Source organism: Bufo bufo, chromosome 4 (genome assembly GCF_905171765.1).
Source record: "Bufo bufo chromosome 4, aBufBuf1.1, whole genome shotgun sequence".
Taxonomy (NCBI): domain Eukaryota; kingdom Metazoa; phylum Chordata; class Amphibia; order Anura; family Bufonidae; genus Bufo; species Bufo bufo.
The window spans coordinates 285,067,280-285,617,669 of record NC_053392.1 but is presented as its reverse complement, the minus strand read 5'-3'; the positions used below and the strand labels follow the sequence as shown (position 1 = coordinate 285,617,669).

General features: G+C 42.6%; 3 protein-coding genes across 3 annotated transcripts; 1 reads left to right on the top strand and 2 right to left on the bottom strand.

Moving 5' to 3' along the window:
• Positions 1-169,380: 169,380 nt before the first annotated feature.
• CD109 (CD109 molecule) lies at positions 169,381-454,370 on the bottom strand. The gene is made up of 34 exons (XM_040430041.1): positions 454,258-454,370; positions 453,889-454,053; positions 409,056-409,216; positions 398,594-398,622; positions 395,992-396,222; positions 393,616-393,741; positions 345,194-345,233; positions 344,999-345,083; positions 342,013-342,109; positions 341,421-341,556; positions 335,301-335,410; positions 328,649-328,882; positions 324,005-324,106; positions 323,651-323,713; positions 319,586-319,762; positions 318,514-318,666; positions 318,143-318,214; positions 292,713-292,773; positions 291,711-291,828; positions 291,504-291,621; positions 275,927-276,040; positions 270,238-270,450; positions 269,469-269,613; positions 251,911-252,084; positions 248,615-248,696; positions 244,140-244,368; positions 226,334-226,561; positions 219,924-220,076; positions 216,695-216,762; positions 215,609-215,622; positions 210,848-210,992; positions 202,868-203,024; positions 202,647-202,749; positions 169,381-170,475 (listed from the first exon to the last, which is right to left on the bottom strand). The coding sequence occupies exons 2-34, from the start codon at positions 453,954-453,956 to the stop codon at positions 170,306-170,308; spliced, it is 4,176 nt and encodes a 1,391-aa protein (XP_040285975.1). The 5' UTR covers positions 453,957-454,053; positions 454,258-454,370; the 3' UTR covers positions 169,381-170,305.
• LOC120998125 lies at positions 261,494-264,996 on the top strand. Its single transcript, XM_040428653.1, has 2 exons — positions 261,494-262,440; positions 264,796-264,996. Coding segments are annotated over exons 1-2 (837 nt in total). The 5' UTR covers positions 261,494-261,604; the 3' UTR covers positions 264,797-264,996.
• A 21,453-nt stretch (positions 454,371-475,823) lies between the features above and the next one.
• On the bottom strand, positions 475,824-531,816 carry LOC120999165 (CD109 antigen-like). The gene is made up of 33 exons (XM_040430040.1): positions 531,755-531,816; positions 530,354-530,514; positions 530,214-530,242; positions 526,008-526,238; positions 524,687-524,812; positions 521,449-521,488; positions 520,822-520,909; positions 520,645-520,741; positions 519,442-519,544; positions 517,524-517,633; positions 514,873-515,064; positions 514,673-514,768; positions 513,588-513,650; positions 511,667-511,849; positions 510,622-510,774; positions 507,560-507,589; positions 501,443-501,488; positions 500,208-500,304; positions 498,857-498,974; positions 498,603-498,716; positions 497,718-497,939; positions 496,710-496,860; positions 495,755-495,931; positions 495,424-495,505; positions 494,415-494,646; positions 480,796-480,967; positions 480,320-480,501; positions 479,409-479,564; positions 479,125-479,190; positions 478,378-478,511; positions 478,107-478,257; positions 477,291-477,393; positions 475,824-476,078 (listed from the first exon to the last, which is right to left on the bottom strand). Exons 1-33 carry the CDS (start codon positions 531,814-531,816, stop codon positions 475,876-475,878), a joined length of 4,170 nt encoding a protein of 1,389 aa, XP_040285974.1. The 3' UTR covers positions 475,824-475,875.
• Between the last annotated feature and the right edge of the window lie 18,574 nt (positions 531,817-550,390).

The window sequence follows — 550,390 nt, the reverse complement described above, 5'->3', positions numbered from 1 at the left end:
GAATGTTTACATGGTGTGTTCAATAAAAACATGGTAACACTTAATTATTTGTGTGCTATTAGTTTAAGCAGACTGTTATTGTCTATTGTTGTGACTTAGATGAAGATCAGATCACATTTTATGACCAATTTGTGCAGAAATACATATCATTCCAAAGGGTTTACATACTTTTTCTTGCAACTGTAGTTATCTACAAAGAAGTGGTAGCCCTTATCCAGCAGTGGGTGCAGTAAGTCCAACATGATTTTCCCACTAACTTCTAGGATGGGGGGTATTCTGAGGGTTCTATCCGGGAATCTTGCCCTTTGTATATGGGGAACTTGTGGGTCTACCCAGAGCTACTCTCACAAAGTTTGTATATCTTCATGCCATACCTTGCCTGTTTGTTAGGCAGGTACCTGCGGAATCTAATCCTCCCTTTGAAAAGTAATAAGGACTCATCTACACAGACATTTTTATCTGGGTTGTACACCTCAGCAAACTTGGTGTTAAAGTGGTCAATGACAGGCCTAACCTTGAACAGACAGTCAAATGTTGGGTCTTTTTATGGTGGGCACTGCGCATTGTCGTTGTAGTGTAGGAATTTCCTAATTGACTCTGGGTCATGGTCTTACTGTAAATTGGAGTCTGGTAGAAAATGTCCGAACTCCAATATTGTCTAATGTTTGGCTTCTCTACAACGCCCATATGCAGCACGAGTCCCCAAAACTTCATAATCTCTGTTGCACTTACTAGGGGCCAACCTAGAAATCTAGTGTATGCCGATGTAGCGTTCTGATAAATGAATTGTTGGGCGTATAAATTAGTTTGGCCCACCATAAAATCTACAAAATCTTCAGAGAAGAAGATTTTGAAAAAATGTAGTTCAATGAAGCCCGCACAGTTTATCTGTATTCGAGTTGCCCTCAAAATCAATTTGGGGCTGATCATCGTTAGGGGGTGGGGTCCATATGGGCTCACTCTAGGGGGCTGCCTCAGCTGTTGTTCTGGGGCGCCTTCTAGAGAGTCCCTCATCAGCGGATGATGATGATGAGGGGGTAGAGAAGTAGAGGAATGTGGCATCCTCTTCTCCCTCACTGGCAGACTCAGTATTGGAGGCAAGCATAGCGTACCGCTCTTCAGCTGAGTATACTGTTGGGATGGACGGGCTATTTTTTTTTAATTGTGGTGTGACGTGTGAAATGTTTAAACCTTTAAATAGTGTGAGGGGTGTGTATGTTGTGTTTTCACACGTGAAGGGGCTTGTAATAAATTTGAAATATAGAGAAAAGGAGCACAGAAAGTTTTAAAAATATAATAAAAATATATTGATAAAACTACCCAAAAAAAAAAATATAATCTGCACAGTAAACCTAGCAGACCGAAACTGAGCAGAAAAATTGATGTTTCTAATCAGTACTCAGGAGGTGCAGGACTTATGCACGTACATTACACTCACACTATTCTAAAATTGATTTCCATTTAACACTAAACTATTTTTTACACCCAAAAAAAAGAGGGTGGTTTAGGGATCTGGAACAGCTGCAAATGAAAAAAAAAATAGTGCAGCAATTCCAGATATTCTTCTTATTTTCTTCTTTCTTCTTTCAGTAGGAAAAGCTTAAATCGCAGTGGTGGTGCACCACAAGTCACAGCAAGCCAACAAGCAGCACACAGAAGCGCAGACCCTCTCTGCATGCAGTCAACAGCTAGAATGGCTGCCGGCAGAGAGGTACAGCCCTCTCCTGAAACGTTGTTCCAGCCAATAGCAGCACTGGCAGGGGATGCCAAACACTGGAGTCCTCTGCCTGACCTAGGAGGAAACCGCTGCTGACTAGTTCAGCACCGGTCACCTCCCCATGACTTCCCCCGCACCCCACAGCTTCCTTCTGCTTACGGCGTTGTGATGTGCCGGTCTTCATTGACCGGCTAATAGCAGCACTTGGAGCTGCAAGGGGGTGGAAAGACACAATGCTGCCCTTACCCGACATGAATGCCTGCCAGTAAGAGCAGCTATGGTGTCCCGATTCCCCCGCGATCCTGCCCCAGCACCTGGCGGACCTTGAGCCATACAAGGTCCTTAAGTCATATCTAGCTGCGCCGTACATATACAGCGTGGGTCCTTAAGGGGTTAAAGTATAATTTACCTTTATGAGTTTATCATTTATTCATACCAAGTAGAACATCACAAATTCAAAATTAATTTCTCAGTAAGAACAGTCTTTAACTACAGTCCCAGAAGACATAAAAAGAGTGTATGTGTTCTATGGGTCTGAGAACGAGCCCTACATTAAGATCTAAGGTTTGGATTGAGTTCCTTCATTGTGAAAGGCTTTCCTGATCTCACAGGAGGGGATCCAATCTCATACTTGGTTCTAAATATATCACAAATGAATGGAGTTATAATACAGCAGTGTGCACGAGCCAATAATAAGATACACATATTCCACATTTTAGGAGTTTATCAAACTACAGTAAACACCTTTTTCTCTAGATGAAGAAGACTAGGAACAATGGCCTCTCTTTCCTCAGCTAAAGTGTTATTGACTCCCCAATCAGAAAAGGACACGGGAAAATGGGATGCAGGAGAATTACCAGGCAAAAAATACATTAATAGCACCAACAATTCTGCTCTGTAACGTTCATATGTCCATATGCTGAAGCTGAGCTGTAACTGGATTACCTAACAAAATGATATTCTGAACCTCAAATTCTACATGTTACTAACCCAAAATGTCAAACGGGCTGACCTCTTTCTTGTTACAGCTGACTAATGTGTTTGTAAGAGGATTATTTGGCATGAACTGTACTAATATAGCCTTTGTTGAAATATGCACCAATTTCTATTAATAACAGCTCATAACTTATTCCCCCTTGTTTGCCAAGTCTTTTGTGGTGTCAACAGAGGTATTTTCCATAAAATGGCTGTTGATGGAGGGTCAAGGCAAATCACTTCCATGTGATTTCTCCCCTGTTTGAATATACCGCACCTGCTATCTGCACTGGAAGTTGTCAGTTTAGCTGGGAGTTTGTTGGGAGTTTAGTGCAGGGGCAGTGTGTAAATGCAGGAAACAGCATGGAGCTGATTTGCCTGGCCATCTTATGGACAGGACATATGTGTGGACAGTAAAAAAAATCTTATATACACATTGGTCAACAGTAGCCAGAAAATGGCCAACCCCTTTAACTTAAAGTTATTCTTGGAAACCAATAGCAAACGTTCATACATGTGGCTCACTATTACCATGCCACAAAAACCACTGCAGTAGTTGATCAGCTGACTGATGGGATGGGGATGGGATGGGGTGGAAGATCGTGTGGAGTTACAATAAACCCTTAACCCCTTCCCAACTGTAGCCGTACTTGTACGGTGAAAGTTGTGACTTTAAAGATGGCGCCCACTAATGGACAGAGTGGGCACCATAACCATTAGATTTTTGCTGTGTCACACAGTAGACACCTGGGGCTAATGTCTGTAATTGGTGATAACACTGATCACAGACATTTTACCCCCTAGATGCCATGGTCAGTTGCTACCACGGTATCTGAGGCAGATTTTCCTGGGAACGCTGCCCCATCGCACGACAATAGTGCCTTGTGGTAGCCTCGTTCCTCTGCAGGATCCAAGGCTACCACAGCAATAGTTTCTATGGAGCCCGGCCAGATAGGAATGTACTGAATGTCCGATAGGCTGCAGTGGTAAAACTGCAGTCTATGGGACAAGAGATTTGATGGTGGCGTGTTTAATCCCCTAAGAGGACTTAATATACTTAATATAAGTGGGAAAAAGTTTTTTAAAAATATAAAAAATATAAAAATTCAAACCCCCCTCCTTTTCCCCAAATTAAAAATAAAAACAAATTAACAGTAAAAAAAATAATGATCATAGGCATTGCCATTTCCCCAGATGCCTATACTATTAAAATCTAAATGTAGTTATCCAGAATGGTGAACGATGTAACAGAAAAAAAAATCTAAATAGCCAATTTGCAGTTTTTTAATTGCTTCACCTCCTCACTAAAATCAAATAAGAAGTGATCAAAAAGTCATACACACTCCAAAATGATATCAATAAAGACTACAGATCACCCCATAACAAAAATGAGCCCTCACACAGTTCCGTTGATGTTACTATAAAAACGTTATGGAGGTCAGAATATAGCGATGCAAAGAAAAAAAATTATTTTTTTTTGTTCCAAAGTTTTTATTTTTTTCAGTATTAAAACACAAGAAAACAATTTAAATATGGTTTCATAATGATCATGAGAATAAAAGGAACAGGTCAGTTTTAAACATAAAAAACCCCCCATAAAACTGTGGTGCGTTTACGTTTTTTGTCTTTATAAACGGCACCATTTACTATTTCTTGCAACGTAGTGGTAGGCTGGAAAAAAAAATCAGCCACAGTTGCTGTATGCAGCAAAACTGACCTGTTAATATCATTCTTTGGGTCATTATGTTTACAACAATACCACATTTATATAGTTTTTCTTGCGTTTAATACTGAAAAAAATAAAAACTTGCATTGCCATATTAAGACCCCTATAGTTTTTTTATTTTTATGTGTATGGGGCTGTGTGAGCACTTATTTTTTACGGGATGATCTTTAGTTTTTATCGCGAGTGGGGGTCATATTTAAATATGTGACTTCCTCCATAAATTTACAGTGACCTGAAGATCTGTTTCTAGTTTAGTAAGCAGTGTGAGGAGAAACTGTCTTAATAGACACATATTTGACCTTTAGATGGCAGCTAGCAGAAAAAGAACGTGCAAAATTCTTAAACTGAAATCCGATACAAGAATTTTAGTGCATTCTACTTACTGAATCAAGGAAGGGATTAACATCAGAGAAGGCTTGAATTCCTGTACCATATTGATGAAAAGCAACCAATGGATAAGATATTCACCTGCTGTAAGTATAAACAGCAAAAGATCATTGGACTGAGGAATCAATTCTATTGGCTGCAAAGCATGGCTTTAGGCCCAGGATACAAAATAAAGAAGCTACAGACTACAGTACATAATATTGCAAATCAGATGGTATTTCAATCTGGATATTTGATTGCCTTGTTTTTAACAAATCTTTTTGTTCATGTGGGAATCATATATTTAATGCCTAGATGAAACTTGGATCCCGTCTCAATAAAACAGGGAAATTGTTCCCACACATTTTTTTTTTCTCTTCTGTAGAGATAAGCAAAGTTCTCGCAATTTCTTTCCATTCAGATTATAACAAATAAATTGGACCCAAATGAAAAGCGTTCCAATTGGCCTGAAAATTTGTGTATGACACTCTTAAGGTCTCATATGACACATATTTTTTTCTTTTGTGTCTTTCTCTATTTTTTATTTACATTTTTTAGAGATTTCTCTCTGCCCCTCTCACTCCCTCTCTCTCATTTCCCTTCCAAGCCCTTTAAAATAAAGACAGCATTAGTAATGGATAAAAGCATGGTTGACAGCGTTAACAAACAGCCAGTTTAATAACCCTGCACAGTACTGTCGAATTTGTTATGCTTTTTTAAATTGAAAAATGTTCCAAAAACTTTTTGGGGGGATGTTTATACACACATGATAGTATTGTAAAAAGCAGTGGTTTGTTCTGAACAACTGACAAAGGGGTCCAAAAATTATGCCTTAATGAGGCAGATGCCTCCCAATGTATATACACACATGGTTATAACAAGCTGTCCAATAATTCTACCTTTTTTGGGAGCATCGCACTACAGTATGAAACTTGACAAGGCAGAAGATATGCAGCTGTGTAGGTGTGGTAGTAGCGGCAGTAGTAGCAGAAGACAAGAGATGTCAGGCTGTGTAGGGGTACTAGTAGGAGCAGCAGCTGGTGGCAAAATATACGCTGCTGGCGATGCTGGAAAATACGCTTCTTGTACAATTATTAATTGTAGAAGCTTTGCAACAGGGTTTTTAGGAAAAAAGCATGAGTGCACAGCCAGTACAGTAGATTCAGGTTTTTTTTAATACTAATTGGGCTGCTAGCTGGTTCTTGCACATACAAACTGAGCGCAATAGAGTCTGTACATTTATGTGAACATCAATTTGGCTGAACATGCATGTCTATTCTGTGGAGAGAGTGGAGATAACTGGTGTCAGACACTTCTGGTGGCGGCTTATCCCCTGGGAGAACAAATGGATGGGGATAAAATATTCACTTTGCCCAATGCATCTCTTCCCCTGATTTGTTGGGGAAGAGTCGGGAACTCCCCACACACATTAAACTTGTAGCCGACAATTCACTAATATGTATGGCTGCCTTCAAACTGTCCCTGTAAGATCCTAAACTGGTTGTCTTATGTGTCTAATTGCTGTGACAGACACATCCTATCACATCACTGGCTTAGTTCAGAAGGGTATCTCTGCTTAGCATCTAAACTAGTGCCTAATAAACAAGTCAATATCGTCAATCCTGATTGTGATCTTCCATCTTCATCTTCCCTGCACTGTTTCCCTTGACTAGTGTACTGAGTTAGACATGTAAAATGGTTGATGCTGTCTGCATCGAATCGCCAAAACATTTGATTCATTTGGAAGTAGAATATTTGGGAAATTTGTAACAAATTTGAATCAATTTGCTCACCTCTACTCTTTTGCTAACCCCTTTTTGGAAAATAGGAAAACAAGTAGTCATATTACAGTTGTGATTTCTAACTCATTCTTGATATAAAATCTATAACCCCCATACCAATCAGTATTACAGCCATCAAAGTGAGAAGAAACTGCAGATAAAAAACTGTAGAATGTATTTGGTAAAAGTGAAGATTGCAAGTGCTTAAGAAAGGTAAGTGTAAGAAGCAGGGTTTTCAGTGACATAAGTAATAACTTATGAGATTTAGATTTTTGTATTAAAAACATACTACTTATAAGGTATTCCAGTTGCTAAAAGGCATCCTCTTTCTACTGGATAGGACAGAATAGGGGATGGCCAATGGATTCGTGGGAGTAGGATCACTGTAACCCGCACTGATCCAGAGAATGGGGGTCCTGTACAACTTCTCTGATGGACGGCAGGTCTAGTATGTGCTCTGTAGCTCCATTCATTTCTTACAGAACTGCTGTAGATAGTACAACTTGCTCTTCCATCTGGACAGGGGTATGGGACCCAGTTCTCTGGATTGGTAGGAATCCCAGAAGTCAGAGCCCTGCCAATCAGTTTTTTGTCCCCTAACCAGTGAATAGGGATAACTTTAAGTGATCTGAATACCCTTTGAACCACTTCTAAAAGGTAGGTCTCTGCATCATTAGGCTAGAATCATACATACAGTGATTGATGCATTTTTATTTAGGCGAACACAGGATTAGACAAAAGATGTACCGTTCCTTCATTTTGGATCTATAAAAATTGGCATGTGGTATTCTAACCTTTGTCTGTTATTGTAGGCTCCTGCATTGATGGATATGTGAAGTTTTGTAAATTCCAAAGGTAAGCAGGAATGTAGTATGAAGCCAGACAATTTTCCAGTTGTCAGTTAAAGGAGTTTTCCTACCCAGTAAGAAATTGCATATCGCTAAGCTATTTCATTCTTTACAACTTAACCACCAATGATTCTCAGATTGAAGGAGCAATAGCAATGGTTACAGTAAGTGCTCCGGCACATACACAGATTTTCCCTGCACAGAAAATTGCCTTACTTTTCACTGTACAAAGGGTGATTGGACATCACTGTGCATGGTGGAAGTCAGAGGGATTTCCATGGTCATGACTGGTTGGGGTTCCAAAGGTTGGACCCCCACTGGTTATAATGTGATGGTATATCCTGAAGGTATGGTATAACTTCATGAATTGTACAATAAAATATTTGTTTCGAAACATAAATTAAACAAGGAATTATGTAAAGAAGTTTTCCTACGTCTAGGAGAAATTTCTCCAGTGGTGGCACCTTCCCAATAAAATGTTCATTATTTTATCTAATCTCTATCATTATTCTTCATCATTATTTTTTCTAGCATGCTCTACTAAATATAAAAAGTTACTTCGGCTTTATGCACCTTGTAAAAAGGTTCTTGTAATAGCTGGTGGTGGATCCGTCAAAGTTATGAAGAGGCATCGGCATCTCCATAACTTCAGCGTGTCAAGCACTAGTTCTAAATGTAAGACAGGTTCCTGAGTTGTCTCAAATTTAGACCATTTTCTACGCCTGAAACAGGCCTAGAAAATGATGAATGAGATGGGTTTTTCAGCCCGTCGCCTTCCCCGCACACGCCATGCCCACAATTTTAGACCTGGTGTGAGCGGGGTGAAGTCACAGATAGCGAAGCAACTAACCGCCTAATATAGGTATATTTCAGCATGATAAGTTACCCCCAATGGATTTATTGCAGAAATTTCATCTAAATACAGAAGGCAGAAATTCCTGCCCTTTCTGCCAAAACAACCCCATTCAGATGAATGGAACTGAGTTTTAGTAGTCTGCCACATGTGAAAATGCCCTAATGTGTGTAGAGAGATCATAAATGACATGATATACAGTATAAAGCAACACCTTTTGCCTGTTATAGCAATCCACACAAGCAATAACTGCAAAAACATAACCTGCTGAAAACCATACAATGCCAAGGATTTGCTTTAACAAATAAATGTATAATTAGTATGCAATCAGTAGCAAGTTATAACGATAATCATCATAATATTTTTTTTTTCTGCTGAAATATTTCAAAACTTTGGCTCTGATTGAGGAAGCATTTGCCCAAATGAGAAGTTCTATTCAAACTGTATCTAGAAGTTACATGCTCAGTCCAGGCCAAACCTTGGAAAAGTTCTGACCTTCAGTAGCTGTTAGAATGTGTAAAAGACATGATTCCTATTAAAAAAAAGTACTAACCATTTTATTTCCTTTTTAGGACAAAAAAGCTTTGCAGACCACAAATATAACTCATGTTTGAACAAAATGTTTAACGTACTAGGAAAAATGTATTTTGATACAGACACTGTGCTGTTCGTAGGAATAAAATTAAAGGACTCATTTTTTCCAAATTTCTCCATAGCACATTTTCCAGCAGGGTTTTCCAAAATGATCATATCCATGTTAAACGTTTCATGAAATAAAAAATGTCAATGTGATGCATGGAGGTTCTTCTGAGAGAAGAAAAGCTCAGGATTGTCTTTTTCTCAACCAAGCCCATTTATCAAGCAAGTGGGATCGCATAAAAATTGTTTATGAAATGAATTTATTGTTCCTTGCACAATTGTGAAATGTACAATTATTCACAAACTGAGATGAACAAAAAATTTCATAAAGTTTCTAAGGGTAAGATCAAATTTTGCAGATGTTCTGTAGAAATGCAGGTGGAAAATCTGCAGCAAATTACAGTACCATCAAAGTGAATGAGATTACAAAAAATCGCATCCACATGCTGTGGAAAAATATCTGCAGTGGAAAATGACCTAAAGTGTGGATTTTAAATCCACAGCATGACAGTAAATGCCTCCCGCCACAATTTTCACCTTTTGCAATGAAATGCATCAAATCATAAAATCTGCATGTAACACTTTCAAAAAATCCACCCCCTATTGCTAAGTTAGCCACATAGATGTCACCTTGTCCAGCATTACAGGGGCTGTCCCATCTAGCCATTTCCACGGTGAAATGGGACTAAGTGCCAGCTCCAGGTGGCTTAAGGAAACAGTCAAGTGGGCCAGCACTCTGATGTTTCCGTAGCGCCCATTGTAATGAATAGGAGCTACGTAAACAGCGTAACAGAACAAGCTAAGCTGCCTCCATAAATCTGGCATAGAAAAACTGTGTAAAAAAAAAAAAGGTAACAAAAAAGGTTGTGTGTCCTGCATTTCATATTTCCCAGATATTTGGAGCTGGTGTTTTTGCTTCAACTAGAGATGAGCTAATCTGTTCGCAGATTAGTTTCGAATCTCCGCAATATTTTAGGCACCAAGTCAAACCCGAATCTTTTCTAGTTCGATTTGTAAAATCTTTTTTCTTGTAAAACGGCACCCAGCGCATAAGTAATCAATAGAGTTCTGTCACCACCAGGCAAGAGGAAATTGCAGTCGTTAGTGGCCAAGCTACACCTGACGCTGTATCAGACCGAGGGGACAGTCGTGGAAAAATGAAAAAAATTATGAAACATTAACTAAACGAGATGCAAGCTTTTCATTTTAAAAATGTGTGTTTTAGAGGACTAGAAGGAGTTATTTACCAACTGGACCAACTTTGGTTCGGAACAAATAGATTCGGACCTGAGCAAAACATTTTGAAAAATTTGTTGAAAACACCTCAAACATGCCAAAACACTATGGGCCAGATTTATCATTCCTCTGACAGCTCACTCCACTTTCACATATGGCTAAAGTCAGATTTATGATCGGCCCTTTAAGACTGTAATAAATATGGTTTAACGGTAGCAGTTTATCCGTCAGTGAGCAGCTTTACAAAAGTCGCACGTCTTTACGAAAAGTCGCATGTTCTTGTAAAAAGTCGCATAAGATAAGCATGGTCCGCACTGGAGTGATTTTGCACATTTTTTTTTGCGACTTTTTAAATGGTCGCAATAGTAAATCTGTCTAGAGATTCATTTACATAAGAAAACACGCCCACTTTCAGAAAACTGGTGAACATAGTGCAGAGCCAATAAAAGTCGCAAATTTTTGCGCAGTTTAAGCAATTGCGCAAAAATTTGCGACTTTTTCTCCCCATTATTCTGACTTGAGCTAATGATAAATCTGGCCCTATGTGTAAAATCTCCTAAATCTAGGACTTCTGAAATAAATAACAACTCAGTGAATCTCATGCACCATGCCATGGTAACATTTTTATACTTGGTAATACATTGGCCAAACCTGGAAAGTCAACTATACAGAAAGGTAATATAAGTAAACTGTTATGCCTCATTAACACATCAGTGTTTTCCATCAGTGATTTTCAGCCAAAACAAGGTGCGGCTCTAAACAGAACTGGTGCAGATATTTCACTTATACTTTGGAGGCTCCAATTCTGGTTTTAGCTCACAATCACTGATGGAAATCACTGACCAAAACACTGACGTGTGAATGAGGCTTTAATCAGGAGGACAAAAGCTGGCTCTCTAGTGCCACCTACTGGATGGCTGCTCTATGTTGGATCATTTAAATAGGCCTTGGAACAATGACTTGGCTGTCACGGATGTTCCCACGACAGGTGGCAGGAGATCGTTGAGACTGGCAACACGTGGCTTGATCTGACATGTTTTCTGTTTGGATCAAGTGACATCTGTGTTGTTTATGGTGCTTGCTACACCTTCTTTCCCCAGGTGTGGCTATTATGGTCATTTAACCTTCTCTATTTAGTGTTGTTTCTCCCACTATGCTATGCAGTTTATAGCTTCTGTTGGAGTTGTGGATTGCTGGTGTGTGGATATCGGCTGAGTTCCTGGTGCTACCATAGCCACTTGAAGTTAAGTGTTTTGTTTCCCTTTTGTATTCTGTTTGGGTTATTTTGTGTGTTGCATTTCCCTGTCATTTGTATTAAGGCCTGAGGGAGACTCCTGGTCATCCTTCCTTTTGGAGGAACAGGTTGTCTCAGTACTGACATTAGTACCAGGGTCCTAAAGGGTCAGTTAGGACACTAGTTATTCCGGTGTATAAACTCCCCTACCTATGGGTCTGTTCATACTGGTAGTCTTTGATTAGGGTTTTACTAGGAGATGTCCATCTCCTTTCCCTAGTTTCCAGGCCTTATTCCCTTACTCCTTTCCCTCCTATGTTTGGCATGCTGTAAGAAAAAAAACAATCTGTTCTGACAAGGGCAACAAAATAAAAACAGCTATCTGTGTATGGATGTCTTTTTAGAAAAGTTCCTTTTTTGACTTACAGTACAGACCAAAAGTTTGGACACACCTTCTCATTCAAAGAGTTTTCTTTATTTTCATGACTATGAAAATTGTAGATTCACACTGAAGGCATCAAAACTATGAATTAACACATGTGGAATTATATACATAACAAACAAGTGTGAAACAACTGAAAATATGTCATATTCTAGGTTCTTCAAAGTAGCCACCTTTTGCTTTGATTACTGCTTTGCACACTCTTGGCATTCTCTTGATGAGCTTCAAGAGGTAATCCCCTGAAATGGTTTTCACTTCACAGGGGTGCCCTGTCAGGTTTAATAAGAGGGATTTCTTGCCTTATAAATGGGGTTGGGACCATCAGTGGCGTTGAGGAGAAGTCAGGTGGATACACAGCTGATAGTCCTACTGAATAGACTGTTAGAATTTGTATTATGGCAAGAAAAAAGCAGCTAAGTAAAGAAAAACGAGTGGTCATCATTACTTTAAGAAATGAAGGCCTCCACAGTCACCGGACCTGAACCCAATCGAGATTGTCTGGGGTGAGCTGGACCGCAGAGTGAAGGCAAAAGGGCCAACAAGTGCTAAGCATCTCTGGGAACTCCTTCAAGACTGTTGGAAGACCATTTCAGGGGACTACCTCTTGAAGCTCATCAAGAGAATGCCAAGAGTGTGCAAAGCAGTATTTAAAGCAAAAGGTGGCTACTTTGAAGAACTTAGAATATGACATATTTTCAGTTGTTTCACACTTGTTTGTTATGTATATAATTCCACATGTATTAATTCATAGTTTTGATGCCTTCATAGTCATGAAAATAAACAAAACTCTTTGAATAAGAAGGTGTGTCCAAACTTTTGGTCTGTACTGTATATCTTAAGTCAGAAATCAGAAAAGCCTTATAGCAAAAAGCCACCATATTGTTATTCCCCACAGAGAGGTACAATGTTCTTCCACCTGATTGGGCCCCTCCAACTATCTGGGCCCCATAGCAAGTGGTATGGCTGCTATGGCTATAGTTGGACTCATGAGCTCCCACACAATACACAAATAATACAGCCATATATTTCTCATACATTGCTTGCATACAGTAAAACACGAGGGCATGATCTAAGTAGTAATACTTGTCAATGTCTTCTATTGGAGATCAATGTAAACCTATGGTGTCTTGGTACAGTATACACTCACCTAAAGAATTATTAGGAACACCTGTTCTATTTCTCATTAATGCAATTATCTAGTCAACCAATCACATGGCAGTTGCTTCAATGCATTTAGGGGTGTGGTCCTGGTCAAGACAATCTCCTGAACTCCAAACTGAATGTCAGAATGGGAAAGAAAGGCGATTTAAGCAATTTTGAGCGTGGCATTGTTGTTGGTGCCAGACGGGCCGGTCTGAGTATTTCACAATCTGCTCAGTTACTGGGATTTTCACCCACAACCATTTCTAGGGTTTACAAAGAATGGTGTGAAAAGGGAAAAACATCCAGTATGCGGCAGTCCTGTGGGCAAAAATGCCTTGTGGATGCTAGAGGTCAGAGGAGAATGGGCCGACTGATTCAAGCTCATAGAAGAGCAACGTTGACTGAAATAACCACTCGTTACAACTGAGGTATGCAGCAAAGCATTTGTGAAGCCACAACACGCACAACCTTGAGGCGGATGGGTTACAACAGCAGAAGACCCCACCGGGTACCACTCATCTCCACTACAAATAGGAAAAAGAGGCTACAATTTGCACCAGGTCAACAAAATTGGACTGTTGAAGACTGGAAAAATGTTGCCTGGTCTGATGAGTCTCGATTTCTGTTGAGACATTCAAATGGTAAAGTCCGAATTTGGCGTAAACAGAATGAGAACATGTATCCATCATGCCTTGTTACCACTGTGCAGGCTGGTGGTGGTGGTGTAATGGTGTGGGGGATGTTTTCTGGGCACACTTTAGGCCCCTTAGTGCCAATTGGGCATCGTTTAAATGCCACGGGCTACCTGACCATTGTTTCTGACCATGTCCATCCCTTCATGACCACCATGTACCCATCCTCTGATGGCTACTTCCAGCAGAATAATGCACCATGTCACAAAGCTCGAATCATTTCAAATTGGTTTCTTGAACATGACAATGAGTTCACTGTACTAAAATGGCCCCCACAGTCACCAGATCTCAACCCAATAGAGCATCTTTGGGATGTGGTGGAACGGGAGCTTCGTGCCCTGGATGTGCATCCCTCAAATCTCCATCAACTGCAAGATGCTATCCTATCAATACGGGCCAACATTTCTAAAGAATGCTATCAGCACCTTGTTGAATCAATGCCACGTAGAATTAAGGCAGTTCTGAAGGCAAATGGGGGTCCAACACCGTATTAGTATGGTGTTCCTAATAATTCTTTAGGTGAGTGTATATCAATACTGGACTTATGCTATTGTATATTTTTCCCCTCTGAACTATTGTTTTTAATTCTTCATGTACTCCATATAGCCTTGTATTAGTCACATTAGGTAATCGAATGTAGATTAGGTCATAGCTGTTCTTAGTAACCTCAGTGGATTTGACATAGTACAAAGAAAATGTTCCGAATCAGTCATTCCATTAATGGGATCCATCTTCATCATGCATTTTCACAAACAAGCCAATTAATTAATGAATTCTGTAATACTGAGACATTCTTTTAACAAGTGAGGAATGCCTTGCTGGATTTCACACAATGTCAGTGAGCGAGTTTACATATTGTCTGTGTTAATTTAAATGTCAAATGAAGCGCAAAGACAGATGGACAAAACATTTTCTGACGTCTCATCTGGATTGTGTCTGGTTTGGCAGCATGACTCATAACCTAGCAGAAAGAAGTGAAGAACCAAATGTATCCTCATATTTGTATCATTAAACTGTAGAACCTAAAAACTACAAAAAAATGCATAGTACAATAACTATAATAAAAACTCTTTAAAAAAAAGTGCTTGAAATTCACAAAAAGAGTGTAAAGGAGTTTACTCTATGGGGCTCAAACACTTCTTAAAATGTCCTGAATGCATTTCAAGCATTTTCCAGCCGGTATTTGTCAGCTTTTTTGGATTTTTTTTCTTTTGCAACATTTTGAACATCAGTTTTTGGTGTTTTTGAAGTCCTAAAGAGGAAAATACAGGAAAAATGCTGCATCTAGAATATGCTAAATTTTTTGAAAAATACCACCGCCCTCAAAAATGCCACAAAATACTACAACATGCTGGAATGTTGTGCTTTCTATTTTTAAATATAGACTTTAAAGTGTAGCAGTACTTTTAGAAACTTTAAATATGTCACAGTAACATACCAAAGGTTTTGATTAGTGGGGGTCAGAGTGCTGAGACTCCCACCGATCGATAAACACACAGGGGAAAATTTATTAAAATTGGTGCAAAGGAAAACTGGTTTAGTTACCCATAGCAACCAATCAGATTCCACCTCTCATTGTTCAGAGCTCCTATACTAGGAAATGAAAGTTGCAATCTGATTGGTTGCTATGGGCAACTAAGCCAGTTTGAATGTAGTTTGAGCTATTACACTTGCTATTGGCCCCTTTCAGACGAGCGAGTATGCAGCAGCTCCCCTCATGACCTCCCAGTGCTGATGGGGTCGCATAGCATTATATTGATTTAGGATGCTATGTAACCCTTAGAGTTCTGGAATTCTAGACTTCTAAGGGCTCATGCACACAAATGTATTTTCTTTCCGTATCAGTTCCGGGTTTTTTTGCGGACCGTATGTGGAACCATTAATTTCAATGGGTCCGCAAAAGAAAACGGAAGTTACTCCATGTACATTCCGTTTCCGTATGTCCGTATTTCCATTCCGCAAAAAAAATAGAGCCTATCCTATTATTGTCTGCATTACGGACAATGATAGTACTGTTCTATTAGAGGCCAGCTTTTCCGTTCAGCGAAATACTGAATGCATACAGACTTCATCCGTATTTTTTGCGAATCCGTTTTTTTTCTGACCGCAAAATACATACGGTCATTAGAGATGTCGCAAACATAAAATTTTCCGTTCGCGAACGGTGAACGCGAATTTCCGCAAATGTTTGACTTACATAGACTTCAATAGGCAGGCGAATTTTAAAACCCACAGGGACTCTTTCTGGCCACAATAGTGATGGAAAAGTTGTTTCAAGGGGACTAACACCTGGACTGTGGCATGCCGGAGGGGGATCCAAAACTCCCATGGAAAATTATGTAGTTGACGCAGACGGATTTTAATCCATAAAGGGCATAAATCACCTAACATTTCTTAAATTGTTTGGAATAACGTGCTTTAAAACATCCAGTGTGTGTATACGATCAGGTATGATGTTGTATCAATCAGGTAGTGTAAGGGTTACGCTCGCTTCACAGTGACAGACCAAACTCTGAGAGACCAAACTCCCCATTTAACGCACCGCATACAACCGCAAACAGTCCATTTGCACAACTGCAAACTCCCCATTTGCACAAGGTTGGATACCAAGCTAGCCATGTCCCGTGCCTTGTCCTCACTGACATCATTGAAGGTCTCTTCCTCCACCCAGCCACGTACAACACCAAGGATCTTTGAAAGGTGACAACAAGCCCCCTGGGACACCTGCTGTGGTTGATCTTCCACCTCCTCAAAGCCACCTTCCTCCTCTGACTCCTCTTCTTCAGACTCCTCTCTCTGCATTGCCGCAGGTCCAGCAATCGACAACGACAAGGCTGCTTCTGGTGGTGATGGTGACCACAACTCTTCCTCTTCATGCTCATCTACGGCACGCTCCACAAAAAACGCATATGGGATGAGGTCGATGATGTTGCCTTGGGTTTGACTGACCAGGAATGTCACCTCCGCAAAAGGACGCATGAGCCTACAGCCATTGTGCATGTGCGTTCAGTAACGCGCCCAAAAAATACCCAGCTCCGCAGAGGCTGTCCTCTTTTTTTTAAATTAAAAAAATCTGTTCTTACCAGTTTAATCTCTGTTTTGTCCCCTATCAGGGGCCGGTGTCTGGAATAGATTTTAGGAACCGGGAGATGGAAAAAGATGGTTGGTCGGTCCTCTTACTTCCAATTTGGGGCACTGCGCGTGCGCCGTGCAATGTACTGTGCCACCCTAAATGAGTGGTGTGTTAAGTAGTACTATTCCTATCAGTTTAATCCCTGTTACGTCCCCTATCAGGGGCCGGTGTATGGAATATATTTTAGGAACCGGGAGATGGAAAAAGATGGTTGGTCAGTCCTCTTACTTCCAATTTGGGGCACTGCGCGTGCGCCGTGCAATGTACTGTGCCGCCCGATATAAGTGGTGGGCAGTGGGAACAGTACAGTCTGTGGGCCTGACACTCACTGGCAGGCAACTGCAATTATATTACAGAGAAAAAATTAAATGACTTTTTTATCTGCAAGGTATTGTGCCACCCGATATGAGTGGTGGGCAGTGGGCCCAGTACAGTCTGTGGGCCTGTGGCCTCTCACACACGGGCAGGCAACTGCAATATATATATATATATATATATATATATATTAAAAAAAGCAGATTGATGTACCAGCCCTAAAAAGGGCTTTTTGGGGTGCTGTCAGGACGCTGTCCTTACAGCAGATGAGTCTTTGAGGACTGGAGTGGACACAGAACACTGGCCTAGCTAACGATTTCCCTATTAAATCAGCAGCAGCAGCAGCACTCTCCCTGCCCTCACTAACACTGCAGCTTCAGAATGAATCTAAGATGGATGCTTTTTGATAGGAGGTGGGAGGGTCTGGGAGGGAGGGTATGCTGATTGGCTGGAATGTGTCTGATGACTGTGAGGTACAGGGTCAAAGTTTGCTCAATGATGACGTATAGGGGGCGGATCGAACATCGCATATGTTCGCCCGCCGCGGCAAACGCGAACAAGCGATGTTCGCCGGGAACTGTTCGCCGGCGAATAGTTCGGGATATCTCTAATGGTCATGAATTGTTGACTTGCATAAAGCTGGAAAGGGTTATAAAAGTATCTCCAAAAGCCTTGCTGTTCATCAGTCCACTGTAAGACAAATTATCTATAAATGATCAGATCACATTTTATGACCAATTTGTGCAGAAATCCATATAATTCCAAAGGGTTCACATGCTTTTTCTTGCAACTGTAGTAACATTGGGCACTGCATTTTTCTTTTTACCTAGGAAAATGTTTAAAAAAGTCACAAAAAATGCAGCAAAACACTATTTTTGAATCAAACCTAAATTCTATGAAGAAGTAAAAATAAGCTTAGGTACAACAATAATGATATACAGTAAGTGTGCAACCAATTACATGCTTAAACAATAACACATGCATGGCTTGGAAGGCTCATCCCACATGAAGTGAAAAATGTGCGATCCCACAGTCATGTCTACTTCCCACCACCATGATAAAAATGAAAAACATTCTATTATTAAACAAAATGTTATTAATTATCGATGCAACATCAAAAACCCTGCAGAGGTATTTCATACTGTCAAATAAATATTTCACAATTCCTAGGAAATCTAAGCAATCATGTAAATATGAGAAACAACTGACAAACTAATATGAACAATTCAGTATTTGTTTGTGAAAGCAGCTAATAAATATAATGTGTGGCATAAATTAGAATTAACATTCTTTTAAAATTATATTCTATAAAAAACATATGAATGAAAACTCAGTGGGGCAGATTTACTAATATAGATGGCATGAACTTAGACAGGCTTTCTAGACCTGCACCAAAATTATTACAGTGGTTCAGAATGGATGATAATTCTGGCGCAAGGATAATTTGTCTAACTTCGTACCACCTATTGGTTGGCTTAGTTTGAGACAGAATTTTACGCTAGAATTGTGGACCAATGAAGGTGCTAAATGTTGCACATAAAGTCTTGCCCCTTCCTTGTGAAACTACACCCTTTGTTGCAAAGCCATGTTCCTTAGGGTTCATGCACACAAACTTATTTTTTTTCAATGTCCATTACTTTTTTTTTTTTGCAGCCTGTATGTGGAACCATTTGCTTCTATTGGGCCACAAGAAAACGGAAATGGTTCAGTATGTATTCCATTTCCGTATGTCCGTTCCGTAAAAGAATAGAAAATGTCCTATTATTGTCCACATTATGGACAAGGATAGGACTGTTCTATTAGGGGCCAGTTGTTCCGTTCCACAAAATATGGAATGCACATGACTAGAATCCATGTTTTGTGGATCCGCATTTTACAGACTGCAAAACATACAATGGCCGTGTGCACGAGCCCTTAGTAGCAAACTTAGGAACAGATCTTTTTTCTAAACCTAAATGTGCCAAATAGCGCCAAATTTTGTAAAAATTTACCCCAGAATTAGTAAATGTGTATCAGTGGTTATTTAGGGTAGATTCACATGTACCATAATTTTATGCCACGGACATGTTTTACTTGTAGATTTTGATGTGGTTCTGAGTTTGGATTTACTGCAGAATTGCTGCGGATTTCTCACTTTGCAAAGCAGAATATCCAAGGCAAATCTGCATTCAAATCAGTATGAAATTTCCGTATGTAAGACATGTCAATCCACCTTTTGGCCATGTTCACACAGTGGATTTTCTACGTGGCATTTTGGCACATTTGTTACACCAGAATTACATGTTATCTATTTTCCTGCCACCTCCCATTGATTTCAATGGGACATATGTACTGTAGCTCATACTGAGTGTTTTATTTCTGCAGATTCTGTCTTGGTGTGGATTCTGTGTGTAAATTCCCATTTAAATGAAGGAGAAGACTAAAAAAACACATCAAATTCTGCACAAAAACACTTCAAATGGAAAACTGCATTAAAAACCATGGAAAACGCATGGACTTTTGATGAATTTCGATGTATACGGTATTTTTCGTCCCATAAGATGCACTTTTTCCCCCATAAAGTGCATCTTATGGGGTGAAAGAAATATAAAATGTGTGGCACATTGATTATGCTCAGTACATCGCAGGCTGCGCTGCATAGGAACAGCAGCCCTTGATGTACCAGACATACCTGAAGAGGGAGAGCCTGGCGGCCGCAGCTTGCTGATGAGGACCGGCCACGGCGTGCGCTGGGTGGTAGGGCTAGCTCTGCTGTAGCTGGTGTGGTGTGATAGATACTGGCCGGCCCTGTCTGGTGCTGGTTGATAGGGAGGTCTGATCTGAGGTCTGAATGGGGGTCTCATTTATACAGTATTAGGGCTCTTATCTGAGGTCTGATTGGGGGTCATTCACTTTGGGGGTCTGATCTGAGGTCTTATTGAGGTCTTATTAAAATTGGGGTGTGTGATTGGGGCTGTCAGCTGAGGTCTGTTTAATATTGTGGGTCTGATTGCTGGTCTGACCTTAGGTCTAATGAAAAATATTTTTTTCTTATTGTCCTACTCTAAAACTTAGGTGCGTCTTATAAAGGTGAAAAATACAGTATTCTGCACCTAAATTTGCCGTTATATTCTGCACCTAATACAACCGTTATACCATCACAGTTTGTAATGATGGAAATGACAAAAGAAAGAAGGAGAGAGAGAGAAAAGGAGAAAGGAAGGAAGCAGGCATGAGCGAACGTGATCTGTAAACTTTTTCACTGAAGTCCAGGTTCGGGTTCGATGTTCAGGTGTTGTTATTATTTTCCGTTATATTGGAAAATAATAGCCTTCTTAAGACAGAATCCAAAAGAATATGGCCATTTAGGCGTTCAAAAAATAAAACTCACCTCATCCATTTGATCGCGCTACAGCAGTCTCTTGCAAAAGGACCTGCGATGTGCGTGATGACGTCACCGCGCTCACCACGCACTTATCACTAGTTATAGGACAAATGGTAATGAAGCGATAGCTGCAGTGAACAACAATATGTAATGCTGAATAAAAGATGTCACCGATCACCAAACAAATGAGCATTTTTTCAATTGTTAGCTTTAGGTCTCATGCAAACAAACATATTTTTGGTCTGTGTCCGATCCACATTTTTGCGAATCGCACACGGCCCTATTAATTTCTATGGGTCTGGGGGAAAAAATGGACAGCCCACAGATATCATCCGTGTGCTGTCTGCATCCATGCAACAGGGCAGTAAATTAGAGAACCTGTCCTATTCTTTTCGGAAAGGAACACTACGGAAGCACTATGGAGTGCTTTCTGGGGTTCCGTTCCGTGCATCCGCACCGCAAAAAGATAGAACTTTCTCTATCTTTTTGCGGAACGGATGGATCGTGGACCCATTCAAGTGAATGGGTCTGCGATCTCCATGGGGCTGCCCCACGGACAGGGCCCATGCATTGCGGACCGCAATTTGCGGTCCACAGCACGGGCATGGCTTCACACGGTCGTGTGAACAAGCCCTAAGGCACATGCCTTGTCATAAATTAGGCACATCCTTCAGCAGTTCATGCACTTAAAATATACTCTCCTAAAATTGTCATTTAGGCTAGGTCTACACTGCAACATGTGTCACGCGACATTAATGTCGTGCGACAATTTTTATAATGGTAGTCTATGGTGTCGCACTGCGACATGCGACATGCATGTTGAATGTTTTTTTGTGACTGTCGTATGTCGCAGAGCGACACCATAGACTATCATTATAAATATTGTCACGTGACATCAATGTCACGCGACACATATTACAGTGTAGTTGGGCCCTATGTGTGACAATAAGTCGTGCGACAAATGTCGTCGTGTAGACCTAGCCTTAGGCTACTCAGCCCCTACCATAACCCCTTTTTGGAATGTGGTGAGGGTGGTGTAAAAACATCAATTGCATCTAGATTTAGGTGAAATAATGTATACAAAATAGCAAACCTGGGGTTTGCAACCTTTTTTATGTCCAAAAACTGGTGTAAGGAATATTGTATATTCTCCCCATAGATTTTGGGGAGTTTTGCATGTTTTGTGGTGGAATTTTAGCTGCATGTGTTCAGATATTGCCTTAGACTCTACAGTGTATTAGGAAACTTGTATGTGGCATTTTTAAGGAGTTTTTTTTGCATCGTGTTTAAGCATGTTTAGTGTTTGTTTTAGCATCATGCTCTAGGAATGGCATTTTTCTTTTTTTCTATAGGCTTCTCTATTGGACTGGAAAAGTTCCAGAAAAAAAGACATATTTACAGGATTAGAAGAAAAAAAACACCACAAAAATCAAGAATGGTAAAAAAAGAAAAAAAAACATATGCCATGTTTTAGAAGCTTAAAAAAGCCCCCAAAACATTTTAAGTGAAGGAAACCTAAAGGTATGAAAGCTGTCTAGGTGATAAAGATACCATTTTGCCTATATATTTCAGCTTTCTTTTTCTAAATTGCCCTTAAAAAATTAAATGTGGACTGTGATCAATTTCTCTGGGCAACTAATCCCCTTTTGCCTTATAGGGCATCTGTCAAAAGATCTCCTATGAAACTAGCTGATCTGTTGCATGTGCGCTTCGCAGCTGAAGGAATCTGTATTGGTCCTATGTCCGTATGCAGGGCCGGCGCCACCAGTAAGGCGACTTAGGCAGTCGCCTAGGGCGCCATGCTTATATAAGTTTGGGCTACCGGCGGCGCCGCTCATGCGGCGCCGCCTGAGCGACTGAGGCTGAGCGCTTGCCGCTCTAAAGAATCCTGCCTGCGCCTGCTCTGTGCTGTTGTTAATGTAGCGTGGCCGAACTCTGTTCGATCCGCGGTACAGGAGCTTTTGTTTCCTGTACCCGGCCGGACTGACAGGAAGTGCACACTTAGTGTGCACAGAGCTCGGCCACGCTACATTAGAGGTGGGGCGTGGGGGTAGAATGAGAGTGACAAGGGGGGAGGGGGGGTGGAAATAATGAGTGACAAGGGGGGAGAGGGGGTGGTGGAAATAATGAGTGACAAGGGGGGTGGAAATAAGGAGTGACAAGGGGGGAGGGGGGTGGAAATAAGGAGTGACAAAGGGGGAGGGGGGGTGGAAATAATGAGTGACAAGGGGGGAGGGGGGGTGGAAATAATGAGTGACAAGGGGGGAGGGGTGGAAATAATGAGTGACAAGGGGGGGTGGAAATAATGAGTGACAAGGGGGGAGGGGTGGAAATAATGAGTGACAAGGGGGGGTGGAAATAATGAGTGACAAGGGGGGAGGGGGGGTGGAAATAATGAGTGACAAGGGAGAGGGGGGTGGAAATAATGAGAGTGACAAGGGAGGGGGGTGGAAATAATGAGAGTGACAAGGGAGGGGGGGGAGAGAGTGACAAAGGAGGGGGGGGGGGAATAATGAGAGTGACAAAGGAGGGAGGGGGGGGAGAGAGTGATAAGGGAGTCCCGAGAGCCAGACCAAGAGCCAGGGACCAGATCCTCTTATTGTCCTGGTGGTAAGTAGACAATGCAATATGTTTATTATGTAATTGTTTAGTTATTAATACTACATTGGAGACTAATTTACATCACATTTAGGCCTCTTTCACACTACCGTTTTTTTTTTCCGTTTTGCGGTCCGTTTTTTGCGGTCCGTATACGGTCCGTATACGGAACCATTCATTTCAATGGGTCCGCAAAAAAACGGAATGTGTTCCGTATGCATTCCGTTTCCGTATTTCCGTTTTTCCGTGCCGTGAAAAGATAGAACATGTCCTATGTTTGTCCGCAAATCACGGTCCGTGGCTCAATGCAAGTCAATGGGTCCGCAAAAAAAACTGAACACATACAGAAATGCATCCGTATGTCTTCCGTTTCCGTTCCGTTTTTTGCTGAACCATCTATTGAAAATGTTATGCCCCGCCCAATTTTCTCTATGTAATTACTGTATACTGTATATGGCATACGGAAAAACGGAACGGAAAAACGGAACAGAAACGGAGACACAACGGAACCCAAAAACGGGACAACGGATCCGTGAAAAACGGAACGCAAAACACTGAAATGGACATACTGTAGTGTGAAAGAGGCCTTAGGGTCCATTCACACATCCGTGTGTGTTTTGCGGATCCACAAAACACAGACAGCGGCAATGTGCGTTCCGCACTTTGCGGATCGCACATTGCCGGCACTATTGCGGACAAGAATAGGACATGTTCTATTTTTTTCAGGATCGGAATTGCGGATCCGGGTCCGCAGTTCCGGATCGGGGCCGCACGTTGTGCGGCCCCATAGAAATGTATGGGTCCGCAATTCCGTTCCGCAAAAAGAGACGGCTACAAGAAGCTGGATTAACCCTAAGGGAAACATAGCAGTTCTTTTAATTTAAAAGCTGAGAAAGGGGTGGAACATGATATGGGCAGATCATCTGATAAGGGGGGGGGGCGTCAATTTTTATCTTGCTTAGGGCGGCAAAAATCCCTTGCACCGGCCCTGTCCGTATGTGCCTGCACTGCTGAGAAAAATCATGTTTAGGCCTCTTTCACACTACAGTATGTCCATTTCAGTGTTTTGCGTTCCGTTTTTCACGGATCCGTTGTCCCGTTTTTGGGTTCCGTTGTGTCTCCGTTTCTGTTCCGTTTTTCCGTTCCGTTTTTCCGTATGCCATATACAGTATACAGTAATTACATAGAGAAAATTGGGCGGGGCATAACATTTTCAATAGATGGTTCAGCAAAAAACGGAACGGAAACGGAAGACATACGGATGCATTTCTGTATGTGTTCAGTTTTTTTTGCGGACCCATTGACTTGCATTGAGCCACGGACCGTGATTTGCGGACAAACATAGGACATGTTCTATCTTTTCACGGCACGGAAAAACGGAAATACGGAAACGGAATGCATACGGAACACATTCCGTTTTTTTGCGGACCCATTGAAATGAATGGTTCCGTATACGGACCGTATACGGACCGCAAAAAACGGACCGCAAAACGGAAAAAAAAAAACGGTAGTGTGAAAGAGGCCTTAAATATAGGGGCAGCTCTTCAACTTTCAGAAGAGAAACAATGGATCTTGATTCCTACCTTCATCACTATCTATAGCCTGTAATGTAGCATAAATGAAAATTCTTAGGTATAATTTCAGTGTTGCTTTCTTCTACATTATCAGTAGAGACGAGCAAATGGAAGCTGAAAATTTTGATTTGCACCGAATGCGAATTTCCTCACACTTCGTAGTAACGAATCACATTTTTCCTAAAAATGACGGCGGCACGTGTGACATGGAGAAAGGAAGTCTGGGAAGGAGGGATCACCCATACTGACATCCATGCAGCCAATCAGCAGCCAGCCAGCCCTGTGATGTCACAGCCCTATAAATACGGCAGCCATCTTAGATTCTGCCATTCACCAGCGTACTTGGTGCAGGGAGAGACGTGTCTGCAGGCGCTAGGGACAGTGATAGAAAAATCGTCATTGTGCTAAAAAAAAGATTTACAAGTGCAGGGAAAGATTATTCAAGGTGTAGGGAAAGGATAGGGAGGAATCATTCCACTGCATTTCTGGTGAACAGGGTTTAGTCGGGAGGGTGACAGCCTGGGTAATAGGAACAATCAGATTACACTTTGCTGCACTGACTGGCGATAAAAATTGCCATTATACAGCTCTGTAATTCCAGCAAACCGTTCTTATTAGGGTGCAAGTGCTGTTTGATACAGGCATTAACAGGGTTCATTACAAAGAAAAAATGTCTATGTTTTATTTGCCCTAGTATGGTGTAGTTATATGTTCTAAAGCATTTTTTGGCTTTTATTAGTGGGAAAAAAGAGCTTATTAGCCATTGTGTGGTGAAGTGTGGAAATTACAGCCCTTTTTATCGTGTATTAGTGGCAAAAGTAAAATATATTTGCCGCTCAGAGGTGCACTTATCTGTTTTAAAGCCCTTTTTTGCATGTATTAGTGGAAAAAGGGAAAATATTTTTGCCGCCTAGCAGTGCAGTTATCTGTTTTAAAGCCCTTTTATTGCGTGTATTAGTGAAAAAAGGAAAAATATATTTTCCGTTCAGCGGTGCAGTGAGATATTTTACAGCCCACTTTGCCGTGTATTAGTGGCGAAATACAAATATATTTGCCATTCATAGTTGTACTTATCTGTTGAAAAGCCTTTTGTGTAAAAATAGAAAAAAATTAGGGCCTAATTACCGTTCAGTGGTTGAGTGAGACATTTTACAGCCCAGTTTGCCGTGTATTAGTGGCGAAATACAAATATATTTGCCGTTCATAGTCTTAGTTATCTGTTGAAAAGCCTTTTGTGTAAAAAAAAACAAAAAACGTGGGCCTAATTGACGTTCAGCGGTGCAGTGAGATATTTTACAGCCCACTTTGCCATGTATTAGTGGCAAAATACAAATATATTCGCCTTTCATTGTTGCACTTATCTGTAGAAAAGCCTTTTGTGTAAAAATAGAAAAAAAATTGGGTCTAATTGCCGTTCAGCGGTGCAGTGAGATATTTTGCAGCCCAGTTTGCTGTAAATTACTGGCAAAATACAAATATATTCGACTTTCATTGTTGCACTTATCTGTTGAAAAGCCTCTTGTGTATAAATAGAAAAAAAATTTGGTCTAATTGCCGTTCAGCGGTGCAGTGAGATATTTTACAGCCTAGTTTGCCGTGTATTACAGGCGAAATACAAATATATACGCCTTTCATTGTTGCACTTATTTGCTGAAAAGCCTTTTGTGTAAAAATAGAAAAAAATTAGGGCCTATTTGCTGTTTAGCGGTGCAGTAATATATTCTAAAGCCCTGTTTGTTGTGTATTAGTGGCGAAATAAAAAATATTTGATCTAACATTTGGTTAGTTGATCTAACAGTATGTCAGACAGAGAAGTGCCATACCCTGCACAGGTGAGTGGCAGAGGCCTAAATGTTTCTGGTGCAGGCAGAGGTCGCAGCAGAGTAAGGGGCTGTGGCAGCAGGGGTCACTTCGAGAGGCCTGAGCTCCCAGTGTCAGCTAGCGGTTGTGTCGTCACCAGCAACACAGCGGTTCTTGAATGGTTGACTCGATTTTCGACTTTGCCACAACTTACATCAGACACCCCCAGCCAGTGGTCAGTGGGTTCGTCAGACACAACCCTTAGTTGGCATGGCCCGGGAGCAGGACCTGTGCTCTTACCTGTCCTCAACATGCCTCTGTCCTTTCATCCACTAGGCAGGCATGTAGTGATGAGGAGACTGGCGTGGGAGCTGGTGTTGCAAGCGGTCAGGCTCCTGACCCTTCGACGGTTGAGGAGGACATCACTGACATGCAGACAGTAGTGATGTCCCGAACTATTCGCCGGCGAACAGTTCACGGCGAACATGGCTTGTTCGCGTTCGCCGCGGCGGGCGAACATATGCGATGTACGGTCCGCCCCCTATACATCATCATTGAGCAAACTTTGACCCTGTACCTCACAGTCAGCAGACACATTCCAGCCAATCAGCAGCAGACCCACCCTCCCAGACCCTCCCACCTCCTGGACAGCATCCATTTTAGATTCATTCGGAAGCTGCATTCTTAGTGAGAGGAGGGACAGTGCTGCTGCTGATTTAATAGGGAAAGCGTTAGCTAGGGCTGGTACATCAGTCTGCTTTTTTTTTATTTTTTATATATATATATATATATATATTGCAGTTGCCTGCCCGTGTGTGAGAGGCTGCAGGCTCACAGACTGTACTGTGTGCACACCATTCATACAGGGTGTCACAATACCTTGCAGATAAAACTAAAGTCAATTTATTTTTTCTCTGTAATAAATATAATCGCAGTTGCAAGCCAGTGAGTGTCTGGCCCACAGACTGTACTGTGGCCACTGGCCAGGCCACCACTCATACCGTTACAGGGTGTCACAATACCTTGCAGATAAAACTAAAGTCAATTTATTATCTCTCTGTAATAAATATAATCGCAGCTGCAAGCCAGTGAGTGTCTGGCCCACACAGACTGTACTGTGGCCACTGGCCAGGCCACCACTCATACCGTTACAGGGTGTCACAATACCTTGCAGATAAAACTAAAGTCCATTTTTTTTTTCTCTGTAATAAATATAATCGCAGTTGCAAGCCAGTTAATTGAATGGAAAATCCCAGCAGACGTGACTTGAATACTCATAGAATTTTATTGTCATATAGCAATATGTCCCATATTTTAGAACGCGTTTCGGCTAGACTGCCTTTTTCAACAAGTAGATGTACATTGTGGGTAACAGATTTATATACACACATCAATGATTGAGGATAGGAAACCTCCCAGTGACGTCGACACCCAAAAGAGGCGGTACATTCATGGTAACATAGTAACATAGACAATCCAGAATCAATCAATCAAGAAGACGGCACAGGTATCAGAACACATATTAATAGTTATTAAATGTTATTAAATACCAGCACAGCAGAGAAAATCCTTCATTAGGTGGTCGATGTCTAAAAAATAATGATACATAAACTAATATTTGGTGGTAAACAGAAAATGCACAGGTAAACAGAACCATACCTCGGATATGCATAATTTCATAATCTCTGTTGAGACCCCTTGGATGTAGGGTATCTAGGGTATGGATCCAGTAGGCCTCCCGACGCAGTAATAGTTTTTTAATGTCACCTCCCCGCCTGGGTCTGGTGACCCGCTCTATGACCTGAAACTTCAATTGAGCAATTGTATGGTTATATTTCTCAAAATGGGAGGGGATTGGTAAAAGTAAATTCTTGGTCCTGATAGTGGACTTATGCTTTCCAATGCGATCTCTAATGCTCTGCATTGTTTCCCCAATATATAGCAACCCACATGGACATTTTATCAAATATATAACATTGGCTGATTCACACATGAAGAAGCCATCCACTGGGTATGTGCGTCCAGTGTGTGGGTGATAGATATTAGGCCCTTTGATTATGTTAGAGCACTGGAAGCAATGCAGACACGGAAAAGTGCCCTTCCGCTGTGTAGCCAGTACACTCTGTTTGAGGGTACCACGAGTACTCCCAATATCCGCACGTACTAGCTTGTCCCTGTAACTTTGTTTTTTTTAATTACAAATAAGGTGCGGATTTTTGAATTCATCAATCTGGGGGTATGCTTTTTCTAACAAATGCCAGTGTTTCCTTACAATATTATCCAATTTTTGGTTGAAAGGATGGTATTTGTGGATCAATGCCACTCTTGGGGTTTTATCTTGTTCTTTTTCAGAACTACAAGGGGTTTTTAATTCACTTAGGGTCTTTGTTAGAATTGATAGCAGGTATCCTCTTTCTTCATACCTCGTGGTCATTTCTTCAATTCTGAGTTCCTGTATTGAGGGATTAGAGACGATCCGTCTAACCCTCTGATACTGGGACTTCGGAATTGCTCTTTTCAAAGAAGGTGGGTGGGCACTGGTGAAGCGGAGGATACTATTCCTGTCTGTCTCTTTTCGGAATAAATCAATGGAAAGGTTACCATTTGAATCCTTAATTACCCTTGTATCCAGGAAACTAACCGTATCATTATCACACGTGACTGTGAACTGTAAACCAGTGCGCGCATGGTTCAGATGTAGGATGAAAGACGCGAGGGTCTCATGTGGCCCCGCCCATATGCAGAAAATGTCATCGATGAATCTTTTCCACAATAAAATGTGGTTATGGTACCATTCAGTGTTGTATACAAACAAACTCCTCGAATTTCGACATATACACATTTGCATAGGGCGGGGCCACATTTGACCCCATCGCGGTCCCCCTTTTCTGCAGATAATAAGAATCTTCAAACATGAAATAGTTTTCATATAAGACAAGGTGAAGAAGCTGTATTAAAAATTTTACGTTCAATAATGGAATAATTACTTCTTTCCAAAAATGACTTAACAGCCTGTATACCTCCACTATGTTCAATAGAGGTATACAGGCTGACCACATCAATCGCCACCAACAAACTGTCTGACGGAACCGGACCTAATTGGTTAATAGTGCTGAGAAAATGTTGTGTATCTGCCAGGAAGGATGGGATATCCCTTATCAGGGGTGTAAGTATCTTCTCCAGCACTATTGCCAATGGGGATAAGATGGATCCCACTGAGGCCACTATCGGGCGACCTGGGGGGTCAATTAAGGTTTTATGGACCTTGGGGAGCACATGAAAAACGGTTGTTATCGGTGTTTGATTGATCAAAAAGGTGTTCATATTATTATCAAAAACGCCTAATGTAGCAAAGTGATCCACAATCTTCAGTATTTTTTCTTTAATACGAAAAACCGGATCTGCGGTCAAGAGTTCATATGTGTTATGATCTGAAAGTTGTCAATTCACCTCTACTACATATTTTATCCTGTCCATAAGGACAATGGCGCCCCCTTTGTCTGCTGGCTTTAAAACAACACTTTTATCATCCATTAATGATTTAATTGCAGTCCTTTCTTGTGGTGTCACATTGTGTGTAAACCGCAGTTAACCCTTCTTGATCTCATCTATATGCTTCTTCCCTGTAGACCAGTTCTATATAAGTTTCAACCGGGTGATAGAATTTAGGGGGCATAAATTTACTGGGGTTCTTCAGACCTAAATCTCTCAAGCATAAGCTGCTAGGTCTCTCTCCATCATCCGGATCAGCAGTTCTGTTACCATGATCCGAAAAGTGAGCTTTTAATCACAATTTGCGAAAAAAATTGTTTAACTCAATGTCATATTGAAAAGTGTCAAAATGAGTAGAAGGACTGAATGAAAGTCCCTTCTGGAAGGCCGACATTTGTATGGGACTCAGGATCTGTGAGGAGAGGTTAATCAGGAGTGACTTGTTCTTACCTGCGAGTGGGTTTGAATGGCTTGACTCGGTCCCGGCATTGCTGCGGTAGCTGTGATGCTTGCGCCCCGCGTGCCTCCTCCTCCTCGTGGACGCTGGCTGCCTCTCCGAAAAAAAAAAGAAGAAGAACGGGTATCTTGTGGTCCCATGGACTCGCTTCCGGAGCTGGAGGTAAAGGATCCGGGTCTTGCGGGCCTCTACCCGTAACGCGTATGGTGAAACAAGTGATGTACCTGCATTACAGTCACATATATTGTGGTAGATATGATCGATACTATATTCGGTAAAAATATATTCGATAGAAATATTCGATAAATTGAATGGTAGAAAATTCAATGTTAAAATATTCGATAGAATATTCGATACCACTCAATAGTGTCGATAAATTCAATAATATATATCACACTAAAAAACTTCAAGTATATGCTGTTATTTGGGAAAGAGGGGGTATTATCTTCTAGCGCTCTATCCCAATTTGGGAAACTGAATGTCACTGAAAATGTTGTAGGTGTATTCACTGGGAGCGCAATATGTTCATAAAGTGTCCACAGGAATCCTGATAATGTGAAAAGTCTCTTATAGCATATCCTTTTAAGGTCGATATGAGCTTTGAATCGAAGAAAACTTTAAATTGATATTTGGCTTACCGTCTAGCGTCTGTTGTCTCCCTATTGCTTCAATGGAGCTTTAAATATTTGCCGGCTTATTCAGTCGCTCCATACAGCAAGCTGGTTTAAATTTTGCGGGAGTTCCAAAGATTGCGGGAGTTGCCACTCTGTTCCGCAATTTCCTTTGGTGCAGCTTTCGACGATAAGAATAGTTAATCCTTTACTGTAGAAATTTTCTTCTGTATGGCCATACAGTATTATCGGAGGCTTTTCAATGCAGGTACATCACTTGTTTCACCATACGCGTTACGGGTAGATTCACTCTCCCTTCCTCAGTGGTCAAGTGTCTGCCTGCTCTGCCTCCATTGGACCACTGGAGGCAGAGCAGGCAGACACTTGACCACTGAGGAAGGGAGAGTGAATCTACCTGTAACGCGTATGGTGAAACAAGTGATGTACCTGCATTGAAAAGCCTCCGATAATACTGTATGGCCATACAGAAGAAAATTTCTAAAGTAAAGGACTAACTATTCTTATCGTCGAAAGCTGCACCAAAGGAAATTGCTGAACAGAGTGGCAACTCCCGCAATCTTTGGAACTCCCGCAAAATTTAAACCAGCTTGCTGTATGGAGCGACTGAATAAGCCGGCAAATATTTAAAGCTCCATTGAAGCAATAGGGAGACAACAAACGCTAGACTTACCGTCTAGCGTCTGTTGTCTCCCTATTGCTTCAATGGAGCTTTAAATATTTGATTTAAAGTTTTCTTCGATTCAAAGCTCATATCGACCTTAACCACTTCAGCCCCCCTAGCTTAAACACCCTTATGACCAGGCCACTTTTTACACTTCTGCACTACACTACTTTCACCGTTTATTGCTCGGTCATGCAACTTACCACCCAAATGAATTTTACCTCCTTTTCTTCTCACTAATAGAGCTTTCATTTGGTGGTATTTCATTGCTGCTGCCATTTTTACTTTTTTTGTTATTAATCGAAATTTAACGATTTTTTTGCAAAAAAATGTCATTTTTCACTTTCAGTTGTAAAATTTTGCAAAAAAAACGACATCCATATATACATTTTTCTCTAAATTTATTGTTCTACATGTCTTTGATAAAAAAAAAATGTTTGGGTAAAAAAAAAAAATGGTTTGGGTAAAAGTTATACCGTTTACAAACTATGGTACAAAAATGTGAATTTCCGCTTTTTGAAGCAGCTCTGACTTTCTGAGCACCTGTCATGTTTCCTGAGGTTCTACAATGGCCAGACAGTACAAACACCCCACAAATGACCCCATTTCGGCAAGTAGACACCCTAAGGTATTCGCTGATGGGCATAGTGAGTTCATAGAACTTTTTATTTTTTGTCACAAGTTAGCGGAAAATTATGTTTTTTTTTCTTTTTTTTTTTTTTCTTACAAAGTCTCATATTCCACTAACTTGTGACAAAAAATAAAAACTTCCATGAACTCACTATGCCCATCACAAAATACCTTGGGGTGTCTTCTTTCCAAAATGGGGTCACTTGTGGTGTAGTTATACTGCCCTGGCATTTTAGGGGCCCAAATGCGTGCGAAGTAGTTTGAAATCAAAATCTGTAAAATATGGCCGGTGAAATCCGAAAGGTGCTCTTTGGAATGTGGGCCCCTTTGCCCACCTAAGCTGCAAAAAAGTGTCACACATGTGGTATTGCCATACTCAGGAGAAGTTGGGCAATGTTTTTTGGGTGTCATTTTACATATACCCATGCTGGGTGAGAGGAATATCTTGGCAAAAGACAACTTTTCCCATTTTTTTTATACAAAATTGGCATTTGACCAAGATATTTATCTCACCCAGCATGGGTATATGTAAAATGACACCACAAAATACATTGCCCAACTTCTCCTGAGTACAGCGATACCAGATGTGTGACACTTTTTTGCAGCCTAGGTGGGCAAAGGGGCCCACATTCAAAAGAGCACCTTTAGGATTTCACAGGGCATTTTTTACACATTTTGATTTCAAACTACTTACCACACATTAGGGCCCCTAAATTGCCAGGGCAGTATAACTACCCCACAAGTGACCCCATTTTGGAAATAAGACACCCCAAGGTATTCCGTGAGGGGCATGGCGAGTTCCTCGAATTTTTTATTTTTTGTCACAAGTTAGCGGAAAATGATGATTTTTTCTTTTTTTCTTACAAAGTCTCATATTCCACTAACTTGTGACAAAAAATAAAAACTTCCATGAACTCACGAAATACCTGGGGGTGTCTTCTTTCTAAAATGGGGTCACTTGTGGGGTAGTTATACTGCCCTGGCATTTTAGGGGCCGGAATGCGTGAGAAGTAGTTTGAAATCAAAATCTGTAAAAAATGGCCGGTGAAATCCGAAAGGTGCTCTTTGGAATGTGGGCCCCTTTGCCCACCTAGGCTGCAAAAAAGTGTCAGACATCTGGTATTGCCATACTCAGGAGAAGTTATGCATATCTGAGGTCTGGTTCTGTTTACCTGTGCATTTTCTGTTTACCACCAAATATTAATTTATGTATCATTATTTTTTAGACATCGACCACCTAATGAAGAATTTTCTCTGCTGTGCTGGTATTTCATAACATTTAATAACTATTAATATGTGTTCTGATACCTGTGCCGTCTTCTTGATTGATTGATTGATTCTGGATTGTCTATGTTACTATGTTACCATGAATGTACCGCCTCTTTTCGGCGTCGACGTCACTGGGAGGTTTCCTATCCTCAATCATTGATGTGTGTATATATATCTGTTACCCACAATGTACATCTACTTGTTGAAAAAGGCAGTCTAGCCGAAACGCGTCCTAAAATATGGGACATATTGCTATATGACAATAAAATTCTATGAGCATTCAAGTCACGTCTGCTGGGATTTTCCATTCAGCTACACGTGGAACCGGTCCTATCCCGCGCGGCATGCAATTCAGCGAGTGCTGGCCGACTCATCTTTACGCAAGCCAGTGAGTGTCTGGCCCACAGACTGTACTGTGGCCACTGGCCAGGCCACCACTCATACCGTTACAGGGTGTCACAATACCTTGCAGATAAAACTAAAGTCAATTTATTTTTTTCTCTGTAATAAATATAATCGCAGTTGCAAGCCAGTGAGTGTCTGGCCCACAGACTGTACTGTGGCCACTGGCCAGGCCACCACTCATACCATTACAGGGTGTCACAATACCTTGCAGATAAAGCTAAAGTCAATTTATTTTTTCTCTGTGATATAATCGCAGTTGCAAGCCAGTGTGTGTCAGGCCCACACAGACTGTACTGTGCCCACTGCCCACCACTTATATAGGGTGGCACAGTACCTTGCACGCATAGTACCACTTATCTAAAAAAAAAATGACAGGCAGAGGCAGGCCACCCCGCAGGGGCCGTCGTGGTCGTGGTGCTGTGATTTCCACTGGCCCTGGAATAATGCCCAGTGTTCAGAGGCCACGTACCCTGAACCCGAAAAATTCTGAGGAGATAGTTGACTGGCTTATACAGGACACCCAATCTTCAACAGCTTCCGCTAAGAACCTTGACGGACCATCCTCCTCCAGCTCAGCTTCGGTCACCTGCTCTTAAGTTACCACTCTCCCGCCCACCGCCACCACCACCACTACCACCACAGCCACCACAGCCGTTTCACTTGATCCCTCAGAGGAGTTATTTACACATCAGTTGGATGAAATTAGTGATGCGCAACCATTATTGCCAGAGGATGTAGATAACAGGGATATGTCTCAGTCAGGCAGGATTACACACATGGACGTACAGTGTGATGATGATGATGATGTTGTACCCGCTGCTGCTTCCTTTGCTGAGGTGTCAGATACAAGGGAAGTGGTTGATGATGACGATGTGTCTGTGGATGCCACGTGGGTACCTGCTCGAAGAGAAGAAGAAGAGGGGGAAAGTTCAGAAGGGGAGACAGAGAGAAGGAGGAGACGAGTTGGAAGTAGGGGGAGGTCGTCGCAAGGAGCTAGTGGCACAGTCAGACAGCATGTATCAGCACCCGGGGTCAGCCACACAGCACGCCAATCAACGCATGCTGTTGCCACCACCAGAATGCCGTCATTGCAAAGCTCAGCAGTGTGGCATTTTTTTTGTGTGTCTGCCTCTGATAACAGCAATGCCATTTGCAACCTGTGCCAAAAGAAACTGAGTCGTGGGAAGTCCAACACCCACCTCGGTACAACTGCTTTGCGAAGGCACATGATCTCACATCACAAATGCCAATGGGATCAACACATGAGTACAAGCAGCACACAAACTCAAAGCCACCATCCTCCTCCTGGTCCTGCATCTTCAGCCACGTCAACCACTGCTGTCCTCCTTGCCCCCTCTCAACAACCCGCCACTCCGCCTCTCACCTTCAGCAGTTCCATCTCATCTACCCACAGTCAGGTGTCTGTCAAGGAAATGTTTGAGCTTAAGAAGCCAATGTAACAAGGTCACCCCCTTGCCCGGCGTCTGACAGCTGGCTTGACGGAACTCTTAGCCCGCCAGCTTTTACCATACCAGCTGGTGGAGTCTGAGGCCTTCAAAAAATTTGTCGCTATTGGGACTCCACAGTGGAAGGTTCCCGGACAATTTTTTTTTTCAAAAAAGCCAATCCCAAACCTCTACTCTGTTATTGAAAAGGAAGTCATGGCATCTCTGGCATACAGTGTTGGGGCAAGGGTCCATCTGACCACTGATACCTGGTCTGCAAAGCACGGTCAGGGCAGGTATATCACGTACACTGCGCATTGGGTCAACCTGCTGACGGCTGACAAGCATGGAATGCGTGGCTCTGCAGCAGAGTTGGTGACACCGCCACGACTTGCAAGCAGGCCTACTGCCACCTCCTCTACTCCTCCTACTCCATCCTCTTCGATAACCTCCTTGGCTGAGTCCTCTTCTGCTGCGGCGTCTGGCTGCACATCAACTGAATCCCCGCAGCTCCCCAGGGGCTATTCCACATCCCGGATACGACAGTGTCACACTGTCTTGGGGTTGACTTGCCTGAAAGCAGAGAGCCACACCGGACTAGCACTCCTGTCCGCCCTGAACGCACAGGTGGATCAGTGGCTGACCCCGCACCAACTGGAGATCGGCAAAGTGGTGTGTGACAATGGAAGCAATTTGTTGGCGGCATTGAATTTGGGCAAGTTGTCACATGTGCCGTGCATGGCACATGTGTTGAATCTCATCGTACAACGCTTTGTGTCTAAGTACCCAGGCTTACAGGACGTCCTCAAGCAGGCCTGGAAGGTGTGTGGCCATTTCAGGCGTTCCTACACGGCCATGGCGCACTTTTCCGATATTCTGCGGCGAAACAACATGCCAGTGAGGCGCTTGATTTGCGACAGCCCGACACGTTGGAATTCAACACTCCTAATGTTCGACCCCCTGCTCCAACAAGAAAAAGCCGTCAACGAGTATTTGTATGACCGGGGTGCTAGGACAGCCTCTGCGGAGCTGGGAATTTTTTTGCCACGTTACTGGATGCTCATGCGCAATGCCTGTAGGCTCATGCGTCCTTTTGAGGAGGTGACAAACCTAGTCAGTCGCACCAAAGGCACCATCAGCGACCTCATCCCATTTGTTTTCTTCCTGGAGCGTACCCTGCGAAGAGTGCTGGATCAGGCTGTAGATGAGCGTGAAGAGGAAGAGGAAGAGTTGTGGTCACCATCACCACCAGAAACAGCCTTGTCACCATCGCTTGCCGGACCTGCGGCAATGCTGCAAGAGGAGTATGAGGAAGAGGAGTCAGAGGAGGAATGTGGCTTTGAGGAAGACCAACCACAGCAGGCATCCTAGGGTGCTCGTTGTTGTCACCTATCTGGGACCCATGGTGTTGTACGTGGCTGGGGGGAAGAACAGACCGTCAATGACATCAGTGAGGACGAGGAACGGGAAATGAGTAGCTCGGCATCCAACCTTGTGCAAATGGGGTCTTTCATGCTGTCATGTCTGTTGAGGGACCCTCGTATAAAAAGGATGAAGGAGAACGACCTGTACTGGGTGGCCACGATACTAGACCCCCGGTATAAGCAGAAAGTGGCGGAAATGTTACCAAATTACCGCAAGTCGGAAAGGATGCAGCAGTTCCAACATAAATTAAAAAGTATGCTTTACACAGTGTATAAGGGTGATGTCACAGCACAACGGGAAACTAACAGGGGAAGAGGTGAAAGTAATTCTCCTCCTACCACGACCACGCCGGCAAGGACAGGACGCTTTACAGATGTGTTGTTGATGGAGGACATGCAGAGCTTTTTCAGTCCTACACATCGCCACAGCTTTTCAGGATCCAGCCTTAGAGAACGACTCGACCGACAGGTAGCAGACTACCTCGCCTTAACTGCAGATATCGACACTCGGAGGAGCGATGAACCCCTTGACTACTGGGTGTGCAGGCTTGACCTGTAGCCTGAGCTATCCCAGTTTGTGATAGAACTTCTGGCCTGCCCCGCTTCAAGTGTCCTGTCAGAAAGGACCTTCAGTGCAGCAGGAGGCATTGTCACTGACAAGAGAAGTCGCCTCGGTCAAAAAAGTGTTGATCAGCATGGATCCCGAAGGGACTGAAAGTGGGGGATACGTTTGACTAACAAAAGGCCTGATGACATGCCTTGGCCTCAAAATAGTCCCCACGCTGCTGTATTTAATGTCTGCATACCGGATGACTTTCGTGAATTCTCCGCCACCAACTAGGGTTCAAGCCGCAATGTTTTAGTCACCTTTCTGCCTGGAAAACATCAATTTTTCCAGCCGCTGCTACAACAGCGGCTGCAACAATACCATTATTTTTCAGGCATGTGTACATGCCTAATTTTTCTGGCCTCTGGTGCTGCACTGTGGCTGCAAAAAAAAAAAGGCACGTACAAGTGTCAATTCCCTTTCGTGATCGTTACCTTGTCGTGGTGAAGGGGCTTGCGTATCACAATGAAGTGATCATCACCTCTATGAGTGTGTTGGCAATGTTGCCACACCCCATGATAAGGCCGTTGCTTCATTATGGTCAGACCAAAGGCGATCGGCTGGATCATTTTTCATAGAAAAAACATTCATTTTCTTTTTTTTTCTTTTTTTTTTAAAGTTGTATGGGTTTTTAATACATAAAATAAAAAAAATCATAATAAAGTCTCTTAATAGTTTATTAGAAATAATGCAGACAATTTAAAAAATCCCCATCAATTCCAATACAAAGCAAGTATAGAGCTCAGAACTAAATTATTTCAGGATGTCGTAATGGTTTATTAATTCGACAATGGTTAATCAATTCGACACACGTCCCTGGATAGGGGACGAAACAGGGATTAAACTGATCGGAATAGTAATTAAGACACCACTCATATAGGGCCGTGGAGGATTGTTAGCCGGGCCGCGGTTATCAGGGCAGTCTTTAACTCTGTACTAATGAAGCGCTTCCATTATGTCAGCGCTTCATTAGTACAGAAGGACCAGGGAGCGGTGAAGGATCTGTACTCACCGCTTCCTGGTCCTCGGCTCGGCTATCGGCTGTGCAGGGCTGCGCACAGCGCGAGGTCTCTCTGTGACCTCACGCTGTGCGCCGCTATACACAGCCAGCCGACAGAATGAAGAGGATCGCGATGGTGACCAGGAGCAGGAGAGGTAAGTGTTTTTTTATTTTATTTTATTTGCACTGATGGCTGACCTGGGGGACATGGGGCTGACATGGGGGGCTTATGGGCTGGCTGACATGGGGGGCTTATGGGCTGGCTGACATGGGGGCTTATGGGCTGGCTGACATGGGGGGGCTTATGGGCTGGCTGAAATGGGGGGCTTATGGGCTGGCTGACATGGGGGGCTTATGGGCTGGTTGACATGGGGGGCTTATGGGCTGGCTGACATGGGGGGCGTATGAGCTGGCTGACATGGGGGGGATTATGGGCTGGCTGACATGGGGGGCTTATGGGCTGGCTGACATGGGGGGCTTATGGGCTGGCTGACATGGGGGGCTTATGGGCTGGCTGACATGGGGGGCTTATGGGCTGGCTGACATGGGGGGCTTATGGGCTGGCTGACATGGGGGGCTTATGGGCTGGCTGACATGGGGGGCTTATGAGCTGGCTGACATGGGGGGCTTATGGGCTGGCTGACATGGGGGGCTTATGGGCTGGCTGACATGAGGAGCTAATGGGGGGGGCTTATGGCTGACATGTGGGGCTAATGGGGGGCTTATGGCTGACATGAAGGGCTAATGGGGGCTTATGGCTGACATGGGGGGCTAATGGGGGCTTATGGCTGACATGAGGGGCTAATGGGGGCTTATGGCTGACATGAAGGGCTAATGGGGGCTTATGGCTGACAAGAGGGGCTAATGGGGGGCTTATGGCTGACATGAAGGGCTAATGGGGGGGCTTATGGCTGACAAGAGGGGCTAATGGGGGGCTTATGGCTGACATGAGGGGCTAATGGGGGCTTATGGCTGACAAGAGGGACTAATGGGGGGCTTATGGCTGACATGAGGGGCTTATGGGCTGGCTGACATGGGGGGCTTATGGGCTGGCTGACATGGGGGGCTTATGGGCTGGCTGACATGGGGGGCTTATGGGCTGGCTGACATGGGGGGCTTATGGGCTGGCTGACATGGGGGGCTTATGGGCTGGCTGACATGGGGGGCTTATGGGCTGGCTGACATGGGGGGCTTATGAGCTGGCTGACATGGGGGGCTTATGGGCTGGCTGACATGGGGGGCTTATGGGCTGGCTGACATGAGGAGCTAATGGGGGGGGCTTATGGCTGACATGTGGGGCTAATGGGGGGCTTATGGCTGACATGAAGGGCTAATGGGGGCTTATGGCTGACATGGGGGGCTAATGGGGGCTTATGGCTGACATGAGGGGCTAATGGGGGCTTATGGCTGACATGAAGGGCTAATGGGGGCTTATGGCTGACAAGAGGGGCTAATGGGGGGCTTATGGCTGACATGAAGGGCTAATGGGGGGGCTTATGGCTGACAAGAGGGGCTAATGGGGGGCTTATGGCTGACATGAGGGGCTAATGGGGGCTTATGGCTGACAAGAGGGACTAATGGGGGGCTTATGGCTGACATGAGGGGCTAATGGGGGGCTTATGGCTGACATGAAGGGCTAATGGGGGCTTATGGCTGACATGAGGGGCTAATGGGGGCTTATGGCTGACATGAAGGGCTAATGGGGGCTTATGGCTGACATGAAGGGCTAATGGGGGCTTATGGCTGACATGAGGGGCTAATGGGGGGCTTATGGCTGACATGGGGGGCTTATGGCTGACATGGGGGGCTAATGGGGGGCTTGTGGCTGACATGAGGGGCTAATGGGGGGCTTATGGCTGACATTGGGGGGGGTTATGGCTGACATTGGGGGGGTATATGGCTGACATTGGGGGCTGATAGATGGCTAAAGGTTTGGTGGTTGATCTGAGCCATTGGGGGTCTAATCTGAGGTCTGATTAACATTGGGGGTCTGATTGCTGGTCTGACCTGAGGTGTAATGAAAAATATTTTTTTCTTATTGTTCTCCTCTAAAACCTAGGTGCATCTTATAGGGCGAAAAATACGGTACAGTGCAGCAGAGACCAGTGCAGCAGAGACCAGTGCAGCAGAGACCAGTGCAGCAGAGACCAGTGCAGCAGAGACCATAGTCAGTTTATATAGTCATTATATAGTGTTATATATTTTAATATGCACCTTTGTGTTTTGTTATGCGCGTGAATCAGTCGGTCCCGCCCACCCCCTAAGCCCCGCCCCAGAACTCCGCCCCCTCCCCCCCCCCCAACCGGTCCCTGGGAAAATTGTCTTGCATGAAACCGGTCCTTGGTGCAAAAAAGGTTGGGGACCACTGATATAGGGTGTCACAGCACATTGCTCCGTGCACGCGCAGTGCCCCAACTTGGGAGTAAGAGGACCGACCAAGCTGCTTTTTCCATCTCCCGGTTCCTAAAATCAATTCAGTTTGGTGTATCAGAGTTTGGTCTGTCACTGTGAAGGCAGTCGAAGGTACCCGGCCTAAATTTTTTTTCACAAAAGGCAATCCCTGAAATGGGACGTAACAGGGATTAAACTGATAGGAATAGTACTAGTTAAGACACCACTCATATAGGGTGTCACAGCTCATTGCTCTGTGCACGCGCAGTGCCCCAACTTGGGAGTAAGAGGACCGACCAAGCTGCTTTTTCCATCTCCCGGCCTCTTCATGCTGCTGACACCTCCACAATGTCTCGTCGTCGTGCTACTCTGGCCTCCTCATGCTGCTGACACCTCCACACTTTGTCATCATTCCACTCTGTGGCCTCGTCATGCTGCTGACACCTCCACAATCTCTCATCGTCTTGCTACTCTGGCCTCCTCATGCTGCTGACTCCTCCACAATCTCTCATCGTTGTGCTACCCTGGCCTCCTCATGCTGCTGACACCTCCACACTTTGTTGTTGTGCCACTCTGTGGCCTCCTCATGCTGCTGACACCTCCACAATCTCTCGTCGTTGTGCCACTCTGTGGCATCCTCATGCTGCTGCCACCTCCACACTCTGTCATTGTGCCACTCTGTGACCTCCTGATGCTGCCGCTACCTCCACACTCTGTCATTGGGCCACTCTGTGGTCTTCTCATGCTACTTCCACCTCACTACTAGAGATGTCCCAAACTATTCGCCGGCGAATAGTTCCCAGCGAACATCGCTTGTTCGCTTTCGCCGCGGCGGGCGAACATATGCGATGTTCGGTCCGCCCCCTATTCGTCATCATTGTGTAAACTTTGACCCTGTACCTCACAGTCAGCAGACACATTCCAGCCAATCAGCATCATACCCTCCCTCCCAGACCCTCCCACCTCCTGGACAGCATCCATTTTAGATTCATTCGGAAGCTGCAGTGTCACAAATTTGACTAAGTTGTAATCGCAATGCGATTAATACAGGTTATATTAATTGCATTGCGAATTCAACTTAGGGTTCCTAATGGTTGGCATTGCTATGGCTGGTGTCACCCGGTGCGGTAGAAAATGGTGTCACCCCTGCCCCCCCCAAGCCATAATAAAGAGATAAAGAGAAAAAAAAAAGAAGTCACTAAGTCAGCTCCAATCAGATATCTGCATAGACCCAGAGTCTTGGTCTATGTGCAGATATCTGATTGGAGCTGACTTCTTATTTTCTCTTTTGCACATAAACGTTTAAACTATATTCCTTAGTAAAAATGACCAGTCCACACCATGTGGGTCTATATTTATGAGGGCCCCCCTGAGCAAAGATTAGTAAATGTGGCCGGGTGGCCCCAGCCCACAGTTCAACCCAACCCCTTATGTCTCCTGGCCTGGGGCCGTCTCTATAATAATCCACCAGTAATTTATGAATGGGGTTAGGTTTTAACTTATTATTATTGGGGTATTATTAAAATAATTTGGTCTATAAAGTCAGAGCCGCTCTACCTGCCTCCTCCTCCCAACACCAGAGACTCCTGCAGGGCAGCTGCCGCGGCGCCCCACCACTCACCAGGCTTGCTTGCTTGCAAAGTTTAGAAGTGGTGTCACCCGGTGCGGCCCGTACCCACCGCACCCCCCTCGCAACGCCACTGGATCTAAGTTGTAATCGCAATGCGATTAATACAGGTTATATTAATGGCATTGCGATTACAACTTAGATCTGAGTTCCTAATGGTTGTATTGCTAGAATATAACGAAGATTGAGAATATAGTGCTATATTTGTCAATTCTAGCAATACAACCATTAGGAACTCAGATCTAAGTTGTAATCGCAATGCGATTAATACAGGTTGTATTAATCGCATTGCGATTACAACTTAGATCTGAGTTCCTAATGGTTGCATTACTAGAATTGACGAATATAGCACTATATTCTCAATCTTCGTTATATTCTAGCAAAACAACCATTAGGAACTCAGATCTAAGTTGTAATCGCAATGCCATTAATACAGGTTATATTAATCGCATTGCGAATTTAACTTACCACACTCTGCGTCAACTACGTAATTTTCCATGGGAGTTTTGCCACTTCGGCATGCCACAGTCCAGGTGTTAATCCCCTTGAAACAACTTTTTCATCACTATTGTGGCCAGAAAGAGTCCCTGTGGGTTTTAAAATTCGCCTGTCTATTGAAGTCTATGGCGGTTCGCCCGGTTCGCCCGTTCGCGAACATTTGCGGAAATTCGCGTTCGCCGTTTGCAAACTGAAAATTTTATGTTCGCGACATCTCTACTCACTACTATGTCATAGGTCCACTCTGTGGGCTTCTCATGCTGTTCCCACCCTCCCCCCTTCATGACTGGGCCACTATTTTGCCTTTTTGGCTTGGCTGACATCATGATTTATTTGACCCTTCTTCTGATCTGTCAGAAGAAGGTAAAATGAGACGCACAACGGATCCTCCCTGTGTAGCAGCTGTAAGGCCTGTATGGTCCCATTAGAATTGGCTTATGATTTGGTAGCCAAAAGCAGGACTGGGTACAAAACACAGAAGACTTGCAAATATTCCGTTCATGTGTCATCCCTGTTTTGGATCCACTACAGTTTTTTTTGGGCATTAGCAATTCTGAAGGATTACTGACCGAGTGAAGGCGGATGCTCCACAGACAGGATTGTTTTTTTGGGGGTTATTGTTCTGACGTATCAGAGGAAGGGCAAAATTATCAGTGACGTCAACAGAAACTTACTGCTGGCACCCTCGCCATTCATTCGGGGGGCTCTACTTGTTTAAGCGTTTAATAGAACAGGTTCTGTAGACATCTATTACGGAATCAGCTGACAACGGTGTAAAAGGAGTGCACTCTTTCAAGCTATAGTAGGATCTTGGGCCTCTGCACGGTTATGCCTGGTGCTAACATCGACCTGTAAGGATGAATTCATACTTGAGTTATTTGGTCAGTTTTGGCCCCGTGACTGCCCTAATAAGTGAAGTGTGCAGTGATTCTAAGAGTGACGCCTGTCATCTGCATGCCATACGGACTCACAGTATTATTTCACTACCAAAGCAGACTCCCTATGCGTGTTACTGCAAGGCACAGTGTTCTACACCACTATAAAGGCTCTCCCAAGCCAGGAAATAGACTTTTTTTAAAAGCGATTCGCCGCAAATTAATTCGGATTGAACCGAATTTTTACCCAAAATTTTTTCGAAACAGCGATACGAATTTTTGAAAAATTCACTCATCTCTAATTATCAGTTTTTTCTTTCAGAAACTATTGATTAGTGTTGAGTGCGGAATTCATTCTGAATTTAAGAAAACTTTGATTTGCAACTATTCAGAATTTTCTCGCGCTTCATGGTAACTAATCAGTTTTTCCTAAAATGGAGGCTGCATGTGTTACGAAGTGAAAGTAAGAAGCCCAGGAATACGAGATCACCCATAATGCTGCGCAGCCAGACAATCCCTGTGATGTCACAGCCCTATAAAACCCTCATCCCGCGCGGTCTCCGCCATTGTCCTGTGAGCTGAGCATAGGGAGAGACGTGGTAAGTGTTCATGCGCTATGGACAATGTTGCTGAAAATGATTAATAGAAGAATATTGGAGAGTGATAGTGCAGGGAGAGTACAGAGATACTTATTCTGCGTCAGTTTTATTTATTTATTCTTACATTTACTTATTCCTACATTTGCCGTAAACTAAAATATGTAATTAATTACCAATAAAATGGAAGCCTTTATTATTCCACTGCCAGCGTTCCAACCAATGCCATCCAGTCTGCACACCTCAGGGGGGCCAGGGCTTAATGATGACAATCCTCATCTTTTCCTGGCTTTACTTATTCCAAATCATCCTTTAAAGTCTCCATGTCCTAGAAAAGTCAGCAAGATGCAGAGAGGGGAGGAGCTGGATGTTCCTGATGACATATTCTCATCGATATTATATGATGTGGAAGAGGAGGAAAAGCAGATGGCAGAAGAAGGGCTCCCAACTGTAGGGCAGGAGAGCGCTGGGGTTGGAGAATTCAGTGTTTACAGTCAAATAACCTGCAGGAGATTGCAGGCAAGAACAGCAATAATAAGCATGTTGTGCCCCCACCTAACCAGCCAAACCCCATACCAGCAACAGCCCCTGTTTAAAGGTGCCGCAATGAAGAAGGACTATACAGTGCGGTCTTCATGATTAACTGAAAGGCAGCTGCAGGCTAATTGGCCACGCAGTTATTCACCGCAGCATTCGACGAGGTTGCCAAATCAAATTATTCAAAACTTTGCTCATCTCTGCTTTTGATACATGAAGCCTACAGTATGTACAGTATTATGTGTGTGGATACATTTTGTAATAACTTCAGCTGAAAGTATGCAAATTGGACATGCTTTGACATATATTTGGGCATATTACTGCACATGTCAAGAGATTTACTTGGAGTATATGCCAAACAAGCATCTCAAATGTGGCGTGAATAAAGCATTGGACTACTTCAGACATGGCAGATTTGTTTGAAAAAAAAACTGCAATGAATTGCAGTACTAAACATTTAAAGAAAATTTAGCATGTAGTGGAAAAAATCCACATAGACTTTAGGGCTTGCCATGGATTTTAATGCTTATTATCTCATAGATTTTCTGCCATTCATGCTGTAATATTGCTACTATAGAGGTGAAAGAAGTCACTTCTGTATCTCCATATTTCACCGCAAGATGCAAATTTTTAATCTGATGCTGTACAAATTTAAAAAAACTGAGCCTATGTGGCTATGCACAGTGTAGTGCTCCGTACTAAAGAAGCCATGGCATATATTCTACTTCCTGTCCTGAGTCTTTAACTTCATTTTTTTGACCTTTAGCATAGCAAACAGCCTTACTTGACATTCTCAGTCAGACTATTCACTCTGACCAGAGGGATGACTCACAGCATCACACATTACAATGATAAGTGCAGTGCAACTCAGTAGGCTTCTTTATCTAGGCCTATCAAGAGAACAACAATGCATTAATACTGTCATCCCAATTGTACTAATCTACTATACTAACAGATAACCTTCCATGGCAGCAGCAGGACACAGAGAATGGATTACTTATCTATATAGGAGTTTTATCTCTCTGTTCTGACTTTTACAGAAAGACAATACCTTGTATTTCATTTTCAATGTCGAAATGAAAAAGAAAATAATCTAAAAACAACTATTTTCTTTGGATATTGAGTTAAAAAAAGACTCCTTTCTCACTGAAGTGTCCCTTTAAATGCCAGCTAGTCTGATGAGAGATTTAATGAGCCTATAATCCTTGTATGATAATCAGCAGGCAGAATGAATTGATTATATGATGTCACCCTGTTTAATTATTGCTGGATTGTAATACACCTAAGAGACTGGCCTTGTATACGCATATGAAAGGCCAGTAAATGAAAGACAAATGTGTCTGGAATGAGTGTTCCCCATTTCCAGCACATGTACAGATGGTGACATCTGGAATCAGAAGTAGTCATTTTCTCTCTTTGCTTTCACACTGCTCAGTGGAAATGTTCATATACAGCTTTTGGAATACTTTGGCAAAAGTGAATAAATTGCACAGTGGAGCCTGATATTTAATAGTCTGCGGAATTTTTGTCTGATTTATTAATGCTGCTGTTCTTCCTGTCCCAAATTCTAGAAAAGAACGTCAGGAAAATGGAAACATAGTGCTAGATATGCATGTGCTGCTTCCAAACTGACTTTTCTTATCGCTTCTACTTGTGATCGTGTTGGTGACTACATTTGCTGCATTCTAATGATAATCTCATCTAGTGTGCGCAATTTTTGATACCCCATTTTTTATTTGGAACTGTCTGTTTTTTGAGAATGTCAGTATACTTTATACAGCTGCCCAGTAGCTGAATTGTGCCCTGGTGTTGCATAGTCACATTAATCATATTAGGGTTAATGCACACAGCTGGATATCAGCTCAGTTTTGTATGGAACTGACTACCTTAGAGGTTCTGAGTTCTCTATTGTGGTTTCATATACATTTTGTTTTATCTAGAGACTAGTGTTGAGCAAATCGAAGCATTCAAAGTGGAATTTGATCCTAAGTTTAGGAAAAATTTGATTCACCACAAATCAGAATTCCCTTGTGCTTTGTGGTAACGAATACATTTTTCCTAAAATGGTTGCTGAAAATCAAAAAATTATACTCACCTCATTTACTTGATTGCGAAGAGACCGCCCGCTCCTGTCTTGATTGAAGAAAACCCACTGAAGGATCTGCATGAGCGTGAAGATGCCACCACATGATCACGCGGGCCGCACGTGCACTGCTGACGTCACGACGTCACCACATGATCATGCTGGCTGCAAGCGCACGGCCAGCAGCATGATCACATGGCGACGTCTTAATGCTAAATGATGGGGAGCAGCACAATCGACTTTCCTTTTCATTGCGCCTGCTCCATACAATGAAAAGAGATTTGTGACAAAGTAACTCGTAAGGATTCAAATTTATTGATGAAGTTCGGCGAAGCTGCCAAATTTAATTTTTCAAAAACTTTGCTCATCTCTAGTAGAGACATATAGAGATTTTGTCTGTCGGATTTCAAATTAATCTGACAAACAAATCTTGGTTTGCTCCAAAGGACTCCTAAGATACTGATGCATTCTCCCACAGAAGCAGCATGTCTAGGCTCAGTGCTGTACCAGATACAGACCATTACTGTTAGACCCTTTAACCAATATAGTTCCATAATGTATCATAAGTTGGAGTTGAATCATCTCAAAGATCTCAATGGTTTGTATTCTCTGAAAAATCTTTTTCTTTATTGTTCATAATCTGAGACATTTCTGAAGTTTATTGATGTACATTTTAAGGAGTTGACCACTTTCTGACTACTGTTAACCAATGGATATGCACAATGATTATAGTTAATTACTAACATAGTCTTTTTCGCTTTATTGACTTTTAATAGGCCATCTGTATAATATATAACCTCAATGATGTGCAGCATTCTATAAGGATGTAGGTGAAAATTTCAAATCTAAATCTTGACAGAATCTACAACGTGTGAATGACTTAACAGTGAGTGGATGATAAATACATCTGGAAAAATTTAGAACATTTAGAAGGCTTCGTTCAGACTCTGAGAAATAGCAAATGTGGTAAATGTGTAAGGACTGCTATACTTCAGCCACAAACAATAATCCTGCCAAAATTAAGAGCGTCTAAGAAGTCCCTTGTAATTTTTTTTTAAGGATTTCTTTGTGTCTAGGATTTTCCAATGTAAAATAGGTTTCTCCCTGGAAATAAAGATTACATATACAACCACTGTATCAGTAGTTAAGAAAAGATCCTTAAAGAGATTGTTCAGATGGTAAGTTTGTTTCTTTTTAAAGCATCAAATCCCTAAAAAAATCAAAAGACATCATGTTTTATTCACCGGCCCCCCACCACTCCTGTTTCAAAGCTTCCAGGGTCTTCCACTGGTCATAGAGAGATTCTGACCACTTTGCTAACCCTTGGCCGTAATAATGATTCGGCCAGATCAGGAGTGTTAGAGAATTGGTGACATGAGTATGAGTTCTGTTATTTTTAAGCTATGTTGGCCTTTTTAAAAAAAAAAAAAAATCTTTGCACAACTATTTTTAGAGGTTAGTGTACATAAAATCCTACTATCTGGTGATATATACAAGTAGGTTCAGTGAATACGCATAAGATGTTCGTCCATGGTTGTTTCATTACTGCTTGTGTGTGTTTTTAGTAGAAATAAAAGGGAGCACTGAAAGTTATTGTTTATTTAACAACGCCTGGACAGCTGATCGGCAGGGGATGCCGAGAGTTGGACCTCCAATTATCTGATATTGATGTACTATCCTAAAGAAGGATCTTCAGTATTGTGATCTTAAAAAAACTTTTAAATGTCTATTCATATTTAAAGGAGTAAATCTTGTGTTGTACTGTTGTAAACTGAGCCTGTAGTCTGATGCCTGCAAGCACAGTTTTCACCTGTTTGGGAATTGCTGGAAAGTCCCTAAAGATTCTCTAAAGGTAAAACTGTGCTATAAAGCATAGCTACTGTTATAAAACCAAAAATAAAGCGTATCTTACTGGTCATTGACCTGTCTTACTGGTTTCTAATATAGTTTACCGGTCCCTGTCCTCTCTATTTTACTGGACACTGTACACCATATCTTACTGGTCACTGTCCCTTTTTACTGGTTGCTGCCATATTTTGCTGGTCTCTGTCTGCCCTATCTTACTAGTCACTATCCATCCTATTTTACTGATCAGTGTCCACCTTATTTTACTGGGTACTGTCCTATTTTACTGGTCACTGCCTTATGATATTGGTCACTGTCCCCCATATCTTACTGGGAAGGCAGTGAAAAAAATTTGGCTGTCCACAATTTTTTCATTAGTTGTCCTGAAATAATTGATGGCAAGATTGAGAATCCTGATGATAGAGTACATGATAAGTGTGTAATTAGACATTTCCATATATCAAACGTGATTTTTCCATATACAGTAGAATAAAAAAAATATATAACACATCATTTAAGATATAGATTACTTGTTCCAATCCAATTATGGCCTATATGAAAAAGATTTGCATGATATCAAATAAAATTCTTCATTTTTTTTTTAAAGAGGTTACTCTAAGGTTAAATATGGTAGTGGAAAAATCAGTGTGTTGCAATAGCTGTAGACTTGGAAAGTTGAGGGAGAGGAATTTGACAAAAAGTAAGGAGTTTGTTGGCAGTGTTAGTGACTGAAGACAGCTCACAGGAAATATCCTTTTCTTGAAAGTAGCAGTAGGCTCTCCTGCTATGGTTGCATACTGACATCTACTGGACGAATGCTTAGCTGGTGTAAGAAAAAAGTTACATAAAAGCTCTAATTCTATTGTACCAAAGAGTCATATATTGTAATTCTATTGCGCCAAAGAGTCAAAAATAGAATAAATAATGAAATAGACCGACAAATGAAGGTTTGTTACAGATCAGAAGTAACTGAGCAGAATGATATACAGATTTGTGTGAAACGATTCGGTAAAACTCCTAATTCATTCCTTTAATCCTATGCTGTTTCAGTTTGGGTTGGGTGGTCCTACTCAGCGATTGACAGCTACCTATGTATACACTTTTATACAGTGAAGTCTGTTAGTCACTGATAAGACAACCCACATGGCTACTGAGCTCGGAAACAGCAGTGATTCAAAAGAACAAATTTAAATTTGTACTGAACTATTTCCCATAAAACTACACTGTATATCAATCTGCTCAGCTCCTCCTGCTCTATAACATGGTGCTTTCAGATTGCACGGCAGCTTCATGGAGATAGGTTACTGTTAAAGGGAATATTAATTATTGATATTTATGCAAATCTCAATAATTAATATTCATAAATAGGCGTGAGTCGTCTAGTGATACCCCCGCCTATTTATACCAATTAAACAAACACTACTGATTACCTTACTCTACACTGAAATACCTGCGGCTATTGCTGCGGCGCCTACTACAACAAAAGACTACACACCATGCTGAAATAAAAGGTATTTATTAACACACTACACGTTACAGTCTAATATTTGCTTATAATTATATATATCTATATCAATGGAATAGATATATATATTTATAGCAGCACACAGCAATATTATATGTAAACACACTATAACACAGCAATATGGTACTAACTATACTAGACACAATCCCACTTCTAATATTCAACCCCAAATTCTAACTACTCATAGTACTCATATACACATTAGCAGCCCACCCAACCTGGCTCTAAGCTATCCCTAAGGGAGTAACGAGGGGTTAACACACACTCAGCTGCTGCTGGGGTAGGCAGGGCAGCAGTGAAGGGGTATCAAGGGGTACCAGGGGATCAGGGGTAGACGATGGGGTGATATAGCAGGGGATACCAGGGGAGGTATTACAGGGGTTAAATAATCCAGAGGAGCAGGGGTTAACTGTGCAGGGGGTACCAGGGGGATGCAGGGGTGATATTGGCAATGCAGGGGGAATGCAAGGGAATTAGGGTCAATACAGGGGCGTTGGTGGTATAGGGAATAATGCAGGGGAATAATAAGGGCTAATGCAGGGAAATTGTTGGTGGTATAGGGAATAATGCAGAGGAATAAATAAGGGTTAATGCAGGGGCATAAGGGTTAATGCAGGGGAATAATTGTCGGTGGTATAGGGAATCGTTGGTGGTATAGGGAAGGGTTAATGATACTCAGCTCGTTGTCCAGGGGGTGCTCGTTCCTCCAGGGGATGATCCTCTCCGGCTGCTTGGCAAAATCTGCACTTGGGCCGGTTCGGTGATATGACGTCACCGCGCCGGCCCATGCATCACGGAGCGTGCTTCCAGGCGGGGGGATCCTTTGATCCTCCGCCTGTAGCGCATCTGCATACCCTGCGGCGCGATAATTATCACGCCAGAGAAATGCAGATAACAGAGGGAGGGACGTTTGTTTCCCCCGCGATCCCCCGCCCGCCTCCACTTGAATAATCGTTGGCTTCTAGTGGGTATACCAAAGTGCCAGCACATTGCTGACACCCTGGTATAAACGGCTGACATCGGTGATGCGATGTCAGCCGTTTAACCCTTTCCATACAGCGGTCCGTACGGACCGCTGTATGGAAAAGGTTAACAGCTCAGGGAGCTCCCTCTCCCATCGGGGGGCTGCTGTGCCTTTGCAGCCCTCCAATGGGAGAGGGAGAGAGCCCCCAGAGAGCCCCCCGACAGCCCCGTCCTTACCCTTCCCCGTCTGCGAAGTTCTGACAACTACTGAGCAGACGGGGAAGGTTCCCATGGCAACAGAATGCCGTCTCAGGCATCCTGCTGTCCATGGTGCTGAACAGATCTGTGCTAAAGGCAGAGATCTGTTCAGACAAAGTGTAAGTAAAATACAGTACAGTACAATATATTTTGTACTGTACTGTATTATACAGACATCAGACCCATTGGATCTTCAAGAACCAAGTGGGTCTGGGTCAAAAAAATGTAAAAAAAAAAGTGAAAAAAGTTAAGATTAAAAAAAACACATTTATCACTGAATAATTTTTTTTTTAAAAGAATACACTACACATATTAGGTATCGCCGCGTCCGTAACGACCTGATCTATAAAATGCTCATGTTACTTTCCCCGTACGGTGAACGCCATAAAAATAAAAACTATGAGAAAATTGAAATTTTGCCCACCTTACTTCCCAAAAAAGGTAATAAAAGTGATCAAAAAAGTCGCATGTACGCCAAAATAGTACCAATCAAACCGTCATCTCCTCCTGCAAAAATCATACCCTACCCAAGATAATCGCCCAAAAACTTAAAAAACTATGGCTCTTAGACTATGGAGACACTAAAACATTTTTTTTGTTTTAAAAATGAAATCATTGTGTAAAACTTACATAAATAAAAAAAATTGTATACCTATTAGGTATCGCCATGTCCGTAACAACCTGCTCTATAAAATTACCACATGATCTAACCTGTCAGATGAATGTTGTAAATAACAAAAAAAAAACGTGCTAAAAAATCTATTTCTTGTTACCTTGCCGCACAAAAAAGTGTAATATAGAGCAACCAAAAATCACATGTACCCTAAACTAGTACCAACAAAACTGCCACCCTATCCCGTAGTTTCCAAAATGGGGTCACTTTTTTGGAGTTTCTACTCTAGGGGTGCATCAGGGGGGCTTCAAATGGGACATGGTGTCAAAAAACCGGTCCAGCAAAATCTGCCTTCCAAAAACCGTATGGCATTCCTTTCCTTCTGCGCCCTGCCGTGTGCCCGTACAGCGGTTTATGACCACATATGGGGTGTTTCTGTAAACTACAGAATCAGGGCCATAAATAATGAGTTTTGTTTGGCAGTTAACCCTTGCTTTGTAACTGGAAAAAAAATATTAAAATGGAAAATCTGCCAAAAAAGTGAAATTTTGAAATTGTATCTCTATTTTCCATTAAATCTTGTGCAACACCTAAAGGGTTAACAAAGTTTGTAAAATCAGTTTTGAATACCTTGAGGGGTGTAGTTTCTTAGATGGGGTCACTTTTATGGAGTTTCTACTCTAGGGGTGCATCAGGTGGGCTTCAAATGGGACATGGTGTCAAAAAACCAGTCCAGCAAAATCTGGCTTCCAAAAACCATACGGCGCACCTTTCCCTCTACGCCCTACTGTGTGCCCGTACAGTAGTTTACGGCCACATATGGGGTGTTTCTGTAAACGGCAGAGTCAGGGCAATAAAGATACAGTCTTGTTTGGCTGTTAACCCTTGCTTTGTTAGTGGAAAAAATGGGTTAAAATGGAAATATAGGCAAAAAAATGAAATTCTCAAATTTCATCCCCATTTGCTAATAACTCTTGTGTAACACCTAAAGGGTAACAAAGTTTGTAAAATCAGTTTTGAATACCTTGAGGGGTGTAGTTTATAGAATGGGGTCATTTTTGGGCGGTTTCTATTATGTAAGCCTTGCAAAGTGACTTCAGACCTGTAGTGGTCCCTAAAAATTGGGTTTTTGTAAATTTCTGAAAAATTTCAAGATTTGCTTCTAAACTTCTAAGCCTTGTAACATCCGCAAAAAATAAAATATCATTCCCAAAATGATACAAACATGAAGTAGACATATGGGGAATGTAAAGTCATCACAATTTTTGGGGGTATTACTATGTATTACAGAAGTAGAGAAACTGAAACTTCGAAATTTACAAATTTTTAAAATTTTTTGGTAAATATGGTATTTTTTTTATGCAAAAAAATTAACTTTTTTTACCCAATTTTAGCAGTGCCATGAAGTACAATATGTGACGAAAAAACAATCTCAGAACGGCCTGGATAAGTCAAAGCGTTTTCAAGTTATCAGCGCTTAAAGTGACACTGGTCAGATTTGCAAAAAATGGCCAAGTCCTTAAGGTGAAATAGGGCTGAGTCCTTAAGGGGTTAAAAAGTGGGTTTTGAAAATTTTCTTAAAAATTTTAAGAATTGCTTCGAAACTTCTAAGCCTTCTAACGTCCTAAAAAAATGTAATGACATTAAAAAAATTATGCCAACATAAATTAGACATATGGGGAATGTTAAGTAATAAATATTTAATGAGGTATCACTTTCTGTTTTAAAAGCAGAGAAATTGAAATTTTGAAAATTGCTAATTTTTCAAAATGTTTGGTAAATTTGGAATTTTTCTATAAATAAAGGTGAAATATATTGACTCAAATTTATGACTATTATGAAGTACAATGTGTCACGAGAAAACAATCTAAGAATGGCTTGGATAAATAAAAGTGTCCCAAAGCTATTACCACATAAAGTGACACATGTCAGATTTGCAAAAAATGGCATGGGCAGAAGGGCGAAAACTGGCGCGGGGTAGAAGGGGTTAACAGATCACAGATTGCAAACTACCATGTCCAAAGAAGAACTTAAAAAACACTATACTGCAGAGTAGCATACATATAAGCAATACCTCTGAAATAAATACATACATGCATTTTCCTTATATATTTATTCAAAAAACATATTTAAAAAGTTATGCATGAACACCTACATGTGTACAAAGAAGGTATAACCCACCAGGCAGTAAGCCAATAGACAGCCTCAATGTTATGGTGGTAAAAGCACAATTAAAGAAGACACAATTATCAATTCAAATAGAAACCCATCAATATATAGTAATTAGAGTTGAACGGACACCAGGATGTTCGGATTCGAAGCAATCGGCTGAAATTAAAAAAAAAGTTAGAGTTCGGGACCCGAACTTGACCTCGATCCCGAAGCTCATTGAAGTCAATGGGGACCCGAACTTTTGATAACTAAAATGGCTCTAAAAATGTCATGGAGAGGGCTAGAGGGCTGCAAATGCCAGCAAAATGTGGTTCAGAGCATAGCAAGTGCTCTGCAAACAAATGTGGACAGGGAAATGACTTCAAATAACATAAAATCCGTAAAAATAAAAAATAATAATCTTGATCTAGGAGGACGAGGTCCATATGGAGTAGGAGGTTGAGGAGCCAGTGGATGTGGCGGTGTAGGTGGAAGTGGTGGAGGAGGAGGAGGTAGCCTACACTGGTTTTTGGTTTTAAATTTAATTTTTAATTTTTTAAATTAGGGTACACCCCAAAACATTGGGAAATATAACCTGTGATAACCCCCTCCAGCCGTGCTAAACAAACATTCAGACAATACACTAGCTGCAGGGCAGGCCAGCACATTCAAGGCGTAAAGGGCAAGCTCAGGCCATGTACCCAATTTGGAGACCCAGAAGTTGCAGGGGGCAGACCCATCAGTCAGTTCGTGTAGGCGTGTGCACACATACTGCACCACTATGTCGCACGTCACCGTGATGTTCATGATCCAATTTGATATCTGCTCTATCAACTTTTGATGTTCTTTTCTGCGCCTACCATGTTGATCACGGTTATCGGCAAATCAGGGTTCCACGCCGGAGAGGGAGTGTGAGAAAGGGATAGCACATCCAAGGGAGATCAATGGATGAAATTTAATTGTGATCGAGGGGAAATGTGGGACAAAGTATTGAAGCAGAAGCTTCCAAGTTAAGGAGGGGGCGCGGCAATTACCCACTCCCGACTTGGGGAGGTAGTGACGATAAATAACAATACAGGACTCTTAAAATGCCCTGTTAGTGGAATGATTAATAAAAAATTATAGGGAATGTCACTGGGGTATTTAGGATTTGGAAACATTAGCTGCCGCTTTGTTGACTCTAGATAACTTCTGCCAAATCGCACATCACCGTGACGTTCATGATCCATTTGGATATCTTCTCTATCAACTTTCGATGTTTTTTTCTGAGCCTACCATGTTGATCACGGTTATCGGCGAGTCAGGGTTCCACGCCGGGGAGGGAGAGGGAGAAAGAGAGGCATCATCCAAGGGAGGTAAATTTTTTTAAATTAAATATGATCGAGCAGAAAAGTGGGACAAATTATTAAAGGACAAATGTGGGACAAGTTAAAGTTTAAGCATTGAATGAAAGCAGAGGGCGCGCATCAATTAAAAAAGAATTTTTGAAATTTAATTCCCTGTCACCTATGCAGAGTAGGGGTTTGTATACAGCAAAATTGGTAAATGTCAGCGGACAATGTAACAGACTATTTTTTGAAATTTATGTCCCCATCATCTATGCAGAGCAGGGGTTTAAAGGGAGTCTGTCACCTACATAACATGTTTTAAACTGATGATATAGCTCTGTGGGAGGGAGATCCATAACACTGATGGTACCCATGTTTAGTTTTTCAGAGCCTCCAAAGTACCTAAAAGAAAGTTTTAAAAATATGCAAATTACCTATCGCAAGTGCCCAGGGGTGGAGAGTGTGCTGCAAGTGCCCAGTGCTCCCCGCCTTACTTGCTCCTGACTCCTCCCCTCTGTATCGTCTGGCCAGCCCTGTATCCTTGCTGAGTCATTTTCGTCTCCATTCATAATCCAGAGCCTGTGCTCTTTACCGCCGGTGTACGTAACTGGCGCATGCGCACGGCATATCAGTATGCCTCTGCCCACAGTGGGCAATGTACTGCGCATCCCCGGACCCCGGCGGTGAAGCGAACAGGCACTAGATTATGAATGGAGATGAGAATGACGCCGCAAGGATACAGGTCTGGCCGGACGATACAGAGGGGAGGAGTCAAGAGCAAGTAAGACGGGGAGCACTGGGCACTTGCAGCACACTCTCTGCGCCTGGTCACTTGCGATAGGTAATTTGCATATTTTTAAAACTTCATTTTAGGTACTTTGGAGGCTCTGAAAAACTAAACATGGGTACCATCAGTGTTATGGATCTCCCTCCCACAGAGCTATATCATCAGTTTAAAACATGTTATGTAGGTGACAGACTCCCTTTAATCACGGCAAAATGGTCAAATGTCACCCAAGAATGTAAAAGACAAATTAGTGAAATTTGTTTACCTGTCTACTAGGTACAGCAGGGGTATATCACACCCAAATATTGGTGAATTTTACCCGAATATGTAACAGACAAATTAATGATTTTTTTTTTTACCTGTCTACTAGGTATAGCAGTGGTATATCACACCCAAAAATTGGTGAATTTCACCCAAAAATGTAACAGACAAATTAGTGAAATGTTTTTACCTGTCTACTAGGTACAGCCAGGGTATATCACACCCAAAAATTGGTGAATTTCACCCGAATATGTAACAGACAAATTAGAGAAATGTTTTTACCTGTTTGGAGGGAATACGGTGGCTCTCCTGTGTGGGCAATATGCAAGGTGCACGTGTCTAAGCTGACTCACCAAGTCAGAAAAGGCAGGCGTTTAGGAACATAGGAAGACAGGCACGCTATATGAGGTCACCAGCAGATATCAACAAAGGACAAGGGATGGTGTGTATATGATAAAAACTATATTTATTTGGGTAGTAATAGAAACGTTATCAATAAAGGTTACTCGCAATGTACAGTGAGAGGAGTGGGTGGTGTAAATTAGAAAAGTGGATAAATGAATAAAGAAAAATAATGTGAAAAAGTGATGATAAAACACCCTGTATTGGGCTATATCACACCAGGGTATATCACACCCAAAAATTGGTGAATTCACCCGAAAATATAACAGACAAATTAGTGAAATGTTACCTGTTTACTAGGTAGAGCAGGGGTATATCACACCCAAAAATTTGTGAATTTCACCTGAAAAAGTAACAGACAAATTAGTGAAATGACATAAAATAAGTACAAATTAAAAAAAAATTAACTTGATTTATGAGGTGGAGGTCCATATGAAGTAGGAGTTTGAGGAGGTGGTGGACGTAGCGGTGTAGGTGGAAGCAGCATTGGAGGAGGACGAGGTAGCCAACACTGCTTTTTGGTTTTAATTATTATTTTTTTTTTAAATTAGGGTACACTCCAAAAGAGTGTGAAATATCCAAAAAACATCAATGAGCAATTGCGCTGTAGTATAACAATGGCTGGTTAGTGCCGGTATACATGTCTATTCTGCACAAGGTACAGACAAGTCCTGTGGGATCCATGCCTGGTTCATTTTATCGAACGTGAGCTTGTCCACATTGGCTGTGGACAGGCGGCTACGCTTGTTTGTGATAATGCCCCCTGCTGTGCTAAACACACGTTCAGACAATACACTGGCCAGCACCTCCAAGGCATAAATGGCAAGCTCAGGCCATGTGCCCAATATGGAGACCCAGAAGTTGAAGGGGGCAGACCCGTCATTTAGTACGTGTAGGCGTGTGCACACATACTGCTCCACCATGTTGGTGAAATGCTGCCTCCTGATAAGATGTTCCACATCAGCTGGTGGTGCTGGTTGTTGTGGCGTGCTGACAAAGCTTTTCTACATTTCGGCCATGCTAACCATGCCTTCTGAGGTGCTGGCGGTGCCCCAGCTGCGTTGGCGACCTCTTCCTCTGCCTTTGCCTTGTGCTTCCTCTGTGCCCCCGCTGTCAGGTGGGAATGCCACCAGCAGCGCATCTACCAGCGTGCGCTTGAACTCGCGCATCTAACGATCATGCTCCAGTGACGGAATTAAGGATGGTACTTTGTCCTTGTAACGGGGATCCAGCAGCGTGGCCACCCAATAATCAGCACAAGTTAGAATGTGGGCAACTCGGCGGTCGTTGCGGAGACATTGCAGCATGTAATAACTCGTGTGCCAGGCTGTCCAGGGGCAACGAAAAGCTGTCCTCTGTGGGAGGTGTATCGTCTGTGTCCTCTGTATTCCCCCAGCCACGCACCAGTGATGGCCATAAGCTGGTTTGGGTGCCACTCAGCTGTGAACACGGTTCCTCCTCCTCCATCTCCTCATCCTCCACCGTTTGTGGGTGTAGGAACCCACCCTCGGAGCCACTTGTGAATGACTAGCCGGAAACCCTATGAAATTATCCCTCCTCCTCCTCCTCCTGTGCCACATCCTCTTCCATCATCGCCAGCAGCGTTTTTTCAAGGAGGCATATAAGTGGGATAGTAACGCTGAGAACGCCGTTATCGGCACTGGCCATGTTGGTGGATTACTCGAAACAGTGCAACAAGGAACAAAGGTCTCGCATGGAGCCCAGTCATTGGTGGTGAAGTGGTGCTGTTCCGCAGAGCGACTCACCCGTGCGTGCTGCAGCTGAAACTACACTATCGCATGCTGCTGCTCACACAGTCTGGCCAGCTTGTGCAAGGTGGAGTTCCACCTTGTGGGCACAACGCATATGAGGCGGTGAGCGAGATGGCTGAAGTTACGCTGCAGCACTGACAGGCGAGCAGCAGCAGGGTGAGAACGCCGAAAGCGCGCTTAGACGCCTGCACTTTATGCAGCAGCTCTGACATATCAGGCAAATTTTTAAGGAACCACCAATTTCCGCACATGTGCCAGGCAAGGGATGTGCGTCAAACCGGCTAGTCCCAGAGCTGCTACGAGATTTCTCCCATTATCGCACACCACCAGGCCGAGCTTGAGGCTCACTGGCACCAACCACTCATTGGTCTGTTGTTCAAGGCCCGTCCACAGCTCCTGCTCGGTGTGGGGTTTGTCCCGCCAGGGAACTCCTTGGAGCTGGCTTTGGTGTGCTTGGTCCCTTGCTGCGGTGGGCAGTAGCAGGCGTACTGTCTAGGGGACGACCGCTCCGCTTTTGCACCCTGCTCCCTCTTCTGCTGTGCTGGTGGCTCTGTGCGACCACCAGCTCTTCCTACGAACTACACAGGTCACTCGCATGACCTCGATTCCATGTTGGGTCGAGGACCTCATCGTCCTCCACATCATCTTCCACCCAGTCTTCACCCCTGCCCTCCTTGTCGGTCTGAAGACTTCCGAAAGCCACAGCATTTGGCACCTGTGTTTCGTCATCATCCAAGACGTGCTGCCGTGGTCCTCCCATGTACTCATTTTGAAACATAAGTGGTTGGGCATTGGTGCACTCAATCTCTTCCACTTATGGGGCAGGGATAGGTGGATGGCCCTGGGAAACCCTGCTAGCAGAGTCATCAAAAAGTAGAAGAGACTGCTGCACGACTTGGGGCTCAGACTGCTTGGCTGATTTGCAGGGGGGTGAGGTGAAATACTGGTGGACATGGGCTGCAGGTGCCAACTCTGATCTTTCAGCAGGAGACTGGGTGGGAGACAATGTGAAGGAACTGGAGGCACTGTCAGCAACCCAATCTACTATCGCCTTTACTTTTTCTGGTCTCACCATTCGTAGAGCCGCATTAGGCCCAACCAAATACCGCTGAAGGTTCTGTCGCCTACTCGCACCTGATGAAGGGGTTTCACTTGTGCGTGTAGCTGGCACAGATCGACCACGTCCTCTCCCTGCAACAGGAGCTCCACCAGCAGCACCACGACCAGGGCCACGTCCATTGTTTGACGCTCTCCTCATATTTCTCAAATTTAGGATCTTGCCCAAAATGGGTGTTTATTTAATAACAGTATAGAACAACAGTATCTAAAGGGTGTATCTCACAATGACAGATGCAGCAAAGGCTGCAAAATTACGTTTTTTGCCCAAAATAGGTGTTTTTTTTATAGCAGAATAGAACAACAGTATCTAAAGGATGTATCTCACACTGACAGATGCAGACAAGGCGGCAAATTTACTTTTTGGCCTAAAATGGGTGTTTTTTTAATAACAGAATAGAACAGCAGTATCTAAAGCGTGTTTCTCACAATGACAGATGCTGCAATTTTTTTAATAACAGAATATGACAGCAGTATATGATGCTTGAATTTCACACTGACAGATGCAGACAAGGCCGCAAATTAAGTATTTTGCCCAAAAAGGGTGTTTTTTTTAATAACAGAATATGACAGCAGTATATGATGCTTGAATTTCACACTGACAGATGCAGACAAGGCCGCAAATTAAGTTTTTTGCCCAAAATAGGTGTTTTTTTTATAGCAGAATATAACAACAGTATCTAAAGGATGTATCTCACACTGACAGATGCAGACAAGGCGGCAAATTTAGTTTTTGGCCCAAAATGGGTGTTTTTTTAATAACAGAATAGATCAGCAGTATCTAAAGCGTGTTTCTCACAATGACAGATGCTGCAATTTTTTTAATAACAGAATATGACATCAGTATATGATGCTTGAATTTCACACTGACAGATGCAGACAAGGCCGCAAATTAAGTATTTTGCCCAAAATGTGTGTTTTTTTAATACTAAAATAGCACAGCAGTATCTAAAGCGTGTATCTCACACTGACAGATGCAAACAAGGCCGCAAATTAAGTATTTTGCCCAAAATGGGTGTTTTTTTAATACCAGAATAGCAATAGGTCGATCTGTGCCAGCTACACGCACAAGTGAAACCCCTTCATCAGGTGCGAGTAGGCGACAGAACCTTCAGCCGTATTTGGTTGGGCCTAATGCGGCTCTACGAATGGTGAGGCCAGAAAAAGTAAAGGCGATAGTAGATTGGGTTGCTGACAGTGCCTCCAGTTCCTTCACATTGTCTCCCACCCAGTCTCCTGCTGAAAGATCAGAGTTGGCACCTGCAGCCCATGTCCACCAGTATTTCACCTCACCCCCTTGCAAATCAGCCAAGCAGTCTGAGCCCCAAGTCGTGCAGCAGTCTCTTCTACTTTTATCTCACACTGACAGATGCAACAAGGGCTGTAAAATTGAGTATTTTACCCAAAAAGGGTGTTTTATAAAACCCAGAAAATTATAGCTGTATTTCTAGCTTAAATTGCACACTGACTAATGCGACAGAGGCCCCAGATGGAGGGTATTGCCAAAAATGGGTGTTTTTTAAAACCAAGAAAATTATTGAAGTATTTCAAGCTTGTTTTTAACAATCACAGATGCAGCAAAGGCTGCAATATTAAGTATTTTGCCCAAAATGGGTGTTTTTTTAATAACAGAATATGACAGCAGTATATGATGCTTGAATTTCACACTGACAGATGCAGACAAGGCCACAAATTAAGTATTTTGCCCAAAAAGGGTGTTTTTTTTAATAACAGAATATGACAGCAGTATATGATGCTTGAATTTCACACTGACAGATGCAGACAAGGCTGCAAATTAAGTATTTTGCACAAAATGTGTGTTTTTTTTAATACTAAAATAGCACAGCAGTATCTAAAGCGTGTATCTCACACTGACAGATGCAAACAAGGCCGCAAATTAAGTATTTTGCCCAAAATGGGTGTTTTTTTAATACCAGAATAGCACAGCAGTATCTAAAGCGTGTATCTCACACTGACAGATGCAGACAAGGCCGCAAATTAAGTATTTTGACCAAAATTGGCGTTTTTTTAATAACAGAAAAGCACAGCAGTATCTAAAGCATGTATCTCACAATGACAGAAGCTGCAAGGGCTGTAAAATGTATTATTTTGCCCAAAAAGGGAGTTTTTTTATAACAGAATATGACAGCAGTATATAACGCTTGAATTTCACACTGACAGTTGCAACAAGGGTTGTAAAATTTAGTATTTTGCACAAAAAGGGTGTTTTTTAAAACCCAGAAAATTATAGCCGTATTTCTAGCTTAAATTGCACACTGACCCAGCAGCAGAGGCCCCAGATGGAAGGTGATGCCAAAAATGGGTGTTTTTTAAAACCAAGAAAATTATTGAAGTATTTCAAGCTTGTTTTTAACAATTACAGATGCAGCAAAGGCTGCAATATTAAGTACTTTGCCCAAGAAAATTATTGAAGTATTTCAAGCTTGTTTTTAATAATTACAGATGCAGCAAAGGCTGCAATATTAAGTACTTTGCCCAAGAAAATTATTGAAGTATTTCAAGCTTGTTTTTAACAATTACAGATGCAGCAAAGGCTGCAATATTAAGTACTTTGCCCAAAATGGGTGTTTTTTTTAATAACAGAATATGACAGCAGTATATAACGCTTGAATTTCACACTGACAGATGCAGACAAGGCCGCATATTAAGTATTTTGCCTAAAATGGGTGTTTTTTTAATACCAGAATAGCATAGCAGTATCTAAAGCGTGTATATCACACTGACAGATGCAGACAATGCCGCAAATTAAGTATTTTGCCCAAAATGGGTGTTTTTTTTGTAACACAATAGCACAGCAGTATCTAAAGCGTGTATCTCACAATGAAAGATGCTGCAAGGGCTGTAAAATTTATAATTTTGCCCAAAAAGGGTGTTTTTTTAATAACAGAATATGACAGCAGTATATAACGCTTGAATTTCACACTGACAGATGCAACAAGGGCTCTAAAATTTAGTATTTTGACCAAAATGGGTGTTTTTTAAAACGCAGAAAATTATTGCTGTATTTCTAGCTTAAATTGCACACTGACTAATGCGGCAGAGGCCCCAGATGGAGGGTATTGCAATAAATGGGTGTTTTTTAAAACCCACAAAATGTTTGAAGTATTTCAAGCTTGGTTTTAACAATCGCAGATGCAGCAAAGGCTGCAATATTAAGTACTTTGCCCCGAAATGGGTGTTTTTTTACTTACACAATATGACAGCAGTATATAACGTTTGAATTTCACACTGACAGATGCAGCAAGGGCTGTAAAATTTAGTATTTTGCCCAAAAAGGGTGTTTTTTAAACCCAGAAAATTATTGCTGTATTTCTAGCTTAAATTGTACACTGACTAATGCTGCAAAGGCCACAGATGTAGGGTTTTGCACAAAATGGGTGATTTTTTTAAACCCAGAATATAATTGCAGTAGTTCAGGATTCTATTTGACTGTCACAAATGCACATATGCTGTGCTGTTGCACAGAACTTGCATAAAATGGCCGCCCACCTAACTAACAGACGGATAAAAGTTATTTTTCTGGGTCACTGGGCTCAGGGCAGGGTAAAAAGATGGTGCACTGCACCCACAAAACTAAATCTAGGTAGATCGCTGAGTTAACAAGCACTTCTGATTAAAGATTCTGTCCTATTCTCTCCCTCACAGCAGCAGCATCCTCTCCCTACACTAATCAGAGCAGAGTGACGTGCAGCGCTACGTGACTCCAACTTATATAGAGGCTGGGTCACATGATGCACTGGCCAATCACAGTCATGCCATTAGTAGGCATGGTTGTGATGGATTCTAAGGGCACAGAGTTAAACGCTTGTTGATTGGCTGCTCTGCAGCCTTTCAAAAAGCGCCATTAACTTGCCGAACACCGAACCCGAACTTTTACTGAAATATTCGGGTTCGGGTCCGGGGTCCAAAAATCCTAAAGTTCAGTACGAACCCAAACTTTACAGTTCGGGTTCGCTCAACCCTAATAGTAATAAATGGTGCCAAAAAAATAGTGTGAAAAGCAAATGACAGTCAATATATGTGATGGTGTGGAATAAGACACATATGACGCAACTATTTTTGGAATTCCCATAGTGGTGGAGGGTGGCCACACATCTGCCGTCACTCTCTCTTCACTTTGGAGGCCTTGTTCTAGACATTAGGTCCCAGAGGTGGGACTTGCACTTATCTGACATTCTAGCAAAATGCCTTAAAGAGGACCTTTCATCAGTTTTGACATAGGCTAATTATGGTATTACCTTGTAGGGCAGCCCCCACTGATGCCATGGGTGGGTTTATTTTCAACCGCGGACCGCTCACAGCCAGGGAGAAGGAATCTCTCTCCTTCTCCCTGGCTGTGAGCAATCCACTTTGATTGGATCGCGCTCACAGCCAGGGAGGAGACGCCCACAGCAGAAGACTGTGTCTCCGCCCCGTTGCGAAGTTACAGCTCATTACAAGACAGCACGCCAAAATATCGGGGGACCACAGCGGACGAATGGTGGGGGGGAAGTTGAAAATAAACCCACCCATGGCATCAGTGGGGGCTGCCCTACAAGGTAATACCATAATTAGCCTATGTCAAAACTGATGAAAGGTCCTCTTTAAGGCATTTTTCTAGAACAGCAGTTCTCAACCTAGGGGTCGCGACCCCTTTGGGGGTCGATCGGCCCTTTCCGAGGGGTCGCCTGAGGCTTCCTATTGTGGGTCGCCCGCACAACGACAGCGGCCCCTTATCCTCGCGCACAGGAAGTGATGTCCTATCACTGCCTGTGCTTGAAGGAGCCTGACGTCTGGACGGGTAAGTCGGGACGCCTGTCTGCTGAGGTCCGAGTTTTTTCGTTAATGACACCGCCGCTGAGCACCACTGCCACCAATGATTTAATTGAGCCTGGCTGAGCCTGGCTAATTTTATTTTAATTATTTGGCTGAACAAGGCTTAATTTATTTGGGGGGACATGAAGCACCGATGATTTATTTATTTGGGGGACCCTGAGCCCTTCTGATTTATTTATTTGGGGGACCCTGAGCACCATTGATTTATTTATTTGGGGGGGGGGGGACCTGAAGCACCGCTGATTTATTTATTTGGGGGACCCTGAGCACTTCTGATTTATTTATTTGGGGGACCCTGAGCACCATTGATTTATTTATTTGGGGGAAACCTGATGCACCACTGATTTATTTATTTGGGGGAGACCTGAAGCCCTGCTGATTTATTTATTTGGGGGACCCTGAGCACTTCTGATTTATTTATTTGGGGGACCCTGAGCACCATTGATTTATTTATTTGGGGGAAACCTGATGCACCACTGATTTATTTATTTGGGGGAGACCTGAAGCCCCGCTGATTTATTTATTTGGGGGACCCTGAGCACTTCTGATTTATTTATTTGGGGGACCCTGAGCACCATTGATTTATTTATTTGGGGGGGACCTGAAGCACCGCTGATTTATTTATTTGGGGGACCCTGAGCCCTTCTGATTTATTTATTTGGGGGACCCTGAGCACCATTGATTTATTTATTTGCGGGGGGGGGGGGGACCTGAAGCACCGCTGATTTATTTATTTGGGGGACCCTGAGCACTTCTGATTTATTTATTTGGGGGACCCTGAGCACCATTGATTTATTTATTTGGGGGAAACCTGATGCACCACTGATTTATTTATTTGGGGGTACCCTGAGCACCGCTGATTTATTTATTTGGGGGAGACCTGAAGCCCTGCTGATTTATTTATTTGGGGGACCCTGAGCACTTCTGATTTATTTATTTGGGGGACCCTGAGCACCATTGATTTATTTATTTGGGGGAAACCTGATGCACCACTGATTTATTTATTTGGGGGACCCTGAGCACTTCTGATTTATTTATTTGGGGGGGACTTGAAGCACCACTGATTTATTTATTTGAGGGGTACCCTGAGCACCACTGATTTATTTTTTTTATTTTTTTGTGGGGGGGGGTACTGTGAGCACCACTGAGTTATTTATTTGAGGGGTACTGTGCGCACCACTGATTTATTTTTTAGGGGGTATTTGTTGTTTATTATTTATTTTAAAGTTATTTATTTGGTTTACAAATATTTTGTATTTATGCTAAAGTTCTGTGGTTATGAATGAATACTTGTGTATTTGAATTAACATTTGGTGTATTGGTGTCTGTGCGTGTTTTTGGTGGGTCATCATAACAGTAGCAAAATTAGTTATGACGTAGCAAGGAAAAAAATGTAATGGTTGGGGGTCACCACAACATGAGGAACTGTATTAAGGGGTCACGGCTTTAGGCTCCATTCACACGTCCGCAATGTGTTTTGCGGATACACGGAGTCACGGATCCGCAAAACACGGAAAGCGGCAATGTGCATTCCGCATTTTGCGGACCGCACATTGCCGACATAATAGAATATGCCTGTTCTTGTCCGCAATTGCGGACAAGAATAGGACATGTTCTATTTTTTTGCGGAAACGGAAGCACGGATGCGGAAGTGCGGATCCGCAAATGTGGATGCGGACAGCACATTCCGTCCCCATAGAGAATGAATGGGTCCGCACCCTTTCCGCAAAATTGCGGAAAGGATGCGGATAGGGATGAGCGAACCCGAACTGTATAGTTCGGGTTCGTACCGAATTTTGGGGTGTCCAAGACACGGACCCGAACCCGAACATTAGTCCGGGTTCGGGTTCGGTGTTCGGCGCTTTCTTGGCGCTTTTTGAAAGGCTGCAAAGCAGCCAATCAACAAGCGTCATACTACTTGGCCCAAGAGGCCATCACAGCCATGACTACTATTGGCATGGCTGTGATTGGCCAGTGCACCATGTGTCCCAGCCTCTATTTAAGCTGGAGTCACGTAGCGCCGCACGTCACTCTGCTATGATCAGTATAGGGAGAGGTTGCAGCTGCGACGTTAGGGCGAGATTAGGCAGATTAACTCCTCCAAAAGACTTCATTCTGTGATCGATCTGCAGCTGTGGATCATTGAAGTGCTATTATTGACTTGCTCACTTTTTTGAGGCTGCCCAGAGCGTTTTTAGATCACTTTTTTTCTGGGGTGATCGGCGGCCATTTTGTGACTTGTGGTGCGCCAGCACGAGCTATCACCAAGTGTATTTAACCATCGATAGTGTGGTTATTTTGTGCTATATCCTACATCAGCTGCAGGCTGAGCCTGTGTCACCGAAGTGCATTTAACCATCAACAGTCTGGTTATTTTTTGGCCATATACTACATCAGCTGCAGGCTGAGCCTGTGTCACCCAAGTGCATTTAACCATCAACAGTCTGATTATTTTTTGGCCATATACTACATCAGCTGCAGGCTGAGCCTGTGTCACCCAAGTGTATTTAACCATCGATAGTGTGGTTATTTTGTGCTATATCCTACATCAGCTGCAGGCTGAGCCTGTGTCACCCAAGTGCATTTAACCATCAACAGTCTGATTATTTTTTGGCCATATACTACATCTGGTGCAGGCTGAGCCTGTGTCACCCAAGTGCATTTAACCATCAACAGTCTGATTATTTTTTGGCCATATACTACATCTGGTGAAGGCTGAGCCTGTGTCACCCAAGTGCATTTAACCATCAACAGTGTGGTTATTTTTTGGCCATATATTACATCAGGGGCAAGTTGAGCCTGTCACCCAGCGCCTAAAAAATAGACCTGACATTTCTATTCAACCAAATCTGTACTGTTTTAGCTGGTCAAGTTATTTGTATTGACCGTAAAAGCACACTTTTTTTTCTGGGTTGAAAAAGCATTCCCAAATTTGCCATTCTCAAAATAACTAGTTTCTGGTATTTGAGGCCTACTTGAAATCTATCCCAAAAAGAAAATCTTACATTGAAGGTATTGATAGTGTCATTCAGAAAAACCTAAGACACACGCTAGCGTGCTGATAGAAGTGTGATTCTGTGATTAAACCTATACCTGTCACACAGCGCAAAAAAAAACAGGTCTCACATCTCTATTCAACCAAATCTGCACTGTTTTAGCTGGTCAAATTATTTGTAGTGACCGTAAAAGCACACTTTTTGTTCTGGGTTGAAAAAGCATTCCCAAATTTGCCATTCTCAAAATAACTAGTTTCTGGTATTTGAGGCCTACTTGAAATCTATCCCAAAAAGAAAATCTTACATTGAAGGTATTGATAGTGTCATTCAGAAAAACCTAAGACACACACTAGCGTGCTGATAGAAGTGTGATTCTGTGATTAAACCTATACCTGTCACACAGCGCAAAAAAAAACAGGTCTCACATCTCTATTCAACCAAATCTGCACTGTTTTAGCTGGTCAAGTTATTTGTAGTGACCGTAAAAGCAGACTTTTTGTTCTGGGTTGAAAAAGCATTCCCAAATTTGCCATTCTCAAAATAACTAGTTTCTGGTATTTGAGGCCTACTTGAAATCTATCCCAAAAAGAAAATCTTACATTGAAGGTATTGATAGTGTCATTCAGAAAAACCTAAGACACACGCTAGCGTGCTGATAGAAGTGTGATTCTGTGATTAAACCTATACCTGTCACACAGCGCAAAAAAAACAGGTCTCACATCTCTATTCAACCAAATCTGCACTGTTTTAGCTGGTCAAGTTATTTGTAGTGACCGTAAAAGCACACTTTTTTTTTCTGGGTTGAAAAAGCATTCCCAAATTTGCCATTCTCAAAATTGTGGTGAACGGGAACAATGAGGAAAACATCTAATAAGGGACGCGGACGTGGACATGGTCGTGGTGGTGTTAGTGGACCCTCTGGTGCTGGGAGAGGACGTGGCCGTTCTGCCACAGCCACACGTCCTAGTGAACTACCTCAGGTCCCAGTAGCCAGCAGAATTTACAGCGATATTTGGTGGGGCCCAATGCCGTTCTAAGGATGGTAAGGCCTGAGCAGGTACAGGCATTAGTCAATTGGGTGGCCGACAGTGGATCCAGCACGTTCACATTATCTCCCACCCAGTCTTCTGCAGAAAGCGCACAGATGGCGCATGAAAACCAAGCCCATCGGTCTGTCACATCACCCCCATGCATATCAGGGAAACTGTCTGAGCCTCAAGTTATGCAGCAGTCTCTTATGCTGTTTGAAGACTCTGCTGCCAGGGTTTCCCAAGGGCATCCACCTAGCCCTTCCCCAGGGGTGGAAGAGATAGAATGCACTAACGCACAACCACTTATTTTTCCTGATGATGAGGACATGGGAATACCACCTCAGCACGTCTCTGATGATGACGAAACACAGGTGCCAACTGCTGCGTCTTTCTGCAGTGTGCAGACTGAACAGGAGGTCAGGGATCAAGACTGGGTGGAAGACGATGCAGGGGACGATGAGATCCTAGACCCCACATGGAATTAAGGTCGTGCCACTGACTTTCACAGTTCGGAGGAAGAGGCAGTGGTGAGACCGAGCCAACAGCGTAGCAAAAGAGGGAGCAGTGGGAAAAATCAGAACACCCGCCGCCAAGAGACTCCGCCTGCTACTGACCGCTGTCATCTGGGACCGAGCACCCCAAAGGCAGCTTCAAGGAGTTCCCTGGCATGGCACTTCTTCAAACAATGTGCTGACGACAAGACCCGAGTGGTTTGCACGCTGTGCCATCAGAGCCTGAAGCGAGGCATTAACGTTCTGAACCTTAGCACAATCTGCATGACCAGGCACCTGCATGCAAAGCATGAACTGCAGTGGAGTAAACACCTTAAAAACAAGGAAGTCATTCAGGCTCCCCCTGCTACCTCTTCTGCTGCTGCCGCCTCGGCCTCTTCTGCTGCTGCCGCCGCCTCGGCCTCTTCTGCTGCTGCTGCCGCTGCCTCGTCCTCTTCCTCCGCCTCTGGAGGAACGTTGGCACCTGCCGCCCGGCAAACATGGGATGTACCACCAACACCACCACCTGCGTCACCAAGCATCTCAACCATGTCACACGGCAGCGTTCAGCTCTCCATCTCACAAACATTTGAGAGAAAGCGTAAATTCCCACCTAGCCACCCTCGATCCCTGGCCCTGAATGCCAGCATTTCTAAACTACTGGCCTATGAAATGCTGTCATTTAGGCTGGTGGACACACACAGCTTCAAACAGCTCATGTCACTTGCTGTCCCACAGTATGTTGTTCCCAGCCGCCACTACTTCTCCAAGAGAGCCGTGCCTTCCCTGCACAAACAAGTGTCCGATAAAATCAAGTGTGCACTGCGCAACGCCATCTGTGGCAAGGTCCACCTAACCACAGATACGTGGACCAGTAAGCACGGCCAGGGACGCTATATCTCCCTGACTGCACACTGGGTAAATGTAGTGGCGGCTGGGCCCCAGGCGGAGAGCTGTTTGGCGCACGTCCTTCCGCCGCCAAGGATCGCAGGGCAACATTCTTTGCCTCCTGTCTCCTCCTCCTCCTACTCAGCTTCCTCCTCCTCTTCTTCCACCTGCTCATCCAGTCAGCCACACACCTTCACCACCAACTTCAGCACAGCACGGGGTAAACGTCAGCAGGCCATTCTGAAACTCATATGTTTGGGGGACAGGCCCCACACCGCACAGGAGTTGTGGCGGGGTATAGAACAACAGACCGACGAGTGGTTGCTGCCGGTGAGCCTCAAGCCCGGCCTGGTGGTGTGCGATAATGGGCGAAATCTCGTTGCAGCTCTGGGACTAGCCGGTTTGACGCACATCCCTTGCCTGGAGCATGTGCTGAATTTGGTGGTGCAGAAGTTCATTCGCAACTACCCCGACATGTCAGAGCTGCTGCATAAAGTGCGGGCCGTCTGTTCGCGCTTCCGGCGTTCACACCCTGCCGCTGCTCGCCTGTCTGCGCTACAGCGTAACTTCGGCCTTCCCGCTCACCGCCTCATATGCGACGTGCTTACCAGGTGGAACTCCACCTTGCATATGCTGGACAGACTGTGCGAGCAGCAGCAGGCCATAGTGGAGTTTCAGCTGCAGCACGCACGGGTCAGTCGCACTGTGGATCAGACCCACTTCACCACCAATGACTGGGCCTCCATGCGAGACCTGTGTGCCCTGTTGCGCTGTTTCGAGTACTCCACCAACATGGCCAGTGGCGATGACGCCATTATCAGCGTTACAATACCACTTCTATGTCTCCTTGAGAAAACACTTAGAGCGATGATGGAAGAGGAGGTGGCCCAGGAGGAAGAGGAGGAAGAGGGGTCATTTTTAGCACTTTCAGGCCAGTCTCTTCGAAGTGACTCAGAGGGAGGTTTTTTGCAACACCAGAGGCCAGGTACAAATGTGGCCTGACAGGGCCCACTACTGGTGGACGAGGAGGACGAGGAGGACGAGAATGAGGAGGAGGTGGAGGAGGATGAGGATGAAGCATGTTCACAGCGGGGTGGCACCCAAAGCAGCTCGGGCCCATCACTGGTGCGTGGCTGGGGGGAAACACAGGACGATGACGATACGCCTCCCACAGAGGACAGCAGAGGACAGCTTGTCCTTACCTCTGGGCAGCCTGGCACACATGAGCGACTACATGCTGCAGTGCCTGCGCAACGACAGCAGAGTTGCCCACATTTTAACGTGTGCGGACTACTGGGTTGCCACCCTGCTGGATCCCCGGTACAAAGACAATGTGCCCACCTTAGGGCTCTTTCACACCTGCGTTATTGTCTTCCGGCATAGAGTTCCGTCGTCGGGGCTCTATGCCGGAAGAATCCTGATCAGGATTATCCTAATGCATTCTGAATGGAGAGTAATCCGTTCAGGATGCATCAGGATGTCTTCAGTTCCGGTACGGAACGTTTGTTGGCCGGAGAAAATACCGCAGCATGCTGCGCTTTTTGCTCCGGCCAAAAATCCGGAACACTTGCCGCAAGGCCGGATCCGGAATTAATGCCCATTGGAAGGCATTGATCCGGATCCGGCCTTAAGCTAAACGTCGTTTCGGCGCATTGCCGGAGCCGACATTTAGCTTTTTCAGAGTGGTTACCATGGCTGCCGGGACGCTAAAGTCCTGACAGCCATGGTAAGTGTAGCGGGGAGCGGGGGAGCAGTGTACTTACCGTCCGTGCGGCTCCCCGGGCGCTCCAGAGTGACGTCAGGGCGCCCCAAGCGCATGGATCACGTGATCGCATGGATCACGTCATCCATGCGCATGGGGCGCTCTGACGTCATTCTGGAGCGCCCCGGGAGCCGCACGGACTGTAAGTATACCGCTCCCCCGCTCCCCGCTCCTACTATGGCAACCAGGACTTTAATAGCGTCCTGGGTGCCATAGTAACACTGAAAGCATTTGGAAGACGGTTCCGTCTTCAAATGCTTTCAGTACACTTGCGTTTTTCCGGATCCGGAGTGTAATTCCGGCAAGTGGAGTACACGCCGGATCCGGACAACGCAAGTGTGAAAGAGGCCTTACTTCCTACACTGGAGCGTGATAGGAAGATGCGCGAGTACAAGCGCACGTTGGTAGACGCGCTACTGAGAGCATTCCCAAATGTCACAGGGGAACCAGTGGAAGCCCAAGGCGAAGGCAGAGGAGGAGCAAGAGGTCGCCAACGCAGCTGTGTCACGCCCAGCTCCTCTGAGGGCAGGGTTAGCATGGCAGAGATGTGGAAAAGTTTTGTCAACACGCCACAGCTAAGTGCACCACCACCTGATACGGAACGTGTTAGCAGGAGGCAACATTTCACTAACATGGTGGAACAGTACCTGTGCACACCCCTCCACGTACTGACTGATGGTTCGGCCCCATTCAACTTCTGGGTCTCCAAATTGTCCACGTGGCCAGAGCTAGCCTTTTATGCCTTGGAGGTGCTGGCCTGCCCGGCGGCCAGCGTTTTGTCTGAACGTGTATTCAGCACGGCAGGGGGCGTCATTACAGACAAACGCAGCCGCCTGTCTACAGCCAATGTGGACAAGCTGACGTTCATAAAAATGAACCAGGCATGGATCCCACAGGACCTGTCCATCCCTTGTGCAGATTAGATATTAACTACCTCCCCTTAACAATATATTATTCTACTCCAGGGCACTTCCTCATTCAATACTATTTTTAATTTCATTTTACCATTATATTGCGGGGCAACCCAAAGTTGAATGAACCTCTCCTCTGTCTGGGTGCCGGGGCCTAAATGTGTGACAGTGGCCTGTTCCAGTGGTGGGTGACGTGAAGCCTGATTCTCTGCTATGACATGAATACAGATTCTGCGCTGACATAAGGCCAGATTCTCTGTTACGGGACCGCTCTCCTCTGTCTGGGTGCCGGGGCCTAAATGTGTGACAGTGGCCTGTTCCAGTGGTGGGTGACGTGAAGACTGATTCTCTGCTATGACATGAATACAGATTCTGCGCTGACATAAGGCCAGATTCTCTGTTACGGGACCTCTCTCCTCTGCCTGGGTGCCTGGGCCTAAATGTGTGACAGTGGCCTGTTCCAGTGGTGGGTGACGTGAAGCCTGATTCTCTGCTATGACATGAAGACAGATTCTGCGCTGACATAAGGCCAGATTCTCTGTTACGGGACCGCTCTCCTCTGTCTGGGTGCCGGGGCCTAAATGTGTGACAGTGGCCTGTTCCAGTGGTGGGTGACGTGAAGCCTGATTCTCTGCTATGACATGAATACAGATTCTGCGCTGACATAAGGCCAGATTCTCTGTTACGGGACCTCTCTCCTCTGCCTGGGTGCCTGGGCCTAAATGTGTGACAGTGGCCTGTTCCAGTGGTGGGTGACGTGAAGCCTGATTCTCTGCTATGACATGAAGACAGATTCTGCGCTGACATAAGGCCAGATTCTCTGTTACGGGACCGCTCTCCTCTGTCTGGGTGCCGGGGCCTAAATGTGTGACAGTGGCCTGTTCCAGTGGTGGGTGACGTGAAGCCTGATTCTCTGCTATGACATGAATACAGATTCTGCGCTGACATAAGGCCAGATTCTCTGTTACGGGACCTCTCTCCTCTGCCTGGGTGCCTGGGCCTAAATGTGTGACAGTGGCCTGTTCCAGTGGTGGGTGACGTGAAGCCTGATTCTCTGCTATGACATGAAGACAGATTCTGCGCTGACATAAGGCCAGATTCTCTGTTACGGGACCTCTCTCCTCTGTCTGGGTGCCGGGGCCTAAATGTGTGACAGTGGCCTGTTCCAGTGGTGGGTGACGTGAAGCCTGATTCTCTGCTATGACATGAATACAGATTCTGCGCTGACATAAGGCCAGATTCTTTGCTACGGGACCTCTCTCCTCTGCCTGGGTGCCTGGGCCTAAATGTGTGACAGTGGCCTGTTCCAGTGGTGGGTGACGTGAAGCCTGATTCTCTGCTATGACATGAAGACAGATTCTGCGCTGACATAAGGCCAGATTCTCTGTTACGGGACCTCTCCTCTGCCTGGGTGCCTGGGCCTAAATGTGTGACAGTGGCCTGTTCCAGTGGTGGGTGACGTGAAGCCTGATTCTCTGCTATGACATGAAGACTGATTTTGCGCTGACATGAAGCCAGATTCTCTGCTATGGCATGAAGAGACTGATTCTCTGCTGACATGAAGCCAGATTCTTTGCTATGGCATGAAGAGACTGATTCTCTGCTGACGTGAAGCCAGATTCTCTGCTATGGGACCTCTGTCCAATTGATATTGGTTCATTTTTATTTTTTTAATTTTAATTCATTTCCCTATCCACATTTGTTTGCAGGGGATTTACCTACATGTTGCTGCCTTTTGCAGCCCTCTAGCTCTTTCCTGGGCTGTTTTACAGCCTTTTTAGTGCCCAAAAGTTCGGGTCCCCATTGACTTCAATGGGGTTCGGGACGAAGTTCGGATCGGGTTCGGATCCCGAACCCGAACATTTCCGGAAGGTTTGGCCGAACTTCTCGAACCCGAACATCCAGGTGTTCGCTCAACTCTAGATGCGGACACATTTTGCGGACGTGTGAATGGAGCCTTAGAAAGGTTGAGAACCACTGTTCTAGAATATCAGATAAGTGCAAGTCCCACCTCTGGGACCTAGTGTCTAGAACAAGGCCTCCAACGTAAAGAAAGAATGACGGCGGATGTGTGGCCACCCTCCACCACTATGGGAATTCCAAAAATAGCTGACCGCCATCATTTCTGGCAGTCGCATAGCTGTGAGTGACTTGAGTGTGCTCACTTAGCTATTTTCGGAAGTCTCATTGCAGAGAATGGAGAGGACACTGTGCAGTGGGCTCTCCTTCACTTCAGGGGCCCTGTTCTGGAGAAAGTTGCCCCTGTGCACAAAGTGAGGTTTATAAAGACATGGTTTGACATACTTGATATGGAGGATCTCAAGTCAGCGTTAAAGGGGTTGTCCCGCTGTTAATATTGATGACCTATTATCAGGATATCATCAGATATCTTACTCTAACAGACAGACTTCTACTAGAGAAGTGCACTGTGAGAAAGGAGGAATACTATTTTAAAGAGACACTTTTGCCTATCAACTACCTGTGCAGAATTGAAACCTCTAACATCTGTGGAAAGTGCATTTTGTATACCAACTGAACTGCCAGCCCATTGCATGATAACAACTGTACTGATGTGTTTGTATTTGCATTCTTCAGTAAAGAACTGAATTCTTCAGGACCCTGGCTTGGACCTCGAAACCTTCAACATCAAGGACGCCTCAACCATCCTGTTGACCTGTGCCAGTTTACAACAGAAATACTGCCACCATGTGGTCGGGTGACCACATGACACATTAAGGCCTTTAACTCCCCTGATCCGGCAGAGCACTCATATAGCACTCTGCTTGATCAATAAGAGAGGTGTTCCTCTGCACTCTTTTCTCTCTCCCTGCCTGACACCGGTAAAGAGAGAGGGATGTATATGTACCAGTGCTGTGCTTGTTAGGGGTGTATAGCAGTGCTGTATGTATATATATATATATATATATATATATATATATAGATATATACACTGCGTGCAGAATTATTAGGCAAATGAGTATTTTGACCACATCATCCTCTTTATGCATGTTGTCTTACTCCAAGCTGTATAGGCTCGAAAGCCTACTACCAATTAAGCATATTAGGTGATGTGCATCTCTGTAATGATGTAATGAGAAGGGGTGTGGTCTAATGACATCAACACCCTATATTAGGTGTGCATAATTATTAGGCAACTTCCTTTCCTTTGGCAAAATGGGTCAAAAGAAGGACTTGACAGGCTCAGAAAAGTCAAAAATAGTGAGATATCTTGCAGAGGGATGCAGCACTCTTAAAATTGCAAAGCTTCTGAAGCGTGATCATCGAACAATCAAGCGTTTCATTCAAAATAGTCAACAGGGTCGCAAGAAGCGTGTGGAAAAACCAAGGCGCAAAATAACTGCCCAAGAACTGAGAAAAGTCAAGCGTGCAGCTGCCAAGGTGCCACTTGCCACCAGTTTGGCCATATTTCAGAGCTGCAACATCACTGGAGTGCCCAAAAGCACAAGGTGTGCAATACTCAGAGACATGGCCAAGGTAAGAAAGGCTGAAAGACGACCACCACTGAACAAGACACACAAGCTGAAACGTCAAGACTGGGCCAAGAAATATCTCAAGACTGATTTTTCTAAGGTTTTATGGACTGATGAAATGAGAGTGAGTCTTGATGGGCCAGATAGATGGGCCCATGGCTGGATTGGTAAAGGGCAGAGAGCTCCAGTCCGACTCAGACGCCAGCAAGGTGGAGGTGGAGTACTGGTTTGGGCTGGTATCATCAAAGATGAGCTTGTGGGGCCTTTTCGGGTTGAGGATGGAGTCAAGCTCAACTCCCAGTCCTACTGCCAGTTTCTGGAAGACACCTTCTTCAAGCAGTGGTACAGGAAGAAGTCTGTATCCTTCAAGAAAAACATGATTTTCATGCAGGACAATGCTCCATCACACGCGTCCAAGTACTCCACAGCGTGGCTGGCAAGAAAGGGTATAAAAGAAGAAAATCTAATGACATGGCCTCCTTGTTCACCTGATCTGAACCCCATTGAGAACCTGTGGTCCATCATCAAATGTGAGATTTACAAGGAGGGAAAACAGTACACCTCTCTGAACAGTGTCTGGGAGGCTGTGGTTGCTGCTGCACGCAATGTTGATGGTGAACAGATCAAAACACTGACAGAATCCATGGATGGCAGGCTTTTGAGTGTCCTTGCAAAGAAAGGTGGCTATATTGGTCACTGATTTGTTTTTGTTTTGTTTTTGAATGTCAGAAATGTATATTTGTGAATGTTGAGATGTTATATTGGTTTCACTGGTAAAAATAAATAATTGAAATGGGTATATATTTGTTTTTTGTTAAGTTGCCTAATAATTATGCACAGTAATAGTCACCTGCACACACAGATATCCCCCTAAAATAGCTAAAACTAAAAACAAACTAAAAACTACTTCCAAAAATATTCAGCTTTGATATTAATGAGTTTTTTGGGTTCATTGAGAACATGGTTGTTGTTCAATAATAAAATTAATCCTCAAAAATACAACTTGCCTAATAATTCTGCACTCCCTGTATATATATATATATATATTGTAAGGGGTTACACTCTCAGGTAGGGCGGCAATGACAGATTCTCTTGCAGACCACAGGGTTAAAGTCCAATTGTTGCTTTATTTATCACACTCCGGCAATACAGGCAACCCCAGTTATAATTCACTGGGGAAGGTGAAGGTCCAACATAAACAAAAATAAACCCCTGCCCGTCTGTGCTTTGGCTAATACAGTGAAGTTCCTAACTCACCTATTGAACACCGTTCACACAGAGAACTCGGCTTCTCTAGCCAGCAGGGCAGCCAGCTTCCCAGACTTTCTCCAGGCATCACTCCCCCAGACTGACAGCCTGGACTGTGCTTTATTTCCCCTTGACGATCCCAGCTAGCCTCAGCTGGGGATCCCTCAGGCTAGGGGAAAACCTGTCCAGGAATGGGGTGGACTGGGGAGGTCCCTCTACAAATCCTACCTTCTCCCAGTCCAATAAAATCCAGCCCATAAACTTAACAAAACTGTTTCAGCAACCTACACATTGCTGAGACCATTTTAACCTTCTGGATTTTATTTACCTCATCCAGTTGAGGAAGCTGGGTGGGATATACACCCCTTCCAGGACTTTACCATACACTTTTCTGTTCACCTTACCACATATCCCCCCCCTTTTCTCCAGACCAGAGGTCTGGATATTTTTAGCCAACAAGCAGTGTATCCTGGACAAAGCATCTGCGTTCCCCTGTAATTTCCCTGCCCTATGTTCAACCTTGAAATTTAAATTTTGCAGGGAGAGAAACCACCTGGTCTTTCTTGCGTTTTTCTTCCTGTTTTGTTTCATCCAAGTTAAAGGAGCGTGATCTGTTACCAACAGAAATTTCTTACCCAGCAGGTAATATTTAAGTGACTCCAGAGCCCATTTAATGGCTAGACACTCTCGTTCCACTATGGCATAATTTTTCTCTGCCGGGGTCAACTTCCTTCTTAGGTACATCACTGGGTGCTCCTCCCCATTTATCATCCTGTGACAGGACCGCTCCAAAGCCTGTCTCAGACGCATCAGTCTGGACCAGAAACTCTTTTCTGAAATCCGGAGAAATGAGCACTGGCTGTTGACAGAGAGCGGACTTTAGGCTTTGAAAGGCCTTTTCTGCATTACTGCATTACTGACTTAGGGCCTTTCGTTAAGTCAGTCAATGGTGCTGCCATCGAAGCAAAATTCGGTACGAACCGGCGGTAGTACCCTGTCATGCCAAGGAAGGCCCTGACTTGTTTCTTTGTTAAGGGCCTAGATCAGTCTTGTATCGCCTCTACTTTATTGATCTGGGGTTTAACCAGCCATTTACCAATAATGTAGCCCAGATATTTTGCTTCCTCTAAACCCACTGCACACTTTTCAGGGTTTATGGTTAGGCCAGCATCACTAATGGAGTCTATAACGGCCTGTACTTTCCAGAGGTGACTTCTCCAATCAGATGAAAAAATTACCACATCATCAAGGATGATCAGGTCCATCAACCTCTGAAATGTAGCAGGGGCTCCATGTAACCCGAACGGCATCACTGTGTACTGGAAAAGCCCCTCTGGAGTGGAGAATGCCGTCTTTTCTTTTGCATCATCTGATAATGGTATCTGCCAATACCCTTTTGTAAGGTCCAGGGTCGTGATGTACCTTGCTTTCCCAAGCCTCTCAAGTAGTTCATCTACTCTGGGCATGGGGTACGCATCGAATTTTGACACCTCATTTAGCTTCCGGAAATCATTACAAAATTTCCAAGTCCCATTAGGCTTCGGGATTAAGACAATAGGGCTTGACCACTCACTGGTAGATTCCTCAATGACCCCTAACTCAAGCATGCGCCTGACCTCAGAGGATACCACTTTTCTGCGTGCTTCTGGTATCCTGTATGGCTTTAGATTCACCTTACTGTGGGGCTCAGTTCTCACTGAATGTTTTATCAGGTGGGTACGGCCTGGTAGGTCAGAAAACCTTCCTCTATTTTTCTGTAGAAACTCCTTTACTTCTTGTTTCTGGGGTACTGACAATGCCTCACTAATTTTTACCGGAGGAATTGGTGGTGACACTTCCTTAATCATAGTCTGTGTGGCCACCAATGACTCCCGATCTTTCCATGGCTTGACCAGATTTACGTGGTAAATCTGGTAGGGTCTTCTCCTTCCTGGTTGGTGCACCTTATAGTTCACCTCGCCCACTTTTTCCACAACCTCGTACGGACCCTGCCACTTTGCCAGAAACTTTTATATTTAAATTTCTTTATTATTTTCTCAGAGGGAAGACAATGACATTCAAATATAAAAGAAAAAGGAAACACAAAATGTACATATTACATCTACGAAATGTTACCATCACGACACCATACATAATGCTGAAACATTAAAATATCACTTAGCCTGATAGGCCAGTAAGAATGTGAAAAACTAGAATAAATACTAGTCTCCCTCCTTACATCTTGAGAACCCCTCCCTAACCCCCCGGCCCCCCCTGGCCCCGCCGCGGTTGACGCAAAGGGCGGTGGGCGACTCCCACCGTCATTCTGAGTTATTTCATCCTTTCATATGCAAACCTACGATTCATACCTTTTCCACCATATGTACGTGGGTAATTCCGCCCGGGCCTCCCTTATCAGCTCCACTCCAGCCAAGTTCCTTCCTATAGTGTCCGATGTTTTTCCCCTTTACATTTAATGCACTCAAATTCCTTTACTCTATGCATGTATCTTTCCCACTCTACCAGGGTTGGGGCCTTATCCATCACCTAATTCCTAAGAATTAATACCTTAGCCAATAAAAGCCCCTTCAGCCAGCGAAGCCTTTTGATAGTTTGTATTTACTCTCCGGGGAAAAAATACCAAGTATGGCAAATTCCATCGTGGGGGCAGGTCTATTATTAGTTCTTGACCCTATACCCTGAAATATACTTTGCTAGAAATTATTAATAACCGGACAACTCCATAACATATGAACATATCCGGCCTCCGGGCAAAGGCATTTCAGACAACAAAGTTCTTTTTCTTTATTCTTGTACATTTTAGAGAGGAGTCCCGGAGTTTAATATAACCGATGTACGATTTTGAACTGTATCAACCGATGTTGACTAGAGAGGGAGGCCTTTTAATGTTTTGATATACTTCACGCCACTGAAGTGTATTACATAACCCTAAATCCGCTTCCCATTTTCCAACACTTTTAAATTTAATTACCGTGCCTAAATCCTTTTGTAATCTAGCATAGATTTGTGAAACCTTAATTTTTTTCCCATATAACGTATAACAGGAAACTAAAAGTGACTGCGTGATGGGTATTTGAAGAATTTTATTCAGCGTATGTGCGAGTGCATGCTTAAGTTGTGCATATCTATAATAATTTAGAACCGTAATTGGTGTCTCGTGAAATATTTCCGCTATGGGTTTTAATTTACCAGCGGTGCAAATATGTGACAGCGTCGTGATCCCTCTCCGACTCCAATGATTATTGTCATTTAGGGCCAGAAATTCTTTAAAAAAAATATTGGCCCAAAGCGGGGTAAACTCTAGGGCATACGTAACCTTCAAGATGGATTTTATCTTGTTCCATACTTTCTGCAGCATTGTACTTATGGGGCAGGTATTTTCCCTGCGACCTAAACATCCGGCCTCCACTGTGCTGAATATGTTCTGTATTGGACACTTCTGTTGTTTAATAAGGTATGATAACAATGAACTATCCCCGGCATTAATGCACCATTGCAATTGAGAGCACAAATAGAATCCCTGAAAATATGGAAGGCCAAGGCCACCATTGATTTCAGCTAGCCACAGATATCGCAACTTGATACGAACCCTTTTCCTGCCCCATATCAGATCGTTGATCAATCTATCCATCCAATTGAAGAAATGATCCTTAATCCAGATGGGGCAGGGGCCAATCACGTACAGTATCAATGGCAGTAAAATAATTTTAATCAGTGCAATTCTATTAATCTGCGAAAGGGGAAGTTTCTGCCAAAACCTGACCTTCTCCTTTACTTTGTTTATCATGGGAATGGTGTTTAGTCTGTTGTAATCCCTTAGCGACCCGCCAATCTTTATCCCCGAATACTCCAAATGGTCCGATGGTGATATCACTTTTACTTTGACATCAGTTTGTAGGGGGGCTCGATTCAGAGGGAATAGGACAGATTTAGACCAATTTATCTCATAGCCGGCAACCCGACCAAACTCATCAATTGTCTGCATAACACGAGGGACATTTCTCCATTCGTCATGTAAATACAGCAATATATCGTCCGCATATAGACTGATTTTATCCCCTACCCCCTTTCCCCCAAATCCCACAATTTCATCATCGGCTCTAATCCTACAAGCGAGGGGCTCCATAAAAATTGCAAAAAGTAATGGAGAAAGCGGGCAGCCCTGTCGAGTACCACGCTGCAGGCAGATGGCAGGGGAGATTACCCCATTGATGTTAACTCTAGCCATTGGACCATTGTATAACATTCTGACCCAGTCAATGAAATTTTTCCCCAGATTCATCTTGTACATGGTCTGCCATAAAAAGGACCACTCCACCCTGTCAAAGGCCTTAGCGGCATCCAAGGACAGGATGGAGCGGTCCTCCCCCCCTCCCATCTGTATATTCAGGAAAGTCCTGCGTATGTTCATCTGAATCTGTCACCCAGGGATAAACCCCGTCTGATCTACGTGTACTAGCCCCTTTATTACTTTTTTAAATCTATTTGCGAGGACTTTGGCAACTATCTTGTAGTCTGAGTTAAATAATGATATGGGTCGGTATGTTTCCACTTTATTTCCATCTTTCCCTTTCTTCAAGATCAATGTAATGATTGCCTCCATTAATGATGGGGGCAATTTCCCTTCAATACAGGATTCATTTAATACCTGCAATAGCCCTGGCAGGAGGACCTCCCCATGGCACTTGTATATGCCAAACAGGAGGCCATCCGACCCAGGAACTGGAGACCCCTGAATTCCAGATACAATCTCCTGCAACTCACAATTGAGGAATTCAGGAGTGCCGAGTCCTGTTCTGCAAGTGCAGGGATCCTAATTTGCTGCAAGCAGTCCTCTATAAGTGCCTCTTTATTATTTATCTCAGAGCGGTATAGGTTATTAAAGTATTTTAAGAATTCCCCCTCAATTTCCTCTGCTTTATCCAAAATGCGGCCGTCACTTGTTTGAATTTGCCTGATTTTATTGCCGCCACTTTGGTTAGATATTATGGAGACTAAAAGTTTACCTGGCTTTCCCGCCTCGCAAAAGTGATCAATAGCCTTGAAAGAACAGTTTATTCTGTGCCTTCTTCGTCAGGTAATTTGTATACTTATCTTTACCTATTTTAAGCTTAACCCGCGTATTCTCATCATTGTTTGTTCTAAGCATCCCTTCCAAATATTTTACATTATCTTCCAAGCATTTTTCCTCTTTAAAGAACTCTGCTCTTTTTACTTTGATTATACTATACAGTAGTATAGACCACGGAGATATGCCTTCATCGCATCCCACACAAAATTAATGTGTGTTGATCCTATATTTTGTCTCCAAAAGTGGGCTAGTTCCTTATTTATCCTATCATGATCCTGTACAATAGATAACCAGTGTGCGTTCAATCTGAAGGGTCTGGCACTAGTGTGTTGGCCCCTGTCTTAATGGCTATCTTAAATTGATCTGAAATTCCATGGATCTCGTATTTCATTTTCAAAATTAAGGTGGTCATCTCACTGTTTGCCAGGGCAATATCAATTCTGGACATGGCATTGTATGTCTTACTAAAGCATGAAAAATCCTGTCTATTACCATACAACGCCCGCCAGATATCTATTAGCCCTATTTCTTGTCAGAACCCTCGAAGTAATGAGTGTTTTCCCTGATTATATTTTGCAACATTGGATATTCTGTGCAATTCGGGATCTAAAACGCAGTTAAAATCCCCAGATACTAATACCAGACACCGCTCTCTGCTATATACGAACATGGCAAGTTGCTTAAGGACAGTCATGGCAAATGGATATACAAAAAAGCCAGAATACAATTCCGACCATTCCATCGGCCATAAAGGAAGACGAATCTCCCGTCCTTATCAATCCGATGTTCCAGGGGTACATAATCAACATTTTATGCACATATACACTGATCCCACGGGAATATGACGAAAAGCTGGAGTGGAACTGACACTTCGCCCATTTCTTCAATAGATATTCGGGGATCTCTGGTGACGCGTGGGTTTCCATCAATGCTACTATTGCGGGAAGATGTCGAGAGATCAAATCAAACACAATGGTCCGCTTTGTTCTATCCCCAACTCCTCGTACATTCCATGTTAAAACTTTATCATTCATTGCATTTTAAAGTTATAAGGGGGTCGTCCACTGCCCCATGGTGACAACCGCAGCCGCGCTCGAGCCCCAAACTGGTTCACTGGTGAGAATCACCCTGTCATCCTTGCAGCTTTAGCGAAAAACAAAACAGTATCCCTATAGACAACTCTTAGCTTAGCAGGGTACATCATAGAATTTTTAATATTTGCCACCCGCAGTCTTTTCTTTATCTCATAGTACTCCCTACGCTTATTTTGCGTATCTTTAGAGAAGTCGGGGTATATCTGTATTGTGTTACCATTATATTCAATCTCCTGCAATTCCGTCTTACGCCTAAGCACCCAATCTCTATCGCTTGAGCATAGTATTTTGATCAGGAGAGGACGAGGAGGTCCACCAGCTGGAGGCTTTTTAAAGGGGATTCTGTGAGCTCGCTCCACGCAAAACACAGTTGAGTCCAGACCGGATCCCAATGCCTGTGTGAGCCATTTTTGTACAAATCCAGCGGGGTTGTCTTCTTCCACTCCTTCAGGAAAACCCACTATTCTCAAATTATTCCTGCGCGCTCTGTCCTCCAGATCTATCAGCTTCATATTGACCCGCTTGTATTCCCTATCTAGGTCATCCTAATCCAGTTTCAACGTGTTTGATATTTGCCCTGATTTTGTTCATGTCATCTCTAATTAGGGTAATATCAGTCTGTACTGCATTCACGGTGGTGGCAATATCTGTCACTGATTGATTAGTGGTCTGTACTACCCCCAATATATCCAACAGCTTCCTATCTATGATATCTAAACGATCTACGGTACAGACCAAAAGTTTGGACACACCTTCTCATTCAAAGAGTTTTCTTTATTTTCATGACTATGAAGGCATCAAAACTATGAATTAACACATGTGGAATTATATACATAACAAGCAAGTGTGAAACAACTGAAAATATGTCATATTCTAGGTTCTTCAAAGTAGCCGCCTTTTGCTTTGATTACTGCTTTGCACAGTCTTGGCATTCTCTTGATGAGCTTCAAGAGGTAGTCCCCTGAAATGGTCTTCCAACAGTCTTGAAGGAGTTCCCAGAGATGCTTAGCACTTGTTGGCCCTTTTGCCTTCACTCTGCGGTCCAGCTCACCCCAAACCATCTCGATTGGGTTCAGGTCCGGTGACTGTGGAGGCCAGGTCATCTGGCACAGCACCCCATCACTCTCCTTCATGGTCAAATAGCCCTTACTTTCAAAGTTTTCCCAATTTTTCGGCTGACTGACTGACCTTCATTTCTTAAAGTAATGATGGCCACTCATTTTTCTTTACTTAGCTGCTTTTTTCTTGCCATAATACAAATTCTAACAGTCTATTCAGTAGGACTATCAGCTGTGTATCCACCTGACTTCTCCTCAACGCCACTGATGGTCCCAACCCCATTTATAAGGCAAGAAATCCCACTTATTAAACCTGACAGGGCACACCTGTGAAGTGAAAACCATTTCAGGGGACTACCTCTTGAAGCTCATCAAGAGAATGCCAAGACTGTGCAAAGCAGTAAACAAAGCAAAAGGTGGCTACTTTGAAGAACCTAGAATATGACATATTTTCAGTTGTTTCACACTTGTTTGCTATGTATATAATTCCACATGTGTTAATTTATAGTTTTGATGCCTTCAGTGTGAATCTACAATTTTCATAGTCATGAAAATAAAGAAAACTATTTAAATGAGAAGGTGTGTCCAAACTTTTGGTCTGTACTGTATATGGAGTTCCCCCAACTTGGGAGTTAGCTGCTCCACCCGCCGCGGTGGATCCACTACGCCCTCCGCTAACTCTAAGGTTTTTTCCCCCCCTCTGGACTTTGATGTTGGCGATTTCAAATATTTTTCCATTCTGGCTTGTGGGCTGCTTCCGGCCCCAGCTTTGGGTGATACTGTACCCACAGACTTCCTGCTATATTTCGGCGACATGTTCTTGCCTACTCCCTTATCCTAAAATCTGACGATATCTCAAAGTCCCAGAGTTGGTGGGGGCTACGAGATATCCCAGTGATGCGCGGACTCTCAATTGGTGATTCTGTTTAGCACTGCCAGGCGTTCCCAGAAAGAAGACAGAATCTACATATATGATTATCAGTGAATTACTATGGACGTCTAACAGTGCACATTAACGTATAAACGTACAACATGATTTTCCCAGGTATCTCCTCCCCCCTAATTAACCGTCGCACTGTACTCCAAATTTTGAAGTAAACAGAGGAGAAGCAATATAAAACCGCAATTGTGCAAGCACATAGAACCCAAGAACCACCGTCCCACCACCCCCACTCATGCACACCGTCCTGCGAATCAATGTGTTAGAGATGCATTTTTGAAAATATATGGGGGTAACCACAGAGACCCCCACGGTGATAACCCTTAACCGCAGATGTTTGTGCATCCAACACGGTCAGTCCGTGCAACTGGGATGTTGTGACAGTTCTATTATATCACCAATACCTAGCAAAGTTCAGCAATGCAGGGGAAGAGGCCAGTAATATATATTCCAGCAAGTTCCAGCAAGTTAGTGTGTTAATTGATTATATATGTCCCCTGAAGGGCCGTGCGGTCCCCCGCTAGTACCCACTTCTACACACATTCTGAATATATATTGATGTAATGGTAGGTTAGTTTCTACGCACAATCCAGGAGGCCGGTATATATAAAAGGGGCAGGGGAAGTATATAGGGGTGGCCACAGCGACTCCCGCAATATTAGTCCTCGGCCCCAAATGTTAATACTTCAGCAAGTTGTGAATCCATTAATACTGCAGGTAGTATTATATCGCCATATCTGACGGGTGCACCGGTATTTCCAGGCCAGTTAGTGTGTTATCTGTGTCCCAAAAGGGGACCATGCAATCTACTGCTGTACGCTAACCCACACACAGTATAGTTGTGTAGTTATGAGTTAGTAAGTGATGCGTATTAATGACACACGTAGGCGGACACAATCACACGAATCTTCAGCCTGCCGGCCAAAAACAGACTACATCCATCTGCAAACAATGCAGCCCCCACGTGTCCACGTTCGTCGTGGGGCGGCTTCACCAAGTGCAGCATTGCAGGGACTCCACCGGCATCCACCAGAAAGGTCGGGGGTAGGCGACTGCAAAATCCTATATGACCCCAATATCACAGCGCTGATCTGACATGAGGCCCGTGCGGTTCATCTTTTAACACCGTACACTTAGTCCTGCTGCTGCAGCCGCTTCACCAGGTCTCCTCGCGGCACGCTCCTAGGGACCCCCGCCAATAGCAGTGCAAACACCGGTCCTGCGGCGTATCATGTTTAGCACGGGGTACAAGGCCGGCCAGATGCCGAGGGTGAGGGGTGAGGCAGACGAGTAAGGGGAGGCGCCTAAGCGGACGCGCGGCACGCCCACGTAGCTACGTCACTACATCATGCCGCTACACTTTGCCAAAACCTTACTTTCTACAGTGGGGACTAGAATCAGGACCCTGTCCCCGGGATTAAAGTCCCTTACCTTGGCAGACCTGTTATAAATTCTGCTTTGAGCCTCCTGAGCTCTTTGCAGGTGTTCTTTAACAATGGGCATCACTGTCGCTATCCTGTCTTGCATGTCAGCCACATGTTCAATGACGCGTTTATAGGGAGTAGCCTCAGTCTCCCAGGTTTCTTTAGCTACATCGAGTAAACCCCTCGGGTGACGGCCATGTAGTAACTCAAATAGTGAGAATCCTGTAGAAGTCTGAGGCACCTCCCTAACAGAGAACATAAGGTATGGTAGGAGGCAGTCCCAGTCCCGACCATCCTTTTCTACCACTTTCTTTAACATCTGTTTCAGCATCTTGTTAAACCTCTCGACCAACCCATCTGTCTGTGGGTGGTACACCGAGGTACGTATCTGGGTGATTTTGAACAACTTGCACAACTCTTTCATGACCTTCGACATAAAGGGGGTACCTTGGTCCGTGAGAATTTCTTTAGGGATCCCCGTGCGGGAGAACATAAAAAATAATTCCCGGGCAATATTTTTGGACGCCATGTTTCGCAAGGGTACCGCTTCCAGGTATCGTGGGGCATAGTCCAACAAAACCAAGATATACTGGTGCCCCCTAGCTGACTTAACAATGGGACCCACCAAGTTCATGGCAATTCTTTCAAAAGGTACCTCAATGATGGGAAGAGGCACCAAGGGACTCCGGAAATGTGAGTTCGGGGCACTTATCTGGCAGGTTGGGCAGGACTCGCAGTATCTTTCCACTTCCTTGTATACTCCAGGCCAGAAAAATCTTTGTAGTACCCTCTCCTGTGTTTTGATAACACCCAAATGACCCCTAAGTACGTGGTTATGTGCGAGATCTAGTACCATACGTCTATAGGGTTTGGGCACCAGAAGCTGCTCCACAATTTCATTGTTGCATTTATTAACTCAATGCAGCAGGTTTCCATCCATGGCAAAATGCGGAAATTTTTGGTCAGCTTCTGGTACCTGTGGTGCACCATCTATCACAGTAACATTTCCGTGAGCACTCATGAGAGTGGGGTCTCTCAAATGCTCTGTACTAAAGTTACCCCGAGACACCCCAACACATTTTCCCCAGTTGGGGAAGCTTCATCTTCACGAGCTAACACCTGCAATGGAAAAGTGTCATTATCAGGTACATCACATAACCCCACATTTTCATCAGACATTTCAGTTAACATGACATCTTCATTTTGCACCTTATTGGGACCATTGTTTTGAATGGTCTCTTCCTTTAAACCATTGGATTCAATGGGCCTCTCATAGCAATGAATATGCAGTATAAAGGAGAAGGCACAGATTCTGCAGGAATGTTTCTCTTCTCCCACAACTTCCAAAACAATGGGAAGTCCCGGCCCAATATCATATCATGCATAAGTCTTTTTACGACCCCGACTTCATAGGATACAGTCCCAGCCGTAGTCTCCAGCTTAACGCAAGCCACCGGGTGTGATTTTGCATCCCCATGGATCCACAGCACATTTACTCTTTTTTCCGGCACATAAATCCCAGCCACAAAGCTGGCATGCACTAAGGTGACCAGACTACTGGAGTCCAACAGAGCCCTGACAGAGCAGTCATTTATCACCAGGGAACACATCTGCGGCTCAGTCTCTAGTCCTGGTGAGGCCGCACACACTGGCACCGCATACAGCGACTGTCTCCGGGTATCTGCACACTCCATGGGCTCTGAGGTCAGAGGGCAATAGGCAGCAATGTGTCCCCACTCACGGCACCTCCAGCACTGGGGCGCCCCGGGTCTCCTAGGTGAGAAGACCTCTCCGGGTCCGGACTGCCCGAGAGACTCAGCCTTAGGCCCACGCCCAACCTCTAGAGGCTTACTCCCTCTTTCACCCTTCCACACACCCCTAACAGCCGGAACTCTCTTACCCACAGATGACACGGGTCGGGTACTCCGGGAAGGTGTTGGTGCGGTAGGGATATCACAGAGGAAGTCCTCAGTCGCCAGGAACCGTTCTACCAGGTTTAGGAGCTGATCCGCAGTTTTAGGGTCTCCATGTCCGACCCACTGTTGCAGCTCCACTGGGAGGGCTCTGAAGTAGTGATCCACCAGTACTTTCTCCACGATCTGGTCCGGTGTAGAAGACTCAGGTTCCAGCCGCTTCCGTACAAGATGGAGGAGGTCAAACATCTGAGATCGGGCCAGCTTGTCCATGGTGTAGCTCCACGTGTGGACCCTCCGGGCACAAACCGCCAGTGTAACACCAAAACGAGCCAGGATCTCCATTTTTTATTTGACATAGTCCCGGACATCCTGCTCCCTGAGGTCATAGTAGTCCTTTTGTGGTTCGCCGGACAAAAAGGGCGCAAGGACCTCGGCCCACTCTGCTATTGGCAGCCTCTCTCTTTCTGCCACCCTCTCAAATACGGTCAGGTAGGCCTCGGTATCATCATCAAGTGTCAGTTTTTGCAAGGCCCGCTGCACAGCCCTCCTCACATTCAAAGTCTCTGGGGGGCTTACCCCCACTTGTGGGGCTGGAGTTACAGCAGTCTCTCTTATTGCAGCAATATGCTCCATCAACAAACGATTAGTTTCCTGCTGCTGTGCCATGGCCTGTTGTTGCTGCGCATTAGCCTGTTTTTGCTGCGCATTAGCCTGTTGTTGGACACGTAAGGCTTCTTCGTGTCTCTTTTTATCCTCTGCATGCAACCTTTGCTGTTGCTCCATGGCCTGTTGTTGCCTTAGGTTAGCCTGAACCAGCTGCTTCATCATTTCCTCCATGGTACTTGATGCACTTTGCATTGTAGTTGCAGCTTTTACCCAGGACATTAAATCATCAACTGTCACGCCGTTGCCCTTAGCAACCTGATATTGCCTTTTTCAGCAGGGACGCTTGCCCGCATCCGACACCAATTGTAAGGGGATACACTCTCAGGTAGGGCAGCGATGACAGATTCTCTTGCAGACCACAGGGTTAAAGTCCAAATGCTGCTTTATTTATCACACTCCGGCAATACAGGCAACCCCAGTTATAATTCACTGGGGAAGGTGAAGGTCCAACATAAACAAAAATAAACCCCTGCCTGTCTGGGCTCTGGCTAATACAGTGAAGTTCCTAACTCACCTATTGAACACCGTTCACACAGAGAACTCGGCTTCTCTAGCCAGCACGGCAGCCAGCTTCCCAGACTTTCTCCAGGCATCACTCCCCCAGACTGACAGCCTGGACTGTGCTTTATTTCTCCTTGACGATCCCAGCTGGCCTTAGCTGGGGATCCCTCAGGCTAGGGGAAAACCTGTCCCTTAATGGGGTTGACTGGGGAGGTCTCTCTACAAATCCTACCTTCTCCCAGTCCAATAAAATACCGCCCATAAACTTAACAAAACTGTTTCAGCAACCTACACATTGCTGAGACCATTTTAACCTTCTGGGTTTTATTTACCTCACCCAGTTGAGGAAGCTGGGTGGGATATACACCCCTTCCAGGACTTTACCATACACTTTTCTGTTCACCTTACCACAATACCATATATATATATATATAAAAGCAATGTAGCAATGTTGTGTTTGTCATGGGGTATTTGCAGCAGTGCTTGTGTGTAAGTTACTGACCTTGACCCTCTCCACTTCATTAAACCACAATGGAAGGTTTAATTAGGCGAAAATTTTTCTAATTTTCTGTTGCCTAAACCTGGGGTACATCTTATGGTGCCTACATTGCAGATTACGGTGCAAAAAAAACACAGAATAATACAGTACCAGCAAAGTGTGTAAGATAACACAGATCTCATGTACAATTTGCCATGTGGATTTCCAAACTTGTAGAATGTCAATTTATGTTTGCAGGTTTAGCTCCAGTGTAGAGAGTGAATCCTCTCGTCGGGCATGTGAGAGGACGCAGCAAAGATATGTTATCTTTGGTGTTGGATGCTGCCTACCTGCCGAGGAGTCTATCTGACCATTCCCCTATACTTGTGGTGCTCCAGTTGGGTGTAAAGAGACCTTTCGGTGTTGGTACATGGAGGCTCAACCCTTTTTGGCTGAAGCTGGTGGACGGGGGGTGGGGTTATTAATAATACTGGGTCGGCACCTGTGGCAGTGATGTGGGATACCTGGTGATGTGGGATACCTGTAAGGCATTTAGCCGTGGATTATATATCCAGCGGATTAGTCTCCATAAAACAAAGACCAGAGACACTTTAAAACAGCTCCAAGACCTAGTGATGGAAACGGAAAAGAGATTTATTGTCCACCCCTCAAGTGAGCATGAGAAGTCGTTGGTAATGGCGCTGATAATAGATGCTTTTTTCTTAAGCAAAATTACTTTGAGGCTGGGCAGAGTTCTGTCAGACTGTTGGCTAGGATTGTTCAGGCACAATATGGTCCATCAAAAATTCTGTCCATCCAAGGACCTGATGGATCTTTGGTCATGGCAGATTCAGATATTCTGGCGGTATTTCACACGTACTATAAAACTTTATATCAATCTAAGTCAGCAATAGACCCTCAGGGTATTGTAGACTACCTTGCTTGCATCATTACCCCTCGGCTTTCGGTGGAGCATGCGGTCTACTTAGATCAGCCGCTGTCATTAAAGGAACTAGAGGTGCCGCTTAGTTCATTCCCAAATGAAAAAGCTCCCAGGATGGATGGTTTACCGGTGGAGTTTTAAAAAAAAATATAGCACTCTATTACTACCACAGTTGCCATCTGTGTTTAATGACTCCCTTCAGAGAGGAGATTTATCCGCCTCTATGAAGGAGGCTATAATAGTTGTATTGCCAAAGCCCAGGAAGGACCCGACTCTCCCTGATATGTATAGGCCGATCTTTTTATTAACATCAGATTGTCACGGCTGAGGATGGGGAAAACCCTTAGCCGTGCGATGCTCAGAAATGTCCGGTCGCTACTTGGCCAGGGCAACAACATTAGAGAGCAGGTCACCTCCTATTGCGTCCCTAGCACTGACCCTGTCTCCTGTCCGCATGAGCCGACCCTGATGGTGGGAGGACTCATACACTGGAACCTAATAGTCCCTGGAAGCCCTCAGGGCGGCCCTGAACTAGGAGGAGGGTAAGACTACCTATTCCTCCTAGGCACGGAGGAACAGGGGTCTCACTGGCCAAGCAGCAGGGAGAAGGGGAACAAGAACAGCCTATGAATATGACAGGTGAACCTAACTGTTCCACACTAACCTGCCACAGCCTTGCTGACTGGAACCTGTGCTCAGGAACGCTGTCCACACAAACATAGACAAACAGCACACACATAAGAACACAAAGGAACCAGGACATTCATAGCTGCAATAACAACCAAAAGCATAGGACATAAACTAAACATCAGGGATAAGGATTTTATGACCGGAAGGGTGGCCCTTACTGGAATGATGGTAACCAGCAGGAGGATGTCTCCAGCAGCATGGCTGAAGCACCCTCTGACTACTGCCTTCCACTGAGGCTTTATAGGGCCAAGTAGCCACACCCACAGTCAGACACACCCAGTGCACACACACACTAGGAAGGAGGTTAACCCTTCCAACACCAGGGAAGGGAAAACACCACTTAAAGGGGACGTGCACACAATAACATAAAACCAAGTGCACACATACACACATCACACGAAACCGCATGCACAACATAGCAAGCTGCCAAGACACAGCTCAGACTGCTATGCTGCCACATACATACTGTTGCCAGCGGCAACCACAGGTGAAGCAAATACCAGAGCCCTCACCTGTGATTGACAACCAAACTAAACCGCTGACAACCGCATGCGGTTCAGGAGTCACGGTCATAGCCATGGCCGTGACACAGATGTTAAGATACTGGCGAAGGCACTGGTGAACAGGCTACAAGCAGTTATTTTGACCATTATACATAGTGATCAAATGGGTTTTATGCATGATAAATCTACATCGATTAACCTTAGACAATCGCAGTCGGAAGGACGACGAGCCATACTATCCCTTGATGCTGCCAAAGTCTTCCATAGTGTTGAATGGCAATATCTATGGGAAGTATTAAGAGTCATGGGATTTGGGAACACCTTTATCTCCTGGGTTCAACTATTATATTGTGACTCCAAATCTAGGATTAGAGCAAATGGCGGTACATTGGAAGTCTTTGAGTTGGGAAGGGGTACGCGTCAGGGATGCCCATTGTCCCCCCTTCTTTTCGCCATAGCAATTGAGCCACTTGCATGCCTGCTTCGATCTTCAAATAGAATTGTGGTGTTCCCACATGCTCATATACGTGGGAGACATGGAAGGATCCTTGGGCCCCATAATGTCTCTTATACAGGACTTTGGTGAAAGGTCTGGTCTTCATATAAATTGGGATAAGTCCATTCTGTTCCCGCTAGACCAGGCCCCTGCTTGCCTCTCCCTGCTGGTTGGTGAGGGTCAGCGTATGTCCCAATAATTTCTTGTCCATCGGGTATATCGGACTCCATCCTTTCTGTTCAAGATCGGAGTTAGGAGTGACCTATATCTTGACCTATATGTGGGGAGAGTACTGCATCCCTAATGTATATGTTCTGGGAGTGTACAGAGCTTAGAAATTTTTGGACAGGCATGTTAACTTGTATTAAGGAAGCATATCAAATTGCGGTCCTGCCTGGTCTGATGGCATCTGATGGCATGTGGTCTGATTGTACATTAAAAACTGTAATTCACGTCTGTGGGTGCAGCGTCTGCTCTTCCAGGCCAGGAAATTAATTGCTAAATACTGGCTTAGACCTCAGCCCCCATCTAGGGCTGAATTTTTTAACAGAATGGACGAGATCCTCCACCTGGAAAAGGGTGTATATATTAAATGGCAGTGCCAAGTTCCCCAAAATCTGGGACAAGTGGGTATCTTATAGGACTACTGCGATGTGACATGGCATATGAGTATCTAGGCTGTGCTGGGAGGAGTGGTTTCAGTGATACATGGGGTTTTGGATCATGCATATACGAGACCAGAACTGGGAAGGGAAATTATGGTGGGTGACCTGGAGTGGAGAAGTCCCGAGAGTAGCTAATCATGGTAAGAGTAGGGGAAGGGCTTATACTTAGAGTGTCGGCTATGTCTTCCTCGGTGCCATGATACATTGCACCTATATTAGGGGTATTGTGCCCGTCTCGTCGCTGGAGAGGGGGTTAGGATAAGGGGTGGATTATTCAATACTCTTTTGTACCACAATTGAAGAGGTATGTCTCTGTATAATGTGCATTTATTATTGAAAGCTGGTTGCCATTTATGAAAATGTCTTGATAACTGTCTGAATGACCAACCGGACGATATATACTCAACCCTATATCTTCTGAAGGGTTCTTCTTTTTTTTGTTTGTAAATTGAAAAATTGTTAATAAAAATTATCTGATTTAAAAAAAAAAGAGAGTGACTCACAGTCAGCAGCCACATTGAAGTGCTGTACAGAAATTTACAGTGTGATATGGGAAGTACCAAGCAGAGGGAAGGAGAAGGAAGCCATCTTATCCAAACTCACTCCATTGTGCCCTGTACCCTGCACTCAGCAGTGTAGCACAGAGCAGCTGCCACTATACTAACCACATTTGGAACAGCTGTTGCTGCTTCACCGACCTGTGGATGGCCTCTCCTATTGCATTCTGGGCCCACATGAAAGCTCAGCATCAAGTACAAGCAAAAGCGGTTCATGATGTCGAAGCACGGGGGAAGGGGGGGTATTCCACTAGTGTCTATGAAAGTAGGCCTGTGGGGAAATACGCAAAGGGACCTCCACAAAAGTTTATCCTGGATATTTTGTGTTGTCAAAATAGCTGATGCCTTTGCATTACAACTAAGTAACGCGCACGGAAATTTCTATATATAGTCCTGGAACTCTGCCCTTAGGTGGATGCATTTTCCATTACAGTCACTGGGAAAGGATGTCTACTTATAAGTACATATGCAACTCTGGGGGTTGCAGGAGGCTTGCCTCTCCTAGCTTGTGTCTGTGAGATCTCTCCTCTTTTATGAGACTCTCAGACACTTCAGGTGATAGGGCAAGTATGAATAAAAGTCTGTCATGGGAAAACCATTTAAGTAATATAAATGTAAAGAATGTACATGTGGTCAACCCTATAATGTAATCCTCTTCAGGCACTATGCCCATTGTCTGCTTCTTCATGTGAAATGCATTATCTGTACCTACTGTACCATGTTCAAAAACTTTTTTCTTCTCCAGGAAAACATTTGAAACTGAAATTATGTCATATAATGACGTAGAGAGATATAATTTTTTTTACTGCATTCCATGTTGTTTATGTATTTGTTCCATAGTTTACTATACTAAGACATCACTGAATAAACAGTGGTGGAAAAGTAAGGATTTCTGACTGTGTAATATATGACATGAGCGAATTCCAGTCAGGATGCATCACAATATGACCTGTACACTTTATGAGTCATGTTTGGCACGAGCGGTTTTATAATTTTTTTATGTGGCTGAAGTGAATGAATTGGAAAATATGTATAATAGATTCCGTAGTTAAAGCTTCCCTCTGTTTCATTATTTCAGAAATACAAAGCAAGCACATGTCCTGTCTACATATGTTTTTTGTATTTTATAATTAACATAAGAAAATTATTTTTTTAGGAAAAACTTTAAACTTCAACACATACATTGTTTCACAAATCAGTGCCGTCCTTTAAAATGTAGTTCATATGCTGGCATAAGTGTTTTGTTTTGTTTTTACTTTTTTTAGACTGTTAATATGTGATACAATAGTGTTGGGAGCAGACACATTAAATTATTCCCACTACCCCCAAACCTAGCCCACATTATAATATAACCTTATTTTCCCCTATGCTCCTGTAAGGGAATGTTTTATTAACAACACAGCTGGATAACTCCCTTGACACATATGAAGGATGACCTGAAAATCTTAAGGGGTATTTTGTAAACTCAATATTCATAGAAAACCATTTTTATTAAAACATGCATAGAATATCCACATATAGACTGTTAATATGTGATACAATAGTGTTGGGAGCAGACACATTAAATTATTCCCACTACCCCCAAACCTAGCCCACATTATAATATAACCTTATTTTCCCCTATGCTCCTGTAAGGGAATGTTTTATTAACAACACAGCTGGATAACTCCCTTGACACATATGAAGGATGACCTGAAAATCTTAAGGGGTATTTTGTAAACTCAATATTCATAGAAAACATTTTTTATTGATTGTTTGGCTGGTTTTCTTTTTAATTTCAGCAATACTGTGCCGTTGAAAATGAAATATAAAATACTGTCCTTTTGTAGCAGTTGACAAAAATGATGAAACTTCAAATATAGCTAGTTAATATATTGTTAGTTTACTGCTCTTGTGAAAAGAAGATTTTATCTACAGGTAATCTTCATGGTAATAGTAGGTGTAGAATTGGGATAGCAGCATGACAGCTGTGTTGTTCTCTTAATAGCACTAGATAAAGATGCCTACAGAAGAACATTGCTTTGATTAGTCTAATATGTAATGCTCTAATTGAGTCACTCATCCCATTTCCTTCTTTAGCTGCAATAAATGGTGTTAAGCAAGACTGTTTGCTATGCTAAAAGTTTAAACAAAGAGGAAGCTAAGTAGCAGGAAAGGAAGTAGAATACATGGAGTAACTTCAAAATATTATATCCAGATAACCATCTAACCATTTTTATTAAAACATGCATAGAATATCCACATATAGACTGTTAATATGTGATACAATAGTGTTGGGAGCAGACACATTAAATTATTCCCACTACCCCCAAACCTAGCCCACATTATAATATAACCTTATTTTCCCCTATGCTCCTGTAAGGGAATGTTTCTGAAGACAAAATGTTCAAGTGGATGTAGACTATTAAATAAAATGAGGCAGTGCATTATTACCCCAAAGGGGTGAAACCATATATATCCTTTCAAAGATAACAGCAGATAAACGAGGTGTTCTTTGTGTTTTTTCTTTTCTTTTGTTTTCAAATCGAAGCAAAGTAACATACGGCAGTACGTGTGAACGCCTTCTTCAGACACTAAGAAATTACAAAAAATGATAATAAAGCCATATGTAGATACTAAATAATATATATATATATATATATATATATATATATATATATATATATATATATCATATATAAACGAAATGGACACCATACCATTAGCATTAATGGTGGAAATGTGGAGATAGTTCAAAGTTTCAGATTCTTGGGAGTTCATATTAGTCAGGACCTGTCATGGATTAAAAACACAACAGAAATTACCAATAAAGGCCTTCAGAGGCTTTATTTTCTGAGGAGTCTGAAGAAAGCACAACTCCCAAAACAGCTGCTAGTCAATTTTTACAGGCGCACCATAGAATCTGTTATCACATACTGCATTACAGTGTGGTACTCCGGCTGCTCTTCTGAGGACAAGAAGACCCTCAAGCGCATCATCAGAATGGCTGGCAGAATCACTGGTACTGTCACGGCTGCGGATGGGGAAAACTCACAGCCGTGCGATGCCTGAAAATGTTAGGTCGCTACTTGGCCAGGACCACAGAATTAGGGAGCAGGTCACCTCCTATCGCATCCCTAATCTGACCCTGACTCCTAGCTGCATGAGCCGACCTTGATGGTGGGAGGGCTCATGCTCCGGAACCTCGGATCCCTACTAACCCTCCACAGATCCCTGAGCTAGGAGCTGGGTAGACAGCCCGTTCCTCCTGGACGAGGAGAAACAGGAGTCTAAAGTGGCCAAGCTGCAAGGGGATAGGAACAAGAACAGCCTATGGATATGGCAGGAGAACTACACTAGTTCACACCTACCTGCCACAGCCTTGCTGACTGGATCCCGTGCTCATAGCTGATGTCCACACTATAAATAAATGGACACAGCAAACACACATACACACACAGGAACCCAGATCCATAGCTGCATTAAACATGAAAGGAAAACAACAACAACAACTTAACATCACATATAAACATTTGACATCACGTAAAAACTTATGACCACAAGGGTGGCCCTCACTGACAGATGGTAATAACCAGGAGGATGACTCCAGCTTACAAACAAGGCTGGAGTACCCCTCAGACTACAGGTCATTACTGAGGCTTTATAGCCCAAAGTGCCACACCAACACACAGACACACCCAGTGTACACACACAAAGAAGGAAGTTAACCCTTCCTACACCAGGCACTGAAAGACTGCCTCTTAAAGGAGAAATGTCCAAACAAACCTTACACTGCAGCAGTTACCGCAGGCAACGACATGTGTGGCAACTATGTCTTGGGAAGCAGCCAGAAGGCCGAGACACTGCCACCACATGTAACACACCACATGCTGCCACGGACAGCCACCAGTGAAGGGAAATGACACAGTGCACACCAAACAAGGAAAGTGCACACAAACACACACACAAAACCAGAGGCAACTGCACGCATACCTGTTGTCCGCGGCAACCGCACTTGATGCAAACAACTAAGTGCCCCCAGCTGCGGTTGACACAACACCCAGATCGCGGGCAACTGCATGCAGCTCCCAAGGAGTCACGACCATAACCATGGGCGTGACACTCCCACCCCTCAAAGCCCCCCCACCAAAAAAGAAAAAGGAAACTGGTGCGGGACCCAACAAGGGGATAGGAGAAAGGGAAAATAAGGGAAACAGCGTCAGTACCTGCGAGTATCCCCAGGACTGTTGCCAGACCCTGGAGCAACACACAGGAACCAGGATCCGACTGCCAGCCTCTGGAGCAACACACAGGAACCAGAGACCAGCAAAGAAACCGCCCGGGGAGATCGCACTGTCACTGCGTCCACTCTCTATTAACGTCCCTACTCCAGCCGCTGCCAACAGACACTCCTACCCAGCACACAGCCGGAACACTAACGGAATGCTGCCAGCAGACGACCAGAGATAGGAACATAGAGAGGGACGAGGGATCACCAACACGGACATGGAGGGTAAGGTGGCGGGGAATAAGCCACCAACCGCGCTGTTAACGGTGATCCCCAAAACGCTCTCCCTCCGGAGAACGCGCATGCACCTCAAAAGGAGATAGCGATGCATGCTGCACCCTCTTTCGAAGGTGTGCAACTGCACACCAAACAAACAACGGTGAGGGAATTAAAAGTAAGGGGACCCCAAGACAGACAACGGTGAAGGAATGGCGGGGAAAAGCCACTCACCGCTTCGTCAGTGGCGAAACCCCCAAAACGCTCTCCCTCCGGAGAACGTGCATGCACCCCATAACAAGATGGCGATGCATGCTAAACCCTCTTTCGAAGGTAAAACGCCACGTGAGGAGCCTTTGTGGTCATACTGTCACGGCTGCGGATGGGGAAAACCCACAGCCGTGCGATGCCTGAAGATGTTAGGTCGCTACTTAGCCAGGACCACAGAATTAGGGAGCAGGTCACCTCCTATCGCATCCCTAATCTGACCCTGACTCCTAGCTGCATGAGCCGACCTTGATGGTAGGAGGGCTCATGCTCCGGATCCTCGGATCCCTACTAACCCTCCACAGATCCCTGAGCTAGGAGCTGGGTAGACAGCCCGTTCCTCCTGGACGCGGAGAAACAGGAGTCTAAAGTGGCCAAGCTGCAAGGGGATAGGAACAAGAACAGCCTATGGATATGGCAGGAGAACTACACTAGTTCACACCTACCTGCCACAGCCTTGCTGACTGGATCCCGTGCTCACAGCTGATGTCCACACTATAAATAAATGGACACAGCAAACACACATACACACACAGGAACCCAGATCCATAGCAGCATTAAACATGAAAGGAAAACAACAACAACAACTTAACATCACATATAAACATTTGACATCACGTAAAAACTTATGACCACAAGGGTGGCCCTCACTGACAGATGGTAATAACTAGGAGGATGACTCCAGCTTACAAACAAGGCTGGAGTACCCCTCAGACTACAAGTCATTACTGATGCTTTATAGCCCAAAGTGGCCACACCCACACACAGACACACCTAGTGTACACACACAAAGAAGGAAGTTAACCCTTCCTACATCAGGCACTGAAAGACTGCCACTTAAAGGAGAAATGTCCAAACAAACCTTACACTGCAGCAGTTACCGCAGGCAACGACATGCGTGGCAACTATGTCTTTGGAAACAGCCAGAAGGCCGAGACACTGCCACCACATGTAACACACCACACGCTGCCACGGACAGCCACCAGTGAAGGGAAATGACACAGTGCACACCAAACAAGGAAAGTGCACACAAACACACACACAAAACCAGAGGCAACCGCACGCATTCCTGTAGTCCGCGGCAACCGCACTTGAGGCAAACAACTAAGTGCCCCCAGCTGCGGTTGACACAATACCCAGACCGTGGGCAACTGCATGCAGCTCCCAAGGAGTCACGACCATAACCATGGGCGTGACTTGTACTCAGTTACCATCACTGGATGACATCTTCACTGCTCGCTGCAGCAACAGGACAAAAATTATCTGCGGGGATCCAACTCACCCCGGCCACAGCCTTTTCATTCCCCTACCCTCTGGTAGGCGTCTTAGAGCCCTACATGCCCGCACCACTAGGCTGAAGAACAGCTTTTACCCCAAAGCAATCAGTCTCCTAAATGCTCAGAGACTATTGCCCCTTCCTAGGATAGAAACTACCACAGACTGAAAGTGACTGCTGCATTCATGAACCCATGATGATCTCTTGTCTGCAGTGGTGTCTGAATCAGTGTGTATATATACTCATAAGCACTTCCTACTTTGCTCTTGCTATATATATGCTGTGAACTATGAATAGTAATGCTTTCTAGTGCAATGTTTTAGTTTTTTTTTCTACTGTAATGCTTTAGTTTAAATGTCAGTTCTTGTCCCTCTGTCCATGGCATCTAGGATTGCTCCAAACAACATTTCATTGTATTGTACATTGTATTACATTGTATTGTACAGTGACAATAAAGGCATCTTATCTTATCTTATTCAATTGACAGCATATAGTTATAGAAAAATAAAAATAAAAATAATAATATACGAAAATAACATAAAATACAGATGTCGACACTATGAAATCTAGAGAAATGCACTTGTCCGGATCTCGAGGTCGTCTGGAGCAAAAAAAATCACTTTTCCATATAAGATGAAGACTGCGTCGACCTATTACATATCTCGCAGAGGCGTCATATCTACTCAAAATCATATATTAAGGAACAGACATCCAGTTACAAATCCCAACATCCTAGATCTGATGCATACGTCTATTTAATAAAGTTACGTACAATAGTGCTGCATTCAATAGTACTAGGTCCTAAAGATTTCTTATACTGTTAGTAGCATAATGACCCCTACTATCTCAAGTCATCAAAAACCTAATCATACCACCATATAATTTAAAGGTATCCATAGTTTCCATATGGGAAAAGGGCCTTCCATCCCTTACCTGTGCCGCAGTAGATGTAGTTGTAGTAAAGAAAGTAGTGAAGTCACGCCAGGAGTAGGGAGCTATGCTCCAAAACACTTAAGTGGGTGTACAGTCCTGTATCCACAGGTCCTATTTGAAGGAGAAAGCAGGATCGCGCCCTAGTCAGCGATCCTGCCCTGAATACATGGGACGCTGTGCGTTCCACCGGCCGGATGCGCATCGGCCGGTGGAACGCATCGGGACCGGAAGTTGTGTTCCAACGGCCGGAAGTGCCCGGTCCTGGAACGCAAGATAGCTCTAACTGAACTGTCTCACCAGAGAACAGGGTATGAACAAGAATATAATCAAGAATAAGATACCTATGTGTTGTGGAGTATATTAGGCTATATGATTCTATACATATGTGCGATCTAATACTAAAAATGAATACCATTATCATTGCTATAATGGAGAGATGAAAAAGAGATATCAAAATAACAGGGGAGATTATTTAGAGATAAGGGGATAAGAAATATAGAAGAAAAATAAAGAAATATAGATAGAATTAGTAATAAATGGAGAAAAAGGAAAAGGGGAGACAGAGCAGTAAAGGTAAAATGGACAGTATATTATGAAAAAAGGATACTAGATGTGGCACTTGGATCCTGGAGGAGGTTTAAAGGGCCTATGGAGAAAAAGTAGATATACATTAGTATATATGAATACAGTTCTCTACAAGTTGTTAAATGCAATGGGACATCAATGCAGATAATATTTCCTAAAGAAAACTATGAATTTCATACTCTTTTTTCATACCATTTGGGCTAAGGGTCAGTAATAAATGAATCCAGTAAGCTTCTCTACGCTTCAGAATTTTACTTCTGTTCCCTCCCCTGCGTGGTGGAGGAATGTGTTCAATTACTTGAAACCTAAGTTGTGAGATGGAGTGTCCGTGACTATGAAAATGTGCAGGAACCGGCAATAATAGACTTTCCCGTCGTATGGTCGATTTGTGCTGACAGATCCTGTCACGTATTTTTTGTGAAGTTTCTCCAACGTATGCCAGTCCGCACGGACATTTGATGATGTAAATCACGTAATTGGAGTCACATGTGAAAAACCCCCTAATCTCGATTGCTTTACCGGAATGTGGATGTGAGATGGTGGAACCTTTTTGAATATGCTTGCATTGGGCGCAATGTAGACATGGAAAAGTACCCCTCTTTGGAGTGGATAAAAAAATTTGTTTGGGTATTTGTGTAACTGGACCTATGTCTGCCCTCACTAAATTATCCCGTACTGGTGAAGTGGAGTAAATTTTTCTATCAGTGGTTTTGCGGAAAAGGTCTGAGGAGAGTGTCCCTGTTGTGTTGTTTAATAGAAACGCTGGTATCCAGGAAATCTATGGAAGTATTACTATGATGGATAGTGAATTGTGATTCCGGCCAAATCGAATTCATGTATTGATGGAATGAAAATAAGGATTCTTCTGGGCCTGCCCAGATACAGAAAATGTCGTCAATATACCTTTTCCATGTTAATGTGTGTTTAATGTATAACTGATTGGTATATATGTATGTTTCCTCGAAGTGGGCCATAAAGCTGTTTGCGTAGGGCGGGGCCACGTTGGACCCCATTGCGGTACCCCGTTTTTGTAGGTAGAAGCTATCCTGAAACATGAAGAAATTATTGAAGAGAACCAATTGGAGGAGGTCAATGCATAACTTGCATTACTTGGGGTGGGAACCCTATATACAGCAGCAACCGACTGTTTGCGAACAAATTTTTGTATGAAATTGCCTTACCATGTATATCCTGTAATAACAAAGATTTACACCTTTGGGGGGAATATTTTTTTTATTATTGCATCGTGCTAATTTTGAGCTAAAAATCATTTTTTTAAATTGGTCTTTATTACAAATATAGAACCCTTTTTTCTGTACTGGGCTGAGATGCTCTAATAGAGGGATATCAATTTTCTGTCTGCTCCTTATCTCCTTATTATCTAAACACTCATTATAGTTCAGTTCTTATGTTACTGATAAGAATGTGACTTAAATAAGTGTTTATGACCTCTTAAGACCCATTTACATGGGACGGCGATGCATTTACACTGCAATATCATCAATAAGGAGTTACATTACTAGTAACACTCGTTAGCAATAATCTGTTCAATTGTCAGCCAGTGTAAAGTGCCCTTTAGTAATATTAGAAATAAGGGTTATTAGATGACTGGCACAAAGGGAAAATAAAAAGTATGATTCCCACAGCTAAACAGTTAACCCTTTGTGACAAAATGGCTCAATATTTTTAAATAAAAATCAATAGAATTTTTTTTTTTTGTGCAAAATGAGTTAAATGCAATCATTAAAAAAATCGGCCTTCGAAGGTGTACATAGCCTTTAATCTCTTGCCACACTTTCTGGATTAAAATAATAGTGTTAAAATTCGTTAACATCTTAAGACCACATTTTCCCCATCCAAAAACACAAATGGTTACATTTTTCCACTACCTAGAGATATACTCTCGACATATTGCTCAACATAACCTGAGACCCAATTAAAAAAAATGTTTTAAACTGACCTACTAGAATATAAAAAATTAGGAACTGCAAGTCTCCCTTTATCTCTACGAACCTACAAATTCTGGGACATTTATAAGGCAGTGTATTATTATTATTATTATTATTATTATAATAATATTTAAATAATCTCTTGCTCCACTTTCTGCATTAAAATAATAATGCTAAACTTAATGAACATCTTAAGACCAAATTGTTCCTATCCAAAAACTCAAACTGTGACATTTTTCCACTGCTGTGGACATATTGACTAATGTAACGTGACTCCCAATACAAATAAAAGTTTGAATTGACCTGCTAGAATATAAAAAAAAAAAAATAATAGGGCAAGTCTCCCTTAATCTTTTGGAACCTGCAAATTCTGGGCCATTTATCCCCCCAAATGAAACAACTTTTGTGGAATCCACACAGGTCTAGTGTATTTGCAAAATAAAACAATATTTGGAAGAGTGCAACCATTTCACATAACAAGATTTAAGAAGCAAAGGATAGAAAAATATGTTACCATATCCTAATATTTCCCCTCAGTCTATGGATAAGAGCTGATATTCAGACCAACAGAATCCTTGATTCTCCTTGATTTTCAGCGCTGGAAAATGCATGTTGGATTTAACATCTACTGTGCATGAGACCAAACTTGCTTTTTGCGAATAATCCAGTTTCGGTCTGTCATCTTGAATTAAAATAAATAATAATAATTGTCTACGGATTTTGATAGCTAAGTGTCCCATTATGCCCTCCCCAGGTAATACAAAGGTCGATGTGACCAGATCACATCTATCCAAACCTAATGTTTCATTACAAATTGTGAACATCTGCAGAGACAAATATATGCAATTCTAAGGCACTGGTAAATCATAGGAGACAATCAACATTCAAACTCCAGCACACTAAAAGGAGGGACAGAGATTGGCAAAGGTGGGTTGGCAAAAGCCAACCACAGAAAGCGTATAAAAAGCAGAGATTTCCAACAGTATGGGAAGATGGTATATGTAAATTGATCTTCATTTCAGTTGCACCATTTATTTTCAATTTAACTTTGTAAGTAGCAAGCAAGGTGTCAACTACTGTGTGTACTCCATCATCCCAGATGCAGGAACGTTATAAACATACTGCATGTGTTTTTACTTTAGGTGCTCATCCCTAACAGATAGAGATGAGCTAATAGAACAAGTGTTAATATTTCAAGTAGACCATGTTAATTTACCAGTCACTGATTGTGTTTCTGTTTTCTTTCAACTTCTAACATAGTGTACTGTCAGTTATACTATACATAGATAATAGAATTAAAAGATTGATATAATAAAAAAAGCATAAAACAAATTGTGATTTTATCATGAACTGATGTAGACATGGAAAAGTACCCCTCTTGGGAGTGGATAAAAAAATTTGTTTGGGTATTTGTGTAACTGGACCTATGTCTGCCCTCACTAAATTATCCCGTATGTTCCTTGGTCTGTGGTTACAAGAAAGGATAGAATTGTGGAATTCCTCCACCTGTGGATAAGCTTTACGTAGGAGTGGCCAATGTCCCCGGGTGACATTGAGGACTTTTTTTGTAGCAGGATGATATGTCTGTACAAATGGGATTTTTTTATCTGTACCTGATTGTCTGATCTTTCTCTCTCTTGCTTTATGTAGGATACGTTGTGGATACCCTCTGTTTTTAAACCGTTGTTCCATCTCTTTTTGTCTCATTTTTCGCAGGAAGGGTTCCTGGACAATCGTCTCAATTCTTTTGAATTGGGAAATAGGGAGTGATTTCAATGTTGCAGGGGGATGGAAACTGGTGAAGTGGAGTAAATTGTTCTATCAGTGGTTTTCCGGAAAAGGTCTGAGGAGAGTGTCCCTGTTGTGTTGGTAATAGAAACGCTGGTATCCAGGAAATCTATGGAAGTATTGCTATGATGGATAGTGAATTGTAATTCCGGCCAAATCGAATTCATGTATTGATGGGATGAAAATAAGGATTCTTCTGGGCCTGCCCAGATACAGAAAATGTCGTCAATATACCTTTTCCATGTTAATGTGTGTTTAATGTATAACTGATTGGTATATATGTACGTTTCCTCGAAGTGGGCCATAAAGCTGTTTGCGTAGGGCGGGGCCACGTTGGACCCCATTGTGGTACCCCGTTTTTGTAGGTAGAAGCTATCCTGAAACATGAAGAAATTATTGAAGAGAACCAATTGGAGGAGGTCAATGCATAACTTGCATTACTTGGGGTGGGAACCCTATATACAGCAGCAACCGACTGTTTGCGAACAAATTTTTGTATGAAATTGCCTTACCATGTATATCCTGTAATCACAAAGATTTACACCTTTGGGGGGAATTTTTTTTTTATTATTGCATCGTGCTAATTTTGAGCTAAAAATAATTTTTTTAAATTGGTCTTTATTACAAATATGGAACCCTTTTTTCTGTACTGGGCAGATATGCTCTAATAGAGGGAAATCAATTTTCTGTCTGCTCCGTCAGCCAGCTTATCCGACGGCCTCCTTATCTCCTTATTATCTAAACACTCATTATAGTTCAGTTCTTATGTTACTGATAAGAATGTGACTTAAATAAGTGTTTATGACCTCTTAAGATCCATTTACATGGGACGGCGATGCATTTACACTGCAATATCATCAATAAGGAGTTACATTACTAGTAACACTCGTTAGCAATAATCTGTTCAATTGTCAGCCAGTGTAAAGTGCCCTTTAGTAATATTAGAAATAAGGGTTATTAGATGACTGGCACAAAGGGAAAATAAAAAGTATGATTCCCACAGCTAAACAGTTAACCCTTTGTGACAAAATGGCTCAATATTTTTAAATAAAAATCAATAGAAAAAATTATTTTTAGTGCAAAATGAGTTAATGCAATCATTAAAAAATCTGCCTTCGAAGGTGTACATAGCCTTTAATCTCTTGCCACACTTTCTGGATTAAAATAATAGTGTTAAAATTAGTTAACATCTTAAGACCACATTTTCCCCATCCAAAAACACAAATGGTGACATTTTTCCACTACCTAGAGATATGCTCTCGACATGTTGCCCAACATAAAATGAAACACCAAAGAAAGAGAAAAGTCCAGCACAGAAATGAATATATATAATCTTTATTATGGTCTCAACACGAGACCGGAAGTAATAAAATACAGATAAAATACAATACTATGGTGAATGGGAGACACACAGGAAGAAAAACCCACACCACTGATAATGAGCATATAGGTATAAATACATAAATATCAATCTAGATATCAAAGCTAATGGAGTCATATAGATGTAACATAGTGTATAAATAGATGAAAACGCCAGATATCAAGGATGCAGGCAAAGTCATAGATAATGCAACCGGATGAAAATCCAAAGACAGTACAAGGATAAATAAAGTGCAAAGTGCCAAAATGCAAGTACCTGAATCAGATTAATAAAACATCCATATTAGAACTATGACATAAAATACCTGAGTGGTGAGCTGGATAACCCCAACGCACGTTTCGCGTTAGCTTCTTCAGGGGACAAGATGTGTGTATTTTATCTGTATTTTATTACTTCCGGTCTCGTGTTGAGACCATAATAAAGATGATATATATTGATTTCTGTGCTGGCCTTTTCTCTTTCTTTGGTGTTTCATCTCACGTGCAGGCTTGGCACGAGTACTCACTTTTGTGAGTCACATATTGGTATGTTGCCCAACATAACCTGACACCCAATAAAAAAAAAATGTTTTAAACTGACCTACTAGAATATAAAAAATTAGGAACTGCAAGTCTCCCTTTATCTCTTCGAACCTGCAAATTCTGGGACATTTATAAGGCAGTGTATTATTATTATTATTATAATATTTAAATAATCTCTTGCTCCACTTTCTGCATTAAAATAATAATGCTAAACTTAATGAACATCTTAAGACCAAATTGTTCCTATCCAAAAACTCAAACTGTGACATTTTTCCACTGCTGTGGACATATTGACTAATGTAACGTGACTCCCAAATAGGGCAAGTCTCCCTTAATCTTTTGGAACCTGCAAATTCTGGGCCATTTATCCCCCCAAATGAAACAACTTTTGTGGAATCCACACAGGTCTAGTGTATTTGCAAAATATAACAATATTTGGAAGAGTGCAACCATTTCACATAACAAGATTTAAGAAGCAAAGGATAGCAAAATATGTTACCATATCCTAATATTTCCCCTCACTCTATGGATAAGAGCTGATATTCAGACCAACAGAATCCTTGATTCTCCTTGATTTTCAGCGCTGGAAAATGCATGTTGGATTTAACATCTACTGTGCATGAGACCAAACTTGCTTTTTGCGAATAATCCCGTTTCGGTCTGTCATCTTGAATTAAAAAAAAATAATAATAATTGTCTACGGATTTTGATAGCTAAGTGTCCCATTATGCCCTCCCCAGGTAATACAAAGGTCGATGTGACCAGATCACATCTATCCAAACCTAATGTTTCATTACAAATTGTGAACATCTGCAGAGACAAATATATGCAATTCTAAGGCACTGGTAAATCATAGGAGACAATCAACATACAAATTCCAGCACACTAAAAGGAGGGACAGAGATTGGCAAAGGTGGGTTGGCAAAAGCCAACCACAGAAAGCGTATAAAAAGCAGAGATTTCCAACAGTATGGGAAGATGGTATATGTAAAATGATCTTCATGTCAGTTGCACCATTGATTTTCAATTTAACTTTGAAAGTAGCAAGCAAGGTGTCAACTACTGTGTGTACTCCATCATCCCAGATGCAGGAACGTTATAAACATACTGCATGTGTTTTTACTTTAGGTGCTCATCCCTAACAGATAGAGATGAGCTAATAGAACAAGTGTTGATATTTCAAGTAGACCATGTTAATTTACCAGTCACTGATTGTGTTTCTGTTTTCTTTCAACTTCTATCATAGCGTACTGTCAGCTATACTATACATAGATAATAGAATTAAAAGATTGATATAATAAAAAAAGCATAAAACTAATTGTGATTTTATCATGAACTGATTTGTAGAAGGGAGTTAGAGTAACCATCGATTCATTTTTATCTCATAAATGCAGTGGTGGATTACAATCGGGACGTTCGGGTCGGCAGCCTCGGGCCCAGCACTGCTGGGGGGCCCAACGCCGAACCAAACACCCAAATACTGCGGCGGGGCACAGGAGCGCATAGTTCCCTGCCCCCGATCACCGCCATAGGCTTCAGGCCTAGCAGGTCTGAGGCCTATTCGGTAGTAAAATCCCAAAGCAGGCATGGGTGATGACATCATCACGCGTGCCTATGCCGGGATGCAGCACAGTGAATAAGAACATAGTCCTACCTCTTTACAAATCTCTAGTCAGACCACACATGGAGTACTGTGTACAGTTCTGGGCTCCTGTGAACAAGGCAGACATAGCAGAGCTGGAGAGGGTCCAGAGGAGGGCATCTAAAGTAATTACTGGAATGGGGCAACTACAGTACCCTGAAAGATTATCAAAATTAGAGTTATTCACTTTAGAAAAAAGACGACTGAGGGGAGATCTAATTACTATGCATAAATATATCAGGGGTCAGTACAGAGATCTCTCCCATCATCTATTTATCCCCAGGACTGTGACTGTGATGAAGCGACTTCCTCTGAGTCTGAGGAAAGAAGGTTTGTACACAAACATAGAAGAGGATTCTTTACGGTAAGAGCAGTGAGACTATGGAACTCTCTACCTGAGGAGGTGGTGATGGTGAGTACAATAAAGGAATTCAAGAGGGGCCTGCCCTGGATGTATTTCTGGAGTGTAATAATATTACAGGCTATAGCTACTAGAGAGGAGTCGTTGATCCAGGGAGTTATTTTGATTGCCCGATTGGAGTCAGGAAGGAATTTTTTATTCCCCTAAAGTGGGGAAAATTGGCTTCTACCTCACAGTTTTTTTTTTTTTACCTTCCTTTGGATCAACTTGCAGGATGACACGCTGAACTGGATGGACAAATGTATTTTTTCGGCCTTATGTACTATGTTACTGTGCGGGGGCAGTGTGAGGGGAATTACTGTGTGGGGCAGTGTGGGGGAAACTACTGTGTGGGGGGGCAGAGTGGGGGAAATTACTGTGTGGGGCAGTGTGGGGGAAACTACTATGTGGAGCAGTGTGGGGGTAAACTACTGTGTGGGGGCAGTGTGGGGTAAACTACTGTGTGGGGGCAGTGTGGGGTAAACTACTGTGTGGGGGCAGTGTGGGTTAAACTACCGTGTGGGGGCAGTGTGGGTTAAACTACTGTGTGGGGGCAGTGTGGATAAAACTACTGTGTGGGGGCAGTGTGGAGAAAATGCTGTGTGGGGGCAGAGTGGGGGAAATTACTGTGTGGGGCAGTGTGGGGGAAACTTTGTTATGGCAGTCTAATGTAGGAGAAGAGGAAAAAGAAGGTCTACATGACAGGAGATGTCCCTGGATGTAAGAGGTATATGGTGCTGTATTCTTATCCAAGTCTTTTTCTTCTAATTATATGTATTTTAAATTTGACGACCAATTTTTTCAGTTTAGAAGCCAATTTGGGGTATTTTTTTTTAGTCTGGAGATGTCATATGGCCTAGGAAGAGACTGTGGCGCTCACTAAGCACCGCAACCTCTTCATACAAAAAAAAACGAAAATGGAGGGAGTTGGTTAGACAGCCCCGGTCCTATCATGCAATGCACTTAATCCGCCACTGCATAAATGAATAGTACTGGTGAATACAAGAAAGGTTTTAATATATATATATATATATACTTCCTTCTTCACTTATCAGGCTCATCTTCTGATACCCCCCCCCCTTCCCTTTCGCTCTTGATTCATAACTAAAATCCATCTTTAGTGAAGATGGGCTGCCTGCTCACTAAAAAATTGCATAGAGGTCTATAGAGAGGGGCAGGGAAAAACACAGAGGAGAAGGGACAGGCAGAGACAGATAGACTGACACAGAAACTGCTGCTGTTTGTAATTTAAGTAACTGCTGGAATCAAATGTAAGCATTTTTTTCTGCTGTATAGTGTCTCCCATTACTTCTGCTACTTCTGAGGGTATGCTACAGAGAGGAATCAGGATCCCTCAGTTCTCTGTGTTCTGTGTCTGAGCATACATGAAACCAGCTAATCTCCACCTACTAGTTGAGAAAATCTTAAAATTTCAAACTGCAGAGCAGGGTTGGACTGGCCCACCAGAGTACCAGAGAATGGGCCAATCTCTGAAACCAAAGTGGGTCCAAAAGGTCCAGGAGGAAAATCCCATTTAGGGCTGACTGTGGAGATAATCCCATGGAAAGCGGTCTATTTCTTTGATTAAGAAACAATTAGATTTTATTGATGATAATTCTATCTGGAGGTCCAAGGAACCCGAGTCTGACACTCCTGCAGAGGGAAAAACTGCTAACAAATGCCAGATACAAGTCATATAATGGACAGAAATAGCAGCACTCCTGTAACACCAGAAACAAATGGAAAGCGGGTCAAACAGAGCACAAAGATTAATCCTTTGAACTCCATTTGACCCATAAAAGTGAATGTATTTGAATGGTATATGTTTGAATATCGTTTTCTGGATATTCAAATATATACTATTGATGGAAAGCCCAGTGAAAGGCTAAAACAAAATATAAACCAAGCCTTATTCTCACTAAAACATGAAGGAGACTTCTGAGCTACATTGTCTCATAAAAATCACAGAATGTTCAGCCGTTCAATGTTAATAGTGTGCTCACATATCGGCATCAACATTTATTTCTACAGCAGAAATCCAAGGCTGACAATCTGATTCCTGCTGCAGATGTACTGCAGCCGTACAACAGATCCTCATAAGAATTAGCCCTATTGTCATTCAGTGGGATTAGGGAGCCTTCACATACTGCAGATTTAGTGGCAGAACTAAAAACTCAAGTGAATAGGACAGTTTCAGAAATCTTTGCAACAAATTCTGGCACTTGTAAAGGTTCCCTTAGTCGTCAGCCTTTTCATATGGAATCCATGAACTTAGGTGGGGTACTACTTATTTCCATGGCTCCGTTTATTTGTTTTGCAATGGTGCCAAAAATCCATTTAGATTGGCTGGATCATCCTGTGGGTATACAGACATCACCAGTGCATCAGGGAGGACTAGAGCAGCAGCACTGGAACAAACAAAAAATTAAATGAAATTATTTTATCACAATGCTAACCCCTTGGAAAAATTTTTGCCAGTTATAAAATCCCTCTAATATGAAATGTAGAACTATCTAATAAAAAAAAAGAATCCACTTTATGACAGTGAGGCCTATACCAATCAGGGGTGCCTTTTTTCTCCCTCTGGGATTTCAAAATGTTAAAGACTGATCTAGTTTTTTTAAAACCCACAAATGATGTAACTGTGTAAATTTAGGCTTATTTAGAATAAATAAAGCAAAATGACCTGGACCACAAGGGATATACACATTAACCCACTGACCAAATAAAAGATAACATAATTTCAACTTTCATCACCCCAATCCACCCGTATGTACCCCTTTACAGTTCATTTCCAATTTTACATATTTCAAAATTTCACTGACCTTAGATGAACATAAGCTATGTAAAAACATGTGGTGCAGCTGTTGTGAGCCATGTATAAATTTAAATTTATTGTGACATCATCATTAAATAATGAAACAACTCGTACAAACCACTAAACCACAAACGGGAAACATATTGAAAGGTGCAAGATAAATATGATGGTTATTTATTTAGCCTTCGCCACATACATGTGGAAATTACCCTTTTAAAACATGCCTCTGACCTATAAATACAGAGGTCCAATTGTAACATTTTCATAAAAGACAACAGCTAAAGTATAAATACTGCACACAAATATACACAAACATGCACTGTTGTGACAACGTAAAAACAGAGTACAGCCTATACCTATACAGTAAGCTACTCGTAGAGAATGGATTATAAATGTAAATACACAATAAATTGTGACATAATCAAAACTAGTGTTGAGCGAAGTGAAGCATTCAAAGTGGAATTCGATCCGAAGTTTAGGAAAACTTTGATTTGCAACAAATGCAAATTTCCTTGCACTTCATGGTAACTAATCAGTTTTTCCTAAAATGGCGGCTGCGCGTGTTACAAAGTAAAAGTAATAAGTCCGGGAACTTGAGATCACCCATAATGCTGTGCAGCCAGCCAATCCGCAGGTAGCCAAACCCTGTGATGTCACACCCCTATAAAACCCTCATTCCACGCAGTCTCCACCATTGTCCTGTGAGCCAAGCATAGGGAGAGATGTTGCAAGTGCTCATGCGCTAGGGACGGTGTTGTTGAAAACAATTATTAGAAGAATATTGTAAAAGGGAGAGTGCATGGAGATCGTATGGAGAGTTTTTTGAGACTGTAGGGAGAGCGTAGGGAGACAGGTGTCACGATGGGGAGTGGGGGAAACCCCCCACCGTTCGATGTAAAAGGGATTGGGGTAGCAGCTAGACCAGGCTGCCAAGAAAATGGAGCAGGTCACCTCTTAGAGCATCCCTAAATCTGGCCCTGTTCTCCTAACTGTATGAGCCGACCCTTAAAGGGGTTGTGCGGGTTCAGAGCTGAACCTGGACATACCCTTATTTTCACCCAGGCAGCCTCCCTGAGGCTAGCATCGGAGCATCTCATGCTCCGATGCGCTCCCTTGCCCTGCGGTAAATCGCGCAGTGTGTTCGGTGATGTCACCGGTCTGATGGGCGGGCTTTAGCGCTGCCCTACCCGTTTTACTGGCTATCAAGAAGATTAAACCCCTTGCTCACCAAACAGCAGGGAGGCAAACCTTAAAGGGGAAGTGCACATGCAAACTGGCAAGAACACGTTGCCACCGGCAACCAGTCTGCATGACAACCGTGTCACGGTCAAACACCAATATGACCGTGACAACAGGAGGGAGACTTACTCTGCGTCAGTTTTATTTATTTATTCCTACATTTATTTATTCCTACATCAGCTGTAAATGTAAATCAATACCAATAAGATGGAAGTCTTTATTATTCCGGCACCAGCGTGCCAACCAATACCATCCAGTCTGCAACCCTAAGGTGGGCCAGGTAAGGATGACCATCCTCATCTTTTGCTGGCTTTACTTCTTCCAAATCATCCTTCAAAGTCTCAATGTCCTAGAAAAGTCAGCAAGATGCAGAGAGAGGAAGAGCTGCATGTTCCTGATGGGATATTCTCATCGATATTAGATGATGTGGAAAAGGAGGAAAAACAGATGGCAGGAGAGTGCTGGGATTGGAGAAGTGCATATGCCAGAGTGATTAACATTCTGTGTTTACTGTCAAATAACCTACAGGAGATTGCAGGCCAGATCAGCAATAATATGCATATTGTCCCCCCACCTAACCAGCCAAAAGCCATACCGGCAACAACCCCTTGTTAAAGGCGCTGTGCGACCATTAACAATGAAGACTGACTATACAGCTGTGAGGGGGGGGTGTAGCTACCACGAGCCGTGATGGAGGCCTGAACTCAGAGCTCCTCACTGAAGCTGCTGCCTATTTAAGCATAACAGGCTCAAACCTACTAAAACATGGTGAAGACGGCTCGGGAACATTCAGAGAACAGACAAGGCACACCGAGATTTGTAAAGAACCAGTCTGAAATGGATATATTTCTTAAAAATTAAGGTACATCGCCAGCATGCAGAAACAAGATGGCACCCGGAGGTGCCAGAGCAGCCGTCGCGCAGGAAGGTTCTGTCGGGGAAAGCTCATGCGCTATGTTGGAGAGCACTGGAGATGCTGAAGACTTACCTCTCTCAAGATCTTTCTTCAAGAAAGTCTTATCCAAAGCATTGTCCCTTCTCCAGAGGGATATAGCAGACATTAAAACAGACATCAAACAAATTGGCAACAGAGTGGTCGCACAGGCGGAGGAGCAGACTGCAATCATCCAGCACAGTGAGTCTGTCCACAATGTATTACATTCCTACCAATCACACCTTAATACTGCTCTTCTGCAAATAGAAGATCATGAAAACAGAGGTAGGAGAAAAACATTTGCATAAGGGGTATAGCAGAAGACGTCGCAAACGAAGAGGTGCCGCAAGCGGTTTCTGCCATGTTATCCTCTCTGGTGGGTGAAGAAAAAGCCTCAACTATCATAGTAGAAAGGGCCCACAGGGCACTTAGACCGCGCTCATCCTCAGGTGGGACACCGAGAGACGTTATTTGTGGCTTGCTAAACTATGTAGATACTGCGGCCCTGCTGCAAGCAGCCAGGGACAAAAGGGCTTCTACATACAATGGAGCCCCAATCTAGATATTCCCAGGACTTAGCCCCAAGCACACTAGCCAAGCGCCGGGCCTTAAAACCGCTAACAGACGCCCTCAGGGCTCATAATCTTCCAGTGAGATGGCTATTCCCCTTTGGCTTAGCCACAACTAAAGATGGCCTACAAACCATCATAAGAACACCGCAGAACCTGACCGAAGCCTGGGACAAACTGGGAATTGCTCCATTAGACGTTTCTCCTTGGCTCTTGCTACCAGCAGATTTACAGATACCGGATCTTCCCAAGGCTCCATCCTGGCAAGTGGTCCACAAAGTAAAGTCACAAAGACCAAGAAGACTCCACATGATGAGACTGCCACCTGATTTCTTTCTTTCTCACAGTCGGGAGTGGAATATCCAATACAGTGCCATAACCACACTGATTATCCTGACCCAGATCCTGTTATAGGGATGGAGTTTTGGTTTAGGTCTACTATGTCATACCTATTTCCACCAATACAGCTTCTAATAGTTCAACTATAGTCATATCCTGTTATACACTAAATAATTCAGTGTATATATATTACTGAATGGGTAGCTAGCTTTCAGTTAATAATGGCTTTTCTCCCCTCCCACTAGGTGTGGTCTGTCTCCCCGGGCTTTAACCCATTGGCTACTCCTCAGTATACAGTAGCGTGAGCTCGAATGGGGTGCTGGTTCTGGGAGACGGACACACCATTTGTACTTTTCCACATTAACAGAGGTTAAATCTCATGTATATTTGTTCTTGTTTCTTTGAGCCTGCGAAATGTCACACTGTTGGATACTGTGCTGATGTATTATGGATGACCTACACATATTGTCACATGATGGCAATGGTTTAAATGTTCCACAAAAACGTTAAAGGGCTTAATCTACTATACAAACAAAAGGTTTGGCAAGAAACTCACTTTCGCCACAATAACATACCATAACTACCCTTTCAAAATACTCTCATTGGTTTCATTCCACCACTCATCTGCCTCTAGGGACCATATCGATAGCAATTAGGGAATCCATACCTTTTCAACTCACAAAATCAAAAAGCTGAGAGACTATGCAGCAGGTGTAACAGTTGTAGGAGGAGACCTCAATATATCTTTAGACTCCTCAGATCATAAAACTAATAGATTCTCCAAGAGACAAATGCTAAAACTAACAATGGCAATTGCAGAGGCACATCTGATTGACATGTGGAGACTCATACACCCCTCAACAAAAGATTTTACATATTTTTCCAGTGTTCATAATTCATATCACCACATAGACTACCTGTTCTTATCAGAACCTCACATACAGTCTATTCGCAGTGTGGATATTGGAAATATTGTAATTTCCAATCATCCACGATGCATGATGTCTGTTTCTCTTAAATGCCTTCCACTCAAGACATGGACTTGGAGACTCAATAACACCCTATTAAAGACCCCAACACACGTACAAAACCTGAGCAACAAGTTAGAGGAGTACTTTAACCTTAATGTTACTCCTGAAATATCTATGCCAATGGTCTAGGAAGCTCATAAGGCATACATTCGAGGTGAACTTATAGCTCTTGGTACCCATTTTAAAGGCAGTATACAAAAGAACTCAATTCTCTTATGGTTCAGATTCAGACACAGGAAAAGCTTCATAAGATTTCACAAACGGAAACCCACTTACCAGTATTGACCTCACTCAGACAAAGGATTAAGGACCTTCTTAATATTAAAGCTGCTAAATCATTATAGCTTTTAAAATACAAAATGTATGCCCACGGTGACAAGGGAAACAAATTAATGTCCGATCTTATTAAAAAGAGGAGGATAAAGACCTTTGTCTCAGTGATTAAACCACAAGGTTCACATAAAGTCAATACAACCCCATCTATAGCTAAAGCCTTTCAGACTTACTACGCTAAACTATATAACCTCCCAACACAAATACATGAAACTCAAAAGCCTGAAATTCTAACATCATTGGCAATCACTTCTTTTCTTCATACCATCAATTCCCCTACCCTAACAAAAGAGGAACAAGAACAATTACTAACACCTTTCACATTTACAGAATTAGAAAAGGTACTAGACTCTATTCCGTCACGGAAGAGCCCAGGGCCAGATGGACTGCCAATTATATATATATAAAAAAAAATCAGGAAGCAGTTGATGCCGCACTTCTTAGAGTTATGTAACTCTCTCCTTAAGGGTGCGTCATTACCACCACAGGCCCTGAGGGCACATATCACATTACTTCATGACGATGGTAAAGATCCTGAAGATTGTAGAAGCTACAGACACATATCACTACTCAACTGCAACCTTAAATGGTGGTCAAAATTACTAGCACACAGAATAGCTCCCTGCTTAAATAAATTTATAGACCCAGAACAAGTAGGGTTTTCCCCTGGAAGAGTTGGAAAACATAATGTGTGGCGAGTGATACAAGTAATACATGCTGCAAAACAAAAGAAATTACCCCTTTTGCTTCTTGGGACCGATTCTGAAAAAGCATTCGATAGAGTGAATTGTGAATTTATGACTGAAACCATGAAAAAATTTCATTTCCTCCAAAAGTTAATCGCTGCTTGTCACGGTAGGGTGAGGGGAAGGGAGCAAAACCAAACACAACAAAATTAAACAAAGCAGCAGGCTAGGCCCCACAGCTAAGGAACAGGGAAAGGCAACTCCTGACAATCCCTGAGCCTTTCCCTGACTGCTATCAACATTAACAAATCTCGATGGTAGAAGTGTTCATGCACTCCATCCTAAGCCCTGCTGCAACTGACACAAACCCTCAGCTAGGGAGCAGGCGAAAAGACAACCGTTTCCTTGCACAAGATGAAGGAACCAGTGTCTACCTAAGACCTAGTCAGTACAAACAACAGAAGGGAAGTAAGAAAGACTTAACTGAAGACGAACTGGGAGCAGGAGATCCACAAAACACCAGCAGAGGACTCCAGGAGAAACTATAAACCGCAAGAGCTATAGTGATAGGCAGGTATAAATAGCATCACTAACTAACTAATGAGCAGAACCTGTGATGGGGTGGGATCCTGCCCAAAGCCACAACAAAGCAATCTGTCAGATAGATTCACATGCAGCAAGTCTCACAGATCTTCTTAGATCACTCACAAGGCAGGGCGTGACAGTACCCCCCCCCCCTCTACTGGTGACCTCCGGGGACCCAGGACCAATCTTATCCGGGTGACATCGACATCGGTAGCCGGAACCCACATTCTTTCCTCAGGACCGTATACCTTCCAGTGCACCAGGTACTGAAGGGAACCCTGAAGAACATGCGAGTTGAGTATTCTGGAGATCTGAAACTCCAGATTACCATCTACCAAGACAGGAGGAGGAGGCACAGGAGATGGTTCAGCAGGTTCAACATACTTCTTCAACAAGAAACTGTGAAACACATTATGGATCTTCCAGGCCTGCGGAAGTTCTAGACGAAACGCCACCGGATTAATAATGGCCGAGATTTTGTAAGGACCAATAAATCTTGGGCCCAACTTCCAAGAGGGTACTTTCAGCTTAATGTTCTTAGTGGACAACCACACCAAATCACCCACACACAGGTCCAGACCAGTCATACGTCTCTTGTCAGCCATCCGTTTATATCTTTCGCCCATCTTTTTCAAATTAACCTGATTCTTCCGCCAGATAGATGACAATGAAGAAGAGAATCTCTCCTCTTCAGGTATACCAGAATATTTAGTCCCAGAAAAAGTACCAAACTGAGGGTGAAAACCATATGCGGCAAAAAATGGTGACTTATCAGTTGACTCCTGCCTACGGTTATTCAAGGCAAACTCAGCCAAGGACAAAAACGAGAACCATTCTTCCTGATTCTCAGCAACAAAACACCATAAATAACGCCTTCCAAAACCTGGAGACAAATTGCGTCCCCCTATCAGACACCACATCAGAGGGGATGCCGTGTAATTTCACAATGTTATTAATAAACACCTGAGCGAGAGTTTTAGCATTGGGCAAACCTGATAATGGTACAAAGTGAGCCACCTTGCTGAAGCAGTCCACCACCACCAAAATCACAGTTTTTCCAGAAGAACTTGGTAAATCAGTGATGAAGTCCATGGACAAATGCGTCCAAGGATGAGATGGAATGGACAAAGGAAGAAGAGATCCTGATGGCCGAGTGTGAGCCACCTTAGCATGTGCACAGGTCTCACAAGCTGCTACATAGCCCTCAACACATTTACGCAAACCTGGCTACCAGAATCTCTGGGAAATAAGATCCACCGTGGATATACTCCCAGGGTGTCCCGCAAGGACAGTATCATGATGTTTCTTGAACACCTTGTGTCTCAGTTCTGAAGGAACAAACAACTTCCCTGGAGGACAAGAATCAGGTGCCTCACCTTAAGCCCCCAACAGCTTCAGCCTCCAGCTGGGGATAAAGAGCGGATACCACCACCCCATCAGCCAAAATCGGAGCGGGATCCTGCAAATCTCTTCCCCCCCATGAAAGCTACGTGACTAAGCATCCGCTTTGACATTTTTTATCCCAGAACGATAAGTGACCACAAAATTAAACCTGATAAAGAACAATAACCATCTGGCCTGCCTAGGGTTCAGATGCTTTGCTGATTGCAGGTAAGCCAGATTCATATGGTCAGTAATTACCGTAATCGGATGAATCGCTCCTTCTAGCCAATGACGCCATTCATCAAAGGCCAATTTGATAGCCAACAACTCTATTCCCAACATAATAATTTATTTCGGCAGCAGAGAGTTTCTTAGAGAAAAAAGCACACGGACGCCATTTGCTAGGAGAGGGACCCTGCGACAAAACTGCGCCGACTCCCACTTCTGACGCATCAACCTCCACAATGAAGGTTTGAGACACATCGGGTTGCATCAGAATGGGATCGGAAGCAAAACATTCCTTAATTGCAGAAAAAGCCTGTAAAGCCTCTTCCGACTAGACAGAGAAGTTAGCGCCCTTCCTAGTCATATTGGTCAAAGGTTTGACAATAGTGAAATAATTCAGGATGAGCTTCCTGTAATAATTAGTAAATCCTAAAAACCGCATCAGAGCTTTCTGATTCTCCAGCCAGTCCCATTCTAGTACTGCACAGACCTTTTTGGGATCCATGTGAAAACCTGAGGCAGAAAGTAAGTAACCCAGAAACTGTAGTTCCTGAACAGCAAACACACATTTTTCCAACTTAGCATACAATTTATTCTCCCGAAGGATCAATAATACTTGTCTTAAATGATCCTGATGAGTCTCCATATCGGGGAAGTAAATCAGTATGTCATCGAGGTAAATAACGATAAACCTCCCCACCAAATGATGAAAAATGTCATTGATAAAGTGCTGGAAGACGGCCAGGGCATTAGTTAAACCAAAGGGCATAACAAGGTTCTCGAAGTGACCCTCAGGGGTATTGAAGGCCATCTTCCATTCATCTTATTCTCGTCAAGGAAAAATATTTATGGGGTAGTTGCAGAGTCAAAACCACTATCAGTGAAAACAACTACCTAAAACGTAACTTTTATTAAAGATCATTAAATACAGATCCCTTACAGGGGACCAATGAACACATGGACAAACACAGAATAGAGCTGTTATGGACCAGGCGGACGGCAATTGCTAATGGATAGAGGAATGGGGCAACAACGTGTGGATTCCTAATGTCTGTCCCTAGATATCCCTCAAATTATCCTCAGCCTAGAGATGCACCTGAATGGTAGGAGCACTCTGTCCATGTGCCTTGACTACCTGTCCTTATAACGCCCTTACTAAAGGTGAAATACCCAATACATAATCTACCAGAGAAAATTTACCTGGGTCTCAGTATACAATAAGTATGATACACACTAAATAGATAGTTATCGAGAACAGTATATATATACAGTCCCGATCAAAACATGATGTTACGTTACTCGTCCCGACGCATTTCCCCTTCTATTTTAGAGGGTTCGTCAGGGGACACAAGTATCAAAAAATCTAATGTCATAACATGTGTGTCACAGATACACAACAAATGCAAAGACAGAGACCAAACAAAATCGAAAATAAAACAAAACTGGAGCACCCACAAGTCAGCACTTGTCTATGAGAATAAACACAAAATACGTGTGGCTACTAAGTTTAGATAAACCGTGCTGAATACCAGTGTAATACTTATCTAGTGATGAACTTCAGTTTCAACTCACAGACCGATGATGCATGGCTTGAGGTGCTCCAGGGGCAGAAAAAGATGTGGTCCAATTTGTCCATTCTACACATCACTTTTAAAACCCCAGAGTGGGGCGGTCCTAGAATATCATTAGCAATCCTGGGCTGTACACATCGTCATGTGGCCAGGCCATTGAGCGTGTTATTCGGCTCAAGTAATGTTTGGATTTGATTTCTATAACTCCTACAAATATGGATCACGAGCTATGTGGGGTCCCAGTGTGTATTATGATAGTGAGATGCTGCCTGATAATATGAGAAAATCCAAACAAACCATGCGATTGGAACGCATGCCTGCCCGGGTTACTGGGGGGCGTGTCAAGATGGCCGTGCGTTCCAAACGAGTACCCAGGAAGTATACGTGCGCTTCATCATTTTGCCTAGGTGCACTCCTACCGGAACTCCGGGGGGCGGTGTCACGATGGCCGTGCCGTTCCACCGGAGATTCAATGATGACGACCGTGCGCTTCATCACTGTGTGAAGCGCACGCCTACCGGAACTCAAGGGGCATGTCAAGATGGCCGTGCATTCCAGGGAGGTTCAATGATGGCCGTGCGCCTCACCATTATATTGAATTTGGACCATATGTTAACCTTCTTGGTGCCAACTCAGTAGCCCACATATCCGCTCTTAGACACAAGCGATTGTGGGGTTAGAGATTACTGGGGGCAACATTGGGGTACACTCCTCTGAGTGTGCATGGACACCACGCTGTTTTTACCATGAAAAAGATATATTCAATACATAGATGGGCACTCAGATATGGAGCTAGCCTTACAATAGTAAACTGACACTTCATGTGTCGATGTGTTGTTCTATCAGTTAAAGAGGGTGAATGTTGAATTACAGGAAACATGAGAATGTTAATTTCTCATTCAACCCTCCTGGTGACTGTGACCGGAACCTATAGATCCATTCAGTTTCTTTCTGAAGGATCCTGCGGTCCCAGTCACCTTTCCTGAGAGAGGGTCTTACCACTTCCAGGGCTGAGAAATTCAGGGACTTTGGGTTGCCACTATGGAATTCCCACATGTGGTTTGCTATGGGGGTGTCCTTTTTCTTTTTGATATCATTGATGTGTTCCAGAATGCGTCTCCGGAATTCCCTATAGGTTTTTCCCACATAGTCCCTGGGGAAGGTACATTATGCGAGATATACCACCCCCTTGCTCCTACAATTAATAAAATCTCTGATGTCATAGTTCTTCTTGGTAACCGAGCAGATGTTAACTTTTGTGTTTTTCAAATAGCTACATGCCATGCAGGACCCACACCAGAACGTACCTAATGGTTTCCGGTCTAGCCACGTGCCCCCCAAAGCTGGTCGTGTGTAGTGGCTATGTACTAGGTGGTCAAGGAGACCCACCTACACCGTTAAAGGTAAATGCTAGGGCGGGGGGGGTGAGTACATCCGATACTCTAGGGTCCCATCAGGAGAATTGGCTAGTACTTGCTAATACTTTTCCCTGATTTCCTTGTTCCTTACGTCAAAGGTGGATATGGATCCTAGATCAATATCTCACCTTGCCTCTAGGTTCCCTGGGTACCAAGAGGGAGTTATGCTCACACATCGCCAGCATTTTGAAAAGCCCCTCTCAAGACATGTTGTGGATAACCCCTCTTCCTAAAAACGGTTTTGTAATTTTCTAGATTCATTGTGGAAACTCTCTGGATCTGAGCAGTTTCTCCTCATTCTGAGATACTGACCCCGGGGGATACCTCTTTTCAAGTTTGTGGGGTGATGGCTATCCCAGTGCAGCAAACTGTTTGTGGCAGTGGTCTTCCTGAAGGTGGTGGTGACAAGTCTATCACCGACTTTAGTAACCCTGATGTCAAGAAAAGAGTCTCTGGATGGAATTCAAAAGTGAAGGACAGTCCCAGCTCATTTATGTTCAGAGTTTTAACAAACGACTCAAATTCATCGGCACCGCAATTCCAGATTATAAACACATCATCAATATAACGTGTCCAGAAGACAATCTTGTCACCCCACCAGGTTTGTACATCAGGGAAGACCACTCTATCTTCCCACCAGCCCAGGAGGAGGTTAGCATAAGTAGGGGCACAGGGGCTCCCCATTGCGGTCCCCCTGAGCTGGTGGGAAGAACTGTGCATCGAACAGGAAGAAATTGTGGGTCAGAACAAAATCTAGGAGGGTTACCACAAAGGCATTGTGTGGACTGTGACAAACACCCCTCGTTTTGAGGAACTCTGTGACCGCCATCAGACCCATAGCATGAGGAATGGAGCTATAGAGAGATTCAACATCTATGCTCGAGAGTAAACATGATGTTTCGATGTTGATGGTCTCTATTTTACGTAAAAATCCATGTATCCCTTGTGTAGGACGGGAGAGGCAGATACGAAGCCCTTTAACACTTGATACATGTAAATGCAGCTATTCTGACACGCCCTCAGTAACCCGGGCAGGCGTGCATTCCAATCGCATGGTTGTTTGGATTTTTCTCATAATTATACAGGCAGCATCTCACTATCATAATACACACTGGGAACCCCACATAGCCCGTGATCCTTATTTGTAGGGAGTTATAAAAATCCAAATCCAAACATTACTTTAGCCGAATAACACGCTCAATGGCCTGGCCACATGACGATGTATACAGCCCAGGATTGGCTAATGATATTCTAGGACCGCCCCACTCTGGGGTTTAAAAGTGAGTGTGTGTGAATGGACAAATTGGAGCCACATCTTTTTCTGCCCCCTGGAGCACCTCAAGCCATGCACCATCGGTCTGTGAGTTGAAACTGAAGTTCATCACCAGATAAGTATTACACTGGTATTCAGCACGGTTTATCTAAACTTAGTAGCCACATGTATTTTGTGTTTACTCTCATAGACAAGTGCTGACTTGTGGGTGCTCAGATGTCTATCAATCCTTACGGCTAGAGCCATGGCCGCCTCCAAAGAATCTGGATTTTCATGAAACGCAAGGGCGTCTTTTAGTTTCTCAGACAGCCTCTGACAGAACTGACTACGGAGTGCACGTCATTCCACTCCGAGTCAGTCGCCCATCTTCTAAATTCAGCACAATATGAGCCGTATGTTCTCCCTGACACAAGCTATGCAGCTTAGATTTGTCCAGAGAGACCCGGTCTGGGTCATCATAAATCAGGCCCAGGGCTCTGAAAAATGTGTTCACCGATCAAAGGGACTGCGAACCGATCGGCAGAGAAAAAGCCCAGGACTGAGCATCACCTTTTAGCAGAGAATTAATAAACCCCACGATTTGATCTTTGTCTCCAGATTAAATCGGACGCAGACGAAAATATAATTTACAAGACTCCCTGAAACCGAACAAAGTTATCACCTTCCCCCGGAAAACCTATCTGGGAGAGCGACCTTTGGTTCAAGGCTGACCTGGTTCCTACCAGCTGCGCCAGACGCCAGTGATCTCTGACACTGTGCAACCGAATTGTGGAGGCCAGCAATCTCCAAACACAATCCCTGCATGCGATGCACCAGTGCATCAACAGCTTCCATTTTGCACAGAGCAAGGGGGGGAAAAATGACGGTATGGGCGGTTTATAATGTCACAGTAGGTGAGGGAAGGGAAGTAAACCGAACACAACAAAATTAAACACAACAGCAGGCTAGGCCCCACAGCTAGGGAACAGGGAAAGGTCACCTCCTGACAATCCCTGAGAATTTCCCTGACTGCTATCAACATTAACAAATCTCAGTGGTAGAAGTGTTCATGCACTCCAACCTAAGCCCTTCTGCAACTGACACAAACCCTCAGCTAGGGAGCAGGTGAAATGACAACCAGTTCCTTGCACAAGATGAAGGAACCAGCATCTACCTAAGGCCTAGCCAGTACAAACAACAGAAGGGAAGGAAAGAGGACTTAACTGAAGACAAACTGGGAGCAGGAGATCCACAAAACACCAGCAGAGGACTCCAGGAGAAACTATAAACCACAAGGGCTATAGTGAGAGCCAGGTATAAATAGCATCACTAACTAACTAATGAGCAGAACCTGTGAGGGGGTGGGATCCTGCCCAAAGCCACAACAAAGCAATCTGTCAGATAGATTCACATGCAGCAAGTCTGACAGATCTTCTCACATCACTCACAGTGCAGGGCGTGACATTGCTGTACTCTCCCTATATGCCCAACCATCGGCACAAGTCATTGTAAATGGCTCCCTTTCAGAAGAGTTTCCTATCAGAAACGGAACAGACAGGGATGTCCACTCTTTCCAACTTTATTCATATTGTGTCTAGAAATGCTTCTATAAAAAAATTAGACAGACAGATAAGATTCAGGGCGTAACTATGGGACAATATACACACAAGACCGCAAGCTTTTGCGGATGACTTTTTACTATTAAATTTCAACCCTGTGGAAGCTTTCCCGGTGATTATGCAGATTCTGGAACAATATGGGATGTCTTCTAACTTTTAAATCAACTTCTCCAAGTCTAAAGCACTGAATGTCAACATAGCTCCACACCTCTTGAATGATATTAAAGCTTCCTCGCCTTTTAATTGGCCATCCATAGCCATAAAATATTTAGGTATTCAAATATCTGCAGACCCAGCCCAACTCTTTAGGCTAAACTATACTCCAAATTCACTGAATATAAGGAGAATTAATTTACGTTCCACTCCCTTAAATAAATATCACTGAATGTTGAAACGTTGTAGAAAAAATTATAAAATCACCTTTATTGAGAATTAGAATTAGAATGTAAGGAGGGATATTACAAATGGTGATTTGTGAAAAATTATGGACAGATATCCGCACATGAAAAAACAGTTCAGATGTAAGTCTTATTTACTGAACAGCTGTGTCGCTGAAATTCAGTCTAACTGGACAACATGTGAGGTATAGATCAACCATCTACATCACTTTAAACTGTGACCACATCATATACAATGACAAACGGTGATTGTCAGACAACAAAGGCACAGAGACGACTGCTAAACGCAAGCGGCTGAATCCCGTGACACCTGGGCTACAATTCTGGCTGTGATGCCTTGCAATTGCGATTCTCTGCCCTATGTCCTATAGGAGATTGATAAACATCTGCTCATATCCTGGTATGCATCCACATTGCAGTGACGGGATGCATCCAGTATATAAGATATGAGCACAAATCAATCTCCCAAAAACTAGCATCTAAGCCCCCAGTACTGCTTTACGCGTTACACCCTACTGTGGGATCATCAGGAGGATATAGAAATATGGGCTGCAGAAAAACATAAACGTCAACCGCCTCGTGTTCTGAGGCCGGCGGCAGCTGTGCTAGAATGGCCGTACGCGGCCACTGAGAAGTACAGGTTATGAGGAGGAGACCCCTCCCCACCTTGGATCAAGCCCCTGGGTCGGACAATCGCATCGAGGGGGCGTGCGGCTCACCGCAACCTGTCATTGTATATGATGTGGTCACAGTTTAAAGTGATGTAGATGGTTGATCTATACCTCACATGTTGTCCAGTTAGACTGAATTTCAGCGACACAGCTGTTCAGTAAATCAGACTTACATCTGAACTGGTTTTTCATGTGCGGATATCTGTCCATAATTTTTCACAAATCACCATTTGTGATATCCCTCCTTACATTCTAATTATAAACTATACTCCACTCATTCCAAAAATTAAATCATATCTCAATAATATCAATGTCCCTTTCATGTCATGGTTTGCTGTCCACTTATGTACTACCACAAATTTTATATATAATGCCATCACTACCGATCACAATCCCTATGTCTGGTAGGGGGTTAGAAATCTTTCTCCTAAATCTCCTATGACTTATTTTGCCCAGTTCAAAAGCCTTATTCATCTCATTCCTTTGGAAAGAAAGAAGGCCTAGGGTTAGCTTACTCATTGCTTACCCCCCAAAAAAAGAAATGGAGGAATATCACTACCAGATCTAGCTTTATATTATCAAGTCTATACAATTAGTCGAGTGGGTGCTATTAGCTAATAATAATTTTATCTGCCCCATATCTGGATATTGAAAGATGTCTAATGGGACGACACTTACACACTCTACTCTGGCTACATAATCCATTATCTACCCAGATCGCAATGAGTGATATAACAAAGGGAATTATTAAGGTATGCCAAAAAGTCAACTTTTTGCCACAATGCACTGGCTCAATTTCCAAACTAGCCCCTATGAGTGTTATACCTAATTTTATAGATCAAAAGTTACTGAAGGTGACATAAAAATAGTAGAGGGCATTAAACCTACACCCTCTTTATCCCTCACAGAAATTTTCACAAAATTGCAGTTAGGATGTCCTTCTTCCATCTACTGTTTGGGTTTTACACAAATATGTGATAAATTTAGGAGAAGATTTCTAACCCCGCTACCTGACCCTCGGAGAGAACACCCTAAAAAAGCTATTTCTTGTGGTATACACAAACCTACTATGTAACCAGAGCTACTTTAAGCCTTACTATTTGTTACATTGGAGAAGGAACTGGAAAGGAGCTTTATGGAAACAGAATCAAAATATATCTATCCAATGCGGTGTGGATTCATGCATTTGCTTTCAGGAAAACTCCTATAAAACAATTACTAGATGGTACAAAACACCTGATTTCCTTTCCTCAATTGGCTTGTGACCAAGTGACAAATGCTGGAGATGTAAAGAGGGGAAAGGCACCATGCTCCACATTTGGTGGACGACATGCCCACAGATTATCAAATATTGGAAAGATATAGAAAAATCCATTAATAATATCTGTTCCACCTCCATCACTCTAACCCCAGAATTGGTTCTCTTGTGGCTACCTCTCCAGTGCTTCAGACCGTCCAAACATGACCTCCCAACACATATGATAGCTGCAGCAAAGCTCCTCATTCCCACTAAATGGAGAGATACTTCACCCCCCACCTTAGACATGTGGATAGGGTAAATGCAGCAAGTAAACAGAATGGAAGAGCTAGCAGCATGGGAAAATAATAACAGAACATGATACCTTAGGGTCTGGCAGCCTTGGCGGCAATCACAGAAACAAACCGAAGGTGAGGTATATAACGAAAGATTACATAGAAGATACAGACAAAAATACAATTGACCGTCTTACATTTGAAACATTGACAAGGGACTAGAGGTGCCCCTTAATAGAGCTATACAGAAAATAAGTCACCACTTACACAACAATTTACTTTATTAAATGAATAGATACAGGCTCGGAGACAGTTTTGGTTTGTTAGTTTGCTTTATCTTATTTTATTTTTAATTTATTTATGGTGGTCACTAATTACTCAGGGAAGTGTTTATGTGAAATTACAGAAACGAATGTACATTGATGTATCCAATATTTGTATGAGTACTGTTCATGTAAATTGCTGGAATGACCTTGTTAAATTTCTTATACTTCTTATAATAAAAAGAGAATATACCAAAAAATAAAAATAAAGGCAGCTGTGGGCTAAATGGCCATGCGGTTCTTCACCGCAGCATGGCCGCAACTTGCCTGCAGCGCAACCGCTCCAATGAATCAAATTTTTTGGCTAACCTTGGTAAAGTTGCCAAATCGAATTTTTAAAAACTTCGCACATCTCTCATCACAACATATAGGCTAATTAAAATTCACACTAATGTGGTATTGTTACAATATAGTGCAGCCTGAAAACTAAAACATTATTGTGACAACACCATATCCATGTCCATACATGCATTATTGTTAGTGTTGAGCAAATCAAAGTGAAACGAATTGACTCCAATCCGAATTTCTGTAAAAATTTGATTCCCCAAAAAGGCGAATTTCCTCACGCTTCGTGGAAACGAATCAAACATATACATCTGATCCATTTGCTAGTGGAGAGGCTGTCGTGGCCATCTTGATTGAAGAAATTGCACAAAATCTCATACGTGGTAATGTGTGAGGACATCAGCACGCTGGACAGGTGCGTGAGATTTTGCGCCGTTTCTTCAATCAAGATGGTTGTGATGGCCTGTACACGAGCAAATGGATCAGGTGCGCATGTACTTTTTTTTAACCTCTGAAAGGCCTCAATGTTAATGTCAGATGCCGTGATCAGCGATGAACGTGACATCTAAGGGGTTTAATGACGGGGGAGGCACGATCGCCATTCCCCATCATTGCCCCACTACATACAATGGAAGTCATTCTAATGAATTAAATTTCTTTGTGAAATTCGGCGAAGCAGCCGAATCCAATTTTTTATAACTTCGTTCATCTCTAATTATTGTGACAATATATAAAAATAATGTAGTCTATAGATACAGTTACAATATTTTGAAGTAATCTTAAGATACTAAAACCTATGGAAAAAAATATTTCAGAATTGTGACATCATCAGTTGACCTCAGCTTATACTGTAAATACACATACTAACACATAATTGTAACAGATAGCTGCACATTATATAACATTATAACTAGAGATGAGCGAATCGAAGTTGACAAAGTGGAATTTGATCCAAATTTCAGGAAAAATTTGTTTCACACCGAAGCCGAATTTCCTCACGCTTCGTGGTAACAAATTGCATTTTTTTCTAAAATGGCTGCTGCACGTGGGAATGAAGCAAAGAACTCTGGGAATGAGGGATCACCCACATGGCCATGCATGCAGCCAATCAGCAGATAGCCAGCCCCTGTGATGTCACAGCCTTATAAATAGCCTCAGCCATCTTGGATTCAGCCATTTTCCAGTGTACTTAGTGCAGGGAGAGACGTCAGCAGGCGCTAGGGACAGTGCTAGGAAAGACTTCATTGTGCTGAAAAAACGATTTACAAGTTCAGGGAAAGACCAGGTGTAGGGAAAGGATAGGGAGGCATCATCTACACTATAAAATTAGAACAGGGTGCAATAAGCCTGTGTGGGAGGAGTGATTCTATTACACCTTGCTGCACTATTTGGGGATCCAAATTACAGTTGTACTGTTGCTTGTAGGTTGTTTGCACCATATGATACATCAGTAATTCCAGCAAACCTTGCTTGTTATTGGAGTGGACACGTAAATAAGAAAGAAAAAAGAGGAGGAGGTTAACAAAGGCTACCTGGGTCAAATGTATCCCAAAGGTAGTGCTAAACCAGAGGCGCCAAAGGTGATGGTAGTGAATGGAATTTGGAAAAAGTAAAAGGGAAGAGGCTGGTGGGTTGCGGGAAGATAGAGAAGGCAGCTGTAAATAGTACTAGCACAGCTATACACATAGTGATCAGATAATAGGTAAAAACCTGGCAGTCAGAACCCAAACGTCAACAAATGGCGTCTAACGACAAGCCAATTTTTGGGCTGAAACAGGGTAACAAGACAAGGGTGCAAGCGCCACTCTCTACGCAACCAGGGTGGGGAGAGTAATAGTCCAGGGCGACAGTCCTCCGAGTGGAGTGATGAATTCTCCACACAGTACAGAGAAATACAGTGATAGTGATGGTAGTGATAAGCAGATAATTCCAGATATGAAGATAAGAAAATCAATAAAAAATATAATTAAAACATTGATAATATATTTAAAACGTATTGTGATGAATGATAAGGTAAAAATAATCCTGAGTGAAAACTCTAGTGAACTCACTTCACAGGGGGGTTGCCACCAGGATAAAACTCAAGATAAAGCTCAAGACACCTGGGGCATTACCCCCCCAGCTGGGATCACCTGTAGTGTGGTGGAGATTGAAGTCAGCCCTCCAGTCGTGCAATGCAGATGATATACAGCATGCGGGTCAGCAACTTTTTCATCAATCGCTTTATTGCAAAGATATGCGGCTCAACTGCTTATCACTACCATAACTATCACTGCATTTCTCTGTACTGTGTGGAGGATTCACCACTCCACTCGGAGGACTGTTGCCCTGGACTATTACTCTCCCCACCCTGGTTGCGTAGAGAGTGGCGCTTGCACCCTTGTGTCTTTTTACCGTGTTTCATCCCAAAGCTGCCTTTTTTTGGGGGTATTATTTTAATTTAATTCTGTTATTATACAGTATGTCAAGCAGACAGGTGACAGGCCCTTTAAAGGGAATGGGCAGTGGCAAAATGTTTCTGTTGCAGGCACCAGAAGAAGGGGGGGTAGCAGCAGGAATCGCAGCGAGAGGCTGAGCTACCGTTGTCATCTAGCTGTTGTATCTTGACCAGCAACCCAGCGGTGCTTGAATGGTTGACTCGGTCTTCGACTTTGTCGCAAGTGACATCAGACACCCTCAGCCAAGAGTCGGTGGGTTCCTCTGACACAACACTTTTCTGGCATGGTCCGGGAGCAGGCCCTGTGCCCCCAACTGTCCTCAACCTGGCTCTGTTATTTTCTGTTCCCTCAGCGTGAGAAGTATTCTATGCCGTAGGCTTGGCAACACTTTACAGCGAGTACAAGCTACTATAGGACAGTCAGCAGCTACTGCCAAGACAAAATCTGGAGGAGACATCCGTTGCTTCCTCCGGTAGGTGGCCAAGTAGTGATGATGAGAGTCGCGTGAGAGCATATGTTGCAAACGGTCAGGCTCCTGGCCTGAGACCATTGAGGGGGACATCAGTGACATGCAGACAGTAGCAGATGATGTAGCCGATCACACTTGGGAGTCGGGTGAAGAAGGGGCTTCATCATCATCAGGAAAAGAGGGTGGTAGCGTGGCTGTGAGTCAGCTGGGTGGCAGCAGTGGGAGGTCAGGAGCCAAATGTGCCCGGGGCAGACCACCTGCTTTGCAGTAGCTGTTGCAGAGCTCCAAGACATACCATCAATATCTCCACTTAAATCCCCTTGTAGCTGAAGAAGCAGGTCAATGTCCAGAGACAATTTCCCCAGTAACTGGACACACACTTTTGGGAGTCAACTAACTTTACTAGGCATGGCACACATGGTTTCAAACCCCCCACAGCCTAATTTACATACAATAGAGGATATAGATTACTATAATACAAGGAAATGTGGGGTCAGGCAATAGCAAGGGCTGATGGGAGGTTGAGGGGGGACATGGCAGTCACTGTGTCCTTACAGCACGCACCACGTGCAGTAGCCGGGGCCAGAATACCCCAGCTACATCAGCCTCACCACTGCAACAGCATTGCCTGACCAAGTATAATAGCAAAGCCACAGCGCTTCAGTCATATCTAATTCATCTCTTGCAAAGACTTGATAAAGGGGTCATGCGCACCCTGAAACGCGTTGTCTCTCAATAAACCCGTACTTGTCAAATCCGGTTGTGAATCCGGTTGTGAATTAGTTGTGTATTACGGAAAGTAACAGTTCAGGGGTTTACAGAGGCAACGGAAGCAGGCAGTCAGCGTGGAGTGTTGGGGGAAAATGGCATACTCTGCATTGTGGAAATTTCTTGTTAGGCCGCTAGAGGAGCTAAACATGGCCATTTGCTGAATTTGTGGGCAGAAGGTGAAGCGTGGCTAGGGTGCCAATGTTGGCACCATGGCCCTGCATCAATACATGCATCGTCACCATAAAGTGGCCTGGGAGAACCGTGGCTCCGATGTGGTGGTCCAGCCTGCTGCAGCAATCGCTGCATCACCCAATGGCACACACCCAATTTTATGTAGTCAAGGCTCCAACACCTCAGCCGAAGAGAGTTGTCTCTCCTTCCCATCATCTGCTGGTCCTGATGCTCCTGCTCCTCCTTCTCCTACTCCTCATTAGTCATTCCGTCATCAATCGATCACCAAAGCGATTGACAAGAGACAACAGTATGTGTGCACTCATCCAACGGGGCAGAAGCTGAATGTGCTCCTGTCCAAGTTGCTGGTGCTGCAGTCCCTCCCTTTCCAATAGGAGGACTCTGCACCTTTCAGAGAACTGATGGCTTGTGCCGAGCCGAGGTGGAGAGTCCCAAGCTGTCATTTCTTTGCCAAAAACGAAGTACCAGCCCTGCACACACATGTAGAACAGAAGGTGGGCCTGTCTTTGAGCCTGTCGGTGTCTGCCAAAGTGCACGGCAGCGCCATAATGTGGACCTGTAACTACAGTCAAGGACCATATATGTCCTTTACAGCTCACTGGGTAAATATGGCTCCTTCCCAGCCACACTAGCAACTTGGCCAGGTGACGCCGCTTCCGCCTCCACGTTCTCACGCCATTGGTCCTTCGACAATATCCGCCTCTGCCCCCTCATCCTCCACCGTGTCCTCAGCCTCCAATGCAGGGACAATTCACAGTGCTCCTCCAGCATACCACATGTGCAGGACACGGAGGTGTTACGCTGTTCTGCACCTAGTTGGCCTGGGCAAATCGAGTCACACAGGGGAGGAACCGCTCCACGTCCTTCATCAAGAAATTTACTCCTGGCTTTCTCCTCGACTACTGAAAATTGGTAACCGTCAACGGGAAGAACATGGTGTTGGCACTGCATCAAGGAGGGGTGAGCCATGATCCCTGTATGGCGCACATGTTCAATCTGGTTGTAAAACGGTTCCTGAAGTCTTCACCCCATCTGCAAGACATCCTGAAAATGGCCAGGAAACTTTGCATGCACTTCAGCCACTCGTACACTGCAAAGCACACCCTCTTTGAGCTGCAGCGGCAGAATGGATTCCCCCAACATAGGCTGATATGTGATGTTTCAACCCATTGGAATTCCACCCTCCATATGTTGGACCGATTATATGAACAGAGAAAGGCCATAAACGATTTCTAGAATATACAGGTGGACAGAGGTACTCCCCTGTGTAACTTCAATGTTAGCCAGTGGCAGCTCATGCGTGAAACCTGGCGTTTGCTCGGGCCCTTTGAGGAGGCCACTTTATTTGTCAGTCGCCAGGATTACGGGATGAACAACGTCATTCCACTGGTTCATGTTCTGGAACAGATGCTGCTAAATCTGACTGGCCAGGGGACAGGAGACGTGGCGACTACATCTCATGGCCACATAAGCCCTGTGGGGGCTAAACTAGAGGAGGATGAAATTCAAGCACAAGCAGTGCATGAGAGGAGGAGCTTCAGGGCGATGAGGAAGATGAGGCAGAGGACCTAGACACACCATGGCAGTATGCAGTAGAGATGGAGGCAGGGAGTCCCTTCGAGTCACTTGCGCAAATGGCCTGATGCATGCTCAGTTGCTTGCGTAGTGACAGCCAAATTGTCACCATTTGGCAGAGGGATGACTACTGGCTCTCCACCATGTTAGACCCTTGCTACCGGTCCAAAATGGTGGCCTTTTTTACACCCGCTGAGAGTGAGGACAAACTGAACTATGTAGTCAGTTGGCCGCTGCCTTTGACCGCGGGGGTTGGGCTGTCATGGACATTCCTGCGACAGGTGGCAGGAGATCGGTGAGACTGGCAACACGTGGTTTGATCTGACATGTTTTCTGTTGTGGATCAAATGAGTGTCTGGTGTTGCTTCTGGTGATTGCTACACATTCTTTCCCCAGGTGTGGCTATTAGGGTAATTTAACCTTCTCTATTTATAATTGCTTCTCCCACAATGCTGTTCGGTTTATAGCTTCTGTTTGGACCTTTTGAATAGATTGTGGTTGGATCTCGTTGAGTTTCCTGGTACTTTCCATTGCTCCTTTGAAGTTAAGTCTTTTCTTTCCCTTTTGAATTTTGTTTGGGTTCTGTGTGTTGCATTTCCCTATTGTTTGTATTAGGCCTAAAGGAGACTCCTGTTCGTCCTTCTTTTTGGAGTAACAGGTAGTCTCATCCCTGCCATTATGGTTCAATCATATTTTATTAAGGCAAAGATGAAAATGAGATACATAGTCACAAAGCAAGTGAAGAAAAGGACAATATAACATGTGCCCAGTTATAAAAAAAAAAAAAAAAAAAAAGGGGAAACATGGCTATTATATGCATGTAAATAAGTGTAATGAGTCTGAACATATAAGACCAAGACAAGGGACTGGAAAACGGAGGGAAGGAAATACGGGGGGGGGGGGGGGGGGGGGGGGGGGAGGGATATGTAAAAATAAACCTGAACCTCACCAGGTACAACTACTAGTGTCTAGCCAAGTGTGAAATCGAGGTGAGCTCCTGAATTGCAGCCAAGGGTCCCATGTTTGCAAGTAGGAACGCGTCTGATTGTTGGCCTCAGCTCTCAGCTCTTCCATCCGGACCAGGGTGTCCAGTGCGTGGACCCAGGTGAGTCTCCGTAGGCAATCTGCTGATTTCCACTGGCGCGGTATGATCTGTCTCACAGCCTGCACAAATAGCCTAAGGGCTCCTTTCTTGACATGCTGAATTCTACCCGAATAGATAGAAAGCAGAGCTATCTGAGGAGACGGTGGTAAAGTAGTCCGGTACAGAGCGTTATAAAGAGCAAAAACATCCTGCCACAGGGGGGCAACCCCAGGACAGTCCCACCAGATGTTGAGCATGGAGCCAACTGCAGCGTGGCATCGCCAGCATGTGTTGGGAACAGAGGGATAAAACTGATGTAGCTTGACCGGAGTCCTATACCACCGTGTAAGGATTTTATAGTTCAACTCTTGTAGGCTGCAAGATACCGTCGACTTATGAGTGAACAGAATGGAGTGATTCCATTGTTCAGCGGAAATGGTAACCGCCAAGTCACTCTCCCAACCAGACACAAACCCCATGTCCCTTAGCTGTTCGGTTAACGTGCCATCCCCTACCTCCCCGGCACCAATCAGACCGTAGATCAGGGATATGCCATGACAAGGGCCTGATGCTGCTGTGCAGAGTTTTTCAAAGTCAGTCAGAGGAGCGGATAGTTGCGATCCAGGAGCCAGGGAGCTTATGAAATTGCGGAGTTGGAGGTATCTGAACCAGGGGCCTGGGGAGTCGGGAGAGATATGCGATAGATCACCAAGGGGTAAAAGGGCAGAATCCCTGTATATGTCTTTAATTAAGATCTGTGAAGGGGAGGAAGCCTGGAAGGCCGGTAAGGACCCAATATAAGAAGGTAGTCCAGGATGTATGGCAATAACCGTGAGCCTGGCACCGTGGCTAGGGCGGTTTTAGAAGCAAATCTCCCCCAGGAATTCACCAATGTTTGGAGTAATGGTGATTCCAGGGTCTGTGCGACAGTACCACTCGCGCCGCTAGGGAGCCAAAAGATCCCAGGTATAAGGTGTGGAGCCAGGGTATGCTCAATGTCCACCCACAGCTTTGATGCCCGGTTGTGGATTAGGTCTAGTATACAATTTGCTATAGACGCCCTGTAATAGGACAGAAAATTGGGAAGACCCGCTCCCCCCCCAGGTGTTTTGCCCTAGAGAGAATTTTATAACTAATCCTGGCTCTGGGGCCGTTCCAAATAAAACGGGATGCTATGGATCGAAGTTGAGAGAAAAATCTATTAGGAATATTGCACGGGGCCGTCTGGAACAGATAAAGTATTTTGGGTAAAGTATCCATCTTTAGGGCGTTTATCTTGCCGAACCAGGATATGTGGAGAGGAGACCACTTCCGGAGGTCCGACTCAATAGACCTAAGAAGCGGTGTATAATTAAGTTTAAAAAGGTGACTAGGGTTGGCAGGGAGAGCAATACCTAAATGTCGGATTGAATCTTTTGCTATCTTGAACGAGAACGAGTCTCGAATGTGGACGACTTCCCGCTGCGTGAGCGATATGTTCAAAATTTTGGATTTTTGAATGTTTACTTTGAAGTTGCTTAACTTCCCAAATATCTCGAATTCCCGAAGGACCGAAGGGAGTCCAATCCTCGGGGAGGAGAGATAAAGGAGCAGGTCGTCCGCAAAAAGGGAAAGTTTATGTTCTACGGAGCCAACAGTGACTCCTTTTATAGACTGATTATTCCTCAGGGCATTAGCGAGGGATTCCATGGTTAGGATATGAAGGAAGGGGGAGAGAGGGCACCCTTGGCGTGTTCCGTTTTTTATGACAAAGGGCTGCGACAAAAGGCCATTGACACAGACCTGGGCTGAGGGAGAGGAATATAAGGCCATAATGCGGTTGAGCATTTTAGGGCCCAGACCTGTGTTCTAGAGTCAAAGCCAGGAATCTCCAGTTGACTCTATCAAAGGCCTTCTCTGCGTCCACTGAAAGTAGACACAGAGGAGATCCGGTAGACCTGGCTCTGGCCACAATGTCGATAGATTTCAGGGTACTATCTCTTGCCTCCCTGCCGGGGACAAAACCCACCTGTTCTTGGTGGATACATTTCGTAATGTGGGGGTTTAATCGCAGGGCTATTAGCTTAGCGTAGATTTTTAAGTCCACATTTAGGAGGGATATTGGTCTGTAATTGGTACAATGGGAGAGATCTTTGTCGGGTTTAGGTATTACTGCTATGTGTGCCTGTAGGGATTGAGGCGGGAATGGAACATCCAATGTGATGGAATTAAAAGCCCGGAGTAGAACAGGGGATAATTCCTCAATGAGAAGCTTGTAGAACCTGGCTGTCAGACCATCCGGGCCTGGGTTTTTCCCATTCATGAGATTATTCACAACACATATGATTTAGAGAAATCATCTTCCAATTCTGATAACGCCTCGGCAGGGAGACGCGTAGGGCCAAACTGATGGATATAGTCACGGGTGTCTGACACCAGCCGATCAGAGGCAGGGTCACTCCCTGTGTTAAGGTGATAGAGGGCTCCATAGTAGGATTGAAATTCTGACGATATGTCAGAGGGAGAATGCACAAGGCCTTTACTGGGGGAATTAATCGAGGGCACATGGGTCTGTGGGAGACGAGGGTGGAGTGCCCTAGCTAACCATTTTCCACTCTTATCCCCATACTCGAAAAAAACATATTTAATTTTGTCTCGGAGACACAGGGTTCTCTGGTCTAGAATTTGAAGTATCTGTTGGCGGAGAAGAGAGATATCAGCTTTCAATTGGTCTGATGGGGTGAGCTTGTTCAGTGCTTATTTATCGTCAAGAGGAGGGCAGAAAGCTTTGCAGAGCGCTCCTTCTTAAGCCTAGTGCCATGGGATATGAAAAGCCCCCTTAGGACGCATTTTAGGGCTTCCCATTTAATAGGAGGTGAGGACGAGTCGGTCTGGTGGTTATTGATAAAGTCTGCAATGGCGGTACGAACGTCCGTCATGCATACCAGGTCATTTAGGAGGTTGTCATTTAGCCTCCACGTGAAGGGGCGGGGGAGTGGTGGACGGGTTCGGAGGCGGCCATATACAGGAGAGTGGTCGGACCAGAGAAACCCATCCATCGAGCAATGGGGATCAAGGTCTAACAAATTGTGGGAAACAAAGAGATGATCTAGCCTAGCGTAGCTGTTGTGGGCCAGGGAATGGAAGCTGAAGTCCCTGACTCCTGGATGTAATACCCTCCAAAGATCAACTAGGCAAAGGGAGGAAAGGTCTTTTCTGAATCGGTGTTGGAATGCCGGGGAGATAGAGGACTTACCGGTCGAAGAGTCTACAGTGGGATCCATCACCATGTTGAAGTCACCACCCAGTATGATGGAAGAGCCGTCCGCAAAGCGGGCCAGATTCCTCAGGATCTTGGAAGCGAAAGGTATCTGCCCCTGGTTGGGAAAATAGACATTAGCGATTGTGAAAATGTTTTGGCCCTCTGATAGCTTAAGAAAGATATAACGCCCCCTAGTGTCGGTCTCCGAAGATAGGACAGTGGGGTGAAAGGCTTTGTGAAAGGCTATAGACACACCACCAGCTTTTTTGTCCGGGTGGGGGCTGTGGAACCAAGTGGTGTAATACCCACGATCACACTTAGGAACTGAGGATGCTTTAAAATGAGTTTCCTTCCTTCTAGATAAGGGGGAGGATGCCGCCATAGATGCTGGACTCACCGCTGCTGCATAAGTGACAGGGAGTCCTCCGGTGTATGTGTCCCCCTGGACATGTGCGCTGGAGACTGCCGACTTCCCTCTGGTCACCGGCGGCGAGGCGCCGGAATCTTGTACTGCCTCCGCCATCTTGGATGCTGCGATTCCCGCGCCTGAGGCCCCCGGCTGGCTGGAGGGACCGAAGAAGCGCGATATATCGCCCGGCTCACGTGCCGCAGGTGCTGGGGTGGAAGAGGGACCTTTCCTGCGGCCCATGCTAGGATTAGCGTTCAGCCTTGTGCTATGGTGGCGATTATTGAGTCGGTGGTGGTCAGGAGCGCAGGCCATGTGCTGCTCACTCCGTCATCGGCAAGCTCCGCCCCCCCTCATCCCTGACATTAATACCAGGGTCCTATAAGGCTTGATAGGATTTTAGATATTCCTGCATATGAACTCACCTACCGTTGGGGTATGTTCATACTGGCAGTCAGTCAGGATTTTGGTTAGGGTTTTCACTAGGAGGTCCATTTTCCTTCCCTAGTTCTCAGGCCTAATTGCCTGTTCACCCCTTCCCCCCTATGCTTCGTGTGGTGTTTCCCTCCCACACTGAAGAGTGACAGGGACCCTGCGCTCACGTTCCACTGCCATGGCTGCTGGGTTGGGGGAACAAGAGCAGTACCAGCTCCATCAGCAGCAACTTAAGGCCTCATGCACACGACCGTTGTGTGCACCCGTGGCCGTTGTGCCGTTTTCCGTTTTTTTTCGCGGACCCATTGACTTTCAATGGGTCCGTGGAAAAATCGGAAAATGCACCGTTTTGCAGCCGCATCCGTGATCCGTGTTTCCTGGCCGTGAAAAAAATATGACCTGTCCTATTTTTTTCACGGCCAACGGTTCACGGACCCATTCAAGTCAATGGGTCCGTGAAAGAACACGGATGCACACAAGATTGGCATCCGTGTCCGTGATCCGTGGCCATAGGTTAGTTTTTATACAGACGGATCCGAACATCCGTCTGCATAAAAGCTTCGTGAAAACTCAGAACCGACAGTATATTCTAACACAGAAGCGTTCCCATGGTGATGGGGACGCTTTTAGTTAGAATACACTACAAACTGTGTACAAGACTGCCCCCTGCTGCCCGGCAGCACCCGATCTCTTACAGGGGGCCGTGATCAGCACAATTAACCCCTTCAGGTGCGGCACCTGAAGGGGTTAATTGTGCTGATCACGGCCCCCTGTAAGAGATCAGGGCTGCCAGGCAGCAGGGGGCAGACCCTCCCCCCCCTCCCCAGTTTGAATATCATTGGTGGCCAGTGCGGCCCCCCCCCCTCTATTGTAATAATAGGTTGGTGGCCAGTGCGCCCCCCCCCCTCTATTGTAATAATTCGTTGGTGGCACAGTGTGCGCCCCCCCCCTCCCTCCCTCTATTGTAATAATTCGTTGGTGGCACAGTGTGCGCCCCCCATCGGCCCCCCCTCCCTCTATAGCATTAACAACATTGGTGGCCAGTGTGTGGCCTCCCATCTCCCCCCCCCCCCATCATTGGTGGCAGCGGAGTTCCGATCGGAGTCCCAGTTTAATCGCTGGGGCTCCGATCGGTAACCATGGCAACCAGGACGCTACTACAGTCCTGGTTGCCATGGTTACTTAGCAATAGTACAATAGTAGAAGATTCATACTTACCTGCTGCTGCGATGTTCGTGTCCGGCCGGGAGCTCCACCTACTGGTAAGTGACAGGTCTGTGCGGCGCATTGCTAAATGAACCGTCACTTACCAGTAGGAGGAGCTCCCGGCCGGACACGAACATCGCAGCTCCCAGGTAAGTATGAATCTTTTACTATTGTACTATTGCTAGTAACCTGCTGCCACCAATGATCGGGGGGGGGGGGGAGATGGGAGGCCGCACACTGGCCACCAATGTTGTTAATGCTATAGAGGGAGGGGGGGCCAATGGGGGGCGCACACTGTGCCACCAACGATTTATTACAATAGAGGGAGGAAGGGGGGGGTGGGGGGGCGCACACTGTGCCACCAACGAATTATTACAATAGAGGGAGGAAGGGGGGGGCGGGGGGGCGCACACTGTGCCACCAACGAATTATTACAATAGAGGGAGGAAGGGGGGGCGGGGGGGGCACACTGTGCCACCAACGAATTATTACAATGGAAGGGGGGGGGGCCGCACTGGCCACCAATGATATTCAAACTGGGGAGGGGGGGGGGGGGGGGGTCTGCCCCCTGCTGCCTGGCAGCCCTGATCTCTTACAGGGGGATATGATAGTACAATTAACCCCTTCAGGTGCGGCACCTGAGGGGTTAATTGTGCTGATCACGGCCCCCTGTAAGAGATCGGATGCTGCTAGGCAGCAGGGGGCAGTCATGTACACAGTTTGTAGTATATTCTAACTAGAAGCGTCCCCATCACCATGGGAACGCCTCTGTGTTAGAATATACTGTCGGAAATGAGGTTTCACGATCTAACTCATATCCGATAGTATATTCTAACATAGAGGCGTTCCCATGGTGATGGGGTTCAAGTTAAAATATACCATCGGATTGGAGAAAACTCCGATCCGATGGTATAAAAGGGACTCCAGACTTTACATTGAAAGTCAATGGGGACGGATCCGTTTGAAATGGCACCATATTGTGTCAACGTCAAACGGATCCGTCCCCATTGACTTGCATTGTAATTCAGGACGGATCCGTTTGGCTCCGCACGGCCAGGCGGACACCAAAACGACTTTTTTTTTCATGTCCGTGGATCCTCCAAAAATCAAGGAAGACCCACGGACGAAAAAACGGTCACGGATCACGGGAAAACGGAACCCCGTTTTGCGGACCGCAAAAAAATACGGTCGTGTGCATGAGGCCTAAGTCTAGAGAAACTGATGAGCAGTATTCTTCACACGCCTACTGAAGAAACTACTCACCAGCAGAAGAGGTGATCGCGCTGCCTAGATCCACAATGACATCAGAAAATTGCCAAACTTTCCCACTTGTCTTGGACACCGCTTTTTCATATACCACATCTGGCTTAGCTGGAATAATGGCAGATGTGGAATATAAAAAAAAAAACAACTATAAAGGATTGTTTGGTGCACAGTTATATACCTATGAGTCTCAAAAAACAAGAAAAGAACCAGTTCACATGGTGCGGTTTCTGCTTTTCCTGTAGAAACAGCCCCAGAGATGACAGAAAGAAAAACGTTCAAGGAATACAGTCCAATACAATACAAATTGTTCAGTTTTTAACATTAAGGGTGATATAACATGTGAACAAATGGGGTTATTTACCTCTTAGAATGTCCCTGTGGTATGCAGTACGTAGGACGCACTATGTGGAAACTAAAAACCAGATTGCACGAGTATATCAGAAACATCAAAAAAGGTTATGAAAAGCATAGCGTGTCTTTACATTTTAAGGAGAAACATGAGAAAGATCCAAAAGGCATTGAGAAAGTATAAAATAAATGGCCTAGAGGAGACCCAATTGCCAACATAAACCTTTGAGAGGTAGAGTGGATCTATAAGTTGAACACGCTTCAACCACAGGGACTGAACATTGATTTTGATCTGAAACCGTGCATCATCGAATAAGAATACATCAGTGTTGGCATTTAGGTCATTAGTATCTCCTTTTATCGGTTGTCCTCTAATTAGTTCATCTATTTATTATTTTGTATTATTGTTGCATTCAGTTAGTTATCAGGATATGATTAATAATCAGAATTTTCGCAGAAGATCCTTGTATATGATTTTTGACAACATAAACCGAGACATAACAATGACAATGTCGCTGTCTGTTTCAGGCAGCTATTCATAATATAGCAAATACGATAATGCACTGGATTTCATCAAATAAAATAATACTGCATACAGGACGGAGCTAAACAGTTTCCATTGGTCAAGGCTTGACATGTGAACGGTAAAATAATCAGTGACGTCAACACAAACTTGTATAAGCGTTTAAAAGAACAGGTTCTGTAGAAATCTATGTGGAATCTTCTGATGACAGTGTAAAAGGAGTGCGCTCTTTCATGCTATAGTAGAATCTTGGGCCACTGCACTGTTCTTTATACATGGCGCTAACATTGACCTATAAGGCTGAGTTCACACTTGAGTTATTTGGTCAGTTTTGTCCCCGTAATTGACCAAATGAGTGAAGTGTGACGTAATTCTAAGAGCTACGTCTGTCATCAGTGTGTCATACTGACTTACAGTATTGTTTCACTACCACAGACTCCCTATGCGTGTTACTGCAAGGCACAGTGTTCTACACCACTATACAGGCTCTCTGCAGCCAGGAAATAGCTGTTTTAAATGCAATTCGCCACAAATAAATTTGGATAGAATCTTTTTGGAAAATTTGGCGAACCGACCGAATCGAATTTTTGAGAAATTCACTCATCTCTAATTATAACACAGCCCGAAAAAATACACACAAATGTGACATCCTCATCAACTTAAAACATCACGACCTATAAGTATAGACATTCATTTCCAAGACACCTCAGTAGGGAACAGTCTACAAACACACACACTACACATTCTTTTGTGATATCCCTTCTGCGACCTAAGAATATATATTATGAGAAACTAAAAGAAAACATCTTGATCTTGCAAATCAGAGATGAGAGCCCCATCCGCAATCTCCCCCCCTCCCCCCCTCATCCCCTCCTCGAAACAAAAAAAAAATCGAAGAGATGGAACATAATCAAGAGCTCTGGGGCCTGTGCTCATCTCCAGTTCATATGTGTTTCATTTTTAGTTTTTGTGAAACAAATATTTGCATGTTAAAACTGTAAACTGCCAATCTGTAATTGTTTCCAAAGGCAGATATGTTTGTGAAGGTGCCATCAAGACTGCAATACCATGGTCAGCCATTTCCTTTGTTATGATAATGTCAAGATAGTGCTGGTATATTTATCTACAGAGATCATTTTATTATACTGTATATTTTGCTATGTTGGAAGTCCGTGGTGGCCATGATGGTTTATTAAAGTACAGTAGAGTGCCAATAGAGGCAAGTTTGTCTTTAGCTTTTGTCTACTGAAATTACATTGCATGTGTTATTGTCACGGGGAGCCGGCACGCACTCTCCCTTCGCAGCGCCCCGGCATTCCGCGCGCATAGCGAAGGGAGGATGCGTGCGGCATCCTCGTCTCCATAGGGACCAGGCCGTGCATGCCTCCTCTGCATGGCCGGCGTCCTCTGTCTTCTAGACAGCAAGCAGCAGGAGAGCTGAGTGCTGATAATGATGATCGGCGCTCGGCTATGTTGGGCTGTGTTATGCGAGTCACGTGACGCTGGCTACATCATGTGACTCACCAGTCTGTGCTATTTAAACAGGCAGCCTGTTGGCCACAGGTTGCCTGTGATTGCTATTTCTACCTTCACCAGCATTTTGATTGTTACCTAGCTATTGTGTTTGGACCTCGGCTTTGTTTCTGACCTCGACCTTGTTACCTCCTTGGAATTGACGTGACCTCTCAGCTTCTGACTTTGGTTTGTGTTGACCTTGCTGTTGTGTTCTCCATTGTGTACCTGCGTGACCTCCTGGCTTTGACCTTTGCTTCCTTGACTCTGTTACCTGTTACTCTTTAGGCCCCTGCACGTATCTAAGCTAGGGACCACCGCCAGGTTGTACGCCCTCAGTTACGACGGGCCGTGCAAGTAGGTAGGGACAGAGGTGCAGGTGGAGATCAGGGCTGCACTCTCCCCTCCGCCCCCCCCCCCCCCCCCCCCCCACGTGACAGTTATGCTTTTTTATATTAGAAAGCCTCCAAAAATGTTCTCTTATCGAGGTAGATGGTGTTTAAACACATGGTGTTATGAGGAAAAAAACAATGACTTGAGACAAAGCGTCCAAAAATTATATCGCAATGGGGGCGTATCCCTGCCCCTGCTTATACACACACTTATGTTAATGTCAAAAGAAAAGAAAGAGTGGCTTGCTCTTCACAAATGTCCACAAGTGTTAATTATATGAAGAGATTGTTTTGTTATGCACATCCATCCAAAAATTATGCCTTAACAGCGTCAGAATTCCTCCCTGTACTTATACACGCGCTAGTGTTACTTGTCAGTAGAAAGATTGTCTTGTTCTGCTCAAGCATCCAAAAATTATTCATTAACTGGGTAGAATCCGATTCCTGACCATATTTATACATGCACAGGTATTGTCAAAAGAAAGAATTGCTAGTTCTGAGCTAGCCTGGAAAAAGTATCTCTTTTAAACCCCTTAAAGTGTTATTTTTATTTTTGCATTTTCATTTTTTTTTTTCAACGTTTCAATAGCCATAACTTTTATATTTTTCCATTCACATGGCATATGAGGGTTTATTTTTTGTGGGACAAGATTAGTTTTTTTTATTCCACCATTTAATTTACCATGTCTTGTATTGGAAAATGGGAAAAATATGCTTTATGGAGTAAAATAAAAATAAAAAAATAATTCTGCCAAGGTTTTTGGGGTTTTGACATCACAGCGTTTACTGTGTACTAAAAGTGATATTATGTACTTATTCTGTGGCTCAATATGATTGCAGCGATTCCAATTATGTGTAGTTTTAATTTTGTTTAATTACTTCTAAAAAAAAAAAAAAACTTGGGAAAAAAAAAAATATATATTTTCTTTGCATCACCATATTCTGACAGCAATAACTTTTTTTGGGGGGGACAAGATGAAAAAAATTGAGAATTACGTGTTTTAAATTTTTTTTCCATTTAGGCATTCAACCGCACAGGAAATTTTTAAAAATAATTTAGTAGTTCAGACATTTTTTAACATGACAATAAATAATATGTTTGTCAGAATTAGTGGGTTTTTGTTTGTGGATAAGCACAGGAAATTGTGGATAAGGTTCATAATTTGATACAATTGGAGAGATTCGTATACCAGAAGAGAGGCACCATCCAAAAATTCGAGGAGATATGGAACTCATGGATGACGTATTATAATATTACTTAACACCTTTTTTTTTATTTAGGGCAAACGGTATCAGGAGGAGCTGGGGGAGGGGGGCATTTGGGATAGGGGTCTAATTGCTTGTATTGTGTTTTTTTCTAAAAAAAAAAACAGTTTAATAAAAATTATCTGATTTAAAAAAAAGATATTGGCATGGGGTTGCACCCTCACCCTAATCTGCTGAGATGCTGCAGTTGCTATTGGCTGCAGCACCTATGGGGTGAAATGGCCCTCATTGGCGCTTCTGCCGGTCCGGGCTACTAGAGCAGGAGCCTGGCTTGCTTAGACTTAACATGTTAAAGAAATAAAACTTGAATCACAGTTTCCTGAAAAAATTATTCCAAATCATTCTACATTAGCATTCTCTCCAAGCATTTCTGTTAATCTCATGTTGTAAGTTTGTACATTGAGATTGAATAGTCCTTGTAGAATATAAAGATGATTTTTACATGTACTCATATCACCAAACTACACAACTTCACTGTCCAGTACATCAAGTTTCTTTAGGTGCAATTTTAGTTCTAGACATTTGCATTACGTAGTAGCACATTCAAGAAGTGCCAAGAAACTAATAAAATGATTCCCAAAATTACAACTTCTTACAGACAAGGGGAAACAAATGTAGTTATGATTTGCACTTCAGCAGTATAAATCGGGCCAAATGAAAAGATACAAATTATATATATATTTATATATACTGCATATATATATCTGTACGCATATATATATATATATATATATATATATGTATATATATAAAGTTGTGGTTTTTCTAGACTCTGTACAGTACATGCAGAAATTTGTATGAGTTATTCAGATTGAGCTGTATTTATTTTCCACTATTTTTATTTCCATCTTTCTCAAGATCAGATATTTTCCAAATTACCTTTTGTCTGTTGCTCAATGCCAACTTTATTTTATGGCAGCTTACCAGATGCTAAACCACAGGAGTCTGCGCTAGATGAAATTAAATACCCCATTCCCTTTCCCAAAATGTGGTCACTAATTCATTGCAACTGAGTCTAACACAGAAAAAAAAGTTGCTTGGATCTGGATCTACCCTCTACCCATACTAGAACACTGATATTGGGTTTCATGGAAGCCATTATTCATACCTGATCCTACATTCTCCCTGATATCCAAAGTTGGGTTTAAGTTTAAAGAGCTGATTGAATTAGACGGATATTATAATGCTACTCTCCTGTGGCATAATCCACAACTACAGGAATTTTTTAGGCTAGATGGCTTTTCCCCTTGGGAGGATACGGGTATATTCTTTCTCCATCAGATTAAAATGGAGGGGGCTATTAAACCTTTTGCACAACTTCAGTCAGAATTTGATCTCCCGAATACTACATTCTATCGATTTCTGCAACTGAGACATGCATTTCAAACACAATTCAGGGATGGTCTAGATACACTGCCCGTCCAAAATAAAAGTCGCCACTAAAAATATTTTGTTGAACCGCCTTTAGCTTTGATCACGGCACGCATTCGCTGTGGCATTGTTTTGATAAGCTTCTGCAATGTCACAAGATTTATTTCCATCCAGTGTTGCATACATTTTTCACCAAGATCTTGCATTGATGATGGTAGAGTCTGACCACTGCGCAAAGCCTTCTCCAGCACATCCCAAAGATTCTCAATGGGGTTAAGGTCTGGACTCTGTGGTGGCCAACCCATGTGTGAAAATGATGTCTCATGCTGCCTGAACCACTCTTTCACATTTTGAGCCCGATGAATCCTGGCATTGTCATCTTGGAATATGCCCGTGCCATAAGGGAAGAACAAATCCATTGATGGAATAATCTGGTCATTCAGTATGTTCAGGTAGTCAGCTGACCTCATTCTTGGAGCACATACTGTTGCTGAACCTAGACCTGACCAACTGCAGCAACCCCAGATAATAACACTGCTCCCCACAGGCTTGTACAGTAGGCGCTAGGCATGATGGGTGCATCACTTCATCTGCCTCTCTTCTTACCCTGATGCACCCATCACTCTGGAACAGGGTAAATCTGGACTCATCAGACCACATGACCTTCTTCCATTGCTCCAGAGTCCAATCTTTATGCTCTCTAGCAAATTGAAGCCTTTTTTTCTGGTTTGCCTCACTGATTAGTGGTTTTCTTACGGCTACACAGCTGTTCAGTCCCAATCCCTTGAGTTCTCTTCGCATTGTGCCTCTGGAAATGCTCCTACTTTCACTATTAAATAAAGCCCTGAGTTCTACTGTTGTTTTTCTTCAATTTGATTTCACCAAACGTTTAAGTGATCGCTGATAGATCATTCAGGATTTTTTTCCCGCCACATTTCTTCCTCGAATACGATGGGTCCCCACTATCCTTCCAGTTTTTAATAATGCGTTGGACAGTTCTTAACCCAATTTTAGTAGTTTCTGCAATCTCCTTAGATGTTTTCTCTGCTTGATGCATGCAAATGATTTGACCCATCTCAAACAGACTAACATCTTTTCCATGACCATGAGATGTGTCTTTCGACATGGTTGTTTAAGAAATGAGAAGCAACTCATTGCACCAGTTGGGGTTAACTAACTTATTGCCAGCTGAAAGATAATCGCCCCTGCAGTAATTATCCAATAGGAGGCTCATAACTATTTGCTTAGTTAAATGCAGGTGGCGACTTCTTTTTGGGACAGGCAGTGTATCTCAGTCTTTCCCCCTATCCTGCAACATATATTGCATAGTGGCAGCACTAAAGGGCTCATATCAATTATTTACAGCTAGATTTTAGATAAATCTGTTCCACCGGGATCTCTCCCTGTTAGAGAGAAATAGGAGCGAGACGTTGGTAGTATTTCTCAGGAACATTTAGACAATATTCTGACTCTAACTCCCAGACTAATGCTTAGTGAGGCTCAGAGAATATCTCAATTATTCCTAATACACAGAGCTTATAAAACCCCTTTATTCCTTCAAAAAATAGGTCTTCGGGCAGACTCAAAATGTTCTCGATGTGGATTGGAGGATGCTTCCTTGATGCATATGTTCTGGGAGTGTCCTACCATCTGAGCCTTTTGGGAGGGAGTTCTAAGGATAGTAAAGCAAACTACTCAGATACAGCTAACAAGAGACCCCAGGATCTGCCTGCTAGGTCTTATAGATCATTCGGGAGGTGATAATAATGTATCTGTGGGCATTGGTAGAATGCTTTTCCAGGCTAGAATTCTCATTGCCAAATATTGGACACAACAGACTCTGCCGACTGAGCGGGAATTTGTGAACCGGATGAACATCATTCTAAGATTTGAGAGAGGGGTATATATGAAAAGGAGATGTCCAGCTAAATTCATGGCACTATGGCAAGGATGGCTCGCAATACCAGGATTGGCGTCTTCAGCGATACAGAGGGATTGCTTGAGGTACCAGCTTTCCACAATAGATCTTGTAGTCCCGTAATTGAGATAGTTAATATGATATCTACCTCACCTATATGCATGGGTCATAAGGAAGGACCGATATTTGTTTGTGGTCTGAAACGCGTAACCAAACTATTCCTGTTTTTGTCGAAGATTTTATGCCGCAATAAAGCTACAATTTTTTCCACCATCCCTGAGCTGGATTTTCCTACTTTTCTTGAATCTACCTATATGCATGGGTGTACATGACATCACCTCACACCTTGACACTAAAGCCAATCTCGGTGGATGTTTTCTATTTACGCATTATATTCTCTGTACAGTGAACAGGTTAAGTCGTATCCCTGCAGGATTGCTGTTGGGGGGGGGGGGGGGGTTTTGCTGTTTCTGAAACATTGTGGTAATTTACCATTTTTACATATGCCACTGTGAAAATGGACATACTATGTGCTATGTTTATATCCTATTCATTGCACCAGATTGGGTTTTATTGTGTGAAAAAGTTTTATTTTAATAAAAAATTATACCTGATTAAAAAAGAAAACACTTAGCCGTTAGATGAGAATGACAGATGGGTATAAGTAATATGTACTGATGTTTAATTGTGTAAATAGTAGGCCATATTCCTTTACCCCTGATGTACATGTACAGCATTGGTAGAATATGGTTCCTGCATGATGCCATACCTGTACGTTATTGCTGACTGCACAGACACAACAGCTGCACCCATGCTATAAAGGGCAGGAGTGTGCCTGTGATTGACAGCCACTCTCCTTCACTAAAAGCCAGGATCAGAAAAAACTCTTTTCAGCCTATCTACATACAGTATGTGCCAACATTGATGAGAAAAATTATGTTTTAATATATGCAAATGAGCCTCTAGCAATGGTGGATCATAATAGGGATGTTTGGGTTGGCAGCCCCGGGCCTGACATCTCTGTGGGGACTAATGCTGACCCAAACGCCAACATTGATGAATATATTCAGCAGCATTAAGAGCTGCTGTGTTCCCATTGACTGTGCGGTGGCTGCTGCCCAGCTTCTGTTCACAGCTAGTGCAGGGTCTCCTCTGCAGTCCCCGCCTCCTCCTCTTACTGTGCTGCCATGTCCTAGCTGGAAGAGGAGGAGGTCAGAAATCAGAGCGGCAAAAACAATGGGGATTCGACTCCTGAGACCCACGCAGGTCAGCTGCTTGAGGAGACAGCCCACTTTGCTCCTTTCCAAGGTCAGGGTTGTACATTGGATAGTGGATGTGCTTGGTATTGCAGCTCAGCCCTGTTCACTCAAATGGGATTGAGCTGTGCTTTGGCCACATGACTGATGAATGTGATGTTGTATGGCCTAGGAATAGGCCACATTGCTCACAGAGCACCGCAGGAAGAAAAAAAATATTGGGCAGCACACGGAAGGGGAGATATCACAGTAAAATAGGTGGAGCAGGCCCGAGTTGGGTAGACAGCCCCGGGCCTATCATGCACTTAATCTATCCCTGGCCTCTAGGAGCAATGGAGGACTTGCCATTACACCTCATGGCTCTGCTCTCTCTGCAACTATCACACTCTCTCCACTTTTACAGGGCCAGGCAGTGTAAATGTCATCATGCCTGGCCCTGTCAATCAATTTGTAGAGGATGTGGCAAAAGGGTTTTCTGGTTTGCATCAATGTCCTTTAAAATAATCATCTATGAAGGCAGTGGTAATTTTATAATGCACTTTATATATTATTTTACTTTATTGCTCCTATCTTCCATTCTGGGCTGTGGTAACATGACCATGTCCATGCAGGTCCTTCTTATTTGCTGTGATGTTATGTCAATGGATGTGTCAAAACAGGGGAGGTGATAGGGGGGTGTCTTTGTAACTAGCTGGGTAGAAGGAGCTATAAACTAGCTGGGTGTTGTTAGGGGCAGTGATAGGGGGGTGTCTATGTAACTAGCTGGGTGGGAGGAGCTATTAACTAGCTGGGTGTTGTTAGGGGCAGTGATAGGGGGGTGTCTATGTAACTAGCTGGGTGGGAGGAGCTATAAACTAGCTGGGTGTTGTTAGGGGCAGTGATAGGGGGGTGTCTATGTAACTAACTGGGTGGGAGGAGCTATAAACCAGCTGGGTGTTGTTAGGGATTGGATAGAACATCAGGAAATGCTATATACAGGATGCCAGCAAACCAAAGTGATTGGTTTACATGGTGAAAACAGGTCAGGAGAGTCTAAATTGAAAAAGAAAAGGCATGAGGAAGATATACATTAGGTAAACTAGTACATGTGCAGCACGCCAGACCTGCAGGGTATAGCGACAGTGAGGTCACGGTATGGGCAATCGAGGGTTACTCACTTTTCTGAGGAGAACCCTGGGCAGGCATGCGACAGTGAATGAGAGGCAGACACTAGTTCCTCTGGGGCACACTCTGTAGATAGGGACCAGGCCTGATGGTATGTGAGGTGCCCTGGGTGTTGTAGGGGTTTTGAGTGCCTTAGGTAAGGTCCCTTTAAGGTTCGTGACGCCAGTGCCTGTAACGGTGGCACACTGATTTATAGGAATAGTAAATGAGTACACAGTTGGTGAACTAAACGTTGCTTTACTTGGTGGAAAAACAGTCCAACTTTTTACAATCAGTTACAGTTGATAATGATGCAGTCCCTTGAACAATACTCCACCAGCAGGTTGACTTTCAATAGTGGCAGGTATTAATCATGCAAGATACTTGGAGGGTAAACAGTTAATGCTTTGCAGTACAGTGCTGCTCTATCCCCTTCAGCTATTCTAGCTGGCTGGATCCCAAGGCCCGGATGCCTAATTGCTGGCTTTAATCCATGGTATATAAATCCTTCCTCCAGTATTGGCGCTTGCTCTTTAATTTATAGTACCTCTGCCCAGCAGGTTACTTATCTGACCTTGCTGTGTCGTCCTTACTTGGTAGGGAAGCTGCAGGTTTCTCCCAGGAGGTACATTCCTACTACTGGGGTAATCTTCTGAGCTAACTGAGGCTCACTTAATCTGCAGTCAGGCTAGGGTTCTTCACTAGCCTCCTGTATGTAGCTAGCAGCCAGGGCTATCAAGCTGCATGTCAGGAGGAGGCCCTCAGCATATCTCTGGCTGGTGCCCTCTTACTTCTGTCTCCACAGACTCCTGACTCTGAACTAACCCCTCCCTGTCTGAGCCTGAACATTTATACTAGGGGCTCCCTATCTCCTTCTAGCGTCTAGGATGTCTAATTACACCCAACTAGGCCTGCTAAGCATTAACACAGGGGAAACATTGCATGTAAAAACACATAGAAAAATATATTAAATGCATAGACAAATATAATATTTCTGTCCCTTGTGAGCAGGAGTAACACGTCACCCAATTGACCCTTGTGTAGTGCCCACGCCTACCTAGTGGGACACTACATACCCCCACGCTATGACATTGCCCGTCCTCGGCGCAACATGAAGGGGCCCTGCCCAGCTGGATACTGCATCTGAAAAAGAGACAAAAATGCAAAGCAGGAAAATACATCTACATTTGCAAAATACATTATATGTATACATCAGGCAGTTCCACTGGCTTAGGAGCAAGTACGGTGAAAAGGGGCATCGTTCTCTTCTCTCAGGATAATGTAAGGGAACAGGGGCGCTGACCTGGTGCAGCGTATCAGTAATACCAGGATAGTCCATATAATATTAAATGCAAATTGTCCATAATTGAACAGTAGAAAAATGCAAAGCAATTAAAAGTTCTTGGAGGCTCAAAGAACAAACATGAGTCCGTACCCAGATCCTTTTCTTATTTATAGCAAGTGTTTTGAAGACAGCAGGACGAAGGTATAGGATCACAGAGGCTCGCATACAGTGGAGTCCATCTCTGGGCACATTTCTTTAAAATAGCAACATCTCAGAGGCTCATGTGCATTTGAGTCTATCCCTGGGCGCATTTTCTTGGACTTAGGTTGCATAATAAAATGACAGAACGTAAAAATAATCCACATTTCAATGGCATATACAGGGAGTGCAGAATTATTAGGCAAGTTGTATTTTTGAGGATTAATTTTATTATTGAACAACAACCATGTTCTCAATGAACCCAAAAAACTCATTAATATCAAAGCTGAATATTTTTGGAAGTAGTTTTTAGTTTGTTTTTAGTTTTAGCTATTTTAGGGGGATATCTGTGTGTGCAGGTGACTATTACTGTGCATAATTATTAGGCAACTTAACAAAAAACAAATATATACCCATTTCAATTATTTATTTTTACCAGTGAAACCAATATAACATCTCAACATTCACAAATATACATTTCTGACATTCAAAAACAAAACAAAAACAAATCAGTGACCAATATAGCCACCTTTCTTTGCAAGGACACTCAAAAGCCTGCCATCCATGGATTCTGTCAGTGTTTTGATCTGTTCACCATCAACATTGCGTGCAGCAGCAACCACAGCCTCCCAGACACTGTTCAGAGAGGTGTACTGTTTTCCCTCCTTGTAAATCTCACATTTGATGATGGACCACAGGTTCTCAATGGGGTTCAGATCAGGTGAACAAGGAGGCCATGTCATTAGATTTTCTTCTTTTATACCCTTTCTTGCCAGCCACGCTGTGGAGTACTTGGACGCGTGTGATGGAGCATTGTCCTGCATGAAAATCATGTTTTTCTTGAAGGATGCAGACTTCTTCCTGTACCACTGCTTGAAGAAGGTGTCTTCCAGAAACTGGCAGTAGGACTGGGAGTTGAGCTTGACTCCATCCTCAACCCAAAAAGGCCCCACAAGCTCATCTTTGATGATACCAGCCCAAACCAGTACTCCACCTCCACCTTGCTGGCGTCTGAGTCGGATTGGAGCTCTCTGCCCTTTACCAATCCAGCCACGGGCCCATCCATCTGGCCCATCAAGACTCACTCTCATTTCATCAGTCCATAAAACCTTAGAAAAATCAGTCTTGAGATATTTCTTGCCCCAGTCTTGACATTTCAGCTTGTGTGTCTTGTTCAGTGGTGGTCGTCTTTCAGCCTTTCTTACCTTGGCCATGTCTCTGAGTATTGCACACCTTGTGCTTTTGGGCACTCCAGTGATGTTGCAGCTCTGAAATATGGCCAAACTGGTGGCAAGTGGCATCTTGGCAGCTGCACGCTTGACTTTTCTCAGTTCATGGGCAGTTATTTTGCGCCTTGGTTTTTCCACACGCTTCTTGCGACCCTGTTGACTATTTTGAATGAAACGCTTGATTGTTCGATGATCACGCTTCAGAAGCTTTGCAATTTTAAGAGTGCTGCATCCCTCTGCAAGATATCTCACTATTTTTGACTTTTCTGAGCCTGTCAAGTCCTTCTTTTGACCCATTTTGCCAAAGGAAAGGAAGTTGCCTAATAATTATGCACACCTAATATAGGGTGTTGATGTCATTAGACCACACCCCTTCTCATTACAGAGATGCACATCACCTAATATGCTTAATTGGTAGTAGGCTTTCGAGCCTATACAGCTTGGAGTAAGACAACATGCATAAAGAGGATGATGTGGTCAAAATACTCATTTGCCTAATAATTCTGCACGCAGTGTATATTCCATATTCCAATGGCATATATAAAAATAAGTGCTGCAATACCCTTAATCAACCTGAAAAGGGGGTTAAAAAGGGTTAAAGGTGCAACATAAAAAATAAGCACAACTTGGCTCAAATATTGAAGAAGCAGGCAGGAGGTCCTGTAAACAACATGGCTTTGATGCAATTGGTATTTCAGTGGGCGACACTACCACTGAGCCGTGGGTAACTGGCAGCAGCAACAAAGGACCAAAACAAAGGACTCCTGTCCTGGAAGGGTTAAATCCTCAGCAATAAGGTCCCTTTGGCAGAAGAAAACAAATCAATGGCCTAGCAGGCCAATTCACAGGGACGTATCAAATCCACTTGGCATCACAGTGGTGCTCCCTGGCTCCATTTGTAGATTCCTGTAGTGAGAGTCAACAGGCGGATGTGCCCACAATACAGTATTGGGGGGCAGCTGCAGAATAAAGGGACCCCTAATTGGTATTGGCCCCATAGGCCTAGGGGTGATCACGGTTGCTGACCGCACCGGTGCAGGCATGACAATTGTGGGCTGCTGCGCCGGCCTGGGTACCGCTGCTGCAAGCGGTCCGGTGGGTTCCGGGACAACTGACTCTGCACAGCGGGATACAGTGTGAGAGGGCCTCCTTGGGGGCCTCAACGCAGCCGCAGTCGTAGTAGGTGGCCTGCTGGTAGGGACAGGTACCCTTACCTCTGACCCAGCGATGTCCGAGTATTGGAGTCGAACCTCTTCCTTTCTAGGTGGCGTCCGGATTCTGGCGGTGGCAATTCGGCGTAGTTCACGCAGCTTTTCCTCCAGATGGACGATCTGGTCATCCAGACTCTCGGATTCGGGATCGCTGTCCTCCGATGTCGCCGCCGGCACTTGTGAAGTAGAGGGCGCATCCTGCGCAGCCGCTGCAGGTTCAGGTGACGCATCTGGTCTTTTCCCTTTGCGAATGTTGTCCAGGGTCGCATGGAATCGCTCCAGGTTTTCTAGCTCCTTTATGGTTTTCTCCCGGCGAGGCAGCTCAGGGGACGGATAGGGGCTCACCCATTTCTCCACTACCGTTGGTTGCCAGAATACGTTCGGGCCAATGAAAGAGCCTTGAAATGCATGATGGGCCGGTTCTGGAGAGCGCGCTGGTTCACGCTCGCAGCCAGTATAGTCCTCATCAGCTTCCCAGTCCTCCGGTTCTTTTCTGGGACGAGTCACAGCAGTGGCATATGGGCCTCGCAGGCCCTCGGCAGGGGTGAACTCCACTTCCTCTCCCTCACAGAGGTTATGCATGTACTCCTGGAGGTAACTCCGCTTGACGGACCTCCGATTTACGTACAAATCTCTGCCGGTGGTATAGTCCTGGATAAAACCGTAGCCACGGTTCTTGTCAAAGGCCACAACCAACCCCTTTCTTCTTTCCAGGCGGGGTTGGGTGTCAGTGTGGCGCTCATGAACGGTCTTTGCCAGTTCCTCATAGTAGATCTTTGTCTTGGTGGTTTTCTTTATGGCGGCCTCCCGGATCTCTGCCATCAGCGCCGACCATTTAAACGAGGGCTGGAAAAAGTCTCTCCAGGAGCCATAGTAGTTCTCCGGTTGCGTCCTCGGTGGCGGACAGGTGGGTCTCTCCGGTCCCGGAGAGTAGGCCGGTGGAGCGTCCTCTTGCTCCATAGTATTTGGATCCATTTTCAACAGATCAGGCGCGGACATGCGACTTCAACATGCTCGATCCTTCTCTGGAGAGCGACAGGGTGGCGCCAACAATTTCAGACAGATCCTCCCCTTGCACTGGGAGGCCGCCCCCCAGGTACTCCAGTATGGGGGAGGCGGAGTCCATTTCTGCAGACATGCAAATGTCCAGACAGGGCGGTTGCGCCGACATGTAGACTTTCCCGCTCTTTTCAGCAGAAGGCGCCAACTTTTCCCGCCAAACAAGGTATGAAGATGATGCAGCAGTAAATCCAAGCAAGCTAAGCGGCCATCTTTGAGCAAAATCGCTGTCGATTCACGGACAGCAAGCGGTGGCTTAAACAAACGGCAAACAGTCCAGACAATAAAATCTTCACACCGCAAATTATTACAGTTCACTTTGGCCCAGCAATTTTCAATAAAGCAATTAGGGCTTGGTCACTTTAAGGCATATAATAGCACACAGTTTTTATATCCGCAATGGCGCAGGAATGATCGTATCCTGTTTGTGACGCCAATTTATGCAGCACACCAGACCTGCAGGGTATAGCGACAGTGAGGTCACGGTATGGGCAATCGAGGGTTACTCACTTTTCTGAGGAGAACCTTGGGCAGGCATGCGACAGTGAATGAGAGGCAGACACTAGTTCCTCTGGGGCACACTCTGTAGATAGGGACCAGGCCTGATGGTATGTGAGGTGCACTTGGTGTTGTAGGTGTTTTGAGTGCCTTAGGTAAGGTCCCTTTAAGGTTCGTGACGCCAGTGCCTGTAACGGTGGCACACTGATTTATAGGAATAGTAAATGAGTACACAGTTGGTGAACTAAACGTTGCTTTACTTGGTGGAAAAACAGTCCAACTTTGTACAATCAGTTACAGTTGATAATGATGCAGTCCCTTGAACAATACTCCACCAGCAGGTTGACTTTCAATAGTGGCAGGTATTAATCATGCAAGATACTTGGAGGGTAAACAGTTAATGCTTTGCAGTACAGTGCTGCTCTATCCCCTTCAGCTATTCTAGCTGGCTGGATCCCAAGGCCTGGATGCCTAATTGCTGGCTTTAATCCTTGGTATATAAATCCTTCCTCCAGTATTGGCGCTTGCTCTTTACTTTATAGTACCTCTGCCCAGCAGGTTACTTATCTGACCTTGCTGTGTCGTCCTTACTTGGTAGGGAAGCTGCAGGTTTCTCCCAGGAGGTACATTCCTACTACTGGGGTAATCTTCTGAGCTAACTGAGGCTCACTTGATCTGCAGTCAGGCTAGGGTTCTTCACTAGCCTCCTGGACGTAGCTAGCAGCCAGGGCTATCAAGCTGCATGTCAGGAGGAGGCCCTCAGCATATCTCTGGCTGGTGCCCTCTTACTTCTGTCTCCACAGACTCCTGACTCTGAACTAACCCCTCCCTGTCTGAGCCTGAACATTTATACTAGGGGCTCCCTATCTCCCTCTAGCGTCTAGGATGTCTAATTGCACCCAACTAGGCCTGCTAAGCATTAACACAGGGGAAACATTGCATGTAAAAACACATAGAAAAATACATTAAATGCATAGACAAATATAATATTTCTGTCCCTTGTGAGCAGGAGTAACACGTCACCCAATTGACCCTTGTGTAGTGCCCATGCCTACCTAGTGGGACACTACACATGGGCATATCTGTTATGCATAATAATTCCAGAAGAAAAACCATTAAAGCCCCTGGGGCTCTTTTTGTCAGGTCCCTATCAGCGCTGGCATTGAGAATGGCTGGGCTTACTAATAAACTCTCTTAGGGCATATCTTAGGGATACTGATGCTCAGCATTCTACATGCACAATCAGTAATGTATTTTCACATAGGAATGTGATATTTATTATCCAGAATTACTCCTATATTAGGTGTATTTCTGGTGCAGATCACAACTAACCATTGCGCCGCAATCTGCAACTTTTCCCCGCTCATGCCAGCTCTAAAAAATGTGGGCTTGGCATGGGCGGGAAAGGGGTCCAGCCGGTAGTCATGTCTAATTCATCATTTTCTATGCCTGTTTAGGTGTAGAAATGGTCTAAATGTAAGCCAGCTAGGAGACTGGCTTGCATTTAGACTGGTGCCAGATGCGCCAAAGTTATGTAAAGGCCTGCACCTGTTCATAACTTCAGATATAGGGGTTATTAATACTGGTGTCTAAAATGCCGGTCTTAATAAATGACCCCCATAACGTTTAAAAAATAAATCCTAAATGAGACTGAGGAAAAATAGAATGTAAATTTGCAGTTAAATATCATATAACCACTTGACCACCCATAGACTATAAACGTCCTATGGGTGATTGTTTATCTCTGAATAGATGTTTTAAAATGTCCATTCAGAGATGGCAGCTGCACACTAATCATGCAGTTGCAGAGCGGGGGGCTCGCTGTCAGTGACAGCAGGGCACCCCAGAGAGAAAGCAGGGACAGTTCCAAGGTGTCCCTGCCTTCTAGATCGCTGTATACACAGTGCTCAACGAACGCTGTGTATACAGATTAGGAAGCGCTACGCGCTTCCTGTCCCGGCCCCGGTGGTCGTGTGATCATCGGGGCCGGGAGAGTGCGGGAGCTGTTGGGTCTTCCATAGACCTTGATCAGCCCTGCACTGAGGCTGTACAGTGCTGTATTATGCTGTACATCCTCTCTGGGGGGTGTATTTCCCCTGTAACTGGGGGCCCCAGTTACAGGAGAAATCAGAAGTAAAAAAAAAAGTGAAGTTAAATGTCCCCCAGAGGTCTTGTATGAACTTATGGGGGAGGCAAAGTGTAAAATAAAAAATAAAAAAATTATTAAAAAAAAAAAAAAAATTTCACATGTAAAAAAAATTATTCCGAATTAAGTAATATATATATTTTTTTTTAATAAAAAAAATAAATAAAATAAACATATTTGGTATTGCTGCGTCCGTGACGGCCGGCTCTATAAACATTATCCACCCTGTACGATAAAAAACATAAAAAAAATAAAAATAAAAAATGTTAAAAAAATGCCATTTTTGTCACCTGTGTTACATCATAAAAAGGGCAACAAGTGATCAAAAAAAGCATATGTCTCACAAAATGCTACCAATAAAACCATCACCTCATCCCGCAAAAAATGAGCCCCTACATAAGAAAATCACAAAAAAAAAAAATACAGCCATTAAAACATTATTTTTTTGTTTAAAAAATGCTATTATTGTGTTAAGGTGAAAAAAATAAAATAAAGTATACATATTAGGTATCGCCACGTCCTTAACAACCAGCTCTATAAAAATATCACATGACCAAACCCCTCAGATGAACACTGTAAAAAAATAAAATAAAAACAGTGCCAAAAAAGCCATTTTTTGTCACCTAACATCACATAAAGTGCAACACCAAGCGATAAAAAGGTGTATGCCCCCCAAAATAGTACCAATCAAACTGTCACCTCATCTCTGATAAAATGAGATCTTAACCAAGACAATCGGTCTCAGTCGGACGATCGGTCTCAGACTATGGAGACACTAAAACATTTTTTTGGTTTCAAAAATGCTATTATTGTGTAAAACTTAACTACCTCCCGTCTGCCCATAGACTATAAGTTCCGGGAGGTGGTTCTCTATTTCTGAACGGACGTTCCAGAACGTCCGTTCAGAGACTGCAGCTGCACGCTAATCGTGCAGCTGCTGATCGGGTTGCCGGCTGTCAGTGACAGCAGGGCAACCCTTAGAGAAGGCAGGGACAGTGCCCAGGTGTCCCTGCCTTCTGGATGGCTGCATACAGAGCGCTCACCGAGCGCTGTGTATGCAGAGCAGGAAGCTCTGCATACACAGCTCACCGACCGCCGGGACCGGAGAGAGCAGGAGCTGTGTGAGGTCTTTCAGAGACCTCGATCAGCCCTGCACTGAGGCTGTACAGCGCTGTACAGCCTCTCTGGGGGGTGCATTTCTCCTGTAACTGGGGCTACTATGTCAGCCCCAGTTACAGGAGAAATCAACAGTGAAAAAAAAATGAAAAAGTGAAGTAAATGTCCCCCAGAGGTCTTGTATGACCTTATGGGGGACGAAAAGTGTAAAATAAAAAATAAAAAATAAAGTGTTAAAAAAATAAGATAAAATAAAGGTTTTAAATGTAAAAACAAAAAATCCCCAAGTAAGGAATAAAAAAAAAAATAGAAAAAATAAAATAAAATAGACATATTTGGTATTGCCTCATCCGTGACGGTCGGCTCTATAAATATATCACATAATCGACCCAGTCCAAGAAACACCATAAAAATTTTATAACATAACTGTCAAAAAAAGCCATTTTTGGCACCTTACATCACAAAAACACCAAGTGATCAAAAAGGTGTATGTCCCACAAAATGGTACCAATAAAACAGTCACCTCATCCCGCAAAAAATGAGCCCCTACATAAGAAAATCTCTCAAAAAAAAAAAAAACTATAGCTCTCAGAACATGGACACAAAACATATTTTTTTTGTTTCAAAAATGCTATTGTGTAAAACTTTAATACATAAGAAAAAGTATACATATTAGGTATCGCCACGACCGTAACAATCTGCTCTATAAAAATGTCACTTGACTGAACACCTCAGGTGAACGCTGTAAAAATAAATAAATAAAAACTGTGCTAAAACAACCAATTTTTTGGTCACCTTGCCCCATAAAGTGTTATAATGAATGATCAAAAAAATCATATGTACCCAAAAATAGTACCAATAAAACTGGCACCTTATCCCCTCGTTTCCAAAATGGGATCACTTCTTGGGAGTTTCTACTGTAAGGGTGCATCAGGGGGGGCTTCAAATGGGACATGGCATCTAAAAACCATGTGGAGTTCCTTTTCTTCTGCGCCCTGCAATGTGCCCATACAGCAGTTTATGACCACATGTGGGGTGTTTCTGTAAACCGCAGAATCTGGGTAATAAATATGGAGTTTTGTTTGGCTGTTAACCATCGATGTGTTAAAGAAGAAATTGGATTAAAATGGAAAATCTGCCAAAAAAGTGAAATTAAAAAAATTGATCTCCATTTTCCTTTAATTCTTGTGGAACGCATAAAGGGTTAACAAAGTTTGTAAAATCGGTTTTAAGTAACTTAAGGGGTGTAGTTTCTACAATGGGGTCATTTAAGGGGGTATCCACTATGTAGGCCCCACAAAGTGACTTCAGACCTGAACTGGTCCTTAAAAAGTGGGTTTTGGCAATTTTCTTAAAAATTTGAAGAATTGCTTCTAAAATTCTAAGCCTTCTAATGTCCTAAAAAAATAAAATGACATTTCCAAAATTATGCCAACATAAAGTAGACATATGGGGAATGTTAAGTAATAAATATTTTATGAGGTATCACTTTCTGTTTTAAAAGCAGAGAAATTGAAATTGGAAAATTGCAAATTGTTCAAAATTTTTGGTAAATATGAGATTTTTTCATAAATAAAGGTGAAATATATTGACTCAAATTTATGACTATCGTGAAGTACAATGTGTCACGAGAAAACAATCTCTGAATGACTTGGATAAGTAAAGGCGTTTCAAAGTTATTACCACATAAAGTGAGATATGTAAGTTTTGCAAAATTAGGCCTGGTCAGGAAGGGGGCAAATGGCCCAGATGGCAAGTGGTTAAATAAATAAGAAAAAGTATACATATTAGGTATTTACACATAAGTAACGATCTGCTCTATAAAAATGTCACATGACCTAACCCCTCAGGTGAACGCTGTAAAAATAAATAAGTATAAACTGTGCCAAAATTACCAATTTTTTGGTCACCTTGCCCCAAGTGTAATAATGAATGATCAAAAAATCATATGTACCCAAAAATGGTACCAATAAAAATGTCAACTCTTTCTGCAAAAGACGATCGGCATAAAAATAAAAAAAAGATGGCGTTCAGAAAATGGAGACACATAATTATTTTTAAAAATGCTTTATTATGTAAAACTGAAACAAAGACAGTAGACATATTTGATATCATTGCGTCTTTTACAACCTGCTTTATAAAAATAGCACATGATCTACCCTGTCAGATGAATGTTGTAAAAAATAAAAACAGTGCCAAAACAGCAATTTTTTGGTTACCTTGCCTCACAGAAAATGTAATATAGAGCAATTAAAAATCTAATACTGTACAGAGCGCTCACTCCGTACAGTATTCTAACAAAGTTTTATGCGAATCGACTTTGGATATTTCATCCGAAGTCGATTCGCTCATCCCTACTCTTCTCCCCCCAAGCTTTGTTCTAATGCGTATGCTGGCACTTTTGGAATCTGTGCACGCACTGTGTACCCCTTTTCTTAAAGAGCAAAAAAAAACTATTGTAGTCTATTGTATTTTATACTCCCATACCTTTGACCAGTACAATAAAGTTATGCCCCCTATTAATTTTAACTGTGATTGCAGTAAAAAAAAAATATGCCCGGACCTATACAAAAAAATTACAGTATTTTTCGCCCTATAAGACGCACTGGCCCATAAGACGCACCTAGGTTTTTGAGGAGGAAAATAAGGAAAAAAATATTTTTAACCAAAAGGTGTGCTTTTGGTGGGTTTTAAACTAATGGTGGTCTGTGCATGACACTACTATGGGGGATCTGTGGATGGCACTGTTATAGGGGGATCTGTGGAGGGCACTGTTATGGGGGGATCTGAGGGGGCACTGTTATAGGGGGGATCTGTGGATGGCACTGTTATGGGGGGTGATCTGTGGATGGAACTGTTATGGGGGAGATCTGTGGATGGCACTGTTATGGGGGGGGTGATCTGTGGATGGCACTGTTATGGGGGGTGATCTGTGGATGGCACTGTTATGGAGGGGGATCTCTGGATGGCACTGTTATGGGGGGATCTGAGGGGGCACTGTTATAGGGGGGATCTGTGGATGGCACTGTTATGGGGAGTGATCTGTGGATGGCACTGTTATGGGGGAGATCTGTGGATGGCACTGTTATGGAAGGGGATCTCTGGATGGCACTGTTATGGGGGGTGGATCTGTGGATGGCACTGCTATATATGTGTCACCCACAGATCCCCCACCCTATAACAGTGCCATCCACATATCCCCCACCCCATAATAGTGGCATCCATAGATGCCCTAATATACCAGAGCTAAACCTGTGGAAGGGGCCGGTGTCATGCAAATATGGCGGGGCCGGTGCGGTCACTGTACTCCGGCCCCGCCGCTCACTCACTGCTTTATTGCCTAAACCTTTTATAATAATAACTTTAATTAAAGTTCTGATCCCCAGCCCCATCTGTACTACTTACTAAATGTCTTGTAGCGGGCAGAGCAGGGCGGGCGAGCGGCCGTAGCTCACTGATGTCACGTGCCTGTGCCACCGACCGCACCAGCCCCGCCGCATTTGCATGACACCGGCCCCTCCTCCCTCCCCCTCCAGCTGATACATCGCAGTCTGCGATGCTGCAGCATCGCAGACTGCGATGTAAAGTGGCAGCATTCGCCCCATAAGACACAGGTGCATTTCCCCCCCACTTTTGGGGGGAAAAAGTGCGTCTTATGGGGCGAAAAATACGGTAATATAAATTAAATGCTATAATATATTTGTCTGAAAATTATGCCAGAAAAATCTGCAACTTAGGCTGGCAGCATGAGTATGAATGTGTCACATGAAGTTTCAATGTTGATGAACATAAAGTAATACACCCAGACCTCAGTATTCATGTTGCAGCATATATATGGATTAAAACTGGGAGCAACAGAAGAAGAAAACGATTTAGGTATTCTGGTTACAAGCTGACTAAGCAGCAGTACACAATGTCAGACAGCAGCTGCAAAAGCAAATAAGATTTTAGAGAGGAATTTATTAAGCCCTGCAGGCCAGAATTCTGTCTTCAAAAAGTCATACGTAGCAGTTGTTTTTGACTTTTTGGGGTCATTTTTCTGATACTTTAAGCATAAAAAATTATGGGTAATGGAAAGTGAGGAAGCAATAAACAAAAAATTTCAAAATTCTCTTGACCTTTAAATTTGGGGGTTAAAACAGTCGTCAAGAATTAAATAACAAACAAATTAAATCAAATGTAATAAAACACATAGATATTTTATTATGCATTATCATCCTCACCCTGAACACATGTAAAATCATCAAATTAAAATTATCTATATCATATAGGCGTATCATAATTAAACCCCATTTTTTCTGTTATACATTTTGTTTGTTTTGGCGTATGTCCAGCTATTCCATTACCAATATAAATTTTAGAATATTTATAAATTGTGCATTCTTCTGAGGGTCATTATAAATCTAGCAATTTAATGTAGCTTTTTTGCAGCAACCAAAATAAGAGGAATTATATGTGTAAGCTCTTCATCCAGAAGAGAACCAGTATCAAACAGAGAAACACAATTTATTTATCAATAAAACATTAAAGTGGTTGGACATATCCCCGTCTTTACCTAGGCAGCCCCTCTCCTGCTCTCATGCTCCAATGCTCTCCCTTGATCTGTGCTGAACCATGCAGGCAAAGGGCTTTTTCATTAGGTCCAGTGACATACTGGGTCCCTGCTAGGTGGAGGCTTCTGCCTAGCAGTGTTCCCGGTGACGTCACTGGCACTAATAGGCGGGCTTTAGCTCTGCCCTAACCTGTAAAACATGGATGTTCTGGTGGTCCCTAGGCAGTTTTTGTTTTATAAAATAAGTGTTTGCTATTTTTCGGGTAATTGGTGGCACCAAAATCACGGCCAAAAGATAAGGTATTAGGCATTCTCAAAAATATCAAATAATTCACTGCGTGGGGAAAACGCTAAGATGAAAACAAATATAACTTTATTGAGTATCAAATGTATAAAAAAACATATGGGGGTAGTGAAATAGTCAAGTGGTGTGGCCAAATATAGCAATGATACAGTGTAACCTGATCATCTATCGCCCCAGTAGGAACTTTAAACATTTGCTGTGTGAACCGGTTCCTCACACTCATTTGTGCACTGTGCCTACATTAAAAGAGGCCGGAGGGTAACTCAGTGGCATGATCGGTCTCCCGGGGAAAATTGTAAAGGAGATAGGACCATACAACTCATATCCCAGTCTCCCTGGTTGCCACAAGTGCCACTGATAGTAGGTATAACCAAACCCTCCCCACCTAGCCACTATAATCAGCCGGTGGTATAGGGCTATTGATAATATAAGCCGCCACGCACTGGCACCTGCCTGTATAGCTAGAGTGATAACTGTGATAGTATAGGTAACTCACAGCTGGAGTGGAGGTCCCCGTGACTCAGACTAAATTGCTCAGAGCCCCTACCAACACAACTAGCTATATTGAGGCATCTAAAGTGGCAAGACGCTGAATTTGTAATTACTATACCTGAGTTGGGCTATATAATTTCAGCCTAGCTCTATGCAGTACAGGGAGCCCTGCTTTATTCTATATATCCGCTAAAAACATTTCACCTAGTGTTACTAAGTTGATCAGGAGCAAAGAAAGCATGGTATTCAGAGTTGCCCTGTTGGTGGCGGCATGCCTGTCGCTACCCCATATGTGTTTGTATACATTTGATACTCAATAAAGTTATATTTGTTTTCCTTTTAGCATTTTCTCCAGGCAGTGAATTAATTGATGGCAATGGTGGGAACAAGTGTTCATATGAATGTTTGTCCCTGAGAATTGTCCCAAACTATAGTCTGTGTAAAAGGGCTCTTATACTACAGCAAAAATTTTAACTAATGGTAAAGTGATAACATCGCAAACTGATTTTATAGTAATTTTTGCTTTACTTATAAATATTTTATACTTCAGTAACCTACATATGTGCCACGTATAACCACAAATTTATATGTCACAAAATGCAAATATAACTTCATAACAGGAAATGTATCTGTCAGCAAAAAAGGTTGATAAAACAGATAAATCTAAGTAAATCTGTTCCAGTGTGAACGGAAATACTCAGTTGCACCTTGAGAAATAAAATAATTAAACCACATTTCACAGTAGCAATAAAACAAAACATTTTAATGTAAATGTAGAAATGGGAGCAATTGTAGAGGTACAAAAACATAAATAACCTCACAGTCATCTACAACAGTACTACTAACGCTAAAAGCTCAAGCATCAACTATGAAAATTCCTTTAAATAGGTTGTGCACTGCTATGATATTGATGACTTATCCTCAAAATGGAAGATACCATGGCACTCAATGGAAGCTTGATTCAATAGATTTGCTTCATTTTAGGCACAATCCAGTGAGGTTCAAAATATTACATATTATAATATTATGCAACCACCCATGAATTTCGGTTTTAGATGACCTTCCTTAGCAACATGAGTCTGTGGCTAGAGTGGAGCAGTCATGGAAATGCTGGATGTCCCTATTCATGAGAGGCTACATACTATTATCATATGTAATATTCTGGACCTCACTGGATTGTATGTAAAATAAAGCAAACATATTAATGAAAGCTTCCATTGAGTGCCATGGTATCTTTTATTTCAATTGTTTGGCCTTACAAGCCCTCCACCTGGCACCACCTAAATACTCAGAAGTACAGGTGACATTGTATACCCTCAGGATAGGTCATCAATATCAGGTGGGAAGGGGTTTAACCCTCTGGACCCTCGTCAAGTTTGAAGCGGTTGCAATGCTTGTGTGAGTGCTGCATCCTTTTTACTATTTAACTCTACACCATCTAACTTGTAGCATTTTTTTGCGATGTAGTTACAACTGTACGTCCCATTTAAGCAACAGTTAAGGATAGGTCATCAATATCATAGTACTGCACAAACCCTTTAACAAGTGACCAAGAAAACAGTCAAATGTAAACTCATAAAATCTGTTTTATTCTGACTTTTTTTTGTTTTTAGTGTACATAGGGGGGAATTTATCATGAGACATGACAATACTTGGTGTCAGTTTTCCTTGAGTCTGAGTTGGTATACTTTGTGCTAAATATATTAAATGTTACACTTTGTCTAGAAATGCTGCTCCAGGGAGTGCAGGGATAGTGTAAGGAGGTCGTAGGCAGAGTTTTTACACATTGTAGGGAGATTATAGGGAGACTGCAGGGACTGTAATCTGATTCTGAAGGGATCCATAGGAGACAGCATAGTTTGCAATAATCCCTGTTTAGGGCACAGAGCTATCTCATTGAACAGTGTCCTCTTTGTTTAATAGATAAGCAATTCTATTAGGCCTTGATTCTCAAATTGGGGTGAATAAGGCTACTTTCACACTTGCGTTTGGGGTTCCGCTTGTGAGATCCGTTTGAGGGCTCTCACAAACGGCCCCGAACTGATCCGTTCATCCCCAATGCATTCTGAATGGATAAGGATCCGTTCAGAATGCATCAGTTTGGCTCCGTTCCGCTCTGGAGGCGGACACCAAAACGCAGCTTGCAGCGTTTTGGTGTCCGCCTGGCCGTGCGGAGTCAAACGGATCCGTCCTGACTTACAATGCAAGTCATTGGGGACGGATCCGTTTGACGTTGACACAATATGGTGCAATTGCAAACGGATCCGTCCCCTATTGACTTTCAATGTAAAATCAGGAGTCCCTATTAATATACCATCGGATTGGAGTTTTCTCCAATCCGATGGTATATTTTAACTTGAAGCATCCCCATCACCATGAGAACGCCTCTATGTTAGAATATACCATCCTATTTGAGGTAGATCGTGAAAACTCAGATCTGACAGTATATTCTAACACAGAGGCGTTCCCATAGTGATGGGGACGCTTCAAGTTAGAATATACTAAGAACTGTGTACATAACTGCCTGTGTACATAACACCTGATCTCTTACAGGGGGCTGTGATCAGCACAATCAACCCCTCAGGTGCCGCACCTGAGGGATTAATTGTGCGTATCATAGCCCCCTGTAAGAGATCAGGTGCTGCCAGGCAGCAGGGGGCAGTTATGTACACAGTTCTTAGTATATTCTAACTTGAAGCGTCCCCATCACTATGCCACACTGGCCACCAATGAATTTAATACAGGGGAGGGAGGGAGGGGGGGCCGCACTGGCCACCAATGAATTTAATACTGGGGAGGGAGGGAGGGGGGGCCGCACTGGCCACCAATGAATTTAATACTGGGGAGGGAGGGGGGGCCGCACTGGCCACCAATGAATTTAATACTGGGTTGGGAGGGGGGTTGCACTGGCCTAGAATGAATTTAATACTGGGGAGGGCGGGGGGGCCGCTCTGGCCACCAATGAATTTAAAACTGGGGAGGGAGGGGGGTCTGCCCCCTGCTGCCTGGCAGCACCTGATCTCTTACAGGGGGCTATGATACGCACAATTAACCCCTCAGATGCGGCACCTGAGGGGTTAATTGTGCGGATCACAGCCCCCTGTAAGAGATCGGGTGCTGCCAGGCAGCAGGGGGCCGTTATGTACACAGTTCTTAGTATATTCTAACTTGAAGCGTCCCCATCACCATGGGAACGCCTCTGTGTTAGAATATACTGTCGGATCTGAGTTTTCACGATGTGAAAACTCAGATCTGAAAAAGCTGTTATGCAGACGGATCCGTTCTGAACGGATGCAAGCGTTTGCATTATAGGTGCGGATCTGTCTGCATAAAAGCAAATTTCTTGAAAAAAGTCACCAAAGCATCCAAATCGAATTTCTGAAAACTTTGCTCATCTCTAGTTCTCGGTATTTAAATACTCTGTTATAGAGACATAGGGGTTCGTTAATCATGCCTCTATGCCAGAAATTGGCAGAAAACGGTAGTAAGCTTTGGGTTTGCAACTATTTAAATGGCATTTAAAAAATTGGTGAAACTGCATTTTTACGCTGCTCTCTCCATTTTGTGAAAAGAAGGCATGGTGTGGGCATGGTCATTGGCCGCGGCAGACCTATTATTCATGTACACCAGTTTTCTAGTATAAACAATGACTGAAATCTACACCAGCTATGATCTGGCATAGATCCCATGATAGGCGGACGAATTTCCAAAGGATGTACTTAATTTATGATGAGGCATTTGCCTCGTCATAAATTAAACACATCCTCTGGCAATGCAGGGGGATATCAAAAGTGGCATTTAAATTTAAGATGAAGTTCTGGATTTAGACCTGGATTATGAAGCATTCATTATGTGAGACATTTCTAATACCACAGCAGTTTATTATCTGTCTGCATTTCTTTTGCATTTTTGTTGCCTAAAACTAAAGAGAAAAACTGAATAATTGTATTTCTTAAGAGACGGCAAAATAGATTTGAGAAATAAAAAAAGTGATTTCAGAAATATAATACAAAAGCGCTGGGGGCATAATGTAAGAAATGTCAGTATAAAACTACATGTAAATACAGATTCTTATTTAAAGCAGTGATGATCACTGGTTCCTCATATACATATACACAACTTTGTTTGGTGCAAGAAACCAATGACACTTGGAAATACTGCTCAGTAAACCTGTAGGACACACACATGAAATGTGACATTGCTACTACTGTAAATTAGTTTTTTTTACATACATATGACAAACAATATAAATAACAATAAGGAATAAGACAGGGCAGTAGATGGTTGAGATGCATCGTTGCCTTCCAAACATATGCTACATTCATCCTTACAGAATGAGCAAGGGGACAATGTCTTCATTACTTCAGAATTGTAGTTTTTTACTGCCCTTCTCCCTGTCAAAAATAAAATAATAATAATGGTGATGTTTATTAGTACTCAACAATGATAGAAACTGTTGTAGGATATTTAAAGGGGTTTTCTGGTTTCTTTATATTGATGATTAGTGATGAGCGGGAGGTGCCATATTCGATTTCGCGATATTTCGCGAATATTCGCATGAATATTCGTGTTATATTCGTCGAAATCGAATATTCGCAATTATTCCAATTATCGCGAAATATTTTTTTCGCATATTGCGAAAATTTATCTTGATAGTATAAGGCAACGTTCCTATGCTAATGACTATGGCTAGGCTAATATGTGTATTTTACGAAATTTCGTAATATTGCTCTAACTTCGTCTCTTAGAATATTACGAATATTCTAAAAGACGAAGTTAGAGCAATATTAAGAACATTTGCAAAAGTCGAAATTGCGATGCGAGTAATATAACACGAAATAGTCGCATGAAGATTTAAACTTAGCACTGCTATATTCCATATTCTAGCCTAATATGGAATATAGCTGTGCTAAGTTAGCACTGCTATATTCCATATTAGGCTAGAATATGGAATATAGCTGTGCTAAGTTGAAATCTTCATGCGACTATTTCGTGTTATATTACTCGCATCGCAATTTTGACTTTTGCAAATGTTCTTAATATTGCTCTAACTTCGTCTTTTAGAATATTCGTAATATTCTAAAAGACGAAGTTAGAGCAATATTACGAAATTTCGTAAAATACACATAGATTGTATTTAAGCTAATATACTGCTATAGTAATAATTTTTAATAGTGTACATATTTTACAATACTTAAGTTCAGATGAGGCAAAAAAAAATTACAGTAAAAAAAGGGATTATAGCACTATATTAGCTAAATTACAATCTATATGTGTATTTTACGAAATTTCGTAATATTGCTCTAACTTCGTCTTTTAGAATATTCGTAATATTCTAAGAGACGAAGTTAGAGCAATATTACGAAATTTCTAAAAGACGAAGTTAGAGCAATATTAAGAACATTTGAAAAAGTCGAAATTGCGATGCGACTAATATAACACGAAATATTCGCATGAAGATTTCAACTTAGCACTGCTATACTCCATATTCTAGCCTAATATGGAATATAGCAGTGCTAACTTAGCACAGCTATATTCCATATTAGGCTAGAATATGGAGTATAGCAGTGCTAAGTTGAAATCTTCATGCGAATATTTCGTGTTATATTACTCGCATCGCAATCGCGACTATTGCGAAATTTCGTAAAATACACATATAGATTAGATTGTAATTTAGCTAATATGGAATATCGCAGTAAGTTGAAAACGCCACTGACTGGAGCAGCCAGGGAGCCAGGAATCCAAAGGACAGGTAAGAACAGCTTTAGGGAAGTGGGAAAGAAAAAAATATAATAAAAAAAAAAGAAAAAAAACGAATATTCGATTTCGCGAATATATAGAACGATATTCTAAATATTCGCGAAATCTCGAAATTGCGATATTCGAGAAAAAAATTCGCAATTCGAATATTCGCGCTCAACACTATTGATGATTAGTGATGACCAAATCGTGGACTTCGATCCGAATTTCAGGATTAATTTGATTCGCCGAGAAGCAGAATTTCCTCTATTTAAACTGAAATAGTGTAAAAAACTAAAATATAATACCTACCTGATCGATTTGCTCGCAACGGGCTGGCCACCACCACCTTGCATCTCAGCCGAAATTCCGTGCGCTGTGACGTATGATGTCACCACGCCAGGTGGTGTGATAACATTAACTTGGGCCATGCAAGATTTCGCACCAGACCATCAAACAAGATAGCGATGGCTGGCCCCCCTCATCAAAAAAGGGATCAGGTAAGTATTATTATTATTATTATTTTTTTACACTCTGTTATTAATATCAGATGCTGCGATCATGCATGAACGCAGCATCTTAGGGGTACAATGATGGAGAACGACGCAATCGCCGTTCCCTGTCATTGCACCCACTACTTACAAATAAATGTGCTATGTGATTAAGTAATTTGTGACAAAGCAGATTTTTTTTAAAATTTGGAGTAGCAGCCAAATCGAATTTATTTATACTTCAGTCTTCACTATTGATGACCTATCCTGGCGGCACCCCCACTGTTCAGCTGTTTTTGGCATCTGCCGATGAAAGGAAAACCATAGTGGAAGGAGCTGAGCTGCAGTACTCTGGCCACTACACAGTGGACAGAGCCTTCTGCTTTCAGCTTCATCCACTGTTTTGTGTCTGTTGCCAGTAGGTGATGAAGACAACTGATTGGTAGGGTTGCTGTACCCCTATTGATCTGATCATCGATATGTAGAAACTAGAGAACTCTTTTAAGTGAAGTAAACAACCCAGACTAGTACAGGAAACTGCAGAACAGCAATTAAATTGAGACTGACACACACCTCCATGGAAAGGATCTAGGCAAAAGGAAAATAAGACAAAAGTATATCATATATACTAACAATGCATAAATTGCTTCATCTTCAATTTATTTAGCTCTGGTACCTTCTTCCTTCAATTCAGAACAAGTTTCAAAAGTAGTATTTAATGGGCTGTATACTGTGTCTTGCATTCAACTTAGAAGGATGTTTGAAGGAAACATTGTGAGTTACTGCCTGTTAGGCAGCTGCTCTCAACCAGTCATCATTGAGAGGAATACTCATCGAAAGGAATAATCAGCCAAGCAACAATGTACAATCAGATTGCATGGAAGCCCTTCTTTTGAGATGTGCAGACCACTTACTGCCACCACTCTAGGCTTTATGCTCAAGACTATCCACCTGATAAAACACATACACGATTTAACAAGAAGGTCCACCTAGTATTATTTAGAATGACTATTCCTACAGTTTTTGATTATTAATATTAGACCTGTAGCCTCTTGATTTCAAATATAGTTTCTGCTCTCATTTTATCCCTTTGTACTTTGTAAAATCTTCTGACTTTGCTTCCGTCCCCAGTATAATTTTGCCTCCCAATTTGATGTTACTATTGAGCCTACACTGTACAAGTATATGTTTTCCCATTTGCCACAAGCAACAACTTACTTTGGCTCCTCATAAGGTCCCTTCCAAAATGTCTTTTTAGCTGGTTGCCATACAGAGTATAAAAGCCTCCTCAGACTATGGCTTTGAGTCTTGTAGGAGATAAGTATATGCTTTATCTGTTTGCAACCCTTTACATATTTAAAGTTCTTCTGTAACAAAGAAGCCTTAGACCTGTTTCACATCTGTGGTTTGAGATCCGACAGGCCGTTCCGACAGGGAACAGCCTGCCGGATCTCTCTGCATTCCGACATTGCCGGAAGCAACCGCATGGCTGTCCGGCCCGATTTACTGTCGAATATCAAACTGCAGATGTGAAACAGGCCTTATGCCGAACACATACAAACCTTCCAAATACATTACAAAAAAAACTGACAAGTATACTACAACACCTCTTTAAATTTGACTATCAATTGGAAACACGCACAAATATTTAAAGGTCATGTACAAGTACAGATCACAGAACAGGCTGCAATACAAGTTTAAAAGCATAGCTAAAGGGCAAGAGAAATACAGCTTAGCATATAAATATTACTATATTTCTTGATTCTGAGCATTTAATTTTATGGTAATGCTTAGTTTAGCCTTTTTCTAATTTCTTATTTTCCTTGTATTATACATTGATTTCATAGCATGTATTTCTTTGTGACAGAATAGATCTTGATAAAGATAATGAGAACTATTGGCACAGGATATACCATATGCATAACAACAAGCATATCCTAGGTTTTTGTCATTTAATAAATAATAATGAATGGAAAATAAATGGATCTGCCCTATTATCTTAAAATTACCTATTATATTATCATTACTATTATTATTTATTTGAAAGTGCCATTAATTCCATAGTGCTCTATTTCAAGAGAGGGTTACACATATATAATGCAAAATACCAATAAGATAAATATAAAACTATTAAACTGCTACAGAATGGGAGAGTACCCTACCTGTGAGAGCTTACAATCAACAAGGGAAGGAAGAGGGCACAGTAGGTGAGCGTAAAAGCTGCTCCATCTGGTTGTACGGTGGCAACATACTCATTGTAGGTGGTAGGCTTTCCAGAAGAGGTGGGTTTTTAGGTTGCTTTTGAAGTTTTGGATGTTGAGGGAGAATCTGATGTGCTGGGATAGCGAGTTCCAGAGTATGGGGATACATGTGAGAAATCTTGAAGATGATTGCGTGAAGAAAAGACAGGAGGAGAAAAAAGGAAGGCGGTCTTTTGAGGATCGAAGACTATGTGTTGGCATGTATCAGGAAGGCAGATGAGAGATGTAAAGGGATGGCAAGTTGTAGATGCCTTATACATAGTTATGGGTATTTTAAAAGGAATTCACTGGGAAATGGGGAGCCAGTGAAGGGATTGGCAGAGAGGAGCGGCAGAAGAGAAACAAGATGATAGGTGGAATAACCAGGCAGCAGAGCTGAGGATAGATCGGAGGGGTGCAAGAGTGCTAGATGGGAGGCCACAGAGTAGGATGTTGCAATAGTCTAGGCGAGAGATTACAAGGGCATGCACTAGCATTTGAGTTGCTTCAGGAATGAGAAAGGAGTGAATATGAAAGAAGTTCTTGAGTTGAAAGTGGCAGGAAGAGGTAAAGGTTTGATTGCGTGGCTTGAAGGATAAGGCAGAAGCAAATGTTATCCCCAGGCAGGGGACTTGTGGCAACTGGAGAAAGCATTGTGCTCTTAACTGTATTGGATAGGTCAGTTAGGGAGGGCTGTGTGACATGGAGGAACGATTATTAATTTAGTTTTCTTCATGTTAAGTTTTAAGAAGCGGAGAGGAGAAGAATGAAGATATAGCTGACAGACACGCTGGAATTATGGATAGCAGGGAAGTGACATCTAGGCCAGAGAGGTAGATTTAAGTGTCTTCAGCAGAGAGGTGGTATTGGAAGCCCTGGGACTCTTTAAGCTGTCCCAGGCCAAATAAATAGAGAAAAGTAGGGGACCCAGACAGAGCCACGGGGGACACCAACAGAGAGGTGGTGTTGTTCTAAGAGTTTTGATGCGAATAGGAGTAGTGAGATGGGACGATAGATGGATAAAGAGGATGGTTCCAGAGGGCTTATTTGTTGATTAAGGTGTAAAGCTTTTCTTCAGTAATGGCAGTAAACGTACTTATGTGGGAAGAGCACTAAGCAGTTGAGTGGAGGGGTAACACAGTAATATAGTTTGTAAGGATTAAAAAAAAGACATCCCCTTATCCAATTCAACCTGTTATCCTTCAAGTTTATTCAGAGAAAGACAAAAAACCCTGTGAGGTAGAAGTCAATTTTAGGGGAAAAATTATTTTGCGACTCCAATCGAGCAATCAGAATAACTCCCTGGATCAACGACCCTTCTCTAGAAAAGATACTGGGGGTTGTTTCTTAAAGCTTTGTCAAAATTTATTAATTTTGTCTTTGAAATATGAGGCAAAGTCTTCAGCGGAAATGAGGGGTGTGGGAGGGGGCATCGGGGGGCTGAATAGAGAGTTAAAGGTATTAAGCAATTGTTTGGGGTTGTGGGAAAGAAATTATATGAGTAGTGAAGTAGTGTTGTTTAGAAGAGGTAAGTTCAGACTTGAAGTTGAGGACAGCTTGTTTGTATGAGATGAAGTCTTCCTTGAAGATGATTCTTTTCCAGAGTCGTTTAGCGACTCTGGAAGCTTGTCTTAGTTGTTTTGACTGGTGTGTCTCGATAGATTTGCCGGTGTCTGGTGTGTGCAAGAGGGGTGACTGAGTCAAAGGATGAAATAATTGTGGTGTTGTAGCATGCAGCGGCTGCATCAGTGTCATGAAGGGAAAATGGTGGACAGTGGGGAGAAAGAATCAAAGAGTGTTTGAATGTAGAGCTGTATGAGGTTTCTATGAGGGTTTGCTAGTTTATGGACTGGAAGGACAGTAGAAGAGAGAGTGGATGAGAATGTAAGAAGATTGTGGTCAGAGAGGGGGAGAAAAGAGTTTAAGATAAGGAGCAGCGGCAGGCAAAAGCAAGGTCTAGTGTGTGTCTGTCTCTGTGGGTGGCTATGGAGGACCATTTTGTAAGGCCAAAGGAGGAAGTAAGAGATAGTTTGGATGCAGTTGAGTTGTATGTGTCAATAGGAATGTTGAAATCCCCTATGATGATGGTGGGGATGTCAGTTGAGAAGAAGTATAGAAGCCAGATATTACAGTGGTCAAAAAAAGCAGAAGCTCGGCCTGGTGGATGGTAGATGATGGCTATTTCGAGGTTGGAGGGACAGAAGATGCGGATGGAGTGAACTTCAAAAGACACCACGTCTGCCTGGGTGGGGAGTATGGGTAAATTGAAGTTTTCCAAAGGATAGTGTGGCAGGGGAGGCTCTTGCTCTAGAAATAGAGACATGGGCAGCAGGTGCCAGGTGAATTGGTATGAGGTTTGAGGAGTGAGAGCAGTTCATGGTAGGGGTTTGGTGATAGAAAAGAGATTGGATAGTGAGGATTAGATGAGGGGGACCAGGATTTAGGAGATACTGTATGTCTCCAACAGTCAGAAGAAGTGGGGGTAGGATAGGGTATGAGTTTTTATGTTTAGGGAAAGGTAGGTCGACGTAGCCAGGTGAGAGGATAAAAGAGACATTGAGATAAATAGCTCTTTGCCTGGTTTAGGAATAGTGAGATAATGAAATATTTTGAGGGATATGGAGGCGATGATGATGAGTACAAAACAAAACATGCAAAAGATGAGGACAGCACTCCGTTTTGCAGACAAAAATAGGCATTTCTATCATACGGTAAGACGTTCCATGCAGCAAAATGCAGAACGGACACGGCTGATAACCATGTTTTGCAGCTTCACGAATTGCGGACTGCAAAACATGGTACAGTCATGTGTATTAGGCCTAAGGAATGCTACGCAACAAAAAAAAACTTTTCGTCTGCTACTGGGCAAAAACCGAGTGTGCGGATTACAAAGTCAGAATTGTTGTAACACGTCACAAAATTTTGCTATGCATAAGTATGCCTAAATGAATTAATCACTTGGAAAGCATTGAATAATTTTGAACAGAACGAGTTTTACTCCAACAATTACCTGATCTACATCAAAGTTTGCATAGTAAACAGTGTATGAAAATGTAATGGAATAACAAAATTTCAAAAGGTCTCGTTTTTCAGTTTAAAAGTCTTACTTGAGCAAAGCCCAGTACTGTTAAAAGTGCTTCAGGCATCTGCTTTTCCCGTTGTAAAAACCAGCAGTAGTCCCCCATCATGTTGGGATTCCAGCGGCCTTGATACCTGTTCTCCATTGTAGAAATATCTTTATGGAACCGCTCTCCATGTTCAAAAAAGTCAAGATGGGAATGTAAGAAATGCACTTTCAATGACATTCGGCAGCCAAGTTGTTCTTATGCTGTAAGCATGTTGTCTACTAATTCAGCATAGTTTGCAGCTCGTCTGCTGGGTTTTTTTTTGTTAAGAAAAAAGATGGTTCTTTAAGACTTTGTCTGGATTTCAGGGAGCTGAACATTATCACGATTCGTGACCCATATCCGCTTCCTCTGATCCTGGCAGTGGCGTAGGGATCGCCATAGCAACCATAGCAGTGGCTATGGGGCCCTACGCCACTAGGGGGCCCGTCCGACCGCATTCAATTTTTTTTAAATTTTTTTATTAACCCACACAGACACTACACACAGGCAGCCAGGAGGTGGCGTAACTACCGGGGAAGCAGCTGCTTCGGGGCCGACAGTTTATTTTCAAGTTAGTTAAATATCAATGTCTTACTGTTCAGGGCCCCCTTCACAGCAGCAGTCTTAATGTTCAGGCCCCCCATATACACATGACAGCTGCCCCAACACACCCAGCACTGCTATATCTCTATATGACAGCTATCCCAGCACACTCAGCTCTGCTATATCTCTATATATGAGCAGCTGTCATGTGTATAGATGTACACTTAGCCAGCTATAACAGTAGAAGTCTCATAATTTTTCAGTCAGCAGCAAGGCAGCTGTTATGGTCTTGAGGTTACAGAAGGTCGTGGGTTCGAATCCCAGCAGAAACCTTTTCTGAAATACAATCAGTGACTCCATATATGGACATACAGGGAGGGACACAGGAAGAGGCTGCATCGCATCGCTGACATGGAGGTAAGTAGAAGTGTTTATTTTTTTTTTTTTAATACCCCACTGTTACTGCCATGGGGGGAGCGGGGGGCACTTGATACTGGCACATGGGGGGAGGGGGGTTGGCACCTGACCTGATACTGGCACTGGGGGGGGGGGGTTGGCACCTGATACTGGCACATGGGGGAGGGGGGAGGGGCACCTGATACTGTGGATGGCACTGTTTAGGGGAGGGGGATCTGTGTATGGCACTATTTAGGGGAGGGGGATCTGTGGATGGCACTATTTAGGGGAAAGGGATCTGTGGATGGCACTATTTAGGGGAGAGGGATCTGTGGATGGCACTATTTAGGGGAGGGGGGATCTGTGGATGGCACTATTTAGGGGAGGGGGGATCTGTTGATGGCACTATTTAGGGGAGGGGGGATCTGTGGATGGCACTATTTAGGGGAGGGGGGATCTGTTGATGGCACTATTTAGGGGAGGGGGATCTGTGTATGGCACTATTTAGGGGAGGGGGATCTGTGTATGGCACTATTTAGGGGAGGGGGATCTGTGGATGGCACTATTTTAGGGGAGGGGGGATCTGTGGATGGCACTATTTAGGGGAGGGGGATCTGTGGATGGCACTATTTAGGGGAGGGGGATCTGTGGATGGCACTATTTAGGGGAGAGGGATCTGTGGATGGCACTATTTAGGGGAGGGGGGATCTGTGGATGGCACTATTTAGGGGAGAGGGATCTGTGGATGGCACTATTTAGGGGAGGGGGATCTGTGGATGGCACTATTTAGGGGAGGGGGGATCTGTGGATGGCACTATTTAGGGGAGAGGGATCTGTGGATGGCACTATTTAGGGGAGGGGGATCTGTGGATGGCACTATTTAGGGGAGGGGGATCTGTGGATGGCACTATTTAGGGGAGGGGGATCTGTTGATGGCACTATTTAGGGGAGGGGGATCTGTGGATGGCACTATTTAGGGGAGGGGGATCTGTGGATGGCACTATTTAGGGGAGGGGGATCTGTGGATGGCACAGAGGGGGGGGGGGGGGCCATAATTTTTTTTTGCTATGGGGCCCATGCATTTCTAGCTACGCCCCTGGATCCTGGACCTGTTTAACCAGATTGTTGGGGCTAAGGTTTTTTCTAAGTTGGATTTAAGAGGGGCATACAACCTAGTCATGGTCAGGGAATGGGACGAATGGAAGACGGCCTTCAATACCCCTGAGGGTCATTTCGAGAATTTGGTTATGCCCTCTGGTTTGATGAATGCTCCGGCCGTCTTCCAACATTTTGTGAACAGCATTTTTCATCATTTAAGGGGGAAATTTGTACTGGTGTATCTGGATGACATTTAGATTTTTCTCTCCTGATTTCAAGACTCATCGAGACCACCTACGTCAGGTCTTGCTGATTCTGTGGGATAATAAATTGTATGTTAAACTGGAAAAATGTGTGTTTGCGGCTCTGGAGATTAAATTTCTTGGTTTTCTTCTCTCCGCTTCTGGTTTTCGCATGGACCCTGAGAAGGTCAGCGCTGTGCTTTATTTGGAGCTTCCTGAGAATCAGAAGGCGCTGATGCGTTTTTTGGGTTTTGCCAATTATTACAGAAAGTTCATTTTGAATTATTCCTCTGTTGTTAAGCCACTCACTGATATGACTAAAAAGGGGGTAGATTTTTCTTCGTGGTCGGTAGATGTGCTTAAAGCCTTTTCTAGTATCAAAGAGAGTTTTGCTTCCGCTCCCATTTTGGTAAACCTGATGTCTCTCTACCTTTTATTGTTGAGGTGGACGCTTCTGAGGTGGGTGTGGGTGCTGTCTTATCTCAGGGTCCCTCTCCTGCCAAATGGCGACCGTGTGCCTTTTTCTCAAGAAAACTCTCCTCTGCAGAGAGAAATTACGATGTGGGATATAGGGAGTTGTTGGCCATCAAATTAGCTTTTGAGGAATGGCACCATTGGTTAGAGGGAGCCAGACACCCTATTACCGTGTTTACAGACCATAAGAATCTGGCCTACTTGGAATCGGCCAAGCATCTGAACCCGAGACAGGCCAGATGGTCTTTGTTCTTTTCTAGGTTTAATTTTGTTGTTACGTTCCGCCCTAGGGTTAAAAATGAGAAGGCGGATGCCCTGTCACATTGTTTTCTGGGAGGGGGGAACTTTGAAGACCCGGGTCCCATTTTGGCTAAAGGGGTGGTCGTCTCTGCTCTTTATCCTGATTTGGAGGCAGAGGTTCAGGCAGCCCAGGCAGAGGCTCCTGATCTTTGTCCCCCTGGGAGGTTGTTTGTGCCTCTCGCTTTACGACACAAGGTTTTTAAGGAGCACCACGATACTGTCCTTGCTGGGCAACCGGGGAGCAGAGCCACAGTGGATCTCATTCCTGGGAGATTCTGGTGGAGGGTTGAGGGTTTTGTGGCAGCCTGCGAGACCTGCGCTCGTGCCAAGGTCCCTCATTCACGGCCATCGGGTTCTCTCCTCCCGTTACCCATTCCTTCCCGTCCTTGGACGCATCTGTCCATGGACTTCATTACGGACCTGCCTCGTTCCTCGGGGAAGACTGTGATTCTGGTAGTAGTGGACTGTTTTAGCAAAATGGCGCATTTCATTCCCTTTCCTGGGTTACCCAATGCTAAGACGCTGGCGCAAGCGTTTGTTGATCACATTGTTAAATTGCATGGCATTCCTTCAGACATCGTTTCTGATAGGGGCACGCAATTTGTTTCCAGATTCTGGAAGGCCTTCTGTTCTCGCTTGGTTCGGTTGTCGTTCTCTTCTGCTTTTCACCCGCAGTCGAATGGTCAGACCGAACGCGTCATTTAGAATCTAGAGACATATCTACGCTGTTTTGTGGAGGAGAATCGGGAGGATTGGTGTTCTTTTTTGTCCCTTGCTGAGTTTGCTTTAAAAAACCGTCGCCAGGAGTCCTCTGATAAGTCACCATTTTTTGGTGCATATGGGTTTCATCCGCAGTTTGGGACATTCTATGGAGAGGGGTCTTCTGGTTTACCTGATGAGGAGAGATTTTCCTCGTCTTTGTCATTTATTTGGCAAAAGATTCAGGGTAATCTGAAGAGGATGAGTGAGAGATATAAGCATGTGGCGGATAAGAGACGTGTGCCTGGTCCGGACCTGAATGTGGGGCATCTGGTGTGGTTGTCTACAAAGAATATCAAACTGAAGGTTCCCTCCTGGAAGTTGGGTCCTAGGTTTATTGGGCCTTACAAGATCTTGTCCGTCATCAATCCCGTTGCCTTCCGTCTTGATCTTCCTCAGACTTGGAAGATCCATAATGTTTTTCACAGGTCCCTATTAAAACCTTATGTCCAACCCACTGTACCCTCCTCTTTGCCTCCTCCTCCGATTGTTGTTGATGGTAATCTTGAATTTCAGGTCTCTAGGATTGGTGATTCTCGCATTATCCGCGGTTCTCTTCAGTACCTCGTTCATTGGGAGGGTTATGGTCCTGAGGAGAGGATGTGGGTCCCAGTGGCGGACATTAAGGCCACTCGTCTCATCAGGGCTTTCCATAGGTCTCATCCTGAGAAGGTGGGCTCTGAGTGTCCGGAGTCCACCCGTAGAAGGAGGGGTACTGTCACCGCCAGCTCTATGAGAAGGTCTGTTAGACGTTTTTCGCTACCTCTTGCATGACGTTCTTTGTTTTGGTTTCACTTTGTCATCTCCTTTCCTTCTCCTAGCTGTCACCTATTTGCACTGATTGTCTCCTTTTATATTCCCTCCCATACTGCCTCACTTTGTGGTTTATACTTCTTCCTGGATGAGTTGTTCACTATTGGATACTGCTTCTCCTGATTCCTCAGATAAGTCTGTTTCCTTTATTTGTGTTTCCTTGCTCGCTTGATTGTAGGTGACCCTGACTCCATCCGTATTAAGTGCAGGGAGCCGGTGGTCGTGTCCCCTCACTATTATAGGGTTTTCAGGTGTCACATAGTATAAGGTACGTGGGCATGCAATTGTCTACCATAAAGACCTTTGTATGGGCATAGCAGTCAGGGAGAGCTCTAGGGGTTTTATAGGGCTCACCCATATGCTCCTTAGTTTGGGATCAAGCCAGTCGGATGTTTATTTATAAGTTCCAGATTTCTGCAACACCATCCGTAACATTATAAACCGCCATAACCGTCTTAAGCATGGATCCGGTTTCAGCCTTGATTGACCGCAAGTTCCAGCTTTCTGCAACACCATCCGTGACAGTATGTCCCACAAAAACATCATTTTTTGGTTTCAAAAATGCTATTATTGTGTTAAAGTGAAATAAATAAATAAAAGTATACATATTAGGTATCGCCGCATCCGTAACAACCAGCTATATAAAAATATCACATGACCTAACCCCTCGGATGAACACCCTAAAAAAAAAAAAAAAAACTGTGGCAAAAAAATCAATTTTTGTAACCTTACATCACAAAAAATGCAACACCAAGTGATCCAAATGGCGTATGTCCCACAAAATTGTACCAATAAAACCATCACCTCATCCCACAAAAAATTTGCCCCTACATAGGAAAATCGCTCAAAGAATTAAAAAACTATAGCTCTCAGAACATGGACATATTAAATCATAATTTTTTTGTTTAAAAAATGCTATTATTGTGTAAAACTTAAATAAATAATAAAAAGTATACATATTAGGTATCGATCTGCTCTATAAAAATGTCACTTGACCGAACCCCTCAGGTGAACGCTGTAAAAATAAATAAATAAAAACTGTGCTAAAACAACCAATTTTTTGGGCACCTTGCCCAATAAAGTGTTATAATGAATGATCAAAAAATCATATGTACCCAAAAATAGTACCAATAAAACTGGCACCTTATCCCCTAGTTTCCAAAATGGGGGTCACTTCTTTGGACTTTCTACTGTAAGGCTGCTTCAGGGGGGCTTCAAATGGAACATGGCATCTAAAAACCATGTGGCGCTCCTTTTCTTCTGTGCCCTGCCGTGTGCCCATACAGCAGTTTATGACCACATGTGGGTTGTCTTTGTAAACCACAGAATCTGGGTAATAAATATTGAGTTTTGTTTGGCTGTTAACCATCGATGTGTTAAAGAAAAAATTGGATTAAAATGAAAAATCTGCCAAAAAAGTTAAATTTAAAAATGTTATCTCCATTTTCCTTTAATTTTTGTGGAATGCCTAAAGGGTTAACAAAGTTTGTAAAATCGGTTTTAAGTAACCTAAGGGGTGTCGTTTCTACAATGGGGTCATTTATGGGGGTATCCACTATGTAGGCCCCGCAAAGTGACTTCAGACCTGAACTGGTCCTTAAAAAGTGGGTTTTGGCAATTTTCTTTAAAATTTTAAGAATTGCGTCTAAATTTCTAAGCCTTGTAACGTCACCAAAAAATAAAATGACATTTCAAAAATGATGCCAACATAAAGTAGACATATGGGGAATGTTAAGTAATAAATATTTTATGAGGTATCACTTTCTGTTTTAAAAGCAGAGAAATGAAAATTTTGAAAATTGCGAATTTTTCATAAATAAAGGTAAAATATATTGACTCAAATTTATGACTAGCATGAAGTACAATGTGTCATGAGAAAACAATCTCTGAATGACTTGGATAAGTAATAGCGTTCTAAAGTTATTACCACATAAAGTGAGATATGTCAGATTTGCAAAATTAGGCCTGGTCAGGAAGGGGACAAATGGCCCGGATGGGAAGTGGTTAAAATATAACAATATTATTGGCATAGGGAGAATGGCGTAACGAAAAAAAAAAAGCACAGCCAATTTGCCATTTTTTGTCACTTCAACTACCCAAAATTTTTTTTATAAAAAGTGATCAAAAAGTCGCACACACTTCAAATTTGTATCACTGAAAAGAACCGATGGTCCCGCAAAAAATGAGCCCTCACCCAGATCCGTACACATAACTACAAAATTTATAGGGGTCAGAATATGGTTGTAATATATTACATTTTTTTCCTGAAAGGTTTTAATTTTTTTTTTTCATTATTAAAACGCAAGAAAAATTTACAAGTGTGGTATTGTTGTAACCATACTGACCTGGGGAATGAAGATAACAGGTCAATTTTACCGCATAGTGTACAGTGTAAAAAAAAATTAAACCTTTATCAGAATTGCACATTTTCCCAATTTTACCGCATTTGGAATTTTTTTCCCGCTTCCTACTACATGGTATGCAAAAATGGTTTCATTAAAAAGTACAACTTGTCCCGCAAAAAATAAGCTCTCATAAGGCTATGTGAATGGAAAAATAAAAAAGTTAGGACTATGGGAAGACAGGGAGTGAAAAACGAAAACGCAAAAATGGTGTCAGGCAAATTCCGAGTTCATATTTGAAATCAGCTCGCTCACATGTTTTTCTCTCAGTAGCAAAATCATTGCTGTGCGGTGTAATGAATGAGACCAATGTCGGACTAAGGTGCCTAGGGTCCACCAGTAAAATTTATTTTGAGGGCCTATCGAATGGATACATTCAAATATTACCTGCTCACACAGCAGCAGGCAAGGGTCCCTGCAGTGACTTTGAGAAGAAAAGAGGATACTGGTTGGTCTGCCTCTGTACCTAGAAGCCATCTCAGCTACCTGATGTACAGTGGGATGCGAAAGTTTGGGCAACCTTGTTAATCGCCATGATTTTCCTGTATAAATCGTTGGTTGTTACGATAAAAAATGTCAGTTAAATATATCATACAGGAGACACACACAGTGATATTTGAGAAGTGAAATGAAGTTTATTGGATTTACAGAAAGTGTGCTATAATTGTTTAAACAAAATTAGGCAGGTGAATAAATTTGGGCACCACAAAAAATAAATGAAATCAATATTTAGTAGATCCTCCTTTTGCAGAAATTACAGCCTCTAAACGCTTCCTGTAAGTTCCAATGAGAGTCTGGATTCTGGTTGAAGGTATTTTGGACCATTCCTCTTTACAAAACATCTTTAGTTCATTCAGGTTTGATGGCTTCCGAGCATGGACAGCTCTCTTTATGTCACACCACAGATTTTCAATTATATTCAGGTCTGGGGACTGAGATGGCCATTCCAGAACGTTGTACTTGTTCCTCTGCATAAATGCCTTAGTGGATTTTGAGCAGTGTTTAGGGTCGTTGTCTTGTTGAAAGATCCAGCCCCGGCGCAGCTTCAGCTTTGTCACTGATTCCTGGACTTTGGTCTCTAGAATCTGCTGATACTGAGTGGAATCCATGCGTCCCTCAACTTTGACCAGATTCCCAGTCCCTGCACTGGCCACACAGCCCCACAGCATGATGGAACCACCACCATATTTTACTGTGGGTAGCAGGTGTTTTTCTTGGAATGTTGTGTTCTTTTTCCTCCATGCATAACGCCCCTTGTTATGGCCAAATAACTCAATTTTTGTTTCATCAGTCCACAGCACCTTATTCCAAAATGAAGCTGGCTTGTCCAAATGTGCTTTAGCCCACCTCAAGCGGCACTTTTTGTGCTGTGGGCGGAGAAAAGGCTTCCTCTGCATCACTCTCACATACAGCATCTCCTTGTGTAAAGTGCGCCGAATGGTTGAACGATGCACAGTGACTCCATCTGCAGCAAGATGATGTTGTAGGTCTTTGGTGCTGGTCTGTGGGTTGACTCTGACTGTTCTCACCATTCGTCGCTTCTGTCTATCTGAGATTTTTCTTGGTCTGCCACTTCGAGCCTTAACTTGAACTGAGCTTGTGGTCTTCCATTTCCTCAATATGTTCCTAACTGTGGAAACAGACAGCTGAAACCTCTGAGACAGCTTTCTGTATCCTTCCCCTAAACCATGATGGGGAACAATCTTTGTCTTCAGGTCATTTGAGAGTTGTTTTGAGACCCCATGTTGCTACTCTTCAGAGAAAATTAAAAGAGGAGGGAAACTTACAACTGACCCCCTTAAATACTCTTTCTCATAATTGGATTCACCTGTGTATGTAGGTCAGGGGTCACTGAGCTTACCAAGCCAATTTGAGTTCCAATAATTAGTTCTAAAGGTTTTGGAATCAAAAAAATGACAACAGTGCCCAAATTTATGCACCTGCCTAATTTTGTTTAAACAATTATAGCACACTTTCTGTAAATCCAATAAACTTAATTTCACTTCTCAAATATCACTGTGTGTCTCCTATATGATATATTTAACTGACATTTTTTATCATAACAACCAAAGATTTATACAGGAAAATCATGACGATTAACAAGGTTGCCCAAACTTTCGCATCCCACTGTATCTATGAAAATAAACTGGGTAGTTTCTTAAATAATCTACCAATTATTTTTTTTTATATTAACATAGACTCGTTAAGATGCTGTATGCTGCCTATCTATATATAGTGCAGTCAGTCTACTTTGTTAGGGGTAGTAGACTAGGGGCCCACCTTGCTCAGGGGCTCACTGGGGGATTCACCTGTACTCCTGTAGGCCAGTCTGAGCCTGAATGAGACCAGGTGTGAACAAAAGCTGGGAGGAGCATTAGGCCCAATCAGGAAAAAAAGATGCAAGGGAATACAGATCTATACAGATTGCTTCTACACACAGCATTGATACAGACATACCACAAACGGACAATAAGGTGTGAATTTTGATCAAATCAATTTGGAGACAGGATTGCTGGGGTCAGTGGTGCAGGACAGACCAGAAACATACCACAGACAATGAGGTGTGAATTTGGATCAAATCTATTTGGAGACAGGATTTCTGGGGTCATTGGTGCCGGACAGAGCAGAAACATACCACAAACAGACAATGAAGTGTGAATTCGGATCAAATCAATTTGGAGACAGGATTGCTGGGGTCAGTGGTACTGGATAAAGCAGAAGCATACCACAAACAGACAATGAGGTGTGAATTCGGATCAAATCAATTTGGAGACAGGATTGCTGGGGTCAGTGGTGCTGGACAGAGCAGAAACATACCACAAACAGACAATGAGGTGTGAATTTGATTTAAATTAATTTGGAGACAGGATTGCTGGGGTCAGTGGTACTGGACAAAGCAGAAGCATACCACAAATAGACAATGAGGTTTGAATTTGGAGACAGAATTGCTGGGGTCAGTGCTGCCGGACAGAGCAGAAACATACCACAAACAGACAAATAAGTTTACATAAATAAGGATACACAAGAAATTATGTTATGTGGAAAGTATTGTTTAAGCAGGCTATGTTTTAGTCATCATAATGCTCTCTTGGGGACAAATGGGCAAATTTGCTGCACTAGTTGTTGACTGGGTCAATTGAGCACTATGATGACACGTCATTTCCCACTGCTTATTTGTATGTTTCAATAACATGACCCATTACTTTATTTAGAAATATGCTGACAACTTTGGCCTTTAGTCCAGTAAATCACACTTTCAGTCTGGCATAAGGATCCAATGAATTATTCATTACACTATTCTTTGGAAGCAATGCCTTAAAATAGGCTAATTTCCCACTCCTCGTGCTGATCTAAAACTGTATTACACAAAAATGATCTGACCAGACAAACTTAATTTGTGTAGACATACAGTACTGCGCAAAAGTTTTAGGTAGGTGTTGAAAAATTATACAAAGTATGAATGCTTTTAAAAATAGAAGTGTTTTTTTTCCCCGGACGTCCTATGGCAGCACAGTCACGAATGGGTTAAATCCCCCAAGGTACAACTAGACAGACAGGTCAATAAGCAGTAATGATTAATCAATTAACCAATTACCATTGCCCCAATAAAGCTGAGCAGGAGGAAGGAGCCAGCATATTTTATTTCTCTATAGATCATGATGGAGACAAGGTATTACTACATTGTGCCTTTTACAGACACTTCTCCAGGACTGTCAAAGACTTTCCAGACTCCCTGTCTGTATACTGCCTCTCTCCACTGAGAGTTAGATGTAGTGTCATGAGTCAATAATACAGTGCATTCATGGAGTTACTCACTGGTGTCCAGGCTGCATACTGAGCTGGGTCTCAGTCCTGCTGCCTGAAGGCAATTCAAGACGATACTTTAAGTCCACTGCACTTCTTGATTGCAAGGAGAATGTTTACCACTGGTTACTTCTCCAGTTTTGGTTTGCTGCTTCTCCCCTGGAGTTATATATGTAGCATCTCTCTTGTGCATGCACTGGAGGGCTGAGGGGGGCTGAATGGGTGGTGCATCTGCAGGGAGTGTCTACACATCACATTAGTGCCTTCTCTTTATTGAGATAAGACAAGTAATTTATCAATATGTTGTTCATGTTTGCGACCATAATATAGCTTCTATCTCACTGTTATGATGTATTTTACCCAGCAAATTGCCCCTGGTCAACCTGATGGGGATGACGGAAAATCCTTCTCAGGGAGATGTGGTGACCCCGCACCTCCTGCTCGAGCTGATACAGGTACCACTTGACATCAAGGCAGTAGGTTTGGAAGCCTTGCATTTCCCCAGCCTGCCCGTGGTTCCTTTGCTTCTGGCCAGGAGAAAAGGTCAGAGCGCCTGGATGTCAGGTCAGTGCCTGGATAACCAAGTCAGTAGAGCATCTTACTCTGTTCTGACAATCAAGGGTTCAGGTCTCTGTTGGGTTTCCTCATGCTCTGTGTGCTACCTTGTGTTGTGATGGTCATTTTACTTTTTAGTTCTGCATACTGCATACACCCAGCAATATCGCCCTCTACTTAGGTAAGTATGGCAGTCACATACTGCTCACTCTACTGTATGTGTCCTGGCACTCTATGGTTGCTGTTCTCTGGTAGATGTCTCTGTTCTGTGGTCACCTTCAGCAAGCTCATACTATGCTTGTTCACTTCTTAGATGGCTGGATATCATGTAAACTCCAGAAAGAAGTCTAGGAAATCCAGACACTGCAAGGGGATGTCAGAAGTCTTTACCAGAGAACTTTGGTTCTAGTGCTTGCATTACCTGTTCATCAGATAAACTTCATTCTCTGCTAAATGAATCAAGGGAATGTTTTGTCTTAGTGTTAAGATTAAGGGAGACATTTACTAACATATAGATTGCAGATTTATGGCATATATAAGTCGCAGATTTCTACTTCCCACAAACCAAGGGAAAAGTTTTCCTAGTCACCCAGTCCTAGATGAATGACGAAAATCTCAAAGTATGGGATGCTATCCCCAAAGTTATTCAGCAGTGGCAAGACGCTGGATGTGTTTCCCTCAGAGAATTCTTCACACCTGAAGGAATCCATGAATAGGAAAGTGGATTCATTATATTAGCTTCTGCAACCCATAAAACAGCCCTGATATCTATTTCTAAGACAAGGGCACTGCAAATCTGGCTGAGCTATTTATGTTAGGATGTGTGAGAAGAATGTCTAGGGGAGAGATCCTACAGAACTTTCCCTTAGTGAAGTCTGCATCAGAGTTTCTCTGTGATGCTCCTATGAACATAAAGAAATAACTATTAGATATTTGTTGACAAGATATGTATTATATAGGAGAGCATACAATAGGGTGTTTAACTTGGCTACACGATGGCATAATGCACATGTCCCTTGAAAAGTTGTAGATAGCGAGGACGGTATGCTGATCTAAACACCCATGAATTGCTGTCACATTGTAGGGGGAGGGGAGGAACACCAGAATGACAACAGAAGGAAAATGACCAGGAACTAGGCCTCAAGGCTAGGGAAAGGGAAATGGTGACCACTTAAGGTAACCCTAAACCTAGCCCTGACTCCTGTCAGTATGAATAGATCCTAAAAGTGGGAATATTCATACACCGTAAACCTAGGCCCTAGTAACCCTGAAAAGTCCTAGGATTAGTGATAGGCTCTGAGACTACTGGTTCCTTCCCAGATGAACGAACCAGAGTCTCTCTGAGACCTAGTAAACAACGAGCAAATGGGACTAACAAAATACCAAGAGAAGTACACTTATTGTCACGGTCATATTCTTGTTTGACCGTGACGTGGTTTCCGTGCAGACTGGTTGACGGTGGCAACGTGTTGTCGGTTTGCATGTGAATTTCTCTTTAAGGTGTGTCTCCCTGTGGTTTGGTGATCGAGGGGTTAATCCTCTAGCTAGTGGGGATTTAGGTGTGTCCTGGGTGTGGCCACCTGCTTGACTTTATCTGTGGCTTCCTGGCTGGAGGCAGTGGTACTCCATCCTTGTTTGGTGTTGGAGCTCTGCTCCTTTCTTGGGTGAACTTGCCCAGTCCTTGAGGGCCACCTTGTTAGACATAAATTGTCTTCCTTTTGTATGCTCCTTATACCCTACCTCACTTGTATGTTAGGTGTGGGTCTATGTTCAGGGTGTTTTGCACGTCTTGATTGTTGTTACATGTCTGGGCTGTTCTTGGTGTTTGTCCCTGCATGTATGTAAGACGTTTTCCCTGTGTGTTGTGTCCTCCGGAAGGGGGTTGGTTTCCCGGAGGGGTGAACCACAAGCCTGTATGCAGCGCTGCCTGGGGCTGCCATGCACATTGCGGCATGGGGGTCCTGGCGGAGTCTGATGTGCTGGATATCTGTGTGAGTTGCTGGTATGGCGTCCTGTTTGGTGTTAGGACTCCTGTACGTATGCACGGATTGCAGTCGTGGAGACTTCGGCAGGTAAGTGTGTTGTCTTGTGTTCTTACCTGCCGATCCTCCTGCTGTGTATGGTCTCTCCTTTTCCCTGCTACTAGGCCTTTTGGGACTCCTGTTCTTCCGTGTCCTAAAAGAACAGGGCGCTTTTCCTCAGCTCCTTTGTGAGGGATTCTCAGGGCGACTCAGGGCCTCAGGTATCCAGAGTATGAGCCGTCCTACCATCCCGGTCCGCTCATACTGTGAGGAGTTAGGGAGTGGATTAGGACCGCTATAGGAGGTGACCTGCTTCCCTTTTCCTGGCTTCTTGGCCTAGCAGCTATCCTTTATCCCTTTAGATTGTACAGTGGGGGGTTTCCCCCACTCCCCACCGTGACACTTATCTGCAATAGAAAATGGATGAGCAGGAACTCAAAGGGGGACCACACACCAGCTCTTCCAACTCCAGGCACAGAATATCAACCGCATGGTAAGAAGTGTGAGTCCAGACTAAATAGAGGAGCAGTAATGACCACAAGCTACACCTGAGACAAGAGGTGTGGTCATTACCAACAACAACACTGCAAGAAGTAAAAACAGAAAGGCTGTTAGATGACCTAACGTGCATCCAGCCTCTCAGATCTTCTAACCTCTGTCACGGGAGGGAGCGTGACAATAGCTCAACCTATACGACAAGCTGAGTGCACGGTGGACTTTGAATGCACAGAGAAGCATATGGTCTTCAATCATTCTACTGATGTAAGGTCTCTTTTACTATTGTTTATGGTGAATGTGTTTTACACAACACCTAGCGAATAGAAAAGGAAGGATATACGATCTGTGTGAACACAGCTGATTGATGGACTGCAGATCTACAGTACCATCCAAGACCCATTTCTGTAACCTGCTGCTGCATGCAGTTTATAAGAATTCCTTTGAGATGCCTTTTTGCCCAACACAATCAAGAATACACTTCTTTAGCTTCTTCAGATATTATTGGAAAAGAGAGCATTAGAAGAAGTGCCATCTTCAGAAACAGAAGATTCAAAAAGAGGACTATCCAATCAGTCATGTGTATTGGAGGGAAACTTTTTCTGGCCACAATACATCTCACAAATTTCTATCTGCCTAGCCAAGGGAAATTCTTATGATCATATAACACTCATATTCTGGCATTTTTCATCTTCATCTGCAATTCACTTGTTTGTCCTTCGGCATTTCTTCTGCTCCCAAGGTGCTGCCAAGAGAACAATGTTTAAGCAAGACTTCCTAAGGATGCAAGGTGGATACTTGGGATACTTATGGATATTGGTGGATACTTAGGATACTTATGGATATTGGTGGATACTTAGGATACTTATTCCTAAGGATACTTAGAGGATTGGCAGCTAAATGCATCCTCCAGACATCATCTTCTAACGATTCTGCAAACATCCATGCAGCTGTTACAAGATAAATGGCTCCTTGATCAATCGCAAAGAGTCACAGCTAGTCCCAACTCGGAAGCTGAAATACCTGGTTTCATGATAAATTCCCTTCAGCTAATAACAAAGTTGTCTTCAGAAAGAAGAAATGTAATCCTGAATGGGGCAAGTCACCTTCCCACACCCCAAGGTTTCCTTTGCTATGTCAAATTCCCCCAAGACAATATACACTCCTTGGAACAAATGTCTCAAGAGCCTAGATAAGAAACTTTTGGATGTATCCATCAACTCACCAAGGGCGATGTGGTGGATAAAACCCAAGTATCCACTAGATGACACATTTCTGATTCCCCAGCCTTATAAAAGTCCTCACTATGGATTCCTCTACTTCGGTACACATGTAGACTGATTGTAGACCTCCTGACGAAGCTGAGGCGAAACGCGCGTCGGGGTTCTTGCCTGCCCTGTGTTCGGTGTCTCAGCCCTTCATCATGTCTATGGGTATGTTCACGTTCCCAGTGGGTACTTCTGTGTAATAGCTTGTTATTTTGTAGTCTGCTATCCATGACCTGTTGTTTAGGGGTATATTCATTTGAAATTATTTAACGGATGGTATGTGATTATGTGCTCTAGAATACTACCATTTAGGGCCTCATCAGTACACACTACTCTCTACTGGGCTGTGCAGTGAGGTGAATATCACAGTCACTTGTAGCAGGTATTTACCTGATATTTGCTGCTTGTGAATTACCTCACTGCATATTGCATGGACATGTATATCATCTATTTGGCGGGCTTTTGAGGCACCGACAGGGGGGACTACTGTATCCAGGTTGTTTTGCTGATTTTTCTCCATAGTAATTCTGTGAAAATGTCTTTAAATAATTTTTGATCAATTGATGATTTAATAAAATATTTATATTTTTATTGGGCATTCTATGGTTGTTTTTCTAGCAACATTTTTAGGTTTATATGATTGGTTCTGGTTGCCCTCATTTATGGTATCGTAGGGAGGCCTCTTCTTCTTTTTCGGTTCTATGATTGTAGTTCTAGTATCAGACGATTTTTCGATCAGCTGGAAGGAGAAGCTGGTGTATGTACAGTATATTAAAAGGTCATATACCTACTAAGGCCCTGTTTCTTCAGCATAAAGGACCCAAAAAGGGACAGAGAACAAGTAATGCCACAGAATACAACAGAAACAGCAGAAACAAATTTGCAACTCTGCCGCATGGACAACATCTTTACCCTTGATGAAGGATCATAGACTGTGGCCTACATACAGGGGCCACAGAGGTCGCAGTTGCGACCGGGCCTGAAGCTCCAGGGGGCCCAGCCGCACCTGCAGTCAGTGTTCCCCCTAAGCTGCGCGGGTGGGCGGCCGCGCAGCAATTATTGTGGCCCCGCTCAGCCACATCGCGGCGTCAGTGCAGTGACAGTGTTGGCGCTGACGTCCCCCTCGTAATCTTGTGTGGCTTAGCAAAGCGGGGCGCCGCCTACCAAATATTGCCACGCTACTGTTGCCTCCTCCTTCTTTTAGCAGGAAGAGGAGGAGGAGGAGAGAGCAATCAGCAGCACGCAGCAGGGCGCGGTAGTGGCGTTATGGTGCCAGGTAAATAATCCCCAGTCCAGGGCGCGTGCGTCGCTGTACACAGCAGCTGCTGTCACTTCACTTAAGACTGTTGGTGGGATGACCAAGATGGCGTGTTTTCTGTGCTGTAGCCTCTGCTCCGGATGAGCGCGCTGTCTGTGAGTATGTCAACGGAGTCAGGCCGCACCCAGGTAGGGCAGAGTGGGCACCGACATGCTGCAGTGTGAGGGTACATGGCGCCGGCCTGGCGGGGTGGGATGCACTGTTGTTGGGGCAAGGGCATTTGTGCACCTAGGGAGTTGTGACAGGCATCATGCTCATGTCACCCAGTTACCCTGGCATATAGTAAGAGGCCCCATCATATTAGACAGCTGCCAGTACTACAACTCCCAGCGAGTTATGTGCACTACTTTCAACATTGGGTCACCTCATTCATTGCCCTTCTGTGTGTGGCAGGCGTGCCACCTACTTATGGTGCCCTACTGTGCAAAACTTTTTTATTCTGCACTTTGGGGCACTGTTGCCGGGTGAAGGCTGCGCCATATTTTTTCCCTGTTTTTGATATGTAGTTGTAGGTGTGAGGCGATGTGAGCTGCCACGTGACAGATATCGCTTCTATTATGGTGCACACGTCTGTCAGCGCCATCGTGTCTTACGTCATCGCCGTTTGGAGGTACACAGATTGTACGTTTTAGGGTACGTCCACCTGTGGCAGTCGTGCTGTGTTTTTTTTGGGGGGGAAACAATATTGCATGTAGACAGTCTGCAGCATATACAGGAGAATCTCGAAATTTGCGCAATGGAATCAGCACATAGCTAGAGATGTGCTTTGGATTTTAAAGGGGTATTCCGGTTGTTAGAAGTTATAGTATATAACTAGTAAATGGGACCCCTGTTCTTGTGATCAGCGGGGGTCCCAGTGGTAGGACCCCCACCAATCTGATAGTTATCCCCTATCCTGTTAAACTGTTGTTAAATCTGCAGCGCGTTACGTTATTCCATGTAGAAACACCTTTGACTAAGCATTGCCCATTTATAAGCCGACCCCGCTCAGCAGCTGCCAAGGCTTAGAGGGAACACTGCCTGCAATAGTGGTATACCTTATTCATGTAACGCTTAATCTTTGTAAAAATAGCCTAAACCCTGCTGTAGTTACTAACTAGGGTGGCATGCAGACTCGTCGCCGCGCCGGCAGCTTGAGCTTAACATCTCTCACTCCGTCATGCGCCTCCTGCCCCGTCTGCCTGCTCCTCCCACTTTATGAATGAAGCAGGCAGGCGGGGCAGGAGGCGCATGATGGAGGGAGAGATGTTAAGCTCAACCTCCCGGAGTGGCGGCGAGTCTGCATGCCACCCTAGTTAGTAAGTACAGCAGGGTTTGGGCTACTTTTAAAAAGATTAAGCTTTACATGAATATTCTTTACAGCTGTGTGCGGGGCCGGTGTATTAGAGTAGAGTAACTGCACCGGCCCCGCCGCCAGTGTCCCCGCCTCCTCCCTCCCCACTGATACATTACTAGAAGGCACTTATGGGGTATCTGTGGATGGAACTGTTATGAGGGATCTGTGAATGACACTTATGGGGATCTGTGGATGGCACTGTTATGGGGATATCTGTGGATGACACTGTTATGGGGATATCTGTGGATGACACTGTTATGGGGATATCTGTGGATGACACTGTTATGGGGATATCTGTGGATGACACTATTATGGGGATATCTGTGGATGACACTGTTATGGGGATATCTGTGGATGACACTGTTATGGGGATATCTGTGAGTGACACTGTTATGGGGGGATCTGTGGATGACACATATATAGCATAAGATGCTATATATGTGTCATCCACAGATATCCCCATAAGTGTCATCCACAGATATCCCCATAAGTGTCATCCACAGATATCCCCATAGGGGTCATCCACCAAAATCAGCCTGTCCCGCACAAAGAGGTACTGTTGGGAGGCATGTTGGATGAATGGTAGTGGGGGGTGTGGAGGCAGGTTGGGGGGTGGAGAAAAGTTGGGGGGGGCGGAAGTGACGGGAAGGGATCCCCATGGATCAGTTTTGCATCGGGGCCCCATGGATTGTGTGTACGCCACTGATCATAGACTAGACATTCTCACGACATAGGCATCTAATTTCCATAGAGTATTTTAATTGGGTCTTCTGTCCCACCCACTTGAACACTGCTTTGTAAGTCCCATTCATGACTATGCTACCGTAGGATGTCCAGGAAAACGAAAATGTATTAACCTTAAATTTTCATTTCCTGTAGTCTAAAAACATATGTTTTTATGCATAGTTAAGTTGTTTGGTCTTGTTTCCACTCAACTATGAACAAAAACAGAAACTGGGGTGCAGAAATTGGCAGCGGGTACTCTGGATTAGCGATGGACAAACATCTGCCAGGACGGTTCGCGAACGAGATCGCGTGAACGCAATCAAATGTTCGCAAACCGCAAGTTCGCGCTGGGTCCCATTCATTTTAATGGCAGATGAACCTGAAAAACCTTCAACTCATATTTGCAGCCAAGAAATAATTACTAGAAGTGCACAAATAGTCCCACAACATGGACAGTGACATACCAGATGTTTCATTCGAATTTGCAATCTCCATTCATTATTTTCTTCAATATGAAATATCGACAATATAATTTTCGCGTACGCGCATGTACAAATGCACTGTACAGTACCCAAATGCACTATAAAGAAAGAATATTGGTATATAACACCCCGCTTCATTCAGTTTTTTTGGGGGGCGACTGGTATATCACACCAGTACAAATTATTTGTTCCAATAACGCTTGTCCCTATATACACTGCGTGCAGAATTATTAGGCAAATGAGTATTTTGACCACATCATCCTCTTTATGCATGTTGTCTTACTCCAAGCTGTATAGGCTCGAAAGCCTACTACCAATTAAGCATATTAGGTGATGTGCATCTCTGTAATGAGAAGGGGTGTGGTCTAATGACATCAACACCCTATATCAGGTGTGCATAATTATCCTTTCCTTTGGCAAAATGGGTCAAAAGAAGGACTTGACAGGCTCAGAAAAGTCAAAAATAGTGAGATATCTTGCAGAGGGATGCAGCACTCTTAAAATTGCAAAGCTTCTGAAGCGTGATCATCGAACAATCAAGCGTTTCATTCAAAATAGTCAACAGGGTCGCAAGAAGCGTGTGGAAAAACCAAGGCGCAAAATAACTGCCCATGAACTGAGAAAAGTCAAGCGTGCAGCTGCCAAGATGCCACTTGCCACCAGTTTGGCCATATTTCAGAGCTGCAACATCACTGGAGTGCCCAAAAGCACAAGGTGTGCAATACTCAGAGACATGGCCAAGGTAAGAAAGGCTGAAAGACGACCACCACTGAACAAGACACACAAGCTGAAACGTCAAGACTGGGCCAAGAAATATCTCAAGACTGATTTTTCTAAGGTTTTATGGACTGATGAAATGAGAGTGAGTCTTGATGGGCCAGATGGATGGGCCCGTGGCTGGATTGGTAAAGGGGAGAGAGCTCCAGTCCGACTCAGACGCCAGCAAGGTGGAGGTGGAGTACTGGTTTGGGCTGGTATCATCAAAGATGAGCTTGTGGGGCCTTTTCGGGTTGAGGATGGAGTCAAGCTCAACTCCCAGTCCTACTGCCAGTTTCTGGAAGACACCTTCTTCAAGCAGTGGTACAGGAAGAAGTCTGCATCCTTCAAGAAAAACATGATTTTCATGCAGGACAATGCTCCATCACACGCGTCCAAGTACTCCACAGCGTGGCTGGCAAGAAAGGGTATAAAAGAAGAAAATCTAATGACATGGCCTCCTTGTTCACCTGATCTGAACCCCATTGAGAACCTGTGGTCCATCATCAAATGTGAGATTTACAAGGAGGGAAAACAGTACACCTCTCTGAACAGTGTCTGGGAGGCTGTGGTTGCTGCTGCACGCAATGTTGATGGTGAACAGATCAAAACACTGACAGAATCCATGGATGGCAGGCTTTTGAGTGTCCTTGCAAAGAAAGGTGGCTATATTGGTCACTGATTTGTTTTTGTTTTGTTTTTGAATGTCAGAAATGTATATTTGTGAATGTTGAGATGTTATATTGGTTTCACTGGTAAAAATAAATAATTGAAATGGGTATATATTTGTTTTTTGTTAAGTTGCCTAATAATTATGCACAGTTATAGTCATCTGCACACACAGATATCCCCCTAAAATAGCTAAAACTAAAAACAAACTAAAAACTACTTCCAAAAATATTCAGCTTTGATATTAATGAGTTTTTTGGGTTCATTGAGAACATGGTTGTTGTTCAATAATAAAATTAATCCTCAAAAATACAACTTGCCTAATAATTCTGCACTCCCTGTATACAGTACATGCAGTATCGCAGCAGAACCGCAGACAACTGCCGCACAATACAAATGCACTATAATATACTTTCTAACATAGAAAGTCGATTATAACATTGTACAAGGAAGGCAATCCATTAGAATATACATAAAGATAAAACGTAACCTTTAATAATGCTACTATGAGGGTCTATTCACATGTCCGTAAGTGTTTTGTGGATCCGCAAAACACGGACACCAGCAATATGCATTCCTCAATTTGTGGACCGCACATCACCGGCACTATAATAGAAAATGCCTAATCTTGTCTGCAATTGCGGACAAGAATAGGACATGTTCTGTTTTTTTGCGGAAACAGAAGCACGGATGCGGAAGTGCGGATCCGGAAATGCAGACAGCACATTCCGGCCCCATTGAAAATGAATGGGTCTGCACCCGTTCCGCAAAATTGCGGAACGGATGCCGACCCATTTTGCGGACGTGTGAATGGAAAAGATATCCCTCAAAATAAAAATAAATTTAATTATTAAAGTTAAGCAAAAAGCATAGATGTGGTAGGCAATAACAAGTGCTCGGCAGCACTAAATCAGGTGCTCGGCGGCACCAAATCAGAAACCATATGTCCTACCACAATCCGGGGGGTTCCAGTGCACATCCATGAATTCCTGAGGGAATGCAAAAAACATCTATCCCTAGGCTAGATGATGATGTGGTATTGAAGGACAGGGAGGGCAAAGAACTGTCTCTGATATTGCCCTACAGGGGGATGCTATTCTGGCCCTGATAGCCTATCCACAGACCACCCGCCCTGATAAGAGTGACCCTGTTCGGAACCTTACCCTATACAAAAATGGCCCTAGTAAGCCCCAAGGCCCCTGACTTCCAGGTGATCACTATATAGATCTATGTGCTTTTGACTCATTATAAAAGTATATTATAAGTATATCGCACCCCTCTGTGTATCACACCTATCGATAGCACACCTATACCAGTCCTTAAAAAGACTTTTGTGGCCCTATTAGCTAGCGTTAGGTGCCCCTAACAGTCTGTCCCTGCTCCACACAGCAACCTCTCCCTACACTGGAAAAACACTGAATGTAAAATGGCGGCCAGATCAGTTTTTTTTTATAAGGTAGGGGGTATGTCCATGTGCTGAAACGTCTCAATTGGCTGTCCTGTACCACCTGATGGATGTGTGAATATCTCCATATGTTTGCATGTTCGGCGAATCGCAAACACGCAAAGTTCGCCGCAAAATGACCGCCAGGCAAACCGCGAGGCCTTCTCTACTCTGGATTGATGAGTCAAAAGTTTAAATGTATGGCTGTAACAGAAGCTTAAATGTATGGCTGTAACAGAAGCTTGTTCACAGTGTCTGCAGGCAACAATGAAGCATAGTGGAGGTTTCTTGCAAGTCTGTGGCTGCATTTCAGCAAATGGAGTTGAAGATTTAGGATTATTGGTGTGTTCAGTGCTAAGAAATACAGGCAGATACTTATCCATCATGTATTCCCATTAAGGAGCTATCTGTTTGGTTCTAAATTTATTCTGCAGCAGGACATCAACCCCAACCATACAGCCAATGTGGTTATGAACTATCTTCAGTGTAAAAAAGAGCAAGGTGTCCTGGAAGTGTCCTGGAAGTGATGATATAGCTCTAGAGAGTGTTATGAGCAGCGGGTGAGAACCCGCTGTCCCACGTGACCAAATCCCTCTGAGGACGATGTCTAAGCAGACCCCTCGTTCTTCACACGATACCTCTGATGGTGAGGAGAGACTTCCCCAGGGAGAGTACCAGATGCTATCTCAGAGGGGAATTGGAACACAAGGGAATCGGGACCTTAGAGTGAACCCACTGGACTGACCTCCAGATGACACAATACACCCAGTTGATGCTGGGAGGCCAAAGGCTGATCAGACGGAAGCGTAGTCAGGGTACAAAGGCAGAAGTCAGAGCAGGCAGAAGTCAGTCCTACTAACATAAGTGTGTAATAAGAAATTACATCATGTTGTTACCAATGGCACTATGACTCAGGGAAATGCTTTCTTTAACAGGGACCTTCACAGCGCCCGCCCATTTAATAACAGTGTCCTCCACTGTGCCTGCCCCTTTAAAAACAGTGACCTCCACAGTGCCCGCCCCTTTAAGCAGTAAAGAAAAATGGCTGGGTTGTTATGGAAACCTGGAGTAAAACTGTGTTTATAGCAATTATAATTCGAAGAGAAAGACTTGCAGGCTTGTATTGGCTAATGTGGGTAATTTTTTGGGAATATCTCAGGAACGGTACGTCCTAGAGAACTGAGACCTTCTTAGACACCTGCTGTACCTGTGTGCCAAACTTGGTGAAGATTGGTCCAGTCATTTGGTCGTGCATAAAGAACGTCCAGACAGACGTTTAGACAGACAGACAGACACTCATTTTTATATATATAATAAATATAATGATCATTAAAGGGAACATACAGTCAGAAAATGATCTATTGCTTAAGTCAGCTATTTATGTTAAAGGTATTCCTGAAATTTTGGTACTGGACACACAGCTCTCACAATTGTCCATGTTACACTGAAATGTACCACCTCCATTATAAAGCTGGAGGAAGCTAATGCAGGATCATATCATTCACAGTGGGAGATAAAAACAGCTCAGCTCCCCCTCAATACACAGTAACTTCTGCCCATGTCACACCCATGTCAATGAGTCTTTTCTGACTGAAGATTTTTATCTCCTGATGCTTGCAGATTAAAATTGCTGTAGATCATATCTCTGAACTGCTGTTCATAGCAGAAGCTAGGGCAAGGGGGCAAACTGTATAACCATGTAAACAAAATGTAATAAAAATTACATGCACTTCCTGAATGAAGCTTGAGAATGCTGTGAATTTCACCACAGACTTCACCTTTGCAATGTCTAGCAGTAAGATAATTAAGATCCACAGGAGAAAATCTCTGCTACATTTGGAAGTAGCCTTGCTACTTTTGTAGAAATTAAAATTACCATACATACAGTACAGACCAAAAGTTTGGACACACCTTCTCATTCAAAGAGTTTTCTTTATTCTCCATGGACTATGAAAATTGGAGATTCACACTGAAGGCATCAAAACTATGTATTAAAACATGTGGAATTATATACATAACAAACAAGTGCTGAAACAACTAAAAATATGTATATTCTAGGTTCTTCAAAGTAGCCACCCTTTTGCTTTGATTACTGCTTTGCACGCTCTGGCATTCTCTTGATGAGCTTCAAGAGGTAGTCCCCTGAATGGTTTTCCACTTCACAGGTAGTGCCCTGTCAGTTTAATAAGTGGGATTTCTTGCTTATAAATGGGGTTGTGGACCATCAGTTGTGTTGAGGAGAAGTCAGGTGGATACACAGCTGATAGTCTACTGAATAGACTGTTAGAATTTGTATTATGGCCAAGAAAAAGAGCAGCTAAGTAAAGAAAAAACGAGTGGCCATCATTACTTTAAGAAATGAAGGTCAGTCAGTCAGCCGAAAAATTGGGAAAACTTTGAAAGTAAGGGCTATTTGACCATGAGGAGAGTGATGGGGTGCTGCGCCAGATGACCTGGCCTCCACAGTCACCGGACCTGAACCCAATCGAGATGGTTTGGGTGAGCCTGGACCGCAGAGTGAAGGCAAAAGTGCCAACAAGTGCTAAGCATCTCTGGGAACTCCTTCAAGACTGTTAGAAGACCATTTCAAGGGACTACCTCTTGAAGCTCATCAAGAGAATGCCAAGAGTGTGCAAAGCAGTAATCAAAGCAAAAGGAGGCTACTTTGCAGAACTAGAATATGACATATTTCTAGTTGTTTCACACTTGTTTGTTAGGTATATAATTCCACTGTGTTAATTCATAGTTTGATGCCTTCATAGTCATGAAAATAATGAAAACTCTTTTGAATGAGAAGGCTGTTGTCCAAACTTTGGTCAGTACTGTATGTATTTCATTATCTAATAAAAGCTCTCATCACTAAACACACTCCTATTCTCTAATTCTGTTGCTCGATCTATAGTCTGTATATACTATATGAACTTGTCATGCATTGTTAAAATGATTGTACTTTGTGTAATTTAGATAGAATATCTATTTGCATTAAGCAACTGAATATATTTACATTAAATAACATTTAATAATTAAATTGTAGTAATTAGTAAAGTTTTGAATGGAGGTTTTATATATAAAACGCTTGTACCTTACCAGGTTCATAGTAGTCAATGACTGATACAAAAGCATCTTGGGTATAGCCAACATTTGAACTTCGAATTGCTGGAATATCTAAGCAAACTTCTGTTTGGTTGAGCTGAAAGAGTTAAACGTTCCTTAGTTATTTAAGACCATAAACATTGTGACAACCAATGTTAGGAACAAAATAAAGAGGTGTTTGGTTACATAATAAGACACAATAGGATTTAACTTACAGAATCAAGGTATATGTTGACTTTGTCATCGACTGTTTCCACCTTTTTAATTGGATATTTTAGTAAAATACCATCTGGAGCTAAACTGAAGCCATTGAGTAAATCCACTTGTAGAACAACCATGCCAGTCTGAGCAGAGGATTCACCTTCAGAGCACCTAACAGAGTGGATATGATGGAAAACAGGTTGAAACATGATCAGATGTTTAAAATAGATTTAAAAAAATCTGTACCCAATGTACTTAAATGGTGCCTTCCTCTAGATCCCTTCCTCCCCATATTGGTGGATTCTGGAAGAGCTGTGCCACATTTAGAATCTAGGATGTAGAAGCTTGATTAAGGCTTCGTTCACATCACCGTTCAGCCTTTCCGTTCTCCTGCTCCGTTTAGGAGCAGGAGAATGGAAAGGACGGAAAAGGCACATAACTGACGCCAAACTGAGTCAAACGGAGCCCTTAGGACCCCATAGACTATAATGGGGTCTGTTATGTTTCCACTCAGAAGATGATTTTTTTTTTTTTTAATAGCGTTTATTTAACATTTTCAAAATAGTACAACAATCCCATAGGGAAAACAATACTGCAATACAGTCACACACATAAGCAAGATCAGACAATTCCATCAATGTCATAATATACGACAGTAAGAGACATAAATGCATTAAGATACAAAACATTCTTGTTGTCAGAAAAAAAGAAGGGAAATAGATGTCTGATCACACACACTCACATCCACACGCACAAACACACACTTGGGTGCCACAGCCCCAACCAGTAATGGACCTCAAACTGTACCCTCCGCCTGTACCCATATACCCCAGATTTTGTCAAACCGATCAGGGGTTCCTCTTGCTTCATAGGTCAACTTGCACATCTGGAGATCATTGTTAATTAGTTGTACCCATTGGTTTATCGTGGGACACTTGGGAGGCTTCCAGTTCAAGAGTATATTCTTCCTACCATAGAACATTAAGAGCCGTAGGAGTATTCTACAGTATTTGGAAGGAGTTGCATCAGCAACCAGCCCCAGAACACAAACAATAGGATCACATATCCCTGGTAAACCCAGTTTAACATTAATGAAATTACACACCCCTTTCCAATAAATTTGTAAAGACGGACAGGACCAAACCATGTGGAAAAAGGATCCTCTGTCACTTCCACATCTGTCGCATCCAGGATTTGGTATCTGCCGCATCTGATATAGACGCACCGGAGTCAGATATACCCTATGCATCCATTTGACCTGAATGAGTTGATCTCGAGAGCTCACGACAGACCTCCTCCACCCCAGACGCCATTCCTCCAAGTGAGAGTCCTCTAACTCTGGGATATCCGCCGACCACTTAACAAATGATCGCCGGATAGGAGAGACCTGCATCTTAATGATTTCACCATAAAAGGAAGAAATTGGTTTATATGGTTGTTTCCTTCTAGCTACCGATTCCAGAGGACCACACTCCAAGCTTAGGGACAAGGAGTGGAACTGTTTCTCACACGCGTGTCTCAGTTGGAGGAACCGGTAAAAACTCGTCTGAGGCAACAGGAAGTCCGACCGCAAATCCCCAAAGGAGCGAAAGACCCCATCCTGGAATAACTGCGTCAAATATTTAAGCCCCTTCCTAGGCCAAAATTCAAAGTCTGGTAAGTGTAAAAGCTCAGGGAGATGCCTGTTACGCCATAGTGGGATATACGGAGACCAGATATCCCCTGCCTGGGTATCCATATGTGTATTTACAAACTTTGCCCAGGCTTCTATGACCGTCATCATAGCTTCTGTGTATGTCCCACTCAACAAAGTTCCACCTCCCCTGTAAACCAAGTTTGTTAGAGCTTCATACGAACCAACTAACGCAGCTTCCAGCACCACCGCCGGATTATTGGAATCTGCTCTAATCCACCAGGAAGCATACATCAGGCGTGTCGCTATGTAATAAACATATAAGTCAGGAAGTTGCAAACCACCCTGCAAGTAGGATGCCTTCAACGTCTTCCTTGCTATCCTAGGGTTCCGATGACACCATAGGAATCGGGACATAACTTTATCTATGACATCAAAATGGGATTTCGGGACCCTCACTGGAGCCGCTCTATATATATATAACAGTTTCGGTAGTAACACTATTTTGAAGATGTTGATCCTGCCTATTAAAGTCAAGGGGAGATTTTCCCATGCTTCCAACTTGCGTGTGACATATTCCATAGTGGGCCTCAGGTTCAGATGGCAAAATTGCCGAGGGTCTCTATGTATGTGAATCCCCAAATAGAGAAAGCTGTCTACCACTTTCAGGGGGGATACTGGAGATATCTCTATCTCTTCCTCTCTGTCCACTATACATAAACTCGATTTAGCCCAGTTCACTCGTAGCCCTGAGAACCTACCATATCCATTTACCACATCTAGCAAGGTTTCTAAGGAGGGGCCAGGGTCAGCTAAGTACACCAACAAGTCATCCGCGTATAGCGAAACTTTCTCCTGTATCCCAGCTACCGTCCACCCCTCTATCAAGGAGCTATTATTTATCAATTGAGTAAGAGGTTCCATTATCAGAGCGAACAACAACGGGGACAGGGGGCAACCCTGCCTTGTACCTCTGTATAATTTAAATGGTCGGGAAAGAGAACCATTTACTCTGATGCGCGCTGAAGGTGCCTGATACAGAAACTGGACCCATTGAATGAAGGAGTGAGGAAAGCCAAGTCGGGACATTGTCTCTCAAATAAAATGCCACTCTACCGAGTCAAAGGCTTTCTCATTATCGAGAGATGCCAGGACCCTTGACCCCGCATTATCATGCCTGACCTGCAAGTTCGTAAATAACCTCCTAAGGTTGATATCAGTTGTTTTCCCGGGCATAAAACCAGATTGGTCAGGGTCAATAATGGATAAGACTACCTGACTAAGCCTCTTGGCCAAGATCTTAGCTAAGATCTTGGCATCAGTGTTTAGCAGGGAAATAGGTCTATATGATGCACAGTGGTCCGGAGACTTCCCAGCTTTATGAATTACCACAATGGTAGCCTCTCCAAAGGATAATGGCAACCCACCGGAGTCATACGCGTAGTTAAAAAGATTCAGTAGACGTGTAGAGTACAACTCAACGTCTAATCTGTACCATTCGACTGGGAACCCATCCGGACCAGGTGATTTCCCTGCTGCCATATCACCGATTGCCGCTTTAATTTCTTCCACATCGATAGCTGCCTCCAAAAAACTACTGTCTTCTCTAGCCAATGATGTAAGGGGGATGTTCTGAAGGAAAGATCGGATCTCATCTGGGGACATCGCAATTTTGGAGCTATAAAGGTCCGCATAAAATTGAGCAAATTGCTCACATATGTCCTCCGGTCGATATACCCTTGAGCCATCCCCGCAGGTAATGTGTGGGACCACCGTCTGAGGCGACTCAGTCCTGGCCAGGAACGCCAAAGCACTCCCATTCTTATCACCATCAGCAAATATTACACGCCTTTGATACAATAACTTCTTCTGGGTATATTCTGTTAGGTGCAAATTGAGCTTCCTCTGAGCCTCCTCCCATAATCTACGACCCTCTCCATCCGGATTTGTAATAAAAGCCTGTTCTCTCTCTACTAGCCTCCCCCTCTAACTTAGTCCTTGTAGCACTCAATCTCCTTCCTATACGTAGCTATCGCATTAAATCAGAGTACCCCTCATCACAACTATTAAAGGCTTTCCCACTCTATCAACGGGTTAGCAGGAGCCCCTCATTGAACTCCCAATAGTCCTTCAGACCCTGCTGTACATTCCAAACAACAGGCAGACCTCTAGCCATTTACTATTGAGTCTCATATCCTCTCAACCGGTGCCAGAGGTTGTTTCAGAACTACTAACAAAGAGCATGATCAAGAATACCTCGCGGGAGGTAATCAGCCACCGTCAGAGAGGGTAATAGATCTCTACTAAAGAAAACTAGATCTATCCGTGAAAGACGTAACATGTGAAGCGGAAATAGCAGGAATATTGGCGTCAACCCCGGATGTAAGTTACCTCCAACCCTCCGTTAAATCAAATACATCAGCCCAGGAGCTTAGCGCCTCATTATGGGTATCACTAGGGCGAAGAAGATCCAGTGACTGATCCAGAGTCGCGTTGTAATCCCCAAAGGCAATCAGAGGTACCGGGGGCATAGATGCTACCATTCTCATAACCTCATCCAGCATATCCCTCCGAAAAGGGGGGGGGGGGGGGGACAAAAAGGCCCACCAAAAGATAATCAATGCCCCTGATTGCAGCATGGAGAATCACAAAACGTCCCATTATATCTGTATGCACAGAATACACCTGAAAGGGAAGGGATTTCGCTACCAGAATCGACACACCTCTGGCTCTAGAATTATATACAGCATGGTATGCTGAACCTACCCAGGGCCTCTTCAACGCTAAGAGCTTTCGCCCCTGAAGATGTGTCTCCTGCAATACCAGAATGTCAGGATTATGATTTCGTAGAAAATTAAAGACCAGAGATTGTTTAATTTTGTCGTTGAGACCCCTGACATTCCAGGAGACAAATCGACAAACTGACATTATGGCGGTCTATTGAGCCAGTAATCCCAGAAGTCACTGCACCACCCAAGCCATACACTCACACATTCATACCAACTTCCAAACATTAGAGCAAGAGCTCCTGAATACGCCCGTAACATCAGGCAATCCCCCCCCACACTGCCCGAGATGACCCCAACATATCCAAGCTTAAAAAAACCCTCCCCCCCATTTGTGCCTCTTTAATAGAAAAAGGGGAACAGCAACCCCTTTCTTCAGCCCTACTGCTCTAGGTAAACCTAAAAAAACTGAACCTATGCAGCAGGTTGCTACAACCATCACTCGTTCAGCTCCGTTATTTAACGATCATCTGAAACGCATGGAAAGACACTCAAAACATTAGATATATGACTCTCAGCCTCTGCAATCTAACCAGTCCGTATGCCTCTTCAGGGGGTAGGCAAAGAACTTCACCCGCTCCCCCTCCTGGACCCTGAGCCGAGCTGGATACATCATCGCATAGACAAGTCCCTTCTCTCTTAAGAAGCGTTTCTCACCCGCCGTGAACTGTCTACGTTGCTTCTGCACTTCTGTAGAAAAGTCCGGTAAAAGGAGATCCGGGGTATTTTCAAAAAGAATGTCTTTTAACGGCGAGCTGCAGGCCAGAATAGCATCACGGTCTCTGTAGTTTAGGACCATAAAGATGAAGGGACGAGATGGGGCCCCCAGGAGGCAGGGGGCGGGTGGGAATCCTGTGAGCACGTTCAACTGCAAAAGTCCCTGATAAATTTATAGGATTAAAGATTTGTTTATGAGACGTTCCACAAACTCCTCCGGAGAAGGCCCCCTCTGCTCTTTCAGGTAAACCCATAATACCGGATGTTGTTCCGTCTGGTTACGTTCTCGGCATCCTCTACCTTTGCCCATCAGGGTCTTGTACTTGATTCTGTAGCGCATTAATTGCAGAGGTCATCACGCTGTACTCTGTCCTCCACATCACTCACTCTTCTTTCCACCTTCCGTTGTTCTCTCTCTAATTTTATCAACTATCTATGTCTGAGAAGAGTGAGATCAGCCTGGGACATGGTCAATTTTGACCGTAAGCGCTGTTTGGGCAGTTAGTGATGGCCCGCCATAACCTTTGCAAGGTCCACTTCTGGGCGCTCAGAGGAGGTTGCAACTTCTCGGTCCTCTGTCTGACTCATGTTGTCCAGCATAAGTTTAGGTGGATTAGCCGGTCCTGAGGTGCCCGTTTTTCCGGCCCAGTAAGGTGATCTCCCCTTCACCAGTAAACAGAATACTGGCCCTTTAATTAGCTCCCTCACTCAGGGGCAATAGAACAACAGTGCCGGCTCTCGCTCAATTATATTCTTTTCACCCTGGAATCAGGATATACTAGCCCCACTCAGTTGAGGTGCATTCGCCCCCTAATATAGATGCCAGTGTATGCAGACAGGAGAGCCCAAGATCCCGGGTTCAATCCTGGGGCATGAAGACGGACTGCACACAGCGTCACAGGTAAGAGGGCGCTCACACCGCCGGACAACGTGGGGGACCTCAATCAGCAGCCAACAGCGAGGAGAACTGGAGGGATCTCACCTCCCAGCAGCATCCAGGACTCACCCCGACCACCACCACCGGTAAGTAAGACGATCTTGCGTCCCCACCTCTCCCGCTCTTCACCGAGGGGTCCGCAGTGCTGGACAACGCTCTTTTCACAGGCCTCACTCCAAGGGATCCGGCAGACGATGACCGCAGCAGGACAAAGCTTGGAAACTTCCGGTTACCGGTAAACCGTGAGTTGCGGATCACTTGGGGGGTGTCTTTTCTTTGGCCACACGCACAGACAATCAGGATTCTGCAGGATAATGTCGGAGCTGAAGCAACTTGCGTCCTCACACCATGACGGTTAGGCCACGCCCCGAGAAGATGATTTTTAAGCGGAGACAAAAGTTGTGCATGCAGGACTTTTGTCTCAGCTTAAAAATCATCTTCTGAGCGGAAACATAATGGACCCCATTATAGTCTATGGGGTCCTAAGGGCTCCGTTGACTCAGTTTGGCATCAGTTATGTGCCTTTTCCATCCTTTCCGTTCTCCTGCTCCTAAACGGAGCAGGAGAACGGAAAGGCTGAATGGTGATGTGAACGAAGCCTTACTTATTTTTATTTATTTTATTTTTTTACTCAACTTCTTTTTTTTAAAAACATTTTTATTTTGTTATTATGTATGGAAATGGCATTTTGTGAGAATTTTTTGAAATTGTCTATACAAAAAAGTTACATGCATACAGGGTAAAGACTGGCTCACCACAGTACCCAGAGAATATTATGGAGGGCCGAAGCTCTGACAACAAAAGCTCAGTGAAAGATAACCCCACCTAGAGGGTGACTTTGGAATTCATTACTTCCCACTAGGGGCCATTTTTCTCACTAATACAACTATAATTTAACTTTATTTTGGCTGAAATGTAAAGTGGACATATGTTCTGTATAAATGTAGGATCGGGCCCTTCAGGGCTAGTTTCTCTGGTGGCCCAAGGAACTCCAGTCTGACACTACACACAATTGTTTTAACTATACATTTCAGGAAGATGTATAATTTATATATATTTTTTAATATAGATTTAACAAATGGAAATTTCCATACAGAATATTTTGTGTTTAAAACATTAGCAAAAACCTAAGTTCATTTGACATTTTTTTAGGAAACAGAAAAGAAACTTCTAACTTTACTTGGCTCTAATATGAGAAATTATCGAAACCATATGTTATACCATTAACCAAAAGGAGATGTATTAAAAGAAAAATAGGAGATGGATATAGTGATCAACTATTTATCCATCTATCTATCTACCTGTCATTTATATAAGTGGCAAAATTCTGGTTTTTTCTGTTCTGGTATAGAGAGCAGAAAAAAACAGAACAGCCGTATCCACCAATACCAATGGCACCTAACAGTTAGCATTCACTATAATGGAGTTTGTTGAGTTTCTGTTATGGATTCCAGAATTGTGCCTGACAAAATAACATTTTATGTAGCAAAATTTTGTCCTTTTTTTTGGCCAGAATTGGCAGTGGACATGAACCTACCCTTACTATCAACTTTCTACTGTCTACATATTATCTGGTGCTCAAAAGAAATGGTTAAAGGAAAGCTAAACATATCCCTTAAGGGACCTATACACAGGCTGAGAATCGCACAGATTATCGCTAACGAGCATTCATAGTAACGCTCGTTAGCGATGATCGGGCGGTGTAAATGTACCACCAATTACCCAATGACGCTTGTTCATGGGTAATCCGATCGTTTTTGCACACGCAAAAGTGATCGCTTACCGGCAGCAGATTGTGCCGTGTAAACATGATCTCCTGGTGGCAAACGAGTCCTTATTGTCACATTTTATCATTGCATTTATATAGACAACATCTACATTATATAACACGAATGAGTACTACCACTTCAAAATTACATACCTTGTACATACATTTAAAGTCACAACATTTATATTTTCCATACTATCCAGTATAGTAACGTCTAAATCAAAATAATCTTTACTTTCAGTAGATCTGCGTGTTCTTTGGGGATCAGAGGCTCTCAAAATGATAGAATACCATGCATCTGAAAAAGACAGAAAAGTATTCTCTTGAAGCATGCTAAGGTTTTAACTGGAATGTGGCAAAGTTTACTTGCCCCATCTGGAGGCGACTTTTCTTTTTTTTGTTTTACAGGCTGTATTAGGGGATTAAAAGATGTTTGCAAATATATAACCTGATACTTTATAACCAAATAAAATAATCTTACATCAAAAAGGGCACCAGATAAATGTGAGGGTTCAGGAGATCAAAGTGAGGGTTACAGACCTGAACAGGGCTGCAGTGTATCAGAATACATGCAGGACAAACAACACAAATAAGCAAAAAGTTTAATAGAAACCAATTGCAAATATGTTTTGGTCCCATATAATGGCCCAAATTTTTTTTTTAAAAAAGGCCCAAAAGTGCCTGTAGCCTTTAATGCATGCATCAAAGACATGTGCATGGACTCTGTGTAGAGGTGAACATAGTCCAGTTGAGTTATGAGTTATGAGTATTAAGGTCTGGTAGCATTTTTACCATGCTACAATGCAAACTACACTAGGTAGAGAACCGAAAAAGAAGAAGAGGCCTCCCTACGATACCATAAATGAGGGCAACCAGAACCAATCATATAAACCTAAAAATGTTGCTAGAAGAACAACCATAGAATGCCCAATAAAAATATAAATATTTTATTAAATCATCAATTGATCAAAAATTATTTAAAGACATTTTCACAGAATTACTATGGAGAAAAATCAGCAAAACAACCTGGATACAGTAGTCCCCCCTGTCGGTGCCTCAAAAGCCCGCCAAATAGATGATATACATGTCCATGCAATATGCAGTGAGGTAATTCACAAGCAGCAAATATCAGGTAAATACCTGCTACAAGTGACTGTGATATTCACCTCACTGCACAGCCCAGTAGAGAGTAGTGGTGTACTGATGAGGCCCTAAATGGTAGTATCTAGAGGCACATAATCACATACCATCCGTTAAATAATTTCAAATGAATATACCCCTAAACAACAGGTCATGGATAGCAGACTACAAAATAACAAGCTATTACACAGAAGTACCCACTGGGAACGTGAACATACCCATAGACATGATGAAGGGCTGAGACAAACCGAACACAGGGCAGGCAAGAACCCCCGACGCGCGTTTCGCCTCAGCTTCGTCAGCTGACGAAGCTGAGGCGAAACGCGCGTCGGGGTTCTTGCCTGCCCTGTGTTCGGTGTCTCAGCCCTTCATCATGTCTATGGGTATGTTCACGTTCCCAGGTGGGTACTTCTGTGTAATAGCTTGTTATTTTGTAGTCTGCTATCCATGACCTGTTGTTTAGGGGTATATTCATTTGAAATTATTTAACGGATGGTATGTGATTATGTGCTCTAGAATACTACCATTTAGGGCCTCATCAGTACACACTACTCTCTACTGGCTGTGCAGTGAGGTGAATATCACAGTCACTTGTAGCAGGTATTTACCTGATATTTGCTGCTTGTGAATTACCTCACTGCATATTGCATGACATGTATATCATCTATTGGCGGGCTTTGAGGCACCGGACAGGGGGGACTACTGTATCCAGGTTGTTTTGCTGATTTTTCTCCATAGTAATTCTGTGAAAATGTCTTTAAATAATTTTTGATCAATTGATGATTTAATAAAATATTTAAATTTTTATTGGGCATTCTATGGTTGTTCTTCTAGCAACATTTTTAGGTTATAACACTAGGTAGAGGCTGGGAGAACAATACAAACATACATTTGTAAAGTAGTAGTGTGAATATCAAGTTTTATTTTGACAGATTCTGCTCCTTAATTGCACTGAAGGCGGAGTTTCACTGTGAACTGATCTCTGTATTTAGAAACTTCACTACCTCACTCCTCTGCTCTGAAGGTCAAATGTACTGGTCAGATGCTACAGCCACAGTCACTCAGAGCGGAGGGGCTATGAAGCAGCTCAATGCAGAGAGCCCCTTACAGTGAAGTTCCACCTCCTGGACACTTGCAGGAGTAGCATCTGGCAGATTTGAAGTTCATATTCACACTACTTTTGATAATAAAAGCTCCACAAAATGTATCTTTGTACTGCTCCCCCATCCTCTACCTATGAAGTCTGTGGTTTAACATACTTATAGCCTATTTTTGTTCCCAGAGTTGGTACATTTATTATTCACAGTGGTGCCCAAAGTGAGCATTTTTATCAATATACTTGTAGAATGTACTCCAAAGCATGTAAAGAAATTCTTATCAACATAAAAAATACAATTTCATTAAGTAATGTAGAGCTTTATGGCATTTCTAATATGAGACAACAACTATCAGCATGAATCATTCACGCACACACTTTTTTTTTAATCCCTAAAGGGGTTATGCAAGTTCTGGGGTCTTTCGTAAGCCCGCCCATCTCCTTTGGACGCTGCTGCAGCCAATGACTGGCCACTGAGATGGCCTGCACCACTGTATTATGTCAATTGGTCACAAGAGGGGCAGGTCACTGGTGCGTCCAGTCAACTAACGGCAACGGGGAAGCGATGGATCAGGTCCCAGCAGTGGGGATCAGGTAAGTATGCTTTCCTCTGAAGGTCCAGATAGATAGATAGATAGATAGATAGATATGACCAATATTAAAGGGCATCTGTCAGCAGATTTGTACCTATGAAACTGGCTGACCTGTTGCATGTGCACTTGGCAGGTGAAGACATCTGTGTTGGTTCCATGTTCATATGTGTCCGCATTGCTGTGAAAAATGATGTCTTAATATATGCAAATTAGCATCTGGCTCCACTTTCTCAGCAACCGCCGCACCCTCTGCACTTTAATTTGCAGGGCGAAGCGTGATTATGCTCACACTGCCTAACCCTGTCAATCACAGTAGAGAGGGCACAGCAGTTGCAGAGAGAGCAGAGTCTCAAGATGTACTGACAACCACCTCGTTGATCATAGAGGCTTATTTGCATATACAGTTGCAAGAAAAAGTATGTGAAACCTTTGGAATGATATGGATTTCTGCACAAATTGGTCATAAAATGTGATCTAATCTTCATCTAAGTCATAACAATAGACAATCACTGTCTGCTTAAACTAATAACACACAGAGAATTAAATGTTAACATGTTTTTATTGAACACATCATGTAAACATTCACAGTGCAGGTGGAAAAAGTATGTGAACCCTTGTATTTAATAACTGGTTGAACCTCCTTTGGCAGCAATAACTTCAACCAAACATTTTGTGTAGTTGCAGATCAGGCGTGCACAACGGTCAGGAGTAATTCTTGACCATTCCTCTTCACAGAACTGTTTCAGTTCAGCAATATTCTTGGGATGTCTGGTGTAAATCGCTTTCTTGAGGTCATACCACAGCATCTCAATCGAGTTGAGGTCAGGACTCTGACTGGGCCACTCCAGAAGGCATATTTTCTTCTGTTTATGCCATTCTGTTGTTGATTTACTTCTATGCTTTGGGTCATTGTTCTGTTGCAACACCCATATTCTGTTGAGCTTCAGCTGGTGGACAGATGGCCTTACGTTCTCCTGCAAAATGTCATGATAAACTTGGGAATTCATTTTTTCTTCGATGATAGCAATCCGTCCAGGCCCTGATGCAGCAAAGCTGCCCTCAAACCATGATGCCCTCACCACCCATACTCCACAGTTGGGGTGAGGTTTTGATGTTGGTGTGCTGTGCCTCTTTTTCTCCACACATAGTGCTGTGTTTTCTTCCAAACAACTCAACTTTGGTTTCAATCTGTCCACAGAATATTTTGCCAGTACTGCTGTGGAACATCCAGGGTGCTCTTGTGCAAACTGTAAATGTGCAGCAATGTTTTTTTTTTTGGACAGCAGTGGCTTCCTCTGTGGTATCCTCCCATGAAATCCACTCTTTTTTTAGTGTTTTACGTATCGTAGATTCGCTAACAGGGATGTTAGCATAGTCAGAGACTTTTGTAAGTAGGATTCTTCTTCACCTCATTGAGCAGTCTGCGCTGTGGCTCTTGCAGTCATCATTACAGGAAGGCCACTCCTAGGGAGAGTTGCAGCAGTGCTGAACTTTCTCCATTTATAGACAATTTGTCTTACCGTGGACTGATGAACAGCAAGGCTTTTGGAGATACTTTTATAACCCTTTCCAGCTTTATGCAAGTCAACAATTCTTAATCGTAGGTCTTCTGAGAGCTCTTTTGTGCGAGGCATCATTCACATCAGGCAATGCTTCTTGTGAAAAGCAAACCCAGAGCTGGTGTGTGTTTTTTATAGGGCAGGGCAGCTGTAACCAACACCTCCAATCTCATCTCATTGATTGGACTCCAGTTGGCACCTCACTCCAATTAGCTCTTGGAGATGTTATTAGTCTAGGGGTTCACATACTTTTTCCACCTGCACTGTGAATGTTTACATGGTGTGTTTAATAAAAACATGGTAACATTTAATTCTTTGTGTGTTATTAGTTTAAGCAGACTGTGATTGTCTATTGTTGTGACTTAGATGAAGATCAGATCACATTTTATGACCAATTTGTGCAGAAATTCATATCATTCCAAAGGGTTTACATACTTTTTCTTGCAACTGTATTAAGACATCATGACATATGCCCTTTAAGCTATTAGAACTTAGCGCGAGCCCAGTGATATTTTGCATCTCAAACCTGGTGGTAGATTTCTAGTACATTGGAGTTAAGAGATCTAAAAAACAAAAAACAAACTGAGCCTGCTCCCAAGAAAGAATGAAGTAACAAGCAATGGACAGAACGTTGTTGCATACAGCCTATGCCAGCCACTATTACAGCCTTCAATAGATGCCCAAGTACAGCCTATGTCAGCCACATTACAGCCTGTAGCAGATGCCCTAGTGCCGCCTATGCCAGGCACAATTACAGCCTGCAGCAGATGCCCCAGTGCAGCCTCTGCCAGCCACAATTGCATCCTGCAGAATATGCCCAGGTGCAGCCTATGTCAGCCACTATTAAAGCCTGCAGCAGATGCCTCAGTCCAGCAAATATCAGCCACAATTACAGCCTGCAGCAGATGCCCCAGTACGGCCTATGCCAGCCACAATTACACCCTGCAGCAGATGCCCCGGTACAGCCTATGCCAGACACAATTACACCCTGCAGAAGATGCCCAGTACAGCCTATGCCAGCCACAATTACAGCCTGCAGCAGATACCCCAGTATAGCCTATGTCAGCCACAATTACAGCCTGCAGCAGATGCCTCAGTCCAGCAAATGTCAGCCACAACTACAGCCTGCAGCAGATGCCCCAGTGCAGCCTATGCCAGCAACAACTACAGCCTACAGCAGATGCCCCAGTACAGCCTATGCCAACCAAAGATGTCACCAATAACCACAGCCTGCACAAGTTGAAAGTTCCCCTGAAGCAACCTGTACTGTAAGGGTACAAGCACATAGGTGTGGGTTATCAAATAATTGCCTGCAGGTCTCTCAGCATTTTCACACTAAATCCACATGTATCACTTGTGGATTTTGTTGCAGATTTTGATGTGATTTTTGCCTCTGGATTTCAAGATGCTCACAGCAGGTCACTTTTTCGCAGTAATAAAAAAATCTATTCATTTTGCAGGTACTATATTACTCTGCATTTTTTGCACTTGAAAATATGCAGGGAAAACCGATTGATCTGCACTGGAGTGCAAGTAGGTTAACAGACAGAATAATACATACACATGGGATAATGAGAACCAATGTTACAGAATTTATGTGAGGACAATTTACCTGCGAATATGGCAAAATCCAACTCCTTCCGCATGGATTGTGATATTAATATCTTTCCCAACAGCAATCTGTAATGTAAAAATATATTTTAATTATCAGCCTATTTCAATAACGGAATGTAAATCACCGCAACGAATACTATACATACAGAAAATGTAAGATATGTGATATCGAAAGAGTCAATCAAAAGTTTTAACCACTTCCAGATTGGCCATTTACCCCCTTCCTGACCAGGCCTAATTTAGCAAAGTCTGACATGTGTTCACTTTAAGTGGTAAAACCTTTTGGAACACTTTTGCTTTATCCAAGGCCATTCAGAGATTGTGTTCTCGTAACACATTGTACTTCCATGTTAATGTAAAATTTTGAGTCAATATGTGTTAGCTTTTCATAAAAAAATCCAGAACGTTAACGAAAATTGAAAAAAAATCACAGTTTTCAAAATTTTTATATTTCTGCTTTTATAGACTGATAGTGATGCCTCATAAAATAATTCATTAATTAACATTCCCCAAATATCAACTTTATGTGGGTATCGTTTTGGCAATGTAATTTATTTTTTTAGGGACGTATAAAAGCAATTATTTCAATTGTTAAGAAAATTTCCAAAGTTAACTTTTTTAAGGACCCAGTTCAGTTCTGAATCACATTGAGGGTGCTTACTTAGTGGAAACCCCCCATAAATGACCCCATTGTAGACACTACACCCTTCAAGTTACTCAAGAGCTGATTTTACAAACTTTATTAACCCTTATGTTTTCCACAAGAATTAAAGTGAAAATGGAGATCAAGATGTAAAAATTTTTACATTTGGCAGATTTTCCATTTATAGTCATTTTTTTTCTTTAACACATCGGAGGGTTAACAGCCAAACAAAACGTAATATTTTATTCCATGATTCTGCGGTATTACAGAAACACATGTGGTCGTAAACTGAATTAAGTGCACACGGCAGGGCACAGAAGAAAAGGAGCGCCATATGGTTTTTGGAAGGCAGATTTGCTGGACCGGTTTTTAGATGCCATGTCCCATTTGATGCACCCTTACAGTAGAAACTCCCAAAAAGTGACCCCCATTTGAAAACTAGGGGATAAGGTGCAAGTTTATTGGTACTATTTTGGGGTGCATATGATTTTTAATCGCTCTGTATTATGTTTTTTGTGAGGTAAGGTAACCAAAGAATTGCTGTTTTGGTGCAGTTTTTTTTTTTACAACATTCCTCTGACAGGGTAGATCATGTGCTATTTTTATAGAGCAGTTTGTAAAAGACGCAATGATATCAAATATGTCTACTTTGTTTGTTTCAGTTTTACATAAAAAAGTATTATGTTTTTGTGTCTCCATTTTCTGAACGCCATATTTTTTTATTTTTCTGCCAATGGTCTTGTGCAGGAGCTCGTTTTTTGCAGGAAGAGTTGATGTTTTTATTGGTATCATTTTTGGGTACACATGATTTTTTGATCATTCATTATTACACTTTATCGGGCAAGGTGACCAAAAAATTGGTAATTTTGGTGCAGTTTATATCTATTTATTTTTACAGCGTTCACCTAAGGAGATCGTTTACGAACGTGGCAATACCTAATATGTATACTTTTTCTTATTTATTTAAGTTTTACACAATAATAGCATTTTTGAAGCAAAAAATATTATATTTTAGTGTTTCCATTGTTTGAGAGTCATAGTTTTTTTTTGACCGATTGTCTTAGCTAGGGTCTCATTTTTTGCAACATGAGGTGATGGTTTGATTGGTACTATTTTGGAGGGCATACGCCTTTTTAATCGCTCGGTGTTGGAAATTTTGCGGTGTAAGGTGACAAAAAGGTGGCTTTTTTGGCACGGTTTTAATTTGTATTTTTTACGGTGTTCACCTGAGGGGTTAGGTTCCATGTATACTTTTTTTTATTTATTTCACTTTAACACAATAGCATTTTCGAAACAAAAAAATGATGTTTTAATGTCTCCATGTTTTAAAAACATTATTTTTTTGAGTAATTTTCTTATGTAGGGGCTAATTTTTTGCTGGATGAGGTGACGGTTTTATTGGTACCGTTTTGTGGGACACACTTGATGTCGCACTTTTTGTGATCTAAGATGACAAAAATGGCTTTTTTTACACAGTTTTTTTAAATTTTTGATGGTGTTTATCGGACGGGGTGGATCATGTGATATATTTATAGACCCGGCCGTCATCGACGCGGCAATACCAAATATGTCTATTTTATTTATTTTTGTATATTTTTTACATTTTTGTTTAATTACAAAATTGGGGAATTTTTTTATTTTTACATGTGTAGCCTTTTTTTAACTATATTTTTAATTTTTTTATTTTACACTTTGCATCCCCATAAGATCATACAAGACCTCTGGGGAACATTTAACTTCAATTTTTTTCCCCCCACTATTGATTCCTCCTGTAACTGGAGCTGACATAGTAGCCCCAGTTACAGGGGAAATACACCCCCAGAGAGGCTGTACAGCATAAGATAAAGCGTGGTACAGCCTCAGTGCAGGGCATATCGAGGTCTGTGGAAAACCCGACAGCTCCTGCACTCTCCTGGCCCCGGCGGTCACATGACCACCGGGCCGGGCCAGGAAGCGCACAGCGCTTTCTGATCTGTATACACAGCGCTCATTGAGCGCTGTGTATACATTGATCTAGAAGGCAGGGACACACAGGAACGGTCCCTGCCTTCTCTATGGGTTGCCCTACTGTCACTGACAGGCGTGACCTCGCCCCCCCCCCCCTTGGCAGCTGCACGATTAGCATGCAGCTGCCCACTCTCTGAATGGGACGTTTCCAGAACCTCCATTCAGATATAAACGACTGCCTATAGGACGTTTATAGTCAATGGGCGGTCGTGAAGTGGTTAAAAGGAATCTGTCAGCAAGTCTAACTATATGTAACCCAAGCCAAGGCTACACAGTGCCGCCTAACAGAATGAAAAACATACCTTTCTTAGTACTACAGTGTAGTACTACAGATTGTAGTGACACACCCCTTTAACAAGGAGAATGTTAACACCCAGTTGTCAAATTATTCAAAAGTATTCAGGAGGAACAATAGAGGAATAGTACAAAGTAAATTTATAAGAAAAGATGCTACATGATGGTAATTTCATGAATAATGCAAGCAGTTACTAAAACAGACATGTCAGGAGAGCTGGTAGGTCATCTTTAAAGCTTGAAAATCATTTTTTTAGTTCATTATAGGTGCACAAAATGTTACCTGTTTACTTTGAAGCACCATGTTGTTCTCAGAATTGATTCTGAAACTTAGAGAATCCATCTGGTCCCCTTCCACTGAAATGTCCAGTGCCGGTTTGCTATAAGAGTACTTAGATGCAAAGGAGGACATTGCTTGCAGAGCTACTACAGTATCCTGTCAAAGATATTGAATATCACCATTACTGTATCACAACTGAGCAATTATTTATTTCCATTCTCTTAAAGGAGTTATCCCATGAACATATTCATCACCTATCCACAGTGATCCTGAGAATGAGGATCCCTGAAGTGCTTCATCTGAATGGAGTGGTAGTATACATGTCATCCTACAGTCCATTCACTTTCATGGACTGACAGCTCTGGCTATGTCAGTCCTAGGTGATAAATGTTCTTTGGATAATGCATTTAGATAATGGATTATGAAAAGTTATGAAAAGTTGATCGTTACGACTAGAGGTGGACGACAAATCCGTCGAATCCACAAATCCCTCAAATCTTGCTGGATTCGTGGACTCGAATCCCAACGTTTGATAGCAGGATTCGTTGTTGACGAATCCCGTTATCAAATAATCGGCCAATTCGTTGCTATGCGAGCAGGAGTGGACGGTTTACTTTAACTTTAAATCAAGCTTTATTACCTTACAATGAAGCTCCAGTAACATGCAGAGCGGGCGGCGGCGTAGCGTCACTTACTGCTCCGCCTGCTTTATTTCATAAAGTGGCGCGTCACGTGAGTGAGTAACGTTACGCGGCCGCACGCTCTGCCTGTTACTGGAGCTTCATTGTAAGGTAATAAAGATGCTCTGAACCTGATTTAAAGTTAAAGTAAGAGTTACTGCCGGGCCGGGTCTGTTATGGGCAGGGGGATCTGTGGATGGCACTGTTATGGGGGGGATCTGTGGATGGTGCTCTTATGGGAGGGGCATCTGTGGATGGCGCTGTTATGGGGAGGGGGATCTGTGGATGGCGCTGTTATGGGGGGGATCTGTGGATGACACATATAGGATAAGATGCTATATAGTGTCATCCATAGATCCCCCCATAGCATGGTGATCCACAGATCGCCTCCATAACAGTGTCATCCACAGATCCCCCTCCCATAACAGTGCCATCCACAGATCCCCCTCCCATAACAGTGCCATCCACAGATTCCCCCATAACAGCGCCATCCACAGATCTCCCATAACAGTATCATCCACAGAGCCCCCATAACAGTGTCATCCACAGATCCCCCATAACAGTGTCATCCACAGATCCCTCCCATAACAGCGCCATCCACAGATCCCCCATAATAGTGTGTCATACACAGATCACTTTGTTTCTTACACAATTCACACAATTCTTATGTACAGGATTCTTAGGATTCGAGATTTGAAAAATTCGATATATACGAGAAACTTTTCGGATTCGAATTTTAAAAAAATTGGATTCGTCCCACCTCTAGTTACGACAAATTTCAGGTGATGGAAAAAGCTTTTAATTTGATTAATTTCCTTGCCTGGAAATAAAAAGGGTTTTCTAGTGGAGGCAACTCCATTGTAATTAGAAGCTGGCCTGGTGATCATTGGTCACCAAAGTTTCAATCTCTTTAACCATAGACAATAAGGACGCCTTCTGTTCTGGCTGAGAGCAGCCTGCTGATATTCACTGGATCCAGCACTGCCAGATTCAACTGATCACCGACTGATTCCTATTGACTATAATGGGATCCAGAGGTGATACCGGCCCCTTGCCAGAAATAATGCCGGGTTTCAGCCAAACAAAAACCATTGCATGCAACAGTTTTTTTTGTTCAGCCAACACGCAGCATTTGTGCAGATCAGGTCATCCTATCTGCTTGACAGAATGTGAACAGAGCCTTAACTGTTACACTGTGGAAGACACGTCTGGTTCTAACTACATAGTTGGTCATTCAGATTAATGGATAACTGTATACTAATGGAGGACTAGACCTCTTTTTAGTGTCTTACTACTCTGGATCATACTTGGGTGCCCTCTTCTATTACATCGCCAAATGCCCAATAGAGCACATGCAAAGGGACTGGTAGTCCATAAGACAGCGCTTAACTATTAGAATTTTGTTTACCATGTACAGTAACTGGTGAACCACAGAATACAGGGAGTGCAGAATTATTAGGCAAGTTGTATTTTTGAGGATTAATTTTATTATTGAACAACAACCATGTTCTCAATGAACCCAAAAAACTCATTAATATCAAAGCTGAATATTTTTGGAAGTAGTTTTTAGTTTGTTTTTAGTTTTAGCTATTTTAGGGGGATATCTGTGTGTGCAGGTGACTATTACTGTGCATAATTATTAGGCAACTTAACAAAAAACAAATATATACCCATTTCAATTATTTATTTTTACCAGTGAAACCAATATAACATTTCAACATTCACAAATATACGTTTCTGACATTCAAAAACAAAACAAAAACAAATCAGTGACCAATATAGCCACCTTTCTTTGCAAGGACACTCAAAAGCCTGCCATCCATGGATTCTGTCAGTGTTTTGATCTGTTCACCATCAACATTGCGTGCAGCAGCAACCACAGCCTCCCAGACACTGTTCAGAGAGGTGTACTGTTTTCCCCTCCTTGTAAAATCTCACATTTGATGATGGACCACAGGTTCTCAATGGGGTTCAGATCAGGTGAACAAGGAGGCCATGTCATTAGATTTTCTTCTTTTATACCCTTTCTTGCCAGCCACGCTGTGGAGTACTTGGACGCGTGTGATGGAGCATTGTCCTGCATGAAAATCATGTTTTCTTGAAGGATGCAGACTTCTTCCTGTACCACTGCTTGAAGAAGGTGTCTTCCAGAAACTGGCAGTAGGACTGGGAGTTTAGCTTGACTCCATCCTCAACCCGAAAAGGCCCCACAAGCTCATCTTTGATGATACCAGCCCAAACCAGTACTCCACCTCCACCTTGCTGGCGTCTGAGTCGGACTGGGAGCTCTCTGCCCTTTACCAATCCAGTCACGGGCCCATCCATCTGGCCCATCAAGAGCTCACTCTCATTTCATCAGTCCATAAAACCTTAGAAAAATCAGTCTTGAGATATTTCTTGGCCCAGTCTTGACGTTTCAGCTTGTGTGTCTTGTTCAGTGGTGGTCGTCTTTCAGCCTTTCTTACCTTGGCCATGTCTCTGAGTATTGCACACCCTTGTGCTTTTGGGCACATCCAGTGATGTTGCAGCTCTGAAATATGGCCAAACTGGTGGCAAGTGGCATCTTGGCAGCTGCAACGCTTGACTTTTCTCAGTTCATGGCAGTTATTTTGCGCCTTGGTTTTTCCACACGCTTCTTGCGACCCTGTTGACTATTTGAATGAAACGCTTGATTGTTCGATGATCACGCTTCAGAAGCTTTGCAATTTTAAGAGTGCTGCATCCCTCTGCAAGATATCTCACATATTTTTGACTTTTCTGAGCCTGTCAAGTCCTTCTTTTGACCCATTTTGCCAAAGGAAAGGAGTTGCCTAATAATTATGCACACCTAATATAGGGTGTGTTGATGTCATTAGACCACACCCCTTCTCATTACAGAAGATGCACATCACCTAATATGCTTAATTGGTAGTAGGCTTTCGAGCCTATACAGCTTGGAGTAAGACAACATGCATAAAGAGGATGATGTGGTCAAAATACTCATTTGCCTAATAATTCTGCACGCAGTGTATATATATTAGCATGTTTATAGCATGTCATATTTCTATTATAGTAAGGACAAAAACAGCAGTGCTAGACTACGAATGTATAATTTTTTAATTATTATCTAGAGCAGAATTTCTTCTATCAAATAAATTGTGCTTAGTGTGAATTATTTAATTGTAATCCCCATCATATTAAATTTTTGTGCTATGTACTTTTTTTCTTTTTAATCGTACCACTGGGTGGAAACGTGAAGTTTTATATAGTCTAGCTGAGTTCTATAAATATAAGAAAGCTTATGAGAATATGACCTATTAATGACTAATATGGTCATTAATGTAAAATATAAACAAAGTAAGGAGGAATGAGAAGGAGTCACAGTCACGTTTATTCCTATTCCCTTCGCTATAGTCAATATTTTTTCAGTTAAAGTTTTTAATAGACTGCTACGGACCTAGACATAAAAAAGCAAGTAGGAATTGTGAAACAAATATCAGTTTTTGTGCATGCAGTTTTATATGCCTGAAGGTTTTCTGTAGAAAAGTCAATAGGGAAAAAACAGCAAATCCGCAAAAAATCCACCACAGATTGTGCATGCTTTGGTTTCAAAACAATAGCATAAGCAGAAATTACTTTCTAGCCAAGTTCAACACGTTTTCTAGCCAAGTTCCAAATTTTAGCAGAGGTAAATCAGACAGATTGTTCAGTTTCTCTTTGTTGTGGTTTTGGGCAGGATCCCACCTCCCCACAGGTTCTGCTCATTAGCTATTTAGTGGTGCTATTTATACCCGCCTCTCACTATAGCCCTTGCGGTTATATTTGCTTCTGGAGTTCTCAGCTGGTGTTTGGTGGAGCTCCTGCTCCCCCGTCCGTCTTAAGCTAAGTCCTACTCCTTCCCTTTGTTGTGTGTTCTGGCTAGGCCTCAGAAAGACACTGGTTCCTGCACCTTGCGCTAGGAACCAGTTGTCTTATCTCCAGCATCCTAGCTGAGAGTTTCCTTCAGTTTCAGCTAGGCTTAGGTTCCAGCGCATGAGCACTTCCAACCGAAGGATATGCTCATGTTCTCAGCAGTCAGGGAAAGGCTCATGGATTGTCCACAGGTGGTGACCTTTCCCTGTTTCCCTAGCTTTGGGGCCTAGCCTGGTGTTTTGTTGATTTTGTTGCATTTGGTTTGCTTCCCTTCCCTCACTACCATGACATACTTGCCACTCATTCATACAGACAATAGGGATGACAGTTCTTGTTTTCGGTAGGGACCCAGTGGTTGCACTCCCACAATGAGATATGTCCACTGTGGATAGCTGATAATTGGATGTCTTGGCACAATCCCTTTATGGAATGGACATTGGTGTTGTGTGGCTACTTATATTCATTCCCTATGCTTATTCAAGTATATAAAACACTTAAAATAAATAAAACCTCATATAAAAAGACTGGAACTTATGATTTTTATGACAATCCTGGAAATAAATTTTTATGTAATTAGGCAAACATAGTACAGATCATAGATTGGTATAACTCAGTACTAGGAAGCAGTGCACGCTTGCAATGAGATCTGACAAATGAAAATAAATCTATCATGTTAAAAATCCCATTCAATGTGCAGGGACCATAAAGACATGCTGAGCAAATTACTATATCATTTTGTTGGAAAAGATTCCTTCTAACTTGTATTTTACTTGATTAACCCCTTAGTGACCACCAATTTCCAGTTTCCTGCCAGTTTTTTTATGGCAGTCACTAAGGCACCTCAAGCTAAGCAGCCACCGTTTTGCTGCTGCCTAGTCTAAGCATTGCACAGAGCAGGGGTTGGGCTCTCTTTTGACAGTTGTACACCTACTCTAATGGCACAGATTGGCGGAACCACTAGTCCTGGCAGTCAATAACGACCATGGCACCTAAGTGGTTTAAAAGGGAAGGTATTCTCTCTGCGACCCACTGACACCCCACAAATGCAATTGTGGGGTACTTATGTCTACACATGGGAGCCATAGATCTATTGAAGGCTCCCCTAGGTACACCTTCTGTGTATGCCCTATTATGAATTGGGTATTTCTACTACAGCATAAATACACTATAGTACATAAGTAGTACAGTGTATTATGTAAGCAATCAAACAATCACATGTTAAAGACTGTTTGTGGAACTAATAAGTGGTCAAAGTAAGATTAAGTGAAGTTTTATTAAAAAAAAAAAAAAAAAAGATCTCCAGGTTAAAAGAAAATTCACTTTTTTCTATGAAAAAATGCTTTTCAATGAATAAAAAATAAACCCCCCACACACATTTGGCATCGCTGAATTTGTATGACCTGAACTATATACAAACCCTCATGCAGCTACATCAATGTAAAAAAGAAAAACGTTATAACTCTTTGAATATGACAATGAAAAAAGTTGCTTGGTCGCTAAGGTCCAAAAGCCAGGCTGGTCACGAGGGCTTAAACCTTGGTTCTTTCTATGTCTAGGATTGAGAGGGGTGGTCCTACTTAGTGACTGACAGCATTCCCTTTAGTGTGAAGACAGATAGCTGAGTAGAACCACCCCCTGGACTCATAACCCCAGAATGAACACATTACAATCAATTTGAAAAGTATATACTGGGTAAGTTCCCAGAAAATTATACATTAATCTGCTCAGCTTTTCTTGCTCTATAACATGATGCCTGCAGCTTGGAATTAATTTTCAATGTGACTAGTTTTCTATAAGTATAAAATTGGCTGCGTTTTCATAGTAGAATTTATGTAAACTAACCTGGGTAGAAGAATATCCTCCAAGGTGATTTCTTTGTTGGCTTAACCATTTCATCACTGCTACTCCCTCAGAAACACGATTCTGTATTATGTGTGACAATAGGACGTAAGATGCCACTTCTATATCAACAGAACTTGGTTGCCACCAGCCTGGGGCTCTCTGAATATTAGACTTCCAGAACCTTACATTGCCTGCAGGTAAAGAATATCTAGCATTAAAATTCTGCTGCTTTGTATGTTTACAAAAGTCATTTTAGGAACAAGTATGTCACCATACCATGCATTGTTTTGTGCCATATGTAAAAAACCACAAAAGTGATACATGTTAGGATTTTTATCAGTTGGATTAGTGCAGAATGCAACAGAAAAAAGGTGCTCCGTACCATTCAAAGGCCTCCCAAATGAATGGAGCAGCAGCTGTGCTCTTGTACTTGGCAATCACCGGCAGTTCCCAAAAAATAGTATATAAGTGTATAGGGTGATCCTAATCTAAAGTGTTTCAACAAAGTCAGTCACTTACATATAGACCCCAGGGGGAAACAAGGGAAAAAAGAGCGCCAATCCCTGTTGAAGGACACAATCATGAAGGAAAATATGAAGTACCACCCAGAGTGATGGCGATTAAATGACACTAAATGTATCATAAAACGATGACGTGATATACAGATAGTGAGTACTCAAGATGAAAAACTGTGAACAGACACAGCTATAGAGGAAAAACACGGATAAAACCATATAAAATAAAGAATAATATAAATGGCATAGTTAATGATAAAATTAATGGTGAAAAGCCCCTCAGGGCAATTTCACAAAAGTAGCACTCACTTCACTGGGGGGTAGTCATCAGGATAAGCACATAACACCTGTGACTTAGACCCCCCGGCCAGGATCTCATGTAGAGTCGTAGTGATGGAAGGCAGCAAGAATCCAGTGCTTCTGATCAATCACCTTTAATATAAATATGTGGCTCAATGCGTTTCGGTGATAACAATTCCCCTTCTTCAGGAGCATTCCCATAAAGATCCATTCAATTTAGTGGGTCCCTGTCGGGTATGAGGCTCCCATTCTCATGACCACTCGGGGTTCCAGTGATCAGACCTCTCCGTAAGGCCTCATGCACACGAACGTATTTTCCTTCCATGTCCGTTCTGTTTTTTTTTTTTGCGGACCGTATACGGAACCATTTAGTTCAATGGGTCCGCAAAAGAAATGGAAGTTACACCGTGTGCATTCCGTTTCGTTATGTCCGTTTTTCTGTTCCGCAAAAAAATAGAACATGTTCTAGTATTGTCTGCATTACGGACAAGGATAGGACTGTTCTATTAGAGGCCAGCTGTTCCGTTACGCAAAATATAAAATGCACACGGACGTCGTCCGTATTTTTTTGCGGATCTGTTTTTTACGACCGCAAAATACATACGGTCGTGTGTATGATGCCTAATAGTTATCTCCTATCCTGTGGATAGGGGATTACTTGAAATAGCCAGAATACTCCTTTAAGATGATAATGAAAAGAATCACAGTATTACAGTATTAGGATATATTCACATGGCAAAAGGCACAACATATTTCAGCATGTAAAGTGCTCATAATATGGACTTAAATATTATCGCTAAAATACTTGAAAATAGCTTCCATTGTTTTCAATGGAAATACACACCACAGTTCACACTGCACGGAATTTATGGCAGCTGTTTTCAAAAACATTTCAAGTGGCATGTCACTTCTTTGGAGCATTTCATATGGTACAGTTCCCATTGAAGTCAATGGAATGGATTAATATTCTCTCCAAAAAACACAGAGCTGTGTTTAGAACCTATTTCCAGAAAATATGAAACTCAAGAACATAAAAAAATTACCATATTTCAGAGGCTGCTTACATGTCTAATCAGTTCATTCCTTTCAGCAAGTGTATTATGCCATGTGACATATCTTTACACTAAACTGTAAATCCTGGGTTAAACTGTTAACATTTAAAGAAAATGCGTCACCAAATATTTAACTGCCAGTGAAAAACCAGCAACACACATCCTTTTTTTTCTAATCGGTTTTTTATTTTCTGATTACAGATTTTTCATTCTATTTTCGGAACATGATTATGGGGGGAGGCCATCTTGCCTGAGCTGTTCTTAACAGCATTTACAAAGCATTAGAAAATGGCTTTACAGCAGCCCTAGACACAATGATCAGGAGGAGACCTCATTGACTTCTATAGGAAAGTTTTGTAGGCATGCTCTGCGACCTGTACAGAGGTCATAAGTACAAGGAAAGAGCAGATAAGATTTGACATCACCTATTGTGAATGCTGAATCCTGTCTTATCTATACAGAGGTGATATCGCTACAGCAGGATTAGAATGACAGATAAGCAGGTACATTCAGTAAAAGTGATCCGTACAGACCAAGAAGTGGCGCCTATTATTGGGCTTAGTGACAAGTGCAAAAACTGCAGGATTTTATGTTTTTTGTTTAAATATAGATATTGACATGGAAAAGGAAAAATAACATCATCAAAAATTCTATAAAAATATGTTAAACATAAAAAATATGATTTAGACAATAGATAATTTTCTGATGACACATTTTCTTTAAGATGATTTTGTTTCTTTTTTCACTTTTTTATACAAATGAAGCTACCATTGTGCTCTGGCCCGGCGGTTCAGAAGGTCCAGACCCTCTTTAGCTTATTTCTTCCAACCAATGATAGTGCATATGTCACAAGGCTGAGGGTGTAGTTATCTGAGTGACTTCATTCATTTGAGACTCCAAGTAATTTGCAGCAGCTGTTATTTAGAAGAATTCTAGAGGAGTGAAAAACATTTGTTTTAAATCAAAAACTATAAAAGAAATCCCATTTCATTGCAAATCACACACAGAGCTTTCAGTATTACTGAGACATTTTAGATTCCATATTTTACTGTAGTAGTGGTTAAATGAATTTCTCCTGTGCATGGGACTGACATTCTCTGTTGGGAATCGAACAATGGCATAGAAAATGCATAATTTGGAGTCTACTAAAACTAAAATGGCATAGGGTTCTCTTTTACCTATAAACACAATAGAAGAAATTGTGGTTTTAGATGACAATATGGGGAGTATTTACCCAAAGTCCAAACAATAAATGTATTAGTCCAGCTCACCCAATTCTTCTGTGCACGGATATGAGCAATGTATAATGTGATGGAAAAATATGGACAATCACAGTACAATTAGTGAGTGCTTTGTATTAACTTTCCCTACATGATAAATGCCACTTTCTGAAGTGAGACAACCCCTTAAATTACAGTTATTTGAGCCATAGAGATTGGCAGTGAAGTAGAAGCAAAGTCTATTGAGCAGTTTACTCACTGTAGTATGTGCGTTGTGGCTACCATCTGTCACCTCATACAGTTCAACTGAACTAAAACTTAGCGTGCCCTAGATCACACGCTATTATTCCCCTCATTTTGCATGCTGCTGTTCTTCCTGATCCCTGTCAACATGGAAATGTGACTGCTCAGTCAATCACCATGTTGATGGGGATCAGGAAGTACAGATTTGAGGAAAGTATGATAATAGGAGTGGCCATGGGGACTGGTAAGGTATAAATTTATTTTATTAGTTCCGAGCATTGAGTGATATTTTTAATCAAGTGGCTAGACAAACCCTTTAATATTGTTCCATACCAGTGATGCCCAACTGGTGGACTGCAATTCTCATGAGTCCAAAGTTTAATTGAGAAACAGTCCGAGGAAATAAAGTGCATTGGGTAGCTACCTTCCCCAGGTTAATTATAGGATATAAATGCTCAACACTCTACTCTACTCAATTTTATAGAACAGGGGAATCATCTCTTTGTTCTCTACTTGGAAATGTTGCCTATTATGGTGTACTGTGGATCACAGCTTTAGGGGACATTATGAATGACAGCTATAGTGAACAAGGTGATTGATACCAATGGGAGGCACTTTAGTATACTCTGGGCAATAATTTAAAATTTCAGACAAGCCCTAAAATGGCTTAAATTTTAAAAAATAAATAAACTAAAAAAACATTATATTCATCCCTTTTTTGTATCTCTGGTTTGGTTCTCCTGCCACTGTTTGTTTACAAACAGCCACTGTTTGTTTACAAACAGCAACGGTGATGTGTTGGGATACGGTATGTGACTGCTGCAGCTAACCACAGTCGGTAGGCCACTGAGAACAGTGACCTCTTCATAACTCGTATCTAAAACGTCGGTCTTAATAAATGTGCCCCTATGTCTTATGGGTCAATATTCTGGGTGTGGCTCAGTCAGTGTATTAGTTAGCTGGAATAAAGCACAAGCATCCTGCAGTCTGGCTCTGGTGATCTGTGTCCTACTGTGTCCATACACTACTTATTGGTTTATTGGAACACTGTAGCTGTCACTATAGCTGACTCTTATGAGGGCACTCTGCCGGTCTCTTGTGCGGGAACTTTGAATATGCTTCATGAGGCACCATGACTGTCACAGATATCAGACAACTACAGCTGACTCTGCCAATCTTCGATGAGGAAAAAGGAAGGCATGCACCCACCAATCATATGTCACTACCAGAGCTTTGGGACGTTCTCACAGCTCTGTTTCTCCACCCCTGTGATGATGTCACTACTAGAGCTGGGAGGAGTTCTCACTACTCTGTTTACTTTTGGTTTCTTTCACCACAGCTGTTCTTCATGTGTTTGATTTCCCTCTCTTTATATCACCCCTCCTCCTATGATAGGATGTGGATTATAGTTCTCACTTCAGTTGTAGCTCTTGCTTTAGTTTCTTCACTTGTAGCTATCAGTTCACTGGACCTGTGTTCTGCTGCAGCTAGCACTCCGGATATTGCCAGCCTGTCCTTGGATCCGTCTTCTCTGCGGCTACAACACCTTCAGCTAAGTCTGCAGACATTGTTGTATTCCTGTTTGTTTTCTGACTGGATCTGAGGTGGCCACGGTTCCCTCCATATACTGAGTAGGGCACTGGTGGCCGTGCCCCTTCCACTATTGTAGGGGTTACAGTGGTCATTAGTCTTAGGCACGTGGGCATGCCTCGTTCCGCCATTTGGATCCGGGCATGTGCTTTAGCAGAATAGGGAAAGCGTTGAGGGTCGGACAGGGGTCACCCTTTATCCTCCCTAGTTCTGGGTCCAGTCAGTTGCTCTGTACTGTGAATTACTATTGTTGCTCACATACAGCCGTGACATTATAATCCACCAAAACCGTCCTTTTTTGACATGGATCCGCTTTCTGACCTGGTTGACCGCATGCAGGGTCTTTCTTTGGAAGTAGCGGATCTCCGTCAATCTATGACCCAGCTTCAAGCATTGGGCCCTGCTCCGGCTCATGGAGTCTGTTGCGAGCCAAAGGTCTCACTTCCGGAGACGTTCTCAGGGGGCAGTGAGAATTTTGTTCGTTTCAGAGAGGCATGCAAACTCCATTTTTGCTTGTGTTCTCACTCTTCTGGTAATCAGGAGCAGAGGGTGAGGATTGTCATTTCCCTGCTCAGGGGTAATGCTCAGACTTGGGCTTTTTCGCTGCCATCAGGGGATCCCTCCCTTCGATCCGTGGAGGGATTTTTTGTGGCCCTGGGGCGGATTTATGATGACCCGGATCGTGTTGCTCTGGCCGAATCTAGCCTACGTGTTTTATGCCAGAACAAACGGTCTGCGGAGCTTTATTGTTCTGAATTTCGGAGATGGGCAGCTGATTCGGGTTGGAATGATGCTGCACTCCGGAGTCAGTTCTGTCATGGTCTCTCGGAGAGATTAAAAGATGCGTTTGCTTTCCATGAAAGACCAACGTCCTTAGAGTCTGCCATGTCATTGGCGGTACGCCTTGACAGGCGTCTAAGAGAAAGAAACGAGACCTCTCTGTCCAACCATTGTCAGTCTAGGGGCAGTGGTGCGGACTCATTCAGTGTGCAGGGGCCTCATCCTGTCTCGCTCCCCTCTGAGGAGGAGCCCATGCAGCTAGCTCGACTTGCCCCTGATAAAAGAGGATTTAGTCCTCAGAGTATGGTCTGTTTTTGTTGTGGGGGCATAGGTCATTTGGCAAATGTTTGTCCGTCTAGGAGATTCTTGAACCGTACTAAGAGCGATAATAAGAGAAAAATCTCAAAAGGTAAATCATCAGGTTCTGCTTCATCTGCTACTTTGGGCAAAGTTGATGTAGGATTTGATGCTTTTCCTCTGACCTGCAGTTCCCGTTTTCTCCTGTCTGCCAGGGTGGCGCTAGAGAGCAAAGTCATTTCTTGTGAGATTTTTGTCGATAGTGGAGCGGCCGTCAATCTTATTGACACTCAATTTGTAGCCATGCATGGTTTTCAGGTTTGCACATTAGATAAAGATATACCTGTTTTTGCTATTGACTCTGCTCCACTCTCACAGAGATCTCTGAAGGGCATTGTTCACAATATCCGGCTAGCTGTAGGGTGACACTCATGTGGAGGATATATCTTGTTTTGTCCTTAACGGATTGCCGTCTCCTCTAGTTTTGGGGTTACCCTGGCTCACTAGACATAACCCCACTATTGATTGGCAAGGAAGGCAAATAAATGAGTGGAGTGATTTTTGTAGAGAGAATTGTCTCACAGCGACTTTTGCAGAGGTGTCTACTAAAACGGTGCCATCATTTTTCTCTGATTTCTCGGACGTGTTTTCCGAGAGCGGTGTTCAGGAGCTACCTCCTCACCGGGAGTTTGACTGTCCCATTAACCTCATTCCCGGCGCCAAGCTGCCAAAAGCACGCCTCTACAATCTCTCACAACCGGAAAGAATCGCTATACGAACTTACATCTCCGAGAGTCTCGAAAAGGGGCATATTCGTCCCTCAAAGTCACCTGTGGCCGCGGGTTTTTTTTTTGTTAAAAAGAAAGATGGCTCTCTGAGACCTTGCCTAGATTTTAGGGAGCTGAACCGTATCACGATTCGCGATCCCTATCCCCCTTCCTCTGATCCCGGACCTCTTCAATCAAATTGTTGGGGCCAAGGTGTTTTCCAAATTGGATTTGAGAGGCGCGTACAACCTGGTCAGGGTCAGAGAGGGGGATGAATGGAAAACGGCCTTTAATACCCCTGACGGGCATTTCGAGAATCTCGTTATGCCTTTCGGCCTGATGAATGCTCCGGCCGTCTTTCAGCATTTTGTTAATAGTATTTTCTATCATTTAATGGGGAAATTTGTATTGGTGTATCTTGATGATATTTTGATTTTTTCCCCTGATGTTCAGACCCATCAGGATCATCTTTTTCAGGTTCTGCAAATTCTACGGGAAAATAAATTGTACGCCAAGCTGGAGAAATGTCTTTTTATGGTATCGGAGATTCAATTTCTGGGTTTTCTCCTCTCTGCTTCTGGTTTTCGCATGGATCCCGAGAAGGTCCGTGCTGTACTTGAGTGGGAGCTTCCTGAGAATCAGAAGGCATTGATGCGCTTTCTGGGTTTTGCGAACTATTACAGAAAGTTCGTTTTGAATTATTCCTCTGTTGTTAAACCCCTCACTGACATGACAAAAAAGGGGGCGGATTTTTCCTCTTGGTCGGAGGAGGCGCTTACAGCCTTTTCTAAGATTAAAGAGAATTTTGCGTCTGCTCCCGTCTTGGTGCATCCCGATGTTTCCTTACCTTTTATTGTTGAGGTGGATGCTTCCGAGGTGGGTGTGGGTGCGGTTTTGTCCCAGGGCCCTTCCCCTGCCAAGTGGCGACCCTGTGCCTTTTTCTCTAAAAAACTCTCCCCGGCAGAGAGAAACTATGATGTGGGAGATAGGGAGTTGTTGGCCATCAAGTTGGCTTTCGAGGAATGGCGCCATTGGTTGGAGGGGGCCAGGCACCCTATCACCGTTTTTACCGACCATAAGAATCTGGCATACTTGGAGTCGGCCAGGCGTATGAATCCGAGACAGGCCAGATGGTCTCTGTTCTTCTCCAGATTCAATTTTGTTGTTACATTCCGACCTGGGATAAAAAATGTGAAGGCTGATGCTCTCTCTCGCTGTTTTCCGGGAGGAGGAAACTCCGAGGACCCGGGTCCCCATTTTGGCGGAGGGGGTAGTTGTTTCTGCTCTATATTCCGATTTGGAGGCCGAGGTCCAGGCTGCCCAGACTGAGACACCTGCCCGTTGTCCTTCTGGGAAGTTGTTCGTGCCTCCTGAGCTACGTCACAAACTCTTTAAGGAGCATCATGATACGGTTCTTGCTGGTCACCCCGGGAGTAGAGCCACGGTAGATCTCATTGCTCGGAGATTTTGGTGGCCGGCTCTTCGTAAGTCGGTGGAGGGTTTTGTGGCTGCTTGTGAGACATGCGCTCGAGCTAAGGTCCCTCGTTCACGGCCTTCAGGTTCCCTTCTCCCGTTACCCATTCCTTCCCGTCCTTGGACACACCTGTCCATGGACTTTATCACGGATCTTCCTCGTTCCTCGGGGAAGTCGGTGATCCTGGTGGTGGTGGACCGTTTTAGCAAGATGGCTCATTTCGTACCTTTCCCTGGTTTACCCAATGCTAAAACGTTGGCGCAAGCTTTTGTCGACCATATTGTTAAATTGCACGGCATTCCCTCTGATATTGTTTCCGATAGAGGCACGCAGTTTGTGTCCAGGTTCTGGAAGGCTTTCTGTTCTCGCCTGGGGGTTCGGCTGTCCTTCTCTTCTGCTTTTCATCCGCAGTCGAATGGTCAGACTGAGCGCCTCAATCAGAATCTGGAGACATATTTGCGCTGTTTTGTGGCAGAGAACCAGGAGGATTGGTGTTCATTTCTCCCTCTTGCTGAGTTTGCTCTGAACAACCGTCGTCAGGAATCTTCTGATAAGTCACCATTCTTTGGTGGATATGGGTTCCATCCGCAGTTTGGGACATTCTCGGGAGGGGCTCTTTCTGGTTTACCTGAGGAGGAGAGATTTTCCTCGTCTTTGTCTACCATTTGGCAAAAGATTCAGAGTAATCTTAAAAAAATGAGTGAGAAGTATAAGCGTGTGGCTGATAAGAGACGTGTGCCTGGTCCGGACCTGAATGTGGGTGATCTGGTGTGGTTGTCTACTAGAAACATTAAGTTGAAGGTTCCCTCCTGGAAATTGGGTCCCAAGTTTATTGGGCCTTATAAAATCTTGTCAGTCATCAATCCTGTTGCCTTCCGTCTTGATCTTCCACGGGTTTGGAAGATACATAATGTATTTCCCAGATCTCTCTTAAAACCATATGTCCAGCCCACGGTACCCTCCTCTTTGCCTCCTCCTCCGATTTTGGTTGATGGCAATCTGGAGTTTGAGGTTTCCAGAATTGTGGACTCTCGCATTGTCCGCGGTTCTCTTCAGTACCTCGTTCATTGGAAGGGTTATGGTCCTGAGGAGAGGATGTGGGTTCCGGTGTCGGACATTAAAGCCACTCGCCTCATCAGGGCATTTCATAGGGCTCATCCTGAGAAGGTGGGTCCTGGGTGTCCGGAGTCCACCCGTAGAGGGGGGGTACTGTCACTACCAGAGCTTTGGGACGTTCTCACAGCTCTGTTTCTCCACCCCTGTGATGATGTCACTACTAGAGCTGGGAGGAGTTCTCACTGCTCTGTTTACTTTTGGTTTCTTTCACCACAGCTGTTCTTCATGTGTTTGATTTCCCTCTCTTTATATCACCCCTCCTCCTATGATAGGATGTGGATTATAGTTCTCACTTCAGTTGTAGCTCTTGCTTTAGTTTCTTCACTTGTAGCTATCAGTTCACTGGACCTGTGTTCTGCTGCAGCTAGCACTCCGGATATTGCCAGCCTGTCCTTGGATCCGTCTTCTCTGCTCAACACTCTACTCTACTCAATTTTATAGAACAGGGGAATCATCTCTTTGTTCTCTACTTGGGAAATGTTGCCTATTATGGTGTACTGTGGATCACAGCTTTAGGGGACATTATGAATGACAGCTATAGTGAACAAGGTGATTGATACCAATGGGAGGCACTTTAGTATACTCTGGGCAATAATTTAAAATTTCAGACAAGCCCTAAAATGGCTTAAATTTTAAAAAATAAATAAACTAAAAAAACATTATATTCATCCCTTTTTTGTATCTCTGGTTTGGTTCTCCTGCCACTGTTTGTTTACAAACAGCAACGGTGATGTGTTGGGATACGGTATGTGACTGCTGCAGCTAACCACAGTCGGTAGGCCACTGAGAACAGTGACCTCTTCATAACTCGTATCTAAAACGTCGGTCTTAATAAATGTGCCCCTATGTCTTATGGGTCAATATTCTGGGTGTGGCTCAGTCAGTGTATTAGTTAGCTGGAATAAAGCACAAGCATCCTGCAGTCTGGCTCTTGTGATCTGTGTCCTACTGTGTCCATACACTACTTATTGGTTTATTGGAACACTGTAGCTGTCACTATAGCTGACTCTTATGAGGGCACTCTGCCGGTCTCTTGTGCGGGAACTTTGAATATGCTTCATGAGGCACCATGACTGTCACAGATATCAGACAACTACAGCTGACTCTGCCAATCTTCGATGAGGAAAAAGGGAAGGCATGCACCCACAATCATATGTCACTACCAGAGCTTTGGGACGTTCTCACAGCTCTGTTTCTCCACCCCTGTGATGATGTCACTACTAGAGCTGGGAGGAGTTCTCACTACTCTGTTTACTTTTGGTTTCTTTCACCACAGCTGTTCTTCATGTGTTTTATTTCCCTCTCTTTATATCACCCCTCCTCCTATGATAGGATGTGGATTATAGTTCTCACTTCAGTTGTAGCTCTTGCTTTAGTTTCTTCACTTGTAGCTATCAGTTCACTGGACCTGTGTTCTGCTGCAGCTAGCACTCCGGATATTGCCAGCCTGTCCTTGGATCCGTCTTCTCTGCGGCTACAACACCTTCAGCTAAGTCTGCAGACATTGTTGTATTCCTGTTTGTTTTCTGACTGGATCTGAGGTGGCCATGGTTCCCTCCATATACTGAGTAGGGCACTGGTGGCCGTGCCCCTTCCACTATTGTAGGGGTTACAGTGGTCATTAGTCTTAGGCACGTGGGCATGCCTCGTTCCGCCATTTGGATCCGGGCATGTGCTTTAGCAGAATAGGGAAAGCGTTGAGGGTCGGACAGGGGTCACCCTTTATCCTCCCTGGGTCCAGTCAGTTGCTCTGTACTGTGAATTACTATTGTTGCTCACATACAGCCGTGACATCATATTTGTGGTTCATTTTGCTTTTTTATATTTTTCCCAGATCAGATCCTCTGCTAAAAACTGGTCTTGGTAGTGTAAAAAAAATATAGTTACAAACAAGTTACAAAATCAACAATGTAAAATAATGTTTTATGTGTGTGTAAAATGACACATAAAAAATGACCTGGCTAAAAATTATGTGAACCCCCCTCCCCCGGATGCATTTGAAGCCCCCATTATTCGGTAGGCTGATTTCCTATTATTTACACAATTAAACGTACAGCTAAAGCTTTAAGATAATATGTCAACAAGTTTTGAACAAAAAGTCTCACAAAATTTTACTTTGCTGAGCTTTGTGGGACAGATGGTGGTCATAAAGGGTTAAAATAGTAGTCAAGACTTCACATTATAAATTACAGATACAGTGTGCAAACAACATGTTGAACATTTCTTGGTGAAGTTGCCTAATTGATCTTCCTCTAAATAGAGCTCAAAGGTGTTAACAACACTTGCAGGTTGGGAAGGACGACATTTGGGATATCCTTGTGAGGCATGAATTTGGATTCTCCACAAAAAAACAATTTTCCACTGACCTATAAAAAGCTGATTTCTCATAAACATCAATGGCAAGGCTGCAGCAATCGGGCATGAGCCATAAAACTAACATTTTTAAGACCATGATAAAGAATATTAGCTGCCATGACTGCAAAAATGTTTATCAATGTCCGTAAGCAATGCTAATCACAAAAAGGTTTTCTTTCATCACAAACTAAGAACAACATGTATCCTCAGTATTCACAGATGACTTATTGCATAGTAGATTCCAAGTGGTATTTGGATTGAATAAACCGTGTTAAAATGTTCTAGTCACAATGAATGTTACTAGGAAACATTAGAAGGGTGATTCATAGACAATGTTCATGACGCTGTAGTAGTAACATTTTATGGTTATTTTCCAGCATTACTGTTCCCACATGAGTCGCCTTTGAAAAGCCTTTGAAAATCCTCCAAAATGCTTGATTACTTAGGAGCAGCAAGAATGTATTCTTAACACTATTCAGACAAGTCATTACCGAGTGAGTTGTTTTTTCCCCTAGTCACCATTTTTATAAGTAGTGTTTTCAATTTAAATGTTATTTTTTGTGCTGAAACTATTATAAAATTGCATCATTGGAGAAAATCTCACATAAATAGTGCTATTATGATTTACTCATCATGGTATGAAGCAGATTACTTCATAGCGTTTTGAAGATCTTAAGTAGAGGAATCCCCTGTTCTCCACGTGGGATTGTTTTAACTATGACCTAAGAGTTATGAATGATACGATTTCGATTTGGTAAATACATGCAAAGGCAATGGCCTACATTACTAATGTGAATGCACCTACATTTTGGCATAAGCATACATGTTTAGAGAAAGTCCAAAAAGAAGATGCTGGGTGTGGCTTTGTGGGAAGGGGTGTGGCCTACAATGCAATATTTTATTTGCATTACAATTCTGGTATAACATTCTGTCTCAATGTTAAGCCTACCCATATTTGGTATAAAGCTCTACATTATTTATTTATCTAGCCTCAATCACTATGATAAATCTGGTTCGTGTCTACACAGTCTAAATGTATGCCCTCTACAGGCTTAATAGGGGTATTTACTGTGTCAATGCATTATAAAAGTTTTCTGGTTTATTTGCATTGATAAGAATGGCACTCCACCTGAGTCCAAGGAAAATATTTCTGAGCTACTGAATGCCAGGTATATGCTGTGTTGGATATAGAGCATGTTACATACGATTCTGGTAACTTTCTTTATTACAGTGAAAAACTATTGCACAATTGTCTACTGAGTGTTTGGCATTAGAGCCCATTGACACGACTGTATCCGATTTTGCAGATTGCAAATTTTGGAACCGCAAAAAACAGATACCCGCCATGAGCGTTACGCATTTTGCAGATCGAAGTGTTCTTCCCTATGATAGAAATGCCTATTCTTGTCTGCAAAAATAGTCTTTTTTTTTTTTTGCAGGGCCATGGAAGTGAGGATGCGGACAGCACATGGTGTTGAATGGGTCCGCATCCGATCCCAAAAATGGAAACGGATGCAGACAGAAAAATACGGTCATGTGAATGGGCCCTTATACACATGGAACCTTAGTAAAAATGGCACATTTTTTCTGTCACTGTAACAATATTATCCACGTTAAAATTAATTACCTCATTAAATTCACCTGTTGCATCACAAAATGTCAATGAGAATGAAATGCTGCAATCAAAATAAATTGCAGAACAGATAGAAAAATTGGTTTAGGCTCCATGCACACGACTGTATATGTTATGAGGTTCGCAAATCATTGATTCACAAAATATGGACGCAGTCTGTGGTGCATTTGCAATTTTTGCGGACTCATCGATTTTAATGGGTCTGTGGTCCACATTTTGCAGACGAATATAGGACATGTCTTTGCTGAATGGACATACAGATGCGGAAAGCACATGGATGATCTGTGTGTTTTCCACATCCGTATTTCCATTCGGCAAAAATATATACTATGTCCACGGACCCATTGAAAACAATGAGTCCACAAATTAAATCCAGACAGCACTCAGATCGCATCTTTATTTTGTGGATCTGCAATTTGTGAACCGTAAAACGGATACGGCCATGTCCATGGGGCCTTAAATGTATAAGGCCCCTTTCACATGAGTGAGAATTCCGTGCGGGTGCAATGCGTGAGGTGAACCCATTTTACCCGCACTGAATCCGGACCCATTCACTTCAATGGGGCTGTTCAGATGAGCGGTGATTTTCACGCATCACTTGTGCGTTGCGTGAAAATCGCAGCATGTTCTATATTCTGCGTTTTTCACGCAACACAGGCCCCATAGAAATGAATGGGTCTGCGTGAAAATCGCAAGCATCCGCAGCTGTAACCAACACCTCCTATCTCATCTCATTGATTGGACTCCAGTTGGCTGACACCTCACTCCAATTAGCTCTTGGAGATGTCATTAGTCTAGGGGTTCACATACTTTTTCCACCTGCACTGTGAATGTTTACATGGTGTGTTCAATAAAAACAGGGTAACATTTAATTCTTTGTGTGTTATTAGTTTAAGCAGACTGTGATTGTCTATTGTTGTGACTTAGATGAAGATCAGATCACATTTTAAGACCAATTTGTGCAGAAATCCATATCATTCCAAAGAGTTCACATACTTTTTCTTGAAACTGTATATGGATTGGGTCATTTATAAGATTGTGGATTGTGTATTTGTAGCAGGGGTTGCTCCAAATTAGGATTCATGTGGTCCTGTTCTTCTATGCCATTGCATACAGTATCTGCAAAAACAGTGATATCTAAGGCATACCAGGAGGACCCTGCATGGGTCATTCATTCTCAGAGTGACGAGTCTGTTCTCATCAAGGTTTGGGACCAGAGTAAGAGATACCAACCCATAATACCACCTGTTAACTCTTCAGCCCTGTTGGGTATCAGTTATGCCAGGTTTTCTACTGCGGTGCTACTGACAGTATTTTATTTGTTGGTTCCTGGATGCTTCACCATATGGAGCATATATGACTTTCAATATCAAATCACTGATAGTTGATTGACAACCTTCTCTATACAAACACACTACAAGTGTTTTATCACAACACTCTTAAAGGCACACTAATGATGTTTGTGATAGATTTAAAAGGAATCTGTCATGAGATTTTAGCCCTATAAGCTATACATATGCTCATGTCCGTACAAATAACATGAATCCTAACCTGGCCTTATTAAACCTGCTTGTGGCTCTATTAGCCCAAAAAACAGGTTTTTATAACAGGTCAGTCGCCGACCTAAGGTGCCCAAGGGGACGTCAGTTAATACAGGGTGCCCGGCCGTCTGGTGCCCAGCGCCTCCTTCTTAGTCTTAATCGCCGCCCTCCTCACCTCAGCGCCGCCTCCGCCAGATCCGGCGCCTGCGCACTATGCTCAGCCTGATGCGCTGCGGACTCCTGGCAGCGGCTTCATTGAGCGAAGTGCGCATGCGCACCAGGCATTCATGGGGCATTGGGCAACATTTAGGAAGTTGGCTATAATTACAGAAGTGTGAAGAGACATTAAATCAAGCCATGGATGTCCTAAACATCGAAAGTATTAGGGAAGGAAAATCTAAACAAATTGCATAATCTCTCTGTTTGATCATTAGGGTCAAAGAGATAAGGAAGTCTATCCTACAGCAGAAGGCCTTTAAAAGTTTAGAAACAAGTCAAATCCAGTATTTTCTGGAATCTTTTGAAATCCATGTGTTCAATGGACAAGGAAATATTTGGAAATTGGAAGTTGTAAGACAGGAAACCTATAGCCAACAGGTTTAATGATTCAGTGCTGTATACCATTCTGGATCAGTTTTACAGTAAATATTCACCATGAACACCTGAGACGAGTTATGGAACTTGTTGCGGGAAAGTCTGTTAATGGAATAAAAGTGATGTCCAGAGCTTACATACAGTATATAGGGTATACAAGATTAGCCCTCTGATCTTTGCACTGACCTTCATGATCAGTAAAGAGGCAAACATTGTAAAGAAAGAAAATGGCACTGATAGAGAACATTCAGAAACAGCGATAGCTAAATATATTTATGCTGCAATGAGAGGATTACCATATTTGACGTAATAAATTGGCTTTTTAAATGAGTTACATTTATTAGGAAAAGAAGAAAATTTATATGTTATTCCTGTTTCTGAGCATTGTTCCTAATAAATAGATGCTTGTTTCTTAAATTATATAGCAAGATCAAATAGATCTGGAAACGAATGGATGGAGAAAGTTGACTGAAGTTTTTAGAGGGGAAAAGTAAAGAAGTAAGAATGAAGGATCCATTTTTGTTTCATGAAATCTGATGTATACACTTGTTTTTCTAGATAAGTGAAGCATTCATGCGGGCAGCAGCGGGCTCTAATTAAACTGAGACCAACTGAACAGTGCAGTCTCATTGGTTTAATTAGAGTCTGCTGTGCCATGTGGTCGTACCCTTAGGCTACATTCACATGACTGTATGAATGAGTTTGCATCCGTTCCGCAATTTTGCGGAATAGGTGCGGGCCCATTCATTTCTATGGGGCCGCAAAAGATGCGGACAACACACTGTGTGCTGTCCACATCCGTTGCTCCATGCCACAGCCCCGCAAAAAAAAAAACCAACATGTCCTATTCTTGTCCGCAATTGCGGACAAGAGTAGGCATTTTCTCTGACAGCCGCGGCATGTGCGTTCCGCAATTTGCGGAATGAACATGGGCCGGTGTCCGTGTTTGGCGGATCCGCAAAACACCACATTCGTGTGAATGGAGCCTAATTGAAAAAAGTTTTTACAACAGTAAGATGTGAAGATTGAAAATGGTTGCTTGCAACTAGAACTCTTTGCACACAGTATTGAGCCTTGAATGCTGTGATTTATTTAGGCAATACTCACACGTGACATTTCGGTCAGGAAGACCTTTTTCAAACAAACATTGCATTACATCAGCTGATCACAAAGTATTCCCATAGCAATTATGTTTAATCTGTGGGGAAACCTGGCAACAAGTGTTCAGATTCTAAGCAATACCATCATAGGACAAGTGAAGCATTACACAGTGCCCATTCACACGAATGGCCTGTCTATGGCAGGATAGGACAGGTCCTCCAGTGCAAGAGGCACTCTTTGTAAATCTCTTTCAACTCTGGTTAAGGGCTCATTCACTAGACTAGGCATGCTCAACCTGCGGCCCTCCAGCTGTTGCAAAACTGCAACTCCCAGCATACCTGAACAGCCTACAGCTATCAGACTACAGCAGGGCATTGTGGGAGTTGTAGTTTTACAACAGCTGGAGGGCCACAGGTTGAGCATCCCTGCACTAGACCATAGGCTGTCCATGCTCATATTGCGGACTGCATTGACTTGAATGGATCAGCAATCTGTAAGGTATGATCGGAAGCCCATGGAAGCACTATGAAGTGCTTCCTGGGGCTTTTGGGTCCATGCCTCCCCACCGCAAAACATAGGACATATCCTATCTTTTGCCAAATATTTTGGATCACGGATCCATTCAAGTGAATGAGCCCTAAGAGATAAGGATCGAGAACGGGGCACCGTCTATTAAAGTGGTTGTCACTCTTCAGCAAGTGGCATTTATCATGTAGATAACGTTAATACAAGCCATTTGCTAATATTTTGTGATTATCCAAATTACTTCCGTTGCTTGCTGGATTCATTTTTCCATCACATTATACATTTCTCGTTTCCATGGTTACAACCACCCTGTAATCCAGAAGCAATAGCACACTATAGGAAAAAGTGCTGGCCTCTCTGGTGGCCGAGACCATGGGAGCGCACATACGGTGGAGTTTTTTCCTATAGTTTGCAAGCACGGCCACCATTGCTGGATTGCAGGGTGGTCATAACCATGGAAACGAGCAGTGTATAATGTAATGGAAAAATGAATCAAGCCAGTAAAGGAAGCAATATGGATAATAACAATACATTAGTAAGTGCCTTGTATTAACTTTCTCTACATAATAAATGCCATATGCTGAAGTGAGTCAGAATTCCCTAAAAGGGAATATGAAAATAGGTTTTTGGATAACACTTTAAAGAGATCAGATTAAATAAAAAAAATTATTTATTTATATAAAGTATTCTATAATGAACTTACCAAGAGTCCAGGATATTCAATAAGAGCTGACATTATAAAAGCAGTCAATGTAACTGGACTATATTCGCCACCTTGCAGTTGAGTGTTTATTATTCTACCAGGTTCCCAAAATTCTCCATTTTTCTTCTGATGTATCAAAAGCCATGTAAGAGTATTATGAAGAACCACAGGGTCAACGAGTATAAATGGTCGGGCTTTTAAAAAACAGCGCAGGACAAAGGCAGACAACCTAAAAGACAGAAGAACAATGACGAGAATGTATTGTGATATGCCAGTTTTCTAATGTAGAAAAGATACATATTTTGTCACAACAAGGACTGTGGTGATATCCATACCACATTTACAAAAAGTGGGCAGCTATGTGTAGGAGGGGGCAGGCAGGACCTCTGCTGTACCCCAGAGCATGGGGGTATCTGCAAATTTAATTATGCTATATAATGCAATATAATGTCATCATGATACGTATTGCACCCAGAATATTCCGGTATGGATAACACAACCAGGGTTACCAACCCTGGCTCAGTCTTTGAAGGAGGTTAGGTGTGGACTGGCTCCACCTCTAGCTCTAAGGGAGGGATAGAAAGAATTTGAAAGAGAGAGAAAGCAGTAGTCACAAAAAAGCTACAGAAGGATGAAAGGAGTAAAGACCTAGAATCTGCATGGCCAAGCATTGGAGTTAGTAAAGTAACCTGCTACCAGAAGCTGTGAAGACTTTGCTGAAGTGAGGGAAACTGTTAAAACACCCTTCACACCTGGACATATCCTGGCCCGTCATACTGCTAAAACCCTGTATCCGTCAGAAGACATTACAGCCACTATAGAAAGGGTATGATTGGCCACCATTGATTCTGCAGGAAGAGACAGGACAGATAAAGAGGAAGAGGGCCATAGTTCCCACCAGGCCTAAATTCTTACATTGTTATCTGGGAAGAATTGCTCATAGCAACCAATCAGATTCCACCTTTCATTTTCCGTATGAGCTGTCAAAAATTAATAGTGGAATCTGATTGGTTGCTATGGGTAACTAAGCCAGTTCTACTTTACACCAGTTTGATAAATGACCCCATCATTCTTTTGTTATACTTTCAGAGAGAAAATATAATTAGATTTGCCTGAAGGGAACTGCAAAATATTAGGATTTTTAAAAATCCAAGTTTTTGAGCAAATTCAGGAGGAATTCATGATTGATAGAATTGAGTTGCCCATCTCTAGTATGTATATCTACCTCTTGTGCTTCACAAATCAATTTTAACCATTTTTTTCCACTAGGTTTTTAGTGGTAGCCTCAAACCAATCAATCAGTGCTTTTTCATAATAAGATTTTCCCCTCAAATTTTCAGTACTTTTTTTTATAATAAAATGTTGTATCTATTTCCTTGCTTGTGATTCATAGATTAATTTTCCCCTTTTTTATCCACTACATTGTTGGTGGTAGCCTCAAACAGTTAAATCCCTGCTTTTTCATAATAACATTTGTATCTATTGCTGTGCTTGCATCCCACATAATGCTTCTATGAAAAAGAGACATGCATGCTAGTCTCCTTTCCAAAAGGATAGGTAAAGGATTTTTTACACAGAAAGAGGAAAGAAAAACTGTCTCATACCATGAACCCAGCTCTTTCTGTATAACTTCCCTTTAAAAGAGATTAGCAAACATAAATTTGTTTGGCTGCCTGAGATGCCTTAGGTGGGGTACTATTTCTCTTCGGACGAAGGCACGCCGAAACACGAGTCGGGGTAACGCCATCCCAGGCACTCAGGTCCTATCATCAATAGGTGAGTCTCTCGTTTTTATACACTGTGCAGACTTTCAGTTTATATTTAGGACACCAGGTCACACTATATCCCTGGTGATTTGGACGGTATATATCCCAGCCAAAGGTACTTTACACCATAAAGTGTCTTATATGAGGACTTTTGCATTGTGGGCAGTATTGCCATTTGTTGTCCTTTTTATGTCATTTACTATCGAGGGCTCACCTTTACAATTTATTATGATGTATTGTAATTGATGAATCTTTGATTGTATATACATCTACTTGGATTTAGTGATCTGTATGTTGCCGGGATGGTGTTTTTCTCTGTTCCCTACTCTCCTTTTTAATGGTATTATACACATTATTTATTATGTAACAATAAAGTACTTTTTCATAAATTGGATGTTTATGAGCTTTAGCTTTTCTAATTTTTTGCCTCTTATTTAATGAGCTCTTCCAAGTTATATGTATATTGGGTAGTCCCTATATATAGCAGCAATACTTTAGTGGTGACTTTTTTGGCAGGGACACCCATGGTTGAATTTATTTTTTATATACCAACAGAGGTGGACTGGGGATTTAAAGTGGCCCTGGAAAAAAGAAAACTAAAAGTTTGCCTCAAATTGTAGGTGAGTCTAAATTGACAGAAGGTGGGGCAATATAAGTAGGCAGGGACAACACAAGTTACAAGTATGCAGGGAAAACAGAAGTAGGCAGGACCCGAAATTTAGCACAAAATTCTGACTTAGCATAACTAAATACCACAGTGAAGCATACAATACTGCCCTATCACCATACTGAGGATGGGGATACAACAGAATTCAGGAGGGCACCTGCAGCTGCTGGCCAGGTGCACAAGTACATGATGTTCCTAGCATTAACAATGAGAGCATCAGATCGTTATGTACTTGGCCAGCGGCTGTGAGGAGAACCCTGTAGGGTATATGGCCTGTACACCCCTGTATACCAAGTTTCAGGGCAATTGGCCTGTACACCCCTGTATACCAAGTTTCAGGGCAATTGGCAAATATTTGATTCGGGGTAGAATCAATTCATACCTGAATCAAACTTTTTCAAAAATTCTGCGACTTGGACCCAAAAAAGAATTTTAAAAAAATGTGCTTATCTCTACTTAGGACCCCTTATTAATGATTGCAGAGGTCCCAGTGTCAGGGCCTCTAATAATTAGGCATTTATTGTGCATCCTTTACATAGGTGATACGTGTGAATAGTAGAATAACCTTTTAATTAACCCCTTAGTGACCAGCCTGTTTTGGGTCTAATTAACCTTTATAGCTCTTGCATTCCAAGAACTATAACTTTTTAATGTTTTCATCAATGTAGCTATATGAGGGTTTTTGGGGGGGGCTATACAGAGCTGTATTTTTGGGGTATACAAAACTTACTGATTAACTTTTTCTGGAAGGAAGGTAGTTTTTAAGTGATACATTTTGCGGCGTTCATTATTTGGCATAAATAACACGATAGCTTTATTCTCTGGGTCGGTATGATTACAGCTATATCAAATAGATATACGGTATATATTTATTTTTACATTTTAACACTTTTGCACTATAAAAGCCCTTTAAAAAAATGTTTTTGCATCGCTGCATTCCAAGGCCCATAACTTTTTTCTTTCTATGGACGTGTGTGAGGGCTTGTAGTTCTCATTGTTACTATTTTGTGGACATAGCAGTTTTTGATCACTGTTTTGCTTTTTTTGTGGCAAAAAAAACTGCAATTCTGCCGTATATATATATTTTTTATGACATTGATAATTGAGTAATGTGGGTCGTTACGGACACAGTGATAATTTTGTGGAGGGGATTTTTTTTTTACATGTTTTCCATTGAAAAGCACTTGATATACATGTACATGATGTACATGTAATTACACCTGCTTGCTGCTATAATGTCGTCAGCGAGCAGGTTAACAGTGAAGAGATTGCAGCGCTTGTAGGAGCTCTGCATTCTCTTCAAACAGCAGATCGGCAGGGGAGTTGTCTTTCCGCTGATCTGATATTGATGACCTACCCTGATGATAGGTCATCAATATAAAAAACTGGACAACCCCTTTGACTTGGAGAATTTCATTATTTGATAAAACTTTTTTTAACTTTTATTTTTACAATTTATTAGTCCCACAAGGGACTTTGACAATGGATCTTCTGATCTCATATGCAGTACAGTGTATTATACTGTAAGTATGATTCTGACAGGCACCATCATGCTATACCTCTGATGCAGCCTAATAGGGCATGCACTGCAGGCAGACCTGGGGGCTTTCATTAGGACCCTGCCATGCTAAAATATCAGCAGCCTGTGAACTAATTCGCAGAGGTGCTAATGCCTGATAGAAGGTGCCTCCTTTTAAACCACTTAGGTCCCTATTGGCTGCAGCATCTGAGGGCATAAATGTCCTGAATCGGTGCTTCCGCTAATCTGTGTCAGTAGAGCAGGAGCCCAGCTCTTATGTAAGATCTGCGTTTCTGGTCTGTGATGCTCAGGAGACCTATTCAGCGCTTAGACTGGGCTGTCGTAAAAAGGTGGTGACCTAGCCTAAGGTCCATTAGTGACCATTGGGCTTTCCTGATTTTATGCGCTTTGAGATATTTCCTGTGAAGCAGGAAAATGTGAGGCTCAAAAAATTATTCTATTAAATATTATTATGTTTTTGATTATCTTAAGTTCTTAGATATTCAGATAATTACTAATATACCAGGTACTTCCTGCAGGATCATCATTTCCAAAGGCACTAAAAGACCCATCTTCTCTTTGATAGATAAGTTCTCTCTGGTAACCTAAACAGTAAGAAAGTGTGTTATTCATAGAACTGAAACATTTAAAGACTCTTTATAACACAACAAATTTGTCAAAGTCTGTCCATCAAGATACATTTATGATATAGCATATCTTAATGTACATGTATAACAAAATAACCCCTGATGAAGCTATAGTAACAGTGACATACATATGTGAGGACTACAGGTCCATGAGTAATGTGCAGGAAGGTAAATCGTCTTTTAGTATATTTATTTTCCTTTTTACATGGAAACAGGTCTTTGTACTGCAATATATTGTCACATGCTGTTTGTACACAGCGATGTTATTCAAGGGTTATTTACAGGGAATGATTCATAAATGACCTATTGTTAAAATCAAATTTTATGTTAAACATCTTTTTAAGAATTTTGGAGGATGTAATTTTTCATTTTAAATTTCTATATAAAAAAATAATAATTTTAAAATCCGTCATTTTTAGACTGGTCACTAAAAGGTATATAAATATGCTTAATCACCAGTCCGCAAAAAACTGCTGCAGGTCCGAGGAGTGTTGTGGGGTAGTTTACACTTTTAAAGAATGTGCATAAAGGTTCGGACCGCGCGTATCATAAATATACGGTGTAAAACTTGGTCACTAAGCCTGATAATATGCTAACAATTCCTGCTCTGTAGCAATCACCTTTCAGCAATCACCTCATTATCATCACAGTGAAAGGTAACACCTATATACAGTTGAAAGAAAAAGTATGTGAACCCTTTGGAATGATATGGATTTCTGCACAAATTGGTCATAAAATGTGATCTGATCTTCATCTAAGTCACAACAATAGACAATCACAGTCTGCTTAAACTAATAACACACAAAGAATTAAGTGTTACCATGTATTTATTGAACACACCATGTAAACATTCACAGTGCAGGTGAAAAAAGTATGTGAACCCCTAGACTAATGACCTCTCCAAGAGCTAATTGGAGTGAGGTGTCAGCCAACTAGAGTCCAATCAATGAGATGAGATTGGAGGTGTTGGTTACAGCTGCCCTGCCCTATATAAAACACAAACCAGTTCTGGGTTTGCTTTTCACAAGAAGCATTGCCTGATGTGAATGATGCCTCGCACAAAAGAGTGCTCAGAAGACCTACGATTAAGAATTGTTGACTTGCATAAAGTTGGAAAGGGTTATAAAAGTATCTCCAAAAGACTTGCTGTTCATCAGTCTTACGGTAAGACAAATTGTGTATAAATAGAGAAAGTTCAGCACTGCTGCTACTCTCCCTAGGAGTGACCGTCCTGTAAAGATGACTGCAAGAGCACAGCGCAGACTGCTCAATGAGGTGAAGAAGAATCCTAGAGTGTCAGCTAAAGTCTCTGGCATATGCTAACATCCCTGTTAGCGAATCTACGATACGTAAAACACTAAACAAGAATGGATTTCATGGGAGGATGCCACAGAGGAAGCCACTGCTGTCCAAAAAAACATTCCTGCACGTTTACAGTTTGCACAAGAGCACCTGGATGTTCCACAGCTGTACTGGCAAAATATTCTGTGGACAGATGAAACCAAAGTTGAGTTGTTTGGAAGAAACACACAACACTATGTGTGGAGAAAAAGAGGCACAGCACACCAACATCAAAACCTCATCCCAACTGTGAAGTATGGTGGTGGGAACATCATGCTTTGGGGCTGCTTTTCTGCGTCAGGGCCTGTACGGATTGCTATCATCGAAGGAAAAATGAATTTCCAAGTTTATCAAGACATTTTGCAGGAGAACTTAAGGCCATCTGTCCACCAGCTGAAGCTCAACAGAAGATGGGTGTTGCAACAGGACAACGACCCAAAGCATAGAAGTAAATCAACAACAGAATGGCTTAAACAGAAGAAAATACGCCTTCTGGAGTGGCCCAGTCAGGGTACTGACCTCAACCCGATTGAGATGCTGTGGCATGACCTCAAGAAAGCGATTCACACCAGACATCCCAAGAATATTGCTGAACTGAAACAATTCTGTAAAGAGGAATGGTCAAGAATTACTCCTGACCGTTGTGCACGTCTGATCTGCAACTACAGGAAATGTTTGGTTGACGTTATTGCTGCCAAAGGATATTCAATCAGTTATTAAATCCAAGGGTTCACATACTTTTTCCACCTGCACTGTGAATGTTTACATGGTGTGTTCAATAAAAACATGGTAACATTTAATTCTTTGTGTGTTATTAGTTTAAGCAGACTGTGATTGTCTATTGTTGTGACTTAGATGAAGATCAGATCACATTTTATGACCAATTTGTGCAGAAGTCCATATCATTCCAAAGGGTTCACATACTTTTTCTTGCAACTGTATATGCATATAGCACAGGATTCACAGGATAATAGGTGATGATCACAGCTTATCTCTTCCCCCTCCCTGCACAATGACTTCTGCATAAGTTACTAAGCATGTCTAGAAAACTCTCCCATAGAAGTCAATAAACCACCCATTGTGCCTATGATCCATTTGGCTGCAGTAAAACACATCTCTAAATGATGTGAACAGCAACTCAGGCAACATGCCTGCCTCCAAAATCATCTTCTTCAAAATCATCTTCTTCAAAATCATCTTCAATCAGAAAATAAAAGATTAAACAACAGAATATGTTTCACTAGCTGGTTTAAAAGGGGTTGTCCATTATTTCTATAATAATGACCTAACCTCAGGAATGTGAAATCTGATTGTAGTTATGAATCCAGCATATCCATGATAAAGTTGGCTAAGTTGCCCGAGCACAGAGTTATTGATCTTATGGTAGTTCCGATTTACATTTCATTAGTAGTGATGAGCGGCAGGGGCAATATTCAAATTCGCGATATTTCGCGAATATTTGGGCGAATATTCGTCATATTTTCAGGCATTATTTTCTTGATTGCGAAAATTCGCATAGAATTCGCATAAACATTTTCACATAAAAATTTGCATGAACTGGTATTTTTTTTAAAAAATCGAATATTCGCGATTACGAATATATTTTGGGATATTCTAAATATTCGCGAATTCTCGAAGTGCCGATATTCGCGATTAAAATTCGCAATTCGAATATTCGTGATCAACACTATTCATTAGCACATGGCATGTTTAATGCTAGTATGGATATAATTAAAAAGGGTAACTGGTGTTATTATTTAATATCAATAAAAAATATGCATATTTAATTTATGCTCATTCATCAACATGCAGAAAAAGAGCTGAAACATACCTTCTTTCATGTATGAAATCAGTTTAGGAGCAAGCTCATTTGGTTGTCTGGTATTAGTTAGGTATTCCATTATAAAGACTATTGGGGCAAATCTGACCATATTCTGTTCACCACAACCATAGGGCAACTGAACTAATGATTGCAAACTGGCAGCAGATGGTCCCAAAATATCACCTTAAAAGAAAATGTATACTATTATTTCTAGCACATCACCACATTTCTCACATTGTATACTACTTGTGACCCTGGAAGAGTTGCAGAGGAGGTTTAACTGACCATAGCCTCTCCTAAACATAAGATAATGTGTATATATAGACAACTTAATGAGTTAATAAATAATGTGGTAGCACAGATTATAATTGGTCAATGAGACAATGCATATGAATGTTAATGTCACGGATGGTGTACAGGAAACAAGACAATACAATATAAACAATGACTCACTGGATCCACAACTAAGGAACAAAAGGGAGACCCCTGCATGAGACCTGCCGCTCTCCCTTATTGCTCAGCCTATGCGACCACCCCAAAGGTGGATGGGCGCATATCCACGTACCTCGACTATCTTACACCTGAAGACCCTACAATAGTGAGGGGATATGACCACCGGCTCCCTACACAGACACGGAGGGAGTCAGGGTCACCTGGATCCAGAAAACAGAAAATCATAAATACATAAACAGCACTTATCTTGCAGACGACTGGGGACTGTGGACTGAGAACTAGGAACAGCATGCACACACACTCCAGGAAGTTGTATAAGCCGCACACTACTGCATTCTGGGGAGGAACTTAAAGGGCAGCAATCAGTCCAACTGCATGACAGCTGAGATAGACTAACGAAATGAGGAACTCAACCAAAACAAAGAAATTCAAGGAGGAGGATCTTAAAGGCTCCTGTCAGAGCTTTTCAGCAGTCTGGCTGTGACAGTTATACAGGGGATAATCATTATTTTAGGGTAGAATACTTCCGATATATGGCATTTAATAAAGCATGCAACCTTTTTTCTGTTAGAACCTGTATTAAGTCATCTGTCATATGCCTCTGAACGGAATCATATGGCATTTGGAGATACTGTAATAAATTGTGCATAGCCATAATAGTACTTAGCCTTATGACTGTATCTAGGCATAGCGGGAAATTTGCCACATGTGCTATTTCTTGCCACATGAATTCGTTATGCTGCATTTGCACTTATAATGTTATTTTGATATCCATTACTAGAAAATGAGCACACATTGTCAAAAGTTTCTCTGTTCATTGGGTATATTAACAATGGTAGATACAGTGGATATAAAAAATCTACACACCCCTGTTAAAATGTCAGGTTTCTGTGATGTAAAAAAAAAATGAGACAAAGATAAATCATTTCAAAACTTTTTCCACCTTTAATGTGACCTATAAACTGTACAACTCAATTGAAAAACAAACTTAAATCTTTTAGGTGGAGGGAAGAAAACAAAAAAAAAGAAAATAATGTGGTTGCATAGGTGTGCATAAGTGTGCACACACTCTTATAACTGGGGATGTAGCTGTTTTTTAGTATTAAGTGCCTCTGATTAACCCCAAATAAAGTTCAGCTGCTCTAGTTGGTCTTTCCTGAAATTTTCTTAGTCGCATCCCACAGCAAAAGCCATGGTCCACAGAGAGCTTCCAAAGTATCAGAGGTATCTCATTGTTAAATGGTATCAGGCAGGAGAAGTGTACAAAAGAATTTCCAATGCATTAGATATACCATGGAACACAGTGAAGACAGCCATCATCAAGTGGAGAAAATATGGCCCAACAGTGACATTACCAAGAACTGGATGTCCCTCCAAAAATTTATGAAAAGATGAGAAGAAAACTGCTCTGGGAGGCTACCAAGAGGCCTACAGTAACATTAAAGGAGCTGATGGAATATCTGGCAAGTACTGGCTGTGTGGTACATGTGAGAACAATCTCCTGTATTCTTCATATGTCTGGGCTATGGGGTAGAGTGGCAAGACGAAAGCCTTTTCTTACGAAGAAAAACATCCAAGCCAGGCTACATTTTGCAAAAACACATCTGAAGTCTCCCAAAAGCATGTGGGAAATGTTGTTATGGTCTGATGAAACCAAGGTTGAACTTTTTGGCCATAATTCCAAAAGATATGTTTGGCACAAAAACAACATGGCACATCACCAAAAGAACACCATACCCACAGTGAAGCATGGTGGTGGCAGCATCATGCTTTGGGGCTGTTTTTCTTCCACTGGAATTGGGGCCTTAGTTAAGATAGAGGGAATTATGAACAGTTCCAAATACCAGTCAATATTGGCACAAAACCTTCAGGCTTCTGCTAGAAAGCTGAACATGAAGAGGAACTTCATCTTTCAGCATGACAACGACCCAAAGCATACATTCAAATCAACAAAGGAGTGGCTTCACCAGAAAAAGACTTCGGGAGATGCCCTCGCAATCTGACAGATTTGGAGTGTTTTTGCAAAGAAGAGTGGGCAAATCTTGCCAAGTCAAAATGTGCCATGCTGATAGACTCATACCCAAAATGACTGAGTCCTGTAATACAATCAAAAGGTGCTTCAACAAAGTATTAGTTTAAGGGTGTGCACACTTATGCAACTATATTATTTTATTTTGATATTTTTTCTTCCCTCTACCTAAAAGATTTCAGTTTGTTTTTCAATTGAGTTGTACAGTTTATAGGTCACATTAAAGGTGGAAACAGTTCTGAAATGATTTATCTTTGTATCATTTTTTTACATCACAGAAACCTGACATTTTAACAGGGGTGTGTAGACTTTTTAGATCCACTGTAGATGGATAGATAGATAGATAGATAGAAATAGAAAAAATATGGCAGCACTCCGGTCTTGTGAAGAAATTCAGTGACGTTTATTCACACTTATTTGCAATGCAGCATTTCAGCCCTCTCAATGGAGCCTTTGTCAAGCTAGTGAACATAGTGTTCTCAAACATATTTATGTGGGTGAGTCCAATTAAGGTAACATGATTAATCATTAAATACAATTTACACATATCCATATAAAGCATGATAATACAATTCATTACAGTGTATACATATACATGTGCCATTATAGTTCAAACGTAGCGTATATGTCAATGTGAACACAACTTTAAAAACTCATGTTAGATCAGCATAATAACATAAGTATCGCTGATTATTATATAAAGTGCAGCTGTGCCAAAGTGTGTATATATCAAAACAATAAGGAAGAAATTAAAAGAGGGACAAACCCACGTCATGAAAACCGTTAGCGATTCAATGTTGGCGTCCCCTGGCGTCTGGTGCGCAGGCGTCAGTGTATGCCGGTAAAGCGCGAGATCCTGTCAGGTCCCGCGCATGTGCACAAAACGCTCAAACTGGCGTTCGTACGTAGCGCGTCGGGGCCCAGCAGGGCTCGCGAGATCTCTCCACTTCTCGCGCATGCGCCCCGCGTGGTCACAATCAGCACACTGGCAGCACGCCAGTGCGCATGTCTACGGGAACGGAACCAATATTGTTGTTACCATGTCACCATAGCAACCATGTTTGTATGCGATCTTAAGGGTACAGCAACCACCAGGCAGCGGGCAATGTCTATGGAGCAATGCGCACATGGGGGTTAATCCAGTGCGCAAAATTCCATCGTGGCAAGAGTCCCAAGGCTAGTCTTAACCAGGGATCCAGTCACTACACCCCCGTCACTCGTGGCTGTATATGGAATCAAAGTGGAAGTAGACATATATCACTGGCCCATATGTCCATCACTGGGCACATGAACCTGCGTGGGACGGAGGACCAGACACTCTCGTGTCCCATGTCCCCCGCTCCTATATCCACCCACATCGACATCCTTCTGCCCCAATGGGAGACTATCGCAGATAAATAAATAATATTAATAACATTGGCTTCGAATCCCCAACCTGAATAGTGAATGGAGAGATCTACAGAAAAGAGATACACACAAAATTATATTGGTAACAATCGCTTGAAGTTTTCATGTCGGGCGATGTCCTCTCAATTAAGACAAACGTTTCCATCAAGATAATCTATAGGAGACAAGAGAGAGAAAGGAGAATGAATAGAGAATACAGTCTCATCCTATACACTGTCAGACTATAGTCACGCATTCCACTGGTACCTAGTTATATAACCCTAAATTCAACATTAAGTCCATGTGGTTTTAAGGTACGTAATTGGAAAATCCAATATAGTTCTCTCTGTTTCAGTGTGACCGACCTGTCGCCCCCACGACGTGGCATGGCGATCTGGTCGATTACCCTGAACCGCAAATCCTTTTCAGTGTGTCCTGCTTCCGTAAAGTGCTTAGACACTGGAAGATCTAATCTCTTTTTCCTAATAGTGTACCTGTGATGATTCAGTCTGGTCTTAACATCCCACGTAGTCTCCCCTACATAGAGGAGATGACAGGGGCATTCAAGCAGGTACACTACATAAGAGGAATCACAAGTCAGGTGATGTTTTATCTTAAATTCCTCTCCTGTCTGTGGGTGTATAAAACTCGCTCCTCTTAACATAAGAGGGCAATTTACACACCCATGGCAAGGGAAACTTCCTTTCCTGGATGCTCCAAAATAACTGCTGAATGAGATTTTACTGGTACCGATGTCTGCCCGCACTAATTGATCCTTGATGTTACGTGTGCGCCTGTAAGACATCATAGGGGGATTGGCAAATTCGGGAATATCCTTGAAGTTACTGCCCAAAATGGGCCAATGCCCCTTCAGGATCCCTCCGATTTTATCACTCAGGGGTGAAAACCGCGTAACAAAGGGTATGCGTTTTTCATCCCTTGTCCTGTTTGTACATTTCTTCAAGAGGGTTTCCCTGGACTGTTGCATGACCCTTACTTTATGTTGTTCCACCAGTTTACTCGGGTACCCCCTATTAATAAACTTCTGACCCATTGTGGCGAGTCTGTCTGTAACCTCCTCCTCTCCTTGTACAATTCTCCTAACCCTAAGCAGCTGGCTATAGGGCAACGTCCTAACCATGCTTCTGGGGTGACAGCTGTCATATTTAAGTAGTGTGTTCTTGTCGGTTTTTTTAACAAAAAGGTCAGTATGTAGAAAATCCCCCTGTCTACTCACTGTTACATCCAAAAACTCAATCTTGGTTTCTGAGCTGACCAGTGTAAACTTAATCTCAGGGTCAATCCCATTGAGGAAATCACCAAACTGGTGCAGCTCCTCAATGGAGCCCATCCATAGTAGGAAGATGTCGTCTATGTATCGCCACCACCCCAGAACCTGTCTGAAGTGGTGGCTAACATAGACGTACATCTCCTCCATATGGGCTATATAAATGTTTGCGTAATTTGGCGCCACATTTGAGCCCATCGCGGTCCCGCGTAATTGGACAAAGTATTCATCCTGAAACAAAAAATAGTTGCAGGTGAGTACAATGTCCAAGAGTGTGATCAAAAAGTTTTTACACTTTGCGGAGTATGGTGAATCAGCTAGACATCTTCTAACCGCACCTACCCCCCTATCATGTGTAATAGAAGTGTACAAACTAACTACATCAAATGATGCTAAGATGACATGTGCTGGTAGTTGTATTCCACTAATTTCATTCAAGAAATGTGTAGTATCTCTGACATATGATTTCGCTTTTGAGACATATGGCGACAGAATCCTGTCTAGAAATATGGCAATCTGAGAGAAGGGTGAACCAATGCCTGATACTATCGGGCGGCCAGGCGGAGAAACAAGTGACTTGTGGATCTTCGGCAGCATGTATATTACCGGTGTCCTCGGCCGGTCCACATAGAGAAAGGAGTGTAACTTGTCATCGATCACACCCTCCTCTCTAGCGGAATCCAGTACCCCACGAATCTTTTTCAAGAATTCAAACTTAGGGTCACCTGGAAGCCTGCGATATACATTTACATCATTCAATTGCCGATATACCTCATCCACATAGTCAGTTGTGTTCATGACCACCACTGCTCCACCCTTGTCTGCCGGTTTAATGGTCAGACAAGGGTTAGCAGCAAGCTCTTTCAAGGCCTTGGTCTCCTCTCCTCTCATATTCCATTTCATACACATTCCTTCTTCTCCTGAATTCTTTAGTGCCTCTAGCTCAATCCTAACTGCATTGATAAATGTATCAAGGGCAACATGATTAACAATAGGAGAAAAATCACTCTTCACATGTAGTTGTACATTATTAAGTGTAAGCTCTGCATCACCTCTCGACCCCACCACTGAGGCTTCAGTGGACTGTTTGTCAAACCAAATTTTTAACTTAATGGCTCTAAAAAAACGATGCAGGTCAAGCTCTAATTGAAACCAATCAATGCTCCTGGCCGGGCAGAAGGAAAGTCCTTTTTCTAAAACAGACAATTGTATTGGTGTTAACACAACAGATGATATATTTACCACAGTTGTCTCTTCCGCATGGTTCTTTGTGATTTCATCTGGCCTCCCTTTACGCCAACTATGTTGCCTCCTTCCCCCTCGTCTGGTCCGATGGGATCTGGACCCAGACCTAAAAAAGGAATGGTGGTTGTAGGTGTATTAGAGCTGGATGCTGCAACAGCATTCCGGGAATCGTCCATCTCTGGAGCTGTGGAGTTGTTCCTTTGTTTGTAGGGTCCAGTCTTCTTACTCTGGGGAGAGGGTCGTTCTACCCTCTTAGGGCCTTTTCTAACAGTCCTCTGTCCTCCTTGCCAACTGTATACAAAGCCGGTAGTGTAATCTTCCATATCCCTTTGCCACTTTTTCCTCTTAGTAGATTGTAGCGAAATCATTAGTGCATTGTAGCGAAATCATATGTCAGAGATACTACACATTTCTTGAATGAAATTAGTGGAATACAACTACCAGCACATGTCATCTTAGCATCATTTGATGTAGTTAGTTTGTACACTTCTATTACACATGATAGGGGGGTAGGTGCGGTTAGAAGATGTCTAGCTGATTCACCATACTCCGCAAAGTGTAAAAACTTTTTGATCACACTCTTGGACATTGTACTCACCTGCAACTATTTTTTGTTTCAGGATGAATACTTTGTCCAATTACGCGGGACCGCGATGGGCTCAAATGTGGCGCCAAATTACGCAAACATTTATATGGCCCATATGGAGGAGATGTACGTCTATGTTAGCCACCACTTCAGACAGGTTCTGGGGTGGTGGCGATACATAGACGACATCTTCCTACTATGGATGGGCTCCATTGAGGAGCTGCACCAGTTTGGTGATTTCCTCAATGGGATTGACCCTGAGATTAAGTTTACACTGGTCAGCTCAGAAACCAAGATTGAGTTTTTGGATGTAACAGTGAGTAGACAGGGGGATTTTCTACATACTGACCTTTTTGTTAAAAAAACCGACAAGAACACACTACTTAAATATGACAGCTGTCACCCCAGAAGCATGGTTAGGACGTTGCCCTATAGCCAGCTGCTTAGGGTTAGGAGAATTGTACAAGGAGAGGAGGAGGTTACAGACAGACTCGCCACAATGGGTCAGAAGTTTATTAATAGGGGGTACCCGAGTAAACTGGTGGAACAACATAAAGTAAGGGTCATGCAACAGTCCAGGGAAACCCTCTTGAAGAAATGTACAAACAGGACAAGGGATGAAAAACGCATACCCTTTGTTACGCGGTTTTCACCCCTGAGTGATAAAATCGGAGGGATCCTGAAGGGGCATTGGCCCATTTTGGGCAGTAACTTCAAGGATATTCCCGAATTTGCCAATCCCCCTATGATGTCTTACAGGCGCACACGTAACATCAAGGATCAATTAGTGCGGGCAGACATCGGTACCAGTAAAATCTCATTCAGCAGTTATTTTGGAGCATCCAGGAAAGGAAGTTTCCCTTGCCATGGGTGTGTAAATTGCCCTCTTATGTTAAGAGGAGCGAGTTTTATACACCCACAGACAGGAGAGGAATTTAAGATAAAACATCACCTGACTTGTGATTCCTCTTATGTAGTGTACCTGCTTGAATGCCCCTGTCATCTCCTCTATGTAGGGGAGACTACGTGGGATGTTAAGACCAGACTGAATCATCACAGGTACACTATTAGGAAAAAGAGATTAGATCTTCCAGTGTCTAAGCACTTTACGGAAGCAGGACACACTGAAAAGGATTTGCGGTTCAGGGTAATCGACCAGATCGCCATGCCACGTCGTGGGGGCGACAGGTCGGTCACACTGAAACAGAGAGAACTATATTGGATTTTCCAATTACGTACCTTAAAACCACATGGACTTAATGTTGAATTTAGGGTTATATAACTAGGTACCAGTGGAATGCGTGACTATAGTCTGACAGTGTATAGGATGAGACTGTATTCTCTATTCATTCTCCTTTCTCTCTCTTGTCTCCTATAGATTATCTTGATGGAAACGTTTGTCTTAATTGAGAGGACATCGCCCGACATGAAAACTTCAAGCGATTGTTACCAATATAATTTTGTGTGTATCTCTTTTCTGTAGATCTCTCCATTCACTATTCAGGTTGGGGATTCGAAGCCAATGTTATTAATATTATTTATTTATCTGCGATAGTCTCCCATTGGGGCAGAAGGATGTCGATGTGGGTGGATATAGGAGCGGGGGACATGGGACACGAGAGTGTCTGGTCCTCCGTCCCACGCAGGTTCATGTGCCCAGTGATGGACATATGGGCCAGTGATATATGTCTACTTCCACTTTGATTCCATATACAGCCACGAGTGACGGGGGTGTAGTGACTGGATCCCTGGTTAAGACTAGCCTTGGGACTCTTGCCACGATGGAATTTTGCGCACTGGATTAACCCCCATGTGCGCATTGCTCCATAGACATTGCCCGCTGCCTGGTGGTTGCTGTACCCTTAAGATCGCATACAAACATGGTTGCTATGGTGACATGGTAACAACAATATTGGTTCCGTTCCCGTAGACATGCGCACTGGCGTGCTGCCAGTGTGCTGATTGTGACCACGCGGGGCGCATGCGCGAGAAGTGGAGAGATCTCGCGAGCCCTGCTGGGCCCCGACGCGCTACGTACGAACGCCAGTTTGAGCGTTTTGTGCACATGCGCGGGACCTGACAGGATCTCGCGCTTTACCGGCATACACTGACGCCTGCGCACCAGACGCCAGGGGACGCCAACATTGAATCGCTAACGGTTTTCATGACGTGGGTTTGTCCCTCTTTTAATTTCTTCCTTATTGTTTTGATATATACACACTTTGGCACAGCTGCACTTTATATAATAATCAGCGATACTTATGTTATTATGCTGATCTAACATGAGTTTTTAAAGTTGTGTTCACATTGACATATACGCTACGTTTGAACTATAATGGCACATGTATATGTATACACTGTAATGAATTGTATTATCATGCTTTATATGGATATGTGTAAATTGTATTTAATGATTAATCATGTTACCTTAATTGGACTCACCCACATAAATATGTTTGAGAACACTATGTTCACTAGCTTGACAAAGGCTCCATTGAGAGGGCTGAAATGCTGCATTGCAAATAAGTGTGAATAAACGTCACTGAATTTCTTCACAAGACCGGAGTGCTGCCATATTTTTTCTATTTCTATTGAACGGCTCCTATCCAAGAGCAACTGTGGAATTGCACCCGGAATCCAACAGAGTGCTGCTGATTTATTTTCTATTTTTGTATTTTGGACCTATCAGCTTAGCACCTTCTTTTTCTCCTGAAATATGAGCCAAGCTACAGGATGTACACACCAGGACGTCTTCTCCTATACGCAGGAAGATGAAGCACGTATCCTACAGGGTGCCACAAGAGATGTAGCCTTTTTATCAACACCGTCCACATTGGATCTTAAGAAAAGGTATGAGTTATATTCCAAACGACTGATCAATTTGGACTTACATGCAATTATTCTCAGCGAATATCATCATGCACACCGCATACCAAGGGGCATGCGCTCAATTTTGAGACCTGATTTCTTTCCTAATAACCCAGATTTCTGTTCACGGTTCGCACAGATTTCGAACAAATACTCTCTGGATATCATTTTGTTAAATGTTGAATACCTACATAAGGAAATCTGTACCTTGAAAATCAGTTTGGAACAGACAGAAGGGGAATTAAAAGCAATACTAACTACAGAGGATGCAGAGAAATACTTCAGTGATTGTAATTTACACCTGGAGAAATTAAAACAAGATCTACAATCTACTAAGAGGAAAAAGTGGCAAAGGGATATGGAAGATTACACTACCGGCTTTGTATACAGTTGGCAAGGAGGACAGAGGACTGTTAGAAAAGGCCCTAAGAGGGTAGAACGACCCTCTCCCCAGAGTAAGAAGACTGGACCCTACAAACAAAGGAACAACTCCACAGCTCCAGAGATGGACGATTCCCGGAATGCTGTTGCAGCATCCAGCTCTAATACACCTACAACCACCATTCCTTTTTTAGGTCTGGGTCCAGATCCCATCGGACCAGACGAGGGGGAAGGAGGCAACATAGTTGGCGTAAAGGGAGGCCAGATGAAATCACAAAGAACCATGCGGAAGAGACAACTGTGGTAAATATATCATCTGTTGTGTTAACACCAATACAATTGTCTGTTTTAGAAAAAGGACTTTCCTTCTGCCCGGCCAGGAGCATTGATTGGTTTCAATTAGAGCTTGACCTGCATCGTTTTTTTAGAGCCATTAAGTTAAAAATTTGGTTTGACAAACAGTCCACTGAAGCCTCAGTGGTGGGGTCGAGAGGTGATGCAGAGCTTACACTTAATAATGTACAACTACATGTGAAGAGTGATTTTTCTCCTATTGTTAATCATGTTGCCCTTGATACATTTATCAATGCAGTTAGGATTGAGCTAGAGGCACTAAAGAATTCAGGAGAAGAAGGAATGTGTATGAAATGGAATATGAGAGGAGAGGAGACCAAGGCCTTGAAAGAGCTTGCTGCTAACCCTTGTCTGACCATTAAACCGGCAGACAAGGGTGGAGCAGTGGTGGTCATGAACACAACTGACTATGTGGATGAGGTATATCGGCAATTGAATGATGTAAATGTATATCGCAGGCTTCCAGGTGACCCTAAGTTTGAATTCTTGAAAAAGATTCGTGGGGTACTGGATTCCGCTAGAGAGGAGGGTGTGATCGATGACAAGTTACACTCCTTTCTCTATGTGGACCGGCCGAGGACACCGGTAATATACATGCTGCCGAAGATCCACAAGTCACTTGTTTCTCCGCCTGGCCGCCCGATAGTATCAGGCATTGGTTCACCCTTCTCTCAGATTGCCATATTTCTAGACAGGATTCTGTCGCCATATGTCTCAAAAGCGAAATCATATGTCAGAGATACTACACATTTCTTGAATGAAATTAGTGGAATACAACTACCAGCACATGTCATCTTAGCATCATTTGATGTAGTTAGTTTGTACACTTCTATTACACATGATAGGGGGGTAGGTGCGGTTAGAAGATGTCTAGCTGATTCACCATACTCCGCAAAGTGTAAAAACTTTTTGATCACACTCTTGGACATTGTACTCACCTGCAACTATTTTTTGTTTCAGGATGAATACTTTGTCCAATTACGCGGGACCGCGATGGGCTCAAATGTGGCGCCAAATTACGCAAACATTTATATGGCCCATATGGAGGAGATGTACGTCTATGTTAGCCACCACTTCAGACAGGTTCTGGGGTGGTGGCGATACATAGACGACATCTTCCTACTATGGATGGGCTCCATTGAGGAGCTGCACCAGTTTGGTGATTTCCTCAATGGGATTGACCCTGAGATTAAGTTTACACTGGTCAGCTCAGAAACCAAGATTGAGTTTTTGGATGTAACAGTGAGTAGACAGGGGGATTTTCTACATACTGACCTTTTTGTTAAAAAAACCGACAAGAACACACTACTTAAATATGACAGCTGTCACCCCAGAAGCATGGTTAGGACGTTGCCCTATAGCCAGCTGCTTAGGGTTAGGAGAATTGTACAAGGAGAGGAGGAGGTTACAGACAGACTCGCCACAATGGGTCAGAAGTTTATTAATAGGGGGTACCCGAGTAAACTGGTGGAACAACATAAAGTAAGGGTCATGCAACAGTCCAGGGAAACCCTCTTGAAGAAATGTACAAACAGGACAAGGGATGAAAAACGCATACCCTTTGTTACGCGGTTTTCACCCCTGAGTGATAAAATCGGAGGGATCCTGAAGGGGCATTGGCCCATTTTGGGCAGTAACTTCAAGGATATTCCCGAATTTGCCAATCCCCCTATGATGTCTTACAGGCGCACACGTAACATCAAGGATCAATTAGTGCGGGCAGACATCGGTACCAGTAAAATCTCATTCAGCAGTTATTTTGGAGCATCCAGGAAAGGAAGTTTCCCTTGCCATGGGTGTGTAAATTGCCCTCTTATGTTAAGAGGAGCGAGTTTTATACACCCACAGACAGGAGAGGAATTTAAGATAAAACATCACCTGACTTGTGATTCCTCTTATGTAGTGTACCTGCTTGAATGCCCCTGTCATCTCCTCTATGTAGGGGAGACTACGTGGGATGTTAAGACCAGACTGAATCATCACAGGTACACTATTAGGAAAAAGAGATTAGATCTTCCAGTGTCTAAGCACTTTACGGAAGCAGGACACACTGAAAAGGATTTGCGGTTCAGGGTAATCGACCAGATCGCCATGCCACGTCGTGGGGGCGACAGGTCGGTCACACTGAAACAGAGAGAACTATATTGGATTTTCCAATTACGTACCTTAAAACCACATGGACTTAATGTTGAATTTAGGGTTATATAACTAGGTACCAGTGGAATGCGTGACTATAGTCTGACAGTGTATAGGATGAGACTGTATTCTCTATTCATTCTCCTTTCTCTCTCTTGTCTCCTATAGATTATCTTGATGGAAACGTTTGTCTTAATTGAGAGGACATCGCCCGACATGAAAACTTCAAGCGATTGTTACCAATATAATTTTGTGTGTATCTCTTTTCTGTAGATCTCTCCATTCACTATTCAGGTTGGGGATTCGAAGCCAATGTTATTAATATTATTTATTTATCTGCGATAGTCTCCCATTGGGGCAGAAGGATGTCGATGTGGGTGGATATAGGAGCGGGGGACATGGGACACGAGAGTGTCTGGTCCTCCGTCCCACGCAGGTTCATGTGCCCAGTGATGGACATATGGGCCAGTGATATATGTCTACTTCCACTTTGATTCCATATACAGCCACGAGTGACGGGGGTGTAGTGACTGGATCCCTGGTTAAGACTAGCCTTGGGACTCTTGCCACGATGGAATTTTGCGCACTGGATTAACCCCCATGTGCGCATTGCTCCATAGACATTGCCCGCTGCCTGGTGGTTGCTGTACCCTTAAGATCGCATACAAACATGGTTGCTATGGTGACATGGTAACAACAATATTGGTTCCGTTCCCGTAGACATGCGCACTGGCGTGCTGCCAGTGTGCTGATTGTGACCACGCGGGGCGCATGCGCGAGAAGTGGAGAGATCTCGCGAGCCCTGCTGGGCCCCGACGCGCTACGTACGAACGCCAGTTTGAGCGTTTTGTGCACATGCGCGGGACCTGACAGGATCTCGCGCTTTACCGGCATACACTGACGCCTGCGCACCAGACGCCAGGGGACGCCAACATTGAATCGCTAACGGTTTTCATGACGTGGGTTTGTCCCTCTTTTAATTTCTTCCTTATTGTTTTGATATATACACACTTTGGCACAGCTGCACTTTATATAATAATCAGCGATACTTATGTTATTATGCTGATCTAACATGAGTTTTTAAAGTTGTGTTCACATTGACATATACGCTACGTTTGAACTATAATGGCACATGTATATGTATACACTGTAATGAATTGTATTATCATGCTTTATATGGATATGTGTAAATTGTATTTAATGATTAATCATGTTACCTTAATTGGACTCACCCACATAAATATGTTTGAGAACACTATGTTCACTAGCTTGACAAAGGCTCCATTGAGAGGGCTGAAATGCTGCATTGCAAATAAGTGTGAATAAACGTCACTGAATTTCTTCACAAGACCGGAGTGCTGCCATATTTTTTCTATTTCTATTGAACGGCTCCTATCCAAGAGCAACTGTGGAATTGCACCCGGAATCCAACAGAGTGCTGCTGATTTATTTTCTATTTTAGATAGATAGATAGATAGATAGATAGATAGATAAATAGACCTGATGATGGTTGCAACCTGAGATGCAGATGTTGCAGAGCATGTGTTGGTAATTTTCTTTTCTACCGGCAATAATAATTTCCGGTATTTTCCCTTTATGGACCGTTGAGCACTTCCATTGTGGACCACTCATTAGTACCACCTTTAACTCCTGCCCCCTCCCACACTTGTGTTAAGAAAAAAAATATATGAACTCCCCTCATACAGTTTTTTTTTTTTTTTTGCACAACCAGAGAAGGGGGCATTATTAATTCTGGGGGCACTAATGGGGGCATTAGTAATTCTGGGGAGCACTAATGGAGGTGTTACTATTACTGGGGGGTGCTAATCGGAGCATTATTCATTCTGGGAGGCACTAATTGGGGCATTCAAATTATTGGGGGCACTAATGGGGCAGTGCTATTACTGGGGGCTCTAGTGGGGTAATTAATATTACTGGTGGCTCTAAGGGGGGCACTAATATTATTGGGGGCACAAAAGGGGAATTATTAATTCTGGGGGGCACTAATGGGGGCCTTATTAATTCAGGGGGTACTAATGGGGGCATTTTTAATTCTGGGGCACTAATTGGGGTATTAATATTACTGAGGGGCACTAATTGGGGCATTAATATTACTGAGGGGCACTAATTGGGGCATTAATATTACTGAGGGGCACTAATGGGGGCATTATTAATTCTGGGGGCACTAATGGGGGCATTAATATTACTGGGGGGCACCAATGGGGGAATTAATAATTCTGGGGGGGCACTAATGGAGGCATTACTATTACTGGGGGAACAAATAGGGTGCATTCTCAATTCTGGGGGACACTAATGGAGTCATTAATTTTACTGGGAGTCACTGAAGGGGGCATTATTAATAATGGGAGATATTGTGACTCAACATCCAGTGTTAAGCTACACCCAACACCACTTTGGGGTGTGGCTTAGCTCAGCTGGTATTTTTTTGGGGGAAAGGTGGCAACCCTCACTACAAGTCACATAGGTCAAGTACATTACTTAGAAAACCATGGGGGTGAGTATTGGGCCCAAGGATCATGGAAAGAGTGTGGTGGGGGAATCAGAAACAAAACCCTTCTATGGGGTAGAACAAACATAGTTTTGATGCCTTCAGTGTGAATCTACAATTTTCATAGTCATGAAAATAAAGAAAACTCTTTGAATTAACACATGTGGAATTATATACATAACAAACAAGTGTGAAACAACTGAAAATATGTCATATTCTAGGTTCTTCAAAGTAGCCACTTTTTGCTTTGATTACTGCTTTGCACACTCTTGGCATTCTCTTGATGAGCTTCAAGAGGTAGTCCCCTCAAATGGTCTTCCAACAGTCTTGAAGGAGTTCCCAGAGATGCTTAGCACTTGTTGGCCCTCTTGCCTTCACTCTGCGGTCCAGCTCACCCCAAACCATCTCGATTGGGTTCAGGTCCGGTGACTGTGGAGGCCAGGTCATCTGGCGCAGCACCCCATCACTCTCCTTCATGGTCAAATAGCCCTTACTTTCAAAGTTTTCCCAATTTTTCGGCTGACTGACCTTCATTTCTTAAAGTAATGATGGCCACTCGTTTTTCTTTACTTAGCTGCTTTTTTCTTGCCATAATACCAATTCTAACAGTCTATTCAGTAGGACTATCAGCTGTGTATCCACCTGACCTCTCCTCAACGCAACTGATGGTCCCAACCCCATTTATAAGGCAAGAAATCCCACTTATTAAACCTGACAGGGCACACCTGTGAAGTGAAAACCATTTCAGGGGACTACCTCTTGAAGCTCATCAAGAGAATGCCAAGAGTGTGCAAAGCAGTAATCAAAGCAAAAGGTGGCTACTTTGAAGAACCTAGAATATGACATATTTTCAGTTGTTTCACACTTGTTTGTTATGTATATAATTCCACATGTGTTAATTCATAGTTTTGATGCCTTCAGTGTGAATCTACAATTTTCATAGTCATGAAAATAAAGAAAACTCTTTGAATGAGAAGGTGTGTCCAAACTTTTGGTCTGTACTGTATATACATCCTCAACTGTTACCTCAACCTCATCCTCAACTGTCACCCTGGCCGATCAGCAATTTGAAAAGGAGGCATCCACTGCTTCCTGGTCATTAAACTGCTCATGGTTCTCTTTGCAGCAGAAGCGGCATAATGTAATTACAAGTACTCATTCCATTCAAGTGAATGGAGCGAGTATTTGTAATTAGACTGTGTCTCTAAGACAACGGGCAGGGTAATGAAGAGGAAGTGGTGCTCGCATGGATCGCCGCCTTCGCTTCAAAAAGCTGATAAGCCAATCAGATATTGTGACCTATCCTGAGGATGGGAGGGGGCATTATTTCAGTTTTTATCTCAATCAGCAGAAAGACTACCGGAAAAAGTGTGGGGAGCAGTCCACCCTGGGTGCCATCTGTCAAGGGTTTTTTGGATGCAATGAGAACTTCCATTAATAGCGCTCATTGCTAGAGTGCATGGTCGCTGCCAGTCCTTTCATTTACTGACCTGAACATCAGGAACGGGACAAGGTGAGTAGTTACAGTTTTTTTTTTTTTTATTAACACTGAGGGGGCACAGAGAGGGCATTACTACTGTGAAGAGGGCAAAGAGAAGTCATTACTAATGTGAAGGGGGCACACAGAGGGCATTACTACTGTGAAGTTGGCAAAGAGATGTCATTACTAATGTGAAGGTGGCAAAGAGAGGTCATTATTAATGTGAAGGGGACACAGAGAGGGCATTGCTATTGTGAAGGGTTGGAATGAGGACTCACTCAAAACTTTGGATTAATGCTGTACAGAGAACCGTCTCCATACAGCATTAAAATGTATGGACTCTGATGCAGTGAAGTCAGTTCAGTGATTCACTTCGGTATTTCATTTTTAAAGTGGAAAACCACTTTAAAACTTGGATCCGAACTCGGCTTCAGTTCTGAGGTACGAGACCATTTCAAGGAACTAGTTTGCAATTTTGTTTCAATTATGTTGAAATTAGCTTCAAAACAGAATGTTGAGCCAATGGATTAGTTGAATGAATAATATACTATCCATACGATAATATGATCCGAATAGGCTATAGATGCCAAATAATTTAGATTTCTATGTGAGCAATTCTTTGTAATTATGGTTGTGCTACAGAAGGCATGTCTAGACAGATAGATATGATATGTTTATTGCTTTGGTTTGTTTTAGTCAGGGTGACTGTTACTTTCCTCAAACAAAACGTCTGTTATTCACATTTTTTATTGTAGGTCTTTTGTAAGAAAAACAGAACAAACAAAATGTATTTTTTGTGTGGCTTCTCATTCAATGATCATTTATTTAAGAAGGTAACAGTATTATCCTTACCAACAACGGTGATAAATGTCTTTTCACTTCCACTTACTACATCAAGCGGGAATGTAAAGTTCAAAGACTTTGAAATCATTTGTGGTTTATTGTTGATCAGTTCCAAGAGCAAAGTTTGTGAATATGAATGTTCTATTCCTTCAGCCTGTCAAAGTAAAGGAAAATTATATGATTATATATTCAAACCTATTACATTAGCATAAGATGTAATAACTGGCAACTTTCCACATTTGCAATGTTAGCTATTAAGATATTCCAAGAAAAACATCATGAAACTGCGCCATATGAAATAGTGGACATTCGTATCAAGTAACGAACACAGTTTTTACTATAACATTTCATTTTGCTTTCTATGAAATGCATAGGATTAGCATATTTTACCAATTTTGCTTTAATATTAAGAAAGTGTTAGGAGGATGAGGGGTATCATATGACAACAAGCTTAATCTTTCAACTACCTATGAGAAAAACAGTCATTGTATTGGTTTGTTTCATAGGATGTATATTTAGATCACATCTACTCCTGTTCCCTGAGGCAGTACTCCATATTCATTCTTTAGGCATTTAAGTACATTGTTACTTTCTCTGGATGTTATTGTCATTTATAATTCCATCCAAGCTGTTAACAACTAGTATTCCACGACTGTTTTCATGTATGTTACTTTGTTTTCTGTCTTGTATTATTTCATAATATATTGAATCTGTTATAAGAAACTTAAAAAGGTTAAAAAAATAATATCTTATTACACTTGAAAAATGCTAGAAGTACCTGGACTTTGAGTTTTTGAGTTACTGCATCTGAAGCAAGGGAGGATGTGGCCTTCACTGTCATTGGAACCTCGCCCAATTGAATCGGCCTGACTGGAAAGAAAACAGTTTTTCCCTCTTTACTCGGGACCAATACAGTCTGTTGAGGTCCAGTTGCATTTATAAACGATATTTGTATATCAAATGCATCACTTCGATCAAGGGTTACAGAAACCTATGAAGGGAAAAATACAGGTCCAAAGATATAAGTAATATATTGGGTTGGTTTATGCAGTGCAATAAAATGTTTTTTTTTTTTATTAAAATGTCTACTAAAGAATATCTACATGTAAATAAATGCAGAAAGATAAATCACAATATACAATATGAGAGAAATATATTTTACCTATCATGTAGTAACTGTAATGATCCGCATAATAAAGCTAACGTTTTGGTGTCCGTCTGACGAAACTGAGCCAAACAGATCCGTTCTGACACACAATGTAAGTCAATGGGGACAGATCCGTTTTCTATGACACAATCTGGCACAATAGAAAACTGATCCGTCCTCCATTGACTTTCAATTGTGTTCAAGACGGATTCGTCTTGGCTATGTTAAAGATAATACAAACGGATCCGTTCTGAACGGATGCAGATGGTTGTATTATCTGAACGTATCCGTCTATGCAGATCCATGACGGACCCGCACCAAACGCGAGTGTGAAAGTAGCCTAAAAAGAAAACCCTAAATGATAAAACTAGTCCTGCAATAAAGTTCTCATAAGGCTACTTTGACAGAAAAACTTTAATAAGTTATGATGTTAATGATTAAAATGTTTCCCATAGTATTATCAGCATCTGTATAACAAGCATCTACTAGGATAACTGAAAATACACAATGTAGCCAACTTGAGCTTTCTCCAGAAAACATTATAAGTTTTTTGAGGGAAAAGCAGATTAGGATACTCTGTTGCAATACTAAGTCTTTTCTAATATTGTTGCTAGAAAATTGGGTAATCAATTGATTGAAAGCTATTGTAAGCTACTATTGGTGCGATGTTACTTGTTACATAGTGTGGTAATGTGAACAGTGCTGGAAGGTGTGTTGTCCCACTTCAGGTACCTCAGATGGGTGAGACAGATAAAATCCAGAGAGTGGCAGTAGTCTCAGCAAAGCATAGTTCGCTGAGACATTTTTGTATATGTTTTCTGGGCTGGATTTTACTTAGATTGGTGGCTAGGCTTGGTAGAGGGAGTTGCCAGTCCACACCCTTCCAGTACGGTTTTCCTTTCTACCTGAGGTGATCGCAGGTGAGGCCTGCTGTAATCGGGCTGGCATGAAGCGCCTCAGAGTAGGTCAGTCTGAGGAAAGATATGCTGTGAGATACAGAGTCCCAGAGCAGAGGCTCTGTGCGTGGTCTCAGCTCGCCAGGCTGAGAGACCCCGGGGCATTGTGACAGCCTGAAGTTTGGGTGACGCCGGGATTCAAGGGTCACAAGGCCGGAGTCGGGAGGACTGTTGGGCCACACTTCCCCATACAGGTACGGCACTGACTACAGCCGGAGAGGCTGGGGAACTACGGGCTGAGAAAAAGCCGTATATGGGTTCCATGTGTGAACAGGATTCTGTAGCTGAGTCAGGGCCACGTTAACAGGTGTAGTGAGAGCCCAGCCGGGCAGGTATTTGTTTTGTTTTGATGTATGTGGGAACCTCACCACACCCAGGGATTATTAACTGGACTGTTCCGTGTATGAAAAATGTCCCAATAAATGCAATGTTTGGCCCCGAAAGCTGCGGTGGACGACGATTCTTGTGAGAATGACTCCCCCAAGTACAGCGATCCCTTTCAATAGTTATACTGGCAAAAGGGAACTATTTTTTCTAATCATGGAATTCTGAGAGCCATTACTTAATATACCAGCAACTAATTATTCGCAATATCACGCACATCAGATTTGAATGTCATTTGAATGTGATTACAATGGAGGAGATTAATTAAAACTAGCGCAAGGGAAAGATAACGGAGTTGTCAATAGCACATAAAAATAATTGATGGAATTTAACTGGTTGTTAGGGGCATTTGATCCAATTATGGGTTTACATTAAGTTGTACTTATTCCAAAGGCCACTTCCACATTATCAGCATTTTTCATCAGTTAATTTGTACCGTAAGTCAAGACCAGAAGTAGACCTTACAGAGGAAAACTATAATGGGAAGATTTGCACGTCTTCTGTGTTTTGGCCCCACTCTTGGTTTTGGCTTACATATTCTGATGAGAAATACTAAAATACTAACCACATACTGACCATGTAAAAGTGGCTTAAACCTCTAAAGGGTCAATTTTGTTTTGTTTTGGGTTTTGTTTTTATGGCGTTCTAAAACTGCAATGACAACCTTATTCTACAGGTCAGTACAATTAAGGCAATACCAGATTATACAGTTAGGTCCATAAATATTTGGACATCGACACAATTCTAACATTTTTGGCTCTATACACCACCACAGCTGCAGCTTTTATTTGAGGGTATTTACATCCAAATCAGATGAACGGTGTAGGAATTACAACAGTTTGCATATGTGCCTCCCACTTGTTAAGGGACCAAGAGTAATGGGACAATTGGCTTCTCAGCTGTTCCATGGCCAGGTGTGTGTTATTCCCTTATTATCCCAATTACAATGAGCAGATAAAAGGTCCAGATTTAATTTCAAATGTGCTATTTGCATTTGGAATCTGTTGCTGTCAACTCTCAAGATGAGATCCCAAGAGCTGTCACTGTCAGTGAAGCAAGCCATCATTAGGCTGAAAAAACACAACAAACCCATCAGAGAGATGGCAAAAACATTAGACGTGGCCAAAACAACTGTTTGGAACAGTCTTAAAAAGAAGGAACGCACCGGTGAGCTCAGCAACACCAAAAGACCCAGAAGACCACGGAAAACAACTGTGGTGGATGACCGAAGAATTCTTTCCCTGGTGAAGAAAACACCCTTCACAACAGTTGGCCAGATCAATTACACTCTCCAGGAGGTAGGTGTATGTGTGTCAAAGTCAACAATCAAGAGAAGACTTCACCAGAGTGAATACAGAGGGTTCACCACAAGATGTAAACCATTGGTGAGCCTCAAAAACAGGAAGGCCAGATTAGAGTTTCCCAAACGACATCTAAAAAAGCCTTCACAGTTCTGGAACAACATACTATGGACAGATGAGACCAGGATCAACTTGTACCAGAGTGATGGGAAGAGAAGAGTATGGATGGAGAAGGATAGAAACTGCTCATGATCCTAAGCATACCACCTCATCAGTGAAGCTTGGTGGTGGTAGTGTCATTGCGTGGGCATGTATAGCTGCCAATGGAACTGGTTCTCTTGTATTTATTGATGATGTGACTGCTGACAAAAGCAGCAGGATGAATTCTAAAGTGTTTCGGGCAATAATATCTGCTCATATTTAGCCAAATGCTTCAGAACTCATTGAACAGTGCTTTACAGTGCAGATGGGCAATGCAACCAAAGAGTTTTTTAAGGGAAAGAAATGGAATGTTATGCAATGGCCAAGTCAATCACCTGACCTGAATCCGATTGAGCATGCATTTCACTTGCTGAAGACAAAACTGAAGGGAAAATGCCCCAAGAACAAGCAGTAACTGAAGACAGTTGCAGTAGAGGCCTGGTAGAGCATCACCAGGGATGAAACCCAGCGTCTGGTGATGTCTATGCGTTCCAGACTTCAGGCTGTAATTGACTGCAAAGGATTTGCAACTAAGTATTAAAAAGTGAAAGTTTGATTTATGATTATTATTCTGTCCCATTACTTTTGGTCCCTTAACAAGTGGGAGGCACATATGCAAACTGTTGTAATTTCTACACCGTTCACCTAATTTAATGTAAATAGCCTCAAATTAAAGCTTACAGTCTGCAGGTAAAGCACATCTTGTTAGTTTCATTTCAAACCCATTGTGGTGGTGTATAGAGCCAAAAATGTTAGAATTGTGTCGATGTCCCAATATTTATAGACCTGACTGTATATATTATTTATGTTTTAGTACTAAATTTAACTTTTGAAAAATTTTAAATTTTATTTGCTTTGCCATTTTCTGATACTTATAACTATTTTTTATATTTTCATCTACAGAGCTGTGTGAGGGCTTGTTTTTTTGTGGGGCAAGCTATAGATTTTGGCATAATTTTGGTACCAATTTTTGTTAATTTTTTTGTGGGTGGGCAAGGTGACCAAAACATGGTTAATTGCACATTTATTTTTCTGCTGCAACAGGAATTTTTTTTTACATTTTAATAGTTCAGACATTTTTAGATACAGGAATGCCATTTATTTTTTATTGTTTATTTTTATATAAACTTGATTTTATTTTTTATATTTTAGTTTTTTTGTCATTTTTATTCCTCTCCAAACATGCATTCCTCTTTTCATTTGTACCCTAGACTGCAATAGACTATTGCAGTCTAAATGATTTTTACTGTACTAGAAATGGGTTGCACTCTAGGGCATAGTAGGGAGGTGTTTAGTAAAAAGAGATAATCCACTTAAGTACTGAAGAAATTACAGCACTCTGCAATTCCAATGCAAATAGTTGATGAGTTTTTAATTGTATGGTAACATTAAACAATCACATTAGGTCTCATACCATGTACATAAAAAGATGCTCCAATTTCATGAGGTAAAATGCAACTAGGGTGCTGAATGAAGGAGAGCTGCCCATAGCTACTGTTGAGATTATGGGAATTTTAAAGGCTTCCCGAAAAGCTCTGCCATAGGCATGGTTTAACAGGTAGCTTACGTTACTATATTAGACCTGGGAGTCTTCACAAGGTCAGAGGTAGTAACAGCAACTGATCAGAGACCTGTGATCTCACAATGGGGGCTCTGATCAGAGGAAAGAAGGATACCCCTCTGTCTAACCACCCAGATACAATGGTTACTACTGACCATGACATCTGAGGGGTTAAATGACAGGGATCTGCGTTATCTTATCTCTGCTCCCAGTTATTGTGGCTATGTGTCAGTTGTATTGCACAGCCCACACCCACAGCATATGGTGCAGGATCAGAATTTTTCATTAAGAGGTTAATGTAAGTCAAGAAATGTATTTAAAATAGTGTTTCTCTTATTTCTTTACATCTGCAAAAAGTACATAAGCATGTCATATTCTTTTATGTTGCATGAATTTACTCATACTAGCAACTTGTTTCCAAAGTTTATTTTGTCTATTATTATATTATATATTTAGGCTAGTTTCACACTTGCGGCAGGACGGATCCGACATGCTGTTCACCATGTCGGATCCGTCCTGCGGCTGTTTCGCCGTGCCCCCGGGCCGCCGCTCCGTCCCCATTGACTATAATGGGGACGGGGCGGAGCTCCGGCGCAGCACGGCGGTGCACGGCTTAAGGCCGCCGGACTAAAATTACTGCATGTCAGGTTTTTTAGTCCGGCGGCTTTCTCCGTGCACCGCCGTGCTGCGCCGGAGCTCCGCCCCCGTCCCCATTATAGTCAATGAGGACGGAGCGGCGGCCCGGGGGCACGGCGAAACAGCCACAGGACGGATCCGACATGGTGAACAGCATGTCGGATCCGTCCTGCCCCAAGTGTGAAAGTACCCTTAGTACACTTGACAATGTCTTATGCCACTAATAACTGTTTTCATGAGTATATTTATGTGCATGAGACTGAACATTTTATACTATTCACCTCAGTATCTTCTTCCAAATAATTGAAGACAACAACTTCCAAGACAAATTGTTCTCCTCTTGTAACATAACTAGGGAGATTTAAGGAAACAAAAAACGGCTGAAATGATTCCAACTGAAAGGAAAAAAACACAGTTGTGAGGTAAGACAAATGCAAAATGTTATGTCAATGAATTAGTAAAGAGGCACCAAAATGAGTGTTGATGAAATTTAAAATAGGTTAAATGGCATTTCAATTAAACTGGTCTAATTTACTGAAAATTGTCTTTTGGCTCTGTCTAATTTGGAAGGATGAATTATAGAAACACTGGATAGATAAAAGTAATGCACAAAACCGGATCTAAGCTCTTTCTAAACATTATTTTCTATTATGTCATCTATGTATGCAGCTAATGAATCTTGAATTGTTAAATGCGCTTTTGCATGTTTATAATACCATAATACAATGTTAGGTTTCAATATACACAACTGAAATACAAACTAACCCGGGGCAGAATATATAACTCTCTGAGGAACACATCTTAAATGCAGCACATGGTCAAATCTAATAGTAAACAAGATTCCCTGGAATTTTTGAAGCATGAAAGCCAGTTGCTTTTAATGTTGGGATAGCTGAAGATACATACTTGCGGAAATAAAAAAGAAGCATATTCAGGGGATAGCTATACCTTTCTTTCTCTGTTCAATGTGCTTCTGTTCGATAATGGTAGAGCAATCATAGAGATCATGGTTCAAAGTGACTGAAGGAGATGCAGAAAATGTAATTCTTGTAGAAAACATGTGGTACCATCATTATTTGCACCAAGAGTGTTTCATACAGAAATTAAATATCCAACGTCTTATCTGGTCACTTAGTGCCCTGCATATCATCCATTTTTTCTATAGATCTTCACAATTGACCTACTGGATCCTTAAGATACGTCATTAATATCAGATTGGTTGGGGTCCGACTCTTTAAACAGCTGATCGACAGGAATGTTGTGAGTCAGACCCCCTAACAGTTTAATATTGATGGCCTATCCTAAATATGGGCTGACAATATTGCTATCTCAAAATACCCTTTTAATCATAGATCAAAATCATTGTATTTGCTACATGAGCAAACTTCCACTGACATTGTCCATCTGCTATGCAAATTATGGTTATTATCCTAATTCAATTAAGGTATAATCACACACAGAAGATTTCTTCGAGGAACTTCTATGACTGGAAATCTATTCATTCATGTTAACAGCAATGATAATTAGCCCAAGATGGTCTGACCAAGAATGGAAATCTTTTTGGCACAAATTCATGACCACCTTGTTGATGAGCTGAATCTCTTTATTTCACTAATAGGACCTCCTGCAATGCTCTTTGCCAGCTTAGCAGCACCAAGTGGTATCATTCTTAATCCCTGTCCCTCTGACATGTTTCAAATGTTTCAAATTATAGCTGTATCATAGACATGGATGCGTTACAGATCGGGTGCAGTCCATCTAAGGGCCAACTGTCTTCTATTTGAATTTTTGGTGCTTGAAGGTTTTCTGTCATCAAAAAAATGTTTAGTAAACTGGCTGCTGAACCTAACAGTGTTATTCTTTTTTTTCATAGGTGTCTCTGTTTTAGAAAAAAAAATAAAAAATTATTTTATGCAAATAAGCCTCTAGGAGCAATGAAGGTGATGCCCATACACCTAGAGGCTCCGTTGTTTCTTCTCCAGACACGCTCTGCTCATCTTGATTGACAGGACCAGGCAGTGCTTACGTCATTCTGCCTGGCCCTGACTTCAGTGCAAATCTTATGCCTGCACTGTGCCGTACAGTGTTCAGCACAGATGTAGTAAAGGAATGATGCTCATCGGCCGCAGACTTCCTTACTTTGCCTGCGTCGCATACATCACTGTACATCCGGAAGACATAGCAGGCCCAGACGCAGTATGGAAGTATGCTATCGGCAAGCATCATTCGTTTACTAAGCCTGCACTGCACGCTGAATGACAAGGTGCAGGCGTGAGATTTTCACCAAATTCAGGGCCAGGCAGGATGACGTGTACACTGCCTGACCCTGTCAATCACGATGAGCAGGGTGCAGCTGGAGGAAGAATAACGGCCTCTATTAGTAGGGGCAACATCCCTCATTGCTCTTAGAGGCTCTTTTGCATAAAATAAACATTTTCTCTAAAATGAAGTCACCTAGAAAAAAAGAGAGTAACACTGTTAGATTCAGCTGACATTAGCACACGTCTAATGTCAGACAGTTTACTAAGCATGTTTCTGATGACAGAAGCCCTTTAAAACAGTCGAGCTCTGTTCCACGTGAACACATCACTCAGTCAACCGCGACCTTCTGACTTTGTCTACGGCTGATACTAAATGGTGTGCAACCTACTCTCAGGTACAGTAGCACTTAATATTTATATCTATTTCACTTTTCGCTGTTAATTCCCTGTTCCAGCACCAGTTATTGTTTATTTATAATAATTTATTTCATGTAACGTTGGCAAGTAATAATTTAATGAATTATGTCTCTACAGACACATGGAAGATGTATGTTATTGGCCTGATCCGACAGCTACTGTATCTATTTCACCCAGTGTATTCTGATGACTTTCTAATAACTTTTATGTACTTATTACATTCTCCATAAGGTTTTATTTATACTTTCATTGTTTTTACCACATGTATGCATTGACCATTTTTTTAATTCTCCAGAGGGTTTTAATTATTTATACTGACCATGGGTTACAGTCCCCTTAACTGTGACCTCCACTATTCCCGACCCCCTTAACAGAGACCTCCACAGTGACTGCCCCTTTAACATTGACTGCCACAGTAACTCGCTCCCTTAACAGTGACCTCCACTGTACCCCACTCCCTTAACAGTGACCTCACAGTAACCAGCTGCCTTAACAGTGACCTCACAGTACCCCGCTGCCCTTTAATAGTGGCCTCCACAGTCCCCTCCTCCCTTAATAGTGACTCCACAGTGCCTGCCGCCTTAACAGTGGCCTCCACAGTCCCTCCTCCCTTAACAGTGACCTCCACAGTGCCAGCCGCTTTAAGGCTACTTTCACACTAGCGTTCGGAGCGGATCCGTCTGATGTTTCATCAGACGGATCCGCTCCGATAATGCAGACGTTCGCATCCGTTCAGAACGGATCCGTCTGCATTAAAACTTAGAAAAATTTCTAAGTATGAAAGTAGCCTGAGCGGATCCGTTTAGAGTTTACATTGTAAGTCAATGGGGAACGGATCCGCTTGAAGATTGAGCCATATGGTGTCATCTTCAAGCGGATCCGTCCCCATTGACTTACATTGTAAGTCTGGACGGATCCGCTCGCCTCCGCATGGCCAGGCGGACACCCGAACGCTGCAAGCAGCGTTCAGGTGTCCGCTCACTGAGCGGAGCGGAGGCTGAGCGCTGGCAGGCGGATGCATTCTCAGTGGATCTGCCTCCACTGAGAATGCATTGGGGCCAGACGGATGCGTTCGGGGCCGCTCGTGAGCCCCTTCAAACGGAGCGCACGAGCGGACACCCGAACGCTAGTGTGAAAGTAGCCTAACAGTGACCTCCACAGCGGCCTGCCACCTTAACAGTAACATCCACAGTGCCCTCCTCTTTAACAGTGACCTCCACAGCGCCCACCCTTTTATTAGTGACCTCAACAGTATCCTGTCTCCTTAACAGTGATTTCCACAGCAGCTGCCCTTTTTACAGTGACCTCAACAGCGGCTGGCCCTTTATTTGTGACCTCCACAGTAACCTGTCTCGTTAACAGTGATTTGCACAATTACCTGCCCCCTTAACAGTGACCTCCACAGAGCTCCATTTCCTTAAAACATGACTTCCACAACACCCTGCCCCCTTAACAGTGACCTCCACAGCACCCTCCCTTAACACTGACCTCCATAGTAGAACGTCCCCTTAACTGTGACCTCCACCATTCCCTGCCCCATTAACAGAGACCTCCACAGCGCCCACCCCTTTAACAGTGACCTCCACAGTGGCCACCCCTTTATTAGTTACCTCCACAGTTCCCCATCTCCTTAACAGTGATTTCCACAACACCACACCCCCTTAACAATGACCTCTACAAAAATCTGCCCCTTAACACTGACCTCCATAGTAGACTGTCCCCTTAACTGTGACCTCCACAGCAGTCTGCCCCTTTAACTGTGACCTCCACAGCACTCCGCTCCCTTAACAGTGTCATTCACAGCGCCCTGCCCCTTTAAAGTTGACCTATAGCAGTGAAGAAAAATGGCTGGGTTGTTATGGAAACCTGGTGTAAAACTGTGTGTATGCAGAGACAAAGGACCTGCAAGCTTCTATTGGCTGATAAGGGTCATGTGACCATGTGTATGACAGTTTATTATATGAGGAGAAAGACCTGCAGGCTTCTATTGGCCAATGTAGGTCATGCAATGGGGCCATATTTGCATTTTTGGGGAATATCTCGGGAACGGTATGTGCTAGAGGTCTAAAACCGTCCCAGACACCTGATGTACCTGTGTGCCAAATCTTGTGATTGTAAATGCGATGGTGCAGATTCTTTTAGCGGACATACATACATGCACACATACATACACTCAGCTTCATATATTAGATTGTCATCATATTAATTATATCACTAACCCCCCCCCCCCCCCCCCCCCCCCCCTCCTTCCCACTGGGTTATCCACAGCCAGATAACATCTGGGGGTAATCATTTCCTGTTTAAAAGATTGTATACACATTAGTATATACTTGTGTCCCTTTTTTAGACTTAAAAAAAGAGTGCTAGTACTCCAAAATGTGTTCTTTATAAGAAGGCTTATTAATGAAATAAAGTCAGCAATAAAAAGAGGCTTGCTCCAACTAGGCTTGCTGCACTCAATCTAATATATAAAGCTGAGTGTATGTGTGTGTGTATGTCCGCTAAAGGAATCCGCACCGTCACATTTACAATAACGAAATTTGGCACACAGGTACATCAGGTGTCCGGGAAGGTTTTAGACCAGGTCTCAGCTCTCTAGCACGTACCATTCCTGAGATATTCCCAAAAATGCATTAGCCAATAGAAGCCTAGTCACATAACCCTTATCAGCCAATAGTAGCTCGCAGGTCCTCCAGCCTCCACATACACAGTTTTACTTCAGGTTTCCATAGCAACCCAGCCATTTTTCTTCACTGCTGTAGGTAGGGTTTTCACCCGTACGGGAATGACCCGGACAGTCCGGGTTTGTAATCCTGTGCCCGGGTACAAGCCTTTCTCAGACCCGGGCACAGGATTCAAACTGCAGACTTGCACACCTTACAGCTGGCGATGAGCGGCGGCGTGGGGTGTCAGTCAGCGGCGGTGGCCGATGAGGTGTCAGCAGCAGGGACGATTAGCTGTCACTGCGGGCGATCAGCTGTGATGCTAGCGCAGGGCGGCGCTGTCTTCAGACACTCCCTCCCTCCTTTAAATGATTTCTTTTACTATTGTTCCTCCTTGTGTTTCCTTTTACCCTACTGTCCTCTCTGATATCCTGTCTGCTTGGCCCGTTCCTCAATTACAGCTTGCGGTCCACAGCTGGACCCACTTCCAGCCTGTGGAACGCAACTTCCGGTCCCGATGCGTTCCACCCGTGTTCGGGTTTGGCTTGAAGAAAAGGTGGCAACCCTAGCTGTAGGAGAGCTTTAACCACTTAAGGACCACAGGTTTATACCCCCCTGTGGAGTGCCCTTTTTTACAAATCGGCACTCCACAACTTTAGCGGTTTATTGCTCGGTCATGCAACTTACCACCCAAAGGAATTTTACCTCCTTTTCTTCTCACTAATAGAGCTTTCATTTGGTGGTATTTCATTGCTGCTGACATTTTTACTTTTTTTGTTATGAATCGAAATTTAACGATTTTTTTGCAAAAAAATGACATTTTTCACTTTCAGTTGCAAAATTTTGCAAAAAAAAACGACATCCATATATAAATTTTTCTCTAAATTTATTGTTCTACATGTCTTTGATAAAAAAAAAATGTTTGGGTAAAAAAAAAATGGTTTGGGTAAAAGTTATAGCGTTTACAAACTATGGTACAAAAATGTGAATTTCCGCTTTTTGAAGCAGCTCTGACTTTCTGAGCACCTGTCATGTTTCCTGAGGTTCTACAATGCCCAGACAGTACAAACACCCCACAAATGACCCCATTTCGGAAAGTAGACACCCTAAGGTATTCGCTGATGGGCATAGTGAGTTCATAGAACTTTTTATTTTTTGTCACAAATTAGCGGAAAATGATGATTTTTTATTTTTTTTTCTTATAAAGTCTCATATTCCACTAACTTGTGACAAAAAATAAAAACTTCCATGAACTCACTATGCCCATCAGTGAATACCTTGGGGTGTCTTCTTTCCAAAATGGGGTCACTTGTGGGGTAGTTATACTGCCCTGGCATTCTAGGGGCCCAAATGTGTGGTAAGGAGTTTGAAATCAAATTCTGTAAAAAATGACCAGTGAAATCCGAAAGGTGCTCTTTGGAATATGGGCCCCTTTGCCCACCTAGGCTGCAAAAAAGTGTCACACATGTGGTATCTCCGTATTCAGGAGAAGTTGGGGAATGTGTTTTGGGGTGTCATTTTACATATACCCATGCTGGGTGAGATAAATATCTTGGTCAAATGCCAACTTTGTATAAAAAAATGGGAAAAGTTGTCTTTTGCCAAGATATTTCTCTCACCCAGCATGGGTATATGTAAAATGACACCCCAAAACACATTCCCCAACTTCTCCTGAGTACGGAGATACCAGATGTGTGACACTTTTTTGCAGCCTAGGTGGGCAAAGGGGCCCATATTCCAAAGAGCACCTTTCGGATTTCACTGGTCATTTTTTACACATTTTGATTTCAAACTTCTTACCACACATTTGGGCCCCTAGAATGCCAGGGCACTATAACTACCCCACAAGTGACCCCATTTTGGAAAGAAGACACCCCCAGGTATTTCGTGATGGGCATAGTGAGTTCATGGAAGTTTTTATTTTTTGTCACAAGTTAGTGGAATATGAGACTTTGTAAGGAAAAAAAAAAAAAAGAAAAATCATCATTTTCCGCTAACTTGTGACAAAAAATATAAAATTCTAGGAACTCGCCATGCCCCTCACGAAATACCTTGGGGTGTCTTCTTTCCAAAATGGGGTCACTTGTGGGGTAGTTATACTGCCCTGACATTTTCCAGGGGCCCTAATGTGTGGTAAGTAGGTAAATGACCTGTGAAATCCTAAAGGTGCTCTTTGGAATGTGGGCCCCTTTTCCCACCTAGGCTGCAAAAAAGTGTCACACATGTGGTATCGCCGTATTCAGGAGAAGTTGGGCAATGTGTTTTGGGGTGTCTTTTTACATATACTCATGCTGGGTGAGAGAAATATCTCAGCAAAAGACAACTTTTCCCATTTTTTATACAAAGTTGGCATTTGACCAAGATATTTATCTCACCCAGCATGGGTATATGTAAAATGACATCCCAAAACACATTGCCCAACTTCTCCTGAGTACGGCGATACCAGATGTGTGACACTTTTTTGCAGCCTAGATGCGCAAAGGGGCCCACATTCCTTTTATGAGGGCATTTTTAGACATTTGGATCCCAGACTTCTTCTCACGCTTTAGGGCCCCTAGAATGCCAGGGCAGTATAAATACCCCACATGTGACCCCATTTTGGAAAGAAGACACCCCAAGGTATTCAATGAGGGGCATGGCGAGTTCATATAATTTTTTTTTTTTTGGCACAAGTAAGCGGAAATTGATTTTATTTATTTTTTTCTCACAAAGTCTCCCTTTCCGCTAACTTGGGACAAAAATTTCAATCGTTCATGGACTCAATATGCCCCTCACGGAATACCTTGGGGTGTCTTCTTTCCGAAATGGGGTCACATGTGGGGTATTTATACTGCCCTGGCATTCTAGGGGCCCTAAAGCGTGAGAAGAAGTCTGGAATATAAATCTCTAAAAATTTTTACGCATTTGGATTCCGTGAGGGGTATGGTGAGTTCATGTGAGATTTTATGTTTTGACACAAGTTAGTGGAATATCAGACTTTGTAAGAAAAAAAAATAAATTTCCGCTAACTTGGGCCAAAAAAATGTCTGAATGGAGCCTTACAGGGGGGTGATCAATGACAGGGGGGTGATCAATGACAGGGAGGTGATCAATGACAGGGGGGTGATCAGGGAGTCTATATGGGGTGATCACCCCCCTGTCATTGATCACCCCCCTATAAGGCTCCATTCAGATGTCCGTATGTGTTTTGCGGATCCGATCCATGTATCCGTGGATCCGTAAAAATCATACGGACATCTGAATGCAGCCTGACAGGGGGGGTGATCAATGACAGGGGGGTGATCAATGACAGGGGGGGTGATCAATGACAGGGGGGTGATCAGGGAGTCTATATGGGGTGATCACCCCCCCTGGAAGGCTCCAGGGAGACGCCTGTATGTGTTTTGCGGATCCGATCCATCTATCAGTGGATCCGTAAAAATCATGCGGACGTCTGAATGAAGCTATACAGGGAGCTATATGGGGTGATCACCACAGTCATTGATCACGCCCCTGTAAGGCTCCATTCAGACGTCCATATGCGTTTTGCGGATCCGATCCATCTATCAGTGGATCCGTAAAAATCATGCGGACGTCTGAATGGAGCTTTACAGGGGGGTGATCAATGACAGGGGGGTAATCAATGACAGGGGGGTGATCAGAGAGTCTATATGGGGTGATCACCACAGTCATTGATCACGCCCCTGTAAGGCTCCATTCAGACGTCCATATGCGTTTTGCGGATCCGATCCATCTATCAGTGGATCCGTAAAAATCATGCGGACGTCTGAATGGATCTTTACAGGGGGGTGATCAATGACAGGGGGGTAATCAATGACAGGGGGGGTGATCAGGGAGTCTATATGGGGTGATCAGCACAGTCATTGATCACGCCGCTGTAAGGCTCCATTCAGACGTCCGTATGCGTTTTGCGGATCCGATCCATCTATCAGTAGATCCGTAAAAATCATGCGGACATCTGAATGGAGCTTTACAGGGGGGTGATCAATGACATGGGGGTAATCAATGACAGGGGGGTGATCAGGGAGTCTATATGGGGTGATCACCACAGTCATTGATCACGCCCCTGTAAGGCTCCATTCAGACGTCCGTATGCGTTTTGCGGATCCGATCCATCTATCAGTGGATCCGTAAAAATCATGCGGACATCTGAATGGAGCTTTACAGGGGGGTAATCAATGACAGGGGGGTGATCAGGGAGTCTATATGGGGTGATCACCACAGTCATTGATCACGCCCCTGTAAGGCTCCATTCAGACGTCCATATGCGTTTTGCGGATCCGATCCATCTATCAGTGGATCCGTAAAAATCATGCGGACGTCTGAATGGAGCTTTACAGGGGGGTGATCAATGACAGGGGGGTAATCAATGACAGGGGGGTGATCAGGGAGTCTATATGGGGTGATCACCACAGTCATTGATCACGCCCCTGTAAGGCTCCATTCAGACGTCCATATGCGTTTTGCGGATCCGATCCATCTATCAGTGGATCCGTAAAAATCATGCCGACGTCTGAATGGAGCTTTACAGGGGGGTGATCAATGACAGGGGGGTAATCAATGACAGGGGGGTGATCAGGGAGTCTATATGGGGTGATCACCACAGTCATTGATCACGCCCCTGTAAGGCTCCATTCAGACGTCCGTATGCGTTTTGCGGATCCGATCCATCTATCAGTGGATCCGTAAAAATCATGCGGACATCTGAATGGAGCTTTACAGGGGGGTAATCAATGACAGGGGGGTGATCAGGGAGTCTATATGGGGTGATCACCCCCCTGTCATTGATCACGCCCCTGTAAGGCTCCATTAAGACGTCCGTATGCGTTTTGCGGATCCGATCCATCTATCAGTGGATCCGTAAAAATCATGCGGACGTCTGAATAGAGCTTTACAGGGGGGTAATCAATGACAGGGGGGTAATCAATGACAGGGGGGTGATCAGGGAGTCTATATGGGGTGATCAGGGGTGATCAAGGGTGAATGAGGGGTTAATAAGTGACAAGGGGGGGTGTAGTGTAGTGGTGCTTGGTGCAACATATTACTGAGCTACCTGTGTCCTCTGGTGGTCAATCCAAACAAAGGGGACCACCAGAGGACCAGGTAGCAGGTATATTAGACGCTGTTATCAAAACAGCGTCTGATATACCTTTCAGGGGTTAAAAAAAACATCGCCGCTGGCAGGCTGGAGATATACTCTCTTACCTTCCGTTCCTGTGAGCGCGCGCGCCTGTGTGCGCGCGTTCACAGGAAATCTCGGCTCACGCGAGATGACGCCAATCGGCGTTAGCGTAGCCTGGGGGAGCCTCCGCGATGACGCCTTTTGGCGTTACAGTTGCGGCAAGTGGTTAAAGGAAATCTGTCACAAGGATAATCGCTATTGAAGTAAAGCCATGGCCTAATAGCACTTAGTACCTTATTTCACGATGTGCTTTTGTTCCAGTAATAGATGTTTTTATCCTCTGAAAATCCAGTTTATTTGGTATGCAAATGAGCCAGTAAGGTGCCCAAAGGGGCGTCACTCTTGCAGGAAGGAGCCCAGACACGCCCACTGCCACAATGTGTCCACCTTCAAAAGACTTAAAACCCCGCCCCCAGGTTCTGATAAGCCACTTCTGATCTGGTTAGGCCACGCCCCCTCTCACTCCTGAGCCAACGGGGATTGAAAAAGTAAAGGTAAAAATCCACTTCAGTCAGCTGCAAGGGTGGGAGGGAGGGTCACTTTCTCCCTGCAGCTTACACTCAGACAGCACAGTGCTGCTGCCTTAGGCTCCATTCATTCAAACGTCCATAGTGCATTGCGGATCCGCAATACACCCGGCTGGCACCCCCATAGAAATGCCTATTCTTGTCCGAAATTGCGAACAAGAATAGGACATGCTCTATTTTTTTTCGGAGCTGCGGACTGGAAGATCGGGGCCACGCTCCGATACTGCTGATGCGGACAGCACACTGTGTGCTGTCCGCATCTCTTCCGGCTCCATAGAGAATGAATGGGTCCGCACCTGTTCCGCATATTTGCGGAACGGATGCGGACCTATTCTACGGACATGTGAATGGACCCTTAGAGTGAGCTGTTCAAAAGGAGATGCCCCCGTTATGGTTAGGCCACGCCCCCTTCCTCAGCCGACTGAGATTGAAAATATGAAGTTAAAAATCAACTTCTAGGTCGCGCTAAGCCATGCCACGATCTGGTAAGGCCACGCCCCCTCCACTCCTCAGCCGACAGGGATTGATAAAATGAAGGTAAAAATGAACTTTTGTCAGCTGCAGAGGTGGGAGGGAGGGTGACTTTCTCCTTGCAGCTCACACTTAGACAGTACAGTGCTGCTGTCTTAGAGTGAGCTGTTCAAAAGGACACGCCCACGATCCAGTAAAGGCCACTGTTAAGAGGGCGGGCCACTGTGGAGGTCACTGTCAAGGGGGTGGTATGCTGTGAAAGTCACTGTTAAAGTGGAAGGCTGCTGTAAAGGTCAAAGTTAAGGGGTGGGCTGCTGTGAAGGTCCAATTATAAGGGACGGGGCACTGTGGGGGGGTCAGTGTTAAGGGGTGGGGAGCTGTGGAGGTCACTGTTTTGGGGGTGGGGTGCTGTAGATGTCACTGTTATAGTGGATAGTCTTGATATCTTTTAACGACACACACAAATAATAAATGAAATAGATTAAATATACCCGAGCGAAGCCGGGTCCTTCAGCTAGTCTAATATATAAAGCTAAGTGTATGTGTGTATGTATGTATGTCCTAAAGGAATCCGCATTGTCGCATTTACAATCACAAAATTTGGCACACAGGTACATCAGATGTCCTGGAAGGTTTTAGACCAGGTCTCAGCTCTCTATGACAAAACGTTCCTGAGATATTCCCCAAAAATGCATTAGCCAATAGAAGCTTGGTCACATAAACCTTATCAGCCAATAGAAGCTTGCAGGTCCTCCAGCCTCCACATGCACAGTTTTACTCCAGGTTCCCATAGCAACCTAACCATTTATCTTCACTGCTGTAGGAGAGCTTTAAAGGAAATCTATCACAAGGATAATTGCTATTGAAGTAAAGCTATGGCTTAAAAGCACTTAGTACCTTATTTCAAGATGTGCTTTTTTTCCAGCAATAGATGTTTTTATCCTCTGAAAATCCTGTTTATTTGGTATGCAAATGAGCCAGTAAGGTGCCCAGAGGGGCATCACTCTTGAAGGAAGGAGCCCAGACAGGCTCCCTGCCACAATGTGTCCACCCTCAAAAGACTTAAAACCCTGCCCCAGGTCCCGCTAAGCCATGCCCCTTATCTGGTTAGGCCACGCCCCTCCCACTCCTGAGCCGACAGAGATTGAAAAAATGAAGTTAAAAATGAACTTCTGTCAGCTGCAGGAGTGGGAGGGAGGGTGACTTTCTCCCTGCAGCTTACACTCAGACAGCACAGTGCTGCTGTCTTAGAGTGAGCTGTTCAAAAGGACATTCTCCCCCCTCCGGTTAGGCCACACCCCCTCCCACTCCTCAGCCGACCGGGATTGAAAAAATGAAGGTAAAAATCTACTTCTGTCAGCTGCAGAGGTGCGAGGGAGGGTGACTTTCTCCCTGCAGCTCACACTCAGACAGAACAGTGCTGCTGTCTTAGAGTGAGCTGTTCAAAAGGACACGCCCCCGGTCCAATAAAGGCCACTGTAAAGAGGGCGGGCCCCTGTGGAGGTCACTGTCAAGGGGGTGGTATGCTGTGAAAGTCACTGTTAAAGGGGAAGGCTGCTGTAAAGGTCAAAGTTAAGGGGGTGGGCTGCTATGGAGGTCCAATTATAAGGGACAGGGCACTGTGGGGGGGTCAGTGTTAAGGGGTGGGGGGCTGTGGAGGTCACTGTTTTGGGGGTGGGGTGCTGTAGATGCCACTGTTATAGTGGAGAGTCTTGATATCTTTTAACGACACACACAAGCATTAAATTAAATAGATTAAATATACCCGAGCGGAGCCGGGTCCTTCAGCTAGTGGCTAGTGTAAGTTTAAAAAAATAATAATTGTTCAAATAAGGATTCCTTGTACTTTGAAACGCATTGCCTGTAATCAGTCTTATCATTGTATTGAAATAAAGATATTTAGCTCACTATCAAGGTGATCATAAACTTGCACCAAAAATGTCCACTCATGGTCAGACCAACTAGGTCTAAATATCTTTGTCATTCCTGATATGGTTTTCTATTCCTCTTGTTGGTTGGCTACCTCTTGTGGGGGACACTGAAGACATCGGCTGCACCAACCAATATATCTGCCCCATTTGCATACAATAGAGTTGTGGCTAACTTTGCACTACACAAGCAGGTGAGCACAATTCGTCCCACTGGGGATTTTTTGTAGCGATGAGCAGAAGTTATCAAAAATTAAATTTGGCTCATTGGCCCACAAGCAAAAAGCAGGGAGGAATCATGTTTTTAAATTCGCGATAAAAATTAGCATTACGAAAATTCACATATTCGCATATTACGCGATCATTACCTTGCCGATTTTTCGAGTAAATTTTTTTTTTGAATTTAACGAATATTCAAATTCGCGAATATTCTACAAAATATTCACAAAATATCACGAATTCGAATATGACCCCTGCCGCTCATCACTATTGATTACTGCAAGCTTGACTTGCAGGAAGGTGCAAATAGACACACAATCTACATTTTCAGCAGAAATGTGTGCCTATATGCTGCTTTCCTGTCAGCCATTTAATTACAGAGTAGTTCTGGCATGCGTTCCTACAATGTCCATATATCCTAGAAAAACCATTGGTACAGGGTAGGTACAGGGTAGGTTAAATTAATTCACTGTACATATGCCAAAGTGGATATTTTCTCAATGCATATTCAATGCATGCTCAGAAGGTGGCTGAAAACGTATGCTCTCTTGTGTAGGAAACGACTGTAAAGATGATATTATTAATTCAGCTGTGTACACAGCAACTACAGGGAGTGCAGAATTATTAGGCAAGTTGTATTTTTGAGGATTAATTTTTTTATTGAACAACAACCATGTTCTCAATGAACCCAAAAAACTCATTAATATCAAAGCTGAATATTTTTGGAAGTAGTTTTTAGTTTTAGCTATTTTACGGGGATATCTGTGTGTGCAGGTGACTATTACTGTGCATAATTATTAGGCAACTTAACAAAAAACAAATATATACCCATTTCAATTATTTATTTTTACCAGTGAAACCAATATAACATCTCAACATTCACAAATATACATTTCTGACATTCAAAAACAAAACAAAAACAAATCAGTGACCAATATAGCCACCTTTCTTTGCAAGGACACTCAAAAGCCTGCCATCCATGGATTCTGTCAGTGTTTTGATCTGTTCACCATCAACATTGCGTGCAGCAGCAACCACAGCCTCCCAGACACTGTTCAGAGAGGTGTACTGTTTTCCCTCCTTGTAAATCTCACATTTGATGATGGACCACAGGTTCTCAATGGGGTTCAGATCAGGTGAACAAGGAGGCCATGTCATTAGATTTTCTTCTTTTATACCCTTTCTTGCCAGCCACGCTGTGGAGTACTTGGACGCGTGTGATGGAGCATTGTCCTGCATGAAAATCATGTTTTTCTTGAAGGATGCAGACTTCTTCCTGTACAACTGCTTGAAGAAGGTGTCTTCCAGAAACTGGCAGTAGGACTGGGAGTTGAGCTTGACTCCATCCTCAACCCGAAAAGGCCCCACAAGCTCATCTTTGATGATACCAGCCCAAACCAGTACTCCACCTCCACCTTGCTGGCGTCTGAGTCGGACTGGAGCTCTCTGCCCTTTACCAATCCAGCCACGGGCCCATCCATCTGGCCCATCAAGACTCACTCTCATTTCATCAGTCCATAAAACCTTAGAAAAATCAGTCTTGAGATATTTCTTGGCCCAGTCTTGACGTTTCAGCTTGTGTGTCTTGTTCAGTGGTGGTCGTCTTTCAGCCTTTCTTACCTTGGCCATGTCTCTGAGTATTGCACACCTTGTGCTTTTGGGCACTCCAGTGATGTTGCAGCTCTGAAATATGGCCAAACTGGTGGCAAGTGGCATCTTGGCAGCTGCACGCTTGACTTTTCTCAGTTCATGGGCAGTTATTTTGCGCCTTGGTTTTTCCACACGCTTCTTGCGAACCTGTTGACTATTTTGAATGAAACGCTTGATTGTTCGATGATCACGCTTCAGAAGCTTTGCAATTTTAAGAGTGCTGCATCCCTCTGCAAGATATCTCACTATTTTTGACTTTTCTGAGCCTGTCAAGTCCTTCTTTTGACCCATTTTGCCAAAAGAAAGGAAGTTACCTAATAATTATGCACACCTGATATAGGGTGTTGATGTCATTAGACCACACCCCTTCTCATTACAGAGATGCACATCACCTAATATGCTTAATTGGTAGTAGGCTTTCGAGCCTATACAGCTTGGAGTAAGACAACATGCATAAAGAGGATGATGTGGTCAAAATACTCATTTGCCTAATAATTCTGCACGCAGTGTATAAGAAGTGCTCTGTGTAGTGACAATTACCTGCACAGAAGATTCCAAAATTCCAAATCCTAAATTCTCAGAAATGACAAATGCTTTTGTGATCCACGTGGTGATGGTATCTGGTACAACAGTGTCTATTTGTAGAGAGGTTTGTCGTCTAAAAATATTAGAAAATACATCATGGGTCATATGATATGATTATAATACATAAATGACTCTGAGATATGACAACACATTGCTTTTTACCCTGAAATAATATTCTCCCAAATCCATGTCTCAGGAAAATAAGATCTGATACGAAAACCACCAAAATCATTAGAATGCCAAGTGGGCAAGAAGTCCGATCTAGGGTATGATTTCACCACTGTAACAAAAAAAAAGGGAGATTTTCTGAAATAGAATAAGGTTAAGGAGCTCTGTGTGTGTATTTTTGTATCTGCATAGTTGTGGGTGATTTAAGAATGGCATGTAGCTGTGATTTGGGTACTGGGTTTTGTAATTAGCACTGTTAGGCCTCATGCACACGACCGTTGTTGGGTTCCGTGTCCGTTGTTCCGTTTTCCGTGATTTTCTGCGGACCCATTGACTTTCAATGGGTCCGTTGAAAACTCGAAAAATGCACCGTTTGTCATCCGCGTCCGTGATCCGTGTTTCCAGTCCATCAAAAAAATAGGACCTGTCCTATTTTTTTCACGGACAACGGTTCGCGGACCCATCAAGTCAATGGGTCCGTGAAAAAACACGGAGGCACACAAGATTGTCATCCGCGTCCGTGATCCGTGTCCGTTTTTTTCCTATCATTTTCAAGGCAAACTTGACTTAGATTTTTTTTTCACTTTTCATGTCTGGTGATCCTCCAAAAATCAAGGAAGACACACGAAAAAAAAAAACGGAAACGGATCACGGAACAACGGAACCCCGTTTTGCTGGACCGTGAAAAAATACTGTTGTGTGCATGAGGCCTAATATGTATATTTAACTATAGTGTGTTAGTTAAGATTTTATTGTATATATTTAATATATAAAGCTAAGTGTATATATGTATGTATGTCCGCTAAAGGAATCCGCACCTTCGCATTTACAATCCCAAAATTTTGCACAGCTGCCTCCTGTGACTCGGGGAATGTCATAGACTATGTTTTGAGTGGAAACTTTCACCCCACGCTTTCCAAGTATTTGGCCCCAAAAAATTTGCCAGCAAATTTTTGTCTAAAGCTCTTTTGAAGCTATCAAGCTTCTAACACTTACATATATCATATTCATCTTCTTTCTCAAGGATGGCATCTGTAAGAACTCCTATATTACATCTCTATAAGAAAATGCACATATCAGAATTACCCTGAAAGAATCCATTGTATATAATCTTACTCATAAGATAAAACAGCACATAACATATACAATAAAACATATACATAACATATAAAATACAACAGCACATATATTAAATAAAACCGCACATAACATAAAATATGACAGCAAATAACACATAGAATACAACAGCACATAACATATAACAACATAAAATTTTAAAACGCTCATACCATTTTGTTAGCTCTGGAAAAAAAATGCATAGGGGTGCAACAATTAATGTCATTACATTTTTTTATGAGAATTTCGGATTGCATAATAAGGTAGAAAGATATGGGTGCTTTAAGACAATGTCCTTTCTCACGTTAAGAATCTCCAATTACAAATCTGTCAAACAGTATAAATTATATAATTTACTTCATAAATATCTAAAAATATATAAAGGCTTGTGTACACTGGCCAATTATCATCACAATTTGCTCACTTCAAAACCATAGTAAAATAATTGGCCAGCATAATTGGTCATTGATCCTCATCAATCAGGTTATCATAAAAGTTAGAAATTAGCAAAGTTTAGAAAAATTTGATTTGGCAGCTGTGCTGGTTTGCCCAAAAATTTGATTTGATTTGTTCAGAATTAATTTGTCATGAATCGCTATAAATCAGATATACCCAGGCCACTATGCCTCAGGGTATGGCGACACAGAGTAGGCGCGCTGCTGGAGGGTTGTGGCAAGCTGCGGTGAAGAACTACACGGCCAATTAGCCCACAGCTGCCTTTCAGTTAATAATAAAGACCATACTGTATAGTCCTTTATTGTTAATGGCCCATTGGTACCTTTAAACAGGGGCTGTTACTGGTATGGGGTTTGGCTGTTTAGGGGGAGGGGGGAGCAATATGCATATTATTGCTGCTCTTGCCTGCAATCTGAATTCTCCAACCCCAGCGCTATCAGGTGGGAGCCCTTTTTCTGCCATCTGCTTTTCCTCCTCTTCCACATTATCTAATATCGATGAGAATATGTCATCAGGAACACCCAGCTCCTCCTCTCTTTGCATCTTGCTGACTTTTCTAGGACATGGAGAATTTGAAGGATGATTTGGAAGAAGTAAAGCCAGAAAAAGGTGAAGATGTCCATCATTAAGACCTGGCCCCACTAGAGGGTGCAGACTGGATGGTATTGGTTGGCAGGCTGGCAGAGGAATAATAAAGGCTTCCATCTTATTGGTATTAAATTATCCTATTTTTTGCCCTATAATAGGTTTTTGAGGAGGAAAATAAGAAAAAAAAATTTTTAACCAAAAGGTGTGCTTTTGGTGGGTTTTTAACTAATGGTGGTCTGTGGATGACACTGTTATGAGGGATCTGTGGATGACACTGTTATGGAGGGGATCTGTGGATGACGCACTGTTTTGGGGGATCTGTGGATGACACTGTTATGGGGGGATCTGTGGATGACACTGTTATGGGGGGATATTTGGATGACACTGTTAGGGGGGGATCTGTGTATGACACTGTTATGGGGGAATCTGTGGATGACACTGCTATGGGAGGATCTGTGGATGACACATATATAGCATCTTATGATATATATGTGTCATCCACAGATCCCCCCCATAACATTATCCTTGTGTAAATAGTGACCCCCCAATACAGGGGGTGGAGACCGGCAACTTGTGTTGGAATCACGGCAGGGCCCGTTGCAGTCACTGTTCTCTATTACACTGTGACCTGCTCACAGCAGTATTTATTAAGTGAAGTCATGGGTAAAGCTTTGTTAACAAAATAAGGTAATCCAGCTTCCAGGATGGCAGTAGTAAACGTGATAATCTTTATTTCATAGGTGCAGAATAAAATCCAACATGTACATCTAAGCGTTTCGGATCGTCATGAGTAAGGATCAGAACCTGACGATCCGAAACGCTTAGATGTACATGTTGGATTTTATTCTGCACCTATGAAATAAAGATTATCACGTTTACTACTGCTATCCTGGAAGCTGGATTACCTTCTTTTGTTGCTTTCGTCCACGCCTGGTTCCTGGCACTTTTTCCGGGCTTCCGCTGGTGGTGATTCAGATGAGCTCCGCCACACTCCATTGCATCCTAAATCTTTGTTAAGGTATAGCAATCCTCTGCAGCAGTAGCGCTCGTAGTACTCACTATGAAACTCCCGTAGCAGGCAGGGCGGCCGACAGAGTAATGTCACTCACTCCGTCACGTGCCTGCTCCGCCTGCTTCATTCATAAAGTGGGAGAAGCATGCGCGTGAGGAAGTGAGTGACCGTACAGCCTGCCTGCTACGGGAGTTTCGTAGTGAGTACTTCGTGTGCTACTGCTGCAGAGGATTGCTATACCTTAACAAAGCTTTACCCATGACTTCCATTAATAAATACTACTGTGAGCAGGGCCCGGTGTAATAGAGAACAGTGACTGCAGCAGGCCCCGCTGTGATTCCAACACAAGTTGCCGGCCTCCAGCCCCTCTTCCCTCCCCGCTGATACATCACATGCCGCGCTGTGCAGCATCGCGGCCGGCGATGTATCAGTGCAAAGTAAAAATTTCAGCATTTGCCCCATAATACGCACTGCCATTTCCCCCCCACACTTTTTTTTTTGGGGGGGTGCGTCTTTTAGGGTGAAAAATACAGTACATATCTTAGTTTATGGCTGACATAGGAATCTTTAAAGGTAGGAATAAATAAATAAAACTGACGCAGAATAAATCTTCCTGCACTCCCCCTGCACTCTCTCTCTCCAATATTCTTCTATTAACCCTTTCAGGACCAAGCCATTTTTCACCTTAAGGCTATTTTTTGCAAATCTGATGTCATGTCAGTTTATGTGTGAATAACTTTAAAACGCTTTTACTTATCCAGGCCGTTCTGAGATCGTTTTTTCGTCACATATTGTACTTCATGACACTGGTAAAATGGAGTAAAAAAAAATTCATTTTTATTTATAAAAAAATACCAAATTTACGAAAAATTTTGAAAAATTTGAAAATTTCAAAGTTTCAATTTCTCTACTTCTATAATACATAGTAATACCTCCAAAAATAGTTATTACTTTACATTCCCCATATGTCTACTTCATGTTTGGATCATTTTGGGAATGACATTTTATTTTTTGGGGACGTTACAAGGCTTAGAAGTTTAGAAGCATTTTTCAGAAAATTTCCAAAACCCATTTTTTAAGGACCAGTTCAGGTCTGAAGTCACTTTGTGAGGATTACATAATTGAAACCACCCAAAAATGACCCCATTTTGGAAACTACACCCCTCAAGGTATTCAAAACTGATTTTACAAACTTTGTTAACCCTTTAGGTGTTCCACAAGAGTTATTGGCAAAAGAGATGAAATTTCAGAATTTTTTATGCAAATTTTCAATTTTAATCCATTTTTTCCAGTAACAAAGCAAGGATTAACAGCCAAACAAAACTCATTATTTATGGCCCTGATTCTGTAGTTTACAGAAACACCCCATATGTGGTCGTAAACTGCTGTACGGGCACACGGCAGGGCGCAGAAGGAAAGGAATACCATACGGTTTTTGGAAGGCAGATTTTGCAGGACTGTTTTTTTTGACACCATGTCCCATTTGAAACCCCCCTGATGCACCCCTAGAGTAGAAACTCCAAAACGTTGAGGGGTGTAGTTTCCAAAATGGGGTCACTTTTTGGAGTTTCTACTCTAGGGGTGCATCAGGGGGGGCTTCAAATGGGACATGGTGTCAAAAAACCAGTCCAGCAAAAACTGCCTTCCAAAAACCATATGGCGCTCCTTTCCTTCTGCGCCCTGCCGTGTGGCCATACAGCAGTTTACGACCACATATGGGGCATTTATATAAACTACAGAATCAGGGCAATAAATATTGAGTTTTTTTTGGCTGTTAACCCTTGCTTTGTTACGGGAAAAAATGGATTAAAATGGAAAATTTGCCAAAAAATTGCTGTTTTGGCACTGTTTTTATTTTTTATTATTTACAACGTTCATCTGACAGGTTAGATCATGTGCTATTTTTACAGAGCAGGTTCTTACAGACGCGGAAATACCTAATATGTGTACTTTTTTTTATTTATTTAGGTTTTACACAATAATATCATTTTTGAAACAAAAAAAAATCATGTTTTAGTGTCTCCATAGTCTGAAAGCCATAGTTTTTTCAGTTTTTAGGCGATTGTCTCAGGTTCGGTATCATTTTTGTGGGATGAGATGACGGTTAGATTGGTACTATTTTGGGCTGCATATGATTTTTTGATCGCTTGCTATTACACTTTTTGTGATGTAAGGTAACAAAAAAATAGCTTTTTTGACACCGTTTTTATTAAAAAAAAATTTACAGTGTTCATCTGAGTGGTTAGGTTATGTGGTATTTTTATAGAGCAGGTTCTTACGGACGTGGCAATACCTAATATGTCTACCTTTTTTAAATTTATCTAGGTTTTACACAATAATATCATTTTTGATACAAAAAAAAATCATGTTTTAGTGTCTCCATAGTCTGAGAGCCATAGTTTTTTCAGTTTTTAGGTCGATTGTCTCAGGTTGGGAATAATTTTTGTGGGATGAGATGACGGTTAGATTGGTACTATTTTGGGGCGCATATGACTTTTTGATCGCTTGCTATTACACTTTATGTGACACCGTTTTTATTTAATCTTTTTTACAGTGTTCACCTGAGGGGTTAGGTCATGTGGTATTTTTATAGAGCAGGTTCTTACGGACGTGGCAATACCTAATATGTCTACCTTTTTTTAATTTATCTAGGTTTTACACAATAATATCATTTTTGCTACAAAAAAAAATCATGTTTTAGTGTCTCCATAGTCTGAGAGCCATAGTTTCTTCACTTTTTAGGCGATTGTATCATGTAGGGGCTCATTTTTTGCGGGATGAGGTGACGGTTTGATTGGTACTATTTTGGCATACATGCAACTTTTTTGATCACTTTTATTACCTTTTTTAGGAAGTAAGGTGGGCAAAATTAATATTTCCTCATAGTTTTTATTTTTATGGCGTTCACTGTGCGGGGAAAGTAACATGACTGTTTTATAGATCAGGTCGTTACGGACGCAGCGATACCTAATATGTGTAGTGTATTAAATTTTTATAATTTTTATTCAGTGATAAATGTGTGTTTTTTTATCTTTACTTTTTTCACTTTTTTTTACTTTTTTTGACCCAGACCCACCAGATCTATGCCTTTAGCACAGATCTGTTCAGCACCATGGACAGCAGGATGCCTGAGAAGGTGTGCTGTTGCCATGGGAACCTTCCGCGTCTGCCACAACTGAGCAGACGGGGAAGGGGAAGGAGGGGGCCTGTCTGGGGGCTCCCTCCCTCTCCCATCGGGGGGCTGCAAAGGTACAGCAGCCCTCCGATGGGAGAGGGAGGGAGCTCCCTGACTGTTAACCTTTTCTATACAGCGGTCCGTACGGACCGTGGTATGGAAAGGGTTAAACGGCTGACATAGCAGCACAGATGTCAGCCGTTTATACCAGAGTGTCAGCAATGTGCTGACACTCTGGTATACCCACTGGCCACCAATGATTATTCAAGAGGAAGTTCCCTGCAACCGTCTGCTGTGAATGTTATTTTTCTATTTAATTGGATGTACTGTGGGGGGTCATTTATTATGGGAAGTACGCAACTTTTTGGCATACTTTTGTCTCAGATTTGGTCGCAAAGGTCAGCTGTGGCCGAATCCGTGACTTTTCTCTGCTCAAGCCACTTTTCTGAGGTGGCAGAAAAAGAGGTTGTGGCGTAAGCGGGGAAGGGAGCGAGCCAGCAGGTCCATTTGATTCATCATTTTCTATCCGTTTTTTGGCTGGCGTAGATTTTGTCAAGTTGCAATGCCGCCAGTAAAGCGCCTAAGTTATGTAGAGGCCGGCGCCTCTACATAACTTAGGCGCATCAAGCAGCAGCAGACATGGACTAAGACCGGCATCTAAATCTCCAGTCTTAGTAAATATCCACCTGTGTGCCTCTTTTAGATCTTCTTACACATCATTTGCACTGATTATTGTTCGGTGTAGGACCTTGTTGTCTTCCCAATAGTGGATGTCACTTGCATCATGACTTGGGAACTTACTGTGTTCCATGCAGGGACTTTCCTGTACACAGGATTACATTTTGGGCTATTAGTTAAATTCTTCAAATTTCTCTTGTGTTCTTGCCTTTATCTTTCATTGTTTGCTCATCCTGACAGATATGTCCACCACTTGCATTTAAAGACTCCTTAAAGGGGGTATCCAACTTCATGTAGCTTTTTTAATATCCCCCACACACACCCAGGGGGACCTGTCTAGGGAACTATATTTACCTGCTTCTGTATGCTCGGTTCAAGCTCTGTGGGTCCACTGATGTCTTCACTGTGCTTCAGTCCCCCGCATGGAAAACTCTGGCATGGACAGGGTTACATGAACTGCTACAGCCAATGACTGAGAACAATATTGACATGCTGTCCAGCAGCGCATCACTGCTGGTTGACGTGATGCTTTTAGACATGTCACTGCTGCAGCCAGTCAGTAGCTGCAGTGGCGCACGTGACCCTATCTGTTCGAGAATTTTACACACAGGGACTGAAGCACCGTGAAGACAGCAGTGAGCCAAAACTAAGCATCAGGGGGCTAGTAAGTATGCTTCCCTCAATGGGTCCTACTGGGTGGTGGGTATTTAAAAAGAGTACATTATGTGAAGCTGAACAACCCCTTTAAGTGTACACCAGACAAAATAATTAATTTACCTTCTTTCAGTTTTAAGTCAACATATGATGTTTTCTACTATACACGCCCTTACTTCATCACAATAATTATTTATTGCACTTCTTATCACATATGCACTCATATATAGCAAATTATAATTACCAGATCTATGAATTTAACCTTTAACATCACCATTGAATGGGTCTTTCCAGTAAACCAGAGCATAAGTGATAATTGTCTGATTGTTAAGGGTTTCAGTGCCAGGATCTCCACCATTCACAAGAAAGGGGGCCTCTGACTCCCATTTGAATGGAGTATACATGCTACTTTTCTATTCCAAATCTATAGGACTGACCAAAACAGCCTAAGTAACCTACTAGGCTACCTCTGTCAGTTCCATAAAAAGTTATTAGAGTGGCAAAATACTGTACTTGCACGACTACTGTTCCATTAAAACACCTTTAACCCTTATGATACCTGAGTTTTTTCTTTTTTCGTTTTCGCGTTTTCATTTTTTTCCCTATTTTCCTTGAGCCATAACTTTTTTATATTTCTTGTCACATAGCTGTATAAGGGCTTATTTTTTGCGGGCCAAGTTGTACTGTCTAATGCCACCATTAATTATGGCATAAAATGTAGTGGGAAGCGGTTAAAAATTTCCAAATGGGGTGGAATTAGGAAAAAACCCGCAATTCCTCCTCCGTTTTACGGGTTTTGTTCCCACACCGTTTTGTTTGCAGCAAAACTGACCCATGCCCATCATTTTCTGGGTCAGTGCGATTACAACTATACCCCATATGTATAGGTTCTTTATGTCTAAATAGTGTAAAACTAAATTTAAACTTTGATTAAAAATATGTTTTTACATCACCAAATTCTGACCCCTATAACTTTTTTATACTTATATCTACTGAGCTGTTTAGGGGATCATTTTTTTGTGGAACAATCTGTAGTTTTTATTGATACATTTTGGAGTGTGCGTGACTTTTTTATCACATTTTATTACTTTTTTGGGGTAAGAGAAGCAATGAAAAAATGGCAAATAGGCCATTTTGACCCTTTTTTCCATTATGCCATTCGCCGTATTAGAATTTTTTTTCTATTTTAATAGTATGGGCATTTTCAGTCGGAGTGATACCCATGATGTTAATATTTATTGTTGTTTAGGTATTTATTTTTCAATTTTACGGAAAGGAGGGTGATTTAAACTTTTATATTTTTTATTTTTTGAATATATTTTTTAATTTTATTTTACATTTTTTGTGGCTTATATATGAGCCTATAAATAGAGTTGAGCGAACCCGAACTGTAAAGTTCGGGTTCGTACCGAACTTTAGGTTTTTCGGCACCCGGACCCGAACATTTAAGTAAAAGTTCGGGTTCGGTGTTTGGCGATTTTTATGGCGCTTTTTGAAAGGCTGCAAAGCAGCCAATCAACAAGCATCATACTACTGAAAACAAACTTTTTTTTTTCATTTCTTCATATCAATACCTGATCAGCAGCCATTTTATGCAACGATAGTGCACCAGCATAGGCTATCTGCAAGTCCAGAAATACAGCTTTGGCATACTGGGGTGAAAAAACCCTCTAATATACTGCACATATGGGATTAGACAAGCATAAGTGACTGTCACATTTAGATCAGAAATACAGCTTTTTGGTTACTGGGGTGAAAAAACCCTCTAATATACTGCACATCTGTGATTACACGTGCATAAGTCACTGTCACATTTAGGACAGAAATACAGCTTTTTGGTTACTGGGGTGAAAAAAGCCTGTAATATAATGCACATCTGTGATTACACGTGCATAAGTCACTGTCACATTTAGGACAGAAATACAGCTTTTTGGTTACATACTGCACATCTGTGATTACACGTGCATAAGTCACTGTCACACATTTAGGACAGAAATACAGCTTTTTGGTTACTGGGGTGAAAAAAGCCTCTAATATACTGCACATCTGTGATTACACGTGCATAAGTCACTGTCACATTTAGGACAGAAATACAGCTTTTTTCTTACTGGGGTGAAAAAACCCTCTGATATACTGCACATCTGGGATTACACGTGCATAAGTCACTGTCACATTTAGGACAAAAATACAGCTTTTTGGTTAGGGTGGAAAAACCCTCTGATATACTGCACATCTGTGATTACACATGCATAAGTCAATATTGCTAATTTCTTATCCTGGCCTGCCATCTGGTGGCCAAAATAATAATTGCAGCATTAACTCTTTCAGCCTCGTCAGCGAGGCTAAAAGTGTTCAGTGCAACTACCGATGCCCCAATCGGCCACACGGGGCAACGGTAGGAATTTTTGCGCATTTAGATGCCGTGATCTCACTTGGTCACGGCATCTCAAGCATGTAATTACTGCGATCTGCATTATTACCGGTCACGGTAATTAGCCGCAGTTCTCTGCTGTTTTGGTAATTAGCCGCAGGTCTCTGCTGTTTGAAACAGCAGAGATCTGCCAGTCATGGCGCCCGCTGCAGGTGATCGGGTTAAAGGAGTTTTCCAAGACTTTTTTACTGATGATTTATCCTCTGGATATGTCGTCAGTATCTGATCGATGGGGGCCTGACAACCAAGACACTTGCCATTCAGCTGTTTTAAGAGGCACCGGCACTTGCAATAGCGCCACTGACTTCTCTCAGCTTAGTGTAGGCCATGTCATAGCATGTTCATTGGTCATATGGCCAAGGCACAGCTTAGTCCCATTGAAGTGAAGCTGAGATGCAAAACCAAACCCAGCTGCTATCAAATAGATGGCGTTGTGCTTGGTGAGCAGAAATAAGGCTGTGAGCACTGGTTCCTTCTCAAACAGCTTATTGGTGGGGGTCCCAGGTGTCAGTCCTCCACCTATCAGATACTCTTGCCTCATTAATGAAGCTGAGTTCAGCTTTTTATTTTGATACAGTCATTTATATGAGTAACCAAAGTGACACGTGATAGAGGCAAGACAAAGTAAGTCTCACAATATTTGCTGAAACTTCCGAAAGACCTCCGTGGAGACATTAGATTTTAACGTAGGATGGAGACAATATTTTTGACATAGTTTTTAAAGTAATCGGGTTCGGATACAGCAATCTGAACCCCATTCGCTCAACCCTAGTTGAATGACAAAGCCCATTTTTCTGTTTTAATAAATGAGATTCATGATGTAAGACATGGTGTCTACAGTGTGAATAATGTACAATAGTATTTCTAAAAAAAGCCACAGAATGTTTCCATCATGTGGGAAAATTCCTATTTAACCTCACAAGAATAGCACATAATTACTCAGTATTTCTAATTATGCTAATGTAATAAGGAAAAACATGAGCCAAGTGAAGTCGGAATCTGCTTTGTGTTTTTGCGGACAGAATCACATACATTGTTATGTCACGTGTATACATTTGGGGGAGATTTATTCATTGGTGTGAAGTAGAACTGGCTTAGTTGCCCATAGCAACCAATCAGATTGCACCTTTCATTTTCCAAAGGAGCTGTCCAAAATGAAAGGTGGAATGTGATTGGTTGCTATGGACAACTAAGCCAGTTGTACTTCACACCAGTTTGATAAATAACCCCTTTAGAAATATAGCTATTATTCCTTACATATAATCAGTATTTTGTAATAGTTGTTCAAAGCGACTTCGTCCAGTAATTCTATTTCAAAGAAACTTTATAGCTTTTCTGTACTTTTCCGTACTTTCCAAATATACGCAAATATTTTTGCTTAACATTATTTTACTGCTAGTTATAACTGATTCTGTTTTGCTATAAGACATGCATACACAGGGGAACAGATATTTGCACAAGGCACCATATATCAATGACCTTGTTTTTAATGGCCTTAAAGACAGGAGTGTAACGGTTTTACGGCCTTTAAAAACACGTTGAAGTGCCTTTCAGGGGTTAAAATAATAATAATAAAAAAATACTCACCTCACCACTGACACGCACTGGAGCGAACTGGAAGGACGTCATGTGACTTCATGTGTCATGAAGCTGGGAGCATCAGATCACTTCCCAGTTCCCTCCAGTGCAGCGTGTCAACATGTTCAAGTGGATAAGATGAGTATTTTTTTTTTGTACTTAAAAAATAGGTGCTGTTATGGAGGTATATATACAAGGCACTATATATACAGTCCTGATCAAAAGTTTAAGACCACTTGAAAAATGGCAAAAAATCATATTTAGCATGGCTGGATCTTAACAAGGTTCCAAGTAGAGCTTCAACATGCAACAAGAAGAAATGGGAGTGAGACAAAACATTTTTTGAGCATTCAATTTAATGAAAACAACGAATAAACAGAAACAGGCTGTTTTTCAGCTGATCAAAAGTTTAGGACCACACCTCCAAAAAAAAAACGAAACCCCCCAAAACAGAAATCCAACTTCCAAACATGAACTCAGTAATGAGTAGCTCCGCTGTTATTGTTTATCACTTCAAAAATTAGTTTCGGCATGCTTGATGCAAGCGTTTCCATGAGGTGAGTGGGAACATTTCTCCAAGTGGTGAAGACGGCCGCACGAAGGCCATCTACTGTGTGGAACTGTTGTCCATTTTTGTAAACTTCCCTTGCCATCCACCCCTAAAGGTTCTCAATTGGATTTAAATCAGGGGAACACGCAGAATGGGCCAAAAGATTAATGTTATTCTCCTGGAAGAAGTCCCTTGTCCTGAGGGCATTGTGTACTGTAGCGTTGTCCTGTTGAAAAACCCAGTCGTTACCACACAGACGAGGGTCCTCTGTCATGAGGAATGCTCTCTGCAACATCTGGACATAGCCAGCGGCCGTTTGACGCCCCTGCACTTCCTGAAGCTCCAATAAAGGAAAAAGCACCCCAGACCATTATGGCGCCCCCTCCACTGTGGCGCGTAGAAAACATCTCAGGTGGGATCTGCTCATCATGCCAGTAATGTTGGAAACCATCAGGACCATCAAGGTTAAATTTTTTCTCATCAGAGAATAAAACTTTCTTCCACCTTTGAATGTCCCATGTTTGGTGCTCTCTTGCAAAATCCAAACGAGCAGTTCTGTGGCGTTCAAGGAGACGAGGTCTTTGAAGACGTTTTTTGTTTTTGAAGCCCTTCAGTTTCAGATGCCGTCTGATGGTTATGGGGCTGCAGTCAGCACCAGTAAGGGCCTTCATTTGGGTCGAGGATCGTCCAGTGTCTTGACGGACAGCCAATTGGATCCTCCGGCTCAGTGCTGCTGAAATTTTTTTGGGTCTTCCACTTGACTTTTTTGTTCCATAACCCTCAAGATCATTTAAGAAATTCCAAATGACTGTCTTACTGTGTCCCACCTCAGCAGCGATGGCGCGATGTGAGAGATCCTGCTTATGCAGTTCAACAACCCGACCATGTTCAAAAAGGGAGAGTTTTTTTGCCTTTGCCATGACAACGTGTGACTACCTGACAGAAAATGACAATGAATCCACATCTTTGCACAGATTTGGCCTATTAAAGGCATGTGGTCCTAAACTTTTGATCACCTGAAAAACAGCCTGTTTCAGTTTAATCGTTATTTTCAATTAATTGAATGATCAAAAAATTTTTGTCTCACTCTTATTTCTTCTTGTTGCATGTTGAAGCTCTACTTGGAACCTTGTTAAGATCCAACAATGTAAAATAAGATTTTTTGCCATTTTTCAAGTGGTCTTAAACTTTTGATCAGGACTTTATATATATATATATATATATATATATATATAGCACAGACCAAAAGTTTGGACACACCTTCTCATTCAAAGAGTTTTCTTTATTTTCATGACTATGAAGGCATCAAAACTATGAATTAACACATGTGGAATTATATACATAACAAACAAGTGTGAAACAACTGAAAATACAGGGAGTGCAGAATTATTAGGCAAATGAGTATTTTGACCACATCATCCTCTTTATGCATGTTGTCTTACTCCAAGCTGTATAGGCTCGAAAGCATACTACCAATTAAGCATATTAGGTGATGTGCATCTCTGTAATGAGAAGGGGTGTGGTTTAATGACATCAACACACTATATTAGGTGTGCATAATTATTAGGCAACTTCCTTTCCTTTGGCAAAATGGGTCAAAAGAAGGACTTGACAGGCTCAGAAAAGTCAAAAATAGTGAGATATCTTGCAGAGGGATGCAGCACTCTTAAAATTGCAAAGCTTCTGAAGCGTGATCATCGAGCAATCAAGCGTTTCATTCAAAATAGTCAACAGGGTCGCAAGAAGCGTGTGGAAAAACCAAGGCGCAAAATAACTGCCCATGAACTGAGAAAAGTCAAGCGTGCAGCTGCCAAGATGCCACTTGCCACCAGTTTGGCCATATTTCAGAGCTGCAACATCACTGGAGTGCCCAAAAGCACAAGGTGTGCAATACTCAGAGACATGGCCAAGGTAAGAAAGGCTGAAAGACGACCACCACTGAACAAGACACACAAGCTGAAACGTCAAGACTGGGCCAAGAAATATCTCAAGACTGATTTTTCTAAGGTTTTATGGACTGATGAAATGAGAGTGAGTCTTGATGGGCCAGATGGATGGGCCCGTGGCTGGATTGGTAAAGGGCAGAGAGCTCCAGTCCGACTCAGACGCCAGCAAGGTGGAGGTGGAGTACTGGTTTGGGCTGGAATCATCAAAGATGAGCTTGTGGGGCCTTTTCGGGTTGAGGATGGAGTCAAGCTCAACTCCCAGTCCTACTGACAGTTTCTGGAAGACACCTTCTTCAAGCAGTGGTACAGGAAGAAGTCTGCATCCTTCAAGAAAAACATGATTTTCATGCAGGACAATGCTCCATCACACGCGTCCCAGTACTCCACAGCGTGGCTGGCAAGAAAGGGTATAAAAGAAGAAAATCTAATGACATGGCCTCCTTGTTCACCTGATCTGAACCCCATTGAGAACCTGTGGTCCATCATCAAATGTGAGATTTACAAGGAGGGAAAACAGTACACCTCTCTGAACAGTGTCTGGGAGGCTGTGGTTGCTGCTGCACGCAATGTTGATGGTGAACAGATCAAAACACTGACAGAATCCATGGATGGCAGGCTTTTGAGTGTCCTTGCAAAGAAAGGTGGCTATATTGGTCACTGATTTGTTTTTGTTTTGTTTTTGAATGTCAGAAATGTATATTTGTGAATGTTGAGATGTTATATTGGTTTCAATGGTAAAAATAAATAATTGAAATGGGTATATATTTGTTTTTTGTTAAGTTGCCTAATAATTATGCACAGTAATAGTCACCTGCACACACAGATATCCCCCTAAAATAGCTAAAACTAAAAACAAACTAAAAACTACTTCCAAAAATATTCAGCTTTGATATTAATGAGTTTTTTGGGTTCATTGAGAACATGGTTGTTGTTCAATAATAAAATTAATCCTCAAAAATACAACTTGCCTAATAATTCTGCACTCCCTGTATGTCATATTCTAGGTTCTTCAAAGTAGCCACCTTTTGCTTTGATTACTGCTTTGCACACTCTTGGCATTCTCTTGATGAGCTTCAATAGGTAGTCCCCTGAAATGGTCTTCTAACAGTCTTGAAGGAGTTCCCAGAGATGCTTAGCACTTGTTGGCCCTTTTGCCTTCACTCTGCGGTCCAGCTCACCCCAAACCATCTCAATTGGGTTCAGGTCCGGTGACTGTGGAGGCCAGGTCATCTGGCGCAGCACCCCATCACTCTCCTTCATGGTCAAATAGCCCTTACTTTCAAAGTTTTCCCAAATTTTCGGCTGACTGACTGACCTTCATTTCTTAAAGTAATGATGGCCACTCTTTTTTCTTTACTTAGCTGCTTTTTTCTTGCCATAATACAAATTCTAACAGTCTATTCAGTAGGACTATCAGCTGTGTATCCACCTGACTTCTCCTCAACGCAACTGATGGTCCCAACCCCATTTATAAGGCAAGAAATCCCACTTATTAAACCTGACAGTGAACACCTGTGAAGTGAAAACCATTTCAGGGGACTATCTCTTGAAGCTCATCAAGAAAATGCCAAGAGTGTGCAAAGCAGTAATCAAAGCAAAAGGTGGCTACTTTGAAGAACCTAGAAGATGACATATTTTCAGTTGTTTCACACTTGTTTGTTATGTATATAATTCCACATGTGTTAATTCATAGTTTTGATGCCTTCAGTGTGAATCTACAATTTTCATAGTCATGAAAATAAAGAAAGTTCTTTGAATGAGAAGGTGTGTCCAAACTTTTGGTCTGTACTGTATATATATAAAATGTTACACTATTTGGGGAATTTTATATGCAGGGCGTACTATTGGGAGGTATTTTATATATACAGGGTACTGTGGGGGCATTTTATATACAGGGAGCGCTATGGTGGGCCTTATATATACTGGGGGTACTATGGGGGGCATTATAGACTCTGAGGCACTACAGGGGGACATTGAAGATACTGGAGGTACTGTGCGGGTGTAGTGAGGGCATTTCAGGGGTTGGGATGCTAAAAAAAAATGAAATTCATCTGTTTTGATGAAATGGATGAAAAACATGGAGTTTGTATGTTCTCCCCGTGTTCGTGTGGGTTTCCTCCGGGTACTCCGGTTTCCTCCCACACTCCAAAGACATACTGATAGGGCGCTGCAGAATAAAGTAGCGCTATATAAGTGCATAAAATAAATGAAATAAAACAACCATTAAAAATAAACAATGGATGCACAAGTGGATTCAGAATAGCCATGAAAAACTGACAGTGAGCCCATTTTAAATGGTCTTTTTCTTCACTGTGGTGTGAAAGTAGCCTTGCTGAAAGCAAAAGGGGGCTGTGGAGCAGCTCAATTGAGACAGCAGAGAGCTTTTCACAGTGAAGCAAGAGCAGAATCTGGCAAAATAACAGTACCTAAGTAAGGATCCAGCTTGTATAAAATCCAAGACTTATTAGATAATTTTAGTAAAAATACATCTTCCCAGTAAAAGCTTCACACGATTACATGCTTCAACGTCTAGTGTGGTTTTAGTCATAGCTGCAATTTTGCCATGACTAAGAACGCTCTAGATGGTTGAAACCTGTATGTGTGTGAAGCTTTTACTGGGAAAATTTATTTTTACTGAAATTATTTAATAAAACCTTGGACTTTATACAACATGCTGTATCCTCTCTCCTTTTACTTTGATATTTCTACAAGCTTAGCAAGCTGTGAATCTGTGCTGTGGACTGGGTTGTGCTTTCCCTGGATGAGCTGGTTTTTCACTACTACAGAATAAAGAAAACATATTCTCACTATTCATCATGAGAAAAGCTCAGTAACGAGTATGTTTGTAACACTCTCCCCAGCTTCTACCAAGTGCTGTCAGTAGTTTAGCATAGACTCTCATTGATTAGGTTTAATAAAATAAAAAAAAGTTATACCCAGAATGATGGCAGTTGCAATCGCTAGCGGACAGCGCCATCAGGGTCCAGTCTCTATGGTTACCATGCTGGTGCTCCAAGTGCAGGATCGCCGGCCAACCACAAGAAATACCAGCATGTCTGGTGTGATTACGTCAAGTGGGCCAAATGATCTTGGGTTCCCACGTGACTATGACAAAATAGATTGTACTGTATAAACAATTGGGCCTGAGTACGATTGCTGTGTCTTTCACCCATGAGGGCTTGTGCCTCATTTCCCAGCCATGCTCTTACCAGCAGGCGCAATGCTGTGACATGATCATGCCTGCTGGGCTGAGTAGAAGAGCTCATGGACCAAGGATCACTGCTTGACTTGTGCACTCTTTTACTTAGCCCAGTAGGTAAAATGACATCTCTGCATCACACCTAATGGAAAGAACGGGATGTACTCAGGGGAATGGGGCTAGGTGAGTAATATGGTTATTTTATAATTTTTATTAGTTCTACAGGAAGAGCACTTCTGTAAGGGGACAGCACTACTGTAAGGAGGACACTAAACGGCTAGCACTATTGTAAGGGACACTAAAGGCAGCTCTACTATAAGGGGCGCTAAGGTTGCAGCTATACTGTAGGGTGCACTAGGAGGCCAGCTTTACTGTAAAAGAGAGCACTAAGGGGGCAAAACTACTGTATGGGGGCACTAAGGGGGCTTAATTACTGTGAAGGGGATTAAAGGGGAATCCTACTGTAAAAGAGACACTAAGGCGACATATCTACTATGTGGGGCACTAAGGGCATAAAACTACTGTGTGAGGACATTAGGGGGACATAACTACTGTGTGGGGCACTAAGGGGACATGACTTCTGTGAAGGGGGCACTAAGAGAGCATTCTACTGAGGGGGCACACAGGGGTAATAACTACTGTGTGGGGCAATAAAAGGGCATACAAGGCCCAGGTGGCATATTGTAAGTAAACTCTTAACTTCTCCTTTTCTCCAGCGCAGGACTAACCATTGGAGGGAGGTTGTGGAGAAGTTGTTTAGAGGTGACGAGTAGAGATGAGTGAACCACTTAAGATTCGGTTCGGTCAAGGTTCACCAAATTTTTTTTAAATGTTCAGTTCGGACCTGAATCTATTCGGGCTGAAGTGAAGTTGCTCCAATTGTCCTGAAAATTGGTATATCATCCCCTCTAGCCTCCTTTGCTTATATTTTTATGATTTTTTTAATTTTGCCTCCCCCTCCCCAAACTCTGGAATGCAATGAAAGCAATAGTAAATGATGCCTGATTGGCACTGGCATTCAAAGCTATGGGTAAACGCATGTTTCACGGCGTTAACATACAGAATGTTTTTGTGTTATGCTTATTCATATTCCAAAGCTTCCAAAAATTGTCCCTTATTGCGTGTAGATGATGTTTAAATACACATAGTGTTATAGGATAAAAAAACAAAAAATACATAAAAAAGTGGCTTGGGGGACCAAGCGAGCATAAATTATGCCTTGACAGGGTTAGAATGCTTGCCCATACAACACGCACGAGTGTTGATTGTCAGCAGCTGAGGCAGCAGCAGCAGCCATATTGTAAATGTTGGCAGGCAGGCAGCAGCATGATGGATGCTGCAGCAGCCTTACAGAAAATGATGGTTGGCAGGCCACATCTGTGGCATGATGTTGACAGTGGCATGATGGAGGCAACAGCAGCGATACAGAACATGATGGTAGACAGGTCACAGCACTGGGATGAGGGCAGCAGTGGCATGATCGGGGAAGCAGCAACTGTATAGAACAGGCAGGTTGCAGCAGTGGCATGATGGCAGTGGTAGCATGCTGGAGGAAGCAGTAGCCATACAGAATAAAATGGTAGGCATCTTGCAGCAGTGGTATGATGGCGGCGCTAGCATGATGGAGGAAGCAGCTGCAGTACAGAACATGATTATAGGCAGGTCTCAGCAGTGGCATGATAATGGCGGTGGCATGATGGAGGCAGCAGAAGCCATACAGAACACGATGGTTGGCAGGTTGCTGCAGTGGAACATGATGGTCAACAGGTCGCAGCAGTGTTTTCCTAAAAGGACCGCGCTGCACCCGGACAGAGCTGAAAAATCCTCCTTTCCAGATCTCACAGGAATTTCTTGAATATGGGTAAGCGATCAGCTCACTTAAGTACACCTCTCCTCCAGGTAACCTTATGAGAAATCAAGGTGCCACCAATAGTGAAGTACATTCACACGAGGTTCCAACTGCAAGGTTTTTATTAAACTTACAAGATGGATAAAATCACATGCGGTGTAAACAAATCAATTCACCCGACCCGGGTTTCGCTTTGTGAAGCTTCGTCAGGGGTATCTACCTGGTGGCATGATGGAGGAAACATCAGCAGCCATGCAGAACATGATTGTAGTCAGGTTGCAGCAGTGGAACAAGATGGTTGGCAGGTTGCAGCAGTGGCATGATGGTGGTGGTGGCATGATGGAGGTAGCAGCAACAGTAGCCGTACAGAACACAATGGTTGGCAGGTTGCATTAGTGGCATGAGAATGGAGGTGGCATGATGAAGGCGGCAGCAGCAGCCGAGCAGAACACGATGGTAGGCAGGTCACAGCAGTGGCATGATGGCGGTGATGGCATGATGGCGGCAGGCAGACAGTGGCAAGACAGGCCACGGCCAGCAAGGCCAGATCTATTCATCAGCCTCAGCCAGAGGAGTGTGAAAATCCTGCCAGATCCAGGCCTGTTTTATTTTGACAAAAGTGATGTTTTGGACATTTGCGGAGGACAACTTGGTCCGTTTGGGTGTCACCACCCCCCCACCCTGGCTCTGACAACCCTCTCTGAGATGACACTGGAGGCTGGGCAAGAAAGAAGAAAGAGAGCATGCTGTGCCAATTCGGGTCACTGTTCCAGTCTGCCTGCCCAGAAATCCATGGGGTCAGGAAACCGAGTATGCACTAGAGAATGGCCAGAGTTTAGATAGGCCTGAACCTGGCCATTGAGGAGGGAGCTGTTGGCTTGCTGACTGGCCTCAGCTTGGCATGTGACACATGGAAGAACTGCTCCATCATGTTGAGGAGACTGAAATAACCGCAGATGCTGCTGTTCGTGGCAGTGGGAGGGAAGTGGCTCTGCAGGGGGTGGAGAGGGGCCTCCCTTTCAGACACACTGGCAGCAGGCATCTGCTTGCCACAAGCTGCGGCAAGCTGAGTACACAGTGTTTACTGGTAATAACGTAATTTGTACTCCCTTTCTGCGAAAGGACAACATTCCCCAATTTTGCCTTCATAGCAGGGGCCTGAAATCATCAGACTGCTTGATGTCAACGATACGCCTGAGGAGTTAGTTCTTTCCTGCTTCACACCAACTGAGGCGATTGGGTTTCCTGGTCGGTGCCATTTTCAATATCGTCCTCTTGCTCCTCCACCTTCGACTCCTCCTCCTACTCTTGCAGTGGCAGCTCCTCCTGCTCCTCTATGGTAGATTCATTTTGTGTGTCCCCAACAACTATATGTTAGCTGTTCTTCTTCTGCTGTCATCCCCTGCTGCATCTGTTCTAAGATAAATATGAGAGGGATGCCAGGGTTCAAGCCGCAGTTGTCCCTGTTGACAAACTTTGTGGCCTTTTCAAAGGACTTTAACACTCAAAAGGCGTCTCAGATGTTCTGCCACAGCCTGATCTGCCTGAATCCACACATGCACCCTGCTGCTGAGGCTGTCTGGTACATGACAAAATAATTCATGGCTTTCTACAGCTCGTAATGATGCTCAAACATGTGCAATGTTGAATTCCAGTGAGTTGGCATGTCAAGGATTAAGTGGTGTAGCGGCAGGGTGTTCTGTTGCTACAAGTCCAGACAGTCTTCCGGACTTTGCCAGCACCTTACACAAGCCAGTGTACTTATTTAGAAAGCGTTGCACCACTAGATTGATGACGTGCACCATGCAGGGTGCATGTGGCTCTTTTCCCAGGTTTTGGGCAGCCAGGATGTTGCTCCTGTTGTCATTGACCACCTTGCCCAGGTGGAGTCGGTGGGGTGACAGCCAGCAGGATGTTTGGTGCTTTATGTACTTGAGCTACTGCTCGCCAGTGTGGTTACTCTCGCCGAGGCCGATCAGCTCCAACACGGCGTGGCAACGCTTGACTTGACACATGGATAGGAAGGAAGGGTTAGTGCAAACAACCCTGTGCCCTGCCACTGTTGGGGAAAGGCCAGCATCCTTGGATGATTATGGTGAGGTCAAAAGGAACTGGCTTCATTGCCGGGGGTGCTGCCTCACCACTGCCAGAAAAAACATTGACCCAGTGGACCGTGAAAAACATGTACTGTCCCTGTCCATAAGAGCTGCTCCAGGTGTGCACTGAGGCATGAACCTTGTCAGCGCGAATTGCAGGGAGCAGCCCATGTTGTCTCCCACGTGATAGTACAGGGCAGGGGTGGCTGATTTTGGAGAAATAATGCCAGCTAGGAATCTTTTAGCGAAGCAGAGTGCACGCCATTAGCTTCCTAAAGGCAGCAAAATCAACTAAATAGTATGGCAGCAACTGCACCGCCAGCAACTTGGCCAGGTGGGAATTAAACTTGCACATCATGGGATTCCTGGGCATGTAGCGTTGTTTCCTGACCACGCATTCCCTTACCGATGGTTGGCGATGGAGCGCAGGAGGAAGAGTCTGAGTGGGAGAAGCGGAAAGGGATGATGATGTGAAAGACACTGTGCTGCCCATGGATAAAGCCTGGCTGCCGCAAGGGGGACCATGAGAAGAAGGGATAGGGGGATGCCGCTTCATGTGTTTCAATAGATCTGTGGTACCTATGTTTGTGTTTGCCTGTTTTATTTTGCTCTTGCGTGGAGAAAAAATGCCAGACGGAAGATACTCATTCACAGCTACAGGCAGCCAAGCTCGGCATTGCTCTGGCACATTTTGGGCCTAATCCACCCACAGCATCAGCGGCATTACCAGACTTGGCCCCAGCTGTTCTTTGGGAGGTAAGTGGCCTCTACTATTTAATGCTGCCATCACTCTCCTCCTCTGTTGTAGTCTCTTCCTCAGCACCCCGATCCGGCTCCAAGGTCCTGTCCAGCACACAACTGTCATCGGAGACCTCATCCTCCCTGCCACCTCTATCAGACTGGGGGATATCATGGTCGTTTCTTTGACCCCCTCCTCCACTGCTCTGAATTTTCCCCAACTGCCACTGTTGCTGTCCCCAATGCCAATACTGCAGCTACTTGTGCCACTACTACTACCACCACCAACACAACTATGCCTAGGGTCTACAGCTTCCTCCTCAACCTCCTCCGCAGTAGAGTGGCATAGCTATCAGGGGAGCTGGGGAAGTGACTGCTTCTTGGCCTGTGCTCAGAAGGGGCCCCAAAGCAGTACTGAATGTTTTTATTAGATCTACAGGCTTTCCCTCTGTACTGCTGTGCTGTACTTTATAGAAGCAGGTACTACATACAACAGCAGCGCTGGTGCTCCTTCCACTGAAGGTCCTTGCTCAGTGAGGAGCAGGTACAGTACACCTTCTCCATGCTGTCATCTCCTCCTCTTATGGCTGTTCTCACTCTGGGATCCGCAGTACTGGCACAACACTTGCCAGTACTGCCTTTTGTTTTCTATTGGCTGTCAGCTTACTATGACATCTGGTGCCAGCCAATAGTAGAATGTCATGGGATCAAGCCCCACCCCCTAGCAGGAAGCTAGTGTAGAGCAGGCTGGCTGCTCCTGCACACAGAGCTCTACAATGCCTAACCCCCCTCCCTCCCCATGTGTTTTGTTCTGTGACCCCCCCCCCCCATAGTAGGTTACTGATTAACCCCTCCACTTCTGTCCCTGGATGGCACAGAGGGGTGATGGCACCTACTTCTCAAGACTGCCTGTGAGGACCAAATGTTAGCTGTCTACAGGAAAAGTAAGTGTCTGTGTGTATAAATAGGTGTATAACTATGTTCGTGCGTGTGTGTGTGTGTGTGTGTGTGTGTGTGTGTGTGTGCGTGTGTGTGTGTGTATGTATACAGTACAGACCAAAAGTTTGGACACACCTTCTCATTCAAAGAGTTTTCTTTATTTTCATGACTATGAAAATTGTAGATTCACACTGAAGGCATCAAAACTATGAACTATGAACATGTGGAATTATATACATAACAAACAAGTGTGAGACAACTGAAAATATGTCATATTCTCTAGGTTCTTCAAAGTAGCCACCTTTTGCTTTGATTACTGCTTTGCACACTCTTGGCATTCTCTTGATGAGCTTCAAGAGGTAGTCCCCTGAAATTGTTTTCACTTCGCAGGTGTGCCCTGTCAGGTTTAATAAGTGAGATTTCTTGCCTTATAAATGGGGTTGGGACCATCAGTTGCGTTGAGGAGAAGTCAGGTGGATGCACAGCTGATAGTCCTACTGAATAGACTGTTAGAATTTGTATTATGGCAACAAAAAAGCAGCTAAGTAAAGAAAAACGAGTGGCCATCATTACTTTAAGAAATAAAGGACCGTCAGTCCGCTGAAAAATTGGGAAAACTTTAAAAGTAAGGGCTATTTGACCATGAAGGAGAGTGATGGGGTGCTGCGCCAGATGACCTGGCCTCCAAAGTCACCGGACCTGAACCCAATCAAGATGGTTTGGGGCGCAGCTGGACTGCAGATTGAAGGCAAAAGGGCCAACAAGTGCTAAGCATCTCTGGGAACTCCTTCAAGACTGTTGGAAGACCATTTCAGGGGACTACCTCTTGAAACTCATCAAGAGAATGCCAAGAGTGTGCAAAGCAGTAATCAAAGCAAAAGGTGGCTACTTTGAAGAACCTAGAATATGACATATTTTCAGTTGTTTTACACTTGTTTGTTATGTATATAATTCCACATGTGTTAATTCATAGTTTTGATGCCTTCATAGTCATGAAAATAAAGAAATCTCTTTGAATGAGAAGGTGTGTCCAAACTTTTGGTCTGTATGTATGTTGTGACTGTGTATGAATGTGTGTATTTATGTGGTGACTGTGTATGAATGCATCCATGTATGTGGTGAGCGCGTGTATAAATGTGTCTATGTATGTGGTGAGTGCATGTATCAGTGCATCCATGTAAGTGGTGAACGCGTGTATGAGTGCATCCATGTAAGTGGTCAGTGCGTGTATGAGTGCGTCTATTTATGTGGTCAGTGTGTGTATGAGTGTGTCTATGTATGAGGTGAGCGTGTATGTGAGTGCATCCGAGTAAGTGGTGAGCACGCGTATGAGTGCATCCATATATGTGGTGAGTGTATGTATGAGTGCATCCATGTAAGCAGTGAGCGCGTGTATGAGTGAATCCATGTAAGGCTACTTTCACATTAGCGTTTTGGCTTTCCGTTTGTGAGATCCGTCATGGGCTCTCACAAGCAGTCCAAAACTGATCAGTTTTGCCCTAATGCATTCTGAATGGAAAAGGATCCTCTCAGAATGCATCAGTTTGCCTCCGTTCAGTCACCATTCTGCTCTGGAGGTGGACACCAAAACGCTGCCTGCAGCGTTTTTCTGTCCGTCCTGGGATACGGAGCGAGACGGATCCGTCCTGACACACAATGTAAGTCAATGGGGACGGATCTGATTTCTCTGACACAATAGAAAACGCATCCGTCCCCCATTGACTTTCAATGGAGTTCATGACGGATCCGTCTTGGCTATAGAAGACATAATACAACCACATCTGTTCATGACGGATGCATGCGGTTGTATTATTGATGCGTGTATGAGTGCGTCCATGTTTGTGGTGATCGCATGTATGAGTGCGTCCATGTATGTGGTGAGCGCATGTATGAGTATGTCCATGTATGTGGTGAGTGCATGTGTGAGTGCGTCCATGTATGTGGTGAGCATATGTATGAGTGTGTCCATGTGTAATGACCCGGAGTGCCATTACCACTTCTTTTGACACCTTTCTACCATTTTCTATGTGCTAATGTATAATATCTATTGTATTTTATGTCATCGCCAGATAATGTGCATATTTATTCCTGAAACTGTTATGTTCAAGTGGAATAACCTGGTCTACCAGCAGATGGCAGTATTAGTTTCTCTGGAGAGGAACCTTCTGCTTCCTTCCAGCCCTCTGTAGCTAGAGGGAGGAGTTCTGTGCTAGGGAGAGGTTAGTGGCAGATCAGTCTTCCCCTCCTTGGGGACAGGTCGTGTCTAGTCTACCCTGCCAGCGATATCTACATGGTTGCTTGACCCCTCCTGGGCTTGCATTGCCTTCACCCAAGGTACTCTAAATCCAGGACAATAAGTTCCTAGGATTATAAGTAAGAGACAGACTACAGCTAACTTAAGTTCCAGCAGAAGAGGAAGAGTTTCCTAATTATCCAGCCAAGCATAGCAGAGCTGAGAGCGCTACCGCATAGCAGAGCTGAGATTGTTGCAGAGAAGTATTTGCCCGCCAAAGTGAAGCCAATACCTGCTGATGACCAAGATATCGTTTGGAAGCTGTTTGGATTGCCAATTTATGCCAAGTAAAAGCAACTGTTCAACGTTATTACAAAGTCTGGACTCCATTTATTCTACTCATCCACCAAGTTCACCTACCCCTCTACCCCTTTTGCACTACTTCGGACCACATCACGTCTGGGATCCACGGATATCCAGTTAGGAACACTGTGACGCGTGTACATAACATCTACAGAGACTGTAGGCCACCCTGCACCACTCTGGCAATCCTACCTCTGGGTACCAACATTACCATCTACAAAGGGAGCCTTGTGCTTCCGCTGCTTAACCGCAGCTGGCGTCATCCCATCTATAAGAGGGATATATTTTGTAGAAATCTCTTAAGGGGCGAGGGATACCCCGGACGCTGAACTAGGCCGTTGCACATGTATGTGGTAAGCACATGTATGAGTATGTACATTAAGTTGGGGGTCTATACAAAAATTAGCTGTGGGGCCCAGTCAGTTCTAGCCATGCCCCAGGGCAGTACAAACACTGACTGCTCTCACACAAGTCGTCAACAGGGTGGGGTTTTCTTGCCACTTGTTATGAAAAATTAAGGTTCCCCACTAAGAAGGGGCAGTGAAGACTGAGACGACTGCAATGAGCCTCTTTGCAGTCTTCTTTAGGGCTGCAAGGAGGAGCAGGAGTGTAAATCTTTCCATTATACATTCTTGCTGTAGGTTCTGTTCTTGGTTTTGGCTTATAAATCTTGATGCCAAATAATGACCAATATACTGCTGTATGAAAGTGGTTAAAAAATATATTAAAGATTCGTTTTGCATTGCTGTTTGATTCAAGCTTTTATACAAACTTTTATGTACCACATTTTTGTCAAATACATTTTCATAACAAAAATCATATTACCTCAAAAACACGCTGAGGATTGGTGACACGCATAGGATTTATTGTATTATAGTCTCTCAGTTCATCAGATACCTATAGCAAAACAACATAATAGTTTAAAATAGAGTTTTGTGATAAAGCTATAAAAACACAAAAATTATTCTCCACTGTTTTTGCAATTTTGAGTTTTATAATATCAAATGTATATATTTCTGGTTTTAGTATCTGTAAACTTATTACAATGTTCTCAGATATTTCAGTTTAGCTTTGCAAATTAGTACTAACTAGAGTATATGCAAGTCTAATAAACACTGTTATTCCTCATTATTAGTCCACAGGATTGACACATCTGAAACACAATATTAATATTCCAGAATATAAAATGTTCTCACCCGTTTTGTGGTAATTTCTTGTCTGTCTCCAAGTAACAGTACACTTTTATCTAAAACTGAAAGTCCAACCAGTGAATTTGGCTCAGTCACATTGATCATCAGAGAAACTTTGTCAAATGGATTGACTTGCACTTTATTCCATGATACGAAAATCTAAAATTGACAGAACTTTTTATGGTTAGTGGTATTGGTCTGCTTTCATTACAAATGGGTATTACACACAATTTTTTTATAAATGGAATTGAATAGAATATAATTCACGAAAAAAAAGTCTACTGATTGTTCATGGCAATATTCTTCAGATCCTATTTTTTCCTTGTTTCCCCCCCCCCCCCCATGTGCCAGGCCCCTCCGTGGGAATATACTTACTTAACGCTCCTGGTCCCAACATCGCCGCTGCTGCTTCTCCCTGTACACGGATGAAAACATCTGATGTCGGGGGGGAGCAGCCAATGGCAGGCGGGGGCAGGGACGAGCCTCTCTAGCATCACCCGTGGTGAGACTTCATAAGTGCAACACCTTCACCATAATTTATGCCGGAAAACGGGCATAAATTATAATTGAAATCAATGCCATATTTCAGTTTCTGGAGTTCTGACAGCACAAAATAAAACAATTTTACTAAGAGGCCTGTAACTTTTAAAAACCTGCGAGAATTATTCCAATGGACCTCATTACAATTGCAATATCAAACACCAGTCTTAGCAAATGTGACAAAATGTGTTAGATCATGACTAAGACCCGGCTGGCTCGAAACATGTCGGTCTGACTAGGGACTTGGAGGGACCTCTCTTACTGCACCGTGTGTACGTTTGGAATATTCAATAAAGAACATGCAAGATTTTATCCCCTTCGTGCTGGAAATCTGTTTATCTGAATGAAAATGTGCGTTAAGTCAATGGCAGAAAACAAGAAGATGAATAGGGTTGAAAAATTAAAGCTGAAACACCTTGGTTCTTCAAATTATGATTGGATAGATCATTCCATTTGCAATACTTACGACTCTGTAAAGCAGATATAGAAACTTCTAGCCATTTCATGTATTATGATTTACATTAAAGCAATTATTCACCTTGTTTTCAAAGTTAGGATGGACAGATATTGTTGTAACATCATTTAGAACTGTCCCATCATTCATTACATGGTACACAATCAGACATGCTTCAGGAGTCCATGAACTTTGAGGAATCAGGGTTAGTAAAGTGGAGTTCTCAACTCCAAAATAGACAATTTCTCCTCGAGATACAATCTAAAACAAAGGGGAAAAAAGGGAAAATGTTTAAAGGGAACCTGTCATCAACTTTATGCTGACCTCACTAAGTGCAGCATTAAATAGTGACAGAAATGCAGATATCAGCGGTGTGTCACTCATGAGCTAAAAGTAAGTGGTTGCTGAGAACCAGCATCATAATTATTGCAGCCCAGGCCTTGAAAAGAGTCAAATCTATTTGAGAAGAGTCCTGTTTATTCATAATCTCCAGCTCTTCCCATCCATCTGCTGATGATTGGCAGTTCTCTCCTAGAGAGAAAGGGAGAAAACTAGGGAGAAAACTCAGCAGGTGGGCAGGGAGAGCAGGAATTTATAAATAACCATGACTCTTCTCAGGTGGCCGTGACTCTTTTCCAGGCCCAGTCTGCAATGATTGTGATGCTGGTTCTCGGCAACCACTTACTTTTAGCTCATGAGTGACACACCGCTGAAATCAGCATGTCTGTCACTACTTTATGCCGCCCTCAGTCAGAGGCGTATCTATCACGAGGCAAACAAGGCATTTGCCTAGGGCGGCACTTGCCAATGGGGCGGCAAAATGCCTTGTTTGCCTGCCTAGTGATAGTAAAATGTGCCAAACTTTTTTTTGGTTCTCGTCAACAACTTACTTTTAACTTATAAATGACAGACCGCTGAAATCAACTCACTTGTCTCTACCTTATTCTGCCTTTAGTATGGGCAGCATAAAGTTGATGACAGGTTCCCTTCAAGAATATTTATCTTTATTTTTTCATGATAACTAGAGATGAGCGAATTTCTTGAAATTCAGCTTGGGTTCAATTCTAACAAATCGGTCAGAGTGAAAATGCTCAGATTGCCCTGAAAAGTTGTATATGACACTCTTGACATCTCCCAAGACTGTATCCAACCCCTTTAAAGCTATTTAACACTTAGACAGCATTAGCAATGTTAAAGGGCTTCTGTCACCCCACTAAAGTCATTATTATTTTTTTGGCTACTTAAATTCCTTATACTGCGATATATCAATATATAATGCTCTTACTCATTTTCGTTCAGTAGTTTCTTCTAAAAACGGACTTTTATAATATGTAAATTACCTCTCTACCAGCAAGTAGGGCGGCTACTTGCTGGTAGCAGCAGCATCCTCCTTTCATAAAGACGCCCCCTCCTCATGTTGATTGACAGGGCCAGCGAACGTGCTCGTCCTCTGACTGGCCCTGTCTGTGTTTTAAATCTCGCGCCTTCGCCGTACCGGTCTTCAGTCCGTGCAGGTGCTATGAGAGGAGGACGCTCGCTCGGCCGCTCCTTCCTCAGTGCGCCTGCGCCGGGTGTAGATGTGACGTCATCGGCGCAGGCGCATTGAGGATGGAGCGGCCGAGCGAGCGGCCTCCTCTCAGTGCGCCTGCGCCGACTGAAGACCGGTACGGCGGAGACGCGAGATTTAAAACGCAGACAGGGCCAGTCAGAGGATGAGCGAGTTCGCTGGCCCTGTCAATCAACATAAGGAGGGGGCGTCTTTATGAAAGGAGGATGCGGCTGCTACCAGCAAGTAGCCGCCCTACTTGCTGGTAGAGAGGTAATTTACATATTATAAAAGTCCGTTTTTAAAAGAAATTACTGAACGAAAATGAGTAAGAGCAGTATATATTGATATTTCGCAGTATAAGGAATTTAAGTAGTCCAAAAAAAAAATATGACTTTAGTGGGGTGACAGAAGCCCTTTTAACGTGAGAGTAATATATATGGCTATGGGTAAACACATGGTAAGTAGTGGTACAAAGAGCCTGTTTAAAAACACACTGCACTGTCAGATTGATTTTGAATTTAAACATGGTCCACAAAAAAAGTTATTTTTAATGGCATATGCCCTCTTCTCTGTCTTCTGACCTGTAAAATGGTGGTCATTATTTTGAGAGGTCCTTCTGAATGAAATTGCTAAAGATTCTGATTCAGCTGGAATGTGAATTTTTGGGTAAGTCGAGATGAATTTAATTAATTTTGAATTGATTCACTCATCTATAATTATAACAGATAAATTAAACTAAGCAAAGTTTATTATTTGCTCTTTCCTTAAAAGAATCAAGCAAATTATAATGTTATTTAAAATAATTTCTAAAGTGATAATAAAATGCCTTAATAAATTGCTGTAAAGGAAAATGTCTACACAGACAAACTTATGCCAGCTAATGCAGCATGTTAGGATACCAGTGCTCGGATTCCATTCCAGCAGGTGTAGTAAAATCCAAAAAGTAACATCTATCACTTGTATTTCCTTTATTCACAGCACACATGAAAAGACTCCAAGGCTATACTGTGATTCTGGTGTTTCGATTGTTAACAAACCTTACTCATGACTAAAGCACATTAGAACCGGTATAGCTTGCAGTACTCAGAACTCCACCTTATGGTGGGGCCAAATCGATTAATTAGTTAGTATACACCTGTAAGGTTTAGTAGATTACCAGGCCAGCTTCCCACAGCTAAACAGATGCCTGCTGCCCATGTGTCTGACCTGGAGACCCCTCTCCGTCCAATACTGAGTCACTTGCATCCCAAGAAGCAGATTCCACAGCAGCACCAGTAGAAGCCAACTCAGTTTGATGAACATGATAGAACAGTTTTTTTAAACTGCCGCTCCAACCTGATGCACATCAGTAAACTGATATGTACTGCCTGAACAATCAGGTTCAGTTGGGCCTGGACTGTGCCTTTTCTCCCAAACATACCGTTCCCTGACCCAATAGACTTCTGGGGAGGCAAACTGGAACAGTGGCTGGAACTGCCCAGTTTGCTATCACTGTACTTAACCAGCCTTCAGTGCAGAGAGAGTATTCGGTGGGATCCATACGAACAATCTCTCATACACTGCAATAGTGATTCATTGCAATTGAAGGGGGAAGCCAACAGTAGATTGCATACTCAAGTTTCTCTAAGGAAAAAAAAAAGTAGAAAAAAAATAATCTAAAAATTTAAATCATCTCCGTTTCCCCATAAAAAATAAAGATCATAGACATCACCATGTCCCAAAATGCCTGTACTATCAAAATATAAATGTATAAATGTATCTGTATGGTGAACGCCATAATGGGAAAAAAAATGAAAATGGCAAATTCACCTCCCAAAAAAGTGAATAAAAAGTGATCAAAAGTCATACATACATTTTTTTTTTTTTTTTCAGTATTAAGACAAGAACAGCTACACAAATATGGTATCGCTGTAATTGTACTGACCCAGAGAATGAAGGGAACAGGTTATTTTTACCCTATAGTAAAAACTGTAAAAGTAAAACCCATAAAACGATGGTGCAATTGCATTTTTCCCAATTTAACCCCATTTTGAATTTTTTTCCAGATTCCTATTACATCATATGCCATATTAAATGGTGCCATTAGAAAATGCAACTTGTCCTGTAAAAAACATGTCTTAATATGGCAATGTGAAGAGAAAAATAAAACTGTGAAAAACAAAAATGCAAAAAAGGAAAATCGCAAGGTCCTGATGGGGTTTAAAGGGAGTCTGTCACCTCCAGTTTCAAAGAAAGCATACTGCCATGTAGGGTGGGTGCTCGTAAACTTGATATAACCTTTCTTTTGAATATCCCATCCTCTGTTCAGTGCACCTTACTGTGAATCAAACAAGAAGAGGAGGTGCTTGGTGGTATTTATGAGTCAGTGGAGCACTATACAGAGTGGTCCCATCCATAGTGCACATAAAACCTTAGAAAAGCAAGGTATGTTTATGTTTCAGGGCACCTATACCAACATGGAAGTATGCTTACTTTCAAACCAAGTTTGGAGGTGACCGATTCCCTTTGAGGGAGTCATGTAATTCGTGTTATTCGGATACCTCAGGATTCAGTAGATTTGCCTTCACATACAGTGTTTGGTTAAGCAGATAGGAAATTACCAAATATTTTATTGCATCCACTGGTGTGTTGCTCTTTACTTCAATGGTGTATGGTACTCCAACCTGAAAAAAATAAAAAATGGACAGAAGTGTTTATGTTTTCTTGAGTGTTTTATGGCAAAATACTTCTGAGATATTACTATGTAATTAATTGTATATAGTTGATAAATGAATATAATACATTACTGTGTGGATTTTCGAAAATGTAATTGGTAAAAACTCTAACACTAATAAAATAGTAATTGGGATTATTGCACATATTATAATATTAAACATATATTCATTATCTTGCTATGACATTTGCACATACTGTAGGTATTGCATACTAAAATAAATATATGTTTTATGGTTTACCTTTACGTTCTGGTTTGTATTTTCTATGTGAAGATATGTTTTGTTTGGTGAGTTAAACACATCATCAACATCTATAGAATTTACACAGTCCAAAAATTCTGCCTGCAGAACACAATTTTCAAAGTAAAGAACTGAATTAGACATTTGAAGATACTTTGTAGCTAATAAAAAAAGAGATTAGGTAACATTGTGTTTTATAATAATTCATTAAAGGGGTTGTCCGAGTTATGTAAAAAAAAATAAAGTACTGTAAATCTAATGATCAGCAATATACAGTATACATAAACTAAGCAAGTTTAAACGACTGTCACCCCCAAAACACATTTTTCAATTTTGGGCTTGTTAAAATCCTTATTGAACAACTATTCCCTATATAGGGCTCTTACCTTGGTCTGTGGCTTCGTTTCATTAAAAATCGATCTTTTAAAATATGCAAATGACTTCACTACCAGCAAGTAGGGGTCTACTTGCTGGTAGCCGCTGCAAAAAAACGCCCCCTCCTCCTGTTGATTGACAGGGCCAGCGAGCGCTCTCCTCCTCCGGCTGGCCCTGTCAGCATTTCAAATCCCGCGCCTGTCTTCATTCGGCGCAGGCGCTCTGAAATAGGGACGCTCTCCTCCTCAGCACTTCCTCAGTGCGCCTGCGCCGATGACGTCTTCTCTTTCGGTGATGTCATCGGTGCAGGCGCACTGAGGGAGTGCTGAGGAGGCGAGCGTCCTTCTCTCAGAGCGCCTGCGCCGAATGAAGACAGACGCGGGATTTGAAATGCTGACAGGGCCAGCCGGAGGAGGAGAGCGCTCGCTGGCCCTGTCAATCAACAGGAGGAGGGGGCGTTTTTTTGCGGCGGCTACCAGCAAGTAGACGCCCTACTTGCTGGTATTGAAGTCATTTGCATATTATAAAAGATCGATTTTTAATGAAACAAAGCCACAGACCAAGGTAAGAGCCCTATATAGGGAATAATCATTCAATAAGGATTTTAACAAGCCCAAAATTGAAAAATGTGTTTTGGGGGTGACAGAAGCCCTTTAAGGCAAAAAATATATATTTCTTAATTTCCCTAGTTCTGTTCTGGCCCTTTATTGACAGTTGCAGAGCTGTGGGGGCATGCACTAACAACAATTTCTGAGGTTTTACTCATGAATATTTCTGTGTAGCAACAAAGACCGTCTTTCCCCTCCCCCTGCTCTGCAAAGGGAGTGATTAAAATTACTGCCATGCCTGCAGTCTGACTGCTGGGATGCTCATGTTGTATGTGTGAGACTACAAGTCCCAGCTGTACAGTACAATGAAATTGCTGATACACACAGGATCCACCTCCTACCTGTTTTTGTGCAATGCTCTGCAGACACTTCTTTAAAGCCAGCATAAGGGTACAGAGGAGAGAACTCCTCCAGTCTTTGCCAGCTCTGTGTTTGCAGGGTGAGGAGGGAGGAAAGATCCTGTACACAGCATTTGTCTCTTCAGTAAGAGGAAAGCCTGCAGCTGCTCAGTACCTGAGGCAGAGCCTCCAGCCCTGAGTCTGCGCTGCTGATGGTAGAAGGGTTAAAGTTTGGTTAATAAACCAGTGGGGGGAAGACAAAGGGCAAACGCTCAGCTAGCAGATCGGGCAGTGCAGGGGCATGGCTTATTGCACCAACAAGCACAGCCTTCATTGTGAGGTTCCATGAGCAGAGGCAGACCTGCTCCTCCTGCTCCCTCAGGCTTGTGCATGGAACATCATCAGAGCAGGGAAAGAAGTTGACATCACAGTTCAAGTGAAGCTCAACTAACTATGAGAACAGGGTCACTGTAGATGAAGTAAGTGAATTGAAAACCTCTTACATTTGCTTAGTTATAAAGAGAAACCAAATAAGAGTATTGCAGGTTTGAAACAAAAATAGAAGTAATGATGTTACATCACCAGTACCTTCATCAGGCGTACTACAAGAATATATGAAGAAACATCAATATATATACAATAAGAACAGAGACATGGGGGAATGAATGCACATTTGAAAATAAAACAGAACAACATATTAAAGATCTTGAGGATGAGTCCTTAATTATCTTACAGATAAGGGGTGTGAAAGTTTTATGGTCTCTAAATTTATGTTATCTCAGAGACCTGGTGCCCCGACTATGTCTATAGAAGACTCTTTAGATCTTGTAGTGTGTCATAAATCCCGGGGACAAATTCAGTCCAGTATTCAAAGTGTCAAGCAGTGTTATAAATTAGTATTCCCAAATTCTTCTAGCTCTTTGGGATTTGAAGTTACCTTTTAATATGAGAACTGTAGCTTCTTCTCTTTAATTGTGTGGCGGTGGGACCTCATCCTTGCATTGTAGGACATGATGTCATTTTTTGGCAGTTTTCCTCAGTACCTCTAGTTGTGGGTTGTAGGTCACAACCAGAGGTATGCGCTGGTTCTGTTTCTTTTCATTGTATTGGAGAAGTTGACTTCTGGGGATCTTGGTGGCTCTTGTCATCTGATCCTCAATTGAAGCAGGATGATAGCCCTGGTGTAAAAATGTCCTTTTCAGATATTGTAAGATATTGAGCATTTACAATATCTGAAAAGGACATTTTTACACCAGGGCTATCATCCTGCTTCAATTGAGGATCAGATGACAATAGCCACCAAGATCCCCAGAAGTCAACTTCTTCAATACAATGAAAATAAACAGAACCAGCGCATACCTCTGGTTGTGACCTACAACCCACAACTAGAGGTACTAAGGAAAACTGCCAAAAAATTACATCATGTCCTATGTAAGGATGAACGACTAAAAACAATCTTCCCAGATCCCCCCTTACTAGCTTACCGACAACCTCTTAATCTAAGGGACATTCTGATGTAGATCAAGTTCAAGGCCATGTACCACAGAAAAAGGAACCCATCCCTGTAATATAGGAAGATGCAAAACCTGTTCCCATATAATGACAATAGATAAGATCCGGATCCCCAACACACAGCAGGACTATAAGATCCCTGGGACATTTACATGTTCTACATCTAATGTTGTTTATCTGATTCTCTGCACTAAATGTCCTGTTGGAGGCCTCTACGTTGGAGAAACAGGACAGAGACTCAATGCAAGGATGAGGTCCCACCACCACACAATTAAAGAGAAGAAGCTACACTTTCCTGTGGCTAAGCATTTCTGTAGCCCAGAACACAATGAAGAACACATGAAAGTTCTCATATTAAAAGCTAACTTCAAATCCCAAAGAGCTAGAAGAATTTGGGAATACTAATTTATAACACTGCTTGACACTTTGAATACTGGACTGAATTTGTCCCCGGGATTTATGACACACTACAGAATCTAAAGAGTCTTCTATAGACATAGTCGGGGCACCAGGTCTCTGGGATAACATCAATTTAGAGACCATAAAACTTTTACACCCCTTATCTGTAAGATAATTAAGGACTCAGCCTCAGAATCTTTAATATGCTGTTCTGTTTTTTTTTTTTTCAAATGTGCATTCATTCAACCATGTCTCTGTTCTTATTGTATATATACTGATGTTTCTTCATATAGTCTTGTAGTACGCCTGATGAAGGGACTGGTGATGTCTCGAAAGCTCGCTATGTAACATCATTACTTCTATTTTTGTTAGCTATTAAAAGGTATCAAACCTGCAATACTCTTATTTTGTTTCTCTTAATGAGAGCACTAAACTAGTTTTCTATTGGTTAACACGGTACCAGACTTTTTCCTTAGTTATAAATGTACAAAGAATAAAAAAATAACTTGGACAACTCCTTTAATAAGTATTGGAACCAGATCACTAGATGGAATTATAACTGTACCTTTATACCACAATCATTATTGCTCTGCTCCATAAAAATTTCATAAAGACATTTTCCACTTCATTGATAATTTGCTCTTATTATTAGGTTCTTCCAAAATGGAAACTTAAAGGACATGTGCAGACAATATATATTGATAACCTATTCTCAGCGACTAGCTAAGGAGGCCAGCACTACTTCCTCTTGGAAGTGTCACTCGAACGGAGCTAGTGCTTGTAATTACATTTCGCAGCTTCTGTAAATGAGACAAAGCACAGTATAAGGCTACATGCACACGACCGTATGTGTTTTGCAGTCCGCAAATTGCAGATCCGCAAAAAAAAACTGATGACATCCGTATGCCATCCGTTTTTTTTTTGCGGATCCATTGTAACAATGCCTAAAATGGACAAGAATAGGACATGTTCTATATTTTTTGCGGGGCTACGGAACGGACATACTGATGCGGACAGCACACGATTTTTTGCGGACCCATTGAAATCAATGGGTCAGCATCCTATCCGCAAAAAAAATTGAATGGACACGGAAACAAACAACGTTCGTGTGCATGTAGCCTAATAAAGAGGACGCAGCGCTCATTTGGAACACTGCTGTCATTCAAACAGCTGATCAGTGGTGGTGCTGGGTGTCGGACCCCAACCGATCAGATACCGATGACCTATCTTGAGGATAAGTCATCAATATATATTGCCTGCACAACCTCATTAATATCAATATATAGCAATATAGTTTAGACATAAACTATGCTGTCTGCACCCTTATCTATATTTATAACATAATGGGTCATGTACAGATGAATAATGTAGTTTTTCCCACAATATATCACATAATTGTATCAGATTCTCACCTTGATCTTTAAATGGACTGTGTCAGAATTTAAAGGGATGTCAATTTTAATTTTACCGTTTTCAGGAATGAAATAAGTGAAAAACTGTAGAAACTCTATGTTATTTTCTTCCTCTGTTATTACATTAAACATTCCATCTGTGAAAAACATTTTAGATTGGGTAACTGTCACAGAAACTTCATTGCTCCTTTCTTCTGCAGTGAGGTCTCGTCCATCATATCTCTTTATCTTAAGCTAAAATAAACAATTAAGAGAAATATACAAAAATAAATAGCAAAATAAAGGATACTCAAATAGTGGCAGAATTTTATTCTGGATATAAACTAATGCAAACATTTATTTTTATTAGTGGGTGCTGTCAAGCCGATTGACTTTATCTCCTGGTGACCTAACCATCAACGCTGTGTCAGAGGAAAAAATTCCAAATTTTCTGTGCCATTCAGAAAATAAAAGCTGGATGATGGGGTTTTTCCAGGGTTTTCAATATTTCTTGGCACACCAACCAAAAATGTCCTATACACATTTGAAAAGAACATAACTGAGGAGGAGTGGTTAACCAGTGTATGATATGACCACATGCAGTAATACACAGAAGGTTAGAATGCTAGGTGTGTATGTGTGTGTGTGTGTGTGTGTGTGTGTGTGTGATTTGTTTGGAAATTGCAAAGTGGAAACTTATGTTTCATTCAAAGGCTATGTCAACCTTTTTTTATATCGCCAATGCATTTAAAATAAAAATTAAAAGGATTCTCCAGGAATGATTTATAAATTGCCACCTGCAAATGCCCTAGTATGCAAACAGGACTGGTTACCACTACTTGCAGAGCTGCCTAGGGTGTTGAGAGAGTGGGGCCTCAATACACACTACACTGATGCACAATAGATTATAGTGATATGATCCTGTCTATGATATGCCATCATGGCTGAGCAGCCTGACAGAAAAGGTCACCAATTGCATAGTATATGCAAGTTTCAGAGTGTAGTGTGTAGTGAGGTCCCACACCTCACCCCCTTAGGCAGCTCTGCAAGTGGTAGCCGCCAGTCCTTTTCTCATTCTAAGACAGGTCGCTGATGGTCATTTTAAATAATTCCTGGGAAAACTATTTTGCACATACGGTAGTTCCCTCGTATAGCTTCTGTATCTCCTATGCAGACCTACAGTATGTGTTTGCATAGTAACAGACAATAATCAAGCCCTGTGAAGTCTGATACTGTAGTCTGTCAGAAAGAAGAGATATTGCATTCAGATTCAGACTGCAGATGCTTTGTTTGTTGTCTGTTACCATGGAGATACAGTGGTCTGCAAGGAAGCTGCAATTACAAAACAATGCAATTGATAGATAGCGGCTCACCCCACTCGACTTATGGATCTACGTGCTCATGTACCAGGACTGCCCCACAGTCCTTTCAGGGGTTGAAATTGGATATGTTTGTAGTGTAACAGGCACTTTATCACCCGGAACTGTTTGTCGAAAGTTGTTATTTATTAGTTGTCAATACGTAATAGAAAGTATAAAAGCAGAGACATACTGTATATGAAATAAGAGCATATATATATATATATATAAAACCATGTATAAAAAACCTCTAATACCTATATCATAACGGGGCTTATCTAATTGGTGTCCGGTATATCCCAACAGACACCTGCAGAGGGCTGCGTGTGTGAGGGCAATCGGTTGGTCTGTTTTGGATATATCAAACGTGTGCACACAGATACTAAAACAAATATTAAACCACATATGAAGGACGAAAAAAAATGTAAAAATAAAAATTAAATAAATATAAAATCTGAGAAAAGCTATAAAAATGATAAAATATTTCAGGTAAGCTGTAGAAAGATCGTTCAAATGGGACTACAGGATTGTGTAGTCCTGCAAACTCCTGGGAGCATGGGATATTAGTGAGAATATCTGTCCAATTTCTCTATTGTACACCAATATGCCTCCTTCGTGTGGAGGTTTTGTTGAGCCACTTCGTTTTAAAAGCGGGAATTTGGATGAGTCCAGCTATCAGATGTCCAAGCTGGTATGGGGTTAATACGTCTGCTGCGATTCAATATGTTGGATGGATCTATTAGGGTGTTACCATAGGCTTTTGGACACCTCCGGTAGGTATAGTACAAAGTTCAACAAATATTTCTCCTTGACCCGCAAAGTTTAAAAAGGTTCAAAAATAAGTAAGTGTGAGTTTACCATGTCCTCGGCGTCTGCTCCTGCCGTCCTGGGTTATTTGTGCTTAAAACCGCAATTGCGTTTTTGTTGCTTTTTTGGTGCATATTTAGTTTTTCACTGGTTCCTATGTACTTGGTTCAAATGATATCCTCTCTGTTCAGAGGGGTAGATCTGTTCATTATCGTTGAAATTCCATTGTGTTCTGTTCAAGTCGTGCTTGGCCTGATGCATGCAGTGAAGTAAATACTGCGGTGGATGAGGTGGAGTGGGTGCCTTCCCCGGAGGTGACATAGAGGTGCTGGTAGACAGCCGGACACTCTATGTCTTGTCAAGAGGAGGCACCCTACTCCGATTAGTGGCCGTGTACCATTGTAAATCTTTGTAGTGGGGGAAACTGATATTCCCTGTCTCGTAAGGGGAGGCAATTCTAGTTCTGCATTTAACCCCTTGGGGATTAGGGTCTTGAATTCGTAGATCCTCCTAGATTCTAATCTGGACATCTCCGCTATATGGTTACCCCCTCTCCAAGGTTTCTTAACTCTCTCTATGGCTGTGAATTTAAGTGATAAAGGATATTGGTTATGGATTTCTTTGTAATGTTTGGATAGAGAATGTTGGTCAAAACCTTTCCTAATGTTGTTGATGTGTTCGGATATTCTTTTTTTGAAAGTGCGCTTTGTGCGACCGATATATTGTTTATCGCAGGGACATTGCAGCATATATATCACGTCTGTTAAATTACATGTAAGGTGATCTTTTATTTCTAAACTGAATGAATTATTGGTGGATTGTATGTTAATCGTTTTTCTGGGAAATTTTGCTACTTTACAGTTGCTGCATGTTCAACATCGGAAATAGCCTTTTAAATTCAGCCAGTTGTTAGTCTCTTTTGTCCTTGACCTCCTACATGACTTTGAGGCCCAAATTTGGTGCCTTTGTATATGGACATCTGGAACTGTATAGAGAGTAAATGCAAAAAGGCAGAGGACTATACATTTGATGATGTCGAGGGCACCATCCCACTGGAAAAACCCACTAGATCTATGAGAGACACATTTAGAGACCTGGAGAACCTACTACACAAACAACTGAGACAGAAATGGGAGATCAAATCATTTAACCAATACCAGGAAAATGACTCCATCCCCAAAGGTCTCCTTTTAATGAAAAATCCTGCATCAGACTAGATCAGTGATGATTTCAACACGGAATGGAACAATTTTTTACATAAACAATCCATTACACTAATTCAAATGATCATTAAAAGGAGAGCGGAGGTGTCCAAAAGCCTATGGTAACACCCTAATAGATCCATCCAACATATTGAATCGCGTATTAACCCCATACCAGCTTGGACATCTGATAGCTGGACTCATCCAAATTCCCACTTTTAAAACTAAGTGGCTCAAAAAAACCTTCACATGAAGGAGGCATATTGGGGTACAATAGAGAAATTGGACCGATATTCTCACTAATATCCCATGCTCCCAGGAGTTTGCAGGACTACACAATCCTGTAGTCCCATTTGAACTATCTTTCTACAGCTTACCTGAAATATTTATCATTTTTATAGCTTTTCTCTGATTTTATAATTATTTAATTTGTATTTTTACATATTTTTTCGGCCTTCATATGTGGTTTAATATTTGTTTTAGTATCTGTGTGCCCTCTGCAGGTGTCTGTTGGGATATACCAGACACCAATTAGGCCCTATATGATATAGGTATTAGAGGTTTTTTATACACGGTTTTATATATATATATATATGCTCTGGTTTCATATATGTCTCTGCTTTTATACTTTCTATTACGTATTGACAACTAATAAACAACAACTTTCGACTAACAGTTCTGGGTGATAGAGTGCCTGTTACACTACAAACATATCCAATTACAAAACAATGAAACTTTGTTTGAAACAAGATTATTTGTAAAGTTTCTTAATTTTCTTTTTAGATCTACTGGAGCATGTTACAGATAGTGGGCTTTGAACCACTGTGCCAACTAACCAGCTTGACTTAGGGCTAAACCTAAGAGCATTGTCCTGGTGCTTCCCTGATTTTCACCCTTTAATCCCTATACAGGGATCTAGCTTTTACAGCAGGGAACCAAGAAGGTGCTACCTCCTGGAGTAGTCCTGGTATAGTTGGAAGCTGACCCACTGCGGTATGAGAGCAGTCAGGCTGTGCTTGTAGTGGGGAAACAAGCCTAGGTTGGGGCAGGAAGAGCCTGTGATTTATCATAAATCAAGTCTGAAGTCTGGCCAATGAGTCAAAATTGAGAACAGGCTAAGGTCAGGGCAGGCAATAAAGCATAAGAGATGTATAACAGGCAGAGGTTCAGTATACAGTTAAACAGACTGGATAGCACACCTTCACTGGTCAAATAGAATTCTAGAAACCTAAATGTCAGGCACCGTCCCACTGAGGAAGTTGCCTTAAAGGGGTTGTCCGAGTTATTTTTTTGTTCTTTGTATGTTTCTAACTAGGCAAATGAAACAACTTTACAATTGACTTACTTTATCTCTAGTTGCTAGATTTCACTGAGGGTCACATGACCTGTGATGTCAGCTTCTCTCCCTGCTCTGATGATGTTTCGTGCACAAAGCTTAAGAGATCAGATATGAGTCTGTACACGAGACGTCACTGGGCTGGCCACGCCTCCCTGCTCTACCGTCTGCTGCTGCTGCTCTCTGCCCTGTGTCTCCCTCCCACTGGATACTTCAGGAAAGATTACCCCTTCATCTGCACAGACTCAGGGCTGAAGGCTTTACTAAGTAGCTGCATGCAGTGAGGAGACAAATGCTGGGCACAGGAGCTGACAGACTAGAGGAGTTATGCACAAGGACAGGTAGGGAGAAGATCCTGTGTGTATCAGCAGTGTCATTGTACAGCTAGGACTTGTAGTCCTACACATACAACATGCTGCTGAGTCTCCCAGCAGGCAGACATGTCACTCAGGGTAGCTCTTATAGTCACTCCCTTGGCAGAGCAGGAGATAGGGCAGAGATTGCTGTTTTTGCAGGTAATCTTGCAGGGCCAGAAGAGAACCAGGGAAATGAGGAAATATAATTATATTTACCTAAAACTTGCTTTGCTCAGTTATACAGTACAGACGAAAAGTTTGGACACAACTTCTCATTCAAAGAGTTTTCTCTATTTTCATGACTATGAAGGCATCAAAACTATGAATTAACACATGTGGAATTATATACATAACAAACAAGTGTGAAACAACTGAAAAAATGTCATATTCTAGGTTCTTCAAAGTAGCCACCTTTTGCTTTGATTACTGCTTTGCACACTCTTGGCATTCTCTTGATGAGCTTCAAGAGGTAGTCCCCTGAAATGGTCTTCCAACAGTCTTGAAGGAGTTCCCAGAGATGCTTAGCACTTGTTGGCCCTTTTGCCTTCACTCTGCGGTCCAGCTCACCCCAAACCATCTCGATTGGGTTCAGGTCCGGTGACTGTGGAGGCCAGGTCATCTGGCGCAGCACCCCATCACTCTCCTTCATGGTCAAATAGCCCTTACTTTCAAAGTTTTCCCAATTTTTTGGTTTTCATTTCTTAAAGTAATGATGGCCACTCGTTTTTCTTTACTTAGCTGCTTTTTTCTTGCCATAATACAAATTCTAACAGTCTATTCAGTAGGACTATCAGCTGTGTATCCACCTGACTTCTCCTCAACGCAACTGATGGTCCCAACCCCATTTATAAGGCAAGAAATCCCACTTATTAAACCTGACAGGGCACACCTGTGAAGTGAAAACCATTTCAGGGGACTACCTTTTGAAGCTCATCAAGAGAATGCCAAGAGTGTGCAAAGCAGTAATCAAAGCAAAAGGTGGCTACTTTGAAGAACCTAGAATATGACATATTTTCAGTTGTTTCACACTTGTTTGTTATGTATATAATTCTACATGTGTTAATTCATAGTTTTGATGCCTTCATAGTCATGAAAATAAAGAAAACTCTTTGAATGAGAAGGTGTGTCCAAACTTTTGGTCTGTACTGTATATTGCTGCCCATCAGATTAACAGTGCTATATATTATTTTTTTTTCATAACTTGGACAACCCCTTTAAGTACCCAGGTGCTGCCAGCCATAGGCTGGGGAAGGAATTAGATGTTCATGCTTCATAAGGAAAAGGCCAGGAGGCCATCGCAACAGGATGCAATGCATGGCTTACAGCATTCACTGAACATTCTGGCGACCAGGACCACCTCCAGCTGGGGAGGACCAGAGTGCCAGACAGTAGGGGAAGCCGATTGGGTGACTGAATAGCTCGGCACCCATGCCTGCAGGGATAAGCAGGGTAGTGGTGGTCATGAGACGCCAGTGTAACATAGCATTAATAAAAATTCATTGTAATAGTTGACTCAATTTTATAATATATTTTGACATCAACTACCAGTATGTCTCCCTCAATGAGTGATTTTATGGCAATTGAAGTCATGACAACAATTCTCAATAAACTTACATAAGTAGTAAAGTTCAGTGTAGGTTTCAATACCGTAGGATAATTGTAAAATTCACTGTAGTACTCTTTGTTGACAACATATACACTGGACGTTTGATTTAAAGATATACCTAAAGTAGGACAACAGAGATTATATTATTACAAATCCCTAGGTTGAACTTGATAGACTGCATTAACTATGTAACAAATCTTAAAGGGAATGTGTCATCTGAAAACTACCCTATTGCCTGCATCAACCTGAAAAAAGGTTGTAAAGTCATGGCCACTAGGGGTCTCACTTCCACCTAAGTTGCAATCCACTGCCTGTTGTCAAACAAGATCTGTCCCTGGTAATAGAGACTCAGAAGACGGCCCATAGGAAATGAGGACATGTCAGAGCTAGCTGAGTTGTGAGTCTAATAAAACAACTGCTTCTACGTTGCTTCTGAACATGACAGGAGCCTCCTGCTTTTCAGTAAGTGTGATTTAACCCTCTTTATCCGCTTTCAAAGTTCCCTAGAAGAAAACAAACATAATGGGAAATAAGAGAATAAGAGAAGTGAGGTCACTATATACAGCACTGGCACTTTCAAGAGAAGGGAGACATTCATTGTGAGAGAATTGTATCTACCTGTATTACTGAAACAGGGAATAATATGTTTAAAAGTGACTTTAAGGAATCCCACATATTAACTGTTCTTCACACAGTTATGATTGTAGAAAAGAAGCATAGCCATTATGCATATTGTAGGCTTAGTGACCAGTGCGCAAATTGCAGGATTATATACGTTTTTTCTTTAAATACAGATAGTAACCAGTGTTCCCTCTAAGTTGTGTACTCTGGACAGAAGGAGGTTAAAACAATGTACTAACAAGTATTAAAGTGCCCTAAGACAGTTGTATCTGAATTCTTAACTGAATTGTAGCGAACACAGCTTAGAGGGAACAGTAAAAAAAAAAAAAAAAACACCTCTCCAAAAATTCTAAATAAATATGTTGAACATAAAAACACAATATAAACAATAGGTCATTTTATGAGGGCACATTCCCTTTAACTTCATAATGTAATGCACAGGTAAAAGAAGGTAAATAGTTACTGGGGGAGATTTATCAAGACTGACATTTCCTGTGCACCACAGTCAGATGCTCCTACTTTATAAATTAGATGCATCTCTGGCAGGGCCACATTTATAATTAGGCACCCACCCACCCGGGGGCAGCACTAGTTTTTTTCCCCCCACTTTTCCCTCCAGATCAAAAACTGTAGGACCTGCAATGATGTCAGTAGTCTCAGTAGTGTACAGTAGAAGTGGAGCTGAATGATCTGTGATGATGTCACTGTCATGTGAGTAGTGCAGACGAGGAGGGCACTCAGCAGTGACAACCAGAAATTGTGGTGAAGAACCTGTGAGGACATGAGAAGGGGTGGAGCTCATCAGTGGAGAGTAGAAGTGTTGAGGAAGGACCTGTGATGACCTCAGCCTCATGTGATCAGTGCAGAACTGGGTGGAGCTCAGCAGTGATGAGCATGTGGTTTTTCCCTGCGCTTTATCATCAGTGATGGCCAGTTTGCATTGTTCGCCCGCGAACATATGCGGACTGCCATCTTTTTTCACAAGTCCGGCGAGGCACAGGTAAGCCCTTACCTGTGCCTGTGCGCGAGCCAGTCTGAAAACAAGTGCGGTCAGCGGGAGCAGGCAGTTCCAAGAACAGCCACCGGGGGCCTTCATCGGGCTGTTCTCGGAACTGCCTGCTCCCGGTGACCGCATTTGTTTTCAGACCGGCTCGCGGCACAGGCACAGGTAAGGGCTTACCTGTGCCTCGCCGGACTTGTGAAAAAAGATGGCAGCCCGCATATGTTCACGGGCGAACAATGCGAACTGGCCATCACTGTTTATTATGCAGAAAAACTACAGCATAATACAGTATCAGCAAAGTGAATGTGATTTGACAAATCTGATGTACACTTTGTGTATGTTGAAATTTACCTGCCATGTGGATTTTAAATCCAGGATAGGTCATCAATATCAGACACCCCCGCCGATCAGCTGTATGAAGGGAAGGCATGTGCAGTGTGCATGTGCCGTCTCCCTTATCTCTTCCTGCTCACTGCTGCTATGTCTATGGGGAGCAGGAAGAGAGAAGGGAGACGGCACATGCACACTGCATGTGCCTTCCCTTCATACAGCTGATTGGTGGGGGTGCCAGGTGTCGGACCACCGCCATTCTGATATTGATGATGATCTATCCTGAGGATAAGTCTTTGCTTACAATGTGGCAGCAATGACTGGCCCCTCATAACATGTTACCAAGGTAATCAATCACTGGTTGCACTGATGATGCGTTGGCCTTGTGATGTCACTGAAGCAGCCATAGGTTGGCTACTACAGTGATGTTTTGGGAGGACATTTGACTACCACAACATTGTAAACAAAGACCAGTATTAGTCATTTTGCCTGTTGTCAGGGTTATCCCATGCACTGTCCATAAAACTGAACTAACAAGTTAGTGATCTAAGACAAACATATTTTTCGATGACATTCTACGTGGTCAAAACTATTTAATTGCAGACAGGTTGCAATAATGCAATACTGACGGATAAATAAAACCATGGCTATACTGCATTCTACAGGGTGGGCCATTTATATGGATACACCTTAATAAAATGGGAATGGTTGGTGATATTAACCTCCTGTTTGTGGCACATTAGTATATGTGAGGGGGGAAACTTTTCAAGATGGGTGGCGACCATGGCGGCCATTTTGAATCCAACTTTTGTTTTTTCAATAGGAAGAGGGTCATGTGACACATCAAACTTATTGGGAATTTCACAGGAAAAACAATGGTGTGCTTGGTTTTAACGTAACTTTATTCTTTCATGAGTTATTTACAAGTTTCTGACCACTTATAAAATGTGTTCAATGTGCTGCCCATTGTGTTGGATTGTCAATGCAACCCTCTTCTCCCACTCTTCACACACTGATAGCAACACCGCAGGAGAAATGCTAGCACAGGCTTCCAGTATCCGTAGTTTCAGGTGCTGCACATCTCGTATCTTCACAGCATAGACGATTGCCTTCAGATGATACGAGATGTGCAGCACCTGAAACTATGGTTACTGGAAGCCTGTGCTAGCATTTCTCCTGTGGTGTTGCTATCAGTGTGTGAAGAGTGGGAGAAGAGGGTTGCATTGACAATCCAACACAATGGGCAGCACATTGAACACATTTTATAAGTGGTCAGAAACTTATAAATAACTCATGAAAGAATAAAGTTACATTAAAACCAAGCACACCATTGTTTTTCTTGTGAAATTCCCAATAAGTTTGATGTGTCAAATGACCCTCTTCCTATTGAAAAAAAAAAAGTTGGATTCAAAATGGCTGACTTCAGAATGGCCGCCATGGTCACCACCCATCTTGAAAAGTTTCCCCCCTCACATATACTAATGTGCCACAAACAGGAAGTCAATATCACCAACCATTCCCATTTTATTAAGGTGTATCCATATAAATGGCCCACCCTGTACATTATTTAACTGATGTCTTTGATTGAGTGTACCAGAATGGGTTAAGCTATTTGTAGAAATAACCATATAAAATGAGAGAAATCATGTTGCCATGTCCATCTACTTTTCCTTCACAGTCTAGGCTGTGAGCCCAGCAAAATTATGAGATTATTATACCAGAAAGGATCATTTTGTTGTGAACTGTATGTGCTCTATGAACATGGAAACCTGCCTTAGTGTTTTTTTTAGGGTTAACGCACAGCCTTGTTTAGAAATGGTAATACAATTTAAGGTTTTATAAAAGTACAAAATAATGTCAATAGTGCTGTACAGAAATATATATTTAAGGTAAATCTCCAAGATCAGACAAAATCTAGCCAAGAGGGGGCATAAAACAATAAAATATCCAATTCTTATTATGGCTGCTGCAGCCAATCATTAGTAGCTCAAGACCACTGAGGCCAGTGATTGTTTGCAGTGGTCAGGTAATCATGTATACTTATTTATTTTACTTACTTATATAGCGCTGACATATTCTGCAGCGCTTTATAGACCCACTGTCAACAATGGAGTTCCTAATCTAAGTTCCCTATCAGTATGTCTTTTGGAGTGTGGGAGGAACCCGGAGTAACTGGAGGAAACCCACACAAACAAGCAGATTCCATGCAGATGTTGTCCTTGGTCGGATTTGAACATAACGCTGCAAGGCACCAGTTCTAACCACTGAGCCACCATGCTGCCCCATATGGGCATATCATTAACAAAGCCAAATAAATAATAACCGTCAGGAAGAACTAGATTTTGTGTACTCTTGGAAAACCCCTTTAATACAAGCACAGGTCCCAAATGAATGTATAACAAAAGGGAAACCGGAGGAAACATGCCTTCAGCCTCATCTTTCCATCCCTGCTAAAACATATGAACCTGTTTCACTTGCCAAATACTCTGACAACCTAAGGCTAAGGATTGCTGCCAAATTATTCACTGCTTTTCAATTTCAAATAACAATAGAGTCTTCTGGAGAAATGAAATGCACTACTGTTGTTCCTAAGAAGTCTGAAGACTCATCTCTCAGCCTAAATAGCATGCTACTACATGCTACCGCTATGCAGGGATGGGAAAACTTGCCAGTACCAGTTATACTGTATCAGAAGCACTCTGCTGATTTGTTTTCTCTGTAGTCTAAACTGTACTCGCTATCAGTTTTCTGTTTAATCACCTCCTTTGACCATTTCTTCAACCATTTCCGCCACACTTGAGAAGTCTGATCTCAGGCCCAGAACAGCGGTTTATTCTCATACAGGAGGTCAGTCTCCCATGACTTCACTAACTTCCTTTAAACTAGACATTAGAAGTCAGGCATTCCAGTTATGTAGTCGCAGCAGCATCTCGGCATGAGGCTGCACTAATACGCACAGTATCTGGCCTTCTGCTGTACAGAATACAGGAGGAGAAGCAGTGGTATACAGTACCTACCAAGGAGGCAGTTGATTACTATGGGACCCAGAGGGAGCGGAGGCCCTTCACTGAACTCCTCCTCCATTTCTTAAATAGATTCATTGCATTTTTCCGACAGACTCCACTAGGGGGCAGCTCATGAATTCTTATGCAGTGAGGTCCCCTTAGTGGTGCCTGCCGGCAGCCCGTTTTATAAGGTAGTTGTCTGTCATAAATACATGAGAAATATGGTGCTTAGAATGCGCTCCATATTTTGAAGCACCTGTTTCCAACATAGAAGTCAGATAAAGTGGGGAGCAGGAGGGCAACTTTTTTATTACAATTTAGTTTTTTAATAAAAAAAATTGTGTTTCTACTTAATACTAGTACTAGAAAAATGGTTGGGCAGGGCGGCCATATTATGTTTTGCTATGGGGCCATATGAGATCTGTGTATGCCCCTGAGGAGAACCATCCAATATGGTGGATGAACCAATAACAAATGGCTGCTGAAAAATTACTTTATTATTTTAGGTAATAAGTAGATGATGGTATATTTGCCTTTTGCAATGTATAGCATATGGTGGGTATAATGGTTGAAAAAAGACTTTAGTACCTTTTTAAAGGAAAGCTCTTGTACTACAACCTAAGAAAAAATTTAAAAATGACTTATACTACTGCTTCCATAATATTTTTTATATCTATGCACCAAATATAACTGTCCCAAAAATGTACTTAAAATATTTAAGGCTGGAGCTATAGCTAGACTTTTTTTTATAGCACTTTTAATTGCAGAGTGACCGCAGAAGTCAATGGACTGCATTGGGCTACAGCTTTAGCTCATTAGTTAAAGTCAAATAAAAATACTACAAAATGTCCAGGTGTAGGTCCAGCTTAAATGGTGAACACTACGTACAAGTGTGAAACAAGAACATTTTATAATGGAAGCACCTTTTGTATTATTACAATAGTTCTCTGCCTAACCAAAGTCACCTAAATATATATACGGTATAAAATACCACCCAATTGCCAAATGATTTTAAGAAATGTACAATTTTAGTATCATTGTTCCTACTCATGGAGTAACCTGAAACTCAGAACAATAAATGGACATTCATTCAACATTGTCATTCACTACCGTACTTTTACCTCTGCACTGGTTACATACATAAACCCCAGTGTATAGAGTTAATTTACCAGTAAGATCCTCAGTAACTATGGCGACGACATCCACCGGACCACCAAATGGTAAAGTTTCAGAATGTGTATTTTCATATTTCATAAGCTTTTGCAGATCTTGATCAGTAAAGCTAAACTTTGAAAAACCATTTATCTGTAAACATAATAAATGACAAATTATGTTGCAATCAAAGTGATAAATCTGAACTGAAGTAAATTGAACTGTACCCAAAGATATAACTAAACTAGATGCAACATGATTGAAAAGTTAAGCTGATATCAGGGCAGAGACAGGAAAAGGTTCAACATAATAGGCGGAGAGCTTCTTTATACCTGGCGTCAGCTTCTTTATACCTAGGCATCAGATGCTATTCTTTTTTTATACTACCAAAAAAAGGGGATACATCCCCAACAAGATGTTTTGCCCAAGGGTGTCCACAATTACTTTAAACCAATGGAGTGTAGAGACTGTGGCACCTTACCGCTTGACCCCTGGATACCACTAAATAGTGACAGTTGACAGTTTTAGATGCCACATTTTCAAAGCTACAAAGCATATATTAATTAAGAAAATGAATTTTAACAACCTGTAATATACAAGTAGACTTACCTCATATTGCTTGCTTATATTGTTTTTCTTCTGATGAAATGTGTTATAATGTAAGGTAATAGCAAGCTTTCCTTTCACCGGCATCCCATAAGTATATCTACAATGCAAACCAAATATAATCACTGCACAATTATATAAATGGAAAAAGAGTTGTTACAGGGGTTTTCTGGTAGTAGGATATTGATGTCCTATCCTCAACATAGACCATTAATATCTAATCGTTAGGGTTTGACTTCCAACACCACCACTGATGAGCTGTTTGAAGAGTCTGTTACAGTATTTCAGCCTCCTCACAGAATACCAAGCACTGTTGTTATCGCAGTCCAGGCCCATTTACCTGAATAGAACTAAGCTGCACATAGGCCATGTGACCAATGAACAGGCTATCGCTAGTCTAGGATTAGGCTGCAGTGCTCACTTATGGGCTTTATCATCTTCAAACAGTTGAATGGTGGGGGTGCCTGGTAGCTGGACCCCACAGATCAGATGGAGGATAGGTCGTCAATATTTGGATCCCATTAAACCCCATTAAATTATTTATTATATCTGTTCACAAGTATGTTCATCCAATTTCCCTGAGATTCCATAACAATCAAAATTTCTGACAGCTATGTGAAAGTATCTATCATATTAGTGTGTTTTTCAATTTTATGTACAGTAAGTTAGTTCCACTTGTAGTTTCTTATGTTCTTAAGGCCAAGTTCCAATTAAACAAGTATGTGTTTGCTAGTTGAACACAAAGTCAATTTGACTATATTTTGGCATAAGAGCAGTTTTTGATGCATGCCTCGTAGGAATATAAGGTGACTTAAGGTTATGAAGAACAAAAGAACCATGTTTAGACAGGTTACGGCCATTTTTTCATGCATGTTATTAGGCAGTAATGTAAGCTTTTGAGGCCCTATTTCGGATGGTGTTTATCTGTAATACATTCATGCATTTATATTATTATGAAAACGATTGGTACAATGTCTTATTACACTGTACTTTAACCACCCAACACTTGTTTTGGTGTAAATAAAGGAGTTAAGGGGCGTTTCCCCGGGAGCTCTTTTGAAATTCAATTTTGGTATTTCATATTTCTTTTTGGAGGTATACACCCTGTACAGAATTATTAGGCAAATGAGTATTTTGACCACATCATCCTCTTTATGCATGTTGTCTTACTCCAAGCTGTATAGGCTCGAAAGCCTACTACCAATTAAGCATATTAGGTGATGTGCATCTCTGTAATGAGAAGGGGTGTGGTCTAATGACATCAACACCCTATATCAGGTGTGCATAATTATTAGGCAACTTCCTTTCCTTTGGCAAAATGGGTCAAAAGAAGGACTTGACAGGCTCAGAAAAGTCAAAATAGTGAGATATCTTGCAGAGGGATGCAGCACTCTTAAAATTGCAAAGCTTCTGAAGCGTGATCATCGAACAATCAAGCGTTTCATTCAAAATAGTCAACAGGGTCGCAAGAAGCGTGTGGAAAAACCAAGGCGCAAAATAACTGCCCATGAACTGAGAAAAGTCAAGCGTGCAGCTGCCAAGATGCCACTTGCCACCAGTTTGGCCATATTTCAGAGCTGCAACATCACTGGAGTGCCCAAAAGCACAAGGTGTGCAATACTCAGAGACATGGCCAAGGTAAGAAAGGCTGAAAGACGACCACCACTGAACAAGACACACAAGCTAAAACGTCAAGACTGGGCCAAGAAATATCTCAAGACTGATTTTTCTAAGGTTTTATGGACTGATGAAATGAGAGTGAGTCTTGATGGGCCAGATGGATGGGCCGTGGCTGGATTGGTAAAGGGCAGAGAGCTCCAGTCCGACTCAGACGCCAGCAAGGTGGAGGTGGAGTACTGGTTTGGGCTGGTATCATCAAAGATGAGCTTGTGGGGCCTTTTCGGGTTGAGGATGGAGTCAAGCTCAACTCCCAGTCCTACTGCCAGTTTCTGGAAGACACCTTCTTCAAGCAGTGGTACAGGAAGAAGTCTGCATCCTTCAAGAAAAACATGATTTTCATGCAGGACAATGCTCCATCACACGCGTCCAAGTACTCCACAGCGTGGCTGGCAAGAAAGGGTATAAAAGAAGAAAATCTAATGACATGGCCTCCTTGTTCACCAGATCTGAACCCCATTGAGAACCTGTGGTCCATCATCAAATGTGAGATTTACAAGGAGGGAAAACAGTACACCTCTCTGAACAGTGTCTGGGAGGCTGTGGTTGCTGCTGCACGCAATGTTGATGGTGAACAGATCAAAACACTGACAGAATCCATGGATGGCAGGCTTTTGAGTGTCCTTGCAAAGAAAGGTGGCTATATTGGTCACTGATTTGTTTTTGTTTTGTTTTTGAATGTCAGAAATGTATATTTGTGAATGTTGAGATGTTATATTGGTTTCACTTGTAAAAATAAATAATTGAAATGGGTATATATTTGTTTTTTGTTAAAGTTGCCTAATAATTATGCACAGTAATTGCCACCTGCACACACAGATATCCCCCTAAAATAGCTAAAACTAAAAACAAACTAAAAGCTACTTCCAAAAATATTCAGCTTTGATATTAATGAGTTTTTTGGGTTCATTGAGAACATGGTTGTTGTTCAATAATAAAATTAATCCTCACAAATACAACTTGCCTAATAATTCTGCACTCCCTGTAGAAATGTACATAGCAGCCAAGAGGGGACTCTCTGTAAAGTTGAAAACTCTGAAAGCTGGAACTCAGAATTTGTCTACACAGTCTACAGTATTTCTTAGCGTACATATTGAAAATGGCAGTTTGCATCTAGTTTGTCCCATCCGGGCAACCATATCTTATATGAAATCTACCTCGAGCAATTTGGAGTCTCAGAGCCTCTATAATGTCTATAAATGATTACTAGACTAATGGAAAGGGATTGTGCTATTGAGGCTAGTATAAGTGTGATCTATTCATATGAGTACACATGACATATTTAATATTGCTGAAAAAACCTAGAACTTACCTTGCAGTGATTGTACCTTCTAACAAACCAGTTTTCATTGAATGATGTGTTGGTGCGGACAGGAGAAGTTCAAATTTTGGTAAAACTATAGTGCAAATAAAAGATTGCTATAAAATAATAAATCTCATACGTTCATATTTGATAACAATTATTTTGTATCCAAAAAAGAAATGATAATGATTGACATGTACATACCATAATGGGTTACAGTAAAGGTTTGATAATGAAGTTGTTGCTACAAAAGAGAAATTAAGATTTGTTACATTCCAAAGTTTTAACCAGGCTGTCTAAATTGTCTTTACCATCTGCATCTTTCCATTGTGTAAAATGTTGAGCAATTGGCGCATACATGATTTATTATTAATTAAAGCAAATACAAAACAATACATATAATGGATTATAATTGAATGTGTTCTGTTGGATCTCCCTGTTAAGAATTATGTTCACATGATAGCACAGATGTATTTGTTTTCTATGTTTTTTTTTTATTGGCTGTGTCTTTAATTACCATAATTGTTTATTTTCAACATTTTATTTAATTTGTATTGAATAATAAACAGAAAACAAAGGAAACAATAGGCAAGTACATATTTCTGCACAAGTGCTAAGATACAGTAAAAGATATGGTATAAACTTGTTATACAACAAAAGCAGTAAATCAATGTCCCGAAATCTGGAAAAGGACTTCGAAAGCCTTATGACACTGTTGGCTTGCAGGTCATAACACCCTCAAAACTTAGAACCAAACGTGGCCTATAAAACACAATAACAGTCTGAGTCATGTCTCATAAATATGATATATATCGAAATATGATAACATAATGCACTGCATAATATCAACAGGAAGGGAGAAGAGGAAAGGCCAAGAACCTGTATTTTGGAGACAAACTGCATGAGATCATGAGAATGGATAATCTAGGTTAGGGCTACCAATGACATGTGGTGCAAAGGGAGGGACAAAAAAAGGAGAAAGTAAAGAGAAAAAAGAAAACTCCAAAAGGGACAAAAGATCTAAATTTAACAGTAAGAAACATGTCATTGGTAGCCCTAACCTAGATTATCCATTCTCATGATCTCATGCAGTTTGTCTCCAAAATACAGGTTCTTGCTGCATTGACTGGAAGACAATCCAGGGAGCACGTATAAGTAGATAGAACAGATAAAGCAGAAACAAGGAGGGAGAGTTAGGTAGCACATCCAAACTTTTGACCAAAATCTAACCAACATTGGGCACTTTCAAAATGCACAGAATACGCTCTGTTGTTCTGTATAACTCCAAAGGAGAGGAGAGACAGTGGGCATGTAGTTTTGATGGCACCACTTATGAGGGTACCACTTTGAAGTATTTTATAACCAGCCTCCAGCATCCTGCTAGAGATGGAAAATTTATGTATTAATGTGTATAGAAAATCCCTCTGCGGTTTGCCAAGTAATTGAGGTTTCCATCCTGCAAGAAATCTTGGGCCTGAAACTTGTTAGCAGATATCCAATGTCAGAATAGATCATTTTCCGTGCTAGGTGGGAATGATGGGTTACCTAGTATGAAAAATAATTGGGATGGGAAAAGGACAACGTCTGCTCTTGGAATGATATGCGGAAGATACTTCAGAGTAGGGCCTATAGTGAGGTGTGTATATGCCTCCAAGGGCTTTTGTTAAACCATCCATGCATAAAGTACATATGCAAATCCTTATATTAAATTCCACAGATTCACATTAGACTTGAATGAACGTATGAGACTGTAAGTATAGTAATACGAATATAGAACAGCTACCACTGACTCTCCTCAGTAATTTTTTTTTATGTTGATACTCACTTCTGTTCCCCGAGTATCCATAAGCCAAGTAATGTATTAAAGCAGTATTTCTCAACTCCAGTTCTCATAACTCACCAGTATGTCATGTTTTGTTAGTATTGTGCAGGTGATATTGTTAATGTCAATTAATTTGCATGTACTACAGGTATTCATTCTGTCGGATATTCACAAACCATGACTAGCAGGTGGGTCCTGGGAACTGGAGTTGAGAAGCACTGTATTAAAGGGCATTTCCTAGGTCCATCCTCTGCATTTCATGACCATTCTGAGTATCGACATATAAATTACTGAACTAAGCGTGAAGAAGCTCACTCTCAGGTCTAGCAGAATATTAAAGCAATTGACACAGCCACATTTGAGGTTATATTGAAAGGACGTTCTTCTCAATAATTGTAATAAGGAGCATTCCAATGCAATATGCCAAATTCTTGAAATAAATGCCCCCCCCCCCCCCCCCAGCTCTACCACCACCACCATACACACACACCCATCCTATCACTAGACATATTTTACTTGCTGGATGGAGACTGAGACTGAGGTTGAGAGGTCTGATGGGGGCTGATCTAAGATGGGAAGGGTCTGATGAGGGTCTGATCTGAGGCTGATGTAGGCTGGGAGGTCTGATAGGAGGCTATGGAGGTGGTGGGCAGATCTGAGGCTGAGAAAGGGACAAAGGTAGGGACAGTTGCAAGAAAGAGGCCAGGGACAGGGGCAGGGAGAGTGAAAGCTTGGTGACCCCTCTCTGACCCCTTCTGGGAGGAGCTTGGCTGCCATTAAAGCCAAATAAAGAGCTAAATATTTAACATTTTCAACTTAAATATTAGACTGCTATGTGTGGTCAAAATGGCGCCTGTACTATTTGTAATGTATAGTGCAGCCGCCATTTTGTGCTATAAAAATACAGTGCTCTAGATTTTTTTTAATTGAAGCGCAATTTCTGTAACTTACCCCTAAGTCACTTATATGTTTTACCAAATATAGCCGTCAAATTTTTAAGTGAGAATCTTGTATGGCCCCCCGAACAATGTTAACAAATATCCAAATGGCCCTCGGCAGCGAAAATGTTCCCACCCCTGCACTAAGGCAACGATCTGTTACAATTGTCTACAAATTAGCACTGGTAACAACATATTTCACAGCGCTTTCTACATGAGGTGATAATTGGCTGTAACGAGTGTTTATTTCTGAATATTGGATTTGTATAAAAGGTTTCACTGTTCAGCCGCCAAATGATCAAACATTTATTTTTCAGCTGATCAGTTCTTTTCTACCACCATAAAAATTCCCTTAAAAAGGGCATGTGCTACTGAGTACCTGAAGAATCCACAACAAATCTGTGGCAAATCTGCATGAATACATGTGGATTTTGATACAGGTTTTGCTGTGGATTTTTCTGCAGACTTGCTGTGGATTGAACCCTAGCGCATTGCAAACTGTAAATTTCTCTGTCCAAATTCACAGCATAAATGAAGTTTTGATAATTAAAAATCTACATCACATGTCAATTTCCGCTTGGATTCTGCACAGAATTTTTATGCAGCGTGTGGATGAGATTTGTTTAAATCTCATCCGCTTTGCTGCCCCTGTAAAATAATGTGCACAAGGTTATATTCGCTTGCTAAAAATTTGGGCTAAAAGGTCCACATCAAAATTCCATGTGCTTTCCACGTGGCTTCTTTGGGCAGTTTTCTGTTTTTGATTTGGTCTTCAAGCCTCCCATTGATTTAAATGGGAATTTTCATGCAAAATCCGTATGAACATGTGGCTTTTTCAAAGATGCGGATTATCAATCGAGATGCGGAAAAAGCTACAGTGTAGACCGAAAATCAGGTGGAATAAGGGTGAATTTAAAGCAGACTCTACAAGACTTTGGTGTAAAAAACAAACCAAATCTGTATAAAAATCTGCCGTGTGAAACTAGAGCATAAAACACAGTGCTTGCAATTCTTAAGCAGAAAATCACAGCATGTACAACCCCAGCATGGGCGTTTCCTAAGGGTTTTGGTAGCCAAAATCAAGAGTGGATCATAAAAGGTAAAAAAGCATTAAAGGGGTTGTCCTGCCATATACTGTATATTGTCAGGAAAGGAAATCAATATCTGATCAGTGGGGATCCGACACACCCGCTGATAAGCTCTTTGAAGAGAGCTGCTTCCTGGTCTTTACACTACAAATTGTCTCCTGTGGAGCGGCAGCATAGTATAATTTCAAGTACTCGCTCGAGTCAAGTGAATGGAGCGAGTATGTGTCATTACACTGCACTTCTGAGACAAAGTGCAGTGTAATGAACGGGAAGTGGCGCTCACATGGAGAGTCACCTCCTCTTCAAACAGCTGATTGGTGGGAGTGCCGGGTGTTGGATCAGATATTGATGACCCATCCTGACAATAGGTCATCAATATATATGGCAGGACAACCCCTTTAAGGACACATACGACTTCTCCTCTCTTCTTTACTCCCGGTTTTTGCTTCCAAAACTGAATGCAGAAACCTGACCATGTGGCTGTGCCTTTAATGTTCCCAGAGCCCCATTAAGCAAATACAGATTTAAAAACGGACCTCGACAGGACCTCCTAAATAAATACAGCCCCCCCCCCCTTCTTCCTCCCGCAAACAAGTGTGATCAAGATCATTTTAAGGTCCTTCAGCAGGTTTGCATAAAGCAGTTTTGTTGCATTTTCTGACATGATTCTCTGCAAAATCCCACAATAAAACCACAAAGTGCTTAAATGTTGGGGCCCAGGATCACTGCACAATTCATTTGTATCATTGGTTTTGTCGCAATTTGCCTTGATGAAAATACAAGTTTTATAAAGTATTGTGCAGTGTGGGCTGGCAGCCAAATCATCGTATTATAATCTATTGTTGGCCACAAACATAGTAAAAATTTTTAAAAAATGTGGTGATGATAAAATGAGTTGCAAAAAAAGCTCATTTAACAAATTCAAGCTGTCTATCCAGTCATTTCTCAGAGTTTCACATCTGCTACCAATTGTTAACATTTTGGAAAAGGTGTGTGCCATCACATTTTCCATCTATTTATGACTTTTGCCAATTATTTTAACCTGACTTTAACCTTATCCATAAAACAAAGTCAGCTGGCGTCTGTTAATTGTTTTGCTCTAGTGTCTTTTGATGTATACTATCAACCATAACAAAAGAAATATTCCAAACTGTTCTATAAAAGTCTCAAAAGTTTATCAGTCTTACAAAAGGATAAATACATTTTCTTTACTGATCACTAACACATGCATGTATACAGCACATGACATTCTCCTGGAATGATTTAACATGGCCACCAGTAACCTGTCCTAGAATGTGAGCAGGACTGTTTGCCTCCACTTGCAGAGCTGCCTGGGGGAAATTGGGGGAAGGGCTCCCTACACACTACGCTCTGCACTTGCATATACTATATATTGATGAGTTTTCCTGTGATGCTGCTCAGCCATGATGGCATATCATAGGCAGGATCACATCATTACCTTATAAACTTACACCCCTAAGCAGCTCTGCAAGTGGAAGCCACCAGTCCTGCTCACATTCTAAAACAAAATGAAGGCGGCCATTTTATAACATTCGTGGAGAACCACAAATTCAGCTGATAAAATACAAGATCAAGAAAGTGAGAGACTGGATAAAGACAAATAGTATTAACAAGAAATAAATAAAAATAAGTCTAAAGAGGACATTGAACAGAAAAAAGAATAATACATTTGTTACAGTTAGAGTTGAGCGGACACCTGGATGTTCGGGTTCGACGGGTTCGGCCGAAATTCGGGAAAAAGTTCTAGTTCGGGACCCGAACTTGACCCGAACTTGACCCCGAACCCCATTGAAGTCAATGGGACCCGAACTTTTGAGCACTAAAATGGCTGTAAAAATTTCATGGAAAGGGCTAGAGGGCTGCAAATGTCATCAAAATGTGGTTAAAAGCATGGCAAGTGCTCTGCAAACAAATGTGGATAGGAAAATGACTTAAAATAACATAAAATACGTAAAAATAAAAAATAATAATCTTGATCTAGGAGGACCAGGTCCATATGGAGTAGGAGGTTGAGGAGGTGGTGGATGTGGCGGTGTAGGTGGAAGTGGTGGTGGAGGAGGAGGAGGTAGCCTACACTTCTTTTTGGTTTTAAATGTATTTGTATTTTTTTTAAATTAGGGTACACCCCAAAACATTGGGAAATATAACCTGTGGTAACCCCCTCCAGTCATGCTAAACACACGTTCAGACAATACACTGGCTGCAGGGCAGACCAGCACCTCCGAGGGGTAAAGGGCAAGCTCAGGCCATGTGCCCAATTTGGAGACCCAGAAGTTGAAGGGCTGACCCCTGTCAGTCAGTTCGTGTAGGTGTGTGCATACTTACTGCCCCACCATGTCGCACGTCCCCATGATGTTCACGATCCAATTTGATATCAACTTTCGATGTTCTTTTATGCGCCTACCATGGTTACCATGGGTAGCGGGGAAACAGGGTTCCAGGCCAGAGAGGGAGCGTGAGAAAGAGAGACCACATCCAAGGGAGGATGAATTTTTCAAATTTCAAATTATAGAGTTGAAATATGGGGGAAATTATTAAAGCGTAAAAGTGTGAAAACTTTTCAAAGTTTAAGCATTGAATGAAAGGATGTGTCGCGCATTAATTACTGAATAATATATTACATTTTATTCCCTGTCACCTATGCATAGCAGGTGTTTATTCACGTCTAAAATTGTATAATGTCAACCCAAGAATGTAACAGAAAAATGATTGAAATTTATTAAGCTGTCAACTAGGTAGAGGAGGGGTATATTACACCCAAAAATTGGTGAATTTCACCAAAAAATGTAACTGACAAATATATTTTTTTTAACCTGTCTACTAGGTATAGCAGTGGTACATCACACCCAAAAATTGATGAATTTCACCGGAAAATGTAACTGACTATTATTTATCTTTTTAAACCTGTCTACTAGGTATAGCAGTGGTACTATACACCCAAAAATTTGTTAATTTCACCAAAAATGTAACTGACAATTTTTTTATTTATTTTTTACCGGTCTACTAGGTATAGCAGTGGTACATACACACCAAAATTGGTGAATTTCACCCTAAAATGTAAATGAATTTTTTTTTTTTATAGTACCACTTTTTTTTAACCGGCCCTACTAGGTATAGCAGCAATAATTTTTTCAAGTTTTGGGCGATTACCTTGGGTAGGGTATGATTTTTTCAGGATGAGATGACGGTTTTATTGGCACTATTTTTGGGTGCGTATGACTTTTTGATCGCTTGCTATTACACTTTTTGTGATGTAAGGTGACAAAAATTGCTTTTTTTACACCGTTTTATTTTTATTTTTTTACAGTATTCACCTGAGGTTAGGTTAGGTCATGTGATATTTTTTATAGAGCAAGTTATTACGGACGCTGCGATACCTAATATGTATACTTTTTTTTATGTAAGTTTTACACAATATATTGTTTTGAAACAAAAAAAAATCATGTTTTAGTGTCTCCATATTCTGAGAGCCATAGTTTTTGGGCAATTATCTAGATAGGGTCTCATTTTTTGTGGGATGAGATTATGGTTGATTGCCACTATTTTGGGGTGCATATGACATTTTGATCGCTTGCTATTACACTTTTTTGTGATGTAAGGTGACAAAAAATGGTTTATTTAGTACAGTTTTTATTTTTTATTTTTTACGGTGTTCATCTGAGGGGTTAGGTCATGTGATATTTTTATAGAGCCGGTCAATACGGACGCGGCGATACCTAATATGTATACTTTTTTTTATTTATGTAAGTTTTACACTATAACAGCTTTTTTAAAACAAAAAAAATGATGTTTTAGTGTCTCCATATTCTGAGCCACAGTTTTTTTTTTTTTGGGCGGCTGTCTCAGGTAGGGGCTCATTTTTTGAGGGATGAGGTGACGGTTATATTAGTACTATTTTGGTAGGCAAACGCTTTTTGATCGCTTGCTGTTGTACTTTTTGTGTTGTAAGGTGACAAAAAAATGGTTTAATTAGCACAGTTTTTATTTTTTATTTTTTACGGTGTTCATCTGAGGGGTTAGGTCATGTGATATGATTATAGAGACGGTCGATACTAATATGTTTAGTTTTTTTTCCCCCTATTTTTTACCAATTTTTTTTAACTTTATTTGGGGAAAATGACGTTTTTGTTTATTTTTACTTGAAACTTTTAATTTTTTGGGGGGAAACTTTTTTTTTTTCACTTTTTTTTTTTCCTTTATTTTTTGTCCCACTTTGGGACTTGAATTTTGGGGGTCTATTCCCTTTACAATGCATTCCAATACTTCTGTATTGCAATGCATTGGCTGTATGAGTAATACAGTGAGTATTACTCATACAGCTTTTGGCCTGTGAGATCCAGGGGGCTGGATCTCACAGGCTCGTCACCGGAAGGCAGTGCGATGCCTTCCTTAGGCATCGCGCTGCCTTCCATGCCATCGGGTCCCCCCTACAGCGGCATGGGGACCCGATGGCACCACCGCCAGCCGCCGCAACCGCAGGTAAAAGCCGCAAACCGCAGGTCTGAATTGACCTGCGGTTTGCGGCGATCGCTGACACGGTGGGGGTCACGGGACCCCCCCCCCCCTGCGCATTTAGCCAAGGTGCCTGCTCAATGATTTGAGCAGGCACGGGGTTCCGATCACCGCCCGCCGGGCGGCGGTGATCGGAACAACACATGACGTACCGGTACATCATGTGTCCTTAAGTACCAGGACAACATGCCGTACCGGTACGTCATGTGTCCTGAAGAGGTTAAAGATTTATTTGCACAAAATGGCTGTATTTCAAATTCCTGAATCAAACCCCTGTATGTAGAGGGGGTATCTCACAGGGCCTGAACCAGTGTAGGCCTAAATTAAATATTTCTTTGCCCAAAATGGCTGTATTTCAAATGGCTGTATTTCAAATGTCTGAATCAAACCCCTGTATGTAGAGGGTGTATCTCACACGGCCTGAACCAGTGTAGGCCTGAATTCAATATTGGTGCACCAAATGGCGGTATTTCAAATGCCTGAATCAAACCCCTGTATGTAGAGGGTGTATCGCACACGGCCTGAACCAGTGTAGGCCTAAATTAAATATTTATTTGCACAAAATGGCTGTATTTCAAATGCCTGAATTAAACCCCTGTATGTAGAGGGTGTAGCTCACAGGGCCTGAACCAGTGTAGGCCTAAATTAAATATTTCTTTGCCCAAAATGGCTGTATTTCAAATGCCTGAATCAAACGCCTGTATGTAGAGGGTGTATCTCACAGGGCCTGAACCAGTGTAGGCCTGAATTCAATATTGGTGCACCAAATGGCAGTATTTAAAATCTCTGAATCTAACCCAAATGTATTAAGGGTGTATCTCACAATGACATCTGCATCAAAGGCTGCCAACTAAATTTTTCGTGCCCAAACGAGTGTTTGTTTAACAACTGAATTTGACAGCAGTATATAAGCCTGTAATTTCACACGTGCTAATGCTGCAAGGCCTGAAAATAGTGTTTTTTGTCAAAAAAGTGTGTTTTTAAAACCCCAGAAAACGATGGGTGTATTTCTAGCTTAAATTGCACACTGATTAATCCAGATGTTGTAGATTGCCAAAAAAGTGTTTTGGTAACAGAATATGAAAGCTGTATATATTAAACTTGAATTTAACACTTGCAGATCAGGAAAATACTGTTTTTTGACAAAAAAGTGTGTTTTTCAAACCCCAGAAAATGATGGCTGTATTTCTAGCTTAAATTGCACTGACTAAGGCCTATTGCACACGACCGTATGGCTTTTTCAGTGTTTTGCGATCCGTTTTTCACGGATCCGTTGTTCCGTTTTTTGTTTCCGTTGTGTTTCCGTTTCTGTTCCGTTTTTCCGTTCCGTTTTTCCGTATGGCATATACAGTATACAGTAATTACATAGATAAAATTGGGCTGGGCATAACATTTTCAATAGATGGTTCAGCAAAAAACGGAACGGAAACGGAAGACATACGGATGCATTTCCGTATGTGTTCCGTTTTTTTGCGGACCCATTGACTTGAATGGAGCCACGGACTGTGATTTGCGGGCAATAATAGGACATGTTCTATGTTAAAATGGAACGGAAAAACGGAAATACAGAAACGGAATGCATACGGAGTACATTCCGTTTTTTTTGCGGACCCATTGAAATGAATGGTTCCGTATACGGACCGTATACGGAACGCAAAAAACGTCCAGTAAACGGGGAAAAAAAACGTCCGTGTGCAATAGGCCTAATCAAGATGTTGTAGATTGCCCAAAAAATAGTTTTTTTTGGTAACAGAATATGAAAGCTCTATATATTAAACTTGAATTTAACACTTGCAGATCAGGAAAATACTGTTTTTTGACAAAAAAAGTGTGTTTTTCAAACCCCAGAAAATGATGGCTGTATTTCTAGCTTAAATTGCACTGACTAATCAAGATGTTGTAGATTGCCCCAAAAATGTTTTTTTTTTTGGTAACAGAATATGAAAGCTGTATATATTAAACTTGAATTTAACACTTGCAGATCAGAAAAATACAGTTTTTTGACAAAAAAAAGTGTGTTTTTCAAACCCCAGAAAATGATGGGTGTATTTCTAGCTTAAATTGCACACTGACTAATCCAGATGTTGTAGATTGCCCAAAAAAATGTTGAATTGCAATGTCCCAAAAGCTCAGATGCAGTGCTGGTGCACTGAGCTTGCATAAAATGTCCGCCGCCGCCACCCACCTAACTAACATAATTATAAAAGTGTGGTTTTTTTTGGTCAATGGGCTCAGGGCAGGGTAAAACGATAGTGCCCTGCACCCACACAACTATTTCTAGGTAGATCCCTGAGTTAGATTCTCTCCTATTCTCTCCCTGAAATCACAAGTCCAGCAGCATTCTCTCCTTACACTTGTGACAGCAGAGTGACGTGCAGCTCAACCCTAGTTACAGTTTATCAAAGTATTATACAGAAATGGTATTCTCATGTTTAAAATGGCAAATATCATATACACGTATGCTATTAAAGGGCTTTCCAGGACCAGTGGGTCCTGCAAAACCTCCTTATCTGTACAGAACAATGTAATTGCATACTCTATGTGCAGATGAGTTGTTTGGGGGAGTTTGCACTTGCACCAGTTAGACAAATAGTTCTGGTCCCATCCATAGATAAAATGATGTCCCATCTCAGTCCCGGCTAGAAACCAGGCAAAGGATGCAACTTCAGTGGAAGCTGGATTTTCAGAAGAACAGCATCATGTGATAGATGCACAGGAGGCCAATACAGGCAGCTTCTGAATAGTAAGTATATTACAAACTTTGTCCTACAGGTTTATTTTGTGTAATTAAAGTGGCTTTGTCTTGGGTATGACAGTTTTTTATTTTATTTCTATTACATAAGGAGTAATAACACAAATACAGTCAATGTTCTATGACCATATAGATTACGTTAGTAGGCTGGAGCAACCTCTGCCTGTGTATGCTTCCGCAGTGTTGTTATTTGTTACACCCCTGCTTATGTATGCTTCTGAAGTGTGGCAGAAAACCAAAGTATCTGGAGTTATTGCAGAATCTGTATAATGACTGATAATAAATTCAGTCCTTATAGGGTGAGCAAAAAGAATTTAAAGACAGGGATCAGCAACCTCCAGCACTCCAGCTGTTTTAAAACTACAATTCCCAGAATGCTCCATTCACTTCTATGGGAGTTGTGAGAAAAGCAGAGCATGTTTGCATGGTGGGAGTTCTAGTTTCATAGCATCTGGAGGGCCGAAGGTTGCTGATCCCTGACTTAAGCCATTAATCAGGGCACGACTAGTATTTTCCCTCGCAATGACATAATGATGCTCTATTATTTTCAAGTTTGCCTTTACTGCCATCTGGTGTCCAAAAGAAGAACAAAACAATAGAAAACAGCTTAAGTATTAGCATTATTGATACGCTATTATGATAACATTATCATACAGTATATCATTTGAGAATGAGCCCTATAGGTATTTCTAATGCAACCTAGTAAAAAGATTGACACAAAACGAATTACTAGGTTCACACCATAAAACGTGCTATTCACAAATTTTAGGGAGCTGAGATATTAATACAGTCATGGTGGCCAATATAGATGTTAAGGGAGACAAGATGGTTAATGGGATAGCAGAGTGAAAACGTGTTAGATGGAGCGTGAATTATGAATGGATTCTCCACTTTAAATATTCCGTTTTGTAAGAATGGTTCCCTGATAATAAACAGATTCGATGTTGTCCCTCTGCTGGGAACCTCAGCGATTAGCTGTAATCTAAGGGGTAAACTGGCAAAAAAACTTTCCATTTCCATGCAACACCACTACAGGAAAAGTTTGAGAGTTCAAGTTGAAAACCATGTAAAGCATAGACATGCCAGGTGCTGTCTGATCTGGATAATGATAAACTGCCCCCCCCCCCCCCCTCCATCCCCATAAACTCAGGACTACCTAATAGAGTAATAGAAAATGGTTTTCTAAATCAGACAACTAATAGAGTAAAAGAAAATGTTTTTCAAAATCAGACAACCCCTCAAAGTCTTTCTTATAGAGTATATACATTACATGTACTTAAAGGAAACCTGTCGCATTGAAAATGCAGTTCAATCTGCAGGCATCATTTCACACAGCAGGAGGAGCTGAGCAGATTAATATATAGATTTTTGGGAAAACATTCACTATAACTTGTATTTTACTCATATGAATCTGTGCTCTTTCTATGCGTAGGAGTCCAATGGGTGGTCCTATTCAGTGACTGACAGCTATGTAGATTTAATTTTGATGTTCCTTAATACCATACAGGTATGTATCTCAAGAATTTAATCAAAAGGATTACTTCGAAATAAGAAAAAATAAAAAAAAGTCAAAAATATCAAAATATAAACAAATCTCCACGTGTGATAGATGAAGCATTTAACATTGCGATTGCTTGAGGACGTTTCAGTCAGATAGACCTTTATCAAATCATCGCTGATGAAAGGAGAAGTGGGTGTCTGAGTGGTGGCGTCCCACGTGGAGGACGCTAGAAGACCGGGATCTCTTCCCCGGTCTAGCGGGAAGTAATCCTTTTGATTAAATTCCTGAGATACATACCTGTATGTACAGTACGCCGCCCTGCAGGGTATTGCGAATGTGAGGTCACGGTTACTTGGGCAAACGAGGGTTGCTCTTGGTTACTCAGAGTTTATAGGTAGACCCTGGGCAGGCGTACAGCAGTGATGGAGAGGCTGGCACAGTAGTCCTCTGGGCACTCTCAGTGTACAGGGACCAGGCTGGTGGTAGGTGAGGTGCCCTGGGTGTTGCAGGTTTAATGTGCCTGAGGCAGGGTCCCTTTAAGTTCGTGACTCCAGTGCCAGTAAAGGTGGCACACCGATTGATAGCAGTAATAAGTGAGGAACACAGTTTGCAGTGAACCAAAACTTTCTTTACTGGAAACCGTTAACTTTGTACAGTCTTTTAGGTTCAGTTCCATACAGCAGTAGCAGTTTAAAGCAGGCTTTTATAATTAATGGCAGGCAACAATGTTCTTGCAAGATACTCAGAGGGTTAAACACACTTACAGACCAGGCTGCACTTTTTCCTCAGAAATCCTGTGCACTATTCCTCAGAACTCCTGGCTGTCTTTATCCCAAGGCCTGTATGCCCTAATGCTGGCTTTATCCTTGGTAGCAAACTTCCTCAGGTATTTATCCTCACTTTAGGTAAAATACTGCTGCCCTTCAGCTCTCTTGTCTAGCTGGAATACTGGTTCTGCTCTGCTTGGTTATGGGAACTTGGTTTCTCAGGAGGCAACTCTTCCCCTAGTGACAATCTTCTGAGCTAACTCTGGCTCAATATCCTCAGGCAGGCTGATCCACGCTTACTAGCCTCCTGGTGTCAACTAGAAACCTGGGCTGTCTAGTTGCATGTCAGAACCTGCACCTCAGCCCCACTCTGGCTAAGGTGTCTTCTGGCTTCTGACTCTACACACCTCCCTGCACAGGACCTGACTATATATATTAGGGGTTCCCTAGCTCCCTCTACTGTCTTGGAGGCGGAACTACACCCTAACAGGCCTGATACACATTTAAAGCAGGAAAATGCACATAAATAACATGAATAAAGTGACATTTTGCATATAAAACACAATAACTCTGTTCCACAGGAGGTGGAGTACGACGTAGCCCAATTGACCCTTGTGTAGTGCCCACATTTACCTAGTGGGACACTACATATGGTATTAAGGAACATCTACCTTTGCATACTACCTTGAGAGTACGTGGTTTTATTCATATTGACTATATTTGGGTCTCACCCTTATACCACTGCACCTCACCCTAAAGGAGTGCATCTTCCATCTTTTCTAAACCTGACAGCTATGTATGCACACTCATGCAGGGAAGGCTATAATTTACAGATTAGGACCACCCAAAGATCAAAAGGATCAGGGATTTAAATGAATAAGACACATGTTAGATTGAATCTTTTCCCATAAATCTATAGATAGACCTTCTTGGCTCATCCTGCTCTATAACATGCTGCCTGTAGATTGAACTGTGTATTCAATGTGTTGGGGGGGGACACAGAGTATGTGGAAGTAAAATGTAACATTGACAAGGCACAGTGCAATTTTTGCAGAATTCATGCAGAATCTAGATATCGAGATAGGAGGGCTGATTTAAATTTCAATCCATGCTAGGTCAAGAAAAGGGACACACTTTACTTACCACTTAACCTCATAAAACCGTACGTATTTTAGACCTTAACCCCTTAGTGTCCTGCTCTAACGGCCAGGACCGGCAGCAAAACTGATCCGGGCCATTTCAAAATAGCGCCCCTGTTACAGAAGGAGTGGACTCTAGTGAAGGCCTGCCTCTAGCGTGCTCCTCTCTGGAGCAGCCTACTGATAGATGTCAGTATGGCATTGACATTAAAATACATTGCACTACAGCAGGGATGCTCAACCTGCGGCCCTCCAGCTGTTGCACAACTACAACTCCCAGCATGCCCTAATAGCTGTAGGCTGTCCAGACCTGCTGGGAGTTGTAGTTTTGCAACAGCTGGAGGGCCGCAGGTTGGGCATTCCTGCACTACAGGAATAGTGCAATGTACTTTAGAAGAGATATGTATTTGGTATTGCTATAATTGTACTGACCCACTGAGTAAAGTTATTGTGTTGCTTATGCCGAATAATGAACGCTGCAAAATTTATACTGCAAAAGATGTAAAAATGGCAGTTTTGCTGTTTTTCCCTTCTTCCTCCTAAAAAGAGTTAATACAAGTTAATCAGTAAGTTATGTATATCCAAAAGTAGCACTATTAAAAACTATAACTTGTCCCACAAAAAACAAGCCCTCATATGACTATGTAGATGGGAAAATAAAAATGTTATAGCTCTTGGAATGTGACTGTGAAAAAATGAAAAAAAATCGTCTGATTATTAAGGTTAAAAACAAACTGGTCACTAAGGAGTTAAAAGGGTCCTTTCACCACATTAATCCTATCTGTTTTAAGTGAAAAACGTAGTTATTTTTTTAAAGAAAAATGTGCTTTATATCTCTAAAAATACTCCCCACAAGAGACAAGTCTGAATTTCTGGACAAGGGGTCCCTGACATGATAGCAGCACATTAGAAGAAGTCCCCTAAACACACAGCATAAAAGCACTTAAAGCAGATGTTCATGGGTTAACATATCCATCAGTAGTAGTAAACTACACTAAGTGATGATGATCTACAGTATTACCGTATTCATTATTTTCATTTGCCTTTACTGCCATCTGGCGTCCATGAAAAGAACAAACCCATAGTATCATTTGCACACTATTATTATATTATACAAGGTGGCCCACAAAAAGTAGCCCACCTCCAATATCTCCAAATCAAACTTATAGTAAATCTGCATAGCAACCAATCAGAGCTCAGCCTTCATTTTTCCAGAGCCCTGTCTGAACTGAAAGCTGAGCTCTGACTGGTTAGCATGGGCAACTAAGACTGATTTATCATTCAGTTTGGTAAAAGTGGCCTGCTGTGTCAAAAAGATGGTGTTCTCCCTGGAACAGCGAATAATAATTGTGGAAGGCTATGTGTGAAGCAGATTGATTATGGAAACGCAACAGACCTTTGCCGACAAGTAGCCAGGAACATAACCAGCATCTAAAGCTTGTATTCAGAGTCTGGTTCGGAAATGCCATCAAACTGGCTTTGTTGCAAACATGAAGAAACCAAAGCCTCCATCGATTCAGAAAAGGATTGCTAGTAGCCCCACGTGACGTGTCAGCAAGTGCTGAAAACTCTGAACCTGACACTGTACCGAATAACATGTGTGCAGGACTTGGTTGCTGACTACGATTGCTGACAGGCATTTAAACCCATTGCTGTACTTCATGATGGACGAAGCTTGGTTTCATTTATCAGGTCATATAAATTCCCAGAATACAAGGTACTGGTCTGCTGAAAATCCCTGTTTGACTCACGAAACACCACTTCACAACCAGAAATATGGCGTTTAGTGCGCAGTGTCAGGAACACGAAGATCGAGCCCAATTTTCTCCAAAGCAACTGTGAATACCGCAATTTACCAGGACATCTTTGAACAGTTTTACAACCAACTAACACCAGAAAAAAAATGTCCTGCTTTTTCCAGCAAGATGGGGCAACATGCCACTAGTGTTCCCTCTAAGACTTGGCAGCTGCTGAGCGGGGTCGGCTTAGAGCTGGGCACAGCGCCATCAAAGGTGGGCGATAGGAAAACCTAAGATGATTGTCACATCAAAGAGCATACAGTATAACCCCTGCACCATCCCGTACAATACAGTATAATACCTGCACCATGCTGTGTAATATACAGTATAATCCCTGCACCATGCAGTACAGAATGCATTATAATCCCTGCCCCATGCCGTACAATATACAGTATAGTTCATACACCATGCTGTACAATATACAGTATAGTTCATACACCATGCTGTACAATATACAGTATAGTTCATACACCATGCTGTACAATATACAGTATAGTTCATACACCATGCTGTACAATATACAGTATAGTTCATACACCATGCTGTACAATATACAATATAACCCCTACACCATGCAATACGATGTACGATGTACATTATAATCCCTACACCATGCTGTATGATGTACATTATAATCCATAATTATGATCCCCCCCCCCCTCCCTACGGATGAAGCCGGTGTGTGTGCATACATAAATTTAAAAAAATACCTACTCTGTTCTGCTCTGGCCATCTGTCAGTACAATCCCGTCATTCCCTCTGCAGCACAGCGTCATTCAGTCATTCTGTGTGATCCTGTGAGACTAGGTGGGTATGGGTTATTTAATGTGCGCACTGCGCCAGTAGTGCAGCCGGCCAACCGCACTGTAGGCATTATAAAAATAAATTGCACAGAGAGGCCCCAAGCCCCTTACATAAAGTCCAGGCTGCAGCAGTGAGCGGGCCAGCAGAGGTCCTGAGCGGAGGCAAAAAGGAAGCTGCACAGCCGCGCGCCCGCGCAGCTTACAGGGAACACTGCATGCCACACGTCACAGAACTCACAGGCACGGTTCATGAAGTGTTTACAGAGGAGTGACCTGTGAGCAAGGGTTATGGCCACCACATTCCCCAGACTTGTCCATGTGCAATTTTTATCAGTGGGGAAATTTAAAACAGAAAGTGTAGGCAAACTATCCACATCCCCTGGATGAACTCAAGGAAAACATCACTCTACATTGGCTCTACAGACAGTAGTCATTAACCCTGCAACATTAAAATTGGAAAAACCTTCTCTAAAATGTTTTAATTGTAGACTTTCATTTTAAATCTGAAGTAAGTCAAGCGGATACACAACTCAGGTGATTTAAGTGCAATTAAACCCTTAGTGAAGTAACAAATTTTAGCCTTAAGGACCTGTAACATTTTTCCTCTCTGTGTTTCTATAGTAATAACTTTAGAAGTTGGGTCAGGGGTGAAAATGCAGTGAGCACCTGAGGAGCAGGTGAACAGCATTGGAGTGGTAGTGGGCCTGATGAGATGATTTGTCACAGTTTACTCCCTCGGGCTGTTGCTCCCTGGGTATCGGTACAGTGAAAAGGTAGTATAAGGAATCGGGGCAGAAGCCACTGCGTGTCCACTGTGTAATGCAGCCTTTCAGTTGGTTTGGCCTGGAAGTAATCTAGGTGATGGGTGTCTGAAGCGTAATTCCTCAACTGTAGTAGGGTGTCTATAGCTATGGTTTGCTGGTCACTCTTCTTATTGTAAACGTTGCGGCTTTGAAGATATCTGTAGTCCTGTATTCTTGCAGTCTCTATGGAGTAGTGGTCTCGCAGCTAAGCTGGATCTAAAGCTGGTCCCTAGGACCCTTGGAGCAGTAGCAATAGCACATGCTTCTTCATTCCTCACCAGTCTAACTAGCACTTCCCTCATGGCAGGAAATAGTACCAGCTCACTCCTACCAGGAGGAATGGTATGGTGGTAAGTCCCATTCCAAGTTCTAGCTATTGCCAGCCATACCCCATCTGCTGGTGTACAGTGTGTACACGAACATGGCAAAAACATATACTAAAACAACTGCAGATACTGCAGCTGGGGTATTGCAATGGCAGCAGGTTTATGCAGCTTTCAGTGGGACCAATTTCTAACACAATACAGACAGTTTTACAGTATCTAGAACCATGATCCTGGTCTTGCTTTAAAGCTTGGATTGTCAGCTTTAGCTACAACATTACCTGCAATATTAAGCTGATGGTAAAAATGCTAAGGAGTTAATATTTTAAGTTTTAGAAGGATATTAAGCATACATTGGGTGTATAAGTAAAACTTAAAGTGACTTCTTGGTTAGCATTGCACGTATGCTGGGTCTGAATCTGACCAAAGAGAAAATCTACATAGATGTGTCATGTTTTCCTTTACATGGATTTCCTCCCAGTACTCAGATTTTCTCACACACTCAAAAATATAGAGAAGATGATTGGCAGTTACATTGTCCCTATTGCTGGCTGTATACTGAACTCGGAAAGTTTTAAAAAAATGATTAAAATGCTAACTATAGTCTCTAAATCTCCAAAAATTCTGGTTGGTAGATAAGAATTAAACCCGATTTACTGCATGAGCAAAAATTTTGGCCCAGATTAAATCATAAATCATACGTTTTCAACCACATCTATAATGTAATAAAGTTGCAAATTACGTAAGAGAACATATTTGCACTTTAATATGACCTTTTAAAAATGGTGACAGAAGCATAAATTATGGTTCAAATCTATGCCATCTATGAGTGTTTAATTTCTTGCACATGGAATGCACCTCTTAATAAATTCATCTCTGATCACGGTATCTGAGATCCATATTAAAACATTTTAATGCTTGCTAATTAAAAAAACTTATTAAACTGTACTTACCTCATTCATTTGAGAGTGAAGAGGCTGCCGAAGCCATCTTGCTTGAAGATCCAGCGTGAAATCTCACTCGGCGGGTGGCGTGGTGACGTCATACGTCAGCGCGCATTAGATTTCGTGCAAGATCTTTAAGCAAGATGGCTTTTTATCGGCCTCTTCACTCTCAAATGGATGAGGTCAGTATGTTTTTCTTTTATTTTAACCAGCTTGGCAGCAAATCGAATCGGATCAAAGTCCACTTCAATTCTCTCAACCTTAATCATAGCGCTACATGCACCTTTTCTCTGTGATCAAGGTCCACAAGAGGACCCAAACATCAGAATATAGTCCCACTCATGTAATGCTTAACCCCTTCGCTACCAGCACTGAAAATGTACAGCGCTGGAGTGATGGGCAAACATGGTGCCTGCTCGCACACTCAGCGGTCGTCATGGACGGGGAACAATGCCAATCGAAGTAATTAAAGTCTTTAGATGCCGTGATCAAGTGAGATCATAAGAAGCAGGCCAACATAAGAAATGAGTACCAAATGGATTTAAAAAATCCATAATTGTTCAGAATAAAAAAATAATTGGATTATAGAAAAAGTTTAAATAACCCCCCTTTCCGTATAATATAAAAATAAATACATAAATAACAAAAAATATAAACATCATGGGTATCACCACGACCGAAAACACCCGTACTATTAAAATATAAAAATATTTTTCCAATACGGAGAATGGCGTAACAGAAAACAGGATCAAAATGGCCAATTTGCCATTTTTTTTTATTGCTTCTCTTAGCCCAAAAAATTTAATAAAATGTGATCAAAAAGTCACACACTCCAAAATGGTATCAATAAAAAATACAAATTGTCATGCAAAAAATGAGCCCCGACACAGCTCAGTAGACATGAATATAAAAAAGTTATGGTGCTTCATAAATAATATCACAATCCAAGTTAGGAATAGGTAATAAGTTAGAAAAGTCTCCGATTATTCCAAGGGACAAAAAAGCAATGCAGGCAGTGTTCTCTTATAGTGAGTGTTAGGTGCGGCGTCCCGCTTCTACTCACTGTTCAGTAATTATAGGTATTCCTTTCACTGCTGCGGTTCCGGTTCTCTGTGTATCCGACTGCTCGCCTACTGGTTGTCTCCGCCTCCGGTCTATGTCGCTCTGGGCACCGCTCCGTGTAATTCTAGAGCCGATGTCCTCCAAGCTTCTGCTTGCCTGCTTCCACGCTGGTATAACTCGGCGGTCACGGAAAAAGAGCTTGTTCTCTGGGTATGAGAATTAACAGCTCCTCGTGAGTCAGCGTGCCAGGTCCTCTTTGCTTGGGAAGCGTTCCGGATTTATAGCGCCAACCAAGAATGATTGCGGCACTGGGTACAACAGAAGTTCGTATGAAGGTAAGCTGGGGGTCTTGGATCAAACGCGTTTCGGGGCTTCACGTTGCCCCTTCCTCAGTGATGAACAATCCCCCTTCCAAAAGACCTTTTTATACAAAAATGTGCTGCTGAATCCAATTGTCCAATTTGATGTTGCTCATCCTATTTTCCACATTGTGAAGACAATCAGTACGATATGTGTGTCCAAGCTTTTGTTACTATGTCTGGATCTACCTTATTACCAGTCATTTGTTAAGTTTAATCTATATGTAAGCCGCTTACTACTTCTTAAGGCAAGATATAATATTATGTAGGAACGGGACCAGCCTGTACAACACTTATCAAGGGCTAATAGTCACATGCATATAACTTCCATATAAATAGGATAAAGGAATATGTCCTATTGTCCTATTTATTACTTGGACTATTTCTATAATTCTATAATTCTACCAGTACTATAATAACGCTAAAATAAAATCCAAAGCGTCTATGATGGCCATATATTCGACACACAATGATGTTGATAGATTAAACTTAACAAATGACTGGTAATAAGGTAGATCCAGACATAGTAACAAAAGCTTGGACACACATATCGTACTGATTGTCTTCACAATGTGGAAAATAGGAGGAGCAACATCAAATTGGACAATTGGATTCAGCAGCACATTTTTGTATAAAAAGGTCTTTTGGAAGGGGGATTGTTCATCACTGAGGAAGGGGCAACGTGAAGCCCCGAAACGCGTTTGATCCAAGACCCCCAGCTTACCTTCATACGAACTTCTGTTGTACCCAGTGCCGCAATCATTCTTGGTTGGCGCTATAAATCCGGAACGCTTCCCAAGCAAAGAGGACCTGGCACTCTGACTCACAAGGAGCTGTTAATTCTCATACCCAGAGAACAAGCTCTTTTTTCGTGACCGCCGAGTTATACCAGCGTGGAAGCAGGCAAGCAGAAGCTTGGAGGACATCGGCTCTAGAATTACACGGAGCGGTGCCCAGAGCGACATAGACTGGAGGCGGAGACAACCAGTAGGCGAGCAGTCTGATACACAGAGAACCGGAACCGCAGCAGTGAAAGGAATACCTATAATTACTGAACAGTGAGTAGAAGCGGGACGCCGCACCTAACACTCACTATAAGAGAACACTGCCTGCATTGCTTTTTTGTCCCTTGGAATAATCGGAGACTTTTCTAACTTATTACCTATTCCTAACTTGGATTGAGATATTATTTATGAAGCACCATCTCTGCTATTCCACATTTTAGCTGCATCATTAATTGAGTTTAACTTTATCAATGCTAGTCTATTATATATTTAATTGTATTTACCAATGTATTCCATTTTAGATTTTAAGTAGCACAGTATATTATATTGCATTTTTATCATCCACATCCAGCTTATATTATCAAATTGTTTAATATATTATTAATAAATTGTTTAATTACTATTTCCGTACGGTTCCATGTGTAGTGTGAGTGCCCAGTATATTGTTTTATATTTGTTCATTTGCTAAAGGAAGGGTGAATCCTTTATTACTGAGAGCACCTCCTCCTGTGGCCTCACTCAATCCTGTGCGTCTCATATCAGCCACATAAAAAAGTTATGGGAGTCAGAATATGGTGATGTAAAAAATATATATATTTTTTCAAAGCTTCAATTTATTGTTACACTATTTAGACATAAAAAAAAAACTATACATATGTGGTATTGTTGTAATTGTACTGACCCAGAGAATGAAGAGTACGGGTCAGTTTTGCCAGAAATGGAGAGCCGTGGGAACAAAACCCATTAAACGGTGGCAGAATTGCATTTTTTTTTTCCAATTCCACCCGATTTGGAATTTTCCCACTACATTGTATGCCATATTAAATGGTGGCATTAGAAATTACAACTTGTCCCACAAAAAATAAGTTCTCATAGAGCTATATGAACGGAAAAATAAAAAGTTATGGCTCAAGGAAGATAGTGAGGAAAAAGAAAAGCGCAAAAACAAAAACTCTGGTATCCAAGGGGTTAATTTAATTAAAGACTTGATATAAGGGTCTATTCACACATTTGCAATTCTGTTCCGCATTGTGCAGAACGGAATTTCGGACCCATTCATTTCTATAGGGCCGCACATTGTGCTGCCCGAATTTGGAATAGCGGATCCGCACTTCCGGGTCCGCAATTCCGTTCCCGAAAAAAAATAGAACATGTCCTAATCTTGTCCGCAATTGAGGACAAGAATAGGCATTTTCTATTAAGTGCCGGCGATGTGCACATTGCCGGTGTCTCTGTTTTGCGGATCCACGAATCTGTGGATCTGCAAAACACACACGGACGTGTAAATGGACCCTAAAGATCAGTTTTACTTGCAATATACCAAGGAGAATGCAGTGGTACTTTAGTACATACGTTCTGGGCTTAAGGCCGAGTTCACACGAACGTGTGTGACCCGTGCCTGTGCTGCGGGCCGCAATGCACGATACCCGGCCGTGGGTCAGCCGCATCGGATCGCGGACCCATTCACTTTAATGGGTCCGCGATCCGCCCGTTCCGCAAACAGATAGGACATGTTCTATCTTTTTGCGGACCAAAAGTACGGGACGCAACCCCACGGAAGCACTCCGTAGTGCTTCCGAGGGGCCCCGTTCCGTGCGGCCGTTCCGCAATTCCGGATTTGCGGACCCATGATGCGGAATGCACACGGAACTGTGGCCGTGTATTGCGGGCCGCAATACGGCCACGGATCACACACGTTCGTGTGAACTCGGCCTAAGCCCGTTCCACTTTGCACCTTACCAACCTGGACATTGAGTGCAACCCAACCCTATCGTACACTTGCCCATCTAATCACCCCCCTTTGTCTAATTAGGCTGTTTATTGATGCCACAACCAGAATGTTTACCAGCATCAAGAATCACAACACATACAAATATCAATAAAGTTTACATTTCCACTCTCCCTATCCTTTCCATAGCTGATCTTCACCATAAAACATGCTGATTGCTTCTTTAGTGATATCCATTACATGCTGGAGTAATATTAATAGTTTTTACTAGTGATTCCATCATTCAGAAAATACTTTTTCTTTCACTGACTGTTGCCATAAATAATTAGTTTTAATTAGTTTTACAAAACAAAGTAGTATGACAAATCAAGACAAACTCGGCTTTTGCATAGGGCTGCAGGTTTATGGGCAGCACTGAAATAGGTGTAGGGGATGTATTTTTCCTGTGTTTGTAGTTATTTGCTTTGAAAAAAATAGTTTTATGTTTTTAAAATATAACACGATATTCAAAATGTGACCATTGGTGCCAAACAGTACCCCATTTAAGCCATGCCCCCCAAACCACACCTCTTTTTTTACCTGTGTAACTCTGGCCTGTATTTTTTGTTGGGAAAGGTGGCAACTAGTGATGAGTGAGCATGCTCGGCTGAGTACATGGAAAAAATGCAGGGAAAAAAACCTAAGGGGTTGTGGTTCATGGGGATAGAAAGGGTCAAACAGAACTGTCGAGGAAGAGATCCGGTGGCAGCAATTAACCGCCGGGAGGTGGAATGGATCTTCAGAATGCGGTCTCTGCAGCCGGATGGTCTGAACATCGACCTAGATTTGAAACCTTGTTTGGTAGAATAGTAATTTATAATGTATTTTTTTACTGCTAAAAAAAAACATAGCTGGTATGTGATTTATTATTATTATTTTATGTTCAAATTTTTTTTCGGATATTATGAGAGGAGTTGGTATTGTGATTAAAAAAATTGCTATTTTATATTAATTCTATTTTTATATGGATTTTCCTGTGATTGAATGTTATTCCGACACCCATATAAAAGGAACGCCCATATGTGGGTGTATCATCCTCTCCTGATGAAGCTGGTGTGGCGAAACCTGGGTCGAGCGATGTTATAACCACAGAGATTTTATTCTGTTTTATGCCTATTGATCTTATACCTTTGTAAGTATAATAAAAGCTATTACCATTGGAAACATTGGTGGACCTTCACTATGTGCCTGCACCTTTATATCTACAGAGGGGTGGTTTTGTGACCGAGATTATCTTCCTGTGGAACCTCATTGTTTGGCATCACCTAAAAGCTGTCATATCCTATCCTGATCAAGCCCTTTGAATCACAGCCAAGTGAGGCAGCGCGACACCTTCCTTTGAACTGGTTTGGCTCAAGCATCGCTATGCTCGGCACGTGGTGGTACTCGGCCGAATACCACGTGTGCTTGTCGCATTGCTCGAGTCTCCGCCCCGCACGTTTGGCGCCTCCTGAAGCATCCAATCAGCATTTAGGTAAGTAATTCCCTCCAGTGTAATGCCATAGCCATGTTAGCTATAAGCCTTACACTGGTTAGCTGGCCAGAACACGTGGTACTAGTTTATATAGGAGCCGACGTCCCACGCTCGGATCATTCCTCATCAGGGAGAGCCGACAGTAGGCAGGGACATATAGCGGTTTGCTGAAATTACAACGATTGAACTCCCAAAAAGCTCTTGAAAGACAAAACAGTCCTCTTCAGGACTAAGGGCTCTTTCACACCTGCGTTCTTATCTTCCGGCATAGAGTTCCGTCGTCGGGGCTCTATGCCGGAAGAATCCTGATCAGGATTATCCCAATGCATTCTGAGAGGAGTGAAATCCGTTCAGGATGCATCAGGATGTCTTCAGTTCCGGAACGGAACGTTTTTTGGCCGGAGAAAATACCGCAGCATGCTGCGCTTTTTGCTCCGGCCAAAAATCTGGAACACTTGCCGCAAGGCCGGATCCGGAATTAATGCCCATTGAAAGGCATTGATCCGGATCCGGCCTTAAGCTAAACGTCGTTTCGGCGCATTGCCGGAGCCGACATTTAGCTTTTTCTGAATGGTTACCATGGCTGCCGGGACGCTAAAGTCCTGGCAGCCATGGTAAAGTGTAGCGGGGAGCGGGGGAGCAGCATACTTACCGTCCGTGCGGCTCCCGGGGCGCTCCAGAGTGACGTCAGGGCGCCCCAAGCGCATGGATCATGTGATCGCATTGGACACGTCATCCATGCGCATGGGGCGCTCTGACGTCACTCTGGAGCGCCCCGGGAGCCGCACGGACTGTAAGTATACCGCTCCCCCGCTCCCCGCTCCTACTATGGCAACCAGGACTTTAATAGCGTCCTGGGTGCCATAGTAACACTGAAAGCATTTGGAAGACGGTTCCGTCTTCAAATGCTTTCAGTACACTTGCGTTTTTCCGGATCCGGACAACGCAAGTGTGAAAGAGGCCTAAAGTGGTTGTTTGACAGCAGTGCAGCATTTTATTTTTTAACAAGGGTTCAATTCAGCAGTATTAAGGACTGGTGTCTGCAGGAAGGGACAGTTAGTGCAGGGCTGGAAAATCGCTGTGTTCAGTACCAAAAAGCTTTCAAAAGAAAGAAATATTATATAATCAGTGAGATCTACAGTACACCATCAGAAAGCAGTGTGTTTAGCAGAAATTCTAAAAAGGGGCTTATTCACTAGAGTGTGCCTGCTAGTGAGATACACACCACTCCATCATAGAGATATATTTTTCTGGGGAAATTAACCTAATTTGTGCCACATCTGTGTGCGCGCTCAATCCACAAACGTTTTATACAGTATTCCAGCCTAGAATCATTTCTATTTGGGACAAATTTCACTAGTTTAGGTGACTTCTGTGCGTGAATTTAGTCCGCAACCATATATACAGTTAGTCAACAGAGAATTATTTCTATTTGTGACAAATTTCACTAATTTTGGTCACATCTGTGCGTGAATTTAGGACGCAACCATAGATACAGTTATTTACCAGAGAATTATTTCTATTTGTGACAATTTTCACTGGTTTTGGTCACATCTGTGCGTGAATTTAGGCCGTAACCATATATACAGTTATTTACCAGAGAATTATTTCTATTTGTGACAATTTTCACTGGTTTTGGTCACATCTGTGCCTGCATTTAGCCTGCAACAATATATACAGTAATCTAGCAGAGAAGAAACTTTTCTGGTGGCAAATTTAACAAAGTTGTCCAACATCTATACAAAAAAACCTTTAATATGAAGAAGGCGAGCACTAAGGGACTAGGAAGTGGGCGTGTTGCTGACGGTTCAGGCAGAGGCCGTGGCCCTGGGCGCAATGAAACTGTGCCAGCTGCCAGTGAAACTGGAAAAAATAAAAAAAACGCCATACCCAGTTTCATTTCACAGTTAACTTGGCGTCGCAGGACAACACTGTCCAAGTCGGACCAGTGCGACCAGGTGGTCGGTTGGATGACAGACCAGAGTCTGGTCCACAGAATCCTCATCCTCCTTCCTCCCATCATGTAGAGTCAGGAGTCAGACAAACCGTTGATAACACACTCGGACATTCCCAGGACCTATTTTCATTGCCTTCACTAGATTTGGCCCTATCGCCAAGCACGCTTGAAGAGGCACAGATCTTGTGCCCTGATTCACAATCTCTTGACTTATCACAGGGTCAAGAAGATGAGGGTGGTGAACGTCAATTATTTGTTCACGAGGTGGATGAGAATGAGACACAGTTGTCAATCACTGAGGTTGTGTTTAGGTCAAGTCAGGAGGATGGGGATGAGGAAGTGGAAGATGAAGTGGTGGACAATGAGGTCACTGACCCAACTTGGGAAGGTGAAAAGCCGAGTGAGGAAAGCAGTACAGATGGGAAGGGATCTGCAGCACCACAACAAGCTGTAAGAGGCAGTGGGGTGGCAAAAGGGAGAAGTCAGCCCATACCAAACAGGCCTGCAACCGTTACATCAGCAAATACATCCACTTCTCTGTCCCAGCACAGCATCCAATTGTCCTTACCCCAGGCATTTGAATGCAAGCGTAAATACCCAGCCACCCACTGTCCATAACTGTAAATGCGCAACTTTATAAATTACTGGCCCTTGAAATGTTGCCATATAGGCTTGTGGAGACTGAGGCCTTCCACAGCCTGATGTCGGCGGCCATCCCTCGGTACGCGGTCCACAGCCGCCACTATTTTTCACGGTGTGCCATGCCCGCCTTACACCAACATGTGTCCCAGAACATCACCCGTGCCCTGACCAATTCAGTTACTGGGAAGGTCCACTTCACCATGGACACATGGACAAGTGCTGGTGGCCAGGGACGCTACATTTCCCTGACCGCACACTGGATGAATGTTGTGGATGCCGAGAGTGAGTCATACCCTGGGATGGCACAGGTGCTATCCACGCCCAGGATTGCGGGCCCTATGTCCATCACGGTCTCCGCCAGCAGCTATGTTACTGGCTCCAACCCCCACTTCTCCTCCTCTTCCACCGCTACCTCCACCACTTCTACCTCCAAAAGTCAGCCATCAGTCGGTAGCTGGAAGCAGTGTAGCACTGCTGTGGGGAAACGTCAACAGGCCGTGCTGAAGCTGATCTGCCTAGGGGACAAACAGCACACCGCTGCAGAGCTGTGGCAGGGTATAAGGGACCAGACCGAGCTGTGGCTGTTGCCACTCAACCTACAACCAGGCATGGTTGTGTCGGACAATGGCCGTAACTTGGTGGCGGCTTTGGAGCTCGGCAACCTGATGCACGTGCCATGCCTAGTGCACGTATTAAACTTAGTGGTTCAGCACTTTATTAAAACATACCCAAATTTGACAGAGCTACTAGTAAAGGCTCCGCCGCGTTGGTGCCCATTTCCGCAAGTTGTCCACAGCTTCAGCTGCTCTGTCAACGCTGCAGCAGCGCATGGGGCTTCCAGCTCACCGACTGTTGAGCGACGTGAGCACGCACTGGAACTCCACGTTCTACATGTTGTCCAGGCTTTGTGAGCAGCAGAGAGCAGTTGTGGAATACCAGCTGCAACATGGTCATCACCTTTCGAGTCAACTTTCACTATTCACAAGTGAGGAGTGGGCATTAATGGCAGACCTCTGTGAGGTGTTAAGAAACTGTGAGGAATCCACACAGATGGTTAGTGGCGATTACGCTATAATCAGCGTAAGCATCCCACTTTTGTGTCTACTCAAACAATCGCTGCTCACAATTAAGGACGACGCTCTGAATGTTGCAGACGTGGAAATGGGGAAGGACTTTAGTGTGGGTGATAGCCAGACCACCCACATTTCGTCTTCTCAACGCGAATTAGACCATGAGGAGAAGGAGGAGGAGCTGGAGAATGTTCTGCTACATAGGGTACTACCGATGGAACTTTAATTCCACTGGTTCGACATGGATGGGCACAAGGGGATGAGGAGGAGGATGAGAAGATGGAGAGTCATGCTGACGTCGACATAGATGTCTTGCCTGTTGGTACTCTGGCACACATTGCTGACTTCATGGTAAGCTGCCTTTCCCGCGACCCTCGCGTTATACGCATTTTAGACAACACGGATAAGGCTACTTTCACACTTGCGCTTGATCGGATCCGTTCTGAACGGATCCGATCATATTAATGCAGACGGAGGCTCCGTTCAGTACGGATCCGTCTGCATTAATAACTTAGAAACATTTCTAAGTGCGAAAGTAGCCTGAGCAGATCCGTTCAGACTTTCAATGTAAAGTCAATGGGGGACGGATCCGCTTGAAGATTGAGCCATATGGTGTCATCTTCAAGCGGATCCGTTCCCATTGACTTACATTGTAAGTCTGGACGGATCCGCACGCCTCCGCACGGCCAGGCGGACACCCGAACGCTGCAAGCAGCGTTCAGCTGTCCGCCTGGCCGTGCGGAGGCGAGCGGAGCGGAGGCTGAACGCCGCCAGACTGATGCAGTCTGAGCAGATCCGCATCCATTCAGACTGCATCAGGGCTGGACGGAAGCGTTCTGCTCCGCTCGTGAGCCCCTTCAAACGGAGCTCACGAGCGGGCAGCAGAACGCTAGTGTGAAAGTAGCCTTACTGGGTGTTCACCCTTCTCGACCCCCGCTACAAAGAGAACTTCTCATCTCTCATTCCTGCGGTGGAGAGGGCAAGTAAAATGGTGCAGTACCAGAAGGTCCTTGATGAGAAATTGCTCCAAACATTTAGATCTGACAATGCTGGTGGCAGAGTCCGTACTTCCTTTGGCAGCCGAGGAAGGGAGACAAGGGGAACACACACCAGGGGAACAAGGGGAACACACTATTCGCCGGCGAACAGTTCGCGGTGAACATCGCTTGTTCGCGTTCGCCGCGGCGGCGAACATATCGATGTTCGATCCGCCCCTATACGTCATCATTGAGCAAACTTTGACCCTGTACCTCACAGTCAGCAGACACATTCCAGCCAATCAGCATACCCTCCCTCCCAGACCCTCCCACCTCCTATCAAAAAGCAAGGACAGCATCCATCTTAGATTCATTCTGAAGCTGCAGTGTTAGTTAGAGCAGGGAGAGTGCTGCTGCTGCTGAATTAATAGGGATATCAATAGCTAGGCCAGTGTTCTGTGTCCACTCCAGTCTTCAAAGACTCATCTGCTGTAAGGACAGCGTCCTGACAGTACCCCAAAAAGCCCTTTTTAGGGCTGGTACATCAGTCTGCTTTTATATTTTTTTTCTATATATATATTGCAGTTGCCTGCCCGTGTGTGAGAGGCCACAGGCCCACAGACTGTACTGTGTGCACACCACTCATATCGGGTGGCACAGTACCTTGCAGATAAAAAAGTCATTTAATTTTTACCCTTTAATATAATTGCAATTGCCTGCCAGTGTGTGTCAGGCCCACAGACTGTACTGTGCCCACTGCCAGTGCCCACCACTCATATCGGGTGGCACAGTACCTTGCAGATAAAAAAGTCATTTAATTTTTATCCTTTAATATAATTGCAGTTGCCTGCCAGTGAGTGTCAGGCCCACAGACTGTACTGTGCCCACTGCCCACCACTCATGTAAGGTGGCACAGCACCTTGCAGATAAAAAAGTATTTTAATTTTTCCTCTGTAATATAATTGCAGTTGCCTGCCAGTGAGTGTCAGGCCCACAGACTGTACTATGCCCACTGCCCACCACTCATATAGGGTGGCACAGCACCTTGCAGATAAAAAAGTAATTGAATGTTTCCTCTGTAATATAATTGCAGTTGCCTGCCAGTGAGTGTCAGGCCCATAGACTGTACTGTGCCCACTGCCCACCACTCATATAGGGTGGCACAGCACCTTGCAGATAAAAAAAGTCATTTCATTTTCCCTCTGTAATATAATTGCAGTTGCCTGCAAGTGTGTGTCAGGCCCACAGACTGTACTGTGCCCACTGCCCACCACTCATATAGGGTGGCACAGTACCTTGCATGCATAGTACCACTAATCTAAAAAAAAAATGACAGGTAGGGGCAGGCCACCCCGCAGGGGCCGCCGTGGTCGTGGTGCTGTGATTTCCTTTGGCCCTAGAATAATGCCCAGTGTTCAGAGGCCACGTACCCTGAACTCGAAAAATTCTGAGTGCATAGTTGACTGGCTTACACAGGACACCGAATCTTCTACAGCTTCCGCTCGGAACCTTGACGCACCATCCTCCTCCAGCTCAGCTTCGGGCACCTCTCAAGTTACCACTCACCCGCCTGCCGCCACCACCAACACTAGCACCACAGCCGCTTCACTTGATCTGTCAGAGGAGTTATTTACACATCAGTTGGAGCAACCATTACTGCCAGAGGATGTAGATAACAGCTATATGTCTCAGTCAGGCAGCATTACACACATGGACGTACGGTGTGATGATGATGATGTTGTACCCGCTGCTGCTTCCTTTGCTGAGTTGTCAGATACAAGTGAAGCGGTTGATGATGACGATGTGTCCGTGGATGTCACATGGGTGCTCGCTAGAAGAGAAGAAGGAGTCTGAAGAAGAGGAGTCAGAGGAGGAAGGTGGCTTTGAGGAGGTGGAAGACCAACCACAGCAGGCGTCCCAGGGGGCATGTTGTCACCTTTCGGGGACCCTTGGTGTTGTACGTGGCTGGGTGGAGGAAGAGACCTTCAATGACGTCAGTGAGGACAAGGAACGGGACATGGCTAGCTTGGTATCCAACCTTGTGCAAATGGGGAGTTTGCGGTTGTGCAAATGGACTGTTTGCGGTTGTTTTCGGTGCGTTAAACAGGGAGTTTGGTCTGTCAGAGTTTGGTCTGTCACTGTGAAGCGGGCGTAACCCTTACACTACCTGATAGATACAACATCATACCTGATCGTATACACACACTGGATGTTTTAAAGCACGTTATTCCAAACAATTTAGGAATCTTAGGTGATTTATGCCTTTATGGATTAAAACCCGACTCTGCGTCAACTACGTAATTTTCCATGGGAGTTTTGCCATGGATCCCCCTCCGGCATGCCACAGTCCAGGTGTTAGTCCCCTTGAAACAACTTTTCCATCACTATTGTGGCCAGAAAGAGTCCCTGTGGGTTTTAAAATTCGCCTGAAGTCTATAACATTTGCGGAAATTCGCGTTCGCCTTTTGTGAATGGAAAATTTTATGTTCGCGACAAACACCAGTTCCAACAAACACAGGGCAACACTGTCCAAGGCATGGGACACTTTTATGACACCCCGCCAACAACCTTATCCTGAAGCGCGGCCTAGTGGCTCACGGAGGGACAAGTTTTGGAAGATGGTGAAAGAATACATAGCAGACTGTGTCAGCGTCCTGAATGATCGCTCGGTCTTCTTTATTTCTTGGATGACTTTGTTGGGATTTAGGACAGATAATCGGCAGGGATGTATGGGAATGTAGTGTTTGGGAATATAGTGTTTAGTTGTGATTGTATGCCATGTTCAACTTCGCTGAATACATCAAATACATATAGTGCCAAGTGCTCAATTTAGTGCTGGGTACATAGATAAGCTGAGTACATAGATGTGTAGAGGTAAACTTATGCTGAATACATAAAATGCCAGATTTGGCGTGTATACGCTGAATAAAGTGTCTGGTGTTTCTATTTGTGCTGAGTGTATAGATATGCCGGGTATATGGATATATATACACTTGTAAAGAGGTATATTGGGTTGTGACGGCTCACCTGTTTATTGTTTATGGAACGGGTGCTCCAACTGATAGACACACCCAGTCTATAAAATACAAGGTAATTATAAAATGTAGGTTAGTTGTGCACACCTCATATGGAAGTATATTTATATACATAGACTTTTCTGGTATACAGGGAGTGCAGAATTATTAGGCAAGTTGTATTTTTGAGGATTAATTTTATTATTGAACAACAACCATGTTCTCAATGAACCCAAAAAACTCATTAATATCAAATCTGAATATTTTTGGAAGTAGTTTTTAGTTTGTTTTTAGTTTTAGCTATTTTAGGGGGATATCTGTGTGTGCAGGTGACTATTACTGTGCATAATTATTAGGCAACTTAACAAAAAACAAATATATACCCATTTCAATTATTTATTTTTTCCAGTGAAACCAATATAACATCTCAACATTCACAAATATACATTTCTGACATTCAAAAACAAAACAAAAACAAATCAGTGACCAACATAGCCACCTTTCTTTGCAAGGACACTTAAAAGCCTGCCATCCATGGATTCTGTCAGTGTTTTGATCTGTTCACCATCAACATTGCGTGCAGCAGCAACCACAGCCTCCCAGACACTGTTCAGAGAGGTGTACTGTTTTCCCTCCTTGTAAATCTCACATTTGATGATGGACCACAGGTTCTCAATGGGGTTCAGATCAGGTGAACAAGGAGGCCATGTCATTAGATTTTCTTCTTTTATACCCTTTCTTGCCAGCCACGCTGTGGAGTACTTGGACGCGTGTGATGGAGCATTGTCCTGCATGAAAATCATGTTTTCTTGAAGGATGCAGACTTCTTCCTGTACCACTGCTTGAAGAAGGTGTCTTCCAGAAACTGGCAGTAGGACTGGGAGTTGAGCTTGACTCCATCCTCAACCCGAAAAGGCCCCACAAGCTCATCTTTGATGATACCAGCACAAACCAGTACTCCACCTCCACCTTGCTGGCGTCTGAGTCGGACTGGAGCTCTCTGCCCTTTACCAATCCAGCCACGGGCCCATCCATCTGGCCCATCAAGACTCACTCTCATTTCATCAGTCCATAAAACCTTCGAAAAATCAGTCTTGAGATATTTCTTGGCCCAGTCTTGACGTTTCAGCTTGTGTGTCTTGTTCAGTGGTGGTCGTCTTTCAGCCTTTCTTACCTTGGCTATGTCTCTGAGTATTGCACACCTTGTGCTTTTGGGCACTCCAGTGATGTTGCAGCTCTGAAATATGGCCAAACTGGTGGCAAGTGGCATCTTGGCAGCTGCACGCTTGACTTTTCTCAGTTCATGGGCAGTTATTTTGCGCCTTGGTTTTTCCACACGCTTCTTGCGACCCTGTTGACTATTTTGAATGAAACGCTTGATTGTTCGATGATCACGCTTCAGAAGCTTTGCAATTTTAAGAGTGCTGCATCCCTCTGCAAGATATCTCACTATTTTTGACTTTTCTGAGCCTGTCAAGTCCTTCTTTTGACCCATTTTGCCAAAGGAAAGGAAGTTGCCTAATAATTATGCACACCTGATATAGGGTGTTGATGTCATTAGACCACACCCCTTCTCATTACAGAGATGCACATCACCTAATATGCTTAATTGGTAGTAGGCTTTCGAGCCTATACAGCTTGGAGTAAGACAACATGCATAAAGAGGATGATGTGGTCAAAATACTCATTTGCCTAATAATTCTGCACGCAGTGTATAACATTCAATATTTATTATACATATACACTCACCTAAAGAATTATTAGAAACACCTGTTCTATTTCTCATTAATGCAATTATCTAGTCAACCAATCACATGGCAGTTGGTTCAATGCATTTAGGGGGGTGGTCCTGGTCAAGACAATCTCCTGAACTCCAAACTGAATGTCAGAATGGGAAAAAAAGGTGATTTAAGCAATTTTGAGCGTGGCATGGTTGTTGGTGCCAGACGGGCCGGTCTGAGTATTTCACAATCTGCTCAGTTACTGGGATTTTCACGCACAACCATTTCTAGGGTTTACAAAGAATGGTGTGAAAAGGGAAAAACATCCAGTATGCGGCAGTCCTGTGGGCAAAAATGCCTTGTGGATGCTAGAGGAGAATGGGCCGACTTATTCAAGCTTATAGAAGAGCAACGTTGACTGAAATAACCACTCGTTACAACCGAGGTATGCAGCAAAGCATTTGTGAAGCCACAACACGCACAACCTTGAGGCGGATGGGCTACAACAGCAGAAGACCCTACCGGGTACCACTCATCTCCACTACAAATAGGAAAAAGAGGCTACAATTTGCACGAGCTCACCAAAATTGGACTGTTGAAGACTGGAAAAATGTTGCCTGGTCTGATGAGTCTCGATTTCTGTTGAGACATTCAAATTGTAGAGTCCGAATTTGGCGTAAACAGAATGAGAACATGTATCCATCCTCTGATGGCTACTTCCAGCAGGATAATGCACCATGTCACAAAGCTCGAATCATTTCAAATTGGTTTCTTGAACATGACAATGAGTTCACTGTAAAATGGCCCCCACAGTCACCAGATCTCAACCCAAAGGAGCATCTTTGGGATGTGGTGGAACGGGAGCTTCGTGCCCTGGATGTGCATCCCTCAAATCTCCATCAACTGCAAGATGCTATCCTATCAATATGGGCCAACATTTCTAAAGAATGCTATCAGCACCTTGTTGAATCAATGCCACGTAGAATTAAGGCAGTTCTGAAGGCAAAAGGGGGTTCAACACCGTATTAGTATGGTGTTCCTAATAATTTTTTTAGGTGAGTGTATATAGAAAGTATCTTGGATGTCTATATATAGCTGCCAGTACCCAAAGTAGTCACAAAGTATATGTTGTTATACTCCTTCCATTATTTATATGTGAATATCCATGTGATTTAACCCCTTAAGGACTCAGCCCTATTTCACCTTAAGGACTTGGCCATTTTTTGCAAATCTGACCAGTGTCACTTTAAGTGCTCATAACTTTAAAACGCATTGACTTATCCAGGCCGTTCTGAGATTGTTTTTTCGTCACATATTGTACTTCATGACACTGCTAAAATTGGGTCAAAAAAGTTAATTTTTTTGCATAAAAAAATACCATATTTACCAAAAATTTAGAAAAATTAGAAAATTTCAAACTTTCAGTTTCTCTACTTCAGTAATACATAGTAATACCCCCAAAAATTGTGATTACTTTACATTCCCCATATGTCTACTTCATGTTTGTAGCATTTTGGGATTGATATTTTATTTTTTGGGGATGTTATAAGGCTTAGAAGTTTAGAAGCAAATCTTGAAATTTTTCATAAATTTACAAAAACCCAATTTTTAGGGACCACTACAGGTCTGAAGTCACTTTGCGAGGCTTACATAATAGAAACCGCCCAAAAATGACCCCATTCTATAAACTACACCCCTCAAGGTATTCAAAACTGATTTTACAAACTTCGTTAACACTTTAGGTGTTGCACAAGAGTTATTGGCAAATGGGGATGAAATTTGCGAATTTCTTTTTTTTGCCTAATTTTCCATTTGAACCCATTTTTTCCACTAACAAAGCAAGGGTTAACAGCCAAACAAGACTGTATCTTTATTGCCCTGACTCTGCCGTTTACAGAAACACCCAATATGTGACCGTAAACTACTGTACGGGCACACAGCGGGGCGCAGAGTGAAAGGTGCGCGGTATGGTTTTTGGAAACCAGATTTTGCTGGACTGTTTTTTTGACACCATGTCCCATTTGAAGCCCCCCTGATGCACCCCTAGAGTAGAAACTCCATAAAAGTGACCCCATCTAAGAAACTACACCCCTCAAGGTATTCAAAACTGATTTTACAAACTTTGTTAACCCTTTAGGTGTTGCACAAGATTTAATGGAAAATAGAGATACAATTTCAAAATTTCACTTTTTTGGCAGATTTTCCATTTTAATATTTTTTTTCCAGTTACAAAGCAAGGGTTAACAGCCAAACAAAACTCATTATTTATGGCCCTGATTCTGTAGTTTACAGAAACACCCCATATGTGGCCGTAAACTACTGTACGGGCACACAGTAGGGCGTAGAGGGAAAGGTGCGCCGTATGGTTTTTGGAAGCCAGATTTTGCTGGACTGTTTTTTTGACACCATGTCCCATTTGAAGCCCCCCTGATGCACCCCTAGAGTAGAAACTCCATAAAAGTGACCCCATCTAAGAAACTACACCCCTCAAGGTATTCAAAACAGATTTTACAAACTTTGTTAACCCTTTAGGTGTTGCACAAGATTTAATGGAAAATAGAGATACAATTTCAAAATTTCACTTTTTTGGCAGATTTTCCATTTTAATATTTTTTTTCCCGTTACAAAGCAAGGGTTAACAGCCAAACAAAACTCATTATTTATGGCCCTGATTCTGTAGTTTACAGAAACACCCCATATGTGGTCGTAAACCGCTGTACGGGCACACGGCAGGGCGCAGAAGGAAAGGAATGCCATACGGTTTTTGGAAGGCAGATTTTGCTGGACTGGTTTTTTTGACACCATGTCCCATTTGAAGCCCCCCTGATGCACCCCTAGAGTAGAAACTCCAAAAAAGTGACCCCATTTTAGAAACTACGGGATAGGGTGGCAGTTTTGTTGGTACTAGTTTAGGGTACATATGATTTTTGGTTGCTCTATATTACACTTTTTTGTGCGGCAAGGTAACAAGAAATAGATTTTTTGGCACGTTTTTTTTTTTTGTTATTTACAACATTCATCTGACAGGTTAGATCATGTGGTAATTTTATAGAGCAGGTTGTCACGGACGCGGCGATACCTAATATGTATCCAATTTTTTTTATTTATGTAAGTTTTACACAATGATTTCATTTTTAAAACAAAAAAAATGTTTTAGTGTCTCCATAGTCTAAGAGCCATAGTTTTTTCAGTTTTTGGGCGATTATCTTAGGTAGGGTCTCATTTTTTGCGGGATGAGATGACGGTTTGAGTGGCACTATTTTGGGGTGCATATGACTTTTTGATCACTTGCTATTATACCTTTTGTGACGTAAGATGACAAAAAATTGCTTTTTTTACACCGTTTTTATTTTTATTTTTTTACGGTGGTCACCTGAGGGGTTAGGTCATGTGATATTTTTATAGAGCCGGTCGATACGGACGCGGAAATACCTAATATGTATACTTTTTATTTATTTATTTAAGTTTAACACAATGATTTCATTTTTGAAACCAAAAGAATCATGTTTTAGTGTTTCCATAGTCTAAGAGCCATAGTTTTTTCAGTTTTTGGGCGATTATCTTGGGTAGGGTATGATTTTTGCGGGATGAGATGACGGTTTGATTGGTACTATTTTGGCGTACATGCGACTTTTTTGATCACTTTTATTACCTTTTTTGGGAAGTAAGGTGGGCAAAATTTAAATTTCCTAATAGTTTTTATTTTTTTATTTTTATGGCGTTCACCGTGCGGGGAAAGTAACATGACCGTTTTATAGATCAGGTCGTTACGGACGCGGCGATACCAAACATGTGTAGGGAATTTTATTTTTTTTCATTTTTAATCAGTGATAAATGTGTTTTTGGATTTTTACTTTTTTTTCACTTTTTTTCACTTTTTTTTTGACCCAGACCCACTTGGTTCTTGAAGATCCAGTGGGTCTGATGTCTGTATAATACAGTACAGAACAATATATATTGTACTGTACTGTATTTTACTTACACTTTGTCTGAACAGATCTCTGCCTTTAGCACAGATCTGTTCAGCACCATGGACAGCAGGATGCCTGAGAGGCGTCCTGTTGCCATGGGAACCTTCCCCGTCTGCTCAGTAGTTGTCAGAACTTCACAGACGGGGAAGGGTAAGCACAGGGCTGAGGGGGGCTGTCTGGGGGCTCTCTCCCTCTCCATCGGGGGGCTGCAAAGGCACAGCAGCCCCCCGATGGGAGAGGGAGCTCCCTCTTACTGTTAACTTTTTCCATACAGCGGTCCGTACGGACCGCTGTATGGAAAGGGTTAAACGGCTGACATCGCATCATCGATGTCAGCCGTTTATACCAGGGTGCCAGTAATGTGCTGGCACCCTGGTATACCCACTAGAGACCAATGATTATACAAGGGGAGGCGGGCGGGGGATCGCGATCCCGCCTGCCGCACCGCCCGCCTCCCGCACCGCCCCCACCGCCCACAACTCCCCCCCTGCACCACCCGCCGGCAAAAAATCATGCAGGGGTGCAGGGGGGGGTGTAAAATATATATTTTAGGGACACTAAAGCTTCTGATCCCCGCGGTCAGGGCCCGCGGGGATCAGAAACTGCACAAAGCACAGCAAACCGCAGGTCTGAATTGACCTGCGGTTTTCTGCGATCGCCGATGCGGGGGGGTCAAATGACCCCCCCCCTGCATTGTTACGGGATGCCGGCTGAATGATTTCAGCCGAAATCCCGTTCCGATTAACCCCTCGGGCGCCGGAATACAGATTTCAAGTTATGACGTACCGGTACGTCATGGGTCCTTAAGGACTCGGGATCCATGCCGTACCGATACGTCCTAAGTCCTTAAGGGGTTAAATAGAAAAAAAATAAAGAAATTTTTAGGGATTCAATATAAAATGCAATAAAAAAAAAATAATTAAATTCAGGATGTTATAATATAAACCGCAGTATTAGAGGTAAAAAATGAAATATTGTTATACTATAGATGAGATTAAAAGTTCAATACTATTACAATGTAGATATTTGTATCTTATCCAGCAATTTAGTCACAGTTTATGTGCTGTCTAGTACCGTCAGGGTTATAATTTCTCCTGTAAGGTAACCACTCCCTATCCAAACACTACAAAGCGCACCACAATCAAAATCCGGCAGGTAAAATATTTACTGCACTTGAACAGGTCCCAATACATTGGAGAGGAGGTAATCATATTTTCAGAATGTCCAGACTTGAATCTAGAAGAATTTACGAACTGGGCACCCTTCTCCCCAATGGACTGAATGCTGATTTAGAAATTTTAGGCTTTTCATGAATTCAAATTTGTGGCTTCCCATGAATCCGGACTTTTGGTTTCATATGAATCTATCATGATGTGTGACGCTTCTTGCTGATGTGAAATAGCAGTCAGGCTGTTTTACCAGCACTGCTATCTCCCCTCCGCACTTAGCGTCCACATCCATATATCTACACCTCTATCAAGATATCCTTAATATGTTTTTTAATATGTTCCCATTGCCCGCTGTAAGAACGATAGATGACTCAAGAGAGATATAGAGTATATAACGCCGTACAGGATTGAAATTCTAACCTTGAATTTTAACGAATTTTAACGAATATATATACTATAGAAGAAATCGCATTAAAACCGCTAAGGCTTTTTACTCATTTAAACAGACCATAGAATCGCATCGGATTTTTAGATGTTATATTGTATCCATATGCATGTTTCCATACTATATTCACATGTGCTTTGATTAAATCTTATTTATAGTATGTGGAATTATATAGGGAGATTTTATATTAGAATTTTTATTTTTATTTTTATATAAAGAATTTTATATACAACTAGAACCATGTTAAATAAGTCATTGTTCAATGTGGACCAATTACATGAATGACTACAGCAAAACCGCAATCTAATAAGCACTTTATTTGACATAGACTGAATATATATGAATGATTTTTATTTTGTACTCAGCAAAATTATTATTATTTTCAACACATCTAGAATGCCTACAATACTAAAAGTAAATCCACAACAGGTTTTGCAGATGACCCAGGATACCAATCCAAATTAATTCAGATCAGCATTGTCAGTAGATATCAGGCGTCTACCGAATAAGACTATAAAAAGTCCATTACATCTGGGGGTCTTATGACCACTGAGGAAGGAGACCGAGAGCTCCGAATAGGAAAAAAAATAAAAAAATTTGGGGAAAAAAATTGAGATTTTTTTTGTGAAAAAAACCTTTTTTAAATTATTTTTTTTGGAAAAAAACTCTTTGAAAAAGAATTTTTTTTGAAAAAAATGTGTGCAAAAATATTGCAAAAATATACCTTGTGAGTGAAAAAAATAGGAGTATTCCTTTCTGATGTTATTCCTTTCTGACAATATTTTTAGAATGCAGCAATATATAGAGACATGCAAGAAGACAGCAAATAAGACATTTAATACAATATTAGGGATTCAATATAAAATGCAATAAAAAATAAAAAATAAAATTCAGGATGTTATAATATAAACCGCAGTATTAGAGGTAAAAAATTCAATATTGTTATACTATAGATAAGATTAAAAGTTCAACACTATTACAATGTAAAATCACAATCTGCTATACTTTATCCACATTAACGATAATCTCACTATGTGGCGTTAGCTTAGATATTTGTATCTTATCCAGCAATTTAGTCACAGTTTATGTGCTGTCTAGTACCGTCAGGGTTATAATTTCTCCTGTAAGGTGAGGGTGTAGAAGGCACTTTATGATGTGCAAATGGTATTTCTTTCTTCAAATAATGATGTTCTCCAAATAATGTTCTAGTATAAATATGGAATCAATCTTATAGTTATATGGTTCCCATTTGTCGGCCGACTTATTATTAACATTCATATGTTGGAGGGAGTTGAGTATTGTCTCATATTACTCACGATTGATTGTCTCCAGATCTAGCTCCTGACTTGGATAACTTGGTAATGTTATGTCGCTTATAGTGGCCCGTTGTATGCATCTTTCTGTGACCGCGGCGTCCCGCGTATCTACAGAGCTTTTTCCTGCTTGTCTCTGCCAAGGTATTTCCACAGTCGTGGGATGATTGCAAGGTCTGGACTGCAGGTTTGCTTTTTAGGGCTGTAGTAAGCGTCCAATAATATGTCAGGAGACTTTCATTAGAGCGCTCTTTCAAAGCATAGTGGTCCGGTGTTGATGAGGGATATTCAGCTGGGGGTCCTCTATCACCAGACGCGTTTCGGAGCTCTCGGTCTCCTTCCTCAGTGGTCATAAGACCCCCAGATGTAATGGACTTTTTATAGTCTTATTCGGTAGACGCCTAATATCTACTGACAATGCTGATCTGAATTAATTTGGATTGGTATCCTGGGTCATCTGCAAAACCTGTTGTGGATTTACTTTTAGTATTGTAGGCATTCTAGATGTGTTGAAAATAATAATAATTTTGCTGAGTACAAAATAAAAATCATTCATATATATTCAGTCTATGTCAAATAAAGTGCTTATTAGATTGCGGTTTTGCTGTAGTCATTCATGTAATTGGTCCACATTGAACAATGACTTATTTAACATGGTTCTAGTTGTATATAAAATTCTTTATATAAAAATAAAAATTCTAATATAAAATCTCCCTATATAATTCCACATAATATAAATAAGATTTAATCAAAGCACATGTGAATATAGTATGGAAACATGCATATGGATACAATATAACATCTAAAAATCCGATGCGATTCTATGGTCTGTTTAAATGAGTAAAAAGCCTTAGCGGTTTTAATGCGATTTCTTCTATAGTATATATATTCAGTAAAATTTGTTAAAATTCAAGGTTAGAATTTCAATCCTGTACGGCGTTATATACTCTATATCTCTCTTGAGTCACCTATCGTTCTTACAGCGGGCAATGGGCAATGGATATCTTGATAGAGGTGTAGATATATGGATGTGGACGCTAAGTGCGGAGGGGAGATAGCAGTGCTGGTAAAACAGCCTGACTGCTATTTCACATCAGCAAGAAGCGTCACACATCATGATAGATTCATATGAAACCAAAAGTCCGGATTCATGGGAAGCCACAAATTTGAATTTATGAAAAGCCAAAAATTTCTAAATCAGCATTCAGTCCATTGGGGAGAAGGATGTTCAGTTCGTAAATTCTTCTAGATTCAAGTCTGGACATTCTGAAAATATGATTACCTCCTCTCCAATGTATAGGGACCTGTTCAAGTGCAGTAAATATTTAACCTGCCGGATTTTGATTGTGGTGCGCTTTATAGTGTTTGGATAGGGAGTGGTTACCTTACAGGAGAAATTATAACCCTGACGGTACTAGACAGCACATAAACTGTGACTAAATTGCTGGATAAGATACAAATATCTACATTGTAATAGTATTGAACTTTTAATCTCATCTATAGTATAACAATATTGCATTTTTTACCTCTAATACTGCGGTTTATATTATAACATCCTGAATTTAATTTTTTATTTTTTATTGCATTTTATATTGAATCCCTAAAAATTTTTTTTTTTTTTTCTATTTAAATCACATGGATATTCACATATAAATAATGGAAGGAGTATAACAACATATACTTTGTGACTACTTTGGGTACTGGCAGCGATATATAGACATCCAAGATACTTTCTATATATAATAAATATTGAATGTTATATACCAGAAAAGTCTACGTATATAAATATACTTCCATATGAGGTGTGCACAACTAACCTACATTTTATAATTACCATATATACACTTGTAACGGATAAATCTTAGCTGGGTATCAATTCTTAGCTGGGTATCAATTAGATACTGTGTATATTTGAAATTCTGTGAAAATATGTGAGCTTCAGTGAGAATATGTATATAAATATAAATGCTTTGGTTTCCTCAGGGTGGTTGGCCTGGTAGTAAGATTCGTATGTTAGTCTTATGTTGCTCATAAAAAAGTCACATAAAATCCCATAAGTAAAAAGTTGTAGAAAGATGGAGAATTAAAAAAAAAAAAAAATTATAAAAATAAAAATGAGAATAATATAATTGGTTCCGCTTTGGATAGGTTAGAATGTTGGATATATGGTACTTTACTGCTCCACTGTGTGCTGTTCCGTTCGTTCGATCTCTTTCTTTGCCCTGCAAGGACCTACGAGGACGTCGCACGTGGTCCATTGCGGTTGTGTTGTCGCGTCTCACGTGACAAGGTGGGGCAACACGTCACTCCTGGCGGTGGTTGTGATACGTCTTTAATTTCAGGGCGGAAGTTCACTTTTGGAGTGTTGGATCGCAATTAGCTTTTAGCTTTTAGTTTTTTGTGTTTGGCTTTAATCTTTAAGATCTTTGATCTTTCGGAAAAGCAATAATTCAAATAATTTCGAATAACTTTAACTTGTATGACCCTCAAGTATATTTTACAAACGCGTTTCGGAGCCTATTTACTGCTCCTTCCTCAGTGGCTTATAGTAGTGTACTGTTACTAGTGAGGGTGTTTTAAGCAGTTTTCATAAAGTGGGCGTTACGATTATCTAATTAAGTGATCTCGAAGATCTGGACTGGGTTTTGTTAGATTTTGGTTTTGTTCGAGATGTTGGATAAAACGCAATGATGATCGCATGTGTGAAAGCGGGCGACTTGTTTTGAAATATTAAAAGTTGGTCTATTTCAGAACATTAAGAATTAGCCTGTTCGAAAGCAATGTAGTATTTCCTTTAATGTCTCAGTTGAATGTTGTATCTTGGGCATTTGGAGTTGTTCGGTCTTATTTGAATTGTAGATCGTGGGAATCTTTGGATGATGGTTCCTTTGCCATTTCTTCTGTGTGTATTTTTGAGATTTTTTGCTAATTGATTTTCTCATGAAAAAACGCAGGTGCGCTTCAAGTACAGTTCTTATGTGTTTTCATGTTTTAGATATTGTATGCGGTTAAATGTTGTATGCAATTGTATCATCTTGCAATAATTTTTTTATCCTTTGTTTCGTTGGACTTGATGGGATATATAGTAGATGAGTGTTGGTCATAAAAAACGTATATGCGTTTTCATTGCGTTTTGTTTGCGTTTTTGTTTTTGTGTTCTTTTGTGTTTGGTATGCTTCTGTTATCTTATAGTGTGTTTTTCAAGTGCGATTTTTATGTGTTTGTTGTGTTTTGGATGTAGTTGTATCATCTTGCAGTAACTATTTGATCCTTGTAATTGATGGCATATATAGTACCTGAGTGTTAGTCATAAAAATGCAAATGAGTTTTCATTGCGTTTCATTTGCGTTTTTTTTTTTTGTTTTGTTTTTTTGTGTTTGGTATACTTTTGTTATCTTATGGTGACTTCATATATTCTTTTAGCAGTTTATATTCCAATGCTTGGGAGATATTTTTTGGGAGATATTTTTGTATTTTGATTGTAGTATTGATTTGGTGAGGGATGATGAGATGAGAATAGGAGGAGGAGCCCCCCGGGGAGAGGAGATAGAGGTGCTGGTAACACAGCCGGACCTGTATTTCCTGTCCCTAAAGGGCCACCCCTCTGTTACAGAACTCCCAAAATCTCTAGTTCTGCGTTGAGGCCTGCTGGGGATATGGTGTTGAATTTGAATATTCGTCTCGATTCAGCCCTAGACATATTCTCTATGTGGTTTCCTCCCCTCCAAGATCTGTGGATCTTCTCTATTGCTGTGAATATTAATGATGTTGGATCGCTATTGTGTTATATCTTGTAGTGCTTTGAGTGTAGTTCGTATCCCTTTTTTATGTTCTCAATGTGCTCTGCTATCCTCTTTTTCATAGGTCTTTTGGTTCTGCATATGTATTGTTTATTGCATGGACATGTCAACATGTAGATCACATCCATGTTGTTGCATGTTAAACAGTCGTTGATGCGATGACTAAATGATTTTTTTTGTAGATTTAACTTCTATAGATTTTTTGGGGAATTTGGTCATTTTGCAACAGATTAAAATGAACAAGGCCTGGATTGCCCCTGACTTCTCCACTCCACCAGAGGAACGCTGAGCTAATGAGGAACAAACACGCAATTTAAATGTATGCTTTACAATGTACTCCATCCACAAGATTCAGATGCACTCTTTTCACCTCCAAAAAGGGTATATGTTTGAATCTTGTTTTCTCATCCCCCTCCTCCTCCTATTCCATACAGTATATGCCCTCAGTACAATGTTTTATGGGGTTCGCTCACCTTCAGGCCCTCACCTCCAATGTTTCATATGGTCTGCTCACCTGTAGGTCCTCAGTAAAATGTTTTATGGGGTTCGCTCACCTTCAGGCCCTCACCTCCAATGTTTCACACGGTCTGCTCACCTGTAGGCCCTCAGTAAAATGTTTTATGGGGTTCGCTTACCTTCAGGCCCTCACCTCCAATGTTTCACACGGTCTGCTCACCTGTAGGCCCTCAGTAAAATGTTTTATGGGGTTCGCTTACCTTCAGGCCCTCACCTCCAATGTTTCATACGGTCTGCTCACCTGTAGGCCCTCACTACAATGTTTTATGGGGTTCGCTCACCTTCAGCCCCTCACCTCCAATGTTTTACAGGGAGTGCAGAATTATTAGGCAAGTTGTATTTTTGAGGATTAATTTTATTATTGAACAACAACCATGTTCTCAATGAACCCAAAAAACTCATTAATATCAAAGCTGAATATTTTTAGAAGTAGTTTTTAGTTTGTTTTTAGTTTTAGCTATTTTAGGGGGATATCTGTGTGTGCAGGTGACTATTACTGTGCATAATTATTAGGCAACTTAACAAAAAACAAATATATACCCATTTCAATTATTTATTTTTACCAGTGAAACCAATATAACATCTCAACATTCACAAATATACATTTCTGACATTCAAAAACGAAACAAAAACAAATCAGTGACCAATATAGCCACCTTTCTTTGCAAGGACACTCAAAAGCCTGCCATCCATGGATTCTGTCAGTGTTTTGATCTGTTCACCATCAACATTGCGTGCAGCAGCAACCACAGCCTCCCAGACACTGTTCAGAGAGGTGTACTGTTTTCCCTCCTTGTAAATCTCACATTTGATGATGGACCACAGGTTCTCAATGGGGTTCAGATCAGGTGAACAAGGAGGCCATGTCATTAGATTTTCTTCTTTTATACCCTTTCTTGCCAGCCACGCTGTGGAGTACTTGGACGCGTGTGATGGAGCATTGTCCTGCATGAAAATCATGTTTTTCTTGAAGGATGCAGACTTTTTCCTGTACCACTGCTTGAAGAAGGTGTCTTCCAGAAACTGGCAGTAGGACTGGGAGTTGAGCTTGACTCCATCCTCAACCCGAAAAGGCCCCACAAGCTCATCTTTGATGATACCAGCCCAAACCAGTACTCCACCTCCACCTTGCTGGCGTCTGAGTCGGACTGGAGCTCTCTGCCCTTTACCAATCCAGCCACGGGCCCATCCATCTGGCCCATCAAGACTCACTCTCATTTCATCAGTCCATAAAACCTTGAGATATTTCTTGGCCCAGTCTTGACGTTTCAGCTTGTGTGTCTTGTTCAGTGGTGGTCGTCTTTCAGCCTTTCTTACCTTGGCCATGTCTCTGAGTATTGCACACCTTGTGCTTTTGGGCACTCCAGTGATGTTGCAGCTCTGAAATATGGCCAAACTGGTGGCAAGTGGCATCTTGGCAGCTGCACTCTTGACTTTTCTCAGTTCATGGGCAGTTATTTTGCGCCTTGGTTTTTCCACACGCTTCTTGCGACCCTGTTGACTATTTTGAATGAAACGCTTGATTGTTCGATGATCACGCTTCAGAAGCTTTGCAATTTTAAGAGTGCTGCATCCCTCTGCAAGATATCTCACTATTTTTGACTTTTCTGAGCCTGTCAAGTCCTTCTTTTGACCCATTTTGCCAAAGGAAAGGAAGTTGCCTAATAATTATGCACACCTAATATAGGGTGTTGATGTCATTAGACCACACCCCTACTCATTACAGAGATGCACATCACCTAATATGCTTAATTGGTAGTAGGCTTTCGAGCCTATACAGCTTGGAGTAAGACAACATGCATAAAGAGGATGATGTGGTCAAAATACTCATTTGCCTAATAATTCTGCACGCAGTGTATATTGTCTGCTCACCTGTAGGCCCTCACTACAATGTTTTATGGGGTTCGCTCACCTTCAGGCCCTCACCTCCAATGTTTTATACTGTCTGCTCACCTGTAGGCCCTCACTACAATGTTTTATGGGGTTCGCTCACCTTCAGGCCCTCACCTCCAATGTTTTCCAGGGTCAGCTCACCAGCAGACCCTCAACCATAATGTTTAAGAGGGTCAGCTCAGCAGCAGGCCCTCACCCGTAATGTTTTAGAGGGTTACCAGCAGGCCCTTGCTCCTAATGTTTTTTGAGGGTCACCAGCAGGCCATTAATTATAATTTTTAAAGGGTGTGTATGATCCCCTTCTTTATGTGTAATAAAAGGTGCATTGGAGTGCCGGTTCCTTGTAATTTTTGGCAGCCCTTTCACTTAGTGCATTATCTGTATGAGTATAGGAGTCCCACTACCTGAACAATTGTACCACCATGTGAATGGTGAAATACAGGCTGTATCGGAGTGCTTTTTCCTTGTAATTTTTGGCAGCACTTACACTGTATATACAATTGAATCTACAGGAAAGAAAGTTTCCTAACAATTTTTCCTCTAAAAATGATTTTTTGTGGGGGCGGGGTTTTGGGCGGTTTTTGTCAGTCTATAAAAGTGGCGTACAACTTGGACAACATGGATCCCAGCAGCGACATTGGTGTCCAAGATGCATCCAGACATGGTCCCCCTGCTGTTCCTGATCGATTTCAGAGGTGTTTCCATCACTTTCAGACCTTTTCCTATGGTCCAGGCACCCTCCCCTCATCTGAGCACGGGTGCCTGGTTGTCTCCCATTGACTTACATTATACTCGGGTGCTCGGCCGAGCGCACGAATATCGCGATGTGTTCGGACCGAACACCCGAACACTTTGGTGCTCGCTCATCACTAGTGGCAACCAAGATGGCTCCCAGTCCTGTGACATGTGAGGATGTTAGTGCATTGAAAGGAAGGCAGATAATCAGAAAAGAGAAGATAATATGCAGGCTGGAGTTTTTATTAATTGGTAAAGTATAGCTTTTGTGGAGGAACTAGGCTTTAACTCCCACAATGCTCACAAATTTCTGTTACTCATGTAACTCCCACTCAACATTTAAAGAAAACTACACTTGGAATGGACCATTTTTATAATGCTGTATCAGAAGTTCACTAATGGAAACCTCTGAGAAGAGCCAAAGGGGCTCAAGCTTTATACAGACACAACTTGGTGGTCCAAAACATTTCATTTAATTGTGGTCACAAAATCGTAACATTTTACTATGAGAATAGTATACTCACATGCAATTTTACTTTTATTGACCAGTCTCCAAGTGGTGGATTATCACTTAGTTGGAAAAAGATTGACACAACTCCTAACTCAGCTTTTTCTTCTAGCCATTGCTCTATTAGGTTTCCACGTGGATCCTTGAAAAAGTAATAAAATAAAAATTGCTAAGAATATGGTTACTATAGGTTAGCATTGGTTCATGGTTCACTGAACATTTGCCCCAGACATTTGTATGCCTAAACAGTTGTATACATCTGCCATTGACTCTGAAACATACTACTGTATATTTTATTTATACACAGTAGTATTACAAAGTATGGTCAACTGTGGTTTCAACAAAAGTGAGTGACTATATACCAACTGATACCAGCCAAACGGCAAAAAAAAAAAAACACTCTTTTGGAATATATTTGGCCATGGAAGTCTATGGGCACATTAGAACTACATGTTGATTTCCCAGGTGTATATGCTGAAAGCTACATGAATAGTGTGAACCTAACTTTGCACATATCAAGGTGTACGTAACATCACAATATATTTGCATCAGATTGGAGTGTCATACAGGTTGCTACACTTCAATTACCCCAACTGTATTCTTACATTACAATCTTATATAAGCAGTATGTTTCATTATCTCTTGAGTGGTCATGTCACAGTCTAGGTGATCGGATATCACATTAGTATTATGAGGTATTAGGAACATTTCTGGCAATAAGGATATGAAAATTAAAGGAGTTCTGATATTTTTAAACTAATTGGTGGGGTTATGACACCCAGGACCCCCCACCGATCAGCTGTTTGAGAAGGCACCATCGCTCGCAGTAGCACCCACGGCCTTCTCTCAGCTCAGCAAGCACAGCTCCGTACATTATATAGCGGCTGTGCTTGGTATCGCAGCACAACCCCATTCACTTTAATTGCACTGAGCTGCGTCTAGGCCATGTGACCAATGAACGTGACACCACATGGCCTAGGCAGTGCCTTCTCAAACAGCTGATCGGTGGGGTTCCCAGGTGTTGGACCCCCACCTATTAGATATCAATGACCTATCCAGAGGAGAGGTCAACAGTTAAAAAATCTCAGAAAACTCCTTTAATAATTAAAAGATGCATCATAATAATATTTTTTTTTAAATTGCTATACCTAAACAGTCCATTCTTGGCAATCCTTGTTTGTTGGAAGAGCCACCCAAAATAAGCTCATCAATCTCATCACTGTAATTTACATGCTGTTCAATTTCTAAGCAGCACCACATGGAAAAAAGAAGGATTACTTGATTCCCATTGAAATCAATTACTTTAAAAGTCCTTCAAAATTGGAGATGCTTCCTATAACTGGTCTGTGCTCCAGCTAATAGATGGAAATCCCAAATTAGGTAGTCCCTTTTACTCACTCAGGATGCTATAACACGGAATTTGATTTTTTTTATCTCTCAATCCCTTTAAAGGATTTTTCCAGAACTTTAATATCGCTGGCCTATCCTTATGGTAGGTCATCAATACCAAAACAGTGTTGATCCGACACCTGGCCAACGCAATTGGTCAGCTGATAGCAGAAGTCACAGCCACAGGAACTAACACACGGCTGGGAGCAGATAGTTCTGTACACTGTGTGGTGCAGCTGACACCCCACCAATCTGATACTGATGACCTATCCTGAGGATAGGTCATCAATATCATGACACTACAGAAACCCTATAAATTATTGATAAAGCACACAGATTCACAGCACTTAAGGGATCAAAGTTCACTCTGATCCTGGCAGTTGCAAGGTCATCATTTATGTACATCATGTTAAAGTATCTGAAGGGCATCTATATTGTACAATAAATTTCCATAAGATATAATATATCTTCTTCCATGTAGAGCTTTTGTTTTCAGTTTTCTTTTTGGTGGTCAACAGGTCATTCATTTTTAAAAGCACTTGTCTGAGTTACAAACAAAATGTCCCCTAGGTAGGAACTGTCATAAATTAGTAAAACTGCATGTACTTACTTATTCCCCCCCCCCCCCCCCAACACATACGCAGGACCAGGGCCTCCAATTCTCCCCACCAGAATTTGTTTGGCTGAAGTGATGATGTTCCCATAGACTCCATGTGACCATTGTAGCCAATCGCTGGCCTCAACTTTCATGTGCTATATATCACTGAGACCATTGATTGGGGCTGCAGTGGTGATCATGGTATTCAGGCATGTCAGCACTGAAAACCAGAAGATGGCCTCATGTATTCTGACACTAGCAGGAATGGAGTGGCAGCATTGGAAGTGATGGAATTCCATTTCCTACCTGAGGGGACCTTTTTAATAACTCAGACAACCCCTTCAAAAGGAGTTACAGGTTTCTAGATTGGTATTTGTGTTAGAGTAAAATTGTGTTAACTCTTACCATAACGTGTATATCAATTGTAGATGTGTAAGGTTTCAAATCTGTGGAAAAGGTCAAAATCCTAATCTTTACTTCTTGGCCAGGTTTGTAAAATACGCTATTTGTCTCAATGAAGACAGAAAAACTCTTAGATTTGAAGTCAAGCGATGTTCTATTAAAAAATATCATCTTATTCTCAAAAAATCCTTTCACTTGAAGTTCATAATTCCCATAGAAGCTATCTGAGGAAAGCTGAAAAGACATAAAATAACATTTAGTAATCTATTAGAAGGGATCTGTCCGCATCTGCATTTCTGGAGCAAGCCCCTGATCCTCCGGTCTGCGGCTCCGGAAAAAATAGAACATGTCCTATTCTTGTCCGCAATTGTGGACAAGAATAGGCAGTTCTAAGGGGGTGCCGGCCAGGTGTATTGCGGATCCGCAATACACCACAGAGTTGTGAATGGACCCTTATTTATTTTATGCACTTATATAGCGCTACTATATTCCGCAGCGCTTTACAGACATTAGCATCCAACTGTCCCCAATGGGGCTCACAATCTAAGCTCCCTATCAGTATGTCTTTGAAGTGTGGGAGGAAACCCATGCAAACACAGGGAGAACATACAAACTCCAGGCAGTTGTCCTTGGTCAGATTCAAACCTAGGACCCAAGCGCTGCATGGCACCAGTGCTAACCACTGAGCCACCGTGCCTTATAAAGTAATATGTATGTCATAATGGAAAATGAGGCTGTATGGTGCCTCAAAGGGTCACTGTATGCTCCCCTAGGATCAACATAATACATCAAGTGTTGAAACATGCAACACTTTTTAACGCATTAGGGACTGGGACAATTATTTCATTTTAGTTTTTCCCCTCCGGCCTACCAAGTGCTATAACTTTTTTATTTTTCCATTCACATAGCCAAATGGGAGCTTACTTTTTGTGTGACAAGTTTTTTAATCACACTATTTCATTTATCATATCTTGTATTATATAACAGAAAATAAATAGTTTGTGGGGTTAATTTGAAAAAAACTTGATCCTGTAAAGGTTTTTGAGCTTTGTTTTCACGGCATTTATAGTGCGCTCTAAACAACATGATGAACTTATTCAGCAGGTCAATACAATTACGGATACCAAATTTATATAGTTTTTTATTACATTTAAAAAAAAAACATTAGAAAAATAATCTTTGCATCAAATTATTCTGACATCCATAACTTTTCTATATTTCCATTTACAGAGCTGTGTGAGGGATTGGTTGAGCTGTTGTTGGTACCATTTTTGGTTCATGCAATTTTCTTATCACTTTTTGTTTACTTTTTTGTACGATGAGTTGACCAGAAAAATGGCAGAAAAGCCATTTTTATTTTTACTTTTTTTTTATTTTCCTTCTTCTTTCGTTCATCAGTAAACCTCTCACTCCTTGTACCCAAATTCACTTCATAATTGATCTGAACATATACAGATTATGGCTGGGTGACTTAGTCATCTAGCTTAAAAGGCTTGGCCCATCTCGGACATTGAAAACATATCACTAGGTTAGGCCATCAATGTCAGAAGGGTGCGGGTCTAAGTTCTTGGGCCAACCCCTTTAATGTGTACTACTATGTTTTATAAAAGACAGCTTGACTAGTGTACAAAACAAGTAGGCTTACCTTTTTTGTCACCCGTATTTCCTACAGCCTACAATCTTCTGTGCACCAAATAAATCAGCAGCACAAATCTCTCTCCTGTACTGATAGTTTGCTACAATATATTAGTCTGGAGTTCAGGATAGTTAACTCTTAGAGACTAAATATAACTGTATCACCTGTCTAGCAGAACTAGGTTTGTACAAATGAAGAACTGGAACACAAAGTACTGTAAATTTGAAGATTACATACATTTTATTATACAGAGAGGTGGAAAACACCTTTATGGTACATTTACACAACAGATTTTGAAAATCCATGAATCTGGACTGTTTTTAAAAGCTGTTTTTTTAAGGAGCTTTTTTTCCGCATTTTAACACATTTTTTATTTTATTTTTTACACATTTTGGAGGTTGTATACTTCAACGCAAAAAACAGCGCAGTTTTTGCTGCTTCCCATTCATTTTAAAGGGAGACTCAGCATGGATTCTCCACCACGATACGACATGATGCTTCTTTTTTCCCCGAGTGGCATGAACTGCGCTAGAAAAACAAAAGCAAGTGCTGCTTCCAATTGAAATGAATGAGAGGCTGCTTTGAGTCCATTTTTGGCCCTGATTCTGACATGGAAAAACGTGCCAAAAAACTCACTGGGAACTGGCCCTTAGGGCACCACCTTACTGTGCTGCTGGTCATATGTGGTCAAGCCATGCCCACCTGTGCAGCCAATAGCCACATGATTTTACTGCAAAATTGTACAGCCATTGGCTGCCATGAATGCAATCAGTCGCACCATGGGGTTGTACCCTTATTATCTGGTAAAAAGTAACAATTTCACATCTATAATCACGCATAAACAATAGAATAGTTTATATACAGATAATGCACAATCACCTATAATGGATCATTCATTTTATTATTAATGGACCATTAATTATAATTCACTTTTTTATATTCACCACACACTGAAGGAATAAAACTTACTGGTGGGAGGACTAGTTTTCCAACAATTCCTATAAAAAAAAAAAATACACATATTACTTATGTGGAAAAGAACAGATTGATGATACAGCAGTACTGAATTTGTCATTTGTCACAATGTTAAGTCTCTAACCTCCTCAAACTTATATTTTCTTAAAAAAAAAAAAGTGATCTTGCTTTTAAATGGGGAAAATGACTTACTTAAAGGGAATCTGTCACGGTGACCTCCGTATCAAACTGTTCTATAGACACATAGCAGTGCTTCACCTGATTAAGGCTACTTTCACACCTGCGTTCGGGTGTCCGCTTTTGAGCTCCGTTTGAAGGGGCTCACAAGCGGCCCCGAACGCATCCGTCCTGCCCTAATGCATTCTGAGTGGACGCGGATCCGCTCAGAATGCATCAGTCTGGCAGCGTTAAGCCTCTGCTCCGCTCAGCAAGCGGACACCTGAACGCTGCTTGCAGCGTTCGGGTGTCCGCCTGGCCATGCGGAGGCAAGCGGATCCGTCCAGACTTACAATGTAAGTCAATGGGGACGGATCCGTTTGAAGATGACACAATATGGCTCAATCTTTAAACGGATCCGTCCCCCATTGACTTTCAATGTAAAGTCTGGACGGATCCGTTCAGGCTACTTTCACACTTAGAATTTTTTTCAAACTATAATGCAGACGGATCCGTTCTGAACGGATACAAACGTCTGCATTATAGGAGCGGATCCGTCTGAGCAGACATTAGACGGACCCGCTCTGAACGCTAGTGTGAAAGCAGCCTAAAACTCAGTTTTTCTTTTGTTGATCCGTTCCGGTTCCGTTCCAGTGTTATGATTACAGATGAGCGAATCGAATCCCACGAAGTGGAATTCGATCCGAATTTCAGGATAAATTTGATTCGCCTAGAAGCCAAATTTTTACGTGCTTCGTGTCAGCCTCGAATCGGCCTTTTTTTTGCAAATCTGACGTGTGTCACTTTATGTGGTGATAACTTTAAAACGCTTTTACTTATCCAAGCCATTCTGAGATTGTTTTCTCGTCACATATTGTACGGTACTTCATGACAGTGGTAAATTTAAGTCAAAATATTTCATTTTTTATTTAGAAAAAAATTCCAAATTTACCAAAAAAATGATTTTAAAACAGATAGTGATACCTCCTAAAATATTTATTACTTTACATTTTCCATATGTCAACTTCATGTTTGGATCATTTTGTAAATTACATTTTCTTTTTTTGGGATGTTAGAAGGCTTAGAAGTTTAGAAGCAAAATTTCCAAAACCCACTTTTTAACCCCTTAGGGACGCATGACGTACCGGTACGGCATGTTTCCCGAGTCCTTAAAGACCCATGACGTACCGGTACGTCATGTGTTGTTCCGATCACCACCGCCCAGCGGGCGGTGATCGGAACATGGTGCCTGCTCAAATCATTGAGCAGGCACCACGGCTAAATGCGCGGGGGGGTCCCGTGACCGCCCCGTGTCGGCGATCGCCACAAACCGCAGATCAATTCAGACCTGCGGTTTGCGGCTTTTTATTGTGCGCCAAAAATTAGACCCTACCTAAGATAATCGCCCAAAAACTGAAAAAACTATGGCTCTCAGAATATGGAGACACTAAAACATTATTTTTTTTTTGTTTCAAAAATGAAATTATTGTGTAAAACTTACATTAAAAAAAAGTATACATATTAGGTATCGTCGCTCTATAATAAAATCACATGACCTTACCCCTCAGATGAACACCGTAAAAAATTTAAAATAAAAACTGTGCTAAATAAACCATTTTTTGTCACCTTACATCACAAAAAGTGTAATAGCAAGCGATCAAAAAGTCATATGCACCCCAAAATAGTGCCAATCAAACCGTCATCTCATCCCGCAAAAATTGAGACCCTACCTAAGATAATCGCCCAAAAACTGAAAAAACTATGGCTCTCAGACTAGGGAAACACTAAAACATGATTTTTTTTGCTTCAAAAATGATATTATTGTGTAAAACTTACATAAATAAAAAAAAAGTATACATATTAGGTTTCGCCGCGTCCGTATCGACCGGCTCTATAAAAATATCACATGACCTAACCCCTCAGATGAACACCGTAAAAAATTAAAAATAAAAACTTTGCTAAATAAACCATTTTTTTTCACCTTACATCATAAAAAGTGTAATAGCAAGCGATCAAAAAGTCACACGCACCCCAAAAATAGTGCCAATTAAACCGTCATCTCATCCCGCAAAAATCATACCCTACCCAAGGTAATAGCCCAAAAACTGAAAAAAATATGGCTCTCAGACTATGGAAACATTAAAACATGATTTTTTTTGCTTCAAAAAAGAAATCATTGTGTAGAACTTACATAAATAAAAAAAAAGTATACATATTGGGTATCGCCGCATCCGTGACAACCTGGTCTATAAAAATATCACATGATCTAACCTGTCAGATGAATTTTGTAAATAACAAAAAATAAAAACGGTGCCAAAACAGCTATTTCTTGTTATCTTGCCTCACAAAAAGTGTAATGTAGAGCAACCAAAAATCATATGTACCGTAAACTAGTACCAACAATACTGCCACCATATCCCGTAGTTTCTAAAAAGGGGCCATTTTTGGGAGTTTCTACTCTAGGGGTGCATTAGGGGGGCTTCAAATGGGACATGGTGTCAAAAAAAACAGTCCAGCAAAATCTGCCTTCCAAAAACCGTATGGAATTCCTTTTCTTTTACGACCACATATGGGGTGTTTCTGTAAACTACAGAATCAGGGCCATAAATATTGAGTTTGGTTTGGCTGTTAACCCTTGCTTTGTAACTGGAAAAAAATTATTAAAATGGAAAATCTGCCAAAAAAGTGAAATTTTGAAATTGTAGCTCTATTTTCCATTAATTCTTGTGGAACACCTAAAGGGTTAACGACGTTTGTAAAATCAGTTTTGAATACCTTGAGGGGTGTAGTTTCTTAGATGGGGTCACTTTTATGGAGTTTCTACTCTAGGGGTGCATCAGGGGGGCTTCAAATGGGACATGGTGTAAAAAAAAACAGTCCAGCAAAATCTGCCTTCCAAAAACCGTATGGCATTCCTTTCCTTCTGCGCCCTGCTGTGTGCCCGTACAGTAGTTAACGACTACATATGGGGTGTTTCTGTAAACTACAGAATCAGGGCCATAAATATTGAGTTTGGTTTGGCTGTTAACCCTTGCTTTGTAGCTCAAAAAAAATTATTAAAATGGAAAATCTGCCAAAAAAGTGAAATTCTTAAATTGTATCTCTATTTTCCATTAATTCTTGTGGAACACCTAAAGGGTTAACGACGTTTGTAAAATCAGTTTTGAATACCTTGAGGGGTGTAATTTCTTAGATGGGGTCAGTTTTATGGAGTTTCTACTCTAGGGGTGCATCAGGGGGGCTTCAAATGGGACATGGTGTAAAAAAAAACAGTCCAGCAAAATCTGCCTTCCAAAAACCGTATGGCATTCCTTTCCTTCTGCGCCCTGCCGTGTGCCCGTACAGTAGTTTACGACCACATATGGGGTGTTTCTGTAAACTACAGAATCAGGGCCATAAATATTGAGTTTGGTTTGTAACCCTTGCTTTGTAACTGGAAAAAAAATTATTAAAATGGAAAATCTGCCAAAAAAGTGAAATTTTGAAATTGTATCTCTATTTTCCATTAATTCTTGTGGAACACCTAAAGGGTTAACAAAGTTTGTAAAATCAGTTTTGAATACCTTGAGGGGTGTACTTTATAGAATGGGGTCATTTTTGGGTGGTTTCTATTATGTAAGCCTCGCAAAGTGACTTCAGACCTGAACTGGTCCCTAAAAATTGGGTTTTTGAAAATTTCAGAAAAATGTCAAGATTTGCTTCTAAACTTCTAAGCCTTGTAACATCCCCAAAAAATAAAATATCATTCCCAAAATGATCCAAACATGAAGTAGACATATGGGGAATGTAAAGTAATAACTATTTTTGGAGGTATTACTATGTATTATAGAAGTAGAGAAATTAAAACTTGTGAATTTGCAAATTTTTCCAAATGTTTGGTAAATTTGGTATTTTTTTATACAAAAAAATTAACTTTTTTGACCCATTTTTAGCAGTGTCATGAAGTACAATATATGACGGAAAATAAAATCTCAGCAAAAGCGTTTTAAAGTTATCAGCACTTAAAGTGACACTGGTCAGATTTGCAAAAAATGGCCAAGTCCTTAAGGTGAAATAGAGCTGAGTCCTAAAGGGGTTAAGGACCAGTTCCGATCTGAAGTCACTTTGTGAGGCTTACATAATAGAAACCACCCATAAATAGCCCCATTTTAGAAACTACACCCCTCAAGGTATTCAAAACTGATTTTACAAACTTTGTTAACCCTTTAGGTGTTTCACAAAAATTAAAGTAAAATGTAGATGAAATTTCTGAATTTCACTTTTTTGGCAGATTTTCCATTTTAATCCATTTTTTTCTGCTAACAAAGCAAGGGTTAACAGCCAAACAAAACTCAATATTTATTGCCCTGATTTGGTAGTTTACAGAAACACCCAATATGTTGTAGTAAACTGCTGTACGGGCACACGGCAGGGCGCAAAAGGAAAGGAATGCCATATGGTTTTTGGAAGGAAGATTTCACTGGCATAATTTTAAGTTGCCATGTAGTGATGTCGCGAACATAAAATTTTCAGTTCGCGAACAGCGAACGAGAACTTCCGCAAATGTTCGCGAACTGGCGAACCGGGCGAACCGCCATAGACTTCAATAGACAGGCGAATTTTAAAACCCACAGGGACTCTTTCTGGCCACAATAGTGATGAGAAAGTTGTTTCAAGGGGTCTAACACCTGGACTGTGGCATGCCGGAGGGGGATCTATGGCAAAACTCCCATGGAAAATTACGTAGTGGACGCAGAGTCGGGTTTTAATCCATAAAGGGCATAAATCAACTAACATTCCTAAATTGTTTGGAATAACGTGCTTTAAAACATCCAGTGTGTGTATACGATCAGGTATGATGTTGTATCGATCAGGTAGTGTAAGGGTTACGCCCGCATCACAGACATTGACAGACCAAACTCCCCTTTTAATGCACCGCAAACAGTTCATTTGCACAACCGCAAACTCCCCATTTGCACAAGGTTGGATACCAAGCTAGCCACGTCCCGGTGATGTCATTGAAGGTTTCTTCCTCCACCCAGCCACGTACAACACCAAGGGTCCCCGAAAGGTCAATTGAATTGATTTTTCGAACGGGGAGATGGTTAAAAAAACGCTGGCTCCCTCCCCTTTGTTTTTATCCACGGTGACTGCGTCTGCGCCGTGCAATTTACTGTCACACCCGATATGAGTGGTATTTTCTGTAGTACTATTCTCATCAGTTTAATCCCTCTAACGTCCCCAATCTGGGTGCCATTTATTGAATAGATTTTTCGAACGGGGAGATGGTATCAGTGGTTGGCACTGGCAGTGGGCACACTACAGTCAGTAGAAGCGGGCCTGACACACACTGGCAGCAGGCAAGCAACTGAAATTACACTAAAGTGTAAAAATTAAATGCCTTATTTATCGGCAAGCTACTGTGCCACCCGGTATGAGTGGTTGGCACTGGCAGTGGGCACACTACAGTCAGTGGAAGAGGGCCTGACACACACTGGCAGCAGGCAAGCAACTGAATTTAGACTACTGTCTAAAAATTAAATGCCTTATTTATCGGCAAGCTACTGTGCCACCCGGTATCAGTGGTTGGCACTGGCAGTGGGCACACTACAGTCAGTGGAAGCGGGCCTGACACACACTGGCAGCAGGCAAGCAACTGAATTTAGACTACTGTCTAAAAATTAAATGCCTTATTTATCGGCAAGCTACTGTGCCACCCGGTATCAGTGGTTGGCACTGGCAGTGGGCACACTACAGTCAGTTGAAGTCGGCCTGACACACACTAGCAGCAGGCAAGCAGCTGAAATTACACTAAAGTGTAAAAATTAAATGCCTTTTTTATGCAAAGTCCTGTGCCAGCCGGTATGAGTGGTGGGCACTGGCAGTGGGCACACTACAGTCAGTGGAAGTCAGCCTGACACACACTGGCAGGCAACTAACCTTAGATTAAAGTGTAAAAATTAAGTGCCTATTTTTTAAGCAAAGTCCTGTGCCACTCGGTATGACAGGGGTGGGCACTGGCAGTGGGCACACTACAGTCAGTTGAAGTCGGCCTGACACACACTAGCAGCAGGCAAGCAGCTGAAATTACATTAAAGTGTAAAAATTAAATGCCTTTTTTAAGCAAAGTCCTGTGCCAGCCGGTATGAGTGGTGGGCACTGGCAGTGGGCACACTACAGTCAGTGGAAGTCAGCCTGACACACACTGGCAGGCAACTAACCTTAGATTAAAGTGTAAAAATTAAGTGCCTATTTTTTAAGCAAAGTCCTGTGCCACTCGGTATGACAGGGGTGGGCACTGGCAGTGGGCACACTACAGTCAGTGGAAGTCAGCCTGACACACACTGGCAGGCAACTAACCTTAGATTAAAGTGTAAAAATTAAGTGCCTATTTTTTAAGCAAAGTCCTGTGCCACTCGGTATGACAGGGGTGGGCACTGGCAGTGGGCACACTACAGTCAGTTGAAGTCGGCCTGACACACACTAGCAGCAGGCAAGCAGCTGAAATTACATTAAAGTGTAAAAATTAAATGCCTTTTTTAAGCAAAGTCCTGTGCCAGCCGGTATGAGTGGTGGGCACTGGCAGTGGGCACACTACAGTCAGTGGAAGTCAGCCTGACACACACTGGCAGGCAACTAACCTTAGATTAAAGTGTAAAAATTAAGTGCCTATTTTTTAAGCAAAGTCCTGTGCCACACGGGATGACAGGGGTGGGCACTGGCAGTGGGCACACTACAGTCAGTTGAAGTCGGCCTGACACACACTAGCAGCAGGCAAGCAGCTGAAATTACACTAAAGTGTAAAAATTAAATGCCTTTTTTATGCAAAGTCCTGTGCCAGCCGGTATGAGTGGTGGGCACTGGCAGTGGGCACACTACAGTCAGTGGAAGTCAGCCTGACACACACTGGCAGGCAACTAACCTTAGATTAAAGTGTAAAAATTAAGTGCCTATTTTTTAAGCAAAGTCCTGTGCCACTCGGGATGACAGGGGTGGGCACTGGCAGTGGGCACACTACAGTCAGTTGAAGTCGGCCTGACACACACTGGCAGGCAACTAACCTTAGATTAAAGTGTAAAAATGAAGTGCCTTTTTTTTAAGCAAAGTCCTGTGCCACACGGGATGACAGGGGTGGGCACTGGCAGTGGGCACACTACAGTCAGTTGAAGTCGGCCTGACACACACTAGCAGCAGGCAAGCAGCTGAAATTACACTAAAGTGTAAAAATTAAATGCCTTTTTTATGCAAAGTCCTGTGCCAGCCGGTATGAGTGGTGGGCACTGGCAGTGGGCACACTACAGTCAGTGGAAGTCAGCCTGACACACACTGGCAGGCAACTAACCTTAGATTAAAGTGTAAAAATTAAGTGCCTTTTTTTAAGCAAAGTCCTGTGCCACACGGAATGACAGGGGTGAGCACTGGCAGTGGGCACACTACAGTCTGTGGGCCTGCAGCTCCTCACACACAGGCAGGCCAGGCAACTGCAATATGTATATAAAGGAAAAAAAAAAAGCAGACTAATGTTGCAGCCCTAAAAAGGGTATTTTGGGGTGCTGTCAGGACGCTGTCCTTACAGCAGAGATCAGATGAGTCTTTCAGGACTGGAGTGGACACTGAATTCACTAGCCTAGCTATCGATTTCCCAATTAAATCAGCAGCAGTTACAGTCTCCCTCCTCTCACTAAGACTGCAGCTTCAGAATGAATCTAAAATGGATGCTGTGCAGGAGGTGGGAGGGTCTGGGAGGGAGGGTATGCTGCTGATTGGCTGGAATGTGTCTGCTGACTGTGAGGTACAGGGTCAAAGTTTGCTCAATGATGATGTATAGGGGGCGGACCGAACATCGCATGTGTTCGCCCGGCAGAGGCGAACGCGAACAAGCTATGTTCGCCGGGAACTGTTCGCCGTCGGATAGTTCGGGCCATCTCTATTGCCATGTCACATTTGAAGACCCCCTGATGAACCCCTAGAATAGAAACTCCAAACAATGACCCCATTTTGGAAATTACGGGATACGGTGTCAGTTTTGTTAGTACTAGTTTAGGGTACATATGATTTTTGGTTGCTCTATATTACACTTTTTGTGAGGCAAGGTAACAAGAAATAGCTGTTTTGGCACCGTTTGTATTTTTTGTTATTTACAATGTTCAAATGACAGGTTAGATCATGTGGTATTTTTATAGAGCAGGTTGTTACGAACACGACAGTACCAAATATGAATTTTTTTGGTTGTTTGTTTCAGTTTTACATAATAAAGCATTTTTGAAAAAAAATATTTTTTTTGTGTCTCCATATTCTGAAAGCCATAGTTTTTTTTATTTTTTTGGGCGACTGTCTTATGTAGGTTATCATTTTTTTCAGTATGAGATGCCAGTTTGATTTATACTATTTTAGGGTGCATATGACGTTTTGATTGCTTGGTATTACACTTTTTGTGATGTAAGTTGACAAAAAATTGCTTTTTTTAAACACTTTTTATTTTTGTTTTTTACGGTGTTCATCTAAGAGGTTAGGTCATGTGGTATTTTTATAGAGCCGGTCGATACGGATGCAGAGCTACCTAATATGTCTACTTTTCTTTTTTTACCTATATTTTTAAAAAAAATCCACTTTATTTTGGGAAAAGGACACTTTATTTATTTTTTTACTTCATGTTTTGTCCCACTCTGGGACTTAAACTTTTGGGGGTCTGATCCCCTTTACAATGCATTACAATACTTCTGTATTGTAATGCATTGGCTGTAAGTGTATAAGGCCTCTTTCACACGGGCGTTGCGGGAAAAGGTGCGGATGGTTATAAGGGAAAATAATAGCATTCTGAATACAGAATGCATAGTAAAATAGGGCTGGAGGGGTTAAAAAAAAATTAAAAAAAATTAAACTTACCTTAGTCCACTTGATCGCGCAGCCCGGCTTCTCTTCTGTCTCCTTCTTTGCTGATTGCAGGAAAAGGACCTGTGGTGACGTCACTCCGGTCATCACATGGTCCATCACATGATCCATCACCATGGTAAAAGATCATGTGATGGATCATGTGATGACCGGAGTGATGTCACCACAGGTCTTTTTCCTGCACTGAGCAAAGAAGACAGAAGAGATGCCGGCTGCGCTAGCAAGTGGATTACAGTGAGTTAATTTTTATTTATTTTTTTAACCCCTCCAGCGCTATTGTACTATGCAACCTGTATTCAGAATGCTATTATTTTCCCTTATAACCATGTTATAAGGGAAAATAATAATGATCGGGTCTCCAGTCCGATCGTCTCCTAGCAACCGTGCGTGAAAATCGCACCGCATCCGCACTTGCTTGCGGATGCTTGCGATTTTCACGCAACCCCATTCATTTCTATGGGGCCTGCGTTACGGGAAAAACGCACAAAGAGGAGCATGCTGCGATTTTCACGCAACGCACAAGTGATGCGTGAAAATCACTGCTCGTGTGCACAGCCCCATAGAAATGAATGGGTCATGATTCAGTGCGGGTGCAATGCGTTCACCTCACGCATCGCATCCGAGCAGAATAAACGCCCGTGTGAAAGGGGCCTAACACTTACAGTTTCCTGCCTTTTATTCACAGGTCACACAGCACTAGAAAAGTGGTATTGGTGTCTGAGGGGGACTAAGTGCAGCTGATGGGGTTAACTGTCTGCAGCTAAGGGGGAAGGGCAGGCACAGCTCACTGGTCACACAGCTCCCCAAACATCAGGGAGCTCTAAGGAAGGGCTGTGGGTGTGTGAGGGGGACTGAAGGGGTTAACTCTGCAGCTGAGGGGAAAGGGCAGGCTAATCCACAGCGCTGATCTCCTCAGCACTGGAGACGAAAATTACAAGCAGTTCCAATGTCCTCAGCGCTGCAAGGTTGGGGGGGTGAGGGGGGATATCAGGCTGCAGCTACGATCTCCTCGGCAATAAGGAGTGTACTGCTGAAGATATATAGCACACACTCTGAATCTCCTCAGCACTGAGGAGATTGGAGTGGAAACAGGCGCCTTTAGCTGTGATTGGTCAGTCTGGATTGACTGACCAATCACAGCAATCCTCAGACGGGGACAGTGTGACTGTCTCTGTCATAGGTGTTGGGACCAATCAGCTGTTGTCACTATCCTGACACTGTGTGTTTCCTCACAGTGACAGTTTAACTGCAGGACGAGAATGCTCGTCCTAGTGCCTGAAGTACCTGCAAGTAAGGACGAGCATTCTCGTCCGAGGTCCTGAAGGTGCTAACTACATGTGTGTTTACGTTGTCATAAAAGAGAATCCAGAAGATCCAGCATCTTAGGATTTTACCCCATTTGCATCCTTTAGTTATGACCTTTTCTTACCCCTTTGAAACAATCCTTGCTCTTGAAGCAATGTAATATTGTCCATTAGGATTTCAGCTTCAACCTTTACCACAGGTGGACTATCTGGTAGCAGGTCAATTCCTATAATAACATTTTTTCCTGGGCGAATTTCCAAAGGAGTGGTCAGCAGGAACATTGGCCTAATGAAATAACACAGATACAAAAAGAGAAAATGTCATTAGGCTGAATATTAAAGAAATAGTATACAGTTATCAATTAAAACAATATAAAAGAATGAACATTAGTGACCAAGACATTGTCATACAGAGATGTAACTTGACATCAGGCCCACACCTAACACATGCCATGTATTATTGTCTTCAAACAGTATCTGGCAAAGGAACCTTTGGGCCCTCTCCGGCATCACAACCCGGTGCAATGTCCTTTCCCCCTTCCCACTATAATTTACGTCCCAGTGTTAACGTAACATTTTCTTGAAATTTCAATAGGTACTGAGATATAGTGTATAATATTTTGGCGGACAGTATTATTTATATACTGCAAATGTATTGGAGCACTTACACATTACTCCTACAAGAGCTTTTATAACATCCCATTCTAAATCCATAAGCATTCATTTGGAGTTGGTCCCCCCTTTGCAGCTAAAAGCTTCCACTGTTCTGGGAAGGCTTTCTTTAAGATTTTGGAGTGTAGCTGTGGGAATTTTTACCCTTTCATCCAGAAAAGTATTTGTAAGGTCAGACATTGATGTAGGACGATCGAGCCTGGCTCACAATCTCCATTCTAGTTCATTCCAAATGTGTTTGATGGGGTTGAGGCCAGGGCTCTGTGTGGGCCTGGCACGTTTTTTTCACACCAAAGGCACCCAACCATGCTTCTATGGACTTTGCTTTGAACAGTCAGGCAGAGTTGTACTGGAACAGAAAGGCCTTCTCCTAATAGTTCCCACAAAATTGGAAGCAAGCAATTGTCCAAATTCTTTTGGCATGCTGAAGCATTAAGATTTCTTTTCAGTGGAACTAAGTATTTATCAAACTGCCAAAACACATTCCCAGTGCTCCAGAGTGCAGTGATGGCATGCTTTACACCACTCCATCCAACTCTTGACATTGTGCTTCGTGATGTAAGGCTGGCATGCTGCTGCTCAGTAGTAGAAACCCACTCCATAAAGCACACCGTTTTTATACTGATGTTAATGCCAGAGGAGGTTTGGAACTCTGCCATTATTGAGTCAGCAGAGCATTGGTGACTTCTATGCACAACATATCACAGTACTTAGTGACCCCACCCTGTAACTTTATTCTAGGCTGCCGCCTTTTTATGGTGGACTAGCCTAAATGCTGCATGGAAAACAGGAGCTTGGCTCTCTCATGGCGCAGATCCTAAAGTTAAATCTCTTAAATGCCCCAGTCAATAGCGACTGCAGCATTGAAGTGAGTTCAGAAGAAGGGTGCTCCCCATGTCAGGCATTGGCACTGCCACGAATGAGATCGCATCTCACTATTGCAGAGTCCTAATAAAGGCCCCCAGACCTGGCCTTGGGGTATGCTTATAAGGCCTCTTACACATGAACATTTTTTTATTCCGTTTTAGTTCCGTTTTTGCGGATTCCATCTGCGATCCCTATGTGGAACCATTCATTAAAAAAATGGAATGTACTCCATATGCATTCCGTTTCCGTATTTCTGTCCCGCTGAAAGATAGAACTTGTCCTATTATTGCCCGCAAATAAAGATCCGTGGCTCCATTTAAGTCAATGGTTTCGCAAAAAAAAAAGGAATGCATACGGAATACATCCATATGTCTTCCGTATCCGTTCCCTTTTTGCAGAACCATCTATTGAAAATTTTATGCCCAGACCAATTTTTTTATGTATTTACTGTTTAAACATTATTGTATGCTTCTGTTTCCGTTTGTGATCTGCAAAAAACGGATCACAAACAGAAACCAAACGGAAAAACGGAATAGCAAAACGGAACGGAAGCAGAACGAAAACACTACTGAAACAAAAGATTTCTGATCCGTTTAAAACGGACTGCAAAACCATACGGTCGTGTGCAAGAGACCTAAGGCTGTGCCAGAGGAGCAGCCTGATATAGTGCCTGTCAGTTTTTAATGACAAGATAATACACTGCACTACATAGAGTAGTACAATGTATTATAAAAGCGATCAAAGGATCACATGTCAAAGTCCCCTTGTGGGACTGATAAGTGGTAAAAATAAGAATGAAATATAGTTTTAGTAAAAATAAAACCTTTAAATCTCCCATTTAAAACAAAAAACAGAAAAAGTTTTTTTTTTCGTATTCCCCTTATAAAAAGGGGAATACCTTTGAAATTTTGAGGTTCGCTCACCTATTCATAACGCAAGTACATGCAAGTAGAGATTGATCTATTTAGAAGAAAACTTCTAAGTTGGCGCGCATGCGCCGAAGCTGAAAGTATAGGAGGGTTAGAAAAAATTTAAGTTGGTGCGCCTGCGCAGAAGCACAGCATATAGATAAGAATATTGTAAGATGGCGCGCATGCGCCGACCTAGGTGTGACATGGATGGAGGTACAATCGGAAGAAAGAACGTTTATAGGAAGCTGCGCATACGCGAGGGCACAAGAATTAGTAGAGTAACTTACAAGTTGGCGCGCATGCGCCGAGTCGGGAAATGAAGGTGCCGAGCATGCGCAGTTCATCTTAAATAGTGAAGAGATACGGAGGAGGAGAGTGGGAGGAGTGATGGCATGGGGCATGACTGGAGGGGTGGAGTCTGGAATGCGCTGGCCTGTTGGAGTGGAGGGGTGTCTGTTGGGTGGCAACATTTGGATACTTCAACATATCAGAGTCTAAGTTGTGAGAATGACAGTAGGATAGTCCATGAATGTACGATTATTGGATACACATAAGAAACCATGAGACACCGAGGCTTTAAATGATGGTTCCCGCCCCCAACACACATACCTGCATGATCCCGTGAAGACGCTGGTTTCCCAGCGAAACATGTCGGGAGGCAGGAGATCTATGTGTTTGTGTTTTTAGAACAGTGATCAGCAGAGAGGGAACTCCTTGAGAGGAGGAACTAATAGCTAGCACAGCGATATAGTGAATGCAGAAACACAGGCAATTGACCAATGTAGCAATAGACCCAAGCTGAAATGACTAGCTAGCATGCTGCTGTGAAAGACTAAATACAGCAGCATTCTTCCAAGTGAAGGAGGTGATCTGCAATCACTGGGAATTTTAACCCTTTCCAGTATTGTTGTTAAAGTATTTTAATAAAGAAATCCAAATAAAAGTGAAGTTTTAAATACTAGTAGCACATGAAAAAAGACGTTAATTGGTCCTAATGGACCACTATGTGTATACCATTAATGTAATCATCGGAGGTTCTATGATTCTACAACAGTATGGGTACTGTAGATGTCATTGTTATGGGGGATACTGTCGATCTCTTTTAACGACACACAAGAACATTAAATGAAATAGATGAAATATACCCATGCGAAGCCGGGTCCTTCTGCTAGTATATATATATATATATTAGCTAAAGGACCTGGCTTCGCTCGGGTATATTTAATCTATTTCATGTAATGTTTTTGTGTGTCGTTAAAAGATATCAACATTATCGACTATAATAGTGATATCTACAGCACCCCGCCCCCTTCAGACTCTCTTTCCTCCCTATGGCGCAGGGCCTGGACGGACACAAGGATGACCTTTTGAACAACTCACTCTAAGACAGCAGCACTCCCTTCCACCCCTGCAGCTGACAGAAGTTGGTTTTTACCTTTATTGTTTCATTCCCCGTCGGCTGAGGGGTGGGAGAGGCGTGGCCTAGCCGGATCAGGGGCGTGGCTTGGTGGAACTGGGGGCTGGGTTTTAAGTTCGTCTTTTGAGGGTGGACACATTGTGGCAGGGGGAGTGTCTGGGCTAAACAAAGTCACTGATTAATATTAATGAGAGGACTTGCAAGAAAGAACAACTATCACTGAAGGCAAGTATCCTAAAACATAACTTTTAATTATATATAAATAAAATAAAATAACGACACCCATGGATCCTATGGATCCTTTGACAAAAATGACGAGCTAACAACTACAAAAGGGCTGAGGAAAGTACAACTTTCTTTTTACCTTGTATTGGTGATATAGGATGTTTTGAGACCTGCACTATCATTGCTTGTGGCTTTCTCTATATACATACCCGGCATCATCTGATTCCGCTGCAATTGTTTCATACGGTGCATATTGTTGCACGTACACTACTACTGTTTATAGTATATTTGTCCCCTGAGGAACCCCCATAATTATCCTCCAATAATAAAAAAGGGGGGGGGATGCGTCGGGATACACCATAGCTAGCCTTTTCCCAGTTAGGTTAAGGACAGCTTAAGGACAGTATAGTCCTAGGTACGAGAACAGGGAACACCTACCATCAACGTGTGTCCCTGGGTTGAGAAGTGTAAGGGATCAGTTAAGGGATAGCTCTCATTCCCCGTATTTGACTGATCGTGCCTTGGCACCTCACTTCCTCAGCCCTTTTGTAGTTGTTAGCCCGTCATTTTTGTCAAAGGATCCATAGGATCCATGGGTGTCATTATTTTATTTATATATAATTAAAAGTTATGTTTTAGGATACTTGCCTTCAGTGGGAGTGTCTGAGCTCCTTCCTGCAAGAGTGACGCCCCTCTGGGCACCTTACTGGCCCATTTGCATACCAAATAAACTGGATTTTCAGAGGATAAAAACATCTATTACTGGAACAAAGGCACATCTTGAAATAAGGTACTAAGTGCTATTAGGCCATGGCTTTACTTCAATAGCGATTATCCTGGTGACAGATTTCCTTTAAAGCTCTCCTACAGCAGTGAAGAAAAATGACCTGGTTGTTATGGAAACCTGGAGTAAAACTGTGTATATGGAGGCTAACGGCCTGCGAGCTTCTATTTGCTGATAAGGGTCATGTGACCAAGCTTCTATTGGCTAATGCATTTTTTGGGAATATCTCAGGAATGGTACGTCCTAGAGAGCTGAGCTAGTCTAAAACCTTCCTGGACACCTGATGTACCTGTGTGCCAAATTTCGTGATTGTAAATGCGACACTGCGGATTCCTTTAGCGGACATACATACATATACACACACACACACACACACACACACATGCACTCAGTTTTATATATTAGAGATATATATATATATATATATATATATGTATTTGGCATAAATGTAATCGTACCGATCCAGAGAGTAAAGTTATCATGTTATTTATGCCGAAAAGTAAGTCGTAGAATTTATAATGTAAAAAAACATTAGCGGTATTGCTGTTTTTTTCCATTCCTCCCCAGCAAGGGCTAATAAAAGTTAATTAGTGATTATGTGTACCCCAAAATGGTACCATTTATTCTACTCACACAATCATCTACAACAGGGATGCCCAACCTGCATCCCTCCAGCTGTTGCAAAACTATAACTCCCAGCATGCATGGACATCCTACAGCTGTCAGCCTACAGCAGGGCATGATGGGAGTTTTACAACAGCTGGAGGGTCGCAGGTTGAGCATCCCTGATCTACAAGATTTCTCACATGCATCCCCCATACTCTGGAACTCGCTATCCCAGCACATCAGACTCTCCCCCAACATTCAAACCTTTAAAAGCAACCTGAAAGCCCTCCTCTTCAAGAAAGCCTACCACCTGCAATGAGCATACTACCACCACACAACCAGATGAGCAGCTTTTACCCTCATCCTTGTAGATTGTAAGCTCTTGTGGGCAAGGTTCTCTCTCCCTCTGTACCAGTCTGTTAATAGTTTCTTGTTTTTTGTATTTTTTATATTATGTACAGTATGTGTAACCCCCTTCTGATGTAAAGCACCATGGACTTAATGGCACTTTCAAATAAATAATATTTCTCACTACAAAATATTGCTGTGGAATCACTTGTCCATAAAACTGCATTAGGAAGCTTTAAGTTACATGCTGAGATTTCTGAATTCAGAAGGTTTAAATTACTCAGTAGAAATATGTCTAAGGCCTCATGCACACGACCGTATTTTTTTCACGGTCCGCAAAACGAAGTTCCGTTGGTCCGTGATCCGTGACCGTTTTTTCGTCCGTGGGTCTTCCTTGATTTTTGGAGGACCCACGGACATGAAAAAAAAAGTCGTTTTGGTGTCCGCCTGGCCGTGCGGAGCCAAACGGATCCGTCCTGAATTACAATGCAAGTCAATGGGGACGGATCCGTTTGACGTTGACACAATATGGTGCAATTTCAAACGGATCCGTCCCCCATTGACTTTCAATGTAAAGTCAGGAGTTATTATACCATAGGATCTGAGTTTTCTCCAATCCGATGGTATGTTTTAACTTGAAGTGTCCCCATCACCATGGGAACGCCTCTATGTTAGAATATACCATCGGATTTGAGTTACATCGTGAAACTCAGATCCGACAGTATATTCTAACACAGAGGCGTTCCCATAGTGATGGGGACGCTTCTAGTTAGAATATACTACGAACTGTGTACATGACTGCCCCCTGCTGCCTGGCAGCACCCGATCTTTTACAGGGGGCTGTGATCAGCACAATTAACCCTTCAGGTGCCGCACCTGAAGGGGTTAATTGTGCGTATCATAGCCCCCTGTAAGAGATCAGGGGCTGCCAGGCAGCAGGGGGCAGACCCCCCTCCCTCCCCAGTTTGAATATCATTGGTGGCCAGTGTGCGGCCCCCCCGGCCCCCCCTCTATTGTAATATCATTGGTGGCCAGTGTGCGGCCCCCCCCCCTCTATTGTAATATCATTGGTGGCCAGTGTGCGGCCTCCCCTCTTCCCCCCCCGCACACTGGCCACCAATGATATTCAAACTGGGGAGGGAGGGGGGTCTGCCCCCTGCTGCCTGGCAGCCCCTGATCTCTTATAGGGGGCTATGATATGCACAATTAATTGTGTAGATCACAGCCCCCTGTAAGAGATCGGGTGCTGCCAGGCAGCAGGGGGCAGTCATGTACACAGTTCGTAGTGTATTCTAACTAGAAGCATCCCCATCACTATGGGAACGCCTCTGTGTTAGAATATACTGTCGATATGAGTTTTCACGAAGTGAAAACTCATCTCTGAAAAAGCTTCGGATCCGTCTGTATGAAAGTAACCTACGGCCACGGATCACGGATGCGGATGCCAATCTTGTGTGCATCCGTGTTCTTTCACGGACCCATTGACTTGAATGGGTCCGTGAACCATTGTCCGTCAAAAAAATAGGACAGGTCATATTTTTTTGACGGACAGGAAACACGGATCACGGATGCGGCTGCAAAACGGTGCATTTTACGATTTTTCCACGGACCCATTGAAAGTCAATGGGTCCGCGAAAAAAAAACGGAAAACGGCACAACGGCCATGGATGCACACAGCGGTCGTGTGCATGAGGCCTAAGGCTGCGTTCACACTTCAGTTATTTGGTCAGTGATTTCCATTAGTTATTGTGAGTCAAAATCAGTAGTGAAGCCTACTCACAGGTGATGTATAATGTAGAGATTTCCTCTTGTTCTGCATTTTTGATTCTCACCTGGTTTTGGCTCACAATAAGGGTCCATTCACACGTCCGTTGTTTCTTTCCTGATCTGTTCAGTTTTTTGCGGAACAGATCTGGACCAGGTCTGGACCCATTCATTTTCAATGGGTCCTGAAAAAAAATCAGACATTGAGCTGTCCGATTTTTTTCAGGACCCATTGAAAATGAATGGGTCAAGATCTGGTCCAGATCTGTTCCGCAAAAAACGGAACAGATCAGGAAAGAAACAACGGACGTGTGAATGGACCCTAACTGATGGAAATTTAACTGAAGTGTGAACTCGGCCTTACAGCTGCATTATCATAGGTATATTATCATGTCTACATTGTGGCACAGCGACTGAAATCAATTACACAAGAGGCCAGCAGGGGGAGCTGTAAGTAAATAAACTAATCCCATGCTGATCTCACTCCAAGTGTCCAGCTGTTATTATTACAGTATGGACACACTTTCAGACTTTTTTTTAATGCAGTTTGTGAAGCCCAAGCTAGAAATGGATTTAACAAAGAGGAAAAATATTATCTGTCCTTAATACTTTATTTCCTTATATGAGCCACTGCTGATTATGGCTTTAAAGGGCCCGCAACATTCAAATTTAAGAGCGGAATATGTAGCAGATTTTGCCTTGTGTGAACAGGGTCTATGAACAGTCCATTTTTTGTAATACTTGGCTGCAGAGCCCTTTAAGGCCCATGATGTACATGTAAATCTTAAAGGTCATCTGTTAGCAGATTTGTATTTATGAAACTGGCTGACCTGTTACATGTGCACTTGGCAGCTGAAGACATCTGTGTTGATCCCAGGTACATATGAGCCCACATTGCTGAGAAAAATGACGTTTTAATATATGCAAATGAGCCCCTAGGAGCAATGGGGGGTAGCCATTACTTTTAGAGGCTCTGATTTCTCTGCAACTGCTGGACCTTCACTTTGACAGGGCCAGACAATGAAAACGTCATCACGCCTGCTTGGCCCTGTCAATCAAAATACAGAGGGCGCTGCAGTTGCAGAGAGAGCCGAGTCTCTGGGTGTAATGGTAACACCCCCGTTGCTCCTAGAGGCTCATTTGCATATATCAAAACATCATTTTTCTCAGCAATGCGGACACATGGGACCAACACAGATGTCTTCAGCTGCCAAGTGCACATGTAACAGGTCAGCCAGATTCATAGAGACAAATCTGCTGACAGATGCCCTTGAAAAACAGAATAAAAAATCTGCATCCATGGCCATTCCCTCAAGGCAGGGGGAGATTGGGAACTTAAAGTGGCCCTGGAATAAAAGTTTGTAGGTGGGTTCAAATTGACAGAAGACGGGCCAAAGCAAGTAGGTGGGGACAACCGAAGTAGGCAGGGCCTGCAATACTGTATTGCAGTGCAGAATACCGCCCCAGCAGAACCAAATAGCACAGGACAGCACAAAATTCTGCCACCCTCACCACAGTATTCAACTGTATTACCATGATGAGGACAGTAATACAGTTGAATTCAGGAGGGCACCACGCAGCCATTGAGCATCAGATAATTATGTACCTGGCCTGCAGACATCAAGAGGGCTTGAGTGACCTCCTGGGCATCGGCCCCCCGGGAAATTTCTCTGTAAGGTCTATGGCCAATCCGCCCCTGCCTCAGGGGGATTTCTGTCTGTCCATTAATTTCCAACTTATTTCCACAGAAACATGGGAAATGTAACACTAGATTCAGGCAGACATTCAAATGAATGGAAGCACATGTAATGCATGGAAAAGTGGGGTTCTCCAGAGCAGAAGCCACTTTTACAGAGCATCTCTTCTGACCCATAGAGAGGAGATTCCGTGCAGGCAGGAATGGCATCCAGCTGGTTCTCCCCGATTGTTTAAAATACTGAAATTTTGCAGAACCAGGGAGTAAGGATAAACAATCCCAAACTTTACAGGTTCAGGTTCGGGGTTCGGGTGGTGTAGGAATTCCGTTACTGAATTGTCTGGTTTCGGTTATGCAGGACTTTGTTTTCAGTCCTACATAACGAAAACCAGACGGATCTGTTATGCTTGGCCATAGACTTCTATTATGACGGATCAAAGCGGAATGCCTCTTAAAGGCTTCCGTTTTGCATTCCGTCTACAAATTCTGTTGTATTCTGTTATAACGGAATCCATAACGGAATTCCTACACCACCCGAACACCGAACCTGAACCTGTAAAGTTCGGGTTCACTCATCTTGTAATGCCCCGCTAGGGGGCATTACCACTCTTTTTGCCCCATCACTATCCCTTATGGTTGATCTAATGTCATCATTCCAGATCCTGCACAATGTGTATTGCAATTCTATGTAAATGTTATGGTAAAGTGTAATGTGCCTGGTTCACCAGCAGATGGTGGCAGTATTGGCAAAGCTAGTTTTCCTAGAGTGGAACCTTCTATCCTCTCTAGAGAGGGGGGTGTTAGTTAGAGTTAGTTCTGAGTACCCCCTGCCAGGGAAAGGCGTTATGTTAGCCAGCAGAGCACTGTCTGCTGGTCGCTGAGGCCTAAGCTGAATGCCTCCAGAGTCAGGAGTAAAGACTCCTTGAATAAAGACAGATACAGATCAAGATAAAGACAGAGTCAGACTACAGTAAGCTAAGTTGCAGCCTACAGCAGGAAGTGAGAAGTTCCTATTTAATCCCAGCAGCATAGCAGAGTACAGATGTAGCAGAGCTGATTGTGTTTGCCTGCCAGAAACTAATGCCAAAACCTGCTGATGACCAAGATAAAGTTGGAAGATTGTTTCCTGATGAAAGTTTATTTAAGTAAAGCTGTTAACTACTTCAATACCAGTCTGGACTCAATTTACTCTGCAAATCCCTCAACTGTTAACCGTATTATCACTGCTTCGGACGACCACGCTTGGGGTTCCGGATATCCATGTAGGAGCACCGTAACAAGTGCAAAGCCGCACCTAAAGGGACACTATAGGCAGCCCTTACACCACTCTGGCATTCCTACACCTGGGTTCCACCATCACCTTCTACATAGGGGGACTTAGTCCCTCGTTGCTGAAATGCAACTGGCGTCACGACAAAAACTCTAAAAACTTACATAACACCGTAGAAGAGACCACTGGCGCGGGACCGGCCCGTTGCAATCCCTGAAGGGGAGTAGTGCTCCAGCCCTGGACCTGCACTTCTGATTACATCTGCAGAACTACTAACATTAGCTCCCGTTCTGGTTATGTACAGTGTAGTAGCCCATCCTGTATTAGGTCCATTTCAGTGAGGAGACAGCTTACTGTTCGTCCATGCTGCCTCTTCCTCCTACTCACACCTCCTCCTATGGCTGTTCACACATTGAGATCCACTGGACTGGTAGAGCATTTTCCAGTACAGCTTCTTGTTTTCTATTGTCTGGGAGTTTACTATGACATATGCTGCCAGCCAATGCCACTGCAGGGATGGGATACTAGCCTGGAGGCTGGACAGGCCGAGGGTATATGTGTGTATATGTATTCACAGGAGAAAGCCCCGCACAAGACCTTCTATAGAGCTCTGCAGGCAGCACTCACAGGAAAGGGAGAGTGACACAGCAGAGTAGTACAGGAGGATTGTGGAGTCCCCTGATGGTTCTCCGTCCCCTCCAGCAGTTCTTCTGGCCCTTCTCCCCAACCCCTGTTCTGTATCTGTGCTTTAGCATTCCAAAACATTTTGGACAATTCTATGCTTCCAATCGTATCAGCTTATCAGCTATAGGGGAAGCAGCTGCTTTGGGCCCAAACTCAGAAGGGGCCTACCCAGGATGAGGACTACAAGATTTTATTGTCGAGGCCCACTCAACATTATTATACAATGACCTTATAGGAAATGGACTGAGCGGCTGCCGAGCCTCGTCTGAGAGAGCGATCTTGACTAGCCACACGAGTGGGGGTTGCACAGGAAGAGAGGGTTGCGAAAAGGTGCTGGGGAGGGTGCATTCATAAATTTGCTGTGGGGCCCAGTCATTTCTTGTTACGCCACTGAATAGTATGTTTACTGAATGACTACTCTCCACTGCTGGGACTGCCAGACTGCCTGCCATGTCCACAAATCACCTATCTGCAGGAAAGGTGTCAGTGTAATATATATATAAATATGTGTATACATATGCTTATGTTTAGATGATAGCGGTGTTTTTTTTACAGACCCATAGGAATGAATAGGTCCATGTGCAATCCACAAAATATGCGGATTAGACACGAATGGAAAATACGGTCATGTGCATGAGCCCTAAACTGATTGCATAAAAATATAGATTTACTCCATCAGCACCCTGTTTTCATTACACATAGCTGTGTGAGGGCTAATTTTTTGTGGTACAAGTTGTACTTTCTAATTAAACCATTTAACAATGCATACGATGTAGTGAAAAGCTAGAAAAAAAAAATCGGGTGGTATTGAAAAAACGAAATTCTGCACAGTTTTATCGGGTTTGCTTTTACAGCCTTCCCTATGCTGTAATATTGACCTCTTACATTGATGCTACGCCTCAGTACAATTACACTGCGTGCAGAATTATTAGGCAAATGAGTATTTTGACCACATCATCCTCTTTATGCATGTTGTCTTACTCCAAGCTGTATAGGCTCGAAAGCCTACTACCAATTAAGCATATTAGGTGATGTGCATCTCTGTAATGAGAAGGGGTGTGGTCTAATGACATCAACACCCTATATTAGGTGTGCATAATTATTAGGCAACTTCCTTTCCTTTGGCAAAATGGGTCAAAAGAAGGACTTGACAGGCTCAGAAAAGTCAAAAATAGTGAGATATCTTGCAGAGGGATGCAGCACTCTTAAAATTGCAAAGCTTCTGAAGCGTGATCATCGAACAATCAAGCGTTTCATTCAAAATAGTCAACAGGGTCGCAAGAAGCGTGTGGAAAAACCAAGGGGCAAAATAACTGCCCATGAACTGAGAAAAGTCAAGCGTGCAGCTGCCAAGATGCCACTTGCCACCAGTTTGGCCATATTTCAGAGCTGCAACATCACTGGAGTGCCCAAAAGCACAAGGTGTGCAATACTCAGAGACATGGCCAAGGTAAGAAAGGCTGAAAGACGACCACCACTGAACAAGACACACAAGCTGAAACGTCAAGACTGGGCCAAGAAATATCTCAAGACTGATTTTTCGAAGGTTTTATGGACTGATGAAATGAGAGTAAGTCTTGATGGGCCAGATGGATGGGCCCGTGGCTGGATTGGTAAAGGGCAGAGAGCTCCAGTCCGACTCAGACGCCAGCAAGGTGGAGGTGGAGTACTGGTTTGGGCTGGTATCATCAAAGATGAGCTTGTGGGGCCTTTTCGGGTTGAGGATGGAGTCAAGCTAAACTCCCAGTCCTACTGCCAGTTTCTGGAAGACACCTTCTTCAAGCAGTGGTACAGGAAGAAGTCTGCATCCTTCAAGAAAAACATGATTTTCATGCAGGACAATGCTCCATCACACGCGTCCAAGTACTCCACAGCGTGGCTGGCAAGAAAGGGTATAAAAGAAGAAAATCTAATGACATGGCCTCCTTGTTCACCTGATATGAACCCCATTGAGAACCTGTGGTCCATCATCAAATGTGAGATTTACAAGGAGGGAAAACAGTACACCTCTCTGAACAGTGTCTGGGAGGCTGTGGTTGCTGCTGCACGCAATGTTGATGGTGAACAGATCAAAATACTGACAGAATCCATGGATGGCAGGCTTTTGAGTGTCCTTGCAAAGAAAGGTGGCTATATTGGTCACTGATTTGTTTTTGTTTTGTTTTTGAATGTCAGAAATGAATATTTGTGAATGTTGAGATGTTATATTGGTTTCACTGATAAAAATAAATAATTGAAATTGGTATATATTTGTTTTTTGTTAAGTTGCCTAATAATTATGCACAGTAATAGTCACCTGCACACACAGATATCCCCCTAAAATAGCTAAAACTAAAAACAAACTAAAAACTACTTCCAAAAATATTCAGCTTTGATATTAATGAGTTTTTTGGGTTCATTGAGAACATGGTTGTTGTTCAATAATAAAATTAATCCTCAAAAATACAACTTGCCTAATAATTCTGCACTCCCTGTATAATACCGTACCACGTTTTAATAGTTTTTCCTATGTTTTAATACTTAAAAATGTTAAATCTTTGGGAAAAGAATTGTGTAAATGCTGTGCCCTGCCACCAAGGTGACACTTGAGTGGCTCGTTTGGACCTATATACTACCATCTATGGGTCCTATGTATTGACTGCTGTTTTTGATATAGGGTATTTGACCACTTAATTAATACCAGTTATGTGATTTTTGATTACCATATCAGTTAGGCCTCTTTCACACGAACGTGTGTCCCCCGTGGCCAAGCTGCGAACCGTAAATTGCGGTCCGTAATGCACGGGCACCGACCGTGGGCCAGCTGCATGCGGATTGCGAACCCATTCACTTGAATGGGTTCCGTGATCGCTCCATTCTGCAAAAAGATAGAACAAGTTATATCTTTTTGCAGAACGGAGCGAAACCCCACAGAAGCACTCCGTAGTGCTTCCGTTCTGTGGGTTCTATGGATCCTATGTGTTTTTGATATAGGGCATTTGACCACTTAATTAATGCCAGTTATGTGATTTTTGATTACCATATCAGATAGGCCTCTTTCACACGAACAAGTGTCCACCGTGGCCAGCCGCATGCGGATTGCGACCCCATTCACTTGAATGGCTTCCGCGATCCCTCCGTTCCACAAAAAGATAGAAGAAGTCCTATAATTTTTGCGGTTATGGAAGAACAGAACGGAACCCCACAGAAGAACTCTGTAGTGCTTCCGTTCTGTGGTTCCGTTCTATTCCACACTGCATCTCCGGATTTGCGGACCCATTCAAGTGAATGGGTCCGCATCCATGTATAGCAGACGGCTACGGGGGACACACGGTCGTGTGAAAGAGGTCTTATGCTGTGGAGGTGGAGGTGAAGGGATGAAAAAAGTGTGAATCAGCCATTTAGATTTTTTTCCATTATGCAGTTCACCTACAGGATTATTTTTTTTATATTTTAATAGTACAGGTGTTTTGGGATGTGGCAATGCTATTGATTTGTTTTTTAATGTCTATTTTTATTTTTAATATGGGGGAAAGGATTCATTTTAATTTTTATATTTCTTTCTTTGTATTTGTAAAAAAAAAAATTAAGTCTGCCATAGCAACCAACGGCTGCCTTGATAACCGCATGAGAGAGCTTTTGGGGCATTGTAAGCAAAGCGCTCCTGGGGATTCACGGCTCTGATGCCATGGTGAAAATTGAGGTATTAAATACTCATGCTGGGTAAAACAGCAGAAACCTGGTGGCTATGGTGCCAGCTTAAAGGGGTTGTGTCACTTCAGCAAAAGGCATTTATCATGTAGAATAAGTTAATACAAGCCACTTACTAATGTACACTGCGTGCAGAATTATTAGGCAAATGAGTATTTTGACCACATCATCCTCTTTATGCATGTTGTCTTACTCCAAGCTGTATAGGCTCGAAAGCCTACTACCAATTAAGCATATTAGGTGATGTGCATCTCTGTAATGAGAAGGGGTGTGGTCTAATGACATCAACACCCTATATTAGGTGTGCATAATTATTAGGCAACTTCCTTTCCTTTGGCAAAATGGGTCAAAAGAAGGACTTGACAGGCTCAGAAAAGTCAAAAATAGTGAGATATCTTGCAGAGGGATGCAGCACTCTTAAAATTGCAAAGCTTCTGAAGCGTGATCATCGAACAATCAAGCGTTTCATTCAAAATAGTCAACAGGGTCGCAAGAAGCGTGTGGAAAAACCAAGGGGCAAAATAACTGCCCATGAACTGAGAAAAGTCAAGCGTGCAGCTGCCAAGATGCCACCTGCCACCAGTTTGGCCATATTTCAGAGCTGCAACATCACTGGAGTGCCCAAAAGCACAAGGTGTGCAATACTCAGAGACATGGCCAAGGTAAGAAAGGCTGAAAGACGACCACCACTGAACAAGACACACAAGCTGAAACGTCAAGACTGGGCCAAGAAATATCTCAAGACTGATTTTTCTAAGGTTTTATGGACTGATGAAATGAGAGTGAGTCTTGATGGGCCAGATGGATGGGCCCGTGGCTGGATTGGTAAAGGGCAGAGAGCTCCAGTCCGACTCAGACGCCAGCAAGGTGGAGGTGGAGTACTGGTTTGGGCTGGTATCATCAAAGATGAGCTTGTGGGGCCTTTTCGGGTTGAGGATGGAGTCAAGCTCAACTCCCAGTCCTACTGCCAGTTTCTGGAAGACACCTTCTTCAAGCAGTGGTACAGGAAGAAGTCTGCATCCTTCAAGAAAAACATGATTTTCATGCAGGACAATGCTCCATCACACGCGTCCAAGTACTCCACAGCGTGGCTGGCAAGAAAGGGTATAAAAGAAGAAAATCTAATGACATGACCTCCTTGTTCACCTGATATGAACCCCATTGAGAACCTGTGGTCCATCATCAAATGTGAGATTTACAAGGAGGGAAAACAGTACACCTCTCTGAACAGTGTCTGGGAGGCTGTGGTTGCTGCTGCACGCAATGTTGATGGTGAACAGATCAAAACACTGACAGAATCCATGGATGGCAGGCTTTTGAGTGTCCTTGCAAAGAAAGGTGGCTATATTGGTCACTGATTTGTTTTTGTTTTGTTTTTGAATGTCAGAAATGTATATTTGTGAATGTTGAGATGTTATATTGGTTTCACTGGTAAAAATAAATAATTGAAATGGGTATATATTAGTTTTTTGTTAAGTTGCCTAATAATTATGCACAGTAATAGTCACCTGCACACACAGATATCCCCCTAAAATAGCTAAAACTAAAAACAAACTAAAAACTACTTCCAAAAATATTCAGCTTTGATATTAATGAGTTTTTTGGGTTCATTGAGAACATGGTTGTTGTTCAATAATAAAATTAATCCTCAAAAATACAACTTGCCTAATAATTCTGCACTCCCTGTATTGTTATTATCCGTATTGCTTCCTTTGCTGTCTGGATTCATTATTCCATCACATTATACACTGCTCCTTTTCATGGTCATGACCACACTGCAATCCATCAGTGGTGGCCATGCTTCCACATGATAGGAAAAAGAGCCAGCCTCTCTGGTGGCCGGGGCCATGGAAGCACACATACAGATGTAGCAATGTTAGCACTCAAACTCTTAACTCAAATTTCTTAAATCTTCGTGTTATCTAGAAACAAAAGCTTGAAAAGCATTTTTTGGCTTGTATTAGTGGGAAAAAAGGGCTTATTAGCCGTTGTGTGGTGAAGTGAGAAAATTAAAGCCCTTTTTGTGATGTATTAGTGGCAAAAGAAAATATATTTGCCGTTCAGCTGTGCAGTTATCTGTTCTAATCTAAAGCCTTTTCTGTCATGTAATAGTGGCAAAATAAAAATATATTTGCTGTTCAGCGGTGCAGTTATATATTCTAAAGCCATTTGTGGCATGTATTAGTGGCAGAAGAAAAAAATATTTGGCGTTCAGCTGTGCAGTTATATGTTCTAAAGCCTTCTGTGGCATGTATTAGTGGCAAAAGAAAAATATATTTGCTGTTTAGCAGTGCAGTTATATGTTTTAAAGCCCTTTTGTTGTGCATTAGTGGCAAAAGTAAAATATAATTTAGGAAATCACATTGTATGATTTTTAAAGAATTTATTTGTCTTGAACTGCTGAACATAAATATTTAAACACATGAGAAACTATAAAAATGTATTTCCTGGAGTCCTTGGCAGCACATAACGAATGGGTTAAGTCCCCTAGGTACAATCAGGATAGAGACACTTTATAAAGCAGTGAACTTAATTAAATAATTGGTTAACAGGCTTTATAAGGCTACACATGACATCAGAGCCCCTTATTTGTATGCAGCAAAAAAAATTATTAATAAGGGAGGGTAAGCTGTGCTGCCAAGGACTCTAGGAAACAAAAATTTCAGTGAGTAAATTTTCATCTTCCTAATCGTCCTTGGCAGCACATAACAAATGGGGCTTGATAAGCAGTACTCATTGGGGGGGGAGCACTGGCCGCCACTTGAAGCACTCTTTTGCCAAAAGTCGACCCTTCGGCTGCTAAGAGGTCTAGTCTGTAATGTCTCATGAATGTAGAAATAGAAGACCATGTGGCCACTTTACATATCTGATCTAGTGAGACATGTGCCAATTCCGCCCAGGAAGAAGCTGTAGATCTTGTAGAATGATCCTTTAAAGAAATAGGGCAAATCAGCTTAGAAGTAGTATAGGCCATTTCAATTGAGCACTTGATCCACCTTGCTAGCGTTGCTTTGCTAGCTCTGTTTCCTTTGTTTGGCCCTTGAATTCGTAAGAACAGACCTTCAGATTTTCTAAAGGAGGAGGTAGCCTGAAGATAGGCCAATAAAGCTCTTCTGACGTCTAACGGATGCCAATCCACTTCATCTAGGGGATTTGGATGAAGAACTGGAAGAGAGATTAATTACCGATGTCACTTTCTGGAGGAAACCTGGCATAGTCCATAGGATTATGCATTCGCCCATATCTCTAAGATATGAATCTTTACAAGAAAGAGCTTGCAGCTCACTAATCCGTCTAGCTGAAGTAATTGCGACAAGAAACAGAGCCTTTATAAAAACATGCTTTAGTGAGGAAGATTCAATTTGTTCAAATGGTTCTTTTAACATAGCCAAGAGCACTTCAGACAAATCCCAGGACGGAACAGGCGAAGAAACAGGAGGTCTTAGGTTTCTTAAGGCTTTAAATAAAGTGAGTACTATTTGATTGTTTGAAAATTTTCCTTGCAACTGGGCATTAATAGCCGTAAACTGTACTTTTAAGGTGTTTGTTCTCAACCCCTTTGTAAACCCATCTTGAAGAAATTGCAAAACAGACTTAAAATCTTCAAGGATCGTAGAACTTCTTTAGCACCAATTGTTAAAAGCGTTCCAAACCTTATTATATAACTTAATCGTTGAAGGTTTACGAGCGGCTACCATTGTATTGACTAGATCTAAGGAAAACCCCAATGCTGTTAAGGACTGCCGCTCAGCCTCCAACAGGGCCGTCTTTAATATTGATTGGACCCTGGGCAAAAATTTACTTGGGCCCCCTGGATCCTGCCTTCCCACACCTTAGCAGGCAATCACGCCTTCCACCACAACACACACATAAAAAATCCACACACCTGGTAGAGTCCAGTGAATGACTGTAAATACTTCCAGTTCTGAAGACTCCAGCGGCTCAGGATCAGTGCTCTGGGCAGCTGGGCTCAGGCTGGAAGTGGGCACCGCTCTGCAGGAAGGAGACCAGGGCTCGGCTCACTCTAGTGTTACAGTGCACCCCAGCACCCCACAGTATGCAGTATAGCACCCTATAGTATACAGCACCCCACAGTATACAGTATAGCACCCCACACTATACAGTACCCCACACTATATAGTAGAGCAGTATAGCAGCCCACAGTATACAGCACCCCACAGTATACAACACCTCACAGTATACAGTAGAGTAGTATAGCAGCCCACAGTATACAGCACCCCACAGTATACAACACCTCACAGTATACAACACCTCACTGTATACAGCACCCCAAAATATACACGATACAGCCCCCCACACTATACAGTACAGCAGTATAGCACTCCACACTATACCGCACCCACAGTATACAGACCGCCACAGACTACAGGCCCCCACACAGTATACAGGCCCACACACAGTATACCGGCCCCCACACTATACAGGCCCCCACACTATATAGGCCCCCCACACTATACAGGCCCCCCACACTATACAGCCCCCCCCCACAGTATACAGCCCCCCACACAGTATACAGCCCCCACACAGTATACAGCCCCCCCACACAGTATACAGCCCACCACACAGTATACAGGCCCCCACAGTATACAGGCCCCCACACAGTATACAGCCCCCCACACAGTATACAGCCCACCACACAGTATACAGCCCCCCCACACAGTATACAGCCCACCACACAGTATACAGCCCCCCACACAGTATACAGGCCCCCACACAGTATAAGGCCCCCACACAGTATAAGGCCCCCACACAGTATACAGCCCACCACACAGTATATGCCCCCCCACAGTATACAGACCCCACACAGTATACAGCCCAGCACATAGTATACAGGCCTCCCACACAGTATACAGCCCTTCACACAGTATACAGCCCACCACACAGTATACAGCCCACCCCCACAGTATACAGGCCCCCACACAGTATACAGCCCCCCACACAGTATACAGCCCAGCACACAGTATACAGGCCTCCCACACAGTATACAGCCCACCACACAGTATACAGCCCACCACACAGTATACAGCCCACCACACAGTATACGGCCCACCCCCACAGTATACAGGCCTCCACACAGTATACAGCCCCCCACACAGTATACAGCCCAGCACACAGTATACAGGCCTCCCACACAGTATACAGCCCACCACACAGTATACAGCCCACCACACAGTATTCAGCCCACCACACAGTATACGGCCCCCACACAGTATAAGGCCCCCACACAGTATACAGGCCCCCACACAGTATGCAGCCCCCCACAGTATGCAGCCCCCCACAGTATACAGGCCCCCACAGTATACAGCCCACCACAGTATACAGCCCAGCACACAGTATACAGTCCCACACAGTATACAGCCCCCCACAGTATACAGCCCCACACAGTATACAGCCCACCACACAGTATACAGCCCACCACACAGTATACAGCCCAGCACACAGTATACAGTCCCACACAATATACAGTCCCACACAATATACAGGCCCCACACAGTATACAGCCCCACACAGTATACAGCCCACCACACAGTATACAGCCCACCACACAGTATACAGCCCACCACACAGTATACAGCCCCACACAGTATACAGTCCCACACAATATACAGCCCCCCACAGTATACAGGCCCCCACACAGTATACAGGCCCCCACACTATACAGGCCCCCCACACTATATAGGCCCCCCACACTATACAGGCCCCCCCACACTATACAGGCCCCCCCACAGTATACAGCCCCCCACACAGTATACAGCCCCCACACAGTATACAGCCCCCCCACACAGTATACAGCCCACCACACAGTATACAGGCCCCCACAGTATACAGGCCCCCACACAGTATACAGCCCCCCACACAGTATACAGCCCACCACACAGTATACAGCCCCCCCACACAGTATACAGCCCACCACACAGTATACAGCCCCCCACACAGTATACAGGCCCCCACACAGTATAAAGCCCACCACACAGTATACAGCCCACCACACAGTATAAGCCCCCCCCCCCACAGTATACAGGCCCCCACACAGTATACAGCCCAGTACACAGTATACAGGCCTCCCACACAGTATAGAGCCCTTCAAACAGTATACAGCCCACCACACAGTATACAGCCCACCCCCACAGTATACAGGCCCCCACACAGTATACAGCCCCCCCACACAGTATACAGCCCAGCACACAGTATACAGCCCAGCACACAGTATACGGCCCCCACACAGTATAAGGCCCCCACACAGTATACAGGCCCCCACACAGTATGCAGCCCCCCACAGTATGCAGCCCCCCACAGTATACAGGCCCCCCACAGTATACAGCCCACCACAGTATACAGCCCAGCACACAGTATACAGTCCCACACAGTATACAGCCCCCCACAGTATACAGGCCCCACACAGTATACAGCCCCACACAGTATACAGCCCACCACACAGTATACAGCCCAGCACACAGTATACAGCCCAGCACACAATATACAGCCCCACACAGTATACAGTCCCACACAATATACAGTCCCACACAGTATACAGCCCCACACAGTATACAGCCCACCACACAGTATACAGCCCACCACACAGTATACAGCCCCACACAGTATACAGTCCCACACAATATACAGCCCCCCACAGTATACAGGCCCCCACACAGTATACAGCACCCCACTATACAGTAGTTTACAGTATATTAACATAACAGCCCCTGTCACCTTTTTCTGATGTAATCTTCACACAAAAAAGCTCCACAGTTAATTCCTGCTAGGACCTGTGATGACCTCATAGCCATGTGACCAGTAATTGCTAGGTTACTGGTCACATGGTGATGATGTCATTAAGGTCCTTGATCACAACTTTAACACAGTACGATGCCTGTGTAGCACTAGCTGGCAGCTTGACACCCGGGGCAGTAGCTAGCAGGGCTCAAGAGGCAGCTGCCTTGGGCCCCCCAGGAGCAACTGGGCCCGGGGCAGCTGCCCCTTTTGCCCCTTGGTAAAGACGGCCCTGGCCTCCAAGCCGCCAGTTGTAAACTGCTGGGGTTGTGGTGGAAAAAGCCTTTCTGGAGAAGCAAGTCCGGACAGGGAAGAATCTTCCAGACTCTCCCTTTGGAGAGGTTTAGGGCTAGGGAGAACTACGACCTCCGAGGCCAGAATGGAAGAATTGCTATCACTTCTGCCCGATCTTCCCATATCTTCTTGAGGTACCTTCGGTATGATAGTGACTGGAGGAAAAACATATATTAGGCCTTCTGTTCAGCTGATTGAAAGACCGTTTATTGCTATCGCTTGGCTGGACCGATGAATGGAGCAGAACTGACTGAGCTTTGTGTTCTGTTCTGTTGCCATGGCATCCAACCAAGGATTTCCCTAATGAGACAGAATGTTGTTGAATACGATCGGATTTAGGCTCCATTCTCCAGGATGTAGAGGAGTACAGCTGAGAAGATCCGCAGATTGGTTTATAATCCCCCTTATATGGATTGCAGAGATGTCCTTTGTGAATCTCTCTGCCCAATCCATTAAGATGGCACATTCCTTGGAAAGACTGCGACTCCTTGTGCCTCCCTGTTTGTTGATATAGAAGACGGTTGGTAAATTGTCGGACTGGACTATTACTTTGCTCCCGGAAAGATGTGTTTGAAAATGAAGAAGGGCTAATCTCACTGCTCTCAATTCTCTCCAATTGGAGGACCTCATTGATTCTTCTTTTATCCACTTTTTCTGGACCCACTGTCACAACCAGACAGCTGAGAAGCTCTGACAGGAGCCTTCCAGATCCTGCTCCTTGAGTTTCTTTGTTTTGGTTTCAGTTCCTCATCTCGTTAGTCTATCTCAGCTGTCATGCAGTTGGACTGATTGCTTCCCTTTAAGTTCCTCCCCATAATGCAGTAGTGTGCGGCTTATACAACTTCCTGGAGTGTGTGTGCATGCTGTTCCTATTTCCCAGTCCTCTGCAAGATAAGTGCTGTTCCTTTATTTGTGATTTTCTGTCTGCTGGATCTCAGGAGACCCTGACTCCCTCCGTGTCTAGTGTAGGGAGCCGGTGGTCGTGTCCCCTCACTATTGTAGGGTCTTCAGGTATTAGATAGCCGAGGTACGTGGATATGCGCCCATCCACCTTTGGGGTGTTCGCATAGGCTGAGCAGTCAGGGAGAGTGGCAGGTCTCATGCAGGGGTCTCCCTTTTGTTCCTTAGTTGTGCATCCAGTGAGTCATTGATTGTATAGCATTGTCTTGTTTCCGGTACACCATCCGTGACACCCACAGATCGTCTACATGGGCACCCCATCCCCAAGAAAAGGCATCCGACGTGAGAATTTTCTGGTGGTGGGGATTCAAATCCTTGCCCAGCCATAGCTGATTCGAAGAGATCCACCATCTCAAATCTTGGCGTGTTGAAGGAGACATCACTATCTTCTTGTCTAATGACCCGTAATTTCTGTTCCAGTTGGATAGAATGTTGTTTTGTAACTTTCTTATGTGGGCTTTGGCCCAAGGGACGGCCTCTACAGATGAGGTCAGGAGACCTAATATTTTCATTTCCTGTCGGATAGAAATCTTGGTTCTGGACAGGAGATGTTTTATTCCTCTGTGAACTGATGATGCTCTTTGTGGAGACAATTTGATCGTCATGTGATGAGAATTCAGTATGTAGCCCAGAAACCTTATTTGTTGAGATGGAATCAAAGAAGATTTCTGCTTGTTTATGAGGAAACCGTGGGATTGAAGCATTTGAATAGCCACTTGTATATGGAGGTAAAATTTTTGGCTGGAATTTGCTATTAACAGCCAATCGTCCAGGTACGGAATGCATGTGATACCCTTTAGCATCAGCGCTGCTGTGAGGACTATCGATAAAACTTCGTAAAAACCCTTGGCGCAGATGTTTTGCCGAAGGGTAGGCAAGTAAATTGGAAATGCACAATACCAGTTACGGTGTGAATCGCTAGCCTCAGAAACTTCCTGTAACTGGGGTGTATTGGGATATGCATATAAGCATCCGTTAAGTCTATTGATGCCATATAATCTTCTATTTTCAAGATCATTAGGACCGACCTTATGGATTCCATTTTGAACTTCTTTTTCAGTAAAAATTTGTTCAGGAATGTTAGATCGATTATTAGTCTCCATTTCCCTTCTGGCTTGGGTACAGGAAACACTTTGGAGTATACCCCTTGAATTGTTCTTCTAAAGGCACTGGTTCTAACGCTCCCTTCTGGATGAATTCCCGAAGAAGATGAATGACCATCTGATGTTTGGGGTTGTTTAGACAGAATCGATCTGGGGGAAAGAGCGTGAACTCTAAGATATATCCATTTTGATTGTAGAACTGACCCAGGCATCTGTGGATGTGAAAGTTGAATGTCAGAGGGTTTTTGATTAGGTTTCCTTTTGCAATCGGATCTCTCCTGCTTGTCCAAAAATGGTCTGTAAAACTGGTGTCAATTTCTGAATCTGGGAGATCTCTTCCTTTGAGAACAAAAAGACCTGAACAATGTTTTCTTTTTTGATTCTGGAAATACCGTGCCTTTCCCCTCATTCAAAGAAACAAGAATTTTTTTCTAATTGAGGACCAAACAACAAGACTGTCTGGAAGGGAAGATTGCAAAAGTGATTTTTAGACAATGTGTCTCTTGGCCATTGTTTTATCCATAGAGCTATTCTTGCAGCATTACTGAGAGCCATGGAGTTTGCTGAAAACCTTGCAATATCAAGCGGAGTGTCACATAAAAACTCTGAAGCAGCCTTCATTACTGGAAGATTTTTTAACATATCCTCTCGAGCCACTCCCTCTTCCAGGTCCTGGGAAAGCTGAGATAATCAAATTCTTAAGGCCCTGGCTACAGGAACAGAAGATAACCCAGCCACACAGGCCGCTGAAGTTGATGCATAATCCCTTTTTAATAAGGACTCAATTCTTCTATCCATAGGGTCTTTGCTAGGTGATGCCTCGTCTGACGGAAATATAACTTTTTTAGACAGACGGGCAACCGCCATATCAACCTTTGCTACTGAGGCCCACTCTTTAGAAAACTTTTCATCTAGGTTATACAGGGAGTGCAGAATTATTAGGCAAATGAGTATTTTGACCACATCATCCTCTTTATGCATGTTGTCTTACTCCAAGCTGTATAGGCTCGAAAGCCTACTACCAATTAAGCATATTAGGTGATGTGCATCTCTGTAATGAGAAGGGGTGTGGTCTAATGACATCAACACCCTATATTAGGTGTGCATAATTATTAGGCAACTTCCTTTCCTTTGGCAAAATGGGTCAAAAGAAGGACTTGACAGGCTCAGAAAAGTCAAAAATAGTCAGATATCTTGCAGAGGGATGCAGCACTCTTAAAATTGCAAAGCTTCTGAAGCGTGATCATCGAACAATCAAGCGTTTCATTCACAATAGTCAACAGGGTCGCAAGAAGCGTGTGGAAAAACCAAGGCGCAAAATAACTGCCCATGAACTGAGAAAAGTCAAGCGTGCAGCTGCCAAGATGCCACTTGCCACCAGTTTGGCCATATTTCAGAGCTGCAACATCACTGGAGTGCCCAAAAGCACAAGGTGTGCAATACTCAGAGACATGGCCAAGGTAAAAAAGGCTGAAAGACGACCACCACTGAACAAGACACACAAGCTGAAACGTCAAGACTGGGCCAAGAAATATCTCAAGACTGATTTTTCTAAGGTTTTATGGACTGATGAAATGAGAGTGAGTCTTTATGGGCCAGATGGATGGGCCCGTGGCTGGATTGGTAAAGGGCAGAGAGCTCCAGTCCGACTTAGACGCCAGCAAGGTGGAGGTGGAGTACTGGTTTGGGCTGGTATCATCAAAGATTAGCTTGTGGGGCCTTTTCGGGTTGAGGATGGAGTCAAGCTCAACTCCCAGTCCTACTGCCAGTTTTTGGAAGACACCTTCTTCAAGCAGTGGTACAGGAAGAAGTCTGCATCCTTCAAGAAAAACATGATTTTCATGCAGGACAATGCTCCATCACACGCGTCCAAGTACTCCACAGCGTGGCTGGCAAGAAAGGGTATAAAAGAAGAAAATCTAATGACATGGCCTCCTTGTTCACCTGATCTGAACCCCATTGAGAACCTGTGGTCCATCATCAAATGTGAGATTTACAAGGAGGGAAAACAGTACACCTCTCTGAACAGTGTCTGGGAGGCTGTGGTTGCTGCTGCACGCAATGTTGATGGTGAACAGATCAAAACACTGACAGAATCCATGGATGGCAGGCTTTTGAGTGTCCTTGCAAAGAAAGGTGGCTATATTGGTCACTGATTTGTTTTTGTTTTGTTTTTGAATGTCAGAAATGTATATTTGTGAATGTTGAGATGTTATATTGGTTTCACTGGTAAAAATAAATAATTGAAATGGGTATATATTTGTTTTTTGTTAAGTTGCCTAATAATTATGCACAGTAATAGTCACCTGCACACACAGATATCTCCCTAAAATAGCTAAAACTAAAAACAAACTAAAAACTACTTCCAAAAATATTCAGCTTTGATATTAATGAGTTTTTTGGGTTCATTGAGAACATGGTTGTTGTTCAATAATAAAATTAATCCTCAAAAATACAACTTGCCTAATAATTCTGCACTCCCTGTATATGGATTTTAGCCTAGAATCTGAGATGGGTTTTTTCTTAGGCTTATCCCAGCTTTGTTTAATCCACTGGGTAAGGACTGGATGACCTGGCAAAGCACTTCCTTTAGTTTTGGGAAAATAGAAAAGCTTAACTGACTTTGATTTTCCCGAGGTAACCCTACTCGATTCTAATGTCCGTTTCACAGCTTTAATTAGAACTGGTATCTTATCTTTCTGTAAAATATAATAATCATCAGGATCCTCAGCAGATAGATACGTCCGACAAGACTTCACCATCAGACAGCTACTCATCGTTAGAGGAGGAAAAACGTTGTGAAGGGGGAGAATTATTTGCATATTTTGGTCTCTTATTTACTGATTTGATTTCATCAAAAATAGAGGACAGTTGATCTTTAAACCACATAAGGAAATCCATATTCTCTGACTGAACAGAAGGGACAGGAGATATGCAGTTTGTGCAAACATTGGCAGAAATTTCATCAGGGAGAGGCTGTTCACATCTTTGCCAAAAACGATGCTCAGTTTTTCTTTTCCTTTTACTGGAATCCTCTTGTGAGGCAGACATCTGTTAGTTAAAACACAACAGAGTCAGAATTTATATACACAGCCAAATCCCTGGAGTGAAAACTGACAAAGTGACATAGCATGTCCATTGAACGCAAAACTGCATGAAAAAATGTCCTGCAACTGCCCACTGAATTCCAAGCAGTCAACCCGGATCCCACATAAATTACCATACTTTCCGCAGCAAGCAGCGGGTGAAGCGTTCTGGCTGAGCGCACCGGTGAACTCGCAGCGGGAGATTTATATGCCCGGACTTCCGGAATGCGCCATAGCCGGACAGCAAGTGCACGGCTTCAGCTCCCCCCAGCCACACGTGCACGCCGAATTAAATCCTTCAGCAGTCAGACTGCCTCAGCTTGTGGAGGAGCACTGTACAATTACACAAGGAGATGCGTCCGTTCCACCTTCAGGCTGAGGGACAGGCAAGCCTGTATACCACCTGGGATGGATCAGATACTAGCAGGGAAGGTAAAAACACGTGTCTTCTGATCACCTAGAAAATATAAAATATGGGGCTCTGATGTCATGTGTAGCCTTATAAAGCCTGTTAACCAATTATTTAATTAAGTTCATTGCTTTATAAAGTGTCTCTATCCTGATTGTACCTAGGGGACTTAACTAGAGTTGAGCGAACACCTAGATGTTCGGGTTCGAGAAGTTCGGCCGAACTTCCCGGAAATGTTCGGGTTCGGGATCCGAACCCGACCCGAACTTCGTCCCGAACCCGAACCCCATTGAAGTCAATGGGGACCCGAACTTTTCGGCACTAAAAAGGCTGTAAAACAGCCCAGGAAAGAGCTAGAGGGCTGCAAAAGGCAGCAACATGTAGGTAAATCCCCTGCAAACAAATGTGGATAGGGAAATGAATTAAAATAAAAAAAATAAAAATAAAAATTAACCAATATCAATTGGACAGAGGTCCCATAGTGAAGAATCTGGCTTCACGTCAGCAGAGAATCAGTCTCTTCATGCCATAGCAGAGGATCTGGCTTCATGTCAGCAGAGAATCAGTCTTCATGTCATAGCAGAGAATCAGGCTTCACGTCACCCACCACTGGAACAGGCCACTGTCCCATATTTAGGCCCAGGCACCCAGGCAGAGGAGAGAGGTCCCGTAACAGAGAATCTGGCTTCATGTCAGCACAGAATCAGTCTTCATGTCATAGCAGAGAATCAGGCTTCACGTCACCCACCACTGGAACAGGCCACTGTCACATATTTAGGCCCAGGCACCCAGGCAGAGGAGAGAGGTCCTGTAACAGAGAATCTGGCTTCATGTCAGCACAGAATCAGTCTTCATGTCATAGCAGAGAATCAGGCTTCACGTCACCCACCACTGGAACAGGCCACTGTCACATATTTAGGACCCGGCACCCAGACAGAGGAGAGAGGTCCCGTAACAGAGAATCTGGCTTCATGTCAGCACAGAATCAGTCTTCATGTCATAGCAGAGAATCAGGCTTCACGTCACCCACCACTGGAACAGGCCACTGTCCCATATTTAGGCCCCGGCACCCAGACAGAGGAGAGAGGTCCCGTAACAGAGAATCTGGCTTCATGTCAGCACAGAATCAGTCTTCATGACATAGCAGAGAATCAGGTTTCACGTCACCCACCACTGGAACAGGCCACTGTCACATATTTAGGCCCAGGCACCCAGGCAGAGGAGAGAGGTCCCGTAACAGAATCTGGCTTCATGTCAGCACAGAATCAGTCTTTATGTCATAGCAGAGAATCAGGCTTCACGTCACCCACTACTGGAACAGGCCACTGTCACATATTTAGGCCCAGGCACCCAGGCAGAGGAGACAGGTCCCGTAACAGAGAATCTGGCTTCATGTCAGCACAGAATCAGTCTTCATGTCATAGCAGAGAATCAGGCTTCACGTCACCCACCACTGGAACAGGCCACTGTCACATATTTAGGCCCCGGCACCCAGACAGAGGAGAGAGGTCCCGTAACAGAGAATCTGGCTTCATGTCACCCACCACTGGAACAGGCCACTGTAACATATTTAGGCCCAGGCACCCAGGCAGAGGAGAGAGGTCCCGTAACAGAGAATCTGGCTTCATGTCAGCACAGAATCAGTCTTCATGTCATAGCAGAGAATCAGGCTTCACGTCACCCACCACTGGAACAGGCCACTGTCACATATATAGGCCCCGGCACCCAGACAGAGGAGAGGTTCATTCAACTTTGGGTTGCCCAGCAATATAATGGTAAAATGAAAATAAAAATAGGATTGAATGAGGAAGTGCCCTGGAGTACAATAATATATTGTTAAGGGGAGGTAGTTAATGTCTAATCTGCACAAGGGATGGACAGGTCCTGTGGGATCCATGACTGGTTCATTTTTATGAACGTCAGCTTGTCCACATTGGCTGTAGACAGGCTGCTGCGTTTGTCTGTAATTACGCCCCCTGCCGTGCTGAATACACGTTCAGACAAAACGCTGGCCGCCGGGCAGGCCAGCACCTCCAAGGCATAAAAGGCTAGCTCTGGCCACGTGGACAATTTGGAGACCCAGAAGTTGAATGGGGCCGAACCATCAGTCAGTACGTGGAGGGGTGTGCACAGGTACTGTTCCACCATGTTATTGAAATGTTGCCTCCTGCTAACACGTTCCGTATCAGGTGGTGGTGCAGTTAGCTGTGGTGTGGTGACAAAACTTTTCCACATCTCTGCCATGCTAACCCTGCCCTCAGAGGAGCTGGCCGTGACACAGCTGCGTTGGCGAACTCTTGCTCCTCCTCTGCCTTCGCCTTGGGCTTCCACTGGTTCCCCTGTGACATTTTGGAATGCTCTCAGTAGCGCGTCTACCAACGTGCGCTTGTACTCGCGCATCTTCCTATCACGCTCCAGTGTAGGAAGTAAGGTGGGCACATTGTCTTTGTACCGGGGATCCAGCAGGGTGGCAACCCAGTAGTCCGCACACGTTAAAATGTGGGCAACTCTGCTGTCGTTGCGCAGGCACTGCAGCATGTAGTCGCTCATGTGTGCCAGGCTGCCCAGAGGTAAGGACAAGCTGTCCTCTGTGGGAGGCGTATCGTCATCGTCCTGTGTTTCCCCCCAGCCATGCACCAGTGATGGGCCCGAGCTGCGTTGGGTGCCAGCCCGCTGTGAACCTGCTTCATCCTCATCCTCCTCCACCTCCACCTCCTCCTCATCCTCGTCGTCCTCGTCCTCCAGTAGTGGGCCCTGTCTGGCCACATTTGTACCTGGCCTCTGCTGTTGCAAAAAACCTCCCTCTGAGTCACTTCGAAGAGACTGAAAGTGCTAAAAATGACCCCTCTTCCTCCTCTTCCTCCTGGGCCACCTCCTCTTCCATCATCGCCCTAAGTGTTTTCTCAAGGAGACATAGAAGTGGTATTGTAACGCTGATAACGGCGTCATCGCCACTGGCCATGTTGGTGGAGTACTCGAAACAGCGCAACAGGGCACACAGGTCTCGCATGGAGGCCCAGTCATTGGTGGTGAAGTGGGGCTGATCCGCAGTGCGACTGACTCGTGCGTGCTGCAGCTGAAACTCCACTATGGCCTGCTGCTGCTCGCACAGTCTGTCCAGCATGTGCAAGGTGGAGTTCCACCTGGTGGGCACGTCGCATATGAGGCGGTGAGCGGGAAGGCCGAAGTTACGCTGTAGCGCAGACAGGCGAGCGGCAGCAGGGTGTGAACGCCGGAAGCGCGAACAGACGGCCCGCACTTTATGCAGCAGCTCTGACATGTCGGGGTAGTTGCGAATGAACTTCTGCACCACCAAATTCAGCACATGCGCCAGGCAAGGGATGTGCGTCAAACCGGCTAGTCCCAGAGCTGCAACGAGATTTCGCCCATTATCGCACACCACCAGGCCAGGCTTGAGGCTCACCGGCAGCAACCACTCGTCGGTCTGTTGTTCTATACCCCGCCACAACTCCTGTGCGGTGTGGGGCCTGTCCCCCAAACATATGAGTTTCAGAACGGCCTGCTGACGTTTACCCCGGGCTGTGCTGAAGTTGGTGGTGAAGGTGTGTGGCTGACTGGATGAGCAGGTGGAAGAAGAGGAGGAGGAAGCTGAGTAGGAGGAGGAGGAGACAGGAGGCAAAGAATGTTGCCCTGCGATCCTTGGCGGCGGAAAGACGTGCGCCAAACAGCTCTCCGCCTGGGGCCCAGCCGCCACTACATTTACCCAGTGTGCAGTTAGGGAGATATAGCGTCCCTGGCCGTGCTTACTGGTCCACGTATCTGTGGTTAGGTGGACCTTGCCACAGATGGCGTTGCGCAGTGCACACTAGATTTTATCGGATACTTGGTTGTGCAGGGAAGGCACGGCTCTCTTGGAGAAGTAGTGCCGGCTGGGAAAAACATACTGTGGGGCAGCAAGCGACATGAGCTGTTTGAAGCTGTCTGTGTCCACCAGCCTAAATGACAGCATTTCATAGGCCAGTAGTTTAGAAATGCTGGCATTCAGGGCCAGGGATCGAGGGTGGCTAGGTGGGAATTTACGCTTTCTCTCAAATGTTTGTGAGATGGAGAGCTGAACGCTGCCGTGTGACATGGTTGAGATGCTTGGTGACGCAGGTAGTGGTGTTGGTGGTACATCCCATGTTTGCTGGGCGGCAAGTGCCAACGTCCCTCCAGAGACGGAGGAAGAGGCCGAGGCGGCGGCAGCAGCAGAAGAGGCCGAGGCGGCAGCAGCAGAAGAGGTAGCAGGGGGAGCCTGAGTGACTTCCTTGTTTTTAAGGTGTTTACTCCACTGCAGTTCATGCTTTGCATGCAGGTGCCTGGTCATGCAGGTTGTGCTAAGGTTCAGAACGTTAATGCCTCGCTTCAGGCTCTGATGGCACAGCGTGCAAACCACTCGGGTCTTGTCGTCAGCACATTGTTTGAAGAATGCCAGGGAACTCCTTGAAGCTGCCTTTGGGGTGCTCGGTCCCAGATGGCGGCGGTCAGTAGCAGGCGGAGTCTCTTGGCGGCGGGTGTTCTGATTTTGCCCACTGCTCCCTCTTTTGCTACGCTGTTGGCTCGGTCTCACCATTGCCTCTTCCTCTGAACTGTGAAAGTCAGTGGCACGACCTTCATTCCATGTGGGGTCTAGGACCTCATCGTCCCCTGCATCGTCTTCCACCCAGTCTTGATCCCTGACCTCCTGTTCAGTCTGCACACTGCAGAAAGACGCAGCAGTTGGCACCTGTGTTTCGTCATCATCAGAGACGTGCTGAGGTGGTATTCCCATGTCCTCATCATCAGGAAACATAAGTGGTTGTGCGTTAGTGCATTCTATCTCTTCCTCCCCTGGGGAAGGGCTAGGTGGATGCCCTTGGGAAACCCTGCCAGCAGAGTCTTCAAACAACATAAGAGACTGCTGCATAACTTGAGGCTCAGACAGTTTCCCTGATATGCATGGGGGTGATGTGACAGACTGATGGGCTTGGTTTTCATGCGCCATCTGTGCGCTTTCTGCAGAAGACTGGGTGGGAGATAATGTGAACGTGCTGGATCCACTGTCGGCCACCCAATTGACTAATGCCTGTACCTGCTCAGGCCTTACCATCCTTAGAACGGCATTGGGCCCCACCAAATATCGCTGTAAATTCTGCTGGCTACTGGGACCTGAGGTAGTTGGTTCACTAGGACGTGTGGCTGTGGCAGAACGGCCACGTCCTCTCCCAGCACTAGAGGGTCCACTAACACCACCACGACCATGTCCGCGTCCGCGTCCCTTACTAGATGTTTTCCTCATTGTTACCGTTCACCACAATAAGAAAAATATTATTCGGGCCAATGTATTGAATTAAAATTCAGGCCTTTTTTTACAGACACCTAACACTAAGTCTATCTGGCTATCTATTTAGGTACCGTATTACACTAATACACGCACACCAGTAATGACAGATTTAGCTGAATATAAATTTGAGGCCTATTATTTAGGCGCTGGGTGACAGGTATACGTTTAATCACAGAATTAGACTTGGATCTGCACTGTATCGTGTGTGTTAAGTTTTTCAGAATGACCCTATCAGCACCTTGAATCTAATATACCCTTTTAGGGAAAGATTTAAAGTAGGCCTGATACAGCAGAAACCACTAATTTTGAGAATTGCAAATTTGGGAATTGTTTTTCAACCCAGAACAAAAACTGTGCTTTGACGGTCACAAACAATAACTTGACCAGCTAAAACAGTACAGATTTGGTTGAATATAAATGTGAGGCCTATTTTTTAGGCGCTGGGTGACAGGTATACGTTTAATCACAGAATTAGACTTGGATCTGCACTGTAGCGTGTGTGTTAAGTTTTTCAGAATGACCCTATCAGCACCTTTAATCTAATATACCCTTTTAGGGATAGATTTAAAGTAGGCCTGATACAGCAGAAACCACTAATTTTGAGAATTGCAAATTTGGGAATTGTTTTTCAACCCAGAACAAAAACTGTGCTTTGACGGTCACAAACAATAACTTGACCAGCTAAAACAGTACAGATTTGGTTGAATATAAATGTGAGGCCTATTTTTTAGGCACTGGGTGACAGGCTCAACTTGCCCCTGATGTACTATATGGCCAAAAAATAACCACACTATTGATGGTTAAATGCACTTGGGTGACACAGGCTCAGCTTGCCCCTGATGTAGTATATGGCCAAAAAATAACCACACTATTGATGGTTAAATGCACTTGATGAAAGCTTGACCCTGATGTAGTATATGGCCAAAAAATAACCACACTATTGATGGTTAAATGCACTTGGGTGACACAGGCTCAGCTTGCCCCTGATGTAGTATATGGCCAAAAAATAACCACACTATTGATGGTTAAATGCACTTGATGAAAGTTTGACCCTGATGTAGGATATAGCAAAAAATAACCACACTATTGATGGTTAAATGTACTTGGTGGTAGATTGTGCTGGCGCACCACAAGCCACAAAATGGCCGCCGATCACCCCAGAAAAAAGTGATATAAAATGCTCTGGGCAGCCTAAAAACAGTGAGCAATTGAATATCAGCACTTCAATGATCCACAGCTGTAGATCGATCACTGAATAAAGTCTTTTGGAGGAGTTAATCTGCCTAATCTCGCCCTAACGTCGCAGCTGCAACCTCTCCCTACGCTTGTATCAGCAGAGTGATGTGCAGCGCTACGTGACCCAAGCTTATATAGAGGCTGGGTCACATGCTGCACTGGCCAATCACAGCCATGCCAATAGTAGGCATGGCTGTGATGGCCTCTTGGGGCAAGTAGTATGACGCTTGTTGATTGGCTGCTTTGCAGCCTTTCAAAAAGCGCCAAGAAAGCGCCGAACACCGAACCCAGACTTTTACGAACCCGGACCTATACAGTTCGGGTTCGCTCATCCCTAGACTTAACCCATTCGTTATGTGCTGCCAAGAATGATAAGGAAAGCAAGAATTCTGGATCTCAAAGACCTTTTACTGTGCCTTTAAAAAGTCTGTAGTGTCCCACTACGTAAGGGTGGGCACTACACAAGGGTCAATTGGGTCACGTTGTTTTCCACCTCCTGGGGAACATGGTTATTGTATTTTATATTGCATTTTAATGTATATTGTCATGTTATTTATGTTATCCCCTGTGTACCAGGCCTGTTAAGGGTGTAGTTCCTCCTCCTAGACAGTAGAGGGAGCTAGGGAACCCCTTATATAAATAGTTAGGCCCAGACAGGAAAGAGTCAGTCAGAGAGTGCAGTGTAGTCAGAAGCCCAGAGTGATTTCAGCCAGAAAAGAGCTGAGAAGCAGCCTCTGACATGCAGCTAGTCAGCCCAGGCTCCTATCTTGCCACCAGGAGAAGAAGCATCCTCCTGAGAAACCAAGTTCCTACAAAAGTACAGTGCAGAGCCAAGTTTATTCCAGCCAAACAGAGAGAGCTGAAGGGCAGAAGGATATATTTAAAGCAAGGAGACATATACGAGAGGAAGTTTTCCCTAACCAAGGATAAAGCCAGCAATAGGGCATACGGGCCTTGGAGAAAGACAGACAGGATCCTGAGGAAAAGTGCAGCCTGATCTGTAAGTGTTTAACCCTCTGAGTTTCTTGCAAAGAACATTGCCTGCCATTTGATGTAAAGCCTGCCTGTCACCATTTTTTACATGGGGAACTGACCAAAGACTGCAAATAGTTAACCTGTTCAGTAAAAAGAAGGTCTGGTTCACTGCAACGTGTGTTCCTCACTTATTACCACAAGAAATCGGTGTGCCACCGTTACCGGCACTGGCGTCACAAACTTTAAGGGATTTTGCCACAGGCAAACTAAACCTACAACACCTAGGGCACCTCACCTACCACCTGGCCTGGTCGTGATACACAGAGTGCTCCAGAGGATCCATGTGCCAACCTCTCCATCACTGCTGTACGCCTGCCCAGGGTCTTCTATAAACTGTGAGTACCAAGAGCAACCCTCGGTTTGTTAACTACCCCTGTGACCTCACATTCGCTCACCCTGCAGTGCTGCGTACTGCATATTTTGGCGTCACGAACAGGATACGGAATATTCCTACGCCATAGTGGAATTTGAACTGTGTGCCATTATTGCCTATAAAGTGATAAATGCCCTATCCGTTCATTTGAAAATTATTGGGCTAAAGAACTGTGAAAAATCGCGGTGTGAAAACTGTATATTGTGGACTGTTTGCCGCTTCCTAAGTCACCGCTTGCTGTCAGTGAATTGACAGCTTTATGCTTAAAGATGGCTGCCTAAGCTGACTGAATTATTGCTGCGCCATCTCTGTATTGTATTGGCGGGAAGAATTTGATGCCTTCTGCTGAAAAAGCGGGAAGGACTGTATGTTAGCGCCACCGCCTTATCAGCTTATTTACATGTCTGCCAAGATGGACTCCGCCTCCCCCATGTTGGAGTACCTAGGGGGCGGCCTCCCGGAGCAGTGGGAGGTCTTGGGCGAACTACTGAGAGCCACCCTGTCGTCCACCAGAGAAGGATCGGGCATGTTGGAGAGAGAGGACTGCTCTAATTTAATGGCTTCACCTACCGTCAGGACTGCAGAGCCTGCAATGTTCAAGGAGGAAGAAGCACCACCGGCCTATACTCCGGGACCGGAGAGGCCACCTTGCCTTCCACCGGAATCGCAGCCCGAGCCGTGCCTTGGCTCGTGGAAGGAGTTTGCCCGGCCCAGTGCGCAATGGTCTATGCTGATGGCCGAGATACGAGCCGCGGCAATACAAAAGACTACCCGAAAAAATATATATTTCGAGGAGCTTGCAAAAACGGTCTATGAGCACCACGCGAATACTCAACCCCGTCTGGAAAGAAGGATGGGGGTAGTGGTGGCATTTGACAAGAGTCGGGGGTTCGGATTCATAAAAGACTACTCCACAGGCCGAGACCTTTTTGTGAACCGGAGGTCTGTAAAGCGCAGCTACCTGCCGGAGCATCTGCACAACCTCTGCGAAGGAGAAGAAGTAGAGTTCACCCCCGCTGAGGGCCTGAGAGGTCCGTATGCCACAGAAGTAGCCCGTCCCAAGCCGGGACCAGAGGATTGGGGAGAGCCTGAGGAGCCCACCAGTCCGGAATGTGAACAAGAGCGCCCGGTGGAACCTGCTCACAATACGTACCAAGAGAGGGGTTCCTTCACCGGTCCCAATATCTTTGGCAACCCACAGTGCTGGAGAAATGGGTGAGCCCTTACTCCTCACCTGAGTTGCCCCACAGGGAAAAGACACAGGCGGATTTGGAAAATTTGCAGAAGTTCCATGAGGCCCTTGATGTCCTGCGGAGAGGAAAAAGTTCGGACCCAGCGCCTGAACCTGCTGCGACTGTGCCGGAGACCTGCAGCGAAGCAGCGCCCGAGAGACTGGAGGATCAAATTGCCAGGTTAGAGATCCACCTTCATGGCCTGCGCCAGCTTGTCGCGTCCAGAGTGGCACCGATACCACCGGACGATTGTGATCCCCCAATGAACTCCGATGTCCCCGAGCCTGCAGTCAGAGTCCCCGTCCCCACCAGCTCGGCGACCTCCGTAGCTGTGCCCGCCGTTGTGGCACCTGAAAAACTTTGTTATACGAGGAGTCGGGTCCGTCGCCTGAAGCCGGCGCCACCCAGACCCGTGGAGCCTCCGGCAGTGTTAACCCCTCCTGTAGTGTTAACCCCCAGGCTTGCGGAGCCTATACCAGTGACAGGCCCATTCATTTTGCAATTGCCTGCCAACACTATTTTGTGGGCCCAGCCATTCATGGATCCCCGTTCCAGGCCAAGATTCCGAGCAGAGCCAGGATGTACAACAAATGATGACCAGTGTGGACTGGATACATACCTGTAAGTAGGCCTGCTAGGCCATTTTCTTGCTGATGGACCCATATACAGGAATTTAACTGTTTCAGGACAGGAGTCCTATGTTTTGGCCAAAATAGCTGCTGCCAGTTACCCAAGCCGTCATTTCTTTGCCAAAAAGGCAGAACCAGCCGTGCACACACATGTAGAACAGAAGGTGCGCCAGTCCTTGAGCCTGTCGTTGTCTGCCAAAGTGCACGGCAGAGCCGGCGTGTGGAGCTGTAACTATGGTCAGGGACAATACATGTCCTTTACGGCCCACTGGGTGAATATAGTTCCTGCACAGCCACACCAGCAACTTGGCCAAAGTGACGCCGCTTCCGCCACCACGTTCTCACGCCATTGGTACTGTGACAATGTCCGCCTCTGCCTCCTCATCCTCCACCGTGTCCTCATCCTTCATTGCAGGGACATTTCACAGTGCCCCTCCAGCATACCACATGTGCAGGGCATGGCGTTGTTACCCTGTTCTGCACCTCGTTTGCCTGGGCGAATGGAGTCACACAGGAGAGGAACTGCTCCCTGTCCTTCATCAAGAAATCGAATCCTGGCTTTCTCAGCGACAACTGAAAATTGGAACCATGGTGACCGACAACGGGAAGAACATTGTGTCGGCGCTTCGTCAAGGAGCGCTGAGCTATGCGCACTGCATGGCACATGGGTTTAATCTGGTTGTCAAGCGGTTCCTGAAGCCTTCAACCCATCTGCAAGACATCCTAAAAATGTCCAGGAAACTTTGCATGCACTTCAGCCACTCATACACCGCAAAGCACACCCTCCTTGAACTGCAGAGGCAGAACGACATCCCCCCAACATAGGCTGATATTCAACGTTTATTCACCTGGTGGAATTCCATCCTTCATATGTTGGACCGACTATACGAACAGAGAAAGGCCGTAAACTATTTCTTGATGATCCAAGCGGACAAGAGTACTCCCCTGTTTAACTTTGATGTCAGCCAGTGGCAGCTTATGCGTGACACCTGCCATTTGCTCAGGCCCTTTGAGGAGTCCATGTTATTTGTCAGTCGCCAGGACTATGGAGGAACGATGTCATTCCACTGCTTCATGTCCTGGAACAGATGTTGGTAAATCTGGCTGGTCAGGGGACTAGATCTCACAGCCACATGAGCCCTGTGGGGGCCTAACTGAAGGAGGAGGAGCACATTGGAGCACAAGCAATGTGTAGAGAAATGGGTGGTTTTTCTACACAGGTGACAGGAGAGGAGGAGCAGCAGCAGCCAGAGGAGCTACAGGGCGATGAGGATGAGGAGGCAGAGGACCCAGACACACCATGGCAGTATGCAGTGGAGATGGAGGCAGGGAGTCCCTCCGAGTCACTTCCAAAAATGGCCCGATGCATGCTCACTTGCTTGCGTAGTGACAGCAGAATTGTCACCATTCGGCAGAGGGATGACTTCTGTCTCTCCACCTTTTTGGACCCTCGCTACCGGTCCAAAATGTGGGCCTTTTTTACACCCGCTGAGAGGGAGGACAAACTGAACTACTATAGAGACATCCTATGTAGTCAGTTTGCCGCTGCCTATCTGCGCCATCGTCCATCCCCTCGCAGGTCTGACCGGGGGGCCCTCTTCACTCACGTTCCACTGCCATGGCTGTTGGGGAGGAGTGGAGTGAAGAAACTACTCACCAGCAGCTAGACATAAAGCAGAACCTGAACCAGCAGGTGGCAGCATACTTGGAGTGCACCCTGCAAGCCGTCATTGAAGATCCGCTGGACTACTGAGCAGCCAAACTCGATTTGTGGCCGCAACTGGCCGGGTTTGCCCTGGAAAAGCTATCCTGCCCGGCCAGTAGTGTGGCATCAGAGCAGGTGTTTAGTGCTGCAGGGGCCATAGTTACCCCAAGAAGAACTGGCCTGTCCACCCAGGATTTCCACCCACCAATGCCTGATGCATCAGACTAGATCATCCATGGTGCCACACCAACACTTTGACAAAAGAGACCGGTTTCTTCTGGCTACCTGCCTCAGCTACTATTCTGATGCTGTCACCCGCCTGATGCCACACATCTGATGCCAAGTGCTCCTTTTTTCACCCACCATCTTCAGCTGGTACTGGTATTGCCACCCACCTCCACACTATGTCACCTTGCCACTCTGTGGACTTCTGATGCTGCCGTCACCTCCACACTGCCATTGTGCCACTCTGTGGCCTCCTCCTAATGCTGATGCTGCCACCTCCACACTCTGTCATTGTGCCACTCTGTGGTCTCCTGATGCTGATGCTGCCACCTCCGCACTATGTCACCTTGCCACACTGTGGCCTCCTGATGCTGCTGCCACCTCCACACTATGTCACCTTGCCAGTCTGCGGTCTCCTCATGCTGCTGCCACCTCCACACTATGTCACCTTGCCACTCTGTGGTCTTCTGATGCTGCTGCCACCTCCACACTATGTCACCTTACCACTCTGTGGACTCCTGATTCTGCCGTCACCTCCACACTGCCATTGTGCCACTCTGTGGCCTCCTCCTGATGCTGCTGCTGCCACCTCCACACTCTGTCGTTGTGCTACTCTGTGGCCTCCTGATGCTGCTGCTGCCACCTCCGCACTATGTCACCTTGCAACACAGTGGCCTCCTGATGCTGCTGCCACCTCCACACTATGTCACCTTGCCAGTCTGTGGTCTGCTGATGCTGCTGTCACCTGCACACTATGTCACCTTGCCACTCTTTGGTCTCCTCATGCTGCTGCCACGTCCACACTATGTCACCTTGCCACTTTGTGGTCTCCTCATGCTGATGCCACCTCCACACTATGTCACCTTGCCACTCTGTGATCTTCTAATGCTGCTGCCACCTCCACACTATGTCACCTTGCCACTCTGTTGCCTCGTGATGCTGCCGCCACTTCCACACTGTCATTGTGCCACTCTGTGGCCTCCTCCAGATGCTGCTGCTGCTGCCACCTCCACACTCTATCATTGTGCCACTCTGTGGCCTCCTGATGCTGCTGCTGCCACCTACACACTATGTCACCTTGCCACACTGTGGCCTCCTGATGCTGCTGCCACCTGCCCACTATGCCACCTTGCCAGTCTGTGGTCTGCTGATGCTGATGCCACCTCCACACTATGTCACCTTGCCACTCTGTGGTCTCCTCATGCTGATGCAACCTCCACACTATGTGACCTTGCCACTCTGTGGTCTTCTTATGTTGCTGCCACCTCCACACTATGTGACCTTGCCACTCTGTGGCCTCGTGATGCTGCCGCCACCTCCACGCTGTCATTGTGCCACTCTGTGGCCTCATCCTGATGCTGCTGCTGCTGCCACCTCCACACTCAGTTATTGTGCCACTCTGTGGCCTCCTGATGCTGCCACCTCCGCACTATGTCACCTTGCCATACTGTGGCCTCCTGATGCTGCTGCTACCTCCACACTATGTCACCTTGCCAGTCTGTGGTCTGCTGATGCTGCTGCCACCTCCACACTATGTCACCTTGCCACTCTGTGGTCTCCTCATTGCTGCTGCCACATCCACACTATGTCACCTTGCCACTCTGTGGTCTCCTCATGCTGATGCCACCTCCACACTATGTCACCTTGCCACTCTGTGGCCTCATGATGCTGCTGCCACCTCCACGGTGTCATTGTGTCACTCTGTGGCCTCCTCCTGATGCTGCTGCCACCTCCACACTCTGTCATTGTGTCACTTTGTGACTTCCTCATGATGCTTCCACCTCACCACTATGTCATAGGGCCATTCTGTGGACTTCTCATGCTGTTCCCACCCTCCCCACTTTATGAGTGAGCCACTATTTTGCCTTTGGGCCTGGCTGACATCATCATTTATTTGACCCTTCTTCTGATCTGTTAGAAGGAAGGAAAAATGAGACACACACCTGATTCTGTCTGTCTAGCAGCTGTAATGCCTGTATGGTTCCATCAGAATTGGTTTGTGATTTGGAAGGCCAAAAGCAGGAGTGGGTACAAAACACAGAAGACATGCAAATATTCCTATCATATGTCATCTCTGTATTGGATCCACTCCTGTTTTTTGTTGGCATTAGCAATACTAATAGATTACTGACCAAATGCTGATGGTGAATGCTCAACAGACAGGATCCGTTTTTTCAGGGTTATTGTTCTGACGGATCAGAGGAAGGGCAAAATAATCAGTGATGTCAACACAAACTTACTGCTGACACCCTCTCCACTCTGTCGGGGGGTTCTACTTGTATAAGCGTTTAATAGAACAGGTTCTGTAGACATCTATGTGGAATCAGCTGATGACGGTTTAAAAGGAGTGCGCTTCTTCTTGGCGCTAACATCGACCTGTAAGGCTGAGTTCATACTTGAGTTATTTCATAAATTTTGGCCCCGTGACTGCCCAAATAAGTAAAGTGTGCAGTGATTCTAAGAGCAAAGCCTGTCATCTGCATGTCATACGGACTCACAGTATAATTTCACTACCACAGCAGACTCCATATGCGTGTTACTACAAGGCATAGTGTTCTACACCACTATAAAGGCTCTCTGCAGCCAGGAAATAGCCGTTTTTTAACATGATTCGCCGCGAATAAATTCGGATTGAACCAAATTTTTTCAGAACATTCGGCAAACTGGCCGAATCAATTTTTTTTTAAATTCGCTAATCTCTAGTTGTAACCACAGAAATGAGCCATATATAATGTGATGGAAAAATGAATCCAGTGAGCAAAGGAAGCAATATGGACATTCACAGTACATTAGTAAATGACCTGTATTAACTTTCTCTACATATAAAATGCTATTTGCAGAAGTGACACAACCCCTTTAACTTCTGAGTCGGCTGAGGATAGGTCATCAATATATATGACCGGACAACCAGTTTAATTATGGGTCCTGTTTATAGTGACAAGGATATACTATTAGTTTGTGCTGTCTCTTCTTCAGTCTCAACAGATATTTGGTAGGCACTCCCAGAAAAAAAATTATCGTCTCCAATTTTAATTATGTTTGTGTGCCTAATAGTTTAACAGACCTACTTATTGATTTATTGATATATTTTAGCCTTTGTTACCATTGGAAGTTAGATCATGTGACCCTTGACTCGACTGATTCCACATCATCTGTGCACAGGAAGTCAGTTTACCTATTCTTTCCTATGAGACTGACAATAATATTTTTTATTAGGCTTAGAGCTGTCACAATTTACATGTCAGCTCTGGTTATCACAATGACACAACTGACAGGATGCTCATTCCTTTTGTCTTTGCTTTATTAATTAAGCATCTGGGATCAAAATTTCTCCTATCCCAGGCATTAGTGCAGGAGTGTGGCTGTGAACCACAGACAAATTTCTGTCACTGATTGTTCAGGCAGAGCTGTTTTGCCTACGTGATCACCAGTGACATATATGTACGGAATTGTGAAGGAACCACATTATGCTTAACCCCTTTCGGACACAGCCCTATTTTACCTTAAGGACCAGGCCATTTTTTGCAAATCTGACCAGTGTCACTTTAAGTGGTGATAACTTTAAAAACGCTTTGACTTATCCAGGCCATTCTGAGATTGTTTTTTTCGTCACATTTTGTACTTCATGACACTGGTAAAATGAAGTAAAAAAAAATTATTTTTATTTATAAAAAAATGCCAAATTTACCAAAAATTTGTAAAAAATTGCAAATTTCCAAGTTTCAATTTCTCTACTTCTATAATACATAGTAATACCTCCAAAAATAGTTATTACTTTACATTCCCCATATGTCTACTTCATGTTTGGATCATTTTGGGAATGATATTTTATTTTTTGGGGATGTTACAAGGCTTAGAAGTTTAGAAGCAAATCTTGAAATTTTTCTGAAATTTTCAAAAACCCAATTTTTAGGGACCAGTTCAGGGCTGGATCTCACAGGCTCGTCACCAGAAGGCAGCGCGATGCCTTCCTTAGGCATCGCGCTGCTTTCCATGCCAACGGGTCCCCCCTACAGCCGCATGGGGACCCGATGGCACCGCCGCCGCAACCGCATGTAAAAGCCGCAAACCGCAGGTCTGAATTCACCTGCAGTTTGTGGCGATCGCCGACATGGGGGGGTCACGGGACCCACCTTCGCATTTAGCCAAGGTGCCTGCTCAATGATTTGAGCAGGCACCTTGTTCCGATCACCGCCCGCCGGGCGGCGGTGATCGGAAATACACATGACGTACCGGTACGTCATGTGTCCTTAAGTACCAGGACAACATGCCGTACCGGTACGTCATGTGTCCTGAAGAGGTTAAAAGGCATCTGTCAGCACATTTATACCAATGAAACTGTCTGACCTGTTACAAGTGCGCTTGGCAGCTGATGGCATCTGTGTTGGTCCCATGTTCATATGTGTCCGCATTGCAGAGAAAAATGAAGTTTTACTATATGCAAATGAGCCTCTAGGAGCAACGGGGGTGTTGCCATTACATCTAGAGCCTCTGTTCTCTCGGAAAATGCCACACCCTCTCCACTTTGTTTGACAGGACTAGGTGTGATAACGTTTACACTGTCCTGCCCTGTTAATAAAAGTGGAGAGGGCACCACAAAGACTCTAGAAGTAACGGCTCCTAGAGGGTCATTTGCATATATTATTTTCTCAGCATTGCGGACACATATGAACATGGGACCAACACAGATGCCTTCAGCTGCCAAGTGCACATGTGCTGACAGATGCCCTTTAAGATGCACATGTACATAATGGGCCTTTAGGGGCTCTGCAGCTAAGTATTATGTACACAAAAAAAAGGAACTGTTCATAGACCCTATTCACACAGCCGACTTTGCAAGGCAAAATCTGCTACGTATTCCGCTTTTCAATTTGAATGCTGCGTGCCTGATCCTGGTTTAGCCCCACTGAATGGAGCTAAACTGCAAATGGACACCCACCATGGTTTTCAAAAGCGTCCATACATACATCGCGCCTAGAAGGGACTTGGAGAGCTCATGGCTTTAAACCATCAGCCACACGAATAGCAGCACGTAATCTTATTGAAAACAATGGGAGGCAGATTACTCGCGGCCACTGTTGGCTTTTGGTGCTGAATCTGAACCAAAATTGTGTCGTCAAAAGAACAGGCCTTACAGTGACACTAGAACTAACTTTCAAGGGATGCTTCTTTCATTTGTAACAGTTTATTACTCATCCACAAACCAAACTGCACAATAGTAAATGGTGACAACTGGAAAAGTAGACATGCACCCTGGAGCATTGCTACGTACATAGCTATTTGCAGCATGCATACAATGAGTAGCATACCTTGATGTGATATAGGATAGACCTATATGCCTATACTTTTTGATGTACAGATTTTGCACTACTCCATGTTTTCATGTGCTCTCAGTACGTCAGGAAATGACTGCATTCTTTACATTAACTTCCACATTTCTAGACGTCTGAAGGCACTAAACAAATAACACATGGAAACCTTGATTTGCACACAGCAGTCCCATCACCCTGTGGTTAGTATAGGGACATTTGTTTCAGCGTGCAGCTGTCTTTGACACATCACCGATACATCATAAAAGCTACGTAACACTTCTCACGTGCAGACAAATGTAATGATTCCTACCCTGCCGCAGCCATTGATGACAAGAAGCAAAGAACATGAGGCAAAATGAGCAGGCCCTTCAGCAGCATCTTGTTCAGTCAGTTTCAAGGTCTCGGCAGGCTGTTCTACTTTCTCGCCGTTCCCACAGGCTGTATTATTTTTTTTTTATTTAATCTTCAGGACGTTCTTATTGGAGCAAAGAAGTAAATCATGTTGTTAATATGCACAGCAGTCAATGATTCATACAGTCCGCCTAGTAATACACCGCCCCTCTCTTCTCCCCTCTAACTGCTAATGCTGTACATGTCAGCCACTGGCTGCTCTTGGCAGCTCCTTCCCTAAGCTGCGGCTTGTTTTACTCTCCACATCGCTGATGAATACAATACATACCTGTGTTCAAAGCAGAAGACAGGAGCATGCTACAGAAAGACAGCATAGGATGCATCTGTGAAGTAGAAAGTATGTACCACACCCTTACTGATGAGTTTAGACGTGAAGTAAGCTAATGACAATATGGAAACTATGCCCAAGCCACAAGTGAGTCAGAAGTAGACATGGTACACAGTATAGGATTACTTCCAAAAGCCTCCGACAGAAACCCCTTAGCCTGCAGATTTCTCTGCACATTATATTAAAGCTTTGTATTGAACAACTGGCCTTGGCACAAAATATATCTATTTTTATATCATTGCGTGGGTGACGAACGATAATGAATTTCACATGACACAGGATCAAATGTACAACAGGACATGTTCCAGTCCTGTTCACTACTACAACGCTACAACTACGAAAAGGATATTTAGAGAAAATGCATCACTTCGATTTTCTTTACTTATTGAAACCAGATATTTATCATTTTAGTTTCTGCACATGATTATGTAGACAGCCATCTTGCCTGTGTTCTTGTTTACAGCATTCAGAGCACAGCAGTCACATGAACCAGAGGATCAATTTCCTAGAGATGCTCTTTCACTTCTATGAGAGAGATTTTCAGGCGTGCTCTGTGACCTGTGCAAACGTCATTGCACAGGGAGGGGGAGGAGGTAAACTGTGTCGATCAGGTAGAAGATTTGACAAAGGTTGGTAGGAACAGGGTTAACCACCTTGTTCCTCCCCTCTTGGATGGAGTGGGCTGGTCCTGCTTCCTGCCAAGAGATGGAGTTCCTGTCTAGCTACAGGCGCCTTTCTTTCTAGGCTACCGCCTTATTCCAGCGCATGCCATAAAGGGCCATAGAGCCCCACATCACTGCAGCAACCTGCCACCCACTGTGGGTATTCTAACTCTACGCTTTTTCTCCACCTATGCGGCTCAACCAGTTGTACTGAAGAAGGCTATATGCCGAAAAACTTTTTTTGACTGGAACCGCTCTTTGAAATAAAAGCATTTATCCAAATAGCAAAGTGGAGTACAGGAGTCTGAATTTTTATTATTATCTGGTCTGGGAACCATCTCCTGTTGCCCACACAATCAGATTGGAGTACTATCCAACCTTACATTATAATACTGATGGGTATATCATCCGTAATCTGATCATATTCCAGAGCCAGAATATGGACAGAAATCAATACGCTCATTTAAACGTGGCCTTCATAGAAAATCAGAGGCATTGTTCACACCAGGGGTTTGTTTCTGGAGTTTCTGTTCCAGATAAATGGCTATTTTGAACATCACATCAGTTGTGCTAGTTTTGTCAGGTTTCAGTTACATGTACACTGCGTGCAGAATTATTAGGCAAATGAGTATTTTGACCACATCATCCTCTTTATGCATGTTGTCTTACTCCAAGCTGTATAGGCTCGAAAGCCTACTACCAATTAAGCATATTAGGTGATGTGCATCTCTGTAATGAGAAGGGGTGTGGTCTAATGACATCAACACCCTATATTAGGTGTGCATAATTATTAGGCAACTTCCTTTCCTTTGGCAAAATGGGTCAAAAGAAGGACTTGACAGGCTCAGAAAAGTCAAAAATAGTGAAATATCTTGCAGAGGGATGCAGCACTCTTAAAATTGCAAAGCTTCTGAAGCGTTATCATCGAACAATCAAGCATTTCATTCAAAATAGTCAACAGGGTCGCAAGAAGCGTGTGGAAAAACCAAGGCGCAAAAAAACTGCCCATGAACTGAGAAAAGTCAAGCGTGCAGCTGCCAAGATGCCACTTGCCACCAGTTTGGCCATATTTCAGAGCTGCAACATCACTGGAGTGCCCAAAAGCACAAGGTGTGCAATACTCAGAGACATGGCCAAGGTAAGAAAGGCTGAAAGACGACCACCACTGAACAAGACACACAAGCTGAAACGTCAAGACTGGGCCAAGAAATATCTCAAGACTGATTTTTCTAAGGTTTTATGGACTGATGAAATGAGAGTGAGTCTTGATGGGCCAGATGGATGGGCCCGTGGCTGGATTGGTAAAGGGCAGAGAGCTCCAGTCCGACTCAGACGCCAGCAAGGTGGAGGTGGAGTACTGGTTTGGGCTGGTATCATCAAAGATGAGCTTGTGGGGCCTTTTCGGGTTGAGGATGGAGTCAAGCTCAACTCCCAGTCCTACTGCCAGTTTCTGGAAGACACCTTCTTCAAGCAGTGGTACAGGAAGAAGTCTGCATCCTTCAAGAAAAACATGATTTTCATGCAGGACAATGCTCCATTACACGCGTCCAAGTACTCCACAGCGTGGCTGGCAAGAAAGGGTATAAAAGAAGAAAATCTAATGACATGGCCTCCTTGTTCACCTGATCTGAACCCCATTGAGAACCTGTGGTCCATCATCAAATGTGAGATTTACAAGGAGGGAAAACAGTACACCTCTCTGAACAGTGTCTGGGAGGCTGTGGTTGCTGCTGCACGCAATGTTGATGGTGAACAGATCAAAACACTGACAGAATCCATGGATGGTAGGCTTTTGAGTGTCCTTGCAAAGAAAGGTGGCTATATTGGTCACTGATTTGTTTTTGTTTTGTTTTTGAATGTCAGAAATGTATATTTGTGAATGTTGAGATGTTATATTGGTTTCACTGGTAAAAATAAATAATTGAAATGGGTATATATTTGTTTTTTGTTAAGTTGCCTAATAATTATGCACAGTAATAGTCACCTGCACACACAGATATCCCCCTAAAATAGCTAAAACTAAAAACAAACTAAAAACTACTTCCAAAAATATTCAGCTTTGATATTAATGAGTTTTTTGGGTTCATTGAGAACATGGTTGTTGTTCAATAATAAAATGAATCCTCAAAAATACAACTTGCCTAATAATTCTGCACTCCCTGTATTTATGAAGGAAGAAAAAGCTCTGTCTGCTGCATTTATCCCATAAAAAATAATGGAAACATGATGGAAAGGAGCCTTCTATTTTTTAATTGAAGTCAATGATTTTTGGTTAGAAATGGAAGGTATTCTATTTGTATCCATCATTTAATCAGTTTAATGGATGCATTTTTTTGGTTTGTTTTTCTGTTCTACTGACAGAACAGACATATTGGAAGCACAACACTGATGTGAAAAAGCTTTAGGCTGAATTCACACGAGCGAGTATTCCGCGCGGATGCAATTCGTGAGGTGAACGCATTGCACCCGCACTGAATCCCGACCCATTCATTTCTATGGGGCTGTGCACATGAGCTGTGATTTTCACGCATCACTTATGCGTTGCGTGAAAATCGCAGCATGCTCTATATTGTGCGTTTTCCACGCAACGCAGGCCCCATAGAAGTGAATGGGGCTGCGTGAAAATCGCAAGCATCCGCAAGCAAGTGCGGATGCGGTGCGACTTTCACGCACGGTTGCTAGGAGACGATCGGGATGGAGACCCGATCGTTATTATTTTCCCTTATAACATGGGTATAAGGGAAAATAACAGCATTCTGAATACAGAATGCATAGTAAAATAGCGCTGGAGGGGTTAAAAAAAATAAAATAATGATTTAACTCACCTTAATCCACTTGCTCGCGCAGCCCGGCATCTCTTCGGTCTTCATCTTAGCTGTGTGCAGGAAAAGGACCTGTGGTGACGTCACTCCAGTCATCACATGATCCATCACCATAGTAAAAGATCATGTGACGGACCATGTGATGACCGGAGTGACGTCACCACAGGTCCTTTTCCTTCACACAGCTAAGATGAAGACAGAAGAGATGCCGGGCTGCGCGAGCAAGTGGATTAAGGTGAGTTAAATCTTTTTTTTTTTTAACCCCTCCAGCGCTATTTTACTATGCATTCTGTATTCAGAATTCTATTATTATCCCTTATAACCATGTTATAAGGGAAAATAATACAATCTACAGAACACCGATCCCAAGCCCGAACTTCTGTGAAGAAGTTCAGGTTTGGGTACGAAACATGCGCGATTTTTCTCACGCGAGTGCAAAACGCATTACAATGTTTTGCACTCGCGCTGAAAAATCACGCATGTTCCCGCAACGCACCCGCACCTTTTCCCGCAATGCCCGTGTGAACTCAGCCTTAAGAAGGTATAGTAAGGGCCCTTACACTTGTATGGGTGTCATATTATAGCTGTGTGCATGGGCGTCTAATGTGTCTGACTCAGCCTTATTTTTTCTATAGCTGCAGGACATTGTCTCATTTTATAATATTAGGTAGCAATGAAAATAAAAACTAAACATGCCAGTACAAATGTTGAAATTGTCTGAGCTTTGAAGTATGAGATATTTTAATGGGTGTTTTCTTTCTAGAAATAAAATATACTGGAAAAATCTAAAACATATACAGTGGATATGCACTAAGGAATTGTATTGATCGCAAATATTCTAATCACAAATTTTTATCGCGAATATCGGCACTTCGAAAATTCGCAAAGATGTAGAATATAGTGCTATATATTCATAATTGCGAATATGAAACTTTTTTTTTTCATCAGCAACCTACCTTCTTGCTTGTGTGCCAATGAAAAGGCTGCAATGTCTTTGTCTGAGCTTAGCAACATCTCTAGCAACCAATAGGAAAGTTGCCTACCCCTTACTATATAAGAACCTCCCCAGCAGCCATTTTCTGCAGTTTTTTGCAGTTGTAAGAGATAAAGCAGTGTCATTACTGTGCTCTGTTGTTTGCTGAGTCATTTACATTGCTGAGTCTATTACATTAGATAGGTAGTAAGATCATATATATAATACAGATAGTTAGTGGGAGATAGTGTAGGTTTGATAGTTATATAGTGTAGCTGATAGGTTCGAGTGCAGGGTGTTGGGTAGTGTGATTGGAATTACTGTAATGTGATAACTATTAGGCCCCTTTCACACGAGCAAGTTTTCCGCACGGATGCGTTGCGGGAGGTGAACGCACAGCATCCGCACGGAATCCTGACCCATTCATTTCTATGGGGCTGTTCACATCAGCGGTGATTTTCACGCATCACTTGTGCGTTGCGTGAAAATCGCAGCATGCTCCTCTTTGTGCGTTTTTCACGTAACGCAAGCACCATAGAAATGAATGGGGTTGCGTGAAAATCGCAAGTATCTGCAAGCAAGTGCGGATGCGGTGCGATTTTCACGCATGGTTGCTAGGAGACGATCGGGATGGAGACCCGATCATTATTATTTTCCCTTATAACATGGTTATAAGGGAAAATAATAGCATTCTGAATACAGAATGCATAGTAAAACAGCGCTGGAGGGGTTAAAAAATTAATAAAAAATCATTTAACTCACCTTAGTCCACTTGTTCGCGATGCCGGCATCTCCTTCTGTCCCCTTTACTGAATAGGACCTGTGGTGAGCATTAATTATAGGTCAAGGACCTTTGATGACGTCACTCCGGTCATCACATGGTACGTCACATGATCTTTTACCATGGTGAATCACCATGGTAAAAGATCATGTGACGTACCATGTGATGACCGGAATGACGTCACCACAGGTCCTGTTGCTGCACAGAGATCAGATGAAGACAGAAGGAGATGCCGGGCCGCGAACAAGTGGACTTAGGTGAGTTAAATTTTATTTTTTATTTTTATTTTTTTTAACCCCTCCAGCGATGTTTTACTATGCATTCTGTATTCAGAATAATACTATTTACAGAACACCGATCCCAAGCCCGAACTTCTGTGAAGAAGTTCGGGTTTGGGTACCAAACACGCACGATTTTTCTCACGCGAGTGCAAAACGCATTACAATGTTTTGCACTCGCGCGGAAAAATCGCGGGTGTTCCCGCAACGCACCCGCAGATTTTCCCGCACGCCCGTGTGAAAAAGGCCTTAGTGTCTTTGTCTTTTGTCTTTGAAAAAAAAAGTCTTTTGCTGTCTGTTTTTCTGTGCTGTGATAGGAATTTGTGTGCTGTGATAGGATTTGCAGTGCTAGTGATTTAGTGTCTTTGTGTTTAGTCTTTAAAAATAAAAAATAAAAAGTCATCTGCTGTCTGTTTTTCTGTGCTGTGATAGGAATTTGTGTGCTGTGATAGGATTTGCTGTGATAGTGATTTAGTGTATTTGTGTTTCGTCTTTGAAAAAAAAAATTGTCATTTGCTATCTGTTTTTCTAAATCCCTATTTTTTTTTTATTTTTGCCCTATTGTCCCAAACCCAATAAAGTCATCCCAAAGTCCCTCTTTATTTTCTTTGTATAGTTTTTTTGGCAGTAAATAAATTTTTGGGTCTGACAATGCATGTGAGGAAGAGGAGGGTGACACTGACACAAATTGGTGCCACCTCCCTTGTCAGATGACAGCAGGACTGATGAGGAATGTAGGCACCCGAGGCAAACGGTGGACCAGGTCACCAGGGAGCCCAGTGACAGGGGCTCCACTCGTAATAGCAGTAGGAGGTGTCAGCAGCAGCAGGTGCCGCCTACACCTGTGCGCACAGAGCCTGAACAGGCACAAGCCAGCACCACCCCATGCCAGGGTGAGGAGAGGGAGGTCACTTTCTCAGCTGGGTACCACTGACCTTACCCAGAACCTGAGAGGCAACCACAGGCGGGAGTGGGACCAGATGCAGGGTGGTCGCAGAAGTGTGCAGGGGACAGCAGCTCCTGCCACTGTCCTGCAGCCACCCCATCCCCTTCCAACAATGCATTCCCACTCCCCCAATCCCTTTCTTGGATATACTGATACTGGCAGCCAGACCTCTGCCTCCTCTGCACCCTCCTCTGTCGCCTCCACTGCCGTCCGGCGCCAGCCGTCGGTCACAGAAGCATTTGAGCGCACTGCGGCCTATGCACCTGGGGACTGCCGGGTGCGTTTACTCAATGGGCTCCTGGCAAGGGTTATCACCCAACATCTGCTGCCCTTCAATATTGTGGACTGCAACCCATTATGAGTTCACAGTAGAAAATGTTATCACTAAAATACGTAGCTATACTCTTGCGCTGCAGGTCCTCAATGTGATGTGGGTAAAAATCACAGAATCAGACAGGTCATTAGAGTGGAAGACAGCGCTGCTGTTCACACCAGCTCCTTTCACGGTACAAGGCTAATTAGTAACACGGGGAAAGACCATCAAGCTCCATGCATAGGCATCTCTCCTCTATCCGACACTCAAACAGATTCTTGTTATAAGCATGTAAAATCATAGAGGTGCACACACAGGTATCGACCGACCCGGTTTTGCTTACACGCTTCTTCAGGAGCAAATAACCACACTTAGTAATCCAATCTTATAAACCTCATCAACATCCCACCCCCTTTCGACATCATCAAATCAGGTTCATACCCCCACAGTTGTGCACGGACTTTACAATAAAAACATAAAATATCATACATTATAAATCATCATTACTAATACATATCATATCTCCTATCCTTATTCAAAATTGTTTAAATACCTCCACGGAAGTTCCGCTAGTTGCATTCATAAAAACACCTCCTGTCACATGACTCAACATCTGATCCTGGTCACGTGACACATTCTATCCAATCCTTATTAGGTACCACCCCTTACTATCACAGATCCTACCTCATCCATCCTACCGATATATTTAATATAGAAGTTAAAAAGAAAAACTAAATTAGATATGGTTTCAAATCACACTCTATATTAAGTCCATTCGGTTGGAGTGTCTCCAGATTATACATTTACTCCACCTCTCTTTTGTTTATTTTAGCAATGTAGTCCCCCCCCCCCCCCACCCCACCAATGGCTTTTCACCAATTCCACACCTATAAATCGCAATCTCTTCGGGTCCTTCTAGTGACATCTCTTAAAGTGCACAACTGTCTCTGCACAACGGTGGGGGCATGAACCTGATTTGATGATGTCAGAAGGGGGTGGGATGTTGATGAGGTTTATAAGATTGGATTACTAAGTGTGGTTGTTCGCTCCTGAAGAAGCGTGTAAGCGAAACCTGGGTCGGGCGATACCTGTGTGTGTGCACCTCTATGATTTTACATGCTTTTAACAAGAATCTGTTTGAGTGTCGGATAGAGGAGAGATACCTATGCATGGAGCTTGATGGTCTTTCCCCGTGTTACTAATTAGCCTTGTACCGTGAAAGGAGGAGGTGTGAACATCAGCGAGGTCTTCCACTCTAATGACCTGCAATCTATTCCGGCAGATGTTGGAGCAGGCCCAACCCAGATGGTGTGTCCCTAGCTGCCATTTCTTTGCCAGGACTTGCGTCCGTGCCCTACACCAGCACATTGTGCAGAATGTATCCCAGTCGCTGGATCATGCTGTCAGTGACAGGGTGCATCTCACAATGGATCCCTGGACTAGCAGACATGGGCAGGGACGCTATCTCAGCTTCACAGCCCATTGAGTGTCCCTCCAAGGTGCCGGGAGGGATCAACAGATGTGGCGGCATCTCAGCTTGCGGTGCCACCCCAGGGTGTCCAGGGGAGAACCTCTGCTCTCCCTCATGCCACTGTATCCACCGCTGCTGAGCCCCCCAGCAAGCGTCCCCATAGCTACACAAGTGTGGGGCACTTAAGCTGCCAGGCCGTGCTCCAGCTTGTGATCTTAGGGGAACGGAGACACACTAGACCTTATGTCCTGGCAGCCCTCCAGGCTCAGGTCCACAAGTGGCTGATGCCCTGAAGGTTCCAGTCAGGTACGGGTGCCAGACACAATGCAGAATAGTGATGGACGAACATCGGCCAGAACGGTTCGCGAACGCGATCGCGCTATCAAATGTTCGGGAACCGCAAGTTCGCGGCGGGCCCCATTCATTTTAATGGCAGTCGAACCTGAAAACCCTTCAGCTCATATTTGCAGCCACCAAATACTTACAAGAAGTGCACAAATCGTCCTAAAACATGGACAGTGACATACCAGAGGGGGATCAATAGAGTCTAAAATTGAAACTCTCAAAAATGTGCCCTGCTGGAGCCTAGAAGAATTTTATTTTAGGCCACGGGAGTACAGGCCCCAAACATTAGGCATTCACCGGAAAGAAAACATCAAGTGATTATGTGGCTGGAGGTATATTAGACGGTCATTAGATATCAATTTTACTGCAGGCCAGTGGAGTACAGGCCCCAAAAACTATTCATTCAATGTACAGAAAAGAACAAGCTTTGTCTTCTTCTCATTGTCTGTCGCTAGTAGAGGCCTAAGCCTGGTTCCCCCAGAAGTATCTTGCTGGATGAGCAGCCAATACTGCACTTGCATAAATCTTGACAGGATTCGGCTCCAGGTGTAGAGGAATTGTTTTGTTGGAATGCTTTCTCCATCGCAACACCCTCCACGTCGTTGAATAAACTGAAGACTGGCTGATTCTCTCCTAAAAATGTTTTTTAAATGTTATTATTAAATTTATTAAACATTTTTATTGTTATTACTATTTTAACATTTATTCCAAATATATTATAAAATTCGGTGTCTCCATGATCAATCTTCAGCGTGGGGGTCCCACACGGGTTTTACACACTTCCAAATCAAAGTGGGGCGAATAGATAACGAATGATCGGGACGCTCCATGATCTTCCCAGGAGCTGCTTTTGTGAGCCGCAGTTCATTTCTGAGACGTCTGTGTGGGAATCCGAAGACCATCTCCATCTCCGTGCACCACAGGATGTCCTCCTCCTCCTGTGTTAGTAAAAATGAAATTTTTATTTTAAAATGTATTAAACATTTTATTATTAAATGCAATAAATAGAATAAGGATGCCCTCCTTTCCATTCCATGATGACTGGGAACCCCTGACGAAGGTTTGAATCATGATTAAATTCGCAACTCTTCTGGGCTCCAAGCAATATTGAAGCTTTGTCTTCTTCTTATTGTCTGTCGCTAGTAGAGGCATAAGCATGCCAAGCAGGTTCCCCCAGAAGTATCTTGCTGGATGAGCAGCCAATACCGCACTTGCATCAATCTTGACAGGATTCGGCTCCAGGTGGAGAGTATTTTTTTTCTTGGAATGCTTTCTCCATCGTAACACCACATCGTTGAATAGACAGAAGACTGGCCGATTCTCTCCTGTCTTACGCAACATTTTATTTTTATTATTAAAATTATTAAATATTTTAACATTGATTTTATTAAACCACAACTTGATTAAAATTGTAAGAAAGTATAATTAAATTTGCCAAAACTGGCCTAATAACTAAAGTATGAACTCTGCCTTATAGGTCAATGTTAGTGTCAAGAAGAAGTGCACTCCTTTTACACCGTCGTTAGCCGATTCCAAATAGATGTCTACAGAACCTGTTCTATTACACGCTTATACAAGTAGAGCCCCCCTGACAGAGTGGAGAGGGTGTCAGCAGTAAGTTTGTGTTGACGTCACTGATTAATTTTCCCTTCCTCTGATCCGTCAGAACAATAACCCACAAAAAACGGAACATCCTGTCTTTGGAGCATACGCCTTTACCCGGTCAGCATTTGCTCAGTATTGCTAATGCCAATAAAACCAGGAGTGGATCTAAAACAGAGATGACACGTGAATGGAATATTTGCATATCTTCTGTGTTTTGTACCCATTCCTGCTTTTGTCTACCAAATCATAAGCCAATTCTGATGGGACCATACAGGCTTTACAGGTGCTACACAGAGAGGACCTGTTGTGCGTCTCATTTTTCCTTCCTTCTGACAGATCAGAAGAAAGGTCAAATAAATGATGATGTCAGCCAGGCCAAAAGCCAAAATAGCGGCTCAGTCAGGAAGTGGGGAGGGTGTGAACAGCATGAGAAGTCCACAGAGTGTCCCTATAACAGAGTGATGAGGTGGAAGCAGCATGAGGAGACCACACAGTGGCCCAATGACAAAGTCTGGAGGTAGCGGCAGCATCAGGAGGCCATAGAGTGGCACAATGACAGTGTGGAGGTGGCAGCAGTATGAGGAAGCCACCGAGTGGCACAATCACAGAGTATGTAGTTGGCAGTAGTATGTGGAGGCCAGCGAGTGGCCAGGTTACATAGTGTGGAGATGGCAGCATCAGGAGGCCAGAGTGACAAGGTGACATAGTGTGGACATGGCAGCAGCAGCATGATACAACAGAGTGGCACTGTGACATAGTGTGGACATGGCAGCACCAGGAGGCCACAGAGTGGCAAGGTGACATAGTGTGGACATGGCAGCATCAGTAGGTCACAGAGTGGCAAGGTGACATAGTGTGGAGGTGGGTGGCAATACTAGTACTCGCTAAAGATGGTGGGTCAAAGAAGGAGCACTTGGCATCAGATGTTTGGCATCAGGCGGGTAACAGCATCAGAATAGTAGCCAGAAGAAAACGGTCTCTTTTGTCAAAATGTTGGTGTGGCACCATGGATGATCTAGTCTGATGCATCAGGCATTGGTGTGTTGAAATACTGGCTGATCCACGCCTGATTCATCTTGATGCAGTGTCCCACTATGTGCTATATGTGGGCACTTTAAACTCTTGCTAATAATGCGATTCGTTACCACGAAGCTTGAGGAAATTCGCATTCGTTCCGAATCGAATTTTTCACGAAATTCACAACAAATTCGACTTCATCAGCTTCGATTCGCTCATCTCTAATCACAACATTTGCAATTAATTGTTTTAATAGCGTTTGTCCCTCTGTATAGCTGCGGTATCTCAGCAGAACCGCACACAACTGCTGCACAATACAATGCACTATATATAAATTATATTAAAGTTATATTACACCCCTGCTTCAATCAGTTTTTTGGGGGGCAACTGGTAAATCACACCAGTAGAAATTATTTGTTCCAATAGTGTTTGTCACTCTGTGTAGATGCGTTAACGCAGCAAAACCGCAGACAAATGCTGCACTACCTAAATGCACTATATAGAAAGTATATTATTAGTATATAACACCCCTGCTTCAATCAGTTTTTTGGGGGGGCAATTGGTAAATCACACCATTAGAAATTATTGGTTCCAATAGTGTTTGTCACTCTGTGTAGATGCGGTAATGCAGCAGAACCACATACAAATGCTGCACTACCTAAATGCACTATATAGAATGTATATTATTGGTATAAAACACCCCTGCCTCAATCAGTTTTTTGGGGGGGGCAACTGGTATATCACACCAGTAGAAATTATTTGTTTCAATAGTGTTTGTCCCTGTCTGTAGCTGAGGTAACGCAGCAAAACCGCAGACAAATGCTGCACTACCTAAATGCACTATATAGAAAGTATATTATAGGTATATTACACCCCTGCTTCAATCATTTTGGGGGGGGGGGGCAACTGGTAAATCACACCAGTAGAAATTATTGGTTCCAATAGTGTTTGTCACTCTGTGTAGATGCGGTAACGCAGCAAAACCGCAGACAAATGCTGCACTACCTAAATGCACTATATAGAAAGTATATTATTGGTATATAACACCCCTGCTTCAATCAGTTTTTTTGGGGGGCAACTGGTAAATCACACCAGTAGAAATTATTTGTTCCAATAGCGTTTGACACTCTGTGTGGCTGCAGTATCGCAGCAGAACCGCACACAACTGCTGCACAATACAAATGCACTATAATATAAATTCTATGTTAGAAAGTATATTATAAGTATATCACAACCCTGCCTCAATCAGTTTTTTGGGGGGCAACTGGTATATCACACCAGTTGAAATTAGTTGTTCCAGTAGCATTTGTCCCTCTGTATAGCTGCGGTATCTCAGCAGAACCGCACACAACTGCTGCACAATACAAATGCACTATAATATACATTCTATGTTAGAAAGTATATTATAAGTATATCACACCCCTCAGTATGTCACACCTATCGATAGCACACCTATACCAGTCCTTAAAAGGACTTTTGTGGCCCTATTAGCTAGCAATTTGTGTCCCTAACAGTCTGTCCCTGCTCCACACAGCAACCTCTCCCTACACTGGCAAAAGACTGAATGTAAAATGGTGCCCAGATCAGGTTTATTTATAAGGTAGGGGTTATGTCCATGTGCTGAAACGTCTCAATTGGCTGTCCTGTACCACCTGATGGATGTGTCATGGGTCAAAGTTCTTCACAATGTAAAAGAATATGGCGGGCGCGAATATCGCCATACATTCACCCGTTCGGCTGCGAAACAACCGCCGCACGAACCGCAAGGCCATCTATACGACAGAAACCTCGCCGCCCTCTATGCTGCCAGTTTCACACTCGTGCCCTGCATGGCATATGTCCTCAATCTTGTTGTACAGAAGTTCCTGTGCACATACCTAGGGTTGAGCAACATCGTGCAAAGGGTATGAAGGATTGCCAGCCACATCCGACGCTCCCCAACCGCCACCGCGTCCCTGTCCAAACTGCAGCAGGACAACAGCCTGCCACTTCACAGGCTGATGTTGGACAGTGTGACGCAGTGGAACTCTACCCTCCATATGCTGGAGAGGTTGTGGGAGTAGCGACAGGCGTTGAAGGAGTACCTGCTGGGCCTACACACTCCGGAGCCATCACGCCCACTCTCCTACATCACCAATGCGGAGTGGGGGCAGATACACCAGGTCTGCCACGTGTTGGCCCCCTTCAAGCAGGCTACCAAGGTGGTCAGCGGGGAGCACATTGGCCTTGATGACGTGCTCCCCATAGTGTTCCTGCTGGACAGGACACTAGACCGCCTGCTCGATGCGGGGGAGAGTGCCTTGGTGGAGCAAGAAGATGCAACGCTGCTCCACCAAGATCAGGAGGAGGAGGAAGAATTTTTTGAGGAGATTGTGGACGTCCAGGAGTCTGGGCCTGGTCAGGAGGGAGAGCCGGTGCTGGGGGCACCGTTAGTCAGGAAGTGGGGCGACGCCCAGAGGCCGCAGCAGCAGGAGGAACAAAACGTCATGGACATGGGCAGCCAAGAAGAGTCACAGCGGGCTGTCCTCTTCCCCATGGCTGCCCATATGCTGTGCTGCCTCCGCACCCAATCTTCTACAGCTTCCACTCGGAACCTTGACGCACCATCCTCCTCCAGCTCAGCTTCGGGCACCTCTCAAGTTACCACTCGCCCGCCCGCCGCCACCACCAACACTAGCTTCACAGCCGCTTCACTTGATCTGTCAGAGGAGTTATTTACACATCAGTTGGAAGAAATGAGTGATGCGCAACCATTATTGCCAGAGGATGTAGATAACAGGGATATGTCTCAGTCAGGCAGCATTACACACATGGAAGTACGGTGTGATGATGATGATGTTGTACCCGCTGCTGCTTCCTTTGCTGAGTTGTCAGATACAAGCGAAGCGGTTGATGATGACGATGTGTCCGTGGATGTCACGAGGGTGCCCGCTCGAAGAGAAGAAGAACAGGGGGAAAGTTCAGATGGTGAGACAGAGAGGAGGAGGAGACGAGTTGGAAGCAGGGGGAGGTCGTCGCAAGGAGCTAGTGGCACAGTCAGACAGCATGCCAATGAACGCATGCTGTTGCCACCACCAGAATGCCGTCATTGTAAAGCTCAGCAGTGTGGCATTTTTTTTGTGTGTCTGCCTCTGATAACAGCGATGCCATTTGCAACCTGTGTCAAAAGAAACTGAGTCGTGGGAAGTCCAACACCCATCTAGGTACAACTGCTTTGCGAAGGCACATGATCTCACATCACAAACGCCTATGGGATCAACACATGATGAGTACAAGCAGCACAGAAACTCAAAGCTACCATCCTTCTTCTGGTCCAGCATCTTCAGCCACGTCAACCACTGCTGTCCTCCTTGCCCCCTCTCAACCACCCGCCACTCCGCCTCTCACCCTCAGCAGTTCCTGCTCATCTGCCCACAGTCAGGTGTCTGTCAAGGAAATGTTTGAGCGTAAGAAGCCAATGTCACAGAGTCACCCCCTTGCCCGGCGTCTGACAGCTGGCTTGTCGGAACTCTTAGCCCGCCAGCTTTTATCATACAAGCTGGTGGAGTCTGAGGCCTTCAAAAAATTTGTAGCTATTGGGACACCGCAGTGGAAGGTACCCAGCCAAATTTTTTTTTCACAAAAGGCAATCCCCAACCTGTACTCTATTGTGGAAAAGGAAGTCATGGCATGTCTGGCACACAGTGTTGGGGCAAGTGTCCATCTGACCACTGATACCTGGTCTGCAAAGCACGGTCAGGGGAGGTATATCACGTACACTGCGCATTGGGTAAACCTGCTGACGGCTGCCAAGCATGGAATGCGTGGCTCTGCAGACGAGTTGGTGACACCACCACGACTTGCAGGCAGGCCTGCTGCCACCTCCTCTACTCCTCCTACTCCATCCTCTTCGCTAACCTCCTCGGCTGAGTCCTCTTCTGCTGCTGCGTCTTGCTCCACATCAACTGCACCCCCCCCCCCCCCCCCAGCTCCCCAGGGGCTATTCCACAACCCGGATACGACAGTGTCACGCCGTCTTGGGGTTGACTTGCCTGAAAGCAGAGAGTCACACCGGACCAGCACTCCTGTCCGCCCTGAACGCACAGGTGGATCAGTGGCTGACCCCGCACCAACTGGAGATCGGCAAAGTGGTGTGTGACAACGGAAGCAATTTGTTGGCAGCATTGAATTTGGGCAAGTTGACACATGTGCCGTGCATGGCACATGTGTTGAATCTGATCGTACAACGCTTTGTGCATAAGTACTTAGGCTTACAGGACGTCCTCAAGCAGGCCAGGAAGGTGTGTGGCCATTTCAGGCGTTCCTACACGGCCATGGCGCACTTTTCCAATATTCAGCGGCGAAACAACATGCCAGTGAGGCGCTTGATTTGCGACAGCCCGACACGTTGGAATTCAACACTCCTAATGTTCGACCGCCTGCTCCAACAAGAAAAAGCCGTCAACGAGTATTTGTATGACCGGGGTGCTAGGACAGCCTCTGCAGACCTGGGAATTTTTTTGCCACGTTACTGGACGCTCATGCGCAATGCCTGTAGGCTCATGCGTCCTTTTGAGGAGGTGACAAACCTAGTCAGTCGCACCGAAGTCACCATCAGCGACATCATCCCATTTGTTTTCTTCCTGGAGCGTGCCCTGTGAAGAGTGCTGGATCAGGCCGTAGATGAGCGTGAAGAGGAAGAGTTGTGGTCACCATCACCACCAGAAACAGCCTTATCATCATCGCTTGCTGGACCTGCGGCAACGCTGGAAGAGGAGTCTGAAGAAGAGGAGTCAGAGGAGGAATGTGGCTTTGAGGAGGAGGAAGACCAACCACAGCAGGCATCCGAGGGTGCTCGTTGTCACCTATCTGGTACCCGTGGTGTTGTACGTGGCTGGGGGGAAGAACAGACCTTCAATGAGATCAGTGAGGATGAGGAACGGGACATGAGTAGCTTGGCATCTAACCTTGTGCAAATGGGGTCTTTCATGCTGTCATGCCTGTTGAGGGACCCTCGTATAAAAAGGCTGAAGGAGAACGACCTGTACTGGGTGGCAACGCTACTAGACCCCCGGTATAAGCAGAAAGTGGCTGAAATGTTACCGAATTACCGGAAGTCGGAAAGGATGCAGCAGTTCCAAAACAAGTTAAAAAGTATGCTTTACACAGCGTATAAGGGTGATGTCACACAACAACGGGAATCTAACAGGGGAAGAGGTGAAAGTAATCCTCCTCCTACCATGACCACGCCGGCAAGGACAGGATGCTTTACAGACGTGTTGTTGATGGAGGACATGCAGAGCTTTTTAAGTCCTACGCATCGCCACAGCCCTTTGGGGTCCACCCTCAGAGAACGACTCGACCGACAGGTAGCAGACTACCTCGCATTAACTGCAGATATCGACACTCTGAGGAGCGATGAACCCCTTGACTACTGGGTGTGCAGGCTTGACCTGTGGCCTGAGCTATCCCAATTTGCGATAGAACTTCTGGCCTGCCCCGCTTCAAGTGTCCTGTCAGAAAGGACCTTCAGCGCAGCAGGAGGTATTGTCACTGAGAAGAGAAGTCGCCTAGGTCAAAAAAGTGTTGATTACCTCACCTTCATTAAGATGAATGAGGCATGGATCCCGAAGGGACTGACAGTGGGGGATGCATTTGACTAAAAAAGGCTGATGAGATGCCTTGGGCTAAAAAGGGTCCACATGCTGCTGTATTTAATCTCTGCATGCCGGATGACTTGCGTGACTTATCCGCCACCAACTAGGGTTCAAGCCGCAATGTTTTAGTGCACTTTCTGCCTGGAAAACATCGGCTGCAACAATACCTAATTTTTCAGGCATGCGTACATGCCTAATTTTTCTGGCCTCTGGTGCTGCACTGTGGCTGCAAAAACAAAACAGAAAAAAAGGCACATACATGTGTCAATTCCCCTTCGTGATCGTTACCTTGTTGTGGTGAAGGGGCTTGCGTATCACAATGAAGCGATCACCTCTATGAGTGTGTTGGCAATGTTGGCACACCCCAGATGATAAGGTCGTTGCTTCATTGTGAACAGACCAAAAGTGATCGGCTGAATCATTTTGCATCGAAAAAACATTAATTTTCTTTGTGATCATCTAAGGTGATCATTAAAGCCTACTAGGCCAACAATGGGCCCACACTGCAGAATCATTGTTTTCTGGGTCACTTAACTGTCACTGAACTACCTCAGCACGACCATAGGCTTTGAAAAACCCCCATCACCTGCAATCTTCCAAACGTGCGCACGAGCACAGTCATCACTACACCAAGATTGACGCATAGAGGAATAAAATTTATGTCATGAGTGTGTCAACTATTGACAACTCTTTGCGGTTGTCTAAAATCTATTCGATACACGTCCCCTGATAGGGGACGTAACAGGGATTAAACTGATAGGAATAGTACTACTTAACACACCACTCATATAGGGTGGCACAGTACATCGCACGGCGCACGCGCAGTGCAGTGCCCCAAATTGGAAGTAAGAGGACTGACCAACCATCTTTTTCCATCTCCCGGTTCCTAAAATCTATTCCATACACCGGCCCCTGATAGGCGACAAAACAGAGATTAAACTGGTAACAACAGATTTTTTTAATTTAAAAAAAAGAGGACAGCCTCTGCGGAGCTGTGTATTTTTTGGCCGCGTTACTGAACGCTCATGCACAATGGCTGTAGGCTCATGCGTCCTTTTGCGGAGGTGATAAATCTGGTCAGTCAAACCCAAGGCAACATTATCGACCTCATCCCATATGCGTTTTTTCTGGAGCGTGCCCTGCGAAGAGTGCTGGATTAGGCCGTAGATGAGCATGAAGAGGAAGAGTTGTGGTCACCATCACCACCAGAAGCAGCCTTGTCGTCGTCGATTGCTGGACCTGCGGCAACGCAGAGAGAGGAGTCTGAAGAGGAGTCAGAGGAGGAAGGTGGCTTTGAGGAGGTGGAAGACCAACCACAGCAGGCGTCCCAGGGGGCTTGTTGTCACCTTTCGGGGACCCTTGGTGTTGTACGTGGCTGGGTAGAGGAAGAGACCTTCAATGACGTCAGTGAGGACAAGGAACGGGACATGGCTAGCTTGGTATCCAACCTTGTGCAAATGGGGAGTTTGCGGTTGTGCAAATGGACTGTTTGTGGTTGTTTGCGGTGCGTTAAACGGGAAGTTTGGTCTGTCAGAGTTTGGTCTGTCACAGTGAAGCGGGCGTAACCCTTACACTACCTGATCGATACAATATCATACCTGATCATATACACACACTGGATGTTTTAAAGCACGTTATTCCAAACAATTTAGGAATGTTAGGTGATTTATGCCCTTTATGGATTAAAACCTGACTCTGCGTCAACTACGTAATTTTCCATGGGAGTTTTGCCATGGATCCCCCTCCGGCATGCCACAGTCCAGGTGTTAGTCCCCTTGAAACAACTTTTCCATCACTATTGTGGCCAGAAAGAGTCCCTGTGGGTTTTAAAATTCGCCTGCCTATTGAAGTCTATGGCGGTTCGCAAGGTGCGCCCGTTCGCGAACATTTGCTTTACTGAGCAGAGATGTGCCTGTCTAGTGAAGTGACGGTACGGTATGGGGTGTAAATCTGGTTCGACTCCCCGTGGTGCACCCTGGGTAACACTAAATCAGCCAGCAAATACTGGCGATCTATAGACTGTGTGTGTGTGTGTGTGTGTGTGTGTGTGTGTGGTTTATAGTGTGTGGCAGGAAAATGGATGTGCAATGTGCACGTGAGTGATATTTCTTTGCTGTCCATACATACATGCTACAGACATTGTGCTGTGATGTCACAACAATACTTAGTGCACCAATCAGTAATATCTACTCAGACCTGATAAAATGTGAAGTTTCATGTATTGCGAAAAAAAATATGTGCATGATTAGTGCCGATTTGCACAATCGCGAATATATTGGCGCACTATATATGAACCTCCCTGGCTGTGACGCTCTCCGATGTGATTGGATCGTGGCACAGCCAGGATGAAGGAGACGCCCTTTGAGAAATCCTGTTGTCTACTCCTCCCTGTTCCGATGCTCAGTATTTACATACGGAGCTCAAGAACTTCAGGAGGGCGCAGCGGGGCGTAGGAGCGATGTTTAAAAAAAGAAAAAAAGGTTGGCAAGTACAGGTATTTAACTCCTATAAGTAAAACAGATGAAAGGTCATCTTTAAGTTGTTCTCGGGCAGCTTTTCACTCTCAGGAAAGTTGTGTACTGGATGAGGCCTACTTAGCAGGAGCTCACACATGCAGGTATGTCTCTAACTCACCCAAGCCAGGGGGTGGAACCAGCCCATCACCCTGGAAATTAGGCTAAGCCTGCCAATGTTATCTGTTTGTTGTCCACTCATCACCAGGTGGGATACACAGTGCATAAAGAGACAATTGTTTTTAGCATTGAAGAGGACCTTTCATGCGATTTTATTAAGGGAGATATATACCTGTACTTGCGGGGTACCCCCTGCTGATGCTGCCACCCTGCTTATTTTTTTTAAAATATGCCTTCCATGCCCCACTATGCGCCTCCCTGGCTGTGATGCTCTGCGCTGCGATTGGACAGCACTACAGCCAGGGAGAAGGAGACGCCCATGGAGAAAGACTCAGTCTCCTCCTCATTGCTCCCATGCTCAGTATTAGCTTACTGAGCGGGAGAAATCCGGCGGGGCACAGTGGGGCATAGGAGGCATATTTAAAAAAATCAAGCAGGGTGGCAGCATCAGAGGGGGTACTCCGCAAGTACAGGTATATATCTCCCTTAATAAAATCGCATGAAAGGTCCTCTTTAAATCACAACATTCAACTTTTGGCAAACAATTACCTGTAGCAGTATTCTGCTGGGTCACTGCAGATAGACTTGGCATGTGCAGAACCCACAGCCATCTGGCTAATCAGTGTTTCGGAATGATCGATCATCCTGCTAGAGTGCTTGCCCCTCTATTTGAAGTAACTAAATCTTAACTTCAATGACAGTTATTATTTTATTTAACATGGTGTGCTTTTGCCCAGCTTCACTCTTCCTCTGAATTCAGCTTAATGCCTGACATTTCTGGACCTTGTATTGTCTGACCACCCGTTTGCCTGCAGTTCTTGGACTTGTTGTTCTACTTCTAGCTTGACCCTATTAGTACACACAAAACCTGTCCTAATCACAAAGCAGGACAAGTTACTTCACAACACTGAGCTAAAGAACTGCCTCATCTTCCTCTCTGCTCTGTTTGTCAGGGATTATGATCCTGAATATGGCTGATAAGATCTTCAGCTGAATCTCTGTAGGAATGGAGTTCATGAGGAGACATGAAGCACAGAGAGGACAGACAGGACAGACTGTTGTAATATGCGGCTTTGGTAATGGATACTGCATACAAGTGCTGCTGCTCATCAGCCACATCCCCACCTCCTCTCTGTAGTTCATGTCTCCTCAATAACTCGATTCCTACAGAGATTCGGCTGAAGATCTTATCATCTGTATTCTAGACCATGATCCCTGACAAGCAGAGTAGAGGAGGCTTGGGCATCTCTTTAGCTCAGTGTTATGAGATAACTTGTCCTCCTGTGTGATTAGGACAGGTTTTGTGTGTACTAATAGGAAGGCGGCCATTTTATTTCTCCTAATGATTGCTCCCCAGACAAAACAAGCCATTATAACTAATGAAAGGTATTTAGGAACATACTTATAATAAATTTATATATAAGTATATTCATTTTCTTAATTCTTGGAGAACCCCTTTAAGTGAAACGGCAGATATGCATCAGACAAAAAAAAGGGGGGCTCCAACATTTTCTGTATTCATGATAAATACCAGCACTGAAGTTGTCAGTGACACCAGCCAGTATAGCAAATTGAGTTTTCCAGGTTAGACCTAATTGTATACTGTAACTTTTGAGCATTTCATTGATTCTTACGCTGTGTTGAGTGGTTAGAACCAGAAAATGCCTTCTGCTTCCCTGCCTCTCTTGCAGAATGAGTCTCACCTAGTCACTCTACAGATAAGCTTCTTCAATAATCACCTGTGAGGGGCAAGTTACTAAAGCATTTCACCCATCTACGGTATTTATTTTGTAAAAAGATGTTTATTTACAGGCAGGTTAAATACAGTACAGTACATTAAATACAGCTACAGGAAGATATAAATATTCATAAGGAAATATGTCCCCATAACCTGAAATTAAAGTGAAAATCCAATTATCTAATACTAAATTAGATACAAAGTTGCCATTTTAGCCCATTGTCATTTTTTATCCAAATAACTATTTATTATACATTATATATACAAATATACAATTGTGCCCAATGATATAGAACTGACAACTGAAGAATCACACTTTACATCACGTGTGCCAGTTATTAGAAAAGGATGCACATTAATACAACATAATATATAGCAATTATGCAGAACCATAAAAGGCTGAATGTTGGCACAGTAGTCTTGCTGCCCAGAGGTAACATTAGTACATTTGATGTACACTGGGTGCAGTTGACTCCACAGTAATCACAAGTAGATATCCGTTGCATGGTCAAAGAATTATATGTTCGAGTAGTGGACATTTCTGCAAGAAAACGGGGAATATTAAACCTTTGCAAGAAATAAACTCTATAACTAAATTAGTAATAGATATAACATAACACTTCCTCCTCTGACTTGAATTCTATGCTGTTCAGCAGAGCAAGCATTTTATATAAATTCCTGGACATTTTTATAACGTTACACTCTGTCATGTGCCAAAAGCAGCAGCAACAAGAGCCAAAGACGTCTGCAGTGCAGGCCCTTTAGTATGAGGATTTTTCAGGATGTAAGAGAAACATTGGCTGTGCGGTCCAGCTACAACAACCATATTCCAATTCCTTCAATAGTGAGCTCATCTGGGGAGGAGTTCAGCTGTTTGAACCCCCAAAGGGAAGGTCTATATCCGCATTTCTATTGCATCATGATTTTTTTCTTTTTATTGCTACCATTTTGGGGAATATAATAATTTATTAATTCGCTTTTTTTGCAGGAAGAGAAATCTGAAAAGAAATCTGTAATCCCACCATTGTTTTGTGTTTTTTAAGCCATTCTCATCAACCTTATGGTTCGGTACAATTATGAAGGTAGCACATTTATATAGTGTTTTTATCTGTTAATACTTTTCATAAATACAAGCATGTTTCATGGGGAAAAAATGTGTTATGTTACCACATCCCAGGACGCATAATATTTTTATATTTATGTTGCCATAGCTATATTCGGGCTTGTTTTTGCAGGGTCATTGTAGAAGGATTTACACCCTTTTGGAGTACATATAATTAATTCTGTTAAAGACAATACCTGTGCCCCTATTTAATGGACAAACAATTATTTTCTATTGTGTTAAGAACACCACAATTAGAATGTAATTGTGGACACGTCACACTGAAGCCAGTCACTGGCTGCAGCGTAGCATATGATCATGCTCATGATGCAGCAGATGTAAACACCTCGAGGACCAGAACATGGACATGTGAGAATCAGCACAAAGGACTGGAGGGATAGGCAGTAGATAAGTATGAATCCTATGTTTACAGAGGCAAGCTGGGGGGACTTGCAAAAAAATCATTATTCCCAGAGAACCCCTTTAAGCTTCAAGTTTGTATGTTTCTTTCTTCTTTGCCAATATCCTCTTATCTAGGAGCACTGATATGTACGTAGTTTCGGAAGGTCTTAAATTCTGTGTTGCCATTTCTGTTTTCATACCCTGTACTTTGTCTAAACAAAAGTAATATAAGTAATCTCTGGTACTTACCTGGATTGTAGTAATCAGAGACTTTAATAACAGCATCTTGAGAATTTGCCACCTTTGCAAAACGAATCATTGGAATAGATATACAGAGTTCCTCTTTGGTCACCTAAAAAAATAAGGAAATAGGAAGCCATGTTCATAAGTTGCTAAAAACACAGTATGACCACTATATGCAGACCACTTGTAGACCACCCAAGACAGGCCTGTACATTACTAATATTGTAAAGTATTACATGTTATTGCTTAAAGGGGTTGTTCCATCTAGGACATTTATGAGATATCATTAGGATATGCCATACATTTTAATAGGAACAGGTTAGAGCTCTGAGACACACTCTTATCTCAAGAATGAAGCCCCCAAAATTAACAGACAGGACAAAGTGTTTGCATGGTATCATCTTCATTCACTGTGGGGGGACTTCAGAAAATAGCCGAGTGAGTGTGCACTGCTTTATTTTGGAAGTTCCATAGCAGTAAGTGGACAGCAACCTGCACAAGTGCAGCCACCTCTACATTTACCATTATGGGATCTCCAAAAATTATGAGCCAATGCTTGTCTATGTACAGAGGTCCCATAGCAGTGAATGGAAGGCTGCTCTTTATTCACTTAGGGTCCCTGCTTTGAAAATAGGAGCCAAACCCAGAGGTGAATCCCATAACTATCAGACATTTTTGGCAAATTCTCTTGATAAATCGTGAATGTCCCAGATAGGAATAGCCCTTTAAATATAGAATATAGTGCTAATTAGTCTACCCACATGCAATTTCCTTTTTTTTTTAACAAACAAGTAATCATTGTAAAATATTTTTTCAACTCACCGAATCCAGGTAAAGATAAACTTTTCCTTCTTTTGGCTCAACCAGTTTTAGAGATTGAACACTAATAACTCCTTCTGGGCTCAAAGTGAACCCACTGAGGTAACCAACATCTAACAGTGCCATGCTGCTCTCATTCCCCTTTCCCTGGAAGCTGAAAACAAAAACATGATATTAATGTAGAGAAAAAATATTCAGAACTAAAGGTATACATCCTAACTTTAGAAACAAATAAACTCCTATAAAAAGACATGGGAACTGTGATCCTACTTACCTCATACATACGTCTACAGAGAGTCTATGAATGTTATTTGTCTCATCCTTCACTGTCACATCTAATAGGAAAGGTTCAGTCACAGTGTTTCGTCTGCGCCTGGACGAGGACTTCCGATTATACATTATATTAAGCTGTAAAGAAAAAATATTAGTAAAAATTAGTATTAATTAATATATGCTAACCTGTGTAGTATGGCCAATGTATTGGTATATGAGAGCTGCATTTTCCCTCAAGCCTGTCATTCTTTGAAATATGATCCATTGATTTTATTTCTTGTTCAATCTTCTTGGGGCAATAAAGAAAATGTGCAAGATGTGGCATTCCAGTTCCCCTTTTATAAACTATTTTGATCATTGAATACATTCCCTAACTATCAGTTTCCCGTTATTTTCTGATCTTTCCGATTATAGAAAATAAGCAAAAGCTTAACTTGAAGATCCTAGGATCCAAAGCAAAATTTCTAATGAGCCACTCACCTACCATATTCCCTTTTTAATACTGTACTATGAGGCAGAGGCATTTGTGCCCTCTCAGGCACCAGGATCCAGTTGCTATTTCTATACCACCCATAGCTACACCCCTCGAATCAGGTAAATTAGCCATAAAGGCTTACATAATACTCTACAGATTTATAAAATGGAACTATTTTTTCATTGTGCTACTTCAGAAATAATTTATTTCATACAAAATATATTAAGACACCAATAGTAGAAACATTGAAACTCTTGAATACTAGATTTTTACCTGGAAAATCACTAATCCTCTTCCATCTGCAGTGGCATTGACTAGCAAAGGCTGAGAAACCTGAATCTAAACAATGAAGCAGAATTATAAATCATATATTATTTATAGATAAACATCAAAGTAATAGTGATAAACATCCCTAGTGGGCTACAGGCAATTAAGGGGCTAATGGCAACCTTTCTGTAGGTCTAGGGCACTAAAGAGGTTAATGAAAAAATCCCTAGTAGTCTAGAGTAGAGTAGTAGAAGGTATCTCGCTAAGTTGGTTTAGAGAGTATATTTTACCTGTTGACTTTGTAACACAAGAAGGTTTTTATTGTTGACATGGAAGGTGTTATGCACATATGAATCTGGTCCAGTAACAGCCAATGTAAGAGATGTTTCATAAGATGGAACCAAGAGCAAAAACTTGGACAGGGCTTGCAGAGCCATTATTGTATCCTGATAAAACAATAGAAGGGATAGGATTTTAATATTAAACTCAACTAAAATACTGATGCAGCCGCCTTCAACATATATTTTACATAAAAGATTAATCAAGGAGAAACAACTTTCATGTCCTCTACAACCATAGTGTAAATTATTAATGTACAAAATATCCATGAAGCTGCACTTGAATATCAGCCAATATCTCCCTCTACCTGCTTCTGGAACTTGAAGTTCTAGAGATGAACATACAGTATTTTAACTAATGCTTAATAAATGTATTCATTAATGGGGTTCCCCACTTTGTTCAATGTTTTTTTGTTGGAAACGGTCCCAAATAGTAGGCTGATCAGTGATCACAAGGAGTCCCACAGATGGGGTCCTAAGAAATAATCTCCAATCTGTGGGGCAACCTGATAACAAGAGTAATTTCTCTGTAGCATCATTAGAAGGGTGATGAAGCATTACACAGTGGACTCCCTTTGTAATGCACAGATATGCCAGGTCCTCCAGAGTGACTTCTTGGCTTCTCTTCACTCTGGTTAATAGACTCCAGCTATTCCTTCTGAATACAATAATAGGGTATTTAAAAACAGGATTTGTAAACCAGAAAACTTATTTAACGGAATGTGTCATCGGAAATTGACCTAAAGTAGACAACAGGATATAACAATCATGTTTTGATCCAAGGAATAAATTATGAAGAAGGTGCTTTATCTAGTTACTATGTAGCATAGCATCTGTATTATCAGATGTAATAAGAACTTTACCTGAGTGGATGAATATCCTCCAAGATGATTCCTTTGTTGGCTTAACCATTTCATAACAGGAATACCATCCATTATTTTGCCCTGCTGGTGATAGGAAAGCAGGGCATATGCTGCTGTTTCAATGTCTGTTGTTCTTGGCTGCCAGGAATAGTTTGATGACTTACACCAAAACTTGGTCCCTTCTTCTAAGGAAATAAAATGATACCAAAAAAATTATATATATATATATATATATATATATATATATATATATATATATATATAAAATCTTCAAAAAACAAATAATGAGGCAGCACTCCAATGTAGATAAAGGGTGTCAGACCCATTTATTCCCCTGTAGCAACATTTCAGCCCAGCTCAATGGGGCCTTTGTTATATTCACAGGTTTGCTGGGGGGCCCACTGCAGTGATAATAATTTAGAATTTCTGAAATGTTACTTAAAGTATATAGTTGGATGTACTTTATATATACTAACCTGTAGTGTTTGCCCTTGAGTTTAGCAGAGTGAGAGCATCATGTGCTTTAGAGCTATTGGCCAGTGACAGAGCATATACCACTATCGATAGGATAAAATTACTAGTAATTCCTTCATCGAACTTCTTTTCAAGATATTGCACAGCTTTCTGAACTCTGGATGCATAGAGGGTCTAAAATGAAAAAAAAAATATATATAATTATTTCCCATAAAGAATGAGTTATTATACTCAATAACTATAAAATTTTAGGCCCTCATCAAAGTCAGATTTTTTTTCAATATATTGCATTATCAAAATATTTAGAGATATGAGGCTATATTTCAGGTGTTTAGAAACTGTCATTTCAGAATGGGGTAATACATATATTCTGCACTGTGTGAAGGTTATTGGTTCTATTATTCTACACAATACCATTTGTGTATATTAACCAAAATGGTTGTTCATGAATTAAACATTCTTGAAAGTTTGTGAATTTTTCTGAATTTTCTATACTCCTGCCTAAATTTGACTTAAAACGACATCAGAGGTTCAGAAGCCCTAAAAGTAGATAAAGATAACCAAATGAAACAAAAGAGTAAAAAATATTAGACTTGGTGATTTATTAATTGCAGAAAATGATCCGCATGTCTGTGAGTGACAAAGGTATGTCAACCTTTTCAGTATATTCATGTCTTGAATTTCCTCCATTTGTACATTATCAAACTAAAGATTGGTGGAGATGGTTTTGTAACCTTTTCCAGCCTGATGAACATCAACAACTTATCTTCTGATGTTCTCAGAAATCTGCTTTGTTTGTGCCATGATACACTTTCAGAAAGTGTGGTAAAGATCAGACTTTCATATATCCCTGTTCTTTAACCCCCTTCACAACCCATACATATACTGTCCTGTGCACAAAAGCTGCCTCACTCGAACAGTGGCAGTGGCTGACAACTCTGATGCCATCAGAATAACCCTTTAGATGCAGCAGTCAGCATTGACTGCCGCATCTAAAGGGTTATTATGATGGCATCCGGGTTGTCAGCCACTGATCGAGTGAGTGCAGCTTCTGTGCACAGGGGGCTCCCTCTCTCACCCCTTTCAGCACCCTGTGACACAGGGTGCAAATGGCTCCTATGGCAACCCAAGGCCATACAAAGGCCTTATGGCCTTCCAGCTACAGAGGCCCATGAGACCCAGTCCCTGTTACAATGCTGTACAATACAGCATATACACTCACCTAAAGAATTATTAGGAACACCATACTAATACGGTGTTGGACCCCCCATCTTCAGAACTGCCTTAATTCTACGTGGCATTGATTCAACAAGGTGCTGATAGCATTCTTTAGAAATGTTGGCCCATATTGATAGCATAGCATCTTGCAGTTGATGGAGATTTGAGGGATGCACATCCAGGGCACGAAGCTCCCGTTCCACCACATCCCAAAGATGCTCTATTGGGTTGAGATCTGGTGACTGTGGGGGTCATTTTAGTACAGTGAACTCATTGTCATGTTCAAGAAACCAATTTGAAATGATTCAAGCTTTGTGACATGGTGCATTATCCTGCTGGAAGTAGCCATCAGAGGATGGATACATGTTCTCATTCTGTTTACGCCAAATTCGGACTCTACCATTTGAATGTCTCAACAGAAATCGAGACTCATCAGACCAGGCAACATTTTTCCAGTCTTCAACAGTCCAATTTTGGTGAGCTCGTGCAAATTGTAGCCTCTTTTTACTATTTGTAGGAGAGATGAGTGGTACCCGGTGGGGTCTTCTGCTGTTGTAGCCCATCCGCCTCAAGGTTGTGCGTGTTGTGGCTTCACAAATGCTTTGCTGCATAGCTCGGTTGTAACGAGTGGTTATTTCAGTCAACGTTGCTCTTCTATCAGCTTGAATCAGTCGGCCCATTCTCCTCTGACCTCTAGCATACACAAGGCATTTTTGCCAACAGGACTGCCGCATACTGGATGTTTTTCCCTTTTCACACCATTCTTTGTAAACCCTAGAAATGGTTGTGCGTGAAAATCCCAGTAACTGAGCAGATTGTTAAATACTCAGACCGGCCCGTCTGGCACCAACAACCATGCCACGCTCAAAATTGCTTAAATCACCTTTCTTTCCCACTCTGACATTCAGTTTGGAGTTCAGGAGATTGTCTTGACCAGGACCACCCCCTAAATGCATTGAAGTAACTGCCATGTGATTGGTTGACTAGATAATTGCATTAATGAGAAATAGAACAGGTGTTCCTAATAATTCTTTAGGTGAGTGTATTGTACTGCATTGTAAAAGGGATCAGATGCTCAAAAGTTGAAGTCCCCCAGTAGAACAAAAAATAATTTTATAAAAATGAAAAATAAAAGTTTTAAGAAAAAAAACATTGTATATGTTCAGAATAAGAATAAAGCCATATGTTGGGTGTTTGTAAAACCAGGAAACACAGCATAATATTAGGTCTGACTTTTTACACTGGCGCACAATGAGCACAGGATATTAAGCACTGAAATGGCATATCTGTGGAAAAAATAGCAATTTCCAACATCTGCTGTGCATTCATTTTTGTAAAACACCTGTGTGATCAAAAATGCTCACCACACCCCTTGAAAATTCGTTGGGGAGTATATTTTCCAAAATTAGATCACTGGTTTCCACTGTAGGGGTACCTCAGGGTCTCTTCAAGTGTGACATTGCACCCAAAAACCATTCCAGCAAAATCTGTCCTCCAAATGCCAACTTCTATTCTAAGCCCTGTGGTGTGCTTATACAGCAGTTTATAACCATATTTGCGGTTTTGCCATATCCAGGAGAAAATGGGTAAGACATTGTGTGGTGCTTTTCCTCCTGTTACCCCCAGAAAAAATGAAAAATTAGTGTGCTAAATGAACATATTATTTTAAAAAAATGTAATTTTTCATTTTCACAGACAAGTATTTCTAAATTCTTTAAAACTCCTGTTGGGTCAAAAGGCTCACTATACCCATTGAGGGGTATAGTTTCTAAAATAGGGTTATTTTGGGGGGGTTTCTACTGTAGGGGTACCTCAGGGTCTCTTCAAATGCAAAAATCCATATGGAACTCCTTCCCTTCTGAGCCCTGCGGTGTGCCCATACAGAAGTTTACAAACACATATGGGGTGTTGCAGTATTCAAGAGAAAATTGTTAACAAATTGTGGGGTGCTTTTTCTCCCGTTCCCCTCGTGAAAATGAAAAATTTGGGGCTAAAGCAACATTTTATTTGCAAAATTTTTTTTTTTCATTTTTATGGCATTTTTAAATTGTATAAAATGCCTGTGGTGTAAAAGTGCTCACTATACCTCTTGAAAAAATCCTTGAGGGGTGTAGTTTCCAAAATGAGATTATTTGTTGGGGGTTTCCACTGTAGGAGTAGCTGAGGGTCTTTTCAAATCTGACATGGCACCCAACAACCATTCCAGCAGAATCTTCCCACCAAAAACCAAATGGCACTTCTTCCTTTCTGAGCTCTACAATGTGCCCATAGAGCAGTTTAAGACCACATATTTCTGTAAACTGCAGAATCAGGCCAATATATGATGAGGTTTGTTTTGCTGTTAACTCTCGTTGTGTTACAGAAAAAATTGATGGAAAATTTCTGCAAAATAATACCGTATTTTTTGCCCTATAAGACGTACCTGCCCATAAGACGCACCTAGGTTTTTGACGAGGAAAATAAGAAAAAAAGGTGTGCTTTTGGTGGGTTTTGAACTAATGGTGGTCTGTGGATGACACTATTATGGGGATCTGTGGATGATGCACTGTTGTGGATCTGTGGAAGACACACTCTTATGGGGGGATCTGTGGATGGCACTGTTATGGGGGGATCTGTGGATGGCACTGTTATGGGGGATCTGTGGATGGCATTGTTATAAGGGGGATCTGTGGATGGCACTGTTATAGGGGATCTGTAGATGGCACTTATGGGGTATCTGTGGATGGCACTGTTATGGGGGATCTGTGGATGGCACTGTTATGAGGGATCTGTGGATGGCACTGTTATGGGGAATCTGTGTATGGCACTGTTATGGGGGATCTGTGGATGGCACTGTTATGGGGGCATCTGTGGATGACACTTATATAGCATCTTATGCTACATATGTGCCATCCACAGATATCCCCCATAACAGTGTAACTGTGTACAGTAAATAGTGACCCTAATACAAGTGGGGGCCGGCAACTGGTGTTAAAATCACTGCGGGGCCCGGTGCAGTCACTGTACTCTAATACACCGGGCTCCGCCTGCTTCATTAATAAAGTGGGCGGAGCATGCGCTGTGAGGAAGTGAGTGACTGACCAGCCTGCCTGCAAGTATGGGCGTTCAATAGTGAGTACTAAGATTTGCGGATTGCGCTACCTTGTAGTTTAAATATGGATTGCCTACAGTTAACATATCAATTGCCTACAGTTTACATCTGAATACTGGTGTGTGCGGGGCCCGGTGTAAGAGTACAGTGACTGCACCTGGCCCTGCCGCGAGTTGCCTCCAGCCCCTCCTCCCTCCCCACTGATACCCTACATCGCAGCATCGCAACTTGCGATGTAAAAAATGGCAGCATTCGCCCCATAAGACGCACTGCCATTCCACAAAAGTGGGTCTTAAAATATGGAAAATACATTTTTTTTATTTCACCTCTATTTTGCTTTAATTCCTGTGGAACACCTAAAGGTTTAACAAAGTTTTGAAAATTAATTTGGAATAATCTGAGGGGTTTAGGTTTTGAAATTTGGTGGTTTCTATTATATAAGCCCTCAAAGTGACTTCATAACTGAATTGGTCTTTAAAAAAGTAGGTAAAATTGCTTCTAAAGTTCTAGGCCTTACAGCATCCTAAATGCCATTTAAACACTGGTGCAAAAATAAAGTAAGCATACGGTGAATGTTAATTGATAACCATTTTATGAGGTATCATAAATTTACTATCGGTCTTAAAAGCAGAGTATTCAAAGTAAAAAAAAAATAATAATTTTTTTAAATGTTTCTAAATTTTTGTGAATTAAATTTTTTTAATATAAATAAAGGTAAAACATATCAACTCAAATTTACCACAAACATGAAGTATGATGTGTCACGAGAAAAGAATCTCAGAATGGCTTGGATAAGGCTACTTTCATACCTGCGCTAGGTGCGGATCCGTCTGGTATCTGCACAGACGGATCCGCACCTATAAATGCAAACGATGGTATCCGTTCAGTACGGATCCGTCTGCATACACTTAGTCAAAAAAAACTCTAAGGCCTAGTTCACACAAACGTTTTTTTTTGCGAGTGTACGGGCCGTTTTTTTTGTGTTCCGTATACGGTCCGTATACGGAACCATTCATTTCAATGGTTCAGCAAAAAAAACGGAATGTGTTCCGTATGCATTCCGTTTCCGTATTTCTGTTTTTCCGTTCCGTTGAAAGATAGAACATGTCCTATATTTGGCCACAAATCACGTTCCGTGGCTCCATTAAAGTCAATGGGTCCGCAAAAAAAACGGAACACATACGGAAATGCATCCGTATGTCTTCCGTATCTGTTCCATTTTTGCTGAACCATCTATTGAAAATGTTATGCCCAGCCCAATTTGTAATTACTGTATACTGTATATGCCATACGGGGAAACGGAAAGACAACGGAACTCAAAAACGGAACAACGGATCCGTAAAAAACGGACCGCAAAAAACGATAAAAGCCATACGTTCGTGTGAACTAGGCCTAAGTCTAAGTGAAGTCAAATGGATCCGTCCTGACTTTACATTGAAAGTCAATGGGGGACGGATCCGTTTACAATTGCACCATATTTGTGTCAATGTAAACGGATCCGTCCCCATTGACTTTCATTGTAGGTCAGGACGGATCCGTTTGGCTCCGCACCGCCAGGCGGACACCGAAACGCTGCAAGCAGCGTTTTGGTGTCCACCTCCTGAGCGGAATAGAGGCGGAGCGGAGCCAAACTGATGCATTCTGAATGGATCCTTATCCATTCAGAATGCATTGGGGCTAAACTGATCCGTTTGGGACCACTTGTGAGAGCCTTGAAACGGATCTCACAGGCGGACCCAGAAACGGCAGGGTGAAAGTAGCCTAAGTAAAAGCATTCCGAAGTTATTACCACATAAAGCGACACAGACAAGTCATATTTGCAAAATTAGGTCCTTAAGGAGAATAATGGCTGAACCCTGAAGGGGTTAAATAAAGCAGATAACCCACTCACACCACATTGACATCCCATTGATTCAAAACACCTGGTTCTAATTTCACCTTCAAATTATCTGCTAATCCTAAAGGTTCACATACTTTTGCCTCTCTCAGACATGTGACATTGGATCATTTTCCTCATTAAATGAATGACCAAGTCTAATATGTTTATTCATTCTTTTAGTTATCTTTTTCTACTTTTATGACTTACATGAATACCTGATGTAGTTTTAGGGTACGGCTACACAGGAATATGTGTCACGAGAAAAGAAAGTTGTGCAATATTTCATATAATGTATTTTAATGGTGTCACCATGCAACATGCTGCGGCTGCGTCGCGACAGTCGCAAAAAATCAAAGTGATTTTTTTTTTGCAGCTTTTATGTCACTATATGTTGCATGTCGCATTGTGACACCATTGACACATGTCGCAGTGTTGCCATACAAATTTATGCAGAAATATAAAAAATTCTGAAGGGTTCACAAATTTTCAAGCACCACTGTACATTCACTGTCCTCACCATTGTTGAGAGCGAAGGCATGTGTAATTTGATAGCATTAGAACAACTTTGGTAATTGCCGTAGTGACATGTAAAGATTACCAAAGGGCAGGTGAATCTCCCACAATGTTGTAAGTCCATTTAGTCGGAGTGGATTCACTGACCACTCTGCTAATGAAAGGTTTTACTTGGCCATTATTTCTACAAATGTACTTTATTTTTTCATTTATTGGCTGGTGCATAGGAGCACTCTCTTACTGGGGCATTGTGTATGGGGCACCGTCTTGCCGGGTCACTGTGTATGGGACACCCTCTTGCCGGGGGCACTATGTATGGAGCACTCTCTTGCTGGTGCACTGTGTATGGGGCACTCTCTTGCTAGGGCACAGTGTATGGGGTACCCTCTTGCTGGGGCATTGTGTATGGGACACCCTCTTGCCGGGGGCACTGTGTATGGAGCACTCTCTTGCTGGGGCACTGTGTAGGGAGCACTCTCTTGCTCGGGCACTGTGTATGGGATAGTCTTTGGTTGCCACTATTAATGGGAGAACTCTCTCAGCTTTGAGTGCTGCATTCAGTAGATATTATGATTTCATACAGTATATATATTTCAAGTCTAAAAGACTGAATTTAAGAGTTGAAGATTTGAAGTTAAAGAGTTTTCCTAAGCCCCTAGTTACACATATACAGGATGGAAACGCAGAGTATTTGTCTCCATGCATTTGAATGCAGGGAACCAGCAGAATTTTATAGTACCAGCCAAGTTGATGAGATTTGAAGAAATTTGGAAAAAACTGCAGCATAAATTGACATGTTTTTGTCAGCCTGATCATCCCTATTAAACTAGGCGTATTGCCCAGTAGAATTGTTCATGCTGATACTTTTCTTTTTAGCTTGCACCACTGCGGAGATATGTAGACTTTTATATTAACGCAAAATAGACTGTTTGAGCACTGGCGTAGCTCTTGGAGCACTGCTACAGCTACGCCTCTCGGTGCTAAGCACCCACTTTCCTCAGCTTTGGTTGACAGGGCTAGACAGCCCTGTTTGTCGGTGCCTGCGCTATGGCTTACTTAGTCATTGATGGTCCAATGTTATTTATCCCTGAACTAGATAACAACTGAAACTGTTCTCTGTGACTTCTCTAATCTCACAGAGCATCTTCCAGCGACAAGAACTACCAGAACTGCACTTCCAGAAGCTTCAAGAGCCACATACACCCACGCCACCATTGACATGTACCTCTCAAGTGTTGGAGAGCCGTCCCCGAAACACTCAGCACATACCCTTTCACTGGACACAGCACAAGAACAAGCAGGACAGGAGAGCACCCCAGAACCCAGCACTCTCTGGGTTACAGTCTGTTTAGAAAGGATCGTCAAAACCGGAGAGGGGGAGGAGTCTGCCTTTATGTAAAGTCCTGAATAAAGCACACACTCCGTGAAGATATAAGTGAGGGACATGAACATGTGGAGTCACTGTGGGTAGAGATACATGGAGCTAAAAACAACAATAAATTACTAATAGGAGTTTACTATAAACCACCAAATATACCAGAGTCCACAGAAAATCTACTACTAAACGAGATAGACAAGGCAGCACATCATAATGTGGTTATAATGGGGGACTTCAACTACCCAGATATAGACTGGGAAACTGAAACTTGTATATCTCATAAAGGAAACAGATTCTTGGCAATAACCAAAGACAATTATCTCTCCCAACTGGTTCAGGACCCGACTAGAGGGACGGCCATACTGGACTTAGTATTAACCAATAGACCTGACAGAACAACAGACGTGCAGGTTGGGGGACACCTGGGAAATAGTGACCATAAAGTAATAACCTTCCAATTATCATTCAAAAGAGCGTTTCTACAGGGAGGAACAAAAATACCAAACTTCAAAAAAGCTAAATTTAGCCAACTAAGAGAGGCCATAGGCCTAACTAACTGGGACAAAGTCCTCAAAAATAAAAATACAGCCACAAAATGGGATATCTTTAAAAGCATCCTAAAATCTCATTGTGAGAGGTACATACCGTATGGGAATAAAAGGTTAAGGAACAAAAAGAAACCAATGTGGATAAACAGAACTGTAAAGAAAGCAATAAATGACAAAAAGAAAGCATATAAAACACTAAAACAGGAGGGTAGCACAGAAGCACTGAAAAACTATAAGGAAAAAAATAGAACATGTAAAAAACAAATAAAAGCGGCCAAACTAGAGACCGAGAGATTAACCCTTTCCCGACTGCAATCTGTATATATACGTGATAGCTGCACATGCCCCGTGCAGCTATCACGTCTATAAACGTCAAGACAGTTCTTTAATCCAAGCGCTGCAAAGCGCTTGGATTAAAGCTTCTGCCCCCGCACTGCTGCTGTCACGGACAGCATACAGTTCAGTAATGCCGGCAAGGGACCAATCAGAGTGGCCCCTTGCCGACAATCGATCCGATTGGTTAGTCTGTGCAGACTAACCAATCGGATCGCGGCAGTGGAAAAAATGCCGGTTTCAGGCTCTGATCTGCGCTCTGCAGATCAGAGCCTGAAATCAGGTAGTGTCTCTGTGGCCCCCAATCTGTGCCCCTTTCCTGTGCCCCCCGATCTGTGCTCCTCCAACACCCCCCTGTGCGCGCCTGCCCCTGATGAAGTAGTTTCCCCGTCCATATTTATGTAGTCCCTCCCTGATGCGGTCCGCCCCATGCTGTCTCCCCGCCCCTCCTGCCCCAGCCTCCCTCACCCTCAAGGTTAGCCGCCGTACCCCAATACACCCCCCCCCCCCATTCCAGCGCTGCCCCCGATCCTGTGCCCCCGCTGTGTGTGATGGCGGCGGCTCCATTCCTGAGCCGCCGCCATCAGCAGCGAGTGTCAGCTCTATGCTGACACTCTGCTGCAACCCCATAGATGCTGCGGTTGCAGCATCCATGGGGTTAATAGAGGGAGGGAGCTCCCTCTCTGAACCATCGGGGCTGCAGCGCTGATAGCAGCGCCCGATGGTTGCCATGGCAACCGGACGCTTTGCAAAGGCGTCCGGTTGCCATGGCAAAGGCATCTGGTGCTGCCACCTACAGGGCATCTAATAGTATTATACTTTGCAATGCAAGAGCATTGCAAAGTATAGTACAGCCATCAGCCCCATTGGATCTTTATGATCCAAGAGGGACTTGATAAAAAAGGAAAGTGAAAATAATAAAAATGAAAAATAAATAAATAAAAATGTAAATTAAAAAAAGAAATTGCCTTTTCCTATAAAAAAAATAAAAAAATAAAATACACAAATTAGGTGTCACCGCGTCCGTAACGACCGTCTCTATAAATATATCACATGATAGACCCAGTCCGATAAACACTATTAAAAAAAAATAAAAAAAACTGTGCCAAAAAAAGCTATTTTTGTCACCTTACATCACAAATAGTGCAACAGCAAGCGATAAAAAAGGCTTATGACCCCCAAAATAGTACCAATTAAACCGTCACCTCATCCCGCAAAACATGATACCCTATTTAAGACAATCGCCCAAAAAATATAAAAGCTATGGCTCTCAGACTATGGAGACACTAAAACATAATTTTTTTGGTTTCAGAAATGCTATTATTGTGTAAAACTTAAATAAATAAGAAAAAGTATACATATTAGGTATTGCCACGTCCGTAACGATCTTCTCTATAAAACTATCACATGACCTAACTCCTCAGATGAACGCTGTAAAAATAAATAAATGAAAGCTGTTCCAAAACAGCCAATTTTTTGGTCACCTTGCCATATAAAGTGTAATAATGAATGATCAAAAAATCCTATGTACCCAAAAATGGTACCAATTAAAACCTCAACACTTTCTGCAAAAAACGAGCCCTTGCACAAGACGATCGGCAGAAAAATAAAAAACATATGGCGTTCAGAAAACCAATCCAGCAAAATCTGCCTTCCAAAAACCGTATGGCATTCCTTTCCTTCTGCGCCCTGCCGTGTGCCCGTACAGCAGTTTACGACCACATGTGGGGTGTTTCTGTAAACCGCGGAATCAGGGTAATAAATATTGAGTTTTGTTTGGCTGTTAACCCTCAATGTGTTAAATAAAAAAATGCAATAAAATGGAAAATCTGCCAAAAATGTGAAATTTAGAAATTTCATCTCCATTTTCCTTTAATTCTTGTGGAACACCTAAAGGGTTAAAAAAGTTTGTAAAATCAGTTTTGAGTAACTTGAGGGGTGTAGTTTTTGCAATGGGGTCATTTATGGGGGTATCCACTATGTAGGCCCCACAAAGTGACTTCAGACCTGAACTGGTCCTTATAAAGTGGGTTTTGGAAATTTTCTTAAAAGTTTTAAGAATTGCTTCTAAACTTCTAAGCCTTCTAACGTCCTAAAAAAATAAAATGACATTTCCAAAATGATGCCAACATAAAGTAGACATATGGGAAATGTTAAGTAATAAATATTTTATTAGATATGACTTTCTGTTTTAGAAGCAGAGAAATTGAAATTTGTAAAATTGTGAATTTTTCAAAATTTTGGGTACATTTTGGATTTTTTCATAAATAAAGGTGAAATATATTGACTCAAATATATGACTATCATGAAGTACAATATGTCACGAGAAAACAATCTCAGAATGGTTTGGATAAGTAAAAGTGTTCCAAAGCTATTACCACATAAAGTGACGCATGTCAGATTTGTAAATTTTGACCTGGACATTAGGGCATCAATGACCCTTGGTCACGAAAGGGTTAATTGCCAAAGAGAGTAAAACTAACCCTAAAATGTTCTTCAATTATATAAATGTTAAAAAGTATAAATCTGAAGGTGTCGGCCCTTTAAAGAGTAATGAGGGGGGAGTCGCAGAGAGCGATGAGGAGAAAGCAAAGCTGTTAAATATTTTTTTCACCAATGTATTCACTGAGGAAAATAAACTGTCAGATGAAATGCTGAATGTTGAAATAAATTCGCCATTAAAAGTGCCCTGTCTGACCCAGGAAGAAGTACAACAGCGACTTAAAAAGATTGAAATAGACAAATCGCCAGGACCGGATGGCATACACCCCCGTATCCTAAGGGAATTAATTAATGTCATAGCCAGACCCTTATTTCTGATATTTGCAGACTCTATACTGACAGGGAATGTCCCACAGAATTGGCGCATGGCAAATGTGGTGCCAATATTCAAAAAGGGTCCAAGAACAGAGCCTGGAAACTATAGGCCGGTAAGTTTAACATCTGTTGTGGGTAAACTGTTTGAAGGTTTTCTGAGAGATGCTATCTTAGAGCATCTTAACGGAAATAAGCAAATAACGCCATATCAGCATGGCTTCGTGAGGGATCGGTCATGTCAAAGTAATTTAATCAGTTTCTATGAGGAGGTAAGTTCTAGACTTGACAGCGGCGAATCAATGGATGTCGTGTATCTGGACTTCTCCAAAGCATTTGACACTGTACCACATAAAAGGTTAGTATATAAAATGAGAATGCTCGGAATGGGAGAAAACGTCTGTAAGTGGGTAAGTAACTGGCTCAATGATAGAAAACAGAGGGTGGTTATTAACGGTACATACTCAGATTGGGTCACTGTCACTAGTGGAGTACCTCAGGGGTCAGTATTGGGCCCTATTCTCTTCAATATATTTATTAATGATCTTGTAGAAGGCTTGCATAGTAAAATATCAATTTTCGCAGATGACACTAAACTGTGTAAAGTAATTAACACTGAAGAGGACAGTATACTACTACAGAGGGATCTGGATAGATTGCAGGCTTGGGCAGATAAGTGGCAGATGAGGTTTAACACTGACAAATGTAAAGTTATGCACATGGGAAGGAATAATGCAAGTCACCCGTACATACTAAATGGTAAAACACTCGGTAACACTGCCATGGAAAAGGATCTAGGAATTTTAATAAACAGCAAACTAAGCTGCAAAAACCAGTGTCAGGCAGCTGCTGCCAAGGCCAATAAGATAATGGGTTGCATCAAAAGGGTCATAGATGCCCGTGATGAGAACATATTCCTACTACTTTACAAATCACTAGTCAGACCACATATGGAGTACTGTGTACAGTTCTGGGCTCCAGTGAACAAGGCAGACATAGCAGAGCTGGAGAGGGTCCAGAGGAGGGCAACTAAAGTAATAACTGGAATGGGGCAACTACAGTACCCTGAAAGATTATCAAAATTAGGGTTATTCACGTTAGAAAAAAGACGACTGAGGGGAGATCTAATTACTATGTATAAATATATCAGGGGTCAGTACAGAGATCTCTCCCATCATCTCTTTATCCCCAGGACTGTGACTGTGACAAGGGGACATCCTCTGCGTTTGGAGGAAAGAAGGTTTGTACACAAACATAGAAGAGGATTCTTTACGGTAAGAGCAGTGAGACTATGGAACTCTCTGCCTGAGGAGGGGGTGATGGTGAGTACAAGAAAGGAATTCAAGAGGGGGCTGGATGTATTTCTGGAGTGTAATAATATTACAGGATATAGCTACTAGAGAGGATATAGCTACTAGTCGTTGAGCCAGGGAGATATTCTGATTGCCTGATTGGAGTCAGGAAGGAATTTTTATTCCCCTAAAGTGAGGAAAATTGGCTTCTACCTCACAGGGTTTTTTTTGCCTTCCTCTGGATCAACTTGCAGGATAACAGGCCGAACTGGATGGACAAATGTCTTTTTTCGGCCTTATGTACTATCTTACTATGTTACTTAGAGCTGCGCAAAGCATGTAGAATTGGAAGGGGTTAGCTGTGGATTTCACCCTTTGCCCATCCCAATGCAGAGGGTGAAATCTTTGGCAAATTTACAACAGAATTTACATATAATCTGTGGCAAAATGCAAGTTGGAATTTCCAGAGGATTTTGTGTCCCATGTGGACATAATCTGACAGTGACGTGACAATATATATATTTTTTCCATAAAACTCATATATACCATACTTACCCTGTAGTACTTATCTTCTAGCAGTGAAGTCAATATATAAGCAGTGAGGGTGATGGGACCATTTTGCCCACCCTGAAGCTCAGCATTAATAACCCGTCCTGGCTCAGAGAATATACCAGTGTCCAGGTCTTGATACTGCATCAGCCATTTCACCGTTTCATTTAAGACAGTTGGATTTATGTATATAAATGTGCGGGCTTGAAGAAAGCATCTGAAAACAAATGCTGACAACCTAAAAGAAAATGTGTATTATATATTATACAATATTATTATAAATATATAGTTACAATAAATTATTAATGTGCATTCTGTAGATTTCAAGAACGACTTACTAGTCCGCCGCGGCACTGATGCTGCCGTCACCTGCGCACTCACACAGATGCAAGCTATTCTGCTTGGGTCTTGACCGGATGTGTGTGCTTCTCTTCCTCATAATAAATGAAGCCGGACAAGAAAAGAAGCGCACACATCCAATCGGGACAGGAGCAGAAGAGCTCGCAACCTGTGTGAGTGCAGCGGGGACGGGGGCTTGTTTGTTTGTGAACTAGAGTTAAAGGATACCGCTAGACGTAATAACATTCTTGTCTTCCACCAGACATGTCTAGTATATTGGGAAGAATGGTTGTCACAGCAGCTGTATGATCGGTGAAGCCTCTCCTGCATAACAACTTTGTATGGGAGTCTTTGGCCACCATACAGTTGCCCTTTAAAAAATACTCTCTGATTTTCTTGTGGGAGATGAAAATGCCAGCAAACCTTTACTAGTATGAAAAGACATAAATAAGGAATAATATGGTGGGCGGGCTATTGCTAAATCAATTCTACTTGAATCTCCTGTTATACCAAGACATAGTTACAGTGCAATGACCTACCATAAGTAATATTTATTATAATATTTAAGTAATATTGAATTAGCTTCAACATGCCTACACTTATTTTTATTGAATTTAGAATGCTCAAAATTGTTTCAAAGTTTAGTAACAAGTTAATCACGTAAATATTTACCCACCAGGTACTTCCAGAGGAATCAGAGTTTCCAAAAGCACTAAAAGATCCGTCGTACCGCCTATAGGTTAGCTCCTTTTGATAACCTAAACATAAAATATATCTCATGATTCTAATTACAATCAGAAATCAGTTCTAGTCACAGGTCGCAATTACAGTATACTCATCCTATAGAAATGTCTTATGGCATTCTTTTCTGATCTATCATTTTACCCATTCTGCTATTATGAATTTCTTCTAAATCGATCTATAAGTTATTGCATAGGGACCTTGTAAGCTGCTTGTTTTTGCATGTAACCAAGCATGATGCAGAGCTGTAAGTAAAAAAAACTTACCTCGTTCCATGAAGTTTATAGCCCTCTCTCTTATATCACTTTTTATCTGGTTAGTTGCTATTAAATATTGTAGGATATAGATGTTTGGTGCAAAGTTGATCATGTTCTGCTCTCCGCAGCCATTTGGCATCTCGATAAGTGATTCAAGAACATTTATTGAAGGGCCAAGAAGGTCTCCTATCAAAACATCCATTAGAAGTTATGTTTAAAAAAAATTACATATATTGCTCTTCTTTAGAACATCCATTGTATTGTACTACCTTACAAAAGTCCTAGCTCAGCAATTATTTACTGTGCTGAAAAAAAAGTTGTTTCTGGGTTGAAAAAAACAATGCAGAATCTGTTTCAATATTAAAGTGGTTTTAGGATAGGCCATCGCTAGCTGATCATCAGAGGTGCGACACTCCACACCCCCACTGATCAGCTGTTTAGAACTACACAGCCCCATTGACTGTGTAGTGGAGGGAGCATATTACTGCAGCGCTGCTCTCAGCGCTGCAGTGGCGATCTCTGTCCACTACACAGTTGATGGAGCTGTACAGTTCCAGTGTTGAGTTCCTGTGATGGAGCTACACCCAAACAGCTGATCATCAAGGTTCCATCAAGGTTGTGGAACACCAGAAGGGGTGTGGGACTACCGCCGATTAGCTAATGAGAACCAATCCTGAGGATAGGCTGTAACTTAGTAAAAGCTGGACAATCATCTAGACATTTCACCCCCCCAGCCCCCTCACCCCCCCGTTCCTGAAACAGAACCTTCTGAATCTTACTTTCTGCACTTAGGTCACTTTCACCTTTATTACCAAGGTTTGAATATGGCTTGCACTGGGACAATATATCCAGTATTCCTAAGGAATCTCCCCTGTATTCCATATGCTAATACCATGCAAACTTGTACAAGACATGTTTACGGCTGAGCAGCCAAACTATGTTTATTAAAGTAAAGTGTTGTTACCTATAACAGTTATATATGCCTGTTCACTGCCAGGCACCACATCATTAGGGAACATAAATGAAATGTTCTTTGATACGGTTTTAGTTGTATTTTCAAGACCAATAAGCTCCAATAGAGCAGTCTGTGAATAAAAGTACTTCACTCCTTCAGCCTGTGGGGGAAGAAGGATAGCATGGATGTTTTACTTGAATTAGTAGATAATTGAAAGATAGTATAGATGTTTCATCATAATCAAAAGTAATGTATAGCATCACTGAAAATATTATATTTTGTTTAACTTTTCATTTCATGTGATGTGAATTCGAATATGATCTATTGTTCCCTGTAGACATTCAAAGGGATTGTCTGGCCACCAAACTAAAGGAATGAGTGCCGGGAACCTTGTCCCTGACCATAGAAGTTCAGTGATCATGTGCTGCTTGGTGACACCTAAACGTTAAGGCCAGTAAATGGCTACAGTGGTTTACATGACCACAGACCAGAGATCATCACTACAGTTCTGCCAGGGACTGGAGGCAGTGGGGACAAAGAGGCTTTTAGGAAATTGTGGATTTATTTTCTTTATTTTAAGGTTTCTTTCACACCTGCTACTGGGTGTTCCAGCCAGCAGGTCCAGCAGACAATGCCAGGAATCAGCTGGACTAATAGTTTTTTGTCTGTCCAGAGTGCTTCAGCAGGTTCTTCTCTGCCACAACACCCTGCTGAAACTCCTGCCAAAAGTGTGAAACTAGCCTAAAAGGATTATTGGTGCTTGGTAATTTTTTGGGCAAACATACAACTTCTTAAGGCTGGAGAGAGCATAACCAGATTGTAAATCAATGGGAGGGAGTCAAGAGAAATATCTGCCACCATGATCACTACTGTAACTCACATATCTCCAATCCAGAAACATGCACTTACTTACAGAATGTGTGAATAATTTAGCAGGTTTGTTAAGATTTGATTTTATAAGGTTATGCTTTCAGTTTCCGACAGTGTTCTTTTAATTTTATAGCACATATCACTTACCTTTACCAGCACCATTTTATTTAAAACATCAGAAGCTGCATTTGATGTTGCTTTCACAGTGATTGGGATGTTTCCCAGTTTCCTTGGTCTTATGGGAAATAAGACTCTTGTTCCTCCCTGACTGGGAACAGTTATGCTATGCTGGCTTGCTACACTTCCCTTATAGATGCTTTTTGGTACAATTATTTCGAATGAGTCATGAAGCTCCAAAGAAACCAGAACCTGCAATCAATAAAAGATGAATGCATAACAAAAATGTTTTCAGCGCTTCTAAATTATTTCAATCTACAATTGTGCATCACAGATCTGTCCCACTTTAATATAATTTTATATAAACCTGTAGCTACAAAAATGGAAGGCGCATGACAATGTGATATTCTATAATCCTACCTATTGTGTAGTTTTACAATATAATAACATTTGAGAGAACTCATAATAGAATTTGAAACTTCTACAAATGCTTGACGAATGCTAGCAAATGCATGTAGATAAACAATTCCCCACCACCCGTGGTTTCTGAAACCATATGTTGGGGACCACAAGTATTGTATGAGAGTACTATATAGGTTATGAGCTGTTATTTGAATCCCACTGACAGCAAATTAGACATGGTAAGCAATAGTAGATAACAAAATATTGTCGAAATTGTGGGGGAGATTTATCAAACTGGTGTAAAGTAGAACTGGCTTAGTTGCCCATAGCAACCAGTCAGATTTCACGTTTCATTTTTCACAGCTCCCTTGGAAAATGAAAGGTGGAATCTGATTGGTTTATATGGGAAACTAAGCTTGTTCTACTTTACACCAGTTTGATAAATCTCCCCTTGTGAATTTTATTTTTTTACATTGTGTGCATGATGTCCTACAATAAGAGATTAGAACTTACCTGTAGGTTCTCAAATAAGGAATTGGACAGGATGACTTCCACAATAAACTGTTCACCTCTTGTAACTGAATATGGCAAGTTTAATGACATTAAAAATGGTTTGAATACTGATATCTAGAAAAAAGAACATGTGGGTAACGTGCTGAGATTAGAAAATAATGAATAATATCGTGAATTTCACTAGAGAAATGCTATGTTAGTGATTGTGTTGCTTATTTCCTTGTCACATAGCAAAATTGCTAAATAAGTATTACCTCAACAAACTCTTCAGCTACTCCAAGTCCCAGTCTCTCAGAAATAACAAATGCTGTGGCCACCCATGATGTATTTCTATCCGGTACTGTTACATCATGCTTTTCAGTTAAACTTGAGCTGTGAATGAATTTGTATAAATGTATAATTTACCATTCATGGACTGATTTACTTCCCATAGCATATTATAAACATAACATTATTTTATTGTGCATTAGCCCCTCAGTGACCACCAATATGCCTGTTTTTTCCACTAATGGGCCCTAGGCTGGGCCACAACCTTTTTACAGCAGCCCAGTCTAAATTCCAGCAGCGGAGCCCTGTTCTAATGGCCCCCTGATCAGCAGAAGGAGGGGGGGGAGTTATACCCTTAGACACCAACCATGGTCAATAGCAACCACGGCATATAGGCGGGTACAGATGTTTTGGCATGGCCTAGGGCCTAAAGAAAGCCCAGGTCAGTGTATTCTTAGCAGGTTGCATATCTCTGGGTCTTGAGTTGCTGCAATAAAAAAAAAATATTTTCTTTTTTTTAAAGGGTTTTTATCATACTGACCCAGAAAATGTTACTTATGCTGAAAAATGAACACCACAAAATTTATATTGTAAAAGGTCAATGGCGGTATTGCTGTTTTTTCCCATTTCCCCAGAAAGTTTTAATAAAAGCTAATCAATAAGTTATGGGGTAATCCAAAATGGGACCATTTAAAACTACAACTAAACTACAACAAAATTTAAAATAAAAATAAAAATCGCTTGGTCACTAAGGCTCAAAATAGGCTGGTCACTAAGGGGTTACATTTTTTATGATTGCATTTTACTCATTTTGGGCTAAAAATAATCTTTTCAATTTGTCTTTATTAAAAATATTCAGCTGTTATTTCACAAAGGGTTACGGTAACTGCCTAGTTGTGTGATTCCTACTTTCACTTTGTGCCAGTCATCTAAAAACTCTTATTTCTAAATTATTAAAAGGTCATAAACACTTATATAAGCCACATTCTTATCAGTAAAATAAAAACTGAGCTATAATAAATGTTTAGGAGGTCATAGATCAGAGATAAGGAGCCGTCAGCTGAGCTGCCTGACGGAACAAAGTGAAAACAGACAGCAGGCTACTAGAGAATGTCAAAGCTGTACAGAGAAAATGGCAATTTTTTTTTAAATAAAGACCAATTGAAAAAAATTATTTTAGCTCAAAATGAGGACAATGCAATAATTGAAAAAAAAATGCCCCCAAAGGTGTACATACACTTTAAAACTGAGAGGAGGTCCCTTGTACATGCATTATATTTATTCCACATATATTCCACATTTGTTATTTGTTTGTATTGATTAGTATTTTTTATATACCTTAGATTAGTGTCTTGCCAGATCCAAATCTCTGGTAGAGGAATTTTTTTATGTCTTGGAGGCAACACAAAGTTTTCTCTAGAGCGAGGGGTGTATTCTGAAAAAAATATGGAAAAAGATTCTTAAAAAGCAAGTGATCACGTTGCTGGGACTCTTACAATATGTGGGTGTACTTTGGTCATATTGTGAAATGACTTCTCTAACTGTTGTTAATATTAAGAAGAAATAAAATGCATACATTAGTATTATGCATTTAAATAATAGCCATGAAAAGAGTGATAAAAGTAAACAAGAAATACAGTTGTATGTCAGTCTGCAGCATTTCTACTAATCTTGTAGAAATCCTGCTGTTCCAACTTCTGGTTGGTGGCCAACTGGAAAGAAAGCGAGAGAGAAAGGGGTGAGGCTTAATCTTTTTGTGCTACTGCAGACATTGAGAGAGAGGCTTCTTCTGCTCAAAGATAGTCATGGGATTGTGAGAAGGAGGGAGAAGGCATGACTGAACTCATGAGACCCTAAATATTTCTTTGTTTCTCAGTTTTAATTGTAACATGAGGAAAATAGGATCAAGGGAAAGGAGAAGACGAAGGGAAGAAGTACATGGAATAGTTTCACGCGCAATATATTACTTTACATTCGTGTTTGACATCGTATAAAAGGCTAATGCACATGGTCGAACTATAGAAACCTGCAATCTCTGAGATTTCATCAAAAGTACTAAGAGTCTGGAAAATTTCCAAATACCATATCTCTGCTGCGGGGTCTCTAGAGTCCAACAAACTACACCATTTATTTGCTTTTCAAATACAGAGCCCTTGCATCTTTTTTACAAGCACAAAGTAATAAAATGCTGGGTGAATATACTGTAGCTACTACTAGATTAAGCATACAGACTTGTACATCTACCATTAAACGGAATAAGCTATCTGTACAGTATGCAGGAAGGTCCGATTGTCATATCATTGCTTGTATGAAAAGAACCAGGTGAAAGTCCATGTCTACTTACAGTATATTAATTAATTCTATTAAATTTGGTAACCCATAAAATTTGATAAAATGACACCTCTCCGGTCCTGTTTATCTAAATCCTGGAATTCTACTGTATGCTATATATAAAGTAATACAGTAATTCCGAAAAATGATATTGGTGGTTAACATGTGCAAGCCTTCCACTGGAGAATCAAAGTAAAAATGATGACATTCCGGATGTCTGTAGAACATGCATTGAAACGTACCGTATTTATTTTGGATCACAGCATCAGTCAGACTTGCTGGAGGACCCTGAATAGAAAAATGAATACTGTATTTGCTGAATGTTTTAATAGAGAAATTTTGTTGACTTTGATAAAAATATGTTTTTACATATGTGTTTACAGAATAAAAGTACAAGTTTCTGGAGCGCACTCATGAATTCAACATGTATTTAAGCTGTAATTGTAAAATTCAGTCTTTTTTAAATCACTGTCCCTGTGCCACACTGATGTACACTTTGATCATAGAAACGTCAAACTTCTGGAGTGGTGCTCTGTAACTGTGAACAGGAGGCTCCAGTATCTGTAATTCGTGTTGCAGGTTACGTAGCATTAAAACATTATTCCCACTTTATAATACTATGGCATACCTCTGTGATATGAAAATGCCATAATAATCTCATTAGTTGAGCCTCCCTAAAATTAAAAATTATTGTCCATTTGTCAGTTCTTTGGCAGCCATGGCACCCCTACAAAGGCGGGAGCATTGTTAGCATAGCATAGTAACATAGTACACAAGGCCGAAAAAAGACATTTGTCCATCCAGTTCGGCCTGTCAACCTGCAAGTCGATCCAGAGGAAGGCAAAAAAAAAAAAAAAACCTGCGAGGTAGAAGCCAATTTTCCCCACCCTAGGGGAATAAAAAAATTCCTTCCCGACTCCAATCAGGCAATCAGAATAACTCCCTGGATCAACGACCCGCAACATTATTACGCTCCAGAAATACATCTGTATTTGCTGTGCAGAGAAAATCTATAAAAATAGGAGCTTGAACACTTAAAGGGGTTGTGCCACAAATGTAAATGTATCCCACCCAGCAGATATCGCTATTGTATCACTTTCCCCAAATACCACCACTTATCAAAACTGCCTTATTCTACAGTTATTAGCCTACCACCGCTCCATGTGGCAAAAACTGTTTAACTTTTCAGTTGCTGTCTTACATTGGAGCCTTCTAATATACACTGAGCAAAAATACAAATGCCAACCGGCCTCACAACCGCAGACCCCATGTTACCACACCAGCCCAGAACCTCCACATACAGCATGTTTACCTTCATGATCGTCTGAGACCAGCCACCCGGACAGATGCAGCAACAATTGATTTTCATAACCAAAGAATTTCTGCACAAACTGTCGGAAACCATCTCAGGGAAGCTCATCTGCATGCTCGTCTTCCACATCGGGGTCTGGACCTGACTGCAGTTCATCGTCGTAACCGACTTGAGTGGGTAAATGCTCACATTCGGTTTCTAACAGTTTGTGCAGAAATTCTTTGGTTATGCAAACCAATTGTTGCTGAAGCTGTCCGGGTGGCTGGTCTCAGACGATCATGGAGGTGAACATGCTGGATGTGGAGGTCCTGGGCTGGTGTGGTCTGCGGTTGTGAAATCGGTTGGATGTACTGCCAAATTCTCTGAAACGCCTTTGGAGACGGCTTATGGTAGAGAAATGAACATTTATTGCACGGGCAACAGCTCTGGTGACATTCCTGCAGTCAGCATGCCAATTGCACGCTCCCTAAAATGTTGCCACATCTGTGGCATTGTGCTGTGTGATCAAACTGCAGATTTCAGAGTGGCCTTTTATTGTGGGAAGTCTAAGGCACACCTGTGCAATATTCATGCTGTTAAATCAGCACCTTGATATGCCACACCTGTGAGCAGTGGCGTCGCCAGGGGGGGGGGGCCAGAGGGGGCCACGGCCCCCCCTACATCATGCTGTGCCCCCCCATGTGCCCCCCCAACTAAAATGACCCCCCCCCCCCCAAGTGAGCAGCCGCCGCCGGGCACAGGGAGATGAGCGCTTCCATTGCGTTCATCTCCATTGTAAACTGCCTGTGCCAGCGGAGGTGCAGGGGAGGGAGAGGCGTGTCCCTTCCCTTTCCTCTGATAGGCTGCAGGCAGGCACCAAAGTGGAGGAGAGGCCCCGCCCCCTAATTACTCCTGTTTACCTTTCTAAAGCTAAAGGACCTTTGATGATGTCATCACAGGTCCTGTAAGGGAACTGCACAGTGTAAAGTGTAGTTCCCAGGTTAGAACAGTGCATCTGCCAGGACCTGTGATGACATCATCTTCAACATCACAGGTCCTGCAGAATTTAGCAAAGGAACTGCACCAAAAATGGTGTAGTTCCTAGGTTTCAAAGGTACATCTGCCAGGACCTGTGATGACATCATCACAGGTCCTTCAACCCCTAACAGCAAGTATTAAAAGTTCACAAGCAGCTCTGCATTGATCCATACAGACTGGAATGGAGAGGTAAGAGGAGGTCCTCCACTTTTCATCATTTACCTCCCCTCCATGCCCTGTTTTTACTCATTGCTCACTCATGTATACTACTTCAGACAGTTACCACTACCTCATGTACCTCACAGTGACTATAATGCATAACTGACCACATATTTCTATAAACACTGCATCTACAGTATTATACCTTCTATGTGTCACATCAATACACTGCTCTGTATATATATATAGATACACACACATACATGCACACACACTGCATATATTACACAGTATTATACATGCAATATGTACAGATATATAGTATATACCGCAGTGCACTGATATGTGAGGTACAAGGTATAATAGATGCTGTGTGTACAGATATCAGTACACTTCTGTATATACTATATATGTGAGGTACGAGGTATAATAGATGCAGTGTGTACAGATATATAGTATATACAGCGATGTACTGATATCTGAGGTACGAGGTGTCAATACACTGCTGTATTTACTATATATCTGTACACACTGCATCTATTATACCTCGTACCTCACATATTACACTACTGTATATACTATATACCTGTACACACTGCATCTATTATACCCTGTACCTCACATATCAGAACACTAGGGAATATACTATATACCTGTACACACTGCATCTATTATACCCTGTACCTCACATATCAGAACACTAGGGAATATACTATATACCTGTACACACTGCATATATTATACCGCGTACCTCACATAACTGTACACTGCTGTATATAATATACATCTGCATCTATTATACCTCTTTTGTGTGCCAGGGCTGTTTTGTAATCCCATTCCGGCCCTGATGGCATAAATTATAAAACGCAGCAGCAAGAATAGTTCATGGAACAAAGGGAGGGGCTATAAAAGGGGAATGGGGGGCCCAATTTAGATTCCTGCTATGGGGCCCAGTGATTTTTATGTACGCCCCTGGCTGCTGGCACTAGGCCGGCAGCCTATCAGAGGCCGGCGCAATGACGTCATCGTGCCGCCTGAGCCTTACATTACAGCGTGGGACACAGGAAGAGGCTGCATCGCATCGCTGACACTTAGGTAAGTATAAGTGTTTTTTTTTGTTTGTTTTTTTACAATAGTGTTACTGGCACATTGGGGAGGCTTATTACAAAACTGACACATGATGTTAGGGGGGGACTTTATACTGGCACATGATGATGGGGGGACTTAATACTGGCACATGATGATGGGAGGGACTTAATACTGGCACATGATGATGGGGGGACTTAATACTGGCACATGATGATGGGGGGGACTTAATACTGGCACATGATGGGGGGACTTAATACAGGCACATGATGGGGGGACTTAATACTGGCACATGATGGGGGACTTAATACTGGCACATGATGATGGGGGGGACTTAATACTGGCACATGATGATGGGGAAGACTTAATACTGGCACATGATGATGGGGGGGGACTTAATACTGGCACATGATGATGGGGGACTTAATACTGGCACATGATGATGGGGGGACTTAATACTGGCACATGATGATGGGGGACTTAATACTGGCACATGATGATGGGGGGACTTAATACTCGCACATGATGATGGGGGACTTAATACTGGCACATGATGATGGGGGGACTTAATACTGGCACATGATGATGGGGGACTTAATACTGGCACATGATGATGGGGGGACTTAATACTCGCACATGATGATGGGGGGACTTAATACTGGAACATGGGGGGGCTTAATACTGACACGTGATGGGGGGCTTATTACTGGCACGTGATGGGGGGCTTATTACTGGCACGTGATGGGGGCTCATTACTGGCACGTGATGGGGGGCTCATTACTGGCACGTGATGGGGGCTTATTACTGGTACGTGATGGGGGGCCTATTACTGGCACGTGATGGGGGCTCTTGTTACTGGCACGTGATGGGGGCTTATTACTGGCACATTGGGGGGCTCTTGTTACTGGCACGTTATTGAGGGCACTTATTACTGGCACATTATTGGTGGGCACTATAGGGGCATCTACTGAGGCCACAAAGAAGGGGTGTTTTATATGGGGGGCTCTGTACAGTAGCATTTTATACTGGGACACATTATGGTGGGTACTATGGAGAAGGGGAGAGAGGAGTACTATGGAGTCATCTACGGGGGGGCACTAAGAAGGGGTATTTTATACTTGCAAATTATGGGGGACACTGAGGGCATCTACTGGGGCACGATATATGGGACATTTTATACTGGTACATTATGGGGGGCACTAGCAGGAAGGGGGGAGAGGAGCACTATGGAGGCATATACTGGTGCACTATATAGGGGTATTTTATACTGGCACATTATGGGGGAAATTAGCTCAACTGGGGGCATAAGGGGGTATGTTTTGCACATTATAAGGAGAATTATTTCTACTGGGGGGCATTATGGTGGGTTTTATTACTCCCCCATGGTATGACCCCCTAGTAGCAGCACCAGCCTCTCTCTGCTCTGCTATCCCTCTGCCCCTTCTCCAAATCCTTATTATGAAATCTTTCTCATTAGGATAAAACACAACATCAGCTCCGCCGAGCCCCCGGCCAAGTGTTGAAGTGGTGTCCGAGATCCCCAAGGGCCAAGCCAAGTAACTGTACGTTTTCATGTGAAATATGTTTATTTTATATATGTACACTCCTGTGAGAGGCGGGGAGGGAGATCTGTGGATGACACTGTTATAGGGAGGGAGATCTGTGGATGACGCTGTTATGGAGGGGGAAATGGGGATGACACTGTCATGGGGTGGATCTGTGGATGACACATATAGCATAAGATGCTATATACGGTATGTGGCATCCACAGATCCCCCCCATAGCAGTGTCACCCACAGATCCCCCTCTCTATAAAAGTGTCATCCACAGACAGCTGGACTTTTCTTCCCTGTTGCGGTTTTAGGTATTGGGTAAAGTATTGCAGCATTTCTAAGCGTACTTGTGTAAATGTATCGTTGTTATAGCTGCCCCCCCCCTACTTTTGACCTGGCCCCCAGTGTGCCCCCCCAAAATTTGAAAGCTAGAGACGCCACTGCCTGTGAGGATCTCGGCAAAGGAGAAGTGCTCACTAACACATATTTAGACAGATTTGTAAACAATATTTGAGAGTAATGGGTCTTTTGTGTATGTAGAAAATGTTTCAGATCTTTGAGTTCAGCTTATGCAAAATGGGAGAAAAACCAAAAGTGTTGCGTTTATATTTTTGCTCAGTGTAGGATGTAGAAGACGTCATTGGTAAGATCGGAACGAGGGGTGTGATGAGTGTCACATGATCTGCTGATGTCAGCACACCTCTCACTGCCCTAACGCATGATGGGACAACAGACACATGACAAACCATGAAGTAGGATTCAATCATAGTGGGTAAGGGAAAACTGCAAATGAGATAAATAAAAATAAAAAATTATCCAAGGAGGCATGGGAGCTAGAGTAATTGATGAAAATAAACTTTAGAGTGAAAAGTAGTTCATGGCACAACTCCTTTAACCATTGCTGTGACCCCTTTATTCTGATGATCCAAATGAAGATCTGAGGATCAGTGTCTACCAGTTAGGATGTGATGGTATATCTCAGTGACATGCTATCACTCCCTATAGGGTGAATGCCTCTTTAAATATTTAACTTTAATCCAAGATACAAATCAATAGCTTTCCATAGGGTTAGTTATTGACTAATAAAGGATATAAGGCAAGTAGTATATTTGTCATTGAATGCACTTCATGCACAGGTCATATACCGGTATGTACTTTCCACAGTCCTAACCCCCTTATCATGGTTATTGTGTTTTTCAAAACTGTCCAACAATAAGCAGTATTTTTCATACCTGATCATACGAAGCCAGCTCATCATAAACCTAGAAATATGACGAATGTTACATTAGTGATAGTTTTCATATGATTTATGTAAACTGTTAGTGTTTAGAGATGTTCTGCAGCACTTTGCCTGGTATCACGCCCATTCCTACTAGCAAAAAGAGCTTCAATTATTTATTAGGGGGTTGTGTATTAGTGTTGATCGCGAATATTCTAATCGAAAATTTTTATTGCGAATATCGGCACTTTGAGAATTCGCGAAGATGTAGAATATAGTGCTATATATTCGTAATTGCGAATATTCTAGATTTTTTTTCCATCAGTAACCTCCCTTCTTGCTTGTGGGCCAATTAGAAGGCTGCAATATCTTTGTCAGAGCTTAGCAACATCCCTAGCAACCAATAGGAAAGTTGCCTGCCCCTTACTATATAAGAACCTCCCCAGCAGCCATTTTCTGCTGTTTTCTTGCAGTTCTGAGAGAGAGAGCAGTGATATTGGTGTGCTCTGTGCTTTCATCTGGATCCTATTCCTTATCCAATTACATTAGATAGTTAGCTCATATATATAATACAGATAGTTGGTGGGAGATAGTCAGTGTAGGTTAGATAGTGATATAGTGTAGCTGATAGTGTAGTGTTAGGTAGTGTGATAGGAATTACTGTTTCTCTGCTGTCCATACATACATGCTACAGACATAGTGCTGTGATGTCACAACAATAATTAGTGCACCAATCAGTAATATCTGCTTATACTTGATAAAATGTGAAGTTTCATGTATTGCACAAAAAATATGAGCATCATTAGTGCCGTTTTGCGCAATCGCGAAAATAATAACTGGATATCACGAATTTGCGAATTTATTGTGAATATTATGGGAAAAATTCACGAAATATTGAGAAAACGAATATTGCCTATGCCGCTTATCACTATTATGCATGTGCAAAGCGTCATAAGTACCCACAGGCACTCTGTGTGCCACCATATGGTACCTCTGTGAGGCATCGTATCCTCCTTTAGAAGCACTGCATAGGTTGAAAAAGACATTGGTCAATCAAGTTCAATCTTTTCCAGATCAATTATACAACATTCATTGCTTAGATAAATTATAACCCTAAATGCATTTTCTATTTGAAAAGCATCTAGTTCATTATTATTTTTTGACGTAGTATCTGCCATTTCTACCTGCTAGGGTAGGGCATTCCATAGATTGACAACTCTAAGGCCTCTTTCACACGGTTGTTGCGTGTGAGGGCTGGTCAAGATGCGGGTGCACAAATGCACGATTTTTCCGTGCGAGTGCAAAGCATTTTAATGCGTTTTGCATGTGCGTGAGAAAAATTGGCATGTTTGGTACCCAGACCCGAACCCGGACTTCTTCACAGAAGTTCGGGTTTGGGATCGGTGTTGTGTAGATTTTATTATTTTCCCTTATAACATGGTTATAAGGGAAAATAATAGCATTCTTAATACAGAATGCTTAGTAAAATGTCCATTGTGGGGTTAAAAATAATAAAGAAATTTAACTCACCCCATCCACTTGATCGCGTAGTGGATCTCCTCTTCTTTCTACTTTATTCAGCCACTGGCTAAAGGACCTTTGATTGCATTATTGCGCTCATCACATGGTCTATCACATGGTCCATCACCATGGTGATGGACCATGTGATGAACTCAGTGATGTCATCAAAGGTCCTTTAGCCAGGTCCTGAAGAAAGTAGAAAGATGAGGAGATCTGCTACGCGATCAAGTGGATGGGGTGAGTTTAATTTGTTTATTATTTTTAACCCCACAATGGACATTTTACTAAGCATTCTGTATTAAGAATGCTATTATTTTCCCTTATAACTATGTTATAAGGGAAAATAATAAAGATCGGGTCCCCATCCCAATCGTCTCCTAGCTACCATGCGTGAAAATTGCACCGCATCCGCACTTGCTTGCGGATGCTTGCGATTTTCACGCAGCCCCATTTACTTCTATGGGGCCTGCGTTGCGTGCAAAACGCACAATATAGAGCTTGCTGCAATTTGCGCGCAACGCACAAGTGATGCGTGAAAATCGCCACTCATGTACACAGCCCCATTGAAGTGAATGGGTCCGGATTCACTGCAGGTGCAATGCGTTCACATCACTCATTGCACCCGCGCGGAATTCTCCCCAATGCGAAAGGGGCCTAACTGTAAAGAATCCTTTCCTGTATTGACGCCTGAATCGGATTTCCTCCACACATAATAAATGTCTTCTGGTCCTTGAAATGAATAAATCATGTGCCAATTCTTTGTATTGACCACAAGTGTATTTATACATGTAAATAAGATCACCTCTAAGGCCCCTTTCACAAGGGCGTGACGGATTAGGTCCAAATGCATTCAGGGTGCGTTCAGTGAAACTCGCACCATTTTGCAAGCAAGTTCAGTCAGTTTTCTCTGCAATTGCGTTCAGTTGTTCAGTTTTTTCCGTGTCGGTGCAATTCGTTTTGATGCGTTTTTCACGCGCGTGATAAAAAACTGAAGGTTTACAAACATCTCCTAGCAACCATCAGTGAAAAACGCATTGCATCCGCACTTGCTTCCGAATGCAATGCGTTTTTCACGGAAGACCCTTTCACTTCTATGGGGCCAGGGCTGCGTGAAAAACACAGAATATAGAACATGCTGTGTTTTTCACGCAACGCAGAACTGATGCGTGAAAAAAATGTCATGTACACAGACCCATTGAAATGAATGGGTCAGGATTCAGTTCGGGTGCTATGCGTTCGTGTCACGCATTGCACCCGCGCGGAAAACTCGCTCATGTGAAAGGAGCCTAAGGCACCTTATTTCTAAGTAAAGAAAATTGAAGGTAAAGGTTTATAATTTCATTACATAAATGTGAATTGTCTATTAATTTCTAACTTAAAAATGCATAAAGTATGTAACATATAAAATGTCAACAAGAGAAATTACAGTAAACCTAGACACTAAGAAACCTTTGTAGGTTCAGTGCAAAGAGAAATTTTGCCTTGAAAAATAAAACCTCCCGCATCTCTGATGATTAGCACTCTCCAGTGTGGATTCTGTGCACTTATACTTACTTTGTTTGTAGTCAGATCAGTTCCACCTCGCAGAAGCATAGAGCTTTTATCCATAACTCGCAGACAAACCAAAGAATTGGGTTCCTTCACATTGACAGACAAGAACACATGTTCTGAGGGATGTGCCTTGTTTTTACTCCATGATAGTGACACCTAAAAGATATGAAATATCACCAGTGGTGTATTTTTTCTTGGGTACCAAAGATTAATAATCAGGAAGTAATTATGAACAGCTAGATGTGGGATAGTAAGTCAATGCCTCTACTACTACAATTATTATGGGTCTGATCTATTGTTTGTGTGCCAATAGGCTTTAGCAGTATATAATTAAATTCCAGATCTCCATGACTATAGAGTTGAGCGAATTGAAGTCAACGAATTAGAATTTGATCAAAATTTCAGGATGAATCTAATTAATCCCAAAGCCAAATTTTCTCGTGCTTCGTGGTAGCGAATCGATTTAACCTGAAATAGTGTAAAAAAACAAAAAAAAAATCATACTTACGGTACCTCCTCCATTTGCTTGCAACAGGCTGGCCGCCGACATCTTGATTGAATATCTCGTCCGAAATCCCGTACCTGGTGACGTCTGATGTCACCGGCCGACTTGGCGCAGCAGAAGATTTTGCTCCAGATCTTCAAGCAAGATGGTGGCAGCCGGCCCGTCGCAAGCAAATGGAGGCGGTAAGATTTTCAAAAAAAATCTGTTAATTTTACACTGTTTTTACTCTCAGGTGACATGATCATGTATGAACGCGGTATCTGAATGGTACAATGATGGGGAGCAGCACTATCGCAGCTCCCTGTCATTGCACCCTCTACTTATAAAAATAAATAAATTGTTTTCCAAATTTCCAAAACTTTGCTCATCTCTAACTATAATATAACTTGAACCATAAAACAGATGTGCAATTAGATATTGTAGATACAATTCAATCTCAAATTTACCTTCTTTTATGCATTCTTTAAGTCAGCCAATGTTCCAACAGACAGGTCAACATATCATACAAACTTTTTGGCCAACATATAAGCTTATAACAGTTACCTTGTTGCTTAATGTTCCTTTGATTGATAATGTTTTCGATATTTGCATAATATCAGCAAAATTGTTACTAATATTCAGCCAATAAACTGTTAGCTGAGCTGAGGGAGCCCAGGAAGCTTCAGGGATAAGGCTGAAGTTTGTGCTGTTCCTTCCAGTAAACACAACCAAGCCTTTGGATACCACCTGCAAAGAAATGCAATATAGTTTATCATGGATTCTTATGGAATTCTAACTACTAAAATTGTGTGCTAAAGATTTTTTAGATAATTTCAAACATTGTTCTGGCTACATTAAATGTCCAGTATATCGTAGAGTACATATTAACTAGACCACAACTGCAGTGGCAAAGTTCAACCACTATAATGCTCATCTTAGTAATATTCACTGGTTTAGAAACAATACCTTAACTATGATATATTTAGGAAAAATTTTAAAGACCACATTGAGGAATGTAAAAGACAGAAACATAATTTAGATAATTTACTATATTACTGAGAATATCACTCCAGAATTATCACTGAGACTTTCTTAAAAAGTCACATAAAAAGTTGGAATCCTCCAGTGGGAAGGTGAAGTAGGAAAACTGGAATAGCTTTTGTAGATAATAGTGTTAGGTTTAAGGATGACAAATTTATCAAAGAACATGCAACATTTGATTAATGTGGCATAAAGTGCACCAACACAAACTCAAGCAAAACTTCAAATATTACACCTATGAGAAATTTCCCCCTTATAATTTCCAGTAGTTGATACATATGTATCATATGTAAAACTTCACAAGTAAAGGGACAGTACTCATTTGATCAGATGCAATAATTTGTAATTTTATTAAAGGGGTTGTCCTACAAAAGATTTTCAAAATTTTTCAAACCAGCACCTGGATCTGAATACTTTTTTATATAATAAAAAATTTAGTATAGCCACCGAGTTATTCACTGAACTCTGTATAGCGCCACCTGCTGTTTGTTCTTTTTCAAAAAATTGGGTTGAGCTCACTGAGATGGATGCACATGCTCAGTTCCATCCTTCAACTGTCACCAGCTGAAGCAGAAACGACACACACCTCCTGAGAAAGGACATGCTCTCTGAGCTTTCGGCTTGAAATAAATCGAGCAGAGCAATTGGAGCAATGAATGGGGATATCTCTGGATCCACGTGAGGTACAGGGCTGGTTCTAAGTTTGTTAGAAAGAGACTGTCACGTGCTATATAATATCTGGTTTTCATTTTTTACATTAATAATGGGATAAGTCCCTTTAATAATTTACCACCAGTATTAGCGTTGAGCAAATCGAGCTTCAGATCATCAATGCAAGATGCAGAAATCAATACTGAATTAATTCACCAAAGTCTTGTGTGACTTCGGCTGAGACGAATTTGGCCTACACAGAGGCATTACATTTTAATGCTGTACGGAGACAGGTCTCTGACAGCATTAAAACCGAAGTGTTTGAATGAATCGACTTCGGATCTCTGATCTGAAGCTCGATTCGCTCAAGCCTAACCAGTATGCACTGGGTAGCTTAGCAGAACTGCAGTGCCCCAGACCAGCTTGAGAAATGTGCACAAAATAAAGCCCAAAATGTTGCAACATACTGTGTATGTACTGCGTGCATGCAAGTGGCAGATTATCAAAAAAAATCACAAATTATTGTCCCTTTGGACATGTAACCTGATGGCAGAAGAGGTCACCAGGGATATGCACCAACTATAAAGAAGACACAGACACATTGCACCTACAACAAACACTAAAGCAATTAAAAAATAAACTCATGTATGAGGAGGTAGAACATTTTTCATACACAGCCAAATCAGTTTATTTTTGTTCTGTCCTTTTCATGTTGGATATTCATATTGTTGGTGCAAGAATTTCACTATAAAAACAATACAGTGTGTAGAACAAAATTGTGTTCACTACATACCACATAGTAAATTTCTGGTATCTCCAGGTAGGTTGTAACCTGTATGTTAAATTCTTCCCCGACCTGCATTTAAATACACACATAAACTTAGTTTAACAGCAGCATAACATTTAGTATTAGATTCATCATTCAAGTGTTCTAGAAGTACTGTTTGTGCATTTCAATTACTTCCATTAGACTCCCTTATTGACATTCTGTGCAAGTTCAAAGCTTGCTTGACAGAATCCAAAATGGTGGGGACCATATTGTATTTGCCTGATCTTGTGTAGAAATGTGGTCACCGTTTTAACAAAAAAATTAAGAGAAACATAGAATGTGTCGGCAGATAAGAACCATTTGGCCCATCTAGTCTGCCCAATATACTGAATAATATGAATAGCCCCTGGCCCTATCTTATATGAAGGATGGCCTTATGCCTATCCCATGCATGCTTAAACTCCTTCACTGTATTTGCAGCTAACACTTCTGCAGGAAGGCTATTCCATGCATCCACTACTCTCTCAGTAAAGTAATTCCTGATATTACTTTTAAACCTTTGCCCCTCTAATTTTAAACAATGTCCTCTTGTAGCAGTTTTTCTTATTTTAAATAACCATATGCAATATTGCCACCAGCACTTCGACTTTGTATTGCGAAGGAGAAGGTTGCCACCAGACGTAAGTGCCGCAGTGTGGAGTCATGTACGATGCATTGTAAAATCTGTACAAGGGAGGACTAGCTGGAAGGACAATGCTTACCTTTCGGACATTTTTAAGGCACTGGCTACATGGTGACCTTGTCCATGACAATTGTGACACAACCAAGGATCTCTATGTCGTCGTGCAGACATTGAACTGAATGGGGTTGCAGCATAACTCGCAAGTTGCTGAAACCCCAGAATCACAAAAAAGATCCAACACTACTGGATTTTCTCAACTCTGGGGTCATGGTCACGATTGCAAGTAGAGATGTGATCCCATCCATTTCAGTGACTGCACTGCTGCACGGCTATAGTTGGTCACAGCCAAGATTGTCATGTAGACCCACCCTAAGACATTGGAATCTATACACGGATGCAGATTTGTGGTGTCATATATTTCTATTACCTTCAAGGATGAGTTTAGTATCTGGATATCAATAAAAGGATTCCTTGTGTATACTACATCTGAGCTGAACATTTCACTGACATTTTGGTAATCAACCTAAACAATAAAAGAATAGAAAATGTAAGAATTCCATTGGCAAGGATGATATAAACAGTAATGTATATATTGTAAGATGAATTCACTGGACCAGTTATACTCACATTAATTGTCATCCATCGAACAGATTGTAAAACAGGGAACTCCAAATCAATGATACCAGATTCTGGAATGGAGTATTGTAGCACAGTGGTAAAACTGTCTGATGAGCCCCTCCTTTGAGAAATTTTAACAGCCACTGTTTCATCTCTCTCCTCTTGACTTAAGGGTCTATTATCAATCCGTTCTACCATAACCTGCAAAAAACACAAGTACTTATATCCATGTATGTTGAAATGTATAAACGTGCTACTTCTATGGCATTTGTTATAATGTTGGCTTTGGCTAGGGCTACACTTAGACTCCAACCAAAAAAAAATTAAGTGATACCACTGTCCATAGAAATTGGGTTTTTGAAGGATTTTAAAAATGATCAGCTCCTTTTGTTTTAACTCTATTAAACAAATCCATTAACTTGAAAAGTCTAGGTGTATGCCAGTGCTTAAACCTCAATTCTGCTCTTACACTGCGTGCAGAATTATTAGGCAAATGAGTATTTTGACCACATCATCCTCTTTATGCATGTTGTCTTACTCCAAGCTGTATAGGCTCGAAAGCCTACTACCAATTAAGCATATTAGGTGATGTGCATCTCTGTAATGAGAAGGGGTGTGGTCTAATGACATCAACACCCTATATTAGGTGTGCATAATTATTAGGCAACTTCCTTTCCTTTGGCAAAATGGGTCAAAAGAAGGACTTGACAGGCTCAGAAAAGTCAAAAATAGTGAGATATCTTGCAGAGGGATGCAGCACTCTTAAAATTGCAAAGCTTCTGAAGCGTGATTATCGAACAATCAAGCGTTTCATTCAAAATAGTCAATAGGGTCGCAAGAAGCGTGTGGAAAAACCAAGGCGCAAAATAACTGCCCATGAACTGAGAAAAGTCAAGCGTGCAGCTGCCAAGATGCCACTTGCCACCAGTTTGGCCATATTTCAGAGCTGCAACATCACTGGAGTGCCCAAAAGCACAAGGTGTGCAATACTCAGAGACATGGCCAAGGTAAGAAAGGCTGAAAGACGACCGCCACTGAACAAGACACACAAGCTGAAACGTCAAGACTGATTTTTCTAAGGTTTTATGGACTGATGAAATGAGAGTGAGTCTTGATGGGCCAGATGGATGGACCCGTGGCTGGATTGGTAAAGGGCAGAGAGCTCCAGTCCGACTCAGATGCCAGCAAGGTGGAGGTGGAGTACTGGTTTGGGCTGGTATCATCAAAGATGAGCTTGTGGGGCCTTTTCGGGTTGAGGATGGAGTCAAGCTCAACTCCGAGTCCTACTGCCAGTTTCTGGAAGACACCTTCTTCAAGCAGTGGTACAGGAAGAAGTCTGCATCCTTCAAGAAAAACATGATTTTCATGCAGGACAATGCTCCATTAAACGCGTCCAAGTACTCCACAGCGTGGCTGGCAAGAAAGGGTATAAAAGAAGAAAATCTAATGACATGGCCTCCTTGTTCACCTGATCTGAACCCCATTGAGAACCTGTGGTCCATCATCAAATGTGAGATTTACAAGGAGGGAAAACAGTACACCTCTCTGAACAGTGTCTGGGAGGCTGTGGTTGCTGCTGCACGCAATGTTGATGGTGAACAGATCAAAACACTGACAGAATCCATGGATGGCAGGCTTTTGAGTGTCCTTGCAAAGAAAGGTGGCTATATTGGTCACTGATTTGTTTTTGTTTTGTTTTTGAATGTCAGAAATGTATATTTGTGAATGTTGAGATGTTATATTGGTTTCACTGGTAAAAATAAATAATTGAAATGGGTATATATTTGTTTTTTGTTAAGTTGCCTAATAATTATGCACAGTAATAGTCACCTGCACACACAGATATCCCCCTAAAATAGCTAAAACTAAAAACAAACTAAAAACTACTTCCAAAAATATTCAGCTTTGATATTAATGAGTTTTTTGGGTTCATTGAGAACATGGTTGTTGTTCAATAATAAAATTAATCCTCAAAAATACAACTTGCCTAATAATTCTGCACTCCCTGTAGTTATAGCTGGACTCAGTATCCAAAAATCAAACTATAACTAAACTATAATGCTGGGATCAACAACCTCCGTCACTCCAGCTGTTCAGAAACTACAACTCCCAGAATGTTTCATTTACTTCTATGGGCGTTATAAAAACTGCCAAGCACGTTTGCATGCTGGGAGTCGTAGTTTCCCAACAGCTGGAGTGCCGAAGGTTGCTGATCCCTGCTATAATAGAATATTCAGTGCTGGACTATTAATACATTACAGCCAAGCGTGTAGATACATGCATTTTCTCTATGGTTTAATGCTATTATGTTTTTCCAAACCTGTGACTATAATCTTGGTAAAACTGCAGCAAAATTGTACTGCATTATGACCAATTTACTAATATATTTATATTACCCAAATCTCTCAGTTTTCAAGAGAGATAAGGGAGACAAATCTGGGGAAATCCATTCCAATCACACTTACAATCACACTTACAACTTCTCCCCATGTTGCTACCAGTAGGATTCAGACACAGCGAAATACCATGATGTTTCTCTGATAGCTCGGCAAGTTCCAGTAAATCATTTTTCCAAATTTACATTTAATTTATTTGTTTCATAGTAACTAGTCCATGTAATCTACCACTGCTACAAATTTGGTGATGTTACAATAACTTACCTTAGCTGTGAAATTGAGACCAGGACCGAAAGCTGGCTGCTGGCTAATGAGCTTTATCCTATACTCTGAATTTCCAGTTAATATGTATGATTCTGCATTTACTTCAATACCTATAAGATAATATTACAGTATATGAATATTTCATTAAACATTAAAACTGTATAATGACTCTTTTACACACACTACATATTTTCAGCATTTCTAAACACTTGTAAAAAATTGCATGAATTTTAAGAGTTTTTTAATCACAGTTTATTCTAGTGTTTTTACAGTGTTGTTTTAGTTAATTTTTCAGAATAAGCTGGCATGTTTGTGTACATGAGGAATAATACAATTTCTTGTCATTCTAGGGCTTGTATATGGAATTTTAGTAGCCTTTTCCTCTGTAATCTGTCTGTAATTCAAATTTTTTTCTGAGCTACTGGGTGAAGACTAGCTGGGATCATGCCTGCCAATACCGAGGGCACAGATAAACAGGATAACCTGCTCCCTAATTCTCGGTAGCACACAGGCAGAAGCAGCAGCAAAGGATGCCATTACAAGGTACTGAGAAGTTTAGATATAAATCTAGCAGTAAATTAACACAGTAAATACAAATCAGCAATATTCACTGTAAGTTCCCTTGCATCTGCCTGTCTCGAGCAGCTCTTCCATTCTCCTCCTCCTCCTCAACTGAGTTCTATGTAACCTGATCCTTCAATGAGCAGGCAGCCCCTCTTCACTGAATATAGATTTGAGCAGTGGATTTTTTGTCAGTGAAGAGGAGAAGGGAGAAGGGTAGGAGCCCAATAAGAGGGAAGGAATCATCTTTCTTTGTTGAGATATAATAGAAAATGTCTCATATTTGCTTGTATTATTCATTTATGGAAAAAAATCTAATGACAGTTACTCTTTAGAAAAGCCTATGAGATAAAAAAAACTGAAAGAAATGTCATACCTGGAGCATGCTGCATTTTGGAAAAAAAACTGACTTCAAAAACAACAAAAATACTGTGCATCTAGCTACAGAAATTCTGGAAAAAAAATACATGTATGAAAGGCTAAATATTATTTTATATGTGTGGCACCCTTGTTTTTTACTTTTATGCAAACCTATGTTTTGCTTACATAAAATATGTTTTCGAACACTCTTTGTGCCAACATATGTCCCAATAATAGAGAATGCCTGCACACAATGCAATCCAGTAGCGGCATCTGAAAGCAGATTACTGCTAATTGTGTGTTGGCACATGTACTTGCTGGGCTGCAGGACAGCGATTAGTGGTAACCCACATGCAGATACTGTGGCCAGACCACGCAATGTATGGGTACCCTTGCAACGTAAATCATACATATGATTTATATATAGATAGGTCCAAACTTTCTCCCTGAAAAAAATGCAGTAGGAGGTTTGATGTTAAGTGACTCCCTACGACATCAGTGATTGCACATACAATGTTCGATGATGTTCTTAGGCAATTTGTGGTCCCCAATGCACAAGCACCATCCGTGCGGCTGCCTCGACGGATCCAGACCCATTGAACTTGAATGGGTCCGTGATCCGTCCACGCCGCAAAAAAATAGAACAAGTTCAATTTTTTTGCGGGCACGGTGATAAACCCCACAGAAGCCCTCTGTAGTGCTTTCATGGGGTTCTCTGCCTCCTTTTCCACACTGCAGCTCTGGATTGGGGACCTATTCAAGTGAATGGGTCCGCATCTGTGATGCTGGGAGCACACGGCCAATGCCCGCATATTGTGGACCCGCTGTTTGTGGGTCGCAATATACGGGCTATGGCCGGCAACAGAGGTGTGCATGAGGCCTTAGTCTGGTCACAAACAATGGGTTTAGAATCAGTCATCTTTTATTTTCTATTGTCCTTTTTGCTGATATCAGTATATGTATTGCACTATAAAATATGAGTTATATTCAAATTTACCAGTAAGTTCTTCAGTTACTGAAACTGTTACATTCATTCCTTCTCGGTTTACCACGTTTTGTAGTTCTGCTCGTGTGAAGCTGAAGTTCTTAGATCCTGAGATCTACAAAACAAGAATACAGCACTTTGATACTCTAGTATGTGTTCACAATCTATTTTCCCTAAGAATGTCTTTGGATTGTTTGAAGAAATAAGAATCCCTGGAGGAGACCCATACAAACACTGAGATAACATACAAACCAAACTAATTCATACAGCTCCAACATGGTTTCTGCTGAACATAGCTTTAATACAATCACAATGAAATTCAGTAGTACAGGAATCTATAACTTGATTGTATATAGATATATAAAGTGGTTCACAGTTTTTTATTTTTAGTCTCTTAACCCCAATTAAGCCCAGTATCCCACGTCTCAGGGTCAACACAAAGGAGATCTGGTACTCAAAAATGATTACAAGTGAAACACTGCACTCTAGTGTGAGGATCCTGATATCTCAACTTCCTTCTGGGACCACAAGGAGTGTCACAGGAAAGATATTTGAAATATCTGCACTCACACATTCATTTATGGGGACTTAATTAAGAGACTTAGACAAGAAATAACTATAGTCAAATTACTGTTCATCCATCAGCCATCTCCCATGACTTCACCCAAGTTTGTGTCAGTCTAAATGGCATGTAATTTCTATGATCACAACTGAAATACGCTGTAGCAAAACACTTATGGCATTCTTTGTTTTAGAGAAGCCTATAGCATCTAATGGATTCAAATCCAACTTGCCACATTGCTGTTACTTATTATGGCAGATGATATAGGACGGTTTGGCAGTAAATTTAATGAGGAATCTTCAGACAAAATCTTATATATAGCCAGCTTTAGACTTCATTTAACTCATGCGCTAAACTGGTTAGAAAGTAAGACAAACAAGGACTCTAACTATAACAAGGGGACATCCTCTATGTCTAGAGGAAAGAAGCTTTCTACACCAACATACTCTTTAGAGAAGAGAGACTATGGAACGCTCTGCCAGAGAAAATAGTCAAGGCGTACACATTAAATTCACCAGGATATATATCTTTTTTTATGTAATGTTGCAATCACAAGTTATAATTACTACACTTCTGGAGAAGGGTCGTTGTACCAGGGAGCTATTCAGATTACCAGATTTGATATCGGGATGGAATTTCAATCGTATACATACCTTAAAGGTCTTATTTACTTCATTTAAACCTTCCAAACTATACAGTGGTTTCACCGCAATTGTTACGTTTCCTTTTACTGGTGTATCTAAGGCGTATCTAGAATTTAAAACAATATTTTGAAGATAGATAGATAGATAGATAGATAGTGTACGATATTTTATATGGGATAGACTTACTTTGCTGTGACCGTTCCAGTAAGACTGAGCATCTTTGAATCAATGTAGAAAGTTGGAATATCCAGGATTACATCAAACTTTTGAGCGACTGCAAATACATGAGGCATATAGCAATTTGTGATATTTATATTTTATATTCACAAATAAAAATCTTTACTGCAATCCTCATGTAAACACATATTTACACTAGTTTTTTTGTAGTGAAAAGTAACAAATGGCGTGTTTGCAACTTTTTCAACACCACTCGTGCAAAAAAAATTGCGCGAGTGGCATTTCTCCACCATCTGCGCCACTTTCTCAAAGAAAGGGTGTGTCGAGGGCAGGGAGAAGGCAGGGCAAGAGACCCCACCACATTGATTTTCTTTTATGCCAGTTTTTTGGAGTAGAAGGAGACTGAAATCTACACCAGCCAGGAGCTGACGTAGATTAAACTTCAGGAGCACAGACTTCCGAAGGCTGTGCCTAATTTATGACGAGGGATGCACCGACAGTCTATGATAAATTATTGGCTGTGGGCTGATGAATTTACTTGAGCTGATTCTACTGACAGTGTCTGGTTTGATGCAGAATATGACAACAATACTACAATTCTTGAAATGCTATAATGTATTACATGACAATACATACCATATTCAGCTATGGAAAAGTCAGCAGACTGTTCATAACCCTGCAGAGCACAAAAATTTAAATTACTGATGGAAGTAGTCTGGCTTTATATCGGGTAGCAGACCTACCCCCTAATGCAAATAAATAACCAACATTATTCTTATCTTCCTAGCATGCCTAAGGCATTCGTCCTGTTTTGTAAATGGCCCTTCCCTTGCCTATAACTTAATAAGTAAACTATAGAGTCTTTTTCTTAGCAGGTAGCCATCACACTAGTCGATTTGTTGACTGCTAGATGTCTGTTGGGGAATGTATTAAGACTGGCATTTTATACTTCAGCCTTGTGTCATTCCAGCAATGGCATTTATCATGTAGAGAAAGTTAATACAAGGCACTTACTAATGTATTGTTATTATCCATATTGCTTCCTTTCATGGCCGGATTCATTTCTCCATTGCATTGCTCGTTTCCATGGTTATGACCACCCTGCAATCCAGCAATGGTGACCATGTTTGCACACTATAGGAAAAAGTGCTGGCCTCTCTGGTGGCTAGGAGCATGACAGCGCACATAGGCTAGTTCTTTTTCCTATATTGTGCAAGCATGACCACCACTGATGGATTGCAGGGTGGTCTGTAACCATAGAAACAAGCAGTGTATAATGTGATGGAAAAATGGAACAAGACAGCAAAGGAGGCAATATGGACAATCACAATACATTGGTAAGTGCCTCGTATTAACTTTCTCTAAATGATAAATGTAATTTGCTGAAGTGAGACAACGCCTTTAACCAAAGTTCACTGAAGTAAGATGTGCCAAATGTATTAAGAAGCATAGGCCTCTTTAAATTTAGAACATCTTCTGGCAGTTCATGTATTGGAAAAGCCAATTCACTCCTAAGAACTGATTTAGATTTGAGTCATAATACAACTGTTTTAGGACTCTTGCACACGACTGTATGTATTTTGCTGTTCGCAAACAACGGATCCGCAAAAAATACGGATGACGTCCGTGTGCATTCCATATTTTGTGGAACGGAACAGCTGGCCCCTAATAGAACAGTACTATCCCTGTCCATAATGCAGACAATAATAGGACATTTTTTTGCTGAACGGAAATACGGACATACAGAAATGGAATGCACACGGAGTAACTTCCGTTTTTTTTGCAGACGCATTGAAATGAAAGGTTCCGCATACGGTCTGCAAAAAAACCTGAACGGACACGGAAAGAAAATACATTCGTGTGCATGAGCCCTTAGAGACATGGTATCCCACCCTACGTGAACGATTACCTTTTCTTTTCCATAAAAAAATAAAGAAAACTCAACATGCCATTTAATATTACAAGAAAAATGTTCTTACTAAATTCCACTGAAGCCGCAAATAACCAATTTATGTAGGGCGCAATGTAAGTGCAACCTAGATGCGTCGCATTACAAATTTCAGTTGTGCTAGATTCGACATTCCATGTTGTGCTTTATAGCATCTGTATCATTTTCCAAAATGTAATTGTGGATTGATGCACCAAATGGAAGATGGCAAATGGCAGAAAGAAACATTATAAGGGCCCGTTCACACAAATCCATTGCATAGTCTACAGCAGAGATCGCCACTGCTAGTGTTGATCGCGAATATTCAATCGTGAATATCGGCATTTTGAGAATTTGCGAATATCTGGAATATAGTGCTATATCTTCGTAATCACGAATATTCTATTTTTTTTTTCATCAGTACCCATGACCCCTCACTGCTTCTTGCTTATGGGCCAATGAGAAGGCTGCAATATCTTAGACTTTAGGAGTAGTGTTCATTGCAAATTTTTGTATCGCAAATTTTTACCGTAAATTTTTTTATCGGGAATTTTCCGATTGCCGATTTTAGCAATTAAGAAAATAATGACTGGAGATCACGAATTTGCGAATATATGACGAATATTCAGCAAAATATTAGCAAATTCGAATATTGCCCCTGCCGCTCATCACTGGCCACTGCACCAAAATTCTGATGGCAAATTCTGCAGTGTGAACAAGACCTAAGGGTATATTTATAATTCACAGATTTGCTGCTAAAAATCTGCTGCATTCAGACATTTTTTGTTTTCTGTAGCGTGTGCATAGTTTTCAAAAAATCTCATTCAGGTGATTAGAGCACTGGAAGACATTTTTGCAACAAATCTGCTGTATGTAAAATAGTCATATATTAATGGTACGGCCACATGGACATGCATGCCATGGTTATTAAATGCATTGCCGTGTCCATACCACATCTCAGCTGCTGCAATGACTACTACTGGGGACCATGTCTTAATTGAAAGCATTCATGTGAACTAATTAAATTTCCTTTTAAATGCATTACAAGTACGGCGTTATTGTGTGAATGGCTGCATGGGGCCAAGCCACACCCATGGCAGTCAATGGTAGGCCCCAGTAGCAGCAACTGCAGCAGTTGAGATGTGGCATCGACATGTCTGCAATGAAGTCAGAAACCATTTGGACATGAAAGTCCATGTGTCTTTCAGAATCCATTAATCAACAATGGAGAAGTAGAATTGATTGTTGATTACTAATTGCTGCACGGGACATCAATTAAGAATGGGTTTTGAAAATAAAATGGGCATGCATGTCTCCATGGTTTTTAGTAGTGTTGAGCGAATCGAAGTTAACGAAGTGGACTTCGATCCGAATTTCAGGAAAAATTTGATTCGCCATGGAGCCAAATTTCCTCATGATCTTCAAGCAAGATGGCCTCTTTGCGCTCAAAGAGGCCATCTTGCTTTTTTTTTTTCCGAGGAACAACCTCTAAAATGCTTTAATATTGATCTCAGATTCAGCGATCAGCAATGAACATGGCATCTGAGGGGTTCAGTGATGGGGGGGGGAGGGCAATGCAATCGCCATTTCCTGTCATTGCATCTGCTACTTACAAAAAAATGCACTTCATGACGAAGTAATTTGCTACAAAGTGAATTTTTTCGTAAAATTCACTGAAGCAGCCTAGTCGAATTTTTAAGAACTTCGCTCATCTCTAGTTTTCAGCCACATAGCAACCACGTCAGTGACGCTTCCTAGCTGCGGTATGGGATCCCACCCTTAGGGTACAGACACATGTGCAGGTCTTTTGAAACCAAAATCAAGAGTGAATCATAAAAGGAGAGATAGCATGAAGGACAGATTCCACTTCTCCATTTTAACCCTCTCTTGGTTTACTTGTTTAAATCATATTTGAGGTAAATCATCTAGCAACCATCAAGTACTTACATCTGATTTGGCATGTATCTTCCAATCACCCAACAAAACCCTGTCTGACAGTAGGTATTCCTTTGAGACAATTCCCATGACTGGCTTCATTTTAAGCCACTGCTGGACAATAATATTCTTAGGATCCTTTTAATAAAATATAATGAATGCATGATAAAGTATAAAACAATGCTATATAAAATATTAGTTCACATAAAGTAACAAGACAAAAACACACTATATTTTTTTGTTTAAATTTAGTTGTTTTCAAATTCTGAGGAAAACTAACACAAAGCTATCACACTTTACTCATTCACATACTGTAATGTCTATGACTCCATCACTTACAACCCCTATACAGGTGAAACTCGAAAAATTTGAATATCGTGCAAAGTTCATTTATTTAAGTAATGCAACCTAAAAGGTGAAACTAACATATGAGATAGACTCATTACATGCAAAGCGAGATATTTCAAGCCTTTATTTGTTATAATTTGGATGATTATGGCTTACAGCTTATGAAAACCCCAAAGTCTCAATTTTGAGGTACCCTTTGCTCAGGGGGTATGGATTAATTAGCTGACTAGAGTGTGACACTTTGAGCCTAGAATATTGAACCTTTTCACTATATTCTAATTTTAAGTTGCATTAATGCAATTCCTTTTAAGTTGCATTACTGAAATAAATGGACTTTTGCATGATATTCTAATTTTTCGAGTTTCACCTGTAATATATAAGCTGCCACATCTTTCAAGACCCCGTCCTACTTCTGAGACCTGTTTTCTGTTTCAGGTCAGTGTTTTCTCCAGGGAAAATGTAGTATTATGTGGACAATTCAGGTCCACAAGGACTAGAACAACAGTTTTAGGCCTCATGCACACGACTGTAGTCATGGTCCGCATCCGAGCTGCAGTTTTTGCGGCTCGGATGCAGACCCATTCACTTCAATGGGGCCGCAAAAGATGCGGACAGCACTCTGTCTGCTGTCCGCATCCGTTGCTCCGTTCCGAGGCCCCGCAAAAAAAATATAGCATGTCCTATTCTTGGCTGTTTTACAGACAAGAATAGGCATGTCTACAATGGGCCGCCCGTTCCGTTCTGCAAATTGCGGAAGGCATACGGGCGGCTTCCGTTTTTTGCGTATCCGCGGTTTGCGAACTGCAAAAAACAACACGGTTGAGTGCATGAGGCCTTACTCTGACTCTAAGATGGCAACTTTCCATGACATCCATATGCCCAAATAGTCTAAACTGAAAAGGTTTTTTTCAGCAGATCAAATCTTTAAATCTTTCTATAAAAACAACAGTAACATTCCCATGGATTCTAAAACAAAAAGACATACCTTGATAATAAGGTCCACATCTGCTTTATGTGGTCTCAGATCACGATTTACAGAGATAACTCGGATTCTTACACTCTCTCCAGGTTTGTATGCAGTTTTGTCAATTTGTATGAATATCGATACACTCTTTGTCTGCATCTTCACTTGCATTCGCTGAGAAAATACTAACATATTTTCACCACAGCCAATCACAGCCAGTGTATAAGTAGTGGTCGAAGGGTCTGCTGGTATCTGCCAAAAACATATAATAATATTGTGGTTCTATGTATTTATCCTGATATGGGTCTTTCTCCCTACTAATACATTTAGGTTACAGTTACTGTATCTATTTGAAAGAGCTGTTCTGGTTAGATGACATCATTCTCTTTGGCACTGTGAACAACAGTTAATCGCTCAGCCATTTCCTGAAGTCCCATAGAGGTGAATAGAGCAGCAATGTGCATGATAACCTGCCAATCCATTCATTTAGGGCATAGTGTATATAGCTCAAGTTCTTGCGATCAACAGGGGTCCCAGTAGTTAGACCTTCCCCTTTCTTATAGTTATCCTCTATCCTGTGGATACAAGATAACTTCATCTAACCCTGTAGTACCATTTAATGTATGTTTTGATGTTTTAATGGATCCAGAGCCAATGAGTAACCTAAATAACAGAGAGGTAGCATGAAGTTCAGTGCAAAATTGTAACCATTATGTGACTTTTTTTTGTACTCCTGGAGGTGCTGGGAGGCACTAGAGATTGGATGCAATTACAACCTCTTTATCCTTTAGTTGTGGTGATGGTGGTGTCCCTCAGGCACTAGGGACTGGGTGCAACTACTATATGTTGTGTGTGCCACTTAATAAATTTGGTGCATATTACTCCAACATACTTTGGTTTAAGACTGGTGTATGAAACACCAATTTTAGTAAATTCCCTCCCATAGATTTTACCTATACTACAGGATGTATGAAATCTCTGTTAACAGAGGACTACTGCAAATTGTTAATTTGCTACTTAATTGGTTAATGTTCATTGTTAATGTTAATGCGCTTTTACTATGTGATATTTTGTAATCCAAGAAATGAAATGGGAACACTGTTTAGCAAGTTTGGCCTGCTCAGTGGGAGGAGGCAGAGGAGCTTTGTAGTTAGTTTGAGCAGGCTAAGGGTACTTTCACACTTACGTTTTTCTTTTCCGGCATAGAGTTCCGTCACAGGGGCTCTATACCGGAAAAGAACTGATCATTTTTATCCGAATGCATTCTGAATGGAGAGTTAGGCTGGGTTCACACGAGCGTGTCCGGATTAGTTCCGGATGCGTCCCGGTGTGTTGCGGCAAACCCGCGCGAGTAGGAATGCAATTGCAGTCAGTTTTGACTGCGATTGCGTTCCGATGTTCAGTTTTTATCGTGCGTGTGCAATGTGTTTTGCACGCGCGTGATAAAAAACCGACTGTGGTACCCAGACCCGAACTTCTTCACAGAAGTTCAGGTTTGGGTTCGGTGTTGTGTAGATGTTATTATTTTCCCTTATAACATGGTTATAAGGGAAAATAATAGCATTATGAAAACAGAATGCATAGTAAGTGATCAGTTGAGGGTTAAAAAAAATAAAAAAAATTAACTCACCTTCTCCGTTTGTTCGCGTAAGTCCCGGTCTCTTCTTTACTTCTCAAAAGATGAACTATGGGCTAAAGGACCTTTGGTGACGTCAGATCACATGCTCCAATCACAGGGTCCATCACCGCGGTGATGGACCCTGTGATTGGAGCATGTGATCTGACGTCACCAAAGGTCCTTTAGCCCATAGTTCATCTTTTTAAAGAACTAAAGACCGGGAGAACTACGCGAACAAGAGGACAAGGTGAGTTAATTTTTTTTATTTTTTAACCCTCAATTGATCACCTACTAAGCATTCTGTATTCAGAATGCTATTATTTTCCCTTATAACCATGTTATAAGGGAAAATAATACAGTGTATAGACAGTCACCTAGCAACCGTGCGTGAAAATCGCACCGCATCCGCACTTGCTTGCGGATGCATGCGATTTTCACGCAACCCCATTCACTTCTATGGGGCCTGCGTTGCGTGAAAAACGCAGAATATAGAGCATGCTGCGATTTTCACGCAACGCATAAGTGATGCGTGAAAATCATCGCTCATCTGAACAGCCCCATTGAAATGAATGGGTCCAGATTCAGTGCGGGTGCAATGCGTTCACCTACCGCATTGCACCCGCGCGGAAATCTCGCCCGTGTGAACGCAGCCTAATCCGTTCAGTTTGCATCAGGATGTCTTCAGTTCAGTCGTTTTGACTGATCAGGCAAAAGAGAAAACCGCAGCATGCTACGGTTTTAACTCCGGCTAAAAAAACTGAAGACTTGCCTGAATGTCGGATCCGTCCTTCCGGTATGCGCATGTGCAGACTGAAAAAAAGGTGAAAAAATAAATGCCGGATCCGTTTTTGCCGGATGACACCGGAAAGACGGATCCGGCATTTCAATGCATTTTTTCGACTGATCAGGCATTTTTAAAACTGATCAGGATCCTGATCATTCTTACTAATGCCATCAGTTTGCATACATTTTGCCTGATCCGGCAGGCAGTTCCGGCGACGGAACTGCTCGCCGGATCTCTCTGCCGCAAGTGTGAAAGTAGCCTAAGAGAGGAAGCATCTGAATGTGCCTGTGCAGAAGTGAAACCTACTGCAAGGAATCCTTATCTTTACATCTCATCCACTACCACCATCCTCTGAGAGGGAAAGAAGTACAGAACATACAGACTCTTGAGGGCCAATTTAAAGGTCCGGTGCAAAGGTCAAACAGTAACTGTAATCACTGTTATATAGCAACAAGCCTTACTGCTAGTGGAAAAGGTACATCGCCTCAGGCGCCCACCATGTTTTTAACTATAGATTAGCTACCCATTGGAGAATATACAATATTGTGAATTAAATGTGCACACCTTTGGGCGATTTGGAAAGCAATTTAGGATTTGATAAAGAGAGAGAAAGAGACACACAGAGTCAGCCATCTCACTGCCTGGTATCTCATGTTCAGTCTTGGAAGTATTGTGTATGTACTCTGGAGAGTCTGAACAGAATGCTACCAGTATATCTGAACCGTCTAAATTACCTCAGTAAAGGACACTGGAGGTGTTACCCCTACACTGATTATTATTTTGCACTACCATTGCATGGCCTACATCATAAGGTGCCTTGTACCTTTAATCCTCACAACATCTAGGGCACCACATCTAACACCAGGCAGGAGCTCCAGAACTCAGGGAATGCCCCAAAAGAAGAAAGGGTGTGCCCTCCATTAACTGCGCAGCCCAGGAAGAGCCAGGGTGAGGACTATCACTAGGAACTGTGAGTTGGACTACCACCATCATAGCCACAACCACTACTCCTATCCTCTCTGTGCTGCACCTCTCCTGCATCTCATTGCAAATCATCTAGTACTGTGTTTATTACCAAAAAATCTATGGTTGTTGTTTAGAAATCGGCAGTGGTGGTTTAGAGACAGAATGTATTTAGTATAGCCTGAACAAATAATGTAATGTGATAATTATGCAGCCTACAATGGGACAGCATCAGTCTAATTCTTGAGCCCATATTCAGCATACAATATAGTATGGATTGTGCTGTCTACTGGACAGGGCAAGGCATAGGATGTGCAGTTATTTGCAGTTATATTTTATCTTTTATCTGATGATTATTATTGTGCAATATAACTTTCACACATTACACCTGAAATCGACAGCAGCTCCTTGCTGGTGTAGAGTTCATTGTCTGGTGCAAGGGACACCCGTGGATGTGCCAAATGACATCAAAACAATAACAATGGTCATACAATATGATCATTTCACTTTGCTAATATGACTATATGACTAAAAGTACGTATTAGGCTAGGTTCACATTTTAAACTCAGGTATTCTGTTCCGGCATAGGAATGGAATACTGAAATTGCTTGATTCGGCATATGCCGGACACCGCTGGCACCCGACATCCCATTCACTACAATGGATACCAGCATTCTGCCAGAAAAATATGGCTGCATGATGCGGTATGGTGTCTGGCAGAATGCATGCAGTGATATTTTGTCCCACAGAATGTCGGTATTCATTCCAGAACCCCGGTGAATACCACAATTTAAATTCCTAATGTGAAGGGATCCATACGTATTTACAAAGCTGTAAGAGATATAGCAAATAATGTACTCACTGCAGGTATACTGATTGTTCCAATGACATCTAAAAAAGACCAAAAAGATCAAAGTCAAACAAACAGTATAAAATGTGACTGTTATTTTCATAACTGTGAATAAAATACACAATGCAAAAATCTACATGTGTTGCACTCACCATTGTGGAATACTTTGCTGACATTCACCAAAATGCTAGTTGTAGTCATAATCCCTGCAGACACTGTAATTTCAGAATACTTATCTCCAAACCAATGGACCGCCAATGTTGTATTTTCTCCGGGGATAATATAACTTGGTGCTGTAATGTAATATGATGGCCTGTAAGATAAGATATACTATTTTCATTAATTGTGCATTTCCACTACCAGTAGATGTTTACATATAGCTGAAAGAAGATTTGTCCTGCCGACCACTGCTTTGGCTTTAAGGTGTAGGTTTCCCTTAAGTGGAAATTATCTTCATAAAGATGCAATGCAATCTGCAGTCAGCATGTTATAGAGCAGGAGGAGATGAGCAGATTGATATACAGTTTTGCGAGAAAAGATTCAGTAAAGCTTGTAATTTATATTTTTATATCTCTGCTCTTTCTGAGTTTAGTTGTATGTGGGGGATGTGTTTCAAAGTGACTGATATGCTTTATGAGTGATGAGACCACCCACTTGTGCAAGTGAACTCAGAAATAGCAGAGATTTTAATGAGTACATTTCTCTGAACCTGTTCCTACAAAACTACACATTAGTTTGCTCAGCTCCTCCTGCTCTATAACCTGCTGACTACAGATTACACTGCATTTTCATAGCGACAAGTTCCCTTTAAGGGTAGGTTCACACCTCTGTTTAACTGATCTGGCAGAGAACAACCCGCTGAAGTTCGCCAGATTTGGCCCAGCCGCATACTGCCATTCACCACCGGACCCTATTGACTACAATGGGATCTGGTGGGAATCCAGCCACTTTCCGGCATAATTGTCGGTTTTCAGCCAGACAAAAAATGCCGGATCAGTTAAACAGAGATGTGAACCTGCCTTCAGACCACTTTACATGCAGCCATTAGTTACAATTCTTACATTTACGAGCAACTGTAGCAAGAATTAGCTGGTGTAAAGGCACAAAGCGATCACCAATAAAATGAGTTTTATCATCGGTTGAAACTGTTAATGTGCACTTTGTGAAGTTGTTAAATGGAAACGTTTGTCACGTTTGCATAAAAAAAAAAAACAGTGGTAACAAATTTTTAAACCAATTAATGGTTTGATAAATGACAAGTAACATGCAGCTTTAACAACAGTTACACTGTGCTATAGGCAAATATACATTAGTATGTGGTAGAATATTAGATGTTTACTTTTAGTCTTAAAATGTAGAAAACCGCCGTGAGACAGCCACACTCTGGGCATATTCTGCCTCTTTGTATATATACTGTACACCAGTGAGCATGGCTAATGGGTTGTTCCATAAAACAGCTTAACTGTAGTATACTTAAAAAACGTGCATGTAAAAATCCCCAAAATGGTGAAATATGTGAGAAAACACAATTTCATAATATCATATGAACCCACCTTCCATCACAGGTAACCAGAAATATGGACAAGAAGACAGAAAGGCTCATCAGGGGATGCATCCTGGCTTTTCATCCAAAAAGACAAGTACCGTGTGTTTGTTGTCTTAATTCCAAAATATGGAGTGAAGCTTCTTCAAATCTGCTGCCTTTTAAACCTGCTGTGGTGTGAAGTCCAGCCCTATGGCTGCTGATACTGGTACTAAACACCTTGTATATAATGCGACACAAAGACTCAGATAGACACTTCTTTTGTCTACTTCCAGTCACTATTGTTTTATGCTACCTGCAGTGAAACTGTTTATTCTAGCATCCTATGTGGTACCTGGTGCAAGTAACTACAGGTTTGATGTATTTATTAACTATGACCTATATAAAATACATGTAGTAGTATGTTAATGCTTGTATTATCGAGACTTGGTTAAGATATATACTGTAGAAACGCCTGGCCATACTTCCCAATTTTGGAAATAAGGTAGAGTGATATTGTGCAGCTATAAAGCTGTATATTATAAGATTAAAAACAGTAGCACAATCCCAAAAATAGCCCTTCAAAAACTACCATACACTGCCTAAATAATCCCAAAGATAGCACAGGAATGTGTGGTAACTGAGATGGAGAGAAAAAAAACACTGGGCCTGATGCGCACTATATTATGAGCATGTAAGGGCCTTCTAAGAGTCAAATAAATGTCTGGTGATGTGATGTTTCTGTCATACAAGGAACGTTTCTATTTCATGTTGTTTTCACCCCTCCGGCTACACAGATATTAGCATCGGAGCATTTCATGCTCTAATGCTGTGGCAAGGGCTGTTTGTTTATGTTTTTAACACTGCTAGGCGGAGGCTTCCAGTGACGTCACTAGCACTGATGGGCGGGCTTTAGCGCTGCCCTAGGCGATTTACAGGCTAGGGCAGCGCTAAAGCCTGACCATTAGTGCCGGTGATGTCACCAGCAACACTGCTGGGCAGAAGCCTCCGCCTAGCAGTCCCTATGGAGAGCCTGGTATGTCACCGGATCTCCAAAAAAAAAAAAAAAAAAGCCTTTGAATCACTGAATCGCGCAGGGCAAGGGAGAGCATTGGATCATGAAATGCTCCGATGCTCATATCAGGTTGGCCGGAGGGTTGAAGATGGGGGTACGTCAGCTCTGAACCTGGACAACCCCTTTAATGTAGTTAAACAAGAAAATATGTGTTAGCATCTGCACTGTTTGATTGTTTTTTCTTTTTTGTAGTTAAAAATAGTCTAAAAATGATCTCTTTTGGTGGCAGGTGCCTTCTCTTCTCTGTCTTCTGATGTGTAAAATGGTGGCCACCATTTTGAACAATTTGTATGGGATAAATCACAAAATTTTCAGATTCAACAAAATTAGAATCTTTTGGGAAGCTCATAATGAATTTGATTTGTGTAGAATTCACTTGCACATTTCTGGTGTTTATGTGAGTATATACAGGTGTAGCTCAATAAATTTGAATATTATCAAAAAGTTAATTTATTTCAGTAATTAAAATCAAAAGGTGAAACTCATATTATATAGATTTATTTATACAGAGTGATCGATTTTAAGCGTTTATTTCTATAATGTTGATGATTATAGCTTACAGTTAATGAATACCCAAATGTTAGTATCTCAGAAATTAGAATATTGTGAAAAAGTTCAGTATAGTAGGCTCATGGTATCACACTCTAATCAGCTAATCGACATAAAACAACTGCAAAGGTTTCCTAAAACTGGTTCAGTAGACTACACAATCATGGGGAAGACTGCTGACTTGACAGTTGTCCAGAATGCAGTCATTGACATCCTCCACAAGGATGGATAAGCAACAAAAATCCACGCTAAAGAAGCTGGCTGTTCATATAGTGCTTTATCCAAGTATATTAGTAGACAGTTGAGTAGAAGGAAAAGGGTGGTATAAAAGGTGCACAAGCAACAGAGATAACAGCAGCCTTGAAAGGATTGTCAAGAAAAGGCCATTCATAAATTTGGGGAAGATTCACAAGGAGTGGACTGCGGTTAGAGTCAGTACTTCAAGAACCACCACACACAGATGTATCTAGAACATGGGCTACAACTGTTGCATTCCTTGTGTCAAGCCACTCATGACCCAGAGGCAACATCAGAACAGGGCTAAGGAGAAAAAGGATTGGACTGTTGCTCGGTGGTCTGAAGTCCTGTTTTCAGATGCAAGTAAATTTTGCATTATATTCTGAAAACAATGTCCCAGAGTCTGGAGGAAGAGTGGAGAGGCATACAATCTAAGTTGCTTAAGGTCCAGTATGAAGTTTCCACAGTCAGTCATGGTTTTGGGAGCCATGCCTTCTTCTGGTGTTGGTCCACAAGACCAACGTCAGCATAGCCATCTACTAAGAAAGTTTAGAGCACTTCATTCTTCCCTCAGCTGACAAGCTTTATGGAGGTACTCACTTGGCACCTGCCCACACTGTGGACAGACAGTACCAATATCTGGTTTATTAACCATGGTATCACTGTGTTTGATTGGTCAGAAAATTCTCCTGACCTATACCCTATAGAGAATCTATAGGGTATTGTCAAGAGGAAGATAAGAGACACCAGACTCAACAATGCAGATGAGCCGAAGTGCATATACGAAACATACCTGCTTTTCAGTAGGCCAACATTTCTGTATTAAAAATCTTTTTTTGAATTGGTCTTACATGATATTCAAATTTTCTGAGATACTAAGGGTACAGCTACACAGTCAGGTTTCTCCATGCAGTTTTAGAAGCCAAAATCAGGAGTGGATCATAAAAGGAGAGAAACTATAAAGGACAGATACTGCTTCTCCTCTTTTGTATTTCACCCCTGGTTTTGGCTTCCAAAAAGGTGTCAGGAAACCTGACCATGTGGCTTTGCCAAAACTTTTTGACTTCCATTAGTTGTAAGCTATAATCATCAACATTAAAAGAAATAAACACTTGAAATAGATCACTCTGTGTGTAATGATCTATATACAGTATGTTTCACTTTTTGAATTGAATTACTGAAATAAATTAACTTTTCGATGATATTGTAATTTATTTAGATGCACCTGTATATATGTATGTAGCTACGTATGTATATGTATACTTTTTTTTACCCTCACACTGTTTCCTCTCCCGTGATAACACATTTCAGTTTCACAGGAACACCTGATAGCCTTAATGCCATTGGTATGCACAGAGGAAGGAAGCGAAGTCCTGATCTTTTTGTTCTAAACCATACAGAACATATATAATTCACTTCCTTGCCTCAAGCCTATTTTGTCCTATGATAATATGTAGTTTACATTGTGCAGTACAGCAGCACTGCTTAAAGAAGACATGGAAAGTTTATGCCACCTGATTTTTGCATAAATTCTGCAACTAAATCAATGTGAAAATGTTGTCAAATCTGTATCCCATTGTTTTAAGTGGGAGTCAACATTGCCTTTCATACGGACATTATTATTATTTTTTCATGCGCCGATCTGAAATCTGTACCATGAAATGACGTCACTTCTTGAATCGGCCTAATCCATGGTCAGACCCATGGCATTAAAAGATATAAATTTATGTCAGAAAACTGAGGTTCAGCCTTGGATTTCTGTCATGGTTTCAAGAGCAAATGCACTTTGGATTTTTGCGACATGTTGTTTTGGCTGTGTGAACACACGTTAAGTGCCCTATGGATAAATCTAAAAGTGGCCAAACACATTTGATGAGATCGGCAAACTATCTAATGTGTATGATCGTTAGTGTTGAGTGCGAATATTCGAATTGAAAATTCTAATCGCGAATATCGCCACTTTGAGAATTCGCAAATATTTAGAATATAGTGTTATATATTCGTATTCGCGAATAGTGTTGAATATTCTAATTGTGAATTTATCGCGAATATTTGACACTGCCGATTTTCACAATCAAGTAAACAATGGCTGGAGATCACAAATTCTCGAATTTGCAAATTTATGGCGAATATTCGGACAAAAATTTGTGAAATATTGCGAAATTGGAATATTGCCTATGCCACTCATCACTAATGGGTGTCTGCCGACTCTCCCCTGACTGCAGAAGGCAAGGAAACAAGTATTGAGCATGCTAGGCCTTGCTGAGAAGATAAATCGAGAAGAATAGCTGTCGGCCAAATATTCTAATATTTAAATATTCATTTGGCCAGTTAAAGGGGTTGTTCCATTAAGACATAAATGAACCCTATTTAAAAAGAACTCCAGCTTCTCTAATCTCCGGGATTCAGCTGTTAATACTAGAGGAAGCAGGGCCAGGTCACACATTGCCGTAACAGTGTTAGGGTTTGTTCACACAAACGTATGGGTTCAATTCGTGAGGCCTCCGGGACGGATCCAGACCCATTCAACTTGATTGGGTACGCATCCCTCCGTTCCACAAAAAGATAGGACATGTTCTATCTTTGTGTGGAACAGAAGTACGGAACCCCACAGAAGCACTCCATAGTGCTTCCGTGGGTTTCTTTTCCGTGCTTCCATTTCGCACCGCTCAGCATCTCCGGATTTGCGTACCCATTCAAGTCAATGGGTCCGCATCCGTGATGCGGAATTCACAAGGAACGGCATGGGGCCACTGTTCAAATGTGTAGGCTGATCATAAAGCCCAAATATGATTAGAGCTTTGCCTTACAGTAGAGATGAGTGAAGTTCTTAAAAATTTGATTCGGCTGCTTCGACAAATTTTTTTAAAAAAATTGCTTTATGATGAATTACTTTGTCACCAAGTGCAATTTTTTGTAAGTAGTGGGTGCAATGACAGGGAATGCCGATTGCACAGCTCTCCATCATTGAACCCCTCAGATACCGCATTCATCATGCGCTGATCAATATTAAAGCATTTTAGGGGTTGCTCATAAAAAAATTTTTATTGTACTTACCTGATCCATTTGAGCGTGAAAAGGCCACCTCAGCCATTTTGCTTGAAGATCCAGCGCGAAATCTCACGTGGCTTATGATGATATCATCACGTTGGCTGCTATGGTGATGCCATACGTCACACTGCTCCAGATTTGGCGTGGGATGGCCGTGGTGACCTCTTCGCGCTCAAATGGATGAGGTAAGTATGATTTTTTTAAAATTTTTACCACAATTTCAGGGAAAATTTATAAATTGCTACGAACCACGAGAAAATTCGGCGTCGTGGCGAATCAAATTTTTCCTGAAATTTGGAATCGAACTTCACTTTGTTAACTTTTATTCGCTCAACGCTACCTTACATGGCTGGCTGAATATTTCATATGAGAACAATAATATGAAACAGAATTGGACCAAACTACAGGGTAGGCCATTTATATGGATACACCTTAATAAAATATGAATGGTTGGTGATATTAACTTCCTGTTTGTGGCACATTAGTATATGTGAGGGGGGAAACTTTTCAAGATGGGTGGTGACCATGGCGGCCATTTTGAATCCAACTTTTGTTTTTTCAATAGGAAGAGGGTCATGTGACACATCAAACTTATTGGGAATTTCACAAGAAAATGGTGTGCTTGGTTTTAACGTAACTTTATTCTTTCATGAGTTATTTACAAGTTTCTGACCACTTATAAAATGTGTTCAATGTGCTGCCCATTGTGTTGGATTGTCAATGCAACCCTCTTCTCCCACTCTTCACACACTGATAGCAACACCGCAGGAGAAATGCTAGCACAGGCTTCCAGTATCCGTAGTTTTAGGTGCTGCACATCTCGTATCATCTGAAGGCAAGCGTCTATGCTGTGAAGATACGAGATGTGCAGCACATAAAACTATGGATACTGGAAGCCTGTGCTAGCATTTCTCCTGCGGTGTTGCTATCAGTGTGTGAAGAGTGGGAGAAGAGGGTTGCATTGACAATCCAACACAATGGGCAGCACATTGAACACATTTTATAAGTGGTCAGAAACTTGTAAATAACTCATGAAAGAATAAAGTTACGTTAAAACCAAGCACACCATTGTTTTTCTTGTGAAATTCCCAATAAGTTTGATGTGTCACATGACCCTCTTCCTATTGAAAAAACAAAAGTTGGATTCAAAATGGCCGACTTCAAAATGGCCGCCATGGTCACCACTCATCTTGAAAAGTTTCCCCCCTCACATATACTAATGTGCCACAAACAGGAAGTTAATATCACCAACCATTCCCATTTTATTAAGGTGTATCCATATAAATGGCCCACCCTGTATATTAAATTGGATTGGTTACTCTTTTGGAGAACAGCATACCAGGGATTATAGGGACATTCCGGTTGTTAAAAGTTATCCCCTATACATAGGCATAGTTGCCAACTGTCCCAAATTTTCAGGGACTGTCCCTGATTTTTAGAGACAGTCCCAGCAAATTCAGACTATCCCGGGTCAAAAATGGGTGGATTTAACAATAACCCTGCCCATAAGTGGGTATTTCCAGGCGGAGTCTGGGCATTCCTGGAGACGGGGTTTTTTTATGCCCCAATTTTACCAACCTAAACGTTAGTAAGTAAGCATAAGATAGGAGCTAACTATTAAATTAGTGGTAGTACTACTGCTGGGATCCCCACCGATCAAAAGAACAAAGATCCTGTACCCCTTGGAGACCCCCTAAAATGAACAGAGTGGCAGGTTGAGCTTGTACAGAGCCACTCTATTCATTTTTAAAGGTGTTCCAGAGACAGTCAAGTACAGTGCTCAGTTATTTCCAGAACTCACAGAGATAATTTGAATGGCAGGCCACAACCTGCCACTCCATTCATTTTACGGGGCTCTGAGAGCTACGGTCCCCGTTCTCCTGATTAAGAGGACCCCTTCAATCTAATAATTATCCCCTTGTAACAACCAGAACATCCCTTTAAGTCTATGCGTACAGTACTTAGACATAATTGCCAAACAAGTAATTGAAAGCAAGCTGGCAACTACAATGGGAAATGTAGTAGAGACCATACTTGTTCCTATCAAGTACTAAGAAACAGATATAGCTATAAAAAAAAAAAAAGGACTAGCTGACTAGGATTTACTTGTGACCTATATTTACTGTCATTATTTTTTGCTTGCCATAGTGAGAAATGCTCACACTTGGACAAATGTACAGATCTTGACAAATATTATACAAGTAAATGAAGACCAGACAGTATAAAGATGTGCCAAATTTATAACAGTGGAGCAGAACATCAGAATGTATGATAAATTTAGTGCATGGTTAGCCACATTTGGCTAACTTTACACCACCTATCGTTTGGCTTACAATTTTGGCACATCTTCACATGTTCACCTTTGTTAATGATTGCATTTTACTCATTTTTGGCTAAAAATCATATTTTCAATTAACCTTTATTAAAAATATTGAGCAATTCTGTCACAAAAGGTTAACTGTTTTCCTAGCTGTGTGACTGGTGCTTTCACTTTCACTTTGTGCTGGTCATCTAAAAAATCTTATCTCTAAACTACTGAGAGGTCATAAACACTTATTTAAGCTACATTCTTATCAGTAAGATAAGGGTTGAGCTTTCATGAGTGTTTATAATGTCAGAGAGCAGAGATAAGGAGTCAGTCTGCTCCCCAGATGACAGAAAAGACAGAAGATCCACAGGGTGCTTCTAGAGCATGTCAGCTCTGGACAAAAAAAAGGATTCCATATTTTAATAAAGACCAATTGAAAACATGTTTTTTAGCTCTAAATAAGTACAAAGCAGTGATTAAAAATAAATTGCCCCCAAAGGTGTACATAACCTTTAAGCCATGCTCTCTTTTCCGGTAAGTCATGCCCCTTGTCGAGCAAGAAGCTAAAAGTGTCTAAAGCAATAAACGTGAGCTGTAATATTTTTATTGCTTTTTATAAAATATTGTGCTAATATTCCTCCTAATAATATAGAACAGTGATCCTCAACCCATAGCTCATGAGCCACTGATGTGTGGCTTGCGCACTGCACTTGAATAATCCGAGCAAGTGTTGGAGACAGGCCCACTGCTGCTGTTCTATGTCAAACGGTGGGACACAGGAGTCAATGGCCTATGAGACAGTAAAGTGTAGGGAAAGGATAGGGAGGAATCAATCCACAGCATTTCTGTTGAACAGGGTTCATTCGGGGAGGTGACAGCCTGGGTAATAGGAACAATCCTATTACACCTTGCAGCACTGACTGGGGATCCAAATTGCCATTATACAGCTCTATAACACCAGCAAACCGTTCATATTAGGGTGCAAGTGCTGTTTGATACAGGCATTAACAGGGGTTTTTTACAAGGAAATATGTCTACATTTTTTTTGCCATAGTGTGGTGCAGTTATATGTTCTAAAGCATTTTTGGGCTTGTATTACTGGGGAAAAAAGGACTTATTAGCCATTGTGTGGTGAAGTATGAAAATTACAGCACTTTTTGTCATGTATTAGTGGCCAAAGTAAAATATATTTGCTGCTCCGCGGTGCAGTTATCTGTTCTAAAGCCCTTTTTCCATGTATTAGTGGAAAAAGAAAAAATATATTTGCCGCTCAGCGGTGCAGTTATCTGTTTTAAAGCCCTTTTTGCGTGTATTAGTGGAAAAAGGAAAAATATCTTTGCCGCCTAGAGGTACAGTTATCTGTTTTAAAGCCCTTTTTTGCGTGTATTAGTGAAAAAAGGAAAAATATCTTTGCTGCTCAGCGGTGCAGTGAGATATTTTACAGCCCAATTTGCTGTGTGTTACTGGCGAAATACAAATATATTCGCCGTCCTGTGTTGCACTTATCTGTTGAAAAGCCTTTTGTGTAAAAATAGAAAAAAATTAGGGCCTAATTGCCATTCAGCGGTGCAGTGAGATATTTGACAGCCCAGTTTGCCGTGTATTACTGGCGAAATACAAATACATTCGCCGTCCTGCGTTGCGCTTATCTGTTGAAAAGCCTTTGTGTAAAAATATAAAAAAATTAGGGCCTAATTGCCATTCAGCGGTGCAGTGAGATATTTGACAGCCCAGTTTGTTGTGTATTACTGGCGAAATTCAAATATATTCACCGTTCATCGTTGCACTTACCTGTTGAAAAGCCTTTTGTGTAAAAATAGAAAATAATTAGGGCCTAATTGACTTTCTGCGATGCAGTGAGATATTCTAAAGCCCAGTTTGCCGTGTATTACTGGCAAAATTGTATAATTGTGAATTGCATAATTGTATATTACTCTACTCGTATAAGCGTTTACTAGAACAGGTTCTGTAGATATCTATGTGGAATCAGCTGGCGACAGTGTAAAAGGAGTGCGCTTCTTCTTGGCGCTAACATCGACCTGTAAAGCTGAGTTCATACTTGAGTTATTTGGTCAGTTTTGGCCCCATGACGCCTGTCATCTGCATGTCATATGGACTCACAGTATTATTTCACTACCAAAGCAGACTCCATATGCGTGTTACTGCAAGGCACAGTGTTCTACACCACTAACACCACTATAAAGGCTCTCTGTAGCCAGGAAATAGCAGTTTTTTAACGTAATTCGCCATGAATAAATTCAGATCAAACCAAATTTTTCCAAATAAATTCGGCGAACCCGCGAATCTCTAATTATGACATAATCCCCCTCATAGTGGCCCCAGCACATATAGTAACCCCTCTGTAGTTATAATGCCTCCCACATACTGCTTCAGTACCACCTGCCCACCAGAGTGAGTTAAAAAGAAAACAACACAATACTCACCTGACTCCTTTGAACCAGCGCACCTGGATGGAGAAGCTGGCAATTCAGGTCACAGGCCAGAATAGACCTGTGGCCAATATCACAGATGTTATGGTTCAAGGGAGCCAGGTGAGTATTGTGTTGTTGTTTTTTTAAACTCACTCTGCGGAAAAGGTGGTACTGGGGCACTATATGGGGAGGCATTATAACTACAGGTGGGTACCATATGTACTGATGTACTGGGGCCACTATGTGGAGATTATACCTAATGGGAGCACTTCTGAGGGGCATCATACCTAATGGGGGTACTACAGGGAGCACGTATCCTACTGAGGGCATTTCTGAGAGACATTATACCTATTGGGGCACTACAGGTAGCATAAATCATACTAGGGGCACTTTGGATAGGCATTATACCTACTGGGGGAACTGCAGGGGCATTAACACTACTGGCAGCACTTTATATGGAATTATTCCTAATGGGGACACTCTTGAGGGCCATTATACCTACTAGGGGTACTTCAGAAGGGTATTATACATAGTACATCTGAGGGACATTATACCAACTGGGGGCATTAAAAGAGGACATTAAACTTACTGGAGGCACTTCAGAGGGGCATTATAATTACTGGGAGCACTTCTGAGGGGCATCATACCTACTGGGGGATTTTTAAAGGGGCATTATATCTGCTGGACGCACTACAGAGGGCGCAAAACCTACTGGACGCACTTCAGAGTGGCATTATACCTACTTGGGCACATCTGAGGGGCATTATACCTACTTGGTGCACAAAAGGGTATTAAACCGACTGGGGGCACTTCAGATGGACATTACACCTACTGGAGAACCTCTGTGGGGCAATAAACCTACTTGGGCACTTCTAAGGGGCATTATACCTACTCGGGCACTTCAGAGGGGGATTGTACCTAGTGGGGGCACTTCTGAGGGGCATTATACCTTTGGGGCACTACATGGTCATTAAACCTACTGAGGGCACTTGTGAGGGTCATTATACCTTCTGAGGGCACTTTTGAGGGACATTATACCTACTGGGGACACTTCTGAGGGGCATTATACCTACAGGGGGCTCTATAGGGGACATTATATCTACTGGTGGTGCCAGATGGGATGTTATAAGTATTAGTGGCACTATAGCGGGCATTATATCTACTGCTGTTACTAGATGGGGTATTATGACTACTGGGAGCACAATAGGGGGGATTATAACTACTGGGGGCTCTACAGGGGGAATCGATTTTCAGCCATAAAAATATTGAAGTCTAAATATGGAACCCACTTGACAGATGCCCACCTGAATGACTGCATGCATATGGAGGTCAGTAATTATAATCCAGATTTTGAAAGACTAGCAGAAACCAAGCAGTGCCAGGTCTCCCACTTAACAGATTTAACCATTTCAAGCTGTTTTCTATTGGGGTTTTTTTGCTTCTAAAATCTCTTCAGATCATGTGTGGCTCATGACCATCTCTAAGAGCTGAATGTGGCTCTCAAGGTAAGAAAGGTGGGAAACCACAATCTAGAACCTGATTATCTGAAAGACATTTTGGATGTTTGTGTGTTTTGCATGACTCTATCTCTGTCTTTGATGTGTTTCAGGCATTCTTCATTGACACTGCTGAGTCAGGTGAAATATACATAACAATTGCGGCTAAAGGAAGTAGAACACTTTTACCCAGTCTTGTGCTGGATTCAGTTTCACCTGTTATTTTGCAAGTGTCTGGGATAAAGTCATACTTTACATAGCATAACAATAAAAGGATTTGACAATTTCTAACAAGCATCTACTGCTGATACGACTTCCACACAAACCCATAACAGTGAAGGAAGTTTACTGACCAACAGTCAGAAACTATATGTTAGTTCTTAAAGGGGATGTCTGCTTTTATGAATATCATTTAGTTAGAAGGGTCCCCCAGTGATAAGCTGATCTAAAACAGCCCCACTCCTAGGACTTCATGTGATCAACTGAAATCTGCGAGGTAAGGTTCAGTTCACACCTGCATCACGAATTCCGTTTTCCTGTTCCATCATAAGAGCAAAATAATGGAATTCAAGTTATTACAGATCCACCTGACTGGAGTCCGCCACATTTCATCATGGGGCCAATCATTGTACAGTAAAAGATGTACATGCATGCAAATATTAGGTAACCTGCAACAGAGGCACCCTGGTGTCTCTTTGTAGCCATGTTGTCCTACGGATGATGGAAGGAAATCCTGAATGGCAGCCTCCTCCTTTATTAACTCAAAATGCATTTAGGGTATTTAAAAATGGATTTTTATAAAGCAGACAAACCCTTTGTTTTTACGTTTTACCCCAAAGTTTTTACGTTTTATGTAAATTAATCTGTAAAACCTTTTATTAACCTCTTAATGTGGTTTTTATAACCTAACACTGAGAACTCTTAAAGTGGCACTGCACTTTCATTACACTTTTGATATGTTATAAGACAGTAGTTTAGATCGGTGGGGGTTTCTGATTGATAGGATGCCCACCGATCTCTAGAACAAGGGGAGAAAAGTACTCGCTTAATGCACTCTCTCCTTGCTGCACAAGACAGAAGTGAGATAGGCTCATAGACTTTACATTGAGTCCGTCTCACTTCTTTTCCTGGAGAACGGAGAAAGCACCTTAAGCAGGCACTTCTCTTCTCTTGTTTCAGAGATTGATGGGTGTTCCAACGCTCAAAGCCTCACCGATCTAAACTTTTAATAGGTCTGTATAACACATCAAAAGTTTAATGAAAGTATAGTGCCACTTTAGCTCCTTCAAGGGGTTATCCAGGTAAAGATAATGATGACCTATCCTCAGGACAGGTCATTATTAGTGATGAGCGGCAGGGGTCATATTCTATTCGAATTCGCAATATTTCGTCGAATATTCGCAAATTCAAATATTCGTTATATTCTAAAAAATTTTACTCGAAAAATCGGGAAGGCAATGATCGAGTAATATGCGAATATTACGCGATCAATACAGGCGTGGGGCAAAAACGAATATATAGCACTATAGAATTTAGTGCTATATATTAGTTTTTTTGAATATTCGTCATTTTTTTCCATCTGAAGTCATGATTCCTCTCTGCTTAAGTTAAGTAAGGAGGAATCATGACTTCAGATGGAAAAAAATTACGAATATTCAAAAAATAATAATATAGAGCAATATAGCTAATATAGTGCTATATTCGTTTTTCAGACTATTCGTAAAACAAGAATATATAGCAATATAGCGAATATTTGAAAAAAACAAATATAGAGCAATTTAGCTAATATAGTGCTATAATCTTTTTTTTTAATAGTTGTGATTTTTTTCCAATCTGAACTTCAGATGAGAAAAAAATTACAACTATTAGACAAAGAAGATTATAGCACTATTCGAATATTCGGGCTCTACACTAGTCATCATTATGACATCTTCGGGTGTTCAAATCCTGGCACCCACGCCAAATAGCTGTTACTGTTAGCTGTGCTGCTGGAGGAAGCATACAATTTATATAGAGGAGCAGGCCTCTACATAAGTTTGGCACTTCCTTCAGCAGGCTTTATGACAGACTTAACTCTATGCCAGCCCCCTTGCTGACGTACAGTTAAGCCATTTTCCACATCAAAAAACGGCATGGAAAATGATAAATGAGCTAGGCCTGCAGGCCTGCCCGCTTCCCCACCCACGCCCCGCAAGGTGGAAAGTAAGGGGACGGCCACATGTTCAGGTTTCTGCAAGCAGTTTTGGAAGCTAAAACCCGGGATGCATTTAAAAAACAAAAAGATTATGTCTGTCCTTTACACTTTCTCTTCTTTTATCAACCTCTCCTGATTTTTTTCACTTCCAGAACTGCATCAGGAAACTTGACCGTGTGGCCGTACCCTTAGGCCTCTTTCACACGGGCGTTGCGGGAAAAGGTCCGGGTGCGTTGCGGGAACACCCGCGATTTTTCCGCGCGAGTGCAAAACATTGTAATGCGTGAGAAAAATCGTGCATGTTTGGTACCCAAACCCGAACTTCTTCACAGTAGTTCGGGCTTGGGATCAGTGTTCTGTAGATTGTATTATTTTCCCTTATAACATGGTTATAAGGGAAAATAATAGCATTCTGAATACAGAATGCTTAGTAGGTGATCAATTGAGGGTTAAAAAAAAATAAAAAAAATTAACTCACCTTCTCCTCTTGTTCGCGTAGTTCCCGGTCTCTTCTTTACTTCTTTAATGATGAGCTGTGGGCTAAAGGACCTTTGGTGACGTCAGATCACATGCTCCAATCACATGGTCCATCAAGGTAAGTTAATTTTTTAATTTTTTTTTAACCCTCAATTGATCACCTACTAAGCATTCTGTATTCAGAATGCTATTATTTTCCCTTATAACCATGTTATAAGGGAAAATAATACAGTGAATAGACTGTCACCTAGCAACCATGCGTGAAAATCGCACCACATCCGCACTTGCTTGCGGATGCTTGCGATTTTCACGCAACCCCATTCACTTCTATGGGGCCTGCGTTGCGTGAAAAACGCAGAATATAGAGCATGCTGCGATTTTCATGCAACGCACAAGTGATGCGTGAAAATCACCGCTCATGTGAACAGCCCCATAGAAATGAATGGGTCGGTATTCAGTGCGGGTGCAATGCGTTCACCTCACGCATCGCATCCGCGCGGAATACTCGCCCGTGTGAAAGGGGCCTTAGTAGAATCTAAGACACAAAAAACATATCCAGTCTGCTATACAAAATATGTAAATCCTTGTCTTCGAGTGGAGAACTCGCCATACGTCAACACAAGAATGTAGCTTGAGCTTGGCAATGTTTAAAGTAGATAGAGGAACAGAAGATCTACTGGAGGAGTGATGGATCCATGGTCAGGTGGCAATCTCCATCTACCATTGTTTTGAGGACATACACATCGGCCAAGTGCAAAGTACCTGATGCTCCCAGCATTAATTAATGCTGAGTGCATCATATCATTATGTACCTACCTGCGCTCATGAGGAGGCCCGTGGGCATCAGATCACGGGAAAATTTCCCTGTAGGGTCTACGGCCAGTCCACCCCTGGCTGTAAATCTCAGGCACATACAGATCAATAGTATGTGTTAGAGAAGATGACGGATGAAGAGGAAGGCAGGGAGGAGAGACAGCCCCATAGAATATGAGCCTCTCAGGCTCCACTTAATGGAGTTATTACAGTGAATGTAAAGATTTCATATTTTTACATATACTATCTAACATGCTGTTTTTACATTAAAGGGCTTCTGTCACCCCACTAAACATTTTTTATTTTTTTTGGTTACTTATAATCCCTATACTGCGATTTATGCATACATACTGTAATTAATCATTTTGGTTCAGCAGATTCTGTTAAAAACGTACTTTTAAAATATGCAAATTACCTTGCTACCAGCAAGTAGGGCGGCTACTTGCTGGTAGAAGCCGCATCCTCCTATCCTAAAGACGCCCCCTCCGCATGTTAAATGACAGGGCCAGCGGACGGGATGATCCTCTGGCTGGTCCTGTCTGCTATCAAGATCTTGCGCCTGCGCCGTAACGGTATTCAGTCGGTGCAGGCGCACTGAGAGGCGGACGCTCGCTCGGCCGCTCCATCCTCAATGCGCCTGCGCCGATGACGTCACATCTACACCCGGCGCAGGCGCATTGAGGAAGGAGCGGCCGAGCGAGCATCCTCCTCTCAGTGCGCCTGCGCCGACTGAAGACAGGTACAGCGCAGGCGCCAGATTTCGAATGCAAACAGGGCCAGCAGAGAAAGATCCCGTTCGCTGGCCCTGTCAATCAACATGCGGAGGGGGCGTCTTTAGGATAGGAGGATGCGGCTGCTACCAGCAAGTAGCCGCCCTACTTGCTGGTAGCAAGGTAATTTGCATATTTTAAAAGTAAGTTTTTAACAGAATCTGCTGAACCAAAAGGATTAATTACAGTATGTATGCATAAATCGCAGTATAGGAATTATAAGTAACCAAAAAAAAAAAAAACTGTTTAGTGGGGTGACAGAAGCCCTTTAAGATATGCACCAAATGTGTGTTTGTTAAGGATGGGTATCTGACACTGTGAATAATAGACTATGTAAATGTGCATAGTGGTGTGGCTCCCTCCCCTCTCTATGTATAGAGAGGCCGTGGGCATCTTCTGCCTATTCAACATACAAAGACATCACCACTGTATTCAATTGATCATAAGCACTTGGTCCCTCTCTGATATAATATCACCTGGGGGGGAAGGGGGGAGTTTGCCACAAGATTAACCCCTTAAGGACTCAGCCCTATTTCACCTTAAGGACTTGGCCATTTTTTGCAAATCTGACCAGTGTCACTTTAAAGGGATTCTGTCACCAGGTTTCACCCCCTCCAGATAAAAATATGGTTATGTTCAGGGAGCTTTCACAATTCCTAATGTGGTCCTATAAATGTAATCTGTAGGCTCATTTTGCTAAAAAAAAACGCTATTACTAACCTGTCATTCAACAAAATAAGGTGCCCAAGGGGATGTAAATGGATCCAAGCTGCCGCCCGCACCCGCCACCGTTCGTGCCCAGCTCCGCCTTTCCCGACCTCAGCGCCGCCTCATAATCCTGTGTGACGCCTCCGGCTCTCCCTCCCTCCCCCCTCCTTCTGCTCTAACATCTCGCGGGTGCGCACAGGGCTCTGCCTGATGAGCCCGTGCGGACTTCTCCGTTCGGCTTCATAGAGCGAAGTGCGCATGCGCCGGCACTTCGCTCAACCTCTCGATGACCTGCACACTGGCAGAGCCCTGTGCGCACGCGCGAGATGTTAGAGCAGAAGGAGGGGGGAGGGAGGGAGAGCCGGTGGCATCACACAGGATTATGAGGCGGCGCTGAGGTCGGGAAAGGCGGAGCTGGGCACGAACGGCGGCGGGTGCGGGCGGGTGCGGGCGGCAGCTTGGATCCATTTACATCCCCTTGGGCACCTTATTTTGTTAAATGACAGGTTAGTAATAGCGTTTTTTTGCAAAATGAGCCTACAGATTACATTTATAAGACCACATTAGGAATCGTGAAAGCTCCCTGAACATAACCATATTTTTATCTGGAGGGGGTGAAACCTGGTGACAGAATCCCTTTAAGTGCTGATAACTTTAAAACGCTTTGACTTATCCAGGCCATTCTGAGAATGTTTTTCCATCGCATATTGTACTTCATGACACTGGTAAAATGAAGGCAAACAAATTAATTTTTATTTATAAAAAAATACCAAATTTACCAAAAATTTGTAAAAAATTGCAAATTTCCAAGTTTCAATTTCTCTACTTCTATAATACATAGTAATACCTCCAAAAATAGTTATTACTTTACATTCCCCATATGTCTACTTCATGTTTGGATCATTTTGGGAATGATATTTAATTTTTTGGAAATTTTTTGAAGTTTAGAAGCAAATCTTGAAATTTTTCTGAAATTTTCAAAAACCCAATTTTTAGGGACCAGTTCAGGTCTGAAGTCACTTTGCGAGGCTTACATAATAGAAACCACCCAAAAATGACCCCATTCTATAAACTACACCCCTCAAGGTATTCAAAACTGATTTTACAAACTTTGTTAACCCTTTAGGTGTTCCACAAGAATGGAAAATAGAGATACAATTTCAAAATTTTCACATTTTTGGCAGATTTTCCATTTTAATAATTTTTTTCCAGTTACAAAGCAAGGGTTAACAGGCAAAACTAACTCAATATTTATGGCCCTGATTCTGTAGTTTACAGAAACACCCCATATGTGGTCGTAAACCGCTGTACAGGCACACGGCAGGGCGCAGAAGAAAAGGAATGCCATACGGTTTTTGGAAGGCGGGTTTTGCTGGACTGGTTTTTTTTGACACCATGTCCCATTTGAAGCCCCTCTGATGCATCCCTAGAGTAGAAATTCCATAAAAGTGACCCCATCTAAGAAACTATACCTCCAAGGTATTCAAAACTGATTTTACCAACATCGTTAACCCTTTAGGTGTTCCACAAGAATGAATGGAAAATAGAGGTACAATTTCAAAATTTCACATTTTTGGCAGATTTTCCATTTTAATAATTTTTTTTCAGTTACAAAGCAAGGGTTAACAGCCAAACCAAACTCAATCTTTATGGCCCTGATTCTGTAGTTTTCAGAAACACCCCATATGTGATCGTAAACCGCTGTACGGGCACACGGCAGGGCGCAGAAGGAAAGGAATGCCATAGGGTTTTTGGAAGGCAGGTTTTGCTGGACTGTTTTTTTTGACACCCTGTCCCATTGGAAGCCCCCCTGATGCACCCCTAGAGTAGAAACTCCATAAAAGTGACCTCATTTTAGAAACTACGGGATAGGGTGGCAGTATTGCTGGTACTAGTTTAGGGTACATATGATTTTTGGTTGCTCTATATTACACTTTTTGTGAGGCAAGGTAACAAGAAATAGCTGTTTTGGCACTGTTTTTATTTTTTGTTATTTACAACATTCGTCTGACAGGTTAGATCATGTGATATTTTTATAGACCAGGTTGTCAAGGACGCTGCGATACCTAATGTGGATACTTTTTTTTCATTTATGTAAGTTTTACACAATGATTTCATTTTTGACTTTAAGACTTGAACTTTTGGGGGTCTAATCCCCTTTACAATGCATTCCAATACTTCTTAATTGGAATGCATTGGCTGTATGAGTAATACTGTGTGTATTACTCATACAGCTTCCGGCCTGTGAGATCCAGGGGGCTGCATCGCGCTGCATGGGGACCCGATGGCACCGCCGCCCGCCGGATAAGGTAAAACCGCAAGTCTGAATTGACCTGCGGTTTGCGGCGATTGCCGATGCGGGGGGGGTCACATGACCCCCCTTCCCCCCCCGGCGTTGTGACAGAATGCCCGCTGAATGATTTCAGCGGACATCCTGTTGCGATTAACCCCCACCACGCCGCAATGCCGTTTTAAAGTTAGGACGTACCGGTACGTCCTGGGTCCTTAAGGACTCGGCAAACATGTACGTCCTAAGTCCCTAAGGGGTTAAATATCA

What these genes read in the sequence shown, in the direction of transcription:
- LOC120999165 (XM_040430040.1), bottom strand. Translation starts at nt 531,816, where the DNA reads ATGCATCCCCTGATGAGCCTTTCTGTCTTCTTGTCCATATTTCTGGTT. An exon ending in TGTGATCCAAAATAAATACG is followed by an intron (nt 500,305 to 501,442) that starts GTACGTTTCAAT and finishes TATTTTTTTCAG; the next exon opens with AATACACCCCTCGCTCTAGA. An exon ending in TAGCTGAAGAGTTTGTTGAG is followed by an intron (nt 498,717 to 498,856) that starts GTAATACTTATT and finishes TCTTTTTTCTAG; the next exon opens with ATATCAGTATTCAAACCATT.
- CD109 (XM_040430041.1), bottom strand. Translation starts at nt 453,956, where the DNA reads ATGCTGCTGAAGGGCCTGCTCATTTTGCCTCATGTTCTTTGCTTCTTG. An exon ending in CACTGAACTTTACTACTTAT is followed by an intron (nt 328,883 to 335,300) that starts GTAAGTTTATTG and finishes TGTTTATTTTAG; the next exon opens with CTTAAGATAAAGAGATATGA. An exon ending in CATTGACTACTATGAACCTG is followed by an intron (nt 170,476 to 202,646) that starts GTAAGGTACAAG and finishes TATTTTTGACAG; the next exon opens with GGAGAAGGGCAGTAAAAAAC.
- LOC120998125 (XM_040428653.1), top strand. Translation starts at nt 261,605, where the DNA reads ATGAGCCAAGCTACAGGATGTACACACCAGGACGTCTTCTCCTATACG.